Source organism: Cheilinus undulatus, linkage group 3 (assembly GCF_018320785.1).
Source record: "Cheilinus undulatus linkage group 3, ASM1832078v1, whole genome shotgun sequence".
Classification (NCBI taxonomy): Eukaryota; Metazoa; Chordata; class Actinopteri; order Labriformes; family Labridae; genus Cheilinus; species Cheilinus undulatus.
The window spans coordinates 12,903,315-13,392,440 of NC_054867.1; the positions used below are offsets into that span (position 1 = coordinate 12,903,315).

Genomic DNA, 489,126 nt, shown 5'->3' on the forward strand with positions numbered 1-489,126 from the left:
GGTTGGGTTTGAGGTGAATCAGCTGTGCCGCTCGTCACCGGTTTGTGACGTCTCTCAGACTGACGCTGTAAAGTGAAGGGTTTTCTCATTTGGTCAACTATCATCCTCTGTCCTTGTGTTCTTTTTCAGATCTCTACCAATGACTCAACAAATGGAGCTGAGACGTGAGGAAATGACATGAGTGAGTGAAGTATGATGACAAATCAATAGAGAAAGACCCTGGGGGACTGGCCTCCTTGAAATGAACCGCCACCAGGTTCTGTTGGTCCTGGATCCTTATGCCGCTGCTTTGTTCATCAGTCCTGGTTTTTGGTGCTCTTTGGGCTTTTGCAACAAATGCTGGAGATTATGGGCATTTAAAATATTTATCACATTTTAATACAGCGAGAAATGCCTCTGATTTTCATTATCCGCATAAACAGTTCCCAGTGAACGATCCAGAAAAGTCCTGCTCTTAACTGGTTTGAGGTCAGACATGAGTAGCATCTGTCTTAAATTTTGGTGCATTTGAATTTTACTTTATTTTAGTGTTGAACTCATCTTTTGGGAGGGAGTGGATCAGATCTTGATATGCCACGGTGGTCTCAAAATCTTTACCCCACGTGAAACTTTAGTGAACATGTATGACCAATCTCTTTGGAAGGTTTTCATTTATTTGATTAAAAGCATGTCTAGGTTGCAGCTCCCACCGTTAAAAAACAAACATCACCTCAGTATCAGTTTAGCGTTGGCTCAGTTGGTAGAGCAGGTGGCCATATACCAAAGTTAGAGTCCTTATTGCATCGGTTGTGGGATGCTCGTGCATGTCTTCCCCCAATCTCCCCATATTTCCTGTCTCTCTGTCCTATCAAAATAAATGTAAGAAACAAAAAACCCCCTATCCTGAAGAAGATCTAAACACTGGTTTAATAAACTTTTTTATGGTATTGAGTGATAGCATGATCAGGTCTAGGTCAGTCTTGGTTACTTAGACCTACATTCATGCTTGTCTACATTTTAATGCAGCCTGTGCACAGAGCAAATGTTACTATCGAGCATGATGCTGTCTCCTAATATGGTGGCTTATTATGTAACTACCGGCAACAAGCACGAGATGAAAGCCACAAATAAAGGCAGTGTGCTGCAAGGCTGCAGTGATGTATGTGCCAACAACACACAGGTATGACCATTATGAACATCAGCTGTCCCACTATGGACTGTTTAGGAGAAACAGTTGTTTAATTTCAAGCTCAGAGTGTAAACTCAGCCTTCAACTGCTGGGGAAATATTGAGCTGTGGTGTTGTGTTTGTGCTACATGCTTCAGTTTATTCCCGTATACATGGCTTAATCCACATCACTTACAGAAACTGCTACAGTGGAGTAAATCATCATCTGTGAGTTTAAAAGCTACCTAGAAAGGCCAACACAAAACTTTACCTGTTCATCTCTCATTTGTGTCAACCTCCTATCAGCCAATCACATGGCAGTAATCAATGCATTTGATCGGGAGAAACTCTTGTTATTCTGTTTCTTTTTTTTTTCTTCTTTTTTAATTTTTGACAAAAATGGATAAAACTGAAAAATGAACTGTTTTTGCCATTTTTAATTTTTGAAAAAAATAAAATAAAAACAAGCATTTTCTCAGTTTTTCAATTCTGGTCACAAAAATGGAAAAACAAAGAACAAAATTTCAAAAAGGGGGGCAATGTTTGTTTTGTCAATTCTGTTATTCTGTTTTCTTGTTTTAATGAAGTACTTGAGGAAAAGGAAATGTTGTGACCCAAAGAGAAAGGTTAAACATTTCAAAATAAAAGCCCTCATGTCAACATTTAAGCCTATACAGCCATCCACTGTGTTTTACAGTATAATGATAGGACTATTTGCTGCACACAGTGTATTCAAAATAATGTCAGTGGTAAAAGTACTGGTAATTTCATGGACTATATTAATATTAGGAGGAAAACAAATTAATATGAATAAATACGCCTGGACTGCTTGAGGTATTTATCCATGAACACAGCAGGAGTCGGATTTTCAATTTATGATTGTAGGAAGGTTTATTCACAAGTGTGTGTGTACACAATAAATAAGGGAATAGATAAACAAATGGATGATTAGAGCAAAAAAACAAACAAACAAAAAAAACAGTCTAATAGGTAACTGTTGGCTTGGAGGGCTTAAATTCTGTCATGAGTGACTTAAAAGATACTTGAACTATGCTTTAAGGTCCAAACAGAAGACACGTCTGATTGGATTGTTACTGATTTTTATCAACACTTTATTTATTTATTTATTTTACTGTTTTCTTTCTGTTTATTTTTTAACACACTGAGACACTAAACAGCAAATAGTATAGCTAAAAGGAGCTCAGCAATGATCTGAAATGACATGTGTCTCCCAACACAAACATAGACTATACTCAGATGGGCCACCCAGGTATTTTTATAACTTTTGTGTGTATTTCATATTTTATTAAATCCATAAAGAGTCAATATCCATGCATCCCTCCATTTTCTTTCCACATTGTCAATGTACATTAGCAAACAGTAGAAGAAAACATGATGCAAACAATGCAAACATTTAAGATGAGTTCAAATGCTGCAAAAAGGAAAACTATGTTTTGTCCCATTTGAGCAGTTTTTCTATGTGGATAACTGAAACCAGTTCATGCACCCAGTTCCTGAAGCATGGTGAAGTCTTTGTCTTCCAGTTTTTTAAAAATCAGTTTTTATGATCATTAACAGAGCAGTTTGAATGTGTGCGAGGAGCACCGAGGAGTCCTCTGAGGCTCCAAAAGAGCAAAGTCTATGTCAGGAGAGAGATTCCTCTCATAAACACAGGAGAGAAAGACAAAAATTTTAGACCAGAACTGATGAGTAAAAGGACAGTCCCAAAGTAAATGCACTAATGTACCATCACTGGTTTTACATTTATCACACATCAGAGACACAGGGGGTAAAACTTTAAACTCTATCAACCCATGTCTGCCTAACAGCTGTGGATTCATACCTATGAAAAGTAAAGGTACTGTTTGAGCAGCAATGTCATGTCTGATGTTTTAACTGTTACCTGCAGCTGCTTGCTGCTGATGTTATCCTGAAATCCTGCACTGTAGGCTGATGGTTGCATAGCTACCTCATCAACATTACACACACACACCCACACACAAACACACACACAATTCACCAGCAATGATAATGGAATAACTAGTGAAACATTTAGAATGGATAGTGATGTTATTTGAGCTTCTTTTAACAAAGTGCTGCTGATGAATACGTCAAAGAGGCAGAAAAACAAAAAATAAACAGTGAAATGAGGCGGGGTGCCCCCTGTTTGTCATCCCTATCACCCACCATTCAGTAGGAAATACTGGCCACAGTACAAAATGACTGAAATGTTCATGCACCACTTAAAAAAATTAGAAAATAGAGTTAAAATTGATGTGACAGGTTTATTCTGCTGCAGTGCTGATGATTTGACTTTGATCGCACAATTGCTGATTTCAGGTTTTTATGCAAGGATGCAAAGTATTGTCACGATCTTAAGAGATGACAATCTTGCTTTATGAGATTAAAAACAACTTGTATGGATGAAATTAAACCAAGTGCATGCTGGCACCCTTATGTTACATGAAAGGCTGTAGATCTGTGTAATGGTGCCATCTTGTGGCCTATAACTGTAACAACCAACAGTATCAAATGGCATGAACTCACAATGCTGTTTTCTATTCACATACACATGTACATCACTTTTCTCCCCATTTTTGCTTCTCAAGTGATTCTTTTACTGGCGTAATCGTATATTTTGTTGTTGCAGAAACTATCAAGGGTTACTCATGGACCAGCCAATTAATCTCAGACTCAAAATATCTAGTTTTAGAGAAGCCTTACTTTATCCACATTTAGTCAGACTTTGCCTTTAATGACCAGTGTTTGGTTCACTCCGGCTGTGGTATATAAAGCTTGTCATGCTCGGTTTGTTTTGGGTGTTCAGATAGCTGATATCATGTTAAAAACATGCCAAGCAGCTGCACTGACTAATGCAGATGGCAGAACTGCTTCCTGTGAGCCAAACACTGCAGCCTGCCAAAAGTTCTCTGGAATCTGGCCTCACTAATCAGTGGAAACTTTTCGGTGAAAGGTCAAAGCTGTAGGGGATGTAAGAGAGCTGGTGACAGAGCAACAATGGAGTTAACACTGCTCTCTTTAGTCTTCTCTCAAAAAACCAAAGCAGAGTAAAGTCATGTCATGTTTGTCTTAACAGAAAGTTCATGGTGGTAACAAAAGACTTTTCTTATTTCTAAAGCATCATTAAATCCCCTCATGATTGTGAAATAAAGATCTGCCTTTAGAAGATAGTGCACTGAAAAATAACAGAACATACTTCACAGAAATGTTGTAGAAGCCCTACAAGAACATGCATGCATTCACTTATGTACTCTATTTCCTGTGATGACACTTCAACTTTAGTTGTTTTTTAGAGATCTTAATGCTTCATAAAGGTGAAACCAGATTGGTTATCCTAAGATAATCAGCTAAATAAGTCTAGATCTTGAGCTATTAACTAAAATGTATTTGTTACCATGGCAACAATGGACTTATATAAAATAAACTTAGCACAAAAAGTAGAGAAATGTGTGTACGGTGGATTTCATTGTTGTAACAATGCTTCTCGGCAATAAATCTTATATCGTTGGTGGCCTGTTTATAAGCCTTTTAATGGTGGCATATTTGTAAAGAACAGGCATTTGTAGGATGAGCAGCAGAGCTGAGTATGTGCATTGTGCCCATAAAAAAAGCCAAATCTTCTCTGCCAATGCCAAACAGCCTTTTTTTTTCAGGTGCCTGATTGTCATCACTGGACTGAGATGTGATTCTGCAGCCAGTGGTAATCCCATATCTCCACAGTCCAGGACTGAGCTCTATCCTCCAACATGGCAACGCTCAACAGGACAGAGCAGGGTTTATCAGAGACTACCTCCAGAATTTGGGGGTGGAGAGGATGGAATGGCCTGCCAGCAGTCCTGACCTCAACCTGACCACTTGTGGGATCAGCTTGGGCGTGCTGTTCGTGCCAGAGTGACCAACACAACTACATTGACTGATTTGAGACAAATACTGGTTGAAGAATGGGATGCCATCCCACAGCAGCATGACCATGAATTCTTTCTAGTTGTTTTAGTGAGATCTTGATTAAGTGTGAGTCTATCTCAAGATAACAGTTTTCCTATAGCTCAACTTAATCTCTCAAGACCTCAGGAAAAGGACTGAAATTAAGTTTCCATTAAGGCTAAAAACAGCATTTAAAAAAAAAAATTCTCAAAAGAACAAAATCAGTGTAACTTAACCCTGCTCAACCAAAGAGCCAAACTGTAAAAAAAAAATACCCTTGCAAGAGCCACAGTCTAAGTGTTAGAAAGTGGAAAATGGTCAAAATGGCAAAAAAAAAAGTGGCAAAATGGGCAAAATAGGCATAGTATGGCAAAAACTGGGTGAAAAGTGGCAAAAAGGGGCAGACAGTGACAAAAATGGGTGAAAAGTGACAAAAAACGATTTACAGATAAAAATGGTCAAAAAGTGGAAAATACATAACAAAAAATTGAGTGAAAAGTGACTAAAATGGGCAAAAAGCAGCAAAGAGTGGCAAAACCAGGCAAACATGGGGATAAATGTAGCATTCAATGGCAAAGGCAGCTTAAATGGACGAAAATAGCCCCCCCCCCCAAAAAAAAAAAAACCCAAAAAAAACCAGGGAAATAATTGTAAATAGCACAAAGCTTGATAAAAGTGGCAAAAATTGAATAAAAATGGAAAAAAATTAATAAAAAATATATAAATAAAGGTTGATAATTAAGTATGAAGATTAAAGCCTACTGTATACGGGGGGCGGGCGAACTGATTAATGTGACTTGCAGTGGATTATTCCTGAGGTCAAAGTTTCCCTTTTTTAAGGTTTTCTGGGGGAATATTTCAAATTAAGACATAAAGGAGGCACAAATCATCACAAAAGAGCCACCTGTTGAGTATCACTGAACCAGATTAACAGGCTGTAATCTTTGAAAAAAAAACAAACAAAAAACAAAAAAACACTGCCTTGTTCTCGCAGAGAAAAGGATTTTAATGCATGCCCTCTTCAGGCTTCCAAAGCAGCATTCTCCTCCCATAATTTGCTTGTTTACGTGTGTCAGAGCTCCCCCATGTGGACGTTCAGGTGAAATGCAGCATGCTGTCCTCACACTCTCTTGGCACAGTCACCTTGTAGCTGTGGCAGGACATTTTGTAATTTTCTCCACTGTTATTGTCCCAGTACTTAAATCCTTTTACATTGTAGCAGACTGCAAATTCTAAAACAGCCCCTGGCTGCAAAAGGAAGGGTGGCACAGGAAGACAAAATCTGAAGATATCCGTCTCTGTGTTGCAATCCCCACCCACATGGTTCCCCCCTGACAGCCATGATGCTGTTGCTTCTGTTTGGGTTCTCCAGTTGGTGAAAGAATAGTGCACTGTGACCTTTTTCTCATATGCTAAATTCAGTACTCGTATTGTGCCCGTTATCCCCTGCTCTGAGCACAGAACCTGCTCCAGGCACACGCTCTGAGTGCAGAGTTTCCTCACAAAGTCAGGATGGTTTCTCAAGTCCTCAGGAAAACAAGGTTTGAAGTAAGGCAGGGACAACTCCAGAGACTTCCCAAAAGTAAGCTCTGAGCTCATCAGCAGTCTAAACATAACATGTTGGGGTATCAGCGGGTGTTCTTGAGTTTTAAAGACCTTGACTTCCTCTAAATCAAGTCCCAGTGAGTCCACGAAACGGACCTGCTGGATCCTGAGCTCCTTTTTCTTCCCTGTAGACAGAGGAAGAGACTGAGCTCGTCTCCTCATGACCGTCTTTGTTGGAGGATCAATGGTGAGGCTGTGCTTTGGACTGAGCTGCTGAGTTGAAGGAGGTCTTGGACCTGGGGGGCGAATCCGCACTGGAGCTTTGGGAGGTTGAGGCTTTGGATCATAGAGGTCCCGAAGACGAATGGTGGTGATTTTAGTTGTGGAGCCACTGATGATCTGAGGCTGGGACCCACTCTTTTCACCTGGCTGCTTTTTCTCACAAACCCAGGCCATGTTCCTCACATTTAACACACCTTAAGAAACAAATTAACCAATGCATGAACCAACCTTTATCAAACTGACCATGCAAAAATGCTCTGTAACAACCCCATTTAAGACTATTTAAATGTAAACAATGCTCCATGCATGTGTGTTAAGAAACCAAACCTTTACAGCAGACTTCTTGTGCTCCTCTCTTGCACTGACCTTGTTTAATGTCTGGAAGCAAACTAGCTACAACTGTGAGCAGATGACAGAAGAGTGTCTGCCTCTGCCAGAAATGTCTCTAATACTCAGCTGGAAACCAAACACAGCATGCTGACTGATTATAAGGAGTTAATGCCAACAACAGACCCAGTAAGAAGCCTTAATAAACAAGTAGCTGCATAAAGCTACCGGTAATTGCAGCACACTGCAAAACATAATCCAGAGAACAAACTGTCATCTATGTCTCTGAATCTGCATGCCCAGCCCCTGGCATATAACATGAGACCTTAGCCACAGATGGGAGGTGTAGAGTGAATATTTATAGCAGTAATAGTCGTGTCCTTGTCTATGTAGAATGCCTTTCTTGCTTCTTGATAGTCACAGACATAAAATACAACTTTGAACTCTTGGGGTGAAGCCCAGTGTCACACTATATATAGACAGGGTTAAAATAGAACATTCATATGTAAAAAAAAAAAAAAATAGACACAAATTTCAAATTTAAAACAGCTGAAGCTTGACCAGCTTTTGATTAAATATAAGTGTTTTGTAGGCCAGTTTGCCAGTTTTGCATTCTATATGCACACTGCTGTGAAAAAAAAAATTATCCTTCTCCTTAATTGAATTGAATTGGATTTTTTTTTTTTTCACAGTTGTCCCACTTAGATGTTTCTGTTTAATTTACCATGCCCAGGCCTGGTCACTGTCAGACCTGTTGCATCAAGAAATCCCTTAAATAGAACCTGTCTGACAAAGGGACTTAAGCTAAAAGATCTCAAAAAGCAACACATCATGCCACTATCTAAATAAATTTAAGAACAGATGAGGAACAAAGTCATCGTCATCTATCAAAACCATTTCTAAGGCGTGGGACTCAAATTAGCCACAGTGAGAGCCATTATCCACAAACATAAAAAACTTGGTATGGTGGTGAATCTTCCCACCAGTGAAACTTGAACTTTTAAAGCAAAAATCATATTAAGTTCTGGGTTTTTGACCACTGGTGAGATAAAGGTTGTTATTTTTAATACAAAGCACTTCCATATTCGCTAAACAGATAATTGTGAGAAAATGCACATTGCTACTCTATTTTTTTTTCTTTTTTTTTTACAGATGGGAAAGTATGTCCAAACAGAAAAAAAATTATGTAGTTTGTGGAGCAAAAACCTTTTTTTTTAAACAGTGGAAACAGAAAACCACCACATGAACATGCTAGTAGATTTTAGAGGTCTCACTTCACTCAGGCTGAAGGGAAGTGCAAAAATGCATTGGATCTGTAGAGAGGAGGGCGCCATCATGTGGATGTAGATGTGAACCTGCTGTGATTGTCACTGCAGGAGGACAAAATCTCCACTGAGCCTTTGAATAAAGAGAGATTCAAATAATATAACCCCATGTTATTTGGATCACAAGAGTCAAAACCTGGAACTTTGAGGTCTTAAAGGGAAAGATAGTCAAGAAGAAACTCTCAGACAAGACACTGGTTGATAAAAGCGTACACTCTCAGAAAGGATGTGTTAAAAATGGCACAAAAAATGTGTTGTGACATGCATAACATATTTTGTGTTGATTTCAACACAAATTATTATTATTTATTTATTTGACTTTTAGCATACAGGTAAAAAAAAAAAGCATTTTAGGATGATAAAAAAAAATTAACACATTATGTGGTATTTTTAACATATCTTTCTTTAACACATACTGGGTGTTAAATGTGCAAACACAGTGAATGTGTTAAAAGTAACACAAAATGTGTTGTCCTTAACTAGACACACCAGTGTGTTAAGAATGAACACATTATGTGTTATTTTTAACACATCTGTTTTGAGAGTGTTAATATAGAAAAAGCAGGAGAGAGCCAATTCCAACACGAACAAATGAAAAAACATCATTTTTACTCATGTTTATGTACCATATTTTCTCTTTTAGCTTTGTATGATATATTGTGAAGCAGACAAGAATCAAAGAGTTTGTTTGTAATCGTTTATTTATAATATAAATTCACACATTGAATCATCAGTCTGTTAAATGTCTTTGATTCAGTGAACAGATCGACTTCACCCACACAATCAACTTGTTTTAACAGTATCTCAGCTGTGTTTAAAATGCCAATACTGGTTTCATTTAAGATAACTCAGTTTCAAAATACCTCATAGAACAAGTTTCTTATCATTTTGAATATTAATATTTTCTCTATTGACATTTTCAGGGTAATGATAATGGATGTTTTCTACATACATACAATGTGGCAAAAAATTATATTAAAGGTGAAGTATCACAGTCATTTTATACCTTTAACACAGTCTGCTATGGACTAAACATTTGTGCTAAGGTCAATCAGGTCTGATCTGGAGTGTACCAACACAAGTACTGCTGCATTCTTTAATAGCAGAAAGCTACAGGTGTATGGGGTTCCAGGAAAGGACCTGGAAAAGACCCATCATGATGACACGAGGAGCACAGATTCTACTGGACTGTCAGATTCTGTTTTCAGGTACTTTTCAGGTGCTTTCTCTCTTAATAATAAGAAAAATGTAAAAATAGAAGAGAAATAATGGGGTCACATTGGAGCCAATCCAAGTAGTCACTGGGTGAGAGACAGAGCTCACCCTGTGAAAAAAAAAATGGCTTCAGCAGTAGTATACGAGTAGACGCAGGTACACAGAGTACTCCAACTCATGTTTCTGTCTACATAGAGAATACAAGCTCCTAAATGTCCTATTCTAGGATGTCAAAGGCATTACAGGGCCCTGCACACAGAAAACCTTTCGTCCCCCAGGCTGTCTCTCTTATGAACACTTAACAGTCACAGAATTACTCTGGTGACAATAATACACATTTTCAATATACATTCAGAGCAGAGAAACTATATTTTTATGCAGAGAAACATCAAATCAGGAAAGCAAAAGTCATCATGACAACTGAACAGGATATTTACAAAGAGGAAGGAGTGTTACTTAACTAAGTTTACAGATTAAATGAGAAGATGCCAAAGTATCACCCACAGGTTTGATTGACAGGTGGGAAAAGAAGCAGCTCTTAGCAACAAACATGGGAAAGGAACAGGTGTTAGTGAAGTTAACTTACTGTCTCTAAAATACCTTCTGTCTATTTCAGCTGACAGAACTGAGCAGTGTCATCAGAAGGCCAGTTATTTAACCAAAGCCCAGCATAGAGCGGCTGGTTGAACGTGGTCTGGAATCTGTGGATGAGAGTCATGGTTGAGGAGATGCCGTAGAAAGACAGAACACCAGCACTGTGGTCCAGGTACACCCCTATTCTGGAGCACAGAGGATACACAGACACTGGGGTTTTCACTTTATTATACCAAAAGTTGGTATTGTTGTTGTAACAATCTAGCGCCCAGGATGTGTCATTTTGTCCAAATCCACATTTATTCCAGCTTCCTGTTCTGCTGATATTCTTGTATGCGACTGCTACACAAACTCCACGTCCTCTCCAGGTCACCTCCCAGTAACACCGTCCAGTCAGACCCTCTCTACTCAAAGCCTGCCAGCAGTCAGTGAATCTGTCCTGGTGACTTGGATAAGACAGCCGTTGCTTTGTTAATGTTGCTCTTCTATTCCCCTCAGATAAAAGCAGCTGTACATTTGCTGTGTTTGGATCCAGTGTGATGTCACATGCATATTTTAAGAACTCAGCTCTGGTTTGAGGCTCTGGTAGTGATACTAAAACATCAGCTTTAGTCACTTTTTGTGAGATGTTTGTCCTTTTCTCACTCAGAAGAGCCTGGAGTTTATCTCTGACTTCTGAAACTGCTGCTAGAATATCCTTGAAGTCCTTCACAGGATGGGCATTGATGCTGGACGAGTTGGTTGATTCACTCGGTCGTGACAGTGAGGTGTAGTTGTGTAGAAACTGGGTGTGATCCTCCGTGCGTGAGAGTTTCTCAAGCTCAGCATCTTTCCTCTTCAGCTCAGTGATCTCCTGCTCCACCGTCTCCTGAAGCTTTTTGACTCGAATCACCTCCATCCCCTGCTGGGATCTGACTTGCTGCTTGACCTTAGAGCTTCTTTTCTCTATGAGATTGATCAGCTCAGTGAAGGTCTTCTCACTGTCCTCCACTGCTTCATCTGCAGAGCGATTGATTGCCTCCACTTCCTGTTGAAGCTGCTTCACATATTTCTCTCTGTCCTTGATTCTCTGCTGGAAGCTTTGCCGACTCACCTCCAGCTCCTTCTGCCTCTCGGACCTCTCTGCTGCAGCTGAGACCGTGTTGTGGCCTTTATGCTCATCCACAGAGCAGAGATAGCAGATAGACTGCTGATCAGTACGGCAGAACATCTTCATCACCTCATCATGACGAGAGCAGACGTTCTCCTGGAGCTTCTTGGAGGGCTCCACCAGCTTGTGTTTCTTGAATGGATCCAGATCAGAATGAAGTTGGAGATGTTTCTCGCAGTAAGAAGCTAGACAGACCAGGCAGGACCTGCAGGCCTTCAGCTTCCTCCCAGTGCAGACATCACAGGCCACATCTTCAGGTCCAGCGTAAAAATGATCAGGAGGAGCAGCTTGGAGTCCGCTCTTCTTCAGCTCCTCTACTAAAACTGCTAACATGGTGTTCTTTACCAGGATGGGCCTCGGTTTGATGGTCTCCCTACACTGAGGGCAGCTGTAGGTTCCCTTCTCATCCTCATTATCCCAGTGACTTTTGATACAGTTCATGCAGTAGTTATGCCCACAAGGAATAGTCACAGGATCCTTCAGTAAATCCAGACAGACCGGACAAGAGAAGGTTTCCCGATCCAGTTGAACTCCTTTCTGTGCCATTTCACCCGTCAGAGACAACCAGTCTGACACCGAGCCTGACAACTAGTCCTCTGAGTTTTTCTTCTTTAGAAATAAAACTGGTTTGACGTCTTATCTAGACAGCACCTGTCTGTGGAGTGAATGACACCACTTCTTGGTTACACCCATCTTTAGACCTGAAGGGGAGGGAGCAAGACCATATATGGTCATAGTGGAGCTGACTGTTTGAGAGCAGGAAGAAGAAGGAACGTTATCGAGCTGATTTATTACCAGAGGAGGAGCCGCGAGTATAGTGATGAACTCTGTACCCTCATTTATAATGAACCTCTCTTACACCTAGTCCATATGTGAATATACAGTAAATGTAGCTACAGTATAAGTTATAGAATACTTCTTTACTCTTCAGGTCTTTGGTGGTGGCTGCACACTTTTCTAACTCTTTCTTAGACTCTTAACTTGTACTGCTTGAAACAATTGACTTGAGTTACTGAAGTTGACTGTTAAAGGATACCCTAACAACTTACAGAATCTGATTATATATTTTCAAAAATGTATGACCTTAATTTAATCATTTAATAATAATAATAATGATAATAATAATAATAATAATAATAATAATAATAATAATAATAATAATAACTTTATTTGTATAAAACCTTTAAAACAGGTATGCAAAGTGCTTTGACAATAAGCAGAAACACAATTAAAACAAAGCATCATAACACAAGGAAAGAAAATAACAAGACAAAACTGCATCAACAGAAGAACCCAAGAAAAATAAAGCCAGCAATGTAACTCCAACATCATAATCATCCTAGTAGACCCATTACAGAGCCTGAAAACATGTCAAGTTAGAAATACATCATGAAACCTTGATATATAAAATTCCACAATAAAATCAAAGACAAAGAATAAGAAAAAAAAACTAAAAACCCAGAATAACCGAGACAAATCTAGGAAACACAGGAACCCAGCAACATAAAAAGAGACCCAAGGACCAGAAATGTAAGAGCATTAAAATAACAGGAAGAGACAATAAGGCATATGAATCAAAGCAGTAAGAGGCAGAATAAAAGCAATTAAAATGTGTGAAGATAAATGAGTCATAAAACAAAAATTAGAAAGCTAGTAGTGGTAAAATACTAGTCATGATAAAATCATAATAATATTAATCAGCTGTAAAGACACAGCAGCATAAAGAGGTAAAAAGAATAAAAGTGAAGGGAGGGGGTAAAAGCTCTGAAAATAACTGGGAGAAGAGAGGAGATGCAGTAGCAATAAGAAACAAGCAAGGTAAAACTACAAAACAGAGAGGAGCAGGCATAGAAAATTTAAGGCAAAATTTCAGGAAGCAGAGGAAAATTTAAAAGAGAAAACTGATAGAAAGAGAGAAAATGCAATAAAAGACATTAGATGACATCACATAAAAGCAAGTCTATAAAAATGAGTTTTAAGAAGTGATTTAAAAGACGTCACTGATTCTGCATGCCTTATCTCCTCGCGCAGGTCTTTCCAAAGTTGAGGCCCTCTGACAGAGAAGGCCCTGTCACCTTTAGTCCTAAGCCTCGACCTTGGAACGACCAGGAGGCCCTTACCCGAGGATCTAAGGCTGCGGCCTGGCTCATAAGGGGTTAAAAGTTCTGTTAAATAGATTGGAGCCAGGCCCTTCCGTGCTTTAAAAGTAATGAGTAAAATTTTAAAATCAATTCTGAAACTTACAAGGAGCCAGTGTGGGGATGCTAAAATAGGGCTGATTTAGAATATCATACTAGGCCAAACCTTAATTTCAACAAGGATCATCAAATATGATAACAACTGTGAATGCAAAAGAATGCAAATAATCAGTTCAGTTCAGTCAAAATGCACTATAAATGTAACTAAAAAACACTGAATGTTGAAAATTAAGAAAAGATATCCTTTTTACATTTTATTAAACACCATTTAAGATTTCTCTCATACAGTGCCTATAAAAAGTGTTTGCCCCTTTGATGTTTTTGATTTTATAAATCAATCACGATCAAAATAAAACCCAAAAAATTTGGCTTTTTTTTTTAAACAAACCAAAATATGTAATGTAAAATAAATTATAAGGTTGTCCTCCAGGATTTATTACATCCATTTTACCCTCTACCTTTTTAAGCCTTCCAGTGCTGACTGCTGTGAAGCATCCCCACAGCATGATGCTGCCATCACCATCGTGCTTCACAGTGGGAATGGTGCGTCTGTGGTGATGTGCAGTGTTTGGTGTCTACTGAACATAGTGTCTTGTCTGATGGCCAAATAACTTTCATCTACTTGACCATTATTAAACTTATATTATTCACACTATTGCACAAGTTACACAAAGTTTGTAAATCTGTTTTAAATCAGAATTCAAAATAAGATTTCTTAAGCTCAAATGTGCATTTCCTTGTGAAATATCCCTTTCATACTTACACGTTGAGTATATTCTGTTGATCTTGGCAGTGTTTTCCTTCCAGAGAGGCCATAACTTCTCTTCTTGTTTGGTAGTCATCCAAAAAGTGGATTAGTTCGGGTTAATCACAGGTAATGTACCTTATGCAACTCTTATCTTTCTGTTGGATTGGATGAGATTAGAAAACCTCTTGAACTCCCTTATGTAATGTAATAATATGTAACAGTGTAATGTAATGTAAAACTCCGTAGCATCTTTTAACTGCAAAAGCATCATAAAGTAGCTGATAACACTGCCATGGTAGTCTTATCTCTAATGACATAAACCCTCTTTAATATCAGTGTAGAAGAGAAGTTAGATGGGATGTTGGATACTGAGATCACAGAGGTCCTGACATGGGAGCTACATAAACTCCTTAGACCGAGATTTGTTTGGTATGAATTTAATTTTGTCTTACTATTTGGGATTGTTTGTTGTTGATGTTATCATAGAAAACAATAAATTCGGAAGGACAAATGATAAAACATCTTATCTCAGTGTTTGAACTTTGCTGTACAAAGTTTAAGCAAGATCTTTGAAAACCATGAATTCATTTTTTCATTGTAAAGGAGTGTTGTCTCTTTTAAATGCACATAAAAATTCTGCTTTTTATGAAGAAAAAAGTCTCAGACATGTACCATAAATGGCTGTGGTGCAGGGGTTAGTGCTGCTTTATCACAGCAACATGGTTCGCTTCCCAGACAGGGCCTTTCTTATCAAAAGACCTTTGTATAAACTATTTAATAACTGCTTTATCACATCTTTAATCAATATTTGCAAATCTAATTTTGGCAGCCTCAGAGCAGACAAGGCCTCACGCCACCCGCCAAGTTCTTTGGCGCACCCCAGGTTGGGAACCAATGATCTACAGAAACCCAAAGAGGACATAAATAAGTGTATTAATAATCCTGTGATGTCTTCTTAAGACAGCAGGTTTTATAAAGGGAATACTAAAAAAAAAAAGGTCAAGTCCGTCAATAATTATCACAGATAAAATAAAGTAGCCTTTGTAAATTTATGCAATCTCTATTTGGTTAAAAATGTGAGTTTTCCGAACACTTCCTGAAGTGACTGCATTGATCAGTTTATACGACACAGTTTGAAAGTTTAGAGTTGTACAGTGAGAGTTTGTCACATTAAAATATATTAGGTTCAACCAGTGTTAAAATCAAACAACATTAAGGAAGAAATCCTGGGTCATTGATTTTGTTTTAAAATGGGCTGCACAGATGGCCTAGTGGTTAAGGATGCGGCTGATGTACGCGGCCAGCCCAGGTGTCATGTTTGTCTTGTGACTTCTTTCCTGCACGTCTCTCTCCAGCTCTCTCTCATCTCTGTTTCTGACTCCATCCACTGTCTTACTCTCTTAATAAAGGCACAAAAAGCCCCAAAATATATCAAATTATATAAGTTTTATGAACAGATTTAACAACCCCAGACCGATCTTTTCACAGATTACTTAAGTAAAAAGAAGTAAATCAATCACTGAAATACTGAAAATAAGCTTGTCCAAAGCTTCGTATTCACAAAACATAATTATTAATTCACATTCATATTCATCATTCGCTGATAATGCCTTTAGGCTTCCCTTCATGTAGGCCTACTTAAAATCAGTCAGGTTGACATAAATGTCAGGAAAGCTGATTTTAGGCCACTTATCGATATCCACAGTCCAGGAACTAGTATGGAGCTCTTTTGAGTCCAGATACCCCTTATTTAAGTGGATATTTCTCTTTTACCATTTCACCCACTCCTCATCAGTGGTGGACAAAGCGCTCACCTTCTTGAGTCAAAGTATAGACACTCCTAGTCAAATTTCACTACAGTACAACTGAAAATAGGTTAGTGTATGTAGAGCTAAAGTACTGGAGAACTCTCTTTAACAAATACTTTAGTATTCAAATTTCACATTGCTTAAGTGCAGTTAAAGATCACAACACTGTACATTACAAGTCTAGGACTTGTACATGGGTAATGGGGACTCGACTTGGACTCAGGTAAGGAGGACTCGACCCGGATTTTTCTTTGGTGACTTGGACTCAACTCGGACTTGAACACAAGGGACTCAGGGCTCAACTAAAACATTGGGTCCTGGCAACCATCAAAGATTTTATTGACAGTGCATTTAACTACATGGAAATGAAGATAATTGCTTGATTTATTTGCTGTTTGCTTTTGATCAGAAATGATCAAATGGAAATTGGATGGATAGATATTTTTATATTTTATTTTAAGCTATGGTAAGAATAATTACATTTTATCCCATTGTTATTAAAGATAAGATAAACCTTTATTAATCCTCCACAGGGGTGAATTTGGTTATTGCAGCTGCTCAAAGCTGACGGAAAGTTATCAGCAAATATATAGTAAAAACAAAATATAAACTGTGTATGTTTGTAATACTTGCAGCATTTAAATATGAAATTAACACAAAAAACACCATAAAGTTAGGGAAAAATGAACTAACAATACTTCAATAAAAGAAGAAAAAAAGTAGTGATAAAATAGTCTCATTTACATTTACAAATATACACTTTCACTTGTGGAAGGATCAAAACCAGATATTAAGATAACCCACAGAGTGAATGGTATTGATTTGAAAGAGGGATTAAATATCCAGGTACTATTACACATCTAAAAATGCTAATAGTAGTATTACCAATAATTCAACATGTCGCTATGGGGCGAAGAAAGGTATACTTTTGGGTAGGTGGCTGTAACATCTGTAAGACCGTGGGAGAATGTACAAGTGTTCATTTTCATATTTTTACAATCAGACATAAAAGCATATTCATGTCTATGTAAGCTCAGATATATGAGGTGGAGTAAACATTTCATAGAGTGGTTTTGAATCAGGAAGGCAAACATGCACTATGTGGGTTGTGAGCCAGTTTCTAGTATCAACAAATTGTAAACATGAAGGAAACCCAAGATTATCAGCCAAGAAGTAAAACCATGTGCACAACTCCATGCACAGTTTAGAAATATATCACATAGAAAAAACAATATATATTGTTGCTTGTTGCAAGAAATTAATGAAGGGGACTGACTGTTTCGGTGTATGAAAAATACTTTTTTTCGCATGCTTTATTATCCCTTTCAACACATGCTGATTGAGCTGCATCACTGTCTCCCTACAGCCACAGTGATGTAAAATAGGTCCACCAATCCTCCTCATCTCATTTCACTTTAAAAACACTGAAAACTCAGTGGACAAGTCAAACGGTCATCTGCGCCCTGCTCTTTTTCATGAAAAGTTCATTTTTCTGTGATTTAGTACTGCTTGAATTAGTAATAATCTGCCATTACGATTATACTTAACCATATTGCAATTATGATATAATACAGGGGTGTCCATACATTTGCAGCTGAGGGTCACATACAGAAATATATAAGGAGGGCGGGGCCACTTTTCATTAAAGTTAAGTTTAATTTAAGTTTCGGGGGGACCTGGTTGGCTCTGGCTACCACTGGTTCCACCCCTGGTTTCTGTTGGTACTGGTATTTGCTACCACCATCAGGGTGTCATATACCAAGATGTTGTGATTATTTTGGTTGCCAATATTTTTTACCATTTACAGCATTGTCTCAACTTAGTCATGTAAAAAAAGCATCAATAAATTTTTCTGCTCAAAATATATTTTTTTTTTTTACAAAGTAAGCATGGCCAATTAAAATGGACTGCGGGCCACATTTGACCCCTGGGCCATAGTTTGGACACCCCTGATATAATACATAAATGGTATCATGAGTCTTACTTGATTAGTTATTTTGGAAAATGCAGAGAATATGTATAGTTTTGAGGCTCGTATTTCTCAACTGAAAATAAACAAATATTAAGCATTAAGCATCACAAAAAAATCCAAAACCCAAAGTTTTTACAGAATGGCATTCAAAATGATGAAGTACTAGAGAGGAGTGAGTGCTTTATGCTCTTTGCATGTCACCCATTTTTCAACATATTCAGAATTTAGCTCAGGTGTCTTCATTTCTTTTGATCTTTGCTGAGATGTTTCTACACCTCCACCTGTGGTAAAATAAACTGATTTGGAAAGGCACACATGTCTCTATAGAAGGCCTTGATTCTGACAACGCATATCAGAAAATAAACTGAGCCTGAGGTCAAAGAAGCTGCGTGCAGAGCTCATAGACAGGATAGTTGAAACGCACACATCTGGGGAAGGCTTGAAAAAAATTCTGCAGCATTGAAGGTTTGCTCTTGCACTGCAAAAACACAGAGGCTTTCTTCAAAAAATTTTGATAGTGTGCACATTTGAGCCAACATTGTTTTGTAGCCCATTTTACCAAAAACTTGCTAGATTCTGTAAAGAAACTGTACCTGTCAGTCTCAAATCACTGAAGGCTACTTCTACTACATACCTCATATGACTTGACTTCAAAAATGCTGAAATATCCCTTTAGATTGATGGACAAATGCAGAGAAGACCTGCATTTATCCTTAAAGGTGCAGTATGTAAAATTAAATATCAACAGGTTACTATCTCTCTATTTGTTAGCTTAAAGAAAGTAAGCTACAGATCTGGTCTTTCATTTTGTCTTCTGATAACAATGATAAGTTGTACCATTACCAGGATGTATTTAAATTTAGACAGTGATTTGAATATTTTAGCATAAAGAATTTACAGGGACATTTTAGTTACCTAGTTGCTGTGTCAGTAATTTAATTTTGAGATAATATGCTGTACTTCTCAAGACAGGAGTTTTCCTTTTTTAAATATATATATATATATATATATATTTAAAAAAGGAAAACTCCTGTATATATATATATATATATATTTTTTTTTTTTTTTTTATTTCAATTATGCCTCTCTTTCTGTTTGTACCACTTCTGACACTAGATGGCAGCAGAGCGCCTGTATTCTGCATTCACATCATTTTGTTAATGACTGAACAGCATGCTTTCTCTCCTTCAGTATTTCTCCTGTACTTCAGGTAAATATTATTTACTAAAGCTCCCATGGTTTGAATAAGCTCAATTAAGAAGTTTGTGTCATGTTTGAGTAGTGCATCACCATTTTACATAAAGTTTGATGTGTCAGGTAAAGCCCACGCAGCTCCGCCATATTGGAGATTATTGAATGCTGAGTAGGCAAAAGTTGCTAGCTCTTAAAGAGACTCCCATGTCTTTATAAATTTGCCGTTTAAGTTTAATGTTAATAACTTAAAAGAACAAGAAGTTTAGCAGAATTTGAACTGCTTTTTGTCAGACTATAAATTCTGTTGTCCTTGTAATATTTGACAGTTTCCTAACCTTTGAACAAAAAAAAAAAAAAAAAAAAAAAAATAGCTTAAATTGGGCTAATCAAATTGTTTGCCCATATTTTGCCCATATTTAGTGGCATAGTCAAATTTTATATTTTTTTCGTTTTTTTTCTCCTTTCTATTATTGGATGCTAGGAAGCTAATATTAATGCTCTCCGATTTGCAGACTGAATACTCATCCCTTCAAGAAATCTGTGTCGTTGGGACTGAGGGTTTGTGCTACCCTCTGTGCTGACACTTCACTGTGGTCTCTGCAGCAGCTGGTGGTGACACAGCTATGATTCTGAAGCAATAGGTGAGTTGCTGTTGTTGTTGAAAAAAGTGAGCATACTTGAATGGGCCCCTAGATTAGGGTGATCATATTTTCAATCCTCCTGTTAGGGACACTTAATTTTAACACAGAATCACATGAACTCATGGTATTTGATTTTTTTTATGCCAGCACACTTTTTAACAACATAGAAAATGCCTCAGCACATGAAATAACATTTTAAAACATCAACCAAAACTTTAAAAACGTTTTGATCACTTAACACCAGTAAAAACAGTACAAAAGGGTTGTATTGGACAGTTAGATAGGTGACCTGCACTGTGACATATTGTAAAGGCCAATCAGCTTTTAAATGTATTATTATTATTTATTATTATTATTATTATTATTATTAACCCTCTGGTATCCCTACAAATGCTGCCTCATTTTCCTCTTAGTATGCCTAAAATGCACAAACTAAAGCTTTTGATGAAAAAGAACACACACACACAAATTGATTTTTTCAAGATACTACACTGAAAATGAATAACTTATTTGTGGATGATTGCAGCCTGGAATATGTCATTGATTAGTGTTAATACTGATTATAATGCATGATTAGTTTTCTTGTGAGATCAAATATTCTAAAATACATTTATCACCCTTCTGTGCATAAATGCACACCTTTTTTTTTTTTTTTCTTTTTTTCCCAAGGTTTATTTTTGGGAATTTTATGCCTTTATTTGATAGAGGAGAGGACAGTGGATGGGGTTGGAGATGGGGAGGAGGCGTGCGGTGGGGGGCCTTGGGCTGGATTCGAGCCCAGGGCTGCCCGCATACATGGGGTGTGCGACTTATCCATTCTGCCACCTGCGCCCCATAAATGCACACCTTTAAATCATGTTATGAAATATCATACATTTCAAAATTATTTTACTGTTATTGAATTATATTTTTCTTGATAAAGGTCAGCCCTAATCATAAATGTCAAATACTCATTAATTTAAAATTTTTTAACCCTTTAAGTGCCATGTTTTATTGATTATGTCACTGCATTTTTAGATGCAAAATACACACACAAATTGATTTTTTTGAAGGTTAGTACATGGAAATTAGATTACTTGTTTTTGGATTATTGCAGCCTGGCATATGTGATTGATTAGTAGCAACATTGGTTAAAATGCATCATTAGTTTTTTGTGAGGTCACGTATTCTAAAATACTCACATTTATCACCCTTCTGTGCATAAATGAACACCACAAAATCAGGCTATGAAATATCCTTCATTTCAAAATGATTTTTCTGTTACTGAAATATATTTTCACAATTAAAATCAGCCCTGATCATAAATGTTAAATATTTATTCATTTAAAATTTTTTAACCCTTTAAATGCCATGTTTTAACCATGGTGTCACTGCTGTTTTAGATAGAAAATACACAGTTTCTTTTTCTTTTTCAGTGTACTACATGCAAAGCAAATTAATTCTTTTTTGATTGTTGCACCCTCTCATGATTAGTCGCAACATTGGTTAATATGCATTACTTGTCTGTGGAGTCGGTATCGGAGTCTGCAGTGATGGTGTCTGAGTCAGGGCGCTTTTGCACTAGGCCCAGTTATTTTGAAACGCACCTCGGCACGATTCCTCTCCCCCCACTCGCTTGCTTTCACACTTGCAATGTCGATCTGTGGCCGGGCCCACTTATGTATGTACTCAGTGTCATGCAGCAAAGACTGTTTCTGTTTTAACCCGGCAAAAACGTCCATCCTGCCACCATGGCTGATTTAAAATGAATTTTTAAGATGTCAGCAATGTTGCTCTTCCTATTTACACATCTATGTGTAGCTCAGAGGATTAAATGGGCTCACGCAGTGCTGATACAGTGGTCAATGAGGTGACAGGAGACTTTTATTGCCTTTCCATCTCATCTTGCTGACTCAGACTGGCGTTCAACCGGATGGTGAGTTTGTTGACTTGATTCTGAAGATTTCCTCCTTTTATTGAGAAAAAATGTGAACAAACTGCTGTGCCGTGGAAAGAAGTTTAGTTTTCGATGATGCCATATAGCCGATACCCCTCTCACTAGTGTGAAAGCCACCTCAGACTCCATCACGACATCCTCAGCTTGTTGGACCGCCTCTTGACTATATTCTCTCTCTGTCTCTTGGAATTCAAAGTTAGAAATGACCACTTCTCATCTCCTGTCCCTCTTCACACCCAGCTGCAGCTGCAGGTGTGTAAACAAAATTAGGGATTGTTTAGGTTCATCTCTCTTTCATGTGCTGGGGGATGTCCCCTGCTCAGGTACCTCAGAGCTGTGTACTGGTGTGTATGGTGCTCTTTACAAGTTTGTGGGATGTGTGTTTGTCAATAAAAATTTTCAGAGGGCTGTTGATGTTTGCACAAAAACTACAGCTAATTGGCTTTTTTAGGAATAAGGGCACAAGGTCATGTAATGTACACATGTTCACTTGCACATACATCACTCACATGCACAGACAGACTCACACACTGATCTGCACATAAACACAACCTCAGAGAGTTAGTGAGAAGGGGAGCAGAGGGCTGTATAACGCTGAAATCTGGTGGGAAAAAAACATGTATTTCCTGCCCCTGGCCATATATGGTAAAAGTGACATCACAGGTTAAAAAAAAAAAAAAGGTCCAGGTGCAAATTGAAAGCCCCAACTCACAAATTAAGTCCAGACACCAGAAAATGCATGATTTATGCCTTAATTGCTTTTTGATCAAAATAGTGGTTTGACTGGGTTTCAATGTGGGCTCTTTGCACACTAAGGACATTAACGCTGTAAAAGAGATTTACTTTATTTATGTTGGGCTGATGGTTGTGGCTGGGACAGAATTTTTAAAAATTGTGCAAAAATGAATAGAAAATACAGTACATGATAATATTAATTGTGCATTTTAGGCTAAAGGGGTACCAGAGAGTTAATAGTAATAATAATAATATTTTTTATAATTATAAAGATAATATTAAGAATTATTTTTATTGTAGTTTTTCAACAATGATAAAGCCTGAAAATGGGACTGTCTTGGGTAAATACATAGGGTCTCATGGTCACACTTATCTAGATTAGTGTAAATTGCCAATACTGCATCAGGAAAAGTGAGGTCAGAATGTTATATGAAACTAATTTTGTTTATGTAACATAGTACAAACTGTTTTAGTTGTCAAGTAATGATCCCATCTCTCATATTACCAGGGGGCCTTTGTGATATTATTACTGTAATTGTATATTCTAAAAGGAATGAAAGACCTCCACTTTGTTCAGAAGGCACAATAAAACTCACATATGATTAAAGAAATAAATCTTACATCAATAATTGCAGAATTCTCTGTATGAAAAAGAAGTAAAATCCTGAAAATTAAGGTTTTTTTCTGACATGATCCACATAATATTTTTCCTTCTCACATAAAACACTGGTTGATTGTGGGGTAAATGGGACAAGACAGGGCAGGTCTACAGACTCAAAGTTAAACAGTCTGATGTAGGTGGTTAGCACCAGTTTGGATTGAATGTGCTCAGAAAGTTGGCAGCTGTGAGCAGACATGAGTCTCAGCAGCAGCAGTTGTACTGTAAAGATGGGGGAGGAGAAAATCCATGTTTCCTCTAGAGAGTCATCCAGGGTGATCTTTCTCCAGGTGCTGCCTTCATACCTGCTGGCTGGATTGGGCATGGTGACGGCTGGCATGCTGCTGGACCAGGTACAGGTGAGTAACACCCACACTGTTGGTGAAACACTGCTTTTGACACCAGTATGGATAATCAGGAACCTGGACTGCTGTAGGGCAGATTTCATGTAAGCATTTCTTAAAAGATGGAAACATGGATATCAGTAAAAAAAAATTAAACCAGTAATTTCAGTACCTTTGGGATTGGTTCTGTGAGTTGGTTCCTGTTTGTATCTTTTCATGTCACTCTGAGGTGAATGCACTGAGCTTTGGCTCAGGATTTGGAGGTCACAATGACCTAGTAGGCCAGTGTGGCCTTGCCCATTGGGAACAAATTGGCACCTTGGCAAAGAACGTGGATTTTCAAGTTGAATTAAGTCTAGTATAGACTGATGCACAAACTGGGATTAAAGGTTGTATGCCCTTCAAAGACTTGGCCTTTGCTGTGAATTTAGGCTCACTGAATAAAAGCAGGTTTTAGCTAGCTATGGGATGGTTCTGCTGATATGTATATCAATGAAAAGAAATTAATCACCCTCTCTGTCAGGTACAGCAGCCTACTTCTTCTAAATAGCAGCATTTCAATCACCTATCTACTTCAGATATTTTATATATTATTGAGATGTAAGCAGTAATTGATTGGTTGATGTTTCTTTGTGCAAGTGATTTTAGTTTGAAGCTAGCTTTTAGTTTTTTGTTACTATGTGAAGTCAGCCATTGTGGGCTGTTGGTTTGAACCTCTGGGTTTGACATCATAGTTCTCTTTATTTTGATATTTTGTTGGCAAAAGAGAACATACAGGTGCATCTCAAAAAAGTAGAATATAATGAAAAAGTTAGTTTTTTTTTCTGTGATTTAATTCAAGTAGTAAAATGTCCATATATTCTAGACTGATTATTACAAAGTGATATATTTCAAGACTGTTTTTGTTTTTCATGTTGATGATTATGGCTTATAGACCTCAAAATATTGAAATATCCCACCTCACCAGTCAAAAAATATTTAATACAGAAATACTGACCCTCTGGAAAACTATGTTCATTAATGCTACTGTGTCACTTTGCCTCTGGCTTGTCTGTATTGTCGAGTCTTGTGTCTTTCATCCTCAACACCCCACAGATTCTGTATGGGGTTCAGGTTAAACGAGTAAGCTGTCCAATCAAACAGCAATAACATGGTCAGCAAACCAGTTTCTTGTAGTTTTGGTTCCGCTGTAGGCAGGGGCTAAGTCCTGCTGGAAAAGGAAATCTGAGTCTGCATAGATCTCTCAGCAAGTGCTCTAAAATCTTCTGGTAGATGTCTGACAGCATTGACTCTGGACTTCATAAAACACAGTGGACCAACAGCAGCAGATGAAATGGCACCTCAAACCATCACTGACTGTGGAAACTGAGAACTCTGGACTCAAGCACCTTGGATTCTGGGCCTCTCCAATCTTCCTTCAGGGGCTTGGATCTTGGTTTCCAAATGAAAAGCAAAATTTAGTTTCATCTGAAAACAGGACTTTGGACCATTGAGCAATGGTCCAGTTCTTTTCTCCTTTGCCCAGGTGAGAAGCTTATAACATCTGGGTTTCAGGATTGTCTTAACACTAAGATCAAAACACTTGTAGTTCATTTCCTGGACCTGTCTGTGGTTCAGCTCCTGATCCACTGACTCCAGCTTCAGTCCACTCCTTGTGAAGCTCCCCTAAGTTTTTGAATCTGCTTTGTGTGACAGCCCTCCAAAGACTGACCTCATCCCTGCTGCTTATGCTCCTTTTCTTAGCACACTTTTCCCTTCCAGTCAGCTTTCCATGAACATGCTTTGATACAGCCTCTGAGAGCAGCCTGGGCTTTCAGCAGTGACCTTCTGTGGCTTTTTCTCCTTGTAGATGGTATCATGATTGTCTTGTGGACAGTAGTCAAGTCAGCAGTCTTCCCCATGATTGAGGTTATGCGTACTGAACTAGAGTGATAGAAAAAAAGCTTTGGAAACCTTTGCAAATTGAGCCTTTACATGATATTTAAATTTTGATAATGGATTTTTGACTTCATGAGCTGTAAGCTGTAATCACCAAGATTAAAACAAAACAAGTCTTGAAATGTTTCACTTTGTCTGAGTTGAATCTAGACTATGTGGAAAATTGAATCTCCTGAAGTAAATCATTGGAAAAAAAAAATGGAAAAACTTTTACATGATATTCTAATTTTTGAGATGCACCTGTACATAGACAAATATGTAGGGTAAGAGAGGAGTTAGATTGTGACAAATTAACAAAGGTAAACATTAGGGCTGAAAGATTTGGGATAATAATCTAATTGTGATTTTTTTCCCCAGTATTGCAATTGCGATATGATGTGCAATTTTTTCTTAAGCTCCTGATCTTATGTTTTTTGCAACAAACAGGCAATAAAGCAGTTCAATATTACAATTAACAAGATATTAGATAAAATCAGGGCTGAAAAATTTATAAAAATATCTAATTGTGATTATATTGTCTTGTATTGCAAATTGGATAGGAATTGTTGTATTTAAGGGAGTCATACCTTTTGTCATTCTCATATTTAGTAAGAAAAATGTACAAAAAGTAGTATTTTTGTTGACTTTCCATCCACTTGGATGAATGCATTAGTAATTTATAACATCTCTACAACAAAAAAAGTCTTAAAATTTGGTGTTTTGACACAAATTTCAGGTTAAAGAAATATTACACCTTCTGTGATTTGTAAATTGCACCAGGCCATATTGTGATTTAAACAAATTTTTGATTAATTGCCCAGCCCTAGTAAACAGGCAATAGTCCATACCCAGGCTCATTCACAAGCTACTTAAAACAGTGTTTGTCACAGTACAAACCCAGTTTGTTGTAGAGCAGACCACAGGTATGTATTAATTACACTACAAAAACAAAGAGAGCTTGTTAAATATATCATACTCTATGTTTAGAGTGGTCATCTGTGCAGGAAGCATAATCAGCCTGGGGATGTGCATCTTTAAGGTCTAACTCGTGGCTTTAGAAACAGTCAAAAACCGGAGGGCCCGTCATTGTGGCTTCATACAGACAATCATGTATTTCTGTGCTAATAATGAGCAAGCAGTGACAATAAATTCATGCTTTCAATATGTCAGCCCATTCCCAGCATTCCAATCTTGAGATTGCATATTTTGTGTTTCATCAGACACAAACATCTGCTTAGACTGAATTTTACTGTCAAAACTCCCTGTAACCTCAAAACCATGCTTTTCCGCTGATTATACTAGTTACTGTAATGCCCACCCAAACTTCTTTAAACTTCAGTTTTTGAAATTTAATATTTAAAAAATGACATCATCAGAAGATCTACTTCACTTTAACACCAAACTATCTAAAATGATTGTAATTTATTAGTGTTATTGTTTAAACAAGTTAAATGGTTATGTATAAGTATATGTTATCTCAACTCAATCCATGAAAACAGTTTCAGATTTTTTTTTTTATTCTATCAGAAAGGCCAAATAACAAAATCAAAACCTTAACATATTAGAGGAATGAAGTGCTGGCATTTGGAGAGTCAGGATGCAGTAATTGAATTATGGACAACTAACCAATACTGTGAGGGTCATCAGAATAGAGATCCATTTAATCAGCTGTCAGCATATATGATTATGATAGTACATTTATAAATGTTGTAACATCTAATGCCTCACAAACTCTATTACAGCTGCAATGAATCATCACTGGCATCAAGAGTGTGACACTGTAGCTGTGTCATATTGGGATAGAGGCCAAAATCACCATTATACAAAAGCAACGACAAAGTCTGGCTAGAGAAATAGCTGCTGCCTTTCCTTTGTATACTGGACTCAACACAGCCTCTACCTTTAAACTCTGATTTATGTTATCCTCTCTCACCTTGTGTTTTAGGGATTTTTTAATGACTCTTGATATATGCCAGAAATGATCTTCGGGAGATTGATTTTTCACCTTTATTTATGAGTGCAGTTTTTGCTTTGCTTTTTAAATTCCTGCCAGGAGTCAGAAGGGGGAGCTGCAGGGAGTTAAGCACCCATTCCAAGCCATGTCTCAAGGACACGTTTCAGCTGAGTCACTGGCTGTGTGTGCCCTTGTTTGTGTGTGTGTGTGAGGACATGATCTGACTAAGTGTTCTGTACAGACTCGTGTTCTCTGCTGTGTTGCAATATATAGTGGCAACACGGATTAACAAGGAGCCAAAATCAAGAACAAAGTGTCAGAGCTCGTTAGATTCCTCCTTCTTTTACTCTGATTTAACACATCAGATGTAGACAGGGGTGGGGGGTTATGTCTTATCCAGACCATGGAGAATATTACTAGAAGGTTGGGCTGGACAATAGACTTTATCCAGTTTTTAAGATACAATGCATCTGTGTATTTTAAATAAGATAAATGATACCACAATATTGTTTATATTGATATAGTTTAAGTTGATGATGATTGGGGATTATACGTGGGGTGCAGATGGCTTACTGCTTAAGGCGTGCCCCATGTGCACAAACAACCTGGGTCAAATCCAGCTTTCCACCACAACTGAGCTACGTGTTTGAGGGCACATCTAGAACTGATGATGTTAAGTAGCTGTGACATAGTAAGTATTGTTTTGTTCCACCAGAAGAAGAATAAGCACCATTTTTTTTTCTACCAAAAAATTTCTTCTTCTATTGGTAATCAAAAGTTTGGCTCAATTGGGTTTTGTGCCCTCAACTTTGCCTGGAAGGCAGCGGCTGCTGGGAAGGCACGTCCCGCCCTCCAACCTGCTTCGGTCGTGGAAATGAAGATTTTATCATTTAGAAACACAGTATTTCAGAGTAGACAATTTTGACAGCTGTAATACATGGAAGTGCTGCCAATGCCTGCGCTATTTTTGAACAGTGTAGACATTAAGTAGGAGTTTGTCTGTATTTTTAGTTATCATGGATAAAAATGGCCTATATTTGGTGTCTATGACTTCTGTTTTTGTTGCTGTGGTATCAAACAGATTTTTAATACTGAAAAATAACCAGAAAACAAGGCATTTGTCTTCGTAAAAAGTAAAAAACTCTTTCTAAACTGGCATGTTCTTCAAGTAGAGCATGATTAAAACTTCCTGATGAAGGCTAGATGCCAAAACATGTTGAAGTCAACGGTTTTAATCACGCTCTACTTTAAAGGGGACATATTATGCAAAAATCACTTTTAGGTTTTTCTAACAAAAATATATGCCCCTGGGCTGTCCACAATCCCCTCAAGTACCAGAAAAATCCATTCCCTCTCCCCTCTCTTTCTTCACCTTTCAGAAAATATGTGCTAAAACAAGCAGTTCTCAGATTTTCCCCTCATGACCTCAGGTGGGTAGTTAGTGCCGCCCCCAGGTTCGGTTGGCCCTCCCCACTTGGAAGACAGTTCTGCCCCCCTCTCAGGATCTTCCTCAGCTGCCATCTGAGATGCTGGATAAAAGAGTCTGTAACATCAGGAGTGCCACATTCATTTCCTGAGAGGGGTGTGGTCAGGGGCGGAGTCAGACAGATCAGTAACATTTAAAGTCAGAGACACAGAAACAGCTTGTTCTGAGCAGGGCTGAACCAGAGGAGGTTTTTGACATGCAAAAATCCTATGCTAGACTTCACAGGCCTGTTTTGGGGACCTCTGAGGCCAATATAAACTTGCCTTAAAAGGGTAAAATATGTCCCCTTTAAGAACCTGCTAGTTTAATACAGGCTTTTTTTTTGTGAAGACAAGGATTTTCTAGATTTGCTTATGCTCTTCACCAAAAAGCAGTGTCTTTTTTTTTTTTTGTTTTTTTTTTTAACCAGTACTACTATTTTCGAGAAGCTCTTCAATCCCTTGTTGTTATATTTTTTGAATCTGCTTAATTTTTACTAGAATAGTTTCAAACTTTATTGCTCTGGTATCCTGTCAATTGTTTATTACTTTACAGAAAAAATCAAGATATACTGTGTTTCAGCAACAATATCAAGATATGATCTGTGGTCATGTCATCCAGTCCTTATCCAGACCACTGCAAATATTCTGTAGGAGGGATTAGCAAATGACAAAAGACTGACTGAAGAAATGAATGAGTAAAAAATAACTCTGATAGATAAAAGTCCAGAAGGGAAGAGTTAGTGGCAGCCTGTGTGCTTCCCTGATCAAGGGGGGAAAACTGTCCTTTCCTATCAGCAGCAGCACCACGTGTTGGTGACAGGTACAGCACCTGCTGCTGCTTAGAGTGCGTCACCCACTAATAGCGAGGACATCGAGGAACAGGGGAAGGAGGAGCTATCAAAGAGAGGGAGAGCACAACTGCAGTATCCTCTGATGTGGTTGTAAAAGAAACAAGGGGGAGAGGAGAACAGAAGAAAGAGGAGTCCTGACAGAGACTGGCCATCCTGATCAGACACCTGCAGCACTATCTCTCTCTAACACACATACACAAACATCCTCCGTGATCACAGCACCGTCACGACTCATCTCCATCTAAAATCAGAGGGAAGCCCTGGCAGCAACACGACAGCTGTTGTTCCTCTTCAGAAAAGCCTCCGACTTCGCATCGTCCCGTGAGCCTTCACACAGCCTCCCAGCCTGGACGGAAATCCCAGTGTTCCCCTGATCAAAATGAGGAAGGGGCTCCAGAGTGGTCCAGCTCACACAGGGCATCAAGAGAAAGAAAAGGAGGTGTGGTGGGAGAGGGAGGAGAAAGAATGGCAGCACAGGAGGGCTGAGAAGAAGCTGCTGGCCTTCTGGATGTCCTTGTCCTACAGGACCTGGACTTTCTTCAGGCCCCGTGAGAGACCGGGCTTTCAGCGCTCTGCCTCGGCAGCCCGGCTGCTGAAGAGTGAGGCATGAGGAGAGGAAATGTCTGTGTGCATGTGTGTGTGTGGCTGTAGTGAGTGCATGTTTGTGTGTGGAGGTCTGTCATTCGCATAGTGACAGCAGAGGCCTCACAGACCTGCTGTCAAGTGGACCTGTCTGTTTGTGTGTCTCATATATGTGTGTGAGTGCTTGAAGTGTGTGCTTCCTCTGCCTAGTCCTCCATTTGCAAAAGTACTTTGTGTTGCTGCCCTACTAGTACTGGAGTGACAGGTGAAGGGCAAAACAAACATGTTGTAGTTTTTTTTCTGCAAAACTGTTAATGGAAACAAAACATCATCTGTGACTTTGAAGGAGCTTGGAGTGAAGGAAAACAACTCGAGGAAAAGAGTTGTCTTCTTTTTCTTGGATCATCCCTCTAAAATCTGCAAAACAACCCTTACAGAGATTAAGTTTTTAGTGCAGAAGGCCCTCCTCTCACTACCGACACTCTTCAGGCAGATATGGGTTAACACTGACCAGCCATGGTGGTGACCCATCTGGCTTTGGAGCTGCGTTTCCAGGGAAATAAGCTGAGGGGCTTCACATGCAGACTGACCCGCTCAGCCCATGAAGTCCTGCCTGAGAGCTCATGGACCATTGCCTTCCAAGTCCTGCTTCCATACTTGGTGTCTGGCCTGGGCATGGTGGCAGCCGGGATAGTCATGGATATAGTGCAAGTATGAAAAAAGTGTGCATGAAAGATGACATTGTGTTGCTTAGATCAACTTGTTATTTCAGTGTTTATATACCCAATGCTAGGGAGATTTGTTAAGCACTAAATAAGTACTATGAAATGTAATCTTTATGTTTCTTGACTTTCATCTGTGTTGTTTACTGTATTCTTGAGGTGAAATAGTGGTGAGTTTCTGGAGGACATACATGATGAGGGGAGAATGAAATAGATGCTTATGCAATGAATTTGCCTTCTGTTGGTTTGGGGGTCAAACACATTCAGCAACAGACTAATCCCTTCTTGAGAAATGCAATGAAAGATAAATGTGCAGGGGCTAAGGTTTAGTACAGTAGATCGAGCGGAGGCTGCAGTCTATGGCGCATTGATCACAGGTGCTGTTTCATGCATGTCTTCCCCCACTGTCTCTCCCCATGTTTCCTTCCCTCTCCAGCTGTCCTATCCAATGAAAGCTGAAAAAGCAAACAAAAAAAATGTGCTCATGAAAGACAAGTGCTAATAGAAATAGGCATATGACCACACTGAAGAGTAAATTCACAGTCTTTTTCATCATGTCTTTGCTTCGAGTCTTCATCAAGAAGTTGTACAGACCTTAGAAACAAATTTTGATGCAATTCTCACCGGACACACAGTATTGTGCATAACTTTTTGGCATGTGTCGGCCTAAAATTGAGGCTGCATTAAGGCGTAGATGTGGCAAGTAAGTTGTATGAGGGCACCATCGAACATAAAGGAGAAATGACCCAACCCAGGTCCTGCTCTGGAGATTCATGATTGTACTATGGGCACTGGAAAATAATCTGTTAAATAAAGTCTAAACCTTTAAAATAGCGTATGGGATAGGTGTGGCGAGAGTGCATGGCCTGGGGTAGTGTCCTTGGGGAAAGTAGGGTTGTCAGGAGCCTCTGGTCGTGCTGCTGATGTTCCAGGGGCCTAAAAAACGCCAGTGCTCTCCGGGCTTACCACCAGGAGTGAAAAGGTCTAGGCAAGAGACATGCTGTTTAACTTGACTTTGGCTACTGAGCGACAGACGTGTGTGTCAACATGTCAAGCCAGAGTCAACTCTGGCTGCCCCTCTCTCCAGTCCTGGCTTTTGGCATATAGGGCCCCATGATGAATCCTTCGTGCCCTTCATGCCTAGAACTTATGCACTTGACTCTATACCTGCTGAACTTCAGACAAAGAACTGAATTTTTCCCTGCATAGTGTATCCTGACCCCATCGCTAACCTGATCATAGAAAAGCAGCATTGGAGACTATTTTGATTTTGTACACAGGTATAGCATGTGATCTGGTAATGATGATGGTATTGGGGAATTTTATGCATCTTTTATGCAGCCCTTGACAATGCCAGAAGATACCCCAGTTCAAAAAGATTGTGCTTGTATACAGTTATAGAAAAAGTAGTTTTGTAGATAGCCTTTGTTTTTTGTTTTTTGTTTTTTTTATATATATCACCACACATTCACTGCCAAAGAGCTGATGTCAATGTAAAGGCTTTGAAAACAATTCAAGATACTATTTACTATGTAAGGTTTTTTAATCCAGATGTTAAATGTTTTGGATGGGGGTTTGGGGGGTTTGGGGGTTAGGACATGAGGCCAAAAGGGAGTTCCTGTAAATTAAATCCCTGAGAAATGCTAGAACTGGGTTTTGGATTAGTTTATTGTTATTGGTTAGCTTATTAGTTTGGTGCTCACTTAAGCTATCTTTAATAAATAAAGGCAAAAAAAAAACCAAAAATAAAAATAAAAGAAATGCCAGAACTACCCAGGCAAAAAAACCTAATGCTATGCAACACAAAATGCTTTAACATTTCTTACAGTGTAAATTTATGTAACATCACATCCCACAAAATTAGAAGCTAATTAATATATAACAGAGACTGCAGGGCACTGTTGATGGATTAATCAATTTGTGCAACAACTATAGCCATGGTTATTTTTGTTGACATTGCGATCCTGATTATTAAACATGATTACTCTTTGATTTTAGTACCTCTGCATCACATTTATGAAACACTCTTAATACTTGAACATCCAGAACAATATTTAAAATGATAAACTGTATAATGTTATTAATACTAACTACATTAAATCAAATCAATGCTATTTTGAGGCAGCAGTAATTTAAAGGACAAAATATGAATACAAACATGCTGACACATTTATTACACATGATTAAAAAAAACCTGTGAACTAAACAAGTGTGGTACAACCTGTGGCACTGTCATCGTTTAGTCTTGATTATTTTATAAGGGGCCAAAATTGTAATTGAAATTGAAACTTGAGAAAAGAGAGATTCTTTAGTTCATTTTTAAGGTCCCACATCTCTTTGGCACATTTTGGCACACTTGTTCAGAAGCACCGAACAGTTAACAAGGCAGGATTTTCCTCTAAAATTTAAGAAAAAGAAAACAGAGCAAAGGAAAAAATGATTGTAAGTAAGATTACCACTAAGACACAAACATAACTCTAAAGATAATGTGGTTCTATAGTTTCTGTGTATCTGAACTTGCCACTTGTTTGCTTACAGCTAAACTGCTTAAAATGCCATTGTATGTGCTTCAGATTTGTTTCTGCTGAGCCAAAAAAAAGTTCACAAGGCCAAAGTTCAAAGTTTTCTTTCAGTATAGTGTGACTGTGTCATTTTTGCTGGTTTTTTCCATGAAACAGAGGCTCTCTTGTGTGAAAAAAACACTGTTTTGTCTTTCAGCACTGGGAGGTGTTCAAAGAAATCTCAGAGGTGTTTATCTTGGTGCCAGCCCTGGTGGGGCTGAAGGGGAATCTGGAGATGACGTTGGCATCCAGACTATCAACAGCAGTGAGTGGAAACATACTCACCTAAAACAGGCATACCCTTGACAAGTTAGCATATTATTCATGAGCATGTGGGTAGTAAAATGTAGCTAAAAGCATATAATAGTGATGGCTGTCAGCTTCCCAGCATCAGTACACTTTTGCTAAGTGTCTGTATTATTACAGTTGTCCTTGATAAAACCTAATTAATCCAAGCTTATGATTTTAACATCTTCATTAATCTCAAAGGGATTATAACTCATAGGCTTAGCACACTAAGGACAAATCAGAACATTTATAAATCCTCACTAAATGTGGACAAGCTTGAGTTAAATTTGCATAGTGATTCTTAAGCTGTTCTGAACACAGTGTTCGAGAAATACGTGATGATGCGTGAACCTGTTCTATCCACAGGCCAACACAGGGCAGATGGATGAGGCTCAGCAGCAGTGGAGGATGGTGATCTGTAATCTGGCTCTCATTCAGGTAACACACTGCTCCACTGCACACCCGCCATTCTGTTAATAACGCACTCCATCATTTTGACCCGCCTCTGCTGACTTCAAGACAAATCCATTTAACCTGAGAGGTTCTTCTGCTGCGATTAAGCCTTTGTCCCATTCAAAACAATTCACTTTACGTCTCAGCCAATTAAAATCACAGGATAACAGTAGGAGAGGGTCTCCAATGGTAGATATGAAAAGACATTGGGAGGGAAAAATTTGGAGGGAAAGGGGAGAAATGAACAAAATTGAAATTAATTAATAAAATTGTTTACAACATTCACATTTCAGTGCATGTCATTTCAGATTTCTCTTATTAATGTATATCCAGGTATGTCTTTTTAATGCCAACTTTAGAATGAAAATAACATACAACAACAAACATATTAAATGCATTGAATGAATAGCAAGAGAACATTTCACTGGCACTTTATTTAGTGGGTTTTAATTACCTAGTAATTTTTTTATAGTAATAAGGGGAATTTATCTATTAATTCATCATCAATTAAGTGCTAATTACCTTATGATAAGTTGTCATTTTACCAAGTTATAACTCAAAAACATGGTAATTTTATGGAAGTATTAACCTAGTAATAATGTATTAACTATCAAGTAATTCCTTTTAATATTGTGGCAATTCTCTGGTAAATAGGTGGTGTTTTACCCTAACGCTGTCCCTCTAACCCTAAAAAGTTACTTTGAAATTATTTAGGAAGGACTCACTTTAATTTGGGCCAAAATTAAGTAATTACTTGTATTTTATCAAGCAACTTAGAAAATTATCATCTTATTTATAAGAAATTACTTGGTTAAATATCACTTGATTACAAAAGAATTGCCACAGTATTACAGGGTAAGGGTTAGGGTAGGGGTCTGAGGGTTGTGGTTAGGATAAATTGCTGGCTGGCTGGCTGGCTGGGAAATTAATCGCAAATTAGACTGAATTGCAATATGGACTGCTGCAACTGCCAAATTGCTGATGGTGCAATATTTCTTTAACCTGCAATTTGTACTAAAATATCAGTTTAAACCTTTTTTTTGCAGCAGAGATGTTATGCTCTACATATTACGCAATCATTCAAGTTCCGTTTTTTAGAATATTCTGCTAAAAATTTTCTTTATTTTTTGTACATTTTTCTTATTGAGTATGAGAATGACATAAAAATTATCACTCCCTTCAATACAAGAATTTATGTCAGATTTTGAATACGAATCAAAATCATCACAGATATTTTTTCAAAACTGTTTAGCCCTTGTTTATCTAATATTGTGTAGGTTATAATATAGAATTTTTTTTTTTCATTTGTTGGAAAATACACAAGATGAGGAACTTAAGAAATAATTGCACATCAGATCGCAATCACAACATTGGGGAGGGGGGACGCAATTAGATTTTCTTCCCAAATTGTTCAGCCCTAATCCATACACACTTACATGCCACGGATGCAGCAGTGGGAGCAGTCTGAGGTGGAGTGACAGACATGGGACTGCTGGAGCTTGGGGTCAGACACCTGACCTTCTGGTTAAGAAACAACCCACTAATGAGCCACAGTTACCCAAAGACTGATAAGCATGGAAAATTGTTTCCGTTATAGTCATTGGAAGAATTTAATAAAAATAAGTTGTAAAATGGAAAAAGTAAAATTCTACATTTTATTTTCATATTTTCCATCCTAAATTATAATGGATTTAACCCGTGTGTTGTCAGCCCAAACTTATTGATATTCACAATGTTGTATTAGATTTTTGCTCCTATTATACATATTGTACATGCTGTTGTCTACACATTGTATTGGTGGGGGTTGTGGTTAAAAATTGAAGAGACCATAGTTTGTTGGTGAATTCTTTATTGTATGTTATGTTATATCCCTTCTAAAAATGTATGTAAAGCTTTTGCACATTTCTGCTACTTTTAAGGCTGTATCTACTCAACAAAAATCATGTTTACAATGCTGCAGTAATGTAAGCCATAATAATAATATATACCCCTAGTTTAGAACAGAAAACTTTTATGATAAGTGTTTTTTTTGTTGAAAAACCAGGTGGTCTCCATTGATTAAAAACAGTCTTTCTGCATGGTGGAGAGAAAGAAAACAAATATTAACTGAGTTTCTAAAAATAAATGGTTGTTTTTTTTCATGATGACAAATAGATTTAGGATCCAAATTTCAAATACACTGCTTATTTAAGCAGTAGAGAGAAAGTAGGTGATTTTTTTATCCTTAGGACAAGGGGAAAAGACAGAATATCAAGACAACACAAGGGTGTAGAAATTTTGCAAGAGGGTGTCCCTTCAAAAGGATAACGCCACATATCAAAGTATAGGAATTTCCCAGTTGTTTAAGCTGAGTTGTTGATAACCTGTCCAAAAATGTAAAAATGTAGACATTGATTCAGTTATATTTTGGAGTGATTCTGTTTGTCTGGTTTCTTTATTTGATTAACTGCTACTGCTACATCCAGCCAGAAATGACTGCAAATTAACGTTGCTACTCTGGGATACCTACAAGGATTGAACAGTTGATAAAGAATCTTGATTAGTGGACCATTGCTGCCAGAAGGGGAGGAGATTTTTTGTCCTGTTCCTGCTGTTCAGCCAACATAATGCCAAAGCAGCAAAAGCTTACTGTATACTGTGTTTACTGGCATTATGAAACAAAAGTTGACATGAAGGATAAAGGCATTCAATGCAGTGGTTAGACCTGTATCCTATTCAACCTACAGAAAGACTATAGCCTCTGTGTCGAGGTTTGTATGGTGTCACTGTAGATTTTCTCTGGTACTCCAACAGTCCAAAAAAACATTATAAAACATGCAGGTCAATTAGCACCTCTTCACTGCACATAGGTGTGAGTGTGAATGGTTCTCAGCTTTGTGATGTGCTGGCGACCGTCCCAGAAAAAAACAGCCTCTTGGCCAAGGCCAGGAGGGATTGGCAAATCTAGTAATATTCTTTTATTTGAAAATAAATGAATAAAAGCAGAAAATTAAATTAATTGCACATTTCACATCATTAGCAAAGCAAAAGTGTAGAATTGTGCTTTCCAAGAGTGGCACACATTTTCCTAAATGTCTACTTTATTTGTTCATGATAATTTCCTTATATATTTAGACTCATAATTGATTAATATATTGATTAATATTTTATAATCATTCATATAGTTGTGTGTTTCAGATCATTTTTTCTGCTTTTTTTCCCACACATCTTTTAGAAACTCTTCTTTTAACATCTTCCTTTAATGTTTTGTCCAAATTTTGTTGTTTGAACAGAAGGAAGGAAATGATTGATGGACACGCAGATCAAAATGCACTGATAAAGTGAAAGATTTACATCGTCAGCAGAAACAGACTAATGTCCCCATAATCTGTCCTCTTTGTCCAGCTCCAGGCCACTGCCGTGGGCTTCCTGGCTGCCGTTGCAGCAGTGGGTCTTGGGGTTCTGACACGGGGGAGACTGAATGTCATCCAGGCTGCTGTCCTCTGTGCCAGCAGTGTCACCACTGCCTTTATCACTGCCCTGTCTCTAGGTAAAATAAAAACACGGGCTACATAGGGGGAATAAATGGCTCAGAATACTTCACTGTAGTAAATGAGAGAACATCTTTATTGTTTGTCTTTTATGTTTTCTGTTTGGTGCTTTTTCAGGTCTGGTGATGGTGGCAGTTATCATTGGTTCTAGAAAAATGGGCATCAACCCAGATAATGTGGCCACGCCCATCGCTGCCAGCCTCGGAGACCTCACCACTCTGTCTTTGCTCGCCGGGGTCAGCAGCCTCTTCTTCAGCTACAGAGGTCAGAGGTCAAACGTGACAAGAAGAGAGACCCAGTAGAAATTTTCAGTTTGTCTGAGCCTGTTGTTTGGAAATATTAAATGAAACTGATTGAAAGCTGATGAAGGAAAAAATATTAAAGTCCATTTTTGCCAGAAGAGGGCAACATTGTCAACCAAATAGCAGCAGAACATTAGAAAAGCCTTTCACCTGACTTCCGTTTAGTCTTTCTTATGTTTCCCCTTTAAATTAGAAAAAACGTTGTTACTTTTTTTCCCAGCACATATTTCTACACTATATGAAAGATTAAACAGAAACAGATGTTTTCTGTTTTCTGTTGCTCTCCAGACATGTGGTACTTGCCTCCTGCAGTCTGTGTCTTCTTCCTGCTCCTTATCCCAGTATGGTTCACAATTGCACGTCACTCTCTACCAATCAGAGAGGTCCTCAAGTCAGGATGGACACCTGTCATTTTGGCCATGTCAATCAGCAGGTAAGCTTAGTCATGATACTGTATCTTTAAGAAGGCATGATGAATAGAAAATGCAGAGAAATTGTCTTGCTCTAATACCAATTTATTGAAAAATAATTTTCCTTTAATTTGTATAAATTATTAGAGTCAGATATTCTGCTTCTTTTTTTACAGACAAACATCTGTGCACCACAATAAAACTCTGTATTCTGTCTTTTTCCAGTATCGGTGGTCTGATTTTGGATAAGACAGTGAGCAATCCGGACTTTGAGGGCATGGCGGTGTTGAGTCCAGTCATAAATGGTAAGTGAAATTTGACATAAACGAATCTTAGCGTGTTTCTTGTCACCCCTCATTTTAACCTTATACGTAACATTTACAAGCATTACTTTAAAAACAGTACCAAATGTATTAGGGGTCAATATATTAGTATTCGCAGTATATTTGTTATAATACTCTATGACCCTGTTTATACCTTGCGTTGAAATTGATCAAAATCCACTTTGAGTATATGCATATGCTTCTTAGTGTGTATTAAAGACAATTTGACCAATCAATTTTGATTTGTATAGTGCCCATTTAAAACCAGAGTTATCTCAAGACCCTCAAAGAGGGAAGGTCTGGATCATACTCTTTAATGTGAAGACCCAGCTAATCACCATGACCTCAGGCAAAGCCAGATTCGTGTTGACAGGCATGTGCTGAAGCCGTGCTGGGGTTGGAAAGGGGTAGAGGGATGGTGGGTAACAGGAAGAGAGATGAGGAGGATGCAGAAGGAGGGACAAGAGAAACAACAAAACAGCAAATGATAGACAAATTTACGGCTGTCATGGCCATAAACTTTTCTTCAGTTTTACATGATATGGCTGTTACCTCAATAATGCTAATTATTGATAATAATTAATAATAATGATGATTATAATAATGATTAATTATTAACCCTAAACGTGATTAATAAAAAATTGAACGGTGCATATTTAGCCGTAGCAGATAGGATAATAATGAAATATAGATAACTGTTATTAATAATTCTAAGAATGTAGTTTGTCTTGTATTCGCTTTAACTTGTAATGATAATATAAGTGAGGATGATGTTGGTAGATGAAGCAGTTTTAGTTGCAGTTATATAATATGAATACGGTCCTCAGACTGATGTCAGATAGCTCACACTGTCGATTATACACATACTGGCACACATTAAAAATGCCCCCTCAGCTGACATCATCTGTGGTAGTCAGCCAGTAAATAAACAGCATGGCTTACTTCTGCCCAGCCATGCTTGTAATGATGACTGCTTTGGCTTTTATTATGTCTATTTGACAAAAAAAAATTGAAAAAAGGAAACTAGAGCTTTGCATTAAAGCATTGTCATTGTGATAACATATTGCAAAAGTTTACATTTGTTACAATAAACAAGAAAAACTATTCAAGGTAAATGGTGATTTCTTAGTATACATTCACATGATGAACAGAGATCCAAGTATAATAGCAGCACCTTCACATCATTTTTAAGCAGTATAATGCTCAAACTAGTTATCTTCTACCGTCAGATTGATTTGTGCCAATGAAGTGGTGAGAACATTTTGAAGATTTCTGGATTTATTTGGATTCAAGAAACCATAAAGATCAACAGAAGGATTGAAAAACTGTTAGCAAGGCTGTAGCAAATACACACCCATTATGTGTTTATTCTTGTGGTTGTTGAAATAATGAACAATGTTTTAAAGTATTCCAAGTTACATGGCCTTAGTGCTGACACTGCTAACATTTTATACAACAGAGTCCTCATTTCAAAGGCCCAGAGGAGAAAAATTACACTGTAACTTTGATAACCTTTGCCCAATTTAGATAATGCTCGTGGATTTATTCCATAATTAAAGCCGAAACTATTTATGGCATTTATTCTCCACACTCTAAGCAAAAGAATTTAACACTGGCATGTTTTCCTGAGGGACACACAGCTCTGGGAATGGGGTTGTGGTGTCTCAACAGTCCTTATCTTTGAAGACAGGCATTTTAGTGCTATAATTAGCTTCTTAATTATCATTAAGAAAGCCTCATGGCAACAAATGTCATGTTGAAATAGCTCTTGCATGCAAACCCTGCTGCTTATCCCATTATTATTTATAAGAGTGCTATATCTAAGCTATTAATCAATCAGGAGCTATTAAAGTGCTACTAAAGTTGAGCTGCCTTCTCCCTGTCAAATAAACCTCAGAGAGGCATTTGGAGACAGATCTTTAGTGACTGAAGTTAGTTACCCACAAAGCAGCATACTAAGTAGAGAGGGATAACAATGGTCTTTACATAGACCACAAGCCTGATCAGAATGCCAACGATGCATTCACTGGCTCCTGATTGCAGAATCTCGACTAGCCACCGCCAAGGAATTCAGCGTGTATTGAAGTCATCGTACAGGAAGTGCATTTGCATATCAATTGAACCCCCCAGACCAGCCCTGTGCATCAGGAGCTAGTGGAAAAATACGCAGCCTTGAATGTAAAAGTGCTGAATTCTTAATGTTGTAGTGATACAGACACTATTATGCCAGTGTATAATTTCAGTAAATCCTCATTACTATCTATAGTTTGTATTTTACTTTAGTTTATAAATGTGGAGCAAAGGCTGTAAAAACTAAATCAACAGTGAGATCTCTACCTGCAGCTGCTAGGTGAAAGGGACGGCTGAAAACATACAGTATGTCTATAGCTGTAGAGATTTCAAAACAGCATTAAAATGGAATAATCCAAGGGATGTAAACGAAGTTTAAATTCATACTTGAGTACAGGCCAAAATCTCTCTTTATATTGCCTAATTTATCTATTTATTTTAAAGACGTGTAAGCCAAGGGGTTCTGTTTGGCTCACAGCCCAAGAAGAGAGCAGTGCTACAGCATACACTGTACCAAAGCCAGTAGGACTTTTCCAATCCCACTTTGAAACCAGTCCCTTTAGAGCCTCTTAGTATTAATTGATAAATAATTTTCAAGAAAAAAGACACTCTTCTGAGAGAGATTACTCTCGGACTTTAAAGATACTGCAGGGGCTCTTTAAGGTGTTAAAGTCACTGATGCTCTGGTTTGCATGGGGTTGTACTGAGATAATCTCTAAATGACAGATTTTTATTAAAAATGTTTAAGTGAAAAATTGTAACTTTTCGGTTCTCCTGAAGAGTCCAGTTTGATATACAGTATGATTCATTCAATCATTGATCTCTTTAAGTTTTTCTTCTCCTCACAGGTGTCGGGGGAAACCTTGTGGCCATTCAAGCCAGCAGGATGTCCACCTACCTGCACTTCTTGAGTGCTCCTGGAGTTTTACCATCAAAAATGGGTGGGAACTGCCCTGGACCCTGTGCTACCTTCTGCTCCCAAGGTCAGATAAAACAAGCCCCATCTTCCAAGCACCAAACAACAGACAGAAGCTAGCTTACTTTAGTATTTAGCATCTTTAGTAATATAACTCAGGAGCTGCAGCAACAAATATTTTTTTTTCATAAATATAAATACAGTTTGTGTTTTAACACTTTTTTCCAGAAAATACATGCAAGGTTTATAGAAACACAAACACAATCAAGGTAGAAAACTAAACAGAAAAAACAATGAACTGGCAATAGCATGCCATATAAGGCTTCATTCAGTTGTGGTTGCACCTGGCATTTGTAACTAATTTCAAATTGAACAGACAAATTCTTTGACTCATTGTGATACTTTTATTCTTCTTTGAAAAAGGACGTATTGTATTCAAAATAAGAAAAAAATGTATTAAAATAAAATTTAGCTGTTTTACCTTGGTTGTACCACCTGACATGGAAAGCTTACCTGCTCAACTAAAAAAACTGTAATTAATAATTTTTATTAAAAAAAAATTTGATACCTTATTTCCCATATTAAAAGTAAAATAAATATTCTTATAGCTTTAAATTAAATTATTTATTTCATATATTGACACTTCTTGTAGTTTCACCATATGAAACACTTGTTGCCCCGCCTGGAATTTGCTAAAATTTCAAATAAACAGTACAAAATACTCAGACCCATTTTATTACTTTTCCTTCAAGAGTTTAACAGTAAAATACATTTTTAGCAGTTACACATTATAAATTATGCAACAAACTGTTTTATCACCTTGTTTAAAAATAAAATTCCTATAATTACAGAGCTTGAAAATTCCAGGACAAAAGTTTTTGAATGATCTTACTAGCTTTTAAATTAAACATTTAAGTAGCGTTCTATTTCAAAGATTTCAACCATAAAATAATGCAAAAGAAGTCTTACTTGAGTATCTCACAATTAAAATACCAATTTTGATAGCATCAGTAATCTTATCATTTACTTGGATGGTTGTGCAACCTCATATTTTAGGGTTTGAGATGCCAAAATATGAAATGAATTGTATTGTTCAAATATACTGAAAACATATCAAAAGAAGGCTTTGTAGAATAAATTGATGTATGCCAGGATCGGATTTTTTTTTTTTAAAGGAAATAATAGATTCAGACACAAAAAAATGCACATCATTGACCTTGTTACTTAAATCAGCAGTTTCATCACTAGTGCACATTTTAATGAATTATACACTTCCAAGTACATACAAGTGTTTTGGCAGTGGACTTTGCTTATAAAAAAAACTAAACCAGCCACAAGGTGACTGTCAGCAGCACAAGTGTGACTGTGTAGGTTTTCTAATAACCTCTCTTCATAGCTGAATAAAGGTGGACTGGAGGTGATATAATAAAAAAGTAGTTAAGTCTGTGGGTTGGCAGTCTTGCTGATGAATGTGCCATCACCTGACGCTGATATACAAACTTGATGTCAAACCCCAGTCAAGGCAAAAATACAAACAAAAGCTCTCAGTTGTATTAGAGGGCTTGAACAAATGAGCCATAGAGTTTAAAGCGCTGGGGGATTTTTCAGCCATTATCTTAAAAGATGATAAAAATGGACTTGACCTTGTGTAATGCTTTTGTGGCCTTTTGATTATTGAAGGAGTTTCTATACTGAAGGTCACACTAACCCATTCACCTTCCCACACTGCTGGTAGAGCCCATCAGTAATTAATCCCATTCACACACATTCATAGACAACTGTGCAGCAGTGGGAGGGGACGTGACAAAGTATATAATAAAAGTTTTTTTCAGATTTTATCTTCACCTAAGCGGCCAAAAATGTAAGTAACAGCAGAGTCCAATAAAGAAGAGAATAGCCTTTTTCTTTCATAACTTTGAGGAAACCACTCTTAAAGAATTAGTGTAACATTTCAGCACAGCAGGCTTTTCAGTTTGCTCATGAGCAAATGGATACTGCTAAAAATGAGTCTACAGCCTCCAGCTTGTTAATTCAAGACAGAGGCAAAGACAGACTTTATTCATCTCTGAGAGGAAATTTTTAACTTGGTTGTTGAGACAAGCTAGACAGCAAAGACACATAAGGATCCTATGGATGTGCATTAATGGAGAGATATGAGCAGCTGGCTGGGGCTGGGTGCCTTGCTAAAGGGAACCTTAGCAGAGCTCAGGCAATGAACTGGCACCTCTTCAGCAAGCAGCCAAATTTCCAGACTTCGTCCGTACTAGGAACTGAGCCAGGGACCTTCTGTTTACCAACCGACGTCCTTTCAGACCAACCTACAGCTGCAGCTCAGCATTAAGACTCAAATCAGCTCTCATGACTCTGCCTCAGTTTATGGTTTAATTCATTAAAAAGATGTAAAACCCCAATTTCAAAACAAAACACGTTTAACTGTGACAGATCAGCACACTGGGTCAAGTTTAAGTCAAGTCAACAACACATGTCTCAGGCTTTTTACAGACCTTGAAACAAATGTGAGAATGCCAGTTAATATATTTTTTAAGATATCAATCTATCACTTTGAAACATGTCCTAATGTTATAAGTGAGAATAAAATAAATGTGTTATTAATAAAGCTGATGTATTCAAAGAGATGCCACCAATGGTTACATACAGTAGCTACTTTGTTCCCATCATTTTAGAGGATCACACTTTGTAAATGAAAAGTACACATGGCTTAAATTGTCATAAATTATCCTTAAACTAAAACAATAAACAACAAACTTTAAAGCTCTTTAAAGAAACAGGAACATTTCTAAGTTAACTATCTTTGATCTTTAACTTTCTTATTTCTTATTATCTGTTTTCTCCAGATGTGAACTCCAAATCTGCCAGAGTGCTGGTCATCCTTGTTGTCCCGGGTCACCTCCTCTTCCTGTACTTCATTCATCTTTTGCAGGGAGGCCATGCTGCCATGACTCCAACCTTCATCATCTGCTACCTGTCTGCAGCTCTGCTTCAGGTCAGACTACAGAGAGAACAGAAAGAAATAGCCACAAGTGGAAATTTGGTTGACTTCGGGCTTTTATGACGTAAATAACAATGAGCGCCTGTCAGAAATAACAAAGTTAAAAATGCCAGATTAAGATGAATTATTTCTTTTCCCCTCATCAGATTTGAACAAAAATGTGTTGTAAATGTAAAAGACAGCACTTTGGATGCCATCGTTGAGTGTCATCATGATTAGTTAAAGGCATCTTGAGTTATGAGCAAACCAGTAACAAGCCATGCCAGCTTTTATTAATCATTATGACATTTCGCATTTTGATTAACACTTGTTCCAAAAGATTGCACACTAGCTTTGGTGAAAATCTGTCCTCACAGTTGGAGAGAATATTTTTCTCTTTTTAGTCACCCCCTATGGCTGAAGATTCTGCTTTGGCAGGCTTATTTCTAGTTCTAACCTGGAGATGTGTAACCCATATTTATTTTAATTGGACAGCCATTCAGTTATGGCCATTTAACTGCTTAACCCTGCAAATTCAAAAAGAAATAAGATATCAACAAGAAACTTTTAATAAATTTTGTTCAGAGTATTTACACATATTTTATTGGTGAAAATCAGGCCTATGGTTTAAGAGGAGACATCTAAAAAGTGATTCAAATATATATAAATAAAAATGGGAGGTATTTGTCATGGTGGACTTTAACTGTCTACTTGCCTTTCAGTAGAGTACACTGAGCTTATTCATTGGACTTGTGTCAGATTTAAAACTAATCTGACTTGCAGTGTGATGAGCATGGCCAGTCAAAAACTGACTATTTTGCTCCTTTGCAACAGCACAACAACCTTGCTCAAAAAAGTTCATATATCTGGGGCTGGTAATGCACACGATTCTCAGTTATGCTTACATGTTTTGTGTTGCTAGAACTTTATATCTCACGCCCAGTGTGCCCAGTTTCTCAGTTTGAGTGTTTCCAGTTTTACTTATATTTAGATTTTCTAATTCAGTGCTTCCCAAATGTGGGCCAAGGCCCTGTGGTGGGCCCTTGAGGTTCTTTAGGTGGGCCACAAAAGGTCATTTACAATGATTAAAAATCATAGAAATGAAAAACAATGCATTTTAAATGGTCTTGAAATATTTGATTACATGTTTATATTTTAGGACTTAGAAGTAACAGAACACAGCCCGAAGTTTTAACTCATGTCATCTTTTTATCATGTCATTTATCTGATGTATACAACCGGTGTGACGGTTTGACTGGTGTTGGATCAACTGATGACACTCCATTAACATTCAACTATGGAAATCTCGTCCTAATTTTAAGAATTTAATAGACACTAATGCTACTTGGTAAAAGTTTGTTGGGTCACAAAGTAAAAGTATTAAGATCAATTTTGGAAAATAAAGTTTAAGTGACTTTACAGATGCCTGACAGAATAAATGACAATAGCTCTTTGATTGTACTTCATGATCCCATAATAACTTCTCTGTTTATGACCAAAAAATCTGAAAAATTAAAGGTAAATATATGAGTCTCATGTTATGGTTTTAATGGGCCTTCAAAGATTTCAGGTCTCAAATTGGGACACAACCAGTGTTAATTTTGTCGACTAAAACTATGAATATATTCTTCAGAAACAGCCTTTTTTCCTCTAGAAAGACTAGAACAAAACAAACTGAAAATAGATCTTTGAAGACTAAAACTGATTAAAAGTAAGTTTAGTTTTTGTCAAGATGACTAAAACGAGACTAAAATTTCATTTAGTTTTCCCCTGACATTCAAAATCCATGATATTTCTCCACTGTGGGTAAATCTGTGAAAATACAATGTATCTGTATCTCTTTTGCCTCACAGCTGTAGAAAGCTGGGTTGGCAAACTGCATAGAACACACTATCATGATTTTGTACCAGATTTAGGCAAGAGAATAAATGCTTGGACTAAAAGTTAAGACTAAAATGTGAGGACTTTTTATGGACTAAAACAAGACTAAAATGTTTTTGAGTTTCATCAACTAAAACTAGACAAAAAACTGTAAAGGTTAGAAATGACCATAATGTGACTAAAACTTAAAGGCACTAAACATACTGAAGCTTGGGAAAGGCTGCTCTAATTCTTGAGTTTCTGTTTTTTTGTCTCTATCCCAGGTGGTGATATTGCTTTTCCTGGCCAGCTTGATGGTGCGATGGCTGTGGCGACGGGGACAGGATCCAGACAACTTCTCCATCCCCTACCTCACAGCTCTAGGAGACCTGTTGGGGACTGGCTTACTGGCTTTGAGCTTCAGGCTGATTGTGATGGTCAGCTCTGCAGAGACTGGAGTTTGACACAGACCTGGGGTCCTATACTTACTGAATGTACTGTTTAATATATGCAAGCAGCTGAAACGTGCTGCAACGATCACTGAGTATGTAAGATATTTGTGCCACATTACTGTTCGTCAGGTGGGACAGAAACATGTCTGCAAGCACATCATTTTATGGAGTCATTATGATCTATCTAATATGTATTTATGTGTTTGCTTTTCTCAGGTGTATTTGTGTTTGTATTTACACCTAAAACCTTAATATCCCAACCCTTTCCTCTCCTTTTTCATTACTAGGCTAACACTCAACAACAATTTCAGCCATCAATCAACACAATAGAAATTAGATTTAATCAGTGAGTGTTCACTTTATTACTTTTACAACTCTTTGCCAGTTATGGACGAATGTCATACAACATTTTTTTCCACGTAAATGTAGGAACATACCAGTAGAGTGAATACTGATACATCAAAAGAAATAAAGATGTCAAGTTAAAGCATGAAAGAGAAAAGACAATATCCAGCAAAATCTGAACTTAGATTGTCTTAAATGAGTGACGTTTTAAGTTTTTATTTTTACATAGAAAAAATATAAATGATCAGCATGCCTTAGCCGTAAAGGTGGAGGTTTCCCATCTGGCCTTCATAGTATGCAACGACAGAGAGGTCAATTAGAGATGAAGGACTGGGGATATGATTTTGAGCACACACAGGTACAGTAGCAAACACATATATACATTAATTGAGCACAGAATAGACTTGTTTGCTGAGAATAATTTTAACAAGAAATAGCTTGTGTGCTTGAAAGCTCTTTTCTCTCCATGTGTAGTCCCCCTCTGTTCTCAGGACTGTGGCACAAATGTAACAGTGAAGATAAGAAAAACAGCTGGCTCAGATAAAAGTAATGAGGCAAGGAGAGTCTAACTTATGTATGGAAAGTGACTTATTTTGCACTTTAGTCTCTATATTTGCCAGCTTGCTGTTGTCAATATTTGTACAATGTTCCCTGCAGTTTCACCCAGCTTGGCCCTGTATAAAAACAGGCACCCATCAAAAATGTACATGTGGTGATGCTGTAAAACCACTGTAATGTTAACTGTTGACACATCTGTACACCTATTGTCAGCTCTTGATGTTAGATGGCAAATGATTGTATTCAGGCAATAATAATAATAATAATAATAATAATAATAATAAAGTAGGGGTTTAGAGTACATGTTCGTAAATATTAATCCAATGCTGCAGATTGCAAATGAATGTTAGATTCTATCCTGTTGATTTGTGCCTTTAATTGTGATACTTCTTCAGTTCTCTGATGTGTTGGAGGTTGCAGAATTTTTACAAAGTATTTAAAGTTTTTTTGTGCAGCACAGTATCACAGAATATAAACTGTTGTAATGACTGTCTGTGTTAGTTGATGGTCCAGGATTTGACATAAAGATGTTTCTTTGTGCTATTTTTGTGAACTTATAATATTATAGATCTCTCAGTTGTTTGATATGCACTTTTAGATAGATATTTGTCTTTATTAATCTGAAAATAGCATCCAAAGATGGAAAAAATCCTATTTAGCAAGGACAAAAAGCTTGAGTGGACTTTGTAGTGCTCTCACATTTGTAAAAATTCTAGATGACATATTTGCAGCCATAATTATTCACTGCAATAAAGACTGAATATAAGTCGTACTTAACTGTGTTCTGTGATATGAATATACAGCAGTGTACTATGATTGCTGCCATTGAAACATGTAAACAAGAATGACTCCAATATTCAAAGCAATTAACAGATTCTTGCTGTATTAGATTTATTTGAAAATTGTAACAGAAACTGTTAAAAAGGTTTTTTTTCACCCTTAAGCAGTAAAAGGCAACACAATAAATTAAGACAGAACCATTGTTGCACATCAGTCTTTTCCTGCAGCACAAAAATAAAGAGTCACAGTTAAAAATGTTGTCTGCTTGGTTGAAAAAAAGGCTCATTTAAAGGCACATACATCTGTAGACATTCAATGAAGACTGCAATACTTAAAATCTCTCATAGGTTACATTTAAAGAAAATAACACATTTATAACAGAAGAAAACCCAAAGTTCATCCAGAATTTAAATAGCATAGCACATTCAATGTCAGTGACCCAAATCCACTGAATCATTTTACAGTAAATAGTTTTTTCAGATTGTTTTAATTCCTTTTATATCCTCTGTGTGCCTGATGAACTTGTCTGTAAAAAGTCATTAAATTACTTTTGAGTCCAATCAGCAAACATTTTTGCAGTGGTCCGTGGTGAGCCTAAAAACACAGTCCCAGCCTCATCTGAAATTGAGGTAGGCTGGAACAGAGTAATTAAAGAGCAGGAAGTCCATGCGATACAGGTTGTACAGCTTCTTCTGGTAGAAGGGGCTGATGTTTTGGAAGAACTGGGCCGCCATGTCTCCTGTAGTCCTTGTGCTTTTAGACGAGGTGGGAAAACTGACCTTACTATCCACCCCAGCCAGCTGAAGCACATAGCGGGAGTCCTGCTCCAGCGTCTCGTACTTCCCCACCACATCGTAGTGGATGAGGCAGGGGTGGCACAACGAATGCACCCGCTCCCAGTGCTCATTGAAGGGCTCTTCTCGCTGGGTGGCCGGGTCTACAAGGTAATACACAAACTCCGCAAAGGAGACATCGTTCCCTCTCTCCAGAGCCTCAGCCTGTGGATTGGGTCTGTGCCGCTGCACTATCTTTGTGCCATATCGTTTATGAAAAGCTGTGTTGTAGCTTCGGGTAAATTTGTTGCGGTAGGCGGACACCAGCCGCTCAAAAGGCTCACGGACAAAGACGAACTTAAGGTAGGAGCGCAGGCGCTGGTTGATCTGGGAGGTGGAGTACTCCGACAGAGTGCGGAGGTTTCCTGGAACATGGGCCTCGTTTGCAGGGATTGATAGTGGGTCTTGGTGGGATCCAGCTGCACCAGTCAGAACCATAAGCACCCGTTTCCAGTTGGTGCAGGCCACTTTGGGGACGTAGCAATACAGCAAGCCATGCTGGTCATCCACGATGACGTGCTTCAGGTCCTCTGGGATAAGAACTCTGCGTTTCCGGGTGTAGGAGCGGCAGGCTTCTTCTAACACCTCCCGACGGCCTTGATGGATCGCCTGCACTGCGGACTCCACCTACAGGGTGAGGGAAAGAGGTAGCAAGAGACGTAGGCATATTCTTAGTCATTATCAGTTCAAAACCAGTAAAAGAGTGGTTCCGCAGACTGAAATTTTTATCAAATAAAGTAAATAAAAATACTGCAAGAAAGAGGCAGAACAAGGGAAAACAAGTCCTCACCAAGTTCATTTCAAAGAGAGGTGAGTGTACAAAGTGGTTTAGTTGATGGCTTTGAGGCTTTCAGGAGGAGAAGGAGGACAAGCAGGGACAGAGCAAGAAGAGGTTGATGGAAGAGAAGGCAGGGACAGAGAGGAAGAAGAGGGTGATGGAGCAAGAGAAAGCAGGGACAGAGCAAGATGAGAATGACATAGGAGAAGAAGGCAGGAATAGAGAGGAAGATGAGGCTAATAAACACATAAACAATATTGTAGGGGATAAGACAAGTACATTTAATGTAACCAAAGTAAAAATATAGCTTTTAAATATTAAAAACGAAAGATCAAAAACACACAAAAATTCATATCTATTGGTAAAACACTGCAACAATTTTGCTTGGCTGGTCGGCTACGAGAGGCCCTGTGTAATATCTTCTGGGGGCCTAAATCTTTAGCTATGCCCCTGGTCAGAGGTATTATGAATACACACTGAAACTAGGCAAGCTTATCTCAAGGACATCAGTAATACGTCTTAGAATCATAACCCAACCAGCATGTAAACAATGAACTGTTACAGTTTATTCAGACTTTATGCTTCAGCTTTGACCCACAGCTCATTGCCTTGAAGAGTTGCATACAGATCAAACTGAAACAGGGTACAGACTAATGGTAAGCTCACTTTTTCAAAGCCCAGATCCCTAGATTTGATTATTATTATTTCAGTTATTTCAGTCAGCCTTGACTATCAATGAATCAAGTTTAATAATTTGAGATCATTTACAGGATTTTAAACGGCTCATTTTACAGCTGCTCAAAAGAAGAAAACACATTATTATTCCCAGATGGTACATTCAGTATTTTCACTCTGTTGTTGCACACTTTATACACAAACAGGCCTTATACAGTACATTCATAAAGTATTCAGACCCCCTTCATTCTTGGAAAATGTTCTGTTGTAGCCTGATGCAGTTGTTAAAATTCATAATCAGTGATTGGACATGAATTGGGAAGAAACCTTTTTATAGAACTTCTCACAGCTGACAATGCATGTCTGAGAAAAACCAAGCCATGAGGTCAAGGGAACTGCCTGCAGAGCTCAGAGACAGGATTGTTGCAAGGCACAGATCTGGAGAAGGCTACAAAAAAATTCTGTTGCACTGAAAGGTCCTAAGATCAAAAATTCCTCTGAATAAAAGCCCATCTGGAGATTGCAAAATACTCCACATGAAAGCCACGTAGGTTTTCATGTTTGTATACTTTGGGACGGTCTTTAAGATGGTGGGTCAGAAACTACCTATGATGATTAAAGACTTAAGACTGAAGACTGATAAATATGTGACTTGGAATGTGGCCTTGGTCACCGTCTCCCCTGATTGCTCAGTTTGGCCTGATGACCAGCTCTTGGAAGAGTTCTGGTTGTGCCAAACTTGTCCCATTTGAGAATTATGGAGGCCAGTGTGCTCTTGGGAACCTTCAGTGCGGTAGAACATTGACTGTAGCCCTCCCCAGATCTGTGCCTTGCAACAATCCGGTCTCTGGACTCTGCAGGCAATTCCTTTGACCTCATGGCTTGGTTTTTTCTCTGAAATGTATTGTCAGCTATGAGGCTTTCTATAGAGAGGTGAGTCCCTTTTCAAATCATGTCCAATCAATTTAATTTATTTATTTACCACAAACAGACTTCAGTCAAGATGTAGAAACATCTCAACAAAGTTCAAGAGAAATGGGAGGAACCTGAGCTACATTTCAAGATTTTTGCAAAGTCTCTGAATACTTATGCCAATGTGATATTTCTGTTTTTTTTATTTTAAGTAATCATTATGGGGCACTGAGTGTAGATTAATGAGAATAGAAAATGAATTTAATCGACTGTAGCATCAGGCATAACAAAACTGTAAAAAGTGAATGGGGTCTAAATACTTTCTGAATGTTCTGTACACCCATGCACTAATGAGGAGACATCAGAAAAAAAGGGTCCAAATGAAAGAGCACCAAAGCAGTTGGGGCTTCAGTGTCTTGCTCGAGGATAACCCTGCCTTGCTTAGGAAGTGAACTGGCACCTCTCCAGCTATCAATCCAATTTCCTGACTTCATCCACAGCTGGACTTCCACAGCTGACCCTCTGGTCCCCAACCCCAAGCCCCATCAGACTGAGCCACTGCTACGCACAGAAACTATATAAGTTTTATACAACCTTTTCAGGTTTCTTTACTCCACTATCTAAAATAATAGGATATTAGGTATTTATGACAGCAGCCTGAGAAGGCTGTAGAACTAAAAAAAAGGTGTTAAAGAGCAGATTGAGGAAACATTTAATCCTTAAACACCCCAAGTTTTTCCTCAGTTTTCTGTGTTTGAGAAGAGTATTTAGAACAACTTCTCCTCCGGAGGTCTTAATCATGGCTCATCCCTGCCTTCATAAAATTCATGGGTCAGCCGATTCATCCTGGCCTCTCTGTGGCACAAACGACTTATTTACTCCTTTCATTTACTCAGCCTGACTCTCCGCTGCAGCGGTCTGAGCCCTGAGTTGCTCTGTTTGACACGCTCCCTGACACTTTGTGTGGCTCTCTGTATTTGCTGGCAGACACTGAAACATCAAGGATACAGTATTTGGGTAAGGCTGGTGAGCCAACACGTCCACGTCTCTCAGCAGGAGTCTGTGTACTGTGTGTGCACAATGCTGTCTTTCCACCCCAGACATTAAATTTATGAGCTGTATACTGGGTTTTCCACCTTTACTGGGCATATGTAAAAATAATATTCAGGATGCGCCTCAAGATAAACATGTCACAGATGTAAATTAACTGTATAGCTAACTATGGTCTAACAGTTGTGCTGTGCATAACCCATGTCAAATAAAACAGTAAAGTGAAGGGGAATACCAGTGTGTTGGTCACATATTCACACATCAAATGTGAATATCTACACTTGCATTAAAATAGAAATTTACAAGATAAACAAATCAATATGCCAGGCCTTCCACTAAACCCAAGGTATTGCATTAAATCAGAATTCTAAAAAGTTTTGGCGAGAAGTATTTTAAACACTATCCAGTGTTTCTTTGTTCTTTTTTTAAGAGTTTGAATTGATTAAACTGTCTGTGTGTACTTGTCTCTCTCACAAATGTTATGGCTGTAACTATCTCCTATAGTACAGGGGTCTACCACTTTTCAGCCCACAACCCCAAAAATAAACGTCCCAGAGACCAGGACCCCACTGCTCCTGAGGGTGGTGGAAAAAAGCCATGCTTTGGGGGCAAAATTGGTCATAAAAATGGCAAATGGGTTGACAGTGGCAATATTGCCATTTAAGTGACAGAAATGGACAGAAAAGGTGGTGAAAATGTGATTAAAAAAATTTTGTTTTGAACTGGCAAATAATGGGTTAACTGAAGCAGAAAGATAGACAGTAAGTGGCAGAAATGGGTTCAATTGGCAATAGTGGGCATAAAAACAGTGCAATGTAGTTTAAAAGGGGCAAAAATGGATGTAAAAGTGGTGAATAGGGGTTAATAGTGGCAATAATGGGTCAACAGAGGAAACAATAGGTGGAAAGTGAAGAGAATCCATTTAGAAGCTGTTTAAAATGGGCAGAACAAGAGGGAGACAGGGTTGAAAAGTGACAAAAATTGGTTTTAAAGTGGAAGTAATTTACAAAAAATGTGGTCAAAAGGGATTAAAATGTGGAAGAAATGGGTTTAAAGTGGCAAAAATGTGTTTAAAGTGTCAAAAAATGATGGGAAAAAGTGACGAAAACAGGTTAAAATGTGGCAGAATTGGTGTAAAGTGGCAGAAATTGGTAAAAAGAGGCAAAATGGGTGCAAAAAATTATGGAAAGAAGCAAATAATAGTGGCAAAATTGGGCAGTAAAAGCATTTAAAATGTGGCACAAATAAATATTTTTAACATTACAAACTTCTAATAGTCTGACACACTTGAGCTCCAAAATGAGGTAACTGTTACCCAGGATGCAAGCACCAATGCTACTGATCCAACACACATGCATTGTTACTATCCATGAATCAGAACTTGGGAGGGCTTAATCTCCCAGCATAATCCGTGGGCAGACCTGTGTGCTGACTTACTTTTGACATTTTTTTTGTGAACATTTCTATGATTCTAGCATAAATCTCACATTGAACTAATTTTCTGCATATATTTTCATTAAAAAATGGGTTAAATACATAGTTTGAAAATATTCTTAGTCTTTTTAAGGCATCTGGCAACCCACTCTTATTGTTTTGCTACCCCCAAGGGGGTCCCGACCCCCATGTTGAGAACCTCTGCAATAGAGAACAGTGCTCTTAAAATATACTGTGTGGGAGATATTTTATAAATTCAAACACATTATCTGGGGGTCTTAAAAAGAACATCTTTCTTTTTGATAAAATCCTCTTGTTTTTCAGTGTTTAACAAATCTGTAGTTTGTCTACTGTACGAGATGCTTGTCTGCCCGTCATATGCTCCATTTCCCTCTCCTTGACTTTCTCTTTCTTTCCAGCTGCACATCACAAAAGGGCATTCACACATTGAAGTCACTAAGGAAATAAATAAATAAATCTGTCATTAATCCAGTCCACTGCTGCTTTCCATCTCAACAGCTTAGCAGCTTCCTCGAGTAAGGGAAGTGTTTAAACGGAGAGGAAAAAAAAAGTAAAATATCACAACCTCTTAAAAGTAAATGATGTCTGCTGGAGCTGCTTTGTTTGCTGGCATGTTCACCGCTCCTCTCCTCACAGGGAGAGTTAAATAAAAACAGCTGTTACAGGGACCAATTTACGAGGCTCAGTGTCCACGTGCAGCCTTATACTGACAGTGATGAATAACTGAAAACATGCATGGATTAATAGAAAGAATTAGGGTGCTTCAAGTCAGAAATATGATGGAACTAAGAGGATTTATGTTGTTTAAATGAGTGTTGTACTCGTCATCATTTTTCAGTGTCCCCATCTTAGTTTAACATTTTAGAATTCTACATATTCTGAGCTGCAAATAAATTATTTTGTTGTATTTGGTAATAACCAAAGTGTTGGACATTTGTCGATATAAATTTACATGAGATTTAATGAGTAATGACCTACCTGAATTATAAATATCAATCCAATCACTGAGACATTTCACATAACAGCATGTTTCCTAGGCTAAAAAATGGTTTACAGAAAATCTGACTTTAGCTTTAATCTAAATCCTTTTCAAGATTTTTTTTCATACCCTCTCTATACATTTTTAAGACTCATCTTCAATTTCTAACCTACTGACTTAAAAACACAGTAACATACTGTATATGTCAGAAATCACGCCAGAGATTTTGGGGGGGCCTGAGGGCCTGTCTTTTCTGAGGTTGTTAAAAGTAGGTTCACTCAAACTATCTAAAATCATGATAAAACCCATATGTATAGTTCATACAATGATCTTTTGGTATTAAGACTTGTGTTTTGGGCTGTTTTGGTCAGCTTTAAATTATGAGAACAATTCAAACTGAAGTGTATTTTTGATTGTAATATGTCACTTTTTTTGTGGGGGTCCTGGTGGGCCACAGCTGTTCCTGGCTATGTGAAGGGGGGCTCCATGGAAAAAAAGGTTGGAAACCACTAATCTAGAAGTACCTATTTCCATGTTTTGCACTGCAGTTAGAGCTGAAAAGTAAAAAAAAAAAAAAAAAATAGAAAAAAAGGTATAAATGCCCATTTCAGGATACCAATAATACTCTTTAATTCTAATTTTGAAGCATTTTAAAGAAATAACCACTCTGGGGTACTATAAAATTTTAAAAAACAGCCAAATTTAAGACCTAACAGTCTTGCATTTAAGACTTTTTAATATCTTTAAAGCCTTAATTTTGGCAAAATTAATCTATCAGCTTTTAATATCCTGCAGACATCCTGTAGGAGTTTAGGGTGTCAATGGGAGTTTGGCTTCCCCTGATAGTATGTGAGCTCTCCTCAAAAGCATGATTAGTGAAAATTTGTGGGGTCTCTAAAATACTTACAGTTTATTTTATTTTGTCGTGAATTTCTATTTTTTGGTCTTTAACAGAAAGTGCAATAATAGGCTGTATGATTCATAAGAGGGTGACTCATCAATAAATCTCTTTACTGAGGATGCTTCATGCTTGTAATTCTTACTGTCACCATCTAAACACAGTGCTGCAATAACACTTACTGTGGCACATAAATGCTTTGAGTGCTCAGTCTCGTTAGAACTAAGGTATCTGCTTAAAAAAAAAAAAAAAATCAGACAAGTTTAGCAACTAAATCCACAAGTTTCTCATATATCTCCTATAGTGTGATGCACCTAGCTTACCTGCACAGCTAATGGAGAGGACAAGTGTCTATTGGACTCAACAGTTTCAATGTAAAAATCCCCCAAATCAAAATGTATTTAAAAAAGGTTAACTTTAATAATTTCCAAAATTTATAACATGATTGTATCCAATTAAAAATTCAGCTTCAAGCTAATATTGTTGGCATGTAACATTTCAAAAACATAGAATTCATTCTGTTCTCTAACTGTCCGACTGTGCTTCCAACCAGTAACCATGGGTAAGGCAAAGCAATATTTTTAGCAATGAGTGTGTCTCATTAGGGATATAAATTGAGAACTGGTTACAATTGGTTCAATTCATCGACATTATTTGCATTTCTACTTAACGATTCTCTCATCGATGCCTCAATTCCACGTGCCTTGAAAAACACAGTGTCACAAGAGGCAGTCAATGAAAAGGAACAGAGAAACTTGGGAGGTAAACATGGCAGACAATTGCAAAAACATTTCTCAAAAATAGCGCAACATGCAATCTGTTGACCAGTGATTTCATGCAAGGCATGCATCTTTTTGCACAAGATCTGATAACTTTGTACAAGATTTAAATTTTTTTTAGAGATCTAGGATCCAGAGACTAGTTAAAGAAAATGAGCAGTAATATTGTATTCTACTTCGATTAAGAGATTGAAGATCCAGAGAGCAGTTTGTTTTTACTGAGACATTTCAGACAAAAAAGTAAAAAAGTTCTCCTCCCAAACACTTAATGTTTAACGTTTTTAGTTAACAAAACCATATATTTTAGCAAGTAATTGAAGAGTGCTTGTCACTGACTCTTACTTAAGGTTGCATTTTATTTCTTGTTCAGTGTTTACAGAGAAAGAGACTCAATAAAATTTGAGTTGTTAACAGCAAAAACCTAAGTAGCAGTGATTATCTTCTGGCGATAAGGTCCCCCACATCTTCTTGTCTGGCCCCCAGGACATTATTAATTCAGAAATTTACAGAGAAAAAAATAGGGTGATTTTACAGGTAACTTTTATAATTCCCTACAGCTATTCAAAAAACCCAAACAATTGAGATTGATAAAAATGGTCTGGATTTATTAAATGTTTGATTCATTTTACAGAAATCCACCTGTCGCGTGTTAGCAAATACACGTGACAGGTGGTACAATGCATGACAAACACATATTTTTAGCTCATTCTTGATTAAAAATATGGTTTTGTTTTGACTTCAAGCATTTTCCTGCCTAAGAATCAACACTAACTATACTTTTTCTCTTCAGTCAGGGCACACCATAGCATCGAACTCGGTGATGGAGAACATAACAGCCTTGGAAATATTCAGCTAAAATATCTCAATCACCCCCTTGTGGCTGGCGCTGGTATAGGGACCCTCAACTGATCCTGTAGTTTGCCAGATCAGGAAGGGGCGCCGTCGTGATGCAGTAAAAGCAAGCAGAAATGGATAAAGAACAGAGACTTTTAAATGGCAGGTTGAGCTTTGAGGTCATGCCAGATAAGACTGAAGTTATTTTCTCTTTGTGTCGACATGAACTTAGTTACCAGGAGGTCGTAGAGTCTTAAATAGCCTGTACCACTCGCTGGCTGAGCACACAGCTAATTCAGAGAGCCGCCCCTTAGCCATGGTGGATTGTTTACATCGGAGTTGCTCAGACAACTCTGCAAGCAGGGATGGACTCGCTATCTGGCATACCGGGCATTTCCCGGTGGGCTGACTCACTTTTGGGCCAGTATGATTTATTCATTCATTTATATCTGCTATGAACTGGCACTACAGCTGCACTGACCCTTTATATTGACTGTTGACTGGTCCAATCACATCTCTCCCATCACCACTTAGCTCTGGCTTGAAAGCAAAAGTATTTGGAGAAAACAAAACTAACTAAAACGATCAATTGGAACTGTCAATAAATGCCAAAAAAAAACCCAAAAAACAGTCAATCAAGATGCTGCCAAAGTGTCAAAGACTCTGCAGTCCCTATAGGAGACAGTCAGACGCTGGTGAATGTACAGCTACATCATGAGGAGGAGGAGGAGGAGGAGACAGAGCAGCAGAGGCTGGTGTATGACAGGGGAGCAGAGGTGCAGACAGGTGAGCCTGAGAGTGAAGAAACTCTGTAGAGTATCATAATATAAGCTGAAAGCATTACTAGACTGTGGGTCCCCTTTCTTTATGAAGAAAAAAATGTTTGAGATTAAATCTGTAGCTCACGATTTATGTACATTTGATCAATTAGTAAAAGTTTGAATGAAGTCCTTTTCAAAATAAAACAGTGAGTTAAATTTGACTTTATATTGATTTTTACCCTTTCTGCATACAATTTCATTAAAAATCCGATAGAACAGTCTATTTTAATCACCAAACTACTGTCCTTAATAATACCATAATTGAAATTAAAATGTGTTTAAAAGTTCTTTTATTTTTATCAGAAGTTCTTCATTCCTCCTCTTGACAATTTATCAGAGCCTAGTTTTCAATCTCCTCTACTTTTGTCATCTTCATTTATGCTAAATTATCACCAAACTGCAGACATGGCTCCTTCTTGATATCACTCACCTAATGAGAGGCTAAGATCACGCTTTAAAATAATACTGAGCACAGTATCTGTAATGTTTTATGAGTATGAGAACTTAGGTTTAATCAGCTCTGATACCTGATACTGGTATTGGTGCATCCCTCCTGCTCGTGTTACTGTTTTTGACGTTGCTGCCTCGTACTTTATCTATCCTGTCATTAGATGCAGCTCTAATGTTACTGAGCTCTGAATTTCCACCAGTCTGATTCTGTTAGTACAAACTCATAAATCCTCCTCCGCCACTGGTGTAATCCAACCAAGATGGCTGACCTTTTGTTCAGTGGAAATAACATCAAAGCAGCTGTATCTGACATGAAAAATTTCACACTAATAAATACATCAGACGGATTAGGAGTGATTTGTGTATCAGCCTTCTACTCAAACCAAAACATGCATCTCTTCAGGATCAACTGAGAAAAGATGGATTTCACTGGATTGGGTTTAAATGCTGATAGCAGTCATGTTTACCCTTACATGTTTACTCAGTTCTGCAGTACATTTTCTATAAAGGTTCATAAATAGAGGATGAGCATTTCCTTTTAAATATCTCTGTGTGGCTGTACTAACACATCAGTGTTATGACCTAAATAGCATCCTAACATGCTCACAATTAGGGCTGAACAATTTGAAAACATTATCTAATTGCATTTTTTTCTCAGTACTGCGATTGCAATATGACATTCGATTGTCATCTTGTGTATTTTCAATAAATTCAAGCAATAAATAACTCTTTATTACAACCTACATTTAGTCAGGAACACTCATCATACATTTAACCATTTTATTGCAAAATAGATCTACTACAGTGTTACTTGGCGGAGAAAGCGCTGCTCTAGAGATGCTCCCTGGGTTAGTCAAGCAGCATGCTTTGACTTTCCAGAAGTGTGTGGGTAGAAATTCATATGGATAGATGCACTTATGACAACGTGCACTGAAAACAATGAAATTATTCAGAAGAAATTAATCCATTGTAGCATGAATCTGAATAGGAGGGTGCAACGAGCTTTAAGATATAAAGGAGGAGGCTGGGTTGGAGGAGGTTAAGCTTTGCCAGCAGCAGCATGTTGCATCAGCATTAATGCAAGCAGGGATAAGTGAGAAGTATGTAATCTTTGAAAAGACCAAAGTGTTGAGAGAAAGAGCTGTGATTGGCTGTGGGAGCTGGGAGGCGATAATTGGTGTCACCTGGCTGTCAGCCAATCCGAGCTAGGGGTTTGACTTACATGAACTATGCTAAGCTTCATGTATATTAGACAGAATGAACTAGGGAAGAAGGGTTTAAAAATTATTTTTAATTGCAATTACTGTTGCTCATATTGCAAATTTGCTATCAATTGCTTAACTAAATGTGGATTTTTGTTTTTAGCAATTGTTTAATTAATAAAAATGTACAAAAAAAAAGGAACAATTTTTCTAAACCTTAAAAAAAAGACACTTGAATGTTTGCAAATTGCGCATAAAATCTCTGCTGCTGCAAAAAATTAAAGTATTAAACTGTTATTTTGACATATTTCAAGATAAAGCAATATTGCAAAGTCTGCGATTTGTAAATTGCAGCATACCATATTTCGATTTGATCTCATTTGGGATTAATTGCCCAACCCTACTCACAATTACCTTATTTTTTTTTTTTAATTTATAATTTCCCCCCTAGGTTAGAGTGCACACCTACAATCATTTTCAAATTACACAAATGACAAAATACAGCTGAACCTTACAAACATTTCATCTGATAACACAATGATAATACCATATCAAATTACTTTTTATTAATCTTTTATTATTAATTCTCTGAGGAAAATGGAAATGAGGCAAAGTTCGTGGAAAAAAAAATCTGTTCCAAGTTTGGTATTAATCCATCAAGCAAATGTTGGATGTTACTAATAAGGGAGACAAACTCAGCCCCTTTAGATATTTGTCATTAACTTTTAATAATTTGAGTATTTTACTGCCTTAGGGTGCCTTTTAAACACGGATGTATTTTCTGTGATTACACGGAGATACCAAATGAACTATGACTGAACAAAATCAGTCCACAGTCCAGCTTCAGTTGTACAAACAAAAAAAATTATGTAAACATGCTCCTTACAGCTTGTTTGATGAAAACCTTAATGGCGTCTTTCACCAAGAACCTTTCACTTGTTTTAAAGAGTAATACTAAAGAGTTTCTTCCTGAGTGTTTTCTTTGGAGAGCACCGACCTGGTCGCCATCATAAAGCGTCTGTAGAGGACTCCTCCTTGACTTCTGCCCACTGCTCCTGTCACCGAGAGGCTCTGAGGCTGAGGAAAAATGAAACACGTCATGAGGTCTGAGTTTCAAAACTTTCAAAACAAAAGTGTGTTGAGTTGAAGCTACATCAGAGCACAAAATTACATGATAGGACTTAGTTCATAATCTTTGAAAACTTGGGACACTGCCCACTGAGAGGTTAAACAAGGAAAAGAATGGAAGAAAAATATCTCATAATTTGTGGTCTGCAAGCAGCAGAAGACCAAAAATAGTAACACTGGGAATAGACGGGTTTGATTAGAAAAAATATGTGGGATTTATTGGTTTGTTATTGCCAGAGTTTTGTCTGTAGGTTACAATTTCCTGGTGGCCAAAACTTCTTAGAGTGTAGCTAAAAAAAAATACTGTGAAATGTGAGCATAATGCCAGATCTGCAACTTCCCTACAAACCTTTACCCTTAGCATGAACTGTTATACTATAGTGTTCTTTTTAACTCCCTCAACCAAACACTCACCCTGCACTTTAAGTTCTTCTGAAACAGAGTTATAGCAGGGAAAGTAGAGGAGAAATCAATTGCTAAAATAAACTGAAGTCTATGATACTGGATAAATAGCATCAGTTGCTTTTCTTTTATTAAACACATTTAATTGAAATTTTGAATAATTAGTTGCTTTTATGTCCTCTTGATGATGCTGATGAGCCCTTTGTCCAGTGAGATCGACAGAGGAGATGGTCATACAGCAGGAGAAGGTTAGTACAACCAATATGGCAGCACCAGAGAAAGGACATTAGGAATGCAAGCAGGGCATGAACAACATGGACATGACCCATGGGGTTTGCAAGGAGTGCCACATGAAAATAAAATACTGCGGTAATATCATAGACTGTAGGAAGAATCGGACAAAGCCTGTGTGAGGTCAGCCATCTTCTTACAATAGGCAGACTCAAACAGCTTATGAAGCCAATCTGTGGCGGGCTCCATATTGAAATTGCTGTCTCAACCAAACTTGGATTAACCTAACGGGAGATAAGAGCCCAACCACTGAGCTGACTTCCTGACACCTCAGCTAGCACTAAAGCCGTCCTTCTGGAGGCAGCGTCTGCCCGTTAAGCTATCTGTTAATCAAATGAGATGTGCCAGTCAGTCCGCAGTGAGGTTTTTCCTAATCTAAACCATTGTGGTAAAAAAATTTCACAGTGAAAGGACATGAAGACATTAAATAATGAGACATGTTTCCTTTTCTGAACCAGGCTGTGAACCACTTTATTTCCAGTTTATTTCTAACCGGCTTTTTAACGTGTGTTCAGGCGGGTATTCCGGTGTTCATGCAGCCAGCCTCAAGTGGACACTCGTGGTATTGCAATTTATTGCACTTACGCATTTGCTTCATTTTTCAGGACGGGAGATTGCCGCTTGGGTAAAATGATACAAATGAAGGCAAGGCTAATGCTAAATCAGCTAAACAGTTGAAAAATGGTATCAATAGCAATATATGGTATCCCAATACTCTTTGTATTGCAAAATGTTTAAAACTGCAATAATATCAAACCGTGGCACAAGTATCAATATCTTATCATGGGGCCACTAGTGATTCACACCCTGGTATTCCAGAAGGTCAACATTTTCTAATTAAAAATCTTTTTTTTTTTGGACTGATATTTTATGATATTCTAATACTCGGTGATGGTAGATTTTTGTGAACTGTTGCCTAATCCATAAACATCACAATTACAAACAAAAAAAATCATGTAATATTTCACTTTGTAATGATGAATGTAGAATATATCGAAGTTTCACTTCCTTTATTAAATCACAGGGAAAAAAAGAACATTTTCATGATAATACAATGTTTTTTAAAAAAAGCATATATAGAGGTTTTCTCTGTGTATAGAGCATTGCTCTGGGTGTACATACTAAATTTGATAACAGACAGGTGACAGCAGGACCCCTATATTATTGCTGTCATGTGCAAAGTTGAGGATTTTTTTACACAATGGTTTCATTTTCTAAATTAGCTAATTTTATTCCTATAGATTGACAATGGGTAAAAAACACCATTTAAAATTATACCACATCTGTCTTTGTTTTTTGGAAGGCATCTTACAACTGAGATAGATGACAGGCCAGTATCAGCACCACCATACTGCACGAGCTATATTGGTTTCTACATAATAGAGTAAGATACGAGAAGATATTACTTTATTGATCCCCAGAGGGGAAATTCTGACAGTACTGCTGAAACATTGTATTTGCCCATAAAGGGCTTAATTTTGATATGCAATAGGCCTCTGCTGATAAATATATACAGAAGAAAGCACAGCTGATGCTCATTAGCTAATCTGTATCAGCTGAATGTAACTATATCTGAGGCTTGAAAAGTGCTGAGTCACTGAGACAGACAGGGAGACCTGTAGTCGCACTCAAAGAACAAAGGCAACATCATGCCAAACACTGGGCTCTATCAAAGATTCTATTAGACAAATTACCATGATAGGATGATCATCTTCCTCAGCTGGCTTTCCCAGTCTCTACGGGAATTAAATGACACTTGCTTACTGTGGGGAAAACCTTATCTCTTACACAAAGCAGCAGCTGTAGGATCACTGACTCATACTCTAAAATGTCTGCATTTAATGCAAGAAACACCCGATTGGTTAATACAATTATTCATATCTTGCACCTGCACCAGGTGATGGTAAAGTATGCAGTGTTATTAATCCTCGCTCCACCACCCCGTTATCAGGTGATACACACGGCACAATGAAAATAGTGAAGAGAGGAGTGCGCACGTGCCACAATGGTACTATATGTAACTGCTCTTTCACCTCTAAAACACTTGAATGCAAGAACAATAATGCTCGATTTGTTTGGTGAAGCATTAAAAAAGCAAAGCTGGCTTAATGCGGCGCTTTTGTGATTTATTTAATGTGTTTAAACGGGCTGTAAAGAGTGTACACAAGGGGTTGTCTAGTGTTTGGCAAAGAAAAAAAGTCCTTTCCTCCACTTTTAAATGTTTAAAGGCGTGAATAAAAGAGGGCGTATCTGGTCATATCAGCCATATTAAGGAGCAAACAGACTCTAGGAGGGACTCAGTGTTTCCAAAGCATCAACCAGGATCTAAATTTAATTTAGTTGCAGCAACTAAATGTAAAAGGTTCCCAGTAAGTTCTGAGCACAGGAATTTTGGGAGTCTGACTTGGACCAAGTCAAGTGATTGCTCTCGTTGCATTCAGGAGACTCTTCACACATTGTCCTCTATAATGATCAACAATGTATCTTATGAACTTTGTCTTGTCTGTTGTGGTGGTGTCAGGTGTTTGCCCTTGCTACGTGGGATTTTAATGTATGTTTTGTCTCAGTTATGGGACAACAGATGGAAATTAGAGACTCAATAAATCTGGTGCAACCATGCTTTCATTTATTACACTATATTGTCAAAAGTATTCACTCACCGTCTAAATAACTGAAATCAGGTGTTCCAATCACTTCCATGGCCACAGGTGTATAAAATCAAGCACCTAGGCATGCAGACTGTTTCTACAAACATTTGTGAAAGAATGGGTCGCTCTCAGGAGCTCAGTGAATTCCAGCATGGTACTGTGATAGGATGCCACCTGTGTTGCACCACTCTGGAACAATCTGGGGTTTATTTTTAAAAAGCTGGGAAGCTTCAAAACTTGGGCTGCAGGAGTTGTGATTGAACGGCCGACCATCTCATTGAGAAATTACTGAGTCCAACACTAAGCCAGAGTATGAAGCAGAAAAATCCACTCAGTTATTACCTTCTGCATTCACACACTGGACTTTGTACAAAAAGTTGGCATGTAAAAGTTCCATCAAGACAATTCCAGGGAACATTCTACCAAGAAGTATTACATGTGTTGAAGAGGCTTAATTTTCTTATCCCAACTCGGTTTTATACCTTGGTAGAAAAACAGGGATGAGCATGATAAGCCAGCTAAACAATTAAATGTCTGACCTTGGCACCAGTATACTAATTAAAATAATTATAACTCATATTATTTTAATCCATTTCAGCCCACAACCATGGCCAAGCACTCTGTCAAAACTGTAACGCAGACGCCACCCACTATTAGCCACTGTAGCTCCAGTTAATATCTACTGCCTTTTTGCCACAGTGCTCATTAACCTGTTTAGAAGATAACGTTGAAAGTATCCTGAAGCAACAGACTGGTTTAGCATTGTTTTTATCAAGAAAATAGGAACAAAGTTATGCATAGACTGTGTCAGGGTTTAACCGGATCTGAAATTATTTCCTCTGGGACAGCCCCAGTAGAAATTCAAGTATAAAAGGGATGAAAAGGCCCTTGAGAATTAGCTTCTGTGGCTAAAGGCTCTGAGAGATTTTGTTGAAAACGCAGTTTATAGTGCACAGCACTGGTGTAGAGGGATGGAAATGTTAAATAAAATACAGGATGGGAGCGACATCAAGTTATGTGCACAATGATATGAAATGTTTTTATCATTGCCAAGATTTTTGAGAGTTGAAATAACACGAGAGCCAAGCCTTGCATAAGTCAAATCTTTGCATCCATGCTGCCAAAATATGCAACAACAAAGATCTATGAAAGCAAAGGGAAACTTTTAAATACATCGCTTTATTTAGCAAAAACAGCTGACAAAAATGCTCATTAAAATGTCTTAAAATGTAAGTTAAATTATATACAGGAGAAAAAAAAATGCTGGAAAACTGCAAAGTTAAACAGCTTACCCACAAGAAGCCTCTCATTTTAGGGAGTAAATCTTAAACTTTAATAACATTAGGTCTACTCAGAAAAGCTTAGCAGCTTTTTTATTTAACAAAGAGGCTGGTGAAAATATCAGGGAGTTCACTAAGTGTACTGTTCAATTAAAAATGTGGTGATCAAACAAAATGGAGAGTACTGAACTGTTCAGAAACTGAAAAATGACTTGAAAATGCCCTCAACAACCAAACACTGCCTTAGCTATAGGCTGCATTCCTCCTTTGAAAAATGCACCAAACCCACCTAAGTCCTATTCAAAGGAAGGAGTAGTCCTTTTGGGTTAACCCTGTCTAAAATGAAAAGTCTGAAGCATTCCTCCTGGCTCATGCAGAACTGAGAGCTTGAGGAAATGCAAAATATAGAAAGGCTGATGTGTGTTCCTCATGTCAAGCCCATAAACGGAGCTCTGTGTTTATGTCCCACCGGGAAAACTGGGCCCCCACCCTCCTCCTTGGCCTCTACTGCCACAGAGCAGATTTACTGAGAGACACACTGTACAAGTGAAAGCCTGATCCTTGCAGGCCACAAATGAGTGTGTAAGGGGTGCAAAGTAAGATAAATGAGTGTCTACTAACTGAATTTGAGTAAATATATAAATATGAGAGATATGAGTAATGTTTGACTGATCGTTGTTTGATACTTGCAGACTTGTTTACTTTTAGGTGGCTGAGTTTTATCTGCAGCTGCATGCACAAATCTCTCAGCCATCTAGCCTGATGATCAGTGATGCCACTTGGTGTCTGGCCTGTCAAAAGCAAAATGGCACAACAAAAACCACTACTGATGGGTTAAAAGTCATAGTAATGCTATCAAATCTGAACCTTATAAATCAAATAACACGTACCTACTAAGATAAACATCATGGAGATGACCCTGTGTAATCATTCAAATACCAGTGCATGTTATGTAAGGGAGCCAGAGGAGAAAAAGTGCTAAACAAAAGCTTGTCATTAATCAGCTAAACAAACATGGTTCTCCCACTTTTTGGGAAAATAATAATTTATTCTGGCAACTGAAAGCTGCTTGTTGGCTTCTATAAAACTGTTACACTTGCTGATTGAAATCATGGGCATTAGTATGCCACCATGTTTTTCTATGTCGTTTTAAATTGATTAGACTCTTTTGTCATTTTGACATTAATGCTCAGAGAGAAATCAAATCTGTTGCACCAGACAGAAAAAAATCAATCTCTGAAAAATGACAGCACCATGGAGAGAAACTGCAGCTATCACAGAGCAGAGAGACAATGCAAGAAAACTTCTTTAAAGAGTCTTATTTTTAAAATAAATCACGCATGAATATGTTTCGTCTCTAAGTCAGCAAGAACACAAACAATATCTTCAATTTATCTAGCCAGTTTTGCGATTAAATCAAAATGACCAGAGAGAGATCATAGGAATGTGAGACCTGTGACAGAGAAGCAGTACAACATTTTTTATCAGGGTGATGCAGTGTTGACACCAAGCAGCAACTGTTTAGACGGAGGGTCAAAGTTGAACTGTGATCCCCTCAAGCCCCCAGATCTTAACTAAAACTCTATTAGTAACAACGGAACCACACCACCTCCACAGCCAGATGGCTAAAGTCAAAATGAATGAATTTAGGACTTCAGACCTTTACAATTTCAGGAAGACACAAATAAATGGCACAAAAATGTGAATAATTTTGAGGAAAACTTTGTCATGCCTTTCTATGCACATGATTTTCTGAATAAAAAAAAAAAATCCCCCCTGCAAATTCTATAGTGTTTTTCTCTGTCCTCTGATAAACAGTGATATATTTTGAAGCAGAAGATAAAATGACGGTTCTGCCTTTCTCTCCTCCAGTCCATGCACCTTTGCCAGTCTCCCTCTCTTACCCGGCTACATCATATCAGCTGAACTTCCTAAGGCCTGAGCTTTAATTTGAACTGCATTTTTAGATTCTCACACTTTTTGGGATAATTAGGACCTCAGCCTCGTCTCTGAACAGGAATAAATTTTGAGATATTTTTGAGAGTTTAATGGAAGTTTTCAAAGTGACATTTTTGAGTATTTTCATGGGAATTATTTTGGATGTAAGGAAGAGTTTGCTTAGAAATCTTCAGGCAAATTTGGGAAATGTATTTGGAATTTTGAGAACTTTACTCAAATTTTTTATGGTGGAAACTTGCTTTAAAATGTTTGAGTATTCTCAAGAAAACTTTGGAAATTTATTTTCAATATTTGAAATTTGATTAGGAATTGGGAAGGAGCGATGTCTCTGTGATTTCTTTACTTTTGTGTTTTAGGGAATTTGTTAGGATGGTTGGGGTTTATCCTCCTGAGACCTGAGCTTTTGTTATGAATGATTTTTTTAGTTTCTCCCAATTATTTGAGATAATTAGGACCTGATAAGTTTAAAGGGATACTTCAACATTTTGGTAAATTTGCCCATTGCCATAATTCCTATAGTCTTAGTAATAGGTTCCTTTCCTTTAGTTGTCGGTGCAAGCTGTTTCTAGATCTGGGGGGACTGTTTAACCAGCTGCACAGCTCACGCTATGTTAGCAGACGGAATTTTTGCATTCCCTCATCAAACTCATCGAATACACAATCCAACAACTCCAAAACGCTCTCCTGGACAAGTTGTGACCTGCACATTCTACACACTATGAAATAATCGTGGCACATTACGAGATGGAGGTGTTTTAAAGTTAAATGCAAAGCCGGAACTACACTCCAGATATGGCTGCTGCACTGTGTCACTCCGCCCAGTGGTTTACTCAAGAAATAGTTCTGGGTGTTTGCTTCATGTGTCGTAATGTTACATAATTATACGCTATTATTTCATAGCGTGGTGAATGTGCAGGTCACAACTTGTCCAGGAAAGCACTTTGGAGTTGTTGGATTGTGTATTTGATGAGTTTGATGACATAAGAACCCTTTAAAAGCTCAGCCTCATCTTTGAATAGAAATGAATTTCGACCTTCAGACCCCCCCTTCTATAAGGTCTGTATAGCACAAAATTTAAAATACAAACCAACAAAATCCTAAATATAGACAATACATCATTATGGCCCCAACACCTGAAATTTTAAAGAAAATACCAAACATTTCTGTGAAAAACTCCTAAATCTTGGCAAAATCTCACCATACTGCCAGGTAAGAAATGACCAGTTACACAGGTTGCCTTTTTATAAACTCTGGCTGCAGACGCAGCTGTGTAAACAACTCACCAGAAAGCTCGAGATTGTTATTGTTTCTGTTTCTACTGTATCTTTGATGTGATTGAAGATACCCCATATTTTGATTAACTAGAAGTGGTACGCTTGTGTGTGTGTGTGTGTGTGTGGGGTATGACCTTATGACATTATGAGCAAAGGCACTGTTTTTCATTGACTTTGTTTCATGTGGTATTAGTACAGAAGTTCAAAATTCAAATTACAATTTCAAATTCAACTTTAAAGTTACACAAACACTCACCCATCCACACCTCATAGGTACCTGACTTTTTAACCAAATGACAATGGCTTCTTAGATTCACGTTATCAATGTTTAGGTTCAATTAATCACTAAATGGAGTTTAATTTTCTTCCATGTAACTAAATGTGTTATAAACTTATGTATGTAACAACAAGAGGGAGAGGAGGATTTCTGAATTCTTGATGTCAGAATGATGCACAGAATGTAGTGTTCAGGCATGGTCAAGCAGGATGTGCTCCTTTAACAGTCTCTGAGTTGGCTCTACTTTTTTTTTAACAATCTGTAAACTTGCAATAAGTAACTTAAGAATCCTTTAAAAGAGCAGCAGCAGGTTTGTGACTCAATCTTAAAAATATGTATAAAGATTTCTTATCCCCTTGAAGAATAGACCTTAAGAAATCCAACCGAGTGAAATGATTTATGCAGTTATACAGTAAACAAATGTAACTGACTCTCAGACTATCTCAAATGCCACAACTCCCACAGTGTAAAAATGATTGATGGTTTTCTCCACTCTATTCTAAGAGTTATATAATATTTTTCTTTGTCACATAAAGAGTTTTGAAAGTCCTCTGTATTTCAAATGTGCTATATAAATAAAACAGCCCTGCCTTTCTTTGCAAATGCTTTTAAAGCAGATGGTCTAGAGGGGAAAAAACACATGGTCCAGAGTAATTGCTGAATCATCAGCTCCTGCAGCTCTGCGTCCTGAACCCACAGCTGGCTGAAGGAGAAAAAGTTGGAACGCAGGGTCACCCTCATCTTATGGCTGAGGATCTGACAGCAGGAAGCAGACAGAGCCAATTTCAGCTGGTAATGATAGGATATCATATGCAGTTAGGTATCACATAGCTGCTCTGTGAATATTTTAGCAACTCTTTAAATCTCATTATTTTACATTCACAAGTCTTTATCAAATTAAGACTAAAGACTGATGCCATGTCTAAAGTAGCCCCTGAACAAATGGGCTTAGTGTGCTGCAGGTGTTCAAATGAAGGAGGAGTGGTGAAAAGTAAATCTTTATGACTTTCATGACCTTGAGTCAAGTCTTGACAAGGATGGTATGAGATGGGGGTACCGCTCCAGTACAAGGATAATGACTGTAGCCCCTAGGCTGAAACAATAGTCCAAGGTTCTGCTTGTAGATGAAAAGCAAAAAGTAGACACCTGATAACCATCAGCTCTCATAAATGTTACCCGGTGAAGCATATTAATAGGTGTTCCTGTGTTTTATCTTCAGCAGGATGTTTAAGAGAAAACCTCACAATAAAATGCATCAAACCGCATTCCAGACCAGTCTCCTTCCCACTCAGTTCTTATGTCTGTGTTAACTTTATAGGGAAACCACAGACGTCCTCACAATAAAGGCAGCAAACAATGGAAGACATGCCCATCTTAACCAGTTTTTTCTTCTATAAAAGTCTAAATGTCGTCTTAATGTCATGAGAGAATCTGAGATGTATCGCTGATTAATATCGAGACGCATTCGCCAGGGTCAAACTGATCTGTAAAACAAATGCAAAGTCATGTCAGCTCAGCGTGAAAAAAGACAGAAGTACTTATAATAGAAAACCATTTTTGGAGTGTAGAAGGCATCCCATGATTTGTCAAACCACTCATTCCATTGTATATGTGTATGAGAGTGCAGCAGAAAACCCACTGTGCATGTAATTATCCTAAACTTAGATTTACTCTGTGAGTCCTGTGTGCATTCTGAAGAGAGTCCCTTTAACTCTGTGCAACTCTGATTTGGCCGAGCATTGGGCTCTCTCCTGCAGCTTTATATAGATTTTGAATAAATAAGACGACCTTTACCCCAGATGGAGCATAAGCAGGAAAATGGAGGTGTTCTTAATGCAAATGCAACAGACTGGTTGGAATATCTGAAACTAATTTAAACAGGTTTAAAGCTGACAGGAAGTTTTAATGAAACATGAGAGCTGTTCCATGTTCGCTCCGACTGCTTAACCCTAATGTACCAAAGGCGAACTCTCAGATGTTTTATCATTCACTGACATGGCTCCGAAATACAGCTTTAGGTATTTTGGCACCCATGAAGGTTACCCTTGAAATATTCTGTGCTTTTGTGTGGGTGTGGGTGTGTGTGTGTGTGTGTGTGCACAATCTCAGCTCATAGTGAAATACAAACAGTTAAAACTTAACCAAAACTTAAAGGAGTATAAAATGGGAGTGCAGCTGGACCAAATAAAACTACAGTGTTCAACTAACTCAACGATTACTATTCTTTCAAATTATACACATTACTTTTTCTTTTTATTATACAGCACAGCTGAGCAGAAGACACACAGCAAATGTGGTGAAGACAGTCTGAGATGACATACATCAAATGGTTGCTGCTTAGAGATCACACATCAAGGACTACAGCATCTGTTCAAACAAACATAGCTAGAAAATAGCTAGAAAAATATTCTTTTATGAGTACAAGGACTTCAACAACTGTCATCTAACCTTCAATAATACTTTCAAATGCATTTTTGATCCTTTTCATTAAAGGGGCATTTCAGTATTTTTAAAGTTAAGTCGTATAAGGTACTTTTCAATGGCGAACTGGGCCAAGAAATGTTGAATCAATTGCAACTTTATCAAAAAATGTGTAGTGTTTTACTTTTCATCCAGAAAGCCTCCATGTCTGGCACTTTTTCGACTGCTGGCTACATGTTCTTCCCCCTCAGTGCCTCTGATTTTAGTTATTTCAGCTCAGTTTTCCACTTCAACAGCTGACACACAGTTTGAACATAGTTAACATATTGTGCCAACTCTGGCTTGTCTTGTTATCAGCCATTAGAGGAATAAAGCCATAGTCATTAATTTACTTGGATGCCAAATTTCCATTAAGCTCTTCTGGTCAGAGTCAACAATATACCGGAATCCAGTAAGGCAGGTAACTCTGGATGGGGAGTGATGCAGGCTGCAGGAGTCTATGAGCCGCTATCATCTGATCAGAAATTTCCTGAAGAAGTGTCTGAAGTCTCACTCGTGACTGCTGTAGTTCTCCATGTTAGTGGGCCTGGGCTCACAGGTTAAACATCTATACTGCCAGGTAACTCGGGACCCCTCCTGCAAACCAGTCACTGCTAAAGTTTCTCCCTCTTTCTTTCTTCTGCTGAGTCTCCATCTACACAAGTTGCTCCTCTGTGTTTTCCGGGTCATAAGGTAGTTTGGTTTGCTGTTGTCTCTGTCAAAGCCTGCTGACCCAAACAGCTGACCAGATACACTAAAGTGGAAGGATACAGAGCCGGTAGCTGAAGCTTGCATTGCAAAATTGTGCCAAACACAGTGTCTTTCTGTGTGAAAAATAAAATGCTTAATTTTTTTTTTATTTAGTGTACAATAAAGCCAACATTGTTTTTTTTTTTTTTTTTTTTTACCATTTTTACCTAACACTTACTAAATTACACAGAGCAACCATACCCATCTGTGGCTCTATATTGTCTAGCTTCCCCAGCACTTAAAGGCAGGGCACACTGGAATATCTGGAGGCTAATGTTACTACTATTGTCAAAGACCTGATACCAAACTTAAAAAATAGAGAAATATCCCTTTGACCTTTCAGGGTTATCTTTGAATATTTGTGACACTCTCTCATAATTCCTTAAAAATGTTTTTCTTCCCATTAATTTCTTTACATGTCAAACCGAAAACCTTCTTCCAATTCCAATCACTGTAGTTATTTTTCACCTCTTACTGCCTCCTAACTAAGACCTGTTGGTACAGTTTGCTGTGCCATTATTGATAAGTACAGATCCTTATTCAACTGTAGTACAGGCCATTAGCAACAATTTTTGCTTACTTTTTAATTGTTTGAAAAACATTTAAACATTACAGAACTTGCTGAGTTGACGGACTTGGCATCATATTAAGCTGAATCATATTGCCAGCAATGATAGTGCATTTTAGTCAAAGACTTCTGATTAATTTATGAAATGCGAATTGACATTTGCTTGAATGTTATTTTAAAGTTGCCATAGGTGTAATCCAGAAGTGCTGGAAAGCCCAGTGAAACCTTGCAGTGAGGGGATGCTTTATTCAGCTGACTACAACTAGAGCTACACTCCAGGATGGAGTCGGAGCGGGGAGGGTCCGGTTTCAGAGAGGGCCCAGAACTGACTGACCTCTCTCTTTAAAAGCCATACTCTCCTCACAGTATGAGCCATATAAGCTTTTTTGGCTCATGATATGGGAATGTTTGAATGAGGCCATTGTGTGTGGCAGAGAGGGACCTTGGAGAGGTGGAAACAGACCTTTGCAAGGGCCACTACCAGCCAGCTGCGACTTCTCCCAGACCTCCCCCACGTTGCAGAGGAAACTCCACCATTGAAAATGTTTTAATGAAATTGTTCCTTACAAGCAAAATCTGCTGTTCTCTGGGAAATCCAAACACAGGGTGGGAATGCAGGGGGGCTGACATGATGGCTAGCCTGGAGGAGGTGCAGATATGACTCAGAATGGAAAGATTCAACAACAGATATAGAAATCCCTCAGTGATGCAAACAGTCTTCAACCCTTCCTCCCTACATGTACCTGCTTTAGATTTTCAATGCAGTTTTTTACAGTGCAAGTGCATGAAATGAATGGCTTAAGGTGTGGAGATAACATTTTGAACAGAGACCAGCAGGACTGCTGCAGAGTATAAAGTGTTAATCACGCAATCAAGTGTAATTAAATTTTACTGCTGAAAGTGTAATTTTAACGCATATGGCTTTTTAGAGAGTAGATCTGCTGACTGAATTTAATTTGCTAGAGATAAGGCCACTGCCCTTTTTTTCACTATGACTGGGCTATCATCATTAATCATAGTTGGCATAATTACTGCCGTGTTTGAAATGGATACCCTTAAATATAGTGGCCAGTTTTAAGAAGAAAAAAGCAAACATTTTGACCTCCAATAAAAAATATTTAACACATTCTTCAGTAAGAATAAAGGAAAAGGGCTGATATACATGGTGTTGGTAGTACTGCTAACAGAGGAGAGTATCAGCTTACCTAGCTTTAGACTGCTGTTGAAGTAGAGGAGCACCATAATGAAACATCCAAGACACAAGGCAAAAACCATCCGAGGGACTGTGGGGCTCCTCATCCTGGGTCTCTGACAATACCCCGAAACAGAGCCTATTCCTTCCCGGGTTCATGCGAGAAAAATCCGTTCCTATTAAGACAAATAGTGTCTACTTTATCACCGATGAGAGCAGCGAACCGGCCCGCTGACCTTTGCTACCCCGTGTCCCTCCGTACATCCTCGGGTGTCTTGGCTTGGATTCGCAGCGGTGAAGAGGAAGGAGAGGACGGACTCAGCCGAGCCGGGCAGCAGACTTGGTCCGCTGTAGTTACCGTAACATGACTGTGAGCTTGTTCAGAGAAAGTGGAACAGACTGTGTTACTGTCAGTGTGTCCGAGCAGAGGCCACCGTCTGTTTGTGTAAGGGGGGGGTTACATACCCCAGCAGCGTCTTCCCAAACGGAGGGCTATGTCTTTAACCCTTTACTCTCCAAACTCACGGTCTGACTGCAGATGTCTGATAATCAAGCTCGAGACCATGCTGTTAAAAAGAAGTGTTCCGGTTAATTATTTCAAAGTAAAAGTCCAGTCAGAGGGCTTTAGGTATAAGAAACCCTTCAGGTATAGGTTTAAATTAAAGGTATAAACATAGCTGAAACACTATTGACACGGTGTATCATAAAAAACGGAAACATAATGGTAGCAATATGCTCTGAAAAAATGTCCTTGTCCTTCAAGACAGTCTGGCTGCAGACCATTCATCTCAGACCCAGTTTATCTGAGAATGGAAATACACGCTAAAACGTCCAAAATAAAATCGGATAAAACCTCCGTGTAGGATTAAAGTATAGGTAAGGATACCAAAAGTTGAAAACCTAACCTGCAAAACCTGATTACAGAACGTTCAATAAAACTGAGTTAACTGTCTGCTAACAGGAAAAAAAACTCAACCTCCATTAAAACTGTCTGACACTGCTAGCATAACATAGCTTTGTTAGCTGCATAGGCTAACGCTAAGCTAGTTAGATAACAGAGCTGTGTAACTAACAGAGCTACCAAGCTAATGTCGCCAAAGCTAAAGTCACAAAGCAACAAGCGACATAGGTACATTATCTAAGTAGCTATGTAAGCGTTAGCTACGTTTGCTCAAGTTCACATTTCTAAGGCTAACTTAGCTACATTAGCTTATGTAGTAATGTTAATTACACAGCTAGCGTAATTAACGTTACTACATAAGCTAATGTAGTAATGTTAATCACACAGCTAGCGTAGCAAAGTTAGCCTTAGATACAGCCAATGAAGCTAAAGTGAGCCACCATTTGGGAAACTACCACTTAAACAGGTAAGTATATACACAATTTAATCCCAGATTCGATCTCTGACCTTTTCTCTGTTATATTTGAACGTTTCTTAGTCCATTATGTTTGCAATGTGGTTATTTCATGACTGTAAATGTCAGACTTTATGAATTAAGTTGAATTTATAATACAATTCTAAAACTGGTAATACATTGTACCAGCAAATTAAGCACTTACTTTTTGAATTAGGTGTCTGAGATGAACGGTCTGGGAGAGTGGCTGTCAGAAATGTATGGTCTGCAGCCAGACCCCTCTTCCTAAGCATACAAGACAAAATGTTGACAAGGGCAGTTTTTAGTAGACTAATTTTTAGGCCCAGGGGAAAGACCAACATGAGACCCTTTCTATCAGCTTAAAACTAGGCTATAAAATAGTGAGTGAGTACAATATTTCAAGCATCTTTATTTCTGGTAGCAAAATCTGCAAAACAAAAATCTGAAATATAAAAAAACACAAATACTAAGCAGTTCCTGCTCATCACACCTAAAGCATCATAAATCATACAAACCATAATTAAATATTTTAACACAACTCTCTGCCAGGCATAACTATGCACCATCCATCCTTCTGACACAATTAATTGATTTTTATTTATCCCATACCATATACCAGATAGTGATCCACCAAATCATTGTTTCAATATGTCTATGTTGGATCTACCAAACTTTAAGTTGCTTTCGCCTAAAGATTTTAGGGGCTTGAACCCTGCCTTTTGGGGGCCAGAGGTCTTCCCTAGGGACTTTTTCTGGACAATCAGAGTCCTTTTTGATGCAATTTTATGTACTCTTGGTTTCTTGTCTACTTTCAGAATACATGTTACTGTAAATTATTTAAAGCTCATATCTGACACACACCTATAATGACTTTATCTTGAGGTCTATTGAAGTAGAATGTCCCAGGCAATTGCCCACCTTTGCCTATTGGCAAAACAGCCTATGATTGCAAGATACAGTCATCACAGTTTGGATGACAATTGCCTCATAGTGTCTTATAGCCTAGTTTTTGTGATGGTTCACCAAAGCTACCCAGTGACAGGTGTAGCAGTTATCTCATGCTCTTATTTTGAAGCCACAGTGAACAGATATCCCCTGTGAGTGATGTTTCTGGTTGACTTCACGTAGCTCTGGTGTTGCCAACATCCACATGATAGCCCAAAATGTGACTGTCTGATGGATTGATCTGTAGTAGTTCAGCATCTGCTTCAGATTCTTTTGCAGTGTTTTCACTTGATTAATGTTTGATGGGACATTAGTGACAGTGTCCTGTCATCCTGTCTCAATTGACTGGGACAAAAAGTACCAAGAGTAATGCAAAGGTCACTTTACGGCAGCGCAGTCCCATCATTTATCAACTCGAAAAACTGAATTATTACTAGACTACAAATCAGTTATAGCTACACTTTCATTATGATGTATTTTTTGGGCATTTACTTTTAACTAAGAGGCATTATTGACTTGAAGAGTCCAGGAGTACACAGGAAGGTTGGGTATTTTAGTCTTGGCAGCCAAAGGAGAGCTCAATTCATGCAATAAGTCTAATGGAACAAAATAAATCAAAATCTCTTCATCCACTGTGGAACTTTGGCGCTTGCACAGTGTCTTTCACCAGTAAACACAACTGAAAAGAACATTTAAGTCTTCAAAGTTTGACTTAAATCTTAAATTTGACAACTTTTCCGTTTCTGAACAGGCCCTTCAGAGAACCAGATGGCTCCTTCTCTGTTTCTTAGGGCCCTGTCCACAGCAGGACAGGAGCTTAGCTTTATCTTATTTGTGCACTGAGAACTTTCCACAAAGGCTCTTTTGACCTCTGACCTTTTTCTAAATTCCTCATGTCCATCTCCACAGGCACCATCCCTGAGAGCAGTCAGGATGGGTTTAGAAGCCACGCGACTGATCAAACCCCAGTCCCTATGGCGAGCCGATGTGAAGCCTGTAAGTGTTTACTTTCGGAGAATGGAATGATGGGTATCCATGGGTGGGCTGTTGCTGGCCAAAAGGCAGCGGACACGTCCTTAATGCTGACCAATCAGACATAAAGGCTGCAGAATCAATATTCGGCCAAAGGTTACCAAAGTTTGAATGGCACAGAGAGTTGTCAGCTGGAAACGTGTCTGATAAATGATAATGGCTGATGGTTTCTACCCACAAATATGGATCAATGACCAAACAGAAATGGCACTGGCCCCAGGGTCCAAAATAAGGGAATAAGGAGCTTAATGAAAAAAAGAGCTGCAGAAAGGTGAAAATAAATGCACAAAAAACACTGGGTGATGAAAAATGACTGCAAAGCAAGACAAAACAACAAAAAAGAGATGCAAAATCACCATCAAGCGACATAAACAACAAACAAACACAGGTGCAAAAAAACTAAAGGGACATATTAAATTGTATAAGAACTATAATCATAAAGGGTTGGAAATCAACAAGTTGGGATTGCTTGAAAGTCATGCACAGGAAAATTTGGGAACTAATTTTTCCATAGTAAAAAATATTTTACTCAAAAATAGTACAGTTTACGCTTTTCTGAGAGTATTTATCACCAGCCACTGTCAAGAGGGAGTAAAAAAACAGAGGAAATTCTACTGGAGTAAAATTTTAGCCACACCCACTCAAGTTTTAATTCAGCTGCTATCACTCATGGACAATCACCACTGCAGCTCGTTAGGAGTCCCATCTGCAGATAATCCTTGATAATCAAGATCTCCTCACCTAGTGATGAACCTTTGGACGCCTGTATACTACAGCTTCTAGTCAGGTAACCTGACTGTTCTTCAACATTTGAATCTAGTAATTTTTCAGGGTGTTTTTTTCCTTGTCTAACTCCATACTGTCCTCATTTTTTTGCAGTGGCTCTGTCTCTCTGCCAGTGATCCTGCCAACCACCAGCCAGTACATTCACCATCATTTGCACTATTGCTGTTATCAAATAAATTTCTTTAACCTCACTACCTTGTTTCATGCTCTGCTCCTGGGTCTTTGTCATATGTTCATCACAATTGTTTCATTAATATTAATAGATTAAGCCCAATACCTATATATAGGCAAAAAACATTTTTGTTGTTCCTCCAGGTGGAAACACAGCAGAATGATCTATTTAAAGTAAAATGTAACTCTGAAGAGAAACATCAGTCTAGTTAGAGAAAGATGCATGAAGCATTACCCATTCCTAATGTATACGGAGAAGTTGTTCTATGATGAGAAGGAAATATTTCTATAAGGGATGAAATAGATAAAAAATGGAAAAGCTAAAAGGATGAAATATAACACTGCTGAGTAAAAACAGCTCTGTAATATATAATTTGTGTTCTGTATTACTCTTCATTGAATTCAATTGCTGTAGAGTTTTTTAAATTTTGTTCATCATGGAGTCCATAATCATTATTTAAAGAAAAACGTTTTCTAGAGCAGTGTTACTCTACGCGTGGCTCTTGAGCCACATGTGGCTCTATTGTGATGATTTGTGGCTCTTTTATGTCTTTACTTGAAATATTATTCCCCCAAGAAAACCCTAAAAAAGGGACACTTTGACCTCAGAAAATATGCACTGCAAGTCACATTAATAAGTTTGTTTCTCACACTTTTAGCCCATTTTTTCCACTTCAATCTTTCTTTTTGTTATTTGCAATTGTTTCCTCTTTTTCCATTAAATAGTTTTTTAAGTTTTTCTCCATTTTTGACACTCTCTGCTGCTTTTTTGCCCATTTCCCCCTCCTTTTTTTTTGCTGCTTTTCATGATTTTTTTACTATGTTTTTGCCACTTTTTTCATTTTTGCCACTTCCTGCTAATTTCTGCTTTTATTAGCCCGTTTATGCCACTTTTATCCTGCTTTTGCTATTTGCATTTTTTCCCCTTGATTGCCATTAAATGTTATTTTTTTCAAATTTTTACTACTCTCTGCTGCTTTTTGCCCCTTTACCCCACCTTTTTGCAGCTTTTTTGCCATTTTAGTCACTTTTCACTCATTTATTTTAAGTTTTTAATGCTTTTGCACTTTTTTTGGCCACTTTTCACCTAGTTTTGCCATTTTTCTGCTGCTTTTTGGACATTTTTACCACTTCTAACTTATTTTTAATGCCACTTCACTACTTTTTTTGGCCACTTTTCACCCCTTAGATTGTGGCTCTTGCATAGGTGTTTTTCAACAATTTTGCTCTTTGGTTGAGCATGGTTGAGTAGCACCGTTCTAGAGTAACAACTACTCTGAAAATATTACCCTGCAAGCAGATTCAGTTTTACTCCAGATAGACTGGGACCAAATGTTAGGTTTTTTAGAGTAAAACTTAATTAAAATTGAGCAAAATCTGAGCTAAAAAGTCTGGGTCGGGAGCCATGGTTGTGTTGCCAACTGAGATTTCTTCCCTCAATGACATTTACTGTATGCTTGCAGTACACATTTAAGCCACTTCACCTCATAACACACTCTCTCCACCATAATAAAACACAAAACAGAGCTCTACCAGCCTGGATGGTGGTAGACTTTAAGTCAAACTCATGGATGCTTGGCTGAAAAAAGAGAAAAAACCCCATTAATCTTAACCAGAGTAACCTTACATTTATTTGAGTACAATAGTCTCTCTGTATCTGGGGTGTGTTTCAGAACCCCCAAGTTATATGACGCACCCATGCCTTACTGCTTTAGTCAGTGCTGGATTAAGTTCATTATTGAGTCCGTTTCTGACATTTCACGCAACTCCCTTTTAGTTTACACAAGCCTTTACAGTATGTGCAGTCATGGACGAAAGTATCGGCATCCCTGGGATTTTTCCAGAAAATACACCATTTCTCCCAGAATTTGTTGCAATTACAAATGTTTTAGTATACACGTTTATTTCCTTTATGTGCATTGGAACAAGACAAAAAAGCAGAAGAAAAAAAGCCATAATTTTACATAATTTGACATAATTTTACCCAAAAAACATGTGTATACAAAAAACATTTGTAACTGCAACAATTTCTGGGAGAAATCACGTATTTTCTAGAAAAATTCCAGGGGTGCCAATACTTTTGTCCATGACTGTAAGCAGACTTTAGTGTGTAAAAATATGTGGCATTGCCCTTTAATTTATGTACAGGCCTGTGAAAAACGTATTTGCCCCTTCCTGATTTCTTCTTTTTCTTTTTCTTTTTTTTTTTTTTTTTTTGCATATTTGTCACACTTAAATGTTTCAGGAAAAAAAACCCATCCAAACCTACTTGGCCCTATGTGGAAAAACGAACTCCCCCGCTCCACAGAATACTTTCCCAAAAGTCACAGCACTCTATATCCTATAAAAAGAATACTCAGAAAGAAGTAACAATTCATTTGAGTCTACGTTATCAGAACAATAAAACACATTCACAACACTTGGGTGTTCTGAGTTCAGAGATACTACTGGAGTATCTGTCAAGTTCAACTAAACACTACTCCCAGCTGCACAGATACTGCACATGTGCTGCAAGAACCTTCTTCTATAAAAGCTTCCTGGAAGTGTAATTAAAAACACACTTTCAGCTGAGGAGGAGAACAAGACATATGCTGCTTTTTGAGGAATACTGTGTACAAAAGAAAGAGGCTGAAATGCTTATCAATGTAGAGGGAAAAGAAACTATTTATTTGTTTAACTGGTGTTTGAGTAAATTCATAATGTGTACTGTTCTTGGGTTATTTAAGCTTACATTTGTAAGTGAAAAAATATTTGTGTCATCTTAGCAAAAAAAAATCCTGACTTCCAAAGAAAATGCCTTAAATTTTAAAGACAAAGTGGAGACGGCAGAGTTATGGTTTAAAGCTAAAAGCTATATAAAATTTATTGTAGCTCAAAGAAAGTGCCCTCTGTGCTCTATAAGCCCAAACAAGGTGCAGACATTTTTAAGACTAGGCTGCCCTCTACAGGCCAGTGACTGCAGGCAACCCTTCTGTTTACAATAACCTGAAAAGAATCTAAATCCGAGTAGATGGGATGATCTACCATTTATCATAGATGAATTCTTAATCTGTGTGGATTTTGTTTTGCAAAAGGTGGCTTAGGTGAAGTTAAATCACAGCATTTTAAGAGCACATGTCTTTTCTGGGAGAAACTTTTTTTTAACTAGTTCAAGGATGCTTTTTAAGTGTCATTCAAAACTGTCCAAGAAAACTGTCTTGAAAGAATTTTATCTTGATGTCTTTTTGTGATAGACCGTTTCCTGATTATTACAGGAAATCCCATTTTCTGACATTAGTTGCAGGTTAAACCATGACCCAGTTCCAGATAAAAACAGTTTTTTTTTGTTTGTTTGTTTTTTATTGCTACAGAGCACCAGTAATTTAACCCTGACATTACATACTGGTCATATTCTTCCTCACAGTATGGTTTCCTGGATGTTTTATCAAAAGTAGAGGATCAATGAAGGATCTTAAGTCACGCAATGTCTTTGTGAAGATTTATTGTCTTGCAAGAGAGAAGATAATCATACAGTACACACAAGCTCCGCAGAGATAATGAAACACAAACTTCTTATACACTCACAACACGTCATCATTACAACAAGTAAAATCACATCAATTTAAAGATTACCCCTCCTCCTGACTTCTGTGACACACAAAACCTCCAAACACATGCACCTTCCCGGTACTGACCCCCCTTCTCAGGACCTTGGCCTTCGCATCTCACAGGAGCCCAGAGGAGAGGATAGTATAAGTATCTATATTGTACCTCTTCGGTTGTGCCTCTTCTATCTGTGCTCCTCTGTTCTCAAATTAAACTTTGTTTCCCTCTGGGATCAACAACAAGCCAGATGGTGCCTCTTTTAACGTAAATCTGGCAAGACACAGATGAAGAGGTACCAGTTCTTAAGGTGATCTGCATGGACGCTGACCTTGGACCTAACTGATGACTTTCTGTCACTCTGATACCAAAGTGTCCTCCATAAAAACAAATATATTTCACCATTACAATGGCCATGGTCAAATTTTACCTACAGCACAAATTCCCTCATAACAAGAGTGTGAGACAAATTTTGAACCAAAGAGCTGTAAAAGAATGTGTTAACAGTAGAGGTGTCTCACACTAAGGATTTACATTGTATTTACAAAGGAGGTTGGCAGTGGAGGAATGGAGGCTACAGATGGGAGTGTGATGGTGAAGGAGGGGGTTTGGACGGGTTTGGTGATTAGGGGTTTTGAAAGTAAGAAGCAAGATATAAATTCAGTAGGGGACCGGGAGCCAGTGAAGATTTAGAAGAATGGGGGTGATCTGATCATGAGAGCGGATGTTGCAATTTGGAGCATGATTGGACCAAAACACCTCATGTAAAAAAGAAAAGGAACAAAACTGACCAATTTTATACCCTCTTTTCTCATCATTATGTATATTTTTTTCAATTTTTCAGAGATCTTGAGAAATTAATGAATTATTATGGAAAAAGTAGCCATTTATTGCAAGAAAAGTACACAGCAAATTCCCAGAATGAAAAAATTGGGAGTTACACAAAAGAGTGAAAGAGTTAGAATTTCAGAGTATATTCACATACTTAGACTACAGTTAGTGTTTAGTGACGCTCCTGTGCAGTGTTAAAAAAAGTAGTTCATTCACGCAGTGTTGAGAGCAGTGAATCAACTCTATACCTGAGTTCATTCACAACAGCTTTAATGCCACGTCTACACTGCCACTTCAGATCTGGGCAGTGACGTTTTCCCATTTTTACTAGACAGGCACTTTGACCAACTAAGCCAAAGCGCCATTTCTTGTCTTTGTCAGACATTCCAATTTTGACTTTAATGGAATCAAATCAGCCTGTGAACATCTTGTTGCTATTCCTGTTCAGATAAGTCCACGACAAAAACAACAATGTTGCACGGAAAAGTAAAGAGGCACTTCATTTTCAGTTCTCTCACTGCAATGGAGAGGGACGACGCATAAGGCAGGGAGGTCATAGGAAGCATCACACGTGGAACACATCATCCCCAGCCGCATTCAAAGCTGATAGGCCAAAATGGAAGCGCCCGCAGTAAAGCCCTGTTTTGCAAGTCGCAGCACCAAACCCAAGGACCTAGTAGAGTCAAGTCGTCATCCCTGGGTGGGCTCGAACCACCATCCTCTCGGTTAACAGCCGAGCGCGCTGGCTGATTGCGCCACAGAGACATGCACACTGGTCTTTCAATGGCCTGTCATGACATGCTGTGTACCTGGAGCCCAAACTCCAAGGAATGATGCATGAAGAATCCATCTTTGTTGATCAAATCAAAGTTCCCTCCAATCCCACTGATTGGAAAAAACACATGTCACAGGTTCCTGGAAGGTTTTCCACCTGGAAATGATTTTGTTGTGTTGACTGTTGTCAAGGAATTGGGCCATTGGAGAACAAGTATTCACAGGTACAGCTCCCAGGTTGGAAATCATTTCAGGCTTTCACAGGAAAGTGAAGGTCAGAAGGCACTGCTGGGATTTGAACGCAGGATCTCCTGTTTACAAGACAGGTGCTTTCACCAGCTAAGCCACGGCGCCCATGGGAGTTGTCTGTGGCTTAATGGTGTCAAACATCTGTGCATTCTGTCTCAAAAGGGTAACAGAGGTGAGTTGGCATTCTCTGTCGATCTCCATTGAGTGTTGCTTGAAGAGATAGTTCTTTCGGTACTCAGGAACTTGCCTACCACTTAAGGACAAACAAACTAGGCACCGCTGGGATTTGAACCCAGGATCTTCTGTTTACTAGACAGGCACTTTGACCAACTAAGCCACGGCGCCATTTCTTGTCTGGGAGACATTCCGATTTTGACTTTAATGGAATCAAATCAGCCTGTGAACATCTTGGTGCTTTCCCTGTTCAGATAAGTCCATGACAATAACAACAACATTGCAAGGAAAGTTAAAGAGACACTTCATTTTCAGTTCTCTCACTGCAGTGGAGAGGGACAAAGGAAGAGGCAGTGAGGTTATAGGAAGCATCACACGTGGAACACATCATCCCCAGCAGCATGCAACGCTGATAGGCCAAAATGGAACTGACCCGCAGTAAAGCCCTGTTTTGCAACCTGAAGCACCAAATCCAAGGACCTAGTAGAGTCAAGGCACTGCTCCTTCTTGCTCCTGGATCAGCTAGTTATATTTAGTCCTCGTCCCTGGGTGGGCTCGAACCACCATCCTCTCGGTTAACAGCCAAGTGGCTGATTGCGCCACAGAGACATGGACACTGGTCTTTCAATGGCCTGTCATGACATGCTGTGTACCTGCAGCCCAAACTCCAAGGGATGATGCATGAAGACTCCATCTTTGTTGATCAAATCAAAGTTCCCTCCAATCCCGATTTTTTCCACCTGGAAGTGGTTTTGTTGTGTTTACCATTGTCAAGGAATAGGGCCATTGGAGAACAAGTATTCACAGGTACTGCTCCCAGGTTGGAAATCATTTCAGGCTTACACAGGAAAGCGAAGGTTGGAAGGCACTGCTGGGATTTGAACCCAGGATCTCCTGTTTACAAGACAGGTGCTTTCACCAGCTAAGCCACAGCGCCCGTGGGAGTTGTCTGTGGCTTAATGGTGTCAAACATCTGTGCATTCTGTCTCAAAAGGGTAACAGAGGTGAGTTGGCATTCTCTGTCGATCCCCATTGAGTGTTGCTTGAAGAGATAGTTCTTTCGGTACTCAGGGACTTGCCTGCCACATAAGGACAAACAAACTAGGCACCGCTGGGATTTGAACCCAGGATCTCCTGTTTACTAGACAGGCACTTTGACCAACTAAGCCACGGCGCCACTTCTTGTCTGTGTCAGACATTCCGATTTTGACTTTAATGGAATCAAATCAGCCTGTGAACATCTTGGTGCTTTCCCTGTTCAGATAAGTCCATGACAATAACAACAACGTTGCAAGGAAAGTTAAAGAGACACTTCATTTTCAGCTATCTCACTGCAGTGGAGAGGGACAAAGGAAGAGGCAGTGAGGTTATAGGAAGCATCACACGTGGAACACATCATCCCCAGCAGCATGCAACGCTGATAGGCCAAAATGGAACTGACCTGCAGTAAAGCCCTGTTTTGCAACCTGAAGCACCAAATCCAAGGACCTAGTAGAGTCAAGGCAATGCTCCTTCTTGCTCTGGATCAGCCAGTATATACAAAGTCCTTGTCCCTGGGTGGGCTCGAACCACCATCCTCTCAGTTAACAGCCGAGCGCTGGCCGATTAGCCACAGAGACATGCACACTGGTCTTTCAATGGCCTGTCATGACATGCTGTGTACCTGGAGCCCAAACTCCAAGGAATGATGCATGGAAACTCCATCTTTGTTGATCAAATCAAAGTTCCCTCCAATCCTGATTGGAAAAAACACATTCCTGGAAGGTTTTCCACCTGGAAATGATTTTGTTGTGTTGACTGTTGTCAAGGAATAGGGCCATTGGAGAACAAGTATTCACAGGTACAGCTCCCAGGTTGGAAATCATTTCAGGCTTTCACAGGAAAGTGAAGGTCAGAAGGCACTGCTGGGATTTGAACGCAGGATCTCCTGTTTACAAGACAGGTGCTTTCACCAGCTAAGCCACAGCGCCCATGGGAGTTGTCTGTGGCTTAATGGTGTCAAACATCTGTGCATTCTGTCTCAAAAGGGTAACAGAGGTGAGTTGGCATTCTCTGTCGATCTCCATTGAGTGTTGCTTGAAGAGATAGTTCTTTCGGTACTCAGGAACTTGCCTACCACTTAAGGACAAACAAACTAGGCACCGCTGGGATTTGAACCCAGGATCTTCTGTTTACTAGACAGGCACTTTGACCAACTAAGCCACGGCGCCATTTCTTGTCTGCGTCAGACATTCCGATTTTGACTTTAATGGAATCAAATCAGCCTGTGAACATCTTGGTGCTTTCCCTGTTCAGATAAGTCCATGACAATAACAACAACATTGCAAGGAAAGTTAAAGAGACACTTCATTTTCAGTTCTCTCACTGCAGTGGAGAGGGACAAAGGAAGAGGCAGTGAGGTTATAGGAAGCATCACACGTGGAACACATCATCCCCAGCAGCATGCAACGCTGATAGGCCAAAATGGAACTGACCCGCAGTAAAGCCCTGTTTTGCAACCTGAAGCACCAAATCCAAGGACCTAGTAGAGTCAAGGCAATGCTCCTTCTTGCTCTTGGATCAGCCAGTTACAAAGTCCTTGTCCTGGGTGGGCTCGAACCACCATCCTCTCGGTTAACAGCCAAGCGCTGGCCGATTACGCCACAGAGACATGCACACTGGTCTTTCAATGGCCTGTCATGACATGCTGTGTACCTGCAGCCCAAACTCCAAGGAATGATGCATGGAAACTCCATCTTTGTTGATCAAATCAAAGTTCCCTCCAATCCCATTGAGGCAGACTGGAAAAAACACATGTCACAGGTTCCAGGAAGGAAGGTTTTCCACCTGGGAAAGTGATTTTCAGTTGTGTTGACTGTTGTCAAGGAATAGGGCCATTGGAGAACAAGTATTCACAGGTACAGCTCCCAGGTTGGAAATCATTTCAGGCTTACACAGGAAAGTGAAGGTTGGAAGGCACTGCTGGGATTTGAACCCAGGATCTCCTGTTTACAAGACAGGTGCTTTCACCAGCTAAGCCACAGCGCCCGTGGGAGTTGTCTGTGGCTTAATGGTGTCAAACATCTGTGCATTCTGTCTCAAAAGGGTAACAGAGGTGAGTTGGCATTCTCTGTCGATCCCCATTGAGTGTTGCTTGAAGAGATAGTTCTTTCGGTACTCAGGAACTTGCCTGCCACATAAAGACAAACAAACTAGGCACCGCTGGGATTTGAACCCAGGATCTTCTGTTTACTAGACAGGCACTTTGACCAACTAAGCCACGGCGCCATTTCTTGTCTGTGTCAGACATTCCGATTTTGACTTTAATGGAATCAAATCAGCCTGTGAACATCTTGGTGCTTTCCTGTTCAGATAAGTCCATGACAATAACAACAATGTTGCAAGGAAAGTTAAAGAGACACTTCATTTTCAGCTATCTCACTGCAGTGGAGAGGGACAAAGGAAGAGGCAGTGAGGTTATAGGAAGCATCACACGTGGAACACATCATCCCCAGCAGCATGCAACGCTGATAGGCCAAAATGGAACTGACCTGCAGTAAAGCCCTGTTTTGCAACCTGAAGCACCAAATCCAAGGACCTAGTAGAGTCAAGGCAATGCTCCTTCTTGCTCTTGGATCAGCTAGTTATATTTAGTCCTTGTCCCTGGGTGGGCTCGAACCACCATCCTCTCGGTTAACAGCCGAGCGCGCTGGCCGATTGCGCCACAGAGACATGCACACTGGTCTTTCAATGGCCTGCCATGACATGCTGTGTACCTGCAGCCCAATCTCCAAGGAATGATGCATGGAAACTCCATCTTTGTTGATCAAATCAAAGTTCCCTCCAATCCTGATTGGAAAAAACACATGTCACAGGTTCCTGGAAGGTTTTCCACCTGGAAATGATTTTGTTGTGTTGACTGTTGTCAAGGAATAGGGCCATTGGAGAACAAGTATTCACAGGTACAGCTCCCAGGTTGGAAATCATTTCAGGCTTTCACAGGAAAGTGAAGGTCAGAAGGCACTGCTGGGATTTGAACCCAGGATCTCCTGTTTACAAGACAGGTGCTTTCACCAGCTAAGCCACAGTGCCCGTGGGAGTTGTCTGTGGCTTAATGGTGTCAAACATCTGTGCATTCTGTCTCAAAAGGGTAACAGAGGTGAGTTGGCATTCTCTGTCGATCTCCATTGAGTGTTGCTTGAAGAGATAGTTCTTTCGGTACTCAGGAACTTGCCTACCACTTAAGGACAAACAAACTAGGCACCGCTGGGATTTGAACCCAGGATCTCCTGTTTACTAGACAGGCACTTTGACCAACTAAGCCACGGCGCCATTTCTTGTCTGCGTCAGACATTCCGATTTTGACTTTAATGGAATCAAATCAGCCTGTGAACATCTTGGTGCTTTCCCTGTTCAGATAAGTCCATGACAATAACAACAACATTGCAAGGAAAGTTAAAGAGACACTTCATTTTCAGTTCTCTCACTGCAGTGGAGAGGGACAAAGGAAGAGGCAGTGAGGTTATAGGAAGCATCACACGTGGAACACATCATCCCCAGCAGCATGCAACGCTGATAGGCCAAAATGGAACTGACCCGCAGTAAAGCCCTGTTTTGCAACCTGAAGCACCAAATCCAAGGACCTAGTAGAGTCAAGGCAATGCTCCTTCTTGCTCCTGGATCAGCCAGTAATACAAAGTCCTCGTCCCTGGGTGGGCTCGAACCACCATCCTCTCGGTTAACAGCCAAGTGCGCTGGCTGATTGCGCCACAGAGACATGGACACTGGTCTTTCAATGGCCTGTCATGACATGCTGTGTACCTGCAGCCCAAACTCCAAGGGATGATGCATGAAGACTCCATCTTTGTTGATCAAATCAAAGTTCCCTCCAATCCCGATTTTTTCCACCTGGAAGTGGTTTTGTTGTGTTGACCATTGTCAAGGAATAGGGCCATTGGAGAACAAGTATTCACAGGTACTGCTCCCAGGTTGGAAATCATTTCAGGCTTACACAGGAAAGCGAAGGTTGGAAGGCACTGCTGGGATTTGAACCCAGGATCTCCTGTTTACAAGACAGGTGCTTTCACCAGCTAAGCCACAGCGCCCGTGGGAGTTGTCTGTGGCTTAATGGTGTCAAACATCTGTGCATTCTGTCTCAAAAGGGTAACAGAGGTGAGTTGGCATTCTCTGTCGATCTCCATTGAGTGTTGCTTGAAGAGATAGTTCTTTCGGTACTCAGGAACTTGCCTACCACTTAAGGACAAACAAACTAGGCACCGCTGGGATTTGAACCCAGGATCTCCTGTTTACTAGACAGGCACTTTGACCAACTAAGCCACGGCGCCATTTCTTGTCTGCGTCAGACATTCCGATTTTGACTTTAATGGAATCAAATCAGCCTGTGAACATCTTGGTGCTTTCCCTGTTCAGATAAGTCCATGACAATAACAACAACATTGCAAGGAAAGTTAAAGAGACACTTCATTTTCAGTTCTCTCACTGCAGTGGAGAGGGACAAAGGAAGAGGCAGTGAGGTTATAGGAAGCATCACACGTGGAACACATCATCCCCAGCAGCATGCAACGCTGATAGGCCAAAATGGAACTGACCCGCAGTAAAGCCCTGTTTTGCAACCTGAAGCACCAAATCCAAGGACCTAGTAGAGTCAAGGCAATGCTCCTTCTTGCTCCTGGATCAGCCAGTAATACAAAGTCCTCGTCCCTGGGTGGGCTCGAACCACCATCCTCTCGGTTAACAGCCGAGTGCGCTGGCCGATTGCGCCACAGAGACATGCACACTGGTCTTTCAATGGCCTGCCATGACATGCTGTGTACCTGGAGCCCAATCTCCAAGGATGATGCATGGAAACTCCATCTTTGTTGATCAAATCAAAGTTCCCTCCAATCCCATTGAGGCAGACTGGAAAAAAAAACCTGTCACAGGTTCCAGGAAGGCAAATGACTTTTCCATGGGACCCAGAAGTGTTTCAGTTTACCTTGCGTGTTTTGTCAAGGAATAGGGCCATTGGAGAACAAGTATTCACAGGTACTGCTCCCAGGTTGGAAATCATTTCAGGCTTACACAGGAAAGCGAAGGTTGGAAGGCACTGCTGGGATTTGAACCCAGGATCTCCTGTTTACAAGACAGGTGCTTTCACCAGCTAAGCCACAGCGCCCGTGGGAGTTGTCTGTGGCTTAATGGTGTCAAACATCTGTGCATTCTGTCTCAAAAGGGTAACAGAGGTGAGTTGGCATTCTCTGTCGATCCCCATTGAGTGTTGCTTGAAGAGATAGTTCTTTCGGTACTCAGGGACTTGCCTGCCACATAAGGACAAACAAACTAGGCACCGCTGGGATTTGAACCCAGGATCTCCTGTTTACTAGACAGGCACTTTGACCAACTAAGCCACGGCGCCACTTCTTGTCTGTGTCAGACATTCCGATTTTGACTTTAATGGAATCAAATCAGCCTGTGAACATCTTGGTGCTTTCCCTGTTCAGATAAGTCCATGACAATAACAACAATGTTGCAAGGAAAGTTAAAGAGACACTTCCTTTTCAGCTATCTCACTGCAGTGGAGAGGGACGAAGGAAGAGGCAGTGAGGTTATAGGAAGCATCACACGTGGAACACATCATCCCCAGCAGCATGCAACGCTGATAGGCCAAAATGGAACTGACCTGCAGTAAAGCCCTGTTTTGCAAGCCGCAGCACCAAATCCAAGGACCTAGTAGAGTCAAGGCAACGCTCCTTCTTGCTCTTGGATCAGCTAGTTATATTTAGTCCTTGTCCCTGGGTGGGCTCGAACCACCATCCCCTCAGTTAACAGCCAAGCGCGCTGGCCGATTACGCCACAGAGACATGCACACTGGTCTTTCAATGGCCTGTCATGACATGCTGTGTACCTGCAGCCCAAACTCCAAGGAATGATGCATGGAAACTCCATCTTTGTTGATCAAATCAAAGTTCCCTCCAATCCTGATTGGAAAAAACACATGTCACAGGTTCCTGGAAGGTTTTCCACCTGGAAATGATTTTGTTGTGTTGACTGTTGTCAAGGAATTGGGCCATTGGAGAACAAGTATTCACAGGTACAGCTCCCAGGTTGGAAATCATTTCAGGCTTTCACAGGAAAGTGAAGGTCAGAAGGCACTGCTGGGATTTGAACGCAGGATCTCCTGTTTACAAGACAGGTGCTTTCACCAGCTAAGCCACGGCGCCCATGGGAGTTGTCTGTGGCTTAATGGTGTCAAACATCTGTGCATTCTGTCTCAAAAGGGTAACAGAGGTGAGTTGGCATTCTCTGTCGATCTCCATTGAGTGTTGCTTGAAGAGATAGTTCTTTCGGTACTCAGGAACTTGCCTACCACTTAAGGACAAACAAACTAGGCACCGCTGGGATTTGAACCCAGGATCTTCTGTTTACTAGACAGGCACTTTGACCAACTAAGCCACGGCGCCATTTCTTGTCTGCGTCAGACATTCCGATTTTGACTTTAATGGAATCAAATCAGCCTGTGAACATCTTGGTGCTTTCCCTGTTCAGATAAGTCCATGACAATAACAACAACATTGCAAGGAAAGTTAAAGAGACACTTCATTTTCAGTTCTCTCACTGCAGTGGAGAGGGACAAAGGAAGAGGCAGTGAGGTTATAGGAAGCATCACACGTGGAACACATCATCCCCAGCAGCATGCAACGCTGATAGGCCAAAATGGAACTGACCCGCAGTAAAGCCCTGTTTTGCAACCTGAAGCACCAAATCCAAGGACCTAGTAGAGTCAAGGCAATGCTCCTTCTTGCTCCTGGATCAGCCAGTAATACAAAGTCCTCGTCCCTGGGTGGACTCGAACCACCATCCTCTCGGTTAACAGCCGAGCGCGCTGGCCGATTGCGCCACAGAGACATGCACACTGGTCTTTCAATGGCCTGCCATGACATGCTGTGTACCTGGAGCCCAATCTCCAAGGAATGATGCATGGAAACTCCATCTTTGTTGATCAAATCAAAGTTCCCTCCAATCCCATTGAGGCAGACTGGAAAAAAAAACCTGTCACAGGTTCCAGGAAGGCAAATGACTTTTCCATGGGACCCAGAAGTGTTTCAGTTTACCTTGCGTGTTTTGTCAAGGAATAGGGCCATTGGAGAACAAGTATTCACAGGTACTGCTCCCAGGTTGGAAATCATTTCAGGCTTACACAGGAAAGCGAAGGTTGGAAGGCACTGCTGGGATTTGAACCCAGGATCTCCTGTTTACAAGACAGGTGCTTTCACCAGCTAAGCCACAGCGCCCGTGGGAGTTGTCTGTGGCTTAATGGTGTCAAACATCTGTGCATTCTGTCTCAAAAGGGTAACAGAGGTGAGTTGGCATTCTCTGTCGATCCCCATTGAGTGTTGCTTGAAGAGATAGTTCTTTCGGTACTCAGGGACTTGCCTGCCACATAAAGACAAACAAACTAGGCACCGCTGGGATTTGAACCCAGGATCTCCTGTTTACTAGACAGGCACTTTGACCAACTAAGCCACGGCGCCACTTCTTGTCTGTGTCAGACATTCCGATTTTGACTTTAATGGAATCAAATCAGCCTGTGAACATCTTGGTGCTTTCCTGTTCAGATAAGTCCATGACAATAACAACAATGTTGCAAGGAAAGTTAAAGAGACACTTCCTTTTCAGCTATCTCACTGCAGTGGAGAGGGAGAAGGAAGAGGCAGTGAGGGTATAGGAAGCATCACACGTGGAACACATCATCCCCAGCAGCATGCAACGCTGATAGGCCAAAATGGAACTGACCTGCAGTAAAGCCCTGTTTTGCAAGCCGCAGCACCAAATCCAAGGACCTAGTAGAGTCAAGGCAACGCTCCTTCTTGCTCTTGGATCAGCTAGTTATATTTAGTCCTTGTCCCTGGGTGGGCTCGAACCACCATCCCCTCAGTTAACAGCCAAGCGCGCTGGCCGATTACGCCACAGAGACATGCACACTGGTCTTTCAATGGCCTGTCATGACATGCTGTGTACCTGCAGCCCAAACTCCAAGGAATGATGCATGGAAACTCCATCTTTGTTGATCAAATCAAAGTTCCCTCCAATCCTGATTGGAAAAAACACATGTCACAGGTTCCTGGAAGGTTTTCCACCTGGAAATGATTTTGTTGTGTTGACTGTTGTCAAGGAATAGGGCCATTGGAGAACAAGTATTCACAGGTACTGCTCCCAGGTTGGAAATCATTTCAGGCTTACACAGGAAAGCGAAGGTTGGAAGGCACTGCTGGGATTTGAACCCAGGATCTCCTGTTTACAGGACAGGTGCTTTCACCAGCTAAGCCACAGCGCCCGTGGGAGTTGTCTGTGGCTTAATGGTGTCAAACATCTGTGCATTCTGTCTCAAAAGGGTAACAGAGGTGAGTTGGCATTCTCTGTCGATCCCCATTGAGTGTTGCTTGAAGAGATAGTTCTTTCGGTACTCAGGGACTTGCCTGCCACATAAGGACAAACAAACTAGGCACCGCTGGGATTTGAACCCAGGATCTCCTGTTTACTAGACAGGCACTTTGACCAACTAAGCCACGGCGCCACTTCTTGTCTGTGTCAGACATTCCGATTTTGACTTTAATGGAATCAAATCAGCCTGTGAACATCTTGGTGCTTTCCCTGTTCAGATAAGTCCATGACAATAACAACAATGTTGCAAGGAAAGTTAAAGAGACACTTCCTTTTCAGCTATCTCACTGCAGTGGAGAGGGACGAAGGAAGAGGCAGTGAGGTTATAGGAAGCATCACACGTGGAACACATCATCCCCAGCAGCATGCAACGCTGATAGGCCAAAATGGAACTGACCTGCAGTAAAGCCCTGTTTTGCAAGCCGCAGCACCAAATCCAAGGACCTAGTAGAGTCAAGGCAACGCTCCTTCTTGCTCTTGGATCAGCTAGTTATATTTAGTCCTTGTCCCTGGGTGGGCTCGAACCACCATCCCCTCAGTTAACAGCCAAGCGCGCTGGCCGATTACGCCACAGAGACATGCACACTGGTCTTTCAATGGCCTGTCATGACATGCTGTGTACCTGCAGCCCAAACTCCAAGGAATGATGCATGGAAACTCCATCTTTGTTGATCAAATCAAAGTTCCCTCCAATCCTGATTGGAAAAAACACATGTCACAGGTTCCTGGAAGGTTTTCCACCTGGAAATGATTTTGTTGTGTTGACTGTTGTCAAGGAATTGGGCCATTGGAGAACAAGTATTCACAGGTACAGCTCCCAGGTTGGAAATCATTTCAGGCTTTCACAGGAAAGTGAAGGTCAGAAGGCACTGCTGGGATTTGAACGCAGGATCTCCTGTTTACAAGACAGGTGCTTTCACCAGCTAAGCCACAGCGCCCATGGGAGTTGTCTGTGGCTTAATGGTGTCAAACATCTGTGCATTCTGTCTCAAAAGGGTAACAGAGGTGAGTTGGCATTCTCTGTCGATCTCCATTGAGTGTTGCTTGAAGAGATAGTTCTTTCGGTACTCAGGAACTTGCCTACCACTTAAGGACAAACAAACTAGGCACCGCTGGGATTTGAACCCAGGATCTTCTGTTTACTAGACAGGCACTTTGACCAACTAAGCCACGGCGCCATTTCTTGTCTGCGTCAGACATTCCGATTTTGACTTTAATGGAATCAAATCAGCCTGTGAACATCTTGGTGCTTTCCCTGTTCAGATAAGTCCATGACAATAACAACAACATTGCAAGGAAAGTTAAAGAGACACTTCATTTTCAGTTCTCTCACTGCAGTGGAGAGGGACAAAGGAAGAGGCAGTGAGGTTATAGGAAGCATCACACGTGGAACACATCATCCCCAGCAGCATGCAACGCTGATAGGCCAAAATGGAACTGACCCGCAGTAAAGCCCTGTTTTGCAACCTGAAGCACCAAATCCAAGGACCTAGTAGAGTCAAGGCAATGCTCCTTCTTGCTCCTGGATCAGCCAGTAATACAAAGTCCTCGTCCCTGGGTGGGCTCGAACCACCATCCTCTCGGTTAACAGCCGAGCGCGCTGGCCGATTGCGCCACAGAGACATGCACACTGGTCTTTCAATGGCCTGCCATGACATGCTGTGTACCTGGAGCCCAATCTCCAAGGAATGATGCATGGAAACTCCATCTTTGTTGATCAAATCAAAGTTCCCTCCAATCCCATTGAGGCAGACTGGAAAAAAAAACCTGTCACAGGTTCCAGGAAGGCAAATGACTTTTCCATGGGACCCAGAAGTGTTTCAGTTTACCTTGCGTGTTTTGTCAAGGAATAGGGCCATTGGAGAACAAGTATTCACAGGTACTGCTCCCAGGTTGGAAATCATTTCAGGCTTACACAGGAAAGCGAAGGTTGGAAGGCACTGCTGGGATTTGAACCCAGGATCTCCTGTTTACAAGACAGGTGCTTTCACCAGCTAAGCCACAGCGCCCGTGGGAGTTGTCTGTGGCTTAATGGTGTCAAACATCTGTGCATTCTGTCTCAAAAGGGTAACAGAGGTGAGTTGGCATTCTCTGTCGATCCCCATTGAGTGTTGCTTGAAGAGATAGTTCTTTCAGTACTCAGGGACTTGCCTGCCACATAAGGACAAACAAACTAGGCACCGCTGGGATTTGAACCCAGGATCTCCTGTTTACTAGACAGGCACTTTGACCAACTAAGCCACGGCGCCACTTCTTGTCTGTGTCAGACATTCCGATTTTGACTTTAATGGAATCAAATCAGCCTGTGAACATCTTGGTGCTTTCCCTGTTCAGATAAGTCCATGACAATAACAACAATGTTGCAAGGAAAGTTAAAGAGACACTTCCTTTTCAGCTATCTCACTGCAGTGGAGAGGGACGAAGGAAGAGGCAGTGAGGTTATAGGAAGCATCACACGTGGAACACATCATCCCCAGCATGCAACGCTGATAGGCCAAAATGGAACTGACCTGCAGTAAAGCCCTGTTTTGCAAGCAGCACCAAATCCAAGGACCTAGTAGAGTCAAGGCAACGCTCCTTCTTGCTCTTGGATCAGCCAGTTATATTTAGTCCTTGTCCCTGGGTGGGCTCGAACCACCATCCCATCAGTTAACAGCCGAGCGCTGGCCGATTACGCCACAGAGACATGCACACTGGTCTTTCAATGGCCTGTCATGACATGCTGTGTACCTGCAGCCCAAACTCCAAGGAATGATGCATGGAAACTCCATCTTTGTTGATCAAATCAAAGTTCCCTCCAATCCTGATTGGAAAAAACACATGTCACAGGTTCCTGGAAGGTTTTCCACCTGGAAATGATTTTGTTGTGTTGACTGTTGTCAAGGAATTGGGCCATTGGAGAACAAGTATTCACAGGTACAGCTCCCAGGTTGGAAATCATTTCAGGCTTTCACAGGAAAGTGAAGGTCAGAAGGCACTGCTGGGATTTGAACGCAGGATCTCCTGTTTACAAGACAGGTGCTTTCACCAGCTAAGCCACAGCGCCCATGGGAGTTGTCTGTGGCTTAATGGTGTCAAACATCTGTGCATTCTGTCTCAAAAGGGTAACAGAGGTGAGTTGGCATTCTCTGTCGATCTCCATTGAGTGTTGCTTGAAGAGATAGTTCTTTCGGTACTCAGGAACTTGCCTACCACTTAAGGACAAACAAACTAGGCACCGCTGGGATTTGAACCCAGGATCTTCTGTTTACTAGACAGGCACTTTGACCAACGAAGCCACGGCGCCATTTCTTGTCTGTGTCACACATTCCGATTTTGACTTTAATGGAATCAAATTAGCCTGTGAACATCTTGGTGCTTTCCCTGTTCAGATAAGTCCATGACAATAACAACAACGTTGCAAGGAAAGTTAAAGAGACACTTCATTTTCAGTTGTCTCACTGCAGTGGAAAGGGATGAAGGAAGAGGCAGTGAGGTTATAGGAAGCATCACACGTGGAACACATCATCCCCAGCAGCATGCAACGCTGATAGGCCAAAATGGAACTGACCCGCAGTAAAGCCCTGTTTTGCAAGCCGCAGCACCAAATCCAAAGGACCTAGTAGAGTCAAGGCAATGCTCCTTCTTGCTCTTGGATCAGCTAGTTATATTTAGTCCTCCTCCCTGGGTGGGCTCGAACCACCATCCTCTCAGTTAACAGCCGAGTGCGCTGGCTGATTGCACCACAGAGACATGCACACTGGTCTTTCAATGGCCTGTCATGACATGCTGTGTACCTGGAGCCCAAACTCCAAGGAATGATGCATGGAAACTCCATCTTTGTTGATCAAATCAAAGTTCCCTCCAATCCCATTGAGGCAGACTGGAAAAAAAACCTGTCACAGGTTCCAGGAAAGCAAATGACTTTTCAATGGGACCCAGAAGTGTTTCAGTTTACCTTGTGTGTTTTGTCAAGGAATAGGGCCATTGAAGAACAAGTATTCACAGGTACTTCTCCCAGGTTGTAAATCATTTCAGGCTTTCACAGGAAAGCGAAGGTCAGAAGGCACTGCTGGGATTTGAACGCAGGATCTCCTGTTTACAAGACAGGTGCTTTCAACAGCTAAGCCACAGCGCCTGTGGGAGTTGTCTGTGGCTTAATGGTGTCAAACATCTGTGCATTCTGTCTCAAAAGGGTAACAGAGGTGAGTTGGCATTCTCTGTCGATCCCCATTGAGTGTTGCTTGAAGAGATAGTTCTTTCGGTACTCAGGAACTTGCCTACCACATAAGGACAAACAAACTAGGCACCGCTGGGATTTGAACCCAGGATCTCCTGTTAACTTGACAGGCACTTTGACCAACTAAGCCACTGCGCCATTTCTTGTCTGCGTCAGACATTCCGATTTTGACTTTAATGGAATCAAATCAGCCTGTGAACATCTTGGTGCTTTCCCTGTTCAGATAAGTCCATGACAATAACAACAACGTTGCAAGGAAAGTTAAAGAGACACTTCATTTTCAGTTCTCTCACTGCAGTGGAGAGGGATGAAGGAAGAGGCAGTGAGGTTATAGGAAGCATCACACGTGGAACACATCATCCCCAGCAGCATGCAACGCTGATAGGCCAAAATGGAACTGACCCGCAGTAAAGCCCTGTTTTGCAAGCCGGAGCACCAAATCCAAGGACCTAGTAGAGTCAAGGCAACGCTCCTTCTTGCTCCTGGATCAGCCTGTAATATGATGTCCTCGTCCCTGGGTGGGCTCGAACCACCATCCTCTCGGTTAACAGCCGAGCGCGCTGGCCGATTGCGCCACAGAGACATGCACACTGGTCTTTCAATGGCCTGCCATGACATGCTGTGTACCTGCAGCCCAATCTCCAAGGAATGATGCATGGAAACTCCATCTTTGTTGATCAAATCAAAGTTCCCTCCAATCCCGATTGGAAAAAACACCTGTCACAGGTTCCTGGAAGGGGTTTTGTTGTGTTGAACGTTGTCAAGGAATAGGGCCATTGGAGAACAAGTATTCACAGGTACAGCTCCTAGGTTGGAAATCATTTCAGGCTTTCACAGGAAAGTGAAGGTCAGAAGGCACTGCTGGGATTTGAACCCAGGATCTCCTGTTTACAAGACAGGTGCTTTCACCAGCTAAGCCACAGTGCCCGTGGGAGCTGTCTGTGGCTTAATGGTGTCAAACATCTGTGCATTCTGTCTCAAAAGGGTAACAGAGGTGAGTTGGCATTCTCTGTCGATCTCCATTGAGTGTTGCTTGAAGAGATAGTTCTTTCGGTACTCAGGAACTAGCCTGCCACATAAGGACAAATAAACTAGGCACCGCTGGGATTTGAACCCAGGATCTCCTGTTTACTAGACAGGCACTTTGACCAACGAAGCTACGGCGCCATTTCTTGTCCGTGTCAGACATTCCGATTTTGACTTTAATGGAATCAATCAGCCTGTGAACATCTTGGTGCTTTCCCTGTTCAGATAAGTCAATGACAATCACAACAACGTTGCAAGGAAAGTTAAAGCGGCACTTCTTCTTCACTTCCCTCACTGCCAAGGATAGGGACGACGGAAGAGGCAGTGAGGTCACAGGAAGCATCACACGTGGAACACATCATCCCCAGCCGCATTCAAAGCTGATAGGCCAAAATGGAAGTGCCCGCAGTAAAGGCCTGTTTTGCAATTCGCAGCACCAAACCCAAGGACTTAGTAGAGTCAAGGCAACGCTCCTTCTAGCTCCTGGATCAGCCAGTAATACGAAGTCCTCGTCCCTGGGTGGGCTCGAACCACCATCCACTCAGTTAACAGCCGAGCGCGCTGGCCGATTGCGCCACAGAGACATGCACACTGGTCTTTCAATGGCCTGTCATGACATGCTGTGTACCTGCAGCCCAATCTCCAAGGGATGATGCATGGAAACTCCATCTTTGTTGATCAAATCAAAGTTCCCTCCAATCCCATTGAGGCAGACTGGAAAAAAAAACCTGTCACAGGTTCCAGGAAGGCAAATGACTTTTTCATGGGACCCAGAAGTGTTTCAGTTTACCTTGTGTGTTTTGTCAAGGAATAGGGCCATTGGAGAACAAGTATTCACAGCTACAGCTGCCAGGTTGGAAATCATTTCAGGCTTTCACAGGAAAGTGAAGGTCGGAAGGCACTGCTGGGACCACCAGCTAAGCCACAGCGCCTGTGGGAGCTGTCTGTGGCTTAATGGTGTCAAACATCTGTGCATTCTGTCTCAAAAGGGTAACAGAGGTGAGTTGGCATCCTCTGTCGATCTCCATTGAGTGTTGCTTGAAGAGATAGTTCTTTCGGTACTCAGGAACTTGCCTGCCACATAAGGACAAAAAAAATAGGCACCGCTGGGATTTGAACCCAGGATCTCCTGTTAACTAGACAGGCACTTTGACCAACTAAGCTACGGTGCCATTTCTTGTCTGCGTCAGACATTCCGATTTTGACTTTAATGGAATCAAATCAGCCTGTGAACATCTTGGTGCTTTCCCTGTTCAGATAAGTCCATGAAAATAACAACAACGTTGCAAGGAAAGTTAAAGAGACACTTCATTTTCAGCTCTCTCACTGCAGTGGAGAGGGACGACGGAAGAGGCAGTGAGGTTATAGGAAGCATCGCACGTGGAACACATCATCCCCAGCAGCATGCAATGCTGATAGGCCAAAATGGAACTGACCCGCAGTAAAGCCCTGTTTTGCAACCTGCAGCACCAAATCCAAGGACCTAGTAGAGTCAAGGCAACGCTCCTTCTTGCTCCTGGATCAGCCAGTAATACGAAGTCCTCGTCCCTGGGTGGACTCCAACCACCATCCTCTCGGTTAACAGCCGAGTGCGCTGGCCGATTGCACCACAGAGACATGCACACCAGCCTTTCAATGGCCTGTCATGACATGCTGTGTACCTGCAGCCCAATCTCCAAGGGATGATGCATGGAAACTCCATCTTTGTTGATCAAATCAAAGTTCCCTCCAATCCTGATTGGAAAAAACAACTGTCACAGGTTCCTGGAAGGTTTTGTTGTGTTGAACGTCGTCAAGGAATAGGGCCATTGGAGAACAAGTATTCACAGGTACAGCTCCCAGGTTGGAAATCATTTCAGGCTTTCACAGGAAAGCGAAGGTCAGAAGGCACTGCTGGGATTTGAACCCAGGATCTCCTGTTTACAAGACAGGTGCTTTCACCAGCTAAGCCACAGCGCCCATGGGAGTTGTCTGTGGCTTAATGGTGTCAAACATCTGTGCATTCTGTCTCAAAAGGGTAACAGAGGTGAGTTGGCATTCTCTGTCGATCTCCATTGAGTGTTGCTTGAAGAGATAGTTCTTTCGGTACTCAGGAACTTGCCTGCCACATAAGGACAAACAAACTAGGCACCGCTGGGATTTGAACCCAGGATCTCCTGTTTACTAGACAGGCACTTTGACCAACTAAGCTACGGTGCCATTTCTTGTCTGTGTCAGACATTCCGATTTTGACTTTAATGGAATCAATCAGCCTGTGAACATCTTGGTGCTTTCCCTGTTCAGCTAAGTCAATGACAATCACAACAACGTTGCAAGGAAAGTTAAAGCGGCACTTCTTCTTCACTTGCCTCACTGCCAAGGATAGGGACGACGGAAGAGGCAGTGAGGTCACAGGAAGCATCACACGTGGAACACATCATCCCCAGCCGCATTCAAAGCTGATAGGCCAAAATGGAAGTGCCCGCAGTAAGCCCTGTTTTGCAATTCGCAGCACCAAATCCAAGGACTTGGTAGAGTCAAGGCAATGCTCCTTCTTGCTCCTGGATCAGCCAGTAATACGAAGTCCTCGTCCCTGGGTGGGCTCGAACCCCCATCCTCTCGGTTAACAGCCGAGCGCGCTGGCCGATTGCGCCACAGAGACATGCACACTGGTGTTTCAATGGCCTGTCATGACATGCTGTGTACCTGCAGCCGAATCTCCAAAGGATGATGCATGAAGAATCAATCTTTGTTGATCAAATCAAAGTTCCCTCCAATCCCACTGAGGCAGACTGGAAAAAAAACCTGTCACAGGTTCCAGGAAGGCAAATGACTTTTCCATGGGACCCAGAAGTGTTTCAGTTTACCTTGTGTGTTTTGTCAATGACTTGGGCCATTGGAGAACAAGTATTCACAGGTACAGCTCCCAGGTTGGAAATCATTTCAGGCTTTCACAGGAAAGTGAAGGTCAGAAGGCACTGCTGGGACCACCAGCTAAGCCACAGCGCCTGTGGGAGCTGTCTGTGGCTTAATGGTGCCAAACATCTGTGCATTCTGTCTCAAAAGGGTAACAGAGGTGAGTTGGCATTCTCTGTCGATATCCATTGAGTGTTGCTTGAAGAGATAGTTCTTTCGGTACTCAGGAACTTGCCTGCCACATAAGGACAAAAAAAATAGGCACCGCTGGGATTTGAACTCAGGATCTCCTGTTTACTAGACAGGCACTTTGACCAACTAAGCCACGGTGCCATTTCTTGTCTGCGTCAGACATTCTGATTTTGACTTTAATGGAATCAAATCAGCCTGTGAACATCTTGGTGCTTTCCCTGTTCAGATAAGTCAATGACAATAACAACAACGTTGCAAGGAAAGTTAAAGAGACACTTCATTTTCAGCTCTCTCACTGCAGTGGAGAGGGACGAAGGAAGAGGCAGTGAGGTTATAGGAAGCATCACACGTGGAACACATCATCCCCAGCAGCATGCAATGCTGATAGGCCAAAATGGAACTGACCCGCAGTAAAGCCCTGTTTTGCAACCTGCAGCACCAAATCCAAGGACCTAGTAGAGTCAAGGCAACGCTCCTTCTTGCTCCTGGATCAGCCAGTAATACGAAATCCTCGTCCCTGGGTGGACTCCAACCACCATCCTCTCGGTTAACAGCCGAGTGCGCCGGCCGATTGCACCACAGAGACATGCACACCAGCCTTTCAATGGCCTGTCATGACATGCTGTGTACCTGCAGCCCAATCTCCAAGGGATGATGCATGGAAACTCCATCTTTGTTGATCAAATCAAAGTTCCCTCCAATCCTGATTGGAAAAAACAACTGTCACAGGTTCCTGGAAGGTTTTGTTATGTTGAACGTTGTCAAGGAATAGGGCCATTGGAGAACAAGTAATCACAGGTACAGCTCCCAGGTTGGAAATCATTTCAGGCTTTCACAGGAAAGTGAAGGTCAGAAGGCACTGCTGGGATTTGAACCCAGGATCTCCTGTTTACAAGACAGGTGCTTTCACCAGCTAAGCCACAGCGCCCATGGGAGTTGTCTGTGGCTTAATGGTGTCAAACATCTGTGCATTCTGTCTCAAAAGGGTAACAGAGGTGAGTTGGCATTCTCTGTCGATCTCCATTGAGTGTTGCTTGAAGAGATAGTTCTTTCGGTACTCAGGAACTTGCCTACCACTTAAGGACAAACAAACTAGGCACCGCTGGGATTTGAACCCAGGATCTTCTGTTTACTAGACAGGCACTTTGACCAACTAAGCCACGGCGCCATTTCTTGTCCGTGTCAGACATTCCGATTTGACTTTAATGGAATCAAATCAGCCTGTGAACATCTTGGTGCTTTCCCTGTTCAGATAAGTCCATGACAATAACAACAACGTTGCAAGGAAAGTTAAAGAGACACTTCATTTTCAGCTCTCTCACTGCAGTGGAGAGGGACGAAGGAAGAGGCAGTGAGGTTATAGGAAGCATCACACATGGAACACATCATCCCCAGCAGCATGCAACGCTGATAGGCCAAAATGGAACTGACCCGCAGTAAAGCCCTGTTTTGCAACCTGAAGCACCAAATCCAAGGACCTAGTAGAGTCAAGGCAATGCTCCTTCTTGCTCCTGGATCAGCCAGTAATACGAAGTCCTCGTCCCTGGGTGGACTCCAACCACCATCCTCTCGGTTAACAGCCGAGCGCGCTGGCCGATTGCGCCACAGAGACATGCACACCTGCCTTTTAATGGCCTGTCATGACATGCTGTGTACCTGCAGCCCAATCTCCAAGGGATGATGCATGAAGACTCCATCTTTGTTGATCAAATCAAAGTTCCCTCCAATCCTGATTGGAAAAAAAACCTGTCACAGGTTCCTGGAAGTGGTTTTGTTGTATTGACCGTTGTCAAGGAATAGGGCCATTGGAGAACAATTATTCACAGTTACTGCTCCCAGGTTGGAAATCATTTCAGCCTTTCAAAGGAAAGTGAAGGTCAGAGGGCACTGCTTAGTTTTGAACACAGGATCTCCTGTTTACAAGACAGGTGCTTTTGCCAGCTAAGCCACAGCATCCGTGGGTGCAACACTCTCAAAAGAGCAACAGAAGTGAGTTGGCATCCTCTGTCGCTCGCCACTGAGTGTTGTTTGAAGAGAAAAACACTTGTAACCCTTATTAGAGCAGGTCACTTTACGTCACTTTTTGGGGAAAGGCATCTAATTGAAACAGCATTATGTCCTATTTTACCTTCAGTGTTCCAAATGAGCAAACAAGACAAAGAAATGTTCATTGTAAACTAGCAGACAATGGAGTTGGGATTAAAGTTTAACTCCATTTTGTCTTCCTGTTCTGACTCATTCTCCTCCCAGTCACTGTCATCATCACTAATCACTCGCACATCTGCTTCCTCATCCTAGAAGATCAGATCAGCAGCTTCCTGTTTGTTCAGTCTTGCTGCCATAATCTCAGTAGTTAAAAAGGCAGCTTGGCAACCTTGATGAGACCAGCGGAAGTTTAAGCAGGAAGACAGTTGCTTATTCATTCATTTGTCACCACTCATTATATTTCTCCCTTCGTCCATTCTTTCACTCTTCCTGCTCTGGTGATCAGCTGATTATGGACATTCACTCGCCAAAGTACTAAGCTAATCAAATTCTGCCACGATCTCATTTGTCCAATCATTACGCACCTGTCCTATTTTAAATCAACTGTCCTCTCTTTCACAGTCTGTTGTGTCAGTACTGCAACCCTCCTCTACCCCAGCCCCTCCATTCAGCTTATCAGCTCTTCACTGGTCTTTAGCTCATTTCATCCTGCATATCTCAGTCTCCTCCTCCAAGCCACCTCATGGTGTCCTGGTCCGGCTTCTCAGAAGTCTTCTCCTCATCTAATCCTACATCCCTCATAAACTCCACCATCAGTGTCTAGATTCTATAGGGGGTATCCTACCATTGGCCTCACTGCCCTTCAAGTACAAGAAGCCATCACGATGAAGTCTAACCACCAAAGACATTGCACATTTCTTGTCCTAAACTCATAAGTATCTTCTGATTGAAATAATCAGAACCCTCATCTCCTCTTTTGATTTCTATTTTGATCTCAGCCTGCTCAGCATTAATGGTTTCTAATGTATACCTGTTTTGAGAGATCAGAACAGTGAATAGAGTCAGAAATTGGGAAGAGAGTGATGACATGCAGGAAAAGAGCCACAGGACAAAGAACTACAACCTCATCCAAAATCCAATCAGTTAACCCACACGTCAAAGTAGAATATTTGCACAAAGTTTGAAGAAAATCCCTCAACGCATTCTTGAGATATTGCAAACACGAGCAGAGGATGAACATCAGAGGTCACATGACCTTAACTTTTGACCTCCTAAATCCAATCAGTTTGGATGGACAAATGGATGGACAGACTACCCGAAAACATACCTGGTTAACCCTGGCCAGGAGAACCAACAAACTTCTAAAAGTGGAAGACAAATTAATCGTGAAGAGTATCTAATGAGATATAATGTCTCTATTAGTTAGAACATCTTGTTTATAAGAAATTTTATTATCTTTTTATTCATCAAAATAAGTTTTCTTGTATGAATTTGGCTTGAATTAAGTGTAATTTAATTTTATCATAAGAAATGACATAAATACACATGCTTGAATTTGACATTTGCTGCTCATTTTCCTGTCTTTGCTAGAGGTCAAATTTGGCCTCAATGTACAGAAAGTTGTGGCAACAGAACAAAACTTTTACATTTGATGGAAATTTAATTTGTGTGTACTTTTAGTAACTTCAGTTAAAGGAATCAAATTTCAGGCTGAAAAACAATGATGTTTATGTTTTTTCACTACTGAAAAATGTAAAAATTGAACAGATTTGATCCAAATAGTTGATAGAAGTTAGACCAAATCAAATCATTGCCCTTTATGTTTGCTTATCATTTTACCTGCTTTAAAAGGGTTTTTATATATTTTTTATTGCAGCTGTAATGTGTGTTGTTTGATTTCGTAAGCTGGGATGGCTTGAACCGCCCAGTGACGATAAGAACTGTGTTGAAACAATAAAGTTAAAGAATGACAGAGATGACTTTACATTTCTCAGTGATCACACCCAGTAGTGTCAGTAAAGACTTGAGTTTCCTTCTGGCAACTTCCCACTTTTCCAGGAAACTTTATCCTGATCTAAAATGTCAACAGTGAGTCAAAGGAAACATGTCTTTTCTTTCAGATGACGCTTGTAATAATTAAATGATTCATGATTACACAGTATTTGTTTTCTACACCGAGGGATTAATCAGATAAAATGACAAAGATTTAAGTGTCAGGATGACAAGACAATTATGATAGAAGAAGTGTCCAGGTTGAAGTCCAGTGTGGTTAGTTGTAGTTGTATTTCTGATATTGGCTCTTTTCAACATCACTTCCTTGTTTTAAATCGGTTAAGTAAGAAGATTTGTGTTGCGTGATGATTGCTGCAAGATAGTATCAGAAGTTTTTTTTTTTTCACTTTTCTGTGTGCCACTTGTAAAAATGTCTCTACCTTCCTGCAAAGAAAAAATTATTTGACATCTACAGCAAATACTTTCTTCATCCAACATGAGGAACTACATCCCATTTTTTCTGAGTACTGGAAGATATTTTGACTCAAAAGACAGACAGGTATTCAGTGTGTACAGTGGCCATGGAAAGTTTTCACCATCCTTGGATGTTTTACCCTTTTATTGATCTTATAAATCAATCATCGTTAATAAAATTTGGCTTTTTGACAACAAAAATCTTTTTATTATTAAAGTGTAGACTGATTTCCACAGAGAAATGTAAATTAAATAAAAATATATAATGTGAAATAAGTGCATAAACTGCATAAATATGCGCCCCCTTCAAGTCAGCATTAAGTAGATGCTCCTTTGGCTGTAATCACAGCACTGAGTCTGTTTGCACATGGGATCGGACATGAAAGTTTTCAAGTCCAGCCACATATTCTCTTTTGGACTGAGGTCTGGGCTTTTTTTCAAAAAGAAAAACAAAATTGTCAGATAAAAACAGACTGAAGATACCCAAACAGCCACAAAGAAATGGCCTAGAGAACAACCACTGAGCTACGACACATCAAACAAGTGTAAGGAGACACAAAATGACCACAAAGAGAAGTAAGGCAACAAGGGTAGAGCAAATAACCACAAAAAGTGTCTTAAACATGAGAAAAGATGCATTATAACAACAAAGAGACAATTTAAGACTAGTTACAAAATAAACTCAGCATACACATGGCTCCAGAATGACAGATTGTCCATGACAGGGGTTAAATTGAGCTAAATTGTTATGAACCATTTAGAACTCATCAAAGCTGAGTTGTCATGGCGACTTGTGCAGGTGACATTGTTTTCATATGTGAGCCGGTGAGCCTGACAAAGGCTTCACACCAGCCCAGACACTATTGATCAAGACCGCCGCTTCTGGATGCTGAATAGTCTCACAGAAACACAGACACTCAGAGGAAATGATGCTATTATTTCTCCAGGGCTCTCTGATGTGGGAAGCATGAATAGGCTAATTCATCTGGATGGTTTTGATCCGCTGTACCTGTGAGCAGCACTTAAAATATCCATCAGTTTAGTCTCCTCTTTATTAAACTGAGACATGAGTGAGAGAGGCATGTGACACTCATCTGCCCTTAAGAGTCCAATATGAAATGTACTTTATGAAATCAATTAGGTATGAATAAAGGTGTAAATATATTTTATTTTCTATAGACCATTTCTAAAATAACTTTAACCTAGCTAGCCAAATACTCCAAGTACAAGTGCATTTCAAAAAATATACTTTATCATGAAAAAGCTCATTTTTTCTGTGATTTAATTCAAGAAGTGAAATTTCTTGAATTAAAATATCCTGGTAGACAGCTGACAGCGTTGACTCTGGACTTGATAAAGCACAGTACCCCATGTCCTGGACCCGCCTGTGTGGGGGCTCTTGATCCACTCTGGATCAATCCAAGTTCCCCTAAGTTCTTGAATCTGCTTTGTTTGACAATCCACTGAAGGCTGAGCTCAACCCTGTTGCTTCTGCACCTTTTCTCACCACACTTTTCTCTTCTGGTCAGCTTTCAATGAATATGCTTTCATACAGCCTCTGAGAATGGCCTTCCCTTTCAGCAGTGACCTTCAGTGGCTTACCCTCCTTGTGGAGGATGTCAATGACTGTGTTGTGGAAGTCTGTCAAGTCAGCAGTCTTCCCCATAATTGTGGTTGGTTGTGTGTATGGATGTTGAAGTGAAGAACTTTCTGGAGCTCAGCAAAATTAGGGGGGGGGGGGGGGGGGGCTAAGGAGGCCAGCAAAATTACAGTCCATTGTAAAGTCAATCTGTGAAAACCTTTTTTTTTTTTTAACCTGAATAAGAACCACTCTTATCAAAGCAACATTTAACATTTTTTATGTATTCGTGTTTTATATGTAGTCTTCTTCAACATGTGAACACTTTTTTTAAACAGAGTAAAAAGTGAAGTGGCAAAAATGTGTTTGGTGGTAGAGGTGGTAAAGAAAAAAAAACAGAGACACAAACAGGCAGAGAAAGTGGTGAACAGGGTTTAAATAGTGGAAAAATGGATTTAAAAGGTGGTGAAATATGATTAGGAGCCCAGCCACATCTGTGTGCAGGGATGGTAGTGTGTACTGAACCAGAGTGTGCGAATGAAGGCTTTGCAAATTGGACTTTTCCCACAATATTCTAATATTCGGAGATAGTGGATTTTAGACTTTCATGAGCTGTAAGCTTAAAATAAGAAAGTATTGAGATGTTTAACATTGTATGACATGGATCTAGAATAGTTGGAAACTTCCTGTAACTTCCTGAAATAAATCAAAGGACAAAAATGAACTTTTATTTTTTTGAGATTCACCTGCAGGCTAGTGGTTTAAGGTAGCAGACTAGTTTATGGGAAACATGGTGGCATGTGGCCCAAGTGGGCAGCATAGCAACACAATATAAATGTAAGCTAGCAGAAACAGCTCCTGCATATTTGATTCCCAACAGCTTAGACATTGTTGCTCTAACTAACAGAGCTAGCAGGCTAACACTGGTAGCATATGCTAATCTTAAACTGGATGCATATAATTTCTGGTGGACACAGCGACATAACATTTGGCTGGCTTAACTAGCACAAATTATCACAAAAACCTTTAGTTAAAAAAGACAGACTCACAGTTATCCAAAATATCCTTTTTATTGCTTTTGAGAGGAATTCCACATATTTTTATAGATTTTGTTTCATCTTTGTTTAGTAAAGATGCAGTTGGGCTGAAGTTTTATTTCTTAGTATTGTGAACATGAATTTTTTTTTAATTATCGATTATTACTATGTCTATATTAAAGGTTTCCATGACCTTTCAAAAAACTTTTGAGTTATTCAGGAAAACTCTCGTCATACATTTAACTATTTTATTGCAAAGTGGACAGTTTTACTTGGCGAAGGCTCTGTTCAAAAGATGCAGCCTATAGCTAGCAACCTCTTTATAGACACATTTATGACAATAAAATGGTCTAAAAGCTGTTAATTCAAATCTGAATATGAGGGTACAACAAGCTTTGTTATAAAGGAGGAGGCTAGGGGGGAGGAGGTTAAGCTTGAAACACAGGAGCAGCAGCAGCAGCAGCTAGGTGCATCAGCATGCGTGTAAGCTTCGTTTCTATGAGTGGTATGTCTATTTCTTCTTTGCTCAAAGATCTATTAACTTTGTAATGTCGAACATCTTTTCTTTATTTAGGATCCATGAGCTAGTTGCACAAGATAGAAAGGCATTTGTGTTGCATTAACAGCTGTGTATAATATGATTTCCACAGGTGAAAAAATGTGAGAAGATTGAAGCTGAATTCATCCTTTATTAAATGTTTAAAGTGAAGTAATCTACAGTGGTTTGACAGCAACAGACAAGCCATTTATACAGATGAACATTGTCACTCACTGACAGCAGCAAGAATACTGTCCTCTAGAAGACTGAATATATTTTTACATCAACATAATGTAAAGGCAAACAGCGAGATGCAACAAACAAGCATTAAATTAATCTTCTGAAAATGGGGTTTAAACATTCACTTCAACTAGGTAGTATTTTTCTTTCAATTTCTACCCAACAGTGTAGTGATGCAGCACATCAAGGTTTGAGAAGTGAGCAGTCTGCAGACTTGTGAGATAAAGGTTTCTTAGAGGCAGCAAAAGCTTCCACAAAGCAAAGCTAAATATCAACAGGCAATCTACACCTCAAATTCATGTGAAAGACCTGATATGAGGAATGTTTTGAATGAGAAGAGACATTCAAATTTTATACAAACACAAACCAGATTAAATAGCATGTTTACATCAGACAATGGACCAGAGTTTAGAGCCGTTTCAAACCCTGATTATGTGCCAATTTAATCCTGTTTTACAAAACTTAATTTTGGCTGTATGCTCTTTGTTTTCTGGGGGTAAACGAGAGGTGTTTAAAGTTGGGGATTTGGACGAAGGGTTTGAGCTGCCATCAGGTGCTTCTGCAGAAGAACATCAATCCTTGCCCACCTGGATATCAGGTTACGAGCCAGGACGTCACAAACAGCACAAACACAAACATGCTCCGTAGTAGTAAGTGTTTGAGCTCCTCTGAGAAGACAGGCTGGTGGAGCCCAGAGGAAATATCAGCAGAGTAACCCCGCTGTTCAGCAGGCTGTGCTCATATCTAACCGGCTCAGCCAGAGTCTCACTAAGCTCATCCTCTCCGCTCCCAGCGGGCCTATGTGTTTTCAGCGTTCAGACACTGGGTTTGGTGTTAGGTTTTTGTCCTGAGGAAATGACTGCCATGTAAACTGAGGAGCTGGCTATGAGGCTGAGCCTAACGGCTGGCTGAGAAAGGATGGTAGGTTAGTCTAATATGAGAGCAGCCCGCTAAACTAGCAGGGTTTAACCTCAGCAGCCAGCCTGGGTGATGTCTCCACCTGAACTCTTGGTCACATCCAAAGTGGTAAAGACCTAAAAGGATAAAGGAGAAACCACAGTCAGGCCATGAACTCTTTTAAAAAAAGCTTTCGACAACAACATACCTCACATTTTTATAAAACATCAGCTAAGAAAACAAGAAAACACATCCTATCATGGTTTAAACACATATCTCAGGAACATCAGCATGGGAAAGTGTCCTGCATTTCTTTGAGATCAAGATACGTGGGTCAAACTTTAATACAAAGTGGAAATGTGTGTAATTGAAAACATCAAACGAGGTAAATGAGCTGTTAAATGTGCTGCAATTACCACCACTACATTTACATACTGAATGTACTGTAGATATGTTTCATTAGGCTAATTAATTCAAAGCTTGCATCAGAGTGGAGCAAGAAAACATTTTAAATAGACACTGATTACTCAGCATGTGATCATTTAGCAGAACTACACGATTGAAAACAATCAGCCAAGACAGACAGACAGGTTAATACTACATGTTAACGCCTGTCATTGCTCTTATATGTTATGTCAACATCCTTGTCTGGCACAGTCACCTTTCAGACGGAATTAGTCTGAAAAACCAGCCAAGTGAGAGAGCAGGAAGTATTTCAACAGATAGCCAAGGTTTGTGACTAGAGAAAGCTAATTAAAGGGCAGGAAAACTGATTTTTTTTTCACCATTGTTTTATAAAGGTCTAGGATGGATGACATTTTATTTGCAAAATAGAGAAGTATCTTTTCATGCAAACTAGTACACCAGTTTTTACCAGATTTGTATCATTATGTAGATTAGCATCATTTAAAACGGGATAATTCATTGTCCTGAATGCGTAACCATGCCGTGTCAATGATTCTCCATACCTGGGTGCCGTTATTCCCTAAGTTTTATGATCCTGTCCATATGCTCTGCACCAACAGAAAGTCCAGATAAAGCCTGGCACACTAAAAGATTTTTAAAATCTTAACCACTTTTGAAAATGCTAGAGACCACATACATGATGACAGATACTGAGATACAGATTTAACTGTTTTACAATTGGAGTGTTCAAAAGTCCTGGGCAATTAGCAGTTTCAATTTTTATTTTATTTTATTTAATCAGGTTAGTCCCACTGAGATCTCTTTTCAATGAGGATCTCACCAAGACCTGAATTGCAACTTTAATTTAAGTTTCCCAGGATCATGAAAATAAGATCATTGTGGTTAAACGTTTACAGTACCACATGTTGTGTAGCACTTGTTTTATCCATAGGTTTAGTTATGCAGTAAAACTTGCCATGTTTGATGTGATATTTTCACTTTGAAAGTAATTATCTTTTTATTCACTGTTATTGTCCATCATTACTTTACATATTTATATTTTTTCAATCCTCTACAGGGTTTCCCTCCAATTACCTAGGCTCGGCGCTCCACCATAGTTTAATTTCTATCGCCATAGCCTTTTTTTTCGAACTGTCAAAATTTGTCTCCCAGGAAAGCATGACATTTGCAGGATCTTCACTGGCTTTGGTCAAAGGAGGAGAATCTGGCTGGTATTTCTATGCCAATGTAACCTTTTGGAAGATGTTACTCTGGTTTGGAAAACCTGCTAATAGAGTAATTTGAATACTTGGAAAAATCAGGCTACTGTTCACTCAAATCACTAAGTAATGCATGATTATCACCAAGATTATCACTAAGTGATCAAATAACTGAAAAAGGTGTAAAATGTTTGAACACAGTGCTGTTTGGTCTTCATCAGTCTGTACCATTCTGATTTTGGCTCAAGAGTTTAATTAAAGTTTTGAGTTATCAAGAAGCCACAGCATCACTACACAACACTACATACCTGATACAGGTATGTAGTGCACTAAGATTTTAGGCAAAGCAAAACACAAGTACAAAAAGCTTTTTCCATTAAGACATTTCTAAAAATGTGACTTTCTAGTCAGCCAGAAGCAACAGTGAAAAATCTGTTGACCAAATCAGATGCTGATATTCAGGGATAGAAGGTAAAATGATAATTAGCTCCTCTTCTGGCAATGCAGGTAAAATGATGTCTTACCTCAGCACATGTTGGGTGGATGCCTATAGTGTTGTCCAGCTGCTCCTTAGTGGCGCCACATTTCATGGCTGCACCAAAGCCCTGTGTCACCTCCCCGGCGTTTGGACCCAGATAATGGAACCCAATGACCCGGTTCTAAAGTGTGACAAGTTACAGTAACACAATTATTGGAGTGACAAAAGCTACAGATTTCTGGATGATTCGGGAACCGATACAGCTGCGCAAAAGGAGTAGTGATCTTACGTTGTCCAGTTTGTTGCAGATGAGCTTAGAGTAGCATTTGTTGTTGTCCCTGCCGGGGACCGTGAACTCCAGAGGCCAGAAGAGACTGTGGAACACCTGAGCAAAGACAGCAGAAACAACAAGTGTATTTAATACCAGAAGTACAACACCAGCATCAGCTTATCAACAGAACTTCTGCTCTATCAGGTCAGACAGGTTTTTATCATGCTTATAATTATGGCACACCGTTTGAAACTGATCTTGAATGCCCTTATAAAAAAACTAAACCTTGAGCGTGTGAAAACAAAGCCGAATTTTGCAGTTCAGGGGAGGTATTAACTGAGCATGAATGTACAGAGAGGATCATATAATTGTAGGGTTGTGGAACACATTAAATATTTCCAGCCTGGCACTGTATTTAAAAAGAGGAATTAGCTTGCAGGCTGTTCCATGAAAGAAACCACAGACAAATGCGACTAGACCTGTTTAACTTATAAAACTCATAAATACAACCTTAGCTCAACTTAAAGCCAGGACAGATTGGCACAGGTTGAGGAAGAAAAAAGAATAGATACAAGTTTTCAGTTTTGTGAAAAGTCTTACAGGTGTTGGTTTACGACAAAGCACCGCTCCGGTCACAAGGCTCACCGTCACGCAGACCAGATAGCTCATTAATTATTCAAATGTCTGTGTGGCATGATGTGTTTGTTACCTCGATGTTTTCCTGCCCATAGAGCTCAGTGGCTCTCTCCTCTGACAGACCACAGGCGCCGTACTCCAGCGGGGTGAAGACGGTGGTGGGAACATTGATGTAGTCACACTGATGAAAACAGAGATGCTTCTGTTATCACATGAAGTATAATATAGAATCTAAATCCTTCACAATCCACTGTAATATAATCTGAAACTAGTTTGGAAGAGTCTTTATCCAGCTTGCATTTGTCATCTATAAATATATTGTGGATAAACAGTAGTTACTGTGACTGTGCTGATGCTATTGAAAACAGATAGACACATATTTTACACATCAAAAGCAGGAAAAAAAAACTCCCTCCTTTAGTTAAGGTTATCATTTGGACTCTTCTTATCCTGATCACTGTGAACAGACACAATTGATCTTTAAGAGTAATTTGCACAGACCCCAATAAATGCAGGAAAATAGTTCAGAGAGAATATTTAAGTAAAAATTAAACATTTTCGAATCATTTTTATATTTTTTATGCCTGTGCATTCAAAACAGACAAAGTACAATGTCAGGCTCAATTTGATTATGTTTAGCATTAACAAAAATGGATCTAAATGCCAGACCTAAATGCAGGTGGCGCTGCACTTGTGACGACATGCTAATGGCATTTCTTCCTCTTTAGCCAATAGGAAATCGTCTAGGCAGTCTTGTAAAAACTGCTGGGAAAATCTCAGGAAGTCAGCAGGCTGAGTTAATGGCCATTTATAACAGGTAAGTCCTTAGGAGGGCTAATGCTATATTGGATTGTCAAAGTCAGACAGTCAGAACAAGTCTGGGATTTTGCCTTTAGGTCATCATTTAAGGGCTCCTGTGAGAAAGACTAAGAGACTTCAGGTCTCATTTATCCCCTGTGCAATTTATTTACTTAAATGACAAATAGCCCTTAGGTTGCACTGGGTCTTCTTGCACTATTATTGCTCTTTTGCACATCTTAACACTGCATTGTGGTATTTTTTCCATTCTGGTGTGAGCTCTGGACGGATTTTTCACCACTGCTTTTGAGTATATTGCTCATGATTTTGTGTTATTTCTTTGTTGTACCTGACTTTCAGGCTTTTTAACTGGGTCTTATCTCACTGCTGATGTTGTCTTTCTGTGTGCTCCTGCTGCAAAACTAATTTCCCTTTATGGGACACTAAAGATAATCTAAATCAGGTTTATAAATGAAAGAAATAAAATATGTATTCAGAGGAATATGAAGGACCACAGACTTCAGTCATAAACCTGCTAAGCTACAGAGAGCACAAACAGATCAGGATAAGAGAAAAATGAAAGTGTAGAGTGAAGAGAGCCAGAAAATGGCGTCATGGCGAGTGATCTTGTAAGCAAGTAATACCAAACATGTGTTTATGCAACATTTTAAAGTTTGTAATCACATAACAAAAGTTTTAACTGATTATTTAAAAGTAGTGACTGAAACTGACAGTGTGCCTGAATTAGTTAATTCACACAGTCCAAAAAAAAGTAAATTAAGGTGTAAAAACAATATGAACACAAAGTGACTTCTGCATAGCATCACTGCAAATGACTGCTGTACATTAGACTAAGCCTGTCATAGCCAGGGCCCTTTTTGTGATGTATTATGACATAATTTGATTTTTTTATGGTAGAGAATCCTCTTCTCTTATCAGTACCTCCTTTATTTGGATCACAGTGTAATATTTCAGTGGGGTTGCTCATTGTATGACAGCATTAAACTGAGCACCATCACTGATAAGAGTTAAGAAATAGACAGTCTGGAAAGATAGGAACTTCTGTGATGATTCAGTAATTACACAGTCAGTGTGATAGTCAGGGTTTCAGAAGTGTTCTCCCTACTGTAATCACTTAAAAATCTAGCATGTTTAGAGTAAATCCAAAGCTGACTGTGTTGTCTTCATAGAAACGTACCTTGACTTTTGAGCCAGCATAAAGGCGTCGTGCAAGCAGCTTGCCAGCCTGGATGGCCACAGGTGTCAGCTCCCACTTGCCTTCCAGGATGTCTCCGATGGCATAGATGTGAGGCACGTTGGTCTGCTCTTCATCGTTTACTGGAATTTTTCCATTTCTAGAATGATACAAATGAAGAAGAAAAAACATTAGCCAAGATTTTCTTGATTTTTCTGGCAGAATAAATTTCCATTTAGCATGGCTGTTATATAAAAACTGTCATAAAAGGGAACATCCTGATTAATAATATATTTACTTAGTCTTAAATTTCATAGTAAGTTAATTAAAAAAAAAATAGGTGATTGAGGTGCGGGGCTTGGAAACAATACAACAGCACTATAATTTAAGAACAGGATTGTCCAGCCCTCACAAGGTATTAAGACAGGTTGTATTCTGCACTGTGCAGCAACAGAACAAACCTGCTGAAGGCCCCTGAACCCTGTGTCCTTTGGCATTGGCCTCATATCAATACTCCTTAGGTCATATGACTGGGGCATATGACTCACTGAGCACTCCTTTAAGCCTCATGCTATCTTAATCCCTGCTGAATTTGTAGGCTGAGCTATTCAGTCATTCATAAAATAGCTGACAGACAACAAACCCAAAGTAAAGGCTAAGTTTCTCATGCTTCCATTACTGAAATCAGTCACTACTGTATTAAATATACAGCAGTTGTTAAAATAGTTCCAGTTTTCTAACAGGGGTATTCATGACAGGCGGCACCCTAAATGAGTAGAATCAAATGCAGACATAATGGAGGCAGCATGAAAAATTCTTCCATTTGGATAATTATTTAACCAAATTAACAGCTACTGTTACACTGTGCAGCGGCCCTCCCATATTGGTAATAAGATTTCCCTCCACTTGACTAAATCCCCCATGGCAAACTCACACAACCCCTGCAGAGAGCCATGGGACAGCAATACTGCTGAATCACTATGACTGTGCCATGAGTCTTAAAGGTACAGGGCGCTGCATGTGTTTGATTGGACATTATGTAAACATAGAAAGACACAAATACAATGAGATAACAACATACTTCGGGTTGACTTTCACCCCCGCCTTGTCGAGGCCAATCTTGTCTGTGCATGCGTCTCGGCCCACTGCTATCAACACCTGGAGAACAAAGAAATGGCTTGTTTAGTTTAAAGGAAGTTCTCTGGTAATTCCTGTAGGAATGTTGCAATGCTTTATTTGCGCAGGAAAGACCAAAGGCACTGAAGCATGTTAGGATCAGTTAAGCAGCTCAGCTTTTAGATGATTTAACACAGTTTGATAGCTGAACTACTAAAACAACAAGAAAAAAAAAAAAACACTGATGAATTTGCATTTACAATAACTTCAGTGTTGAGTTCTCATGCTGCTTTATGAACTCCTGTGTTTCTTAATTTTTTTTCCCCATCAGAAAATATAGACTCAGGCCTGCAGGGGGGCCACTGTTGATCTGTGGTGTGCTGCTCATCAGCACTTCAAATTCCAGTTGTAAATGAAATAATGACAACATAACCTTGCATTATGGGCCTAAGCTGTATGAATGTTTCACCCTTCAAAAAGAGGTCCCCCGCCAAACATACTGTTACCCACAGATAAATTAAAATTCACAGCGCTTTAAACTATCCTGGGACAAATATTATCAACAGTACATTTTACTCCTTGGAGGTATCTGTCTACGAGTCCACTGTCATCTGTTCTACCTTTGCAGCCATTTCTTGCCATAATGGTGGCTTTTACGCTTACTTCACACATACGGTCAGCTGCCTTCAGCCTTCTCCTTCACCAAAACTTAAGGGCCTTCATTTATCAAATGGGCGTACACCAGAAATTTGTGTGTATGGTCATTCCCACACAGATCGGCCTTTATCAATCTGAGGTTGGGTGTACGAACTGTTCAAATCCCATGCCAGGTCTGAGCTTGTGTACACAAGTTTTCAACTCAGTGAGAACTATTTGTGCAGCATGGATCTGGTGGTGATGGAATAGATATGGCTTTTAAAATGTATTTAACATCACCCCAAACTACTGAAAATCCTTATGAACAATACTGCATATTAAATTATGTGGAGCAGCACGAGCTCTCTGTTGTTTTTACTGATTCTATTGGGCTTCTTGCATTGCATGCATGCAACCACAGCTGGGATAAGCTCCAGCCTCCCACAACCATGAACGGGATAAACAATGTAGAAAATGGATGGATGTTTGGAATGAAAGCTATTAAGATTATAAATATTATTTATAAAAATACTTAATTTTAATTAGCTATGGGATATTTCAGGCTTTCTTAGATCTTGTTTAAAGTCTTGTGAACAGTCAGAAAAGAGCAGTTTATCTCTAGCATAAACAGGTATATCACTGTCTGCCCCACACCACCTATAAATAGCCTCTAATTATAATAATAATACTGGAGGTACTGCAGCCACTCTCTTCTCAGTTAAGGAAGTTTCAGGATGGTCTCCTCCTGTTAGCATGCTGTTTCTCTTAATTACCAAAACCTGATTTTTTTTTTTTTGGTATCTTAAGAACTGACCATGTTTTCTTAAAACCCAAATGTAACTGATACTAATTATGTCATAACCTGAATGGAACGCACTGTGATAACAAGTTACATTTCACAGATGTAGGCTAATAAATGTAATATCCTAATATCAGCTGGAGTTCAGTTGCTCACAACAACACTGTAAACCTCTGCCATGATTTTCTTCCACACATGGTGTTTCTGATACCCTCTAATGCCACTCTTCAGGCTAAAAAATAAACAGATATTTAGTTTTCCTTTACTTCTCTGACCTGGAGAATGAAACCATGACAAAGGGATCATGGTGTCATTGCTGTACTACATACCTCCATGTCCTATACTCTGAGGGCGAGGCTGGGCGTGTCATTTAAATTCCGATTGTTTTCAGCCCCCGTATTTATCAACACCGACTATCTCCAGTCACTAGTTTTGCTATTAGCTGGATAACGTGTATAATCAAAACAAAGTGTGCTAACTGGTTCTAACAGTGCTGGCGAAGATGTTCTGAGAGTCTGCCTACTGTCGGTCTCCGCAGGTTTCTCCTTGTGCTTTAAGCTCATGGTTAAACAGCAAACTAGCATCTCTATGCTGTGCATGTTATAGTCATCTTTCCATACAAGTTCTTCTAGACTTCACTTTTCCTGCTCACAGCCAATGCAAAGCACCTGGGACAAACTTTTGTTTGTTATTAGCTTTTTGAGTAATGTGTCCCTTGTCAGTTACCGTAGCTGCTGTAACTGTTGTTGTAATCTGGCTTCTGTGTATTATTTATTCTTTTTACTTCTTATTTTCTTACCGAGTACTTCTACTTAGGGGAACCCAGAAGGTTTTGTTACACATGTAACACTAAATAAGTTGAACTATTATAACCTAAAACACTTACTCGAGTAAGACCAGCCATAATGAGAACCTGAGTTGTTGAGGACTGATACCTATCCCAACAATAGAATCTGAAACCTACATCTGGTCAGCTATTACAAATCTAAACAAACTTAGGATCTAGATCTGTTGTGACATAATTTTGCCACTTTAATCATCATTTGTTTTGTTAGAAAAACAACCACTTTGAGCTTCATCAGAAATTTAGATTACTTAAAGTGCCATTTTTGGCATCTATCTCTATTTTACAACAGTACTTTTCCCATTTAAAGTATATCTAATTCGCAACACTTCTTATTCGTTTTTATTACTGAATTGAGTCATGTATCCCCCTCTCCTTATTAATGAAAGCTCAACAACCAATACCTGAATAAGCTAGCTTGTGGCAGCTGAAGCAGCATTTAGTTGCATGTCAGTAATTTCACATGACGGAGACATAGAAATTACCATCTTATAGTAATTATTATACAAGGCCACCAATCCAGGTATGGTTGTTGACAGCAGCAGATGTTAGCTTCTTAGTCAAATATTCTGCAGACAGAAGATATAAAACTATACAGTCCAAATATATGGAGACACACTCTGTTTGCTTTGGCAACAGGAGCACGCCAACCCCGCCTCTTATCTTCAACGTGCATAATTTCAGGCTCTCAAACCTGCCTAACTGGCAAACAGAACAGCTGGGTAGGAAGCATGACCAGCTTGTTCGGCTAAGGTTTACATTTTTATTCTAAAGGGTTAAATTCCTGTTTGGGTTTACTCACAGACCTTTAGCTGGTGGATTTGTCCATTTATCATGAGCTGCCTGGCTTCGATTCTAAGCAGCTAGGTCTTTAAAACTTTTGCCAGATGAATTCAAAGGATTACTTCTGTTAGCAATTCTTCTTTTTACTTAACCTTAAACCATTTTGCACTCAGAACATTCACATGAAAAATAAGTAACACTTTTAAATAGTTTTACCACCAGTAACATGTAAAAGCACGGAGGAAAGGAGGAAGAGATAAAGCTTTACATACAGTGTTGTACTCTCCCTCGATGATCTCATCTGTTTCTGTTGACTTGGCGGTCACCTTCAGTCGTCCAGGTGTGCCTGCTTCCAGCTCCTCTATCTGAAATACACAAACACAGGTAAGTCAGAGGAAAGTAGTTGAGCTTTTAAAAAAAAGCAATTAATCATAAGTCTTATCTCTCAGTTTAGAAATAAAACGTATGAGACAACATAGCACAACAATATGTACAAATATGTTGTGACTGCAGTCTGCTGACAACCTGCTGTAGCAACTTAGGCAAATGATGAATGTCGTTCAGGAAACATCTTTATAAAGAACTTATGAAGATATATAAGACAGAGACAAACAGGTAAACATCAGCTTCAAAACCAGAGTGGTTCCATGACTGAGATTTTTTCACATTTTTGTTAACCAACGGTAACCTTTCTGTTTTAAACTAACCGGAGCTTATGTTGTAGCTCCCTCTGCTACTCACTTGAATTAAAGTGAGCAGGGCTGGCTGGTGGCAGAGGCAGTTTAAGTAAATGCTAGGGGTGCCACATGCTCCAGGGGGCACTGGCATAACCCTGAATATTTTAAAAGAAGCCCCAAATTTCAAACATCGACCAGACTGACAACTAGAGGTGGAAATCTTTAGGCCCCTCACGATTCAGTTATGATTCATGGGGCTACGATTCGATTCTTAATCGATTATTAATGCATTTTGATGTACTTGCCCCCCCCCATTTTAAAAGAAGACAAAAGTCAGTGTGTAAAATTAACATGTCAAATTTTCAGAGGCCACTTTGATGGTGCACATGATGGCATAAAAATAGGGCTTTTATAAAAAAAAAAACTCCTGGGAGAAACCCCCCAGACCCTAAAGAGGTTTGTGCTGTGTCATAATAGACCAAGTATCTACCCCTTCTTATCTTTGCACACTGTAAAAAGTTAAAATCATTTTTTTTTTAATTCTGTGTTACTATGAAAAATATGAAAAAATGTACTCTTTTTAGGGACTTATGTAAAATGTATTAACAGTAATACCCCCCCACCCCACGAGCAGCGCTGTTGGGGGGCACCACTCACAGAATTATGCCAAGGGCACCAAAATGTCTAGGGCCGGGTCTGAAAGTGGGTGAAGTTTTGGTTGGAAGGGAAGAGCACACACTTTATTGTGACAGAGGGTAAGGTGTGCTGCATTTATCAACACAGAATGGAGCACAGTTATCATTTAATCTCATTTATCTTGTACCCATGATGGTGGGAAGCCAAAATCTTTTATTAGTCAGCTCAGTTGAATTGAAAGCATATCCTGAGGCTTTGTTAAATTATACCTCTGCCAGTGCAGGTAGCTTTCAAGATACTGAAAAATACCTTCAAGGGCGCAGCATGTTTACTAGAACCCAATAAACCAATCAAATCAAACTATTTTGATAGAAAAGATTCACTTGAGGCAGCTTTTACACACAGTCTAGCAAACACTCACTTTTAAAGGGATATGTTTGCGGATGAACTTCACTCCGTGCTCCTCCATGTAATCTCCAGCACGGTTGGCCATGTCCTGGTCAAAGCCTCTCAGCAGAATAGACCGCACCATGACGGTGACATCCAGACCAAGGCCAGCAAGGAAACCACCGCACTCCAGAGCCACATATGAAGCCCCAATCACCAGGGTCTTTCCGGGGCAGTAAGACAACGAGAAGAGGTCATCACTAGTGGAGAAAGAAAAAAAAAGAAGATCAAGAGTTGACCAAACAGGATGAGGGTAAAGGGAGGAGCAGTGGTATTAGAGTATCTGTTTAAGGGATTTCCTGCCTAGTTTAAGATAGTAAAACTGAATCATGATGCAATTCTTGAGAACGACAAATCACTGAAGGTTAGGCTTTGTGGTTCTGTGTACAGCATGAGTGATTGTAGGTTGCCAAAGCTGCAGCATTAACACCAAAGACACCACAGGATAATATTTAAACAGCTGTTCATTTGATGAATAAGGGTGGGACACCTGCAAGGGATAAAAAGCTTCAGGATCATAAAGGGTGTGTTGGTGTTTTTTTTTTTTAATATAACACACAATGGTGTGTCATGCGTCTTTCTACATCTGCTGAACCAAATCATTTGGTCTAAAAATAACCACGGTATGTAGCTTCCTACATAGCTTGTCATATGAGCAGGCTTGCAGTTTACAAACACCCCCACAAAGGTATTGTGCTCTCACCTGGTGATGCAGTACTCTTTGTCTCCAGGGATGCCAAGGTAGCGCGGCCTTTCTCCTGTAGCCAAGACAAATTTAGCTGCCGTGTAAAACGTTTCCTTCCCTCGTTTGTTTGTTGCCTGTCAGAAAATACCAACGGAAGCTCTAAAATATTTCTGTAGCAGGTTTATCAAGATTGAGAAAAAGTGGCATCTTGAGTGAACTTGGCAGGAATAAGACCTGTTTTACATCACTATACACTGCTGCATATTGTGGTTATAAAACTGACAATAAACAAGCAATCCCAGTAAAACATCTGTAAGCACATTCTAGGTTCTGTTCAAAAATATTCATACTAACCTTGATTTTGTGTGGTTCAACAAACTCTGCATAGGCGTTGACATAGTTGACATTCTTGTCTCTAAGTGCTACCCTGTAGCCCCAGTTCAATGAGCCAATGTAGTTGTTCACCGCCGTCTTCATCGTCTCCCAGTTATGTTTCACTGAGTTAACACAGACAAACGGCATCAGTGAAAAGATGCAACATACTCAAAGATGAGGCTTGCCTCTGATTTACCGTGGCAAGCCGGAGCGATGTCCCCCCTTCTCGACCTCCTGGGTCGTTGTTCTGAGCGCTCACCTGTTTCTTCAAACTCCCAGCCAAACTTGCGAGCGTCCTGCATGGCCGTGCCCAGCAGGGCTGTCTGGTGCATTAGCTTCTTGGGAATGCAGCCCACATTGACACAAGTTCCACCAAGACCTAATCAACACATGAGGAAAGCAGAACAGGAAAAAGTTCATATAAAAAAACAAATTAAGTTGGAATAAAAAGTACAGTACAGCTATCTGACTCAGTGTCCTTAGGAGGAGATATCTTACCCCAGCTGGTTCCCTTTGGTGTGGGCACAACATAGTCCAGTACCATGACCTTCTTCCCCAACATAGCAGCTTCCTGATGTTAACACAGCTAATGTTACAACACCATCACACTAATCTGTAATTTTCAAGATTGCATTTCCTATGGTCTGCAGAAACTAGCAGTTGGTGGTTCAAATAAGAGTAGTTACTGATTACACAAAGACAAGGTTTGCTTTAGTTTCACTCTGATTCTTTGAAAAACCACAAGATTACACAACAGAGCAACAACCCCCCTCATAAAGTGTCAACAGGTTTTAATATGTTGTCCTCAATTTTTTCACCTTTGAACAGGCAAGGCCTCCGGATCCTCCTCCGATGACAATTAGGTCATAGTCATATTTTTCATTGTCTCCGTTCAGCAGCTGCTGCAGGCTGCCGTCTTTATGAGCCTAAAAGAAACAGTGGCACAATGTTGTTTTTTTTGCAGCACATAAAAGTCAATTATGTACTTACGATAAACAATTAAGATTAGACTGACTATTCAAAAAATGAATGAATAAATGCTGGGCAAAGTGGGAATTCGATGACATTATTACTTTCCTATCATTTTATGGCCGTTTTAACAACCACAAATACTACCACTAGACTACTGCCACTACAGTTATTAACTTACAGCACTTGCAGAGATGCAGTGCAGAAAAGCAGGAGTCAGATTCCACTAAAGATGTGACAAGAGAAGCAGTTAACTGCCCACACCCTGCCTGCACGGTAAACACATGAAAAATCTGCCAGTTTTCTGCCCATTAAAAAAATAATTGTTGATCCTGCCAAAGTTCATGGCAACAACCTAAAATGACCAGTTTTTCAGGTTTTGGCCAACAGAGAAACATCTTCACAGAAGCATCTTTTCTGCCAATGATACTTCTTGACTTTATTGCTCTGTGCTGCATGTTAACGAATTGCTGCTTATACCAAAGTGCACATCAAACTACACACCTCAGTAAAGATGTCCACACAGACAGGTGTTCACAATTTAAAACAGACGTGCATTGCTTAAGGTGCAGTCATTGCCACAGGTTTTGTTTCATATACACTCCCCCTCTTTGGGTGCAAGTACTGGAACTTCTGCATAGCTCAGGATTACAGCAGATATCAGCCTCTTACAACAAAGACCACAAATATTGCTCCTACTTTTAGTATTTCCTGTACATCTCACAAAGCGCTCTTTCATGCTCCACCCAGTTGGAGCTCATGTTTCATCAGTTAAAATAGCACTAATATGTTGTCATCCTGACTCATTGGGGTAGAAATGAAAAAAAAAAAATGCTGGTGCAAAGTGTTAGTGTAGAGCAAAAACAGTGCCCAAAAAAGATTTTCCAGTGACATGAATGAGGCTGACAGGTTAATACACATATATCTGAAATTCACCACATGTAAATTTAGAGTAAAGTCAGCCTAAACTTGCTCCAATCTTATCCACAATTGACAGTGACAACACTGTCACCTTTCAATAAATATGCAAAACCCTGTGGTTTGTAAGATAAAGAGGAGCTTATACTTGTAGTAGCTGATTTTCAATACTAAAATGAGGCCACAGTCTACAGAAAAATGACAACATCACAGTTTACCACAGGATCCAAAGCATCTGCATTTGATTTACAAGCTGATAGAGATTCACGGTAATATGTGCTGCTTCTCATGCACTGCATTTAAGCAGGTTTGTCGGCCCTCACAGATATGTGTCGAGCATCAAACCACACTCCACAGACGAATAAAGAGTACACTAAATCAAGGCCATCTTCCTGCAACAAGACACTTGAGAGGGCTTTATCAAGTTCATCATTTTCTCATGGTTCTGGCATTTGCTCTCAAGGAACAATGCTGCTCACTGGTAGGACATCTTGGCACTCTTAAGATAAACCCATTTCTGTGCAGCCATATCTGTTGTAATGATGGCTGATTGTGTCGTCTGCTTTTGTTTGGTTTGCAGGGCAGAACATATTGCGTACCAAGTTTTATGGAGAAATATTTGTAGGTTGAGCATTAAATGTCACTTGAGTCATACAGGCATGTTTATACACAGTGTCTGGCTTCTGAACAAACCACTTGTTCAGTCATGCAGAGAAAGCATATACAAGACTTGAGAGCCAAAGATCTCTAACAGAATCCCTCTGATACGGTCAGTAAGACGCATTTATTTCTTACCTGCATTGTTTTGTCACAGCCGCCAACATGCGTCTTGTTAATGAAGACGTTAGGAACAGTTTTCTGCCCCGTCATCTCGAGCAGCATTTCCTGGTAGTTGGGCCCATCATCTAGACAAAAGAATTAAAGTTGTTAAAGGATTATTTAGTACAATCTATTCCTTCATTTCCCTTCAATTTATCATTTTGTCTTTACAGATATCACTTCTCATACCAGTGTCGAACTGTGCTTATAATCTTAAAGCCTTTTACCAAATACGGCTATGAACTCAGCACCACCCCCCACACACACTTTTCATTGCAACATACTATAAAGAAGACTATTTCTGGTGAAACAAAATGATGTTTTTCTGGTGGCTGGTGGTATGGAATCCAAGAAAAGACTGATGTTATTCCCACAAAATATGAGAATTGAGAATCCAGATGAAGCTGCTGGCCCAGGACATAAAAAAAAGGTGTAACAGATGGATGTGCTATTTCCTAAGCTGAAGTGCTCTGGCCAGTGTAGTCAGATGTTTCATGTCAATGGTGATCAAGTTTATCCTTCATTTAGTTCATCATCATTAAGCACTGTGACATAACTTCAACAAACAGCAGAAAAGGAAATTACACGGGGAGACAGAGACGCGGACGATGGGGTTTCCTGAGATATGGCATGAGGCCAAGTCATCTACAGGGAGTGACTCAGCAGGTTTAGCGCTGCTGCAAAGAGAGACAACAACAAAGTCTGGGGTAAAAACATCCCCACTGTATTAAGGAGGACTTATATGTGGACATGTTGGTAAGAGTTTGGGGATTTAAATCATTTTGTCAGCATATTGGTGATACTCTCTTATTTACTTGAATGTGGTTAAAACTTTACATCAAGACAGTGTTTAACATATCACTATTATCTGCTTATTAACCCCCTTCAAATGTGGACACAGCAAAATAGGTGTATAATAAAGCAATAAACATTTATGGCATATTATAGCTATACCTTATGAAAAATGTAATCAAGCTATTGGACAAAAGAATTGCTGTCATATCAAACTTTCTTACTTTTTAATAGGTTAAATCGTTTTCAAAAATTGCAAAACCACCAGAAAACAATTTGTAATCCATCTGAAGCCCATGACTGGCTTTTATTAATACAAAAACTTTTACAAAACTTGACACAGCTTTGATATCCCCTTCCCGTAACACCTATTCTGTTTTTCTTTTTCAAATACATGTACCAGTTTGGTTCCCCTAAAACTGACATTTAATCCTGTTGTTGAACTTGTTAACAGTGAAATGAGAAGTGTTACAGTTACTGAAATATTGAAATATATCTCCATCTTACCTATGAGATCCAACTCCACCACATTACACTCGACCTTCAGCTCTTTGAACAAGTCTTTCACCTAAAGAGACAAATAAAAAAGTTTATGTCAGTAGTTTCAAGGCATTTTAGGACTTAATCAGCATGAAAAAACACTACTATACCACAAAATCCCCCTCAATGTCAGTAAAGATTGTTCTATTGTAAAGACACTAAATTCTCCACTTTACTCAGTGAGATTAGCTAGCAAACATTAATTTATCAAAGCAAAACTCCTGTTGTGATTTATTGCATACTCTTATTGTGACAGAAGAAGTTGCTAGAAAACTGAGTAACATAAGGTGGAAGTTAAAAGCATTAATTAGCTGCTACTATGAGAGCAGGTCTGACAGAACGTCTTAGACGTGAGGTCACGTTAGGTATTAAGTTAGCTATAAACTATGAATTACGTAACGTAAACCAACTTTTACAACAACTGTGTCCACAATCAGTTAAGCTGCCAACAAATTAGGGTTATAAATTTTGCTATCACCACAGTTACATCTTATATCAACATAAACTATGGTATGTTAAACAGTTTGGTACGTCAGTCTTTAGTCCAACAGACTGCGTTGACGTAGAAAGAAACGCCAGGAATTAGACCGAGCCCGAGTACTTCGCGGGAGATAATGGAAGTTTCCCATTTTCATTAGCAAGGTCTTCCGCTTTGGCATTATAAACAGCTTACCTTGACACAAAACGGACAGAAGCTTTTGCTGAAAACCATGACTTGATTGCAGTCAATAAGCTGCTGTATCCGACTTCGGAGTTCATTCTTCCCGGTGTCATTTTCGATAGGAGGCATATTTCAGCTATTTCCGTCTGCCTGCACAGGGCAAGCTTCGATAGACGGCAAATGGAGAGCGAGGACTAGACGGATTAAACCCCACCTACTCTCTTATGTAAAGAATATATCTTTCCTTATAACTATTGATACTTAAGCCCTGAAAAAACTATAAAACAAACGAGCCGAGGTTTAACCACGACCCCTCTCTCTCTGCTGTCAGTCGCCTCTATCAACCGCGCCAAACGTCTTTGGCTATTTCTTGTCTCGCTGCTTTGGGTGCGCTCGATCTGGGTCACCTTGTTCGACCTCATGTTCCACTGCTTGTCATTGTAAGCAAAGGGAGCACCGCCCAAGCGGGGAGTATTGTGCTTCAAAACAAACTAACATATCGAAAACGTCACAGCCCCAGAGTTGTCTAACGCCGGTACTTCAGTATTAAAGCCATCCCTGCAACACGTTCAATAAATATTGCTTAAAATTAAAGGGGCATCGTCGCTAAACATTTGAACTAAATAATCGTAATTAAAAACAAGAGTTTAGCACACTATTACTGAAAAACATGACGTTTCTTAATGACACAAATCGACTTTTCATGAGGTTAAACACACTTTTAACTGTTTTACAACATCTACAGAGGGGCGAACCCTTACATTATATTATAAAGGGTTATCCCCGTCACGAAGTTGGCTCAGACAATGTAATTGTCTTGTAATCAGAGCAACTGAACACCTCTGTCTGTCCCAGAAACCTTTGTCCGTTTCAAACTTTTGCATTTAATCAAGTAACGTGCAGACCACTACGTACAGGCCAGGATATGGTAGATAAGGTTACAGGCCCAGATCATTGCATGTGGTGTTGCACGAGGCGCTGATAGTGGGTGATCTAACGCCATCTGCAGGTTAAAGTGGCCCATGACACAAGCAGCAGGTGCACTCATAATCCCACTCAAAATGAACTGCTACCACTATAGAGTAGCAATAAAGCACATTTCCGACTTAATTGCACATTAAATAGTTTGTTCACAGTTTAAACTCAAACTTCAACTCAAAAAAATCTCAGATAACTGACTGCCCTGGGAAAAGAGGCTCTGCAACAAGGTAGCGTAGCATTTGTTTTCTCACAAGTTAATCAATTGATACACATTCATCAATGCAGCCTCTGGTAAATAAATAACTTAGGTAAAACATAACATTAGGGTACAAGTTTCACCATTAATTAGCTGCTTATTAGCATGCTAATTCATTACATACTAATAATAGTGCTCACAATGTGTTGAAGAATGACTACAATGCATTATAACTGTTTAAAAAAAATACACTTTGAAAATACAAGTGGCCAGCAAATGTGTTGCATGGTCTTCCAACCCTGTAAGTCATTATCAAATGCCTAGTGATGTATGAAACTATGTATTTAGAATATTAATAGACAAAATATTAGTAATTGCGTGTACATAATAACACATTATAAGCATTTTTATCAGTCATTATAGACACTGGCATTATATTAGTTATGATTACTGTTTTGAGGCATAACAAATAGACCATGGGTGATTATAGCTATGGTTAAACAGCATCATAGGTGTGTTATAATGCATTTTAAGTATACTTACAATAGAAAATAAAGGCAGGCTTCACAGAATGTGTTACCCATTTATCTTGCAGAAACAGTAACACTGCATTAGTTATGTGCTATATTGAATTATTAATTGAAGAGAGAGGTCAATTTTAGAATATAAAAATTACTAGCTTGGGGTACAAATATTAGTTAATAAGTGTGAAACTACTTGTGAATTAATAATGAAGAAGCCCTCATTTTAACCTCAATGAAATAAACAGGGAATAAATGTCCCATCATTGATTGAATCTTATGCTGGATTTAAGGATAAGGATAAACTTTATTGTCCCCGGGGGGAAATTTGTCATGGACATGAGTGTAGTGCTGCTCACAATCAATATATTCATCACAAAGAGAAAACAAAAACAAACAGGCAATACACAGACAGACAAGAGGTCCACATTGACCCAAAATAAGAGAGTTACAGGCAGAATATTGTATTGCACCTGCCCTGTTATATTGCACTGGCTTCCCTGCAGTAAACAGTTTGTAAAATATATTGCACAATCCCCTGGTGCAAGATGACAAAATGCCTGAAGAGAGCACAATAAAAAAAACGTTGTCACTGTGGCACACCAATGACACAACAAGATACCAATAATACAATAAAATACCAATGTGGCAGTGAAAAAAAATCACCAAACTTAAAAATTTATTAATATTTTTCCCATAATAAAGTGTATACCATCAGAAATAAAATGCTGGCAAAGAACAGTAAGCTTTATGAGTCACTTTCATTCAGGGTTCACCATAAATTTTTGCTGTCACCTTTGATTTATTGATCCTGTTTTGATTATAATGCATGCATAGGCAGGTCTGCCTATGCATGCATTTCATTTTTTCAGTGAAAAAGTACAACCGCAAAATTAATTGAACATTATTGTAAATGGACCAAACTATTATAGGGAGACACATGGCATGCATACAACATAAAATGCCAATTTCCTTCAGGTCACTCACAGACTCGCACAGTCAAAAACTCTGCTTTTATTCACACCTGAATCAATTACCTGGAGCCTGTCTTTATGCTCACAACAAGCCATGGCTCCATCTGCTGTTCAAAGTCAGAATTACACCCAAAAAATTTGAACATATTTTGGCTCCACCACCTACTTTACTAAACAGTCCACATGGGTGTCATCTGTAGCTACTCAGTACTTTGAGGTAAACTTTTAATGAAGTAGATTTTTTTTTACCTGTAATTTCTTTACAAGGGGTACACACTGAGCAGGTTAAATAGGCCAAACTACTGGACATGACAAACTTTCATGGACAAGTCACATAAATAATACAGTTGCAAAGATGAGCAGATGCATTTACACTATTAGAAAGAATACCTATCATTTAACAGAAAATGTAAAAAGCAAGTGATTCAATCTGTATTCTTATACCACTCTGAATACTGTCTAACTGTCTGGTCTAATGCATCAAAACAAGACCTTAAAAAAGATGAAGCCCACTCTGAACAGAGCTGCCTGTTTGGTGCTTCACGGCTCAGTGAGCAGCAGTTTGGATGCCAGGCTGTCATGTAAATGTGGAATGATAACTTTAGCTTCAGCTTTAAAGAAGCATCTTAACCTCCCAAAATCCTTCATATCCATACTCCCAGCTTACCTACACTAATATCAGGCACAGTTATGACACCAGACAAGCCTTCTTCACATTACCTCTGGCTAAATCCAATGCTTTGAAGAAGACTGTCTCTGTGGTCATGAATTAATGTCATGTTGGACCACATTTTGGAGCCCCACGCCCCACACCCAAGAATCCCTGAACCAAATATAATAATTCACACCACTTAATCCCAGAGGTCTGAAAAAGTAAGACTGTTGTAGTCAAGTAAAAGTAGGCCTATCGTTACTTGGGTTGAATTTTTTTTAAGTGGAAGTAAAAGTACTGGTGAATAAATCTACATTAAAAGTTAACTCAAAGTACTGAGTAGCTACAGATGACACCCAAGTGGGTTGTTTAGTAAAGTTCGTGGTGGAGCCAAAAGATGAGATTTTTTTTGTGTGTAATTCTGACTTTGAACAGCAGGTGGAGCCATGGCTTGTTGTGGGCATAAAGATAGGCTCCAGGTATTTGATTCAGGTGTGAATAAAAGCAGATAGTATTTGATTTTGTGAGTATGTGAGTGACCTGAAGGTGAATGTTTTCTGCATGTGGATTAATTGAGAGATACATTATTATGGATTGTGTTAATGTTTTGAAGCTATGTAGATAAACTGACATCCAGATTGGAAGAACAGTGGAAAGGTTTTTTTCAATGGAGCTGAACACGTCTGAAAATAGCTTCTTACATTCAGCCCCCTGTGAGCTTTTAGACAATATTGGACAGGTCAAAACTGTTCGCTACAATTTTAGTCTAAAATCTCAGCTTTGTCTACAGTACACATGAAGAAAACATCAGCTGCAGAACCCAGTGTGCACCCAATGAGGCCTTCTTGCTGGTGGAGGGGGGCAGGGGGGGCTTTGTCCTCTCTGAGGCTGCCAAAAATTAGATTGGCAAATATTTACCATGAAAAAGCAGATATTAAGAAGTTTATACAAATGTCTTTTGTTAAGAAAAGTGTGCATAGGCCTTTTAAGGGTTGTATCAGTGATACAATTAAAATGGATGTTGATTTTTGATGGCAGTGTGTCGCAGGGGGCTCTGCTTTTCGTAAGTACATGTAGGTCTGGCATGTTCTGATTTACAGCTATGGGTACCTTGTGCACTAAAACAGAGAAGAGAAATGAGATAGAGGTTTAAGAGAAATATATCAGTAGACAAATCTTAAATGAAGCTATGAAAGTCATTATTTAAAGACTGAAAATAAGAAGTGGACAATATCATACCACAGAAATAGTAACATGTGACTGTGGAAAAGTTTCAACAGCAAAGTGAAACACTCACACTCTTGTTTCATCAAAGTAGGAAAAAACTACACCAGGATGTGGCTTCATGTCTTGGTGAAAGATGTTTTTTTAGTGTATTTCAGTGGCTGCATCCACCAGCTGCCTCAAGATTCTCTGAAGTGAAAAGAGACAAAAACAGAGGTTGAAAGCATTGTATGCAGTATTTAATCTTGAGAACTGTGTATAATGTCATGTACAAGTAGCTAATTTCCTCTTAATCTAAAGTTTCCATCATGACCTAATGCAAATATAAAGATTACAAAGTAATATAAAAGCTAGTTTTAATCAATGCAACATATTCCCTAAAACCAACATTTCGTCTAAAACCCAAAACATTTTCAGAGCATTTTAACAAGAAATAAATTGATAAATACAGCCTTAGTAAGACCCCTTAATTTGCTGAATCTCTGAAAGTGGCAACAAGATCACAGGTAATGTTTTGTAATGAAGCTGATCTTTTGCCCTGGATTTGGTGTTGTTTATAGCTTGCAGGTAGGAAGTTTGAGGAAGTTAACTGACCCCCAAGTTACAGGACAATTGAACAACAGCTAATTTTAATTCTAGGACTATAATTATTTATATGAGGCTGTCACTTAAAACACCTTTACCCATTCTGATGTTTTAACTTCAGCTGATTGTCTTCACCATGTCTACATGCCTAATGCACTGGTTTCTGCTTTGTAATTGGCTGATTAGAAATTGGCATTCAAAAGCAGCTGAGCAGCTGCACAGTTGTAAGCAAGCAGGTTCTTGGTTTGAATCCCAGTCGGGCGGGACCTTTCTGTGTAGAATTTTCATGTTCTCTCTGTGCATGTGGGAGTTCTCTCCAGGTACTACGGCTTACTATCAAAGTCCAATGACATGATGCTCATTGGGTTTATCGGTGACTCTACATTTCACAAGTGTGACTACAGTATGTCAGCTTTGTGACTGACTGGTGATCAATCCAGGGTGCACCCTGCCTCTTGTCAAATGTAAGCTTGGCTTGGCTACATTGGTAAACGGAATATACCCACTTAGTTTTTGTTACAATAGAGTAGCTCTTCTCAGCTGGTGGGCAAGGACTCAAAAGTGGGTCTTGAAAGTCTTCCCAATGGGTTGTGAATGTGTGCCAGGAAAAAAAGCTGGCAAAAAGTCCATGTATGGAAGCCCTAACTGAACATTTTTAGGCTATCCTGTGATGAGGAGTAAATTTCAGTATTTGTCTTTAGAATTCTACTTATTCAGCTCGATTAAGAGGGCTAGTTTTCACAAGAGAACAACAACATCTCTCAAGAAACTACCAAATTACCATGCTGTCTTGGGAAAATGGAGTGTTAAATGATGTATGCATGCAAGTTCTTCTGTAATGGTGTTCATTTTAAACACGTTTGTTTTGTCCTGTCTCTTTCTTCAGATATGTTGTTATTTTGGGCCAAAACTGCAACATAAATTTAAAGATATTAACTAAATTGATCTTTTTTTTCTTTTTAAAATTTGGGTAGCAATTTACCTAAAGGCGGTGGTGGGGGGTCCTGATGCTTGACCAGCTGAGAATCACCACTGCAAATAAGAGTATACCCACTCCTGCACACCACTACACCACTGAGTGTACTCTACACTCTGCCAAACCTGGGGTCCCTGCTTTCTACAGATGAGGAGAAAAAGAGCCAGAGATCCATTGTATTTTGACGGATTTACCCACAGAGGAGAAATAAAATGGATTTTCAAAAGTCAGATGACAACTGAATTACATTTCAGCCTTGTTTTAGTCTCCTTGATGAAAAACTAAACTTACTTTTGGTCATCAAAGATTATTTTTAGCTAATCTAAAAGTCTAGTTGTGCAAAAAAGTAGTCAGCAAACATTTTTGGTCGTAGTTTTAGTCAATGAAATTAACACATCTGAACAGCTACACCTAATAAAGTGACCATGAGTACATGTTGAAGGTTCAAACATTTTAAATTTCAAATTGAAATTATTATAAATTTCCCACATTTAAACAGTAATAATCTTATTCCCTGAAAAACTCTTCTTGATGAATACACTAAGCTAATGTGTCAAAAAGTCATTTATATCATTAGGTAAGTGTCTTCAGTGGGAACTGTGACCCTTGTAAATTAACATCAACAGAGAACCTGTGCAGATGAATCATGACCTGGAATAATAAAAAGTTACTTTTGTCAAAATCTGAATTTGGTTTTGTAGTGTTTATATGCCTACTTGTTTTGCTAATTTTGTGTTTTTGTGTTTCTTTTGTGTTATAATTTTTGTTATAAAAGGTTGATGTGTGTTTTCCTATGAAGTTGTCTGGCTCTTAGTGGTAAACTATAGTAGAACTATGGTATGTTTATTGTTATTCTTTTTGTATTAGTGTTATTTTGTGGTTGTTTTATTGACTTTTTATGGTAGTGTTACATCTTTTGGCTGAATCTTTATGGCTGAAGCTTGTCGGGCCTTGGCCCCTATTGGCCCTGAGCCTGTGCAAAGCCTTAGTTGACAAATACTGTCAACTTTAATTGCCTGCATCTTTTTAACTTTACATTATTGATGCAATATGAGCACTACACTTGTCTCTTTAAAACAACACAGATTATTTGTTGTAACACCACAGGTGAAGCATTTCAGACTTGGGCTGGGTAGCAGTGGTGATATGTAAGTGGGTCATATAAGTAATGGGATTAAACAGATTAGTCAACATGAGCTAGTTAAGCAACAAAGCTGTGTGGTTCAGCAGTAGGATTAATGAAATAAGCCTGTCAGAAAGAGCAAACTACAGAACTGAAAAAACAAACCACATCGCCTGCATACTTTCACTGTCATTGGGATATTTTAAAATAAAATAATTTGACCAATCATTTTCATTCGAAACCTTATACAAGATCCTATTTTGGAATGTGACTAAAAAAATCAGAGTTTTTTTCTGTACATCTAAAGGCAGCATTTAATCACCACTGATTCTCACCAAAAAGTGGTTTTACCATGAGGCAAATTTGGCAGTGGCCTGGAGGATCTTGCACCAAAGTCAGTACACTTTTTTTTATATTTTAACATAAAACCATGAGTTATATGAACAGTTTTATTATCCTGAGAAACAAATTCTTTGATATTTTTATTTGAACCAGTTAGATGCTTGTTGGTATCCTTCCATACAACACTAACCATGGAACACAGAACACAGCTAAGGAGCCAGCTGTCCCAGGAGATTAGAAAGAAAATGATAGACAAACATGTTGAAGGCAAAGGCTATAAGACCATCTCCAAGCAGCTTGATGTTCCTGTGACTACAGCTGCATATTATTCAGAAGTTTAAGGTCCATGGGGCTGTAGCCAACCTCCCTGGACATGGCCGCAGGAGGAAAATTGACGACAAACTGAAGAGACAGATGATATGAATGGTAACTGAAGAGCCCAGGATAACTTCCAAAGAGGTTATAGAGGTGAACTCCAAATTCAAGGTACCACCAGTTGCTGTTCAAGCCAAAGTGGACTTAATGTAGGACGACCGAGGAAGACTCTACTGTTGAAAACAAAACATAAAAAAAGCCAGACTGGAAAGAGCACCTAAAGTCACAAAAGGGAACCCTAACCCAGTGGATAACTTTACTCATGGAGCAAATGTGTCTCTTATTAAAAAACAACAACAACAACAATCCACCAGACACATGACCAAAAGAACCCCTAAAGGGGATCACTGTACAACAGGCAACATCCAAACACAACTGAACTCCAACACTGAAGAGCATTTCACCCTGTGGGATCATTCTCTCACTATGGGAGAGAAAATACAATAGTATTGTACTCAAGAAAAAGTAAAGAAAATTTGGGTAAAACTAACTAAAGTAGGAGTAAAAGTACTGATTTTAAAATGTACTTAAAAAAGTACTAATCAAAAACAAACTACTCCATTACAGTAATTTAAGTAAGTGAGTAAGTAGCACTTTTCACCCCTTAAAATTACACACTATAAAAAGTTTTTCTTTTGGCAAAAAACAAAACAAAACAAAACAAAAAAAGATACCAGTTGTGTGCATATACCTTGTATATCTTTATGTTTGTAGAAGTTTCAGGTGGCCCCGAGACATGTTAAAATATTTAGGTGTAGATGTGGTGAATTTGAATGATGATGCACTTACAAACAGATGTTGCTGGGTATTTGGGTATCTATGTTTCAGATTTTGCTTTAACTAAAAGGGAAGGGTGTCATTTGGCCTTTGCCTGAGGCCCACAGATCACTAGAACCGCACCTGTTCGCGGCTGCCGTGCTTACGTCACGCTGCTGAATCAGGTAGGTATCATCAGGGACACGCAATCAGTTCACACATAATTTCCAGGTGAGTGTTGTTGGCTGACTTCCACTTTAACCGAGACAAGAGCAGCAGCGGAGTGTAGTTTTGCAACACGATGAGAGCTCAACTGACTTGAACACGCTGTAACAGTTGTCAATAGTTCCTTCAACAAGTTTGAACAAGTGCAGACGAGCTGCGGGACATCAAGTAAATACTTCATTGTCAGTCAGGTCCAACTCCGTCTCAGTGTGTGGCTGACTGTCTCTGTGTGTGTATCGCTGCGTCTTGACACTTGTGTTGTTGCTCCACCTCCATCAGTGAACTTAAGTCGCAGATCAGCAGCGGTGAAGCAGTTTTTCAAGAGGAAGCAGACGTGGTGGGGTGGACCGTGCTAGTGAAGGAGAAGCAGAGAATCGACGATGGCGGACAATAAGATGGGACCAAACCTCCAGGCTGGGGCTGGATTCCTCGCAAAACGGGTCCAGAAGTCTTTGAATAGAGCTCAGGAGAAGGTGAGCCGGAAAAGTCAACTTGATAAAGTCGTACTGGGCTTATATTTCTGACAAACTTTACACCACAACTGCTGTTATCAGCTTGATAAGCCGTGACAGAAACCGTTATCAAGGGTCAGTGTTTGAAGGCCCGCATATAGAGTCAACACTTTTCCACAGAAGCAGGCTACAAAAGTGCTTCTTTAGAAATGAAATATGAGACATGGGTGATGACTATGCGGCTTCAAGTGCAGCATTTGCAGCAATACACTCATGCAGTCTGAAGCTGTTTATTAAGACGAGTTTGATGCAGCTTAGAACTGGGACATGTAATAAAATGCTTGAATAGCAGTAGTATCACCTATGAAATATGTCACTCTGATGCTTTTACAGCCTTCAAGTCAAATTCTCTTCCTCTGTACTTTGTTGTCATTGATAATCAAAGCCCTAAATTAAGAGGCTATCTACCCTAGCTTCTGGAGAGGAGGAGAAAGTGTAAAACCTACGCTACAAGGATATAAAAGCTGTCTTTGCAGACAGTGCAGCCAAGAAGACCAATGAAACTTCATGTTGTGGCCTCTGATGTCTGTCCTAATGGGTTAATTTTGACTCATTGGTCTTTTACTGCTAACTCAAATGGTATAACTTTAATATAACAGAAGCTTCTTACTCTGAGCATCATAATGTTGTTCAGTGGGCCTATTGTACCGCTGTGTGCGGACACAAAAGCTGCCACTTCCTGACTGTGCACTTCCTCTCGCTTGTGGGGACTTTCTCACTCTGTTTGTAGTTTACTTGTTTGATTTTACTGCTGCACCTCAAAACAGCAGCCAATAAAGTTTGCAAGTACTGTTAAGTTCTAGCAGGTCAGGAGCTTTACAGCCATCTAAGTATTTTTCTTATACTGGAGATAGAAGAATAAGCATGATAACGAGAGCTGTTGTGTTAGAGTTAAAGTGTAAGGTTACTGCATGTGTCATTCTGGCTTACACTGCTCCAAGCAGTGGGCTGTGAAGGACAATGTAATAGTTAACCATGTGTATCCAGTTTAAGGTATGCAGACGAGTATGTGGTGTGGAGTATATGGGTGGCAGGAGCTCTGTCAGTAAGGACTCAAACCAAAAGGTCTTGAGCAAGGCGCCAAACTGCTCTGGGTGGGCGGCTTCACTGCAGCAGCCCCTCAATCTGACATCTCACCATTAGTTCATTTTTATATGATCTTTTTTGTGCAAGTGCATGTTTTTCGATCTGATCTTCTATGATGTGGCAAGCTAATCACTGAAAAAACACATGCAAAGATTACTTGGCCAGTTCCCTTGCCTGTAATCAGATGGATCCATCTTGCAAAGGTTCAAGCTGATACTCTTGTTCCTGGTCAGAGAATGACTCATGTGAGGTGAAGGAGACCGTATTGGTGTGGTCGAGTTGAAGCCACTGCAAGCATGTAAAAGTGGCCTTAAATCTAACGATTTCCTCCGATTTCAAATTTGCAGACAAAATTCCAAAGTCTGAGTAAAATCGTGGAAGTCTTGCTAAAGTCGCAACTCACTACTCTTGTCTCAGTCGTGAGGTACAAGGTGGTCATAAGACCTGATTTTAGCCGTTTTAAGTCTGTCTTTCTCAAAATCTTAGTCTGAGACTAAAAACTCAACGGCTTGCCGACAAATTGTCTGTAGATGTGAGAGGGTCTCAGTTGTCAGTCTTTTTAGGGCCTTTTAAGACTTGTAGCAAAGTCCTCTGGTGCTGTACTATATGGTTAAAAAAATAGAATATCATGAAAAAGTTCATTTTTCTGTGGTTTAATTCAAGAAGTGAAACTTCCATATATTGAAGTTTCATCTCATATTAAGTGGAATGTTTCAAGACTGTTTTGACTGTTTACGTTTACACCAATTTTAAATTTTAATGATTATGGCTTACAGCTCACAAAAAAACATTAACACAGAATATTAGAATATCACAAACATCAGTCCAAAAAAGGATTTATAATACAGAAATGTTGACCCTCTGGACAATTTTGGTCATTTATGCATTCAGTACTTGGTTGGAGCTCCTTTTACTCTAATTACTGTATCTATGTATTGTGGCGTGGAGCCAATCAGTCCGTGGCACTGCTGGGTTGTGTTCTGATAGCAGCCTTCAGTTCGTCTGTTTAGTTGAGCCTGGTGACTCATCTTCCTCAGAGATTCTCCATGGGGTTCAGGTCAGTCCAATACAGTAACACTATGGTCAGCAAACCAGTTTTTTAGTAGTTTTGGCTTCACTGTGGGCAGATGCCAAGTCCTGCTAGAAAAGGAAATCAGCATCTACATTAAGCTTCTGGAAGCAGGAAGTGATTTAAAATCTCCTGGTGACAGCTGAGCGTTGACTGATTTGATAAAGCAAAGTGGACCAACACCAGAAGATGACATGGCACCTCAAACATCACTGACTGAAAACTTCACACTGTACTTCAAGCACATTGGATTCTGGGCCTCTCTGATCTTCCTCCAGTCTCTGGGACCTTAAACTCCAAATGAAACCAAAACTGACTTTCATGTGAAAACAGGACTTTGGACCACTGAAAAACAATCCAGTTCTTTTTCTCTTTAGTCCAGGTGAGACACTTAAAAAGTTGGTGGTTAAGGAGTAGCTCCACACTAAGAACATGACACATGTAGTCCATTTCCTGGACCCGTCTGTGTGTGCTGGCTTTTGATCCCCTGATTCCAGCCTCAGTCCACTGCTTGTGAAGTTCCCCTAAGTTATTGAATCTGCTTTGTTTAACAATCCTCTGAAGGTTGAGCTCATCCCTGTTGGTTGTGAACCTTCTCTTACCACTTACCCTACCTAAACCTATTTTATGTTTTGATACAGCCCCTGAGAACAGTCTGTCCTTTCAGCAGTGACCTTCTGTGGCTTATTTTCCTTGTAGAGGGTATCAGTGATTGTCGAGCGGACAGTAGTCAAGTCAGCAGTCTTCCCCATGATTGTGGTTGTGTGTACTGCACCAGATTGAGGGAATGAAATCTCAGGAAACTTTTGCAAATTTGACTTTTCCACAATATTCTAATACTTTGAGATACTGGATTTTTTATTTTCATGAACTGTAAGCCGTAATCATCAAGATTAAAACAGAAATCATTTTGATATATTTCACTTAGTATGAAATTAATCTGGAACATATGAAAATTTTACTTTCTGAAGTAAGTCCCAGGAAAATTAATGTTTCATGATATTCCAATTCTTTGAGATGCACCAAAATAAACTGCAGAGTCTGATATTCTGTGGGTTACACAGTTTTCACAGTTCTTTTTGAAGTCAAATGTAGAGATTTTTCAAGATGTTTCTGGGTTCGTGATGAATAAACAGATTTTTATACAGATCTTCAATATTAAAAATGGTGGGATATACTGATAGTATGTCTTTTTGGTTCAAGGTGTAAATAAATCTCACGACAGCTTCACAGATTGTAGTAGTTTTACATAACCTTTAAAGAAATCTAGCAGGATAAACACTGAGCAGATATGATAGCCTCCCAAACTAGTAGAGCAATAAAATAGCCTTTCATCAATGTAGCACTAACCTTTCATAACAAAGAGTTTCCAACTGTGGAAAGTGTTCAATAAGGATCACATTCCTCTCTGTTTTGTCCATTCCTTGCATATTACCAACAATGCAACACAGTCACTGGTGCTGTGGCTCAACATACATGTGTGTTACGCAAGCAGCACTTTATGTAGCCTCAAACGGATGGACTGGTTGCTTGTGCTCTTTTTTTATCCACCACTCAATACCAGCCATGTTGGGAAATTACCCACCACAGACAAAATGCAGGTGCTTTTGAGGAGTTTCAGGTGAATTTACTCATCCAACAGGCCACTGGGGCTTGTAAATGAGAGTAGCCTAACCTAACAGAGTGATTTTGATAAACGAAACCCCTTTTTTTCTGCTGCTGACATTATGAGCAGAGCCGAGTGGACCTACACATTCAGTGAACACAAACCTCTCACCGCCTCATCTCTGTCAGAGCTGATGTCTGATGTTTACATGCAGATGTGTGCTAGGATGGTTCTACTCAGTATCACATGAGAGTAGTTCTTCACTGCAACTGGTGTATCTGCTAAAGCAGGGGTTTTCAGAGTGTGGAAGTGAGCCTCCCCCAAGAAAAAATAATTCATTCTGTGGACCCCCACCCCATAAAAAATACGATTAAAACAACTATACTTTGAAACATTTGTCTCATCTCTAAGCATTTGTATTTTAACATTTTAATATTTTTGGATATTTGGTCTGTATATGTTTTTAAACATCCTTCTTTCCCAGAGAATCAGTAATTTGTTTTTTTCTGTGATGACAGTTTGGCTATTGGGTTGACCAGGGTTGAGTAACACTGCTCTAGGCTCTAATTTAGTGGTAGACATGAATTTGCATCTATGCAGTTGATGCAGGATTGCATAATAGTGGATCATCCTCCACCTTCAGTCTTGCAGAGTAGGGCTGCACCATTTGTAAATATAATCTAATGGCAGTTTTTTGTGATTTGGAATTAATATTCGATTATTTTTAGGTTCCTCATCTTATGTATTGTTCAACAAACACAAGCAATAAATCATTCTATGTTAACCAGTACAATATTGGATAAGTACAACCAGGGATGAAATATTTGACAAAAAAAATTAATTGCATAGCAAATTTGATATCTATTGCTATACTGAATGAGATTATATATAAGTATTTTTTTGTTATTCTTGTTTTGATGAAGAAAGTCAAATACATGAACAAGAAAAGTATGATTTTTGTAAATTAAAAAAAGACACTTGAACATATGCATAATGCAGATCAAAAAAATCTCTGCTGAAAATAAAATTGTATCAAACTGTCATTTTGACATATTTCAGGTTAAGGAAATATTGCTCAGTCTGCAATTTGAAAACTGCAGCAGGCCATAATGCTATTTAATCTAAACTGTGATTAATTGCTCAGCTCTAGTGCAGAGCCTGTCTTAGTATTTATGACACTAAATGTCTGTCACCTTCAGTGACCAAAATTCCTTTTACTTTTTGTCAAAAAATTCCCCTGGTTTAGTCACTAGACTTGGCTTTAGTCTCAACATGACCCCATGGTTTACACAGCCTTATGCTGTCATTAGCTTGTACAGCTTTGCTAATTAAACATTGTGGCCATTAAGCATCATCAGGACCAATGCAGGAAAATCCTAACTTTAATAGCCAATTCTACATCAACTATCAATCTGTCTAGTTTGCCCCATGCACAGCAGAAGTTCGCAAAGCAAATCCCCTTTTTCTGGTTTATGGTTCCAAGCCTCCCCTGAAGTCCAGTGGCACCCACCAGGAGAGGTAATTACACTAAGCCTGAATTTTGGCATAAGACTACAAAAAAAGATACACAAAATATCAAATTCTAGTGAGCCTGACCCTCTTAATGCAGGAAATGCCTGTAAATCTACAGTGCCCCTGTAGGAAGCACAGCAGATGTTTGCATGGTCAAATACAGGACAAGTTAGCCAAAAAGCAAGTTTTAAAATGAGCAAATTTGGACCATTTTTTGCACCAACCCTCTCTCATTAAATAGCCTGTAACTTGAACACTGTGAACTTCAATATAACTTTATTAAATAATGCTTCTTGTTAAGATAGAGTGGCAGATTAAGAAAATGTGGCAGAGAGATTTTTGAATCCGGAACATCTGTTGTTCTTCTTTTAACTTCCGACACAGACTCAAAGCGCGTTTCTTTGAGCACAGATTTGATCTTAGGAAAAATCACACGTGCTGGATCAGGTGAATTACTGTGGTCTCTTTCTTTGGACTGTCTCGCAGTTTTTCTATAATATGTTTGTAAAAGTGCTGATTCACCGTTGAGCCTTCTGCAACCCACTCCTCCAAAATGATGCCCTTAATGTCAAAGAAAACAATCAACATGGCCTTGAATTTGGACCTTCTTTGCCATGCCTTTATCCTTGGTGACGATGGTGTTTTCCAATTTGTTGACTGCTGTTTTGTCTCAGGATCGTACTGGAAGATCCAAGTTTCATCTATGTGATCACTCCTTCCAAAGAATTTGGGCTTACTTCAATTTCTGGCAAAAAGGCTCCACAAATTTTCTTGTTTTTCCTTTTGATTAGGAGTCAGAAGTTTTGGGACAACTTTGGCACACACTTTTATAATGTTCAAATTTTCATGCAAAATTTGCTGAACTATCTCTTTGTCAGTGGAGACTATTTCTGCTGTCATCCTTATACTGAGTCGCTGATCATTACCTCCGCCAAAGAGGTTATGTGACCGGTTGGGTTTGTTCGTTTGTTAGCAACATAACTCAAAAAGTTGTGGATTGATTTTGATGAAATTTTCAGGAAATGTCAGAAATGGCATAAGGAAGAACTGATTAGATTGACTGGAGTGATCGGATCACCGTCTGGATTCAAATCTTATTGATTTTTTTTAAGGATTCTGTACTATTGGGAGATAGGACTAATGGCGGAGGTCTGCGCTGTTACCACTTTACACAAGGAGATGGCGGACATGAGTAACTTCAATCCCAGCAGCATTTTGGGTGTGTTTCTATTCAAAGTTTTAGAGTTTATAGACTTTGAAAGACACACGCCCGGTCGAGAAGACGAGTCGGAGCGCAACAGAGAGAAAGACAGCGAATTGTAGTGAGAATACTTACAATGCTGGGAGGAATAGAGGAATATTCACCCTCTGCTGTGACTTCCAGTCATCCAGTGAAACCATAGGTGAGACTGTCACTGCATCTGTTGGCACCAGCAGGCCACGCTTCCACCATGACAGTCCACCCATAGAGAAGCCAATGCTTTACCTCAACATGTTTCCACCCGACCGGGGAAGGAGTAATTGGCAAATGCCGTGGTGGGGGGCACATGGGGACAGATCCAGGAATTTTTTTAAAGGATTCTTCACTATTGGGAGATAGGGCTAATGGCGGAGATATGCGCTCTCCGAGTGCTTTTCTAGTTTCAAATGATTTGTTCAATTTGTTAAATGTTTTCAGAAGTTTATGATGTGCATGAACACCCAGAACTTTCGTCATTTTTGACATCCCCTCTGCCTTCACCTAATCTTGTTGGTCATTCAAACACACTTGCATGTGACATACAGTGTTCCCCCTAAACCTCAGTTTATGTGCCAAAAGATTTGGCTGCTGTTTTGTTCAATTGCACTAAAAATTTCAAAGGAATAATTTTCTGATGCCTTAGCAAGAACACGTACACTTGAATCAGTGGCCATCAGTGAACTAAAGACCTCACTTATTGGAAACTTACAGCAGTGCCTGAATACCCAAGCTTTAATATATAACACGAGTGCTTTAAGTGGGCTGGTATGCACCGTTACGCAATACTGCGCTTCTAAATTTTGCCCCTTGGTGTACCGGGACTTCTTCCGGCGTACCAGCACTTTCTCATAAGTTGCCGGTACACCCTCCTGTCCTCTCCACAGCTGACAGGTTTAATAGATGATTCATGACAGCATCTAAACAGATGCATTCTATGGCACTTGGCGCTCTTCCCGCTGTGTACCGTGATGTTTTTATCTGTACCCGAATCCAGGTGAACTCACCTGCCACTGTTGGAGGGAAACCAGAGATAAAATCGTTCACCTCTCCTGGACAGTGGCGCAGTACGTGAGTGTGAGCGCAGCACCTCCTCCGCCAAAGAGCTTGATGCTCCACTGACACCTGTTCGTACTGCCGCTGAAACAGACATCAACACTAACAATATTCAATAACGGTATTCAAAATGACCTGACAGACTGTTGTTCAAAGGATCAAGGGTTGTAGTTTTGCTCAGAGAACAGCTGACTCAGCTGCAAAGGCAAAAAAGCCTGGATATACGGTGGCAAAGTCAGATCACAGACGGAGCAGAGACTCAGGGTGTTAGTGAGAGGAGGGGCTGATTAATCTCTACATTTGGTGACAAAGAACAACTATTAATTTCACTGCATTTGATGTTTATATTTCATTAAAGATCCTTTTTACTTTTATGTACATTACATAATTTTGTTTTATTTTTTAAGTTATTTCATGTTTTTTAAAGATTTATTTTAGGGCTTGTTGTCTTTATTTGGAGAGGACAGGACATTGGATGGTGTAGGGAATCATGAAGAGAAAGTCAGGAACACTGGGACTATGAATCACTAACAGTAATTGGATTACTGACCACAAAATTATCTATTTCAAATGCTAAGTCTAGCGGGGAAATAATATTTCATTTTTCTTATTTTTTTTAAGGAGCTTTATTTTTAATAGTAGTTTATTCTTACATGATTTTCCTTTTCTATGGTGACAATGATTAGCTTCCTGTTAGTGACAGCGGGACATTTGATCAATGTGGGTTTGACTTAGGGGTGACAGTTTTTGTTATTTCTTTGTAGATTAGAAATATTCAAATATAAATCATGTAATGCCATTCAGCTGAATTACTACTAAGACATGATTTTTGCTCCATACCGTCCAAATTAGTTCTGGGATTGTGTGAGAACAGAGTACCGGCACTTATTTTTTTTTCCACTTAAAGTACTGTGTAACACTAGGTGTGACTGTGAACCCGTGGTTTTATCAACCCATGTAGAGAAAGTGGATGTCAAAACTGTTAAAATTTGCAGTAATATTTCCCAGCACCTGCATACAGACTTTGACAAGTGAAACTGCTAGAGTTCCCTTTTACATGTTGTAGCATTGGTAATAAATATCCTCTGAAACATCTGTGTTTTTCATGTTGGAACTGACTCTCGCCTCTGTTGTTTTCTGTCAGGTCCTTCAAAAACTGGGCAAAACCATGGAGACCAAAGATGAACAGTTTGAGCAATGCTGCCAGAGCCTCAACAAACAACAGGTAAACATGAAGTCTTTAAACACGAAAGAATGTATTTACATGCTTGTCTTTTTCTGTGGACTGCGAGGGTTTAAAAGGTCTAACGTCACCAGATAAACAGGTCATCAAAACCCATTAAAATGAAGCACTCTTTAATCCAAAAAGTACAGTGCTCTGTTTTTGCTACAGAGATACCAACCTACAAGTTCAGACAATCAGCTTGGCCTTGAAAACAGGAAATACTTGGAGCAAGATAAAGCTCTGTCTCATTTTCTAATCCACCCTCTGCTGATGCCTCCTGCAAATAACACTCTTGATACAGAGAGAAAATGAGATACCACTCATGTTTAAGTGTTACCCACATTCTCATGAACTAATAACTTAGAGCTTTAAGTGAGTTTTATGTAACTTTTGAAAGAAGGAACCTTGATGTCTCCCTTTCAAAAGGAAATGTTTAATTTAAAAGCAATAATATGCACTCCTGCTAAGTGTTAGAAACACATCCAGAGGCTAACACAGGCTAACATTGTGTGGTATGACCTTTTCCTTGTGTGCTAACAAAAGCTTATTTTAGCAAATTTAACCTTTACAAAGGAAATTAGAGAATCAGGACACTGCCACCGCCTCATTTCTATTTTGTGCTACCCTGTTTTCAGCATTCATTATTTTCCTGTTACCCCCTGCTCTTGTGAAAAACTGAAGTTTGCCAAAAGTTCATTCAGTTTTAAATACAACTGCAGCACATATTGGAGAGGAACAACAGGAAGTTAGTGTACATGCTGACAAGACAAGCTGCTTTCACTTCACCAAGGCTTTCACCGCAAGAGTTTGATTTCTGTGAAACCTGACTGTGCTCATGAAACTCAATTCATTTGAATAATTTTAGCTTAGGACTTCATGAGAAAAGTTACTCTTTAAATTAAATTTGCTGTCCAAAATAAGGACACTAATTTCATCATTGTAGGTTGTTAAGGAAATGATTGAGCATTTCTGGTTTAGATGCGCTAAAGAGAAGGCCTTATGATGTTTTTTTCTGCTTTTTCTTTTCCTTTGCTTACAGATCGATGGAAGCAGGTTGTTCAAAGATGTCAAAGCTTACTATGCAGCAGTAAAAGGTAGGAATTAAAGCCTAAACAGACCTACAGCACAGTGTTAACTCAATGCCATTCTTTGCAGAGTTGGCAAATAAAAGGGAACTAACTTTCTTCTATTCTTAGATTCTATTCAGACTTTTGCAATTCTGTCTGTGTTGCCATGTTAGACAAATAAAACCCTGTAGTTAAAACAGCGGACGCAGCATTGTGCATGTGATTCATGTGCGAAAAAACTGTTATGCTTTTAAATGTGTCAGCTATTGCTCCAACATTGTAGGCTCCATCCAGGAAACCAGTGTTGTTCTGACCTTCCTGGGATGGGTGTAGCAACCACACCACAAAACCCAGGAAAAATACCACCACAATGCACTGTGCTGCTGATGCCAGAAATTAATTTGATTTCTTTGGATTATGATTCTATTAACTTTCTTTGTCCTTCTAAAACTTTGGGTTCCTTTCCACAGCTGTGCATGAGTCGTCCAAACGGCTGTCTCAGACTCTACGAGACATCTATGAACCAGACTGGAATGGAGTGGAAGGCCTTGCAGTCATCACAGAGGTATGCTTTGATGCATTTTTGCAAAAAGAAAACGTAATTTGGGTTGCTAGGTTAGCCATATTGGCTTGTGGGGCCTTGTCCTACTGGTTGCAGGTTTGACTACAGATCCTGTCACTATTTGATGCATGTCATCTCCCACACTATTTCCTGTCACTCTTTAGCTGTCCTGTCCAAATAAAGACAAGGATCAGTATATTTCTTTCAAAAAGCATTAATCTGTAAGCAAATCCACAGGGCCAGATAATTTGGTAAAATGAGCTCACATCTACAGATGGGGATTGATAGCAAGGAGGAGAAGGAATTTGGGCAATTAAGGCATAGTTTAATGACAAGATATCATACAGGTTTGTAATATTAAAGAATTCTGTAAAGATACACAATCAGCTTAATTATTTAAGTGCTTGTTTTGAGCTACTTGTTGAAAGCAAGTCCAGTATTTAATCCTATTTAGATACATCTGGTCTACATTATCCCCTGAGTGTCATTTTTTTTATCTTCATCTGTCAGAAGCTCCACTAGCACTGTTGTGGCACTGAGCAGGTAGCAAATAGTGGGTTTACAGTAGCCTGCTGTTGGAATACAGCTATTTAAATTTTACATGGAGCCAAATTTGAAAACCATTGGCCATCATTGTCCATTATCAGCTGATGGAGGATGTATGCCTTTGTGTAGGGATGGGAATGTCTCCTTATTTCCAGAGAAGCCAGTGAGCGCATCAGATGACCTCCAGACAAGGATTCCTTTACCTTGCAGCATTTTTTTAAATGTTTGCATGGTCTTTGTCTCTTTTGTATCCTTTTTGTTATCGGTGATCAAGTGTACATGCATACAGTAACAAGAAAACAGAATAAAAACAGACAACCAAAAATCAAACCAACAAAACAAATATACAAACAAACAATCGGAAGAAAATAACAAAAAAAACAAAAACAGACATTATTATGGCATTAGTGTTGGATAATTTGTGGTGTGGTAAAGAAATTATAGTTCTACTATGAGGAAAAAAAAGGGGTGGACATACTAGACTTCTAAATAAATCAGGAATAATAAAAACAAACATAATAACAACGATTGTAGACAAAAGTAATAGTAAATTGAATAATGAATAAAAAAAAATCCTAATAATATTAATTATGTATACATGTGTACACATAAATCCTTGCAGCATTTATGCAGACGCACAGGACATTATTTCTTGGTCCATACCATCCCAGAGTAGTGTCTGTTCACCTGAATCACTGTTCAACATTAGAACTTAAACCAAACTCGGCACAAAAAGTGAGGAAATTTGTGTTTGGTAGAATATTTTTGTTGTAACAATGCTTCTTGGCAATAAATCTTTTACCATTTTTTTCGCCAAATCTTCTCTGCCAGTGCTAACCATCTTATTCTGCTGTTGACTCCTGTTATGAGCTTTTGGCACCACCAGGTGCTTACAGTCAGGTTACTGATTGGCACCTCCTCAACCCCACTGAAAATTTGTGGGATTAGCTTGGGTGTGCTGTTTGTGCCAGAGGGACCAACACAACCACATTGGCTGACTTGCGACAAATGCTGGTTGAAGAATGGGATGCCATCCCACAGCAGTGTTTGACCAGCATGAGGAGGAGGTGCCAAGCTGTTGTTAATGAATAAATTGTTGATTGTTAAATTGCCAATATGTCGTGTTTCTTCAGACTTAAATCATCCAATCCACCAAACACCAAACAAGAGTCAATGGCAGACTAAGCTGTTTCGCATTGGCAGAGAAGATTTGGCAATGTTTTCTAATGGGCATAACCCACATACTCAGCTCTGCTGCTCATCCAGCATATGCCTGTTCCTTACAAATGTGGCACCATTTAAAAGGGAAATAAACAGGCTTTCCAACGGTATAAGTTTTATTGCAATTATCATTGTTACAATGAAGAAATAATCAACTAAATACAAATTTCCTTACTTTTGGTGCAAGGTTTTATATAGGTTGAACTCTTTCTCACTTCTGTTTTTTAAGCTTAAAAAAGAAATCAGTTTCCTTGTGATTTGCCCACAAGTTTCCAAAAATAACATCATGATGCATATTTTTAAGACATTAAAAATCAAGCTGTGTGTGGACTGATGTCAAGATGAAAAAAAATAACTTCTGTTTGTTCGCTGAAAGAAATTTGGACTTACTCATGATATCTAGGTAGTCACAGGATCTGAGCTCTGATTGTCAAACAGTATCAAGCAAATTTCTGACCAAAGTTAAAATGCTTGATTCATTTTGGACTGTGGACTGTACTTTTCTGTAGATGTCAGATACTGAGACAAATCCTAATCTGAATACTGCTGATTGGAGCTGATTGGCAGGGATAACATGCATACACCAACCCATCAAATATGTAGTTAGTCTATGAAACACAGAGTACAAACATTTTACCAACAGAAACTAGAGCGCTTTCTGTGCTGATGATCCAGATTCCTGTGTACCTTTCTATGTAGAATCTGTAAAACAAGATGAGCATGAGGCAGAAACATCAGTCGCAGTCATATTAAGCCAGACTGCAGATTTCCCCATTGGCATTCCTGCTAAGTATCCATGTCTTTCTTAAGAGCATTAACATGTGGATCTTCAGTGCTGACTTAAGCCTGCAGGCCAGTTAGCTCATAAGCTGCTCAGTTGCTGTAGAGTAAACAGCGTGTTTGTATGAATGAGGCAACTTTTCACGTTGTGTAACGGGGTTCATACCCTTTCTTGCTGAAATAATGTTTGCTTATTTGAAGATGTCTAGGCTTTAAGTGTTTACTGTTGCGATAATAAGTAAGCAATTGCATCTGTTATTGCATTAATGTGAAATCCTTGTGCTGTTGATATTGTACATCTGTCAGAGTGAAGACTTGCTTTGGAACGACTTTGAAGAGAAGCTGAGTGACCAGATTGTCCGCACAATGGAGAACTATACAAGCCAGTTCCCTGAGGTCAAGGTAATTTAATCATTTCCTGCTTTCCTGTCTGTACCAAGTCTGGCTTTTTTGTCTGTAATTTGTCTTATTTTCCACACATATGAGGATGATCCACTCTATAACTGTTGAACAGCACTGTAAGGTAACTACTGTGTGCTTTTTCAGGAACGAGTAGCTAAACGTGGTCGAAAGCTGGTGGACTACGATTCAGCACGTCACCACCTGGAGGCGCTACAGAGTGCAAAGAAAAAAGATGAAGCCAAAATAGCAAAGGTAGTTTTGGCTCTACTCAGAACATGAAAATAACAGTTGTTTTAATTGGTGTAGTAATCGACCTTTAAATTAACTTTAAACAGGCAGAGGAAGAGTTCAACAAAGCCCAGAATGTCTTTGAAGAAATAAATAAGGAGCTGAGAGAGGAGCTGCCTGTTCTCTATCAGAGGTATGGTTCACTGCCACAAACTTTCAAGGTCACAGCACTTTGAGAAATTTCCACTGTTTTTGATGATCAAAAACCAAGGTAAAGGTTAAGAACAGTGAAGCAGACATGCAGGTATTTTATCAGAGTTTAGACTAACAGGATCTTTTCTGGCTGTTTGGAATTACAGTGTCAGTATATCTCAATGATTATAATATTTAAAAAAACATATTTTTTTTCCTGTGATCTAATTCAAGAAGTGAAACTTCCATATATTCTGGATTCATTTACAAAGTGAAATATTTCATGACTTTTTTTGTTGTAATCTTGATGATTGCAGCTTACAGCTCACCAAAAAAATCCACTAGCTCAAAACACCACAAAAAGGCCATTAAAAAGCATCTATAATACAAAAATGTCTACATTCTTTAAAAAAATCTGTTCATTTATGTACCTGGTCAGGGCTCCTTTTGCATAATTTACTGCATCAATATGATGTGGCATTAACCAGTGGGCTGGCCAATCTCTGAGATCAGCCAGCACTTTCAGCAGCAACCTTCTGTGGCTTACCCTCTTTGTGGAGAGAATCAATGATTGTTTTTTTCTGGACATTCAACAGGTCAGCATTCTTCCCCATGATTGTGGTTTTGTATACGGAACCAGGGTGAGAGAAATAACTGACAAGAAATCGGAGTTTTCCACAATATTCTAATACTTTGAGATAGTAGATTTCTAATTTTTGTGAGCTGTGATGCATGATCATCAAGATTATAAAAAGGCTGAAATGTTTTACTTTGTATGAGATGAATCTAGAATATATGGAAGTTTCCCTTTTTGAATGTTATCACAGGGAAAAGGAACTTTTTGTGATACTCTAATTTTTTGAGTTGTAAAAGGCATGTGTATGTGCAAAGACGCAGTATAATTTTTTGAGTTATAGCAAATTTAGATACCTCTAAACAGACCCTATGTGGGTTTTGAGTGGCAGTACATGTGAAACCACTACATTGACATTTTCACTATTTCTAATACTTCAGATAATTTGTTTTGCTTTTCATAGTCTGCAGTTTCATCTACAGCCACCTGACTGTCTCCTACGCGGGGCATTTCCATGATAGTAGACAGAGTAGTTCAGTGTATGATTAAGCTGAAAATATGTGTGTCAATATGTATTCTAAACCTGTTATACTGACAAGTTAGATCCAAGAATTGACGTGTTATTTATTCAAGATGGTCATGTGAATGAACTATAAAACAAACTGGGAGCTGTCTGTGTTTCTGTAGCCGTATAGGTTGCTATGTGACGGTGTTTCAAAACATCTCAAACCTGCGAGATGTCTTCTATAAGGAAATGAGCGGGGTAAGATATGACAAAACTCTTCCTTTTTCCTTTGCTGAAACTATTAATGTTATATTTTTGATGTGTAAATAAAATCAATTAAATGCAAATACCCCAAAGACTCAGCTTTCATTTAAAATATCTTATTGATATTATAAAATTCTTACAGTATATTATTGTATGGTGAATGTGTTGCAGCTGAACCATGAGCTTTATGATGTGATGAAGAAACTGGAGACTCAACACTCAGGAAAAGCTTTCATCATCAAAGGTCTGAACAGGTAATGCAAGGTGTCGCCCCTGATTTCTTATCTGTGATGAAATGCTTGCAAAAGAAGACTTGTCTTGTCTTGTATGTGAATTCAGATATACTTCAGTGCTCCCAGTTCTGTTCAGTATGGTAAAGTAAAACCAGATTTACTTTTTTTACAGCACAACGACCAAGTCAAAGAAGAGAAAATCCCTTGTTATTTCCAACCCCATCCCTTGCAATACAGCCTTCCCAGCTGACCACGTCTCCATCCATTCCTCCAATGAAAATGGAAAAGACGCTGTGCACTCCCCTCCGTCTGATCGACCTCGGAGCACCTCTGAAGACACCAGCCAAGCAGAAGAAAGCAGCATTTCATCCAAAGATGTCCACTCCTCAGACTCTGATCTCAGCTCCAGCGGTGCCAACACACCTAAGAGGCAGTCGGTGTGTGACGAGAGCAGCGACAAGAGCACAAGGAGCCAGAGCCCCAAGGAGGCGGAGGCTGCAGCATCAGAGGCAGAAGCGGACCTCACTGCAGACCACTCTGATGACTCCGGGGTTGGAGTACCAAAGTCGGAGGCTGCAAGCCAAGAAGTGTGCAACCCCTCTGATTCTGCTGACAGCGATGCCCCTCACAGTCCTGAACAGAGGAGTGAGACTGATCCACCTTCAGAGGAGGCCAAGCAAAAGCCTGGACCAGTTCCTGCACCTCGTCGGTCTTTCCGCTCTGAAGAGAGACACCCACGCTCACCTGCTGATGAGGAGACGGAAGAAGGATCAGTCCAACAGGAGGCAGATGAATCAGAAGGAGACTGCAGCCCTGAAAATCCACCAGGATTCCTGTACAAGGTACACAACTGTCATGAAGATACCTTAGATGTTAACATGTTAGTGAAAGATCACTTTATGTGGATGAGGAGTAAAGACTGATTATCAGCCTCATGTCTTCTTTGTATAGTGGTCATGCAATGTTGGGCTCTATTTGATGACAGTTAGGTCTGTGTGATTCTTTGTAAAGCTGGTTGTAGCAAATGTAGACTCAAATTGCCAGTTCAATCCAGATACAAGAATAAGCTACATGAACACTCCTTTGTAACTCCCCATCTTTGAAACGCTGGCTGTGTATCAGATTTCAGATTGACAAAGCCCCTTTTGGAGCCACAAAAAGCAAAGTTTTCATTGGAGTCTATTTGCAGACATTTCTGTCATCGTCTTTTAGGGGAAAATGTAGATATTGTTTTACAAAGACCTAAAAAAATCAAGTTTACATTTTCTGGATGTTTGAAATAAATCTTCTCAGACATACATAACATTGAATTACAATGCAGTTCTTATGCAGTCACTTCTGTAGTGTGAGGTGCATTATTTTAAGCAAAAGTCAGCCCTATGTTTTTAAATCCTGTCACTCAATCACTCCTTTCTCTATGCTATAACAATTCTACAACCTCAACTAAATTTAAACTTGTTCTCAACTGGTGAGTCTGGAACTAAAGAGTTTTTCTCTGAGTCTTGAATTGAAATAGCTCATGTTTGAAAGTGAAAATTAATTTTCAGTAATAAGTTAGCTTTTTCTTTTAAAATAAATGTGATGAGTGTAAAATGAGGTGGCAATTTGTCCTAATGTGATTTGTGTTTTACTCCAGGGGGTGGCGTTAGAGATTCATGAACCTTCAGAAGAGGGCATGCTGCAGTTTAACCAAGGAGACATCATCCTGGTGCTCTCTGACTCTCAGCAGGTTGGTGTGTGTTCTTCTGAGTCTAATCCAGTTTCTCCTTTCTCCCTTAATCGTGTCATTTTTATTTTTTGAGTGTTTTTGCCCTGCATAAATCCTGCTGGTGGTGTATTTACCATCACATGCATGTTTTCTTTTTCTTGATAAGTGGTGAAGTTTTGCTTTTCTTTTGGGCAAGAGGCAAAAAAAATCACATTTTGGTATTTCTGCATGCCATGTCTTCAGTATCTCTTCTAAATGTCAAATGTTGAAACGTCTAAACACCCTAAGGCTGAAACTTTGGTTCAAACTAGATTCACAAAGTGTTTAAAGTAACTCCTCATCTTAGATAAGTTACAGCCAGATACCAGAGTCACAGAGAGCTGCTCAGTCTGTGACGCTGAAGAAAAGGAGTGAACTCCTCCCTGTTTTTAGAAAAAGGAAACAACAGTGAAGGCGTAAAAACATATTTTGATGGTGGGTGAATTCTAAATGGTCCACCCATTCAAAACAGTCTCGAGATAACAGAGATGACTGTTTGCACAACTTTTCACTACGTTATTGCCATGGAAAACATCTGTGGGCAGGACTGGTGAACTTGGGAAAACTCAGATGTTTGAGAAAAATATTTATCAAACCAAAAATAAAAGGTTTATTCTACATTTGTTTGACAGATCTTTAACTTTAGACTATTAAATCATCAAAATAAATCACTGAATAAGGCACATTCTTTGACAGTAACAGAACTCCCTGTATAACAGCTTGATGCAGAAGAAGTTAAAGATTTTTTTTCCAGACTCAAGAACAAGTCAGTATCTAACTCTACTATTAGTATTTTTATTTTAAATTTAAGTAAGTTGATTGACTCATTAATTGAATGTCTTGTATTCAGTAATGTTTGAACAGTTAATGTAAATCATTTATTTTAATAAGACTTTATATTAATAAGTAACTTGTATTAAGTTTAATCTAATTTGATTTATATTTTAATTTGTCTTCAAATATCATTACTGTCCTTTAAAATTTATGGATTCCCGTTTTATCTTTAATCTAGTGCTGTCAGTCAATTAAAAAGAAAAGAAATCTAACTAATTATAGGCTTTGTATTTAATTAATTAATTAATTAATTGCACTTAATCGCATATGTCCATAATTTGGATAGATTGCATATCTGGTAGATTTGATAATATAAGTAACAAAACATCAAAAAGGACATGCTTCTGAAGGTAATTATAGTTTTCTACTGGCTTTGCAACATTAAAAGTGGAGACGGGGGGCAGATTGTATACTTACTAGACAATCTAGGATGTTGTTAATGTGTGGAATTTGGATTTTATCCATAGAATTATAAAATTAGGAGCACAGAGTCTTTACATGTGTTTTAATCAAAGTTACGAAGAAACTTAAGCCCTTTGTGTGAGAACATCAAAGTGTGATTAAACAGTATGCATTTTTTTATCACATTTTAATTAATAGAAGTTAACCTAAAAATTTAGACCGTCCTTCTTTAATCATTTTATTTCATTTTATCTGATTTAATTTATTTTCAAGTTATTGTGAAATATATTTAATTGCCTCCTGAAATGCCATTGACCTATCACCTTACAACCAATTAGGGCTGAACGATTTGGGAAAATAATCTCATTGCGATTTTTTTTTTTTTCCCCCAATATTGCGATTTAATATGCAATTATTCCTAAAGTTCCTCATCTTGTATATTTTCCAACAAACACAAGCAATAAATCATTATATATTATAACCAACACAATACTGGATAAAACTAGGGCTGAACAATTTTGAAAAAATATCTAAATGTGATGATTTGACTCATATTGCAAATTGGATATGAATTTTTGTAATGAAAGGAATGATAATTATGCCTTTCTCATATTTAATTAGAAAAATGTACAATATAAAATAGTATTTTTGTAGGCTATTCTAAAAAATGGGTCTTGAATGATTGCATATGTTATGTTATCTCTACCTCAAAAAAAGTTTTAAACAGGTGTTTTGCATTGAAATTTCAGGTTAAAGAAATATTGCAACTTCTGCAATTTGAAAATTGCAGTAGGGCAAATTGCGATTTAATCAGATTTTCGATTAAAAGCCCGTCCCTACAACCAATCATTTGAGTTTATTCTTGACATGAAATTGTCGTACATTAGAAAAAGCATTCCCTGCCTCTCTGCTGAGCATAGCTCCATCTGACCTTCAATACAGATGCTGAAGCTTTGTAAAGAATCTTTAGGAAGACACACTCAGCCGACACTTTCAGTGCCTTTCAGGAAAACTCTTCATGGTGAAATAAAAACCTTTTGCGATAATTGCCGCCATGTTTTTTTTGTCAGTGACCAAGAAAACAGGAAATCACACTGAGAATAAACTTAAATAGTTATTCATAAACTCTGTGACCAGAGGGTGGATTTGTTCCCCTAACATCCTCCATGTGTCTTCTTTGTGTCTCACAGCAGGACGGCCTGGTGAAGGGGATTAGGGAGGAGAGCTGGAACCAGCACAGGGATGTAGAAAATCACTCTGGGATCTTTTTGGAAAAACTCATCTGGCGCATTAAGACTGAGTGAGGCAATAGTCCTTCCTCAGCCAGTAATATTCTTTCTGCGTCCATCGAGCTCTCGGTGACTCAGACACCCACACACAGAGGGAGTGGGTGCAGGAGCCGTACAAACAGATGATGTGACCGACAAACACGTGGTCGCTCACATGCTGGGTTGCAACTAGTGGAACAAAAGTGACTCTGAGAACATTTCGTTTGGATGAGTAAATATATCAGTATTTTTCTCTTTTAGAACTTTTTAAGAAGTTGCTGTAAATCACTGTGAAAAAAAAATCCTTTTATACTGATGCTATAATCCTGTGTACATTTTTCTAATAAAGTTATAGATAAAATAAAATGGGATGTCTTTGTGGAATGGAATTCTACAGATTCCAAGATGGCAAGGTTCTGTTTACTGCCTTTGATTAAGTGAATCCAGAAATTTTCAATCCAGGAGTAGAAGATAAGGCACAATAAATCTGATCTGTGTTTTGCAAATAAAGGAAATTGTGACTGCAAACCTGGTGATAAACAGCTGGAGCTTTTTGTGAGGATGCAGTGATTCACCAGACTGGAATGTGAAAATATTGTCAGGAGCTGGAAAGTGAGCCACACTGACTGATTGACTGTGAACAGTTTGTGGCACAAAGGTCTTGTATTATGAAAAACTACTGTGTTGGGAGTCATGTCAGCTTTGCTGTTTTACTGTGCAGAGCTCAAAAATGTTGGTTTGTTTGCTACTTAATGAGTTAAAAAAAAAAGTAGGGTTAAAGGACATGAAAGAGGCATCTGTAGCCTTAAGGCCACACTGCTTCATGGTTTTTAGAGCAGTTTTCTTTGCTTACTCTGATCTGTCTCTGTATGATGTGGTTACAGTTGTGTCAAACAGCTGGGTCTGTTAGAAAGCCCCTGTCCCTATGATGTCATTTAGATGCAATTTCTCATAAACTAAAGGCACAAAAAACTCTGGTCAACCCAAGATTGATTAGCTAGCCTATGCTCTCATATCACTCAGCAAAAGGTGTTGGCCAACACTGATGGTTTATTGTGAAATGTTGGGGTGAAAGAGCACTCCTCAAAAATAACATCCATCTTTGTTCCAAATTCTCATTTGAGGTTCATTCTATTTAAGACTATCCTGAATAACATGTATGCATCTTGCCAAATCTAAACCTGTAGCAAGATGTTATGTTGAAGGTAAAATTTCACCAAGAAGATAATATTGAATGGTGGTATTCTCAATTGAAGACACAGCGCCTTCCCAATAGAAAAAATTGATTTGTAACTCATTTTTTTTCTCAGTGAGGGGCCTTTATCTGAGTGAGAAGACCCCAGAGGAATGCTCATTTTCTGCCACCTCGGTGCCAAAACTTTGTGTCTTGAACATGCACAAAGGTGAGCAGACTTCAGCTCAACAATCTGGGGCTAGCCCATTGAGTCTTACACTCCAGTCAGTCTAGCTGAATACGTTACTAAATCATAAAGCAGACGGACAGTAATCAGTCATCACACTAACCTTAATGACTGCAAAAGACTCCATACAGCTGTATTTAAAAAAAAAAAAGTTTTCAGTAAGAGATTAAGTTGCTTTATAGCACTAACAAATACAATCACCAGCCACTTTATTAGGCACACCTGTTTAATTGCTTGTTAACACAAATAGCTAATCAGCCAATCTCATGGCAGCAACTTATTGCATTTACACATGCAGATGTGGTCAAGACGACATGCTGAAGTTCAAACCGAGCATCAGAATGGGCTAGAGGGGATTTATGTGACTTTGAAAGTGGCATGGTTGTTGGTGCCAGACAAGCTGGTCTGAGTATTTCTGCTGATCTACTGGGATTTTCACACCCAACCATCTCTAAGGTTTACAGTCTCTCCTGATTGAAATATAATTGCTCATCAAATCAATTTCAAGTTGGAATCACAGTCTTGGCTTTTATTTTCTTTGAACACCCTAAGAATTTGATCGCCTGTGTTAAATTTATAGAGATCTTTGCTTCAAAGAATGGGTGACCCTAAGGCTTAGGAATTTATCAGGGTGTCAACAGCAGTATTGCTCCTCCCCCTAAGGGTGTGATTTCACAGATAGTAGATCAGTGTTTGTTAGACCAGTGATTCTCAACTGGTCTAGCGTCAGGACCCACCACCGCATCCTTTACAACAAACTGCAACCCAAATTTCTTAAATGTATTAAAAACAAGTACTTTTTAATGAAAAAATGGGTCAGTTTGGACTTTAGGTGCAAAATATGTAACGGAACATACAGCTGGAAACGTATCCTTTACAATAAAAGCATATCACACACTTTCTACCACATTTTTTCACAAACACATATCTGCAACCCATTGAAAATGGCTTTGTAACTCACTTTTGGGTCCTGACCCATCAGTTAAGAACCAAGGGTTTAGACATTTCCCTGAAACTGAAAATGAGCCTCATGATGACACCACAGGAAATGTCAAAGAACCACAAATATCATGATGGTTTTATTTTCTTGGGTGATGGTGCATTTCTGGTTCAGATTTTATGGTTGTCTGCTCTGGTGCTGGTGATGAAGTGATAGCATTGCTGAGCCCTTTTTGTCCACCTGTAAAAGATTAACTAGATTGAGACTTTTAACCCTGGTTGCTAGAGAGGCCAGGATTTTGAAAGTTAGGGCCGATACTGTTTTTAAAACATTAATTCTTCTTTAGGAGTAAGACTCTGACTGTGCCAACTTGTTCTTTAACATTTGTCCTACAGCTGACTCATTCTGCCCTGTGAAAAATGTCTTATTTGATTCAGCTGTTAGGTAAGCAGGGTGCCATCATTAATTTGACTGGATACAACAGATAAACATTAGCTACTGATGTCTGTTCATGCCACATTATTTGCAGATGAACAATGTTTGTCAACAAGGCCAATAATGGCCAACACTGATGTGAAACCAGTGCACCAGTGCATCTATACTGGTTTCAGAGATGTGTTGTGGAGTGCAATGTTACTATAGTTATCAGAGGAAATGAATGAACCAAAATGAAAATGTAAAACTAATTTCAATCGATTGAAACTAAGACAAGACTAGGTTAAAACCAAGCTGCAACCTCCGGTCCTGAAAAATGAAGCGAATGCGGAAGAGCAAAAAATTGCAATACCACGAGTGTCCACTTGAGGCTGGCTGCAGGGACACCAGAAGTCCCATCAGGACACCTGTTAAACAGCCAGTTTTTACACTAGAAATAAACTGGTTTACAGCCTGGTTCAAAATACCAAACGTGTCTCATTAGCTAATATCTTCATGGGCTCGCACTGTACAGGGGGTGAATTTTTTTGTACCACAATGGTTTAGATCAGGGGTTTTCAAAGTGTGGGCAAGTGAGCCTCCCCGAGGAGAAGATACTTTATTCCGTGGACCCCCACCCCCATAAAAAAATAGGACTAAAAAAAATTTAAACTATATTTTCAAACATTTGTCTCACCTTTAAACATTTTTATTTTTAACATTTTAATATTGTTGATACTTTGGTTTGCATGTTTCTTTAAACATCCATCCTATCCTGACAAACAGCTATTTAGTTTCAGTAATTAACTTATTGCCAGTGTCACCTGATTTTTATGCCCTGCACTATAATTTAATGGGAACCATAGGTTTGCATAAGAGCAGAAAAACCTGCACCTCCAGAGGCTGCTTAGTGTTGAAGGTGCTAAATGTCCGTTACCTTCAATGACCAAAATTCCTTATTAATTCCTATCAAAACATTCCCCTGACTTAGTGCTTTGACTCAGTATGACCCCAGGGTTTACACAGCCTTATGCTGTCATTAGCGCACATCTTTGCAAATTAAGCAGCATTAATGTTGAGCATCATCAGGACCACAGCAGGAAAATCCTAACTTTAATAGTCGACTCTAGTATCGTCTTTGTAGTAACTATTAATCTGTCCATTTTGCCCCACACACAGAAAAGTTAGCAAAACAAATCACCTCTTTTTTTTCTGGTTTATGGGTCCGCGCCTCCTCTGAAGTCCTGTGGCGCCCTCCAGGGGAGGCCCGCCTCACACTTTGAAAACCTCAGGTTTAGATTATATGTAGGAAAACCTCACTGTGGACTGATTAGCACGTCTCATTTGATTGACAGATTGCTTGACAGGCAGAGGCTATGTTTCTGTCAACCAGAATGCTAGCTAGCTAGCTGACAGGAAGTTGCGCTTAGTGGGCGGGCCGTCAGATTGATCCAAAGTTCAGTTGGGACCGCGATTTCAATATGGGAGCTGCCGCGGATTGGCTTCAAGTGTTGTTTGAGTCTGCCTACTGTAAGCAGACGGCTGACGTCACATGGGGTATGTCCAATTCTTTCTACAGTCTATGGTTAAAACCTAGTATATGACTGACAGCACAAGCCGCCACTAGATATCGCTACTTCTCCTCTGACGAAACTGTGCAGCTCTGAAAGTAAAGTAACTCCGTCAGTTAGTCAGTCAGCCACACACAGACCCATGTGTACAATGAAAAGAAGCTTTACAAAAAAAAGGAGCTGAAACTGTATTTTTTTTTACAAAATAAAACCTAGATTAAATATCAGAAGCTTTTAGTCTTTGACACAAGCTTACTGACTGACATGGTTTTTAATAATTTGTCTCATGCATGGTGGTGTTCATTTTAGGTAAACTTGTTCATTGCAAAAGTCGGAAACAGATTTGGTTATTAATGTTGTTTTCTCTTTATCTTTGGGACACCTGGGACTCTGACTTGAGGGCTTATGTAGGAGTGGCGTAAATTTTGATGCACACAAGCATGCATTTAAAACGTTCTACAGCATATCATCATATCTACTTTAACCTCTAGCATTAAAGTAAATATGTTGGACTACTCAGCCCTTTCCCCAGCGTCCCAAGCCTGGGGGGTTGATTTGACTGGTCAAGACTAAACACAATGGTTATTTAAGGCTTTGAGTTGTATTCAAATATTAAATCTAACTAAACAAATCAAAAGTGAAGAGCAGCATTTTGAAATATATAAACAGTCTGTTATCTAATTTGTATGATGTTTACTTTCTTTGGCCCTTTAGGCTCTCTTACAAAATGAAAAATAGAACTAGCAAACCACTTGGAACTCATCTAAACCAAACAAAAACTGAAAACAAAAAATTCAAACAGAATAAGAATGAAATAAAAAGCTTTTAAACTTTGAATAACATTGGTTTAAGATGTTAAGGAGTTGTTTTGTTCTGGTGTTTTGTATGAAGTGACCCAAAAAAGTTAGTTTTTGCTGGTTTCACAGATCTTTTTCAACACGGTTGTCAACAAATTTCATTCCTATCCCATGGTGTCCTTTCAGCTCCATAACACAGCTGTAGTGAGGGTGAAGAACAAGAAGGTGAAGGTAACTTTCGCTCTTAACCTTGCCTGTCATTGCTCAAGGTCTTGAATGAGTTAAACACAGCGAGAACAGTCCTTGAAATGTGCATTTCAAGGTTTTCCTTAAGATTAATGTAAAAGCTGAGGTGGTTGTTCTGAAAGGTTAGAGTACATGTCTTGTGTTTTCTCTTCCAGATGAGGATATACTGCTGCTTGTCTCTCAGACATTATCGGAGAAAACCTCATACTGCATCATTCCTGTCAAATGAAGTCACCACTGTGACACAATAGGATTGTGATTCTGGCCTGACTCGGATTAGACTCCTTCATCACCGACTCCTGAAAGAAGAGCATCAGACTGAGTTAGTGCTAATGACATCTATTGTAAGTTAAACATGTAGGTGTCCTTTGTTTAAAGCTAAAAGTAACAAAATCAGAAGAAAAAAAAGCTTTCTGACTCATACGAAGGCACTATGTCTTTCTGGTTGCCAAGATGTTTTATGCCTTCAATTATCCTTGTACATTTTTATAATAAAAGCTGAATAATAAGGCTTTCATGCTGCATTTCCTCTTTTGGAATACTCAACTTCATTATTAAAAACTTTCTACTATGCGGGAAAAAGTAGCCTGTGCTGAGGGACTGACAGGATAACCCTTTTGTATAATATTTTTCAGAGAGCCTGAGGGAAAGCTCTGAAAGATCAGGGCAGGGCAAACCAAACCTTCTCCCCCTCTGATAGAAATCCCTGAGTTACTGTTATTTATAGAGTCATCCATCACTGAGAGGCTAATATTGAAGGGTGATATTCACAGTGGAAGACTCTGGGCTCAGCTCCAGTAGAAATATAATGCTTTGTTACTTGTCTTTTTCTCAATGCGGGGCCTTTATCTGAGCGAGAACATCTCAGCGGCATGTTTCTTCTCTGCTGGCCTCGTGCTGCTCAGCTTGTTTGCCGTGTTGAGTTTTCCTCTTGGCTCCTTTAGGGAATGGGCGTGTAGGTTACACAGGGCTAACTGCTGTAAAAGCTCAGCTCCATTAACAAGTAGTGTTGTGCTGACAAGCTAGATGATAGATAAACTTAGATAAAGTCTCTGGGAGAGCTGTGGAGTTTCAATCAGTGCTGAGGACTTCTTCATCTGTGTGCATACAAACAAATGTTTCTAGTTTAACAGTTCAACAGATGTTTGTATGAAAAAAATTCCCAAACAATTTCTCCCATACGTCAAAAACTTTCACTGAAACGTCAAAATAATTTTAGAGACACGAGCAGAAATCATGGGAAAAAAGCTGAAGCAGAAGAGCTGCATGTGGAAAGAGGAGAGGAACTCATTAGTCTTCATTTCTTCCTGTAATGATATTTCTTTTCCTCTTCACCAATACTCAGGAAGATGAGGGGTCAGGGAAAAGTCAGAGGTCATGTTTAGCAACACAGGAACATCCGTGAAGCTGTTCCTGACTCAACAAGAGATTGATCACTGGTGCTTCAGGACTCTAATCTACACTGGCCTTCTTCCTGCAGAGCGTGCGTTCGACTATTTCTGGAAAAACAGCACTGACTGTGATAAATTAAAGACAGAATCTGAGTTTGAGTGCAAGGCTTTTCTGCACATAATGCACGTCTGACACAACAGGGACACTTCTGAAGGGTCTTTGAAACTGTATCAGTTTGTGGCACATGGGACAATGCAACATGTTGCAAACAAACATTGATTTAAAACCATAAAGTTGCACTAACAAAGTTAAAAGTTGACAGACTTGTTTACAACAGGAACGCGTGAGTATTGATTTGTTGTCATGTTTGTGCTTAGTGTGTTTGTGATGGATCTAAGTTGCCAAATGTGACGATAGCTTTCTGCCTTTTAATGCTGATCAGCAAAGTTAGTTTATCCACAGCTTTAAAGTCTTTTCTATCCTGATAACAGGTTACTTCTGCCAGCTCTGAAACAGAACCAAACATGGGGAAAATAAAACCAACACAATGAGGTTTAAGGCTTTGTGGAAACATTCAGAGTTTGGTTCTATTTCTTAATTATTTCGTTACTTTGAATGATAACCCTGAATTGATTTTAACTATTAAAATATTTGCATTATGCAGCAGTTAGAACCACTGGTGCAGGGCTCCCACACATCCTGGAAAAAACAATAATTTTCCAGTTATTTTTAAAGATTTATTTTTTGGACTTTTTGCATTTTTCTTGAGAAGACAAGGCAGTGGATAATGCAGAAAATTGGAGAGCGAGAGAGTGGGAAACGACAGGTAGGAAAGGAGCTGCAGGTCAGATTTGGAGACTAGATCCATACATGAGGCATGACTAAACCACCCCCTGCACCCCCTGGAAAACTATTTACAGTTCCACTTAAATCCATAATAACCCCTAAAAGCCCGAAAACACCAATCATAGCCAGAAATTTCTATTTTTTTTGGAACTGAAATGTTTATTTCACTCTACTGAAATCCAAAAAAATCCAAAGTTCCATAAAATTTAACATATATATTTTTTGTATCTAATTTAATACATTAGGTGTTTTTGCTAACTGATAATCCACTTGAGGGCATTTTTATTTAATTATTTTTCAGATTTTATTTAGAAGGGTTTTTTATTTCATGATAATATTGATTAGATAGAGGTATCATAAAAGTATGTATCAAATATGATACAACAGGCTTTAAGGGGTTAAAGTTTTCCAAGACAAAGAGAAATTGTCATCTGAGGGGACTAAATTGAGTTAAAAGACCAGTCTATCATCCAGTGATAGTGGTTATAAGGCTGCATGCTTGCAGCAGCTCTAGACTCTAGACCAGGGGTTTTCAAAGTGGAGGACATTGAGCCTCCCTCAAGAGAAAATAAATTATTCTGTGGACCCCCACCACCACAGAAAATACAATTTTAAACAACTTTATTTTAAAACATCTATGTCTCATCTTTAAGCATTTTTATTTTAACAGTTTTGTATTTTTTATATTTTGTTCAGCATTTTTTTTAAACATCCATGTCTCCAAGGCAATCAGCTATTTAGTTTCAGTGATGAACTTATTGCCAATACGACCTGATTTTTATGCTCTACCCTCTTATTTAGTGGAAACTATGAGTTTGCATCTATGCAGTTGATGCAGGATTGCATTCTCAGATCATCCTTCTCCTTGTCTGGTAATCACTTTTGGTCATTGTTGGAGCAAAAAACTTGTCTTAGTGTTTATGGCACTAAAATTTTCAGTTACCATTAGTGACTAAAATTCATTTTACTCCTTGCTGTCTTTAGTGTGTACATCTTTGCTAATTAAACACTGTGGCCACTGAGTATCATTAGGCCCAATGCAGGAAAATCCTAACTTTAATAGTCAACTCTGCATTAACTGTAATCCTGTCCAATTTTCCCAGTCCACAACAGAAGTTAGCAAAGCAAATCACCTTATTGTGGTTTATGGTTCCACCCCTCACCTGAAGTCCTGTTGCACCCCCCAGGGGAGGCCCGCCTCACACTTTGAAAAGCACTGCTCTAGACTGTACCAAAAGAAAAAAACAAAACAAAACAAAACAAAACAAAACAAAACAAAACAAACAACAACAACAAAAAAACCAACACCACTGATGCACAAGATATGTTGTGCAAGAACATTTATGATCATCATTGTTTTATTCATTTCGAGTAGACAGGTGCAAGACACTTTTGTTGTCTTTCTACACGTGAGATAATTTGGCTATAAATGCCCAAAACATTATTGCAACACCTGTGTTAATAAAATTCAGTTCAGTAAATCTGCAGGTGTGTTTTCATTATCCTTTCATCATACAATAATTGTTGATCATACAGGATCATGGCTATATCCAAAAAGTGCACATCTTTTGACTCAGTCTTCAGAACAACAATTGATTTATGAGCACACTGCCTTCCTGTCATGGTAAAGCTCTATCATGCAAAGCTCCAATGTACAACATTTGTGCCAAACTGAAGATGGTTTGGACAATTCAGCATCATTTGAGAAGAATGAGGTGGTAGCTATGAGCGGGGTTTAGTTGTATTGGAAGCTGGTAGCAATGGCTGCCACTGGTGATTAGCTCAGGTCTAGCCACAGAGGAAGTTTTAGCATACCTGGATCACATTTTTTGCACTTCTTTTGACTTGCTTCTGCAAGAGTTTGTGATTGTTCTGATTGGCGTTAAGTTGTACTGTAAGTAAGTGTGTACAATGGCTGCTATCGCTGGATCTGTTAGCTTGAGTATAGCAGCAGTATAATCGGACCTCGACCACGCTTCTTTATTATAACAAGAGCAAAGTGCCTTACTGAAAGCTTCTATTGGCAGAGAAGATGATTTTGCACGTCTCCTGACAGGCTTCAGCATGACTTTTAGCCACTGTCAAGCCCTGCTTTTCATAAACTACAGCAGCGTTAGCCTGTATACAGGCTAAGGCTAGTACTGCAGCGGTCTTCCTCATTTTTTTTCTCGTAGCTCTGATATGGCCTGTCATGAATGTAACAGAACATTTGTCCAGTTATTTTTTGAGTTTTTTTTTTAAAGTCTTGCCCCTCTCAAGGCATATATCAAGGCAATGGATATATGACAGTCTACCTGGTGTGTCAGGTTAGAAGAGCACCAGCATAAGCAATGTGCAAAGACCAGAACCCATAAAAAAAAAAAAAAAAAACGCATCTTGCAGATCAGTGTTACCCACACTTGATTCAAGCTTGACACAGAGAACAGAACTAGCCATAGCCTCATAGAGCAGATAGATGGAGTCACTGCTTACCTTTGGACTGCTGCTGATGCCAGGAAGCTCTGGCAGAGAGAGAGTGGAGCGCTGAATCAGCTTCTGGATGAAATCACTCAGGATTCTGATCCACAGGAGAAGAGATCCGATATGATTTTTCAATCCTCTGAGACAACGAAGAGGGTATATTTTAATTTTTGTTTCCAATCTGTCAACAGTGGAGGTGCCCACCTCAGTGTTGGGTCTATATTGTCCCTCACCCATATGGATGGCTGACCTGTGGGAAAATGTAACATTACTCTACTCTGTAAGAAAACAGGAAAATAATTAAAAGACACATTTCTTGCTCTTTGTTTTGCATGTAGGTTGCTTGACAATGATGGTAAAGATAATAATTGAAAAGATATTGTTTATGATGTTAAAAAATAAATTCTGTACATCCTGCGTATCGCCTCAGTGCACTGCCTGTTAGCACCATCGTTTTGTGGTTCAGTTTGTTTCATGAGGAGTTGCTTGCTTAGTTTATAATGGTAGAGAGCATGGCAAAGAGCAATATCAGGCCCTTCTCTATTAGCTTAAATCAATCATGGATGGGAGAAGGAAAATAATGTGAAGCATTAATTTTCATGAACAAATTCACAGAACTCCATAACACCAAACAAGCAAGCATTATTTGTTGATCACCTCTTAGATGAATAATTTTATAACTCAAAATCTCCACATCTTGAAAGAGTAAGAAAAATCTTGAGGCAATATGTATCTTATGCTTAACTTAGCTAACCTGACACGCCAGATGGATTTGTTTCTAATATCCATCTGGGAAAGCTTCAATAGGAAACGTTTGAGAAAAGGCAGAGGCTTTGAAAAAAACTTGGAGTGTGATTGGATGAACGTTCTGTCTGTCACATCTCTATGGGCCAATAAGAGCAACTAAACACGTAACGTAGCCGCTATCGAGCTGCGCGTGCGCAGCTACTGAGGAATAACGTGAAACATGGCCACGATAGACATGTAAGTATTCAACTTTTGCTGCTTTTGAAAAGAAAACAACTCACTGCTGTTCTTTGTTCTTCTTTTATCGAAGAAATGTTGTCAAGTTCTGATAAAACTGGCGCTTTAGCAACATCCACGCTAACCTCTTCCTCCATAACTGAACCAGCTCTTGCTGCTGCTTGTTTACGCCCCTCGTCACTGATTAGTCCTGTCATTTTCTAACCAGGCCCAAACAGTTCAGATGTAAGCTTTGCAAGATGGATTCGCCAGTGAGAAACAAGGAAACAGGCGTATCCATCTGCTTTGAAAGGTTATAACTTAGCAAGATATAACTAATATTTATATGTACAGCAATATGCACACTTCAAGTGTAATATCAGATCAATCAGGAGAGACAAGTTTAGGTTGTTGCACTGAAACAACAGACCGACTGCAAAAGAAAGGGGAACAACTTTTAAAATAGGAAAGCAGGGTGATTCGATCAAGAGAGGCCGTGGCAAAATGGGAATGGCTCAGAACTTAAGCAAGTAGCTGATTACCAGAGAAGGAAAACAGCTGGGAAGGAGTGAAATGTGAAGTAATATTATTAATGAATGAAAGGATGAATGGAATTAAAACAGTCCTCCTGTTTGAACTTACAATAAGCTTAATTTCTTCTGCTGCAAATCAAGATTTACAAAATATTTCAGCAGACCTCTATGTCTAGATAGGTCTACCTGCTTAATATGAAGCCATGGTGAGTTTTTTTTGAAGGAGTTAGAACATGTAAGGGGGTCCAGGGGCCTTCCATGGGGTGTTTTTGACTCTCAAATTCATACTATTTATGCACTTTTAGCCATCTCATTTACATTCTAAAAACTAGAATGTAATATTTTTTAACTTAAGCATCACACTTTCTGCTCCCCCTTGATGCATATTTCCTTGGGTGATTTATTATTTTTGTCAAACCACCTTTTTATAATTGCATTGTGAGAAGCAGCTGTATAAGTTATATAAAAGCTCCTGATCATGGTGTTAATGCTGATCTACAGGTGGTACTACTACACCAACATTTGCAGCAGTGCTCCAGTACATAAAGGTAAGAAAAGTGTTCATTTTACATCAAACAGTAATAAATATATTTTTTGAAATTGCCAATAGCAAAATAACCTACATACCGAAAACACAACCACTGATCAAGAAAGACAAATAAATGCACACTAAGGAAAACACAAACTGAAAATCTTTCATAAATTTAATGAGGTACATTCACTCCCACTAATAATTTCCTAAAAAAAAAAAAAAAAAAAATCAAAAACGTATCTCTGAAGTCTTAGTTTTAATCCACTGACCATGAACTCTAACCATCCTTGGCAATTTTTAGTCATGATTAAGGAGTCTGAGCCTCTGAAGGCCCACATCAGCAGCCATGTTGTTGTTTTAATTGTGGTAATCATGCGGCTTCCTGTGTGTGTAGGTGGCCTTGTGCACGTGTGTCTGTGGAGGGAAGAGCACTCTTTCCTCCGTCTTTCCTCGATTGAGCCAGGGCGCAGACGTTACAAGTAGGTGTGTTGTGTCTCTTATCCGCTTCGCTCTGACATAATGCAGACTGTGCTCATGTGAGGGAGAGAGAGTGTATGTGGGGGTTGGGAGGTAATTCTGGTTCTGGAAAGACATAAATAAAATCCCCCACATGGCTGCTAAGTTGACCAGTGGAAAATGAAACCCTTTACACTTTATGAGCATCTACGTAGCGAAATAATTGCAGAAAGGCTCAAAAAGGTGTTTAAATGTGCTTCTTTGCTCAGATTTTTCCTATTAGCCTGCAGATGTAACCAACACAGCACAGCAGGTCTTTGAGCTTTTGCAGTTTCAGCTCCTGTAGCTTGGAGCTTGCTCTTTTTCCACAGTCACGGGCCAAATCAGTAAAGGTAACCCGTGAGAAGTTTTCCCTCCTTTCCTTCTTTGAAAATAACACAGTCCACACAGATAAAGGTAACTCATTTATCAGACAGAAGTGTTACTTCTTTTTCAGCACTTAAGCCAGACTGTTTGACCTTCTCTTGTCTTCTTAGCAGTCAGATCTCTGTTATGATTCTCTATTTCCTGGTTTAAACTCCTCATCCCATGGAGAAAAAATTCTGATTTGGTTTGGACCAGTGTAAGTATTTTATCTGATGAGTAAATCTTAGCCAAAGCCAGAAGTTTAAGCCGTATAGACAGCCCTGAATTGCTACTGTAAGTCAAAATTATTCAGGATGTTGAAACCAGAGGAAGACATGGTTCAAAAGTTCAGTAAATGGTGAAAAGCAAAGAAGAACTCAAAAAAGCTTTGAGATTTTCTTTAAACTTTGCACAAATTTCTACTCTGACCTAGGGATGAACTGATTGGATTATGCAGATTAGAGGTCATAGGTAAGGCTCATTGGGCCTTGTGTTTATCCAAGATATCTAAAACAAATGGAGGGATTTTTAAAAAGCTTTTCACAAATGTCCACTACAACTTGAGAATGATTTAATGACATTTTTGAGGTCAAAGGTCAAGGATCAAGGCCATTGGGTCTCATGTTAAATGGATTAAATGGACTTAAGCTTGTATAGGGGTGACTGTTGGTATAGAGTCGGTCGTCTTGCAATCAGTAGGTTGTGGGTTCGATCCCCAGCTACTGCAGTCACATGACCAATTCTCCTTCAGTGTATGAATGTGGAGTGAGTGGAGAGAAAGGCTGTGAATGGCATAGATCCGGGGAAGGCTCCAACAGCTAGTTGCCCCGCCAGCAATCAGGGGAGAAGGGCCTTAGTAAAAGAGGTCAAGAATCCAGTAGTCACTCTGACTGAGCTCCAAAGATCCTGTGTGGAGATGCTTAACATCTTTACCCAAGTCTTTGTCTTACAACACTAACAACAATTTGATCATGTTTTGGTCTGAAGGTTTTGCTTGGTTGGTTACTGGTAGGTAGACGCTGTCAGAGGCACTGTCTTCATAAATTGTGTAACTCTTGTAATGCAAATTATAAGTTTTAGGATGTGAGGAAGTGTCTCATTTAGCTGTACATATTGCTACTCAGTTCAACAGGATGCTGGAAAAGTACAATCCAACCTCCCAAATATTATTACATCAGATTCTATTCATGAATTCATGAGGGGAACTAACTGTTGTATTAATAGCAGCTATGAGACATAGAGTACGCCTCTGTGCCACGTCAAAATGTGTTTTTACCGAGAGAAAACTCTCTTTGTCTAAGTTCTGTTGCCTTTGGCAGGTATCACATCTTGACTACTCACAGTTCCTCAAATGTGGGGCCCCCTTTTCCTATAGGCTTCACGCTCACACACACATTTAAACCATGAGAAGACCTAACAATAATCACGTACTGTAGGCTGGCCTGCCTGTCAGTCTGCTATGATAGCAGGTTCAGTTCCAGCACAGTGATGAGAGACAGAGCTGAAGATTGATGTCTGTGGGTTTTCCAGGTTTAGTCACACTGAATTCTGTTTTGACATGTCCAGTATGTTCGAACAAAACCAGATCTTTCTTAAAGTCAGCACCCTAAGAAGATCTCTGATGTTTTGATATGTGGTCAGAATCATTACATTCATCACTGTGCTGTTCCCGCAGGGAGATTCCAAACTTCTTATACGTTTTATATTGAACCGACCAAATAAGGAGGACTCACAGGCTTTGAAATCACTAAATCTACTAAACATTCTCTATTCTAATTCCTCAAATTCACAGTCCTAATAAGTTTTACAGTATTTTTCTGTCATAAAAAAACATTTTGAGCCATATTTTTGGATGTTACCATTTTCTTTTAAAGGCTTTACAGCTTTATTAGCATGATGAGGCGCCATTACAGTTTATTCCCAATGACATCTATTTCCAGGTAAAGCAGTCTTTAGATTTACTTATTAGAATTTGGTTGTGAATTTGAAGGTCAATGTGAAGTTTAACGGTTTTTGGGTTGTCTCAAGATTTAGATGCTTATCATGACATGATTTCAAACATTGTAAATTGAAATAAACTGAACTCATTATATATTAAACCAAAAAAGTACAGGTTTAACTGTACTTGAAAACCACTTTTCTAGTCATCAGTAGAGTACCATGTCTGTTAATTTAATCTATCAAGGACACCAGGAAAAACTACCCTCAGCTCTGGAAAAATGCCTACATGGTCACAAGGCCGAGCTGTACTATTTAAATAAAGTAAAGGTCCAAAGTTAGCAATGGAGACAGACACTTCAATAACAGTTTTTACCTTTGGTGTTGGTGTGTAGCTACAGCCATGTATGCACTGGGACACATCATCAGTGATGTACCCCGAGGTCACTGGGTGTTTGGGGTCTCACAACATCAAACAGCCTCTCTCAGGTGACCCAGTCAGGGTTGATCAGACCCTGACTTGTGTGCCAGCAGCACTGCAGACTGTGGTGGACTTGATGGCTCTCCTCTTTGCGGCTCCTGTGATGCCCAGAAGGAAGTATAGCTTGCAGAGCGAGTGGCCAGCAAAGCCTTTACATCCCACCTCCATGGGCTCATGGCACAGCCCCTTCTCAGGTACTCCTCTACCAGCTTGTGGTACTTGTGCCACTTGGGTTCATTGGCCTCTTCAATTCGGTCCTCCCAGGGAACCCGAGTCAACCCGAGTTCCCAGTCTGTTGCTAGCTGTTGGTATCGGCTTTAATTGTGGCTTCTCTCCGGCTCTCACAAAGGAGACTATCCTCTTGCTGCAGATGTGCTTGTGTATAAATTCAGTGTTTAGTTAGATATAATCAGTCTGTCAGCAAAATAGCACGAAAGACATACTGGCAAACAAAATAATACAGCAGCTTCATTACAGGCACAGATATTGCACCATTCAAATGCTGCTTACACCCTTGCCAGGGGGTGTAAAAATCCACCTTCCACCCCATCTGCACATAAAGAAAATTAATTTGCATTTCCTTCTGCTTCCTCACACTGACTCGCCTTGACTTGTACAGAAATTTTACCAAGGGACTGGAAGGAAAACTCCAAGTAAGATTGTAAAATCAAGTTAAAACTGAGAGGTATCTTCCAATTTACACACATTAAAGAAACTTTAGTCCACAGTGATACACAGCGGTAGGACTACTATGGTGTGGAGATGCTTCAGTGTGTCTGGAACTGAAAATCTCATAAAAGTGGAAGGAATCATGAAGAATTTTGAAAGAAACCCTCAAGCAGTCAACAGCAAAACTCGGCCTTGGCCGTCACTTTGTCTTCCAACATGACAATGACCCAAAACATACGTGGCTCCTTGTGAAGAACTACCTCAAGAAGAACGTTATTGCCTGGCTTGTACAAATCCCTGTCTTGAATCCCTTTGAAAATCTTTGGGGTGAACTGTAGACCAAGGTCTATGCCAGAAGGCCATCAAATCTGGAGGAGCTTGAGAGATTCACCAAAGAAGAATGGGCCGAGATTCCTCAGAAGACGTGTCTGAGACTTGTTGAAACTAGCAGCAGGCTGTTATCCAGGAAAAAGGAGACTCTACTGACTATTAGCTTCAGGAGGGCTAGTATGTAAGACCCTGGTAGTTTTTGGCTTTTGTGATTTTTTTTCTGTGTTGAAAGTTAAAAAAAAAAAAAAAAAATTCTAAGTATCCAAAATAAAACCAGGATGGTTGGAAAAGCTGTGAGGAAAATGATTTGCTCTGTTTAACAGTGCATAGGAAATACTTGGGAAAAGGGAAATTTTCATGGGGTGGGGAATAATTTCATCCTCATCAGTATGTCCCTCCATTTCAATGGTAACTGTAAATCCTCTTAGAGTTTAATGTACACATAAAAAAGTCATCATTTGCCAGCAGTTAAACTGTCATTGCTAAAAACACCAATGCTGTTCTCCATAGAGTAGCTTGTTAATCATCAGTTTGCTAGTTTTTAAAAATATCTTTATGTATTTTTGGAGCTTATCACAATAAGACTATCTGTGAGAATCCTAATATGCCTTTGTTGTTATGAGGTACATTCACAGTAATCAACATGTTTTTTTAATTCATTTTTTAAAGATACTTTTCAGAAGTTTTGGCCAGTCTGCGCTTTGCATTCCCACAGTAAGTTAATTGTAATAAGCTCTGCAAGATACTTGTAAATAAATCCATTTTCCAGGTAGAAGTACTGTGTTTATGCTATATTTGTACGAAAACCCCTCAAATTAATACAAAATATTTCTGTGACGATACAGATTTTCTGTTGCGAATTTTAGGCTCATCACATTAGCTTAGCTTTGGTCATTCCTAGTTATTGGTGACTTTTCTGTCCCCAAGATTTAATTCTTAGTTTATCACTTAAAGTAAATATAAAAGCTTACTTGTCAGAAGACTTTTTAAAAGACTATGGTCTTCTGTTTAATAATTATTCACAATAAGGTATGAAAATGAATATTCAAATAATTCTAGTTACCTTTTTATCCCCACATACGCTCATTTCTATGATGTCCAAAGTTTCAATGAAATATAGTTGCAATATCATCAGAAATGACTTGATAAATGTCTTTATTATTGTACAGATCCAGTTATAACTTCTCCAATCTTAAATAAACATTAATGGAAACTATTTTTCTGTTGTTTTTCTATAAATCAATGTTTGTCCCCAAGATATAGTTCCACCATAGGTTGTGGTGATTCACCTGATTTGTAAAAAACCCCATGGTTACTACGAATCCACTTTCAGGAAATTAGATCATTTTTTTGTGGGAAAGTGAGGTAAAAAAAAAAAAAGCTGTCTTACTTCCTTTTTTATAAAGTGTTATGCTGTTAATCTGTATGTCCTACTCTTAAACTTCCACCCTGTTAGGATTAATTTTGACAAAAGTAAACCACATTTTTCAGATATCACAAAACGGACAATATTTAAATTGAGATATTGTTCATTTGTGCAAAGCTAAAGAACATACCTCTTCTCTCTGCCACAGAAATTGCTAATTTTGTGTAAAAATTTCACCCTGAAAGTTTCCAGACTGTTAGATTTTAGACCTAAAAGGGTGGAAGCTGAATCTAACGGGGGAAAGTCAAGAGCAAAATGCAATGAAATTTATATGCAATAACATCTACATATTCAAAAACCATCTTGGTTCTTGTAATTTACCAAAATTTGAAAAAAGGTAACAGAACATTGATTATAATCAGTTATAGGACTTTTAACCCCAGCCTGTCATATCACAGTGATCCATTAGCAGTTGATCACAACCGCTTGTGTATTATCAAATAAAATGCCTCACAAAGTTGTTATTCATCATTAGTAGACTATGTTCATACAATTTGCATAATTTTGAAGGTAGATTGTGCATATTTGTCAGGATATGGCTTCACTGAGAGCAGCAGAAATGCAATGACGCCACATTTTAAGGCACCTTGTTTTAAAGGCGCTGTATAAATAGCCTAAAGTTGTAGTTATAACTCATAGAGCCAATGTGCTGTAGGTTTCCGCCCTGTTTAGGGTGCATTACACCATGTTGAACTCCTTTCCACCTTATCAGTTTCATGTTTTTAAGATTACATAACAAACATGTAAATTGTTCTTCATGTTCTTTATGTGAATTTGTCGCGTTGAAAAGGATTAACACATGTTTTATGGGGGGAAAATCTATGTTTTTATTAATCATTCTGAGAGAAATTGATGTAAAAATGTTACGTAAAGAAAAAGACATTCAACTTAATTTTTGTTATTATTAAAAGGAAAAAACCTGGCATGATGGAATAAGGGACACAACAGGTCTAAGAAAAGATAAGTATTAATTTAAATCAATACTTGACTTGCATTGCAATTTTACTTGCAATTGTGCATTAATACCATTTTGCAGTAGCTACCTATATGCTATAGCTAGCTATAGCTTGTTCCCCAACAGATAGCTTTATTGTTTCAATGTTTTAGCATTGTTAGCTCAGAAGAGTGTCTGTGTGAGAATTTACATAGACAATAAGTTATCATTTGTTAACGTTTTAGCTAAATTACAGTAGAATAATAGGTCCCTTTGTGGTTTTGGCTTCTGCTAAGCTAACAGTAGTAGCTGTGAGAGATGCTTCTTGGAATAAAGCACGTGCTGGTGCCAAGGTGAAATGTATACCATCACACAGATTCAAGAGAAAACTTCTTTATTTTCTTATGTAATATAGGCAGTTCATTTTTTTTTTGTTTGTGATGAGTTTCCATCACTCTTCAGCAGTGTTTTTGTGAGTTTTTCAACCATCTTCTTATTAATCATTGCAGTAGGCCATTAATTTACAACATGAACTCTAATGACCTTTATAATTTTCTGTCTTCTTTGACATGGTCCTTGTGGAAGAATGGTTTCTGGTTCTGTCAACATTACCTAAGTTTTTTCCTCTTGGGGGACCAGACTGCCTGGTAATATTTATAGCTCCACCCAAAATGAGGCTGCAATGATCCCCCAATCCCTCCCCTCCTCCTCCCTCTCTTTCACTCACTCTCTCCCTCTCTGTCTGACTTGCTTTACGTCTCACCATTCACTCAGGACAAGATCACAGGACCTGTCGGATCCGAGTGGACTCTTAAGGACAACTACATTTATGTCTACGATCCAAACTGTCGTGCGTAAGGACCAGCACGGATGACGCGTGTTGCCTTTCAGCTGTTCAATGACAGAAGAGACGCGCCAAAGAAGAGATGGGAACCGTCGCTGGACTTTTACCTTCCCGGCTGTGGGGAAAATGTTGTCAGTTCTCCATGTGGGCTGTACCTGTAGTAGTGGTTGTGGTCCAGCTTTGCGCTGCGTTTAACTTGGACACGGAGTCACGCGTGGTTTTCAGCGGACCACAGGGGAGTTATTTCGGATATTCAGTGGAGTTCTTCGGCAACTCATCCAGGTAAAGTCTTCACGCATCATCACCAAAACTTGGAGGGCTACCTCAAGCTTGAAAGCCAGCCAAGGAACATTATTTATTCACGTTTGAGAAACCCTTTGACCATTAGCCAAGAGCGTGACCTTTTAGGTTTAAGTCACTTTTTTTGTACCTTAAAAACGTTCTGGCAAATAATTTTTCCATAGTGTACTTACTTGTGTTGCCACATTGATTTCCAGCCTCTATCATGTCTCTATCATAAAATACTAGCCTATCCTAATTTTACTGTAGAGGACTAATGTTCTGGCAGTCTACAAATAATCTCTTAAACAATATACACTTTACAGCACAGATTCTTCTTCAGAAATGTTGCTTTAATGTGATAAGCAAAGTGATGAGGACTTGCACAAGATCTTTAAATTCAGCTGAATTGGCAATAACAACCTTTTTTGCACAATTACAATTGCTTTCTCAGTCGAATATAGATGTCCCATTTTAAAAATAAAGACATCCATCTCTCTTTCTCTCTTACCCCTTATACTCTCACACATAGGCACACTAAAACACACACCCACTAATACACACACACACACACTGGATTCCAGCCCACATCTGATTGGAAACAGACATACAAGTCTAAGTGTGAGTGATTCAGAGAGGAGGGGGTTAACCTACAGCAAAGTCAGAACTTTTCTAATCTTCTTCTGAATATCGGCTGAGAAGACAGTAAAGGTTTCCTGTTGGTTTCTCTGTTGACATATGAGAAGCTGCAGAGTGAGATAAAGTCAACGATCAAACATTATTTATAATTTCACAGACATAGTATGCAGTTTCACCTGTTTTGGCTCTCTCTCTGCTAAAACTTTGTCGGCATTTATGTGGAACACACACGGTGGGAATCACAAAGCATCTTGGCTATGGATGAGTTTTGTTGACTATTAACCAGAGCTGTTGGCTTCATGGTACTCAGTTAATTGGCAGCACATTAACAGTTTGGGCTTCAAATGTTTAACTATTAGTTTTAAGTCACAAAGTGGCTTTTGATTACTGAAAGAATATAAGATCAGTGATCCTTGAAAAAGCCACAGTCTTTAAGAATATTTACAGCTGTTCAAATGTTTTTTACAGCCTGAAACACTGCTCAAGTCCTTATTCTGGATAATAAATGATCTCCTCTCCTTTATTGCGACAGTTTCATTATGGCACGTTAGTCAGCTTGCACCTTTTTCCAATCATACAACCAAAATTGGAGGTCTGTAATTTGATAATTGACCCAGTTTGGACAACTTGTGAATTTTGAACACTTGAGCTTATATAGAGTGCTTTTCTAGTCACACAGTGCTTTTTACAAAGCAGGTCGCACTTATCCATTTGCATCTAAATTAAAGTGTCCATCAAAGTTAGCTAGCCCTATCCAAACACATTCATGTTCCAGTGACGCAGCAGCGGGAGCAATGTGGGTTAAGTCTCACGTCCTAGGTTCATTTAACATTCATCTGCAGGATGGGGTGGAAGGGACTGAGCATGGGACCAAATCTACCACTGATTTACTGCTGCCCCCTGTTAAAATGTTATCATGTACGTATGTTGAATTATCAGACCCTTTTTTTAAAGATGGACTTAACACAGATACAACAAGGATCACCATGGGTTATGGCTTAAACACTAATGTGTTTACTTAGAATTTGTATTTTAAGTGTTTGTAGAGACATATTTGTGTCATTTTAACAGAGTCTGTCTCTTGGGTGGAGTAGTTTCCAAAGTAGACATTTGTGTTTGGTAGTCTATATCTTTGTTGTAACAATACTTTTTGGCAATAAATCTTAAAGCATTGGAAAGCCTGTTTATTTCTTTTTTAGATGGTGCCACATTTGTAAGGATCATGCATTTGTGGGATGAGCAGCAGAGCTGAGTACGTGGGTTGTGCCCAAAAATGTAGAAAATCTTCTCTGCCAATGCCAAACATCTTATTCTGTTATTGACTCTTGTTTGGTGTTGTTTGATAGATTGGATGATTGAAGAAATAAGACATATAGTCAATTTAACAAACAGGAGCCTCAGTAGTGGTATAACCATACACAGCCTGGCACCTCCTCCTCATGCTGGTCACCAGCCTGGTGAAACATTGCTGTGGGATGACATCCCATCTACAACAAGCATTTGTCTCAAGTCAGCCGATGTGGTTGCGTTGATAACTCTGGTGATCTCCAAGTTGATCCTACATTTGTTCCAGGGGGTTGAGGTCAGGACTGCTGGCAGGCCATTCCATCCTCTCCACTCCCAAATTCTGGAGGTAGTCTCTGGATGATAGAGTTTCTTCCCAGACTGTTGAGATAATTGCCACTAGTTGAAGAATCTCATCTCAATATCTCTCTGCATTGAGACTGACAATCAGGAACCAAATTTTCAGCACCCTGAAAAGGGGGTACCTGAAGCTCAAAACATAAGTCTGTATAAGCTGGCAGGGAAGATTTGGTAAATTTGTAATTGGTTTAACCTAGATTCTCAGCTCTGCTGCTCATCCCAAAGATGTATGTTCCTAACAAATGTGGCACCATTAAAAGGGGAAATAAACAGGCTTCCCAACAGCATAAGATTTATTGCCAAGAAGCATTGTTATAAAAAAGAAAAAAATCTACCAAACACAAATTTTAAAGCAGTTGAAATGATATGAACATAAAGTACTTAGTTATTAGTGAATTAATTGAAGATAGATTTTAAGGAGCTGAGCAGGTACTATAGTATGTCTTGTGGTTTTGTGGCAATGCACAGTTGTGTAAGATTGGGTGTGCCCAGGGAGTTTGTACAACCCAAAGTTATCACTACAACTATACAACAACTAAACAAACTTTAACTCATGTTAAACAGGCTATTTTGCATCAGTATGAACATGGTGTTCCTTTAGATTTTGGCTTGATTTTAGGTGTGCCTTGGTCAAATGAAATATGAAAACCACTGTTTATGACTGTAAAATAGTGCAAAGATTACTTTAACAGTCGTATAGAGCTTGTCTGTTTTAACAGTATGGCAGCCAGCTGCTCACAGCTGCTGTTGTTCATAAGCTAAGGATTCTGCAGGATGTTTTACATCAGCTAGAATCCCTTTATAAATGTGGCAACAGTCTAGAGTGTATCAGCTGTTTTATCTGCTTTAAGCTAACCTGCAGAGAGCAGCCTGTAACAGACACTTCTCAGCACATAAAGCTGCTCATGTTAAAGTCAGCTTAGATTTCCACCATATAAATCCCAGTTACACCTTATCAGCCCTCTGTATATCACTTTTCTCACACTTACATCCTCCAGGGCTCATATAGTTGAAGCAGTGTTATTTTAATAGATGTAGATATTTTCCTGTGAGGAAATTGGTTAAGATTTCTCAGTTTGCTTAGCTAAGCTCCAGGCAGTTAGAGGGCATGTTGTTGTTGAGTAATTACAGAGATGTTGACTTAGATCACCTCGTACAGACTAAGCCCCTTTGCCTGCAGTAGCTCACAATGACTACCACCACATTACACTGTTGACCAAATACATGTGCCATGACAGTTCACAATTACTGTAGGTTAGTATGTAATAGCAGTTCTTTGTCTCATGATGGTTAAACAACACAGCAGGAAAAAGATGCTGTAGGGATCAACAGAGATGTTTTCTCTCTGCTGACCAGTTTATTTTCAGCTGGTTGGTATGTGGGATAACAACTATTTCACTGTTGGGCTGTAGGGAGATTTGTTAAGAGTTGTTCCTTTTACTCATCATCCCATTTCTATTTGCACTGTCATCACAGACATGTTCAGGCTAGGTTAGCAGGTCTTGTTTTGTGGAGAGGTGCCAAGTGATTAGGCAAATTTGGTTCATTCTGTCCTATGTTAACATTTTTACCTTAGCAAAAGAAACTGTGCTGCACATAAGGTGCTGGGTAATTATTTTGTAGTTAAATAGCAACATTAAACATAAAGACTTAATGGTGGACTGTAGCAGATTTGACACGGAGACATATGCCCAAATCTAGAGTGACTTGTTTTCCCCCTGTGATCTGTAACTCAGTAAAATTAGCAAGCATGGTCTCGTCTTTAAACATTCATATGAAAGGATTTCACTGCTTCCTCCTGCAAATTAAACAAGAGTTTCCCCTCATTTTAGCTCAAATGTGAAGATAAGCAAAGATAATCCATCTCTCTGGGCTGGATGTTTCAGGGTTGGACATCTAGGCCAATTTTTACGAATGCAACTCAAGAACACAGGGATTTTCTTTAAACCTTTCACAAGTGTCCACTCTGACTAAAGAATGACCTGAGGCCATATTTCAAGAATGCACTAAGGGATTTTGTCAAATTTGACACTGACCTACCTTGAACTGGGTGGTAAACTGATTCTTTTAGGTCAGAGGTCACTGAGACCTTACATATGTAGGCATTGCAGTGACCTTTTACCAGACTGTAGCTTATCCCACCACTACTGTACAGCAACTGTATACCATGCAGAGACATGTAACTGGGCGTAGTTCCAAACTAATTACCTATCATTTTTTATGAACATGGTCTTGAAATCCCTCTCTGTAATGCTCTTTTAAACTGTAATGAACCTCCCGCCACTAGAGACCGCTGTAGCTTCCATTAATGGCCGCAGCCTTCCTCTCTGACCCTTCACCGGATATAAACAGTGAGAAGGCCGGCAGTGACTAATCTTTTAGCATCTCGTAGGAAGACCGTGGTACGACAGTTTTCTAAAGTAGTAAATGGAAATAAAGTGGTATGTTGGCTGTCGAGGGTTAAGCTCACGTATGACTACTCACCCGAAGTGAAACGAGGCCAAATATCAAAGCACGATACTAATCTGCAAAGAAGAACGAAGGCGGGCAGCGCTAGCTTTCAATGCTAGCCACGCTGTAGAGCGTATATCAGGCTAACATCACACCCACTCTTCTTTGTGTTCTCTCATCATTAGACTAGTTTTGACTATTCTAAATATAGATTTACGTTTAATCGACTAATTTTGTACTGCTAAGAACATCCCCAACTAATACTAGCTCAGTTACACACAGACTGTCTTGTGTTAGACTGTGGTGCGTTCATGGTCTACCGCAAACTGTAGGATGGATTTGGATCGGTCACTTGGATCGGCGCCGTCAGTCAGATATCCGATCTATTAATTACATCCATATCGGACCCGATACCGATATTGGATCGGATCGGTCCCATCCCTAGCCAGAAGTAAGTCAGACTTGTTTCTGGTGATGGCTGGACTCTGCCAGGGCTGCCCTTTATCACCAATTCTGTTCATGACGTTTATGGACAGAATTTCTAGGCGCAGCCAGGGTGTTGAGGGGGTCTGGTTTAGTGGCCTCAGGATTGGGTCTCTGCTTTTTGTGTAGTGTGAAGCTGTTGAGATGAGAATCAGCACCTCCAAATCTGAGGCTATGGGCCTCAGTTGGAAAAGGCTGGAATGCCCTCTCCAGGTTGGGAATGAGATTCCTGCCCCAAGTGGGGGACTTCAGGTATCTCAGGGTCTTGTTCACGAGTGAGGGAAGAATGGAGCTGGAGATCAGCATCAGCAGTGGCGCAGTCTCTGCATTGGTCTGTCATGGTGAAAAAAGAGCTGAGTTAAAAGGCGAAGCCCTCAATTTACCGGTCAATCTAAGTTCCTACCCTCACCTAGGGTCACGAGCTGTGGGTAGTGACCGAAAGAACGAGATCACGTAGACAGGCAGCTGAAATGAGTTTCCTCCACAGGGTGTCTGGGCTCTCTCTTAGAGATAGGGTGAGAAGCTCTGCAATCCAGGAGGGACACGGGGTAGAGCTGCTGCTCCTCCACGTTGAGAGGAGCCAGATGCCTCCAGATGCCTCCTGGACGCCTCCCTGGTGAGATGTTCTGGGCAGGTCCCACTGGGAGGAGGCTCAGGGGAAGACCCAGGACACACTGGAGAGACCATGTCTCTCAGCTGGCCTGGGAACGCCTTGGGATCCCCTGGGAAGAGCTGAACAAAGTGGCCGGGGAGAGGGAAGTCTGGGTTTCCCTGCTTCGGCTGCTGCCCCCGCGAACCGACCTCGGATGAGTGGAAGAAGTTGGATGGATGGATGGATGTATTCTGTATGATGGCCTTCTTTGACTCTTAGGCTAAATCATTGGCGTATCCCTATTTATAAGACTATATTCATTAATGTGAAAACTTTTGGAGGCTACAGTCTTCACTCTTTGACTCAGTAACAAATTTTACCATTGCGATCTGTTCCCTAAGTCCATCTTGAGTTGGGTAAGATGAGTTTTGGATATGCTGCTCCTGCAGCCTGGAATCTTCTGTAGGATAGTTTGTCTTGGGGAGCTGGTCTCCTTTAATTGCTTTAAAAAATAAATGAAAGGTGTTGGAGGTATGTGCATCAGATGTTTTTGACTGTTGACTTTCTGCTCCATGGCTCAGGATTGATTGATATATGTTTTTAGTGATTTTATGTTTCATGTATGTTACTCTGATTGTGCTGTCTGTCTAGGCCAGGACTCTCTTGTAAATGAGATTCAAAATCTCATTGAGGTTTTCCTGGTTAGATACATTGAAATAATAATAAAAAACACCACTGATGCAGCCATGGGAGCAGTCTGGGGTTAAGTGTTTTGCCCAAGGGTGCTTTAACATGTGACTGAAGAAGCTGGGGATCAAACATCTGACCTTCTGGCTTAGAGCCAAGACTACCACTGAACCACGGCCGCTGCAGAAACCGACAGAATTTATCTTTTGTTGTTATTCATGCTAATTACTCTAAAGGCCCAGAGAGAGGTCATGGTTATAACAACAGGAACAAGATCACATAAATGTATTACTGCTGCAGATTTTCGGGGGGCCACCCACATTTTAGTTTGATTAGTATATTTACATGTTTGCCAAACAACGCAGATATTTGGGTTGGGGGCCTGGCTCATATAATCATCATATCCTGTTTATAAGACAAACCCTGATAAAATCTTGGGAAACCTGGACAGGGTAAGTGGGGGACAGAGGCTCTGCAAATTTCTAAGGCTGTAGTGAGCTCAATACTAAAATAATAGAAGAAAGGAAAGGGGAAAGAAAGAGCACATCATTATAATCCAGCGGTTCCAAACCGGAATAAACCATATTTATATCATTATTAAAAGTTAGGAGAGGTTTAAGTGTTCCGGTTTTTGAGGAATTACATATAGAAGAGAGAGAGAAAACTTTTTTTAAACACACAGTGCTTCAAAACATAATAAACTTTTGGTTTGGTTATGCCTATAGGAACAATTAAACCAAGTCAGACCTATTATTAGGAGATGACTTATTTTGCAATAATGTGGCTATGTAATTTAAGCAGTTACTGGAGCTCATAAATCCTATGTAAGAATTACATACTGAATCTTAAACTGCCTCAGAGCTGTTTTCTTGTTTGCAGATGTTCAAGTTGAATATGAGTTAAAGGAAAAGAATCCCTAATTCAGGTCTCAACAACAGCACACGAGCACATACAAATCAGATTAAGTGATAAGACTTTTTTTCTGTTATGTCTTCATAATGTGTGCTTTGACTCAGAGGTATATCTTAGAATCCAAATGTGCTGATAACACAGGGGCTTGGTATTGGGTTAAATGTGCCGTTGCTTTGATAGAGGGGTCATTAAAAGCCTGCACCCTCTGCAGAATGGTTGTGAAGTGAATGGTTTATGAGGAAAGCTCATCCACCCATGTAAATATTCCTCTTGTGCTTTCCAGACATTTTGGAGGATGAGGTACAGAGTCTGTCTGATCTCTGCTAATGTCATCAGTCACCAGTGTCTTAAGTTGTCCCATTTGCTCCACTTTAGGCTGTGTTTTTTAGCAGGACTGTGTGAAAACCTGGAAGCTCAAGTGTAGCACACATGAAAACACACATATGCATGTTTTTATTCTCATGTGGGAGTGCATACATAATATCCTTTCAAACATTATTAAAACATGCAGAAATGTGTAGATTTAGAGTTGTGTTTTTTTGGTATCTTTTCAGTCATTCAGTCACACAGGGTCATGTGGTTAAAATATGCTGATATATTCAAGTAGCGATGATTAGTTTCTTAATATTCACAACGCTACAATTTTTGTAAAACATTTTTAAGTTTCTTTATCAAAAGTGAAATGGCTGAATTACTACCTGTCTTACTTGTTTCAGAGGCTGGCAAAGCAAATGCAGTAAATCTATTAGTTAGAGTCCTTGAAGAGCACGATAAAGCCTCTGAGGATCTTTAAGCGTATTGTTTTGGTTTTATATCTTAAGGTAAACTATCCATACCAGCATCAGACAGTTTTTATACCAAACAAAGCTGGAGTAATCCACTGTCGATTACACACTACTGGGTATCAACAAAGACCAAGTCAGCACTTAACTATCAAACACATTGGACTGGCAGCTAAAAAGATGCTCAAAACGATTGTCCTAAAGACCAAAAACTACCATTATGTTAAAACTTAGATTGAACTGAGAAAGGCTATCGGCGCCTGTGACTCAAAAGGTCTTGTTTTGATGGCATATGGTACGACGATAAGGTACATGGTGCGCAGCAATTTGGGGCATTTCCGCCTACATATTGCTATCTTGATGGTGCACAATCTGGGTGTGAACCGAGACGCAGAGCACATATATAACAGATTAGGTGACAAAACTTCTTGTTGCATGAAAGCTTGTCAGTGTGTGCGCTGGGGCATGTGTTTCTACATGCACCCGAGAGAATGGGCATTTCTCTGCTTCCTTAACTTTATTTTAATACATCAGAAAATGTACTGAAATTAAACTGTGGAGAAGGTGTGCATTCTGTGTGTGTGGAACAAGCTCAGTCAATGTATGTCTATCTTTATTTTTCCCCCTTTTTAAAGGATTTTTTTTTTTTTTTGCTGACTCAGCTCTTTATCAGAGTGTAATTTTTTTGTTTTCTCTCTGTCCTCTAGTACCAGTATTTTGATTGGTGCGCCAAAAGCTAACACCAGCCAACCTGACATAGCTGAAGGAGGAGCTGTGTACCTGTGCCCGTGGAGCCAAGCTAACTGCAGCATTATCAACTTTGACAAGCAAGGTAGGGTGTCTAGTTACAGTCTAAATTGATGATCTGCCTTTTTATGGCACAAATAAAGATGGCACCTGGGAAAAAATCAGGCTTAGTGTTTAAAATCCAAGGGAGAGAATTTTACCTGGATCATAATCCCAGCAGTTCTGAGTAACTCACATTAAAATGGGACATTAAAATGTCACTTTCCCTAATGGCACTGTTAAACAGAAGAGATAGGAGTGTGTAGTAAATTCTCAGCAGTCTCTAACCAGCCATAAAAGTAGCTGGGAGAAGCTATAGGTTGCATCCTGAGTTAAGCACTGCTGTGCTTGACCCTGAGGTCAGGAGTGCAGCTCCCTGCCATCTTATGGCTCCTTATCCAGCAGCTCTGTGCTTAGATTGAAACCAGCCTTTGATGTCTCTCCTGTGTTTTAATGGAGGCTGAGGCTTTACTCCATCCCACCCCTCGCTAAGGTCTCCATTTTGGGACGTGTGCTATGTTTGCAGTGATTTCACAGAGCTTTGATTTCCTGCTGGACTGTGGCCCAGTGTTGTGAGCACTCTTTAATTAGGGCAGAGTCATTACGTGAAACAAGGACCCCAGAGGATCGGGCTGCCCCGAGTTCTGCCAGAAAAAAAAAAACACCTCTATTGAAGATGCAGGAAGTGATAAGGACCACTGTTTCAGGATCACAGGGGTGACTTTATCGAGCTGTGTCACATGATGCTATCAAATGTTGGTTTACATGGACTCAGTGCTGTGTCTATGCAAACTCTGTACACATAAATACACATTTACAGACTGTTTACAAACTGTCCAGAGGTTAACCTATGAAATATGATACGTGCATCTTAGAAAAACCCACAATACTCACACAGAAACACACACATGCTAATGCTTTTACACTCAGTAGTCTTGCAATTCCCATTACAGGCCTCAGGATTCATGGTGTGTTTGAGGACACAGCCCAGAAACCATTAACCAAACAGGCAGCCAGGAGAATTTAATGTCACCAGTCTGCAGCACACAGCCAGCCCATACATCAGGAAATATACCACAGCAAAGGTTACAGAGTAACAGGCACATGAAAGAGCCATTTATATTTGTGCTAAAACTGGGACCTTGTTTTTTTTGTCTTTTTTGCCTTACTTTTCTAACTGGATAAGGGTGTTAGCTACTTGCTTTTTTAGTGTTTCATGGATCATAAATACAACTTGCCTTGTATTTTTGTTGAAAGCAATTAATGTTAGACTATTATCCATATTTTCCTAAACGTAATCATTAAAACAGGTTACAGGCAACTATATTGAAGGTGTAACAGTGCTGAGGTGGCAAAACTAAAATGTCAAACACACCTCTGATAATCCACCAGCCCCCTCCTTCATTCCTTCACCGTTTCTTGCTTTCGTCCTGCCAGGGCCTCTTTTTAAAACAGATCTAGAAGTACAATGAGCTACAGCCGTATGGGTTACAGTCACAACATAGTCCAAGTCCTTTTGAGCTGTTTGATGTCTGCCATAGCATGGAGGATGGATTAAGACCGCAGACCCCGGGGAGCAAGGCCATAAAAAATCCATGTAAAACGTCAAGAACATGTGTAGAGTGCTTTCCAGTGAAACCCTAACAGAACAAATATCACACACCAATGACAGGCGGTCTTTGAGTCAAATGAATGGTTAATGGTGAATGGACCTTGAGCTTGTAAAGCACTTTTCTAGTTGTCTGACTACTGAAAGCGCTTTTTACACTGCAGGCCATGAGGCTGACTATTCACTCTCATCTACTCAACATTTACACACTTAAGATGGAGACTGCTATGAAGAGTAGTGATTTGTATTAACTTATCCATTCATCCTCGTTCACACCAGCACTGACATAGCAGTTGGAGACTTTTGGAGTTGAAGTGTCTTGCCCAACAACTCATAAACATGTGACTGCAGGAGCCTTCCAGTTGAGAGGAGACCAATTCTGCCTACTGATCCTCAAAAAGCAATATGACTTTCTGTTTTTGAAAGCATAAAAGTTTCAGAGGAAAGCTTAGAAACACTGAGGTTTCTATGACTCTGTCATAGAAGAGAAAAAAAATGTTTAAAATGCCCCTAAATATGTTTTGTCTTTGTTTCCAGGTGATCGATATTTCCATATAAATGAAGTTAACACTCAGGTTGAATTCAAGTCCCGTCAGTGGTTTGGAGCTACTGTGCGTGCGCATGGCAACAGTGTCTTGGTAAGTATGAGTCAGTGTTGGATTATCACCTACTGTGTATGTTGTATTTACATGAAATACAAAAAAAAGAGGTTTACCAAAATCTGGTTTTGTGGTCAGAGTGTGGTAGCGGTGCAGGGGTTAGCGCTGTTGCCTCACAGCAGGAAGGTCCCAGGTTCGCTTCCTGGTCAGGGTCTTTCTGTCTGGAGTTTGCATGTTCTCCCTGTGCATGTGTTGGTTCTCTCAGGGTACTTCGGATTTTTCCCCAACACCTAACACACACTTGTTAGGTTAATTGGTGACTAAATTGGCCATAGCTGTGATTGTGAGCGTGCCTGGTTGCCTGTCTCTATATGTCAGCCCAGCAGTTGACTGCCAACCAGTCTAGGATGTATCCTGCCTCTTGCCCAATGACAGCTGGCACAAGCTTCAGCCCCCCCGGGACCTTGAATGGGATATTCGGTGTAGGAAATAGATGGGTGGTTTTGACAGACTTCTTGTAATTTACATAATCGTACATAATCATCAAAAAAATAATTTTTATTGTCGTGTGTGCTGGAGTTTTTCCATGAAGGGGTTTGGGCCACTTGTGTGAATGTGGGGATCAGATTTTCAAGACAGATTCTGATTGGAGTTTTTAGAGATGTTGAAGCTAAGTTTGGTGCTTTATTCCAAAAGCAACTTTTGTTACTGTGATTGAAATTCAATCCACATCCCAAAAGTAATCAACGAATCAAATGATTCAGCCTAAAAGGAGGGAAAATCTAATGTCTGTGATTGGAGTAAATCTAAAACAGATCTGTGGATGGCAAACTAACCTGCCAACCTATCATGCTCCATGCACTCATCTCCCAAGTGAAGATAGCCTGCTGGTTGCAGGAGAATAATGATTGTTGATTAATGGTAGCTATGATCCTGTTTAAACTTTGGATTAATTCCCATTTTGGTCATTCAGATACCAATTGGTAGCCTAACCCTAAATGCAAAGTGTAAGCACACATCAATGCCCACTGAAGAGATGGATATCCAGTTGCTCAGAACAACAATGAAGGGCTCTTGGATGCCTTCATGCATCGTAGTTTTGGTATTTAAGACCACTGCATTGACAAACAGAATCTGTGATAGCCCACCAATGAGCAGAAAGCACGGCTTACTTATGTCTGTCCAATCTCACTCATAGTGACAGGAATTCTAGCTCTTTTTAGACATCTGGATCTCTTGGCTTAGCTTGATAAGAAGAGCTGGCCTTTCTGCCCCCAAACAGCACTTCACTTGGTACCTTCTTGGCTTTTTTTATGTCTAACAACAAAAATTGAAATGGAATGGATATTACCGGCTCATTACACCACTATTTGTTCAGCACTTTCTCTCTCTGGTTAAACCAACATGACTCCACATTTTAAGGAGTCATGGAGGCTGGATGGATGTAAATAAGTCTCAGTGAGCAAAAGAGGCACTAAAATGATGTATTAGCAGCTACCTGCACAAGAGGTGGCCACGGGAGTTTAATACAGGTTGTCACTGAATATGCATTGTTGATACACTGTGTGGATGTATGCCACAAGTGCAGTTAGCCTGGCACCTGAATGCCTAGGATGGATAATATAGACGAGGTGGTTTTGTGTTTCAATTGAGGTGGCTTTGAAAGATTCTTGCTGCCGCTGTAAGAAATATCTACAATATTTGAGGTTGTAATAGTTGATCACAGCTTAGGCTGAAAATGTGGTAAGTACTTTGTCGTTGATCCATCTCTGTTTTCCCAGGCTTGTGCTCCTAATTATTACTGGAGGACCGAACATGACACACCATTCGCTGATGTCACAGGAACCTGCTACCTCTCTGTAGACAGCCTCAAATCATTTGTAGAGTACGCTCCCTGCCGAACAGGTGAGTTTCTAAGATTTTGGCAATCCTTCAGTGGGCTATGGGGGGTTAAAAGGGGGCCTTTTGGTATTTGCTTTGTGGTATTTTTGCCTGGTAAAAACAGAACGAAATACTTAAAACAATTGCCAGGTAAATCCAAAGCTATGTGTCTAAATAAATAGATATGTATAAAGCTTGGATCACGTAATATTTTTGAAACTGACTGTGAAATAAAGATAGCTGCTGCAGTTTAGCACATTTGCTTATTTAGGCTTTTCTTTTATTTCAGTTGTTTTCAAAGTTCTCATTGTGTAATTTTGTATTTAACTAATAAACAAATGAAATGTGACATAAGGGAATGCCCTGTGTTTCTTCAGTTTTAATTAAACAGAACATTTATTGTTTTTTCCATTTTTGGTGCTGTTTGTTGCAGAACATCACGGTCCTGCTGGACAGGGCTATTGTCAGGGTGGATTTAGTGCAGACTTCACAAAGGTAGGATGAATATTTGTTAGAGTTTTCTACATAATCACATACTCAATGCCTCTGTGTTTTTATCTGAGGTAAGCAGTGAGGACTTTACAGTGTATATCAGACTTACAGACCTTGTATAAAGCTCATGATGACAAACAGGCGCCTCAGTTCTGGCTACTGTGTTACAGGATGGGAAAGTTGTACTTGGAGGACCAGGCAGCTTTTACTGGCAAGGTGAGCTCTCAGGAATGTGGAAACTCATGGACTGCTGGAGATAGCTTTAATTGATTTTTCCTTTAAAAGTGTTACAATCCAACATTTTTAGAGTGAACAGACTTCAGTGAAACAATTGAGGAGGCGGAGTTCAAATGTTAAATATCTCTGATCTTTAACCCGTTGTTGTGCGTTTGTCCTGTAGGTCAGCTGCTCTCAGCCACCACAGAGGAGATTGTAAAGGCGTACTACCCCTCTTACTTCCTGCTGTCTGTCCGTGGGCAGATTCAGACTCGACAGGTGCAGGGGAGCTTTGATGACAGCTACCTAGGTGAGGATGACCTCATAGCATTGCTTCAGAGCAGTGCTGCAAGTACTATAAATACCACTTAAGCCAAATTTATACTGATATGTAATGTTTTTATTGGGCTGTGTGGTGCAGGGCTTAGGGCTGTTGCCTCACAGCAAGAGTTTGCATGTTCTCCCCATGCATGCTGGAGTTCTCTCCAGGTACTCCAGCTTCCTGCTACCACCAAAGACATACTCGTTAGGTTAATTGGTGACACTAAATTGTCCGTAGATGTGAGTTTGAGTGCGCCTGGTTGTCTCTCTCTGTATATCAGCGATCTGCGATTGACTGGCAACCAGTCCAAGGGGGCCCCAGCCCCCTGCGACCCCCAACGGGATAAGTGGTGTAGAAAATGGATGGGAACAGATTCTGAATATATGTGTGTGACATAGCCAATGACAACCTGTATTTATCAACACACAACAATCTTAGCTAGTTTGTCGGTAGCTGCCACAACCTGTTGGCCTGTTGTTTACATTAAACTTCAAACTGAAAAGGTTTTTGTCAGTCCATACATCAGTTTGCACACTGTGTAAGAATATTGCTCAGTGGTTGTTTGCTGTTGGTCAAAATATGGAATTGTAATTACAGAAATAAGCCAGAAAAAAACTGAATACCGAGAATTAAAAGCTACTCAGTCAGCAAAGTCATATTTTTGTCTTGTAATTTTATAAATGATTCAGACCCAACAATGCAAAAGTATTTCTAGCATCTGCAAAGCAATCAAGTAACAATGCAGACTCTGTTTAGACAGGTATATATCAGGGGACTATTTTTGCCACTATTACCTACAAACAGTTCGATTATTGCTGCAGCCTATACCTATCCCTGTCAGCAGCAGGACTGAATGATTCAAGCTGATTTGTCTGGCAGATATCAGTCTGGCTATTCATGGTGCTCAGAGGAAGATATTTACAGAACTTTCTGAAACTTAAAAAAATGATGGTGCTGCAGCATGATACACTCCATCCTTTGAACCTTTGCTATTTTATGCTTAAAAATAGATTTGCCTTGATGACTGTCTTTATTCTACAACACTTCCATGCACAAGGCTAAGTCAGAGATTGCCGTGTGTTACACTAGCTGCTAGTAACATTTACTTAACATGCTGTGTTTGGAAGCTGTGCAGTTTGAATGACATTCAGTTTTATAGCACTGTAAAGAGTACAACTTTGGCATGAACATCTCAGGATTTCAGGTCAGGTCAAGTCTGCACAGCAAATTCCCAGAGTGAAAAAATTGGGAGTTAAACAAAAAAGAGTGAAAGAGTTAGATTTTCAGAGTAAGTTCACGCACTTAGACTCCAGCTAGTGTTTAGTGATGCTCCTGAGCAGTGTTAGAAAAAGTAGTTCATTCACACGGTGTTGAGAGCAGTGAATCAACTCTGTTCCTGAGTTCATTCCCAACAGCTTTGTTGCCACGCCCCTACTGCCACTTCAAATCTAGGGAGTAGAGTTTTCCCATCATGCATTGTGTGTTTAGATGTATTTTAGATGTTTTTAGATGTATTTATATGTGTTTAGATATTGCCTGTTGTACAGTTACTATTGCTGTTTTTCATTTGCTCATGTTTCTGGTGAATTGTTGTTGATTTGATGTTAGATGCATCTGCACCATGAGTGACACTGTCCACTGAGCTATACACTTCCCACACATGACAAGGGCTGGTTTGTTGAAAGGGACTACAAGCTGTCTGTCACTTTGCTCATCCTGAAGAGAGCACATCAGCTTAGCCACAATAACCAATGAAAATTGGTAGGTTTTAGTGACATGGTAGATTTTCATCTGGTGGTGTTTAAAGTTGTCTGAAATATAACCTCTGTACAAGAAAATAGATCTGTAAAATATTAACCACAAACATTGAGAATGAGTTCATGTAACTCAAGATGGGAGTCAATTTTACTCTTAGTGAGAGTAGTATTTCAACTCCCATGAGTTTATTTTAACTCCTGATAAGAGTTAAGAATCAACTCCCAGAAAAGAGTTACTTTAACTCAGCACTAGAGTTTATTCGATGGTCTCACATGTACACTCAGATTGAGTTGAATTTAACTCACACAGAGTTTATTCCAGTGACCTGGATTTGTTGTGTGGGAGCAAATGCTGGTACAGCACTTAGCTGCATCCACCTTGGTCCTGTTTTGCTCCGGCCTCCTGTTGGCCATCCACCAGGTCTGCATCAGGCCCATTACCCAATTACCCATCTCTCCAGGTATCCTTCCAGCAGCAGGAGCAGCACCTGGGGGAGCTGCTGCTGCTGCTGGAAGGATGCAGCCCATTGGGTCCTGGGCACGCAGTATGTGGTGAGCTGGCAGGATCAGGCAGGAGAAAGTGCACCAGGTGCTTCTGAAAGCGCATCTGCTGTTCCCCAGCTCACCCTTTCCATTCCTGCTCTCCTGATTAGACACACGTTTTTGCCAAGATACCCAAAGATGCGCGAATACCTGAAGATTTGGAGCTTAAATATGTGATCTTACATGACCTCAGCTGACCGCTCCTTATCTCTGTTGATGCTATCAGCTCAGAGCTACATCAGCTTCTGTAGCATATCATGCTGTTTTTAATGGACATATGGTTTCTACAATGTGTGCATGCAGTGGTTCAGTTGTTTATTAACCCTTTACTACAGTAGCTGGTGGAAATTCAATAGAAATTTGTCCAGTAATTTGGGTCACAGTTTCTCCTTAGAGAGTTATTGTTAGTCTTGTATATTGACCAGTTGAGAACTACTTTAGTATTTAAATTTTTAAAATACAGGAGTGCTCTCTGAAGTTTGGCCTTGTCTCTAAAGTACTTTCTATCATCTATCTATCTATCTGTCTTTATTTCCCTGTAGGTTATTCTGTGGCTGCTGGGGAGTTCAGTGGGGATGATGAGGAAGGTAAGGGTCATATTTACTGTACAGAGAGACAGAATTCATGGTTCAGGACAGGGTTCACTGACCAGTCTTAAGCTCTGTCTAATATACACTCACAGATCATTTATTAGGATTGCCTGTTCAACTGCTTGTCTGCATAGATCTTCATGTGTGACCGTCTCTAGGGTTTAAAAAGAATGGAAAGAAAAGAAAGAAATAGCCAGTGAACAGCAGCTCTCTGAGCCAAAATGCCTTTTGAATGTCAGAGTCTAGCAGAGTCAAGTAACCAGTTGTTACAACAAAGGTGGTAAAACTGAACAGGTTAAGGCTGTTAAAAATGAGTTGTGTTAACTTAAAGATCCAAAACAGCTATTTCAGCTCTATTTTCCTGAGAACATATATTTAGTTCTAAGTAAACAGTACTCTATGTTTTTATTGTCATTGTACTCAAATTACTTGACAGTCATCCCTCAGTCTGCAGAGTTTTCCCAGGATGCCCTTGGGTATTAGACCGTTTTGCATCATGGATGAAATTACTGACTGAGCTAGACAGGTGATGCCTGTGGAGAGCAACCACAACGAACAACGGATGGTATACTGAACATGGCAGTAGAGAGCTTCCTGGTTCAGTGCACCTTACAGTTATTTTCAGTTGTAGTCACTTAAAGTGGCCTGCCTTCAGAAGCATTAATGTTTAAGATTAATGGATGTGATAGAAGTTAGGAAAAAAGATGAGTGGATGAAGAACACATATTTAGGAAAATTACTGAAACATATTGTTTTGTGTTGGATTTAAACTAACTTTTTACATAAAGTTTCCACAGTGCAGTTTTGCTTAAAAATCTCAAGTTAACCCAACATAAATGTAAAAGTGATGCTAATTACAACAAAGGTTCTCTCACTACTTTAAAACTTTGACATAATCATTTTCAACAAAAATTTTGAGGATTTTTTAGCTTGTTTTTACAGTGCATCAAACCTGGGAGAATAAAGCTACAGCAACAGAAGACCACACCATGTGTTACTCCTGTCAGTTAAGAACGGGAAACAGCCAGTTCACGCTGGCTCTCCAAAATTAGACAGTGCAAGATTGGAAAAATTGTCATCTGGTCTGGTTGATGAGGCCCTACACACCAGATAGGCTGTTTCATATATCTACTGCATGGATATATTTCACATCCATCCAAGAAAGCTCCCACAGAAAATGTTTGGGAAGGGCAGGACTTGAAAAAAAAATTCTCAGAAGATGATGGAAGGAACAGTCAGTCTGTCACATTCGTAAAAGGCCAATCAGAGGAACAACACAAAAGAGGGTTGTACTCATGTGCTTCTCCTGAGCAGACAGGCAGCTGCTGCAATAGTTGTGAATAGTGGAACTCTTCCGGGAATAAATTGATGCCAGGGCTGGCTGGGAGATATGCGAAAACATCTACGCCAAGACAAGCTTTCGTTGTGACTCTTAGTTCTTGTTTTGAAGGAAAATGTGGTCCAGTTCCAATTTTACTGCCACTTTCCTACAACTACATCTGAGCTAATTGCTACTGCAGCAGCCCCTGCTCATAACGATCGCAAACCCATGCTGAAGCAGGCCAGGAGAAATGCGAAATCATCTTTTCTGTCATGAAAAGCTTTTCAGTGCGGCTCCTTTCTCTTGTTTTAATAAAGAGATGTTGTCCAGTTAAAAAAAAAACCAAAACAAAAAAACTGTCTGTGTGGCTATGCCCGAGCTAATCACACCACTAGCAGACATCTTTTCCATCATGAAAAGCTTTGTGTTGTTTTACTCTTATTTCAAACAGAAATGTGGTCCACTTCAGATAAAACTGCCGCTATGTTGTGGCAGCCATTATAACCAGCTAGTACAACTAAACCCCACCCATAACTACTGCCTGGTTCTCCTTAAATGATGCTGATTGGTCAACGGTGTGAACTGGAGCTTTTTAAGATGGATTCGCCTGACGACAGACATGGAGTCTGGCAAATTCATCTTCTTTGCAAGGTTAATGAGTCCCTACTTGAATGGTAGAGTCAGAATTTGGCATAAACAGCATGAAAGCCTGCCATGCTACCAAAAACATCTCCTAGAGGTCTGCTGCTAAATGCTCCACCAAAGACTTCTGCAGCAAGATGACTTTTAACAACTATGCCCCATTCAAAGCCACTTAATCACCTTTCATCCTTAGTCTGATGCTGTTTCAGCTCCAGAACATCATCTTGACCATGCCCAAATATGTAGGTTGCTGCCTTGTGATTGGCTTATTAGATGTTTTCCTTAATGAGCAGTTTAACAAGTATTACTACTAAAATGATAAGTGAGTGCACAGTCTAACTGATGAGTCTTAGTGATTGTATTGAAATAGAAGTATTACTATTAAGGTTTACAGCATCTCAGAACAATAAGTGACCTAAAGATTCCATAAATTAAATTTAACACATGATTGGGTTTTTTGTGGTATTTGTCAGAGAAAAACTTGAACTTATCTCCTCTAACCTTTTATTGTGATTCTGTTTGCAGATTTCATCACTGGAGTTCCAAAAGGACTCATGCTGTATGGTGTAGTAAGGAGTCCCCACGATTAAATTTAACACTGTGAAACAACATTAATTGTCATTATGATTAGGTTTGCACATGCAGTTTATGTAGTCATTCAGAGGTAATTAATTAAACCAATAAGTTGTAGTTATCCATCATGCATTCTTGGATTAGTTTAAAATTTAAAGGATTGTTGTCTGTGTCAACATAGGTCTCCATATTGAACGGGAAGGATCTGACGTCTCTGCTCAACTTGACAGGAGAGCAGGTATGTGCACATCTGGCTGGAGATTTCCTGTTCTATCCTGGCTCTTTTTTCATACGTGGGTACATATTAAACATGTCATGTGTAAAGGAGGCTTGAAGATGAAGGAATTTGCCCCATGGAGAGGAGGCCTATTCCAGTGTTAGAGGTCAAGCTTACTGTATGCACAGCTCAAGGGTCCTTAAATCTGTAAATCAAACCCAGAAACAGTGGAGTAGGGTGGTGTTTGGATGTTGCTGTATTGATTCAACATGTTGCTTTTGAAATGGAAAGTATGAAGAAATAGCTGCGTTGGCGTAAGTCATACCACTTTAAAAGCCACCCACAGATGATATTTAAAACAAAATGTCCCACGCTAGATTTAGCTACTAGATTTGTTGTTGGAAATGTTCCTTTCACTAAAATAGTTACTCATATCCTGTGATTTTTTTAGGTGTGAAATGTCACTGACCCCCAATTTAACTGCCTTTATACTCACTTCCCAATTTTAAATCACCAAACCGATATAAAGCCTTTACAAAGTAAAAAACAATATTTTTGCCACTGATATTATTAGATCATCAGTGTTTGAAGAAATCATGCCAAAGTATATCTAAAAGTGTGTATGTCTATGTGAACATGGGAAAGCTTGTGTGTCTACAGCATGGGAGGTCATCAGTGACAGCTCAGAGAAGTCAGTCTGACGACAGAGGCCACTGTGTAAACTGTTAAATCACAGTGAGAGTGATCTGAGATGAACTTCAGGCTAATTGACTCTGGGCTCTCTAAAAGTTAATGCTGCACCCTCTGTGGGGGGCTTCGACCGTACAGCCATGTCAGCTGCAAAAACACAGCAGAGGCTCTTCTTGCAAGGAGTCATTTGTTATGCTGATAAACACTATCTCTCTGCTAAGACACGCTTTAAAAGCTTAACAATTAATGGTGAGTCCAAATTTCACACATGGGATGATGATGCGATGTTATGTAGGAGACAAATGTGTGTTAAATATTAGAGATCTCACACACTGCTTTTGGCAAAGTTGCAAATCAGTATTTCTGTGGTGCCAATGAATTTTATGAGTTAATTCAACAAAGATTGATCCAATTTTCCAGGCAGTTTTGACAGATATCCATTTGGCTGTAAATATGGAAAGAAAGCATTGTTGCATGCTAGTAATTTCCCTGGTATAATAAAACGCAGTAGTACATTTATTCATTAAAAAAAATCTTCTGTAAATCAGTCATGTGGTAGGTTTTTATTAGCGTAGAACGTGCCGTGGAGGGGTTAGGTGGGGAGATATTTGGAGAGATGAGGTATGGGCCTGGCACAGGCCTGGACGATAGCCATCAGGAGTCAAGAGAAGTACAGGCAGGCCCGCCTACAGAATTAGCTGGGCCCCTAAAAATCCAGACAATGGTCCCTCCCAACCGTGATCTACTGATGATATCAATATGTGTGTGTTGGATCATTAGCGTTGGTGCTAGCATCCTGGCTAACAGTTAGTTCATGCTGAAAAGCTGGAAAGTATGCCAAGCTATCAGCGGGCTCTGGTTAGGGCTGGGCGATTATGGTAAAAATGAAAATCATGAATAATTGAACTTTTAACCTTGATTTTAATTAATGAACGATTATTCCACCTGGAACCACCGACTGTATATTCTGTAAATATATGTAAGATTTTAGAACAAACAACTGAAAATAACAGGCACAGATGAACTATTTCTGGTTATTCACTGAAACATCAAAACACACATTAGCTGAAACTATTATTTTTTTCTTAAAAAAGAGGAAAAGAGGAAAATTGAAATAATTGACACAGCAGGTTTACGTCAGTTAGAGGCCGTAAATGTCAGTTTCGATTATTTTTTTATTAATTGCCCAGCTCTAGTTCTGGTGTTGAAATTGTTCCCTCATGTTACTTTTTAACCACTTTTTAACCCATTTTCACCACTGTTTATGCTCATTTTTGCCACTTTTTCAAAATAATTGCCTGTTTTGCCACTATGATTCATATTTTTCCTCTTTTTAATGTCATTCAACACTTTATCTGGCATTTTTTGCAACTTTTTGCTAGTTTACCCATTTATGCCCATTTTTAACACATTTAACCCATTCCTTCCACTTTAGTCCATTTTTCCAGGTTTGACTCATTTTTGGCTATTTTTAACACCCTTTTTCTACTTTATCTTTTGCCACATTTATCTTTTGTCTTTTACAACATTTAACCCAATTTAAATTAATTTTAGCCTCTTTTCAATCTATTTTTACTTCTTTATCTAACAACTTTTTATACAATTTTGCATTAGTTTATCACCAAATTTTTTTCACATTTTTTCTCTTTAACTTATTTATGCCCAGTTTTGGGCTTTTTTTTTTTTTTTTTTTTTTTACCACATTTAACACATTTTTATATCTTTTTCCCCCATATGTAATCAATTTTTGCTTCTTTTCAACCCACTTTTACTTTTTTACCTAGCAATTTTTTAGTTATTAATGTTGCTTCAACATGTTTTTGAGCACTTTTTGGCACATATTCTCTTTAATCTATTTATTCCCATTTTGGCCCATTTTACCACTTTTAATCCAATTTTGCCACTTTAACCACTTTCCACCCATCTTTTTATGTATCCGATTTTGCCTTTTTCAATCTCTTGTCACTAATTTATTCAATTTTTGCCACTTTTAACCACTTTATGCCACTTTAAACCATTTTTGCCAATTTAACAATTATTTTCCCTTAAATTTGTCTAAGTTCCTGCTACTTAATTTTCTGGCATCCTTACATTCATGCGCTGAAATATGATTATCACAGATCAACTTTAAAATGGACCATGATGTTGCTGGCATCCATGGGCCCCCCACCTCTTATGGGAAGCCTTGAGTACAGGACCAAGGTTGACCCGGCAAACCGTCAAACCAGCATGCTTCATACCTGACCTGACCTGAGTGACCAAAGACCAACCTTTAAATAAATTATGATGTTCTGGATGTTTATTGCCACCCACGTGTACAAAAAAATCAAATCAGTTTTTGCTGGTTACATCACAACTGCCATTACTCATATCTACTACTGTTATGCTTAATTCTGAATAAGAGAAATCTACTAAATTATTGCTCATGCCTGTGAAGTTGATCTGCTTGTTGATCAACGCTCACCTCATTTAGACATTTCCGTTGTCGTAGGAAGTGCTGATCACATTTCTAAGAGTGTGAATGTCTGGCAGAACATTGCTTTCATAGGGTATCCTTGCATATTTAAGCTTTGTTTTGAACCTCAGCTAGATTTATGGTGAAATGAGCTGTTCAGCATATGTGATACTGAAAGTCAACTCCAGTGTTTAGGTTTGTTTTTCACAAGGGTACCCAAACTCATTTCTGTAAGGCTGCACTACAAATCACTTTGAAGTGAGAGTCTACCAGGGATGTAACATGACCCTAATTTATCATACAGGGTATGAAATTAAACCGGAAAGACCTAAGCCCCATGAGTATTTTCTCAGAGTTAGTGTTAAAGGAGTTTGAGTCCAGAGTCCCCAGACCCCCTACCTCTCCTCCAGCTTACAGAAGCTCAAACACTGAGCTCCATGAAAAAAGGGAGCCAAAGAGACCCCGGGGGATTGTGGGATTGAGAGATTGAGGAGGAAAGCTTCTGGGGGTGGTGGTGGAGGCTAAAAAAGAGAAAAAGGGGACACGGAGAATGAAAATGAAAGAAAAGAAAGGGATCCGTGCACTATGGTGTGATTACAGGCTAACTGGGTCTTGTTTGTAATGTGTTCCAGATGGGGTCCTACTTCGGCTACACAGTGGCATCCACCGACATCAACAATGACGGGTGAGTGAGTGCAGGAATGATAAGACAGATGATGGCCAAAACTGGGAAAAAGGAAGCAAAATGTGTGAAATGAAGAGAAGTGTAAGGTTCAACATGAAAGTGAATGTGACAGTCAGCATCGAGACAAAGACAATAGTGTGACTTAGAAAGTTTCCCAGGCTTGTTTAGTCACCCTGTCACTCTCTAATGTGTCATGAAAAGTTATAAAACACTGTTTACTCTCAGTCTGTCTATAGTTCCTCAGTGTAGAGTTCTCCTTTGGCCAATTTCACATGCCCTGGCTGAGGCCTCTGTGAGAATGAACCTCTTACATTAACAATAGCCTTTTCATGAATTACAACTTTCCATGGCTCTTAAACCCAGTTCAGTAATTTTCTGTTAAATCCAGCTGTCATGGTAGAAGTTATTTCTGATTAATGTGGTGCAGCATAACACTGTAAATACCAGTGAAGATCCCTCACTTTTACTGATACTTTAAAGATCTGTATGATTTGCCTGAAAAGCCAGAAAATGATGCACAAGATAGTCAAAATTTGCTTTTATTCAAGTCTTTGGGGTGCATATTCCTTTCAACATTAAGGTCATATACCTTCAAAGAAGAGCTTGGGATGGATGCATAATTTGTTATTATTTCTCAAACTGTGGTGAAAAGCTGTCTTTCAAACCTGAAATCTTCACTAGAACAGTACTCAAGCAGGGGAAAATGAAAGTTAATGTTCCAGGGTCCAAATGGCAGCGTAATTAGAAAAAGTGGAATAAGATACTCATAAATATGTGATTAAAAGTATATAATCAACTAAAAATATAAATCATCTTTGAATGCGTTATCTATCTTTAGAAGCAGCTTATATTTCTACAGTGACAAAACAAAGCCTTACTTTCTCTATTTTCATCACCATCTTTGTCTCTTGCCTTGTTTGCCTCTCCAGTTTGCATGACCTGCTGGTAGGAGCTCCTCTGTTCATGCGTCGAGGGTCCAGTGGCCGCCTTGAGGAGCTGGGTAAGGTGTATGTGTACCTTCAGAAGGGCCCCCTACTGCTGGAGCCAGGCCAGTCCCACCTCCTGGGTCAACAGGCCTTCAGTCGGTTTGGCTCCTCACTGGCTCCTCTGGGTGATCTCAACCAGGACGGATTCAACGGTAAATGTGCTGATCAGAGTTGAAGTGTGAATGCTATAATACATTTAACCAGTGATAATATACTAATGCTTATGTTATGTTTCAGAAGCTGTTACATAATTTAGAAACTATTCCACATGTGATGGAAAACTGGCATAATCAGTGTTTATTCCATTAAAATTCCAGTGAGGCATACCTAGACAAATTAATAACCATTGGTGACTTCTTCACTGCTGCAAAAACACTTTTATTCCTCGCCTGGGCCATGATAGTTGTTGTTATTTTGCATTTTTAGGTATATAAGCTTGTTGTTGGCTGCTCTTTGTGTAAGATCCAGCTACACAAAGAGTAGATTAGATCAGCAGTTTCTGAAATCCTCAGACCAGCCCATCTGGCACCAACCACCATGCCACGTACAAAGTTACTTAAATCCCTTTTCTGCCTCATTCTGATGCTCAGTTTGAACTTCAGCAAGTCTGTATGTCTAAATGCATTAAGTTGCTGCAGTATGATTGGTTGATTAGCTATTTGTGTTAACAAGCAATTGAATAGGTGTACCTAATAAAGTGGCAGGGGAGTGTATTTGGTTTGTATATACACATTCAGAGCATCTGATTCTTAACATAGTGTGTTAATGCTCTCTTCACTCAGACGTGGCCATCGGCTGTCCCTATGGAGGAGACGACCAGCATGGATTGGTTCTCATCTACAGCGGTCATGCTGGAGGTCTTTTGGACACGCCCACACAAACTCTCTCTGGCCAATGGGCCTCCAGCTCTTTTCCTGCCAGTTTTGGATATGCTCTAAGAGGCAACAGAGATCTGGATCAGAATGGCTACCCAGGTACTACAGAAAATATCACACCACCACCAACTTGGCATCTAATAAAGAATAACTGCTTCAGGGTGCAGATGGCCAAGTGGTTAGGTTGTGCCAGGGTTCAAGCCCAGCCTGTGGCTCCTTTCCCCCAATCTCCCTTACTCTGACTTTATCCATTGTCTACCTTTCTAAATAAAGGCATACATAGTCCAAAAATACATCTTATATGAAAAATAACTGCTTTAATATCTTAATGTTATTCAATTTCTGTTCCTACAGACCTGATAGTTGGTGCTTTTGGGGTTGATAAAGCTGTGTTATACAGGTAAGTTAATGCATTTTTGATTGCTAAAATGACAGTATAGACAGCTCCTCTTGATATTATTTTCTTGCCTGTGTCTTCAATCAGAGCTCGGCCAATTGTGACTGCCAGTGCATCTCTTACGGTGCAGCCGACCATGTTCAACCAGGAGGAGAAGACTTGTGAGCTGTTCACAGGCAGTGAAACCACTGCTGTGTCGTGGTAAGGACACCAGTTTTCATCTTAAAGGCTTAGTCATCAATTTAAAGTTAATAGGAAGATCATACGGTATTTGATGTAACGTACAGCATCTGTCATTGTAGGGGAAATATCTTGTAAAGCTTTAAAGTGGTTAAAGCGCTCTCTGAAAATAACAGAACACGGAAAGTCCTGCATATGTTATGTAAGACACATCTTAGTTCAATTTCAGCTTTCCAAACTTGTGCCTCACGAGAATGTCAAATGACTTCATGTTTACCAGTTTCCTGTCCAAGCTGCTCTGAGCTTCACACAAAGTTTTCTTGGATCCAGAGAAAAGAAAGGGGAAATTCGTCTTGCTTTCACTTTCAATAAAACTCTTTCCACAAGTTCACTTTAAATAGTGTTTTAAATGTGGAATAGTCTTAGACTGATGAGAGAGACTTTTTACCGAACTGGCTGGTGTTTCAGTTTCTGCCTGGTAGGTTGGTTCAAGTACGTCTTGTTTTTGTGGTTATTGGTGTTTTTGCTGCTGTGGAAACAAGGAGACAGACTAAAAAGGAAGAGGAAGTCAGAGAAAGGTGGAGTAGTTACAGTATATGGAAAGACCAGTGCAGTTATTAATAATGAGAAGGTTGGAAAAAGGTTGTCACTTCCCCAAAATGAATAAGATTTCTGCTATGGCCTGATGTATAGCCACCCTTAATGTAAAGGTTTAAACCACATAAATGTTAACATGCATGTGCCCTCTAATAATTTAATCAATTGATACTTTAAAGTTGTTACCCTTTGGATTTCAGCCATGGTCAGATGGGTATCAACCCTGGTTATTGTTGCAACAGCTGCTTTCTCAGAGTAGAAGACAGACTGCTGTAACTAGTTATTGTGAAGCATCTGTTGATATTTATTCAAACCACATTCAGAACACTAAATTTCCATGGAACAAGTAGTTAAGAAAATACAAGCAGAGTAAAGTGAGTTACTTTGTTGATCCTCACTCTAACAGCTCGTCCTGCCACAAGATGAAAGTTTTGTTTTGTCTTATGAATGTACTGTATGTTTATTTTGTATTTGAACTAGAGCTGCAGAACTAATCTAAGCGCAATAGCAATCACATCCGTGCAATTGCAGAATCTTAGAGAGGCTGCACTTTTTTTGTATTAAGTACTACTTGAAAGGTTTTCTTAAATGCCCACAGAAAGGCCTTTCAGTTCACAGCAGTGCCACAAGTGCACCTTGCAGTATCTTTTCAGGCGTTTGCTGAAGCTTTTTATGATCCTCTTTCTATGAACATTTTGTTTTACACGTCACTCTACAAAGGTTGTTGGTATTTTTGCTGTGTGCCCCTACTCAACCAATTTGGTTTCTTGTATAACAACACACTGGTTGCCTTTCTTCTTTTTTTTCTCATTGTCCCAAAGAGTTTAGACTGTTGTCAGCTGCATGGCAGCAGTGGTTTAGTTTTTTCCTTTTTTCTCAGTATTCAGAAAGGAGCTTAAGGCTTTACGCACTTAACCTTTTTGTTTTTTGATTACCTTTACCTCTCCTGATAATCACTTGTGATTCTAGTGGTTACCCTTCTAGGACAACTTTAAAGCTGTAGTAAGTGATTTATTTTTAGTGTTGTATGCCCTAAAAAACAACACAACCCATCATGTTCTTGTTATTAAAGTCATGTAACACAATAACACACTTCTGCAACGCCTTCTTGCGCTGCACTCTCACTTGGCTAGCACTCACAGCCAAGCATGGCTCAAGTCAGAGGGAGCATTCCTATTGGCGACTGTAGTAGATCCTCCTCTCAGCTCAGTGAGAAGTTGATACAATAGCGGAGTTACCAGCGGTGTTCGGTCCTATGTAGAATTTGTTCATGCTGAGATGAAGTGTTTTCTGGCCTGTAATCTGGCCATTGATTTCAGTGGAAAAGCGTAGCAAAATCACTCCACGAGAGCTTTGCCGCCATCAGTATTCGATTCAGCGGACATGCACTTCTGTGAAGAGGTATGTGAGAAGAGGGCTACGGAGCTCAAACACGAGAAGAACAGAAAGGGAGGGGGAGTAGAGTAGATTCTGCACGGCTCTCATCGAATGTTACCTACTCAAGCTTTAAGACCTCTTTATCTGCCATTGTATCCAAATTCCCACAACCTGTCAAGAACAGTCATAATCACAAATTATCACCAAATCATGCAGCACTAGTATGAACTCGGAAATCTTACAATTCATCATGACTAGAAGGTGGCTAAATTGACTGGTAGGTGAGTGTGTTGGAGCTGTTTGTCAGGAGGCATAAGGCCTGCCTCACCTCCAGTTGCTAGGTTCATTGAAGTTTAGTTTGACTCAGAATTTTCAGTGTGATGACCATCATTAATGGTCAGAGGAAACTTTAGAAAACTACTGGTGACGTCACTGAGACGACTGTCATATTTTATACTGCCTTATAAAGAAAACAGTAGTACTGAACGATTTAGGAAAAGGCTGACATTGAAATTGAGTATTTTACATACATTTAGCATCGAATTAAACCATTAAGCAAGCCCATTTTTGTCTAATTTGGATCTTTAGGTCATAAAGCCATACCAGTATCAGATTGTATATAAGACCATGTGTTTATGAGACCAGGACAAGGTGTTGCTGAAGGTGGGGATATACTCACCGAAGATCCCCCTTGCATAACTATGTATCTGCCTTGGGTGTCAAGCTGGTGTATCTGTGATAGCAGCAGTGCCAGACTTTTATTGTTAACTAATCAAGGAAACAAGAAAACTTGTGCCTTTTGTTTTCACGTAAAACGCAGATGCAACAGCATGACGTGCTTCAAGTAATGTGTGAACATCGCACGTCCTTGGATGTTAATATTATACTTAGAAAAAGCAGATGGGTTTGCCAGATTACATTACTGTCATCAGGCAAATCCATCTTGAAAAGCTCCAATCCGAAAAAGTTTGTGCCAGACTAATCAGTTTCATTAGAGGAGAATGAGGTGGGGTTTAGTTGAACTCGAGGCTGGTTGCAATGGCTACCTTTATTGCGGTGGTTACTTGGATGTAGCTTTAACATACAGGTAGCATACATTTTACCAGAACTGAACCACGTTTCTCTATGAAATTAAAATAAATAAATAAATAAATAAAATCATTAAAAGCATCATGTGAAAGATGTTTTTGCACTTCTGTCAACCTGCTTCAGCATGAGTTACGAGGGGAAGGAGTTAGTTGTTAGTTGTTGTGGAAACCCAAAGCAAAGGCAAAGCATCAAGCTGCACAGTAAACTGAATGAACAGTTAGTGTTTTTGTAATGCCTCATAATTAAAGTCTGCCAAATATGTAATTTTTTCTGCATTATCTATGAGAAACAGAAGAATAAAACTTGATAAAATGATCAGTAAACAGTGAAAGTTGAGAAATACTAGGCATAGTTACAAAGATGTGATTTCATCAGTTCCCTAGCGTAGGTAGAGAGTCTTATTCCAGTGCAGGAATGACTGTAATGGCAGTAGGAATAAACACCAATAATGAATTTATCCAGCATGGGGGTTGATTTTATGTAAACTGTAAACATCATGGCAGATAAGTATCTCACATTAGTATAAACACACCTGTATATGATCAGTTTTTTTTCACATTTCTTTCTGTGTTTGATCTCCAGTGTCAGCATCAGTTTCTGCCTGCTGGCTAATGGGAAGCACCTCCCCTCTCATCTAGGTGAGTCAAACACACACTCTCCTCCTCAGACATTCACAGAAACACACACTAACACACATGGTCCCTATTACCTTGCTTTCTCTGTGTTGCCACAAGTATGCTGGCCCTCACTGTGGTCAATTTGGCAGTTAAGATCAAGATAAAAGAACAATCATGTAAATACAGGGTAACTTGGTGGACTCCAGCAGTTTAGAAAAGTGTGTGTGTGTTTATTTAAAGTGTGTGGGTGTGTATTGTCTGTGTACGCTGCATACTTTCTGTCATGTGGGCCGGAGTAATACCCTCAGTGTGTTTTTACATACTGTGCAGTAACACATAAAGGCTCCTCCTTACCAAAGTCATGTTAACCGCTGTATCTGTATATTTGCATGTGGTTAGGTATGCATGTAATATGTCATTGCAAGAATGTGTTTCTGTGCCTACACATACATTAAATAACACTCCAGTGGATTATGCAGGCATACTCTAATCATCAATATTCAGATGATGTGCATACTCATTGTTTTTCCTGCCTTGTCTGTCTGTCTCTGCATGTATGTTTTCAGGATTTGTGGTGGAGGTTCAGCTGGACAGAGAAAGGCAGAATCAGAAAAAGTCTGTCAGGAGAACTCTGTTCCTGGACAGCCAGCAGAGCAGTCTGCTGAAGATCTTCCACCTCACTGTTGGTGAACGCCTGTGCCATGACGCCAAGATCTACCTGCGGGTCAGTCCCAAAGGTTTTTTCAAATATTTTTCTTATTTGGCCTTTTTGCCTTTATTGAGATAGTACAGCAGACAATGTAGAAAATTCTGGGGAGATAGCAGGAAATGACATGTGGGAAAGGAGCCACCTATTGGGCTTAAACTCAGGTCAGCTGCATGAAGGAGGATAGCCTCCACACATGGAGCACGACTTAACCAGTAGGCCAGGGGTTCTTAGATGAAGGGTTAGGACCCAAAAGTTGGTTGCAGAACTGTTTTCAGTGGGTCATGAATATGTGCCTAAAAAAATAACTTGTCAAAAAGTCAAAAGCCAATCATCTCCAGTTCCTTGTCTTTTGTATCCTTCACAAATTTTCCGGTTCTTAATCCTGGCCCCCAGGAGCCCTGGCCCTGCTGCTTTTCATCTGAGCCATTTAATCAGAGGCTGTTTGGCACCTGCAGTTCCAGGTGAACATAATTATCTTGTTGGTGGGACAGAGGTTAACGTCATACCCTAATGGACAGGGTTTGAAGTTGCTGTTTGAAGTGCTATTTGGGGGTGAAAATACTACAGTACCAATCTTCTCATCACTCAGTGGTGACCTGATCAAAGTAAATGCCTGCCAGAAACACTTAAGTCGTGTGTGTAGATGTCCTCTGTAAGGACATAATGATAGGAGTGTTTTGCTCTCTGGAGGATGAGAGATGGTTTGAATAGAATCTCCCAACAATCCACTCCCCTGTTAGTCAACACCTCTCTGTTTACACACCATTTCTACCTTTTACTCCTCCTTTAAGGGGGAACATCATTGTGGTGAGCAGAGCAGAATTCATGTCACGTCTGAAAGGAACTTCAAACGGATTATATCCTACCATCTTTCCCAGTAGTTCTTGTACATCTGCTTTTGATTTGGGAAAATTTCAGCGCCAGAATGTCGGAAATCTCTACACTGGCAGCAAATGTGTAACCATTTTAAGTGCATGCTTGTTTATGAGTAATACAAGAAACCAAGTTCAATCAATGACTTTGTGTCATTTACAAAATAAGCTTATATCTTTTTCTGTTGCAGGGTGAGGATGAGTTTAGGGATAAACTCTCTCCCATTTACATCAGCCTGAACTTCAGTCTGGATCCTCAAGCCTCGGTGGACCAGCATGGCCTCAGGCCTGTCCTGAATTATCAGACAGAGCAGCCCATAGAGCAGAAGGTGAGTGTATCACTCACAATTTGAAATGGTTCATTAAACACCAGCCACGTAAGGGTCACACTGTGTGTTGCAGTACCTATAAAAATTTTTTTACCCCCTTGGATGTTTTACTCTTTTGTTGATTTCATCAATTAATCTTGGTTAATTTGACTTTTTTGACAAAAAAAAAACATTAATATTAAAGAGAAAACAGACTTCTACAAAGTAATATCAATTAAACAAATATATTTAAGGTAAAATAAAGTCACGGAATAAAGCCAGTATTAAGTAGATACACCTTTGGCTGTAATCACAGCACTGAGTCTCTGTGGATAGGTCTCAATCTGGCTTACACATCTGGACACTTCAATTTTACTCCATTCTTCTTTGCAAAATTACTCAAGCTAGGGGATCAGGCATGGACAGTCCTTTTCAAGTCCAGCCACAAATTCTCTATTGTATTGATGTATGAGCTTTGACTTAGCCTCTCCAGAACAGTCACCTTGTTGTTGTTAAACCATTTCTGTGTAGCTTTAGCTGTATACATCAAGTCATTGTCTTGCCTGAAAATAAAACTCACAAGCCATAGTGCTCTTGCAGACTGAATAAGATTGTCCTCCAGAATTGTACTATATTGTTCCACATTCATTTTATGCTCTTACTTTGCGAGCTTTCCAGGATCGGCTGCTGAGAAGCATCCCCACCGCATGATGCTGCCACCACCATGCTTCACAGCAGGGATGGTGTGTTTGTAGTGAGGTGCAGTGTTTGGTGTCTGCCAAACATAGCATCTTGGTTGATGGACAAAAAGCACCATTTTGGTCACATCAGACCAAGAACTTTCTTTCATTAGACCATTGAGTCTCCCACATGTCTTTAGGTGAAGTCTAGTTGAGATTTAATCCGAGATTTCTTTAACAGTGGCTTTCTCTTTGCCACTCTCCCATTAAACTCTGACTGGTGATGGACCTTGGAAACAGTTGTTGTATGCAGAGTCTCTCCCATCTCGGCTGCTACAGCTTGTAACTCCATCAGAGTAGTCATAGGTGTATAGGTGGCCTCTCTCACTCGTCTCATTCTTGCATGGTCACTCAGTTTGTGAGGACAGCCTGATTCAAATAGATTTAAACATGTGCCATATTCCTCGCATTTCTTGATGACAGATTTAACTAAGTCCGGGGGATGTTCAGTGCCTTGGATTTTTTTTGCATCTATCCCCTAATTACACTTTTCAATAACCTTTTCTCTGAGTAACTTGGAGTGTTATTTTGTCTTCATGGTGTAACGGTAGCAAGGAATACTGATTAACCAGTGACTGGACCTTCCAGACTCAGGTGTTTTTAATACTACAATCACTTGAGACACATTCACTGCACTCAGGTGATCCCCATTTCACTAATTGTGAGACTACTGTCACAGATAGACTGGATCTAATTTCACTTTGACATCAAAGACGTCTTGTTTTTTTGTTAAATTGAAGACTAATTATATTGAGCATGATTGATTTCTAAAATCAGTAAAAAAATTAAAAAATCTAAGGGGGGAAATACTTGTATAGAGACTTTTTTTGATGTACTTGAAACAGGTGGTTTTTTTTCAGATAAAACCCTTTTGTGAAGGGTGGCTTTTGTGATATGGTTGCTAGATATTAGTTTATATTTTTTACATTTTCAATGAAATTTTGGACATGCTGCTCAGCCATTTTACTGTCATCAAAGTGTAGCTATCAGAAGTATACTATTGTGTGATTCTCTGCGTCAGCTTACAGCAGTATGAAATGTGCCTCTGTGTGTTGAGCTGTAAAATGCATCCCTATATTCCTCCCTATACCCTTATAAGATCCGGACAGCACCACTCATATGACCGCACGTCTTGCACATTATAAGCTAAGCACGTAGTCCAATTACCATGTGGAGAGAGTTTATGAACAATGTCACAAAACTTACCAAACAAATCATGAACAAATGACTTTAGCACACATCCTCTGTATCCTCTGTCAGTAGTTTAACCCTCCATAGCTCACTTCAACCTTTGTTTTTGTTTTCTACTTGAAACTTTTCATTAGTCAAAAAAAAAAAAAAAAAAAAAAAATGGCATTTTTGGCCTCCATTATTAAAATTGACACTAAATGGACAGCTCCTCCATAGCGCCAAGCCCCATATGGTTAGAGGTTAAAGATCAGCCCTGACCATAAAATCTGATGGCTGCTCTCTGCTCCACATTGGCAGTGTTTTTACTTTCCTATATGAAGAGTTGGAAGGTTTATGGCAGACTCGCGAGTCATGGCTGTGCAAAAACACAGAGGGAGGGCTGACAGCTCTGTTTGGGTGGGGTGCTGCTCGGCTCTCAGACATCTGGTTGTGGTTTGTTTATGTATGTTGCTAGCAGTCTCCTCCACCAGGCACCAGCCTGAGCCCTGTGTGAGTGATATAAGGTGAAGTGAGCGTGTGATGTGGCTGTAAGAGGATGTTCATCATGTACTTGTAACTGAAGGTTGTAGGAGAATACATTGACTTTCCTCTGCCACTTCTTCCGTCTCATGTCAAAGAAACCCTAAAGGTTTTTTCCACTGATTTGTATTCCTGGAACATCCTGATACTTCATGTTAGCTTTGTGTGTGGCGGCATCAGACTTCATGCTGATGATTTTACATACACAGTGCTGAGTGAACAGCCTTGCTGCTGCTCTGTCTCTGCTAATGCATGCATATAAAGCAGTGGATTTTACCAACTTTTGTGGTAAAGCAAGTGTTTTTTAATCAAAACAAGAAATTTGGGGAAAAAAAGAAAATCACGGTTTAGCTGAAGTCCAGCTGTTAAATTTTGAATATCTGCACAATGATGTTGTGCAATAGTTAGTTATTTCAGGTGTAGGCACAGTGCTGTATGTCAGAATTCTGAAATTACACTTCCTAAGCTTTATATGGACTTAACTTCATCATATGTACTTAATACCTTTCTTTAGATAGCTGTAGGATGTTTATGCACTTAGATATAATTACACTTTATTAAAATTTCTATTGTCACTGGCTAGCTTTGCTTTTTCCCATGAAACTAAAAATAATCATAGGCTGTTTTTACCTCAGAGTAGTAGGAGAGTTTCTGATTAAGCAAAAGCAACACATTTCATTTCAGCAGACTGCAGTTTAAAACATCAAGGATGGACATTTAGTTGAACCAGATGGGTATTTTCATGCAGGCCTATGTGAGGTTTGCAGAGGGCTTCTTGTTTTATTTATGAAAGTGGCTGTGGTTTAGAAGGAAGAACAACTTGTACACTAATTAGAAGATCAGGGATATGATTCCTAGCTTTTCAAATCCACATGTGCACGTCTCCCAGGGTCAAATAGTGAACACATAACTGCTTGAGAAGTTTGTACCATCAGTAAATATGTCTGCCACTGTCACTGTAAAAAAATGAAGCTGGGAGAGGTTATGGTCTTTGCTTCACATTCACATGAGTAAGTATTTGTTTTATTTTGATTCACGTATCTTACACATTTTCTCACACAAAAATGCTAATTTTCAGGAGGGACCAATTAGCACAACATGAACTTTTGAAAATAGTTTTGGAAAAAAAAAACAACATTTTTGTTCTCAGTAATCTACCCTCAGTGCCCTATCATGACAAAATGAAAAAACATTTTTTAAAAAGCTTTCACATAGCGTTTTCACATTGCAAAGATCCAGAGAAATGGGAGAAACCTGAGCTACATTTAAAGTGTTTTATTAAAGAGTCAGACTTCTTATGTCAATGTAATTTTTTATTTTTAGTGATTTGAAATAATTTCTAAAAATCTGTTTTCACTTGATATAAGGTACTGAGTGTAGATTAATGCACTGTATATGACCAATGTATGTCTCCATCCATGCATTTCATGCATTTATTTTTCCTGTGATAACAGTTAATTTAAAGTTATTTTATAAACATTTCTCAACTGGTTTATCTTGTTTCCCTTGATAAAACTTAATTGCAGTTATTTTCCTTAGGTTCTGTACATCCTTTCCTTGTCTTGGAATAACAAAGCTTGATATTTTTTTTTTTATCATTAGGACTGATTTATCTAACTATTTCAGGGTAACAAACCTTTTTTTCTGATACTGGAACGGTTTTCTGGAGATTGAGAAAACAAAATAATGGGCTTCTCACTGTGATAGGCTGGACACTGATAGGCTGGATCATACAATATATGATCACAAGTATTTGGCCAAAACTGTTAATTATGGAATCAAGGTGTTTCAATCAGACCTGTTGCCACAATTGTATAAAATAAAGCAAGCTAGCCATATGGTCTCCTTTTCACAAATCTGTGATACAAATTGGTCGTTGTGAAGAGCACAGTGACTTTTAAGTGTGGTACTGTGATTTATGCCCCCTTTGTAATGAGACAGTTCATGAAATTTCATGCCTGCTTGATATTCAACAGCCAACTGTAAGTGATATTATGAGAAAGTGGAAGCATTTAGGCAACTCAGCCATGAAGTGGAAGACCATGTAAAAGTCACAGTGCAGGGTCATCGACCGCTAAGGTGCATGGTGTGTGAAAGTTGCCAATGCTTTGCTGATTCCTAGCTGAAAAGTTCTGAACTTTACTGCCATTGATGTAAGCACAAAAACAACGCAGCAGGAGCTTCATGGAATGGGATCCCATGGGAGAGCAGCTGCATGCAAGCCTCACATTACCAAATCCAATGCCTGGAGAACCTTACCTGCACTGTGCCAAATGTGAAGTTTCATAGAGGAGGGATAATGGTATGGTGCTGTTTTTCAGGGTTTGGGTTAGGCCCCTTATCTCCAGGGAAAGGGCAATGTTAATACTTAAACATACCAAGACATTTTTGACAATGCTATGCTTCCAACTTTGTGGCAACAGTAGATAAACATCTGCTACCGACACAGGCTAATGCCCAAATTATTTGCCTGGCTGAGCTGTGTCAGAAGTTCCAATACTGGTTGATACTGATGTTAATCCAATGCATCTGTGCATCCTTACTAAAGACTAAGCATAGCAGAAGTTGTGTTGTCATGTGTCTTCACATAGCACTGTATGCTAGAGGGAAATAGTGCATTATATTTGTACCAAATTAAAGCACAGAGTATGTATGAAATGTACGGAGCTGGAATATTTGTTAGTCTTTTAACCATTTCACAAACAACCAGTTTACTTCTTGTTAACTTATTACTTTGGAAGAAGGTCAATAGTAACTAGCTGAAGGGGTCATATCATCAGCTTGGATAGCGGAAGTGGACATGCTCCTGTCAATAAATAGATTTTCCTGCTGTGCATGTACACCAGGACAAGGACAGTAGCCAAGTTGGACAGCCTAACTGTGGCCTAACTGTGCACGTGGAACGCACTGATTGTGTAGCAGAAATCTTGCCTTTCTGAATCACTGGTGCTAATGATGCCACTTTCCCTACTAGATAACAGATATGTCATCACTTCAATAATTCTGCCAGTGCTCTCTGTATGTTTTGGAGGGTGAAAAGAGCCCAGGCTTCCCAAGAAGACAAGACTAATACAGTTTCAAATTACTGGCATAGCTTGTAAAGTTTCATCTCTTTTATAGAACATCTTTGATCAGAGAGGATGAGGAGATGAATTTGAAAAAATCATGAAAGGGTCTTGTCACTTGATCTTAGTCCGTACTAGAGTATGTGCCTGTTTGGTGACTGATAACCCTTTGAGTCCAGTATGAAGGTAAAACCAGGGACTCCACTGAGACAGTGTTAACCATTGCCAGGCTGATTCTGTGCTCTCTATAGCATTCTTTTGAAACATAATGTTTCCCATGTGTTAGAGAGATGAGGGTATGGCAACAACGACAATATGGAGAAAGGGCAGAGAGAGAAGAAGGGGAAAGCTCAAGGGACACACTTGAGAGACAATGCCATGGAATCAAATCACATCCATCTTTTACTGTGGTTTCTGCAAAGTCATCAGTCAGAAGGAGACTACAGATCATATTTAGCCCTTTTTCGTTTTACAGATTGAGGTTGTCACTGTATTTGAATGAGGCTTTTTCACCAAAAATGTGATACTTGTTTAGACAAAATTCATCATCCTTTCATTCCCTTGAACCTCCACCATCTATTCCTCCTTTTCTTCTTACCCACATTTAAAGCACATGTGACTTTGATCCTGCAAACATGAAAGAAAAGTGCTCTCACATAAATTCTTGCCATCTGGTTGTTGCAAATTTTGTTACAGTTTTGTGCATGGAGGATATGTATAGTCCGTATCCCTTCTTATCCTTTCATTAAATCCTGAATCTCGCTGGCTTGCTGAGTAAACATCCACTTCCTTGAGAGGTTTTCTCTCCGTACCTCAGCTCTTTGTTCCCTTGATGCTTCTCTGTCTTTCACCCATCGTGACCGTCGCTTGCTCCTCCCATTCATTTCTATTCTGCTTTCTTTCTCAGGCCCAGATTCAGCTCGATTGTGGAGAGGACAACATCTGCGTCCCTGACCTCAAGCTGGCTGTTTATGGGTGAGAGGAAATCACCTTTCAATTACTTTACCTGATTCAACAAACACAACTTAAGCCCTCCAGTCATGCAATGCTAATCTGCCACAGTTTTCCCCCTCTGTGACAGATAAAACACAACAGAGATTCAACCTACACCAAGGAAAGTTTCTAACATTTGCCATATGTTATACATAATGTGTCTTTCCTCTGCTGCATATGAAGTGATGCATTTCATATTTACAGTTAGTGTACAGTGACCACTTTAGCTAGCATGAGCTATTGCTTCTTTTGGCTGGACACACAAAGTAAATATGAGACACCACAACACACAAAAATTGCTGCAGCACAGGTCACTTTGTTCATACAGTGTGTTTTCCTCTCTGGGGAGAGCAGGGTAAGCTTTGAAAATAACATTAGCATAGAGTTTATATGGTTAGCATTCATTTAAAAATCACATCTAATGAATTTAAGTTCAACGCTAAAGATGACTGCCCTGCATGAAAGTGTACAGGTAATTCTAACATGAAGTTCGAGTGTAAAGTTGGCTGAAAACAGTACCCAGAAAATAAGGTAAATCCACTGAGTCCACTGAAATTGAACCAAAACAGAAAAGCTGCAAGCAGTCAATGAACAAATGAACTTGAAGATGCTAAATTTAACAACAAGTATCATTATCATTACACTGAGGTGAGGTCATTCAGACATCTGATTCGATTTGTCTGACAGAAATGAGCGTCAGTCTTAAGAGTGCATTGTTGGCAATGATGGCAGATATTCAGCAGGGAACACATGGCTAGAAACCCCCATATGGATAGATACATTTATGACAATGAGTATTTAATACAATAAAATGAGTTCGAAAGCAATTAATCCATAGAAGCATGAATCTGAATATGAGGGTGCAACAAGCTCTATGCTATAACGGAGGAGGCTGGGGTGGAGGAGGTCAAGCTTTGCCAGCAGCAGCAGCAGTCTTATATAAACTAACTCTTCAGGCTTCATTTTTTTTTTTCTTTTTTGACAATAAATGTAGTTCTGCAAAGTGTAATAGTGGCACTACTGTAAACTTAAAGGCCTTTCTGCAGGCATTTTTGTAAACCTTGTAAGTACAACTTAATGCAAAAATTAACAGCAGTCGTTTATGTGATTATATAATTGCACAGACTGACATGTTGAAATTAGATCAGTTGTGCAGCACAAGTCTGTGGTCTGTCACTGGTGTACACAATCAGTGATTTTGCTTGAGTAGCTGCTGCTACGCCAGTGTGACAGCACACTTTATACACATTTGATTTTACATTTTTATGCTATATCTTTATTATCACTTCAAATCAGGAGACATTAGGCTATGAAATAATGTGTTATTTATTTGTTACCTCAGCCAAGGAGGTTATGTGATCGGCAGTGGTTTTTAGTTTGTTTGTTAGTTTTTTAGCAACATAACTAAAAAAGTTAAAGACAGATTTTGATGAAATTTTCAGGAAATGTCAGAAATGGCATAAGGAAGAACTGATTAGATTTTGGGAGTGATCCGGATCACCGTCTGGATCCAGGAATTTTTTTAAAGGATTCCTTACTATTGGAGATAGGGCTAATGGCGGAGGTCTGCGCTCTCCGAGTGCTTTTCTAGTTATATAATATCTTCATTATCACTTCAAATCAGGAGACATTAGGCTATGAAATTATGTTTTATTTATTTGTTTATTATTTATGTTCATTTTATTTTACTTTTTTTAAATTTGTGTCTTTTTATTTGATGTTCAGTATACTAAAGGCTGTATCAACTAACACAGGTATTTTTAGATGAGACTAGATGGAGCAACTTATTTGTTTCAAAGTTACAAATGAATTAATTCATTGCTTTTTTATAAACCAATCCCACGCTGAAGCTCGACCCCAACACTCAGGTTACCTCTGTGAACCATTGCAACCCCAATAGGTTAGTATGGTAAGTGCACAAGAAAGACTGTATGTTAAGTAGATGGAGCAACAGCCAAAAGAGCCACCACTGCTGATTGGCTCCAATATAGGTCATAAGCCCTGCCTACTTGTGAATGATAGGACATGGATCAAATTCTGAAGACAAAAAAGTATGTGAATTACATTTTTGTTGAAATTTTTGTGGGAAAATTATTATCACACAGCCTCTTAAGTGTAAAATTTTCTGAATTGTTTTGTTTTGTTTAGTAATTTCACATAAAAGAAAAGTGGATAATATCATGACTGACAGCTCTGTAGGCAAATGCGGCCCCTATTGCATTCTCTATTTCACGGTTTCATCAGCCAGCTCTGTTCTTGCTCCTAATGCATCACCAGTGCAGTGGGGGATCGGGGGGAGATTTGGCTTCAGTTTTGGACAATGGGAGGAGACAGAGAAGAGATGTCCATACTAATGTACAGCCAGAAATGCATGAGCTAAAAATTCATGCATTTATATTAACTCTTGGCTGGGAATATGGATGTTTCTCTATGTTTTTCTGTTCTTTTTTTTGTCTCATTCTGATGATACTTGTGGCTTGCACCATAATTAAACACAGGTTTGGAACAGAATAAGTTAGCTTTTAGATCTTTTATGTGGAAGGAATCCATTCAAACGTGTTTTTATGCTTATGAAGCACTGCTATTTTTGCTTACTATAAATTTCAAGAGAGTGCCTCTAAACTTAGTACTTTTTTCTTTGTTAAGTGAGATGGATGATTATGAAGGAAGCACAAGTGTTCTTGCTATGCATGCCTGCAGATATGTTCATCTTATCAGCAGGGAAAGACAGTGAGTTTGATAAAGACAATGAGAGGAGGCTTTGGAATGTGATTTAAAGAGAATAAACTGATTCTGATTGAGACCGTGTTTACAGATGATTACATGACTCCATTGGAGTACAGAGATAGAGGCAAGATTCACGACTCTTGGCCTGCTCACATATTGGTAATTAATCATGCATCCTTGTTTGTGAATGGACCTCAGCCAGATATCGGCTCTGTCTCAGCCCATTCACAAAGGAGTTTTTTTCCCAGACTCTTCCAGCCTGCTATGTTATGAGGAGTGTTTTTCATTACATGACCATGTGATTTCTCTTAGCTGCAGAATTACAATCAGAGAGAAAACTCAAAGATCTGTTTCTGGAGTTATCATGGGGCTAAACCTAAATGATTCAGCACTTTCACCTAACAGAAAGTCCCTTCTCTAACATAGTTGAGACCCAGCACTTTTCTCTTGCAAGCCAGGAATTTGCAAACAGTGGGATGTTTAAAATTCTCGACCCAGAGGCCTGTCACTGGCTCAGTAATGTTTGAGTTGTAGCCTCTGGCATTGATTATTCTTTTATGAGCTTTATGATCCAGTATTATATTTTCCCAACAAAATAAAACATAGGGTAGTTAAGATCTCAGCTATCCACAGACTTCTGTCCATCCTCAACATCTGCTCACCGTTGCTTCCTCTACATTTGAAACCTTGAGCCTTAATTAAGATCATCTGGTGGTTGTCTTACCTAGCGCGGGGTCACTGCGTCCAGACCCTCTAAAGATGGGGGAGGGGAGGAGGAAACAGGGAATGAAAGAAGAACCCTGAATTTGACCCTCAACCAGACTCCTTTCTCTGCTTTCTGCTCAATAGAAACATGAATTTATTACCATGAGTTGAGCTGTTGGGGGAGGGTTGGAGTTGCAGGGTGTTGGAGCTGGAAGATTTATCAACACGCTGAAAGTGTTTGCACACAGGGGCGTCACTGTGAACATGCTGAATAAGGTAGGGGTCCGTTTCCTGAAACAAATCACAGTGATCAGATTTGGGTCATTTCCCATGTCAGTCACAGACAGATATGCTGTAGAAAATAGTCCTCAAGGACCCGTAAAACAGAGATGCATTGTCTGGAAAGAATTCACGTACCTGCTTTTCATTACTTTTTACAATCGCGTTTTTGGCATTTTAGTCGTGCCCTGCACAGAGTCACTTCAGACGAATGCTGCAGCACAGGGAACAGATTTTACTGTGGCAGCACACAAAGACTTCTAAATGAAGTGTTGCTCTCTGTCAGTCTTTACAACGAAAAAGAACAGTCATGCAAAAGATACTTTTAGGATAAGACATAAAAAGCAACCCAGGAGTTGAGCTGAAATCATTCACTATTTATTGGTTAGTGCACTATACGTTACTTTTTAAAAGTCCTTTTAGAGCATAAAGTAAGAGCTTGCGCATACAGAGAAAGGTGTGATAACTGGTTACTCATGTGAGGCGATGAAAAGTAGACTTCAGCTTCCCTCTGTGGTATCTGTAAGAGGTTTTCAGGTAGCTCTGCACACTTAATATTTCCCTTTATTCTGAGAAATGTAACCCAGAAGACATGAAAAGGATGTCAAGGAATCATGTCAATTCATTAGCAAGGCATTGTAGACCTGGATATTGTTCCTTTAAAAGGATGACAGTTTTTCTGGAACCATTGTTGTCGATTCAGCTAATATACAGTCATACGCAAAAGTTTTAGGCTTTTAGGGCAGTAAGGATTCAACACATGTCAACACACATTTGTATATCTTGGCAGCCAGTGTCAGGTTTTCATCCCTGGAGATACTGCTGGCAATTTTCTAGTCCTTGGGACATCCACAGCACGACCAGGGACTTGTGGCAAACCCACTACCTGCCCGGATGGTACCCTAAGCCAGAGATTTCAGGGGGCCACTAGTCTCTGGCTGCCCTGAGGTTGTTAAAATTAGATTTGTACATATTAACAGAAATTATTGTTTAACAATTCTAAATAATTCATTTAATAGTTGTTGGTTCAAAGAATTTGTGTTTAGGGCCACTTTGTTTGGATTTACATCCAAATTTATGTTAATTTTGGCCACAAAGTATCACTTTTTGTTCTTTTTTGGTCATGTCGGGTCCTGTGGCAGCTAAAGTTTACTTAGATACAAGTAGGGAGGCTCAAAGGATAAAATGTTGGGAGCCACTGCCCTAGGCCATGTTGACTCGCCACGTCCTCCCCTTACTCCATCCTAAAGGTGCTGACATTGTTATTTTTCCAACGGATTATTTTCCCATTCACCTGTTAATATGCAAAGACATCCAGAGAATGACCTGGGTTGTGTCGGTCCTCCTTCCCACTCGATGGTTCCCTCTGGTGGGCTCACTTACCGTTAAATGCCTTACGACAGGCTCGATTTTTGGCCCAAACATGCCTAAAAGTTCTGCACAGTACTGTAAGTCCCACCCCTTCTTGAGTTTGATTGATCACAGAGGTAGAACATTGAAATGTGTAGTTCTGTTTCAAAAGTTAAACTATTTTAAACTGACAGTGCTGTCAAGAAAAACTGACACACCGAAAATGAACATTGGTTTTGTATTGAAATAAGTGCTATCAGCACAGAAAACAACTACAATGGACACGTTGCCAAACTACTGCCAAACTTATTTTGATGATAAACTGTTGAGGCCCCCCACTAAAAATACTTTAGTAGAAAGTGGCAACTTCTGGTGTTGAAAACCGAAGCTAATGTGGACGTGCAAAAGAAGTACAGCCCCTGAAGTGTGCACAAGAGGCCGGGTGTAGAAGCACCATCAGTTGTGCAGCTCATGCTAATATGCTGATTTTTATGGCAGATATAAAAAATTTTACAACCTAGTTCAAAAATGTATTTTGCCTGAATAATTTAAGCCTGCTTCAGGCTCAGTTTATTTGTCTGTTACAAGGCTGACCAAAAGTTAAATCATCCAATTCCTTATAGTCTTTGGGAGGAAGTGATACATCTTAAAGAAAGTCTAAGTAAGCAGACAGATTGCTATGCCGTAGTTCTGCAGAGGAGATGAGAGTGGTTTTGTTCTCCGTTAAAGTACTCTTTTGAATATTTAAAGCAGATTTGCAATACTTTACATAAAGAGGACCATGAAGAAGTGTTTCTCAGTGTTTTTGCTGTCTGGTAGAGCTGGCTAGGACATCTTCATTGGGATACTTAAAACAGTTTGGTGTTTGCTTTCCTGCATGGCTTCCTGTTAATAATCGGTTTAGCTGCTTTCTGAGGTAATGAAAATGCTAACACACTGATGTTCAGGTTTATTTACCATGTTTCTTCTCAGCGTAGTAACTTGGTATTTTAAATGTGTTACATAAGGAAAAAAGTTGATGCAGATCTGAGGACGGTGGCTGTTGCACTGTGACTTTTTAAAACTTAGGCTAATGGTTGGACTGAATAAAAACTAAATAGATTGAAATATTTCCATTTGAACCAGAGAGGTAGTACGTGAAGTTCCACAGTTTTGTTTTTTGATTTAAAGCGCCTCTGTAAAATCAAGATTGATTACGTCTTCATTCAGTGGAAGCTGTTAACTCTCTGGTGTGTTTATTTTTTAACATGGATATTTGAACAAGTAGATCAAGCTGTGAGTTTACAGCAGAAAAGACTTGGATCAGACACTGATTGTAACAGGCTGCAGCATGAGCTGACACTTTCTTTTATTTCAACTTGAAATAACTGGCAGGTAATTGTAACTGCAGAGAGTGATTGCCATTTCTTAGACTGCCAAATGAAAGAGCTAGGGCATTTGAGGAAACACAAGTTTGAGTCTTTTGCTGGACTAAAAGGTCTGTAGAAAGTGTTGGAGTTGAAGAAGAGGGGACGTTATATGAAAACATTTTCTGTTAGAGTATATTTGAAAATAAGAAAATGTCAATGCTTGTGAAGAAGAAGAAGCACCATTCCAGTCTGTCAAATACCCCTTCTGACTGATGAAAAGTTTTGTTCTCCATTTGATCTTCTTGAGCTGAGAGTGTCCTAAACTTTCAGTCAAGCCATCGAGGACAGAAAGTTCACAGAGACTCAGACAGAACTGAAGTCAGGCGTGTTGTGGAGAGAATATTTTATAAAACTTAGACGGAAGCTGTCAGGCCTCAGGGACTTTCCTGACTGCAAAGCAGACCTGGCTTCAGTTGCTTCCTCTGTTTTTCTGAGTCCTACGAGTGAGAGTTTTGTTTTTGTAAGTCATTAGGAAATGATGCCATATTTGCATGACCAAAAAATTCCTCTCATGGCCCTGCTGTTGTATTGGGATCTAGGGGTATACAGTAAAATCTACAATAGCATTCTTAAAATCTTACATTGATTTAGTTTGAATCTTGGCTAACCTTGGAGGGTAAATCCAAAAAATCTGGCATATGTAAAAATGACACAATCTGCTGCTTACTTAAGGGGAAACATGTTGGCTGTTTCCTTGAAGGTGTTTAATGAGATATTTTCAGTCTGGCAGAGGTAGTCCCTCTCTTGTGACAGCAGTGGTCTCGATTATTAAGCTCACTTGTTACTAGTCTTACTGTACTCTGATGTTTGAGGATGTAGACTGCTGCTGTAATGTAAAGGGATACTGTAATGTGTGAAATGGTTGTGACAGCTTGTAATTCACACGTCTACCCCTGCACACCAAACATTCAATCCTCGGATATTATAACATGAAAATATCTCTGAAGCTCTCTGCTCAAGTTTGTGCTCAAAGGAAGAATTTGAAGAGAAATCCTAAGACACTTTGATAGTGTATTTTTCTTTCCTTCATGCTTAATTTTCCATATTCAGGTGTCCTCAGGCAAGATACTAAACCCCAAATTCCTACAGAGGCTTTGCTGCACGGTGTGTGTTTCTAAATAACATTTATAACATGCAGGGTACAGCCGCTGTGTATTAGAAAGGTGCTTTGCAGGAGGGTATATCTACCAAACAGGCTAATGTTGTTGCTTTGGTACTTCTCTCACAGTGACAGGCATGAGGTTTACCTGGAGGATGAAAACGCTTTGAGCCTGACCTTCAACGCCAGGAATGAGGGAGAGGGAGGAGCCTATGAGGCAGAGCTCTACATGGTGCTACCCCCACAGGTGGACTATATTGGGATAGCACGCAACAATGTGGTGAGTAAAACTGCATAAAACTTAACCTTTAAACTTTCATGATGTGTATGGATTTGACTTTTTGTAATTTACTTTTTTCCTGAACTATTTATTGTAGTAGCTAATGAACCGTAATACATAGAAATCTGTGACTTCCATAACACTTTAAATCAATGTTGTCGTGCATCCACGCCAGTGATAGAAGGGCCTGAGCCATTAGGTTGTTTGGTCGTCCTCCATCCTTTTGTCTTTCCTTACATCAGTAAGTCGAATGAGATATCTCAAGAGGGATTTTCTTCAAATTTTGCACAAAAATCCCCCTGACTCAAGGATGAACTGATGAGATTTGGAGGTCTTACACTATATGGACACTGTCATGATGTGGTAAATCTTAAACAAACATCACAAGTCCATCTACAAAGTTTTCAAATAGTTCAAGCAAAAAATACTCCAAATTTAAAAGCCAATAGGAAGAGCACGAGAGAAGTCATAGAAGAAGCTGGTAACATCACTAGAGAACAAACACAGACAGCGACAATGAGCTGGCATAAAGGGATTAAAAAACTAAAATTAAATGGACAATGAATGCTAAGAGACATGTAGACAGGTGTGACAAGTACCTGTCTGCATGTGTAGGAAATACTAACACCATGCCGTCTCCATCTGCAAATATCTGATACAAAAGAGCTCAGACTTCAAGCATGGTACTGTGATGGATGCCACATTTGCAATAAGACAGTTTGTGAAATTTTATCCCACCTGGATATTCCACAGTCAGCTGTAAGTGATGTTATTAGAAAGTAGAAGAGTTTAGGAGCAACAGCCACACGACCACAAAGCTAAGGCCAACACTGCTGATTCCATAGCTGTAGATTGATGAATTCCAGTGGAAGTTAATGTAAGCGCAAAAATGGTACGGTAGGAGCTTCATGGGATGAGTTTCCATGGCCGAGCAACTGCATGCAAGCCTCACATCACCAAGTCTAAGCATCAGATGGAGTGGTGTAAAGCACACCAGCACTGGGCTGTGTAGAAGTGGAAACATGTTCTGTGGAGTGACGAATCATGCTCTTCTGTTTGGCTGCCAGATTAGCTAGTCTGGGGTTGGCGGATGCCGGGACAATATTACCTCTCTGACTGCACAGTGACAACTAAGTTTGATGGAGGAGGGATAATGGTATGGGACTACTTTAAGGATTTGGGCTAGGCCCCTAATCTCTAGTGAAGGGCAATCTTAATGCTTCAATATACCAAGACATTTTGGAAAATGCTATGCTTCCAGCTTTGTTGCAACAGTTTGGGGGAGGCCCTTTTCAATTCCAACATGATTGTTCCCCAGTGCTAAAAGCAAGGACTATAAAGACATGGTCTGATGAGTTTGGTGTGGAAGAACTTGACTGGCCTGCTCTGAGACCTGACCGCAACCACAGAGAGTCATTTTGGGATGAACTGGAATGGAGATAATGAGCCAGGCCTTCTCAGCCAAAATCAGTGCCTGACCTCATAAACTCCAAAATTGGGAAGGCCTGCCAAGAAGAGTGGAGGCCATAGCTGCAAAGAGGGGCCAACTCCATATTAAAGTACATGTATTTAACAACAATGCTATTACCGTCCTTTGGTGTAATGACCAGGTGTATGAATACTTTTGTCCATATAGTGTATATCCAAGGTCATCAGGAATCATGTGTATCCCCTTCTTCTAGGAATTTTCTTCAAACTCTGCAGTGTACTCTTACTCAGTGATACACTAAGTACATTTTAGCTCACGTGACATATACCAATTGGACTTAAGGGTGAACTGATTAGATGCTTGAGGTCAAAGGTCACTTCAACCTCACAAATTGTGATGCATTCCGACCAGAATATGGAAAAGAAAACAATAGAAACACATAATGCACAGATATACCAAAAATCCCAGATGAAACAGGAATAATCCGAAAGAACTTTATAAAAGTCACAAAGGATACCTGGCTACTACACCATAACTGAGGTGTTTTCTGGTTAGCATGCAAAATATTTAAATGTTTTGTCTTTTATTGGCTCATAATATGAAGATCGTATTTAGAGTTGACTGTATTAGATCTTGAGTGTTTGTGTGTCCTCTGCAGAGCCTGACTCAGCTGATGTGCAGCTATAAGACAGAAAACCAGACCCGCTATCTTACGTGTGATCTGGGAAACCCCATGAAGTCTGGGACCAGTGTAAGAGCTAACAAAGCCTACATGTTATCTTTGTTCTTTTCAGGTTGATTATCCCTTTTGTTCAGTCAAGTTTTTGAATGCTGCTGTCATCTGTTATCCTGTCATTAAATATAAAAAAAAACACAACAGTTACATAAATCAAACTTTAATTCAGTGGATTAACCAATAGTTTCAATCCAGGCCCTGTTTGAGAACTTTTTGAGTTATAAAATGTTTTTGTTTTATTTGCCACCAAAATTGTTTGCCAGCCTTTCTTTATTGGAATTAAACTCAGACTATGAAGGGAATGTGTAGAAGCATTGTGTGCGTGTGTATAGTAAAAAAGGCAATATTTCATTATTAACTCAATGCAAAATATATTTTTTGATCATTTATTGTGTTAATTTCTGATGCTTCCAGTATTTGGTTAACATATTTATGCTTTTTATTTTCTAGTTATGGGCTGGGCTGAGGTTCACTGTGCCAAGACTGACAGACACTGAGAACACTGTACAGTTTGAGCTCCAGATACGAAGGTAGTCCCTTTTAATTCTGATGTTTTGTTCTTTATATTTTATTGTAACCATGGTAATAAGCACCTTTTTAACAACTGTTTTTATTAAAGTTAGTGTCTGGTAAAATTAACGGTTGCTTTTCTCTTAAACAACGAGCTGTCTGTCTGCTGTCTCTTTTAGTAAAAATGCAAATAACTCAGAGAGTGAAGTGGTGTTGTTGGAGCTGGAGGTGGCTGCTATGACTGACATCCTCCTGCAGGGGTGAGAGCTCATTGCCAAGTCTTCATTATGGCACTTCTTTTCCATGTGAGGAAACTTATCCTGATGATGCTTGCTGAGGTAGATGCCAAACACAGCTTTTTTCTGTTTCAGTGTTTCTCATCCAGATAAAGTCTTCTTTCCCCCTCCAAACTGGACTGCGAGTCAGAGTGTGAGGGAAGAACAGGACATTGGCCCTGAGATTCTGCAGGTCTATGAGGTGTGCTGAGGTTTCTTACTGACCCTCATCTACGTTAATGCATACTGTACCTACAGTTATGACAGAGAGAATATCCCGTTGGGTGTTTTACCCTATTATTGATGTTGTAAATCAACACTCTCAATATAACTTTTTTCAAAAAAACAAAAAAACTCTTTAATGTCAAAGTGAAAAAGTAATTTCAATTAAACAAAAATACGTAAGATAAACTGAGTGACTGTATAAATATTCAGCCACTTTGAAGTGACTGACCTCATTCAACAGAAGTCTAGCCATTTGGTGTTAGTAATCTCACAATTAGTGAAGTGAAGATCACCTGAGTCCAGTGAATGTGTCTCAAGTGAATGTAGTACAAAAGCTCCTGTGCTAGGAAGGCCCAGTCACTGGTTTATCAATATTCCTTGCTACCATTACACCATGAAGACAAAAGAACACTCCAAGCATCTCAGGGAAAAGGTTGTTGAAAAGAATAAGTCAGGGGATGGATACAAAAAAAGTTTCAAGATATTTAAGAGAATGAGACTAGTGAGAAAGGCCACAAAGACACCTATGACTACTCTGAAGGAGTTACAAGCTTCAGTAGCTGAGATGGGAGAGACTCTGCATACAACGACTATTTCCCGAGTTCTTCACCAGTCAAAGTTTTATGGGAGAGTGGCAAAGAGAAAGCCACCATTGAAGAAAACTAATTTTAAATCTTGACTAGGGTTCACCAAATGGGATGTGGGAGACTCAAGTTCTTTGGCCTGAAGAGACCAAAATCCTGTTTTTGGCCTTCAGACTGGACGCTGTGTTTGGAGGACAACAAACTACTCTTCACCACAAACATACCATCCACACTATGAAGCACAGTGGTGGCAGCATCATGATGTAGGGATGCTTCTCAGCAGCAGGCCCTAAAAGGCTTGTAAAGGTAGAGGATGAAAGGACAAATTTATTTAGTCTGAAAGAGAAATACAGCTTGGGAAAAGATTTATCTGACAGGAGGATAATTGCCCAAACACAGAAATGGTTTAAAGACAACAAGATAAATGTTCTGGAGTGGCTGAGTCAAAGCCCAGACCTCAATCCAAAAGAATTTATGGCTGGAGTTTAAAATGGCTGCTCACACCCATGCAATCTGACAGCACTTCAACAGTTTTGCAAAAAAGAATTGGAATATAATTGCAGTGTCTGGATGTGCAAGCCTGATTGAGATCCAGCCAGATCCAGGACCCAGTGCTGTGATTACAGCCAAAGATGCATCTACTAAATAATGACTTGGAGGAAGTGAATATTTATGCAGTCACTTATTTAACCTCATGTATTCTTATTTAATTGACATTACTTTGTAGAAATCTGTTTTCACTTAGGCATATAAGAGGAATTTGTCCTTTTTTGTCAAAAAAAGCCAAATTTCATTGCCCATGATTGATTTATAAAATCAATTAAAGGGATTTTACAGTAGCAGAAGTGATTTAGCCCCCTTTAATATAGTGCTATTTGACTTTCATCTCATTTAACATTTAGAAACCCTTGTTGTTTTCTCAGCTGCAGTTTACAGAATCAAATTTAAGTTCAAACAATCTCTCTGTTTCAGTTGGTGAGTAACGGCCCCAGTTTGGTCAGCCACTCCACATTAAAGGTGAGCTGTCCACTGAGGGCTCCAGGCCACCAGCTGCTCTACCCTGTAGAGGTGCTCACTGAGGGGCCGCTGAGCTGCTCCTCTAAACAGATCCTAAATGCACTGAGACTCAAGGTAAGCACATGCACACAGAGCTTTGTTGGCATAATGAGCCCATGACTTTGGTCTATTCTTGGCTTTGAAAATCTGATTGTTTCTGTAAATGACTCTTTCAATGTCTTAATGTACGCAGCTCGAGCCCCCAGCAGCCACTGGCCCTAGGCTACTGAAATCCAACACTGAGCATCACATCCGGAGGAGGGAGGTTTACAGTGACATTCTGAGTGAACAAGGAAACCTGGTGAGAAACACATGAAACACACTATTGTTAAAAACAAGAGTAAAGATATACAGAAGATTTTAATAAATCATGTACTGGCTCTTGTGTATAAATTGACAATGTTAAATATAATTTTAAAAAAATCAGTTACAGTGATCACAAAGAAGTACGACACAATTTCAAAACTACATAGAGTCTGAAGCTATGATGATTTTTTTGCCTATTTATCAATGCAATACCATAAAAAAAATAATGAACACATTCATGGTCTAATTGAGAAATTAAAGAAAAAAATAATGGGACAAAGACAACATAATGGAGCTGTTTCATCTTATGTGCAGAGATTATGTCTTGTAGTGTGTTTTTCCTGCTGCATCTTCACGTCTCATGCAGAAAATGTACAAAAGTAGTACAAAAATTCAGAAAAGTCGGTGTTAAAGATTTTAGCTGATTTATTGTGGTTTATTCAAAGTTGCTTTGTCAGAGTGTGAAATCCCTCTCTGATCAAATCTTACTCTGATGGCCACTCAACAGTTATGGAGTTACTTAAATGGCCACCAAAGTTACCAAGTTACAGCTTGTCAGAAAATAGAAAATTAGAAAATAGAAATTCAATTTAACAAGCACCCTAACCCTTCCTAATGGGCAACATCCTACACTGTCTGTTTCTGCTTTAATGTACAAATACTGTAAGAAAGCTCAGTTTGGTTACGTAATATGCACACTGCACTAGTTAAGTTATTAACTGTAACTTAAACAAGCGTGTTAAATGTCTGCGATCATATGTATGTTTGCATTAATTAATCTATTTACCACACTAATTAGTAATTTAATCCATTCACCGCACTAAGTGCTGTAATTAATGTATTCGCTGTAACTCAGATACTGTAAGAAGGCTCTCTGTGGTAGAATGCCTCACTTCATAGGCACACTTGTACTTGTCAAATGTCTTAAATCACCTTAAATGTAAATCTGCCCATATCATTGCATGTTTTGTATTTCTGATTATGTCTTATCATAATTCTTACATGCTTTGCATGTTTTGCAACCATACCTATCAATGTGCATGGACTTGTATATAGTAGAAAAATCCCTAACAAAAGCTTGTACACATTTAAATCATCATTTCTTAGACTTTATTAGGTTTTATTAATTTTTTTGTTTTCAATGTTTAATTCCTGCACAAGCCAAATTCCTTGTTTCATAAGCATAGTTGGCCAATAAAGCTGGTTCTGAAATCTTTTAAATGAACTGTGAGGAAAATCTGCCTGGTAACTCACTGAGTGTGTCAATCAGTGCAGCGCAAGGTGTGTGTCAATCAGGGCAGTGCCAGGTGTGGGTCAATCACTGCACCACCAGGTGTATGTGGCCATTTGCCACTGATTGGGGCCAGGTGTGGTTAATTTATATATACTCCTGGTCTGCAACACTCTGTGCTGACTCATTATCTCACCATCAGAGGTATTGGGAGCATCTCCCTGTGCTTCTCCTTGAGAGTGTGAAAGTTAAAGGTCACCTAAGCATTGTGTAATATATTTCTTGTCTACATTCTATGAGAATAACCAGTTGCCCCTGGATTAAGATTATTGTGCTAGAAAGCATTAAACAGTGTTTTGGTTCTCCTTTTCACACCAGTCTGGTGATCTTTGTTTTCTTTCATCTGAAGATACGTTTCTCAGTCTCCCTAGTACTTTGTGTTCACTTCAGCTGCACGGCAGCAGTGGTTTAGTTTCCCCTTTTCTCAGTATTGTCAAGAATGGGAGTTTTTTGGTTGTGGGCTAGTTTTCTTGAGCTTTTGTTTCCCCTCTTTTCCCATTTATCGCTTGCGATTTAGTGGTTATCCTTCTAGGATAACTTTGAGAAACCTGTTGTCTGCAGTTGTGTCCCACTGCTCCTCTTACCTGACATGAACAGAACAGAATGAATTGATTTATCTGTTCTGCTTGGTATGAACTAAGTCATGTTTAAAATTTTAACTTCCTCAGGACATTAGCTCCTTATCAGGAAAGAACAGTGAACTTCCAGAAAACCCCAGAAGGTGTTTGTATTATTCTCTCTCTCAGCATACGGAGGAAATCATGATGACGCAAGTCTCAAGCTGTTCACCCTACACACACCACAACATAGGCTCTTAATGAAGTCACTGACTCTCCTGTTGGGTGTTCAGTCTTTCAGGGTTTGCCTTTTCATTTCTGTATCTCTTTTCTGAAGTCAGTCATTAGCAGGGATGGTACACCCGTGTAATACACTTTAAAAAAATATCAACCAATCAGATTGTAGGAGGGGTTAGCTCTGACCTCTGAACATTGAAAGGTTAAAATTGGAATGAGATAATGTAATTAAACAGAGGAAATGGAGATTATATGAGTTCTGTTCATCATCTCCTGCTGCTGGCTTTCATTGTTTGAGAGATGAATTTAATTATGTTTGTGGTTTACTGGGTTGGGCTGTGTGGCTTGTGTCACTTACTGTAATGTTTTTACATTTATAATTGAGGAACCCACCACTTTCCTCCAAAGATCCTTCAGTGTTTACAGTACAATCGTATTCTTAGTAGTTTATATGGGAACAGAAACCAATTTTCACTTTGATTAGCTGTTTAAAAGGAAGTCTGTTGCTAAATATTACGATCTTGTTATCAAATAAGAAGCAAACGACTAAATGCTTGCAGTCTGCCTGACCCAAATTATGCAGAACTTGAACGTATTACTTTGTTCCATTATTTGCAATATTGGTCAACACAATCAACAATAAAAAAACGTCTCATAGTCTGTTTTGTGTGTTTGTTGCTCTGTCTCTCTGTAGACGTGCTCCACGGTGGAGTGCTGGCAGCTGCAGTGTGACGTTGGGCTGCTGGAGAGAGGAGCCAGTGTTATTCTGACAGTACGCTCCAGACTGTGGGCTGAAACCTTCATCGAGGTGAGAGTACAGCCTCATTGGGATATATGTATCTGTCAGTTGAAAAACCTCAAATTAAGAAAAATCCAAGGGAAAGAAACAAACAGTGAGTGAAACAATCCAGGTTCCCATACTGCCCTCTGCTGGGCAGCTCGCCAAGAAGCGTCCCACTTTACACACAAATAATTGGGCTACACTTCAATGTTTTTATATTTCAAATATCTTTATAAATCTATGAAACAACTAAAGAAACTTGCAGATTCTGTCCCCGGAGCTTAGAAAGAACAAAAGGAATAGTTAGCACATAGTTTTCAGTTTGTCCGCCTGTCCCAGAGCACAATATCAAAGGAACACTTTGAGGGATTAACTTCAAATGTTGCACTAATGTCCACTCTGACTCAAGCAAGTCAACCCAGACATCCCTCTCCCCAGCGATATTGTCCAACTTTTCCTAGGGGAACCCGAGGTGTTCCCAGACAAGATGGGTTATATAATCCTTCCAGCTAGTTCTTGGTCTGCCTCAGGGTCTTCTCCCATTTCCTAGAGGACCTCCAAAGGGAAGCACCCAGGAATCATCCTGATCAGATGACTGAACCATTTCATCTTTCTCCTTTCAACGAGAAGGAACAGCTTCTGGTTCCCTTTGGATGTCTGCACTCCTCACCTATCTCTATGGTTAAACCCAGACTCCCTCAGGAGAAAAGTCTTTGTGGACGCTTGTATCCATGTTCTTATTCTCATTACCAAAAGCTTATGACCATAGAAGGGGGGTTGGACGTAGAAAGCTTTTTCCAGACCATCTCCCTCATCACCTTGATGGTTATTGCCTGCAGTATTGTTGATGCAGCACAAATCTGCCTATCAGTATTATGTTCCCTCATTTTCGAGCGGAGAAGTGTGTGAAGCTTTTATTGAGCTCTGATGTTTTTGTGCTACTTTTTATCCCATTTTTCCATATTCTGATGATTTTTGATACTTCTTTTGCCTATCTTAACTCGATTTTGCTGCTTTTTGGCCATTTTTGCCCCTTTTTTGCCAAATTTAACAGATGACTTGAACATTTTCACCAATTGTTTCACCATTTTTTACCACCTTTTGACACTTGTTACCTATTTTGCCACTTGCACTCAATTATGCAATTTTTTTTAACCTTTTTGTCACTTTTCACTCATTTTGCTACCTTTCTGGAACTAGTTGCCTATTCTTGACACTTTTTGCCTCTCACTCTCATTTATGCAGCTTTCTACCCCTTTTTCTCCCTTTTTTCTCATTTTTTGCCACTCCAACCCATTTTGTCTCTTTTCACAATTATTCTATTCCTGTGTGAAAAAGTTCTCTCAGTTTCTTCTACTTTCCTTTCTGGCTTCCTGATGTTCACATCATGGCTCTGCTGTGGAGTCTGACATTACTTTCTTAATTATTTAGTTCAGTGTACCCATCAACACTGTTAACAATAAAAAAAATCTAATTCTGTTTTAAGAAAAGTTAACATTTTTAAAAAGGCTATATTATAGAACAGCTATAAAACTATTTTTTTGTTGCTTTGACAGGAGTGGTTATTATTTAGGTTGAAAATAAAACATGGTTATCACAGCTTTACTGTGTGATGGACCCTGATTTTGCTGACCTCCATGGACCCCCAGTTTGACTGGGCTCTAGAAAGCTCCCCCCTTTATCTCCCTTATGGGCAGCCTTGTCTGCAAATGACACAGAAACATTCACATTTTCATGCGTTTTTTAAATTAGTTTGTCAAGAAGAGCGCACCAAATACTGAAACTTAGAGGCTGAATAAGATTGAAATAGGAACTATACTATACTGTTGTTTATAATATGGTATAAATATGTTTTCTGTCAGAACATGTACATTGTTAAGCTTATCCACACAGTTTATGTCACAAAGTCTGTATGATGTGTCAGCATTTTGGTAAATTCAGTGAAGCTCTGGACATGTCAAAGCAAGCTCTTTAAAAGCTAAAAGGTGCCAGGAAAAAATCTTTTTGCAGCCTTTTAAGTCTGTCTGTCCAGTCTTTCTTTAAATCTTGTCCTTGCTGTCTTTTGTTCGTCCACAGAGGGCTTTTAAGCAATATTTCCTTGAGTGCTCTGTTCAGTACAACGTGAACAGGATGCCTTACTCTATCCCTCCCAAATCCAAGCCTTCTGGTTCTAAAAAGGTAAAGTTGGTTTGATTTTTCCAGGATTTGTACAATGAAATAACTTGATAAGCTTATTTACACACGTTAGTCTGAACGGTGTTATTTCCTGTTATTCAGGTGGTGACTGCTGTAATATGGAACAAGCCCGACAGTTTGTTTTATGTTCCAGTGTGGATCATCATCCTGGCTATTCTTGCTGGGTTGCTACTTCTCTCTGTACTCACATATCTACTATACAAGGTAACACTGCTAATACCATTACCACAAAAAATAACAGTGTGAGTGTTTGTTCAGAAATAAATATTGGACATCACAGAAAGAGTATAAACCAGTGTTGTTTAGTGTCATGGGTGGTTATACTGAAAGCTCTCTGAGAGTAAAATACATGGAGTAACGGTCCTTACAGTCTTGATATACTATCTGATGGAGCGGTAGACTATCTGATCACTCTCTCTCCCTGTTTCCCTCCAGATGGGCTTTTTTAAACGATCCGATCCGTACGGTACAACCATGGAGAAGGCCCAGCTCAAACCCCAGGCGTCCTCTGAGGCGTAGACCCAAAAAGGAGCCTCCTTGCAGCTGTTATAAAGAACTGGAATTATCCCAAACAAATAAGGAAACTGGCTAATGATAAACAGGCTACCCATCTATGAAAGGACAATAATGGGTGCTGTATCACTGGAATACACAATATCTGGTGCTGCACTAAAATGCCAAAGCAGGAAAGACTGCAGGACTGCCATGCAGATGAATATGCACTGCTTTATGGACATGTATTTGTACAATCAGAGCTCCCGGTAAGCTCAGCCCAGTGGAAAACAGTTTTCAACTCAAAGATGTGCTGACCTGGAAATACTGAAATACCAAAGCCAATAAAGGAACAAAAACTGCACCTCCAAGAAAAGGCACTAATATTACAGTTCTTCATTACTGAAAGGTGTGTTTTAATGTTTGCAGTCCCATCATTTGATATTCTGAAATTCCTGCTTTTTTATGATTTATACACCACTTTCTATTTATGGCACAGTGTTTTGCTATGGGTTGTTGAATGTTATACTGTACTGTCTGCAGGACAATCCTGACCAAACTGCAATGCTTAACTTGAATTATTCCTCTCCCATATTGGGAGGTATTTTGTGTATTTTGTAATGTATGTAATGAATTATTGTGTAATGACCCGTTGGTGTCCAGAATAAAGCCTAATTTTGTATATCCACCCAGAATATTTGTATGTGGTCTCCATGATTAATCAGTCGTAAATCTTTAGAGAAAGGCACAATGACACATAAGATGCTCTGATCAGAAGTTCAAACTGGTTTGTTGGTCAGTACATCCCTCTGCTGGTGGTATATGTTACTACAGCTATACATCAACTATCTCATGTGGCTCATGTGACTTAGTGCACATGTACATGTGAGATGACTGAGATGTATTCCTGACACTACAGAAGTCAGCAGGCATAGTGTCCTGGGGCCAGAGTGGGCCTGCACTCAGAATCAGCTTTATTGGCCAAGTAAGCTTACGCAACAACGCTTTTGACTCTGGTGAGCTTTCCTCTCAATTTTCAGGAATGCCACATTACATACAATACATACATTTGTTAAGTATCACCATTATGATTTAGATATATCAGTTGTAATAGCTAATTCTACTTTCCTGTCCTTAGATTTGATCAGCAAAATATCTAGCAAAGCACCCGAATCTGTGGGCTATGTAATAAACAAGATACATGAATCATATCAATTCCCTTTTCAATATTATTTTTAAAAATAAGTTTATTTTAGCTGCTTTGAACAAATGAGTCTGGTGACAACTATTGATGTGTTCAGAGATCCTGAATGTATTTATATCAGCTGATTTGTGATTGGATTCCTCCTCCCTTCCATCCATTCATTTTCTATACCACTTATCCAGTTGGGAATTGCAGGGGGTCTCGAGCTTATCCCAGCTATCTCTGGGCAAGAGGTGGGGTACACCCTGGACTGGTCACCAGGCAATCACAGGGCTGACACATAGAGTCAGACAACCAGGCGTGTTCACATTCACACCTACAGCCAATTTAGAGTCATCAATTAACCTAATGAGCATGTTTTTGGTGGTTGGAGTAAGCCAGAGAATCTGGAGAGAACCCATGTGTGCACGAGGAAAACATGCAAACTCCGCACAGAAAGGCCCTTTCATAAATTCTCTTTTTTAGGTCAAATGTTGGTTTGTAGTGGGATACGTCCTGCTTTAAGAGAGACAAACCTCCCACTAATTCTCCCATTAAAATCAGAAAGGTCCATTTAGAACAGAGCCTGAGCGTTTAGATAACTGTGTCTCTCAGTAAAGTCTCCAGACTAGAGACCACCTCATAGATTCAGCTGTGATCATGAGTATGATGGTACTCACTCAAAAGGAACTTCTCCATGCAGCAGAGGTGTGCTGATGAGGGGATGTGTGAAGGAGAACAGCTTCTTGATACAGATGAAGATGGTACCACATAACTGTAAAAGACACAGCAGGATTAATATTTATCTTAGATTTAAGACAAATGTTTTATTATTACATTGATCATGACGAAGTGTTCTTCCTTATCAGCCTATTTCAGTTTAATTGTTTTCAATAAATTGCTTACTCAGGTTTTTGTCTCAGTCCTATTTCTTCTTTTTGTATCTTGGAGCTCTCCTTAGAACCTTCTTAAGATCAAGCAGTGCAAAATGTAAATTCTTGCAATTTTCAATCGGTCTTAAAATTTGAGAGGGACCCAACTGCTGTCAAGATGGCCGACATGGGCGTCGATATACATCCAGTCCATGCCGGAAGTCCCAAGCGGAAGTTTCTTCTTCGCGTTAGACTCAGCTGCCAGTGTTTGTCAGTCTTTTTCACGCCTAACCCTAACCCTTGGTGCTGGATCTCAAATATATCACCTTCCCCACTGCCTTGTCCTGAACCTAACCACTTGGATTTTAATGCCTAAGCCTAACCTTAGACGTACGGACTTCTGGTTGAGATGGATTGGATGTATGTCGGCCATCTTGTCTGCATCAAGGTACTCTTGTAAAATTTTGATCAGGAGTGTATTGGCCTGTTGCTCATGGGTCCAAGAAGTATTGAACTGGTTTACAGTGATGTTTTAACCCTGAAACACTTAGACTTGGGGCCTAACTCGGCTGTAATTTTGTTTTTGTTTGCAGTCACCATCAAGTGACATACCTCATTAATTTAATCAGACAACCTAAGAGTTTCAGCCAAACTATTTTATACACATACCAGTTTTCACAATCCTACCTAAAAAGGTGTGCAGGGGTGGATTTTTCAAAATTTTCTAGGGGGTGCCACTGAGCCAATAGGCCACACCCCCCAGCTTCAGTCATATCTTTCATTTCAGGCTCTGAAAGGGTATTTTTCCACCAAGTTTCATGGCTGTGAAAGAATGTTAAGCATATAAAATTAACTACTTCCTGTTTCATGGCAAACAAAAAATCCCTTTTCTTGTAGACTTTTGACCTCTAAGGGCCATCTGAAGGTCAATGTCTTGGGAGCTGTGTGAACAAATTTCAGCAGAATTTGGCCAATCTTTCAGTTGATGGGATTTTTTGTGAGGGCTAGCCACTATCATGTTAGGGAATGACACCTAAATGTCGTGAGCTGCTATGACCACACCCTTTGAGTTTGGTACAACATTTTGCCAACTTCTAATCCTCCATGGCTATTCTTTTACTAAACCTAAGATGAAGGTGATTGGATCAACACAGTGTGCTACAGGAGCTGGATTTTTGAAATATTGGAGGTGGCGCCACTGAGTCATCTAGCCCCGCCCACCAACAGAATTTATACCATTCACTTCAGGTCCCTCTGGGAATTATTTATACCAAGTTTCATGTCTTTAAAAGTATGAAAAAACTACTTCCTGTTTTCTGCTGAACAAAATGTTGCCACAGCGTCACTGTTAGAGGTACTCTTTTGATACTCTACAAAAATTAAGGTACAGATCTTAGGATGTGTCTGAGTGAATTTGAGTGAGATTTGGTCAACCAGAGTAAAATGGTTAATGATTTACCAGCAGCAATTTTCTTTTTCTTACCACAAGGTGGCGCTGAATATTTTTTAAAAATAAAAATAGCAGTTGTGTTCAGGGGCATGCTGTCATCAAGCAAATGAAATCTTGTTCAGGCAAGATGAAATTTAGCTGAGTTAGGGCTCTTCAAAATTTAAGGCAAAAAAAATAAAAATAAAAAATCAACTTTAATGTTTGCCATCCCATAACAGGCACACCCTCTCTGCAAAACACACAGATTTTTGTACAGTGTTGCACCAACATGTTAATGCCTTCCTGACACTAATTTGAGGTGAATACCTTTAAGTGTTTAAGAACAGAAGTTTCTAAGGTAAAACATAGTATTAACTGTCACCTCAAGGAGCTGCTACTGTCTGTACAAAAGATTGGACTATGCACGACTGAGTTATTAACAACCTCCTGTTACTTGAAAAAATAAAGCAAATCTGAAGGCTCGCCATGGCTACGCCCTTAGAATTTTGTACAGAAGCTAAATAAATTTTGATCACTCATGTCTCTTCTAGCAGTATACCAAAATTCAGCTTGGTTGGATGAACACTGTCGGAGGAGTTAATCTTCAAAGGACCCCTTGCAATGGCCAAAAAAACCCTAATTTTGCTAATTCCTTCAAAATGATGGACTTCCTGTTGGAGATAGGGGAGGGACCCAAGAGGCTTCATTGCAGATCTGCCCAAGCAGCATCAGCACACTAAATTTCAAAGATCTTGGACAAAGTCAAAGGAGGGAGCTTTAACTTTGAAAACTGTTAGGGGGCGCTATTAAGGCAATTCCTAAATTTTTTAGTGGAGTCCCATAAAATATCAAATTTTTCACCAGACCTGATGCACATGCCAAAATTCAGGACTTTTTCACATGTTTAGATACTTAAAACCTACAATCAAATGCTCAGTCATTGGAATCACACTGGACTTGCACTGGGTCAGTGCTTGGGCCCTAATAGCAGTGCTTCAGTGAAGGACAAAAACTAAAGCTTGCAAAATGTACACGCTTGCTAAACCTAAAGTGTTTCTATGTGCACAGTACTGTGTGACTTTCACAGTCATGATGAATGCTTTCTTGCACTGTTGGCTTTCATGTTTTAGCTCAGACTGACAGTTGTGCTGAGTTTGTGCATGCGTGTTTCTGCTGAGTTCCACTCTGTTGATGCTCCCTCCCAACCTGCAGTCTGGGGTGTTTGGTGTCTCTCCTCCTCCCTCTCTCTGCATGTGTAACTCTGTGTGTGTGGGTGTGTGTGTGTGTGTGTGTGTGTGTGTGTTTGTTCACTGGCTATAAAAGCTGTGCGGCCCTGCAGTAGAGCTCTAGTGTTACTCGGGGAGAGACACAGACAAAAAGAGAAGACCGATCTTGCCCTCTTCTGGCTGTGAGTTAACACTTCTTACATATTTTGGCACAGTGCAGTCTGTCATTTACTGTGGAGCTTAGCTATAATGTGCATGTTCTGCATCTTAGCTTCATTTTGATTCTGCAGAGATAAATGACTCAGCTGTTTTCTTGTATGAAGCCTCAGTGAGTAGAAGAAATGTGGGGCAAACACACAGCTAGGTGGTATTTGATGCACACAAAGGCTTGTCTGTTCTCTGTGTCTCAGATAAAGGAGAGAACCATGGACACATCTCTAGCACATACAATTAAATGACCAGATTTTGTACTTTTTAAAACAGTTATTGTTTGTGTTGTGACTGTTTTAATGATACAAACCTGCAGCAAACATTAATTGCAACATTCATGCAAACTATGACAGGGTTTTTGAGTTGCACATCCTCTATAGATGAGGTTAAGAATGAGTTAAAATTATTTCATTCCTGCATAATCCAACCTCATGCAGTTGCAAATTCTATTCCTGCTGACTGATGTTGGTTTGATGGGAGGCTGATCCTCTGTGATACCTCCTATTCAGCATGTTAAGAAGGATGGCTTTGCCCTATCTGTTGTGCTGTGAGTCGGCACACAGGGTATTACCCTTTGGGTTTGGAATCTGTTGACGACCTGGTCCACCTCGGGACACTGGGTCCAGCCTCTCATGGAGGACTTTATTTATATCCTCTTCTGCTGGACAGCTCTGTGTTTGCCAGTAGCAACACATTTGTGTGCCAAACAATGTTGAAACAACCAGAAACTAACATTACAATCTTAAATTGTTTCAACAACATGAATTGTCTGACTCAGATCTGAGACAAAGTTTAAGGTTTAAGGTTCACTTTATTATCCCCATGAAGGGCAATTTGTTTTGCAGCCAGCAGTCAAGACTTACAGATCAATAATTAAATCAGCATTAACGACACAATAAACATAAGCACAAGAGACAGTCTGCAATACAACAATAACACATAAAAAGAAATAACACAGACTTCAGCTAACCATTTAGAAAACCGATGGCAGCAGGGACAAAAGAGTTTTTTAGCCTTTTTGTCCTGCATGCTGGGAGGCTGAATCTGTGACTAGATTCATTCCTGAGACATTCATGTGTCTGTGCAAATTTGAGACGTATAAAGACGCGCAAGCATGCTTCTGAATATGATGCAAATGCAGCACTGTTCAAACTAATGCATGATTGATTGGGACGAGAAATAGCCTGATAAAAACTGCAGCTCACACATTTATTGATCTAATTTTCTGCTTCCTGTTCAGGCTCCATCCTCTCGGTGTTAACTGTATCATGGCCAGGAACTTGCTGAAGAACCCCAGTGGGGAAGGTAAGCAGTCATTTTGTTGGTTTAAGATTCTCGGCTGGGTGACAGGATCAGGGATGTAGGCCATATTGTGGCCGTGTTTGTTCTTTTCAACTAACAGACAAACTCAAAATCTCGCTGACAACTGGCTCATGGATTCTGGCTCTTAAACAGGATCAAAATATACCAATACCCAAGCATGGTTTTTTTTCTTGTCAACCAATTGGCATTCTTGTGGCGTGCTCGTGGCTTCCTGCCTTCTTGGTAAAACATTAACCTTCCCCAGCATACACCCATGCAAGCTTACAAAGGGCATATATTAATAATTTCTGTTATTTCAGTTCAAAGTTGCAGGATGCTGATATTAAAATGAATGGGACCAAGAATTGATCCTTGCAGGCTGTCAAATGCTTTCTTTCTACTCTTAGATTCACAAATATCAAATATTCTGAATCTGTTCAGTGTCATACCACAAATTTCCCCCAAATCGTTTCAGTTGTTTTGACAGACTGGCATGAACATTCAACCATGAAGGTCCACAAGCAAATTTAGGTGACCACAAACCACTTTAGTATTGATATTATTATTCTGACAGAATAATGAAAACATTCAGGCTATGACAGGACTTAATGCACAACTTACCAAGTCTATCAAGTCTAGTGTAGTATAGGTATAAATATAGTATAAGTCTCAGTCTTCTTATCAACTGGCTGTAAGTTTGCCATGCATTTTAAGAATACAGCACAATGTTGATTTTTGTCACTATCAGTTCAAATTCAATAGTGCACATGAAGGAAAATATTATTAACAGCCTGTGAGTGTGCTTTCTCTCAGAGCAGCTCGAGTTCTGGGAGCTGACAGAGAACAATGGGAGTCAGTGGAAGGTGGAGGACATGCCAGGAGACTGTGGCTTTGAGTTCTGCAATGACGGCGTGACCAAATACTTTGCAACATCTTTTGAGTGAGTTCTCCATGAGTTGACTGTTTCATTATTGGCATGCTAATAACCTCATTTGTCTGACAAACCGTGTGTCCTAGGCTGTGTCTGAAGAGACAGGTGATCGACCTGGTAGCTGAGGGTTATTCTGATGAACAGCTGGATGCTCAGCCTGCTGTAAAGGTGGAAGACTGGTAAGACAGAGATAAACTGAGGTGTGCTTCAGCACTTTTGGTGACTGCTGTCTCAGTAATGTGGCTTATCCTGCAGGTACTGCGGGAGGACAGATTGTGGCTGCACTTATCAAGTGATCGTCTGTCTGCTGGATAATAATAAGGAGGTCATACAGGAGTTCAAACCCGAGCCAGTGACTCTCGACCCTGACAATGACGACTGCTCATGGAAACAGGTACACAAAGATAGGAACGCTGTCTTGTCACAGAGTTCAGGGACAAAGATGAGTTGATGGTTGTGAGACCTCTCCTCATTAGCCATGTCCACACATACTGCCCGCAGAATTGGCTGGGCCCCTGAAAAATCCCATGGATGGGCTCTCCCCTGTTGTGCTTTATCAATAATATCAGTGCATGTGTGTTGGATCAGTAGCATTAGTGTTACAATCTGGCTAACAGTTACTTAATTTTGGACCTGTGTGTTTAGCTATTATTGGGTTCTGATATTTTCAAAAAGTTATTCAGGTCACTTTAAGACACCTTTTCATCACTGTTTCCACCCATTTCCCAAAGTGTTTCGACTTTTAACCAATTTTTGTCTCTTACAAGCTATTTGTGCTACTTTTAAACACATTTTCACTATTTCAGATGCACATTTTTTCCACTTTTTGTACATTTCTGCCATTTTAAACCCGTTTTTGCCACTTAAAACCATGTTCACAATTTTTCTACCCATTTTTGCTCCTTATTGCCTTTCCTAGCCTATTTTTTCACTGTTATCCCATTTGTGTTTCTTTTAACCCATTTTTGCCTCTTGTAACTTATTTTTGCTACTTTTAACCAATTTTCACCATTTTAGAAGCTCATTTCTTCCACTTTTTTGCATATTTATGCCATTTTAAGCCCATTTTTGTCACTTTTAATCAACTTTTACAATTTTTCCACCCATTCCACCCATTTGTTAATCCATTTTTGTAACTCTGATATGATTTTTTTCACAATTTTTCCACAAATTTTTGCCAGTTTTAAACCAGTTTTTCCCATTTTAGCTTTATACAAATTATTTTTACTTAATTAATTTTTTTCCTTGTCTCGTACTTATTTAATTTCTCTTAAAGTTATTTCAGTTCTGTCTTCTTTATTTTCTGGTTGCCTGATGTTCGTGCACATCATGGCCGAGCTATAAAGTCTGAAATTACTTTCCAAATGGTTTAGTTCAATGTTAACATTGTAAAAATGGGAATTCTGTTTAAAAAAGGGTTGGTTACATTTTGAAAAAGGCTTTACTTTATTACAGCGTTAATAAAAAAAAATTGTATAAATAAATTTTTGTTGCTTTGATAAGAGTGGTTGGATTTAAAAAAAAAAATTAAAAAAAAAAATATATATATAATTTAATTATGTTTTTTAAATTTATTATTTAAGAAATATATATATATTAAAAAAATCTAAATATTCAGGTTAAATAAAAAATATGGTTATCACAGATTGATCTAACAATGGGCCTTGAATATTCCTAACCTCCATGGGCCCCAGTTTAGCTTGCCCCAGAAAGCTACCCCCTTTATCCCCCTTATGAGCAGCCTTGTACACACTAATATCATTATTACTCACATAGATGGCCTACAGCTATGGACCTGTCTGACTCAAACAGCTACAACTATAAATATCAACCTTTTCTCTAGCATCTTTAAGATAAATGTTATATTTTTGTAAGTAATACAACAAAGAGAATGGTCTAGGCTTGCTTTACTTGTGGAGTGTCTGTGTAATGAATTAGGGTGATGCAAGTAAAGACTGACTGATCCATGTCTATTCTATAACACAATGAAATCTTTAGAACAGTATTTATCTTATTAAAACCTATGCACACATAAACATGTCTTTTGACAACTTTACATGTGTACTCACTGAATAATGAGATTCAGGACAGTCTCATCACAGCCATACTGATCACCACAGCTGTTTTTCTGCCTATTTGAATTTCAGATCAGCCATACATTTTCAGACTATGGCCCTGGGATGCGTTTCATTTCCTTTGAACACGGAGGACAAGATACCAAATACTGGGATGGCTGGTTTGGAGTCCGGGTCACTGGAAGCTCCGTTACCGTCGAGGTCTGAAGAGGGGTTAGTAGTGAAGGTGAAATGAGTTACAGGGGGGAGATATAACCCTGGTGAAAGAGGGAAGGAGGGGACTCCTGAGTGAGACGGTGTATTAGAGGTTTAAGTGTTTCTAGAGAACCAGCTTTGTCTTATGCACAATCTATTAATGCTGTGGAAACAAAGTGCTGCTCTGAAGACTGTAGTAAGAGAAAGAACGCTACCCTGATGGCTTGTCTGCTTTACTAACTTCACAAAACTGCTGCTTGCATTAGTCTTAAATCATGATCTCTTAACGACTACCTCTGCGCTGTGACTTATCCTGCTGTTCAACCAAATGATGTGTTTGGTGTGTGGGCCAGTTATGAGCAGTAGATTGGTTTATCATTTAAACTGGAATTAAAATATAAGAACGGTATATATATTAATGCCTGTTTTTTGAGTTTCAGTTGATCTAATGAGCAGAATTTAATAAATCCTCATCACAGGGTGGCTACTTACCAGCCATGATGATCTATACGTAGTTTTTAGTCATTTTTATTGCAGGATATTGCTTTCACTCTATTTCAACTTTGCTTGTTTTTCTTCCCTCGCCCTTTCTGATATTAATTTGTTATTTTTAGGGAGCCGAATTCTACATCTGGGACTATAGATAAAAACTAGCCTTTTAGCTTACTCTGGCATATTTACAGAAAAAGTTGATTGATTGCGCTTTGTCCCTGTAAAATAAATAAATAAAATAAAATGAATAAAAATTACATTGACAATGTGAACACAGAGTTGCATGGTGTGAGGTTGGACCTGTTTGCATTTACCAAAACTGACTTCAGGTAGTTAAAAGTGTGACGGTGGTAAAACAGTTAAGACCAATGAAGAAGAAAAATATGTTTGCTTGTGACAGCTGGGGAGCAAATTTATCTTTTTTTTTGTAATAAAGTTTTATTTCAAGGTGCCAGTTTTTACTTTGACATTTATTTTGGGGGTTTTATGCCTGTAATGTAAATGAGATGGTGGATGAAGTCTGACACTGAGGACAAAGAGAGTGGGGAAAAGCAAGCAGGAAAGTAGCCACAGGCTGGACAAGGACGACGGTGTCTGCACATGGGACATGTGGACAGAACAACCAGGCTACCATGCCCCCTAATTCTTTGCATTCCTTCCATTTAATACATTCCACATTGACGCCGATGTTGTCGTATACAATGAGAAGAGACATGTTATTCAAATCTGAAAGTCCTCTGTTTTGCCGTTCATAGCTCTTACATAAACTTTTCTAGCTAGCCTGGAACTTGACTGACTTTTCAGGACATCAAAAGAATAAATCCACACCAGTTACTCCAACACTGAACATCTTTTTAAATCAGTTTCTAATCAATTTTTTAATCGTTCCTGCCACTAGCTTTAGTATTAGCTACCATATGTAATGTTTTCTACGGTGCAATGTGACAGGCTTTGACAACCAATGGCAGGCTGTTTTGTCATCATGCAATTCTTTGCCAAACTGCTTCATCACTTTAAAACTGGAGACAGCCTAAAGAGTTTATAATAGAGAAAGAGACACAGAGAGGCTGTGATGTGGCCCTCTGTGTCACTGCAGACAGGAAGTGCTTTAAATACTGATTCAAAAGAAGCCGATTCCAAACAGCAGAAGGCCTTATCTTGTAAAAATGTGAATATTTATAAGATATTTTCATCACAGAATGTTTTTACACCTTTTGGTCACCAGGAGATTGGAGAGCAAGTTTGTGCAATAAAAGCCTTAGTCATTGTATACTGTCTGCAATGCATTAAAATCTTCTGAGTTTTAATTCTGATTAGTTTTTAAAATTTTGTCTTTATAGTTATTTAACTAGATCAAGTGACATTACTGCAGCACACATTCTTAAAGCCCCTTAAAGCCATGTTAGGAGTTTGACTGGGCACTACAGGGTTCACACTTTAAAGTCCAGGCGAAACACAATGGTTAAAAAAACCTATGTCTCAGGTTAATTTCCATCCAGTTCTGGCAGAAACTACAGACATTTTTCAAAGAGTTTGTTCTCAGGTTCAGATTGTGTTAAAATGTTAATTTCACCAAACATTCTCAAAGATAGTCGAGGTTACCAAACATTGTGACAAGTAACTGCTAAAAAAGTATGTGTTATCCTTCGTTGGATTTGAAAGGAACCCTGCATACTGAGAGGTGTCAACTTTATCATTTTATCTTTAGTGTCCTTGGTATGTACAACCCCAATTACTAAAAAGTTTGGGTGTGGTGTTAAATGTTAATCAAACAGAATGAAATGGTTTGCAAATCTCATAAACCAATATTTTATTCACAATAGAACATAAAAAACATATCACTGTTGAAACTGAGACATTTTACCATTTCATGAAAAATATTAGCTCAATTTGAAATTCATTTGACTTAAATGTGAGCTTATTTATAATGTTTAATATCAGCCATGAAGTTAAAAAAATAATCCAACAGTGGGCGCCAACTCTAAATGATACTAGTAATGTACACATGGCTCTGATTGACAAAAATATTTTATACAAAGGCTTTTAGGACATGTACATTATTACTTTTAGTGTAGCACTGCACAATAAAATGTGCATTTCCTTCAACAGTGCTAAACAAAAGTATTCCAAATGTGAAAATAAATAAATAAAAAAGGTGAACACTGAACTATTTTTGAAATTATTTCAGACATAAGAGAGACACTGTAAAACAGGAGCATAGGATCAGGTGCTTTGTCAAGCCTTGAATGGCTGATAAAATACCATTAAATATGGCACATGCACAGCTCTTTAATCATATTTCACAAATAGGTTTAATTAAAAAAAAAAGGGGGGTTTCTTTCATTTTTGTTATTCTTTCCTGTCTATGTGCTTTTCAGTGCTTTCAAATTCCTTGAACATGTAATTACTTCAGGGTAAAGCTGTCACTAATTCTGCTCTTTAATAAGAAGATTAAAATTAGGACCTTTTTCTGCATTGATGGAAAGAAAGAATAAAAGTTTCATAATGTGTTTTTAACTAGTAGGTGTCTAACATTGAACATATATATATATATTTTGTCCTTCCAAAACACTTACTTGAAATACCTCTTAAATGGGGTACAACTAATAATCAAGTTGACCTTATCAATCAAAATAAATCCATGTAGCTTTAAGGGTTGACAGTAAGACAGAGAGCCTGCAAGCTCAGCTCTAGCATACAATTAAGGTCAAAGGTGTTTTTAGGCCAAGGGAAAGTCAGTGTAATTGGATGGAGAACATGATTCTTCTTCCTCTTGGTCATATTTGGGAGAATTTCCCAAACAAAGCTTTTAGTAAATCCAGGTCATAACAGTCAGACTGTGCACATACAGGCTGAGTCAAAAATGTGACTCATAAAAACTGTCTGGTTGAACTTCAGTAAGCGTGTGGTTGCAAGTTTGTAACAGAATGCACACATTGTGTTTTCATAAGGGGATAGGTCCGAGTCCAGATGAAGAAAAGGCAGCGATCACTCCCCTTGTGACTGCATCTGTTTACAGAAGGCTTCAAACTGCTGCTGCTCCAACTCTGTCATCACCTTGTTCAAGGCATAAATCTGTGAATACAGGGGTGAAAGGAGACATACTTGATTAGACTGAAGTCAGAGAGAATGTGAAATACAGGTAATACACTACTGATTCAATTTATATTGGTGATGATGATGATGAAGTTATGCCAGGTATACAACTAGTACAGTAGTCACCTCTGCTCTTTGTCGTTGCTTGAGCTCCTGCTGTGCAGATTTCTGCTTGGCTCTGTCTCCTCTCGTAGGGGTAGAGTTCAGCTTTGGCTTGTCTTTACGGCAGGCAGGCTCCATGCTGACAACCCTTCAGATTTAACACAGCATTTTAGACAACCGTAACTGTAAACGGTCAAAACTATGATGCAAACCAGACAGAAAATAAATCAACTAAACCTTGCATGCTGTTAAAAACAACATATGTTGCCTTTAAAAAAGATGGCAGCTTTCACCTCATGAAAATCACATGATGGAGACACCAGACTCAATAACACAAGCGAACTGAAGGCTGCTATCAAAGAAACCTGGGCTTCATCACACTCCAGTAGTGCCACGGACTGACTGGCTCCACGCCATTTTGCATAAATGCAATCATTTATATTATTGTATTATCCATCCTTTTATTTGACAGCTGGTTTTTGGTATTTTAATATTTGAGATAGTGGATTTTTGTGAGCTGTACGCTGTAATCTGCAACATTAAAACAAAAAAAGGCATGAAGTATTTCACTTTGTAATGGTTAACCTAGAATATATGGAAGTTTCATTTCCCGACTTTAATCTCATGAAAGCTTGACTTTTTCATGACACTATTTTTTTAGTTCAACCTGTACTTTTTGGCTAAACACAGGTGTTTCAAGTCACACAGCATCTATGATTTTAGAAGGAACTCAAACCCACCACTTTTAACTGTGATTAAGGGGGAGACTGTGGAGCGTGTCACCAGTTTTAAGTACCTTGGTGTGGTCGTCGACAGTAAGCTGTCTTTTAATGAAAATACGAACATTGTTTACAGGAAATCACAGCAGCGATTTAACTTCCTCAACCGGTTTGGTGTGTGCAACAAATTCATGGCATTGTTTAGTCAATCAATGGTTCAATCTGTCCTGACATTTGCCCTTATCTCCTGGTTTGGCAGCCTCGCTTTAGGAGATAAAAAGAGGCTAGAGCATGTGGTCAAGGTTGCCAGCAAAAACATCCGTGTTACATTACCTGACCTGTCACCAATCTTTTATAGGAGGGTAAACTCTAAGGCTCAGGACATCATCAAGAAAATTAGATGCTATAGTATCCCAACAAATGCCTTTTGTTTAATGTATTAACATAAAAGCCTTTTAATGTGTGTTTTCAGGGATAATATTAAATAACAAGATGCACTCGTTTGGACACTTAAATACCTGGTGTAATTACAACAGAGGCAGTCACCAGGTCATGTATGCGAACCTGTTCTCCTCGCAGAGCGGATTTTATAGGGCATAGAGAGACAGGGTCACGTTAGGGTCTAACAAACAAGTAGTCATAGTGATGTTTATAATCAGCAGTTTCTATAAGTTAAACACATTAAACTAGAATAGACATGCTTTTAATGTGCTACGTTTAAACGTCTATGGTATGTTCAGTTTAACATTAGCCTGTTGACATTTAGCTGAACTAGCTAAAGCCAGGTTAACGCCATGTTGTATTGACTTTTAACGTAACAATTCAACCACAATCTATTTCTATATTCCGAATAATTGCGCACTTACGTGTAGTAGAGAGGGCTTGAAACTGATAAGCTGTTTGAGGTTAAATTAGCATGCAAGTTGGCAGCAACCTAGCGGCTAGCCGAGTGGAACAGCTGTTCCTAGCGTGTCACCAGTAAACAAATCCGAGTATGCAGCCAAGCGTGCGTACAAAGGTTCCGGTGGTCTTCTTCTTATGTGGCATCTACAACTGTTTACATTACTGACACCTACTGAGTCTTTACAAAACTCGACCTTGCGTAGTATGTCAAAAGTCTACTCATGGTGTTCCTCTCTCATAACATTGTGAATTTTATGAGTCAGACCCAGCTGACCGAGTAACGTCAAATTCCCCTCCTGTTATCCCTCACGTCCAGACATCCTCAGGTGTAATCCGACTCCGATTTCTTCAACATCCTCTCTTACTTTCCCTGTATGTCGATAACTAAAATTATCACATTGGCATGAATGCCAAAATCTTTTTTCAGCACTCATTTTTTTTTTTTTTGCAAATGTTGTTATCATCCCCACATCTTCCTCTTTCCTGATAGCACAATGTGGAACTAACACACTCCAGCGACACAGCTGAAATACAAATTTTAAGTCATGATGTTTTTTTTTGCCCCAGTGTGTAGCATCAAGGTTCAGCTCACATACACCTACCTGACTTATTAGATAATAGGAGCTGTAGAGCGTCACCCTGTGGGCCAGCACTGCCCTCTGCTGGACAGCAGCCAAACTACCGTCACGCCGACATATTTTTTTTTTAAATAAAATGAGGGCGATTTTAGCATTTCGGCCCCCTCTCATTATGCTCATACTACCACGTTCCGCGTGAACAACCCACTCTCCGTTTTTATTGGTGCCTTCCGTGAGCGGGGATGGGCACAGTCCTGCTGGAGCGGGTGCCACAACAATGCCAGGAGAGGATTTCCATCAGGGACAGGGAATGGAAGAAGAAGGCGGTGTGGAGCAACAACAGGCCTAATGTGGACAGGTAGCTGTGGATATCATTCGTCATGTAATTAAAAAAACACACAGATTCTGTTATGTGGCTGTAACAGGCACTGATTGGCGCTCTGCGTGTCCGTGATATTTAACTGATTAGAGGCGGCTTTTGTGCTGTGCGTAACTATAGAGAAACGTAACCTGTACGTGTACTTTTTATTCCAGCATAATAATATCGGATTTTCATGTGCTATAAAATTTGGGTCGCTGGTTCTGTTAAATATTTAATGTTTTTCCCTTTCTTCAAAGCAACAGAATGGGTAGGCGGCAGTCTCAAAGGAAGTCCCAGCAGCCTCAGTATTCGCTCCCAAATCAGGATAATAACCATGACAAGGTGAGTAAAAGGTGAAGTAGAATTTGAACGAGGGATTGCATAAACATTTACTAAATGAATAGGTGTTTTTATAGCAAACCTTTATTTATTTTTCCATCTTAATTTTGAGTTAAATTTGTTGGGAGAAATTCAGATCGTTGAGTTGAAATGGCAATGTATTCCTTTCTAAGGTTAACGTTATTAATCTACGTTCTCATTAGTTATTACCAATTTTCTTGACTGTAAATTGTTTCAGTATATGGAATTATGATTTCTTAAAGATGATATAGAATATTTTATTTTAATGGCCGATATCACTACCAATTCTTAGTATTTCATTAGACAGACTTACTGCCCACAGAATTGGCTGGGCACCTGAAAAACCAGGTGAAAGGCCCCTGTCAGTGTACCAAATGAAAGGTAATTCTGTTTTAGGATGAGTATTTTACATTTTTAAAAACATATTATCGTACTACAGCATAAATGAATAAAAATCATGTTTTGTTACTTTGATACGAGTGGTTATTATTCAGGTAAAAAAAAAAATTATATATATATATATAAAATAGCTTAACTTTACAACAAACCATGATTTTCCTGACCTCCATGGGCCTCCAGTTTGACCGGGCCCCAGAAGTCTCTTCCTTTTATCCCACCTTATGGAGACAGATAAACAATATTTGGAACAGATGTGCATTTACGGTTATAGTGACATTTTACTGATAAAATGTAGAATACAAAATAAGAAAAGCTACCTGCTAGTTAAGCTGTAGTTAAAAAGAAAACAATTTAGCTATCAGCTGCTGAAGATTGCTGGATGATAACTTGTGTATGTCTAGATCTACAGTAATCAAACAGAGCTTCACAGTGTTGTCCCCTAAGTAAAGTTCCCTTTCATTTTCTTCATAGCATTTTTGTTTATAAGCCATAGCGTTAGAAATATCCAGATCAGACTTACCAAGAGCTACCTGAGTGTAAAAGGATGGTATGTGCTCCTGAAGAGAGCAACAGTTTTTAAAATATTTTTTAAGAAAAATATAGTTTACTTCTGATTTCAGCCAAAAATACTTCAAGACATTGATGCCTCTGCTTGATGAGGTCTCCTGTTACCATCAAAGTTTCTACTGCACTCGTGAACAGTTACCATTGATGACAACCATTTATGCCGTTGTAGTGTGAAGCAATTATATATACTATGTTATGTTACAACGTTACCATTAAAAAGTAAACACTACAATAAAGTCAAGTGTAGAAAATGGCACTCATATGGTTTTAAAGTTTTTTGGTCATAAGTATTTAGGTAGCTGGTTAGCTTAGTTCATGCATTAAAAGTGATGATATAAGGGTCTTGTTATGGTGGATTTGAGTGGCAAATTTGCTTTTATAACCAGAGCATCATAAAAAAATAGGCCGGTGCGCCATCATTCAACTGCTTTGTTTAAAATCACTACCCCAACACAAACGCTACCCCTGAAATACTACTAATGATGGAGTATAAAATATGCTCCACCCAATATTAGCCTACCGTGTCAGTGAGGTGGCTAAAGGTGTAATTTGGATGGATTTTGCAGTGGGAGCTTATTTGTAAGTTAAGAGAAATATTGATCATCTCTGCATCACAATTTGAATTTTGTGGAGTTTCATCGCCCTAGATATAGCAGAAACCCCTCAAAATTCTACTTCCTGTTTCATGGCAGACAAAAAATCCCCATGGTAATGCTTTTATGTGTATATGTTTGACCTTGTAATATGTTTAAAGGTCAATGTCTTGGGAATTATCTTAGAAAATACCAGCCTTACTTTCTCAACCAATCAGGAACTGCAGTAAAACTGAAGTAAAACTCAGGAGCAGTGACTTCCTGTTGCCACAGGGTGGCGCTGCACAATTTATCAAAATTATGAGCATGAATGAGTTCAGGCCTGGACAGTAATTTAGCATAGAAAATTTGTCTGAGACATGATGATGTGTAACAGAGTTATGACCGTTCAAAAATTCATGGCGAGACCAAATGAGGACTTTTTTGTTTGTCGCCCCACAGAGACGCTCTCGGACAAAAAGTCACAGATTTTTGCACAGACATGATTCCACTTCTTTAGGCCTTCCTGAGCCAAATTTGAAGTTGATATCTCCAGAGGACTTTAAAGACCCTGTAAACTGGAATCTGAAGTTTTTGTCTTAACACACTAGATATGTTGGAATATGGTTGCTGTAAACATGTGAAAACACTGAGATCTACATGTGACTGATATCTGGATTTAGTCTGTTTAAAAGTTTTTCACCTCTTTCCTGGCTTGGTTTTATGTGGGTGGGGCCAATATGGGGACTCGTGATGTCACAAGCCCACAGTGGGGAATGACGCCGCCCCTCAAACACTAAAATCACAGAGAAGTTCATCTCAGTACAGTCTGTTGTTAGCTGATGTCACTGCCTGTATTGAAAGTTAACAGTTAGTTAAATGCTGTTTTTTTTTGTGTTTGTTGTGAGGTAAAATTTGCCAAATCTATCAGCCACAGTGGTCTATGGATCATTTAAAGCAACATAACAGAGATTTGAGCCAGAAAACGGACTTTGTCTCTCTTCTGGACCAGAGCCAGGCAACTGCAGTCTTATCATAAGGCTAACATTCAGATTCTGCATGGCTTCGGCTCATTCACCAGACACGCCCACACCATCCTGGAGCAGAGTTTTGCTTCCTCATTTTTCATGATTTTGAAGCTTAATTTTATAAACTTGGAGATGTTTCAGTTGACTGAAATTTGATTTAGCTGTTGGTAACACAGTGACACCTCATACAACAAAGCTAAATACGGATTTATTTTTCGCTTTACAGGGTCTTCAAACAGTAGCTTGTACTGAAAACTTTCACATATCCTGTCACCACTTGGAGGTGTTATGATGTATGCTAAAACTGACCATATGGACCAGGCATGGACCCTTCAGAAACAAAGACAGTTTAAGTCTCATTGGACTTCTTACAGCTGAGTTATAACCAACTTCCCGCTTTTCAAAAAAATATGCAAATTTGAATGCTTACCACAGCCACACCTTTTGACTAATGAATATGTCCTTAGGAATTTTTCATCATCCATTTCTCCTCAAGCTCAGTGCCAAAAGACAAGTCGATTGGATCAAATTCCTTGGAAAAGTTAGATCAGGCATGACCCCTGGGACAGGCCCAAAATGCCCCAATTTTAGCTAATTTATTCAAAATGGCAGATTTCCTGTAGGAGATAGAAACATGGTCCCACTGGGTTTTTTGTAGATCTTCCCAAGCAGCATCTACATGCCAAATTTCATAAATCTCAGTAAAACTGCCTTTGACAGTGTTCCATAAAAGTATGAAAGAAGGCACTGTTGAGGCAATTCCTTTGGGCCATTTTTGAAAACAATATAAATCTCTCATTTTTTCAGAGTTCCAAGTGTGTGCCAGTTTTCCCAGTTTCCGGCACTGTTTAACTTTATATTTCAGTGGGGATCACTAGTTCTATAAAGACTAAAGCACACAAAGAAACAGAAGTAGCAGCAGGAAAACTGGAACTGATGCATATGTGCCATGACATCTAGGCTTCAGTGTTTAATGTTATAAGTTGAGTGACATCTAGCCAATCAGATGGTGTTGTGGGTAGATGGTGGAGAGTGAAAAACAGCCAGAGGGGAAAACAGAATTAAGGTGGAGCTTAAGTAGCTAAAGTATTGGCAATCAGCAAAATTAAACATTGATGCAGATTATCAGGCAAATGCTTAATATCAGCCCAATAATCAGCCAGGAAATAATTGGTAGATCCCTACAGTAAAGTGTGAATGTTTATCAGTTAAAAATAGAAATGCTGTGTAGGTAACTGTCTCTCTGTGATCACAGAGGCTGCAGCAGAGAAGGAAGCACAAGACCCACTCCTCCTCCAAACAGAAAACTTCCCAGCACAGGTAAGATTGCTCTTTGAGAAAATACTCTCATTCTTGGTACGTCGATATTGAAATGTTATAATTTACCTTTCTCATTAGTGCTCAGGTGACCATGGAGACAAAGTCCCATCCACCTTCCCCCAGAGAGAATAAGATGGAGCCAACCGCGCAGCCTGCTGCTCAGCGCTGTGGCCGCAGAGAACACAAGCACAGTGGTTACAAAGGCAGCAGACACACACCAGCCTTTCCCTGCCATCGCCCATCTGAGGCGAGCCCAGAGGTGCTAAGTAGACTGTCACCAAACCCAGGGGTTACCGGTATGAGCAGCTATGACAAAGGTGACAGTGACAGTGACTTGTCCGAGTCTGAGAGACTTCCTGTATCCCCCTCTCGCTGGGATCCTCCACAGCTTGAGTTGAGACCAGAGGTCATTGAAGATGAAGCTCGCTTTTCTCGCAGCTACAGGCCAAGACTACGCAGCAATGGTGGTTTTGACTTCCCTGACTTCCTCCCCCCACCTTTTAACTCCTGGAACCTCAGTCAGCTGGCTGCCTTTTACAACATGGAGGGCCGTGGGGGCCCGCGACCCAGACCTGTGGGCCCTTTGGAAAGGTACCTGGAGAGGCTGCTGCAGCTGGAGTGGTGTCAGATTCAGACGGTACAGGAGGAGGGTGGGAAGTCCGCTGTGTCAGATGTGACATCCAGCTGCCACAGGTCGTCTGCTGCTGCCACGTCACGCCTCAGCTCTCCTAAGTGTATCCTCCAGTGTCAGCGTGCCTTCCCCCTCACCTTTCTTTCCTCTCTAGCCAGCCACTCGGCCCTGCTATCTGGCTGTGCCTGTACTCTCTGTCGAATTCGCTACTCCACTTCCTGTGGCAGCTCATGCTGCCGCTCCACGCACAGCCACGCCCGTCAGTCCAGGCTGAGCCCAACGTTGGAGCACAGGGGGCCGACATCTCTTCCCAAAAGGAGCTACAGTGAGAGCCGGGTGCAGTCAACAGAGAGGAGCTCAGGTTCCAGAGCCCCAAGGTTCAGCAGCCCTACGGGATCCAACAGCCACCTGAGGAGAATGCAAGCCTCAGGAAACATCCGCAACACTGCTCAAGGTGCTAACATAAAGCCTCATTCCACTCCTAGAGACTGCAGTGTGTGGGCCCCTTTCGGGGCGCTGTGGGATGTATGGGACTACAGGACTGGAGGGTTTAGGAGGAGGAGTGGCTCAGAGCAGAGAAGAAGTGGTGTGGAAAGACCTCAAGGTGCATCAGAGAAAAGACGGAGCGGTTCAGAGAGTAGAAGAGGAGGGTCGGAGTACAGGAGGACAGCTGGGCTCAAGGAACAGGAGATCAAACCAGACGCTGTCACTGCAATAATGGACAATTTACCGGGTAAACATTCTCCTCTGAACAGACCGAAACAGGTGGAGTTTGTTACATAAAAGCAACTTGGTTATTGTAGGTGTAATCGAAAAGCCACAGACATGAACACTATTTTTATGATTTATTTATGAATGTAGTTTCAGTTATTTTTCATTTTTGAATTGTTTGACAGGAAGAGTAGCAAGATTGTGATTTTGCATTTTATGTTCCAATAGAGGTTCTCATCTCAGCTCATTTATGAACACACTCAGTTAAATCCAATGCTGTGATTACAGTCAGATAAGCTAACACAGCAGTGAATGTTCACACACTGATCATTTATAGTCTTTGTAATGTCTAGATATTAAATAAAGTCTTTCTGTACCTAATTCAGACTTGAAAACCTCAGTCACTTTATTGTTGATGTATCAAAACATTGATGTTACTGCAGATTCTGATTAAGTTTGTCAATCAAAAATGTATTGTAAAACTTACACAACAGAAATAACAGAAGGACGTTCTCAAAGTTATTCTAAAAGTTTAGTAAAGTTGAATGTGGGACTATTACTCTTTTTGTATTTGTTGGTTTATTACAATATTTATAGACATGCAGAATTTGTGCTTATTTTTAAAATCTCTTTTAGACAATCAACAAAAGCCAATAAATGTCATGACAGAACTCACATATACCTCTAATCCCTTTGCAGCAGCTTATAAAGCTGTTTAGGAAACACCTACTTTTTCCATTGATCAATCCTGTAAAATAACATTGCAAAGACCTGTGAGAGCGCCTCTATTCCAGCAATAGATCATTTCTAATTAAATGGACATTACATTTTCACAAACCAGCTATGCCATCTTAAGAATTTACAAGAAAAGCTGCTGAATGTCTCCTTTACATGGGAGGTAAAAATGATTAGGCTGCAGTTAAAATACTATAAAATAAAATCTGCAGTTGAGGATTAAAGCTTTTTAACACAACCTTGAAAATATTACAGTGGATTATTAACACATTTGTCTTGAGACGTAAACTTATGTTCACATTAGAACAAACAAATTATACCTGGGTTACCTGTCTTACCGAATTAAAGGACTAGTTAACAAAAGCCTTTATTGCTCCATTAGTCTTGGTGTATCCATCTTAGCTGTGTGATGCTAGATTTTAAATCACACATCCAGGTTTGGTTTGACTAAAAACATAAATAAATCTATAATAAAACAAACAAACAAACAAACAAAAACATGATTGTTTACAGTTTTTATGACGCAGCAATCCAAGGCAAGACAGCTAAATAAGCACTCAAAATTAAGCACACAATAGACATCCCATTTTGAACAAGGGTTGACAGAAGTATCTGTTAATTCTTAAAAGAAAATTCTGAACACATAAAAATACATGGTGGTAAATACAATACTAACAGAAAAAGGCTACAAAAACTAATAGGAAATATGAACAATAAAGATGACGTGTGCACATGTTGAACTGCTGAACACGGCTGATGTGTTGATTGATAAAACCTTTATTTGTTGGGGTTTGTTGTTTTTGGCATATGGGTAGAACTTCTTGCTGGTGTCTTGACCAGGACTCTCTTGTAAAAAGAGATTTTGGTATGCCATTGCGAGTAATTAAGATTAAATCATGGTTAAATTAAATAGATTATTCGCAGCTGATTTAATAATAACTGGTTTATTTAAAGTGAAATAAGCCTTGTAGATAAGTAGGCATAAATAAGACAGATTTTATTACATTTAATTTTAATATTTTTGTTTGTATAATTTTCATTTTAATATTTATGATCGAAATTTGTGAATTGGTTTTCTTTCTGAATACTCCGATAAAATATGTGACGCACAGATGTGACGGTATGCTTCTACTGGGTCCGACAACAAAGAAGAAGCGGAAGTTTGTTTCAGGCCGGACTTATTTTGTAGTGACACAGAAAGCCAACATGGACGCAGTATCCCAGCGTATTTTGGAATATTTAACAGAAGTAGAGGAGGCAGCCGAGGATGTTCTCACTACAAAACAGCAGGTAACTTCATACCGCGTTGGATACATTATTTTGTAAAATGTTCGCGTCTTTACCGAAGTGGAATTATAACAACGCTGCACATTGAAAGCACGCTAGCTATCAAGCTAAGTAGCTAAATAGGGAGCCATGAGCTTTAGCTGACATGTAAAGTGGCTTAAATGTTGGAGTAGTATATTTTAATTAAACAGCAACTCCGGGTAGCTGTACAAAATCTGATAAGTCATTAAATTACGAAATACTCCGGCGAGCGGAAGATTTAATATCGACAAAGGCAGTAAAAACAGTACAACAAACATCACCATAGTTGACCAACCTGCACTCAAATCTGTCTCCTGACTTACATTATAAGATTTAAGAACTATGGCGGATTTACCACAGTCTGAACTTCTGAAGTTGTTCTGCACAAAGTGTGAAAATCAAGGGAAGGGCTCTACATACTTCTAAGTGCATGCTTTACTTTATACTTTATTCCAGACCCGTATCTGTATATATAAAAACAACAACAAACAACAACCAATGGATAAAATTGCAGTTCACAAATTACACAATGAGACATTTGAACCAGTGTTTCCAGTAATAAGATGAGAACCTTGTGTCGCTCATTGTGAGCTGAGTAAGTGACATTATTATTTCATTTTCTGAATCAACTAATCGACCCATAAATTTATACATAATATTTCTTAATACAGCTTGAAATGTGGACATATTATTGGTAACAAACATGTGACTAGCACTTGTCCATCTAGGAAATTTCAGAGATATTCTGAATGCATCATTATAAGCTATCTGTAACTTTGTCATTTTAGCTTTGCTGTAGTTGCACCATAAATGAGCAGTGTACAGTGGAGTACTGTACGCTCCAAAAAGCTCACTTTTGACATTTTCTGTACACATGTGAAGTTTGTGTGCGAGCATATTAGCTTGTGCATACATTTTACAGCACCGACGCTGAACATCATCATCATCACACAAATCATTTCTGATAATTTGTCCCAGATATCTGACTTTTTCCCACTACACTAAAGGCTTGATCAGAGATAAAGAAGGATGGAAAGTGCTGCTTCTGATCAACGTTTGCTCTTACTATCATTATGACACTCTTTTGATTATTATATTTAATGTAATACTGTACACCATAACTACAACAGATTCTGAGGAGTTGCTGTAGGCCAGCACTGTAGGGTGACAGGATGATCAGGTCATCAGCATACATCAGATGGTTAACAAGTCTATCACCCATCATGCATCCAGTTTTACAAGCTTTCAGTTGTTCAGAAAGATCATTCATGGATGCAGAAGTATAAAACGTAAAGCTGTAAAGTGTGGCTGCTGTTTATGAACGAATACCGCTGCTAGTCCTGAGCTCATGGTGATTAGCGCTGGTCTTCATAATAATAGGCATCAGAGAGTATGGTCTAGACCTTCCCCCTTTGTAAAGTGTCTTCAGTTAACTTTGCTTATGAAATGGCACTATAGAAACAAAGACTGATTGATTGAACGACAATATTTTCTCAATAATCCAAACTGTTTAATATTGTATTATTTGTGATATTTCTGCATATTTGCGTACATATCCTTCATCCCATGTTAAAAAGCAAACATTGTTTCAGGGTCAGACTTTACTACTGTATCATGTAGATAACCTGTGTTCTCTGTGGATGTTTCAGATAGTAGACCTGGACACAAAGAGAAACAGCAACAGAGAGGCTCTGAATGCACTGAAAAATGAAATACCCAAAACAGGTGAGTGACTCTTTTAGATTATACAACAGTCACTTAAGAAGCAGTGTCTTGAGGCTTTAGGCCTTTAGGTGAACATTATAGCGATGCTTTCAAACTGGAAATGACAGGATTGTCCATAAAGAATGGGTGATATCTTATCCTTTGCAGTGTACCGCGAAAAAAACTTTCCACAATGAGAAACGCCATTCACCAATAATAACGATAAACTATAACATATTAATTGATGATGTCCATGAATATGAATTAAGAAGTCTAAAACCAGATAAAATGTGCAGGATGATGTTTAATCTGCATTGGCAGATGCATTCCAACCTGAAACCTCATGGTGGTTTGGCTTGAAAATAAGATTATTAATCTTAAGGATTTCCCTGGTTAAAAACTGGCAGCCTAGCATAGCAGCCTACCACAGCAGCATGTTTGGTAGTCTGCATTAGTTTGCATTAGTCTTTCAATGAGGACTGTGTATTGCCACTGATTGCCTGATACGATACGATTCATGATTTGATTCGATAAGATTTAATGTCAATTCACGTGGGTCTTTCAGTTACAAAAACCTATTTTGCTTCAACATTTAAGAGATTTTCAGAGAACCAAATTTGGATATAGTGCAAAAAACATTCTAACCAGGCACATTATTAACTCACTGAGTGCCGTTGATGTATATATATGTCAAAGTGTTTTTTCGGCGGCTGGCACAAGGTGGCGCTCTCACGCTCCCTGTGAGTAATTTTGGGGCTTCTGGGATACGTAGTTGGAACACTACAGTCAGAAGTGACGGTAGATCAAACATCAGAGGTGGAGAACCTGGGGTGAAAGAGCAGAGTGATCGTTACGGAGGTAATCTAAGCTAAAAGTTCTAACTTAGACGCTGGAAGATTCTTCCTTCATTTGAGCTATTTGGTGTTTTCAGAATCATAGTACAAAATATTCTGTGGGTCTTGAAAGATGACTCAAAATGGCAAAAATCGCTGGCACAAGCCACTTTCCATTTTATAAAAGGGCTGGCACTCAGTGACTTAAAAATATCAGGGTTTGCATTAAAGGTGACTCCAAACTAGTAGTACTCACACAATATTTTACCTCTGTGTGGCACATCTTGCATATGGCCTTTCTTTGGTTCAGCTCGTCTGTTTTCTTGAAGTTTTTATATCCAAAATGTGGCCTGATATCCTCTTTTAAGTTTGGCTGTGCCTTCAGTTGAGCAGGGCTCCTTGTTGTTAATTGATTAAGAATAAAGTAAGTAAATTTGATCAGTTATTTTTACTTAGTTTGAGTAAATCTAGTAGTAGTAGTAGTAATAGTTACTAAAACAGATTCTCACACTACACATTTTGAGATATAGCCTAGTGTATGGAGTGTAGTGCTCTAATGATTATCTGTTGTAAACTGTGACATTGTCTGCTTTATCAGTTCCTCTGGCATACACATCCATCTGTCTCCTGTCTAGGACGTGTGCGCCATAGGCAGACACTTGTGCTTTTTAATAAAATGACTGAAAAGAGAAGTGCGTTGTGTTATCTATTATAATATGTTCTAGAGCTTTTATTTTGTCAAGTGTTTCCTCAAGCCAAAAAATGTGTTATATCATCAAGATGTGAATTTAGGCTTGGACCATTCCTTAGTCCAGCATTTGCAGCTAATCCAAAATGCTTGCCTCCTAACAGGCACAACAAAGAGGGACCACATTACCCCAGTGTTGCTCTCTCTGCACTGGCTTCCTGTTCCCTACATAATTGAATTTAAGATTGTACTGTTAGCATTTAAAGCTCTTCATGGTTTAGCACCATCCTACTAGTGTGGACTGCTTCATGTTCACCCTCCAGCCAGGGCACTAAGGTTTGCCAACCAGCTGTATACTTTACTATAACTATACTATAATGCAGTTCTGAGATCTCAGGCTTGTGTCTACAGTTGTAGGGCTATTTCTGCTGTCACTGTACTGTCACTGATTCTAAACATTTATGCCACTTTCAGAAAAAGTGAAGGTTTGCTTGGGTAACATGTTCATCAAATTTCCAAACATGAAGACAAGAGAGATGATTCAGAAAGGTAAAACTCCTAATTCATCTTCACATAAATGTGTTTGATATATTGCTAACTCTAAATTGACCATAAATAAAACTAATGCACACATCTTCTTTGGTATCATCTTATTGAATCATTTTTGATCATAATTCTCACCTTTAGACCAAGAGCAGCTGGACAAGGAAATAAATGACCTTCGCAAAGCACTGAAAGCGAAAGTCAATCATCTCAATGAGATCCAAGGTAAGAGGAACAATTCCACTTTTTAATATAACGCATATATTTAAAGAAATGTGTTTACAATACGAGCTTATTTGCTCTCACAGAGACACAAGGAAAGGTTTTTTTAAATACATATCTGCAAGTGAAGCTGATGTTCTGTTTTAGTTAGTTTAGTTTAGAAAGGAGACTGGAATCCAGGTAAAATGCACAATAAGAGATGAGTTGAATGTTTTTTTAAGGAGTCACATTTGAAAAATGTTCGCTGCTCTGCAGCTTCCTAGTTTTTACCGTGAGGTTGTCTGGAAACCAGCAGAGATTCTGCATGAATGGTTGAGCAGAAATTAACCATGCAGTTTATCTCTTTTAGAATGAAAAGCTTCAGTTATCTTTATATTTGAACAGGGACACATGTAAAACATTTATTGTTTATCGCTGACACCGTAATGTCTGAAATATGTCTGCTATCTGCACTTAACTAATGTCTGTATTTGGTACATTGGTGTGTACATAGAAAAGCTTTCTCATATATTTGAATTTGATGTTATGTGGTCATGTAAGCCTGAATGTGTCCCAGTGTCAGCAGGGAGATTTGGAACAAAGGCCAGCCACGTTCAGAGTGATAGCTGTAGAAGAAAGAAACAGGCATAGAGGGTTGCATTCAGTATAAATTCCTGTTAATCTATTGGATGAAAAGGTGATCTTTCTCATTGTTTCTGGAAAAAGGCCTCATCTACTTCAAAATTCAGTCCAAGGGCATTACCATTGTCATGCATTTGAAAGCCCTTCTTCTTAAGGGTTAAGCTGATCCGTCAGTGCACCGTATACCAAACCTAACCGTAGGGCGGTTGTGTTTTTCTTTTTTTCTTTTCAGGAAAACCTGAGCTGAGAGGCTACAGTCTTTCTCCTCTGTCTTCTGATGAACTCAAAGCCATTAATGGGCTTTTAAAGAGATAGCATCTCTATTCTGGACTACTGAATGTGTCTGAGTGCAGAAGGATGAAGAGAAACATCTCTCTTTCACTGAGGGATCATGGAAGCCAAGGGACAGTATGATGACCACGAACCTGCCTCCTGGATGGTCAACAAAACAGATAAAACGGACATTTTTGATACCAGCCCACAGGAGACTTTTTGTCAAAGACATTTACTTGTGAAAAGGAACATTTATACAGAATTCTGTAAAGAATTTTATTCATATTTCCACCCATGTCTTCATTGAACATTGTTTCGAAAGTTCATTGCATCTTTTTCACCACTGCATAATTATCCTCTTACTGAGTTACGCTGTTCAAAGGTTTGTGTTTGAGTAAAATTAAAGTTGTGGTTTTACAATTCTCCAACTTCCAAATAAAATACTCCTTTTCCACACTAGATGATTTTCAAATCTTTTCTAATTTAAAAAATGTAGAGGATCAGAAACATGAGGGTAGTTACATTTATATTAGGCCAGTATTGGGCCTAAGATTGTCTAATGTGTAGCCAGCCTCGGGTCTCTAATTAGCATTAAATGGCATCAGGTTAAGGGCACCCTCACACTAGACAGTCCGTACTATGTTTTACTGCGTTTAAGCCTTGAAAGAAAGAAAACAAAGACAACCAGTATAAATGTGCATATTCAACTTTAAACAACAGAAAGAACACTGGCTTTTAGAGCTTTAGAAGAATTCAGAAACTAGTATTTGTTGGGATAATCCTGATTTATATGCGACTAAGCATGCTTTTGTAGACTAAAGTTTTTTGGTCCTTGGTCCTCCTGGTCTTACTACACTCTTGTGAGGCCTGGACCTTGACTGATGGCCAGAGTTGCTGATTGCACTCCTTTGTGACTTCTCTTCAGCACATCTTTGGGTATTGTTGGTAAAACCGTGGGTTTCATGCTGAGGTGCTCAGGAGAGCAGGGTGGGAAGGGTCAGATGCACTTTTACGGGCACCTGACCCTAAACACCTATTGGTTGTAAATATTAGCGTTTAATCCAGAGATGTTGAACTCAATCACAGCAGAAGCTGGCTTCTAAATAAAGGTCTAACCAGAGAGCCTAAGAGGGTCAACATATAACCATTAACTGTCAACTTTCAGCAGTATTAAATTATGGGGAAAAAACTTAGCACTGATGATAAGTGATTCTGAGATTTTAAAAAATCTCAAAACGTGAAATTAAAGGTCAAAATAATGTTTGAGAAAGGCAATTATATGAAGTAGAAAGTCACAATTGTGTTTTAAAGGTAAAAAATGAGATGAAATTCAAAATCATGAGGTTAAAAGATAAAAATATAAGTTGAAAATTTTAATTGTGAGTCAAAAAGGTCAAAATATGGTATTGAAAGTTAAATTTAGGAGTGTAAAATGTCAAAACATCTCTTAAAATTTAAAATTGTGAACCTAAAAGGTCAAAATATGAGATAAAAGGTCAAAATCACAAGTTTAAGTCAATTGTGAGAAAATAGGAAATGAAAACACGTAATTTCTTTTCCATATCCTGACTTTCTATCTCATTATTTTTAGTCTTTACTTATTTAAGTTTATATGACTTGACAAGGATTTTTTAAATCATCAAGGTTAAATTTACATTTTTAAAATGGAGGAATTTTGCAGACCTTATACTGGTGGGCCAGATATTAAAAAATATATATGATCCTGCAAACTGGGTATAACTGATTTGTCCCTCGGGCCTTGAGTTTGACATCCCTCGTTTAACCCCTAATTGTACAGCAAAACTGCATCATTAAGCTACGGCACAGTTAGAAAATAAAGCTGTAAAGGTATGAATGATAAATCAGTATAATGCACAGCTTAGTTTAGAACAGTAAATAGACTTGGGCTTGTATGGAGGTCTTCTAGTCTGACTATTCAGAGGGTGTTGTACACTGCAGGTAAAATTTACCCATTCACTCTATATTCACACTCTGATGGTGAAGGCTGCAGTAGCCATAAAATAATCCCATTCATATGTGTCCATACACATTCAGGCACCACTGATATGGCAGTGGGAGCAATTTGGGGTCAAGTGTAGTGTTGTACTTGAGAACGGTCTTGGTCTTGGATAGTGTGGTCTTGAATACAACACTAGTTAAATGTCTCACGCATGGACACATCATCATGTGACTGCAGGAGCTGAGGAGTGAATGGGATGTGCTGTTTAAGAGGGTTTTTGTTAGAATTAGCTGTTTTTTTACTGTGATAATGGGTTCACTTTAGTGAGTACTACTGAACTGAAAACCAGAGCTATGAAGATGAAAACCCCAGACTGTAAATTACTTTCATTTTCCATTGAGAATGTCTGGATTACTAGGTTCTCCCATTGCTCTGCTGGATTGTCAGAACTAATCAGCATGATCTCTGATGTAGTTTGAAGGGAGGCCTTATTGTCAGGGAATTGCCACAAGGTGGAGGTAGAGTGCAATAGTACAGCAAAGAAATAGTCTGTGAACTCTGCCTCCTCAGATAGATATTTCTCTCTTCTGGTGTTACAGTTGGATTGCTTTCTAATTGGCTTTGTGATACACATCAGATTTGATTCTTGGGAGCTGAGTAACTTCTTTAGAAATGTCTAATGTGTGTGCCATTGTATAATGTAAGATGTATTTTTTCAGGTTTGTTAAAGAATACAAGTATTTATATGTCTGTATTTTCTGCATAATCTTTGTGCATAGTATTCCCCCTAAGTCCTGACTCTGTTGTTGTTGTGACTGTGTTGATTGTCTTTAAATGAGACATACCATACTTATTCAGTCATAATGTGTGTGATAAACAACCAGCGTGCCGTGCCCAGGATAGTGAAGTGTGAACCTGTGTACGGTGGTGTAATTTCTCGGTCTGACATGCCACAAAGCATGAAAAGACATGAATAGCCTCAGGCAGCAGTAGAAAGGGAGAGACGGGGACAGTCACACAGTAGGTATGATTGTTTGTGTGTGGGGGTGGTGGTAGTTTTGGTTCACTCTCTCTTCAGACTTTGGTTGCGTGCCATGGCTCTCAGACCTGGAAGCAGCTTTGAGTGATGAACTTATGAGTCAAAGGATGGGAACCTGCTGATTGTCTCAAATGTAAGGCAATTATACCGGGCAACACATGCAGCAGTGTTAAGGTGACACATTCACAGTCAGCATTCGTCTTCCACCTGCTGAGCTGTGAATCAAAACATTCTCAAGTGATGATTGATTATAAAATGCTGATGTTTTGCCTTACCAGACTACGAGAACAAAATGATACTAACCCAAAAAGAATGAAAACAAATCTATAAAACATATTTAATTGTTCTGGGTGTGCCTGTGAAGAGTTCAGAGATATCAAAGGTCAAATCTGTGCCTCTGATTTTGCATTAGACATATTAATCAGATCGAGAAACAGCACCAGTGTGCCAGAAAACAGTGATACTGATGAAACAGTTTGATGAACAACATGTATTTAACATTTCCAACAGCTGACACTCTTTAGGAGATGTGAATGTATCTGTGATTTGATTACAGAACTAATAACTCAAAACGACCCGCCTGGAGAGGTTTGTAGCTTTCCTTGGCTTGTCAGCAGTGCGTGTGTGGCTTCGGTTCCTTCCTGCTCTGAAGCTGGAGTGTTTTATGACTTTCTAGAGAAAAGACCTCATTTAGCTGTCATTCTTTTGTCATCCACATCTTCAAAATTGGAATCAAATTCGACTGTGAGTTATTGGCTGTTTAGAGATGCAGAAACCTCAGAATATTGTGCACTGTTGTGGAGCAGTAGAGGTTAAAGCAAAGTCAAGTATAAATGAGAAAGTGCAGGGTCCTTGACAGTCACTGACACCCTCCACAAGGAGGGTAAGCCACAGAAGGTCACTACTAAGAGGGCAGGCTGTTCTCAGAGGTCGTATCAAAGTATGTTTGTGGAAAGTTGACTAGAAGAGAAAAGTGTGCAAAGAAAAGGTGCACAAGCAACAGGGATGAGGTCAGCCTTTAGAGGATTGTCAAACAAATCCGCTTCAAGAACTTGTGTCATGTCCCTAATGTGGAACCAATCCTTAGCCACAGGAACTATAGGCTGGGCTAAGGAGAAAAGGAACTGGATCACTGCTAAGTGGTCCAAAGTCATCTCTCAGGGGGAACTAAATTTTCTATTTTGTTTGTAAATGAAGGTCCCAGAGTCTGGAGGAGGCTCAGAGAGGCACAGAATCTAAGGTGCTTGAAGGCCAGTGTTTTCAGTTTCTTCAGTCAGTGATGGTTTGGGATGCCATGTCATCTGCTGCTGTTGGTCCACTGTGCTTCATCAAGTCTAGAGTCAATGCTGTAAGCGGTCTACCAAGAGATTTTAGAGCACTTTGTGCTTCCATCTGTTGAGAGCCTGATGGAGATACTAGCTGTTGAGGATATTCAACATTTTTCAAAGGACTGAGTCCATCAAACAGAGAATTTCTTTTTTTCTTTTTGGCATTTTTTTGATAGAGGAGGATAGTGGATATAATCAGAAACAAGGACAAGAGCAGGGGAGAGACATGCAGTGAAGGGCCCAGGCTGGGTTTGAACCTGGGCCGTCCGCGTACATGGGGCGCACCTTAACCACTCGGCCACCTGCGCCCCAACAGAGGATTTCTAAGGATGCACATATGTATACTCCACTTGCAGGAATTACCCACAATCCAATACATACGGCTTTACTTCTCTTCAAAAAATAAATATATTGCACAATATCAGAGGGAAATCGGGCCCTTGAGCACTATTTTATGGCACCAAAGTAAAGCTGGATGGGTAAAAGTAGCGCCATAGAATATAATTATATTACAAATTACTATAATATTATGTTATATGATGAAAATGATTTTATGATATTATTTTCAAATATATTATGATTATATGATATGATAGCATATTGGACGGTGCTAGGTAAAAGTTGTTGCAGCGCCCCCCTCATTTGGATTGCTGCCAGTGTCGTGTATATGGGCACGACCCTTTCTATGATGTAATCACGCACATTCACCAGCCTGTTCCAGATGTGTTCAAGAGTTACCAGGGAGGACTCTGGCCTCACCTACGAGAGCCCTGACTCAGGAGGATCCTTCCAACAGAAGAAGGATCCTGGACTTTGAGAAACAGCTACTGATTTCTTTTTCCAGCAGGACTTGGCCCCTGCCCACAGAGACACCAACACTACCAGGTATGTGTCACTGATGGAGGATCTCTGAGGTACTGCCAAAGGGAAGATGAGAAATCAGACTCAACAATACAGAGAAGCTGAAGGCTGCTATCAGTGCAACCTGGGTATCATAACATGACTGACTGGCTCCATGACACCTAGCATAGATGCAGTAATTTGTGCAAAAAGATGTTCTAACCAATTATTGAGTGCATAAATAGGCATAATTTTCCAGAAGGCCAACATTTCTGTATTATTAATCCCTTTTGCACGGATGGTTTATGATGTTGTAATATTTTGAGACAGTGGATTTTTGATGTTTGTGTGTTAAAAGTGTACTAGTGTCTTAGTAACTTTTACAGAACATTTTTTTGTTTCACTATTGGAGCCCCCTGTAGACAATAACCCTTTTCTTTTTGTTGATCTAGTACAGTCTAGTACACGAATGTGTGTGTGTTGTGTTATCTAAGTGAAAATCAAGCCCTGCGTAACGATTATTAAACAAAACAGTTTACCCTTTGCAATGAACATGGGTCTTTCAGTCAGAATGCTGATAACTTTTTCAGGAGAATCTGACCCAGTGGTAGCAGTAACACACAATCATCACATAGAAATACTTTTCACACAATCATTACATAGAAATACTTTTCTAACTTATTGTGCTGCTTACTTTTGTAGACAGTTAAAACTTGAACAATTGCCAACTAGTTTTTTGCCTCTGCAAAGCATCCAAATGCTCACCTGTAAAAGTACAGCTGTGGGTCAAAGAGAAGGGGAGAAGAGTGTTTACTGTGGTAGTGTGAGCTATAGAAAAGTATGCATGGACTAGCCATGTAGTTTCAAAATCGAAAGAGTTAATACACTAGACATAGTGGACATTTGTGCAAAGTTTGTCGGAAATCCCTAACAGCATTCTTAACATATCACATTCACAAACAAGGGATTCACATGAGCCCTGTGATCTTGACTTTTGACCGAAGACCTCCAAAATCCCACCAGTTAACCCTTGTCTCATGGTGGACGCTGATGCAAAGTTTGAAGAAAATCTGTGAAAGCATTCTTTAGATTTCACATTTACAAGAATGGTCCAAATGGGTACCATAATTCCTCCAGCCTCGGCTGTCGATGACATAAAGAGAGCAGCAGAATATTTCATTGTTCTTAACCAGTAAAAGCCCTCTTACATAACATTTAAATGGTCTGAATACTTCCTACTCTGCTGATTAACAAACAATTTATGATGTTATTCACATTAGGAACAACACTGGTCCTTATCTGAATATTATCAAAAATCAAACAAACCTATTAATTAGGGTTTGCGATACAATTCTCAAAGTTCTTGTTAAACTGAATGTCTTTGAATGTGTTTGCAACTTGGGAAAATTTTTATTTGACTGCTGTCATATCATAAAGGCTAAACATTTAAAGGGAAATGTTTTCATTTTTCTGTTCAGTTGTGTTTGGCTGACAGGCCCAAACTGTTCTGCAACTGTTCCTGTTGCAGCAGCCACAACACTGCTATAAAACCTTTGGGAGTAATCTGAGCTAACAAGTGAAGTCCACCAAAAATGCTTGTTCTTGCCATTTGTCCAAGCTGGAAATACATACATTTCTCCTTAACTTGGAAATGTCTAGAGGGTTTAAGAGATGACCAGGTCTTGACCTTTTACCTAGGTCGGGAGACTTAAAAATGCTCTGGTGAACATCTAATGCCAGTTTAATCTTTGCAGCCTTATGAAGCAATGCAGAAGTCTTCTCATTGTGAATCTGCATGGCTCATCCACCCTTAGGCTCTGAATAAAACCATGTAGTGTGCTAATCTGCCTAGCTGGGAAAATTCCCCATTACAACACCCAAAAAACTCCTCGTGATTCCAGATGAGTACGAGAAAGTTGTTACACTGAAAACCCTTTTTTGTCCAGTCTGCTTAGACAACTGCATTTTTCTATCTGAGGAATTTAAATCCTGTACTGTATTATCACTATCAGCAGGGTGGGGTATTGTCTGTGGCCAGCTTACCATGGTGTGCGCATGTGTACACTTACATATGAACAGGGCTTATCATTAACTTTTTTCACACCAGCCAATGTGACTAATGGCTACTAGCACCTCAGTGTTTCCACTAGCCACAGTTCTGTTGCTGGGAATGTATGTGATATATATCATATGTACCTCTGCTATAAGATCCCTCATCAACATGATCAATATCAGCTCTCCTCTTAATAAAGCTCCTCTCTGTGTACATATGAAACACTACAGAGACATGAGTCAGACTTCACTGATAGAGACAGACACTGAGACATTGGAGATTAAATGATCTTATTTGTCAGATATATTTCTTTAATGGTAGTAATTTTATACTAAAACAAAAACACTAACTGTTAATGAACTCTTTAATCTGAAATAAAATAAAACTTAATAGTCATTTCTAATTCTAACTCAGAAGGATCTTCAACAGAGTATACTGAGTATTTCTCCCTCCATTCTCCTTAAAAAACTTCTGTCATCATTTATGGTGTAGATTTCTTTATATGGGTAAAATTAAACTAAATTTTACTTTATTCAGCTGAAATCTCCTGGACTCCTTAGTTACTCATTTATCTGTTACAGCCTCTTATCCGTCTATCTCTGTTTCTCGCTGCTTCCATGAACCTTATTTAAAGTTTTAATGTTCCTGTTGTCTTTTATGTCCGCTCATTATCAATAAGCGACAATGCTGAGATTCCAACATTAATTTGTTCCCCATAAACATATGATATTAAAGGATTATTAACCAAATAATATTTGGTTTCGCACACACAAACAGCGCTGATGCTGATCCTCCATGGTCAGAGAGGAGCTTTAACACAGGAGAAAAGAGTTTAGGTATTCTGAAACTTTTGCCCTCAACAGACTGAAGCCTGAAGTCTGCAGTCTGCACTAGCAACATGTTAGTGTGCGTTTCAGAAAAGGTGTGTGCGTGAGTGTCGCGGCTGTGTGTCATATGCAGCATGAACGAGGATGAGGAAGAGAGGGGAGCAGCCGTTGGTGCAAAGTGGCACGAACCGTCAAACAGAAGTGGAGGAACGGGGAAAAGAGTGACAGGGGGACAAACGATCATGATGGAAAAACGAGTCCCAAATCACGAGTCCAAGTCAAGTCTCAAGTCACTGATGTGTGCGACTTAAGTGCGACTCGAGTCCAAGTCACAGACTCAAGTCCCCATCTCTGATAGATAGATACTGCCATTTATTCTGTGAAGTGCACCAGTCTCTCCTGTAGCAAAGCACCCCCACAACATGATGCTGCCAATGTGGTAATCCTACCTGACCTAAAACAGGAAAAGTCTAGTCTGATTTAATGTCAGACAGTGAGAAAGAAAAGGCTGTGTCTTTTTATACAGCCTATGTAAACTTTTGGTTCAACTGTATACTCAGGCACACCAATATCCCACCCCTGTTCGTCTGTCAATAAAAAGGTGATGCTCTTGTCAAATTTGTCAATCTCTGAACCAAATCAGAACAGTAAGGTGGCAGCAGCCCCCATCAAAGGTAAGGTCAGTTACTATGACCACTAGTTGAGCTTAAAGTGAGGAGTTTGGTGCTGTCAGAGATTCTGTTCAGCCAAATTTACTCAATTCAATTCAATTCAATTCAAACCTTCATTTATTCCCGAAAGGACAATTATGATCAATAATTAAACCAGACATGCCAAGAGAAAGAAGATATCTTGTTTCAGTAGTGGGAAAGATTCTTTTCATGAATGCAAAGGCCAAGTGTTTGTGTTCAGAGGCGCTGCTTGCCAACAAGCAAGGCTGATAACTGCCTGAGGCCCCATGTGGGCCCAAGGGACAAACTGGACAAACTTAAAACCTTTGCTGCAAATAGTGCAAACTTTGTAATGACAGATTAACGATGACAGAACCTCCCTTAAGGGACCAATCAGGGCTCACTCAGGCATGCATTCTTCCCAAGAAATAAAGTGTCAAAAGTCAGAACTGAATGCTGCCAGTCAAGCCTTAACTACAAAGAAGAGACTAGAATAACATAACTAGAATAACATAACTCCTAACAAGAATTTGTTAGAGACCAGTGTTAATTTCAACGACTAAATCTATGACTAAAACTATTTGTCAACAGCCTTTTTTTCCACGACAAAAACTAGACTAAAACTAACAACGATAGATCTGTGATGACTAAAACTGACAAAACTAAGTTTAGTTTTTGTCAAAATGACAAAAACTAGAACTAGACTAAAATGTAATTTAGTTTTTGTCGGACATTCAAAATCTGTGATATTTCTCCACTGTGGGTATATCTGTCAAAATGCAATGCATCAGTAGCTATTCAGCCTCTCAGCTGTAGAAAGCAGGGACCCCAGGTTTAGCAGAGTACAGAGAACACACTTCCATGATTAGGTACCAAATTTAGGCAAGAAAATAAATGCTTGGACTAAAAGTTCAGACTAAAATGTTTTGAGTTTTCGTCGACTAAAACTAGACTAAAACTAAAAAGGGTAGAAATGACTAAAATGTTACTAAAACTAAAATGCAGTTCATTTAAAGATTAAAAAAAATTAAAAATAGCTGCCAAAATAAACACTGTCAGAGACCTAACACATGGCAACCAATAATAACAGATTTAATAGTTTTGCTCTCATAGGAAGTGATGGCCAACACAGCCACACATGAACAGATTCACTCACAACTGGAGTTTAAAAGATCAAAACTGGAAATCTGCTTGGGTCACACGTGAGTTTAAAAAATACATATTTTACCCTTTTAAGACAAGTTTATACTGGTCTCAGAGGTCCCCAAAACATCCCTGTGAAGTTTTTTTGCAGAAAAAAACACCCCCAGTATTGGATTTCTGCATGTCAAAAAAACCCTCTGTTTCAGCCCTGACGAGAAACGAGCTGTTTCTGTGTCTGTGGCTTTAAATGTTGTCTGACTCCGCCCCTGACCACACCCCCTCTCATCATGGATGTGGCACTCCTGATGTTACAATGTTACAGACACTTTTATCCAAAGTTAAGGACTTGAGTGGGACTGAGCTATCCAGCATCTCAGCTGGCAGCTGAGAGGAAGATCATCAGACGAGGGTGGAACTTCCTCCAAGTAGGGAGGGCCAACCAAACCTGGGGGCGGGTGCTTGCTCCCCATGTGAGGTCATGAGGGCAAAATCTGAGAACAGCTTCTTTGAGCACACACTCTCTGAAAGGAGCAGAAAGAAAAAGGGGAGGGAATGGATTTTTCTGTTACTTGAGAAGATTGTGGACAGGCCAGGGGCACATATTTTTGTTAAAAAAGCTTGAAAAAGTGATTTTTGCATAATATGTCCCCTTTAAAGTAAACAAGCTAAAAGTGGCTGGTCATTCATTCATTGTGGTAAAAAAAACAGCTCCTGTGTTTGTCATTTGATTATAAACACACTAGGGCCACACAGTCACATTGGATCATGTGATGCGCCTCAGTTGCCACCCCTCGCACACACTGACAGCAGTGCTTTGGTGGTCAGACCTCACCAGCCACTGCTGGGCCAGGTGCTTGATGCCAGAGCAGAGAGCTCACTGTGGTGGATCGTCTCCCCACCTTGCTGCATTAAAACAACAGGAGCAGTGCTTTTCACTAGCAGCCTCCCCCTTATTCTACACTTTGAAAGATGGCGCTGAATTTATTTTTCTGTGCTCTCAAACTTCAATGGCTTAAACAGCTCCGCCAGCAGCAGGCAGCAGCACAGGAATAAAGCAGTGGTGTGAAGTGTTATGGTCTGTCCACATGTGTCTGACTGCTGCAGGTGTGGGTTTGTTCGTAGAAATAATGGGGGTTTCTGTGTTTCTCACTGGTGAATCCATCTGCAAAGCTCCCATCTGAACAGTAAGAAAGTGACAGGATCAATCAGGAGTAAGAGGCAGTGCCTTTAGGCACTGCCGAGTCGTGAGGACTTCACTCCTTGGTAGCGGCACATACGACATCACGTGTTGTGCTGCTCTGATTGGCCCTCTAAAGATGTGTCAGGCAGAACATTCATCCAGTTCTTTCTCAAAGGCTCTGCCCTTTCCCAAACACAGTCTATGGGAGGTTTTCCTGATGAATGTGTGAAACACATCCATCTGGCGTGTCAGGTTAGGTTGATTCCTGATACTATAACATGTTTAATACTTATGATCTCAAGACAGAGCGGCTCTATGAGGGAAAGATCACTCTTAGCTAGGAGTGTAAAGGTAAGTGTATTTGTACGTGCCTCTCAGTACGGTACAGATGTGGAATGCAGCTCATACACAGACGGAAAACCAGAGCACAACTCACTGTCACACTGTCCTGGCAACCACACAATCACAGCAAACGACAGCAACGGCCTAAATATTTCCAGATAAAGGTGTCCTGTTTAGGTACACTTTGTTTCTCAGTAAAACACAACAGTGGAAAAAGACAACAACAGTAGCGCTGACATTATTCAGCAGCTGTGTCACTGACAGCACGCCGTCCAGTGGATCAGTCAAAGCATTTTAGGGCCCCACTCAAACAAGAACATCACTGCAACAAGGAGGAACAACAAAAAGTCTCACCAGCCAGTTGTGAATTTCCCATGATTTCCAAACTTTTTATTACAACAATGGTGCTCTGGTTTTGTGAATTGAATTAATTCTAAAAGCGTACCTTCAACTATCAGCCTCGGCGGAGGAGGAAGAGGAGAGGGGACTCCATCATGTCTGCAGCTGCGTCATAGGTAAAATTATCCTCAGATTTCACATGGCTCTAACCGCTTTATTCACCAAGATGGTCTGTAAAAAGTTCTCCCAGAATTTGTAGTAGGTCCCAGTGGTAAAAAAAAAGTAATCCAGAGCTGAAGTCCATGTTCAAATCAGCAGGATAGACATTAATTAGCATACTTAAAAAGCTAACCTATGGTTGTACGATGATATGTTCAAGCTAGCTGGGAAATTTGAGTGTTTAAAGAAGGGGTATAACTACACCAATATATAAATTAAAATTCAAAAATGTACAGTGCTTAGCAGATTTATTAGACCACCCTAACCCTAACCAAAGTAAGGTTTATGCCACAGCTGCCCGAAATTAACAGCATTGGTAATTACCAAAATCATTTTTTATGTTTCTGCAATGGTTAATACACCAATATGTAGAAGCTCTTTAACCCAAATTATGTTTTTAATGCTAAAATATAATTATTATTGTTATCCATGAATTTCCAATTTACTGAAAAAAACTGAAACAATAGTAAAGCACATTAATATTTCTTGATTAATATGTCAAGTTATAGTTATTTACTTGCATTCCTGAACAGAAAAATGAGTTTTAGTGGTTGAATGTTATGTTTGATTAATTTCTGACTTCTCAGAGAAGCCCAGTGAGCCGGCTCAAATTTGGGGGAATTCAGTTTGAAATCCCTCATTCCTGTTCAAAATGGTAAAACGTGGAGAGCTCACCTAAAATGAAAGAGTCCATATGACAAATACGACAGGTGGTCTAATAAATTTGTTAAGCACTGTATATATATATGAATATTTTTATTCATTGAAGACCTTTTGAAAGGAGGTTGCAGTATTATTAATAATTTAAATATTATTTATTCAGACTATTTATTTTAACACAATTTAATTTAATTCTGTTATTTGCTTACCGTACCAAAAACATACCGAACCATGTCTTCAAAACCGAGGTATGTACTGAACTGAAATTTTTCTGTACCATTACACCCCTTCTCTTAGCCCACCTCACACTGCAGAAAATTCTGGAAAAAAAATCTTCAGAACCAGGAGAAAAACTGCCTCTGCTGTAGTCTGTGCCAGCCTTTCAGATATCATCCTGAAAGAACATGAATAAGCTATTAAATACATTACTTAACACCTGCTACCTTTGTCATGGGAATATTATCACAATGTTTTGCAATTTTTGTTGATGTCAGATAATTTATAAAAATGTTTAAAAAAACAGAGGTTGAAAGATGCCATTTTTATCTAGGGGCCCAAGCAGACTCTAAAGTTGTTACTGTGTGCATCTCATCTTTGGTAGCAGAAATTCATTCTGTAAAAGCAGCATCTCAGAGCGCCTCTGCACTCACGTGAACTGTAACCTGCAAATTTCACATAGTCTTCGCAGCATTTCTATCTGCACCGTGAACTGCGGAGCAAATCGTGCCTTTCTTGGTTAGTCTTTTGGCATCCACATCGCATCCACTCCACCCTGCTTGGCTCAAAATACACACCAAGTCTGTTTATGCAGGAGCTGTTGACAGTACCCATCTTCAGAGCAGGTCGGCCTAAACAGGAAATCAGACACGTGAATGTACAGAGCATCAGGTCAATCTCAAAATAAAACATCTTATACAGACGTCTGATTGAATGCCACATCACTACACAACATGAAGGCAAAACAGGAAGCAAACAAACAACAAATCCACATTGGGCAAGCAAAGTAGCATGATGTTGGTGTGTAATCCTTATTTTATCTTCATTCCTATATGGACCTGTGATTTTGTGATCCAGCTGCAATCAGAGGGAGTTAAACCATGGCACATACATACTGCTGTGGACATGGACTCTGAGAACTACACAGGGCTTTTCTCCTGGCAGCCGTCTTTGAACTGCATTTGCTGAAAACAACATCTTCGATGGTTAACTGGTTATATGTAAAATTGTGATGCAGGGGCTCTTTCCAAATTAAATTTTTCCAAAGTAGCTCTCATAAACAAGGTGAAGACTCCTGTTGTACTTAGATAAATAATGAACCAGGCTGTCCCCTGATCTTAGATATTAAGATTTATGAAAGTGAGTACTCTCAGTCTTGACAGTGATGGAGGATAACTGCAGAGTGAGATATCATTGTCGGAGTGAACACGTCTGGTTTGTTTCAACACTGAAAAACAACCCGTCTGTACGTGTTCCTCACCAGGATCTCTTGACCAAGTAAAAACAAATATCGCTCTTGTTTATGAGGCCCAGAAGTCTAAGTTTTGCAACATTTTTATGAGCTTTGAAACTTCCCTGGGAAGTCAGGGTAGATATAGGTCGAAAGAAATGGACTATGAAGAAGAAGAGCCCTTTCCTTATATTTCCCTTGGGGAGAAATTTAAATGCTTTCCATTTCCTACCAGCTATGGCCTCCATGGTTCCTTTTCCCTCAAGCAGGGGTGTGAGTCTTATTATCTCATTATTTCACTGGGGAGGTCACAAATTGATTCAAATCTTATTTTCAATTCAAAATGAATAAAGAGAGAGTTTTTTCAGGATCTAAACATTTCAATTTGTAAAGTCCTCATCACCTGATAATAATATAAATACAAAAAAAGGATAACATGAATGAGATAACATCTAAATATACTAACTCATGCTTATGTATAACATTTGTGGGCTAAAGCTAACTTTATGTTAAGGCCTATCAGAAACTTGGCAGTAAAAAAAGACAACCAAAAAGCCTTAAATTTAAACCAATGGTGCATCCTGGTATTTTATCGTCTGTTTATTGGCTGGCAGATCCCTGAAGTAATGACCAACAGTTGGCTGCTGTTCTGTTCTTCTTATTTTAACTCCAGCATGAAGACATGTGAGCACATGACATGTGAGCCCAGGCAAATAACTCACCCCTAAAGTACCAGCTGGGGACAAATGAACTTAAGACATGTGAGCTCAGGCTTTTAACTCCTTCTTCAAGTTCCACACCTTCATTTACGTCACTTAACATGTATGCCAGGTCAGGTTTCCTCTGACCTAAAAACTGCAGAATCCACAGCATCCGAACACTTTTCAGCAATGAAAACAGGAAACGCTTGATTCTTACTGCAGGCAGTATGTTAGCATATCAGACGCTGTTACGCATTACTGCACTGAAGAATAATGTAGGCAGTGTGTCTGCTGTGCTGATGAAAATTTACTTAGGACAAAATTACCATTAACAATTTTGATTTTTGGATGTTTTGAATCTAACCACAAAAGCAGAAATTAGTATTTTTGTGATTGTGTGTGAACAGACCTTCACAGAATTGGCTGGCTCCTGAAAACCCCCATTAATGGGCCCCCTCCCCAGTGTGATAATCAATACTATCACTGCACATGGGCTGGATCAGTGGCCTAGTGGTAGTGTTGTGGCTAACAATAATTCAATAATCAACCAATAATTCACCTATAAAGCAAGTAAAGGAAATTAAACTATTGAGCGTTACCTTGGATAACAAATTGTCCTGGCCAAAACATGAAGAAACTATTGTCTGTAGTAAGCAGAACATATCTTACCCCTAAATTTACTGAACTGTAATGATTACTCTTGTTCTCTATGGCTTGACTATTGTCAAATAATATGGTCGTATGGGACATGAAAAGATTTAGCAGTTTGTACTAAACAAGGCAGAACGCCTGTCTCTACAATGACCACATGACACTAATATCAACGGCATGCACTGAAGTCTCGGCTGGCTAAAGGTGGAGGACAAGATGACTGCTTCACTACTGGAAACATGGAAACTTTAGCAATTTAAAAACAACTGTTTATCAGTACAGGAAACTAAAACTGTATTTAGAATAGATATAACACTAGAAAGGAGACATATGGGCAGTTTTCACTACCCAAAGCAAACACCACTTTCCTAAAATGTACATAGAGTACAGAGCAATGAAGCCATGAAATTCCCTACCTCTGTTACTGACTAACTTAACACAAAAATCTTCTTTTAAAAATCATATTAAAAAACACCTTGGTACATCATATTTATAAGACACTATGCACATATGCAAGTATTTGTAGTTTTCTTATCCTAACCTTTGTATCAATGTGAAGAGAGAGGAGATCAGTGCTCACAGAAAGGACCAGCAGCATACAAAGGTGTTTCAGTGGATTTATTCAGCAGGTAAATCCAAGGAAGCAACTGCTGCACACAAATCAGTCAGTGCCGTTTAATCAGGTGCAGAGGACTAACGTTTAGACACGCACTGCATTTACATCAGAGTCAAACAGTAGTGGTGCAGTTTGAAAAATTTAAATACCCTCCTCATTACAGAGTTTCAACCCTGATTGGTTGTTTAGAGTGTGATGACAGCACGCAGTGGACCAATACTGTGACAGCACTCATGTCTAGCCCTCTATTCCAATCAGAAAAATACCTGAACATAATTTACAACAAATACATACAGTATATATAGTATATAAAATACAAACACATACAAAATACATATTGCATGTATACAGCATAGAGCGACATTTAGTGAAGATAAGTTGTACTCAGCAACAAAACCACACAGTAGAAAAAACATGAGAGGCGAAGTTCTTCATTAAGTCCAACTGGTTCAACCGTGTTAAGGGTTTATATCCAAACTGCCTCCCACCTGAGGAGCTTGTTGACCTTGTGACCACCCCTCAGCGAGGGAGAGATCTTCTCAATGCCCCACAAGTGGAGAGTTGCAGCGGAGCCATGATATGCCTGTTTGTAGTGTGGTGCTATTGTGTAGTCTAATTTGTTGTTTTCTTTAAAACAGGTTATCTTACAGACTTCTGTCTTCTACGGGAGCACAAGTCATTTTTTCACACCAGCAGGTTGTGGTAAGTCTACCTTGGATTGTTTCTAAAAATATAGCTAATAACTAAATTCCTTATGGAGAAAATGATGGAGATTTTTACCTCTGAATTCATGCTTTTGAGCATTATTGTCTGTGGAGAACTTACAGGTAGGAGAATAGTCTGTGGGAGAAGTGTATTGACTTTAATAGATGTGATTTTTTTCTAGGAGTTTTTCTTATACCATTACTATTTTGTTTTATTTTCAGTAAATTACAAACTATAGAGTAGAGTCATAATATATAGTATGCAAAAGTATACAACCTTTAATGGAATCCCAGTGCATCCTTTTTGTCTATTTATCAACTCAACTGTGGTTGACTTCTTATATTCTAGATATGAAAAGACATAAACCAGACTTTGCTATGGTATGTGGTGTTTGAAGATGATGGGACTGATGTCTGCTCTGGTTTTCTAAAGGGACCCATTTATCTGTCAAAGACCTGAAGACCCCAGACAGAACGCAGTGACCCTCAGTCTCCTTGGAAAAAGTAAAAGCTTTCTGTTCTCAAGATGGAATTACATCTGTTCCTGATGTGTTTGAAATGTAGATATGAATAAATATGATTTTAAAACAGAGGACAATAGACCATTAAGCCGACACAGTTTTGCATATGATGAGCGCTTATTATTCTAGGCGTTTAACCTAATTAAATAAAATATTTACTAAGACACAACTCAGATAAATGGTTTGACACGAAGATTTTAAATGACAACATCCAGAAATATTAATCTTCTCTCTATATCCATTTAACTAGACTTATATGTACTTTGTAAAATTAGAAAATAACCTTTTAAACATATTTCAAGGCTAAGTTATGATCCCTTGACTATGAGCCAAAGATCGCTGCTGTCTTTTGTGCTCTCAGCGCTCATTAATGCTTTGAGGGCACATTTCCCCGCAATGTACTGGAAAACTTTGGCAAGGTGAAAGTTTGTCTAATCTCTAATTTCCACATATATTGCCTGTGCCGGGTATGGAGTGCTTTGCTGAGACCAAAGATGAGTGACCTCACACACTGGAAGTGTGTCTGGAGTACTGAAGCCCTGAGTAGCTCAAGATCACAAGATAACCAGAGATGTATGAGTTCACATGAGAATATAATGTAAACAGCGGATTATTTTGCCTTTCTGAGGTTGATTTGTAATCTTTTTGACACGATTTCATGATTTTATTTGTGAGCCATGAGTGAGAAATCAAGATAAAATGTTTTTCTAAAAAGAATGTGTTTTTCCATGCAAACATTTTGCAGTTTTCTACCTTAAAAGTGAACTTTTCTTTGTCAGTTGTAACTCTGTGAAGCACTGACCTCCAAATGACCTGTTGCTTGTGCCACAGGATGAGACGTAATGTTGATAAAGTGATGATTTACTATCAGGAGTCTGGGCATTGTTATGTTTTATAGATGACTGGATGCTTTGCACGTTTTTCTGTCTGTCTGGATAGATCTGCTCTCCATAGATGATGCAGTGGCTGGAATATGGACCTCACATGTATCTCCAGGGATGCAAAGCAGAGTGGCGCTTTTGGGATGCCCTAGGAAGGGAGCCTTTACAGTATTTGGAAACTGGAAGTAAATGGAGGTATGGTCGCTGTAAGAGGGTGTTGTCTTATTGGTGGGTTAGTGGACCAATCAGAGAGCCAACAAAGGGTCATTAACATTTCAATCAGGACACACAAAGGAAAAAATGTGTGTAAAAATGTTTTAATACGGCTTGACAGAAGATCATTGGTGCTTTAATTTTAGAAGGAGGATTTTGGCTCAGTGTTTAACGGCTTTAAGTCCTTATACTGGTGGAGGTGTTGGTGGTGGATGACTCACTGAGACCAGATAAATGATGACTTGATGGCTGATGATTCTTAAACCTCCAAAGTCCCTGCATGGACATATGAGCACACGACATTTTGGTATTTCTGCAAAATAGCTGTTTTTTTTTTGCTTTGGGAATTTTTGAGATTATTGTCTAGAATATCTGTTGAAGTTCAGGTAATTTGGTTGAAATGTGGAGAGAAATTTCAGTGACAATTTCAAGAATTTTTTGGGGACATTTTAGTGAACATAAATTGCATTGCATAAATTTGGCGATTTGCTTGAAAGTTTCAAGTTATTCATAGAAATTTTTGGTGTAAGTTTGTATATTTTAGAGAGTTTCATCTCTAGTTCTGGAGGAAATTTGAATTGTTTTATCCTCAGTTTTGATGGGAATTTGGGGTTGTTTTGGGGATTTAGTTTGACATTTTCAATTACTTTCATGTAAATTTAGGAAATGTATTTTATGGGAATACGATTTGAATGGGGGGCCAGCTTTGAAAATTTGGAGTACTTTCAGGGAAATTTAGGATATTTAGGTATTTGAACATTTTTGGGAATTTGACTGGAAATCGGCAGACATGATCTTTTGAAATTTTTGAGAATTTAAATGAAAATTTTAGGGAATTTGTTTGGATGTTTAGGGGAATTTTCCATAGTTTTCATGGGTTGGGGGAATGTGTAATTTTTTTTGGATTTGGATTATAATAAGGCATTTGCTTGAACTTTTCCAGGTATTTTCATGTATTGTGGGGGGAATGTCTTTGCTCTAGAAAAAGTTTCACTGAAACAATATTGGGCACTTTTATTGTATACTTTCAAAAAAAATATGGATAGGAATTTCGAAAGAAATTTGAGGTAAATTATTTGAAATTCTTGGGAATTTGTTTGGATTTGGGGTGGAAATCCAGTTTTAACTTTTAGTGGAAATTGTGTTCATGCTTGGGTTTAACAAGTCAGTGGGGTTTAAGGCTGTCGGAAAAAATTTTGGGGTTCGAATATAATTAGAATATTAAAAAACTCATTAATATTCGAAAGCTGAAGTTACTCTTCAAAAGTGTTTTTTAGATATTTTTGCTGTTTATAATCGTTCTGGAGTCTCTCCCCTCTCTCCTTGGCCTCTACTTCACCCATATGGTGTAGGAACCAAATGTTTCGTCACATGACACGAGACATGATGAACCATAAACTTTTCAAACCAAAACACAGGAGCCACAGTGGCCACCAGTGCGGATGTTTGGGGATGTTTATTGCCAATGTGGTGCACATGCTGGTGGTGAATGGCTCGTTCATTATAAACATGATGCCATCCCAATTTATTTTTGTTTGACATTTAATTTCTAACCAGTTTGTTCATTTTGAAGTTGACCATCAGTACCAAAATACCAGTTAAAGACCTCCAAATGGTGCAGGGGGCTGTATCTGCACTAAAAAAGTGCATAAAAATTAACATTGACTACTTTTGCTTTCAGCTCATTATTTCTTCATTGCAATCTGCAATGTAATATTGGAGGGTCCTCTAGTGGAATATGTAACTACACAGTAATTAAAGTAACTGAATGTTTACATACATATTGATAAAAAAAAAAAAAAAGTGCATAAATATTCAAATATAATTTGAAATCTGTAAAAAATAAATGAAATTCGCATGGGACTATAGATAAATATTGACAGCCCTACTGTGGTTCAATGTGGTCCACATTTGTGGACATCATTCCTGCTAAAAACGAATTCCTCTTCAAAGACGAGTCTGATGAAGGGGTGCGTAGTAGGGTAGTCGAGTGGTTAGGGCGCGCACCATGTACGCAGGCGGCCCGGGTTCGATTCCTGCCTGTGGCACCAGGCCTGCATGTCTCTCCCCGCTCTCTTCCCTGTTTCCGAATCTATCCCCTGTCCTCCTATCTCTAATAAAGGCACGAAAAAGCCCAAAAATAAATCTTAAAAAAAAAAAAAAAAAAAAAAGACGAGGCTGATGAGTAAGAGAAACTTAAAATGCATTTCAAACAAAAACTCAGGTCTCAGGAGGTTAAAGGCTAGGCAGTGATGAGGAGGTGAAGGTGCACATGTAAGAGCAGCATAACAAAACTAAAAGTAAGACAGAAACAGATTAAAAAAGAGATCAAAGAGGGCTGTCTAACTACAAGGGTGAGAAATCACCCTATTAGATTGATTAGAAAGCTGATTTACCAATGACACGAGAGTCTGTTGCCCTTCAGCGTGTCCTTGGGTGGAGGTTGGTGCTCACAGAAAGACCAGCTACATACAAGAGTGTTTCGATGGATTTGAAAAAAGTTCAAGGCACATCCCATAGGGTTCAGTACTGGGTGCTGAACCAAAAAGTATATCAGGCAAGACAGAAAAATAAGTCCACACACCAGAAGCTGCTCCAAAGGCTTATTTAATGAAGATTATCACCACATGTGACGTTTCGGGCCCTAGCCCTTCATCAGACTGATTGGAGCAGCTTCTGGTGTGCAGACCTATTTTTCTGTCTTGCCTGTTTCAATGGAGTTGGCCAGCAACGGGGGAGAATTCAGTGGAGAAGCAGGGAGGTGAGGATGTGAAGGGATCCCAGCGCTCCTCCACATCCTCACGCCCCTGCTTCTCCACTGAATTCTCCCCCATTGCTGGCCAAATAAAACAGGAGGAGGGATTTTAAATTTTTCAAACTGCACCATCACTGTTTGACTCTGATGAAGACGCAGTGCGTGTCGAAACATTAGTCCTTGGCAGCTGATTAAAGGGCATTGAGTGATTTGTGTGCTCCAGTTTCTTTATTGGATTTACCTGTTAAATAGATCCATTGAAACACCCTTGTATGTTGCTGATTTACCAATGACAGCCTGAGGGGATGACAGCAGGAAGTGTGAGTTAACATGTAATGACAAGAATGGATGAGAAATAATCAGCATGTGAATATGATGTATAGTCTTCCTGGCTTAATAACACAGACTCCACATGCACTTCATTGATAAGACAGAGACAGATCTTTAAGTATGTTTCAGAGAGGTGTTGCATAGGAGACTCTAAACCATTCAAACTATTGCTTTCACATGTACAAAGTGATCGCAGATGTCCCGCTGTACTTACTATTTCTTGTAATTAAGGCCAGAGGTAAGCAGCAGAGCCAGCTCTGGTTTCTCTCCCTGACCTGGCTGAAAACAGAGGAAGCAGCTTCTTCAGTAGAATCGCTCCCCACCCAACACGCTGGTGAGGTGAGCCAAGAAGAGAGCGCTTAAGTGACATTTAGTCAGAGGGGGAATATAAAAGTATCATTTGAATTGGCACATCTGAACTGAACAATTAATCTGGGGTTTGGGGAATTTCAATACAGCACACAGGGAGTATTATCTTCCCATGTCTGTTTGTCATTGAATCTGATCAGAAAAACATAGATGGCTCGTTTCATAAAATCATTTATTATATGATCTGTCAAAGACAGCTGTGTCTCTGATCACTTAATAGTTCTTTTAAATGACAGCTTTACAGAGGTTTGAGGATTTGGATAGGATTGATCTCCAGGTGGTCTCATTAACACATTTGTTGGAGAGGGTGAAACATTTTTCACTTGACATTAAGTCTGCTGACCTTGGTGTTATGATTTTATCTTCATACTCCTTGTATTTTCCACATGTTAACTCTTTAAAGTCTGTAAATTTAGACACATTTGAAAGGTCAGCCTGCATAGTGGTACAGAATTGCTAGATCCTCACAAAATGTAGAGACATCAAGCAATTAAGTGACCTATTTTGTAGCCTATACACACTGTGTTGTATTTTTTATTGTACTGCATCGCTTTTGTCATATGTATCTGCTGAAAACCCTCACAAAGTCATACAGCACATTAGGCTCATCAGTGTTAATGCATTAACTGTGATGACATTAAAGTCTGAACACATACAATTTTCTTAATCCCACTGATATTGAGGGCAAACTATGTAAGCTATAGTAGCGGGGTAGCACCTGGATGCCACTCACCTTAACTTCACCCTAGCTGCTTCCAGAAAATAAGGATACGAATGCATCTTTGAATGTCTCATTTCACTTTAAAAACCCTGAGACGGCTCAGATAAGTAAAATGGACTATTTCCCCTCTGATTAAGCTATTGTTGTTACCTACAAGAAGTTCCTTATTTTGAATATCCAAGTAAAAGCAGCATTATATCCAAGTATTGTTGGCTTAAAGCTATAACACGTAGAGTTTTTGGACTGAGATGTCTATCTTAGCAGATAGACAAAACAACAGGACGTCTTGTTGCAGTGGTTGTCATGATGGAGCTCCTGTGACAAACATGGCGTATTTGTTGATGCCATAGATGCTTGATGTTACAAGGAGAAACTGCTACTTGATGAAGAAGGCATCTAAATCATATTCTGTGGTGGTATCAACAGCTTTTCTCCCTAATTATGAGGAATTCGTCATTGAAACAAAATGTTGGTTCACTGTTAATATGGACTTGCTAGACCCCTGTTGTGAAATGTTATAGCCAAAAAAAGACATTTTAAACATGCAATTCAGGCTGTGATTAACCTCAATTTCCCATCAAAATCCAGTCTTTAATAGTAGTTTGAAAACTCCTTATTCAACAAAACTCTTGAAGACATTTAGTGGGAATGTGTTTGTTTACATGGCTCTATGCAAGTTTAGTGTCAGGTTCCTTTCCCACTGGTAAGCTGGGGACATATTTTGGATCTTCTGTTGGGCTTTGCCTCTGTTTTTACTGGAGTTTCTCCCTGATGCTTGACATGATGGAAGTTGTCTTTTGGGGCAAGTAGGGCTGTTTTTTAAGGCCTTAAATCAACTATTTCATTCTGATTAAAAAAACAAAACACACTTTAATAAATGAGCAAAAATGTAAGTAAAATTCTGTTTAGTAGATTATTTCTCCTTTGTAACAATGCTTCTTGATAGTAATCTTATACCACTGGTAAGCCTGTTTATTTCTATTTTAAACTGTGCTGCATTTGTAAGGAGCATGCATTTATGGGATGAGCAGCAGAGCTTAGTATGTGGGTTGTATCCATGAAAAAATTGCCAAATCTTCTCTGCCAATGCCAAACAGCTTTTACTGCTGCTATTGATTGATTATGTTCAGCATTGAGTGCAGGTTCTGCCTACACCAGTTCGACCGTAGGGGTTAAAGTGTGGAGAAGATGCTGAGAATGCTATGCAGATTGCAGCACTGATAGAGTAACATCTTTTGGTGGAGGCAGTTTGATGGTGTGGGACGGCAACTCCCTCTCTGGAAAAACGAGGCTTGTTATCACTGGGGGCAATCTCAATGTAGAGAGATATCAAGAAGAGATTCTGCAACCAGTGGCAATCCCATATCTCCACAGTCTTGGGCTGATTTCTATCCTCCAAGATGACAACGCTCACCCCCACAGAGCAATGTTTATCAGAGACTACCTCCAGAATTTGGGAGAAGAGGATGTAATGGTCTGCCAGCAGTCCTGACCTTAACCCCATTGAACACTTGTGGGATCCGCTTGGGAGTGCTCTTCATGCCAGAGTGACCAACGCAAGCACATTGCAACAAATTCTGATTGAGTAATGGGATGCCGTCCCACAGGAATGTTCGACCAGGCTGGTGCATGAGGAGGAGGTGCCAGGCTGTTGAGGCTGTGTATGGTTCTTCCACACACTGCTGAGGCTCCTGTTTGTTAAATGTCAATGATAGAATAAGCTGTTTGGCATTGGCAGAGAAGATTTTGCAAATTTCCCATGGGCACAACCCACATACTCAGCTCTGCTGCTCATCCCATAAATGTACGCTCCTTAAAAATGTGGCACCATTTAAAAGGGAAATAAGCAGGATTTCCAGTAGTATTATTATTTTTATTTCTTCCAGGAAAGTAAAATCCCGAAACAAGATGAACTAACCAAAACAGGTTTCTTCAAAAAGGAGATTTCAGTCATACGGTTCAGTGGATCTAAATTCTGTTTCCTTCGTTCCAGCGAAACAGTTTCAAAACAAAAACTGAATCCAAAAGGACAAAAATGCAATAAAAAAGGGACAAATTCACACAGAAGCTCTGTGTCTCTATCTCAGTTTGTCTCTCTAGTGAATACACGTGTCATTTCATCTGTCTTGCTCTCCAGTCAGCTATAACTGGCATTTATATAACTATGCAATACTTCCAGACTAGTACAGAGGAGGGACATATTTACAATTTTGCTTGATACTGAAAACGCTGCTTTCACTCCAAAAAGCCCGGTTGGCAAACGGTTGACCCCAGTCTCTTCTGCTTCTGATTTCTGTTGAGATATAAAAAAGCACACTCAAACCCAGAAGAGTGGCCAGTCATCAGTATTGAAGTGTTTGTGTGTGAGAAAGGAAAAAAGAGAAGAGAACAATCAGAGTTAATGAGTGGACTTAAAGAAAATACATGATTATTTCTACTCCAAGCTCTTTATGAAGGTGTTCATTCAGATGCCTTATCTTGGCTTTAGACCCATCCAGATGTGTCTAAGCAAAGACTTGTGACAGCTGACACTGCAAACATCTTTAAATTCAGTCAAACTGCATTGTCTAGAAGATGCATTGTCACAAACAACCGTTCCCATGCTGACAGTGCCTCTTTAGATCTTTCTAATTAAATGCAAAAGTGCGTGACTTCATAAATTCTTTAGTTAACCGGCTGATTTATGCATTGATTAAAGAATGACTAAATCAGTTTCTCATGTGGCACACATCTGTTTTAAAACATTGCTGTCTGTGTCCAGCTGCTATGTTTGTGCATTTGAAATTAATTCAGATTGAAAATTATGAGCTAAAGATTTCTTCTGATAGCCAGTGTTGGGCCCTATGACCTTTATGAGCCACAGCTGGAGGAAGAGAATTGGGTCAGAGTCGTAGACTTCTACAGGACTGTTTGTAGACCAAGGGGTTTGTACCATCCCAACCACTATGCAATCACAAACTTTTATTTCGCCTTAACGATGTAACGTTGCAAAGCTGATGGACCGGCCAGATTCCATGTCTGTTGTCAGGTGGATCCATCTTGCAAAGCTTGAACCTGAAACATTTGTTCCGATTCAGAGAATGACTGGACCAATCATTTGAGGGGAATGAAGCAGCAATTAGCAGTAGCATCTGACCTCCACAAGTCTGGTTCATCCATTTGGTACAATTTCCAGATGCCTGAAAGGAACGCAAGTATAAACACCATGGGAATGTCCAGCCAACAAACCGGTCAGAAAGAAGACGGGTTCTGTGTCCCAGAGATGGACGTGCTTTGGTGTGAAATGTGTGTATCAACCCTAGAACAAAAGTGAAAGACCTTGAGAAGATGCCAGCTGAAGCTGGTGAGAGAGTATCATTATCCACAGTGAAACCAGTCCTGTACCCACATGGGCCGAAAGGCCACTCAGCAGGGAAGAAGCCATTACTCCAAAAGCAACATAAAAAGCCAGATTACAGTTTGCAAATGCACACAGGGACATGTCCTGTGGTCTGATAAAACTAAGACTGAACTGTTTGGCCATAATGACTATTGTTACTTTTGGAGAAAAAAGAGGGAAGAGCACCATCCCAACTTTAAAGTACTGGGGTGGCAGCATCATGTTGTGGGGTGTTTTGCTGCAGGAGGGACTGGTGGACTTCACAAAATAGATGGCATCATGAGGAAAGAAAATCATGAAGAAATACTAAAGCAACATCTCAAGACTTCAGAAAGTTAAAGCTTGGGTGCACATGGGTCTTCCAAATGGACAATGACCCAATGATCCTGTGGTGGACAACCAAGTCAATGCTTTGGAGTGGCAATCACAAGGCCCTGATCTCAATCCTAGAGAAAATTTGTGGGCAGAGCTGAAGAGGTGTGTGTGTGCCTACAAACCTGACTCAGTTAGGCCAGTTCTGTCAGGAGGAATGGGCCAAAATTCCAGCAAACTCTGGTGAGAAGCTTGTGGAGGGATACACAAAACATTTGACCCAAATCAGCAGTTTAAAGGCAATGCTACCAAATACTAAGAACATGTAAATAAACTTCTGACTTTAAAGAAAGTAATGAAAAATTCTCTAAAGAATTCTCATCCTCCTGGCATATAGCAAACAGAAAGACTTTTGGTAATTCTAACTGACCTAAATAGGAAAATTTTAGTCTGATCTAATGTCAGTGAGAAAGAAAAGGTTTTGTGTCTTTTATACAGTGTCTGTAAACTTCTGTACCTACGGCACTTTTTTGGCACATATTGTGTTATTCAAAGGACAATCGTTGTTTGAGAAATGCCAACATCCCTTTTTTTCTAGCCTTTATTTGTAGTTGTTTTGTTTCCTTTTCTTCTAACACTTTTATGGTTCTTCACCCATCTTTAGTGAGCAATGCACTGCTCGCTTGCTTTCAGGACACTAATATAGGAATCAGTGTAATCAAGGTGATTGTGTTGCTAGTTGCAAGGACACAGTTGTTAGGACACAGAGGAAAAAGAGGAAAAAGCAGAGGCAACATTCTAGGAAATATTTAAACCCAACAATAACTAAACATTTGGGAGGATGGGGTTGGTTGTCACACTTTTTTACTCTAGTGAGAACTGCTCATCATCAAAACGTCTTTCAGTGGTCCTTCCTACATTTGAAGCTTAAGGCTTGAAATGTGCATCCCTCTTATCTTCCAACTTATTGAAACAAAGAGGTAACTGATGATCAAAGACACTGATACATTGTGACAACCAACCCCATCACAGGGATGGTTGGCACACACTGTGGGGTTATTTTTTACAATTATATTTTAATGGGAAAATCTTAAGAAGAAAGCAAGAAGGCAGAACTAAATTTGAAATTTAACAAATAACTTCATGCATCTTAGCACAAAACAATGATAGCCTACCTAACTAGGCTACACACATTCACTATCATGTGACAACCAACCCCAAGGGGAATGTGACAACCAACCCCAACTGGAATTTTTTTGCAATAATCGTGGGTAACAACAGTCTAACAACAAGTTAGCCTAGCTAGTGGTGAGATATATTGAGAGTGACAACCAACCATTGTGACAACCAACTCTGTTCACCCCTACTTTTTACTTCCAAAAGGAGGCACATGTTAGCTAGGAGGCTAACACTTATGCTTCCTAGCTATCACAGCTGCATTTATATGAATAAATCAATTCTGGGAAGGGCCCATTCACTGGGATTCTCAAGAGCCCAGCCAGTTTGGGCAGGCCTGTAAGCACTTTGCACAGAGGGGGAAAACAAACCCCAAGGCCAGACTGCTGTGTGGCCATCTGCACCACATATAAACTTTAAAACAAAAAAAAAAAAAAAGGCAATCCTGCAGGACCAGCTTGGTCCATGGGATCCAAAGTTCAATTGTGTATCTCTGCAGTCAGAACCTCACTCTATGTAAATGTGACATCATGTTCATCTTATTCCAACAGTGTTAGATTATTTCAGCGGTACAGCAATGTTGCATACATTCAGTCTGTTATGGTCTAAAATCTAGACTTATTCTGTGAGGTGTATTAATCTATAATTAGTTGTCAGTTGACAGTAATGGCTCAAACATTCCAGCTTGTTAGCATTGGTATCAGAGTTTCCATACGTACAACTTTACAGACTGGGGCAAATGATTCTTTCTCCCACAGGACGCTCCAACCCCATGCATTATGATGCAATGCGGACTGTCCAGATGTTCAAAGCCAACCTCAGTTTTGGATTTACTGTATATTTATTAAAACTGGATTTCAGATGTTGCAAAATCTAAGAACAAAACGAATCACCCAATCAAATCAAAGCACTCTAAAGGGGTGGTTCATTATAAGATTAAAGGCTCTGTGCTCGGTTTTATTCATCAGTTACAAATAGGTGTGGCTGTGACAAACAGCCCGACTAATCAAAAAGGGCTGTTCACTATAAAAATGAGCATCCAAAGTCCCTATTTGATTGTTACATGCTTGACTAGCAAATGTTTCTGTTAGTTATTATGAGTTTTAACATTCCCATATATGTGCTCCCAGGAAGGAGGAGTAATCTCTGAGCCTGCTGCACACAAAGGAGAGTTCACTTACAGAATGAGTGCACCCCAATTCCCAATTCCATCATTCTGAGCCTGACAGGGAAAATAGTTCCTGCTAGCCATCATGAGTTTCCTATTCCCTTGTTTCTGCTCTGAGGAAGGAAGAATAATCACTCACCTTCAGTGATGTTTTTCACCCAGTGACAGCCTCTTTAGGATCCGACTTCAAATCATTAGTGAGAATACTGAAGGTACAATACGCAGAATAAAATAGATGTATCCCTTACAAATGTAATATAAAAAAATAATTACCTTCATGTTTAAACGAGTGGCTCAGCATGGTCTGATCAACAAATTAAAGTCAACTTCATTTCTTCATTGTCAGGATGTTTCTTTTTCTTCTGTTGCTTAGACCTGTGCAGTGAAAGTTGTTCTGCAAGTTGAAGAGAGCCTGGCATTCATCAGAAATTTATAATGAGATAAAGTCAAAATCCATTTATTCCAGTGGGGTTGAAAATCTCAAAGCTATGCAGACAATTTGATGCAAGATTTAGACTTCTTTTCCGCTAAGTTAATCTTAAGCAATATAATCTTAAAACAGATGTGAAGAAATAAACAAGCATTTATCATTAAAAAAATTCCATCATTAATCCTCAAGGCCGCTTATGGGCAGAATTTTTCTTTTTCTGCCCTAAAATGGGCAGAAAAAGGGCAAAAGTTGGAAAAAAGAAGGTTCAATGGCAAACAGTGTAAAAATGTGCAGTAAACAGTGTAAAAATGTGCAATAAAGAGCAAAAGTGGCAAAATGTTTGCAAAGTGTAATGTTATGTTCTGTTTGCACTGTATTTCTCTCATAATGTCCTGCAATGCCTACAATGTAATGGTTCTCTACATATTTTGTATTGATTCATCTCATGGGGGTATTCCTTCAGTAATATTTAAAATCATTTCAAATCAAATGGCTGTTTAACGGCAAAAAGTTGGCACAAAATTGTCACAAATGCAAAAAAGTCACAGAATGGGTTAAAATTGCAAATAGGTTTGAAAAAATTGTGAAAATCAGCAAAGATGGGTTAAAAGCGGCAAAAATGGGCACAATGCAGCAAAATTGGATAAAAGTGCGAAATGGAAGTGACTAAAATAGGTTGTTAGTGGCAAAAACTGGTTAAAAAGGGTCAAAAAAAAAAAAAAGATTTAATAGTGGCAAAAAGAAGTCACAGAAATGGGTGGAAAACTGGAAAGGGATTAAAAAAGTAGTAAGAGTAAATGCTAACATCAGAACCCAATAATAGCTTGACACTTATTTAGCTCCAGAATGAGGCAACGGTCACATTCACCAGAGATTAAACCCAGCTGCATAAGCCAAAACTCTCAGTGTTACGTATGGTTGTTACGAAACACAAGCATCTCCTCTTTAGCAAAATAAAACCCAACCAAACCACGTCAGAAACATCCAGTGCATCATTATCCATAAACCTGACATCAATAAACATTTTTGATGGACAAACATTACAGCCTATCTCGCAGCACTAAATTTATAAATTGCAACCAACAAAATAATTCAAACTCTTAGATAGAAGAAAGAAAATCTTCACCTTTCACAGACTTTGGGGGATTCTCCAGGATGACATTTGTTCCTATTGGGGACATAAATGTATCATTTTAGAGCCAGAAATGTCAAAAAGTCTGGGAACTATTTTGTGGAAAGATATTTCCACCCAATAAAAATAACGATCCCTCAGAGCCAACACTATTTTTAATGTGTCACTGTTCTCACACATCATCTCTCTGAAATCATAAAACAACATGTTCAAGAATGATAATTTTCACTCCTGCCTCCTCAAAAAGTTGGATGTTTGTAGAGTAGTGCCCACACCAGCAGAACACCCAACAGTTGATCTGTTATTAAAGAAAATACTTAAGGTATGTAGCATGTCAGCTAACTGCAGCCAAACTTTAGGGAGCTAAAGATAGCTAATGCTTGCAATACTAATTCAGAGACGCTGCTATAAACACCTGGAAAAAGGATCCAGGATCAATTGATAAGACAGCCTGCATCTGTCTCTCCTCCTCCTGTGCTGTGTGCCTCAAATGAGACATGCAAACATGTACACTGCCATGACACTCACTCAAACTCATGCAAAGACATGCTGAGTTATGTCCAAGCATCCAAGTTTTTCCTTTTTTTCCTCTGTTCATACTTGTAGCTTGTAAAAAACACAGATTCAGTTTAGAGGCATGCTATTTCTGACATATTATGTCCTTAAAAAGAAACTTACATGCAACTTAACATTTGAGACTAACAAACACTGATAAGAAGGAGGAAAGGGAGACTGAAACAAGGGCAAGGAAAGCAGCATTGTGCAAAGAAAAGAGGGCAGTCAGTGTATGTGTGCAATTGTGAATTGACTCAATAGTGTGAAAAACAGAGTTTATCAATCATTATAATCTCACCTATTCTGGGACTTTACTTCTGTGCACAAACTGTAACAAAAACAATATCAGTGAACTTAAAAGCAGCACTGGTATTACAAATTTTGCATTTAATCACATCAACAAGAATGCACTCCTCAGCAAACGGGCCATTTAATCAAGATTTCAGCTGCAGATAGAAAGAAAAGGATGTGCATCTTGTTCACCACGTTCAAGGGGAATTTTCTTCTGTTGTTCATGGTGGTGAAATAACTGTTATTGGCTGTATAGAGGGGCTTACTAGTACCATGGCTCGGCACACACCACTTGATATGCAGCTGGAGTCGAGAGAAGATCCCAGGATAACTGCAGGTTTGCAGAGGTATTGCTAAATCACATAATAACAAGTCCAATGTCAGAGTAGTGTGCATTTAAGCATCAGGTTACTTTTGTGACAATTAGCTGACTAGGTCCCAGAAGCAGAGCATGAGCCATGGGTGAGGGGGAAAGGAGTTTATTTGACAGGATGTAATGGTGCAAAATCTGTGGTGAGTGTGCTGGCTAGTGGCAGGCTAAAGCACTGGCAGGAAGTATGAGGCACTGTAAAAGGAGGACAAAAAATTATGAGCAAATTTAAAAAAAAGTCACTGAAAAATCCACTCGCAAAAACACACTTAGTTGATGGTGAGAGATCCAGGTTAGCACAAATGGAGTTAAAGGAACACTCTGACAGCTGAAGGCTGAAGGTGGTAAGGAAGAGATCTTGGTTGTCTGAAGATCTGCTGTAAAGCCTAACAAGCAGCAGCTGTGACTGCAAGTGCTCCTGCCCTCTCCTACCAGCCTGCAGAGCCCCTTCTCCAACACAGAAAACAATACATTCACAAAATAATAAAAAGGCATTGCTGCAGTTGTGAAATCTAATGAGCTGGGGCTGTGACTGCCAGTGCTCCTGCCCTCTCCAACCAGCCTGCAGAGCCCCCTCTCCAACCCAGAAAACAATCTATACACAAACAAATTTAAAAAAAGGAGGTTTGCTGCAGCTGTATAACCTAATGAGCTTCCGTTGTGACTGCCAGTGCTCCTGCCTTCTCCAACCAGTCTGCAGTGGGACAGAGAGCCTCCTTTCCAACACAGAAAAATCCAAAAAGCAAAGTTTTGCTGCAGTTGCAAAGCCTCATGAGCTGCAGCTGTGACTGCCACTGCTCCTACCTCCTCCAACCAGCCTGCGGAGCCCCTCTCCAGAACGCAGGGTTGCCAGGTCCGCAGTTTTCCTGTGGAATTGGGCTACTTTTAACATACTGCTACAGGTACATTATTTTGTCCATGGGTTGAGCAGACACATTTTTTTATGTCTTGTGTATGAGTATTTAATTTCTGTAGCAGAACAAACTACTCTATTTACACTCAAGTACAACTTAAACAACCATCAGAGAGGTAGGAAAACATGGAACATGGCACACAGACATACATGCCACCCACAGAGAAGCAGAATGTCTGCAGGTAATCAGGCAGCGCAGTGTGGCAGAGGTTTTACTGTATTATTTTGAATTTCTGAATATATTGAATCGGGCAAGTTTTGGGCTAGTTTTTAGGCTGGTTTTGTCACAAAGACCTGGCAACCCTGCCAGCACAAAAAACAATCTATACACAAAATAAAAAACAAAGACTCACTGTAGAGCCTAATGAGCTGCAGCTGTGACTGCCAGTGCTCCTACCCTCTCCAACCAGCCTGCAGCGGGAGAGAAAAAACCCAGAGCCCCCTCTCCAACACAGATCTATACACAAAATCTGAAAAACACAGAAGATCAACCATGACAATTTCAATTGTATTCAGTTATGTTTAGCTGCTACCATGGGTGAGTTAAGAAGTAGTTTGTTTTATTGAAAATAAGTGTGCTGTCACATAAATCATGTGGTTTTCTGACAGTCAAATGACCTTTTCTGCATGGGTCCATGGCACCCTCTGTGACCCTCTGAGTGACTAGTGACTTGTGGCTTTTGCCCCAGGATGGGAAGTAATGTTGATACAGTGAGAGGATTTACAGTCAGGGGTCACTGCACTATGTTCTATTTTAAACTAAATGGATGCTGTATATGTTCTCCTCCCTGTTTGGGTTGATCTGCTTCATGTTGAATGACATGTTTTGGCAGCAGCCTCCTATGAAAATAGACCGAGTGGAGTGGCGCATATGGCACGTGTAGGAGGCGGGCCAGAGTGAGTGATATGCTGTGAAGGGCACCTCGTGTACAGATTGGTGTGCAGACAGAGTACGTGGAATTTGTTGTTGATAGATCTAATCAGCAGTTTAGAATACCCATAATCTTCATCTTTAAATGTTTGACTCCCTTCTTTTTTCCAGCTCCCATTGTTGTGCTTGTTTAGGAGTTGTCCAGTTTACAACGGAGATCTGATAGCTGTTGACAGCTGTTGACAAATAAAATTTACTTACTTACTTACTTACTTTCATCTGTTAACTGTCTTTTTCACTAAGGGTTGCCCAGGTCAACTTGCCTCCTCTGATCTTTGACAGAAGTGAGGTAGTTTAAAACCAGCCTAATTTCACTGTGCATTTACCACATAACATGCAGAGGAGCTGGTTCACTTTCAACATGTGAAATCGGGAATATAAGAAACAGCAGTAACAACACAGAGGAATTACTGTTAAAGTGCTCCATTTAAATGACATCAGTCTGAGAAAAACTGTGTAGGTGTGTGATCCTAATGGCTTCTGGGAGAAAGCTCATTCCTTGAAATGAAAAAATAAGCAAAGAACACTTGAGCTGACATGGTCATGCCCCTAATTTGTCATATATGGACAGGCTGTCAGGACTCCTTCAGCGATCAACACATGGGGTACTTCTAGGGCGATCACTTTCAACACTCAGGGATCGCCCCACATACTTCATGGGACTGCAGGGTTCTCTAAAGAAAAACCCATGGGATCAGCAGAACAAATATTGGTGTCTTTTAAAAGTACGTTGTTTGCAGTCACCGGATACTGATGGCATATGACTGTTAAATGAGGGCAGGAAGTGACAACACTGGTTTGAAATCAATGGTAATGGAGTGAAGTTAGTGTTTTATATGGACCTGCAAGCTGCAGTTATCAATGAAATGTTTCTGCCTTCATTTTGGTATGATCCCTAAAGTGATTTTTTTTCCAACAGGTTAACTGATTTGCCTGCCACGGAGGCGGTCGATATCACAAATGACTTAGTTCTGCAAGCCTACGACACATCTAGCCAGGTGAAAGGGACGAGTCTTGAGGAGTCTTGTGCTAAGCTAAGAGACTATATGCTCCCCTTTAACTTCTTTTTTTTGTCTTTTTTGCTGTAAATATTCTTCTAAACCTCTGAGCCCTAAGCTATTTTTTACCATTCAGTCTCACCTGGACTTTCTGTCTTACAAAGCTTGTATAACATCAACCCTGTGGTGCACAGTCAAGCTCTAAACATCTTTTTTATTCAGGATAACCTGGGCTTTAAGAAAATGTGTGCTGCAGTAATGTCCCTTGACTTTTTAAAAAAGTTATGGGACTATAAAGACGAAAGAAAAACCTAAATGTAAATTAAAATAAAAGATTTTTATGTGTAAGCCACAGTTAACAATAATGACTAAGACTTTTTTTGCACAAACTTGTTCTCCCATCTCTTGGGGATCAAAAAGTGAAAAAATAATCATTCTGTTCTAAAAATTCTTACAAATATTCAAATATTTACATTAAATTACTACTTATTAGTGACAGAGAGCCACATCACGGGTTCTCTGTCTATCTTTCTCTCCATTATGAGCTATTCAGGCTATCTCCTGTTTGAATAAGTGTAAATAAGAAGTGTGAAGATATGAACATTTTTGGATTTTCAATAGCTGTAAGCCATAATCATCAAAATTAAAAGACATAAACACCGGAAAAAAATCAGTCTGTATGTAATAAATCTATATGATATGAGTTTCACTTTTTGAATTGAATTACTAAAATAAACTTTTTAAGGATATTCTAATTTATTGAGATGCACCCGTGTATTAAGAATTAGAATCATAATTATCAATGTTTTAATAACAACCAAAACCTAGCATTATAACACCAATAATGGGTTAAAATCAATCTGATTGTTTTCGTGGGGCTGCACGGCGGTGCAACAGCACTGTTGCCTCACAGCAAGAAGGTCCCTGGTTCACTTTCCGGTCATGGCCTTTCTGTGCAGAGTTTGCATGTTCTCCCTGTGCATGCGTGGGTTCTCTCTGGGTATTTTGGCCTCCACCCACCACCAAAAACATGCTCATTAGGTTAACTGGTGACACTAAATTGCCTGTAGGTGAGAGTGTGAGCGTGCCTGGTTGTTGATTGACTGGCAACCAATCCAGGGTGTCCTCGCCTCTCACCCAATGACAGCTGGGATAGGCTCCAGTCCCCCCTGCGACCCCCAATGGAACAAGTGAATAAGAAAATGGATGGATGATTTTTATGGTGATCTTATTTGCTTATTATTTCTTTTTATGCTTCTTCGATGTACTGTGTTTTTATTTCTGGGTTTTCGTCTCTGTGATAAACATTCATGTTTTGTAAATGTGCTGTATAAATAAAATGGATTGTATTGGACATAAAAAGAGTATATGATAACTGTGGGTCAGTTTGTCTATTGAAATATAACAGGGTTTAGCCAAAAATAGAAATGAGCTATTAGTATTAAATATGTATCTAAGCTAAATCCGTAAGTATGCATTGAAGATATACAATGATTTTATGCCAGTTTATGGTGACAATGTACTACAGAAGGGATGAAAATAAAGGAAAATCAATTAAATCAATAAAAAATCTGTTACAGGATACGGGGTGCATGATATTAGCAGCATGATATTGGGATCAGCTAGGAAAGTTATGTATTGGTATTGGTAGATATAAACATTTCTGCCAATATTTACAGCTGATATATTGGCTGTACGTATCAGGAAGTAAATTATACATTGGCCTTTAATATTTAGACAATATAAATTGTACCATCAGGTGGTTCCCCAGAGAGCCACATGCTCAAGGGAGCCCACTGTGAGCCCTAAACATTTTGAAAGAGGCCCCAAACGTGAAACTAATACCAGATGGTCAACTTCTCCGCTCCTTGCTCAGCCCCACTTGACTCAGCCCCTTTCTGCAGAGGAGACACTTGGTGTTTTAAAAAAAGGTGTGAATACAACGCTGTCGGTACCAGCTAAAATGAGTTCAAATATCAGATATCAGCAAAGATCCAATATCGTGCACCCCTCTACAGAATGTATATCACCTTTCATCCAGATAATATTACCTTCACGGTGCATGGATGACACCTTCAGCGTGGCACCAGTGCATGTTTGTGTTCTCCAATATCTAGAACTCAGACAAGGTTGTCGTATTTCGCTGCATTTCTTCTTCCCTTTAAACTTGGTGTTGAACTTGTTATTCTGAACGTGTTTAAAACTTAAAAAAAATAAAACACAGTGCCAATGCCCCAAAAGGGGTTAGTAAAGTAATACAAGGAAGTCTATTTGAACCTCTGGGCTGCAGAAGAGATACCATACAGGGAATAAAAGGTTGTCAACAGTAGGAGAGAGGGATTTCACTGAGACCTGGTTTTGATTTACTTGTGACACCAGCAGTGTGGTTTTATGACAGTCGTCAAAAGCCTGCTTGGCTGCCAAAGAATGCAAGCCACCTACCGCACACACAGACAGCTTTGGCTCAGAGTCAAGAAGCTCATCTGACATGAGAAGGGTTTACATGTGGATAATCTTTGATCCATCCGTCCGTCCATCCATGCGTGCATCTACCCATCCCACCGTTTTCTTCTGCACAATCCCAGGCCAGGTTGTGGTGGAAGGAGGCCGAGCAAATTGACCAAGACATCCCTCTGCCCACCAGTACTTCAAGCTACTTCAAGCGGATCTACACACATTGTTCAACTTCTTGAGAAGAATTGATAATTGATTCACTTCATCCATAACGGTAACAATCCAACAGAACAACCACAGTAAAACAAAGACGCATGAAAAGGACACCAGAGATAAAGACACCAAGCTTATCACAGACATAATAAGTAGAGCAAAATAAGGGCTACTTCTGCACGAAGGACTTTCGTTTATGAAATATATTTATGAGGGAGCTGCATGTTCCCAGAAAAAAAGGAAGTGGGAAAAGAAATCAAGTTACGGTTGAAGTTGGAGAGCGTATTTAAAAAAAAGAGGATTCAAAAGGATAAAGAAATAAAAAAGAAAAGAAAGAAGAACAGCCTATCAAGGGATGGAAATCAAACAATGGCAAGGGAGGGGTAGTTGTTGTCAGAGTGGTTGATTTCATGCATACAGGTGGAAATTTCAAGGACCCACACCTGGTGGGAAGTTTTGATGATGAAAACTCTGTAAAGTTAAAGTTATTCAGATAACCAGAGGAGGCATGGTTGTTATTGCCTGCCCATCAAAGCCGCAAAAGTATCAGGTAATGAAGAAAGGAGTGTTGGGTGTAGGTTGTTTCCACCAAGCAGTCAAGTTCAGTTTGTTTCCATTATCAAAAGCTGAAAAGGATCTCAAATAACCGACCTGCACTGTCCTGTGTTATAGCACCCTTACGTAATGGTGCCAAGCTCACCTATCCATCCCTAAACGGTGGAACTACACACACAACCGACACATTGCAGTTTGCCCCATGGACGACCGTGCTGGTGCAGACTCTCCTGGCGATTTTCAGTGACGAGGAGGTGCAGAGGGAATTGGATGGCTCTGTGAAGCACGAGAAAGTATTTTCTTGTGACAACACTATGCCAGCTGGTGGCGTAGTGTTGTCATTCAACTTGAAAATGCTGCCCAAGTTAGGGTGCGGGTGTATGTGGAAATGCAAACTTTTTGCTTAAAAAAAGGAAAGAAACAATATCACTGTGCCTGACCTTTGAAGGACACTTAACAGAGTCCATCTGGACTGTGTGTGAGAGGGTTAGACTATATGAGGAATCTCCCCTGAGAAGCTTTTGTTGTCAACAATATGGACATGTTGCTGCTGTGTGCAGAGCAGTGTAAAGCTGTATTACTTTTGAAAGTAACTTGTAATGGTACAGTGTCACCTACTGAGTATAGAAATGCAGCAGAGTATTTTTTCATTACCAAAATAAAACCCTTAACCACATACCATTTGTAATGTGTTTGTAATTTGTAATTTCTGTAACTGTGCAGACATCAACAGAATATTCTTCATAAAATCCTTCCAACAGCTCTTTAATATACTCAAAATCTGATATCAAACAGTGCAGAGGCATGCAGAATGTGCACAGACGGTTGACAGTTTCTTACTTTGGGCGAGGTCGGCGTCTGAACTTCGGTATTTTCATTCATATCTCAACTAAACAAACAGCAATCTCAAGCTTAGTGTAAGTTCAAGCAGTTCATCCATTCTTTTATTGATAGATCCAATCATCCTGCTGCTTTCATTGTTTAAAATTTGTTCTCCTCTCCTTTACAGTCAGTCTGTTGTTTCAGCGACAGCCATCATACCTGCAATTTCCACATGGGACAACTGTGCCGCGCACTGAAGCGCTGCGGGTTTGGTCCGACCGAAGGCGAGCAACCTTGCACACTGGAAGCGAGGCGCACGCAGCCCTGATCAGCAGGGAGAGATCACAGGAGAACTGCAAGTTCATGCACGAATAGTATGTCAACAGCGGGCGGTTTTACCTTTTGGGGTTAATTTATCATCCTTTCTTGTATAAGTCCATGATATTATTGCTTCCACCATTGGGTGAGTACATTAGGAAGTTAAAAGGTTAATGTTTGCTTAAAGGAGCTGTGGTATTATGTAAAATTATCTGGCTAAATGTCCTGAAAAGTCAACTTTTCCATATCAATGGCGCTGTTTTAACTCTGTGACCCAGTGACCTCTCAGTGACCCTTTGCTCTCACTGCAGGATGAGACATAATGTTGATACAGTGCTGATTAACGACCAGGAGTCCGTGCGTTGTGTTGTATTTTGAAAGCAACCGGATATTCTATGCTTGTGACTTCCTCTTCTGGAGCTTTCTGTTCGATGGGTATTGATGCGGTTTGGCAGCTGCTGGCGCTGAATATAGACCTGCAGTGTATCTCGAACAAAGCGGAGCAAAGTGTCGGTCCAGGCACGCGCTGTTGCCAGTCTGGAGCGCCAGCTGTGGAAATGCTCTGATGGACTAGAGAGGAAGCGATGTGCTCCACAGTACAATTCGCAAGGGGTTCGTGGCGCATTCGCTGTATGTGGAAATTGGAGGTTATTGGTGTCCAGCTCCATTGTAACAACCAGCATCCCTTCATCACCACCTCCAAACCATCTCAGCGATATCCAGGTCCATCTCCTCTGTGCATCTTGCATCTTTTTTATTGCCACCTCTAGAGTCATCTCATCAGTGTCCATCTGTGCTCCTCAGAAATCCATTCCTCACCTTCCATCACGATTACCTGTCTAGACTCTGTAAAGGGGGTAATCCATCCTGCTGTTGGCCTCACCACCCCTTCAAGTTCACAGAGATGTCAAAATTCACCATAGACGTTTCACTTTTTCAAACATTTACAAACGGCCATGATAAAGGCTGTTCAAATTCTCTAACTGAAAAGGAAAGGAGCTTCATTACTTCCTTTCTCATCTTCTTACTCTAGGAAACACTGGACCATCCTTTACTAAAGGAGAGATGAGAAGATGACCCACAATTCGTTGCATCAGCTTCAAATAAAGTGATGCACCTGTTGGCCGCTCATCAAAACTAACGATCAGTATGACTGTAATGTCACCAACACAGATTTAAACAATAATTCTCATAGTCAAACTGATGATTCATGTGATAAATGGGAGAAAATTTGGTGGAAAGAGGAATATTACAGACATGACAACTATATCGTCCCACATAAAACCAGCCTTTTTCTTTTCTTTTCCATTTTTTATCCCAACAGTAAATCAATCAGTCAGTATATTAATCTGCATTTGTTTTGCTATCTTGAAATGTTAAAATTAGTGTGATGAGAGTTTATAAATCACAACCATTCAAGTGATAAAGTCGGCATATTTCTAAATTATGGTTATTATATTTCTCATCATGATTAAGACGAAAAAATCTGTAACCATTGAAGTTTTTTTAATTTGCGCTTTATAGAACTTCTCACATGATGACCTGAAATGTAGACAGAACCAGAGCTGACTTCTTATAATTAACAGAAATGAGAGAATTAAAGAAAGAATGGATAGGCAGAGAATAAAACAAAACTATTTAATACAGTTTCAAAATAAAAGGACTTGGCTATTATTCATTTAGTCGTACTGACTATGAAGAGGATTCAGATTAAGAGAGACATTTCTGCTGTTCTGGATGTTTACAATCATCGTGCCTTGTTCTGAAGAGATTCATATACAACTTAATGAGCTCATATTTTTCACTGAGGCTTTCACGTTTCATTCGCTGCAATAAACACGGATAACATGCTGAGTCACAGATGCAAATTTTATTGTCCATCAACATTAAATTGTAGCTTTTACTCGAGTAACACACGTCGTGTCTCTAATGTCCACCTAGGGAAAGTGCAGTCGGATTTCTTAACCCTCACTGTTCTGCTCTCCTATCCTTCTTCTCCCACCTTTCCTTGACCCTGTGACATTTTTCACTGGGGTTAAGAAAAAGTGGAAAGAATTTAGATAGTAATTTTTTTTGACTTTTTGAACTGACCTGAGGTAATCACAAAGGACTATTTATGCAGGTCACATAAAAAGCAAAAATCTCCCCAAAGAGTAGCTATTAAAAAAAAAAAGAAATAACAATGGCTACAACAGTCACCAGATAGAGTGTTTTTGTGACACAACACAGCTGTAAAGCAAACCAAATCAAATAAATAATTCAAAGAAAGTGGGACTTATTAAAAAGTTAAACTTCTTAGAGACATTCCTCCCTACCTTAAATGAACCAGTGAAAAGTCCACGCTGCACTCCATGCATCTTTGTTTTGAGTGACTGTAAACTATGATAAAGTGTCTCATTTACATATTGTTTCCCTTGCTGCAGGACAGAGACCACTCAATTGTCCATATGTGTGTAACTTTTGTGTCCTTATCGCTGCACTATAGAAAATTAAAGGTGTAGATCCTTTTTTAAAATAACAAGACAGATGAGGGATATTCAAGTAGCACATGAGGAACACTGAGAGATGCAGAGGGGGAAAATAAAATAAAAATAAATAAAAAAAATGTATATATATATATATATATGATATTAAAAATATAATAATCAATAAATGTATATAAAATAATAACAATAATATGAATTAGAATAAAAAAAATACAAGCTAAAATACAATTTAAATAAAACAATATACAAGGGACAAAGTTGAGACAGCAATACAGACTACTGGAGGCCTATAGAAGAGATTTTCAGAAGGATAGCTGTTGTGATTTACAGTGTTTTGGTCATTAATATGAGGTGTTTAATGCAGAGAAAAATCATAGTGATTTTAATAAAGGTTCCTTTCGTGTGTCGGTCTTAATGCCTATCAGCAACAATTTTACAGCCATCAAAATACACAATATGGACAAAAGTATTCAGTTGCTTGAAGGCTTTCCACAAGATTTTGTACCCATTAGTTCTGTAGAGCATTTATGAGGTCAGGCCCTGATGTTGGATGGTAAGACCTGGTTCACCATCTTCGTTCCAGCTCATCCCAGAGATTGTTCTATGTTAAGGCCAGTCAAGCTCTTCCACACTGAAGTCATCAGACCATGTCTTTATAGTCCTTGCTCTGTGCTCTGGGGCACATGTTGGGATAGAAAGGGACCCTTCCCCAAACTGTTGCCACAGAGTTGGAAGCATAACATCTTCCAAAATGTCTTAGTATGCTGAAACATTAAGATTGTCCCTAACTGGAGATAAGGGGCTTTTCCCAAAGGCTGAAAAACAACCCCATACCATGTAACATGTATCCCGTATCATGTAGTCAGGCAGGCTCCCAGCACTGTCAACCCTAAATCTGCCCATGTGAGAGCTAAACAGAGAATCACGGTTCATCACCCTACTGAACACTCCATCCACCACTTAGCATTGGACTTGTTGATGTAAGGCCATGGAAACCTATTCCATGACTCTCCTGCCATACAGTTTCTGTGCTAACATTAATGCCAGCGGAAGTTCAGAGCTCTTCAGCTATGGGATCAGCAGATCGTTGGCGAATTCACGCGCCGTGAACCTTAGCAGTTGTTGACCTGCTCTGTGATTTTACATGGTCTTCCCCTTTATGGCTGAGTTGCTGTTGAATGCTTCCACTTTCTAATAATATCACTTACAGCTGACTGTGGAATATCCAGCGGGGATAAAATTTCACGTACAGTCCTATTGCAAAGGTGGTATCTATGACAGTGCCACACTTTAAGTCACTGAGCTCTGCTGAACGACTCATTTTGTATCACAAATGTTTTCAAAGCAGACTGGATAGCTAGGTGCTTGATTTTATACACCTGTATTCAATCAGTAACAGGTGTGTCCAAATACTTTTGTCCATATTGTGTACCAGCATCAGGAGCTGCAAACAAAAAGTACAGTTCAGAAACACAAAACAAATGCATCAGACCAGGCTTGAGTAAACACAGAACAGCTAAGTTGGACATTTTTTTGCCGTCCTCCAGCTCATTTCATGTCTGTGGTCGTCTGCACACCACACTCAGGGTGCTACATTTAAACCGTCACTTTGTGTCCCATGACGAGATCTTTTTTCCTCATGTCATATGTGTTCAGAGTACAGCAGATTGGAATGAGATCACATAACCTTCAGTTCATTCCATGTATAACCTGATACATAGTACATGTGTTGTGATAGATGTTGCTCTCAGTGAGTCCAAGTCTAAATACATCATAGCTGTGGGAAAAAGGACCAATGGGAGTGCTAACTCCAGACCATGACAGAGCACTTAAAACTTTATTTTGCAGAACCTGTATTTTTATGTGGCTAGGAAAAGTGTTGCACCATATAATATTGCTGTAATATGAATGACTTAAAATAAAGATCTGCTTAATGTTCTGAGTACTAAGAGTGGAGAGAAAAAGTCTTGAGATTGAAGCCAACATATTCAGACAAATTTATTGTAAATCATTCATATGGCACTTCAGGTCTTTAAGTAAATCAATACGGACCCCCAAGAATTTGGAGGAATCTACTTAGTTGACATTCTGCCTGTTTATTTGGAGACAAACATGCTTAGCATTACTTTGGGTCTTATAAAAGTTGAACATAATTTATAATATGAATAAAAAACACAGTTTGTGAAATTTAAACCATCTACTGTTATCAGGTCACAACTCAGCATTTTCTGAAGTTCAAATTGGGCTCTGGTGCAAAGAAACATCTAGTATCATAGGCAAACAACACTTTATCAAATCACTGGAAGAATTCGAATGCTCCACAGTTTCCATTTAAAAAAAACTGTGATACAAAATGAAGAGCTCAGTGACTTCAAGCATGGTAATGTGATGGAGGCCACCTTTGCAATGAGATCATCTGTGAAATTTCATCCCTGCCGAATTTTCCAGTCAACTGTAAACGGTATAATTAGAAAGTGGAAGCAGAAAACTGAGCAAAATATATATAGCTAATTACCCGTGTTGCACAGCTCAGCATAAAAGATGGCACAAGTAAGAGAAAAAATCGTTAAAAAGTATATAAAAACACATTGATGCTATTACACAGCCCACGCAGCTGTAAAAAACATTATACAGAACTATAATTGGGGTGGGCACAAAGAAGTTATAAAATGGTTCAGTTTGCATTCAGGGACTCTGTATCGTCTTACTCAGAGCTGAAGATGCCAGACAATACACTATGTGCTTGCGTGAGAACAGACTGCTCATATAAGCACTGCAGGGAGAGGCTTTTTATTCTCCCTATAACCTTCATGGCAAGCAGGCTTACATTTTAACTGAACAGAGATTATCATATCAGACTGATTTCACATGTCTAATGAAACTCTCCAAAACTGCTTGATAAAATAAGAATGATTTTTTGATCAACACCAAACACCCTGATACCACATAAAAAAATAAAGTCCCTGCTGTATAGAGGACACAAATGATCAACATGGATTACCCACCTCATTCCTTCGTCACAGTTCGTGACTATATGAAAGGGTTGGAACATGCTGTGGATCAACTGGTAAACCAAAAACCAGGTCAATTTCTGTGTTAAACTCTGTAAAAGTAAACCATGGCAAACCAATCTTAATTAAGTTCTGTTTTCTCCAAATATGTAACAAAACAAAAGGTCAAAGATACAGGTCAGCCTCCAGCACTGTTTACTCATTCAAATTGGTATATAATTGATGAAATGATAGTAAAATGTTCACTTCAGTACCACACTCCTACATTGCACAAGTCAAAAACAAAACAAAAAGGCTTTATGTAGAAGGCAGGACATCACAGTAACAGAAAAAAAACACCAAGATGCTGGCACTGAGAAAGTCATAAGAAAAACTTCCTTTATACAGGCAAAAACCTCAAGTAAAAGAAAAACTCTATGGTGAGATAGTGAGGGCTGTAAAGTCATGGGTCTCACAATATCATTTGAGTTACATGAGCCCTAAAATTTAATGGAAAATATCTGCCTTGAGGATTGTGTAAATCAAACATGTATATGGTAGCATACACCGCTTCTGCACCCATCAACCTTGGTCCTGTATTACTCTGGCCTCCTGATGGCCATCCTCAAGGCCTGTGCCATGCCCATGCCCTATATCTCCAGGGATCTTCCCAGCTGACCCCTCCATGACATACGTGGTCGCACCTGGCATCTGGACAAGCCCACCAGGTCCTGGGCATCCAGTACGCAGTGAGCTGGATCACACTTGGGAAAGTGCGCCAGGTGAAATAAACACACGGTATTGCCAATGATACCCAAGGTGTACTGAAGAGAAGTTGTCAGATAGTCCAGTCAGTGTCTTTGGCCATGAGTTAAGGCCTCATTAGAGTATAGCAAGACTGGAAGGACCAGGGACTGAAAGACTCTGACTTTCATCCGCACACTTAGATACTGGGAATGCCACACTGTTTTGCTCAGTAAACCCATCCGCCCATGTGGGAGTCCAAGTCTGCAGTTGATCTCAGCCTCTCAGTCAGCAGATCGATGGATTAGGTGGGTGAACTGCTCTACACCTGCCACACTCTCACCATTCACAGACACAGATTCAATGGCAGCATCCAAGGCATCCCCAAATACCTGGATCTTCGTTTTGGCGTAGGAGACGCACATTCCTAATGCTTCATCCTCCTCACTCTGCAAGTTAAGAGCCTCCACAAGGACATCTACAGTCTTTGCAAAAATCCCACAATCATGAGCAAAGTCCACATCAAGATCAGTGATCTGGACATCGGTTATTGACAGTCCAAGGTTGGCTACCCCTGTTACCCTACAGGTACTGAAGAGCATACTGGCTGAGACGCAGCCCTGCTGAGGTGGTGCCACCACACTTCACAGCACTCTCTGTACCATAATATAGGGAAGACATCAACTAGGTGAGCAAATGTGGGATCCCGCAGGGCTTCCGAATCCTCCAGAGGGAATCTCTACTTGCTGAGTCAAAATGAGTGCTGTGAATTTATGTTTAAGGGATTTTTTGATTCAACTCACCTTGCAAAGCAAATGGATACGCCCGTTCCCTTGTTTTTCACTGGCGAATCCATCTTGCAAAGCTCCCATCTGAACCATTTGGGCCCAGTTAGAAAGTGACAGGACCAACCAGCGACAAGGGGCAGTACTTTCAGGCGCAGCAGAGTCGTGACATAAACAAGCAGCAGCAAGAGCTGGTGCAGTTATGGAGGAAGAGATTAGCGTGGATGCTGCTAAAGCACCAGTTTTATCAGAACTTGACAACATTTCTTCATTAAATGAAGAACAAAGAACAACAGTGAGATGTTTTCTTTTCAAAAACGACAAAAGTCGAGTACTTACATGTCTGTAGTGGCTATGTTTCGCTTTATTCGTCAGTAGATGAGCACGCGCAGCTTGACAGTGGCTACCTCAAGTATTATGTTGCTCTGATTGGCCTGAGAGATGTGACAGACAGAACGTTCACCTAATCATACTCTGAGTTTTTTTTCCAAGCCTCTGCCTTTCCTACTGAAGCTTTCCCAGATGGATGTGTTTCACACATCCATCTGGCGTATCAGGTTATGATTCAACAGGTCTGGCAGTTGTCAGGTCTGGGTATGGCTAGGAAAACTGAACTAAGCTTTCCAAAAAATACAGTAAATCACAGTTATTTCATAATTTAACAATGGGGGGTACTTTTTTTTTTTTCGAATAAGGCCTGGTAGGTTTGGATGTTTTTTTTTCCTTAATAAAAGAAATTGTCATTTAAAAACTGCATTTTGTATTTAGATCAGGAAAGTGGCCAATACTTTTTCATAGCACTGTAATGTTCTATTTTCACTGACAGAAAAAAAAAAAAAAGTTTTTTCAGTACATGATACTAAATGAAGCTTAATATGTGTGTACGTTTTCACTTACGTCCCATGGTCAAATTTAAAAAAGGTGGCCAGTTGAAGCATTTTATTAATCCTTAATGGGTCTGATTTTGTGCTGCTCCTGCTTATGAAAGCACCCACAGAGGAGAGGCCAGCCCTGAATTATGGTGGGTCTGCATCAGTCCGGTTTTTAAAAAATTGTCACATAGGCTCCTCTGGCCACTTTTTGCACCAAGCTTGATTGTTTTCAGTTGGTACTATCCATTCACTGTATTCACAACCTATGGTAAAATCCTCATGCCTCAGTTGTTTAATCCATGTCCTGTGAGAAAAGAAGAATCTTCATCTGCCCTTGAACAATAACCAGAAACCATGCAACTGTGTTTTTGAAGGAGAATAATAACCAGTGTTTGTTTTGTACCCTGGAAGCTGAGGAGGGAGTGAACGGAGTAAAGAGGGGTGAATTCCACAAGCTGTCCTGTTTATTTCTCTTACAGTGGTTCTAGTTAAGTTGTTGATTTAACTGGATTCCTCACAGACAAATCCTCACAAAGGAGGTCCTTCCTGAAAAAAAAAAAAATCCTATGATAATGAGCCTTCTCCTTTTTAAAAAAAAAAAAAATTTTTACAGAGAAATACCATGCCTATCTACAAAAAGACGCAACATACCAACTCATTATTCAGCATTTCTGTGTCACATTACAGCTGCTCAACCTTGCAAAGCAGATGGATACGCCTGTTTCCGTGTTTTTCTCACCATCTTGCAAAGCTCCCGTTTGAACCGTTTGGGCCCAGTTAGAAAGTGACAGGACCAATCAGTGACGAGGGGCATATTTTCAGGCACGGTGAAGCCGTGACGTAAGCAAGCAGCAACAAGAGGCCGGTGCAATTATGTTGGAAGAGCTTGGCGTGGATGCTGCTAAAGCGCCAGTTTTATCAGAATTTGACAACATTTCTTCGTTAAAAGAAGAACAAACAGCAGTGAGTTGTTTTCTTCTCAAAAATGACAGAAGTCATATAATGACATGTCTATAGTCGACATGATTCGCGTTATTCCTCAGTAGCTGCGCACGCACACCCTGGTTTCAGCTACGTCACATGTTTTGTTGCTCTGATTGACCTGTAAAGATGTGACAGACATAACGTTCATCCAATTACACTACAAGTTTTTTCAAAGCCTCTGCCTTTTCCCAAATGCTTAGTATTGAAGGTTTTTCAGATAGATGTGTGAATCTCATCCATCTGGTGTGCCAGGTTAACAGCTACTTGCATGATTTAAAACTATTTTTGTGATGCGTTTCGATTACAAACCACACTGTTGGTCACATTTTTCTTCTTGCTGTCGTTTTTAGTCTCTTTGAGCCCTGTATGGTTGTGCTGCATCTTGTGAAGTAAAGACCTCACGTGAGACAGCAGCTCTCTTCACACAGCTTCAAAATTATAAATGGCTCGGGAGAATTACCCAGCTGTAGATTTCAGAACACATGCCTGAGGTAACTCGACACAGAATACCAGCACGTGCGCCTGCTGCCTGAAAAACGGCATCACATCTCTTTGTGAAAGCTATTATTTACAGTTTACCATCTGCCACCCTCAGTCATCATTCCTGTCAGCACTTGAGCTGAATTATGTTTCCCATCACAGTGTTGTCCTATAAAAAATCAATTTGTCTTACTGTATCACTTAACTGAAAATAATTGTCATTTCCAAGATTAAATTATGCCTTAAGCCTGATTCTGCATTGTATCTTGATGCTGTTGTAGGCACCAGATCTACTTGGTTATCAGACTTACTTGGGGTCCTTCGTTTGTTACAGATATTACACAGTATGATTTGCTGTATGTTGGTATGATGTTGTAACACATTGCAATTGGCAGTACGCAGCAGAGTGTATGGAGGTGGTTTTTTGGAAGTGGTGTGTTGGAGACTCAGTGAACCACTGTCCTGTCTGAGCTTTTACATTAGAGTTTCACTGTTTTTTTTTTAAGTTAACTGTTAGTACACTGCAAGCACATTTATCTCTTAAAGGCCAAAAAACACTAATTAAATAGAACCTGTCTGACAAAGTGAAGAAGGATGAAACATCTCAGAAACAACATATCATGTACTGATCTAAAGAAATTCAAGAACAGATGAGAAACAAAGTCACTGGCATCTATGAGACTCAGCAGTGAACAGCAGTGAGCGCCATTATCCACAAATGGAAAAAACTTGGAACAGGTTTGAACCTTCCCAGGAGTGACCCAAGATTGACAACTCAGCCATGAGGTCACAAAAGAACTCAGAAAAACATGCAAAGACCTGCAGGCCTCACTTGATTTAGATAAAGTCAGTGTCAATGATTCAACAATGGAAAAGAGACTAGTCAAAAATGGTATTCATTGGAGAGTTCCAAGGCAAAAACCACTGCAGACCAAAAAGTACAAAGGCTTGTCTCACTGCCAAAACATCATGACGATTATCAAGACTTTGTAACGTTGCAAAGCAAATGGATTTGCACATTTCCATGTTTCTCACTGACAAATCCATCTTGCAAAGCTCCCATCTGAACAGATTGGACCCTGTAAGAAAGTGACCGGGACATTCAGGAGAAAGAAGCAGTGCTTTTCAGGCATGGAGGAGCCGTATCGGAACTTGACCACATTTCTTTGTTAAAAGAAGAACAAAGAACAGCATTGAGTTCTTTTCTTTTCAAAAGTGACAGAAGTTGTGTACTGATGTGTCAGTCAGTCTATGGAGTTTATGGAGTTTAGCGGTAGCTGCGCACACTTACCACATCACGTTTTGTTGCTCTGATTTGGCGGTAAAGATGTGAGACAGGATGGTCATCCAATCACTTTCCAAGTTTTTTCAAAGGCTCTGCTCTTTCCCAAACACTTTCTATGGGAGGTTTTCCAGATGGATGTGTGAAACACATCTATTTGGGGTGTCAGGTTAAAGACTTTGGGAAAATGTTCTGTGGAGTGACAAGTTGAACTTGTAGGAAAAGTTGAACTTTCAGATGAATTTCTGTTACATCTAGTATAAAACCAATGCAAAATTTAATCAAAAAGAACATCATACCAACAGTCTAACAGAGTGGAGGTCTACAGGTGTTGTTCTGGGTTATTACGTGACCTCCTGGATGAGTCGCTTGATGCACTCTTGGATTAATTTTGGTAGGCACGCCACTCCTAGGAAGGGTCACCACTGTTCGAATTTTTCTCCATTTGTGGATAATGGTGCTTACCGGGGGTTCACTGGAGTCCCAAAGCTTTAGAAATGGTTTCTAACACTTTCCAGATTGACAGATGACAATGACTCTGTTCCTTATCTGAATTTCTTCAGATGGCAGCATGATGTGTCGCTTTTTGAGATCTTTTAGCCTATGTCGCTTTGTCAGAGACATTCTGTTTATTTATTTTTGGTTTCAACAAGTCATGCAGTAATTAGACCTGGGTATGGATAGTGAAATTGAACTCAACTTTCCATAATTGTGGTTAATCATATTAAATTCATGGTTTAGCAAGGGAAAAGCAATACATTTTTCACATAGGGCCAGAAAGGTTTGGATGCCTCTTCCCCCTTAATAAATTAAATCATCATTTAATAACTGCATTTTGTCTTTACACATGTTGTCTTTGTCTAATATTTTTTGATGATCTGAAACATTTAAGTGTGATAGATATGAAATAAAAATCAGGAAAGGGGCAAACACTTTTCACAGCTTTGTCATGTAGGAACCAAATTTTGCACTGAAAAACAACTTGTAGCTGCAGAAAACAAGTTTAATGAGAGCTGAGACTGATCCACAGTTGTTAAATTGTGGGCTGTATAACAAAAAATTAGCTGCTAAACTGTTCGATAAGTAAAACTTTAACACATCGTTATTGTTTAGGTTTCTTTTTATAAGAGCGCTTTCTTTTTACATGATTATTTGATCTATTGTTGTTTAATAATTGTAAACACACTGATTATTGACAAAGAGAGGACCATGTGGACACTTTTCTCATGAGAATTCTCTGATCCTGATACTCAGGTCCTTCTAAGGATACCCTAATCCAGTTTTTGTTGGCAGTGCCAGTCAGTTTTGAGTGAGACAAGCTGACACGGTTATATTTTCTTGATCGGGAGCAAAAACTGAGCTTACTTGAATTGGCCTGGCTTAGCTTCCATTCATGCCTCAACCTTTTCCATCAAAGGCTCATTTATACTCTGAGACTGATGCACTCTTGAGCTCTCTGCCTGTACCTGCGTTTCTGTTAGCCGGTATTTGCCGGTCATTGGCCGGTTTCAAGAGTGGATGTACGGCAGATAAAAATATAACCAGTCAAAATGTAGAAAACATACCAATGACCAGATAAGTAAATACTGAACACTTGCATATTATATTTGTGTAACCTAGAATACATGTTGCGATAATCCTGTCCTCAAAGTAGCCTAATCTTACTACACCTACTGTTTATGCTGTGCTGGGGTTGTTTTTCTCCTCAGACAACAAGCACATGGTGAATTAAGTTGCATAGGTATGCAAGATGACGCAAGATGATGTCAAACCAAGCCAATCTCTGAGCGTGCTCAGCTGCTGGAGACCATGCAGGGAAAGTTTGACCAGAACATTCTCGGAAGGCAGAATTTTAATCTCATTGAGGTCTTCCTGGTTAACCAAAGGCTTAATATATCAGTGGTATGGAAGGATTTTTAGTTAGTCATCGCTGCAAGTAATAGAGAGGCTAAAACAAAAGGAACTGTATAGCTGAGCGGCCTAAACACCGATGTAGCTGCAGCGAGAGAGGCCTACGCCAAGCAGAGTTCTAGTGGACTTTGATAAACTACCCATGACCATTCCTAAGGTAAAGTTTGATTGTAGTCAACACAGAATCATATCGTACAGAGCGGCATGGACTGCTTGGAGCTGATAGCAAAGGCTCTATCTCTCTTCCCCGTAGCTGGTTGTTAATGCTTGGGATGTCCTGGCTAATTAGCAGAAACATTCTTTGATAAGCCATCAATGAGACGAGCACTGGATCAGACTATCTGCTGTGGAGCTTTTGTCTTTTCAGGACTAGTCCAAATAAACCAGGATGGTTGGATTTACAGCTTTAGTACAGGTTACAGTTATATCATCATGAGGACTGATATTAGACAACTGATGGTAAGACTCATTTTTCATTTGAAATGCGTTTGAACGCAGAGCGCTGAGTTGTGTTTGGATGGTTCATTGTTGTCGGTGGAGGATGGTATTAGGCTGTTGTAAGCTGCTAAGTTATGGTAGCGGCCAATGTGCTAACAGGTTGTTGTTTATGAGTTTAACGTGGGCGTATATTGTGTAACTGACTGCATGTTAAAGGCAATACTGTAAACCACTTACAAAAGGAAAAATAAAAGAAAGTTTTAGCGCAGTCATTTCCAGGGTCTAATCATGTGTACGTATCTACCAGTTTTTAATAACAGGGTAGTAATTACTAAGGTTTTTACTGTTGGCTTGGTTTCTACTGTCTCGGTTTTGGGTCAGGTTTGGAAATAAAAATGTGTCCTCAGTACTGTTTAGCGCCGACTTGTATGTATCAGTGTATCACAGAATTTATGATTTATGCATTTTGCTGCTGTTAATGCTGCAAAATAATGTTAGAGCAAATGTCCGGTCGTTCTAAATGGCCGGAATTCTTGAGGACTGCTGGTCATTTTGACCGGGGACAAAAAGTCCAGCGGAAACTCTGGTCTGTACCCAGTGTTTCTTTCGTAAGTACTGCTAATGTTGAGGGCAGTGTTGAGAAAACTTAACAAGCTGACAAACTCCTCTCTAACTTTGTGAATAAATATTGCAGAATATTGTGTGAATTGTTAAAAACTTTAAACATGTATATGATTTTAAGTCATCGAAACACAGAGACGGACTGTAACAGATTAGCCAGGTAGAGGATGGAAGGCACAGCAATGACAAAGTTGCAGAGCTCTGTGTAAAACAGTGATCTCTACTGGATTAATATACGAATGTCAACATCAAAGGCACGTGGGCACACAATGCACATATCTACTTTTATACAAAATGGGAGTATCAGTAAGTCTTAATGTGACTCAGCAATGTCTATTCAAAGCTAACTATAGTCTGGCTTGAACAATCATCATGTGTGCTTGTGTGTGAGGTGTTTCAGAAGCCCAAAACAACTGATTGTTGAAAAGATGATATAATTGTGACGGTGTCACCAAATAAATAAATTCATGAGTGTATGTGACGAAAGGATAATGAAAGGAATGATGAAAATGGTAATGGTTTTCTTTAAATATGTAAGAAGAAATTATTTCCTGTATATGTAATGGTATGGAATGTGGGTACCTGCTGTCATTTATCTGTTTTAATATGTGATCAAAATAATGAGAAAAAAAGACGAGATAATATAAGGAGGATGTGTCGTGGGGGAAGAGGCGGAGAAGCAGAGGACCGGGAAAAGGGACAAAGAAGCAGGCATATCTGAAGAATTAGGGCCTGAAAGTAAGATAAAAAAGTAACAAGCTGTCAGGAAAATAAGCATTAAGTTCAAAATAATAAACCAGATAGCAGCTTACCAACAACAACACTGCAATCTTCCTGCTGGACCTCTCTGTGCGGACGCTGGAGCATGCGCCGGGAGCCGGACAAAGAAAGCTTTCCCGTGGGATACACTCCTGGGTCTGGGTGAGACCGACTCTTTTTGTACATTTTAGCCTGGTATACCAGTAGCAGCGATCGATCGTATATTTTTGTTTTCGGGGTTTTTTTCTATCTGTGGATTTATTGCGTTTTTTTCTTCGTTTCCTGATGGATTAAGGACTATTACGTTTGCGTGCGTCACGGATTTTTAAAACTCTTAAAAGACACTTAAAAGTGATTGGAGAAGGACAAGTTTGCGGTTTTCGTTAGTTTGGGGCTTGTGTTTTATTTAGAAATTGCAAAGACTGTGTTCTAATTACTATTCTGGTTGTGACCCAGTTTTGATTTAACTTTACGCGTGGTGCGCGCATTGTTTTGGTTGTGATTTATTAAATGTGAAATCTTTTGAATTTATAACGCTGGCTTGAGAGCTTTATTGGTTATTTTGGTTCAGAGCTGTTGTTTATTTAATAGTGAAATATTCTTTACCTAAAAAGGTTTTCTATTTTCCTTAAAAGTTCCCCCTTTGTGTGTGGTTAACGCTGACTTGAGAAAAGTGAAGTGTTACAGATGGTGGCCCGTACGGGGACGGGAAATATAAGTCAGCCTTTTGTGACTAAAAGGAGTTCGTTAAAATACTGAACAGATATTGAACCTTGAATTGTGATTTTTGTGTATTGCATTGTGGTTTGTTTGCTTTGAATTTGAATTGATTCACCTTAAAAATTGAGTAATTATCTTGCAAATTCCAAGGTTGTTTATCCTTTGAAGTAATTTTTGCAAATTATCTGAAATCTGAACTAAACTAAACATGGATAATGATGAAAATAGTCAGCAACTTGTTGATGTAACTGTTTCTAATGATGTAAATAGAGCTGATGACACAGAAACCAGAGTTTCTTCTCCTGCATCTGGGTTTGAGCCCAGTGAACAGCTGTTTACTAAAACTAGTGATACATGGGTTACTAGAAGAAATCCAGAAGGAGAGGTAACATCATTGATTAGTTCTCTTTATTTATCTTATCCTGACAAGCAGGAGGAACAGGAATTAGACAAAGATGTTTCTTCTTACTTACCTCTACCTGCTCTAAACACCATTAGCGCTGATTTAGGGACAGTCATTGAAAAAGTTAAGTCCCTAGAGATTGATTTTAGAGACTCAGTCAGTAGTGCTCTAAACAGAGAAGAAAACATCAGAGGTTACATTGATAGAAACATGGAGGTGCTTGAACATAAAATGATGACAACTTTAAAGAACTTTGAAGAACAACTGGTAGAGTGTCTACAGCGACGTGATGAGAAGTGGAAGGCCGAACTGGAAAGGCTGAAGCGCGCCAGCCTCTCCGCTGTCCCACGATCCTTCTACAGCACTGAATCCACACCTCACTCATGTGATGTTCGCTCCACTCCCTGCCAAACTGTTCCTCGAGCCACTGTTCAAACCCAGGCTTCCTCCAGTGCAAATCTTACTCCATCCTACTCCCATGGTGTTCTCGGCCCAAGTCCTTCTAATGATAACCAGAGTCCTCTTTACCCACCAGTCCAGAGTCACAACCAGAGCCCTCAACTTCATCTCTATCCTCCAGTACAAACCCAAACATCTCCGTGAGCAGCCAGTCCACCAGAGCTCATGTAGTGTATTCCAAACCAGCTGTGCAAATGGAATTCCCATCTTTCAGCGGGTCCAGAGAGGTGGCCGAGGTCCTCAACTTTATAGATCAGTGTGAAACCTTCCTCGCTGTACAACCTTTAAGCGAAACAGAGCTGGTCGGAGCCTTGTCCAGTGTTCTTAAAGGGCCAGCACACAGTTGGTGGATTGTAGCCAAAAACAAAGTCCACAACTGGACAGACTTTAAAGAAGCCTTCCATGCTGCTTTTCTGCCTCCTGATTACCTCACTGAGGTAGAAGAGAAACTCAGAGACATGGTACAGCTCCCAGATCAGTGTCTAAGAGACTTTGCCTATGACTATCGTGCCCTTTGTCTGAGAAAGGTGTGCAGATCCAGAGAAAACCCTGGCAGTGAAGGCATATCCCACACCCATCAATGTTAAGACACTGCAAAGATTTCTCGGTTTAGTGGGATGGTATCACAAATTCATTTCTCACTTTGCCAACATTGCAGCTCCCCTCCATCGACTCACCAGAAAAGATGTGGAGTGGGCCTGGACAGCAGAATGCCAGCAAAGCTTTGAACAGCTAAAACAGGCCCTAGTCAGTGCTCCCATCCTAGCCCAGCCAAACCACTCACTTCCCTTTGAGGTACACACTGATGCTAGTGATGTAGTCCTAGGAGCAGTGCTAGTACAAGTAGCTGAAGGGGGTGAAAAAGTTATAGCTTATGCTTCCCGGGGGTTAAGAGGGGCTGAGTCCAACTACTCCACTTCAGAAAAAGAGCCTCTGGCAGTCGTGTGGGCTGTTGAGAAATGGCGACATTTCCTGGAAGGAAAGGAATTCACTGTCTTCACTGACCATGCTGCTTTAACCTGGGCTTTCAACTGTCCGAAAACCTCATCCCGACTTACCCGATGGATCCTGAGGCTCCAACAGTTTCAGTTCACTGTCAGATACAGAAAAGGTCTCCAAAATATCGTGCCTGATGCCCTCTCCAGAGCAGTCTCTCCTCACAACACCTCTGCAGCTTATGTAGCCGTAACCATCTCCAGAGATCCCTCTGACCTCCCAACTTCTCTGGCAGAAATACGAGAGGCCCAAGAAAAAGACCCTGAGGTCATGGACCTGGAGAACTCTGCCTCTGTAACCAATAGACCTGGCAGAGTAGGCTTCACCATGGTACAAGGTCTCCTGTACAGGAAATCCCCCATAAAGGATGAAGGCGACAAATACCAACTTGTGGTCCCAAAAACGCTGGTGCCCTGCTTCCTGGAGTACTTTCATAATAATCCTTTAAGTAGACACCTTGGCAGACTTAAGACCCTGTTAAGAATTCTGGATGTGGCGTGGTGGCCCTCAGTCAGAAAAGATGTTTGGACTCATGTAAAGCACTGCCTCACGTGCCAGTCCTACAAGCCAGAAAATCAAAAGCCTGCTGGTTTCATGCAGCCTACTAAAGTTGAAGGAGCGTGGGAAAAGCTGGGATTAGATCTCATGGGACCATTTCCCCACAGTAAGAAAGGCAACAGATTTCTCCTGGTCATTGTGGACTATTTCACAAAGTGGGTGGAGATGTTTCCCCTCAAGGACAGCAAAGCTCATCGCATCTCAAACATCCTGAAAGATGAGATCTTCGCTCGCTTCGGTGTCCCTCAGGAGCTGGTTTCTGATCGAGGTCCCCAGTTCACTGGCCATGAGATGGCTAACCTCTGCAAGACCTGGGGAGTGACACAAAAATTCACTACAAGCTACCATCCACAAGCCAACCTAACTGAATGAGCCAACCGCACTATAAAGACAATGATTGCGTCTTACGTGGGAGACCAACACAACAAATGGGATCAGTGGATCAGGGAATTCCGCTTTGCCATCAATTCTGCCCAACATGAAACCACAGGCAAAACTCCAGCTGAACAAGCCCTCGGAAGAATCCTCAAAGGTCCTCTGGAGCGGATGCTTGGCTCACCACCTTCACCACAGCAGTCACCTTACAAAATCCTAGAAAGACAACAACAAATGGCTGACCAAGTCAAAAAGAAAGTAGGTCAGTGTCAGGCCAGACAAGCCAGGTACTATAATACCCAGAGGAGAGGTGCACAGCTCCTGCCAGGAGACCAGGTCTGGGTACGCACTCACCCACTCTCAAAAGCATCTGACAGCTTCTCATCCAAGCTAGCGCCCAAGTGGTCAGGTCCAGCTGTAGTGTTGAGAAAGTTAGGCCCCATCAACTACCAAGTACAGTGGAATGACCAAAACAAAAGGTTAGACACAGTCAACATTGTCAATCTGAAGCCCTACTTCGGGGTTCAGCCTCCGGTACCTCCCGTTGGGGGGCTGGATCTGTGTAATGACTGTGTAATGACATAATGACTGAAAAAAAATTAAGAGCCGAGTATGTTTCTGTGGCCAAACAATGCATAATAGTAGTAACCTTGCAAAGCAGATGGGGGAATGACATCATGAGCCCACATATTGGCCCCGCCCACATGAAATCAAGCCAGGAAAGAGGTGAAGAACTTTCTAACAGTCCAAATCCAGAATTCAGTCACATGTAGATCTCAGTGTTATCTAGTGGGCTCAGACAAAAACTTTGCATTTCACTTAACAGGGTCTTTAAGTGCCAAGGCTGCAAACTGTTAAAATTGTTTTTTCTTTTTCACAAACCAAACGGCTGAAATTCTAAAGAGGAAATAGAGTCAAAATGTCTGGCCTTTAAAAAAAACACGCTTTACTAAGGCAGATGCTTTATCTTTATTATGGACTCACCACCTCAAGTATTTAGCTAGGGTCTCTGGGGTCTAGTGTTCTAGTCAAGGAATTAAGAAGGTAATCTACCACACCCCTCACATTGAATTAGTGTCATCTTTGGGGATTCTGGGCATTAGGGGACTCAGGAGAAAGGTTTCAGGATATTTGTGTGTGATAAACCAGTGGCCCTTCTTACACAGAGTTGGTTGCCATGTGGGAATCTTCTCGTAGCGTACTACTGAAGGTACAGTTTTAAGTCAGACAGCTCATGAACGTGAGTAACAAGCAGCAGGGAAAGAATTTGTCCACACTGCAGGGGTGAGGACAGGATTTAAAAGATGCTTCCTGCCATGAGGCTACAGGTCAAACACTGCAGATTTAAAATTGGTGAACTACCACATTTGCAGTTGTGGTGAGATTTTATCATGCACAGTTGTGCCATTCTGTCACAAAGCCACACACTTGATATCACAGTGTGGTCAGCGTCCCACAGGAAAATAGTACAGTTTTAACAGTGCTGAACCCAAAGCCACTGTCAGCAGGCACTAGACAGCTATGCATTAAAGGGGACAAAAGGGAACGGCTTGTTTCAACACACATTTTCTGAAAGGTGGAGAAAGAGATGGGGAGAGGGAATGGATTTTTCTGGTACTTTGCAGTGCCCTTTTTCTGATTCCTGATTTTTTGCATATTTATCACACTTAAATGTTTCAGATCATCAAACCAATTTTAATATCTCACAAAGACAACCCAAGTTAATACAAAATGCCGTTTCTAAATGATGATTTTTTTTACTACGGGGAAAATTCCAAACCTATCTGGCCCTATGTGAAAAAGTAATTGCCCTCTTTTTTGAATCATGAGTTAACTGTGATTAACCACATCCAGGCCTGATTACAGCCAGATTTGTTGAATCAAGAAATCACTTAAATAGAAGCTCTCAGACAAAGTGAAGTAGGCTACAAGATCTCAAAAGAAACACATCATGCCATGATCCAAAGAAATTCAAGAACAAATGAGAAACAACGTGATTGAAATCTGTCAGTCTGGAAAAGGTTACAAAGCCATTTCCAAGGCTCTGAACCACAGTCAGAGCTATTATACACAAGTGGATAAACTGGAAACAGTGGTGAATCTTCCCAGGAGAGGTCAACCAACCAAAATGACTCCAAGTGTGCAATGACTACTCATCCAGGAGGACACAGAAGAACCCAGAACAACATTCAAAGACCTGCAGGCCTCACTGGCCTCAGTTAAGGTCAGAGTTCATGACTCAACCATTAGAAAGACAGCAAAAAATGGCATCATGGAAGAGTTCCAAGACCAAAACCATTGCTGACAAAAAGGAACACAAAGTCTCGTCTCACATTTGCCAAAAAACATCTCTATCCCCAAGACTTTTGGAGAAATATGAGGACTGACGAGACAAAGTTGAACTTTTTTAAAGGTTTGTGGCCTTTTACATCTGGCGTAAAATAACACAGCATTTGGTAAAAAAAACATCATGCTGACAGTCAAACATGGCAGTGTGATGGTCTGGTGCTGCTTTGCTGCTTCGGGATTTGGACCACTTGCTTTGATTGATGGAACAATGAATTCTGCTTTCTACCAAAAAAAAATTGTTATTTGAAAAATAATTGTTTTGTTTTAAAGTTAAGATTAGGGTCACTGTTTCTAATTGTGTAAGATTTCCAATGCCTGCACACAGACATGTGGTTAGAATAAAGGCTCTTCAGCCCTCTATGCACACCTGGTGTCAGAATATGTTCCTGGTGTGATCCACTGGGATTAAATTTAGCAATGCTCTGTAAAAGAAACACCTTTATGGAGTTCAAACAACACTTTAAATCATCCGACTAAAACTGCCAAATGAGTAAGAGGTTTAAAGGCCGCATATTTTACCCTTTTAAGACAAGTTTATATTGTTCTCAGAGGTCTCCAAAACATGCCTGTGAAGTTTGTTGCTGAAAAAAACCCTCCAGTATTGGATTCTGCATGTCTAAAAACCCCTCTGTTTCAGCCCTTCTCAGAATGAGCCGTTATTGTGTCTGTGGCTTTAAATAGTAATTAGCTCTCTGACTCTGCCCCTGACCACACCCCTCTCAGGAAATGGATTCAGCATTACTGATGTTACAGACACTTTTATGTAACACCTGACTGGGATTTCAACCATCAATCTCCCTGACTGTAGTCAGCAGGGTAACCCGCTGAGCTATCCAGCATCTCAGCTAATAGCTGAGAGGATCAGAAGAGGAGGGCAGAACTTTCCTCCAAGTGGGGGACGGCCAACCAAACATGGGGGCGGATGCTTGCGCCCCATGTGAGTTCACTAGGTGTAAAATCTGAAAACGGCTTGTTTCAGCACACATTTTCTGAAAGGTGGAGAAAGAGAGGGAATGGATTTTTCCTGGTACTTGAGGGGATTGTGAACAGGCCAGGGGCACATATTTGTGTTAGAAAAGCCTGAAAAATTTATTTTTGCATAATACACCATATTGCCAAAAGTATTTACTCACCCATCCAAATAATTGAAATCAAGTCTTCCAATCACTTCCATGGCCACAGGTGTATAAAAGCACCTAGGCATGCAGACTGCATTTATGAAAGAATGGGTCACAGGAGCTCAGCGAATTCCAGCGTGGTGCTGTGATAGGATGCCACCTGTGCAACAAGACCAGTCGTGAAATTTCCTTGCTTTTAAATATTCCACAGTCAACTGTCAGTGGTATTATAACAAAGTGGAAGCGATTGGGAACGACAGCAACTCAGCCACAAAGTGGTAGGCCACGTAAAGTGACGGAGGAGTGTCAGAGGATGCTGAGGCACATAGTGCGCAGAGGTCGCCAACTTTCCTAAAAACCTCCAAACTTCATGTGGCCTTCAGATTAGCTCAAAAACAGTGCCGGGAGAGCTTCATGGAATGGGTTTTCATGGCAGCTACATCCAAGCCATACATCACCAAGTGCAATGCAAAGCGTTGGATGCAGTGGTGTAAAGCACGCTACCACTGGACTCTACAACAGTGGAGACACATTCTCTGGAGTGTTGAATTGCACTTCTCCATCTCGCAATCTGATGGACGAGTCTGGGTTTGGCGGTTGCCAGGAGAACAGTAGTTGTCTGACTGCATTGTGCCAAGTGTAAAGTTTGGTGGAGGGGGGATTATGGTGTGGGGTTGTTAATCAGGAGCTAGGCTTGGCCCCTTAGTTCCAGTGAAATGAACTCTGAATGATTCAGCATACTGAGAGGTTTTGGACAATTCCATGCTCCCAACTTTGTGGGAACAGTTTTGGGATGGTCCCTTCCTGTTCCAACATGACTGTGCACCAGTGCACAAAGCAAGGTCCATAAAGACATGGATGAGAGAGTTTGGTGTGGATGAACTTGACTGGCCTGCACAGAGTCCTGACTTCAACCCGATAGAACACCTTTGGGATGAATTAGAGCAGAGACTGAAAACCAGGCCTTCTCGTCCAACATCAGTGTGTGACCTCACAAATGCACTTCTGGAAGAATGGTCAAAAATTCCCATAAACACACTCCTAAACCTTGTGGAAAGCCTTCCCAGAAGAATTGAAGCTGTTATAACTGCAAAGGGTGGACCGACGTCATATTAAACCCTATGGATTAAGAATGGGATGTCACCTAAGTTCATATGTGAGTCAAGGCAGGTAGGCAATATAGTGTATGTCCCCTTTAAGATCTGTCTCAAAAATATATAGGTAAGCCGTTTCAACTGGACTTGCAATTAATTTTGTTTACTAATAAACAAAAGAAAAAATACTACCTGAGATTTTTTTCAAGATGACATGTAGGACCTTGGAAATGGCTCTTTTATCAACCCTTAGAGAATGTGTCCCAGGGTCAATATTCACAGCATTTTAGATATCTGCCAATTTAAAACAAACTACACATGCATCAGTTTATTCCTCTGCTCTGACAACACACTTGTTTTTTCTAATTAAATAAGATGGTACATGAAGAGCCACACAGCAGCAGCTCCCACAGAGAGTGACATGAAATGCTCATTTGGCCTACCATAGATAATTAGTGTTTGAGGAGCTCAGCTGAAGCTTGACACCCAGATTTTAAACAGAAGGGCAAAAAAGTGTCATCTTACTTCCTATCTGTTGGAGGTCTTTTGGAAGATCAAGTCTCACTGTTGGGTCTACACTGAGCCAAAGAGGTCTTGTAACCTGAAGTGTTGGATTTCAGTACTCTTAAGATGGAAAAAGGCCAAATGGAAACCTTTAAAACCAGACCTGTCAGTCCAAACCTGCTACTGGACTTTATACTGCACATAGAAACAGCTCCCAGATGCTAATAAAACTCTGTTGCCAGTGTTAAAAGGGGTAGACTTCTGAAAAATTTTGCAGCACAGCAAAAATAATACTCCATCTTTTTCAAGAATATCCAAAATATGCGTCATATATGAGCTATGATCAGGTTATGATAGATGGACTGGTAATAAATGCCATAAGACAGCAGATGTTAGAGAAAAAAAAAAAAAGAAATGTGGGCTCAGCAGTAACACAAGATGACGTCTGACACATCCAGCAAAGTGATGAAATACGTCTTCACAAAAAGCCAAAACCACGCAGATATGTTTGGAGGATTAAGCCGAACGAATCCATGACACGGCAGAGTAAATCCATGCATAACCAAAACTCATAATAACTGAAGCAACAGGACAAGTAAGAATTTGGCTTTCTTGGAGGCACAGAGAGTCTCGTGGTTTGGCCCATGCACACAGGTGACCTGGGTTTATTTCCATCCTGTGGCTCCTTTCCATGTGTCATACCCATTCTCTCATACCTGTTTCACTGTCCTCCCCCTCCTATAAAATAAAGGCCTAAAGTGGATATTTGGAGGGAAAAAGAGAGAATTGTTGTAAAACACACACAGTGCTGCTGATACCTCCTCTTCAAAGACAACATGCATTTAGTGACAGAGGTTTGTATTCTGGCAACTTGCAAGATACCAAAGACCCAGCTTAACTGACAAGGTATGTTAAATTTACAAAAGCCTGCTGTGTGCATGTGGAGTATGTGTATGTATATTAACTGTTGCCACAGTGAAGAGTGTGCTTTATTACATGTTAGCTGAGGTAGGTTAGTTAAGGTCCTAACTACAAAAGCTAAAGGCATCCTTCTGGTTTAAGATGGATTCATTTATTTGCATGTAAACATGGGACCTAAGTTAACTTTCCGCCCCCTGTAAAGCAGCCAACCATAAGACAACAATGACATTGGTAACAAAACAGCCAAACATTACTTCACATTACTTGTTCTGAAAAGTATCTGCGTGGATGTAAACTGCTGTCTGATTGAAGACTTTCTCCATTGTCTTGCAATGTCACTCTTTCTTATTGTCTCTTTGTAGCTTCATCCGCCAACATGCTTTTTGCAAAATTCTCACATTGCAGCCAGCTGCCAAAGTTACATGATGCTGAATGCAGGTAACCGGGTTTCTCTGTGGAAATGGTAAAGATGCCATTCTCCCTGTTAGAAGTAATTTTTCTTTGAGATCAACTTAGAAACTATTAGGAGGGGGAAATTTATATGCTGTTGCATTAATATAAAACAGTAATTTGCAAATCCTTAATGGTTTTCATTTTGTAACCCTCTTTTTTGTTGTCTATAGATGCACAATACTATCAGTTAGGGCTGGGCAATATCACTTAAAATTAATATTCCGATATATTTTTGCTATATCCCAATACATGATATGTATCACGATATTTTGAAATGGACTCTATTTAATTTTGGCCCTAGATGACACTAGTTTGGTGATTAAAATAGACTGTTCCATTGGATTTTTAATAAAATTGTTTGCAGAAGGTAAAAATCAATATAAAGTCAAATTTAGCTGTTTTATTTTGAAAAGGACTTCAATCAATCTTTTACAAATAAATCAAAAATACATAAATCATGAAATACTCAGTCTTTTACAGTGTATGGAAAGTCCTGAAATGTTTTCTGTGTTATGTTTACTATTGCTGACTATAAAATGATTATTTTCCTCATTAAGGGAGAAGCAAACCTACACAAAACTCACCAATCCTGCATGCAGCCAAAGGCTAAAACCCTGCAGTCTAGTCCTCCATCCAGGCTCACAGCTGTGATTGTATTAGTCCGTTATCTGTGCTGATAAACACCGGACCAGTTTCTGACAAGTTCATAACATGAGAGCGTCTTTAGACCTTATTCAATAAACACTGGACTCGTATCTTTAGCGACGTGTTGTGTTACTGCCGCCGTTATCTCGGAGTCATCTTGCGGAGAATTTTAACAGACCCAGCATTGTTCCTCGTTGTCTGTGTAAAAATGCTGCTAACTCACCACTAACTTACCATGCTGCTCTGTTTACCTTCCTCTCCCTTGCTTCTCTCACCGCTGATACAAAAATGCATATGTGCAGGAGTTTTCTGGATGGGCGGAGGAGAGGAGGAGGAGGAGGAGAGCTTTCTGCTGTGAGAAATGCGTTCAAGGACAATGGGAGAAGCGAAACTCCAGGGAGAAATGCACGCTGGCGGCTCAAAACTTCCACATAATTTATACTCGGATATTCGCGATATAGTCATTTTATACATTGTGCATGGCAAAAGCCGGGATACACTGAGTATACTCGATATATCGCCAAGCCCTACTGTCAGCATAACATCAGACTAAATTGTGTTTCTTTATTTATCCTCAAACTTCTAGTGCTTTTCAAAGGAACCCTGCACGATCAGACAAGTTCACCTTGTTGGATAGATAAAAAAACAACCCCACACCATAATCTCCCCTCCACCAAACTTTACACTTGTCACATTGCAGTCAGACAAGTACCGTTCTCCTGGCAACCGCCAAACCCAGACTCGTCCATCAGATTGCCAGATGGAGGAGCACGAGTCGTCACTCCAGAGAACGCGTCTCCACTGCTGTAGAGTCCAGTGTGGCACATGCTTTACACCACTGCATCCGACACTTTGCATTGCACCTGGTGACGGGGTGCCACCAGGGATTTTGGGCCCCATGAAAAGAAATCTTACTGGGCCCACCCACAGCTGGCCATAAAGCCAGCAGAAAATTTTGATATAGTTTTAAATAAAACTACACATTTTAATGATACTTTTGACTATTATTCCCATATTTGTGAAAAGAGCAACATGACAGTTACTTGGTAGGGGAAGCACTGGAAGTACAATGAAATTAATTTAAACTCAATTATTTGCTGCAAGACTGATACTCAGATAGAGAGACTGAAAACATGCTTTAATGTATAAAAAATGTGCAAAAAACAACAATACTGTGAGAGTTAAAAATTAACACTATAAAAGATATTAAACACTTTCCAAAGTCAATTTAACTCAGACTCCAGGGAACTTATGTTTATTCTAGAAAAGTGTTAAATTTAACACCATGGGGGTTAAATTAACACTGATGATTTGCTATGATAGTTTTAATATTTTACACTGTAAGATTTGTTAGTTAACACTTAGCTAGTTTTGAAATCTTAACACTTTATGAAGTGTTAATTTAACACTTTATCAGTGGTTCCCATATAAACCCTGGTGGAGTGTCAATTTTAACTCTGAGGGTGTTAAATTTGCAGTTTCAAATTTGCAGTAACATTCCTCCACATGTTCAGGTTCCAGTGCACGTGTTGCCAACACCAGCATAAAAACAGGCATGGTGCTGAAGGGTAGACATTGCAGTCTGCATGCAGTCTTTCCTGGATTGTTTGTGCAGAGAGCCATACCGTCCTGCAAACACTGACTGCAAGTCTGTAGAAACAGCTTACATTTCCTAAGACATGGTAAGAAAACAATCTTTCTTGGGGTGTCATTTTTTTTGGACACCCACCTCTCGGCCTGTCTCTGACATCCCCTGTTATATGAAACTTCGCCTTCAGTTTGGAGGTACTAAGGCTCACTCCAAATAATGCTGCAACTTGGTTTGGAGGAAAACCATGCTTGAAATTGCCCTATCAAATGGGTCCTATCCAGATCAGTCAAACGTGTCACGGCAAATCTCGGAGCAGACACCTACTGACCACTGCAGCAGGGCCCATGCAAGACAATAGCAACGGCAGAATAAGCTGTGGCAAATTTTTCAAGGACACAACCCACAGACTCAGCTCTGCTGCTCATCCCACAAATGCATGTTCCTTTTAAATTTTAAATTTAACAGAGAACATCAATTTAAAAGAGAAATTAACAGACTCTGTAACGCTAGACTTATTGCTAAGAAGCATTGTGAAAACAAAGAAATAATCTTCCAAACATAAAATGTCCTTACTGTTTGTACTAAGATTAATGTTTTACTAGGTCTGTTGTGCTAAAAGCTACATGAGTCCTCTACACAGTGACAGTCATTACCACACCTCCTAAAATGGCCACAGGTGTGAACACAAATAATGCTTAGTGTGCTGTGAATTAGTTCTATGAACTCAAGTAAAATTTTAAAAACTACTACACGCAGCTGTAACAGTTACAATATTTAGCAGGAATCAAAACAAAACAGAAGAAATTTCCCACCTTATCACATTAAATCATAGTGTTGTCAAAACCATGATAGGAGTTGCAGTTCCCACAAGTGCTATTCATAGCAACATTCTGTCTGAATTACAGCCTTTGAGAAAATCTCAAAGATTTTTCTCTCTGTCTGATGTTAGGAAGAGGTAAATCCAGAGGTGGGAACATGATAGGACTGGGGCCCACACCGTGCTGACTTCATTTTATCTCTGAGGACAGACCGTGCTTGTACATGCTGGGGGAGCAGAGCACGGGGTGGTTTAAAGGGTTTAAGGAGATCAGACAGGTATGAAGGAGACTGCACATATAGAATTGTGTAAATCACCAGAAGCACCTCCAAGTCTTGGTGTAATATGGCTCACATCTTCAGGTTTAAGTCAAAATTCAAGCTGCAGAGTTTTACATTATTTGAAGAGGCTTGATCACAGACTTCTTAGTTTTACGCACAGGCCTGAATAACACTTTGTTATAACAAAACAATAGACAACGCAACACTTTAAATGGGAGTATAGTTGTAGTTTTTCTGTGGCAGTTAAAAAGTATCTACGTATTGTTGGTGCCATTGAAATGCACCTCTGACCTAACCTTTCAAAGCCGACTAGATTTCATGCCTGTCATCAGGTGCATCCATCTTGCGAAGAATCAATATGAAACATTTGTTTGCAGTCAGAGAATGACCAGACCAGTCGGTGTTATTTGAGAACAAGGCAGTAGTTATGATGTGGTTTAGCAGTAACAGTACTGCATCCTCTGCTGAGGAGAGTAATGTGGATGCAGCTATGGCAGCGCTGGCTCCACTGACAGTGAACAACAATAACAGCTGCTTGTTGAGCTTGTGTTGTGTAGTCTGCTTCTGGGTGGCAGTGCCAGCCTATAGATTAGGTTTTGTCACTCTGATTGGCCAAAAAGGAATGTGACAGACAGAACATTTGGGATTTTTTGAATGGTTCTGCACTTCCTAAACACCGTGTATGGGCTATGTGAAAGATATACCATGCCATACCAGTCTCTCTAAATATTAATGTATCTGTAGCTGTGTCTTTATCTTTGTTTGGGACCCCCTTAAAAAAGAGGTGATTAATCTCAAGGGGCTATCCCTTCAATAAAAATTTCCCTTTTAAGTTAAAACTCAGCTAAGGCTTAGAAAGAGGGAAAGAAAGAAGACTGATCCAAATGTTTGAGTTGTAATTTCAAGATAGTGAATCATGTGAATTCCTAACCTTGAGTTTCTAGCTGTGAGACTGGATTATGTTTGAACCGACAATATCCTGTACAAAGGTAATAGGTTAAGGAAAGTTTGGAGTAAGACTCATTTTTTAATTTGTTACAAACTTGACATATCCACTGTGCTTCTTTAAAACCTTTACAGTAGGCTCATGTGTTATTTGCTGGATGAAACAGTGTAATTCTTGTGTGAAATGACAGTCCTGAAGATTCAAAGGTGAGCTGAAGCTGTCCAGGCTTTATGTGGAGCCCGACAAGTTTAAAACTCAAGGGTATTCCCAACGTTAAAAACTTTTGTGTTTCCTGGGCAGACCAGATCGTAGATCGTCTCGGGTATTCTGTGCTGCAAATGTTGTTTTTGTCCATCATGATGTTACTTTTTTCCGAGGCACTTAATAGGGTTAATAGACTTGAGTTTGTGAGGTGTTTGACTAGTTGTCAGACTCCTCAAAGCAGGGCCGTAATGGACTCATTTTTCAATTTCATGGCTCAGACCTGCCCACTTTAGTTTACAACCTTTTACTGGAGTTATGTAATAATGGGTTATATAATCATTAAGTATATTTATTATAATGTAAATACACCACTGTGTTGAGAGAAAGAGCTGTAATTGGCTGTGGGAGCTGGGAGGTTATAATTGGGATCAGTACAGGTGTCAGCTGATCACGTCTGGTCGTTTGACTGATGTGTTGTGCATGAACTAACGCTGAGCTTCATATATGGAAAACAATCAATGTCCATCAATGTGTGTACTGTTTTGCAGTGACAGCAAATATCAGAGAAAGATTACAGGTGAAACCTTGGCTAAAAAGATGGTATAGTCTTGTTTTTGTTTGCTGCCATGTTTGTGAGCTGTTCAAGTATGTAATATCTGGGTGGTTATGCTCCCTGGTCTGTTTGCTTCCTTTGCCTATTACAGGTATTCCATCAGATGACAAGTAGTAGTTTGCAACAGGCCTTAAATCTGCCAAATCAGGCCAAACTTTGGGTTAGAATAATCCAGTGTAGCTAGTTTTAGGCCACATAAGGACATTATGCATTTTATTTAATTGAAATAATCAGTAAAGATAACAAGAGACATGTGCTGATCAACACAATGAACCCTTCAGGTCCCTGCAGAATTAAAAAAATATATTCAATAATAAGGTTTACAGTATGAATCACATTTCTTTTCTTTTCTCGGCTCTGTATTTCATTTCCAGGGCAGCAGTTTTAGATGAAAAATTTCCCCCAGCATGGTAATAAAACTCTGACTGTTTGAAACATTCATTTCCTCACATGAAAGACAGATTGTCTAAGGCATCTAATCCGTTTTTTTTTTTTTTTTTTAACTCTACCTTACAGTTCAGCAATTGGTCACACGTTTTGTTTCTCTAATTTTAAACGTGCCTGTAATTCGTTATTTTTTTTTTTTTCTGAAAATTGTCAAAAAACTTTAAGGGAAAAACTGTGAGTACTTCCAAGTGGATTTGCATGTCATGCATGTCATTATTTAGCACTCTGCCAATTATGGGACTGTAATTTGTTTTCACAAAGATGCCACAATGTAGGCAAGAGCAGGAGAGACCTTAGTTGACCTCTGAGCGCAGTGGTCATAAGAAAACATTTACAGTGACACAAGAGAGCCGCACAAGTAGAAAAGATCTCCATGTACCTTCTGCGACAGCTAATCCAGATGTAAAAATTTGTTTCATTGAGCTGCACATGCAGCTCATTTTATGAATGAGTTCTGTAATATAAACAGCCTGACAAACACAACCATTTGCATTTCTTTCATTCCTAATACTCCAAACATGTCAAGGACAGAAAACTGTCTTGATGGAGAGGATTTCTGTTGCCCAAAACAAGAGCACTGATCCATCATTGTAGGTCATTGTCAGAATTTCTGTTACATTCACCTGAAAACCAACTTTTAATTCTGCATATGCTTTTATGATAACAACTCAGTATATTAGGATAACTCTGTCATCACTCTCAATCATACAAGGGATAAATCTGCAAGAGGAACAGCTGGTCTTTTTGTGCAGTCAGAGCCAGCTGGAGCTCGACCTGATCAGGCCTGGAGATGATGGTAAACTTCAGGAGAACTAAGGCTAGCCCCCCTCTCCTCACAGTCCTTTACAGCAGTGGGGTTTGGACACCTTCAGGCTTCTGGGATGCACAGATCTCCCAGGATCTGAAGTGAACCTCCCACATAGACACCAACAGGAAAAAGACACAACAGAAGATATGCCCTATGTGAACCCACACTTTACTCTGTGTCGTGTTAATTCCTCTAACAAAACCCCAGGAGACTCTAGGACAACAAGACATTATAGCTTAATATAGCTGTAACATAAGATTGATGGGATTGGTCACAACCACCTGGCACAAAGTGTGCTGCAGGAATGGGCACTCAGTATTTCTTGTGTCTGCTTCAGCAGTCGCCACCAGAATTACTCTCACACCTGTAAGCTGTACATCACTTCTTCTCTTATATACTCCATTCTTTGTCCAAACGTCACAAAATCAATCTTTATCCACGTCCATATAGGCAACTCACTAAAGTGTCTCTGAGACTCAAAAAACACTCCAAGAATGCAGAAATATCTGTGGTATGTACTCTGCAGTGTTCTGGAGGCCCGACGTAATGAGCTGTGCATAGAATTATTTTACATCCAGGACTAACCGGTCCAAGGTCAGGGAGCGTGCAGCTAACGTCACCAATCCCTCAAATTCCTGACACAAACTGTTCAAACTTTCCCTCTCTGCTCCTTTTGCCAAAGGTTTTCCAGAACTATGATCCCCAAAAACAACCAGATACAGAGATTGTTTCTCTGCTCAAGCTTAGATAAACTCCAAAGTCAGCCAGTTTCATAAACATGCCTTGTAAAAGTTGTTCATTTGAAGTATAAATAAAAATATTAGGGGTGAAAAGAACACGACATGTTTGGGTTTGGTTTATTGCTTTTGATTTGGAGCAGTTTGACGTGTTTTTGGTACAGTAAGGGAGAGGGTTGCTTCACATAAAATGACTTTTTCATGATCAAATTAGTCTTGTAAACTTCTCTTTTACCCCCAGTCTAACTGCATCATGGAAAATTCAGGTTCAAGGGTGCTAAAGATTTATCACTGACATGCCCCGACCCAGGGATGGATGGCAGCTGTAATCAAGCTTGACACATGTAACACACACGTGTTGCTCAGCAGCCAAGGTCAAGCTCAATGGCATCTCTTTTGCCCTGGCCTTTTCACCCCCCATAGCATGCCTGGAGACCTCCAGGGGTTTTTAGGCCCTTGGGACATCTACAGCATGCCCAGGGGCTCATGTCAACCCTACTCCTTGTCTGGACAGTAACCAAGGCCAGTGGTTTCCAACCTTTTTTTTTCCCCAAGGCCCACCTTAGATCAAACCAAAATCTCAAGGTACACCATATCTTTGTCTATTAAAAAAACCCTCTTCACAGCATGTTATATTAACTTTAGTTGTTGTAGTTACAGTTATAACATATGGTGGTACAAATTCCCGAGTCACACTCAGACTTACCTTAAGGCACACCCGTGTACCTCACTGCCCTAGGCCATGCTTACTCATCACATCCAACCCTTACTCTGACCCAAAGGTGTGGACTTTGTTATTATTTAGATTACTTCCTCATGCCCCCTAACCTTGCAAAGCAGATGGATACGCCCGCTTACGTGTTTCTCACTGGTGAATTCATCTTGCAAAGCTCCCATCTGAACTGTTTGTGTGTCAGGTTAAATGCTCCTAGTAATGAGCAAAGACATCCAGACCAAGACCGGGGTTGTGTCCATCTTCCTTCTCGCACAGTGGTGTCCTCAGTTGGCTTACTTGCCACATTAACATCTTAATTCAGCCTTCATTTTTGGCTCATAGATGCCAAAAAGTTCTAGGTTATTATTATTAGGCTGTTTATTGAACTGTTTTTCAAAAAATAAAACATTTTGAAAGAAGTTAGTTTGTTTCTAAAGATATTCTATTTTTCAAAGGGATATTTCAGTATTTTTGAAGTTGGATTGTATAAGGTACTAGGTAGTAAAAGTCATATTAGCCACAAGAGACTCTAGAGTGTGTTGTCCCTTTAAGGAGAGCTGGCAAGGAAGCTAGGCTACATAGCCCTACGGATGGGTAAAGTTGCCTTGCATATTTCAGTGAATTTTTTGTAAAAACTGGCCAAATTTCCAGTTCACTGCATCTTTATCCCATGACCAGCTGTCTGGGTCATAGAGTCATAGTGGAGTCAAAAACAGTTACAGGAGCCCATGTTGCATTTAGCTTTTCACTGAAAACATTTTTACGTTGCAGCCATTCTTAGATTTTCGGAACATCATCAGTAGATGACAAAAAATGTAAATTCTAATCAGTTAAAAAGAGAATTACAAAAGATCAAATTGTGGATTCTACAGCTGACACTTATCACCAAAGGGTAAAGGGTTATTTAAGCTCAGCTTTCGACTGACACACCTGACATATTGTGTGTTTTTAAAGGTAAACATGAAGTGCCCATGGTGGCTTGTCTAATAGTCATTAGAAAAATAAAGACAACTATAAACCTACTTTGATGACAAATTTCCATCAGGTCCTTCTGGTTAGGGACGGCTTTTCCAACATACCTTTAAGTTGAAGAATGTCAGTAAAAAATAGAAAGGCATGGGGACCCTGGATAGAAATTAAATTAGTAGCGCAGACAGGAGTTTCAACAGTCAAAAGATACAAATGTGAAGAACAGCAACACCAATAAAACATAGTCTAAAATAACACATATTCCATTCAAGTTAAAGTGCATCAACTTCTGCTAGTATGACAGCAGTCGTTCTCCAGGTTTGAGAGCATGGTCCCACAGTTTGCACATCATCATCACCAGGTAACTTGGCATCTCACTGGTTTCTACTGAAGTTTTCTCCTTCTTTCTTTGGCTTGCTGAGTCTCCATCTGCACAGGTTCTTCTGTGGGTCATGAAGGTATCCTCTTGTATCCACATAATGGTGAGTCACTATTATATTGGTTTCATTTGTTTTTTGTCTGCAGACCCAAACAGCTGATCAGCGCTGATTAGAACATGTAGCCTCTTTGTTGCATCATAAAATAGTGCCAAACACGGAACGGGGAAAAAAACATAACTTTTAAAATGAATATAAGTGCGCAGTGTTAAAGTTTAAACAGCTTTTTTATGTCGAGGAGTCCAACTTAATACTTCATGTTGCCATTTTACCAACAGAACTACTGTATACAGTCATGTATGAAAGTATTAGCACCCCTGGAATTTTTCCAGAAAATACACCATTACTCCCAGAAATTGTTGCAATTACAAATGTTTTTGGTATACACGTTTATTTCATTTATGAGCATTGTAACAACACAAAAAAAGCAGAAGAAAAAAGCTAAAATTGACATAATTTTACACAAAACTCAAAAAATGGGCCAGACAAAATTGTTGGCAGCCTTCTAAAACTGTGGGTAAATCATTTTATTTCAAGCATGTGATGCTCATTTAAACTCACCTGTGGCAGTAACAGGTGCAGGCAATTTAGAAATCACACCTGAAGCCAGTCAGAATGTGTAAAAGTTGACTCAACCCTTCTCCACATGCTCTCTGCCTCTCAGTTCAAAATAAACATCCTTCAGGGCAAGAGGGTGAAAAATGTTTTAGGCAACATATTTTTTAATTGCATATTTTTTTTAAGTGTTTAACCTTCTTTGTATTTATGTATTTTTTTGTCTCTGTCTTATAAAACCAGTCAGTTCCCTGTATTGGCCCACATACTTGGATCACGGTTGTTAATTTATGAGCATTGATAGGACAGGCTATATAAATCAAACTGTTTAGTAGCTTACCTATTGTCAGCACATCATCACTTTTAATTCCAGAATTAATTCCAACACAGTTTGGTCTGTGGTGAAAGTGATTGTGGTTTGATTCCCATCATGAGTATATCTGTGGTTTTTCTGGATAGCACTCCATGTTTGCCTTCCAGTATTTTCTTTCTAAATCCTCACAACAAGCAGTCCCACAGTCATTATACCTCCAGAGCATGAGCAATTTGGAGCTGAAAAATTATAAAGGCATCCAAAATTGACTGCATTTTCCCAGATAATCTAACATCACTTTAGCTGGTGAAGAGTCTCATAAAGTAGCAGAAATGACCACAAGACAACAGTATTTTTGAACTTTTATTAACATGATTATTCATTTATCTTTTTACACACACCTCTACCATGCCTTAACAGCCATTTGAGGTAAATGTGGGTATGTGAGAATTTATTTGGCACATGCTTGAGTCAGTCCCAAAATGACAGCAAAGAGTGTTAAAGTTTTCTGCTGTACTGAAGAAACAGCAAATTTCTCGATGATCAGAAAGGTGATTTTGAACTTTATGCAATTCTATGGATAATGTTATTCAGTCTCTTGGCAGCATATTTTAGATTCTTTTATTCTTTCGTGTCTGCGCAGTGAACCGCAGCATGGCTTAGATTGTGGTTGTGGGAGAAAACATGATTAAGGTTAGGCAACGAAACACTTGGTTTATGTTAGGGAAAGAATGTGGTTAGACTAAATTAAAAAACAGTCACTGTTGGGTTTGGCATGCTGAGAAATTTAGTTTGTATCGGTGTTAAGGAGCTAAACAAATACAATCAGTGCTCCCCCAGAACGCCCCTGCTCGATACGTGAGTTGTAAGGAAAATTAATGACACCTAAAGCTGATAAAAAATGTGGCAGAAACCAAAGCTTCATCTGTTTAACTGAAATTACCTTTAATGGGTGCAAATACTTCTCCTTGCTGTTTTTGCTTGTGTCTGTTCCTGTTCTGGGCAGAAGTGTTGGAGAGGGTAGCCAGCAGAGGTAGAGCTGCTGCATAATAAACACCACTAGTGTGAAATGTTGCAGAACAGAACCAGGGCTGTAAACAAACTAGATTTTTTTTCAGAAAGGAAAGCTCATAGACCTTGATAAGCAAGTCTCCTAACCCAAGAAATGTCAAGGAACTAGATGCCCATCAACCTCCCAGCCTCAATTGCCTCAAAAGCCTTCTTATATTTGTAATGACTTAAGTGAAATGACAAGAGAAGTACGATATCAAATCAAATGTTTCAGTTAAGTCCCACCGCTAGATCCTGGCCTGAAAATCAGATATTTACCATTATTCTAGTGGCGTCAAATAGGTGACCATTCAGTTTCACATATGCTTAAGTAAGTGTGTTCATCAGGTTATCTAGGAGGAGTCGTGGGCGGTAACCTTGCAATGCAGATGGACTTGCCAGACTCCATGTCTGCCATCACGCAAATTCATTTTGAAAAGCTCCAATCTACAACGTTTGTGCTGCACCAAACAGGATTTGGAGCAATCAGTGTCATTTAATGAGTACAAGCCAGGCTATAGGCTGGGTTTAGTCATACTAGCTATTTGTAATGGCTGCCTACAGTGATTAGCTTGGATGAAGCTGTAGCGTAGCAGCTGTTGTATCAGAACTGGACCAGGTTTCTGTATGAAATAAAGAGTTAAAACAAAGTCAAAAGCTTTTCATGAAAAATATTTTTTTGCTCTTCTGCCAATGTGCTTTGGCATGAGTTTTTGAGAGTTACGGGGGAAAGGATTAGTTGTGTAAGTATTTGTATACAATGGCTGGAAGTGGAGTGATTAGCTCGGATGTAGCCACAGTGGCAGTTTTGTCAGAACTGGACAACATTTCTTTGCAGAGAACAACACTGAAAGCTTTTTATGAGGGAAAAGATTGATTTTGTTCTTTTTCTGGTCTGCTTCAGCATTTGTTTGTGATCGTAATGGTTGGGGTTTTGGGTTGTCTTGGCAGAGAAAATGTTTTTGCATATCTCCAGAACGGCCTTGGCACTAATTCTATTCACAGAAGAGCTCCTTTCACAGTTATGGCAGCAGTAGCCTGTTAGCTCAGGAGTGGCACATGCCTAAAACATCAGTCTTGTTGCTCTTATTGGCCCATCATCAATGTAACAGATAGAGAGCATTCCTCCACTCACCTTTTGAGAACACTCCTTCCATTCTCAAACCCTTTCTATGGAGCTTTTCCAGATGAATGTGAAATATATCCATGCAGTAGATCTATGAAACAGGTGTGTCAGGTTGGGTGGGTGGTAAAGCAGTATCAATACTGTCATAGGTAACATTTCTGCCACTGAATGGATTTTTGCAACATTATCACTGATTAAGATAAAAGTGTCGTGTTGTCACCGTTATAGTGATATGCGACAGACATACCTCAATCTGTGACCCATTATCAGCATATTTCACTTCAACACTAAAGAAAAGCCAGGTTACAAACTGAATGCCATTCATTTTTGTCAGTATGAATAACATGAAGCATAGCAGTGAGTTAAAAGGTGTTCTTTCCCCTCCACGTTTATTGCAATAACAGTAACATACAGTGACTATGCTCGTTTGCACAGCCTCACTGTAAGCCCATTTAGAGCTTTAACACAAGCTGTGGGCTGCAATTGATCAATTTGTTTAAATCTTGAGTCAACTGAATAACTAATAAGGTGAGTTTGAAGTCATGACTCACTTGTTTTAGCCAATAATGATACAAAGACGCAGGGGATAACATTAAACAAGGTTGGAGAAGCAGCTGATAACATGGTTCCTCTGTACACTTGCTGGTGTGGCTACTGAAGCTAAGTGACATCAATAATTTGAGATGTAACCCCCCCAAAAAAAATCCATTGTTATTTTTCTCAAGTGCTTTAAAAATGTAAAAAAAAAAAAATCTACATGTGCAGTTAAACATTTTCTGTGATCTTATGCTCAGATGTGAGTTGTGTATGCCATCGCAGGCTTGTTTTAGGGGGAGAAAGGGGGTTGTAAGACTTTACCATTACCACAAATGGCAAAAAAAGAGAATAAAATACCAAGATGTAAATTTTAGGCCATATTGCCAGCCCTATCTTGTATGCAAGGAATCCATTTCTTCCTTTTGTCTGACCGAATCGGAGTAAATGTTGATGCTTTACCCTGTAGAAACCTTCAGTAAAAGGACTGAAAAAGAAACAGAAATGCTGGAGTATAAAACATAGCTCCAGTTATAACTACATATCTTAGTTGTTGGTCCAATGTCAAAGAAACTCTGCATGTTAAGACACCTTGGCTTCATTAAATTAACATTAGTGACTGCTGTATTTTGTTGGTACAATGTATTTCCAGTTTCAGATTTCTTCTTTTAATTCAACTTTTTCATAAAAAAGTATGGCAGTTACTCCAATGAAATAGCCACGATGCAAACATTACACGGTAAGAAACATTTCATAAATAAAACAGAGAAAAGGGTCAGGAGTCTAAACAAGGATTAAATTATTTATAGACCTGCTAAAGCTAAAGCTAACATAGCTACACTGGCTACATAATTATGTTACTACATGCCTATGTAGCTAAGTTAGCTTTGGCAAACATCTTTGACATGTTTGCTTTGGCAAATGCTAAAGCTACATTACCATGTAAGCTTATGTAGCTAAGTTAGCTTCAGCAAAAATCTTAGACAAGGTAAACACAGCTAATACTATATTACCACATGCCTGTGTAACTAAGTTAGCTTTAGCAAACATCTTTGACATGTTTGCTTTGGCAAATGCTAAAGCTACAGTGCTTAACAAATTTATTAGACCACCCTAACCCTACCCAAAGTAAGGTTTATGCCACAACTGCCTGAAATTAACAGCATTTGTAATTACCAAATTATTTTTTATGTTTCTGCAATGGTTAATACACCATTATGTAGAAGCTTTTTAACCCAAATGATATTTTTAATGCTAACATATAATTATTATTGTTATCCATGAATTTTCAAATGTACTGATTTACAAAAAAAACTGAAAAAATAGTAAAGCACATTAATATTTCTTGATTAATATGTCAAATTATAGTTATTTACTTGCATTCCTGAACATAAAAATGAGTTTTAGTGCTTGAATGTTATGCTTGATTAATTTCTGACTTCTCAGAGAAGCCCAGTGAGTCGGCTCAAATTTGGGTGAATTCAGTTTGAAATTCCTCATTCCTATTCAAAATGGTAAAACGTGGAGAGCTCAATGAAAATGAAAGAGTCCGCATTAAAGCACTTCATGATGCTGGATGGTCTTTGAGACAAATATGACAGGTGGTCTAATAAATTTGTTAAGCACTGTACATTACCATATAAGCCTATGTTGCTAAACTAGCTTCAGCAAACATCTTAGACATGTTTGCTTTGGCAAATGCTAAAGCTGCATTACCACGTAAGCCTATGTAGCTAAGTTAGCTTCAGCAAACATCTTTGACATGTTTGCTTTGGCAAACATAGCTAAAACTAACATAGCTATACTGGCTATGTAATTAATGTTACCACATGCCTGTTTAGCTAAGTTAGCTTTGGCAACATGAGCTTTGGAAAACATAGGCAACGCTAACTTAGCTATATAGAAAATACGGCTAAATTATGTTTTCATGGAGGATTGTTTTTTTTTTTTTTTTTTTTTTACTGTAGGAAGACTGTTCACTCTGCAACATTAAACATTTGTAATAAGGTTTTGCAAGTCATTTATTTTTACTTTTACTGTTAGGAACCTTACTCTTACCTAAACCCTAAATGGAAGTTTAATAAGATTTAATATAAAAAGCTTTAGCATGTATTTATGCTCTGAGATATAAGGTGTCTCAGATGAACGGTTTGTGAGAGTCATCTGCAGCCAGACTGTCTTTATGTTTTTGAGAGAAATTAAAAAATCGCATACTTCTGTGCTAAATACGAAATATTTTGAATGCATAAATGTGCAAAGTGCGCTAATACTGAGAAAAATATTAAAATGCAGTGTACTAGTTCAATTAAAAACCGTCCAAGAATAGGTTTGTGAAACGACTGACACTTTCCACCCTTGAGGAATGCCTTTTTAATGACAGAGTAGTGGATCTGTAATGATTTGCCACCATTAGAGTACTAGCTTGACAGCTTATGTTTGCATCCTCTGACTAACTAATGTACTACTAGCAACAGCAGCACATTCAATCAGGCGGTGATGATGTATTAATGTGTCTGGTTTATGTGTGACATATTGTCACCTTTAATGTAAGACCTCCTCCAGTATTGGATGTCTGGTCAGCTCCTTGACTAGTTGCTAATATTCATAAAAATGTGACAGCTAGTTTTAGCTCCAGTAAGTTGGATAGTTGATGACTGCCACAGTAGGCCATTAAAATAGAAACAGATGATGAGAAAAGAGGTGGTCATCTCTTTCTGTAAGTGTAAAACAGCTTAGCATTATTTGTGATAGCACTAAAAAAAATTTTAAGAATGAAACTCTATGTAGCCAAATAGCATCACTAGTCTTTCTGAGAAGTTTCATCTATGAAATATTTTTCATTTCAAAGTTTCAGTGGAAAAAAAAAAAAACCCAACTAAGAATTGACTATGTAAACTGAGGTGAGATCGTTCAAGAACATGTGACAAGAAGAACATGCAGCCAGATTACATCCCTACCCAGAATGCAATTTTCTGAAACATGATGAAATCTAATGTATTCTTCATAAAGCATACAGGAAGACACTAATGTTAACAAAACGTGTACATGTCTGAACACGACAGGTTCCTTTGAAGAGATTGGACAGATGATAAATAAACAGTCATAAATTTACTGTAAATCTTGAGTGGGTTTATCCACACAGGACTTGTTACACATCTTGATTATTTATATATGTATTGTACAAAAATAAAATTTATACATTAAAGCACATTTAATGTTTAGAAGACTTTAGCATGAATAAGCAGCAAAGCGATTCACTGAAATGTTGACATGTGCATTCTGTCAACAAAAACAGATCAAACTAAGTCATTTCATTATCAAATAACCAAAATGCATGCTGGATGTTTTTCTGTGACTTATTCTTTTGTTTTGTTTTTTTTTGTTTTTTTAAGTAAAACTAACTGGTTTCCAAGCAGACTGGCCCTGAGCGTAATAGGAGTTTACAGGCTGAACGTTTGATTGACAGTTTTTCCTGTGGAGGAAACATGGCTCCGGTTCTTCTGGTGATTTTTCATCAAAAGTGTTGAGGAGTTGGAGTCCAATGGCAGCAAGTCCATAGCTGTCAGGGACATGTGTGAGCAACATGCTCTATCAAAGTCTTTTATGGTCGAAACAAACAAGCCATGTAAGGCATTCTCATCTGTAACGGCATAATGGAAACCATTGTCCACACCTGCTGCACAGACACAGACAAAGAGGGCTGAACAGCATGCACCCCATTAGCATCCCTGCTGGTTTAAGTATTTGTGCAAGCAGCTTTCGGTTATTCATCAGTCTGATGACGCGGCACTGAACACACTACAAACACTTGTCCTCCCACAGATGTGTAGATATACATGCTGGTTTCGAGATGAGGGGATGGCTTATGTAAAGAAAATACATGTCCATCTTTCAGACAATCAGCATGTCACTTGGGTGTTCATTTTACAGCAGGGCTGCTGCGCTGACTTGCTGTCCTCTTGTCTTTATTAGGTGCTCCTAAGGGTGGCCTCCTCTGCCTGCTGGGAGAAAAGAGAAAGGTTAACAAGGGCACTTTAAGCTAGCTGTTGCTAATGTGCAATAAAGCACACTGTGAACAAATACTGCTTTTTTACCTTATCTGAATCATGTCAATTGTGCATGTTTAAACCGAATACTGTGTCTATATGTCTCTGTAATACGGTGCTAATATAGGTGCTGTGGCTGATTGATAGATTCAAATTTCATTACTGCTGCCTACAGCTATTCTCAACAAAGCCAGCACTTAGCCCGGCGTTTGTACCTTAAGGTTTCTGGTGATTTTTTGGAGCAGGATATCAAGACTTTTTATTAACAGATATTTCATTTTTTTTTATCAAAACTCAAAACTTTTGTTAGTAGTTGTTTATATTAAGCTTCTGTCTGCAGATTAATACTGAATAACCTCTATTTTATTTGCATTTTATGGCCATTTTAACAATATCCAAAGTCAGTGCTGCTTTACCTCTGATATAAACTGTGCTGCTGGCTATTTCGGGAAAGAGTAGATTGAGGGCCACATATCATGCCATGTCTGTGTCATGCATCCCTAGATCAGGAACATACTCATAAATCTTTCTTAAGGGCACTTTAAGCTAGCTGTTGCTAATTTATCCCTAACTCTCAATGCAATAAAGCACACTGTGAACAAATACTGCTTTTATTCCTTTTCTGAATCAGAAGAACCTAAATCCTGTCACTTATGCATGTTTCAACCAAATGCTAAGAAGAGAAACCATGTTTTTGTCATGTTCCAATTTTAAATGTTTTGTTTTGTTAAGATTGGTTTGAAACATTACCTCTGATATAAACTGTGCTGCTGGCTATTTTGGGAGTGGGTAGATCGAGGGCCACATATCATGCCATGTCTGTGTCATGCATCCCCAGATCAGGAACATACTCATAAATCCTTCCATTACGCCTCTGCTGTGTTCATAGTAAAAGCCAAACGTCACGTGGGTATAAATGTCATGGCTTAAATTGGCCCTCTGAACAAGGCTAAGGTAAAGCACAGGAGAAAGTGCAGCCAGTGTGCTTAAATTCTCAATGGATAAAGATATTAGAGATATAGAGTGGTTGTCAAAAATCAATTTGGTTTTGATCAACTCTATGCACACTGTACATGTTATGTATGAATTTATATGTATCATTAGTTTTTAGTGTAAAAGTAACTCTTTGTATCACCCAAAAGATCACACATGCATCATTTATAAACAGTTCCTTTGGGCTATTAGTGAAATAGTTTAGTTCATTACTTTGGTACAGCTTAGTTACCTGTTTATACAGAAGTTGCTGCAGTCAGAATCGCTCTGCTGTGTGCATGCACAGCGCTGGGCCATCGTCCCTCTCCTCTCCTGCTCAGCCCCAGCAGAGCGCCTCAAGCGCAAGGAACCCTGGTAACTGGAAATACCATACGGTACAGTGTGCCTATAAAACAACAATAATAAAAAGCAAAGAGTGATTAGACAGATTACAACTCCTGTTTTCATGTTCTGATAACATGTAACCAACTGAGTTCTTATGATTTTGAGAGGTCTTTATTAGAGACAGTTTTTCTGGACTTTATCAAACTCTGGGTTTTCTTTTGTGTTTTGTCCCCCTAAAATTTGGATTCAGTGTAACACCATTGCAGACTGCAGCCTACAAGGTAGCCATGTTTAACTGTTGAAAAATGTATCAATGGCAGTGTTACATAAGCTTTGCATGTGTCTGAGAAAGTTCTTTAGTCATCCAGGTCATTGGAGGTAAATCCAAAATCCCCAACTCCAAAGATCCTCTAGGATTAGAGATGAATCCTCTCAAAGAACTTCAACCAGGTCCAGTTATCTTTTAGTCTAACTTAAACACAATCCACAGAAAGGGATACCATCAGTTTCACCTTAAGGCATTCTGCCCATGTGCATTACTTCAGTTACAATGAATCAAACTGGTATTTTCAATGTTATTAATAAAGAATTCAAACACTTCATAACAAAACAGTCATGTTAGTTATTTTAGTATGAGTGAGAATAGTTCAAAACTGTCAAAGAAAGGCCAACATTATTAAATGTAATTTACAAGCACAGTTGATTTTACACTGGCCTATTTAAACTTAAACCCTTGGCACCAAGCTTAATAAGGTGGCTTCTTCTGCTGCCTTTTGATCACATTACTTACTTTCCAATGCAATGCCTATTTTTAGTTATGGTGTCAAGTTCACAATAAACTCTACATTTAAACTAGCTAAGGAATAACTTAAGTTGTGTTGCTGTTTTGCTGCATCACAGAGATCTAAGGTTTATCTTAACTGGTAGAGCGTGACTTTCAAACTAACCAAATACTAATGCAGATGTGACGGTTTTACCTCATTTTACCAATTAGTGAGAAGTCTCTGAACAGACCAACAGCTGACATAATAAAAAACGAGTAACGTCAGAATCGCATAGCCTTTATTAATGCATATGATTTGGAATTGCTTCTAAAAGTATGCCTAAAATTGACATTTTTAGGCATACTTAATTACATCCTGGTTGTATTTTCAATCACAAGTATGTCCCTCAATGTGCTGTCTCAGATACTGATGCTGAAGAAGGTGTGTGTCTCGTTAGCTGTGCTGTTAGCATTAGCAGCGCTGTGTCTGATATACTACACAGTCTATGGAGCCCTGAGTTACTCATCTTGTCCAGTTTCTCCAAAAGAAAAGTTTTAGGGACTCACTGTGAATTCTATATTTCCAGGTTAGAGGAAACCTGACCCAACGTGTCTGCTTACTGTGCTACAGTAATGTAGCCTGCCTCAGGAACGGTTCATACGTCTGAAGTCACATAGTAGAGACATGTTCACCTGGAGTGAATATCAGCCAACAACTGCTGACTGACAGGGATGATAAAAATACTGTAACTGAATCTATCACCTGTTTTCATGTGAATGACAGGTGTTACAGTTTAACGTGTGACCGTGTTATCTGGGTACTATAAAAATTCGTCTGGGCTAATAAAAGTAGTAAAGGCATTAGATTTATGATTATTTTTCCCCCAGATAAGTTTCTGATAAATGCATTTCCTGCTTTAGCCCACACATTTTATTTATATTACTTATTGCAATTTAACTCAAATTACAATTTCTTTGCTATTCTTTCCTATTGTAATTATATTATGAAAAGAAGACTGAAATATGTTAAAAAGCATTATTTTGATTACATTTGACCAAGCTTTTCCTTTTAACTCCTTAGTGCAAAACAGACTGGAGCAGGTGCTGAAATGATCACCTTTATAGGAAACAGGGAATGTTTTGTGAATCAGGAATCAGTTTAAAACCAAAATCAAAGCTAAATCGAGTCCTTTCCATGGGAATTAAAATTGAATTGAATCTTGAGTTACTCTCAATCTCATCTCTATGAAATTACTTCTGTTAACCGATATAAATCAACTAAAAAACAAAATTTCATGCAAGATATGTCAAAGCATACATGCTTACAACCTGAATCTACAACCAGTGAAATATAACAGCTGATGCTGAATATATGAAGTATATATGAAGTAATTTAATGGTACTCTATTGTTGGAATGATGTAATGAGCTGCTGAAAAAATAGAGCAGGAGTCCAAAATAAGCCATGAAATATTTCAGATGGATGTAATCTGTCTGATAGAATGGTAAGTTGACACCTCTGCTCCTTGTCATCCTCCAAGTTATCCCACATTTTAAAATGATACACCTTGACAACCACACAGAGGTAGATGCAAGAGTCAAGTAAAAACTTTAAGCCTTTATTAAAAACCTATCAGCTTAAATGTTAGTGGTGTATAAACGCCATTCTAAGTCAGAGCTCAGGCTTGACTTTACTCATAGCAGCTGGTCTAAGTCATTGCTGAATAAAATGGGCACAAAAACCTTAACAACACCGTTTAATTCCTAGCCCACTCTCAATGAAAAACAGACCCAGCATAATCCAACCCTTTCTCCTTCTGAACATCTGATCCCAGATTTCCTGGTGAGCAGACAGCCCACCCCCAAAGGACTGATCTGCTACATCTCAGCCAGGAGCATCTTAATAGAACATTAATAAATCTTCTCAAGATCAAGGTGGTCCCAGCACCAGTGTCAGGACAAATCATGAGGGGACAGCCTGATGAAGAACTACAATGAAAAACCTGCTGAACCACTTCAACTAACCACAGATCTACAGAAATGTTTTAGTAGAGAAAACAGTCAAAAAAGTTTTTGTAGCTAATATTGTTTTCCTGAATGTATGCATTAAATTACATGTGTATATCTTTTAAAAAATCTTCTGTATTTTCCTCCCAGCCTCCTTCTTTATCTAGTGAAGCTTTGACCCCTCCACCCCAGCCTCCTCCTTCAATGCCAGCCTCCACCATTGTTGACTAATGCCCTGTTTACACGACAACGTTTTCAGATGAAAACGCAAAAGTTTTGAAGCGTTTTGGCTATCCATTTACACGGCAACGGTGTTTTGGGGCCTGAAAACGAAACTTTCTAGAAACGGGGTTAAGAGTGGAAGTTTTCCAAAACGCCCCCGTTTCTGTCTCCGTGTAAACAGGGAATAAAGCTTTGACCCCTGCACCCCAGCCTGCCCCTCTATCAACTGAAGCTTTGACTCCTCCACCCCAGCCTCCTCCTTTATAGCAAACGCTTGTTGTACCCTCATATTTAAATTCATGCTACTATGGATTAATTGCTTCTGAATTAATTTCACTGTATTCAATAAAAATTGTCATTGTATCATTGTCATTATTGGGGGTTTCTACCAGCACTCCTTGACAGTAGACAATAGTCACGTAAACTTTCTATAGCTATTATCGTTTCCCTGAGTGTATGAATGAATTTAATGCGTCCATCTTTTACAGAATATCATGCATTTTGCACTATTTCTCTAAATGAAGACATATTTATCTGTGAATGTTGGGAATGCAACTGTGAATCAGTACCTGGTAATCTTACAACAAGAAGGTTGTGGTTTTGATCCCGATGCACACTTTGCCAATGAGTGTTTACATTTTTGCCTTTACCTTTAACTCTGGTATTAAAAATACAACCAAAAGACTGGGTAGATGGATGGATAAGGTGATTTCTTATAAAATAATAACTTTGATTTTTCTTACATATTTTCTTTTTTGAGTGCTCCGAAAACAAAAGCTGCCTTTTGAGGAGGTTGAAGAATTTGGGTGGGGAGTCAATCCACCAAACAATTCTAACTGTCTATAGTGCTAATTCACACTTAAATGCCATCTCAAGTTACTTTACAAAGATGTCAGGCCTATACCATACTCTTTGTTATATTATTTATGAAGACCAAATGTTAAACCAGTGTAAGTACAGTAGTAGGCGACATTCAGCAAAGCTGCAGAGGAATTTGCCTGGTAAAAAGAGAAACATCCCTTTGCCAGGCAGAATCCAGAAAAAGCAGAACCAGACTCACTTAAAGAGCATCTGCTGAAGCTGTGTTGGGGCTGAGAGGAGAGGGAGAGGCAGACAGAAAGAGAGGCAAAAATGAGTGACTTATAGGAGGAGTCACTGGTTAAGAAAGTATTTATTCAGTCTAACAGCTGATCCTGCTGGAATCCTATAAACGAAGAGTGTCAGGCATATGCTGTGTACTTTCAGGGTGATTTTATAAAAGTCCTGGTGGGGTGGCAGCTCACACTGTGTGACTGAAGTGTTAATGATGCACAAGCACTCATAATTTTTGTGCTCGCCCCGTATGAGCTGATGGTTGGACACAGATAGTACAACTTAAGTCAGGACATTCTGACAAACACCAAGGATGTTTTCTATGAAAACTCCAACAGGTGGTAAAGTAACATCTGCTTTTTGGGTATTTCATTTGCATGTCTCTGATACAAACACAGACAAAACATGCATTAATGCATGCAAGAGCACACTCACAGTATCACGAACAAACAACCAACATACATGCTTGCTGTTGCCATAGTGTCTAACAGTTTGAGCAGAAACAGTCGGGAAAAAAATGTTCCAAAGTTAACGAACCATCTTGTCTGAGCATGCAGCCATATAGCCAGAAATTCAAACAACTAGTCAGGAGAAGCTGAGGGCCTACAGCCTACTGCATCAGTGCTCAAATGGTGTGGCAAGGCACACTTGTATGTCTTGAGGCAATTGAAAGTGTGCCCTGGGAATTTCTACAACCACATTTCATACTATGATAATACAACAACTAAAGCTACTGTAACATGTGTTTTAGAGACTATTTTGCATGGATATGAATGTGGTGCGCCTTGGGCAAATAAAGTGTGAAAACTAATGGTTTACTGTGCCCTCACCCCAAAATACACTGCATAACAAACGTCAATGGGTTGAATTCCAGGTTGAAATTTGGCCCGACTTTAAAACCAGTAAGTCCAGCCCAAGTGAAGCATTATGCTCGGGTCTGTTACTTTACATTAAAAAACATCAGAAGACCATGGGAAAGCTTTTAATTGTTTATAGAAAACAATAAAAAGAGTTACTTAGCTATGACCTCGACAACCTAAAAAGAAAAAAAGGATGCAAAAATGCACACGCTAAGGTTATACTGCAATTCTCTTGGTACTGACCTTTTGTTTGGCTTGACCTTTTTATCCAAAATAAAGTAACTTCATCATCTTTTAAGTTGATATACTCATTTTGGTCAGTCCTACCCAGCCTTTGGAGCTTACTGAAACTGAGATATGACGCTAATCATGCCAGTCTATGAGAGAAAGTTTGAATGGTGGGAGAGTTTATCGGACACAGACTAAAAGACCACTCGTTGAATTTGAGGAAATGCAGGGCCATGTATTTTAGAGCTCAGCTGGTAATGGGACCAATGAATCATCATTTCACTTCAGGCTTTTTTGTCCATGAATTTTACTTTATAATAGATATTGTAATACCACTTAAAATGTCTATCCATTATCAGTCATTCTGAAGTTTTGTCTCCCTTGTCCCGCCCTGTTTCCTACTTTGGCAATCAGCTGGTATTGGCATCTAGTCATCTAAAAATCTGATCCAATCCCATTCTGCTACCACTTTTCTCAATCCAATCATCCAACAGCTGTCAGATTTTAAAAATCTGTCTCCTCTCCTCTGCAGTCAGTAGTTTCAGTGGGACTGCCACAACCCTCCTCCACCCCAGCTACCTCCAAGCCATCTCATCTGTGTCCAGGTCCAGCTACTTAGAAGTCACTCCTCCATATCATATTCCTTCTATCACCACCACCATTGTCTAGTCTCCATGGGGGGGGGGGGGGTATCCTATTCTGCTACCCCTCATGTTCGTAAATGCATCAGGATGGAGTCTAATCGTCTAAGACGTCTCACAATCTCGAACATTTCAAAACTTGTAAACTAAATTGTTGTTAAACTTGTATTTAGTCTCTCCTGGTAGAAATTTTCCAAGTGTAAGATTTACTGAAGGGAAGAAAGTTACATTTATCACAAAACACCAACCTGAACTTTTCACTCAAAACATCACATTTTGAAAGGCTATGAAATGCTTGAATGAAGACTGACCAAAAAAGGTCAACATTTTTTCTTCTTTCAATGCGAGTTTATGTCTAATAACAATTTTGAGGACATCAGACAGAATCTGTGGAGTTCACAGCTGTTCTGACAGTCATGGAAAAATTTTCTTTGGGGAAATAATTGTTTATGCAAAGCACGCAAGCTTCCTCTTCATGAAGAATCCCTTTGTATGAGAGTGGATACTTTACAAAGAGTCACTGACTGCAAAGGGGATTAAGGTATCCTTCACAAGTTGATCAATAACAATATTTATTTTGGTCACTCATAATGATATGTAGATGCCATTTTAGTTTATCTCTTAGTGGATGTCTCCACGCTTCTGACAAATCTGTGGCACATGCTCAAGTTTTTTTTTTGATTTCTCCAGATCAGGCTGTTTTCATAAACTATGTCTTATACAGTAAATGGACAAAAGTGCTCAGCTACCTGACCATTACATCAACAGTGACTGCAATGATATTGTATTAAAATACATGACCTTCAGTTTGGAGTTGGCCACTCTTTGCAGCTATAACAGCTTCCACTCTTCTTTGAAGGCTTTCCACAAGATTTTGGGGTGTTTTAATGTGAATTTGTGCCCATTTGTTCTGTAGAGTCAGGCACTGATGTTGGATGAAAAGGCCTGGCTCACAATCTCCCCAAACTGTTGCCACAGAGTTGGAAGTTGAAATTTCTTGGTATGCTGAAGCATTAAGATTGCCCTTCACTCAAGATCTTGAGCCTAGCCCAAACCCTGAAACAACAGCCCCATACCATTATTCCTCCTATGCTAAACTCCACAATTGGCATAATGTAGTCAGGCGGGGAAAGTTCTCCTGGCATCCACCAAACCAAGACTCACCCATTTTACTGCCAAACAGAGAAAAGTAAATCACCACTTCACAGAAAAACATTCCCACTGCTCCACAGTCTATTGTGTTTTACAGCACTCCATCCGCATTTGGCATTGGACTTGGTGATTGGAGGCTTGCACTCATTCCATGAAGCTCTAACCACACAGTTTGTGTGATTACATTAATGAACTCTTCAGCTATGAACAGCAGAGTATTGGTGAATTTTACACACCATACGCCTTAGCTGTTGTCAATCTTACTCTGTGATTTTCACGCGGTCTACCACTTTGTGGTTGAGTTGCTGTCATTCCTAAATGCATCCACTTCCAAATATCAGTTACAGGTGACTGTGGAATATCCAGCTTGGATTAAATTTCAAGAACCATCTTATTGCAAAGGTGGCATCCATCACAGCACCCTGCTTGAAGTCACTGAGCTCTCAAGAACTACCCATTAGTATCACAAATGTTTGTAAATGGAGACTGCTTGGCTAGGTGTTAGATTTATACATCTGTGACAACAGGTCTGATTAAAACACCTGAATTCAATAACTAACAGGTTTGGCCAAGTATTTTTCCATATAGTGTGAGTAAAGTATAGCTACAGTTAAGGTTGTCTGATTAATGTAACTTTGTCAGAGGCTGTTTTACTTTTTATTGAAATAGCCATGCTGTGATACTGAGATGCTATGAGTAATAACCTACATATCTGGACCGAATTTACTTTCAAATTGCCTACATTATGTTTTTGCTTTTAACTTTTTGTTTTGTTTTGTGGTTATTAGCTAAAACCCTACAGGGAAATATGTTTCCATTTTAAAGCCCACAACATCAACATTTTGTTCAAAATACTCCAGGGTTGTTTGTCAATGTGGCATCCAGCTTACTTGAATTAAAAAAGCTCAGATAATCCAGCTGTATTCACTTTGTATCAGAATAGACAACATTAGAGAATACCTGATGATAACATTAAAACAACAATGTCAGATATTCCCTTAAGTACTTGTATCCACTGCCTTCTAGCCTGTTCGTCATAAAGACTTAAAGCTGTGGTCATTAACTCTGAGGATACCAGCAGGGCTAAGGTGTGTTTCATAAGCTGAAAATTTCAGTGGAGCAAGTCAAAAGGTCATCTTATTTGAACAGCTGCAAATACTAAATTGCTACGGTGAGACAAAGTGTTCCCCAGGCAATCATAACACTCAGGTAATATTTATACATGTAGACTCCCATGTAAACCCTTCAATCACTAACTGCAGCTGTTCCATTAGATCCACTCATTTTTCTCAAATATTCAGGCTAAGCTTTAAACCATTGGTCACAGGCACTGAATAGATTAAAAATCAAAGCTCAATATCATCATCAAAGGATGAGGCCATATGGTTACAAACACTGCTCTGTTCCAGTTAATTTGTACACTACAGGATGACAGACGAGACAGCTGAAAGCTATGAGCTCATATAGGTGAAAAGGTGAGCAGGAGCAGATGCACAGCATATATGGGCTGAAATATACTGCTCAGATGGGGTGCCAACAAGTTAAGGATACATATTTAAAAGTCAATAAATTATAGGCTTTTGATGATACCGCACACCGCTCAATATACCTGGGAGCCTCTGCAGTCTTTAAACCTGAAATGAAAGGAAAAACCTCTCTACTCTCAAAATAGCTGCTTTTTGGAGGAAAAAAGGAGGCTTCTAACAAGGCTGTCAAGCAAATATCTCAGTGCTGTGAATGTTTCACCTTTTCAGTGTCTTACAAATTTATCTGATCCTTGCGATACAATTTGCAAAAAAACAAACAGTGATATAGTGTAATAGTTGATGTATCCAGGGATTGATAGGATCTAACATGGATAAAATGTATAAGCACTGCGGTACTCTGACTTCCCAAAGATCACTGCAATTTCAGTTTTGATTGGTTAAAAAAGTGAAAAATATAACACAAGGTAGGTAAGTTCTATTTTGACAAATTCTTTTGGACAGCAATACAGCAATGCAAAACAAATCAAGTGTATTTGTCTACCTAAATCTGAAAAATGGGGTCTTATAACACCAACAAAAACATCAACAACAATAATAATAATAATAATAATAATAATAATAATAATCACATTTTTTTTAATTCATAGGTGCCTTTCAAAGCACTCAAGGTCATCTTACAAGAAAAAGAAAAAACAAAACAAAACAAAACAAGACATATTTAAGTCCACAAAAATATACACAAGTTAGCAGGGAGCTAAAACTTATATGTGTAAGGCACACTACTGTGCTTGATGATCAAGGACTTTGGGCGTGTCTATCCAAATTTGGTTAACTTGATGGCGCATAATACAGGCACAGACCCGGGTGAGATCAGGGAGAATGGATTAAGTGACTTAATTATACGTGGGTCTGTTTCAAGAAGGACATGAATCTGGTACCTTGGTATTTCAATCAACCAATCACTCAATCTTTGTTTGTGTAGGGCCAACTTATATATAGGAAATATATCAGCAAAAGCACTGCCATTAAGCTGAGAAGGTGTGCAACCTGAGTTTGTAGAATAAGCCCTGTTGATGTTTGGCCATCTTGCAATGTGTCCTCTTAATGGAGCTCAGTGAAAGTTTAAGCAGAAAGACTGTTTCTTACTCATTCAAGGGTCATTAACCGTTCATATCTCCCCCTTCTTCTGTTCTTTTCTCTTCCCGCTGATAAGCTCATTATGGGTGTTCACTCTCCTAAGTACTACTAATCAGGTTCTGTCATGACCTAATTTGACCAATCATCATGCATGTGTCATCATTTCTCCTGTAGTCAACCTGCTGTCTTAGTGTGGATACTGCAACCCTCCTCCACCCCAGCCACCTCCATTAAGTTCATCAGCATCTAGTCCACAGGTCTTGTGCTTATCCTCCTACATACCTCAGTCTCCTCCTATAAGTCACCTCATTGGTTTCCCAGTCCAGCTTCTCAGAAGTCTACTCCTCATAGTGATCCCTCATCAACTCCACCACCAACGTCTGGACTCCAAAGGGGGGTATTCTGTTCCTGCCATTTGCCTCGCTCCCCCTTAAAGTACATGCAGTCATCACGATGGAGTCTAGCCACCAAAGACATTGTACATTTCTCTTTCATTAAAATTTGTAAAATAAATTATTGTTTAACTTGTTTTAAGTCTCTTTTGATTGAATTATCAGAAATACTCTGTTCCACAGGCTTTAGATCAGGCTTTAGGTGGTTGAAAGTGCAGCCCTTTGCTGTGCCCTTAAAAACAGAACCTGCCAACTTCGCGCCTGACCGCTCCTCATTTTAAAACAAGCACATCCATGGCCACAGATAGAAGCACGGGTTCATTTGCAATTAAAACAAAGTGAGGGCATAGTGTAAAATGACAACTGTGTCTGGTGAAAGAGAAAGACATTTGTGTTTTACAACAATTTGTACCAGACATATGATAGGGCCCTTGGACTTTATCGTCTCAGAGGAAAGATTTTTATTTAAAACACAGCAACTATCAATCTAACAAATCAAGAAATGATGAGCACACAAACCACATGTTTAAAGGGGAGACACAATATCAAAGTTCACACTTTGGCCTGTTGTCCAAAGCCTCTATGGCAGCAGAGATCAAGCTCTTCTCAAAGTGCGCCCTACTGCACCCATGCAAGCGCTCTGCATCTTCAACCAGAGGGCAGTAGGGTGAGCTGGGTGCTTAGTGGGTGTGTGACGACCTAGTATATTGATGTTGCAAAGTGTGTGAGGCCCCTGTGTTTAAATCTGTTTGGTTTGGTGTGTGAAGACTAATTATTTTTGCAGCTGTAATGGGGAAGTATCTCATTACACTTATTCTAAGCCACATTAAAGTCAAGATAAACATAGTTTGTCAAGACATGAAAATTCAAAAATAAGGCTTGCATTGCTTTCACTAATTAAAATACATCTGCCAAGGGTGCAAGCAAAATTTAGCTGAGTGTTGTGAAACATCATATACTAACTCAAATGTATAGTTCATCTCTTTTAAGGACAATGACATTCCTTAAAAGCAAATGAGCAGCTTCACTTGCTTAGATTTCAGTCTTTGCAGTGATTACTGCAAGAGCTCATTTTCAGCTCAAACTGATGTATTCCATTTTCAGCACACAAAGCCCTGAGCACAAAAAACCACCAGCATCAGCTGTTTTTCAGCTGTTGTTGTACTCACAACACTCTCCACTGAAGAACGTTTAACTTTTGGAGCAGTGCCATGCCTGTCAATGTCACTTCTATTGGCCAATCAAAATCAAAAGGGGTGGGAGCTGTGAGACCAGCATTGTCAACAGCAGTGGTGAGAGAGAAAACAATCTGACTCATCTTTTTTTAGGATAACATTCTGAGCAGCGGGATCCCTTTACACTGTCTTCATATTTTCTTGGTAATTCCTTGAAAAACAAAAATATATTAAGCACATGGAGCTATTTAAAAATAATTTTATGGATACTACCTAGGGAAGCAGAAGTCAACTTTCATAATCTAGTGACAATAAACACTGGTGAGAACTGAGGTTGTGAGTGTAGCCAGTACAAAATATGGCTGTTTTAGACACAGGCCCTGATGGGTTAAATCAGTCTGGACTGTCTATGGCTCAAACCTTTGACATAAGACAAACTTTAAGATGTGTGAAGATAGGTAAGGTGTCTTTGACATGTCAAGCTGAGGTGCTCTCAGTCAAAAGTGGAGGCACTTGAAGCTTTTCTGGACACAAAATAAACTCTCAAGGGTGATTTTTTTTGTCTTTTTTTCCTGTTCTAACTATGAATAATGCATATAATGCCTTGCCCTGATAAGGTCTGATTGTGGTGCATACATAAAAGTAAAAATCAATTTCAAATGGCATTATCTAAGGGTTAGAATAATAATTTAGAATAATAATCTTGCGATGCAGATGTGGAAGTTTCTGCAGAGCAGCTCCTAATCAATTCAAACTGATATTGTTTGATTATTTTCCCTTTACATACGGACTGACTGTAAATTTTCAAAGCTGATGCCCTGTCAGACAAGGTTTCTTTTAAGGAATTTCAACTGTCGACTTTTTTAAATGGTGCAGCTTTTCCTGTCTTTGCGGTAGCACCAGTTGCACTTGATGCTACTCAACCAATCCACTCCAGGGAGATGGACGCCGGCCCTAACACACGTAGTACGTCTGTCTGCTAACAGAAACACAGTGAAAGAGAGAGCGGGTCGGGGAGAATTAGAGGAGATGGCAGTGAAAAGACAGTAAATAGAGAATGCATTGACACTTGTTCATTATGTTTGTTCTCCCCACCAACAGCTTTACACCAGCGTGTCTCCTATGTGTCAGTACCGTAGTGATCATTACATGAGGCGGTGTCAAACATTACTAGACATAACAGACACCTGTGGAGTGAACATATCACACAGTGAAACAGAAAATAAATGAACTCAGAGCTTGATATGATTGTTTCAACAGAATCCTGACACAATCAATGTTCCCTTAAAGTCACATTAGTTTGGGCTGATGTAAAACAAACCCCCTTTAATGGCACATTTAGATCAGATTTAAAATCCTGACAGGATAATCTGATGTTCAATTAATTAAATAAATGTGTGAGTAAGGGAAGGAAAGAGAGAAGGTGTTTAATTTCAATATGTTCATTATTTATTTAAAACTTTTAGAAAACAAATTAACCTATAAATTAAGAAAAAGAGGGAAAAAACTTGATTTGTCCTTTAAAATATTGAATCTATTTATTATGCCTTTTCCTTGTTATTTTTTCATTCAAACCTTTATTTGAAATATGAGATGAATATTATTCTTATTACTTTATTGTTTACATAATGTGATATTTAGTTAAAAGGTGTAATAACAGGATTTTTTGAAAAGAAATTCAGACTGGCATTAAGAGTTTTTGTTTATGAGACTTTTAGTTTCCATTTATCAAAAGTAGGTGTGCAGTTTTATTGAAAATGAGAATGCATTGGATGAGTCGTGATGCATCTGGTCATCGACTCAAATCATTGACCTGATAATCGTAAACAAATCATATCCTGAGATCAGCCAAGATGCACAGTTCTAATGCTTACATGCATTTTAAAAGGCCAGTTTTAGTCAAATATAAAAATTCAATATTTTCTACCTGCATGTAAAAATACAGAGTGTTAAGTGATGTACTATTTAAGGTGTTCTGAGTGAATGAAATTCTTAACTTGTGAAAATGCTCTGTGGTGTACAAAGTGAAAGTAAAGGTAATATCAGGTGTAAAGTTTTTTGACTTAGCACTAAAGAAAGCTCCACGCTTCAAAAAGTGACTGGCTTACACCCCAGGCTTCATTTAAAGGTTTTTATGACATTCTGTATGTACTTGAAGGCAAATAAATCAGCTGCTGCACTACTCCCTGCAGGTTGAAATTTTCATTTATTTTCACCATGTGGCCACACTTCAGTCTAAAGATCCTGAAATCAGAGCAGTAATGGCACAAGACTGACATGACACAGACCCTAGATAGTTTCACTGTCATCCCACAATAAATGTTTGAAAGCTGTGTTTACACTCTTTCTGGGATCTCACCGAAACAGGAGCTAAGCTTTGTTGTTTGGAGTCGATAAAGACATAAATCTTTCTTTTCCAAGTTTTTGCAAACCAGCTTCTTTCAGTTTCCACAAAATTATTTTTCGCCATCTTCTTTTTATTCAGTAGATGAAAGAAGTTTGATAGTTTAGTAAGTTCAAATTTTGAGGTTTCACGATTTCTGGATTAAAATAAAATTAGTTACAGGGATGTCTGCAAGAACGCTGATGGAGCATATTACAGATGAAGGAAAACAGATACTGTCAGACCCACCACAGGGTGTTGGTACATCTTGCTAAGATTGAATTTGTCAACAGCAAAAAGAACCTCAGTACATTTCTAAAGTGTTGCCTCTATATAGATTTAAAGGCTAATCAGAAACAATCAAAACATCTTAGACATCGAAGATGTAAACCTCTCTGCTGCCTGTTGGCTAGGCTCAGAAATCCTCAGTGGAATTAAAATACCTGAGAGCTCAAGGCCTGGCCCACCTCGGATCACATGAAATCTTATGGTTCAGAAAGTCACAGGAAATACTGAAAAATTAACCATGTTTGTTTTGCAGCTCGGTTTTCCCTCAAAATCCTTTGCTGGATTAAAACAAAAGAGTATTTATTTATCACAAAGTTAAGGGATTTCTTTTGTCCATGACTCACATTTTTGTGCCTCCTACGGTACACGTGAACTGGTATGATGTGCTTTCCAAAACAGGGAATGTTCAAACAATACCTAGGTATTTTACGGCATAAGAACTTCAGACGAAGAGACATTGTCATGACACTAGGAGTAAACCTTAGAATGATACTGTAGGGGCATGAGTAATACAGCAGTGCAATGACACACAGTGATGTCACAAAATGAAAGTGATGTCCATGAATGAGAAACACTCTATAATGTTAATTCTAAAGGCTGCCTTAAAAATTGGAGAAAAGTGAGGATGTTTAGAGACTTACTCTGGTGTGTTGATCCAGATGATGTCCAGGTGGCAGTAATAGACACACTCCTTGTCTTTGTAACTGTAACATGTGCATCTCTTTGAACGCCTCCTGGCCCCGGGCAGGTCACAGCCAGAGCAGGGCTTAAATCCAGCGTGTGAAGTGACACCAGTGAGGTCGTCTGTGCCACCGGGCATGAGCGTGCTCAGCTTAACCACTTCCATCTCCCTCCTCTGGTTCACATCTTTGCTGGATGAGGAACCTGCAGGATCATAGTAATAACAGCATTACTGTGTTAGGATGTGGATGAAAATTCCCAGGTCCAAATCTTTCATCTTTATAAGTACAATTACAAAATATTTTGGTGTAAACTCACTGGCCACGTTAGTAGATGTACCTGTTTAACTGCTCAGACATCTAATCTGCTAAATCTACTCGCAGCGACCAATGCATTTTAAACATTTGGACATGGTCAAGGTGAACTGCTGAGGTTCAAACTGAGCATCAGAATGGGGAAAATAAGTGATTTAAATGACTTTGAACATGGCATAGTTGTTGGTGGTCTGGAAGGCTTTGATGTTCTTTCTGACCCTACTGTTTGAACATTTCGGTGAGCACGCATGAGTTGTAGCCTCAGTTTCCTGTTCTCTGCTGACTGGAGCGGCACCCAGTGTGGTCTTCTGCTGCTGTGGTCCATCTGCTTCACGGTTCTATGTAATGTGCAAATTCAAAGATGCTCTTCTGCATACCTTGTCGTAATGATTAGTTATTTGAGTTATTGTTGACCGGTCATTCCTCTGTGATCTATGCCACTGCTGCTCATTGGATATTTTCTCTTCTTCATTCCTCTGTACCCTAGAGACAGTTGTGCGTAAAAATACCTGCAATACCTTTCAAAGTCATTTAAATCACCTTTTATCTCATTTGTGATGCTCAGTTTTTACTGCAGCAGATTACCTTGACCATATTTATACGTCTAAGTGCGTTGGTTGCTGCCATGTGATTGGCTGATTAACAGTGGTGTAGTGGTGCTTGCGGGAGCTGCTATGTTCTGAATTGATGCCTCACTTTTAGCAACTCCTCCAACACAGAATCAATGGCCTAAATTATAGACAGCTCTTCTGTCTATAATTAAAGCTCCTCCAAATAGAATTAAAGCTGGCCCAGCTCATCTAGTACACCTAAAATTGTAACTATATAGTTAAATATTTGAAGCCTGCTTGACTTCAAATAGTAAAGATCATTATAAAACTATAGGTAAAGCAAGCTGACACTAAGGCTCAATCTCAAAAACCCTTGCCCCACCACCAGTGTTAATTTCATCGACTAAATCTGACTAAAACTATTCATCGACAGCCTTTTTTTCTAACAAAATAACTAACAAAATAGATCTGTGATGACTAAAATTAGAAAAAATGTAATGTAGCTTTCATCAGACATTCAAAATCTGTGATATTTCTCCACTGTGGGCAAATCTGTCAAAATGCAATGCATCTGTAGCTCTGCCTCTCAGCTGTAGAACGCAGGGACCCCAGGTTTTGCAGGGTGTGTAAAACACACTACCATGCTTTTGTACCAAATTTAGGCAAGAACATAAATGCTTGGACTAAAAGTAAGACTAAAATTTGAGGACTTTTTATGGACTAAAACTAGACTGAAATGTTTCGAGTTTTTGTCGACTAAAACTTGACTAAAACTAAAAAGGGTAGAAATGACTAAAATGGGACTAAAACTAAAATGCATTTCATTTAAAGAGTAAAACTAAAATTAAAAATAGCTGCCAAAATCAACGCTGCCTACCACTAAGCCCTACCCCTGTCTTGCATGGTTACCTCTAGGTGTAGACTGTACTGATTCTTGTTGGGATGGAGGGGTAGGGTGAAGTACTAGGGTTACCATCAGAGGCCCACTCCAAACCAACTTTTAAGGAAATCTTTCAGAATGCCTTGCAATTCACCCATAAGGTCTGAAAATCAAAATTTCTAATAAAATAATTTATTTTGTTTCAATGCATTGCGGTCCTTTTGATTTTGAACAAGCACTTTAAAAAGTCACTTGAAGAGGGAACACTGGTAATGGCCTTGGATCTATTTATATATAAGAGCTGACGATGACTACTGATGATGTATGAGGAAGTTGAGGGTCATTTCATTTCAAGACCGATTGTGACGCCCTGTCATTGTAAAATCTACCGTATCAGTTATCCAGAAGTGCCATATAATGCATGCCAAAATAAATAAACACAAACACTTACTACTCCATGCTTTGACAAGGATGTCTTTTCAAAATGCAGCTATAGGAAAGGTAGATAAGCCGTGTTTCTTTCCCTTCATGTTTGCCACAGGTCTACTGAGAAGCCTAATTGAGTCCACGTACCGTGAATGACTACCTGCCACGGGTGAAACTATTAGCCAACTCTAATTAAAACATAAAAAAGCACCAATAAATTTAAAAGTACGACTCACCGTTCGCCAAAGATGCTGCCACCACGACAAGAAACAAAACTCCAACATCAAGCGATGACACGTTAGCCATCACACATGAAACATTAGAAAGTAAAATTAAAAAAAAGAAAAAATAAACCTTTAAAAATGTTATTAAATGTTGTTTGAAAGTTGAAATGTGGCTGAAATGTAAGACGGTAGAGGCAAGTCCGTTTGAGTCAGGTGTATTAGCTTCCAGTCGACGTCCTCCTGTAATGATGCGATGCTGTGACTCTGTTTGCCTCCCTCAGACTGTCCCAAGTTTAGTATGCACGTCTCATCAGCGACAAGTCAGCAGTTACATCACGCACGTTTCCGGAAAGAGTTTCAAAATAAGAGCTGCTCATACGCGAACGGAATGAAAGAAGCTGCCCTCTCCGTGTGCTTCCGGCACAGTAGGAACAAAACCTTATTGAAACGAAATTTACCACTGTCAAAACTCTCTGTGAATTCAGGTAGGCTTCTTTATAGAGAGGATAATTATTTTATGTGTAGCAAAAAAATAAAAAATAAAAAAATAAATACATGAGCACCAATAACACTATTCCAAATAGACAAAATGTAGTTTCAATAATTTCAGAATACATTTTTTTCACTAAATCCAACTTGATACCTCCCTTTCACATCTCAGGGTTTATTCCTGACATTTATTTCTTCTTCTTCTTCATAATATGTATATATATATATATATATATATATATATATATATATATATATATATATACATATATACACAGCTGATTTCCCTTTTTTTATTTTATCCATATTTGCATGAGGAAGCTCACATGCAAATTGATATCAGTTATATAGGGGTTCTCTTTAAACAGTAAGATTGAATTGCTGTTAGACAATTAGACAAATGTAGACAAGTATCTTGGGCCTCAGTGAGTTTTCTAAAACTCAAACTGTTGAAATAACATTCACAGCAAAAGCACAACAAAAATGTTCTCATGGAATGAAAAAAAGTCTATTTAAAAAGGATTAGGAAGAGGCCAATGCTTATCTTGTCCTGTCCCATTTTAAACTAAACATTAATCATTTTCATCAGTCAACATTTTATATTTATATTTCTGTAATAAATACACCTATTTCTGAGCATATTCATCTTAAAAAGTCCAATTTATAATATTGTTTGAACTACTCATATACAACCAAGCCACATATTTATTTATTATATATGTATGATATATATGTATAATATATATTTATTTATTAATATATATATATACATACAAAGAAAGAGATAAACAAATTTATATATATATATATATTTCTGTATCCTTCATTTACAGATAATGCATCACATAATGCAAGAAAATAAAAATATATATCTCTAAAATTGTGAGTGCCATTGCCTTACAACAAGATGGTTCCCAGTTCGATTCTCCATTAGACAGTCTTTCAGTGTGAAGTCTGCATGTTCTCCCCCGTGCATGCGTGGGGTCTCTTCAGGTTTTCTGGCTTCTCCTAGCCCAAAGGCATGCTTGTTAATTGGTGGCTCTAAATTTACCAAAGGTGGCTTGTTGTACCCCTCCTTTCTCCTGGCAACAAGTGGGATTGGCTCCAGTCCCTTGACTCTCAAACAGGATAAACAGCATAGATTATAGATAATACTTATAAAGACTTGAGAATGTATATCATACAATATATTTTTTATGTATAAAAAGTCCTTGGAGAGGACCCCTGGCTACAACAGCAAGGTCATAGCCCAAGAATGTCTTTATATTAAGAGTTACAGTTAGAAAAATCCCCACAGACACAACTGATGGATTACTGTGTTGTAAAATAACATGGAATAAATTGTTTTCTGACAGAAGAACTGACATCACACCAATAAAGGTTATTTTTTTATAGTTACACCTGGCCAAGAGACATGTTAATTTATTTAGACTTAATAATTCTAATTCAGCACAAAACTATAGGAATGGACCATTGACAAAATAAGCAAATCAGTACATTTCCCCAAAAATATTCATGTAAACTGCACAAAAACACCCCTTTTTCGTAATTCCATACAGTTGACGTGAAACTTTAAATGAAAAGGCAGAATAGGTGAAACATACAACATAAAGGTGCTAAACCTGGAACAAACTGGGACCCTCCTGTACACCTTGTAGACCACAGAACCAAGAGGAGGCCCTAAAAATGTATTATCCTGATTATATCATGGCATGATAAAATAGGCTGATCAAATCAGCCTCATGAAAACACTGTTTTAGTGCAAGTCACTTTTCACTCAACACTGACATGAGAACTCATTTGACAGGGTTTTCACGACAGTCTGGCAGTATGCTACACAGCACGGAATCAGGAGCCTACTATGTGCTTCATCTCAACCATACTCACTATGAGTCAGTCTTCAATACGGGTCTAATAACTCCACATTTCTGCAGTCACAGGAGAAACTGATGAAAGACAGCTGTAAGTAAACTCAATAATTCACTTCAAAGTTTTATATTGTCATTTTTTTTTTTTTTAACCATATTCAGTGGAAACAACATTTTTCCCTGGGCCATGCTTAAATTCAGAAGTATGCCAATACAGAGAACTACCTGGTTGTATTTCTGCCAAAAGGGTGTTTTAGTTTACAAGTGGTTTAAATAATTTGGTACATTCCACTTGGGGACTTGTACCGCAGGAAATACAAAGCAAAACTTCAAAAACAGTTCTCACAAGTCATTTAAGGACTTGGTTCTCAACTGGTGGGTAAGGACCCAAAAGTGGTGTCGTGAAGCCGTTTTCAGTGGGTCAGATGTGTGCCTGGAAACAAAATTGAGGCAAACAGTATGACTGGCTTTTATTTTGAAGGAAATGTCTTTATCTCTTCATTCTGTTACATTTTTGCTTAATTTCCTGTCTAAACTGGCCCATTTTAATTAAAAATAGTGGTAATGATTGAAAATTCAAGAAATTTGGGTCACAATTGTCACTGAGGAGATTGCGGTGAGTGCTGATGCTGAACTGGTTGAGAACCACTGATTGAAAGCACAAGGGTACATACTGCAGAGAGACATGATTTCAAAGAATTTAAAGGTTTTATTTCAATCAAGGAGCAATAAAGAGATGTACTGAAGCTTAATGGGGGTGGGGTTAAACACACTGGAAACTGTACTGTAAAACTTTACAAAGACCTTGTATAGAAAGTAAAATCTGTTATAAAGCACTGCTAACGGTCTTAAAAGAAACTAAACCAAATAGGCCACTAGTAGAGGTGCACAACACTAAGGCCGGACACACACTACAGGATTTTAAGCACAATTTGGGGCAAGATTTATACTGACTGGAGCCCCATCGCAAACGATTATTTGTCTGAGTAGTCTACATGTGTGTGGTGTCATCACGATTAATTCACTACTCCAAATCACGTTGTAGCCTCCCAAACCCTGAATCGTAATTATCAAACATGTTTGATATTTACGATTCTAGGTCGTTGTGCCGCTGACGGAGTACCCACAACAACCAATGAGAGCGAGCACACCAGGTAGCGTCACCAGACGAATCATACGTACTTTCACCGCTCACAACCATAAACACAAAGTACCTTAATTCCAGCCAGGATTTCGTCCTGAGTCTTTCCCTTGTTTTATGATCGTTGCTGCACCTGTAACACATGCCAGGGCAGCCTGTTGTGGAGAGACAGCAAGACAGTATTGACAGACATACGTGTTTTTTTTTTCTGAAGTCACGTGATCATGTGAGGTCGTAGGCAGGTCGGCAGGTGTGTGGTCTCCAGTGATCTGCCAGTCTGGCTGAGTCGTCTAGTGTGTGCGTTCAGAGGATTAAAGATGAAAAATCTTTGGAAATTGTCCTGAAGTCTGTAGTCTCCCACGGTTTTAAAGTCGTTTCAGATTTAAAAATCGTCTAATGTGTGGCCGGCCTGAGGAAAGTGTGGGGGTGCTACCTCATACTCACCTTGGGTGCAGCCTCAGTAAGCATCACAACAAACTATGGTGTAGGCCATTTATGCAGTTCTCTAAACTCACATGCAGTTGGTGAAAAATTGCATATATTTCAATCATTCTGAATCAAAATTTCCAAGAGCCGATATTTTACTTTAAAACATCTTGAGTGTATTTTAAACCGCAGACCAGCTACAAGTACTTACCTGTGTGCCGTCTCAGCCGCCTCTTCTAGCCTTAGCAGCGCTGTTATCAGTGCTGTTAGCAGCATTAGCTTTTGGTATTGTAGTTACTCAGCTGGTCCCGAAAAGTTTTTAGACTCACAGTGGATTCCACAATCCCAGGTAAGAGGAAGCCTGTCCAGACATAACTGCTTACTGTGCTAAAGTAATGTCACCTGTTTTAGGAATGGTTCATATGCCTGAATTCACAGACACGTTCATCCGGAGTGAATATCAGGACAACAAAAAACAACTATCCTCTGGTCTCAGGTCAGTGACCAGTGTTATGGTTTAACAAGTGACCATCTTAACTGGTGACTATACAAATGTGCCTGGGTTGATAACAGAGCCCCTTTGTTTAGTTTTTAAATAAACTCCTCCTAAGCATATATTGGATATAGCACAACTGTTGGGTGTTTTATAAATGTTGTACCTGGAACCAACACGACACTTTAGAAAAGTCACCAGTTAACACAGCCATTTATTCAAACATAACACCTGAGGCCTGTACGACGAAGCTGGATTAACACGCCCGGGATATCTCTCTGTTAGCTGGATTGACTTATCAAGTCATTCGCAATCCAGATCAGCTGTGCGACAAAGCTGGTTATCAACTCGGTAAGTGCACCCAGGGTTTTCCAATCTGGATCAGTGTGCGCTCACATAAAAGGGTCGGTGTTTGCAGTGTCTGACCAATCGCATGGAGAACCCTGCAGAGCAGCGTATTTCTCAATGGAGGAACAAACAATCATTCTTAGAAAATACAAGGAATTTAAAGCAGTCATCCAGGCCAGAAGCAACACTGTCGCTGCAGCAAAAGCCAGAAATGAATGCTGGCAGAAAATTGCCGACTCAGTTAATGCGTAAATTCGTCATCTTATACAATATTAATTCATCAGACAATATAAATGGACAGCACTCTGATCACTCAGTTTCACTTTATCATGGCACAGATGTTTGAGGCAGAACTTCCTCAGCGAATTTTGTGTTGTAATATTAATTCCTCACTGTGACCGCATGAGTAGTGGTGTGTTCCATTAATCCATGTTTCTGCAGTTTTGCCATGTGTGACCATTATTATTAACCCCATTATTTCAGATGTAACCCTAGTGGAGCAAAAAAGGACTTGGGAACAAGTGAAGATCAAATATAAAAACATACATCAAAGTGGTGAGTGACAAGGCTTTATTTCTCCACACTGTCTCAGTTGTATGGATGAAATCACCGGAATTTATCTATCATCCATCCCTAAATATTGTTTCTCTCCTAAGCACTCTTCTCACGATCCGTGCACCAACATCTACAGGATCTTCTAAGAAAAGGCAGGCCAATTTCCAAGAGAACTGATAGGTCAGGAGGCGGTGCTTTTATACTTGCTGATCTCGTATCCAGAACATAAGCTGCTCCAGAGCAGATTAGCTGTTCAGCATAAGTTACAGGGGTGATTTATCCTGGTAAGAAGTGAACCAGTGTCGTCGTACAGAAAATCCAGGGTTAATCCTGAAGTTATCTCGATAAAGAGAAAATCTAGCTTTGTCGTACAGGCCTCTGCTCTCCCACAGCATCAACAACAGTAAAGGCTTTAGGTTTGTGATTGTTTTATTCCTGCTGATGAATTTCTGATAAATTAGTTTCCTGCTGTAGCCTACACATTTTATTTATATCAAACTATTTTGCACTTCAAGCACAAATCACTATTGTATCTGCTTTAATTGCATAGATGATTAAAAACACTACAAATATGCTAAAGAAAGCATTATTTTGAGCAGACTTTATTATGCTTTTAAATGTCAAATAATAACATACAGCCTTCTTAATGCACCACAGACCCAAGCAGATGCTGAAATCGTCACTAAGAAACAGACGATGTGCTGTGAATCGGGAATTGGTTTGAATCGAAAATAGATCCTTAATCAAATCATGACCCCCAGAATGGGGGCTGAATCAAACCTTGACTTACTTAAAGATTCACATTTCAAGTGTTTAGCCTCCCAGCTAAGTGCTGCAGCCTCTGAAAGAGAATAAACATAAAGAATTAAACAACCAAACAAAATGAACAGAGTCAACCTAGTTGGTTTAAAGAGAACTCAAATAAACCAGCTGATTAATTAAAAAAAGTCACTGAAGCTGGATGAAAAGTGGCATCACCAAACTAAAAAGCTAGGGTGAAGCCACATTAAGGAGGGGCAACTGATGAATCCAAAGTAACAAAATACTAAAAGGTTTAAGGTAAAAAAAAAAAAAAAAAGATAAGGGGTACTATGGAACTAAAGAAATGCACAAAGGAAAAGGGCCAAAAACAGAAGCAGTTTGCAGAAGTCTGAAAAAAAAAACTACAATAAATAAAATAAATCATTACATTGTGCTTTAATCAACAAAAACGTGGAGCTGCTCTACTCACCACCGTGCTGTTTCACAAGCATGCTGGGGTGCCATGTCCAGAATACCAGGAGGTCAGAGCTACAAATAAGAGCAAAGATTTAACTGATCTTGTTCTTTCGTCAAATGCACTTCAATGATGATTTTACATACCTTCAAACAGCAAAAGCAGCAGCAGCATCCATACCACACAGCATAGGCAGGAGCAAGAGGCCTGGGCATGGCTGCAGGTGCCTCTATAAGCTGGTCTGATTGGAGTGAAGAGGAAGGGGGCTGAGTGGAAGCTGCGTTCAACGGCAGCACTACCTGCTGAGAAATGTCAACCACATTTTGAATTAAAATTCATTTTTCAAGCCATATGTCGCAAACCCAAGCTCTAATTTTCAGTATTTTGGCCCTCTAGACTCATTTCCTGTGACACTGGAGGGAAAACCTTCCCCACAGAATCATAAAGTGTTTGTCTTATCACTAAATGTTTTTAAAATCTGTTGTCTAATGTCTCCATTTTAGGAATCTGTCTTTTGTCACATTAACAATTTAAGGGCTAGTCCAAAGCTGTGTTTGTCTGTCCAACATCACAAAGGAAAACTTGAATTTATGTTCCAGACTTAAAATGAAACACAGCCTGTTTGTTGTGGGCCATGGTGTCCCAAAGAAGCTCTGAGTAATGGGAACCAGAAATGTTGCATTTGTATGGTGTTCTCTAACACTTGAATAAACAGCCAGGCTTTTTTGATGCCCTTTGTGCCGTGAATGAACTTCTAACTGTGCTTTAAATGTGTACCTGGAGACTGAGGGTCAGCCTCTGACCCAGGCTGCTCTGCTTTTAACTCATGGTACAGTACTTCTACAGTCAATCATCATTACAAAGCTTCATTTTCACTAATGGAGGACTTGTAGATCTTATCTTCAGTTGCATTTATTTTCTCTAACTAGGGTCCTGCTCAAAAATCCTGTGGTATTTTGTTTAAAAACACAAAGTAGTGCCCTTGTTGGAGAGAGTGTCTTTCACAAGTTACCTTGAAAAGCACAGGAATCCATGACCTGCAATTAGAGGCCTCATTCGACGTAGATCCACAGGGAAATAATCTTAGCAAAACACTTGGAATGGGGCCCACTAAGACCTGCCCAACACTTGACCAGTGTTTGACTCTATAAGTTAAGAAGTTTGATCATGTGTGGTCTTTACCACCTATGATCAACACACAGTCAGTGATGATAAGGCTTCAGTGTGTATTTGAAATACTCAGCAGGCATAGACTGATCCAGACACAGTGTTACTCAGTTTAAAGGTATTCTTCACAAGGTTGGGCTGTCTGAGGCTTCAGAAACATACAAAGATTATGTTGTGAAAAGTTTTTACGCCATATCTGTTCAAAAATGTGATCTAATAGCTTGTATGAATGAGTCATATCAGCCACTGAGAATTAAACACTTATAACAATCCTTCACTCTGCAAAGGCAGGGTCAGAGGACTGTTGGTCTCTACTCAGAAGAAGACTGTGATAGTCCAGTTTGTAAAATTAAAGGATGGCATTAGAGAAAACTGCAGTCAAATTTTTTTGCAAGGTAGATTGAAACATTATTAATGAATTAATCTGTTAATACTGCCACTTTTGTATGATGCATGGCCATCAGAAGCTTAAAAATGATGATTAAGGCTCCATCCACACAGAGACGAATTCAGGAGTTTACGCAAAAGTTTTTTGTCATGTTGGTGTTTCATCCACATGGAAACAGTGTTTTGGGAGGCTGTAAATGCTACTTTTTGAAACAGGGTCCATACATACATGACTGGGTCATACAAAGCATAGCCCACTTAAGCTGCATGAACAAGTTCAGCTAAAACATCATTGGCGGATTACAGGGTTGTGTTCGTGCTGCAGAAGCTATTGAGCTTAATGTGGCTTTTCTTCTTGTTCTTGTGTCTGTGTACATTGCAAAAGCTTTATACACATGCTCTGTAATCTTCTTCTATCTTTTTTGTTCTTGGGGGTTCCGTGCTTACGCAGACATTTCCTGAAACAGTCCCGTGTTTATGGAAAACCTTTTTAAAACGAAACGGAAATACATCGTTTTTGTCTCCGTGTGGACAAGGTCTTAATGGGGTGTCAAATGGTCCATTTCCCTCTTGAGTGATATGACAAAAATTAATATTTATAGCACAGTATTACATTTGCCATTAATAATGAAAGCCCTGAAAGCATCCCCCCCCCATCATGATGCCACGCCCCACTTTGGGAACCACTGGTATACTCCGACTCTCACATTACAACATAGTGTGAGTCGGTATACACAATATATAAAATGTGATTCATTTCTGATGGTGTAGATTGAGCTTTGTAAGATGGATTTGCCTGACAACATGGAGTCTGGCCAGTCCATCTGCTTTGCAGTGATCCTTTTCTGTGCCTGTGCCCAATTTTGAATGAGTTGATAAGGTATCTATCTATCGTTCTATCTATGAAATTTCAATACAAATTGACGTAATTCAGCCTTTTGGTGCTCAGCATTGTAAGTGCAAAAATGCCATTAGCTAAAGCTAATGCTAATGCTGGGACAGGACCATAAAGAAAATATTAAGCACATGGTGCTATATAAAACAGACCTTATGTATATTGCTTACCAAGTCAGCGTCTGTAACTAAGCAACTGTAAGCAATGGGGTGAAATGCTCTGAAACTTAGGTTCTGGGTCTGGTTCTGACTCTTACTATTTATAAAAGAAACTCATCAAATTGAAACATCAGGTCATGTTATTCATAAAAAGACAAGTTCATAAGACTGCCATCCTCATGAACTTCTCCAAAGTTTTCTTACATAAAGGTGAGATCATTAGGGCTGTTATCCATTTATAGGCAGGCAGACACTCAGCTGTGTCATGGTGTGCCATATATGCAGATGTGTTCTACTATTTAAACCAGACTGAAGTGATTTTTTTCCTGAGTCAGATCCTGCCTTCACTCAACACAGTTTGTGATGAATAATATTAAAGTTATTCAAGCCTTCTCCTCTCGTGAGCCGCAGTCATTGGACAGTCACCATGAGGAATGAAGGCTTTGCAGCATTAGCATTAATCACTCTGTGACTTCAAAACCACAAAACAACAACTTGTCAATGTGAAACAAAGTGGGTGTAGAGTTTTATACTTCAGCTATTCAGCTGACAAGGGCATGAACTGAGTCAATGCTAATTGTAGTTAATGGGTTGAATTTTGATACTTATGTCAACACTGAAATATGGCAGAGGTCTTTATAAAGAGCAAACAAAGATTCTGATCAATGATTTTCAGTCTTACAGCTGTAGTTTCAAATGTTAGGGGTGTAACAGCATTTTTATTTCCCTCAAACAGTCACAGTTTTTACATCACTATTTGGTGCATGACAAATATTGTACATCTGAAAAAAAAACCTTTGATACATGAGTGTATCAACAATAGGGTTGGAAATTAACCACAAATGTGTTTTGGTACAGTGATGGAGGAATTTGTTAGTCTACCTGCCACAGTTGGCTTGAGTCAGGCAACTCTACATGCTCTTTGACCAAAACTCCCCTCTTTCACCCTGTGTGAGAGCTCATGTCAGTGTTTACACTAAAAGGCTATGTGCTGGAATGGTTTTAGAGAGGGGTCTGGCAGCAGACTGTACATTTCTGACAGACCGTTCATCTGAAAAACCAGATATCTCAGAAAGGAAGTGCCACAATTTGCCGGCACAACATATTTAAAGTTTTAAATTTTTTAAATTTAACTTAATTCATAAAAGTCTGGCAGTTACATTCATGAACCACGTTGCAAACAATAAAGAAAAGGAACATTTCACAAATAAAACAGAGAAAAAGGTCAGGGGTCTAATCTGAGATTAAATTATGTATAGAACTTTTTTAGATGTAGTTACAGGAAAGGTGGCTCGCTTTAGCCTTGTAAATCTAACTCTCTGTAATCTATGTCAGCTATGTAGGATTATTACATAAGCCAATGTAGCTAAGTTATCTCTAGCAACGTGAGCTTTAGCAAACGTAGCTAAAATTAACAAAGCTTTGTGAGCTTAGCTTTAGCTAGCTATGTAGCTACATTAGGTATGCAGCCATGCTATCTATAGCTAAGTTAGCTTTAGCAATGTGAGCTTTGGAAAATGTAGCTAAAGCTAACGTGGCTACATGGATAAAGTATCTTCTTAGCTTACATATCTGTTTTGTGAGCTTAGCTTTAGCTAGCTATGTAGCTACATTATATCATGCTATGTTATCTATACCCAAGTTATCTTTAGCAGTGTGAGTTTTAGAAAACGTGGCTAAAGCTAACATAGCTGTGTGGATAATGTATCTTCTTAGCTTACATAGCTGTTTTATATATTAGCTTTAGCTAGCTATGTAGCTCCATTTCGGCATGCAGCTATGTTCTCTATAGCTAAGTTAACTTTAGCAATGTGAGCTTTGGCAAACATAGCTAAAGCCAAATTAGCTACACAAGATAACATGGCTTATGTAGCTGCTGTGTGAGGTTAGCTTTAGCTATGTTAGCTATATAGCTCCATTTTATATACACCTTATGCAGCTAGAGGAGCTACGTAGGCAAGGCTGGCTGAGTTAGAATGATTTCACTGGCTTTTTCCCTGTAAGCAGACTGTTCACTCAGCTTTATAAAAACATTTTGTAACGAGGTCTTGTAGGGTAGGTTTTTGACTTTTAGCTTGTGGCGTCCTCACTTATCTTAACTCGTACCCTAAACTCTAAACAGAAGTTTAATCTTATTTTATTCCAAAAGTTTTAGTGTGTTTCATTTTTGAGATATAGGGCATCTTAGATGACTGATCTGTGGGAGTGGCCGTCAGAAATGAATGGTTGGCAGCCAGACTGTCTTGAGGTTTTGTCTGTTTTGACTTTAGCCAAAGGCTAAAGGTGAATAATCATCTCTTTCACCTCTATAGCAATTACCTGGACTGATAACCTGCTTGTCATCAGTCCAGGTAAATGTTATAGAGGTGAATGAGATGATTTAAAGATGTGTGCTGTGGCTAGTGGTCAAATGAGCAGCCGTAAATACTGTAACTCCTGACAATGTTATGAAAAAACAATGATCATCTGATGGAAAATGTGTGTTTTTTTTTCCTAGCAAATCCTTAACACTCAAAGTACCCAATTGCCATGGTAATAGCAAGCTATTGTTTTGAAGTAACCTCATTAGGAAATGGACATTTCTTGGGAGACACATTTATTGTGTCTAAAAACGTAGGGGAGAATTTCAACACAGGGACCTCTGAGAGACACAGCAAATGGAGAGCTGAATGTACAGCATTTTAAACATCAGAGGGAGAGATGTCAGGGATCACAGATTTATACTGCTGCACCACTTAATTATTTTCATTTTCTATTCTCAAATATAACTGAACCAAACTCAAACAAAACTGTGGCCCAAGCCAAACCTTAACTAATCTTTAAATGAAAAACATGGACAAAGGAAGGGTTGCTGCAGGCTCCCTCAGACCAAAGACACTAAATCTTCATACCCACATCCCACAAGCCCAAAACAAGCACATTATATGTAATTATAAAGAAATATCTCTCAATTTAATTTGACACTCTGTGGATGAATTGGCAGCAGTGAATATTATCAGTAAAGAATAGCTTAATAAGAATTGGGTCTATTTTGCTTTTGTAACTCATCTGTATTGGTTTCAGTCTGTTTCGTAACCAGCTAGAAGCTGTTCACAGGAGCTTGATGGGTTTGGTTAAAGGTTTAGATGAAAACATACAGGTCAACATAGCTGCTATTTGGAGAGCTTTAGAGGTGCTAGATGGAATTCATGTGTCTTCTGTCACAGTTAAGCGAGGCATTTCCACTGTTTTTATCAGCTTGGTTCTTTTTGGTAATTTGCCATTTTTACTGCAGTCTTTTTGCCCTAACCTTGCAAAGCAGATGGGCTGTCCTAACTTCATGTCTTTTATCATGGAAATCCATATTGCAAAGCTTCAGTCAACAAAGTCTTTGCCAAACAGAAAACAGTTCTGACCAGCAGTGTCAATTAAGGAGAATAAGGCAGTAGTTGAGGGTGGGCGGGGTTTAATTGCACAGGAAGCTGATAGCAATAGCTGCCACCAATGTAGCAAATAGCTTGAAGCGAATGTGTTGAGAGCTGGAACACAATTCTACATGAAATAAAGAGAGAAAAAAGCAGCACAGAAAGCTTTTCATGATAGAAAAAGGTGTCTTCAATCTTTTGTCAGTTCTTCTTCAGCATGAGTTTGCAAAAGTTATGGGGGGGGGGTTGTAGTGTGAGTTGGTATATGGCTGCTGGTGAAGCAATTAGCTCAGATGTAGTGGCAGTTTGCTGCTGCGACCACATTTCTTCTATAAAACAAGTGCAAAGAACCACAAAGCCTTTCATAATGGAGAGGATGTTTGTCGCTCTTTTCCTGAATTGCTTTGGCATAAGTTTGTGATGGTTACAGGCGGAGGTAAGTTGTACAGTAAGCCGGTGTATACAATGGCTGCTACCACTGTAGTGATTAGATTGGATTTAGCTGTAGAGAAGTGGCATTTTAATCACATTTCTTTATTAAAACAAGAGCAGAGAGCCACAGCAAAAGCTTCTCTTTGCAGAGATGTTTTTGTGTGTCTCCGGATAAGCTTCGGTATTTTAGCCACAACAAGCTATGCCTTTCATACACTGTGGCAGCGCTAACGTGATAGCTAAGGTAACAGGTAGGTACAAGTAGATGCATATCCAGTACTTCATTTCATCTTGCCACTCTGATTGGCCTGTCATGAATGTGAAATACAAAACATTCATCCAATCACCTTCCAATATACTTTTTAAAAGTCCTGCTCTTCCTAAAGGCTTTGTATGGGAGTTTTCCAGATGGATGTGAAATATATTCATGCAGTGAATATATGAAACAGTCTGTCTGGCATGTCAGGTTACTTTTGTCCCATTACAGCAGAAGAAACATATTGGTGAAATATGCTGGTGGGATAAAGAGGGACTTTACCTTTGAGCTAACCCTTGACTTTAACTGGCTCCATAAACAACAATAAAGGTGTATTTATCAATATTTACTTTAACATATGATTTAATTTGTATGATAGGCATCCTTGCTTATTCAATGCAGTGGTTATATTGTAAAGCATGCAACAGAAGAACATTTTATTAAACAACACTGTCATAAAAAAAATGTGGCAGACAGTAAAGGCTTGTTTTTTCTTCGTTTCTGAAGCAGATATTAGACAGGTAAATTATATCTAATATGTACACTATAATTTAAAGTTCCCTTATCAGTTTTGATCCGACCTTCTCTACAGGCATAGGCAGTTTTAACCTTAGGCAAAAAGAAGCAGTTGCCAGGGGGCCATGTGCTCCAAAGTGCCTTAATAGTCACTATAGATAGGTCTGTGGAACATCTACATAGATTTAGAGATATATATCAGAGCATTTTCCACTGGTACAGAGGGCAATTTATTGTTTTATTTATCTAAAGCTGCAGGCAAACTCCTGCACATCTAGGAAAGGTGGTTTCTTGCCAGTTCCTCCCATTTTATAACCTGACACTGGGAAAGCTTCAATAGCAAACGTTTGAGAAAAGGCAGAGGCTTTGAAAAAACTCGGAGTATGATTGGGTGATTGTTCTGTCTGTCACATCTCTACGGGCCAATCAGAGCAACAAAACACATGACGTAACCGCTATCAAGCTGCGCGTTTGCAGCTACTGAGGAATAACGCAAAACATAGCCACTACAGACATGTAAGTACTCGACTTTGGTCGTTTTTGAAAAGAAAACATCTCACTGTTGTTCTTTGTTCTTCTTTTAATGAAGAAATGTCATCAAGTTCTGATAAAACTGGCGCTTTAGCAGCATCCATGCTAATCTCTTGCTCCATAACTGCACCAGCTCTTGCTGCTGCTTGTTTACATCATGACTCTGCCACGCCCGAGTACTGCCCCTCGTCGCTGATTGGTCCTGTCACTTTCTAACAGAGCCCAAATGGTTCAGGTGGGAGCTTTGCAAGATGGATTCGCCAGTGAAAAACAAGGAAATGGGCATGTCCATCTGCTTTGCAAGGTTACCCATTTTACCCAATACTGCCAATGTATTTGCGCAGTTTTTAAGTACTCTTTCTTCTTTTGATTGAAATTATGACTAATCTATATTTCTTAAAGCCACTTTTTTTTTTTTTTTTTAAATCAAATTAATGGATATTTGACCATTTTGAAACACGTGGTATTTAATAGTAGCCTATAGACCATTTTCATATTCTCAATAGAAAGAAGTCTTACCAATGCAAAAATTGCCTCAAATTGAGTGTCTAAGACTTCTAGTTCTAACTTTTTGTTATTTCTATACTAAAGATGGGAAATCACACTGAGTGCTGATATTTAGCTAAAAAAATATATAATGATATAATTTTTGGTCCATATTTCCCAGCCCTGGATTTGGGTTATCATTTGGGTTATTTTTGGTTTCCAGTAGTGCTCTCTTGTTCATCTAAAAAGACATGCTTCAAAAAAAATTTTTTTTCACTCACAATGAAAATAGTCTTTGTGGAGGCCCCGGGTGAAGTCTTAGCCATGGGCCTCCAAAAGACTAAAACAGCCCCCGGCAGCAGACAGCAGCTAGACATCGCTTTTATGGCAGCCATACAAGATAGCAGAATCCACAAATATGCCACAGGGTTTGTCTATGACTAATAGATCACAGCTCTGGTAATGTTTATCACACCACCTTGTTTTTTCCTGTTCAAAAAGTCCCAAAGATAAAACAATGTACAGGCTTAGTGACATTATGAGGTGATAACACTACCTTCAGCTGTAATTTCTGTAAGAATACCTCATTACTTTAGCTGTTGAGTCCAGGTGTGTTAATGAGTGGACAAACAAGTCTGGAACATGCAGCCTGAGAAATTGTGTATATTTTCTTAGAGCAGTTAATCTATTGCTGTTTGTTGAGATATAAAAAGAATTTTATCATATGTAGGAAAGAAAAACTCTGTAGTGCATTTCCTTACCAAGTTTTCTGCCCTGACCAGGCTGGATCCTTTTCAACCACTGTGATATGTGTAGAAACGCGGGCCGTTGAAAAGAAGCACTTCATAATGAGAGGGCCTCTACGTGGGTATGAGGTGTTTACGGTTTGTGCTACACACAGTTCAGGCCCTTTTCTCTTCTTTTTGACTGTCCTGCTGTGTTAGAGATGAGGACTCCAGTGGGCTATAAGAACTCAATATATTACCTTCAGAAGTAAACTATACCTGGGACGCTGTGCTGGGGGAGCACACTTCCAGCTGAATTTAGAGTGTTTAACTTGTAAACTGTCCATCCATATATTCTAAAAACAGTTTGACCTGTTAACAGTTGCACAGGGCTGAAGCTTTTCCCAGCAGCCATTGAGCAAGAGGCATGTTTCTTTCATAAGTGACAAACGACTTCACACCTGCAGGCAATGTGGAGTTTCTAATATAAGCAACTCACATGTCTTTAACTGTGGGAGAAAACTGGAGAACCCAAACACGAAACCAATCCCAGACTAGTTTTGCAATGAAGCAACAGAGCTACTGACTGAGCCAGGGTGTCACCCGAATACAAATTAGACAGCTCAGAGTCGCTGCTACGACATTTCTCAATCTCTGTATGTCAGTAAATTGCATAAAAAATGTTATGTCTGCAGTAAAATATTGCTCCTTTGTACACTTGCCACACAAATAGTACAGGCGTTCAGAGCACAGCAGCATTATTGTTAACACAGACTGGCTCACTTCATTTAATAATAAAAATGTTTTATGAGCCATGTGGTGTTGACAAACAGAGAGCAAGAAGGAATCAGGCAAATGAAATGAATTAACTATCAGAGAAAACCAAAGACGCCCTCCTGTATGTTTAATCCATCTCTTTAATGAGGACTAAGGAAATATTACCATTTAAGTAAATATAAAGCTCTACTACCAATATGTAGAAATGGGCTGTTTCAAACACAAAAAGACTGGACTATAACTGCACTTCTACTTTATTTGTCAGTGTACCAAATTTGAAAAGTGCCAAAAAGGGCCAAGGCCCCTGTGTGTCGGCTTTTTCTAGAAACTGTTTTCGATAATGGAGTGTTCTTAAGTTACAAGCACATGATCACAAGAATTTATTTATTTAACTGAGCTTTAGCAGTTGTACAAGGCAGTGAGTTTATACAGCTACAGCTGACATGCAAAGACAACCAAATTTTTATGCTCACACTCACTCCTACGGGCACTTTAGTCACTAGTTAACCAAACAGGCTGCGGGAAGAAGCCAGAGTACTCAGAGATAATCTATGCAAACATTTGGAGAACATGCAAATGCCGCACAGAGAGGCTTTTTGACAGGGGATGGAGCCAGGAGCCTTCCTGATGTGAGGCGACACCTCCAATCACTGCACCACTGTGCAGCCCAAAGAAGTATCTATATTAATTAAAATTTCTATCTTTAAGTGTTTGTTGATGATGATCTTTGAGACCTTTGCCAACCTTATTTCTACTACAGTTTGGAAGCACTCAGTGACCAAAGAATTCGCAGGGCTGTGATTAAAACTGTACAAATACAATGTGTTTTCCACTAAACATTCAGGATTGTAAATTTGGTGAAGTAAATGATGGGGGCAGATTCATTCATAAATGCTTCTGTAAGTTGTTAGTGCTTTATCCTCAGAAAACCAGCATCGATTACCAAACAGATCTGGAGGAGCTATGCTTTTCATGAATCCTTAAACCACTGGACAAGCCTCATCAGCAGGGAGAGCTCTGATGTGTCCATTCTCCACTCACGTTCTCACTGGCAGGGAGCCCGCCTGCGCTCATGTGCCAGCTGAGGGTTAGCCAGACTCGTTCTGCTTTTTAATAAATGCTTTAACAACCTCTCTGTCGTAAAAGAACTCCCAGTTTGTGGTTTTTTATTATTAAATCAGTTTAAAAGCTGTCTTCAAACTGGCGTAATAATATGTGACAGAGACAGCTTTTGGATGATTCCTCAGACTTCAACTCCAGAGAGGGCCCAGCTGACAATTTAAGATTCAACAAACCCCAACTAAATACTTTTTACTGTTAGTTAAAAATAATAATAATAACTTCTTCAATGCGTCTTACTTTGTATGATTTCTCTTTTCCAGATGTTCATAACCAGGAAAACAAGAGGAAGACAACAAAAAAGAGCCATGATGAGCACGCATAAGGCTAGTAGAAGATTTGATCTGCTATCCATGTATCAGAAATAACATTACTGCAGATGAGCTATGACTTAACATGCAAGACTCATTTATAGCCCAGAAAGTGCACTCCATAACCTGCTGATGTGAAAGTGTTTCACTATTAACATTTCACAACAAGGTGCGCAAAATTGTTTATGGTTATTATAAAATGAGCAGGAACTTGCTGCTAATTAGTCATGAACAGGTTCGTTGCGACTTACGAGTGACCCTTTCTCAATTTTTTTGTTGTCACTTGTTATCACTAAATAGGCAATAATAATAATAATAACTTTATTTGTATAGAACCTTTAAAACAGGGGTTTACAAAGTGCTTTGACAGTGAGAAGAATCACAAATAAGATACAGCATCATAACACAATGTGATTGGCTCTTTGGTGATTGACAGTCTCTTAGTTGTCTACAGGCATATTCACTCTAGAGCAGTGGTTTTCAAACTTTTTTACCCAAGGCATGCCTGTGATAGGGTCAAAAGCTTAAGGCACAGCTCTCCATGCAAAATAGCCTCTTTTATTCTTTTTGAGTCAGGACAACTCTTGTATATTCAACCATTTTATTGAAAAATAGATACACAGTTTTACAGAACGCTCTGCTCACCAGATGTTTGGATAGATATTGGATAGATACATTTATGGCAATGCATACTGAATACAATAAAATGTGTTCAAACACAATTAATCCAGAGTAGTGTGAATCTGAATATGAGGGTGCAATAAGCCTCAGGAGGAGGCTGGGGTGGAGGAGGGTCAGCTTTGCCTGCAGCTGCAGCAGCGTGGTGCATCAGCATAAATGCAAGCAGGGATTAGTGAGTTCATCGTATTTAAATACACTGCTATGTTGCGCAAAACCGCTTTGATTGGCTGTGGGAGCTGGGAGGAGATCATTGGGATCAGCTGATCACAACTGGGTGTATGACTACTGCGTCCTGCATGAACTAATGCAAGGCTTCATTTATAGTATCTTCAGTAACCGTTCAGTTGATGTAATGATGCATTGTTATACAAATTTCCAAGACACACCTTGACTTACCTCAAGGCAAACCAGTGTGCCTTGCTACACCATTTGAGAACCACTGGTCTAGAGTGAGAAAAATGGCTGCAGACAAGTTAAATTTACTAGTCATCATCAAATCTGCATTTCCTCATCCATATGTTTTCCTCAGTGTCCTGAGTGAAAAAAATATCAGATTATAGCTGTTTTTTTTCTGATGTCTCTTCTCATTTCCTCTTTGTAACAACTGCAGTATAATCAACTGCTGCTTAAAATCAGCTCCAACTCCAAAATAATACACTTGTTTTTAGTCACTGTGGTATCATGTACACAAACAAATAGAAAATCTGGTGACAGGACCAGGAACTGGCATAAAAACCACATTGCTTAGTAGTGTTTGGGCTGACATACCACACACCAGCACACAAGTATGTTGATCTCACAATGGCGTAGGCCACTAGGGTGTTAATATGATGCAGAAGTACAAATCAGGCTTCATGTGCAGGCCTTTTACTTCAGCAGCCTATGATGATTGTTGCACTATGGCAGTAGCAATCATTTAGCATTTGCTCCCATAGATTTACATACAAAAAGGGGCATTTGAGTTAGAACTGCATGTATAAGATAACTTTGGGTTACAAAGGCATTTTGTAAATTAAAAATTGTCCTATTTAGTCAACCGTTCCTCTGATTCAGATTCAGACAGCTTAGACATACAGGCCTACACTATGCTGATAGTTTTTTGTTCAAAGCTGTTGGAGTGTCACTCAAATTGAAGGAGATATCATAAATGTAAGCTGCCACACCTACACAGTATTTAAAAATGTAAAAAGAGCCAAAAAATCATGAGCTGTTTTCCAGAAGCTTCATTTTCTTTCAAATGTATTTTTTGTTCTAAGTTAGAAAACAGGGTTTGGCCTGTACAATAACAGAGGATACCTCAGCTAAAATGAGCCATGCTGAGTGGGATTTCTGTTAGAATCTGTTCATCTCTTTAAGATTAAGTGTTCCACTTCGAAGCAGTTATAGAAGCATCCTTTGAGCAAAGGTAGTCATCCTGCCTGATCAGATTAGGTGCCATCCACCAAGTTTACTATGTTGAATTACCAGGATGGGTCTTCCCTCTATCCAGGACTTATACCAGCCCAGGGTCAGGAAAGGAGCAGGTAACATCCCAGATCCCACACCCCCTGGACACAAACTTCTCCCCTCTGGTAGGCGTTACAGGTCGCTGCAAGCCAAAACAAATCAACACAGGGATGGTATTTTCCCCCTGACTGTCATGTCACTCTCATGAACTCTCAACAGTCACAGAGCATCTGGGAAATAGAAGCTATCATCTCACATGCATCTTTGCTCTGATTCAGAGTGAAACACAAGTTGTTACAGAGATAAATTCAACCCGCCATTGTGGCTGGTTACAGTCACGCTGCTACCATGGCTGAAATCTACCCACATTTGGTTAGTTGGCAGGTATAAATGTCAACCCCTGTACATTTGTTTAGAAATTGATTTTCATGAATATTGCAAGCTCTTCTTTGGGCTTTGGAGGGATGGCTAAGGAAACATTTATGTGCTCTGATCTTTTCAAGAACACAACCTCAGCCCTTTGTATCCCTTAAGATGGCTGTTTTGAGAGTTCTTTTGCATGCTTGGGGCTGTCTAGAGGCCACAACTGTTAACTTTCAACATGCAAATGTTATATTCTTTACTAAGTAAGGCCAAATGTTGTTCACCTTAGGACATCTATTTTTTGCTTTGTCAGTAAGATTTATCTTCTGGGGGACACAGATGTCTGAGTCTGAATAAAAGTGGTGGAAGAAGTTACATTTTGAGACTTCCTTCCCTGGTGCTATATCATTAAACATCATGAATGTCACCATTTGTCTTTAGATGTTTCAACAATGTTATCTTTCCGTCAACAGTCCTGAAAACACAGAACCAGAGTCTTTGTCAGTGTTGTATTTTTGACTCAAGCTAGGCTGTGGTATTCTTCTTGAAAGTTAAAAGGTTGTGCAGCGGACATACCTGTCCAGAGGTTGGAGCTCAGGTAACATTTGTACCTGATAGCTCAGTGGGTTTGAATATCATCCAACCCCACGCCACAGTGATCATATGCAGAGATTATGAGGAACAACAGGCTGGTTGTATATGATAGTTCACCTGTGCTCAGATCTTTCTGCTTTAGGCTGAATTTATGTAGCTGTCCACTCAGGATACAGACAGACTTATTTTCAGTTTAGTGTAAACATATAACTATTAAACAAGGAAGACATTACAGTATCATAACAGACTATGTGCAAGGATACAGAACAGTTTAGATATAATCAGGAAGAATATGCTACATGTAGACCGTCCGGGAGACCTGCCAGCTCCAGTAAAATGTATTTTATCTCATAAAAGCAGCCCCAAGGTGCAGGAGGAAAGCTGAAGTAATGATATGTTCTAAGTACAGTACTGTCTCCGTTGGTTTCCACTTAAGTTTAACTTTACAGGGTCTAGGGCTGTGTTTGAATAAAAACAAAATCCCAATATTTGTTTTCTTGGAAAATATCCATCTTCATAGAAAACATCACAAACAAAGAAGAGACTATGTAAGGAAGTAACATCGGATTAGAAGAATGTGAAATTATGGTCAGTGGGCCCTATTTTAGCAGTGCAAAGTTCATTGTTTAAAGCACACTGTGCACAGCAATTTGGGGTGTGGCTGCCTAAATTTTGCTATCTTGATGGTGCACAATCTGGGCACAAAACCCAGGCATAGAACACAAAGAGCTTGAACTAAGTGGCTTGATTTACAAGGACAGTTTTAGGGAGTAACATGAATCAAATAAATTCAAGTGTCAGCTCTGATTCACTTTAAGAAGTGAGTGTGCAAGCCAGCTGGTGCTTTGATATTCTAACAGCGGATTTTAGTTTCTCTTCTTTAAGAGACTGAACTCCAGCCAGTTTTTCAAAATTCTCTCCTTTCACTGTGCCCCTGAAAACACAGAACACTGTCTAAGATGTTATTGAAGGATTCAAGTTACATGTCATTGAAGTGCAAGTACAACAGGTGGTTTTAGGTAGTGTAATGCACAGCCATTTCCTGTCCTCAAGATAGGAACCAGTCAGCTTTGTGCTTGACCACTCCTTGTTTTAAGACAGTCACACCCATGGGTGACAATTGGAGCACAAGTTCATTTGCTCTTTAATTTTGAAAAGCTCCAATCTATGACATTTGTGCCAAACCGAACACTGTTCAGACAAAACTACGTCATTTAAGGAGAATGAGGCTGGTCTGTGGGCAGGTTTAGCTATAGTAGCTGTTTGCAATGGCTGTCTCTGGTGCAGGGATTAGCTCAGATGTAACTACAACATAACAGCTGTTTTATCAGAACCGGACCACAACACTGAAAGTTGTTTTTCGCTCTTCTGCCGACCTGTTTACATGAGTTTGTGACCATTTCAGGGTGGTGGTTAGTTGTACTGTGAGTGGTTGTATCCATTGGCTGCTGGTGGAGTGATTAACTCAGACGTAGCCACAGCAGCGGTTTTGCCAGAACTGGACAACATGTCTTTTGTAAAGAAGAGCAAAGAGTCAAAATGGAAGCTTTTTATGACAGAAAAGATGTTTTCACTCTCTTCCCAGCATGGGTTTGCAATAAATACAGGTCTGCCGATGTATCCAATGGCTGCTCCTGTGGGAGATGTTAGCTCGGATGCAGCTGTCGGAAAGGGGCAGTTTCATTCGAAATGGACCACTTTTCTTTAAAAACAAGTATAAAGAGTCACGCAAAAGGTTGTCTTGGCAGAGATGATTCTCCCGACAGACCTTAGCATGAAATTATTCACCAAGGAGCTCCACTGTTAACAAGTAGGCAGCGGTGACCTGTCAGCTCAGGAGGTGCACACACATAAGCCCTATTTTGTCTCGTCACTCTTGATTGCCTCATCACAAATGTGACTGACAGAATGTTCCTCCAATCCCCTTCAGATACGTTTTTGAACAGTCCTGCCCACAGCAGTAAATCTGACTTTGAACGACTTTTTATCAGTTACCTATTTTTGGATTATATTATATATATTAGCTTCAGCATTAGCTAGCATAATGTTTCCCACAATGCATTGTGACAGGCTGTGACAACCAATGGCAGGCTGTGTCATTGTCGCATCATGCTTTGTCGTACTGCACATGCTTCAACACTTTAAAACTGGATGAGACTGCCTGAGGACCTCATAATAAAGAGATATAGACTGTGATGTGGCCCTCTGTCTCTCTGCAGACAGGAACTGCTTTAGATAATGACTCAAAAGCAACAAAGTCTAAAAAGCACAAGGACTTCTTTGTGAATATGTGAAAATTTTGAAAACCTTTTTTTAGTCACAGAGTGATTTTTTTTCACTTTTTGGTCAAACAGAGGGGAGAACAAGTTTGTGGAAAAAATGTCTCAATCATTATTGTGTACTGTGTGTCCTGTATACACAGAACATTTTACAGCATGCAATAAGTTAGTGCTGCCAATACCAATGTTAATTTCTCCCATTAGCAATATGATGCATTTGTTTTCAAATGCTAACAACATCGATGCTATTTGCTATTTTATTATCTATTTAATTCATATTCTTTGGTGTTATTTAGATTCTATAGGAGAAATTTTTTGTTAAGAACAAAGGCTTTTTAATTGTATCATAGATGCTTTTGGATTAATTAATGGTTGGGGGGGGCGGGGGGAGCTTCAAGGTGCCTTCTGCCCAGGGCCTCCAGAGTGTCTAGAAACACCCCTGTCTGAAAGGTCCAGCCACTGGTCATAAGTATTCCTTGCTACCATTACACCATGAAGACAAAAGAACACTCCATGCCACTTGGCCTGGATAAAACCACAGAATAGAAATTTATGTATTGATCACAGCCAGACTGGGTTTTTCTATCAAGAAAGTTTATATGTATAGTGTCAATTCATAACCAATGTTATCAAAAGACAGTTTACAAAGACGGCAGGTCTAGACTCTAAAAGCCAGCATTAAGCCACCATGAGCACAGCACACGCAACTTTTAGCATAGTCCAAGAAAAGAAAAACTTCTGCCTAGTATAATTTGTACAGACTTTGTGTTTATGAGTTTACAAATGATGCTTATGGAAACCGATTATACGGATAAATGTGGATCATTTGTTCATCAGATGTTCTGTCAAATGTGGATTCAATGACAGACAAAAGCTTTAAGGCTTTGACTTTATTTGTTGATTTTAAGAATGCCATAAATTCTGAGATGAATCACTAGCCTGGTCCTTTGATGGAGCACATCCAGACACTTTATTAATTATTGACAGATTCAACCAGAGTCATTCAAGGGAAACAGCTGCAGGAAGACAAAGGAGGACAGATTTCATCAGAACTCTGATTCATATTACTCTTTATTAGTTTTACACTTTTAGTTGTAGGGAGTTTTTCAAAACAGTCTAATTGCTTCTTTCTGTGATTACAATTCACTTTTTTCTTATGAAAATATCTTCTTTTTTGTAAGTAAAAATTAAATACTACCACTGGGATTTGATCTGTGTAGTATGTTCACGTTAATTGTTAGCTCATTTAACTAAATTAGGGAGGGTTCAAAATATGCAGACATGGCTTAAACTTCATCAAGATAAATCATATGCTGATGCCATTTCCACAGTGCTGATGGTTTTGTTGCACCAGTTTACAGACCAGCCTACAGCTAAAATGAAGCCTATTAGCCTGTCTCAGTCCTGTCTGATATGATGGTCATGGTCAAGAGATGATAGAGGATGCTGGTGATAGGTGATACTAAGAAGAGATAAGGTGAATGATCACGCAAGAAGACTGACAAAAGCAGCCAGCGAACATTCCTGCATATATTATCAACAACAGACTGGGATGTAAAATTATTCTGTATCATTATCAGCGCCATCATTGTCTCATTGGCTGATTTACAGGGTGCAGAATGGGTGATTTTGGGAACAGAACTGTAGGGGTGCTCAGTTTAAAAGGGATTATTACAAAAATGCATCAATATGCCTTGTTACAACAACCTCCAGCAGTGATCATCAACTGGCTGCCTGGGGGTTGCATCAGCCCCCCCATATCTTCCCATCTGCCATCCAGAATATTACAACATTTTGAAATATGCAGAGCAAAAATATGCACTCCTTAAACGACTCCCAAAACAATTAAGATTGAAAGAATTTCATCAGGAATGGTTTATATTACAGATATCCATCTGTCAGTGGTTACTAGCAAACAGAATGCATGTTAAACACAAACTTATCAGTCCTTTCTTGATCAAAGCTTTTGCTTTCTATATAAACGTTCAGCTTAAGATGTTTTGAAAATGCTGTTTTCCTGTTTGGGTTTTTCACTCATCACTGCACAGCATCAGTGGTGGACAACATGATAGCTGCAGAAATATTTAGCTAAAATATCTCAATCGCCCCCTTGTGGCTGGCTGTGGTAAAGGGTCTGATCTCACTGTTAGGGGCTAAAAATTAAAGAAAAAAAAATGTAACCATTTGGGCGCCAGTTTTTTCAAGAAAATATTCAATTTTGATATCAAGATTTCAAAAGGCTGTAGCTTGAAAGTGGTTAGAGATAACGGCATACTGTAAATGAGAAACATCTTCAGTATGACCCAAAGGCTCCACCGCCACTGCTTCTACCATGTCTGCCCCTACCTCTGTGGTGTTTTTTTTTAATCCCGCTACCTCTGTCAATATTAGTGTTTTGACTACCCCTGCAACCCCCACCATGTCCCCACCCCAGCCACCTTGAGGAAAAGCATCAGCTTCGGTATGTGCTGCTGGTGGACTCTCATGGCACACGGAGTCACTGTGGCTCTGACGCACTGGTGGTCTCGGTCTCACAGGATGACTGAACGTCATCGTCACAGGGGTGAATATTCCTCTATTCCTCCCAGCATTGTGAGTATTCTCGCTACAATTCGCTTTCTTTCTCTCTTTTATGCTCCGACTGCAACCACTACTACCACTTCCTCGTTTCCTTGACCAGCGGTGCGTCTTCAAACTCTCTCTCTCTCCAAAACTTTGAATAGAAACACGCCCACAAATGCTGCTGGGAATGAAGTTACTCATGTCTGCCATCTCCTGGTGTAAAGTGATAACAGCATTAGGCATCATACTTGCAGCTACAGCCTGTTTAATCCAGCAGCATTGCTTGTCGCAATTTTGTGACTTTGGCGCTTAAAGGGTCTGCTTGAACCTAATCATACCTTCTTTGTGCCTCAGGGTTCCAGTCTCGCCTCTCCTACCATGTCCTGCCTGCCGACTCTCCCTGCTCAACAGCCAAGCTCACTCCAGTCATCTGCTACTTACAACAAACATCCATTAATACTCAACTACTCAGACTCTGTGTCCTGGCTTCCAGTCCAACCTCACTAGTCATAACAGAACGATCTGGCCATCATGGACCCAGTGGAAAAGGACAGCCTCCATCTAGCCAACGATGGTGCTCTTGTGATCCAGCATGACCAGGAAACCTTAAAAACCTTCTCCATGAATGAGGCCCAGATTAGAGACCGTGTCTTCACTCAAATGTCTCCTTCACTGCCAGCAGCAGCTCAGTAAAGCATCCCTTCACCTGTTCCTCCCCCAACTCAGCCCCACTCATCTTCTTAGACAGGAGCATGTTCCAGCCCCTGAAAGGTATGGCAGAGACCTTGGTATGTGTAGAGCCAATTCCTTATTCAGTGTTAGTATCACAGATCAGTCAAAGATAGCTTGATATACTGTGGAGCTTGATGAGTTGACTGGAGCAGCTACGCCAATCTGAGCAGGGGAAGGTAGCTGGTAATCAGGAGGGCAGAGTGTTGGAGAACACGCATGAATGTTGAGTTCCTGCATGATGAAGGCACTGATGCTATGGACTGGCCTGCCCATTCCCCAGACCTGAATCAAATCCAAGCACCTCTGGGACATCATGTCTTGTTCCAACCACCACTGCCATGTTGCACCACAGACTGTCCAGGAGCTGACTGAACCCCTGACCCAGGTCTTGGAGGAGATCCCTCTGAAAACCATCCATCGTCTCATAAGGAGCATGCCAAGACGTTGTAAGGAGTGCATGGGTCCTACATGGGTTAATGATTTTGGTTTCCATTGATCGTTCTTTTGTTTTGTTCTAAACGCATTCCACTATGTAATGAATGAAGTTTTTCAACTGGAATATTTCATTCAGCGAAATCTGGGATGTGTTTTTTAAGTGTTCCCTTAATTTTTTTGAGCAGTGTATGTCACATCTATCTGGGCAAGTGTTACATAACTGTGTTTAGGAAGGGCACAACCTTTCAAAACAAAGGGTTATGGTATGAACAGTCACATTCATTAAGGCCAATCAGAGCAACCAAACAAATGACCTAAAAGGACTTAAACTACAGGCAGCTGTTATTGTTAATAACTATCAATGGAGCCAGTTGATAAACCAAACTTAGGCCAAAGCAGGTCAGGAGAAGTGCAAAAACATCGTTCTACCAAGAAAAACTTTCAGTGGGGCTCTTTGCACTTTTTTTGGTTGATAAAATGTGTCCAGCTCTGATAAAATAGCCGCTATAGCTACATCTGAGCTAATGGCTTCACAGGCTGCCATTGTTTACTGCCTTGCAGTATAGTTAAACTCCACCCACAGCTACTGACTCTTTCTTCTAATATGATGCTGATTGGCCCATTTATTCTCAGACAAGGCTCAATAATTTAAGGTAGGAGCTTTACAAGAAGGATCTACCTGAGGACAGACATGGAATCTAGTGGAATCCATCAGCTTTGTAAGGTTAGTCTCAGCTAGCATTAATACATGATCCTCTCTAATGTAGCCATGGACTTTAGACATCATGGATACTGATACATACTGCACAGGTGAATTGTTTTTACAGCCTTTAACTTCTCACAACATCATAATCAACTTCCCTCCGTTTGTCAACAAATGCAACACTATCTATTAGGGAAAGGAAACAGCACTCTACGAGCCTTTCTCAAACCGCTCCCTCATCACTCCCATTACAATATGGAGTGAACTCTATCTAGCTTTATGAATGAAGCTTCCTTGGTTAAGATAGAGGATTTATATACAGCAGCAGGCCTCTCCCACCACAGAGACGGGAACTTTATGTTGCATGATTTTACATTCTAAAAAGTTGTTTACATAACTAACCCGAGGCAGTCTCATTAAAATCCTTCCTCAATTTGAGAGTAATACCACATATTTGAGGGGATTTCTATTTTTTAAATGCCAATAATGTCAGTCTGATGTTGACCAAATCTGCTTTCCCAGTCCACATAAACAATAAACACCTCGCAGAAATGAACCCATGAACTGTCAAGATTTGAAAACTAGATTCTGATAGTGTTGTAATTTTTAAATTTTCATCTTTATGATACAGCTATTAAAACTTATTTTCACCAAGTTTGTGAGGGTTATAGTGCAGAACTTGAAGCCAGGGTCTCTCACTGTAGACATTGAAAGATGTTGCCCCTGCTCAGTAAGGCAGCATAGCTGCAGACTCGCTGATGCAGGGTTTAATGATGCACTCTCACTCTGAGGTTTTGGACGGCACACAGTGTGACGGAGCCTCCACAAGAGTACACAGATTGGAAATGTGCAGGGGGAGGGTGGAGGGGGCAGTTTGAGAAAAGCCCAGCGTGTTATGACAGTGCAGTTGCACTCAAAGACCCCTGAAAGGCACTAAAGTGGCTCTCCTGGTCCTCTTCTCAGCTGGCTGAAAGGAGGATCAGGAGGATTGTGGACGGGCCAGGAGCATATATTTTTGCTAATAAAGCCTGAAAAAGTGTATTTTGCATAATATGAGACCTTTGAAGTTACATTTTAATACAGTATAATAACATTTGATCTCCTGTAGTTTGCGAATTGGGTGAATTGAGTTTTACCATTAGTTTGAAAACTGGATTAATATTTGTCTCCACAGGATTTACTCCTAAATTTGGATGTGTTCACCACTGCTGTTGACCAAGGCTGACAAAGAAGACTGATATACAGACAGGTCTGCCCACAGAATTGGCTGGGCTTCTCTAAAATCCGACAAATGGGCCCTCCCCAGTGGTGATTTATTGATGATTTCAGTGCATGTGTGTTGGATCAGTAGCATTGGTGCTAGCATCCTGGCTGCCAGTTGCCTCATTTTGGAGCTGAAAAGTGGGTCACTAAAATTAAATCAAAATTACAGTACTTATTTTTGCCACCCTTTAACACATTTTTGTTACTGTTTCCACCCGTTTATTGCCAAATTTTCTCAATTTTTGACCAGTTTTTCCACTTTTTAACTGGTTTTCACAATTTTCCCGCCATTTTGTATGCCCCTTTCGCCTTTCTTGACACATTTTTGCCTCTTTCAACCCTTTATTTGGCAAATATTCCATTTATTTTCTGCCAAAGTTGTTTTAGTGATTTCTACTTTATTCCTTGGCATCCTGATGTTTGTGAAGATCATTGTTAACATTAGCAGAATGATGGTAATTCTGTTTTTCAGAAAATGGGTTTACATTTAGAAAAGGCTATATTGTACTACAGCTGAAATAAATTCAATTCATTCTTTGAGATAAGTGGTTATTATCCAGTTTGACCATAAAATATGATTAATATAGTTTAACTTTACAATGGACCATGATTTTTTTTTTTTTTTTTTTTTTTTTGCCTCCATAGGTCATTTGGCTGGCTCCCAGAAAGCTCTCCCCTTTATCCTCTCTCGTGGACAGCCTTGCAGGCAGCTACAGCCACTATTTTGAGTCTGAATGTTACTACCAGCAGCATGCAGAGTATTTCTAACCAGGTATCACATTTTGGTTTAATCTGATGTAAAAATCCCTGTAATACAAAAAGGAGTAACCTACCTGACAGCCCGTGCTCTCTGTCAAACTGCTTCACACAGGAACATACACAGACACACACTCCTCCTACTCTCTCACCTCTGTGTTTTGACAGATAATACACACAGTAGAGAACTAAATATAGATTTGAAATGTCAAACTGTTCAGTACGAACTTTGTAATCTACAACCCCAGTTCAGTTGGTGTGGTGTGTAAAATGTAGATAAAAACAAAATGCAAGGATTTGCAAATCTCATAAACCAAATTTCAATCACAATAAAACAGAGACAACACATCAGATGTTGGAACTGAGCAGAAAAAAGGTCAACTGTATCAGTCAGCTTACCTTTTAACCCTTAAGACTTCCTTTAATGTCCCTAAGGACAAAAAACTTTCCACTTTAAACCATTTAATCATTTAAAAATACTTCAGCCTGAAATATCAAATATTGATCATATTTGTGGGATATTAACCCTTTAAAGGCCAGTGTGTTTACACAACTTCACTGTTTTAATAGAACAAAATTAAAAAAAAAACTCAAATAAAACAGACACACACTTTTATGCTCACACGCCCATATCAATAGCAACACACACTTTATTCAGTAGCAAAGCACCCTTGCAGAAACAGTAGCGGCATGCTTTGAATGGGAAACGTAGAGCCAAAAATAAAAAATTAAAGGCTTGGAATCAGGAAAAGGAAATATTAACGTAAAGGAATGCATTTGTTTATGTTAAGATAAATGTTGCATCAAAAACGACATTTTCAATGGTTTTCAATGGGGCATTTTTAGTCTTTAGGGACATATGTGTCAGTTTTCAGTGTAGCGTAGCCATTTTAACATAATTTAAGGAACTGAGATGCAAGGTTTAAAAGTTTTGGATTTTTTATTAGATTAGATTTTTATTGTGTTTTCACCTTTTTTTCCAATTTTTAGTTTAGTTTTAATTCATTTTTACTGCTGCTTTTTAGTTCAGCTGGGTTTTTATTTTGCAAAAATGCTTTGTTTTAGTTTAGTTTTAATCAGTTTTAGTGTTAGTTTTGACGGCAATGTGGAATACCTGTCAGAGGCAAGACCAAAAAGTTCTCCTCACTTTTAACTTGAATTATTTTATTTTATTGTTTGTATGCAGCTCAAGACCTAAAGTTACCCTTGTGTGAAGTTGTCTTCAGTCAAATCAGCCAGTTTTACTCTCCAGGTGTGGGTTTTCATGTCAGTCAGTATGCCCCTGTTAAAGATGAAAACTAAGGAGATTTTTTTCCCTAATTCTATTTCATTTTAGGTAGTTTTGTTAGTGCAAAATACAGTTTTAGTTAGTTTTCGTTTGATATGTAAAGCTTAGTTTTTATTTAGGTTCAGAAACTACAATTATTTTTACATTTTGTTGTAGTTATTTAGTTAGTTTTAGTTAACTGTAATAACCTTGCTGAGAAAAAATAAAAATAAAATAAAAATGATTATCCTCTGGCAAATTTGAGCTATATTCATTCAACACAACCAAAGTGGCTTGAAAATAAAATAATGAATTGCGCAAAATGTCCCTAGGACATCGTAAGGGTTAAATCATTAAAAACTTTTAATAGCAGATTGAAAACTTCAGTTTTCTCACCAGTGTCCAGTTAGATTTCATTGCCTGCTTCTCAGTGTGTGTGTTTGTTTGCTCTAAATCTGTATGGATAACTTTGGCGTACATGTTGTGCTTTTACTTCTCGTGTTCTTAATTTACAATACAATGATTGTTGCGATCACTTGTTGATGACTGTGAAGCACATTGTGTCGCCTTGTGTATGAAATGTGCTATATGTATAAAGTTTGATTTGATTTGAAATCTAAACACAAGTGAAAGATCTGTATTGGGTAAAACTCACAACACAGACATTTCTGCGACCACTTCTGCGTCCATCTCTTCAGATGATTTGCTGGTATTCAGCACCACATACCATCCATGCCATGGATCCTCTCTGTAAAGCATCTTCTCTGACTAGCATACATCATCATTAATGCGGAAGGAGAAGCCCCTGTGTCCGCAGTTTAGCTACATTCCTCAAGTCGTCCTGTTTCACAATTTCTTGGCTTGCTGTGGTCTGCCAAAATAAGCTTCATATTGTGATTTTTTTTTAGTGATATGGCTGTCAAAATATGTTTTCTCTGAAATCTTAAGGGTGTAATATAGACTATCATGATTTCCTCCCTATGCAGAATACATACAGCTGTTTTGAATAGTCCAAACAGAACCAAAGGTATTATTAAACTGTTTTTTACCTTTACAGGAAACAGTTAAAGGGAGAATGCTTTATGATAACGTTTTGGACAAGGCAGCTTGTTTTCAGCACACGCTACGGCCCTGCTCAGCCCAGTCGTTTTTTTTGTTTTTTTGTTTTTTTTTGGTAGATGGATCTGATAGTGAAGAGGAGAAAGGAGGAGTTCTCAGGAAAGCATTGTAAAGACCACTAACTGCTCACAAAGATTCCTGATGCTGCTTTTACTGTTGTCGGAGCATAATTTGAAAGGTCAGTATGGGATTGGATTCCCCTCTGAATTTATTTATATGATTTCATGTAAAATGAAGAACTTGTGAACCCTGTGGCTGTTTTATGATCTCAGAGAGTCATGGGTTCTTATGTCAATATAAATTGACCATCGCCCTGTTGTTCGGAGACCAATTCAATGCAGATGTTCCATAACTAGAGATAGGGAATGTTGTGTCACTGTCAGTTAGTGGTTTGATCCCAGCTCCTGCAGTACATGTTCAGTTGTCCTGAAGCAAGACACTGAACACCAGATTGATTCTAGATGGCAAAGCTAGATAAGCAGGAATGAAGTGAATGGGATGATTTAATAGCTTACTGATGGGCACTTCACATAGCACTCTCTGCCATCAGTGCGTGACTGTGCATGAATGGGTGAATGTACTGCGTAGTGTCAAAAGTGTTATGAGTGGGCTGAAGACTCAAAAAGTGCTGTTTAAGTGTAGTCATGGACAAAAGTATTGGCACCCCTGGGATTTTTCCAGAAAACACACCTTTTCTCCCAGAAATTGTTACAATTACAAATGTTTTTGGTATGCACATGTTTATTTCATTTATGTGCATTGGACCAACACAGAAAGCAGAAGAAAAAAAAGCCAAAATTGACATAATTTTACACAAAACTCGAAAAATGGGCCTGACAAAATTGTTGGCACCCTCATCTTAATATTTGGTTGCACACCCTTGGGAAAAAAATAACTGAAACCAATCGCTTCCTATAACCATCAACAAGCTTCTTACACCTCTCAACTGGAATTTTGGACCACTCTTCTTTTCCAAACTGCTCCAGGTCTCTCAGATTTGAAGGGTGCCTTCTTGCAACCGCAATTTTGAGATCTCTCTTTAGGTGTTCAATGGGATTTAGATCTGGACTCATTGCTGGCCACTTCAGAACTCTCCAGCACTTTGTCTCCAACCATTTCTTGGTGCTTTTTGAGGTATGTTTCGGGTCATTGTCCTGCTGGAACACCCATGACCTCTGACACAGACCTAGCCTTCTGACACTAGGCCCTACATTGCGACCCAAGATCTTTTGATAGTCTCCAGATTTCATGATTTCTTGCACACAGTCAAGGCATCCAGTGCCAGAGGCAGCAAAACAACCCCAAAACATCTTTGAACCTCCACCATATTTGACTGTAGGTACTGTGTTCTTTTCTTTGTAGGCCTCATTCTGTTTTCTGTAAACAGTGGAATGACATGCTTTTCCAAAAAGCTCTACCTTAGTCTCATCTGCCCACAAAATGTTCCCCCAGAAGGACTGAGGCTTACTCAGGTACATTTTTGCAAAGTCCAGTCTGGCTTTTTTGTGTCTCTTTGTCAGCAGTGGTGTTCTCCTCGGTCTCTGCCATAGCGCTTGATCTCATTCAGATTGCGACGTATGGTCTGAGCTGACACTTTTGCACCCTGAGTCTGCAGGACAGCCTGCATCTGTGTGAAAGTTGACTGAGGATGTTTATCCACCATTCCAACTATCCTGCGTTGCATAATTTTGTCAATTTTTCTCTTCCATCCACATCCAGGGAGATTAGCCACAGTTCCATGGGTTGTAAACTTCTTGATTATAAAATCAAGATTATATCATTTCTAGATCTCTGGAGATGGTCTTGTAACCTTGAGATTGTTCGCATTTTTCCACAATTTTGCTTCTCAAGTCCTCAGACAATTCTCGGTTCTTCTTTCTTTTCTCCATGCTTGGTGTGACACACACAGGCACACAACACAAAGGGTGAGTCAACTTTTATACATTCTAACTGGCTTCAGATGTGATTTCTAAATTGCCAGCTCCTGTTCCTGCCACAGGTGAGTTTAAATGAGCATCACATGCTTGAAATAAAATGATTTACCAACAGTTTTAAAAGGGTGCCAATAATTTTGTCCTGTCAATTTTCGAGTTTTGTGTAAAATTATGTCAATTTTGACTTTTTTATTCTCCTTTCTGTGTTGTTCCAATGCACATAAATGAAATAAACATGTTTAGACCAAAAACATTTGTAATTGCAACAATTTCTGGGAGAAATGGTGTATGTTCTGGAAAAATTCCAGGGGTGCCAATATCGTCCATGACTGTACATTCCACTAACCATTCGTCGGTATTTTGTTTGCCCTTGACTTTTTATCTTTTTCACTCTTTACGTTTTCAGTTTTTTTATGACTTAACAAGGATATTCTAAAAATTCAAGGCTGGGCATACATTTTTATACTGGAGGAAATCTGCAGACCTCATCCAGGTGGGCAGTTATAATAAAAATGTGATAGGATCTTGCAGGCTGGGTATAACTGTACCACGAGCCAGATTTGGCTGCCGGGCCTTTAGTTTGACATCCCTGCTTTAGATGGAGTGGGGTTTTTTTTAACTCCTGCTTGCTACTGTTTGTCTGTGAGGGTTTTTTTCTTTTTTTTTTTGGGGGGGGGGGGGCTGAATATTTCACTACTTTCGGTGCACAAAAGTAGTTTAAGATATCAGAATGTTTATATTCCCATGCTTTAAACAATTTGCGAAGTCCTAAACAGCCTAGTTGGTGGCATTTATCTATGCAGAAATCACTATTTTCCCCCCAACGGGAGTTCTCCACTGTTGCTTGACTTAATCTGCAAAATACCTATCCCAGTCATTTTTTTAATGTAATCTCAACATTACAGTGCAAGAATTGGAAGTACTTGAACTGTAAAATGGTTTGTGTCAGGGCTTGACATTAACTTTTTTGCTCACCAGCCACGGTGGCTAATGGTTCTGCAAACTTACTAGCCACTCAGTATCTCCACTAGCCACAACTTTGGTGTTTGGTAACTCTCAGCTATATGTCAAATTTGGTACAAAGGGTATGATATGACACACGTGCTCTACTTTCCCTCATCAATATGATCAATATCAGCTCTCCTCTTAATAAAGCACTTCTTCCTGTACATATGAAACAGCACACTACTGAGATATGAGTCAGACTGTTAAAGACAGTCATCTAAGAGTCAAAACTCTTAGTTTTTATTTTCTTAATAGGTATCAAGTTTATGCTGAAATTAAAATACTTTTTAACGGCTGTTTATTAGAAAAAACTACTGCAGATTACAAGAACGTCTCTAATTTTCACTCTGACAAATCTCCACCAGAGAATATTAAGTGTCCAACTTCTCCTGTCCTCTGCTCTATACTGTATGGAGGAAATGTTTTCATACATGTGTCTAATACTGATTAAAATATGGCTTTAAAAAATAGTTGACTTAAATTTGGTAGTGAAGCTCACATTTGGAGAACATTAAACAACTGATGTATAATATAAGAAGAAAAAAAAATCACTGTTTAGTTGAATTCTCTTGGACTCCTAATTGATCAGTTACAGACTTTTATCCTTCTGCCTCTGTTTCTCACTGCCTCAGTGAACTGATTTTAAGTTTCAGAGTTTCTCTCGTCTTTTATAACTGTTAATTATCGATTTATGGCAAATTTATAATTAACCCTGAATATACAAACATTTAAAAGTTTCAGTGACATTTAAAGTATGCACACCTTTGCGGAGGTTTTTATCATTTAGATTACCCTCGACAAAGAATATAGATGGAGTATTAATTAAGCAATATTTAGCCACACCGCCCGCCCTGGCTCGCACAAGCGACAGAGACACACAGCTGGAGTGCACACACACATAAACGGCGCTGACGCACATGGACAGAGAGACACTTTAAAGCAGAAAGAGAAAGTTCAGGTCTGATTTTATCCTGCAAATTCTGAAACATTTTCCCTAAACAGATCGAAGCCTTCAGTCTAACCAACACGTCAGTGCGCGTGTGTCCATTTATGTCTGTGAGTGTCACGTTTGTGTGTGTCATACAGCATCAAAGCCCTTGGCGCTGCGTAAAATACGCACAAATGGATGAAGAGACCGGCCCCTTATTGTCATTTTGGAGGGAAATTTGAGCTTTTATCTGCTGAACAGCCTCTTTGTAACAAGTCTAAATCATAAGGGCTAAGTGACGAGCGCTTTCAGAGTGAAGCATAAGTTGTGACACTGATAATTTCAACCCGCCATCGTGGCTAGTCAGAGTCACGCTGCCACCCGCCACGGCCGAAATCCACCCGCATTTGGCTAGTTGGCGGGTGTTAATGTCAAGCCCTGGATTGTGTGATTGTGACACATGGTAGCGGCAGAACAGAGGAAGAAGCTTTAAAGTCTGTTTTAATTTCTCTTATCTTTTGTTGAACGGGAAGACATTTCAAATAAATTTTTGTGAGTCATTTCACAGGTGATAAATGTAATAAGGATATATAATTAGACTGAAATTAAATGTTAAACAACAATACTAAACAAATTAAATGTGAATTACAGTTATAAATCTGCTTTTACTGTGACCAGCTGTTGCACTTTGTTTTGCTCTTCACCTTCGTCTGAGTCAACCTGCAGAATTAACTAATCCAAAGTGTCGAACAGGCCTGAACAGATGTACTCTGAACACATCCACCTCCCAGGTCCTCAAGGTTTTATGATCCCTCAAATGGCTGAGGACTGACAAGCAAGTCAGCATTTTGTTATAGCTTTGGATTTATGTACAGATAGGGTCATATTTCCTGATGCCATGGTCTCTGCTTCCTCGGCAGAGCTGATGACTCATCACACAAGCCAGACTTAGAAAAAGGGTCACGGCCCTCCAGCCAATTCCTGCTTCACCTGTGTGATCTGATTGGCAGCAGTGATCCACTTAATGAGTATCTGGCAACATGTGCACATGAGTCATGCACGCAGGTGCTGTCTGGGAAGATTACAAAGCAGCTTATGTGAGAGTGAGTGTGGGATGTTAGACACAAATTAAGCATGTGTAAGCAGAACGGAAGTTGTACAACTTTTCTCTGGGGTAGTTCATCTCACGGGTCGTGTTGTGAAGCAGAGGGAGTCACAATGTGCCTGTAAACACTCATAAAACCTAGCCAAAAAAAGACATAAGTATGAAGGAAGGCGCCAGGATTGAGTAGCAAGATCTTGGCTGCTACCATGTAAATGACTGAAACTCTTTATGATGTGTTACAGCATGTATTATATTATTAAAATCAAAATGGCTATAAGCCCTGGAAAGAACCCTTTTAGATCATCATAAAAAGTACATGGGACTACAACTTAAGATATATAACTAAAATAATCAGTTATATAACTAATATAAACCAAGTCAGTTAACCTAAACAAGTTAGTGGCTCCCTGGATATACATCAGGTAATGATTACTGATGTCTAAGACCCTGCTGACACTTTCAAATGACTAAGATAACAAATAATAATAATAATAAATCCCTTGTTGCATTCATACCCAGAGTTAGCTTACCTTTATAGAATAGCTGTTAAGCACATTTAAACTTAGGGGCAAGCCCCCTGGTGTGTCGTGTTGCGCTCATGCCAAGTAAGCTTAAGGTGTTTACACATATCTGCAACAGAGCTATAACGAACCTCTGCTGTCAACACCTGAGACGTTCACATTGATACCTGACGGTGTGACATTTGGTGTCCACTTTCCACTTTTCTCATTTTTGAATGTGAAGCCTCTCCGTTACTAACTCTTGTGTCATCCCAGCAGGGGGCGGGATCACTTTATCCCCCCCAATATGGCTTGGAAAGGGTCACAGTGACACCAAAATGTCACTGGGTCGTAAATATCCCAGCTAGGACGGGCTTAGATTGAGCCTTTAGACGTAACGATGGAAAAGACTCAATGCAAATCACAGATGGTTCAAACATTGCTGCATGCAACATACACATGCTAACTGAAAGCAGGATTAGTTCATCTGTTGTATTGTCTGGTTAAAAAAATGTATTGTAGATTATTTTTTGTCTAACTTTTCTGATACCTTTGATCTATTTTATTCTGTATCTGAAAGTTATGTTGAATTTGTCACATTTCTGACAGTCAAACATATAATTATAATGACAAAAGTCACTAAAAATTGTTTTTAGTCCACTCGACTGCTTGTTTTAGCCCAGGTTCATTCAGTTTCACATAAACACAAGACTGAATTTTACTCCTTTGATAATAAAGTTAACCCTTCCTTACATTACTCTTAATGAACTGTGTTCAAACTTTTTAATTTACATTTTCACTATTGACTACATGGACAGCATGCCTCTGACTTCTTATTTCTTTACTTCTTATAACTTCCTTCTTATTTGCCCAAAATTAAAGACAAAATACCCATATGACAGGCGCATCTAAAAAAAAGTTTCATTCTTTTCTGTGATTTAATTCAAGAAGTGAAACTTTCAAATATTATAGAATCATCATTACAAAGTGAATTGTTTCAAGACTTTTTGTTTTAATGTTGATGATAACAGCTTACAGTTGACACAAATCAAAAATTCTCAATCTCAAAACATTAGAATAGCACAAAACACCAGCCCAGTGTCTGATTTATAATACAGAAAGCTTAACCTTCTGGAAAATTCTGCTCATTTATGCACTCAGTAATTGGTTGGAGCTCCTTTTTCATTACTTACTGCATCTATGTGACGTGGCATAGAGCCAATCCGTCCGTGGCACTGTAGCTCTGACAGCAGCCTTCAGCTCGTCCGCATCGTTGAGTCTGGTGTCTTTCATCTTCTTCTTGACATTACCTCAGAAATTCTCTACGGGGTTCAGGTCGGTCAAACACAGTAACACCATGGTCAGCAAACCAGTTTGTGGTAGTTTTGGCTTCACTGTGGGCAGGTGCCAAGTCCTGCTGGAAAAGGAAATCAGTTTCTCCATTAAGCTTCTCAGCAGATGGAAGCATGCAGGTCTCTAAAATCTTTAGGTAGACGGCTGACCAACAGCAGCAGATGAAATGACACCTCAAACCATCACTGATGGTGAAAACTGAAAACACTGGACTTCAGGCACCTTGGATTCTGTGCCTCCCTGATCCCCCTCCAGACTCTGGGAGCTTGATTTACAAATGAAATTCAAAATGTAGTTTTCACTGAGCAATGGTCCAGTTGTTTTTCCTTAGTCCAGGTGAGAAGCTTGTAACGTCTGTGGTTCAGGATTGGCTCGACACTAGGAACACGACACTTGTAGTTCATTTCCTGGTCCCGTCTGTGTGGTGGCCCTTGATCCTCCGACTCCAGCGTCAGTCCACTCTTGAATCTGCTTTGTTTCACAATCCTCTGAAGGCTGAGCTCACCCCCTGTTGCTTGAGCACCTTTTCTTACCACACTTTTCCCTTCCAGTCAACTTTCTATAAATATGCTTTGATACAGCCTCTGAGAACAGCCTGCCCTTTCAGCAGCGACCTTCTGTGAGAGAATGAAGACTCAGGAAACTTTTGCAAATTGAACTTTTCCAAAATATTCTAATAATTTGAGATAGTGGATTTTAGATTTTTGTGGGCTATAAGCTGTAATTATCAAGATTAAAACATAAAAGTCTTGGAATATTTCACCATATACAAGATGAACAAACAATCTATAAAAGTTTGATTTCTTTCAAAGTGAATCATGGGTTAGAAAATGAACTTTTACATACGTTTTTTGATTTGCTGCTGTAATTGGAGCCAAGACGTGCAAAGAAAGGAGCTAGTTGAAAGAAGAGCAGAAATGACACCCGAGCCTCTCCACTAACCAAAGCATAAATTTCATCTGTTAACTATCAGACTACACTATTTTTGTGTCTTTTGTGATGACACCTTCACGACTGTGAGCGAGTTCATTGGTCATCAGAGCCAAAGGTCAAGGCTATCAAAGCTACAACAGAAATGCTGTGTGTGATGCTAGCAGGAATTAAGAAAAAAACAACAAACAACTGCAGACAAGCTATACTTCAGATAGAACATGGAGGGAAACGAAGATTAGGTTTGGGGAATAGTACAGTATGTAAGTAAAGACACAAGGATATGTTTAATGTTGCTGTTTAGGGACCAAATCCTATCTTATCAGTCAGCATTAGGTGACAAGTATGGGACATCCTAGGTTCATAATTGAACATGTCACACCATATGAGCATTTGTCATTCCTGACATTCATATTTGGACTAGACATTTGAAAATGGGCTGACAATGCAGTTGGCTCAAAATCTGGCCAACTTTATAGGCCATTTCTGATAAAACATCAAAGATCCCTCAGATCTGTGCAGTCCACAGCAGACTCTATACACCCAAACACTGATGTTCATGGAAAGTTCAGTGTGCACTGTTAGTTTTTGATTCATATTCTCTTACCATACCTCATCAATAATACTTATCCTGTTGGGAAAGCTGAAGAAGCAGCATTTGTCACATGAGTGGTCTGTCATCAAATGAAATAAATTGATTTAACTTAATTTGCTGTTTTTATGCACACAGTTATATAAATAATGTCCCATAAGAACATGTTCTGCAGTTGTTTTCTTAAATTTGAGCTGCTATGTCTAGAGCAGTGATTTTCAAACTTTTTTCACTCGAGGCGCACCTAAGGTTAAGCCAAAATCTCAAGGCACACCATATTTAAATCAATATAAAATAGACTTTTAAAATAATGTTACAGTCAAGGTAGCCTATAAGGGGGGATAAAGGGGAGAGCTTTCTGGGGCCCAGCCAATTGGGGGATCATAGAGTTGGCAAAAGGTGGCAAAAATGGGTTTAAAGTGATGAAAAAAAAACATGGCAAAATTGTGCAAAAAGCGAAAAAAAAGTCAGTGGGTTGAAAGTGGCAAAAACTTGTTGAAAGTGTCAAAATAGTTGCAAAAATGGGTTACAAGGGGTCTTAAACATCTAAATGTTGTTTAAAGGTGGTTAAAAAAAGGGCTAAAGGTGATAATAAAAGGGCAAAATTGGGCATTAAAGTGGTGAAACAAAGGTAAAAAATGGGCTAAAATTGGCAAATTGGTGGCAAAAATGGGTTGAAAGTGTCAAAAGGTGGCAAAAAATATCATAATTGGTAGAAAAGTGGCAAAAGGGGGTTAAAGTTGCTAAAAAATGGTACAAAGGGGTTAAAAGTTATGGATAAAAATAGCAAATAATGGCCAAACAACTGCAAGATTGGGTGAAATGTGGCAAAAAGTTCAAAAAAAGTGGCAAAAATGGGTCATAGATTGTAAGAAGATGTGGCAAAAGTGCTATAAAAGCAGCAAAATTGTTTAAGTTGTCAAAAGAAGTGGCAAAAATGGGTAGAAATATTGGTTAACTTGGTTAAAAATAAGCATGAATGTATAATTTCAACACCAATTTCAACCCAGTAATAGCTTGCCATACTTTTCAGATCTTAATGAGGTAACTGTTAGCCAGGATGCTAGCACCAATGCTACTGATCCAACACACATACACTGCTATCATCAATAAATCACAACTGGGGAGGTCCCATTCTTTGGGTTTTTTTCAGGGTCCAGCCAGATCTGTGGGCAGGCCTGGTTATAATTGTAGTAATAACACATAGTACAAATTCCCACAGCACAGCTAGACTTGCCTTAAGGCACACTAGTGGGCCTTCCCACACCTTTGAGAACCACTGGTCTAGAAAGTCTTATTTGAATGGCTGTTGACTATTGCTGCTAGTGAGCACATAGCTACGATCGAAACTTTAAGAGCTTTTCCAATTCCGATACCAGTATCAATACAATTGCAAATGCAATTTTACCAGTGTATTTAATGTTTGCTCCTTGTGTTCAGATCCTGCTACCTCTTCCATCAAGACAACTCCTCGAGAAAAACAACTTATTCTACAGAAAGCCAACAGTTCCAGAATTCATCCGTCTTCACAGCTCTACTTTGACCAGGGATGTCAAACTCAATCACAACAGAGTGTGGGCAAGAATTTGAATTTAGGTCTAAGACGGCAGAATTGAGTCAACTTTAACCTTAAACGGCCAACCTCATTTTACAAGTAGAAAAAAACTTAGCTCTGAGGATGAATGATTTTGAGATTAATGAAGTCAAAATGATAAGTTTAAAGGCTCAAAATCTGAAAAATAAGGCAAATCTAGTAGTTCAAAAGATCAGAACACAAAATTAAATGTAAAAACAATGTTTTTAAATGGCAAATGTATGTGACTGAAAGCCAAAATCATGACTTAAAAAGGCCAGAGAAGATTTCAAATAATGAGTTTAAAAGGTTAAAGTATGAGAAAATAAAATCATAAGTTTACAAGGTCATAATAGGAGAAAAATTCAAAAGGTTAAAAGGTTAAAGTATGAGAAAATAAAACAAAACCATGAGTTTACAAGGTCATAATATAAGAAAAAAAAAACAAAACCAAAAAAAAAAAAAAAAAAATTATGAGTTTACAAGGTAAAAATATAAGAAAAAAAATCAAATGCATGGGTTTTAAAGGAAAAAAGAGATACAATTGAAAATAATGAGTTAAAAAGTTTTTAAAAAATGACTTAAAATTTTAAACTATGAATTGATAAGGTTAAAATATGAAATGAAATTATAAATAAATTATAAATAAAAATTCAAAATCCTAAATTGTGAGATGCAAAATGGAAAATCTAAAATTGAAAACACAAATTCATTTCTTTTCCGATTTCTTTTACTTTTTATCAAAGTAATTTACTCTTTTTCAGATGTTTATGACATTTTAAGGATATTTTTAATCACAAAGGTTAAGTTAATATTTAATGCAGGGGGAAATGTTCAGACCTCATGCCGGGGGGCCAATTATAATTAAAATATAAAATTATCTTGTGGGCCAGGTATACCATGGGCCGGATTAGGCCCCTGGGCCTTGAGTTTGACACCCCTGACCTAAACCAACAAGCCTACAACCTTGCCACTCCACCAGCCCCTGCAGTTATCCACCTTAAAACTGTTTTACCTCATTTGTGTCTCGTTCTGGGTGCTACAAGAAAAATTAAAGCCATAACAAAAAAATTTTTCATAGATGGGAAATAAAAATCATGACCTTTGAAAGCTTTTGTTGCTTGAGGTCTTAAATGGGTTTTAAAGGGTTAACACTTGGACATAAATTAGCATCGTAATAAAACAGCCATGACAGAATCCAGGTTTGACATCATTTTATTTTATGTGTTATAGTCTGAGTGAAGCTGTAAACATGAAGGAAATTAGGTTTATGACCAATACCATGGCAAGCCAGCAGGGGGAGTGCTAAATACTTTGGCTTCACTCCTGGGCAGCTGTCACTTCATCATATCAATACACAATCTTTGAACTTAGACTGACTGTGACTTCATACAGCTGTATCATTCACCTCCGTATAAACTTAACTTAAATACTTCTGCCTCCAGGACAATTTTGCCTTTAAGAACATTTATAAAGCAGGAAATAAATCCAAATGTCATGTGTATTTGTTCCTTTAAAGCTCAATAATAAGCTTCCCTTCATCGTCACTGCTGCTGGTGTCCTCTGTGTAGTCCTGGCAGCTCTGCACCGGCCTCACTCCGCTGGGCAGACATTCAGCCTGATAACCGTGAAGCTGACCACCCAGGAAAAAAGACTGGTATTTGTTGGTACTGTCAGATCTCTCTGAGCTACAGCTCTGAATCATGTAGTCCTTTGGTAACTTTTCCTGGCTGTCTTGATAATCCACATGTTCTGAATGTGTCAAAGGTTGTACACTTTTATTATCCGACAGAGGGTTTTTTGACGCCTCGGTGTCAGCTGTAAGTCCAACTGTAGCTCCGATAGAAAAAGATGTTTGGCTGAGCTGTGAGGAGAGGGATGGTTTCACATCAGGTGAGAGACTTTTAGGACTTCCTAGTGTAGCACAGCAGCTTACTGCTGTGTTGTTCGCTGCAGTCATATTTCCTTGCTGATTGGACAGAGTGATTGAGGCCTGTTTTTGCTTTGGTTTTTGGTCCTGGTGTGAAAATGTTTGACTTTGTAAGGGGCTGGGCTCTGTTTTTAAAAGAATATTCTGTGTTTCTGTTAACTGGACGTGTGCTTTGATATGCTGACTCTGATTGGATTCACATAACTTCTGAGTTTGTTGGTTATGGATGCCGCTGCTGTCCCAGTGTTTTTGTGAAAAATAGACGTTTGTTTCCAGTGGGGGCTGTGGATAATGGAGTAGTCTCGCCTGACTGCAGCTGGCAGGTGAGTTGGGGTTATGCGACATACTGGGAGCTCGCTGAGGGCTCCGTGAAGAGGAGTCAGACATTCCTGAGTGTGTCTGGGAAAGATCCTGAAGATGCTGCTCAGACGGCACTGAGTTTTTGAAGGAATCCGGCACAACCTTATTGTCATATCCCTGTTAATAAAAGCAGAATAAGAGGACAGCTTTTACTGTTATGCCATCAAAGTAACTCAGTCATTATCATGCCTGCATCAAAGCCCCTCATTCACGTCTAGCATTGCTGAAATACCACAAAGATTCATGGAAAGACCTTAAGATAAAAACCCCTCTGGACCAAGTCAGATTAGTGAAGCTTTTGTTCCAAGCAGCTATTTGTTATAAACCTTGATGTTTGAAATTTTTGAACAAGTTCTCCCATAATAAGGAAGAATTCTGATAATGTAACTGCTGTCTGCTGCCATGCTGTGTTACCGCTATAATAGATAACTGATGTTTCTGCAGAAGGATCATGAAGCCTTGTCATTAATCTGACTTGCCTCTGTGTCTGGCTCCTTCTAAAACATTTTTGTTTAACAACATTTCTTCCATGGATGCTCCATTTTTTATTGAAAACTGTACAGATAAATGAAAAACAATTCTATCTTCAAACAGTCTCCAAACAATGTGACTCCCAAATAAAATACATTTCATGAGGGATCGATGGAAAAGATTAACGAGATTTAGAATAACAGTAAAAGTATTGTGAGAGAAAGCTGATTTGGAAAAAAATCCTGTCCTTCTGGAAAAATATGCTCCATAACTCTTGTCTGTAAATTTTAGGCGGGGTTTATGTGTTTGTGATCAGTACAATAACAATATGGAATTTTCCATATGGAACAAATGAATTAATATTACAGATTTTGTCATTTTGGACTGAACTGTAATTTTTTTAATCAGTTCACAGCTTTTTGATTCTCACCTCTTGCTTTGTGGACTCTTGTAAACACGTATATCTGCAGTCAGACTCGGCCTCGCCCTGCTCCGCTCTTATGATTCGACTGTTATCCACTTCTCCACCTGCCTGTCCTTCCAGGCTGTGATGGCTTGTCTCTTCTCTCTGCTTTGGCCCCGCGTCTGTACTGTCTGATGTCTCGCCATGTCCCTGTGTCTGTGGCTCCACGTGGATGCCAGATCCCCCCAGAGAGGCTGCCTCCATAAGCTCTTTGGGAAGAAAAACATTTTTGTTAGCAGAGTGACTCAGCAATGTAAAATTCTTGTCAGTTTAATTTACCCGCAAAAAAGGAAGGGGATTAGACGGTTTAGGTCAAATGCTGTGAGAAGATGTGCTTACAGCTTAAAATAATGTACATAAAATAAACCCCATGCTAGTGTAAGGTCCTGTCCCTTCTACTTCTACTGCATATTTTCCACAAATAAAGACAAGTGGAGCCCCATATGTATTTATTATTGATGCACAATATATCAGTGTTTCCCAAAGTATGGGCCATGGCCTGCTTGTTGTTAGCTAGCTAACTAGTTTTTGTACAATTGTTATCCTTGATGCTAGGAAAAAAATCCAGTTGGGTTGGTTGTCAATCTCATGGATTGGTTGTCACACTCTTTCTGGGCTTGGTTGTCACACTCTCTCTATGGTTAGCTGTCACACTCTCTTTGGAGTCTTGTTGTCATGCTCTCTCTGGGGCTATTTGTCACACTCTCTTTGGGTTTCGTTGTTACACTCTTTCTGGGGTTGGTTGTCACACTTTCTTTGGGGTTGGTTGTCACACTCTCTTTGGGGTTGATTGTCCCACTCTCTTTGGGGTTGGTTGTCCCACTCTCTCTGGCGTTTATGTTGTTTATGTTTGTTATTAAAACTTTGTGTCAGCTTTTGAAGTAAAAAACTGACCTGGAAGAAACAGTTACAAAAACTAAAAAAGTGTCTTCCAGGTCAGTAAAAAGTAACCAAACAGCTGTTCAGAGAGGTGTTAGCCGGTAGCCTAAGCTTGCATCACAAAATAGTGCCAAGCACAGAGGAAAAAAGAAAAAACACTAGAAATTTGCAAATCATTTTCTGCCTATTTTTTAGCTGAATACAGCACAAAGACAAGATATCTAATGCTCAAACTGCAAACTGCAAACTGCATGCTAAACTTTTTTTTTAATGGAAATATGCACAGAATCTTGATTTGATGCCTGCAATACATTCAAAAAAGCTGGGACAGGTGCAAGAAAAGACTGGGAAAGTGGGACAGGCGGTAGCACTATGATTTGATACAAAAGGAGCTGTCCAGTAAGGCTCAGTCACTCACAATTATCTATGGTGTGAGGTTATCCACTTTGTACAAGAGTACACATGCAACATATTATATTCACTAAGTGGAGCCTAGAGAAGTTGGTCTTGATGTACAGAAAATTTCGTGACTTTTTCTGAAAGGGAATCCTGGAAAATCTCAGTTATGCATTTTTCTTCGCCATGCAATATTAAACTGTGATAAGTTGGCTATCATGTTAAATGTCTGAACCAAAGCTCATGTACCTCAAACTGAATCTTTCTGAACATATGTACATTCAAATTATCTGGAAAAGTCACAGTGTCCCTTACTGGGGAATGGAATCATTATACTACTTATGATTCTTACGAGCTTGATCAAATCTTACTCAAATTTGCTCAGGTACATCCTTAAACCTTGACTATGCCTCACTATCACAGACATGATGTCCCGTTTGACACTGCCAGAATAGCAATTTTGCTGTTCACCATGAAACAGGAAGTGCTTTGTTCAAGGTTGCTCTCAAAGCCATGAAAATTGGCACAAAAAAGTCCACTGGCAAAAACAGATGATTCAAATTGACTTGTTGGTGGATGGCTCAGTTGCACCCCCACAACATTTTTAAAACATCTACCCCCAGCAGGTTTAACCAAGGATTTTGAAATTTGGTACGCATATGTAGCATACAAGACCGACAAAAAAGCCTCTTGGACCCAAATTGCCAAATCCACAGGAAGTCTGCCATTTTGAATTTTTTGTAAAATTTTGTTAAGGTAGTAATTTCTAGTGGGCATTCCTGGATGAACTCCTCCAAGAGGGCTCATCAGATCTGCATATTTTCTGTAACGCTAGCGGAGACCTTCATGAATAATATTACTCAGTGTGCAGGAATTTAGAGATTTCACCATCTACATTCCATACAATCATCCAAAAATGAAGAGAATCTGGAGAAATCTAAAACAACAGTGATTGATCATGACCTCTAATCCTCCAGGCGGCACTGCATTAAAAAATTGGCATCATTCTGTGATGGATATAACAATGTGGGCTCGTGCACACTATGGAAAACCATTGTCATATACCACAGTATGTAACTACACCTACAATTGTATGATATGACTCTACCATGCAGAGAAAGACGAATCAACATCAAGAAACACTTTGAAGTCTCTGGGCCTGAGCTCATCTTAGATGGACTGAGATAATGGCTGTTGAGTCCTCAGGGCCCAAGAGGAACAGGTTTTTGTGGAAAAGATTGGTAATGCAAAGTTCAAAAGTCAGAATCTGTGATGACGTGGGGTGTATTGATGCCCATGGCATGGGTTACTAGCACATCCCTGGAGGTATTGGTAATACTGAGAGGTACACTGTAAAAAATGTCCGTAGAAAATACGGCAAAAGACTGTCAAATAGCAACAGTAAAAGACCGTAAAACAAATAAACATATATTATTGTATAAAATACACAGAATTCCTGTAAATCAAGCAACGGTATGAAACATAAATTTTTACAATTAAAGTACGTAATAATTACAAAATTGTACCGTTTAAACGAAAGAAGATTGTGAAAATAAAGGAAAAATACTGTAATCTTCAAGACGGGCAATTACTCTAAAAATTACAGTAGTATTTTGTTAAAATTACAGACTTTTCTCTCATGTACATTTAAATTCACAGTAAAAATCTGTGAAAAAAATTGCAATCACATACCGTAATTTTAGCAGGGACAAGAGGTTAAAAATACTGCATGATCAGGAAAGTTCTGTAGAAAATACAGTAAAAACCTGTCAACCTGCAAAACCTGTGAACAAGCACCAATTTGTTGTTATGTCCACATTTGTTTCTCAGTGCTACACCACATGATGCTGCCTTGTGAAATAAACGGACAGTTACAGTTAATATGAAAACCTTATTGAAACCAAGAATGGTACCAAAAATCATTTTGTTTGTTCTTAATTTGATGGATGAAAGTGGTCAATTATTTTAGTTTAACTGATTTATTGGAAAAGAATGATGTTAATTGCTCTCACAAAGAATGCCATTGCATTTGTAAAGCCATTCCACTTCCTTTAATGCATCTAACACAAAATACATTGATGTACTTTAATGTTTCAGTCAATCTTTCAGAACTGAAATTGGATGACACATATTACCGATAGGAAATATAACAAGGTAATTGGAAAGAACTATTTTATATATACATAAAGAGAAAGAGAGAGAGAGAGATACATACTGTATATATAATATGTATATAATACAGTTGAATATATAGTATATACATTATATAAATACAATAGTTATTTTTACTGGTTAAACAACTTAAACATGAATGCAAATAGCAATTAGTTTCTGAAATTTTAATTTACTTCTCATACCTTATGTAATTTAATCTAAACTTCTCTTTACCTGTATGTGGGGTTATTTGTGTCTAGTAAATACGTTTTGTTTCATGTGCCAATGCTGTATTAACTATTGGAATCTGTTCAATAAAGTTGTATCAATATAAAAAATAAATATATAAAAATAATTTTGAAAAACTGTTTCCCGTCGCCATTCAACCCTGTCTACACAGGAACGTTTTCTATTCTGTCTGTACTAGAACAGCGATTTGGGTGTTTAAAAATGGAACAATTTGGAAACGAGCTGCAGAGTGAACAGTTTTCAGTCACCTCCTTCCACGTACACAAACAGTGCTGCTTTCTCGAAATGCGTTTGCGCACTGTGGTTGCAGTCAATTGCCATGCGCGAATACGGTTTCGCGCAGGCGCGGGGAAAGAAGGACCTTATACGCATGCGTGTGTGGTTCGTTGGAAAATCAAACCGCCAACGGCTGCCTGGTAAACTACAGCGTGTCTTCTGTGGTCTCGTGCGCGGAAATATTTCATAAAGTTGCTGTCTGCTCGTAGAACGAGCTGCAAACGAAGATGGAATACAAAGCAGGACATTGGCGTGTATTAATTCGACGTCACCCGGAGCATCAGCCTACGAGCTATTGGTAAGGTATGTAGAACCTCTTTTGTCGTAGTGTCAAATATTTCTTGAGTTCTTTTCATTCAGTAACACCACGTGTTTATAGGTAGAAGTTAAATGGGTCAGGAGGCATTTTGTTTCAGTTCTAGACCAGCCAACATTGCTGTTTGATTTGTATTTTTTGCTGTCATTTTAGCGTGGAGAACGTTTAACACTTGCTGTGTTGGGGACCATAAGTGAACCCCAAGCTCAGAGCTAACTCCGCCCACTTCAGACTTTTGAAAAATGCTCAAAAATGGGCGGTTGGATACTGGGAACACTGGGAAGAGGCAAAGAAAAAGGACGGAGTTTTCCAGATGAGGTGGGAGTGACCGTGAGGACCGTGATGTCCCCTAGCCAAAAAGTGAGAGTCCCGCCGCAGCACTGCTGCTTCAGAGCGACCTAAGGTGAAGGATCTTTCCCCTTCAGAGTCACATTCATATCTGTGTTCAGAGTCCCCTGAGGTAGGCTTTCCAGCTTATTCCTACCCCTCCATGAATATGGGCGCAACTTCCGCTCCGTTCTATCTAAATGGGACTTTGCATAGAAACCAGATGCTAAACGTGACTATTAAAGCAATTTTAATACCAAACTACATAAACTTAGACTGCTTCACCTCAGACGGGATAATATTATTATTATTTCTCTAGCCTCTACTGGAGAGTTCAAATTGATGACATTACTTTAGATAACCTACAAGGGCATATTTAGCTAACTTTAGTAGCTTTATATCGGTATAAAAGATACATTTCTAGTTTGTGGAGTTGCTGAAATTCTCATTTTACAAACTAATCCCTCTTAAATATGGGAATTATATTTATAAAATTATCCATGACTCAAGTTGCCAGCTCTTCAGTTTGGTAAATGTCAAGTTTTGTATTAAGAATTAATGATAAATTAATACTAAAAGAATCACATCCCGATGCATTTAGACAGTGGACAGCATGTTGTGAGAGACATATTTAACTTTGTCATAATATTAGTACCATGAACATAGCAGCAGGTACTGAGCATTACAGAAAATATGATTAAAACATTTCAGCTCATTGATTTAACAAAAATGAAGCAGTATTTATTACAGCAAATATTTATTTATTTCAGAACAACCACTGTTGACACTAAATCACTTTAGTAAGCCTTTGGAAAAATCATGTTTTTGCTATTATTGTTACTGTACTGGAAGTTCCACTTCCATTCATAGCTACAGTAGACCCCCAGGAATAATGTGGTATCCACCTTATTTACTTATCTACAGCTTATAATACAAACAATGTGAACATGTGATAACAAAAATATAAATATTTACAAATTCCAGAAGAATTCCAATTGAAACAACTGTCGTTCTTTGTTAGCATCTATAGTTAGTTGCTGTACTAGAATACATGTATTTAATGTAGCCTACTTCCGTTTTGGCACCGGAAGTTTCGCCCATGTTCACATTTACAGTAGCGGCCCCAGGAATAAGGGGGATAGTGTGGTGGTGGACTGTGGTGGTCCTGGGCACTACCTGTTGGCTCCAGCACCTCCTAAATGCACAATGGGGATATGTGCACATCAGTGTCATTGCACTAAAGATTTAATAGCTCACTTGATTTTTGCAGGATGCCACAAAGCTCAAGATTCAGAGAGGACAGTTGGAGGGCTGCTCAGAGGACATAAAGGGTATGGTGTTTCTTCTCTGTTTCGACAAAAAGAAGACAACCTCTTTTGCCTTGTTGAAACATTCTTGCCAGATGGGGTACCAGTGGAAAGCCTGCCCCATGTATTGTTTTTTGTAGTAAGTGGATCTCAGAAACACTTTAAAGACTCATTTGGATGGTAATGGATGATTTGCTTGTAATTCTTTTCTACTTTTATCATCCTCCCAGGAGCCTCTTGCTAGGCTTCAAGGCAGCTCATGCTATGCATTGACCAGCATTGGGATCCACTCAGGAGTTCCTACAGAGGTAATAATTTTTCCTCTTTAGAGGTAGTTATATGGTATAGTGTAATGCTGGCAAAATGTTTTATTTCCTTCCAGCCGTGTGCATCATATGATACAATATCAGTTATTTTTATAACTGTGTTATTGTCACCTGTAACAACTGCTATCCTGAGGAAGACGGTTCAGGACAATAAGAGCCAAAACTAACAGACTGAAAAACAGCACATATCCCAGAGCAGTTGCAATAATAAACTAGAAAAGCACTCAGAGAGCGCAGACCTCCGCCATTAGCCCTATCTCCCAATAGTGAAGAGTCCTTTAAAAATTCCTAGATCCAGACGATGATCTGGATCAGTCCCAAAATCAAATCAGTTCTTCCTTTTGCCATTTCTGACATTTCCTGGAAATTTCATCAGAATCTATCCATAACTTTTTGGGTTATGTTGCCAACAAGCAAACCCTGCCGATCACATAACCTCCTTGGCAGAGGTAATAATAATTGCACTGAATGGAACTGTGCAAAATTTCGTTGTGCTTGTGTACAATGACAATAAAGATTCTGGTTCAGATTTTTAGGTTTGATAGTATCCAAATTTTCAAATTTAAAAAACAAAAAAGAAATAGATGTGCAGCATTTTTTTCTAAACCAAAACTGTTGTGAGCAGAAAAAGCGCAAGGGCAAGCAAGATGACATACAGAGCTGTGGGATCAACACACACTCTAAGTGGAGAGGGTAGCACCAGTCACAGCTTAGTGTTGATTTTAGAAGAACATATAAACACAGCAACACTCGTCTGATAACTGCTTAACAGCTGGATCACTCTACATGTATGTCTGCATTTTGTGTCTGCTGTAGCTTCTGCCACAAAACACAAGGGATGTGACAAGACATTCAGCTCACGGGACAAGAAGAGATTGGGTCCCCTCCTTTTTTGAGTGAATTCAAAAATTGGATAGTACTTTGCAATCAGTGCATACATAAGTGTTCAAAACTTCTAAGTTGACATGATTTGGTGCTTTACCTTGTCTTTCTATTTTTCCTTACTCTTTTTTAAGGTCCTGTTTCTTCTGCTAGTGGTGACTAGGACTCCATTACTTTATACTGTCTCCGGTATTCCACTCTTCTAAAAAGACGCCAGTTATCAAGGAAAAATAATGGTAAGCCTTGCACAGCATTTGTACATACCTCAATAAATTCTTTAGATTAATCTTTCTTTAAGCAACATGAAGCCATTTTATGTTTATTTTATGTAGTTTACACCAAGCACTGCATTAATCTGGTCATGTAGAAATACCCAGAATACTGCCATGCCACTGCTTTGTCCAGCTTGTTCTCAGTGTTCTGATGATCACACCATATGGGGGCCAATACAGTTTTCTGTGTGAGTCATATGTTTTCATTATGATTGATTTAAAATTCAGCGCCCATCATCTTTGTTACAGCAAAATCCTTTTGTACCCCAAAGCATTTAGGGTAAGTGTACCCATTAGGCCCACCAAAATCTAAGTTCACGTATTTTTCATAGATACTAAGATGGTTTATAAACATGATCATTTGTTAGAATGAAGGATTAATCCCTCATTTGAAGGTATGTTTATTTACTTATGCATATTTTAGAGAACAAATTAAAGAAATATTATGAATAAAGTCAAAAGTCTGGCATGGGCTTAATTGGTACCTAAGTACCATTTAAGCCATCGTGTGTTCCAAATAAGCCCACAACCACGTTTATTGACAGAAATTTAAAAAATTATTACATTTTTCAAGTAGTAAACATATATTAATTCAGTAACATGTTATACATGTTAAACACAATTTATTTTTTGAACTTGGATTTAATGTTTGGCTTGTAACAATGGACCACCACAAACATGACTAAGTAGGCCTAAACCTAATTTTCATTGGCTTCAGTATTTAAAATTTCATTGAACATTTTATTTAATATTGACAAAATTTGATTCAATATTGACAAAATAAAGAAAATGTGTTTGTTTTTAAAAGTATTAAATGACATTACAGTGAATCAACAATATCTTATTGAACTTGGATTTAATGTTTGGCTGTAACAATGATGATTTTAGGACAGTTGCTGTAATTCCTCTTTTTTGTTGGCATTTTTCTCACTATAAACAAATTATTATGCAAAATTAACTGACATAACAATTCTTCTGGTCAGTGTGTGATCTGTGATGTACTTGTGTTAATGAAGTTAGTATAACAACATCCAACATGATGACAGCGAAAAGCTATCAAACCTCAAAATTTCATTTTTTTCTATTGAAACACATCAGATGGGCTTAAATGAACACACTGGGCTTAAATGGTACTACAGTGACTACCAGGGAAATGAAGATAATATGTTCTCACCAAAATTAAACAAATGTTTAAAGAAATGCCTGTAGGCTAAATATGCTGCAAAACTTGCCATCACAGTTATTCCTCTTCTACCAAACTTTCTGAATTATCAAGGAATTCTTGTTCAAAGTTTTATGTAAGATTTATGTAAAATGAATCAGAAAACACTTAGTTTGTGTACTTATCATTTTTAATCATTAAGCAGTGTATCTATCAGTAGGGCTACATGTATTGACTAGTGATTAGCTCGCTACGCCAGCTAGCATGACTCATCTTTTCACATAAAACTAAATAGTAAGAAATTACAAAAAACTACCTGTTTATACACAAAAAAAAACAAATCAATAATCTCTCAAATTACATAATATGAATGTACTTAACAAGTCAGTGGCTGAAAATGGTTGAAAAGAGATTCTTTCTGAGGGGTCCCAAAACACCAAAGTTTTGAGGCGACTTTATCTGAGCCTTCTTGAGACTGCACAAATGTAGGCGGGCCTTTTTCAATATCTACAAATGTGATTGGTGTCAAACAAAAACTGACATATAATTAAGAAATTGTGTGATTGGACAAAATAATGTATAGCATAAGACAGGCCCCTCTTTTTTTTTTTTTAAATTGACTTCAAAGTCACAAGTGGGCTTAAATGGTGCCTGGGCTTAATGGGTAGGCTTACCTAATACAATACAATAATAACTTTATTCATCCCCGAAGGGAAATTATATAGAAATTATATATAAAATTATATATTATATTTACATGTAAAAGCAAATTCTATATTTATTTGGGTGGTCTTACAAGTAAATATATAAATAAAGAGCATAGTTTGCAAATATTTATCTTGTGGTTCAACTACCTAAAATCACAATATAACCCTTATGAATGGTTCATACCAAGGTCTTTTGCTAACACTTGTGGTTTGGGCTATTGTGTGTAGCTTTAAACCAGTGTTAATTTCGTCGACTAAAACTATGACTAAAAATGTTCATCGACAGCTTTGTTTTCCATGACAAAAACTAGACTAACAAAAATAGATCTGTGATGACTAAAACTGACAAAAACTAAGTTTAGTTTTTGACTAGAATGTAATGTAGTTTTCGTTGGACATTCAAAATCCATGATATCTCTCCACTGTGGGTAATTCTGTCAAAAAACAATGCAGCTGTAGCTCTTCTGTCTCTCAGCTATAGAAAGCAGGGACCCCAGGTTTGGCAGGGTGCAGAGAACATTCCACTATGACTTGGTACCAGATTTAAGCAAGACAATAAATGCTTGGACTAAAAGTAAAACCTAAAATGTGAGGACTTTTTATGGACTAAAACTAAATGGACAGAAATGACTAAAATGTGACTGAAACTAAAATTCATTTCACTTAAAGACTAAAACTAAGACTAAAATTAAAAATATCTGCCAAAATTAAAACTTCTTTAAACAATGAAATCAATTCAAATTTATGTTTAGTTTTTACAGCAATAGCTATGTCACTTTTTTTTGTGGTTCCGTATCTTCTTGGATATGTGAAGGAGGGGGGAGCTCAGTGGATACAAGCCTGGGCACCACAGCTCTAAACTATAAAGGAAAAGCAAATTGCAATTAATATGTCATAACTGTCTCATTATAATCAATAACGGAAAAAGTAATTGGCTGTTGTTAGGTGATTGCTGACTTAATAGCTGGCACTTGTGGGTACATTTGCGTTTCTTCACCATATTCTATTATAGAAATGATCTGTATGTACTGTACACACTGTTTATTTTATTCTGTTGTGCTGATTGTTAGCATGGCTTATTAGAGCCTAGTTTTCTCAAATTTACATCTGTGTAGGCATTAAACTGAAGCACTGAATCACTCTAACTTTGTTTTGTATATGTACTTGCTGCAGAGAGGATGGAGCCAGTCCAAAGTAGAACACCTGATGAACTGTGCTCTAGTCTTCAAGAAGATGAAGTTTCTTGGCCATGTGAAGCTTCCCAAGTGGAAGGCCTTCTTCAGTCAAGACTGGACTCATTACTCTTGAATCATTTAGGGGCAAGTGACTTTGTTTCATCTTCATGCATTACACCAAGGACTACCTGTCATACATATGGACACAAGCTTTTTCTTCCAAGATCTAAACTGCTTTGTGAGTATACGGACAAGTTATCAGATGTGTTGAAAGGTTTGTCATTGCAAACATATAACTGCAGAGTTTCTTATTGTTTATCAGAGAGCTTGAATCTTTTGTTAAAAGTAGGAGTATTAGGGCACTACTGCAAAAATCTAGCAAATTAGCTGAAATTTCACATGTTTTGTCCTGTATTTTTTACAGTAAATTTCTGGTAACCACAGCTGCCAGTAATTTACTGTAAAATTTAAAGTTGGGCAGTATTTTGCGACTACCGTAAAATCTGCAAATATCAGCTGTAATTTCTCATGTTTTGTACTGTATTTTTTACGGTAAATTTCTGGTAACCACAGCTGCCAGTAATTTACTGTAAAATTTAAGTAGTTATAATAAAATACCGTTTAACATTATACGGGTCTACTGTTTTTATTACTGAGATAGATTGTATTTAGGTTTACAGGATTTCTGGTGTTTTTACAGTAATTTACCGTAAACAGGTTTGTTTCATTATCGTTATTTTTACAGCCAATCCCTGTAGAAAATGTTGTAATAGAGCTGTAACTTCTACATCAAATTACAGTAAGTTGTACAGCAAATTACTGTAAATATGGTTACAGTATAACTGTTATTTTTACAGCAAATCCTTGTATAAACGGTTACAATATTGTATTTTTTTAACAGAAATTTACAGTTAAAAAAAAACAGGTTTGAACTGTAATATTTACAGTTGTAGAACAAAAACACCGTTTTTTCTCATACATTCTCACCGTAATTTTTACAGTAAATCTCTGGTAACCACAGCTGCCAGCGTTTTACCGTAAATTTAACGGAATTTTTTTTACAGTGTACATTCAGGTTTCTGAGCAACATACGCTTTTTATCTAAGTGTCAGGGATGTCCCTGCTTATCTGAGCCGGACAGTACCACAACAGTATGGCTTCCCAGCAAAATAATGCAGGTAACTAGACTGGCTTGTATGCAGCCTGTCTGCCACTGAAAAGTATAGTGCATTATGAACAGAGTGTTTATAGTGTGGTATTAAAGTAACACTTGTGTGTCTAATTAGACTCTGATGAGCAGTGGTGTGCACGGGGGGGGGTCGGTCACCCCCCCTCGTGGCCCAATTGTTGAAAAACGCATGCTAAAGTGCCCTCTTGGGAGCCAAAACGTGTGCTAAAGTGCCCTCTTGGGAGCCAAAACACGTGCCAAAGTGCCCTCTTGGGAGCCAAAATGCATGCTAAAGTGCCCTCCTGGTTGGCAAAACACACTAAACTGCCCCCTTGGCTGGTTAAAACATGATAAACTGCCCACTTGGGTGGCAAAAAGGCCTGTTAAAGTGCCCTCCTCATTGGCAAAACACACTAAACTGCCCTCTTGGGTGAAAGAAAACCCACTTAATTGCCCTCTTGGCTGGTTAAAACATGATAAACTGCCCTCTTGGGTGGTAAAAACGGGGGCTTAAGTGCCCACCCGGTTGGCAAAACCTTACTGTTGCAATGACTTTTATGTTGGGTCCTTTTTTGAACTATATTGAGCCAGAACTATATCTCACAGAACCAGTTGGGATTATCTGGTGCTAATATGGTGTCAGAATGCACTAGAATACAGGAAATGGCATCTGCTTAATTGAAAATTTTCTGGGGGTCTCCCCCCAGACCCCCTAGGGATTTATTTATTTATTTCTGTGTGTTCTTCACAGTCCAAGGTTGAATCTACACAGTTCTTGTGGATGCTGATCTTAACTACAAACTAACTTGAGTAGTCTGTCTAGTTAAGTCTGTTTTAAAGCTATATTATGTGCCATTTGTATAACATATAAACATGTCTAAAGTGCTCTCGAAAACATGCCAAACTTAATGCCTTCTTCAGTGGCGAGAATGCGCTGTATGTGCCCTTTTTTTCTTTTCGATCCTGCCCTTGAAAAAGTCTGTGCACGCCACTGCTGATGAGGATGCAGTGCATGTGTCCCAACATTTTTGGATTTGGGGTTTTTATACAGAATTTGACACCACTTTTTTACCCCCACTACTACTATTACTGCAGCTGCTACTAATATATTATTGTTCCCCACGCACGCCTTGGTTTCTGACTCTATCCACTGTCCCATCGCTACAATAGGTTAAAAAAAGCCCAGAAATAAATCTTTCAAAGATATTTCATTAAAAAGAATCATCCTAAAACAGTGTGCAAAGTTGGTTGCACAGTGGGGCAGTGGTCACTGCTGCCTCATAGCAAGAAGATCACCGGCTCAAATCTCGGTCAGGCAAGGCTTCTCTGTATGGATTTTGTATGTCCACTTCATGCATCCATGGGTTCTCTCTGGGTCATCTGAGTCCTCCAGCTTTGCATGAATATACTGAGTTGACACATTGTTTCCACAGACGAAGATTTGCAACTGTAAAAGCACAGCCAACTGAGTTTCCTCTGAGCCTGGGGAAGACTAGGAGGGACTGCTCTACTGCTGGGTGTATACTGTATATCAGGGATTCAAAGATCTAATAAATAAAGGGCGTCTATCCATGGAACAGCTTAAAATGAGTAATAAAATGTTTAAATGAATTTTAAAATCAACCGGGAGCCAGATGGGGGTGCAGAGCATAGGGAAGATGTGCTTATGCTTCCGGGGGCCTGTTAATAATTTTGGCAGTAGCTTTCTGCACATACTGCAGACGTGGCACGCAGTACTGGCTGACTCCCATGTGAAGAGAGTTGCAGTAGTCCAGGTGGGAGGTTATAAATGCATGGATGACTTTCTCAGTATTCTGAAAACTTAACAATGGCTTTACTTTGGCTAGGATCCATAACTGCAGGAAGCAGACTCACACTACAGAGTTGAGTTGTTTATTAATTTGAATCAAGAATGAAATATCCCTCTAGTGTTTTTGCATATGGTTGTGCATGGGTGACTGTTTGCCAGGTTTGTTTACAACTAGGTAGGTGGACACATCAGGGAAGTATTACAGTTATGTCTTTAAGTTTTAAAGTTTTCATGCCATCCGTTCTTTGATGTCCTTGAAGTGGTAAAGGAGCAGCTGTAAAAAAAACGGAGGCTATGGGATTTTAGGGGATGGTAAATCTGTGAATCATCAGAAAAACTATGAAAACAAATGGTTTTCTTTATAAGGGCAACCAGTTGCAGCATGAATAGCAAAATAGAAGAGGCACTAACACTGAGTTAGGGGCACAGCAGATAAAAAGAAAAAAGATATTTTTCCAGTCAATTCATCCGTGCATCCATCCATTTTCTTCTGTTTATCAAGGGTCAGGTCATGGTTGCAGCAGGCCAAGCAAGTCAACCCAGTAAATCCTTCTCCCAAGTGACATTTTCCAGCTCCTCCTGGGGAATTCTAAAGCATTCCCAGACCAGTGGCAAGGACCTTCATCAGGAAGTGGACAGGAGGCATCCCCATCAGATGCATGAACCAGCAGCAGCTCCAATCCAAGCTCTCCCTGGATCACCCTGCTTCTAAGGCTGAGACTAGCCAGCCTCCTGAGGAATCTCTTATCAGCAATCTCATTCTTTTAGTCAAGACCAAAAGCTCGTGACCATGGATGAGGGCTGAAACCAAGAAACTGAGAACTTTGCCTTCTTGATCAGGTCCCTCTTCACCAAATCCCCAAAACTTCTTTTTTTAAGATAAGACTTCGACAAAGTAAGAGCTTTCCCCTTGATCCCAACCCGGTCTTAAGCAGGTCATAAGCAGGGTGTGATAAACCGTGATGAATGGAGCACTGAGATCCAAAGCAGAGGTTCCCAACCTTTTTTGCCTTGGAGCCCCTCGATATGCATCTAATAAACACTGAGCGCCCCATGACCCATGGGAGAGACAAAAACAGATTCATTGCCATAAAAAATTAGCACCAACTTTCATTGTTTCATCAAAGCTACAATATCTAGCTTTAGTTCCTCAAGCTTTTATTGATTTTAAGACATGAACCAGCATTGTGCAGCCCTTTTTATTCACCTAGTTAAGGCATTTGATATGGTGGACCACACAGTTCTTTAATGTAGACTGTCTAAAGCAGGACTGTCTGAACAAACAATACATCGGTTCAACAACTACCTCAGGCAGATGCAAATGTTCATTTATATGCAGATGACATGGTGACGTACTGCTCAGGATCTACCCGTGACCAAGCTCTAATCCAGCTACAACTTACTTTGTTCAGCAACATTTTTTTGACCTGAAACTCAATTTAAATGCAGACAAAACTAAAGTCATGCTTTTTTCAGATGCTAAATATCAGCCTTTAAACCTACATTCAATCTCCACTTCTCCGGGTTCTCAGATCAAGTTACGGGCAACAGATATCTAGGTATTTTGATTGATGAGTCTCTGTCTTTTACTCCTCACATTAGGCAGCTGTTTAAAAGTCTAAAACTGAAACTGGGGTTCTATTTCAGAATCAAATCCTGGCTTTTTTTAATCTAAAAGAGACTGGTTGCTGCCACTTTGCTGAACTATGATGATAATCTATACATGTAGGCTTTGTCTCAGAGTTTACATGTTCTGGCACTCAGGGTTGCCACAAGGTAGGCAACCCAGGCAACTGTCTAGGGCAGGGGTGTCAAACTCAATCACAGCAGGGGGCCCAAATCTGAATTTAGGTTTAACCTGAGGGCCTAACAGGGTCAAGATTCAACTGAAAACTGTCAAACATGTTTTAACAGGTAATGACTTTTGGGGAAAATTAACCAGTGATGATAAAGGATTTTAAGATTTCTAAAAAAAAAAAAAAAAAAAAAAAAGTCAAAATGATTATTTATCACAGCATCAATGTAACTGTGTCCATGTCAAATAAATGCTAAATAAATGAGTTTGAAGGCTAAAAATCTGAGATAAAAAGCCAACTTTATAAGTCCTAAAGGTCAAAATACAAAATTAAATGCCAGAATTAGGTTTTAAAAAGGTAAATATATGAGATAAATGACAAAATCAAGAGTTTAAAAAGACAAAATAGAAGATAAAATTAAAACCGGGACTCTAAAAGTTCAAAATATGAGATAAAATTCTCAATCAGATGTTTAAAAAGTGAAAACCTGGGATTAAAAGTCAAAGTTAGGAGTTTAAAAGGTCAAGATTTGATTTAAAATGAAAATTTTTTAATCTTAAAGGTCACAATATGAAATAAAGTCTCAGTCATAATCTTGAGATGCAAAATGAAATATGAAATGAAAGCAAATTAATTTCTTTCCCTCATTCCCGACTTTTATCAAATTATTTTTACTTTCTACTTTTTTATTTTTTTAAGGAGGTTTTTTTTTTTTTTGTCTTCAAGGTTAAATTTACATTTCTATACTGGAGGAAATCTGCAGACCTCAGAGCAGCAGGCCAATTCTAATTAAGATATGATCTTGTGGGCCGGGTAAAACTGCACCGCGGGCCGCATTTGGCCCCCGGGCCTTGAGTTTGACACCGGTGGCCTAGGGCCTCATTGGTCAATATCACTCCAACAACAGCACGTCAGGAATCCCCCTATCGGGGTCTCCCACTAGCCTCTAGAGCAAGAGGGATGCCAAATGCATGTATTTGTGATAGATGGCAATAATTAATGACCACTATGAAGCCAATCCATCCTTCAGGCCATGCCAAGGTGCCATCTGCCTGCAGCCTCCAGAGTGTCTAGAAACACCTCTGCTGACACTGTATCATGGAGCTCTGAGGTTCAGCCCTAACTCATCACTGTCTATTGTATGATTATGCTGGATGGTCTTCTTTGCCTCTGCGTAGGCAGGTATATTCTTATCTACGAGGCTATTCTCACTTTACTACCTTCATATCTTCTGACCTACATCAGTCAGAACTTATCTCCATTCCCAGCATGTTTTCTCACTGTCTGTCCCAAAGGTCAGAACAGAACTAGGAAAAAAGGCATCCTCTTCCTGAAATGACCTGCAAAAAGGCTTGAAATTTAATGATCCACTCTCATTGAATGCTTTTAAGAGAAAGCTAAATGTCCTGGAGGCAGATGCATCTGGCTGCAGATGTTTTAAATAACTTACATTTTGCTGAAAGTGGGCCAAAACCTCCTATCAGTGCTACTGGTCAGTCTTTACATCTGTCAGTGGGTTTCAACAAATTGTGAAGCAATAAAAAGTGTCAAAAAGATGCTGACTATGACCATTCAATGTTAAATCAATTGAAAGATACAGGGTTTTTTCTTTCCCTGAAAAACGGTGATTTTGGAGATACAGGGTTTTGCCCTGATGCCAGGGATATGTGGTCAGATTTGGTAAATTTTTGTCACTGAAATCTGTTATCTTGCGTCGCATTTTGTCTATGCATCTTGAACTATGCCTGCTGTGTATGACTGCACTCTGTATCCTTGTTAAATGTGCTGCTGCCTGTTTTGGCCAGGACACTCTTAAAAAAAAAAAGTTTTATTTCAGTGAGGTTTGTCTCCTGCTTAAATAGGAGAAAGGAGAAGAAACATATTGAATTTTTGCACCAAAATTCATGTTTTATTTGTGTATTTTATGGTTTTGTTTTCATGTAACTTTTTTTTACAGTTTTCAAACCAGAGAAATTTTTAATGTTATTATTGTAATGACACGTGTCTTCTTATTGGGCCATTAGTGGCAAGCCCAATCATCATCTGCGAGACCCCTTATCCCCCGGCCCCACAGGGCTCCACTAGGCATTTGGAGAACAGGCCTGCTGCTCAGTGTGTTATATTTTGGGGCCTGTTTTCCTTTATTCACAGGAAAAATGGGGAGAGAAAATGTAGGGAAGTCATGCACCAAACATCACCAAGACCCAGAATCAGTCCTGTGAACAGAGGACCATAGCCCCTGTAAATGGGGGCCTGCTCTACCAACTGAGACAAACCAACAGCCTCTGCAGCTGACCTCTTATTTTGAAATGCAAACTCTGTTCATTAAAAATGGCACAAAGTAAGGTGTATCCATTGTCATTGTCAAATTTCTTAAAGAGGAAGGAAAGCTGTCAAATGGGGCCTCCGGGTTTGTGCTGCAAGCAATCCCAGCATGCTTTGCAAGAAGTAAAAAAAACAACAACAAAGAAGTAGACAGCTTGGATAGGAGAGCAGATTAGTGCTGGTATCAACGTCAAAGCAGTTAGACTCCAGGTTGGGAGCCATTTGTCTACATAGAATAAATACTGCGCCCCCGGTTTCTACTGCTAGAACAAGTCATTAAGAACTTTTGAAAGAGCGTCTCAGTGCTGCAATTTTTCAGTTCCACTGTGAGCTTGAAGTCTAGTCAGAGTGGCCAAAGAAAGAGTTTGTTTTTCCTTTCTTGCCGGGGGTCTGAGGGGGTCAACGAGTGTCAGCTTCTCTGTTTACCCTGGATTCCCCAGGACGGCCTTTTAAACGTTGTTATTGCCTGCGGTTCTCAGCTCCTTACACTCTAACACTGAGTAAATTGGAGTCGTGTGCAATGATGGGCATTGAATGACATTTTCAAATAAAACAGTTCTCCATATGGGCCTGTATGTGTGTGTGGAGGGGGGTTACATCATAGTAAAAAGGAGAGAAGTGGAGGAAATAAAAACCACATGGACGACTTTCATTTCAACACGGGCAGACTGTTAAACAAACTGTGGAGTATTTTGTTTCCTTCTAAGATGACAAAAAGTGAATTTAATTTATTTGATGAAGTCTAAACTGTTTCTGGGACGGCCTTGGCCCTTCTTGTTTATGGACCTATACTGCCATCTTGTGGTGAAATTTGCTTATTGTCTTGTGTTGTGGTCAGATTGGATCCTGTGCAGTGTCAAACACATGCTCATTCATATTAGATCAGACACGCCTTGTAGTCTTTGTTATCCATTACATTGCAAGGCAGAAAATTAAAAAAAAGACAGAGGATGTTTGTTTCCACCTCAGAAGGTTTGAACTGTCGCTCTTTTATTGCATTATTTTGTTCTTAGAATTTTTGTACACAGCAAAATCAGAAGACCACACCACAGAGAGTTGGTTTGACTCTTTTTACACTCATTCAGTGTTATTATCAACTCTTTTTGAAGTTAAAAATTGACTCCTCTTAACAATCAGTGTTTCTTTAGCTTTCTAGCTCAACACTTCTTTGCAGTTTTAGAATAATACTCTCAGATGATGGTATTTTAACTATTTAAGTGGTAGCCTCATAATAACACCCTAAGCTGTAAATAATATTGTAATTTATTACTTAAAAATGGAGATATTGCTTGAATAAAGGTTCCAACACATCAGTGTGTTATTTCCTTTCACTTTGGGCAAAATTTGAAGTCTTTATGATATATATATATATATATATTCTTTGTTTAGATAGGACAGTCAAAGAGACAGAGGAAATGTGGGGAAACAAAGTGGAGCAAGACATGCACCAGTCTGCAGTGAGACCAGTGAGATCCTGCAACCAGTGCATTAAGAACTACAGCCTCAGTGCTGATGCCTGGTTCCTACAGTTTTAATTTTTAACTTATTGCACTGTGCTTTTTTATAGTTAATAGAGATTGCCATTTTGTTTTGGACACCTGTAGCTATGTCAGGAGTTTACTGGTAAGGATGGAGCAAAAAGACAAATGCAGAGTTTGATGAGAATAAATACACAACCTTTTCCTGTAGACCAATCCTAGCCACAAGCAGAAAGTAACTGACTCTTTTGGTGCAGAAGGGTCTAACATCCAAAACAACAGCAAGAATCCTAGCAGGCATCATCCAAACACATCTAAACTAGGGCTGCCAAAAGATTCACATTAATGATTGCGATTAATCTCAGGATTTGGGTGGTTAAATGCAATTAATCGCACCCTATTTTTAGCATAAAAAAACCCTCCATTATTTTGCAATCAAAATATGTTTGTGTGATTTTGGATTTTTCTACTGTTTCAAACTGGGGTAAGAGACTGCCAGTTTGGATACAGGCTCTCTTTTTTCTAGATTGATAATTTTAACATAACTTTACCACAGAAAAAGGAACTTGTTATGGATTGAAAAGGAAGTAAGTGAACAGTTGGTAAATGTTTGATAACAGATGTTTCATATGACTTATCACTTTTCCACTGAGTTGTCTGTGAGTTTTTAAAGTGAAATGAGACATTAAGGAGCAGTGGTGGACTCATTCACATCACTGTGGCTGCAGGGATGCTGTAGTGGCTCAACAGAAGTCTCTGGAAAGCAACATAAAAACCTGTGATTGATGGCAATTTAAAAATGAGTTCACTAATAGCGGATCCCAGTTAATCACAAGCCATGTTATTATTTTTGACAGGCCTTATCTAAACACATCTAAACAAACATAAATACATCTTAAAATAACTAAAACACACCTAAATAGTTTTCCCAAGAGCATGATGGTAAAAACGCTGCCCTCTGATTTGAAATGTAATGAGTGGTGCAAACTGACTCTCTACAAGGCTGGACTAACAATGGATGCATAAACACTGGGGTAAAACTCCAACACTCAAGACCATTTAACTCAGAATGGAGTTAAAATTACATTTTGAGAGTTAAAATCAACTCTAAGATATCAAAACTACTGTTTTTACTGTGTAGAGATAAAAAAAAATCCAATGTATTTCTTAGAAAATTTTTGGAAGATTAAAAACACAGAGTAAGCAGAGAAGAGGCCACCATGCCATACAACTCAGCCTTTTCTTTATTTTATCCTTTAGCTTTTAAGGTGAAACCTTTATACATTAAAGTACACTACAATAAATGATATAAGGTCGCACAATAATGGCAAATGAGGCACAACTGAGGAACTAAACACTAACCACTACTTATAGGGTTGTTTGTGAATCAGAACATGTAAATCATAACTACATATAGGTCAATTGTTAGATAAGGTAAACAATGTTTCATTTGGTTGCAAGGAAATGAATGTGAAACCAGCTGCTAGTTTGTTACTGGGTGGACTGGGAGACACATCAAATCTAGAGCTAAAGGAAATGTGTTATTGCTAAATACTTGTGAGCTCATTGTTGGAAATAACCCAACATAAACATACCAAAGATAAAACCGACTTTTGACCTTCTGCATAAGACTGGTTATTTAACAAAAATAAAGTCCTTATTCAACATAAACTAAACATAATGGCTTTAGGGCGGTGATTGATCTGATTTAAAGATCTTATTTTATAATCTCATTTATGCTGTCTATTGACTTCAGTAACTGTGAGTAGCTGTAACCTTGGTTGCTATGGATACCTCATTGTGAAATCCTTATGCATGTTCTGTCTTTGTAAAAGAAGTTTTAATGTTTTTGCTCCATTTTAAAAACAGAATTTAGGATGATTTGATCACAGAATGTCTGCCTTTTACAGCTGAACACTGCTGATTTGTTAAGTGATGTATTCACCTAATTCCCCCATGATGCCTTGTTTTTCTGGGTGTGAATTCCAGTGGAGGGTGACGCTGAATGACGAATTCCATAGTAAAGAGATGCAAATCCTGATTATTAGTTCAATTCAGAGATAAACGTGAGTGAAGATCATCTATTATACCTCAGACAGGATGAAAGTATTATTCATCTGCCTTTTATTATTCACTGGCATCGGGCCAAAACCCCTTATCTCCAAATCACCACATTTCAGGAATTAAAAAAAAAAAGCATTAATTTCAATCAATTTAACAATAAGGCAATAATCTGTATCTTTGACACTTTCAGTGGTGTATTTTTTTAATTCCACTTAAAGGTGCAAAGGGTGACCAAAGCACTGTTTTATGACCAAATAAATACAGAATCATGAGAAATGGAAGTATAGGGTTTTGTTGGATGAGGGGATAATATGAAGACATGGCCTCAGATAGTGTACACCAGTATATTTAGCTATTTTTTAAAGCCCTGTATCAGTGTTAACAGTCCAGAACTTTTTGAGTTATGTTGCTAATAAACAAACAAACCCTGCCGATCACATAACCTCCTTGGCAGAGGTAAAAAAGCTCAGCATGAATATTAGCATGGATACCTAGACAAGTGTCATTTCATGTTTTAGTATACATATGTTCCAAATTCTCAGGTGGTTTTTTTGGGGGGGCACTTGTACTTTGAGTGCATTTTGAAATCAGTGCTTTTACTTTTACTTAACGTGTACGGTTTAGCTGTGTTTGGATGTCGCCTGTTGTACAGCGATCCCTGTTGGAGTCCTTTTGCTCATGTTTCTGGTGGGTTGTTGTGGTTTTTTATGTGAGACACATTTGCACCATGAGTGAAGTTATCCACTATTAGAATTCCCATCTGTTTAGTTTCAGGACCCACCTCAATGACAAATTGCAGTCCAAATTTCTTAAAAGTTTCAATCATAACAACTGTTTCTTTTTGTCAGAAGGTGGGAAGTGGGACACGATTGTGGTTTCTTAAAGTTATCCCAGATGGATAACCACTAAAATCACAAGCAATATTTAGGAAAGGGAAGGAAAAGAACCCAAACTGGTAGCAAACCAGAACTAAGAATCTCCCCAACTAAATTAATACTGAGAAAAGAGAACAAAACCACCGCTGCCTAGCAGCTGACAAGAAACAAAGCTCTAAGGGGGAAGAAAAGCCTCCTCCAATGAAACACTAAGGTCACCAGACCAGTGTAAAATCAAACAAAAGGACTGGGCAAAGGCCTCCAGCACTAATAAACTTCAATTGGTAAATCATAGATAATATTCTCAGGTAAGCTGTCAGTTATGTTTGTGCAAACTCTCACTCAAAACACAGGAAAACGCAAGATGTGCTCATTAACTCTGATGGTGAGGTAATGAGTCAGCACTGAGCGCTGAAACCCAGGAGTATATGTAAGCTTTCCACACCTGGCCACAATCAGGAGCAATCAGCTCACACACACACCTGGCACTGCCACACCTGGCTACAATCAGGAGCAATCAGCTCACACGCACACCTGGCACTGCCACACCTGGCCACAATCAGGAGCAATCAGCTCACACACACACCTGGCACTGCTACACCTGGCCACAATCAGGAGCAATCAGCTCACACACACACCTGGCACTGCACTGATAGATCACACTTAGTGAGTGCCCTGTGTGACCTCCCTCACAGTTTCTAATGACAAATATGGCAGTTTGGACATGAAATAGAGCATAAAAGCAATGTAACAAAGAGATAAAAACATTTCCTTCAAAATAAAAGCACATCATAGACTTTCTGCCACTTATTTTGTTTCCAGGCAGCTTCTTCATCAGTACATTATCTGCGGTCTCTGCTTTATCCTTCCCAGAGGATACCCACCTTGCCACAGGTTTTCAAGAATTACTGCAGCTCAGTCATATTGTGAAATATCTAACTTTTTCAAAAGTGTAGTTTAATTGTGTGTAGTGTGGACCAATAAAGACACTTTCAAAAGTGTTACTGTAAGTCTACAAAAAGTCTGACATTGATGAGAGTTTTCTGAAGTATAGAGCCAAATCAAAGACAAACACTGCACAATAAAATCCATATAGTAAAAATAGCTTTACATACCTGCAGAAGGGATGTTGTGGACACTTTTAAGCACATCTGTGTGGTCTCTGACGTTATCTCTGTCTCCCATCTTGATATTAGAAGACACTGAGGTAAACTGATCAGGTTGATTCTGTGAGTATGCTGAGCTGATAACATCCTCTGACCTGCTTAAGCTGATTCTGTGTGAAGAGGCCAAATCTTCAGTGTGGCCTCCTTTGCTTGCATGTTCACATGAATTCTCAGCCTCTGATGATGAAGATTCTGTTGGATTGCTGCAGTGGATGGATGTTTGTGTGACCATCTGTCTGGGGGTTTGGCATGAAAGAGCAGAAACTGAACCAGGGAGTTCATCAGCTCCTGCAGCATTGGAGGCCTGACCCAGTCCAACCTGTACAAGGTGCTGCCCTTCTCTGCTCTCTAACCTGCTGCTTTTGTGCGCTTTCACAGGGCCTGCATTGCAAATAAGTTTGTTTTGGAATTCTCTCTCCAGTTTTCCACTTGTTATGCTTTTCTGGTTTTCTGTGCTGTGGGAAAGAGACGTCACGCTGAGCTTATGTTGGCCTGAGACTTGTTGAGAGATTAGTCCACCTTGGCTGACCCTGATGTCCGATGAGAGTGGTTCCTCAACACTGCGGTTCAAAGAGAGGGCATGTTCCCGGTCTGGCTGTAGACCTTTGAGTGAAGCTGTAGTTGACACAGCATCACCTGTAGAGCTCTGAGTCTCTGTGGCTGTGGTTATGAGAACAGAACTGTGTGGATGTTGTGATGAGTCCAGAGCTTTGGAGGGTTTAGAGTCAGCCTGAGTGGAATAACTACTTCCAGGAAGGTGGAGTTTTTGCTCTGTCATCCCAGATTGCACAGGTAGCTGAGGTTGAATTTTATCCGTGATAGGTGTGGATAATAACTTGGTTTGGTCTGACTTCTTTCCAAATCCTGACTCGACATGGCTACTTTCTCCACTCACAGAGCTTAGAGCTTTATTCTGAATCACCTCCAGGGCACTGTCTGTTTGCCTCTCAATCTGGGGCTCAATGAGAGCCAACTGCTCATCAGATATGATCTGGAGACAAATCTGAAGATCTGCTGTCTGCACGTGAAACACATTCTGGGCAGGTGACTGCATCTGGTCCAGGGGTACAATGTGACAAGGAGTGTTTGAGCTGCTAAACCCTCTGTTTAGAGGACTTGGCTGGTTTAATGCTGGTGAAAGTTGCGGGTGTGACAGAAGAGGGTTAGGCTGACACTGGGATGCAGCTGTAAAGGCAGCAGGAGCGATCTGATTGGTTGCTGCAGGTCTGGGTGACTGCATAGATGCTGGTGCCCCTGCATGTTTTGTCGGCTGTATTAAAGTGCTGCACAGTCTAGCCCGATGATCTTGCAGACATGTTGTGGTTATGGTAGTCTCTGAGAACTGCCTGTGCGCTACAGCGACACCAGCATGTTGTCTGGATGTTTCACCTTGACGAGAGTTTGCAGGCAAAATTTGCTGGCGTGGCGTTGCACTAAAGGATGGAAAGTTTTTGATACCACAACTCTGCATTAGCGGCGAGGCTGCAGGATTGCTGCACTTGTTTTCAGAAGTTGTGATTAAAGTCGTAGCCTGAGCAGAGGTGAAACTGTGGCTATCAGTTCCTGTTGGTTTATCCACTTCATGCGATGCAGGATCTGAGTCGGGTTCGGCAGCATTAGGTAACTTGAGCTGGTACTTGGGCAGGAAGCTGGTCTTGGCAGGAGTGTGGGTTGAAGCGGCTGACGAGGTGCTAACAGATGGTGTATTTGCATTGATTATGCATGGCTGGAAGAGAACTCCTTTGAGCGGTGTATGTTTTTGATTCTGCTGAAGGCTGATATAAGTGAGATTTGTGTCCTGCTGAGGCACACTGCCAGTGACAGAGGGAGGACGATGAGTCAGCGTATTTGGGTCTGTCTCCATCTCCAGAGGGCAAATTATTTTGTCATCAGTTTTCGGCTTTTTCCTGTCAGAGGGAATTTGGACCCCACTGAGCTGTGAGTCGGTATGTTTCTCTACACTAATCAATCTCCCAGACTCTGCCTTGTTGATGCTGTCTATTTTGTGGCTAACTAGAGATCCGATTGGAGGTAATGGCAGAACTGACAAAGACAGATTTCTGTGTAGTGGAGTCTTACTGGAACTGCAGGATGAAGGAAGTTTGTTAGTTTGATTAAAATCCAAAGCAGAGACGAGGGATACTTTAGCAGGAGGGCAGCCTGGATGACAAACTGTTGCACTTGTGAAGTTTAAAACCGATCCAGTTGGTGTGACAGCCTCTTTACTGACTGTCGATGACCTTTTTTGTAGGCCCTCTTGCTCTGGGTGTGCCAAACATTTCCTGCCTTTCTCATCCCCACCTTTCTCAGCGTTATAGAGCTTCCTAAATGTCCCTCCCCCGTACATGTACCACTTATTGTAGGCAAACTTTTGTGCTTTCTTCCTCCTGAACTTTCCTCTGCTTGGCTCTCCGCAAATGTCACCGCCGTCCCCGTCGCAGCTGAGACTGCCGGTGTATGCCTCCTCCACAGATGAATTCATGAAGAGACCGTCTGTTGCGTGGTTGCAGTCTACGGCAGTCTGCCGGACCAGTGGGCGGTGGGTGGAGGACTGCTGGTTCACAGGCTTGATCGGGAAACCTGTTGGGTTGATCTGGCCAGAGCTTCCCCTCCGAATGAGCGTTACATAATCTCTCTGATAGGAGGAGGCTTGGCTGTTTTTCTCAGGCTGCAGGAGGGTCACGCTGAATGGGAGGGAGTTGCTGCGGGTTAAGGGAGCGTGATCCATCGTGTTGGAGCGCTGAGTGGGCACAGAGCTGTACAGGCCGTGATTCCTGTTTCCTTGTAATCCAACATTTGGAGTCTTATTGATCCTCATGTCAAAGTGAAAGGAGTCTTTGTAAGTATACGGCATAGGGAGGTCGATACTACCCTGCTTTGACAGGACAGTTTTCCGTGGTCTTACATTCTCCAGCTGCTTGTCCTCCACGACTGCTGAGTTCTCAGAAATCAGCTTAGAAATGTGCTCCTCCAGTTTCTTCTGCTCCTGCTGCCTTGACGTATTGCTGGGCTCCTGTCCACTTTGGCCTGGTTTTGACTGTAGCTGTGTGCTGCTGGTTTCTTCTAGATGCTCCTTGGTAGATTCTGTGAGAGAATCCATGCTGTGTTCAGGTAAGACGCTACCAGGGCTTGGGTAGTGGTCGCCACTCTCACTAAAACCTGAGTCGGTGCTCTCGTGGCTCTGGGATTTCCCTTTTGATACAGAGCTTTCCCACTGCTTGGAGAACAGAGTCGCCTCCTGTCTCTGGAGAGGAAGATGTCTACCAGCAGTCTGTGGAGGTTTTTCATTTTTCACCCTTTGTTTTTCCTCCTCTGTTGTTGCCTTAGTGCTTTCATTTTGTTCTGTCTTCTGACCTGCAGGGGTCAACTCTGCACTGACAGAGCTTTGCATCTGTACAGAGGAGACCTTTGCAGTGATCTCAGCAGCTGTTAGTGTGGCTTCATTTTCCATGCTGCTTGACCCCTCGCTCCGCTCATCCAGAGACAAACTGGATGCACAAGTCTCTCTTGAGCTTGACATGTCCAGGCTGCCCAGGCTGCTTTGCTCCGATTCAGACGAGAGGCGTGCATGCGCCTGAGTTCTCTTATGTTTGTAGAGGTTGCTCTGAGTCTTAAAAGAAACTCCACAAGTGTTGCAGGGGTAGGGCCTCTCCCCTGTGTGGCAGCGAAGATGCTTCTCCAGCACGCTGGGCTTCATGCAGTCCCGTCCACAATGCGGGCACACGTGCTTTCCTGCTGACTTTGGTCTGACAGCAGGAGCGGCAGCTGCCAAACTCAATCCTGGCTGAGCCTGCAGCCCACCAGCAATGTGCAATGTCAGAAAGGGAAGAGTCTCCTTGGAGTAAAGCGGCGGCATGGCCAGATGGAGCGTGGCTGGCGAGCGGGTAGCCGCAGGAGGCTGGGGGTAAGGCTGCGCTGGAAGAGTAGGCCCCGTGTGGATGTAAACAGCCGTCAGTGGGGCCTGGATGTCCATCCTTTTCTCTGTCTGTGCTGCGACGGAGTTGCTGTGCACTAGAGCATTCGCCAATCCTGGCTTGCCAGTCTCCATGGTAACACTGCTGCTGTCGTGATGTACCAGTGCCAGGACTCTAATTACCTGTAAGATAAGAACAGTTTGCATTAGACCTCTGCTTTGTCTCAGATCAAACGGAGCTCTGTCTGTTTAAGTGGCTTGTCTTTAGGAACACAATGACACTTCTCTCCTGGTGAACATTTTGTCTTTGCACCAACTGGAAGAGAGAAAAAGAGCAAAGCAATGAAAAATGTACCAAAGCATACTGTGATGATAGCTATGCAGTTTCCTTCAGGACAGATGGCTGATTAAAAAATGAATCCAGTCCAGATTTTAAAGGGTATTCAAATCCTGGGTCTGTCTCCAGCACCAAAATAAACTATGGATCAGTGATGAGCAAAAATACCTTTGGTTAGAGAGAAAGAAAAGGCTTCAGAATCTCTGCTGTGATATTTCCAGAGCAGCTGGTGCAGGAACAATAAGACATGTTTTCTATGCAGGCAGTGGAGATAAAACATTGAGAGAGATGTATGTATACAGTAGAGAGAAACGGGGGTGATGTAGGAGAGTGACTCACTTTAGGAGTGGGGTGAGGGAATGAGATCAGGTGCTCATACAGTACAGCAGAGGCTTTTATCTCCCCAAATGAAATATGCCTGCTGACATTAGCCACCAGTCAGTATCAGTTAACCAGTGCACCCATCTTGTTCACAGTAGAATGTGGCAGCTTTGTCTTATGACAGACTGTAGCATTTGTGTAATCGAATCAAAAACCAAAAAGATTCACATTAAGTCAAGCAAATTTCATTTCCTGCATCTGCTGCTGCATGCATTGTGATTTTGCATAATTTAACCACAGAGGTACATTTGGCATGAAGCACGCTCTTTTGTTAGTTGTGCAGCTTGACGGAGCCTATGTGAGATTTTGTGGTAAAGTTTGCTCTTTGCATTTAGGTCAAGTTTTTTTGATTTTTAAAACTGCAACAAAGAGCACCATTATAATATAATGTGCTTTCACTTCCTTTCAGTTATGCAAATGTATGCTTTGCTGTCAATGTTCTATAAAAAAGGCTTTTATTGTGCATCATGTTGTGTCTCTAAATTACAGAGGGAAGTCATTTCATGTAGCTGGTTTAAAGTTGTTTTATGGTAGAGTGTGCTAAAATATGTCGTTCCTTAGTATAACTGCTGCTTATAATAGAGAGAAAAGTGTCAGCAGAACTCGATAGCATCACATTTGAACTGAACAAATTATCTAAAAAAGGGGAAACAGTTCAAGGTGTTGCCTCAGTAGAGGTACAACTACCACTAAAAGAAGGCAGAGCATGCTGTAACTAGGCCAAACTCAGGCGCAACAGTTTGCAAAAAGGAAAAAGAAAAAAAAAAACAGAAGTGAGAAGTCTCTTACCTTCTTCCTTTGCTCTTCACTCAGCAACAATTATCCTGCTTTTCTTAGACAGCCCTCCCGTTCTTCAGTGTACCTGCACATTTTCATACGCTCCAGGTCGTGCGCTCCCCTCCAGGCGGATTCTCTCACACAGCTCTTTGACATGAACTGTTACTTGTCACGAGGAAGCGGAATACATGCAAATGAGAGAGAAGATGCACTATGAAAGTGGTGAGGCAGAGAGGAGGAGTGAGAGAAGGAGGCTGGGTGGGTGTGTGGCTGTCAAACAAAGAACAAGTTAAAAACACAGATTTAGTGAGTGAACGAGCAGGCAGGCCCCAGGCACACATGGAAGGATTTAAGGCTGATACAAAGTGTTAGTGCAGAAGTGAAAGTGACCGGCTGCAAGAGGAAGTGCAGTGACAGAGACGAGCTTACCTTCAACACTCTCATTGGCTGACTGACTGGCTTTTTACATCAACAGTTTGATGCAGCACCTGACTTCTGGCTCTCTTATATTCTCGCTCCCCCACCTACTTCCTCCCACACACTGTATTTCATACACCCACATAGACAAGGGTGCAGAACAGCTAATGTTGATGTGGCTGCCTGGCTGCACGTGCATGGCTCTCACTCTCTCAGGCAGAGAACAAATGGATGAGTTGTGAGTGGATGGAGTGAATTTCTCACCTCCGACCACAGCTCCCATTACAGTATTTATCATTTTAAAGTGGTACACCAGTTTACTCCACACATGCATTCACACAGCCACACTCCCCTTTTTCTTTTATTTAATTTACTCACACTTCTGGTATCAATGTATCTCTGCTTGTTTTACACAGAAAAAAAACTGTATTTTTAAGTGTAGAACACACACCAGCATGCTTTATTTCCATCTAAATCTGACAAGCCAAAATAAACTCTAAGGAATTGTGATATTTTTCTCAGCGTTTTCTCAACTCGTCAAAGAGGAAACTATGAATCATGTGGGTGTTTTTTTTACAATACATGGCTAAAGAGAAAGACAAAAAACACATGCTTCACATATCATTTGACTGTATACCTGCGCAGCCAAGCCACCCCACCACTTTAAAATGAAAATAAGATTATCTGGGATTAAACCATACCAGCCTCAAAAATATTTTGGCCCCCATTTAAATGGTCAGATCATATAAAGGCCTTTTTTTCTTACTGCATGGCACCATAAAAGAGAAAACAACACTAACATATATGCCTTTGGATTTGCAGCTTTATGTTTGCATGCCACCTTATGAGCAATACCAGTCACAGTGAGTCATATGCACCTAACTGGAGATGCTGTAAGGAAAATCTTGGCTAAGATAGATATTGACAGCCTACATTTGCATGCATTAGAATTTTTAAGTTTGTGTTTATACAATATATACAGGACTGTGCTGGAACTGGAACCTTTAGAAATAGTTTGGGCCAAAAGTCAAGTCTGACGTAAGGCATAGATTTGGCGAGCGAGACACCAGAGGGCACCATGGTGCAGGAGAAAAATTGACACAACCCCAGGAGTGCTCTGGATGTCCTTATATATTACTAGGGGCATGGGAAATTAATCTGTTGGGAAAATAACAGTGTTGGTCAGAGTAAGGGGTGGATGTGGCAAGTAAGAATGGTCTAAGATATTGTTCACAAGCCCCTGGTTGTGCTGTGGATGTCCCAAGTGCCTTAAGAACTGATTGCAGTCTTTGGGCATATTACCAGGTGTGAAAAGGCCCAGACAAAAGAGATGCTGTCAAGGTTGACCTTGTGTGACGTACACATGTTGGCATCTGTCGAGCTCGACTCTTGCTGCCCTTGCCCCTCTCTCTGGCCCCAGGTGAGTGTTATAACATTGTATTCAAACACATGTACTTTGAAACAGAGTTGCCCCGCCCCCCTTTTGCACTTATAACAGCCTCCACTCTTCTTGGAGGGTTTTCCACAAGACTTTGGAGTGGAATTTGTGCCCATTCAGTCGGTAGAGCATTTATGAGGTAAGACACTGATGTTGGATGAGGAGGCCTGTCTCCCCATCCTGTTCCAGTGCATCCCAAAGGTGCTTGATGGGGTTGAGGTCAGGGCTCTGTGCGGGTCAGTTATCCACGTCAAACTCATCAGGCCATGTCATCAGTCCTTGCTTTGTGCACTGGGGCACAGTCATGTTGGAAAAAACACATTGCCATTGCTCCACAGTAATGTCTCACTCCATGTGACGCTTGGCATTGGACTTGGTGATGTGAGAGTTGCATACAGCTGTTTGGCTATGGAAACCCATTCATTAAGCTCCTACTGCACAGTTTTTGTGCTTATGTTAATGCCAGTGGAAGTTCAGAACACTTCAGTCATAGATTCAGCAGAGCCATGCACAACTGGCAGTCATTGACCCACTCTGTGGTTTTACATGGTCCCCCACTTCGTTGCTGAGGTGCTGTTGTTCCTAAATGCTTCCACTTTCTAATACCATCACTTACAGCAGACGGAATATCCAGCAGGGAGGAAACTTCACAAACAGCCTTATTGCAGAAGTAGCATCCATCTCAGCACCACACTTGAAGTCACTGAGGTCTTCAGAACGACCCATTTTGTATCGCAAATGTTTGTAAATACAGACTGTGTAGCTAGGTGATGATTTTATACACCTGTGGGTCTGATCAAAACACATGAATTCAATACATAACAGGTGTGGTCAAACACTTGTCCATATGTAATGTATGCAAAGTATCAATAAATGATGGATCAAGAACATGCATGAAGAAAAGAGTAAAAAGCACCTGTCACATGATGGTCATCATCATCCCAGAGCACTGTTATCCTAACATTCTCTGCTGTGTTCACACTCAGCTCACTTCAGCTGTACTGAGAAACTATACTTGGAGGCTGGCAGGAAAAGGTTCAGGAAATGTTGGGTTGAAAACTTGGACATTGTAGTTTAAACACAAAGGAGAGCAGAGCAAGGCACAACCTTACACTTTCTGGATTTGGTTCAATAATTTTAAGAATATTTAAGTTACATCGATCGCATTGTTATGATACCAGCATACACATCACTGCCACAAATTAACTCTGGAATTTTGTTTTTAGGTTTAACCCTGAAAATTGCAAAAGTGACTGAAGTGAAATGTTTCAGCTAACTGCTTAGACAGGGTTATTTATAGCATGAGTAGACTTGGTTGAACACTTGCCAGAAAAGTTAGTTTAAACACAATTAATTGAAAAAAGATGACAAAATAAAAAATAAAGATGATGTATGTGAAAATGTATCTTAAAATGTATTTTAAATATACATATTCTTATTCTTATCCTTATATTTATGTGGTCATAAATTGATATAAAATAATAGTTAAATATAATATAATGATATGATATGAAACGAACAGTTTTAATGCTATGACATTTCTATTTTCTATTCTTTTATCCATAGGTGGAACGAGGGCATGACTTATGGGGCTAAAGTCCTGATTGTTGTCATTAAAGCCCTGAATCTTTTGGGTTGGTTAAAAGTACATCACATACCTATACTATGAATAATAAATGCAAAAAGGAATATGTGATAAAGAACTGGGCCTTACTGATCACAAAATTTGATTTTTAAAGCCGAACACATATTTTTAAAAATATGATCTTTTTACTATTAACAACTTATGCACTCACTGCAGTATAAATGTACTTTAACATTGTTCTGAAAAATACAATTTTCAGCATTTTTGTGAATAAATAAATATCTATAACCCCATTTTTTGTTTTTTATGTCCTTTGTTTGGAAATGCATGATTCTTATTGTGCATTTTTGCACCAAATTCCTATCCTACCTATGCAGAGTAGCTTAAAAAACGACATATCAGACATTTCTAGGAGGCAGAAGTGAAAAGTGTTGAACTTAAACAAGGTATTTCATTCTTTTAGAATGAGAACGACCCTTTTAGTGCAGTTAGTCAGAGAAAAAAAAAATATGTAAGCACTGAGGATTTTTTTTTAGGTTGTATTGGATCATTTTTGTCAAAATTATGTATTGATTTGTTGCCTTTTTTTAATATAATTTTGTGTTTTAAATCACATTAAAGTGGTGCATACAACTACCTGATAAGCAAACAATTTTGGACGAAGCAGCTCCCTGAACCGTCCTTTATTACAGCGTAGCCCCAGATATTTAACATGTCTGGCTCCATCCCTGCTCTTATCCTTGGGCAACATGAGTGGAGTTAGTAGTTAGTAACATTTTACAGCAAACCCCACTGTAAGAAGTTTTAATTTAGCCTATCTAACGCTGGCTGTGAGGCAGTTACATGTTTCAAATCAGTGCTATGTCTTAGACAACAAGATGGTGATTTAAGTGATATATGACTGGATTATTTTACAACTCAGTAAGTGTAAAACAAGTGTGTTAAAGAAATGTACTTTCATGAGGAAAAAATACGCTCCCCAAAAAACCTCCACCAAAATATTCAAAAGTGATGAAAATTAGTGGGTGATACCCTGCTGGTGTTGTGGTTATGACCAGAAACTCATTCCTCCTAAAAATGTTTAACACCCTAAAAGGTCCATGTTACATTTACCCTGCATTAATTCACTTCTCATAAATTTCAGGAGTTTAGTGCATGGAGGAAAACAGAACAAAAGCAAACAATGAACTACAAGAAGTGAAGTCCATAGTAGTAAGAGTCATGGTGATACATCCCTGTGTAGTGGTCTGTTCTAATATCACAGTCCTAATGTTTGGTGTATTGTAAAAATCAGATCTACTACAGCTAGGTTAGATATATTCTGTTTTTTTTGTACATAATAAACCTTTGGAATATCCCTACTCTTAACACCTTTGATGTAGGTGATGTTTCCCAGACGTTTATTCACTTATTGAACAGCGTGCCATTGTGTGGGATTGACCGTGCAATCATCAGATGACATCTGCTCAAAGAAAACAAATAGTTTTATTTCATTTCACTGCTAGACTCAAGCTCGTCTCCAAGGCAACTGCAGGCTGACTGAGAGAATGCTTTCTGTTGACATGGTAACAAGGCACCTCCTACCACACGTTTTACAGCGTCCACAGACGGCTCATAGTCCTGCAGGGTGGGAGAATATTTCAGGCATGCTTACATGTTTAACTGAAATAATGATATGTTTTAAATCTAAAGGTTCTAAAGTCTATGTTGATTTTTTCACAGATGTTTCCCTTATAAAAGTGAGCAAGCACTTAATGTTACTGATAGATGATATTTTGGCAGTGTTACTCTGGTTACCAGGATACAAGGTTGAGTCAAGTTCCACAGCTGATAGTCCGGAACGACTAGAGACCAAGAAAATGTGTTTTGCTACACCTACTGGCCTCACAGATGCTGTTTCTCAGTAATGTTCAAACAACTTTTTAATCCCAAACATGAAGTTATTTCTCCATGTGGATATGACTGACAAACATGAGGCCAAACATTTTGATAACTGTTTGTAAGATGACAGAATTTCTTAAAAATCCTCTGAAAGCAAAAGCCATGTTAAAGAATTAAAACTTTAATACATCTTAAATCCCTTCGGACAAGAATCTCTTCACTGCTCTGTCAGATAATACCTTATTTTATAACAAGTCGCCGTCCTCTGCACAGCCATAACCTCAGACTGAAGGCACCCTGGAGTAATTTCAAAGTTTACTTCATTGGTGTTTGAATGGGTCCCTTGATGCACAAGTGCACATGTATAATGACTAATAACAGAGGTATCATTTGAATAGGCCTGTTACTCTAACAGGCTCAACTACCATTCATCTGAATATATTATACTACATTTTAGTCTTTCTTGCCAGCATTTAAACTGATGAGCCACATCGCAGAAGGTGGCAACTGAGAGACTGTGTGTGGGTGGGCGCTGAATGCTGGAGGCCTACATCCACTTGCATGTTCAGCTATGTCTTTTTGAAGCTAAAGAATAGCAGTCTCATGCCCCACATTTGTCTTCAGCATCACTAGCATTAACAGCTCTACTTCCAACTGACAATACTGAGTATTTATCAGTCATTATTAATGAGAAATGATGGTATAATCCTCTCCATATCCCTCAGTGAGATTGTTTATAGGGGTAGCTTGGTAATGACCATTTTCAGGGGTAGTAATTATGTGTTTTACATGCAAACATCCTGATTTTAGGAATATCATTTGGAATATTTAGCATCAAACATGTCAAAAAAAGAATATTGTGCTGTTTGAACACCTAATTTTGGTTTCTGAACATAATTTCTTGGTATAAAAGGTGGCAGCTGGTTTGGATAGGAGCCTACATTGAACATTACACTTACACTATATTGCCAAAAGTATTGACTCACCTGCCTTAACTGGCATATGAACTTACGTGACATCCCATAGGGTTTAATATGACATCAGTCCACTCTTTGCACCTATAACAGCTTCAACTCTTCTGGGAAGGCTTTCCATAAGGTTTAGGAGTGTGTTTATGGGAATTTTTGACCATTCTTCTAGAGATGCATTTGTGAGGTCACACACTGATGTTGGATGAGAAGGCCTGGCTCTGAGTCTCCCCTCTAATTCATCCCAAAAGTGTTCTTTCGGGTTGAGGTGAGGACTCTGTGCAGGCCAGTCAAGTTCAACCACACCAAACTCTCTCATCCATGTCTTTATGGACCTTGCTTTGTGCACTGGTGCACAGTCATGTTGGAACAGGAAGGAGGAAGGGGCCATCCCCAAACTGTTCCCACAAAGTTGGGAGCATGGAATTGTCCAAAATCTCTTGGTATGCTGAAGCATTCAGAGTTGGCGACCTTCAGAAAGTTGGCGACCTCTGCGCAGTATGCGCCTCAGCATCCACTGACCCCGCTCTGTCGTTTTACGTGGCCTACCACTTTGTGGCTGAGTTGCTGTCGTTCCCGATCGCTTCCACTTTGTTATAATACCACTGACAGTTGACTGTGGAATATTTAGGAGCAAGGAAATTTCACCACTGGACTTATTGCACAGGTGGCATCCTATCACAGTACAATGCTGGAATTAACTGAGCTCCTGAGAGTGACCCGTTCTTTCACAAATGTTTGTATAAACAGTCTGCATGCAGGTGCTTGATTGTATACACCTGTGGCCATGGAAGTGATTGGAACACCTGATTTCAATTATTTGGATGGGTGAGTGAATACTTTTGGCAATATAGTGTATATTCAAAAATCTATACAGTGTCATGGTCAGGCAAACAGGTGGGTTTCTCCAGTCAACACAATAGGCCAAAGAACATTAAACATGAAAACAAGATAATGCTCATAAACATTTTAATAGATTTATAAGCACAAACGTACTTTAGTACTGACTCCTATGTAGCTCACAAAAAGCCTGATCAAAGCCTGAGCAGAGGCTGATTGCTCTTCTTTCTTTATAACTTTGAGATGCTGTGCATGTGCACCCTCTGCTGGGTCATCAGAGTAAGTTTACAAAGCTGGTGTAATGTCTCATATGTTTAGAAATTCTTTACAAGTTCAGGGGAATTGGACAATCATTAAAGATTTAACATTTAAGTAAGGGAAAACCATTATTCTCTTTACTTTCTCTTTGACTGGTCACACTCTATATTTGTGTCAGTAATTATAACAAAAAATGTCCCAAAAATAGAAATCATACAGTGTGACAAGAGTTTGTGATATTTGGAGGACCAGTTTATCTGAAATACTGGGGAAGAAAGGTTTGTGTTTAAATAAATAGAACACACAACTCAGAAACACCAATGAGATATTGCTGAAAGCAGTTTATATTCATATCTTACAACTCAACACTGGGTTTTCTGTATATTTTGTCTTTTTCAAACTATTTTTTTGTCAATCAAGGCAAGAAAACAGCTGGAAGCCCCTTTTGTAAGTATCTTGGTGACATGGCAACACTCCTGAAAATGTAAAAATAACACTGGAGATGTTTGCCATAACATAAAAGACAAACTCAAACAGAATTAAACCTACCTTCCCTTGCATAGGCTTAGTTAAAAGCTCTATGCACGGAGCTGACCCTGTCTGTGAGTGGGAAAAAAATATGTTACTAAATTTTGAAATTTAGAAAAGAAAAAACAATGTCCAAAGCTGACACCCACCAATATATGCAAGCCTCGCTAAAAATGTCAATAAATGACAGTAGGCCAATGCATCGTTTTTCTTCTGAGACTCGTTCAAAACAAGACAGAGCATCAGCCAGGAGAAAGAAAAAAAGAATGGAAAAAAAAGAAATTTTGCACTGTAATGTCTGAACCAAATAAATGTTATTAGCTATTCAATGCACCCTCTGATAGGACTATTTTGTAAATTAGCTAAAAGCAAAAAACAAAACAAAAAAATAACAGTTATAACAATTTATTAAAGGAAATTCGCCAAAGAGCATAACATTAGTCGCTACTTCTCCGGATTATAGTTATTGCATTTAACTGTCTTTTGGCCCATTTCCATATGTAAGCAGGATATATATCGACACTGAAAGCGCTCATTTCAAACTAACTACAATAGATTGATTATTTGCCCCCATTGTGAAAACAGTCACTTGGCACTAGCTTGGCCACTTCATGCACACGGCGCTGTCGCACTCCGCAGTGTTTTTCAGCTGTGACGTAAGACGCATTTACGTGCAACGTAACTCACGTTAGGTCTGGAAGCGCCATTGAAAGTTTGCAGTGGATCTGTATAATTTTTTAACTGTTTTGCGCGCAATAAATACAACAGAATCAATCTGTCTTGTTCTGCATTGTTGAACGGTACGTCCAGCCCTATTGGAGGTTTAATCTGTGCTTTAAATGCTGTTATTTTGCTCTGACTTAAGTAGCAACAAAGCTAACGTTAGCAATGCTAAACACAAGCTCCATTCATTTGTTGTAGCTGGCCACAGGTAACGGCGTGTTTGAAACACTAGTTATACACAGCTACAGATCAAGTGTTTGCTTTAATACTTTACTAACTTCATACTTAAATTACTCTGTAATCACGTTAAACGGTCACATGTAAACTGCAGCTAACGTGAAAGTAAGATAAAGTGTCACCACTGTGTCTGTCTTTACAGCTTAGGTGTCTGGTTAAACTGATCCGTCATGTATCGCCCCAAACCTACACTGAAAGACCGTCAGCACCTGTACAAGTTGATCATCAGCCAGCTGCTCTATGATGGATACACAAACATCGCCAATAGTCTAATCAATGAGGTCAAACCACAAAGTGTAGTGTCGCCTTCAGAGCAGCTGATGCAGCTGGCAAAGATAGGTAAGACCTGTCTACAGTGGGTTTTTTTTTCTTGCATATTGCAGCTATGTGTGAGGGTATACTTATAAAAATACCTTTTTACAGGGATGGAGAATGATGACAGTGCAGTTCAGTATGCAATTGGACGCTCAGATACTGTAGCCCCTGGTGTGGGTATCGATCTGGAATTTGATGCAGATGTCCAGACCATGTCTCCAGAGGCATCAGAGTATGAAACCTGCTATGTAACATCTCACAAGGGTCCGTGCCGTGTTGCTTCATACAGCCGTGATGGCCAACTGATTGCTACTGGTTCTGCTGATGCTTCTATCAAGATCCTGGATACTGAACGCATGCTGGCCAAGAGTGCCATGCCTATTGAGGTGAGACAGATTTGAGGCTAGAGCTCTCTTGTTTTTTTCCCAACTAGCAGACATTTATTAAAATGTTTTATGCCTTTCATCCACCAGGTGATGATGAATGAGACAGCACAGCAAAACATGGAGAACCACCCTGTGATTCGAACACTGTATGACCATGTAGATGAAGTCACCTGCCTCGCCTTCCATCCAACGGAACAAATTCTAGCCTCTGGCTCCAGAGATTACACGCTCAAACTATTCGACTACTCAAAGCCCTCCGCAAAAAGAGCATTCAAATATATACAGGTATTATATTCAAAATGTGCCTATTTTTACATGATGTTTGTATTTTTGTCATAGGAAATTTGTTTTTGAAGGTGGCCCAGCTGGACAGGAATGGATTAAGTTGAAACTGAGAGGGTAGAGAGTTGTAGAGAACAGTAATGATAGGTACCATTCTGGAGTCTAATCCTGTCTTAAACCATTCTCCTACAGGAAGCAGAAATGCTGCGTTCCATCTCCTTTCACCCATCGGGAGACTTCTTGCTGGTAGGAACGCAGCACCCCACCCTCCGCCTCTACGATGTCAACACCTTCCAGTGCTTTGTGTCCTGCAACCCTCTCGACCAGCACACAGACACCATCAGTGGTGTTAGCTACAACCCCTCTGCCAACAGCTATGTCACCTGCAGCAAGGATGGCAGCATCAAGCTGTGGGACGGTGTCTCCAACCGCTGCGTTACCACCTTCGAGAAGGCCCACGATGGGGCTGAGGTCTGCTCAGCCATCTTCTCCAAGAACTCAAAATACATCCTGTCCAGCGGCAAAGATTCTGTGGTTAAACTTTGGGAGATCTCTACAGGCAGGACACTGGTCAAGTACACAGGTAAGCAGAATGTGTATTGCTCAAACTTAGGATGTTTCTAGCTGACTAATGTCCTAGTTGGTTAAATTGACATTCAGACTGTCTGGCAAGTCTAAATGAAAGTATAAACTCAGAAAACAGTCATAACTGGACTTAATTTATTTAAAAAAATTTAACTTTTTTGTCCCATAGCCCTGGTGCTACAGATGTTGACAATCATGTTGCACAGAACAAAAAACCTGTACCACATTATATAAAATGTTTGTTACAACTCTAAAACCAACATTTAACCAAAATAAATGCTAAGTAAATGAATGTACTTGAAAAACAAAACCAAAACAGCCAATCATTGTTAAGAATTTTGGGGTGCAGCCGAGAAGAAAGACACTGACGCTTCATTTCAACATTCAGACAAAAAACAAGCAAACTGCTGGAAGCTGACTAACTTTATAGAAGTGTTGCGGTTTGAAGATAATTAGAACAATATGATCTGGAAATCAGACCTTGAGACAAATTAGACAGAGGAGCAAATGAGCTCCATTCAAGCTTCTATTTGCTGCTGTAGACCTTTTGTTTGTATTCATCCATTTTTTTAACTTTAGGCAGGACCAACTGACAGCTGAAGTCTTAATCTGAGTTCATCTTATTTACTTAAACTTTAATGTGTGCTAGAGACTGAAGTGTGTTTCTTTGTTCATCCGTAAACTGTGTTTCAAAGACTGAGTGTTATGTCTATACATTTATATGTTGGTATTGATCTGCTAAATTTAACTTGTAAACATCCTCATATTGTATAAACCCCGATTTTGAGCATTCCTAGTTAAACTAAGCTAAGAAATAGTGTTTTATGTTCTTATGTGGGCCTTTTTAATGGATTTCTTGCAGGCCAGTTTAAAAGGACCAAGGGCCACAGTTGGCCCATAGGCCATAGCGTGGACACCCTATATATATTTACTGATAGTACAATCTACAATTATGTATGGACGGCCACAGTTAGTTGGTTGTTAGTGAGAGGACAGAGCGATCAGTCTGCGCTAACGTCTAATTAAAGATTAATGTACAAAACGACACATTTCTCTCCAGTAATATCGTAGCTGATATTTGGTTAACAAGCTAATATGCGTCTAAATGTACTGTAGCATACAGGTCCGATATGACACCGGCAGACAGACGGTGGTTCTAGCTCTCTACAAGGCTTTTGTTAAATTGCACACTCCTGCTCCAGATGTGGTTAAACATCACTCCGTTTGCAGGGCTGTATGTCAACTTTCTTGCTCACAGCACTGGTGTTACAGAAGTTAATAGTCTTGTAGCACAAGACAAAAAATCTTGTAGTTCTTGTAGTGCAATACATACATATACATCTGTCACATCTCTGAAACTCACAATTGTCTTTGGGGATACTGTAAAATAACCTGCTACTATGTTCCTGTCTAAAACAAGCAGAACAAAAAATAAATCACATTTACATAGCAGAAATGTCAAAATCTTCAAATGAGTGAAAGGTTTCTTAATTTTTTGAGCATGCTATTGCTGATGTACAGTAAAATACACAAAAAATTTGGAAAATATTACAGTCTGCCACTGTTAGTAAATGATAACATCATCTGCAGACATTTCTCTGTAATTTCACATTGTGGTTTTGTCAGTGTCTGTAAAAGGGCAATGATGCAAGTGTGTGTTGAGTAAGCTTTCTTCATTTGTAATAGTAATTTGATCAGAGATATATAGCTAATACTTTATAACCTGTTGTAATGTGGGATACATTTTCACCACAGATAATAACTAATTTCCTGTCTATAAACATAAATTTACAATACTAGTCAAGTAGTTGTGATCAAGGAATATACTTTTTTTAATCCCTCAAGGGGAAATTAAATTTTTACACTTTGCTGATGAGACATGCTGCTCTCTTATAGGCTGAAATACATGCACATATATAAACTACACTGCCTGGCCAAAAACAAAAATGTCGCCACCAAAAAAAGGTCACACACTCTAATATTTCGTTGGACCGCCTTTAGCTTTGATTACAGCACGCATTCGCTGTGGCATTGTTTCGATAAGCTTCTGCAATGTCACAAGATTTATTTCCATCCAGTGTTGCATTAATTTTAATATTGATGATGGGAGAGTCTGAACATTGTGCAAAGCCTTCTCCAGCACATCCCAAAGATTCTCAATGGGGTTAAGGTCTGGACTCTGTGGTGACCAATCCATGTGTGAAAATGATGTCTCGTGCTCCCTCAACCACTCTTTCAGAATTTGAGTCTGATGAATCCCGGCATTGTCATCTTGGAATATGCCCATGCCATTAGGGAAGAAAAAATCCATTGTTTAAGAAATAAGAAGTTACTCATTGCATCATCTGGGGTTAAATAACTTGTTGCCAACTGAAAGATAATCTCCCATGCAGTAATTATCCAGTAGGAGGCTCGTACCTATTTGCTTAGTTAAATCCAGGTGGTGACTTTTTTTTGGGCCAGGCAGTGTATATTGGCATGGATTAATGGAGGGATATCATATTGAAGAACTGCACATAATAGAGTGCCCAATGGTTGGGGGCCTGGTGCCTTGCTCAGACAGTGCCCTGACACTTTTCTAGCCTTTAGACTAATTCCCAGGTTTGGCTCAACTGGGACTTGAGCCAGAAATTATCCTGTTCCCCACTCAAGTGTCTACAGACTTGGCTAAAACCTATGAAATAGGATAAGAATCAGAAAATGTAACACTTAAAAAATCTTGCAAAATGTGTGGCATATTAAGCCAGACATAGTAAGTATTATGGTGTGAATGTTATCATTATAGATCCCACCACAGTGTATTTGGACTAAACATCTTTGATACACTTCAGAAAACCTTAAGCCCCAATAACGCCTTCCTACTCTGTGTAGTGAGTTAATTCTTGTATTACCACTCAACATTTAAGTTTGACTCAGCTCCTCATCTCATTTCTACCTGCTACTTCTTAGACCCTCTTATCTAACCTCATCTGTCTTACCTCCATTCTGGTCTCAGAGGTACACATTTTAGCTTGATCCTGCCAAGGTCATCTGTTTTCTTCACTGACACATTATGTGCTTACTCAGCTGGTTTTCCTCATCAGTAGTTTTGACTATTAATGTTGCCCCAAAAAGACTCAACTCCATACCATTTCCATGACAGGTGGGCTGCATCCGATAGAGGCTTGCTGTTGAAAGCATAAAGCTTCAAAGTGATAGAAAGAAACCAATGTGCTACTTGCAGGCTTTAAACATTAGTAAAAGGGGGCTGTCAAACCGGATGGTCCACTGCAACACATGAGTTTTCACTTATTACAACTGAGGCTATTTCCACTTGCTAATAAATGTCAAGTTTAGTTTTATCCAGAGCAAATCAAGAACTTACCACTGTAAGTGGTAATGTCTCACCTTCAGTGACATCCTTATTCTGTCACGTTTGGGCTAACTAGTTTTACAGTGCCATCTTTTTTACTTTGGTGTGTTCTGAACAGACGGACCTTTTCTCTAGCTTATATAGCTAGATTTTCCCCCCAGGTCTCAAACATACTGTCATGTTTCATTTAAACTTCTCTTAAAATGCATAAGCAAGAGCTTTAGCTCGAAAATAAGGCAAATTGTAAACATGAGTCATCTAAGACAAGACATTACAAACTAGCTCACTGAACTCTTATTAGCTCGAGTACACAGCTAGCTAAAGTTTTATTTTATTATACTTTATCCTGTACACCTAAGTTAATTAAATAATTATTTGATAGCAAACTAAACTTAAAATGGTCATAGAAAATAGAATTTTAATTAATAATTTTCTGTTATCTCTTGATTCCCAGTTTTTAATAGTGGCTCTGTTTGATCATACCAATATTAGACAACTGTCTGTTATCTGTAATTTCCATACAAAGCATTTATAAACCCAGATGTGAGCAGAGGATGTTTCAGGTTTTGTGTTCCAGACAGTGTGAACTTGTGGTTTTTCTTAGTAAATCTATCTGTGGCAGACACGTAATAGATCATACTTCAGTGATATTTCAGGCAGGCAGACAGAGGTTTACAAATTTATGGTCAGATTGATTCGATATGATGTCTTAAATATGTTTTATGTAGAACTCCACCTCTAACATCCATGTGCAGTGTCTCAACCTATAATTGAACCATTAACATACATAATACAATAGGAAAAAACAATAATTTTAAGATAAATACGTTTAAAAAAAAAAACAAAAAGAAGAAGAAGAAAGAAGAAAAAATAACCTGCGAGTTTACTTGTCAATAGAGTCCATAGTTGAAAAGGCAGTCAAGAATGAAAATCTGAGGCACTGTGATGTAGTAAACAAAAATCCTCTATTGAACAGGGATGTCTACACCAAGGTTATTATAGCTGACTCTAACTAAATGATTCAAACTAGAATGTGAAAATCATTTTAGTTAATTGAAACTAAATAAAAACTAAGCTTAACCAAAAAACAAAAACTGTATAGTGCGCTTACAAAACTAACTAAAATGAAATAAAATTAGAGAAAAATATCCTTAATTTTAGTCTTTGGCACAACCATACTGACTGGCACCTACACTCAGCTTTGGGGAGTGTAAAATGGCCTGATTTAATTGGTTAAGACATCACACAGATTTTTCTCAAAGATTTATTTTTGGTCTTTTTGCCTTTATTGGATAGGACAGTGGATAGAGTCGGAACAGGGAGGAGAGCAAGGAGAGACATGCAGGAAATAGTGCCATGGGCTGGATTTGAACCTGGGTCGCGCCTTAACCACTCGACTACCGGCGCGCCATCACACAGATTTTTATGTCTGGAGTTGTATTCAAACATCATCTTTACATAAATAAATGATAAATGAAGAGAATATGTTTCTTAAAAATGTTTGATGGTTACTTGGCCCTGACATGTATCCAAAAAAACAAAAAGTAAATGAAGCTACTAAAAACTAAACTAAAACGAAGCATTTTTGCAAAATGAAAACTAAACAAGCAAACCACCAGTAAAAACCAATTTAAACTAAACTGAAACTGAACAGAGAAAGTAAAAACGGAATAAAAACTGATGAAAAATCCAAAACTTTTATAACCTTGGTCTACACATTTTGACTCCAAAGAGTCTTCATCAGGACAGGTGAAGAACAGGTGTTTAATATGCACTTCTTCCCACTCCTTTTCAAAAAGAAGTCATTTCATCTGACACTATTGTCTGTCTTGTTTATCTTGTGTAAAATTATTTCGATTTGTTTATATTTTTGCATGGCCATTTTGCCCTTTTTTTACATAATCGAAATAAATTTGACATTTCGACAAATAAAAAAACCTAAAAAATACAAATGAGGGGTCGTGGTAAAGTCATGTGACAAAGGTCACCACAGCATTGAACAGAGATAAACCACAACAGAAAACTTTAATAAGTACAAAACACATTCTAGTAGTGAAACAAAATGTTCATACTAATGTACAGACTAAAAAGTCTAGTGAGAGTAGCCACCACATAACATCAATATAGTGGCACCAAATGACCCTAAGGCCAATTATATGTGCAATTAAACAGACGATAATTGCTAAAAATATCACTTACACGTCTGAGAGTGTACATGATAGTATACATCATCATCATCATCAACCCTTATTTGAATCTCGAGGATCATTGAGGTTTTCCTCATTTACAATGATGTCGAGTTACAGGATAATAATAAAAACAATAAAATTAAAACACTACTACCAGCAAAAATACATGTAAATAATAATAATGAATAAAGTACAGTTACAGATTAAGAGAAACAATCACAAACTGTTGTCAAATGATTCGAAATAATCAACTCAAATTGTCTAGGGGAAATGAGAGTAACAATCTTAAGCATGTGTTGTAAAAGATTCCACATGTTTGGAGCACAAAAGCTAAAAGCAGATTTTCCCTGATCAGAGTGAACACGCAGAACCTTAAGCATTAAACAGTCAGTAGAGCGAGTTTGGTAAGGTCCAGATGACCAGTTTAACACTGATGTTATAAAGGATGGTGTACGTCCAAGAAAAGATTTATAAATGAAGAGATACAGGTGTTTATCACGCCTCTGTGCCAGAGAGGACCAACCAACTTTGTGATACAGAACACAGTGATGAGGGTTATAAGGGTCTCTGTTATAAATATAAGAGCAGAGTGATAAACTGAGTCCAGTGATTTTAGAGTAGAAGCAGCAGCATGTCTATATACAATATTGCCATAGTCTAGCACTGACATAAAGACTGCCTCAATAACACTTTTCCTACAGTTAAAAGGGAAGTTGGACCTATTTCTGTAGAAGAAACCAAGTTTCTGACGGAGTTTGCTAACAAGGTAGTCAATGTGGTATTTAAATTTAAGTGTTTCATCAAGCCAAATCCCAAGATATTTATAAACGCTTACTCTTTCAATAATTGTTCCATCCAGTGTGGATGAATGTAGACAGTTAAGAGGCACATCTTTTGCTCTGAAAAAAGCATACATTTTGTTTTGTTACAATTAAGAACAAGTTTAAGGCTTACAAGAGCATTTTGAAGGATATCAAAGGACGTTTGTAATTTCTCGACAACAAGCTGAACAGAATCAGCAAAACAATACAAAATCATATCATCTGCATACAAATGGATATTGCAATCATTTAAGAAAGACACTATTTTTATATATATATATATATATAATAGCACAGAATATAAAGCACTCACGTCCTAAAATTAACAATAGCTGGAACCCATCTTAGATGTCATCTCAGATTTTCAGTTTTGTCCTCTCATCCTAAAGAGCATCTGATCCTGGTCTCAAAGTTTAAGACATTTTTGACCCCGTGTAGCTCTCCTCTTTCTTAGAAGTAACACAAAACTGGTTGGACACCCCTAGACCAATACTTCATTAACCCTTCACCCTGTGATGTCATCCCAGCATTCAGTCCTATTGGGTAGCGGTCTGGCATAGGAACCTATCTGGACTTGGCAAAATTTGTCCCCTCTTCCTTTAAAAGCTGCAAAATGTATCCGATCATCAGGGCATTTCCTGTGCACACCCCTCCTCTGGTCAACCCACAGATTCACAGCCAGATTCAGGTCACAGCTCTGCCCTGACCAGTCCAAAATTGTAAATTTCTTCTGGTGAAGCCATTTTGGTTTTGGAAGGTTTTGTGACAGAACTGTGGGTGCAGCGTCATGATTTGGGGCATGCTTCACTGTAGGTAAGGTGTTCTCTTTCTCATGTTCCACATATACAGGTGCAGGACTGAGTGGCCGGCAGATGCATCGTACACAAGGTGTGTTTAACCACACAGAGGACTACGTCCTGCTGCCAGATGAGCGCACCATCAGCCTGTGTTGCTGGGACTCACGCACAGCAGAGAGGAAAAACCTGCTTTCTTTGGGACACAACAACATCGTCCGCTGCATCGTCCACTCCCCCACCAATCCCGGCTTCATGACCTGCAGCGACGACTTTAGGGCTCGCTTCTGGTACCGCCGCACCACCACAGACTGAGACACATCCGACTGTCATGTTTCTTTGATTCTTCAACATTTCCCCCTCAGCTCTTCTTCTTGAGAACCAAACAGGATACCAGACAAGTCCCCGTGACATCAGTGAACATGCAATTTTCTCCAAAATGTTCCATTGTCATTCATTGAATTTTTGATTAACTTCTATTCTGTGAAATATGTTGGGCAGTACCTCTGTTAGCCACTACTTCATCTGACGAAATTTGTATTTCTGAATCTCTTCTCTTCCTCTTTTGTTAACCAATCTGTGAGACATTGTGAGACTCTGAACTTCTATCCGGTTCATGAATGTCTGACCTTTAAAACTTCTTCCACTGATTTGACACTTCACTTCTTCACAATTCTCAGTAGGAAGCTGTTAGTGACAGCAGAGTTGGTTTGTTGCCTTTTTCACTTTTATATTTTGTCTTTGTCCTTCGTTGTAACTCAGATTTTTATTAAACAATTAATAAGAAGAAGAAGCCTCTTGTATGCATTTCCAGATGAAAGTCCCCCTCAGAGCTCATAACCACAGCTTTACTCATATGTTGCAGTTATTTTAAGACCACAGTTGTTGCTGCAAAAACTGAGCAACCAGCGAGGAGCACAAATGGGCAATGATAGACCACAAAACATGCATAATGCCAATGTCATTGTAGAGAGATATCTGTTTTCATATTCTCCTCTCTGGTTTACGCACCTAGCAATAAATAGAAACATTAAGAAGGAACTTACTCCTGATATTTTGACTTAAATACTACTTGAGTAAAAAAAAATTTAATGTGCGTGGTGACCTGCTGGAAAATTAAAGAACTGAAAGATTTGACTCTGGCGTGAACCCCAAGACTGGAAGGTCACCCTTACTCCATCACTCCCACATTCCCCAACCCCCAACACAACTCTCCCAGACGCTGCCGTCTGTGTTGTCCAGACAACAACAAGCAAAGCAGTAAGAATTTCTGCTTCAAACAAACCACCTCCCCACTCAAACAAGCCTCATCAATCAGTCACGGATCGAGGAATATTTCATAGAAAAGAGGAAGCAAGATAAAATGCATTGACAAAAATTCCCCTCAGTTAGTTGGAAAAGCAAAATAACGCAGCAGATGTACTTCTGCTTTATCAGAAAGATGGTGGGTGAAAGAAAGAAGCTGAAAAAAGAAGTGATAGGGTTGGCAGCTGCAGAGAAGGGGGGGGGGTCACTCCAGCCAATGGGGCTGCAGTTAAGTAGCTCTGTCTATGACACAGTGCTCTATTTCCCCGCCCAGTGTGTAAAACAGTCTGGATCTCAGTGACAGCACAGACAATATGCTTGAGAGACGCAGAGGAGTACACCCCCAAGAGTTTTCACACACTCATTGTTGAGATGGTTCACTGAAACGGACCCTCTGTGGACGGACTTATTTTTCTGAGTGGCACTGGATACAACTATAAAACAAACATGGTGAGAACTGCTGCAATACCCTTCTTTAAAACAGACATAATACACTTTTTTCTGTTCTTCAGTCACCTTCCAGTCTAACTTCAACTCACTGATGCTTTTTGTATCTGTTGTGTATTGCTGCCCATTCAGAGGAATGTCTCTATAGACATCATGCTTGGATTTCACATTAACTTGCGGTGTCAGCTACCACCTATTTCTACTCACAGACCCTCTGACCTGCTCCACTGTGGGCTGTAACCTGAGAAGGCTGATCCTGACACAGAGCTGAGAGTGAAACTTTACAAGCCTCATTAACAAGCCTTTAGGAGTGAGAAAGTTGCATAGGCTCATCACAATTAATAGGGATGCAGATGCTTGCGATTTATTTATGTGACTCTGTGCATACATATGTTAGGTTAACAGTCATGATGCTTCAAAGCTTGCGAACATTTCTACTGTGTTGTTTCAACTGAGGGATCTGCTGATTGAATCTCTGGTTTGGTGTCCAGATTTGCCTTATAAGACCCCACATTCTCTGTCCATCTTGAGAATGATTTTGCCTTGATGATGCTTGTATTAGTGCTGAATTTGAAATTTGATAACTCTTAGTGAACTTGTGTAAACCTGTCCTAAGCCTGACAAAGACATTATCGGTGGATGTGAGTATTCGCACCAGCTTGTTGGCTGAAGTTAGTGTTTGTTAAAGGATCCCCAGAGTGCTTTAAGGTAGCCAACATCAGATGGAGAAAAGATTAAACCTAGTCCAAAAAGAATACGTGCATTTCCACTGCACAAACTTTGTTAAATAAATATGAATCTTTGGAACTTCAGAGGAACTCAGCAGAGGAACTCAGTATATGTTTGCATTGAATAAGTCAGACTAGAACACTATTTTGACCCGGGCATTGATAGATAAATGCACAGCATGACAGCGGTCATTCTCATCTGCCTTCAGACATCACTGTAAGCCAGAGAGATAGTTTCTATGCATTTGTGCTACAACTAAAGCTGTGAAATTTGTCCATGTTTTCAATGTTTCACATGCAACCAAGTCTCAGCTTGCTAACATGTTGGTAAAGTTAGCCTAACAGGAAAAAGTTTGATAGTAACTCGTACAAAGGGGGGCATATTGCCACCCACCATGATAGAGGTGGACATGCTCCTGTCAGTAAACTGAGTTGTGCAGTTGTTGTCCTGTTGTGCATTTACAGTGGGACAAGATGTAACTGTAGCTTGACTTGACCATGCATGTGAAACTACTAAAGTGTGTTGCTACCACATGGGTGAGGCTTGCAGCTCAAAACATTTCTGTTTGGTCAAATACTTGCAGGATGTTGGCACGGACTGTGCTGCAGCCTTTTACACAGACTGTGCTGCAGCCTTTTACACATTATAACTGCAGCAAAATCAAAACTGCAAACCAAACAGCTAAATCGTCCCAGGTTGTAAAGGAAGCAGAGGCAACAGACTCACAGAAAAAAGAAAATCCTGGACCTGCTTGAAAATGTACTTCAGCTGAATTAAGTTTTGTCAGCTCAAGTTAACAATTAAAAGGGCTCACTTTTTTAGGGGTGCATTGTGACTAACTCCCTTTCCTGCATTTACACCACCAGTGCCTTGGATCAAAACACCCTTTTTACATGCAAACAGACGTTTGTGCTTATTTTGCCCAATGTGAAATATTAAGTTGAGCTTATTGCATTCATATGGTAAATGATATACTTTTAGAAGGTTAAACCACAGATTCAATTAGCTTATTTCCCTCTGCACTTATTGGAAGTTTTATTTTGAAAGGTTTTGTAGCATGTATGTCTGTTCTGAGATGCACGGTGTCTCAGATGAACGGTCTGCAGCCAGACTGCCTTGAATAGATGCCAAGATGTAGTAGCCCAACTTTGACTAATGGTGTCTTCACATTAACCTTGCAAAGTAAATGGATTGGCCAGATTTCATGTCTGTCATCAGGCAAATCCATCTTGAAACAACTGTGCTAGGTCTGTGAGTGGAATGGACCAATCAGTGTCATTTGATGAGAAGAAGGCAGAAACTATGGGTGGCGTTAGATGCACCACAAGCCAGTGTACAATGACTGCCAGTGGAACAATAAGCCTGATGCAGCTACAGCAGCAGTTTTATTAAAACTGGGCATTTCTTTAATGAAAGAAGAGCAAAGAATTGCACTGAAAGCTCATTTTTGTTCTCCTGAACTGCTGCAGCATGGGTTTGATTACCAACTGGCTCCAGTAATTGCTTGCAATTGTGGCAAGCACACTTGCTGGAGCTGCAAGACAGAAAGTTTGTCCAATCATCCTCTGAGATTTTTCTCAAAAGTTCTGCCCTTCCTCATCACTTTGTAAGGGCTAATGTTGAGATGGATGTGAAATATATCCCATGCAGTTTCTTTATAAAACAGTCTGACACATCAGGCTAAAGATGGATTTATTTGGACATTTTCAGGGCAGCAATATGTGTGTGAATGCAAGCAGCTGATTTCTAAACTTCAACTTTACCTGGAATATTTCCTGCTTTCCCCCTAGCAAAACCTCCATGTCAAATAAGGGTTATCGGTTGTGTGAATGCAGCAGGATATAATCAGGCACACAGAAAGGTGTCCAAAGCTGGACAACCAGTGCAATCACTAGCATACATTGAAGCTGATTTTTGCTCTTTCCTGCCTGCAACTACAGTATGTTTTTACATGACATTCATTAAGGCAAAAGCTGTCATATAGAACTGTCTGCAAAGGTCTGAAAAGTCAGTTTTTATGCCTTGCACCTCTTGTCTGGCAGGTACAGGCTCTGATTTTAGGGTGCATCTGTGTAAAGGCTACTCAGAAAAAGTTAAGGCCAGCCTGGTTTAAAATTTCTGCCCAGTTCCAGGAGTGCATTTGTAAATAATCTTCAGAACTGATTTATTTGATGAAAGTGTTCAGAATAACTTGGGTAATCAGTTAAAATTTGTGAATGTTTCTCTCATTTTTTGGCCCAGTCATCGGTTGGTATAGGAGTCCTCAGTGGAAAAATGCCTTAAAAGCTTCAACATGATTAATGTTGATAGCACTGCATGATCTTCCCAGGTCCTATCTGCTGTCCACAGTAGAGAGAAAGGATATGCATCACCATGACATTTTCCCATGACATGCAAATCTGAGTCTGAGCTCGTCTTATTCATTGCTTCTGCAAAAACACTGACTAGGTCGATGACGGCCAGCTTGAGCAATTTCATTTCCGGTTCATACGCTTTGTTTCATATGGGAATTTAGACCTTTTATAGTCACAGAGAACTATTTTGGGATGTCTGTGTTGTTGCTGTCAGTCTTTATCATCTGAGAGCAGAAGTCATGAGGCTCACACAGCGTGGAGAAGTATCCAGCAGCATCCTCATTTTCAGAGGTCTAATTCAACATCTGTCCTTCACATTATCCAGCAGCTATCAAAGTGTTTACAAGTGCTGAGGATTATTCATCTACCCCATGTTTCATTCTGTCAGAGAAAAATTTAAAGGATATTATCCAGCTGGACTAAAGACTCCTGTCTTAACTCCTCAGAGCAGGTGAACAGAAAACATTCAACTGAGGCCTGGATGAGTGGATTAGTGAGGTAGTGATAAACATTACATATGAAACATTGCAGCATTTCAGGGAGTTTCCATAACTATTTCATTGTGCATTCAAAGGAAGCAGGTTAAGCCACATTTCTTATTAGGCTCTATGATGAAATCTATGAATTTATTACACTTTCAAATGAACCAATGATAAATGCCTATATGTAATGTTAAAGGTGTTGAGTGTGGTTATAAACACAGATAATAATTGCCCATCTCTGCACTTTCTGATGACTCTATAGGCTCTATGTGGGTTTTATGCTTGACCTCATTTCCTTACTAAGGCCTGGTAGCTTTCTGTTTAGTTTATTTACATGTGTGTGGGTGTTATTGATCCTCACCCAATATAACCTCAAATCCCCACTTTCTGCTGCAAATAGAGATTCTACTTTGGATTGGATCTCTCTTTGTGGTTTGAAAGACACCTTGAAATCTCCTTAAAAACAACTGCATGCAAATCAACATCATTAGATTGCAATCTTGCTGCCAAAAAAAGAGAAAAAATAATGTAAACATGGTGGAACGCTTTATAACACACAGTGTCAACAGTATAAGAGTGTAAAAGTTCCTTCTTGGCTTGACTTCAGTTTGATAATGCTGCCATTTGTGAGTGTTGAGTAATGATACTTAAAAATATAATGTGACATGTAAATATGACTGCATTTAAAAAGGTACCTTGTTGTAGAGATGTTCAAATACCAGTTTTTTCTTCCTGATACTGATTCTGAAACCAAGGTGCTGGGTATCAGCCGATACCAAGTACCGATCTGATACCAGTGTGAACTTTCTGGACTGACTGTGCAGACTAGCAAATTATTTTAGACCTACATTTGACGCAGAACATGGCTCAACAAATACAATCATAATATACATCATCTGTGTGACCCTAAAGTTATTTTTCTGCTGAAAATTGAGTTTTACTGCTAAATATTAAAATAGCAATAATCCAGGGGGCTGCATCACAGGCTGTCTTTATCTCCCTCCATTATGCTCTAGTTGGGCAGCATGATGGGATTACGTTAAATATCAGGTTTACTGGTGCTGATTTAATCGTAAAGTCCCCAAAAGTCACACGAGTTCTGGGCGCGCAGAAAATGCTGCCCTAAGGGATTCAGAGGCATCAATAGTGTCAATGGAAAGGCACAACGGCTTCAAGAGGAATAACAAAAAAGTTATTTAACTTTTGATAAACTGTGTCACTTCTTGTTGTGTACGACAGTGCTGGTCTGGAAGGTGTTTCAACAATCACATTCAGAGAAAAGCTGTCATGCAGCCACCATTCTTTGCTGCTGCAGTGGATCCTCTGGTTCCTCTTTGCTGCTCTAAAACAGTAGCTCATGCATGCTGTGTTTTCCAGCAGCTAAGAAAAACTGATTTCCAGTTCATAGCGCTGACATTTAGCTTGGCTAAACAAAGCAAAATATGAAGTTAAACCAAACAGTATCGAGTTGGTGCATAAATTTGTGTACTTGCCGATACCAGTACTTGCATTTTAAGCAGAATCAGTGACTGGTACTAGAATTGGATTCAGAACAACTCTGCCTTGTTATGTCATGTGCTGAGAAAAGTAACACTTTGGAGTAATTTTGTGTTACCAAAATAATAAAACCCTTTCACAACTTTTTGCATGTCTGGAATTTTGTCCAGATGACAACCGTATGACTACCTTTCAGTGTCGACTCGATTGTCATTCTGCAGTCTCATCCCATAATCTGTAACTCTGCAGCCTAATAACAGCTATGTGGTTAAACCTTTACATCTCTTTACCAAACTCACAATCAGACAGTAAACTGGGTAGAGAAATGCAGTATTAGAAACAGCTGTTTCAATGAAAGCATACCACATTTGCTCTTAAACTTGTTTCATCTTGACGTTCTTGTCCCTTTCTTCCAAATATTCAACCTAATGGGTATATTTAATCAGTACATGCTGTCCTCTTTTTAGTTGAATGTGCAAGCTTAGCATGGGGATTGACACAGCTGTGTTCTTCTGTTGGTACGCAGGTACCAGCCACAGGTGATTCTGATGTTTTTTATCTGTACGGCAAATTTTCCCAGTATAATTACTTTAATGGAAAAGTAAATTAAAATGAAAGGACTTGACTATTGTACTCAAGTAAAAGTACACTTACTCTGGTTAAAACTGATTTAATCACTGTTCAGTAAACCTACTAAAGTAAAAGTTGAAAGTGTTTAATTCAAAGTTTACTTTAAGTACTGAGTAGCCAAGTTGTACGGTAAAATTTGATCTTTCCTTATTTGCAAGATCAACGAGAGACCAGATCTCAAACCAGGTTGTTCAGGTTAAGTCACACCTCTATAGTAAAGTACACAGCAAAATTGACAGTGTTAATTAAACTCATAAAGAGCTAAATTTAACAATTTAAACATGTCCATATTTGTCCAACCTACATATAGTTGAACTACACTTTTTAAGTGTTAAAGAATTAGAGCTGCAGTAATTCTTGAAGATCTGGCAAGGTGGGTCTCATCTGGCAAGAATCAAGCAGAGAGTCACCCTCACAGCAAGGTAATACATTCTGATTAAGAATATGAACTTTGCACCCTGTTGGAGCACCTAAAGTCACAGGCTGTAAGCCTAATTCAGTGGATAACTTCACTCATGGTGAAAATGTGACTCACACCAAAAACACTGTACAACAGGTAACATCTGAATACAACTAAACACTCTGCCCAAGCGCATGATGGGGAACTCTGTCAGCCCACACATCCCCCCAGATATATACTCGCAGTGGGCAGAGTATAGATGCATTTACTTTCTACTGAGTTGAACTGGTGACATCTCATCTGTTTGACAGATTTGGTTACCACCATCAATCACATTTTTTCCCCATTCTGATGCTCAGTATGAACTTCAGCGCATTGCTTTGACCATGTCTACATGCCTAAATGCATTAGTTTCTGCCATGTGATTGTAAGCATTAATTAGCTATTGAACAGGTGTACCTAATGAAGTATTCAGTGAATGTATCACAAAAAAATTATAAAAAAAAAACCTTTTAGGTTGTCGTTTTGCAAGAATCTGCTTCCACAGCACTGCTACATAGCATCACAGGTCGTCAGGATGCATTTAAGATTTCAGAGTTACTGCATATGTGAAAATGTCTTAAATACAGTTTATAAGATGGGAGGTTTTGCCATAATAGATGAGTGTTATAGGATTATGTTATCAAAAATAATTATAGATCAAAAGCAGTCTTTCATTTTAAAGTGTATAATGACTCATATTTAAATAACATTAAGGTAAATTTGGCTCAGATGTTGATTCAGGTGGGAGAAAAAGCCGCCCACACTGAAGTTACTATTTACTCTTTAACCTGAGTCAAAACGCTCATATGCAATCTCCACATCCATTATGGCCTTTAAACTGACAGAGACACAGGTACAGCAAAAATGAGGCCAAGTAATGAATATATATTAGCTGTGAAAAGGCAGACAATGAGGAAGTGCGAGTATAAATACAAGCAGAGTGTGAGGGTGAGATAAGTTCCTGCTGCAGTGATGAGCCTGCAGCTGGCCTGGTATCTGCTGCTGTACGTGTCATCCCCTCTGTCATCCACAGTCGCTGATACACCTCTGAGAGACAAGATGTCCTTAAGATGACGGAAACAACATCATACAGCGTAGCTTTGTTTTTGATAATTCTGTTGGCTTTTCTGGCAGCTTGAGAAGCTTGTGGCTCTTCACTAAAAATCTTCATGAAGTTACACAAAACCTTAAACCTCCTTTTTGGATTTTTGTTAGGTCTGTGTAAAACTGGTTAAATCAGGGGTTGTTATTGACATTTGAAAAATGTGTGCTTTTCTTTGGTATGACTGTAAAAGTTCAAGTCATCTCTACTTTTTGAAGCCTTTGGTGTCATCTCACAGCCTTAATTTAAAATATTGAACTTGTTTTTGACCTTTTTAACTCGTGATTTCAAAATTTTATCTCATATTTTGACCTTTGAAACATGATTTCGGGTTTCAATTCTATATATTTGCCTTTGAAAAACACTATTTTGACATCTAATTTTGTGTTTTGACTTTTTGAACTAATACATTTGACTTTTTGTCTGAAATTTGAGCCTTTAAACCTATCATTTTCACTTTTTTAAATCTCAAAATCGTTTATCATCAATGCTAAGCTTTCACAGTTTATGGTTAAATGTTGACCCTCTTAGGCTCTCAGGTTAGACCTAAATTCAGAATCCGGCCCCTGCTGTGATTGAATTTGACACTCCTGGTTTAAAGACAACCGGGTGAATATTCTGGAGTGGCCGAGGCAAAGCCCAGACCTCAATCCAATATAGAATGTGTGGCTAGACTTGAAAAGGGGCTGCTCATGCCCAGTTCCTGTGCAGCCGGACAGAGCTTGAGTGGCTTTGCAAAGAAGAATGGAGTAAAATTGCTGTGTCCAGATGTTCAAGCCTGAGCAACCCTATCCACACAGACTCTGTGCTTTGAATGCAGCCGAAGGGATGGGGTGGTGGGGTGTTTATGCAATCACTTATTTTTACATTTTATATTTATTTTATTGACATTACTTTGAAGAGATTTGTTTTCACTTTGACAGTAAAGTGATTTTTGTAATGATTTTGACAAAAAAGCCAAATCATACTGATCACAATTGATTTTTAAAATAAACTAAAGGGTGGATATCTTTGTAAAGGTACTGTGTTAATGCTTATAATGGTTATCATGGTTGTCATTCTGATAATAAGAATGACTGGGGACAAATAAGCTTTGAGCTAAGAGACTAGGGTGACTGTTAAACAGCTTTTCTCCCTCTTTTTGTCGTAAATATGCTTTAAAATACACTGAAATATACTGTTTAGTTAATAAATACTATACTGGTTAAACTGAAATGACATCTCTTTTAATTTACCAGGGAAATTTACAGCACGTTTGTTCCTGTTATGGCTCCAAATTACACCTGAAATGTATATATAGATTAAAATGTATAGTAGTCTAAGTTAGTGGGTGACGTTATAGTAGTTATGTCTGTGCAAGTAGGTAGATAGGTAGATATCAGAGTGAGGGGGCTGCTACGGGATGTCCTGAAGCAGCTTAGGGTTCCTGTCTTACACAAGGGCATCTTTTCCAGTATCAAGTCCCTACATACATGATCCATACCAGCGCTTGAACAGTTTCCAATCAAAGCCCTTCTCACTAAACTCCCATTGCTCCAGTATTGTAAAATTAAATCTGGCTTCTACAGGCAGAAATTCATCATTAGTTTTGGATCATGTTGGTTGGTTTTAGATTGATGTGAGAAGAACCCCTTTGGAATGCTGACTGTCCACTTAAAGGTCTTCGGTCAGAGGTTTTCATCAGTTTAGTGTCTGAGAATTTAACATAGTTCTCACCAGTTCTCAAACAGGAAATACCAGGGCAGCTGCAGCCAGTGTCACTGCCACAGAGACTGAATCACTCTCCATGCCTCTTGGATTTGTTTTGGTAGTAGAGGCAATTTTCCACAGAGCCACATGTGAGGATCATTTAAGATCTTTGGTAAAAGTGATCTACCAGGCACAAATTCTCCAAATGCCTGAAAATAAATTTCAGTGATAGCCAATCTCTCATCAGTGTTTTTCTCTCTGTTTGTCTATTCTCCCTGCCCCCCTGTCTCTGTTTCTAAGAAACTGTGGGAAAGTCTAATATGTCATATTTACAGGCTGACTTCCTGTCTAAACTCATGGACAGAGATTATCTTAACTATGGGCTCTGTGTCATCCCCAATGAAGCTATTCCGTCTGGGAAAATAAACATTTTTTCTACATTTTGATGACCTTTAAGTCCTGAAAATTCACATTAGGAATAAGTCTCAAAGCAAAGCAGAGAGAGGAAATACTGGTCTTTTCTTAAGGCCACTAGTGCCATGCTTGATTTACTATCTCAGTAAACACTTAGGATCTACACCACATGTCAGCCACTTTAGCCATTAATACCCATGAATGAGGATGCACCTAGCTTACCAAACTAGCTCTGTCACTCCTGCTTAACTCTGTTGTTTAACCCCTTACTCCCCTGCAGCTTCTCTCACTCCAGGCAGCCAAAGCTGAACAGATGGTATTTGCCACTTTTGAACTTCTACAGTGAATCTGCACACTAGTATGTGACAGCATGGTGGCTACGACTTCTTTTGGCCTGTTTCTGGATGTGTGATAGAGATTAGTTCATCACCACCGTGGGTGTTGTGCTGGGTCTGGCATGTGTCTGAATGTATAATAGATGAGGGTCTGACCTGACCTTGGGGTCATGCCCTGCCTGTTAAGGGTCAAAAGGTCAGAGTGAATTACGGAGTTTCTTTCCCACACTGGGAAAGTCTTCTGGGAAGGCTTCCTGTTTGAATGGCGTTGTAGGCGTGTCTCTATAGATGCCCAAATTCAGTGAGAATAAAGAGGAAGTTTATGGGCACCCATCACCAATCACTATTTCAAAAAATGTATTTCCATTGCTTTAGAACACACACTCTATTTAGTGTGTTTGCATGCAAAGTGATACATTTATTGACTATATCAGGAGTTAACCAAACATGGTGAAACCAGCGTTGGGGAGAAGCTTTTTTGGAGTCATATGAAGGACATGAAGCCTTGGCAAACAGATTTGTGTGAAATCACAAAAACTAATTCTGAATTTCTTTGTCAGAGAATTTTTTGAGCACAAGTCTTGCTCGAATGAGATCCAACTAGAGCAGGGGTTGGGTAGGGGTGGAGAAAAAATGTAGCCGGGCACACCAGGTAGACTGTTTCATATATCCATTGCACGGGATCTATTTCACATTCATCTGGGAAACTACCCATTTAAAGTGTTTAGGAAGGGCAGGACTTTTCCAAAAATTCTCAGAGGGTGATTGCATGAACCCTCTGTCTGTCACATTCATTACAGGCCAATCAGAGTGACAAGACAGAATGAGGTAGTAGGCATGCACAGCTCAAACAGGCAGGTGCTTCATGGTTGATGAACGGGGGAGCTTATTGGTGGATCAAACTCAAGGTGAGGCCGGTCAGGAGAAGAGCAAAAGCATTTTCATTGTAAAGAAAAGCTACACCCAAGCAAATAGCTTAGTCATTGATACCTACAATACAGCTAAACCCCACCAGTATCTATCACAATCTCATGCCTAAGCAGGTCGGTAGAAGAGCAAAAACATCTTGTCTGCAAAGAAGAGCTTTCAGTATTGTTCTCTGCTCTTCTTTTAAGAAAGAAATGTGTCCCCGTTTGGATAAAACTGAGGCTGTAACAACAGTTGAGCTAATCACTCCACCAGCGGCCATTGTAATTAATTGGCTTCCAGAATAACCAAACCCTGCCTTTAGCTCATTCTCCTCAAATAACACTGATTGATCCGGTCCATTCTCAGACGAATGTTCCAGAGTGGAGCTTTTAAGAAGGATCTGCTTGATGACAGACATGGAGTCTGGTGAATCAGTTCACTTTGCAATGTTAGAAAGAATGAGACCAAAATAAGATGCTTGCTCATGAAAGTCTTTCTGTGAATTAACTGGTCATAGAGACACTACTGAGCATACTTTGCGTGTGAAGCTGCCACATAAGCACAGTCGATTGCACAGTCCTGTTATGTCAATGCCATGTTGAAAACAAGACAGGAAGTTTTTAAAACTTCTTCTAAGAAGACACCTTCTTCTCTTTCTTTTCTTCTTCTTTATGGTTTTTATGGTAAGCAACACCTTGGTTCCTTACCAACCACCATGGGAGTTTTCATGTAAATGTGAAAAGAAATCTGACTAATAATAGAATCATGTAAATTAGTTTTTTTTTATTTAAAAAAAGGTTATTGAAGTGCATGTAAACACATTTAATCTGTTTTTTGCCATTACCAGGTTATTCATAGATACTGCAACATGATCATATGAACACATTTCAATACATTTTGGAGCCTAGTCATCCACAATGGATTATGCCGATCACCAGTTGTTGCACATCACTATCTGCTCTAAAAACAAGTATCAGATTTAGAAAAAAAACCCATGGCTTTTATGAGATTTCAGCGAGCACATTTATCCTACAGCTTAGTACAATTTTGCATTGCACTTGTATGGATTGGGAAATTAAATTGTTTGCCATCTTTGGGTCAATACCACAGACAGGATGTGCGTTTTGCAAGTGGCAGAATGAATTTTAACATAAAGCTGGTACACCAATGCAAGAAATATGTCTTAACAAAATTCCCAAAACAGATCAGGGGCGAAGCCTGACGTGTTTAGAAATTTTTTGCTTATCAGGCAGTCATCTGCACAATTTCTACGCAATTTGAAACACAAATTTAGAATTAAACTGCCAAAATATCAATACAGTATTTGGGCAAAATTGATGCAGTTCAACCCTAACAAAAACCCTCAGAGCTTATTATTTTCTTTTCTCAATCCATCAATCCATCCATTTATTTTCATTTATCTGGGGCCAGGTCGTGATGGCAGCAGGCTAAGCCAGTCCACCCACACATCTCTCTCCCCAGCAACATTCAGCTCATCCTGGCGGATTCTGAGGTCTTTCCCAGCCAGATGAGATATATCATGCCTCTATGAGTCCTGGGTCTCTTACAGTTGGACATGCCCAGGAGACCCCCACAGGGAGGTGACCAGGAGGCACCCTGATTAGGTGCCTAAATCACCTCTAAGGCTAAGCCCAGACACCCTCCTGAGGAATCTCATTTCAACCACTTGAACCTGCAATCTCATTTTTTCAGTCATTACCCAGATTTCATGACGATAAGTGAGGGTTGAGAGAAGTTCCCTCTGCAAATTGAAAGTTTCACCGGCATGATATAACTTCTGCAATACCCCTGATGCAGTATTGTCGATCTTGCAGTCCAGTCGACCCTTACTCGTGAACAAGACCCCGAGATACTTGAAGTCCTTTACTTGGGTGAAAGACACTCTCCCCACCTGGAGGGAGCAATCCCCCATCCTCTGGTAGAGGACCGGCCTCAGACTTGGAGGTGTTGACCCTCATCCCGACTGCTTTTCATCCAGCCACAAGCCGCCTCAGTGCCTCCTGGAGGTCCCCGCTGAGGAAGCCAACAGAACCACATCATCTGCAAAAAGCAGAGATAGAATTCTAAGGACACACAACTGAAAAGCCTCCTTGCCCTGGCTGCGCCTCGAGATCCTGTCCATGAAAATCACATCAATCTAACTGTGCTAAAAGTGTCATTATCATTCTAAAATAATGAAACACCTTGTTGAAGTTCAATGATTTTCACTTCTGCCTAAAAATATCTGCTAACTCTTTTTAAAGTTACTTTGCATGGGTGGGGTAGGACATGGTGTAAAAGTTCACAACTGGAACTATGGATTTTTAAATCAGAGAACATAAAAAGCAACATATGGGGTTACACATATTGATTTATTCACAAAAATGCTGAAAATGTCATTCTAGAACAGTCTTAAAAGTACTTTTTATACTGCACTGAGTGCAGAAGTTATCGGTCAGTAAATAATAATATTTTTTAAAGTTATGTTTGACTTTAAGAATCAAATTTCCATGTTGTGATTAGTAAGGCCTCCTTATTTAGCACTTATGTCTTTTTGCATTTATCTATTGCAGTGTTTATCAACAAGATACCTTTAACCAACCCCAAAGATCTGGGTTTTTAAGAAAACATTTGGGGCTTGAACCTAAAAGGCCACCTCCTCACTCCACCTATAACAGAGGAAATAAAATCTTTCTGTTGCAGTCTTGGAGGTTTGGTTTGATGAAAACAAGTACTAGAAGAGCATTTGTCTTGGTGCCTGGAAAGTTGGGCATCTTCATAGTCAAACCCATGAATTAATAGTGGAAATTAAGGGCAAAAAAATCTATTCAGATGGCTGAGATGTCCTGGAGTGTCTATTCATCTTGAGGTGTCTTACAGCCTGAACCAGAGCTCCTGTCTTGGACTTTTAAAGCATTTCTTGCGTTGTGTCTGATGGGTCGATGTTAATTTGTGAACAGGATGGAGCAGAGAGATGGGAGAGGCCAAGGAGAGGCAGAGACAGCTGTGTGGTTAAAGTGCTGAAGACCAGCTGTCAGTGAGGCTGATCTGCACAAGCAGGCGTGTGCAGGAATCCAAAAGAGTCACAGCTGAATCGGACTTTGTTACTGTACTTAGTGATCAACAAGCACCAAATTACCAGTAAACACAACGTGAGGGGACAAAGTCTGCTCAGAACTAGCTGTATTCATTTTGAAAGTTTCAGACACTTGGTTGAGGGGTAGATGGTGATGTACTGTAGTTATAGTGAGATGACACAAGCCACAATCAGGTCACACCATTGTGCATCTCGCCTATTTATTCAGCTGAAAGCATTTAATTCTGCAAACACATGTTGACAAGACAGGTATGACTAAAAGAAAAAGTGTGAGGCACTAAGTGAAATGTCAGTCCATAATGTCATCCTAGGATAGAATACGCACGAGAGAGAAAGCCTCAACCTCATAAATCTTGGTACGGTGGCTGACTGTCATACGACCCTCCGTATGTCACTCGCATGTCTGTAGCATGACCCAGAGGATTAAGGAGGGAGTTTGCTGAGGCTCGGTGTGCGTCTGTGAGTTTGTCTGTGAGTGTGTGTGTATATGAACTGGGGGGGGGGGGGGGGTGCACAGTCTGCTGCGGTCAGTGTGCTCCACAGGCCTGCGTCCCAACAGGTGCTGAGCGTGTCAGGCTGCGATGGTGAAAGGGCTCTTTGTTGCCGAGGATTCACCCCTCAGAGAGAGGCCTGAGCCTGCAGAAGCACCCTCCAACACACACTCGCACTGACACACTTATCAGCTGAGGGTGGCGTGAGGGTGTGTTTGTTTTGTTGAGATCTGTCCGTACCATTTTTCTCATAGCGTCCTCGCACTGGCATCTTGGATCTCTGTTTATGTCAGAGCTCATCTAACCTAGAATTTTTATTCAAGAACTACTACTGCACTCTAAACTCAAGGGGTAAATGCTCAAGGTTTACTCTTACTGTGATTTATAGGAACTTTATGATTGCTGGGCGCATTACAGCTTCTATTGAAATCAAATTATAATTTTGCATTTTAGACGTCCCCTTTTTTGCATTTAAAACTGTTTTGATGTCTTTTTGGATTTTTTCTTGTCTTGCACTCAGGGTTATTGACTTCCTGTTTGGATGCAAACCTGCTTTTAACATTATAGGATGAACCTAACCATAGAAAAAGGAACTTGTTATGGATTGACAAGGAAAGTAAAAGTATTTAGCGTACTAATTTTGGGCCTGAATAAATTTGTGATTTATTACGAAATTAGGCCTTACACTGACAGCCCTTAAAACTATGTTACAATTGCACAAAATCTCAATTTAAACACAGAAACTCCATTGCCAGGAAGCTATAAATAAAAACAAAAGAAAGACGCAATCAAGAGAAGTGGAGAATCATAGCAGAGATTACTGGCCAATGAAAACAAACACCAAATGGACTCAAATCAACCAGTTTGTCCAGATTCACATACTTCTATACCAGATGCTGAATACTTTAAGTACAATTCTGTAAAGGGCATTCGAGCTGAGAAGTACACTCCAAAACAGTATGCTAGTAGTGCACCCAACCGTCCAAGAACAGAGTGTGGAACAGAGGACATTTCACACCCTTGTATTGTTGACGTAGTGGATGTTGTACTGTTAGCATCTGCTTGCTAGCCAACATGTTATTAGCAATGGCAGCACATTTCATAAAAAAGGCATTTAAAGCAAATGCAAGTCTCTTTTATTCAAGCGAACATTGTTAACATAAAACACACATGAATTCAATAATGAGTGAAAATATTTGTCAAATTCTGATCATTATCGCTGAACGTCTGAAGTAGAAGAGAAAGTCAAATCCTCGTCACTTCCTGTCAGTGCAAAAGAGCAGAAGTGATTTAAGACAATACTAACCTGCTCTGTACTGAACTGTAATGTTTAACAGTATACTAACTAAAGTATGCAATTTGACACACACTGACTCTCTGTTCCTATCCCAAAATACCTTTGGATTGTTGCATTCAAGTTAACGTTATACAGGGACACTTGGCTGACACAACATGCAGGCAGATGCAGAAGATAATCCATCATAAGTATCTTCGTGAAGCATGAATGAGAAAGAACCAGAGTGCTGTTTCAGAAGCAGCTCTTACTTCCTGATGGAGCTAGCTTTGATTTAACACCCAGTGTTTCCACTGTTATGATAGACATGCTGATAAAATGTATTTACCACAAGACATACTGTTACAAGTATAAGACTTAAGGAAATGGCAGGCAAAGGAGACTGTTGGAAATACAGTATTTGAAAAATGCCCAAAAGACTACATATAGGTTAAGTCATGTTTTTTGTTTCAGGGGTCATCATGTGCATTTGCACAAGGGCCAGATTTAAAGACACTGGGAGCCAGGCTTTCAAATAAACCAAAATTAAATTAATATTTTAGCCTAATTAACATATCAGTTCTAAGCATTAACAGTGAGATCAGGCCACAAGGAGACATGCCTGCCTACAGAATTGGCTGGCCCATGAAGATCCTGGAGAATGGGCCTTCCCCAGTTGTAATGCTGCACCAATATTACCTCATTTATGGCACTTTTTAACATCTTTTCACTACTTCATCAGGCCATATCTGCAACATTTTTTTCTGCTCATAACCCATTTTTGATCATTTTTGCCACTTATTGCCCATTTTGCCACTCTTTCACCCCTTTTTGCAACTGTCCTGCCAATAGTTGCCCGTGTACCACTCTTTAACACCTTTTAAATACTTTAGCAGGCATTTTTTGCTACATTTTTGCCACTTTTAAACCAATTTTTATTCTTTTTGCCCCTTTGTTGCCTCTTTAATCCAACTTTTGCCATTCGTTTACTGCTTTTTACCACTTTTCCTACATGTTTAATCCACTTTGTGCCACTCTTTTATCCATTTTCGCCACTCTTTAACTCCTTTTCAGCTCTTGTCCTGCCATTTTTTGTCGCTCTTCGCCACTCCACAACCCATTTTGACACTTATCACCCATTTTTGCCACTCTCTAATCCCTTTTCACCACTTAATCGGCCATTTCTACAAAAATTTCAACAGTCTTGACCCATTTTTATATATATAAATACTAATAACAATAATTACAATGACAAGTAAATTTTTGTAAAGCAGGTCAAATGTTAAGCCATTCTGAAACTATTTCAATAGTATTGTTTTTGAGGTGAATTTAACAGCTGCATGAATTTAAAGTCAAAAGATACCTTTTAAACAAGAGCATCTTTTCTTCCTTTTCTGAATAAGATGATCTTCTGGGGGCTGGATATGAAACTTTGTGGGGCTCTGATATGGCCTTCAGGCTGCCAGTTGATGATCAGTGCTTTGATTGATGAGTGCAAAAATTATATATATTGTGCTTCTGTTTCTCAAACAATAAAAAAGAGTTCTTATTTGCATCAATAGAACTACAACTTAGGCGTTATGACCATATGTCAGTAATGCAGTTACTACAATCAGTAATGTGATATGTAGTGCCAGAACATTCTCCAGTATCAGTTAATACCCTTTAACACCAGAACTCCCATTATAAGTATATAATTTTAAAGTCTGTCAGTCCGTAACTTTTCCTACAAGTTTGTTGTGAAGTACCTGGTGTTGTTACATACATTTAAAAAGGCCAGTTATACCTAGAACTGCCTTGCAAGTAAAATTGACCCCATAAGAAAGCCTTCATTTTAGGTATAGACGTAGCTATACGGAAAGGCCTTCCATTTAATTGCTGCACTGCCTAATCAGAGGTCAAAAGCTTCAACGTGGATACCACAGACACAAAAGAGATTCATTATTCTGAAGTGGTGTTAGATTTGCTCGATGGATTCGGTGAAGGATCTGATGGCGGGGAAGTTTTAGGACTGAGCAATCACTTCTGGGAGGACTCTGGATGAGATTAATCATCTGACAGTGATCCAGCTCTCTGTGTGTGGTCAATCAGCTGTTCATTGTCAGCAGTTCAAAAGTCCCTCTGAACAGCAGTCCTATAAAAATCTATGCACGCTAATAAAGAGTCAATTCTACCCGCTTACAATATTATACAGAACCTGGCAGTTCTAGTGTTAAATGGGAAATTGTGCTTTTCCTCTTTAGCTTTTTTAGATTCATTTTGGGCCTTTTATCGCACATTAGAGCAATGGGACAGTGGACAGAACTGGAAACAGGGATAAGAGAGTGGAAGAATGACGAAGTGGAAAAGCATGAACACTGTCCACCCCCGGTACATCGGTGCCACCCTGTAGTGCTTTTCTAGTTATCTGACTACACTAATCTACACTTTCTGCTGGAGTCACCTATTTCTACACTGATGGCAGAGTATAAAATGTGAAGACCTCATCATTGTTCCCATTTCATATGCATTGACATCCTAATGTTAGTGCCATTCAGGAACCATACTGAGTGTCTAGCCTGCACAGTTTTTTTTTTTTTTTCATATGTGGACTGTAAGAGCTGGGGATTGAACGTGCAACCTGCTGATTGTGATAGGACCAACTCTGCCACTGAGCCCAGCCACCCCAATAAAAACACTAAGTAGTTCAGTTATCAAGTTGCATGTACTGGGTCATGATTCTGTTTAAGTCAAGATGTAGATATAACAGTATAGGTCCATCAGATATTCTATTTTAGTATTTTGTAAAAGTTTTGTTGCTGCAAGGAAAGCATTTATGAGAAAGGTGTTATTTTAACATGACCAGATACGGGCCATGGGAGGATGTGAATGTTGTGAGCTTGTTTAGGCATCTTCTTTGGATTAACAGAGAGGTGGATCAACAAAAGTCTTCCCAGGTCCAGGATGGCCTAGAATAAGCCCTCAGTTTTATCACTGTCCAGCCCTTTATCTTATCTTTGTTACATACAGTCTGCAGAGTCAGTAACACTGTGCTCAGTGGTGAAGTGATGCCGAGAAAAGATGTCACCATCACCACTTCCTCACATGAAAACTCATTCTGAGAGAACTATCTCACATTCCTCTGCAGAGTTGGGGAAATGTACTACAAAGCAGTGCACCAGTGCACTCGAATTACTTTTTTGGTCACCTTTGCCCTTCTAGGCGAGAGGCTGTGGAGATGTGTTTACTCTTTAGCAGTGGTTTTCATCCTTTTTTGCCCAAGGCACTTCAAATCCATACTATAAAGTTGCCTATTAAAAATATGTTACAGTAAAATGAGCATACAGCGTTAGTTCAGGCAGGCCATGGAGTCCAGCACTGCTATATGACTGAGATAAGCTGATCTCACACAAGCCCTCATTAGCTGACGGCCAGCTGATTTACTTTTAAACATGCCATTGGCTAATCATACTCATGCTGCCATATTTAAGCTGCTCTTACCTGGCTATGCATTGCTGCTCCCTCTGCAAATCAATTTTTACAACCCTCCTCCACCCCAGCTCCTCCTTCCTAGAACAGCCACATATGAATAACAGTAGTAATTGCAATTTACAACTGCTAATAAAGGAAAAACATTTATGACTGCAAATCATGTGTGTTTCTTGACAAGGTGGTCCAGACTGAGCTTAAGTTATTGTATAGTTGCAGTGGTTATATGGTTGTACAAGTTGCTACACACCAAGACTTGGCAGTGTGCCTTGCCACACCATTTAAGAACTGCTGCTCTTTAGAGACTGAAGTCTGCACTACATCACTGTTGGTGCTAGAATAGAGGTTGCTTTGACATGCTTTTAATCATTGTTTTTTGGTGATGTGCATTCTTTATACTGACCCACCTGCAGGTCAGTGAGCTGCAAGAGTTAATCATGTCATCTGCAAACATAATCCTACTACATTCATTATCAGGAAGTGACATGAAGAATACAGGACAGTTTTTTGCACTCAGCTTGAATGAAATACCTCAAGTCTAATGCAGGCAGACAAATTTATCTTGCATCCCATAAAGATTTAAGACAGTGGTTCTCAACCCCAACGGGGGTCGCGGGACACCGAGATGGGGTCTCCAGATGAAAAAACTAGGAGTATTTTTTAATTTACACTGTTGCCACTTTACACCACTTTTGCCAGATTTCAATTTGGTGTCATCACTTTTCCCCACCAATTTTGCTAACTTTAACACATTTTTGCTACGTAAAAGCCTTTCTTTTGTTTACTTTAAACCCTTTCCACCACTTTTTTCGGCCTGTTTTTGCCACTTCTAAACCAAAACTTACCACTCCTGCCTAGCGTTAGCTCTGATGACCCATTATTGCCACTATTAACCTCTCTTTACCATATTTTACGTCACATTTCACAACTTCATATGCCCATTTTTGCCAGTTTAACCCATTTCTGCCTCAGCTAACTCTTTCATGCCAGTTTATATCAATTTTTCATCCCATTGAACCAAATTTCCACCAATTTTAATTACTTTAACACCATTTCAGCCACTTTTTTAATCCCCTTTTACCACTTAATATGCCTGTTTTTGCCAATTTAATCCATTTTTGCCATTTTTGGTTATTTTTTGCCACTTTTATCCAATTTCTGGCACTTCTAACCCATTTCTGCTACTTTTAAACTCCAATTTCACCACCATTCCCAGCATTTTTTGCCATTGTAACCCATTTTAGCTATTTTTAATGTATTTTAAATCTGTTTTAAACAAAAGGATCGACATTTTTAAGAGGGCTTCTTACTGCACAAATGAATTAAAAAGATACATGTTTTTTGATAAGAGTTTGGCTGGGCCATATTTCCCCCCTAATGGACGGCCTTGTCTGCACCTGACTATTCTTGATTGTGCATGGCTGTTCAACCACGTTCAGGTACAGTGGGGGGTCCCTGGTCTCTGACATCTTTATTTTTGGGGTCACAGGCTGAAAAGGTCGAGAACCCCTGCTTTAAGAGGATGTAATGCTACAGAGTCACATTTTGTCATCAGATGACACTCCCAGCACAATCTGATTTGTTTCACCACTTATCGATGCTTTGTACATGGTTCTTGGGAGAATTAAAAATACAAATTGATGAGATAGGTGCGAACACCCATGATTCTCGGCAGCTTCATAGCAGGCCAAACCACAAGCTGCAGGCTGTGAAATCAGCCTTGGGTGTGTGTGTGTGTGTGTGTGTGGGTGTGTGTGTGTGTGTGTAGTTGTGGTTAAGGGGCTTTTTTCTCCTAATGAAAGGAGGGCAACCAAAGCAGAAATGTTGACAATAAAATATTTTCATGCAAAAGTGCTCTTCACAATGCCATGTAACAGAATCTGATTTGTTATAGTACCGTGGGAGCATGGGAGTTTCTTAGCCTCTCAGTGTGACACGCAGCAGAGTGGTGCATCACAGCACAGGGACTCCACAGGCACTCATGCAAGCAGTCATGTCTTATAAGAAGGACACAATTTAGATCTGTGATATGTCAGATAAAACACTCTTTACATGCACAATTTATTTTTGGACTACTGACATAGGATGTTTGCAAGCCCACGAGAGGAAGCTTTGTTGACGCTTGTTTTCCACTTATCTCTCTGTAAAGGCACAAAAAGGAAGTGAAACAACGAAAGGAAGAAAGATGTCATTCAAAGAAAAAAGTGCTCTACTAAGTTGTTTTTTTTTTCTTCGTTTTTTTGCTCTAGAATCATATGAACAGTAAAGCAAATAAAGATGAATCTGCACCAACCAAGTTGTTTTAGTAATCATATCTAAACTGGCTTGTGCAATTTTCATTGTGAATCTAATGAGGACCAAGATGACTCAGCTCTTAGCAACATTTTGCAATAGGAAATGTCATCAGACCAAAGCAGCATAAAAAGAACGATTTACACTGAGGACAGGAGACGGCATGTAAAAACAACTTTAAGGTATCTCTGTCTATACTGGGCTTTATTAAAGTATGTATGTGCAAAACACAATTTATTATCTTTCCAGTTTAACGGTGTTAATTTCATCAACTAAAAACATGAATGAAAATGTCTGTCAACAACCTTTAAATGAGGAAGATAAGACAAACTGGCTAAAAATAGATATTTGATGAGACTTAAATGTTAAATCCATTACATTTCTAATCTGTGCTGAAAAGTCTGTTAAACCCAGTCAGAGAGGAGGTGAGAGAGGAGGAGTTTGTATATCTATATATGCGTTCTGGTGTGAAGCGGTGTGACAGAGAGTGCACAAGCTGTTAGGTAGGTTGAATCTGTAGCTTGACATCACATGTTAGTATCAAAATATTGTGCAACAGTCCAATTTATTGTCAGTTATTTCTCTGGCTCTGGTTTAGTACACACAGCCTCAATCACAGGGAAGACTGCTGCCTTGACAGCTGTCCAGAAGGCAGGTACTGACTCTCTCCACCAGGAGGGTAAGCCAGGCTGTTCTCCGAGGCTGTGTCAAAGCCTTTTCATAAGAAAAGGTGCACAAGCAGCAGGGAAGAACTCAGTCTTCAGAGGATTGTCAAACAAAGTAGAATCAAGAACTTAGGGGAGCTCCACAAGGAGTGGGCTGAGAAGGGAGTCAGTGGATCATGGGCCACCACACACAGATGGGTTCAGGAAACCATGTCATCAGCGCCTCACCTGGGCCAAGGACAATAAGAACTGGACTGTTGCTTAGTGGTCTTGTTTTCAGATGGAAGTAAATTTTGCATTTCATTTGGAAATCAAGGTCCCAGAGTCTGGAGGAAGATCAGAAAGGTACAGAATCCAAGGTGCTTGAAGTCCAGTGTTTTTAGTTTCCACAGTCAGTGATGGTTTGGGGTGTCATGTCATCTGCTGCTGTTGGTCCACTGTGCTTTAACAAGTCCAGATTAGTCTACCAGGAGATTTTAGAGCACTTCATGCTTCCATCTGATGAGAAGCTTTATGAGGATTCTGGTTTCCTTTTCCAGCAGGACTTGGTACCTGCCCACAGTGAAGCCAAAACTACCAGAAACTGGTTTTCTGACTATGTTATTACTGTGTTTGATTGGCCAGCCAACTGGTTCTGACCTGAACCCCATAGAGGAGCTCTGGGGAAATGTCAAGAGGAAGATGAAAGACACCAGACTCAACAATACAGATGAGCTGAAGGCTGTTATCAGAGCATGGGCTTCATAACACCCAAGCAGTGCCGCAGACTGATCGCCTCCATCCCACGACACATACATGCTGTAATTAATGCAAAAAAGCACCGATTTCTAAGTGCATAAATGCACCTAATTTTTCAAAGGGTCAACATTTCTGTATCATAAATCGTTTGTTTCATGATACATCATTTTTGAGATAGTGGGTTTTTGATTTGTGTGAGCTGTAATCCATAATAATCAAGATTAGAACAAAAAGGTCTTCAATATTTCACTTTGTGTGAGACGAATCTAGAATACACGGAAGTCAAACCTTTTGAATTAAATCAGAAAATGAACTTTTTCATGATATTCTAATTTTTTGAGATGCATGTGTAAATTATCTTTGTCTCCATTGTCTCTGGCATTAAAACATGCCACTCTTTACCTGTCTACTAATTTTTTTATCCCCTGAATTTCTTTCTCTCTCTTCTTATTACAGAGGAAACTTGCAAAGGCTCTGTATGACAACACGGCAGAATGTCCTGACGAGCTGGCCTTCAGAAAGGGGGACATCATCACAGTGATGGATCAAAACGTGGCGGGCACCAGCGGATGGTGGATGTGTTCTCTGTATGGATGTCACGGCTTGGCTCCTGCTAATAGACTGCAGCTTTTACCACAGACTGAAACTGCTGCAGGTTCTTTAAGTCTGGAGAAGTTAACTGATGCTGACGCTGATCACAGCACACAAAATATCTACCAAATCCCCAGCGTTCCCCGGCCCTCCAGCAGCCCTGCCTACGAACGCATGGACATGATCTACAAGGTGCCTTCTACTCCTTTATCTGCTGCAAAGAGTTCAGTCCCATCAGCATTTAAACACAGCCCAGAGGGAACTGAGGTAAACACAGACATTTTTTCATTTATTCATAATGTTTTTGTGAATAAAGAGCTGAAACGACAATGTTAGTCTGTTACTCTGAGGTCAAGCTTGGTCCTTTTCCTTGGGAAGTGTTCACTCCTGATTAGAGAGGCAGAAATGCAACCCCGCGAACCCCCTGCTGGCAAAAGAGCTTACAGATGGGGACCAGGGGCCTCACCATGGGGACAGGCATGCAGCTCTGGGGTCTTTATTGGCCTGTAAAAGACAAACAGACACAGACTTCAGACACTTTTAACCGCAAACAGCAACCCATGCCGCCACAGACCCCAGAAAGGCAAAAGAGTGTATATGGGTGCCTATGAAGCAGAAGGTGGAGAGAAATATGCCCACATGTTCACCATTTCCTCTCCTGCTCCAGGGGAGTCCTCTTCCCTCATGCAGTAGCCACCAAATATTCAATGAGCAGCATGGTTTCTATTACAGAGCTGTGTTAATTGGCAAAGTGAATGCATAATGGGGTTCTCCGGCTCTCTCAGCAGTCTTCAGAGCAAACACTGTCCCCATAAATGTTGATGTAGCGGTCAGGGAGGTAGATGCAGCTTTGATCAAAGCTGTGCCAGTCAATTCTAACATCACATCCTGTCTGTCTTGTCTGCAGGCTTCATTCATCAACATGGCGTCCGGTGTGAAAGGAGAGGTTTACGATGTCCCGAATCAAGCAAGGCGTGCTCCTTTTTTCACTGTAAGATCTTTGACATATACACAACTAAAAGCATCAAAATCAAAGATTATATGTTGCTAACCTTCCAACTGTTTCCTGGCTTTTACTGTTTTCTTTTGCAGGTATCAACTACTCCTAGAAACATGCCACGAAGCAGCTCACTGCTACCCATTTCAGGGCTGGAGAAAAGATTCGACTCTCAGCAGAGCTCAAGGTGCAGCAGTCCGGGGGACACTTATGTAAGTCGGAGAAATTAATGAGGACAGGAGGTCCAAACTGCAAAAAGTTAAATCTAAGCGACTGTTTTTGTCTTATTCCAGGTGAAAGTATCTTTTTACTTACAGTGCATTCAGACCCCTTTCACTTTTTTTGTTTTTCTTATGTTGCAGCCTGATGCCACAGTAGAAAAACATCATGTTTATTCTCATTGATCTAAGCTCACTACCCCATCATGACAAAGTGAAAACAAAATTTTAGAAATGTTTGCAAATGTATTAAAAATGAATGGAAATATCACATTGACATAAGTACTGAGAGTCTTAGCCAGGATGTTTGAAATTCTTTGCTGAGATGTTTCTACACCGTGGTTAGAGTCCACCTGTGGTAAGTTAAATAGATAAAACATGATTTGGAAAGACAAACACCCCTCTATAGAAAGCCTCACAGCTGACAATGCATATTAGAGCAAAAAAACCAAACCATGAGGAGCTCAGAAACAGGATTGTTTTATGGCAAAAACAAAAAACTAATGCTGCACTGAAGGTTCCCAAGAGCACAGTGGCCTCCATAATTCTCAAATGGAAGAAGTCTGGCACAACCAGGACCCTCCCTAGAGCTCATCACCCAGCCAAACTGAGAAATCAGGGGGAGAAGGGCTGTAGTAAAAGAGGTGAGAACCTGATGGTCACTCTGATGAGCTCCAGAGATCCTGTGTGGGAATGGGACGAAGTTCCAGAAGGACAACCATCACTGTAGCCCTCCACTGATCTGGGTTTATGGCAGAGAGGCCAGACGGAGGCCTCTCTTCAATGCAAAACACACAAAATCCCACTTTGAGTTTGCAAAAAACTTAAAATGAAAGCTTTCATGTGTGGCCGCTTTGCCGTAAGCCCAGATCAGTGGAGGCCGCTGTGATCTGAAACTTATGTCAGTGTGATATTTCAGTTTTTTACCATTTTTGATACATTAGCAAAAAAAAATGAAATTCTGTTTTCACTTTGTCATGATGAGGTACTGAGACTATTGAGAAAAAAATTTATTCAGAAATCGTAGCATCAGGCTGCTACATAGCAAAACAGGACAATTGAAGGTGGTAGGAGTATTTCATGAATGCACTTTATGTACACTATCTTCAAGCCAACTTCAATTTAATGTAGATTTGAAAAGCTAAATCAAAATGACACAGTTCCACCTAAAAAGACATCCATTACATTCAACATAATTTTTAATATCTTATTGTTGTCAGTGTTTCTTCATCATTCTGAGATTAGCATTTTAAAATCAACCATTTTCATCACTGCCTCGAATAGAAACTGTCTGGTGTTATCTTTTTAACTTACGATCCAAATCTTAGAGGAGTCAAGCACAGAAGTTTATATTTGGTACTACTGAAAGATAACATAAAAAAAAGCAAAAGCTGTAGTACCAGATATAGATTTATTAATGAAAATGCAGAAAAAATACAAATTCAATTCAACATTAGACATTTATTACAGTTCAGTGTGTACAGGGTGTACACACTGTAGAAGTAGAAGGGTGTAAGAAGTTCTAAAATAAGGTTTAAGTTTGTCAGACAAAAATGAAATTTCATGTCGTTTATCATCATCTGTTTCTTTTGCCTTTATAATACTCAGAAGTAACCTACTTTTATGGAGTTAAAACATTCAGGGCTTTAGTCCTGTAGGCCACTCTGTGGCTCCACCTATGGCTCCCTCCAGGGACTTTTTATCTTCTACTTCTTTTCAACCCTCCTTTTCAAGATAGAGATAATGTACACTTCAGCAAAGTCTTCTCTCTAAGGCAGCCAAAAATCTTCTGGGATTCAACAAAACCCTTGTGAAACTAAACATTTAACTTTGATTCATCATATTTTAGTTTCATAAAGAGGGAATTTCAGTGCAAAGGCTTTGCTTTCAGGTAAGGTAATATAACTTGTGAAGTATTTGTGGGGTCAAAAAGTGCAATTAATAAGCCACTGCCTTCATTCTGATTAGGCATCTGCAAAGCCACTTAAATATTCTGGGAAGGAAGCTAGCTCACAGACCACCAACAGTACCTCTTGGGGCCCACCAGTGGGATGCACTGATTTAAGGCATCCATGATTTAGTACTTGATTTCTGCAATAAAAAAGGCAAAGAAAAAAACCTGTAGAGATAGTTGTTCATAGGCATCCATTGTCAGCTTCTGTCCTGAATTCTTTTTTTCTAATGAATTTATCTTTGCACACAGGTGTATGCAGTTCCACCCCCTTTGCATCAGGATCCAAACTATGACATCCCAGTTCCCTCAACTACAGAAGCGCCACAGAATGTGATTGCGGGTTACAGCACTCTTCCAAACCCTCGCAAGCCTGACTGGATTTATGACGTGCCAGTGGGTCTTGAGAAACAAAGTCCACCCAAAGGCTCCTATGACACCATGCCATCCAAAGCTGCTTGCCGGCAGCTGTGTGGCACTCTGCCTGGACATGGTTGGCCTATTCAGGGAGGAAGTCCGGCCTCCTTGCTGTATGATACACCAAAGGCCAGTACTCTTGACAGTCCACCTAAAGTGCTCCCCAGGATTCCCATTTATGATAAGCCACCAACTCAGAAGCTTACAGAAGAAAAGCTTTATGCAGTTCCTCCACTGGTGGAACCCCAAACCCGAGTCCTCAGTGACTCCCCAAGAGATCACATACCGCTGGAGTGCAGGGTTGACACGAGCAATGCTCATGAACTCAAAAGAGTGCGTCTGCAGAGGATGAGGAACTTCCTGGCTTGTACCTCTTTCCATAACCTTCCAGGAAGTGGGGACTCACTGGTGCAGGACAATGATGAGCGGGGTAGAACCTTACATCTCTCTGCAGCAGACAGTCAAAGGATCAGCACAGCATCCAACTCCTCCACTAGCTCCTGTGACTCTCTTGCTCTGAGCTCCTCGTCCCCCGAGCCTCTGCGAGAGGTGACGCTCAGCCAGGACGAGGCCAGTCGCAGACTCCTGGAGCTGCAGGACTGTGTTTGCAGGGCTGTGCCCTGTCTCATGGACTTTGTCAGCAGTAACTGGAGAAGCAGGGAACATCTGGAGAAACATCTGAAGGAGATCAAAGAAGCAGCAGAGGGGATTGCAACTTCTCTAGCATGCTTTCTGAACTTTGCCCTTGACGTTAAGGGCAATGCCCGACGTTTGACAGATTCAAACCTTCAGACACGGCTCTATAAACAGCTGTCCATCATAGAGGACTCAGGCGTCATCCTACAACAAACAGTGAGTGCTCTGAACATGGCTGGATGGCCCCTCAGCACGCTCTGTCAGGATCCGGGGCAGGCCCAGACACCTGACCAGCTGGAGCGCTTTGTTATGGTGGCACGCACTGTTCCAGAGGACATAAAGCGCCTGGTGTCCATCATCAATGCTAATGGCAAACTGCTGTTCAGAGCCCCTCAGAGAGATCCAGAACACCCCAAAGCTCAAAGTCAGCCAGAGATGAAGGAAAGTCCTGATGTGAGTGAGCAAGAGGACTTAGTGGAGGATGACAATGACTATGTAGAGCTACAGGTAATGAATGGGCCATGTGTTTGAATACATTAAATCATTATGAAAACAGTTCAAGCTTCTAACCTTAAAAACTCAAAAGATTGTAGTATTGAAATATATCTGCTTTTTTCATCTTAGACAAAGACTGATTTTGAAAAGCAGCAGAAGGAAGAGGAGACGGCAGCTAAAGAAAATGATGAACCAGTGTCCAAAAAGGCACAGGTAAGTCTAAAAAACAAAAGAACCCTGCCTTAAGAAAGTGTAATCCTTAGAGGTTTTCAGGCAATCTAGCTGAACATGTCTCTTGAAATTTACCTGGAAAAACTACAAAAGATGGAGAGAAGTAATGTGGCCATTTGTGTTGTTTCTCCATTACACAGGCTGATAACAAACGTCACTCCTCAGAGTCCAGCAGCGGGCCAGAAGAAAATCAGTCACCCTCCCTGTCGGAGCACTGCCGCCTCTACTTCGGCGCTCTCCAAAAGGCCATCAGGGGATTTGTAGGCAGCCTTCAGGATGGCCAGCCCCCAGAAAAATTCATCTCACAGGGAAAGCTGGTGATCATGGTGGGCCAGAGACTGGTGGACACTCTGTGCAGGGAGGCTCAACGTGGAGGGTCCAGTAAGAGCCTGCTGTGTAAGAGCAACCACCTGTGTGCTCTCCTGAAGCAGCTGGCTGTGGCCACCAAGAAGGCGGCGCTGCACTTTCCCGACACCAAAGCTCTGCATGAGGCTCAAGAGTTTGCAAATGAACTTGCCCAAAGAGCACAGCACTTTCGGATATCGCTCGACTTGTGAGAATGCACATGCAAGGCATTTGTACAGCAAGAGACTTTTGATTTTACCACATATTGAGCTGAACGTTTCTTTTATCTGTCTTTTCATATTTAACCGTATTCAGGCTTCACCAGCCAGTAAATTCTGTTGAATGTTGTCATTATAATAAACCAGGTGCTGGTTTAAATCTTAAGGAAATTTGAAAACTTGCTGGGACAAGCAGAGTATTAAAATATGGACATGCATTTGTACTAAATTAAAAAACTTTCTGATATGAATTGCACATTTAGGATACTGTACTTAAGGCAAGTTTAAAATGCAAGTTAAATATGTTTTTACATCCCTTAACCATTTTATATACTCTTGATATTGTTTGTTATATAAATATTTTATGTATTTTATTAAAAGGATTGGATAAGAGGTATACTCACTAGGATAGTAGTTACACCCTAGTTTTGTTCATATCTTTGTAAATATTCTAAAATGTGTTATGCATTCCTCAATTTTTCTCAACAAGGTATAAAACATGTTGGATTTTCACTGATATCAAAATAAAAACAAATAAAAATCTTTATTAGATTTATTCTATTATTCTATATATCATGATTTATTAGTGTCCATATTTTTTAATAGTACTCTTCTGGGGCTATTTAGGTTATGATAGTTGTCCATATTGTTGTCCTCCATTCATTTTCTACACTGCTTATCCCATTGGGGGTCACGAGGGCTGCTATCCCAGCTCTCATTAGGCGAGAGGTGGGGTACACTCTGGACCAGTCACTAGTCAATTGCAGGGCTGACATGTAGAGACAGACAACCAAGCATGCTCACACTCACACCTACGGCCAATTTAGAGTCACCAATTAACCTAACACGCATGTCTTTGGAGTGTTTTCAGCTAAGATAGCAGCTCCAGACCTCTGAGAGCAATGTAAACTTGTCTTAAAGGGGTAAAATATGTGACCTTTAGGATCATATTTTTCTGTAGTTGAAACCAAATTAAGGAGTGAAGCTTAGGATATTGTGCCACTGATACTTTGATTTAGACTGACACACCAGACTGTTTCACATATCCATTGCGCGGAATATCTTGCAGACCTTGATATTTTTAATGATGTGTCTGGTTGGAATCTTCTTTGTACTATTTCCAACTTTTGGTTGCTGAGAATCTCTTTAATGTGAAGCAAAATAGTTTTGTAACTAAATTATCCCTACATTCATTGATATTAATATTAAATTGGATTGGATCAAATTGAATCATGAATCAAATCAAATTGGGGCCTTGTGAATCGGAATCCAATCAAATCAATGCAGACAATCAACAGCGACACCCAGCCCTAGTACTTTATATTTATTTCTTACTTAAAGCATGGTTTGCAACATTGCACTGCAAACGTTGCTACAATGGGGCTAATTTATCTAAACAATACATGATGTATTTTCAGCTTGAGTACGTCAGGAAAGCTGCAGCAGAAGGAACACTCTCTTTTGGAGGATTCTGAGCCAGTATTTTGCTAAAGCTTCCAGGTAAAGAGAACTACCATGATCTCACTTGGTCTATCTGTGTGAAACAGATGGCTGGTCACCGATGAGTCTGCCACTGTTCATAGTTTCTGCTGATGAGAAAGTGGTTTTCATACACCTGTTGCCAAGTGTTTGTGCATTAGTGGGTTAACGTTTGGCCCCTGAAATTAAGAGTGTAGCCTAGCATGATCTTTCGTAAAGTGTTCTCAGGTCCCCAAAGTTATGCTCAATATTTTACCTCTATTTTTACATAAAGCCGTCCAATATTAAATAATACTTTGTTGATGACTGATGTTTTTTTCCCCTGACTTATCAACGGAGCAGTGTTTCTGATTTCTTAATATGCAGCAGCCTGAAAGACATAAGTCTCTAAACACACAAAAATATGTCAGATTAATTTAATTTTGTGTAAGTATAAATAAAATAACCCAAACAGAACATAAAAAAAATACCTTTCAGACTAGAATCAGTGATTTAATAAATTCTTTAGAATATTTATGATGATTGAGATCTACTAGACAATGCAAAATTGCCTTTGGCATTTACATTAAATATATATGAGCTCTACATATTGGCAGGTATTTCTAGATTTGGTGAGACAATTAACTGTTTTGGCTATAACCTGCACATTTGATATTATGCTAATATTATCGTGCATCCCCACCCTAGAGTTGTATTTCTTTTTAAAATCAAATTTTAAGACTTTTAAGGAACTCTTCCATATCTGAATCAAGAAATATTTTTACCATTTCTGCACGAGAAGCTCTTTACTCCTCAAATTTTTATGGGGTACACAACTCTTGATCCCATCCTGCCAAGTTTAAAAGCTTGTGCACATTTTGCAGGTTGTGCCATAATAGTTGTTTACCAACCATGTCCTTTCTTTTTTATGTTAGAGACAATGATCATAGAACGTGAATGTTTTTCTATCTTCTGTTAGCGCTCTGTGTAAGAAATGTGCATAGTGACTGCCCTCTCTACAGGTTGAAACCCAGCTCCTGCAGTTGAATTTTTCTATTGGCTTAGCTGGTACATGGTGACATCTCCAGCCGCCCAGGTGGCTAATCTTTTTAAAATGTTTCAGGAGTAGGTGGTTGGCTTAGGGAGAGGATTTCTGGGTTTCCCTGTTTGTATTTTTCGTCCAAAATATACCCCTAAGAAAAGGCAAACTCTGGTTTTAATGAGCTTAATTTTTGCCAGTGCCAGGTTAGCAATCTGGAGCCAAAAAATAAAGTGCTTGGGGTGGCTGGACTGATGCAGTATGTTGTCAGAGGGGAAAGTGTGTCTTTCGCATTTTGCTGGCAGAAATGTGCTTCCATACCATTTCATTGACTGTTTATGGTTAAATGTTGACCCTCTTAGGCTCTCAGATTAGACCTAACTTCAGAATCAGGACCCTGCTGTGATTGAGTTTGACACCCTTGCTTCACAGCAACAGCTTACAGACTTGTTTATTAAATGGAGCTCAGCAAAAGTTCAAGCAGGAAGACTGTTTCTGCTCATTCTTCAGTCACCACTAAATCACATACTATCTCCCTTTTTTATTCTTTCTCTCTTCCCGCTCTGACGATCAGCTGATTATGGGTGCTCACTCTCCTAAGTACTCAGCTAATCAGATTCTCCCACAACTTTGTTTGACCAATCATCAGACACCTGTTAGATTTTAAATCTGTCATTCTTTCTTTCACAGTCAGCCAGTCATTCTGTGAAGATGCTGCAACCCTCCTCCACCCCAGGCACCTCCCTTCAGTTAATCAGCGTTTTGTCCAGATCCTCACAGGTCTCCTGCTCATCCTTCATAGCTCAGTCTCCTCCTCCGCGCCACCTCATTGGTTCATGGGCAGCCTCTCAGAAGTCTACTACTCATCTGATCCTGCATCTCTCAACACCACCAGCAGTGTCTAGGCTCTATGGGGGGTATCCTATTCCTGCCGTTTGATTCACTACCCCTTCAAATACATGAAATCATCATGGTGGAGTCTAATCACCAAGGACTTTGCACAATTCTTTCATTCAATTTGTAAAATAAATTATTGTTGAACTCATTTTAAGTCTCTCCCCTGGTTGAAATTGATAAAGGGAAGTCACCATCAGCAGCTCCTTGTCTGTTGGCTTAATTTTGTTCTAAACGCCTGATTTAGTCCTGTGTTGTTGTGTTTATTTTATCAAATTAAATTTTTTTCAGCACATTTTAAGATTGTGGGTAGGCGCAATAGAAATTAATATTTTAAGTCAGAGAACACAGTAAGCAAACCATTGGCTGCCAACCACAGTTAATTCATATCTTTCACATCTGGTGTTTTTTCCTTTAAATGTAATTACTAATACTTGACAAACTGACGTGTAAAAATTGTTTCAAGTCTGACAGGAACTGAGGCTGGTTTGATGGTTGATTTCTCCAGAGATAAGATAAAACCTTTAATCTTAGAGGCAACATGAACTTTCTCTGGATCCCCCAGGGCGGAATCTAGAGCATCAAAATGTTTTAACACTTATTCACCAACATTTTGGTTTGTGTTTTGTTTGAAACATTACATTTATTTTTAGACTTAAGCTCTCAGATTGCTGCTTCCTGAAATATTTCTAACATGTCTGATGGGATTCTTCCCTGTTGAAACAGACTCCAGAGACCCTTCAGTTTGTGAAACAGTTGAACCAAGTCACTTTAAAGTAGACCCTTCGTGATTTAACGATAAAGAAGCTTTATGTTAACCATCCAACAACCACAAGATCATTTCACATGTTTGACTCTCTGATTTATTTGATTGAATTGATTGAATTTGACATCTAAGTAAAGTGAAGTGGACAAAGTCTGGAGCTGAAGGTGCTTCACTGTGTTCTGAAGACCGCTGTTGTGCTGCAGCGTCCTCACATCAAACTGCTCGTACGATGCTGTCATTATGATGTTTGACTGATGTCCACTCCCAGGGGCCCCAGGAGATTCAAAGACACAGGAGGAGTCCTTGACAGTGAGAACAGAAACACAACATGACTACAGGGTAGACTGTAGTTTAATTACGACTCATGTATTCACAGATAAATGTAGAACTATTCCTTTAAAATGCAGTTCACTTAAACTTACATTGTGGAGTGAACCACAACTCGTCTGTGCTCTCCTTCCGTGGTAGGTCATCACAGTTTGCCTCTCCTCTTCGTGTGGTGGTTTGTCACCACTAGTTGGCTCTACTCTTAATTCTTTGGCTAGTTGTTGCAGTTTGCTCTTCTCTTCATGTAGTGGTCGGTTATTGCAGGTCGCCTCTCCTCTTCATATCGTGGTCTGTCATCACAGGTCACCATTCCTCTTCATTTCCTTCATGTCGTGGTCTGTCATCACAGAACACCTCTCCTCATCATCTCGTGGACATTGCTCTCATCTCACTTGGAAGAATCTAGCTTCTCTGTGTCATGAAAAGATCTAGATGTACTTCAGGAGCTTCAATATCTGTAAAAGAATAAATAAATCAAAATTATTGGAATGAAAAACTCCCTTTAAACTATTAATTAATTCATTTATATTGTGATTAAAAGCATTGCATCTGAGATCTGTTATTTTCCACCAAATGGTGAGAATAGTAGAAGTTCAGTTGGGGTGTCTTTAGAAAAGAGAAAAATCAATCTTGCCTGATAAAATTAGCAGTCATTAAATGTTGTGACATTATATTGTGCATAAAGAGATATTATTCAGGGTACAATAAAATCTGTTCTTGGTAACTTTCTCTATTTCATTCAGACAAAGCAATAATAGGTAAGTTTAAAATGATGATCTACAAGAGCATTATTACTACCATTTTATTTGTGATCTGATTTATTGAATAAGAAACATAACTTGTATGAAAAAAATGTCAAACTGCTCTGTGTTGATATCTCTGACTGTTCAAAGTCTCTGACAGCAGTTTAGATGCTCATACTTAACTTTATTTGAAGAGATCTATCAGGACTAAAAAGCAGGGCCAAACCTTACCTGTGCATCTTTCAGTATTTTGTGAAAACTTATCAAACCTTTTCCCTCACTGTTAATGTACGTCCTCCTATCAGCAGGGTCCTGAGATGGTCGTCGTTCATGGGTCAGCTGTGTCCCTCCGGTGGCTCTCCTACAATATAGACAGCAAATATTACAGTACCATACATCTGTTTAAAGGGTTCAGGGCTATATCATCAACAGCAATAATATAAAACAATGTCATAACTACCATTATTTATTAAAAAAAAAGTTGATTGCCAAGTAGCAGACAGAAGGGCTATCACCAGTTTTCCTCACTGTTGTTCCTGGTCTGACACATCAGGTTTATTTGGATGTCTGCATGCGCTATCTAGGATTTACTGCCCATTCTGACTTTGAGTTTTCAATTAAAAAATCATATTTTTCACCACTCAAGTTGGTTCTGGTTCAGTATTGCAAGTAAACACAAACTGTCAAGAGCAGACAAGTAGGCCTGAATGTTGGATGAAGTAACCAGGAACACACTGGGACAGAAATCCAGCCCAGGACTTTGAGATGGAGAGGCCTTTATGCCTGGGCTAGTAGTAGAAGGCTATTTCACAAAATCTGCTATGTACAGTTTATAAAATCAGAGTTTCTGATCCTCACACATTCATTGCTGCAGTTTTCTCATGCTGGCATCCGGTTTAAATACCCAAGAAGAGTGGCACTCAGACTTGATGGAGTCATCTCATCACCGAAATCAAAACAAATATTATAAGACACAAAAAACAACCTTCAAGGTGTACAGGCCGATGTATATTTGACCTGATCTTAGAGATAATATGATCGGCAACCCAGCTCCACTCATTGCACTTGTACATATCAGTGTTCCTGTGTGGTTTCTGCTCTTTTTTCCACATCATTACCACAGCTGACATCAGTCTGTCCATCATCACCTCTGACAGCAATAACATGTTGAACTACCACCAGTTTTATTCAGAAAGGATTGTTTACTCATAAAGACACCACAATACTGACAAAACATTAAATCAACATAATCAAATATCGTAAACAAGCAAAAAAACATTAAGTTAGTAGTGCTGATCATGTGATTTCCCTAGAACGGATTTAATCATACACTACATCCTGACTGAGGCCTCAGACCGTTTGTGTATGAGCTAGCCTATCAACTTGTGTTTTTTTCATGACAAGCAGGCACATGCATCTGTTGGGGGCACCCTCTGAGTACTCTGCCTTGACCTTAAGCAGGATCCTCAATGCTTCCTATACCTGCATATACCTTGGATATGAGTGCAACGAAAACCAGATTATACCGGATTGTTTGTTGAACAGGTCATCAAGGTTCACGTCGAGTGTTGGGGACCAAAGCAAACTGATCACAAGAAAAAAAAAAAAAAAAAAAAAAAACACAACGTGTGATGCTACAATAAAAGGAGAATGTATTCTTTTTTAACAGATATTCAATAATGTAAAACAAAGGCATCCTGATGATATAGTTATTAGAAGCCTAACCCTTACCAGACCTCAAACTCTGTCAGAACTACATTCTTCAGTAACACAAAATGACCACATGGTGGTGCTGCTCTTCAGGTTGCTGCAGTCAAAAGTTGCAACTATCAGATCCTCTTTACTCAACTTGATTCCTTCTTTAACCCCCTTAATCTGAAAGTAGCCAGGGGTCCAAAATAATTTAGGGCTATAAGACTATATGCATTACATCAACCTTGTAATTTACATATGAAACGATGTTTAATTATTCTTTGCATCCATAACACCGTCTCAAGACACTTTACAAAGAGGGCAGGTCTAGACTTTACTCTCTGTTATGGCCTATTATAATAGACCATTATAAAGACTATATCCTCTATTAATAAAGACCAGTGTTTATATATATGGTGTATGTCTTCTGGCTCACATGGATGACAGAACATCTCAAAAGGTAATTTGTGTGTTTTAGATCTCAAAGGTAAAATAACAGACAGCAGCCAAAGCTGAGAGTCCGTGAGAAAGCTGTTCATTATTAAAGTAAGTACCAGCATTGTGCTAGTCCTAATCTCTGAGACTAATAATACTTAAGTCAGTGTAAGTACCTCGAATCGAGCTTTGACTGCTAGTATGTGTAGTTTTAAGTATTTTTAACATCTAGGGTTTACTGAGAACTTGAAAATCCTGACATTTACTACTGCAAATAATACTTGAGAAAAAAATGTAGTGCCGTCTCGGATGCCCTTTTAGTAGATGAACCTAAAGTGCCCTTCTGGGTGTCCTCTAAGTAAAATCCGAATCTGTGAATATCTTTCCAACTTTACTCCGCTAATTTGACAAGGGACCCTCTTTGGCGGTAAGTAAAA

The 489,126-nt window shown here is 39.4% G+C and overlaps 15 protein-coding genes, 1 long non-coding RNA gene and 48 other non-coding genes across 69 annotated transcripts; 8 read left to right on the forward strand and 56 right to left on the reverse strand.

The window, feature by feature from the left end:
• Positions 1–6,005: 6,005 nt before the first annotated feature.
• ppp1r3db (protein phosphatase 1, regulatory subunit 3Db) lies at positions 6,006–7,447 on the reverse strand. Its single transcript, XM_041783768.1, has 2 exons — positions 7,246–7,447; positions 6,006–7,112 (listed from the first exon to the last, which is right to left on the reverse strand). Exon 2 carries the CDS (start codon positions 7,090–7,092, stop codon positions 6,187–6,189), a length of 906 nt encoding a protein of 301 aa, XP_041639702.1. The 5' UTR covers positions 7,093–7,112; positions 7,246–7,447; the 3' UTR covers positions 6,006–6,186.
• Positions 7,448–10,392: 2,945 nt separating this feature from the next.
• On the reverse strand, positions 10,393–12,087 carry LOC121506852 (tripartite motif-containing protein 16-like). The gene has a single exon (XM_041782813.1). It carries the CDS (start codon positions 12,073–12,075, stop codon positions 10,393–10,395), a length of 1,683 nt encoding a protein of 560 aa, XP_041638747.1. The 5' UTR covers positions 12,076–12,087.
• An 18,357-nt stretch (positions 12,088–30,444) lies between these two features.
• Positions 30,445–49,059, forward strand: LOC121506967 (solute carrier family 41 member 3-like). Its single transcript, XM_041783042.1, has 10 exons — positions 30,445–31,245; positions 33,975–34,082; positions 34,472–34,543; positions 37,943–38,087; positions 38,206–38,352; positions 38,679–38,823; positions 39,026–39,105; positions 42,042–42,176; positions 44,965–45,113; positions 47,243–49,059. Exons 1-10 carry the CDS (start codon positions 31,051–31,053, stop codon positions 47,420–47,422), a joined length of 1,356 nt encoding a protein of 451 aa, XP_041638976.1. The 5' UTR covers positions 30,445–31,050; the 3' UTR covers positions 47,423–49,059.
• Positions 49,060–49,187: 128 nt separating this feature from the next.
• LOC121506968 (carbohydrate sulfotransferase 11-like) lies at positions 49,188–75,576 on the reverse strand. The gene is made up of 3 exons (XM_041783043.1): positions 75,002–75,576; positions 61,757–61,836; positions 49,188–50,553 (listed from the first exon to the last, which is right to left on the reverse strand). Exons 1-3 carry the CDS (start codon positions 75,093–75,095, stop codon positions 49,708–49,710), a joined length of 1,020 nt encoding a protein of 339 aa, XP_041638977.1. The 5' UTR covers positions 75,096–75,576; the 3' UTR covers positions 49,188–49,707.
• An 8,826-nt stretch (positions 75,577–84,402) lies between these two features.
• trnan-guu lies at positions 84,403–84,476 on the reverse strand. Its single transcript has one exon. It is a non-coding gene; the product is annotated as a tRNA-Asn (tRNA).
• Positions 84,477–84,765: 289 nt separating this feature from the next.
• Positions 84,766–84,839, reverse strand: trnat-ugu. Its single transcript has one exon. It is a non-coding gene; the product is annotated as a tRNA-Thr (tRNA).
• Positions 84,840–85,005: 166 nt separating this feature from the next.
• Positions 85,006–85,079, reverse strand: trnat-agu. Its single transcript has one exon. It is a non-coding gene; the product is annotated as a tRNA-Thr (tRNA).
• Positions 85,080–85,771: 692 nt separating this feature from the next.
• trnat-ugu lies at positions 85,772–85,845 on the reverse strand. Its single transcript has one exon. It is a non-coding gene; the product is annotated as a tRNA-Thr (tRNA).
• A 166-nt stretch (positions 85,846–86,011) lies between these two features.
• On the reverse strand, positions 86,012–86,085 carry trnat-agu. Its single transcript has one exon. It is a non-coding gene; the product is annotated as a tRNA-Thr (tRNA).
• Positions 86,086–86,804: 719 nt separating this feature from the next.
• On the reverse strand, positions 86,805–86,878 carry trnat-ugu. Its single transcript has one exon. It is a non-coding gene; the product is annotated as a tRNA-Thr (tRNA).
• A 166-nt stretch (positions 86,879–87,044) lies between these two features.
• trnat-agu lies at positions 87,045–87,118 on the reverse strand. The gene has a single exon. It is a non-coding gene; the product is annotated as a tRNA-Thr (tRNA).
• Positions 87,119–87,861: 743 nt separating this feature from the next.
• On the reverse strand, positions 87,862–87,935 carry trnat-ugu. The gene has a single exon. It is a non-coding gene; the product is annotated as a tRNA-Thr (tRNA).
• Positions 87,936–88,101: 166 nt separating this feature from the next.
• On the reverse strand, positions 88,102–88,175 carry trnat-agu. Its single transcript has one exon. It is a non-coding gene; the product is annotated as a tRNA-Thr (tRNA).
• A 370-nt stretch (positions 88,176–88,545) lies between these two features.
• trnan-guu lies at positions 88,546–88,619 on the reverse strand. Its single transcript has one exon. It is a non-coding gene; the product is annotated as a tRNA-Asn (tRNA).
• A 286-nt stretch (positions 88,620–88,905) lies between these two features.
• Positions 88,906–88,979, reverse strand: trnat-ugu. Its single transcript has one exon. It is a non-coding gene; the product is annotated as a tRNA-Thr (tRNA).
• Positions 88,980–89,145: 166 nt separating this feature from the next.
• Positions 89,146–89,219, reverse strand: trnat-agu. Its single transcript has one exon. It is a non-coding gene; the product is annotated as a tRNA-Thr (tRNA).
• A 699-nt stretch (positions 89,220–89,918) lies between these two features.
• Positions 89,919–89,992, reverse strand: trnat-ugu. Its single transcript has one exon. It is a non-coding gene; the product is annotated as a tRNA-Thr (tRNA).
• Positions 89,993–90,158: 166 nt separating this feature from the next.
• trnat-agu lies at positions 90,159–90,232 on the reverse strand. Its single transcript has one exon. It is a non-coding gene; the product is annotated as a tRNA-Thr (tRNA).
• Positions 90,233–90,603: 371 nt separating this feature from the next.
• trnan-guu lies at positions 90,604–90,677 on the reverse strand. The gene has a single exon. It is a non-coding gene; the product is annotated as a tRNA-Asn (tRNA).
• Positions 90,678–90,988: 311 nt separating this feature from the next.
• Positions 90,989–91,062, reverse strand: trnat-ugu. Its single transcript has one exon. It is a non-coding gene; the product is annotated as a tRNA-Thr (tRNA).
• Positions 91,063–91,228: 166 nt separating this feature from the next.
• On the reverse strand, positions 91,229–91,302 carry trnat-agu. The gene has a single exon. It is a non-coding gene; the product is annotated as a tRNA-Thr (tRNA).
• Positions 91,303–91,673: 371 nt separating this feature from the next.
• trnan-guu lies at positions 91,674–91,747 on the reverse strand. The gene has a single exon. It is a non-coding gene; the product is annotated as a tRNA-Asn (tRNA).
• A 286-nt stretch (positions 91,748–92,033) lies between these two features.
• On the reverse strand, positions 92,034–92,107 carry trnat-ugu. Its single transcript has one exon. It is a non-coding gene; the product is annotated as a tRNA-Thr (tRNA).
• A 166-nt stretch (positions 92,108–92,273) lies between these two features.
• trnat-agu lies at positions 92,274–92,347 on the reverse strand. Its single transcript has one exon. It is a non-coding gene; the product is annotated as a tRNA-Thr (tRNA).
• Positions 92,348–92,718: 371 nt separating this feature from the next.
• Positions 92,719–92,792, reverse strand: trnan-guu. The gene has a single exon. It is a non-coding gene; the product is annotated as a tRNA-Asn (tRNA).
• Positions 92,793–93,104: 312 nt separating this feature from the next.
• Positions 93,105–93,178, reverse strand: trnat-ugu. The gene has a single exon. It is a non-coding gene; the product is annotated as a tRNA-Thr (tRNA).
• A 166-nt stretch (positions 93,179–93,344) lies between these two features.
• Positions 93,345–93,418, reverse strand: trnat-agu. Its single transcript has one exon. It is a non-coding gene; the product is annotated as a tRNA-Thr (tRNA).
• A 369-nt stretch (positions 93,419–93,787) lies between these two features.
• trnan-guu lies at positions 93,788–93,861 on the reverse strand. Its single transcript has one exon. It is a non-coding gene; the product is annotated as a tRNA-Asn (tRNA).
• Positions 93,862–94,147: 286 nt separating this feature from the next.
• Positions 94,148–94,221, reverse strand: trnat-ugu. The gene has a single exon. It is a non-coding gene; the product is annotated as a tRNA-Thr (tRNA).
• A 166-nt stretch (positions 94,222–94,387) lies between these two features.
• On the reverse strand, positions 94,388–94,461 carry trnat-agu. Its single transcript has one exon. It is a non-coding gene; the product is annotated as a tRNA-Thr (tRNA).
• A 371-nt stretch (positions 94,462–94,832) lies between these two features.
• Positions 94,833–94,906, reverse strand: trnan-guu. The gene has a single exon. It is a non-coding gene; the product is annotated as a tRNA-Asn (tRNA).
• Positions 94,907–95,192: 286 nt separating this feature from the next.
• On the reverse strand, positions 95,193–95,266 carry trnat-ugu. The gene has a single exon. It is a non-coding gene; the product is annotated as a tRNA-Thr (tRNA).
• Positions 95,267–95,432: 166 nt separating this feature from the next.
• Positions 95,433–95,506, reverse strand: trnat-agu. The gene has a single exon. It is a non-coding gene; the product is annotated as a tRNA-Thr (tRNA).
• A 371-nt stretch (positions 95,507–95,877) lies between these two features.
• Positions 95,878–95,951, reverse strand: trnan-guu. Its single transcript has one exon. It is a non-coding gene; the product is annotated as a tRNA-Asn (tRNA).
• A 312-nt stretch (positions 95,952–96,263) lies between these two features.
• On the reverse strand, positions 96,264–96,337 carry trnat-ugu. Its single transcript has one exon. It is a non-coding gene; the product is annotated as a tRNA-Thr (tRNA).
• Positions 96,338–96,503: 166 nt separating this feature from the next.
• Positions 96,504–96,577, reverse strand: trnat-agu. The gene has a single exon. It is a non-coding gene; the product is annotated as a tRNA-Thr (tRNA).
• Positions 96,578–97,300: 723 nt separating this feature from the next.
• Positions 97,301–97,374, reverse strand: trnat-ugu. Its single transcript has one exon. It is a non-coding gene; the product is annotated as a tRNA-Thr (tRNA).
• Positions 97,375–97,540: 166 nt separating this feature from the next.
• Positions 97,541–97,614, reverse strand: trnat-agu. The gene has a single exon. It is a non-coding gene; the product is annotated as a tRNA-Thr (tRNA).
• A 757-nt stretch (positions 97,615–98,371) lies between these two features.
• Positions 98,372–98,445, reverse strand: trnat-ugu. The gene has a single exon. It is a non-coding gene; the product is annotated as a tRNA-Thr (tRNA).
• A 166-nt stretch (positions 98,446–98,611) lies between these two features.
• Positions 98,612–98,685, reverse strand: trnat-agu. Its single transcript has one exon. It is a non-coding gene; the product is annotated as a tRNA-Thr (tRNA).
• Positions 98,686–99,056: 371 nt separating this feature from the next.
• Positions 99,057–99,130, reverse strand: trnan-guu. Its single transcript has one exon. It is a non-coding gene; the product is annotated as a tRNA-Asn (tRNA).
• Positions 99,131–99,400: 270 nt separating this feature from the next.
• Positions 99,401–99,474, reverse strand: trnat-ugu. The gene has a single exon. It is a non-coding gene; the product is annotated as a tRNA-Thr (tRNA).
• Positions 99,475–99,640: 166 nt separating this feature from the next.
• Positions 99,641–99,714, reverse strand: trnat-agu. The gene has a single exon. It is a non-coding gene; the product is annotated as a tRNA-Thr (tRNA).
• Positions 99,715–100,083: 369 nt separating this feature from the next.
• Positions 100,084–100,157, reverse strand: trnan-guu. The gene has a single exon. It is a non-coding gene; the product is annotated as a tRNA-Asn (tRNA).
• A 514-nt stretch (positions 100,158–100,671) lies between these two features.
• trnat-agu lies at positions 100,672–100,745 on the reverse strand. Its single transcript has one exon. It is a non-coding gene; the product is annotated as a tRNA-Thr (tRNA).
• A 713-nt stretch (positions 100,746–101,458) lies between these two features.
• Positions 101,459–101,532, reverse strand: trnat-ugu. The gene has a single exon. It is a non-coding gene; the product is annotated as a tRNA-Thr (tRNA).
• A 166-nt stretch (positions 101,533–101,698) lies between these two features.
• On the reverse strand, positions 101,699–101,772 carry trnat-agu. Its single transcript has one exon. It is a non-coding gene; the product is annotated as a tRNA-Thr (tRNA).
• Positions 101,773–102,140: 368 nt separating this feature from the next.
• trnan-guu lies at positions 102,141–102,214 on the reverse strand. Its single transcript has one exon. It is a non-coding gene; the product is annotated as a tRNA-Asn (tRNA).
• Positions 102,215–102,727: 513 nt separating this feature from the next.
• Positions 102,728–102,801, reverse strand: trnat-agu. The gene has a single exon. It is a non-coding gene; the product is annotated as a tRNA-Thr (tRNA).
• A 713-nt stretch (positions 102,802–103,514) lies between these two features.
• Positions 103,515–103,588, reverse strand: trnat-ugu. Its single transcript has one exon. It is a non-coding gene; the product is annotated as a tRNA-Thr (tRNA).
• A 166-nt stretch (positions 103,589–103,754) lies between these two features.
• On the reverse strand, positions 103,755–103,828 carry trnat-agu. The gene has a single exon. It is a non-coding gene; the product is annotated as a tRNA-Thr (tRNA).
• A 370-nt stretch (positions 103,829–104,198) lies between these two features.
• On the reverse strand, positions 104,199–104,272 carry trnan-guu. The gene has a single exon. It is a non-coding gene; the product is annotated as a tRNA-Asn (tRNA).
• A 6,125-nt stretch (positions 104,273–110,397) lies between these two features.
• On the reverse strand, positions 110,398–128,463 carry txnrd3 (thioredoxin reductase 3). The gene is made up of 16 exons (XM_041782816.1): positions 128,116–128,463; positions 127,410–127,470; positions 126,087–126,196; positions 124,223–124,330; positions 123,903–123,975; positions 123,664–123,783; positions 123,384–123,526; positions 123,048–123,163; positions 122,319–122,544; positions 120,857–120,949; positions 117,488–117,564; positions 116,410–116,566; positions 114,487–114,594; positions 113,796–113,891; positions 113,553–113,687; positions 110,398–111,540 (listed from the first exon to the last, which is right to left on the reverse strand). Exons 1-16 carry the CDS (start codon positions 128,230–128,232, stop codon positions 111,478–111,480), a joined length of 1,803 nt encoding a protein of 600 aa, XP_041638750.1. The 5' UTR covers positions 128,233–128,463; the 3' UTR covers positions 110,398–111,477.
• Positions 128,464–137,020: 8,557 nt separating this feature from the next.
• bin2b (bridging integrator 2b) lies at positions 137,021–157,659 on the forward strand. Of its 4 annotated transcripts, none has more exons than XM_041783920.1 (13): positions 137,021–137,039; positions 137,313–137,506; positions 146,256–146,336; positions 147,376–147,430; positions 147,874–147,968; positions 150,819–150,914; positions 151,059–151,166; positions 151,250–151,335; positions 152,596–152,671; positions 152,849–152,931; positions 153,083–153,752; positions 154,547–154,639; positions 157,084–157,658. In XM_041783920.1, exons 2-13 carry the CDS (start codon positions 137,414–137,416, stop codon positions 157,195–157,197), a joined length of 1,650 nt encoding a protein of 549 aa, XP_041639854.1. In that variant the 5' UTR covers positions 137,021–137,039; positions 137,313–137,413; the 3' UTR covers positions 157,198–157,658. The 4 variants fall into 4 exon arrangements, with proteins under 4 accessions (XP_041639854.1, XP_041639853.1, XP_041639852.1 ...); XM_041783919.1 differs by lacking the exon at positions 137,021–137,039 and adding an exon at positions 137,046–137,215; XM_041783918.1 differs by lacking the exon at positions 137,021–137,039 and adding an exon at positions 137,046–137,201.
• An 18,998-nt stretch (positions 157,660–176,657) lies between these two features.
• On the forward strand, positions 176,658–234,334 carry LOC121505412 (integrin alpha-5-like). The gene is made up of 30 exons (XM_041780724.1): positions 176,658–177,041; positions 185,936–186,060; positions 188,161–188,261; positions 190,004–190,127; positions 190,537–190,598; positions 190,766–190,811; positions 190,996–191,121; positions 193,976–194,020; positions 196,512–196,555; positions 196,741–196,797; positions 200,554–200,606; positions 201,536–201,744; positions 202,375–202,566; positions 202,822–202,867; positions 202,952–203,065; positions 206,690–206,745; positions 207,291–207,448; positions 208,497–208,634; positions 215,036–215,103; positions 222,820–222,970; positions 225,058–225,150; positions 225,586–225,665; positions 225,825–225,905; positions 226,017–226,122; positions 227,702–227,860; positions 227,979–228,086; positions 230,871–230,984; positions 233,034–233,135; positions 233,235–233,357; positions 233,589–234,334. The coding sequence occupies exons 1-30, from the start codon at positions 176,842–176,844 to the stop codon at positions 233,670–233,672; spliced, it is 3,165 nt and encodes a 1,054-aa protein (XP_041636658.1). The 5' UTR covers positions 176,658–176,841; the 3' UTR covers positions 233,673–234,334.
• Positions 234,335–238,446: 4,112 nt separating this feature from the next.
• On the forward strand, positions 238,447–244,192 carry fbxo2 (F-box protein 2). The gene is made up of 6 exons (XM_041780738.1): positions 238,447–238,537; positions 239,806–239,870; positions 240,681–240,807; positions 240,885–240,977; positions 241,054–241,192; positions 242,946–244,192. Exons 2-6 carry the CDS (start codon positions 239,834–239,836, stop codon positions 243,078–243,080), a joined length of 531 nt encoding a protein of 176 aa, XP_041636672.1. The 5' UTR covers positions 238,447–238,537; positions 239,806–239,833; the 3' UTR covers positions 243,081–244,192.
• Positions 244,193–245,360: 1,168 nt separating this feature from the next.
• LOC121505423 (small vasohibin binding protein) lies at positions 245,361–248,526 on the reverse strand. 2 transcript variants are annotated; one of them, XM_041780752.1, is made up of 3 exons: positions 248,344–248,526; positions 246,783–246,906; positions 245,361–246,635 (listed from the first exon to the last, which is right to left on the reverse strand). In XM_041780752.1, exons 2-3 carry the CDS (start codon positions 246,894–246,896, stop codon positions 246,549–246,551), a joined length of 201 nt encoding a protein of 66 aa, XP_041636686.1. In that variant the 5' UTR covers positions 246,897–246,906; positions 248,344–248,526; the 3' UTR covers positions 245,361–246,548. The 2 variants fall into 2 exon arrangements, with proteins under 2 accessions (XP_041636686.1, XP_041636695.1); XM_041780761.1 differs by lacking the exon at positions 248,344–248,526 and adding an exon at positions 247,996–248,326.
• A 574-nt stretch (positions 248,527–249,100) lies between these two features.
• Positions 249,101–255,203, forward strand: LOC121507396. The gene is made up of 4 exons (XM_041783697.1): positions 249,101–249,316; positions 249,577–249,661; positions 253,501–253,565; positions 253,644–255,203. Exons 1-4 carry the CDS (start codon positions 249,201–249,203, stop codon positions 254,977–254,979), a joined length of 1,602 nt encoding a protein of 533 aa, XP_041639631.1. The 5' UTR covers positions 249,101–249,200; the 3' UTR covers positions 254,980–255,203.
• A 1,620-nt stretch (positions 255,204–256,823) lies between these two features.
• Positions 256,824–262,290, forward strand: pdrg1 (p53 and DNA-damage regulated 1). Its single transcript, XM_041783281.1, has 5 exons — positions 256,824–256,932; positions 258,600–258,675; positions 260,650–260,724; positions 260,863–260,943; positions 261,794–262,290. The coding sequence occupies exons 1-5, from the start codon at positions 256,849–256,851 to the stop codon at positions 261,874–261,876; spliced, it is 399 nt and encodes a 132-aa protein (XP_041639215.1). The 5' UTR covers positions 256,824–256,848; the 3' UTR covers positions 261,877–262,290.
• A 79,047-nt stretch (positions 262,291–341,337) lies between these two features.
• LOC121506756 (endothelin-3) lies at positions 341,338–359,798 on the reverse strand. Its single transcript, XM_041782612.1, has 4 exons — positions 359,729–359,798; positions 357,282–357,525; positions 342,723–342,875; positions 341,338–341,452 (listed from the first exon to the last, which is right to left on the reverse strand). The coding sequence occupies exons 1-4, from the start codon at positions 359,796–359,798 to the stop codon at positions 341,371–341,373; spliced, it is 549 nt and encodes a 182-aa protein (XP_041638546.1). The 3' UTR covers positions 341,338–341,370.
• Positions 359,799–365,622: 5,824 nt separating this feature from the next.
• On the reverse strand, positions 365,623–398,889 carry LOC121507441. Its single transcript, XR_005991716.1, has 4 exons — positions 398,282–398,889; positions 366,399–366,554; positions 366,268–366,326; positions 365,623–365,877 (listed from the first exon to the last, which is right to left on the reverse strand). It is a non-coding gene; the product is annotated as an uncharacterized LOC121507441 (long non-coding RNA).
• A 3,855-nt stretch (positions 398,890–402,744) lies between these two features.
• Positions 402,745–433,630, reverse strand: znf831 (zinc finger protein 831). Of its 2 annotated transcripts, XR_005991731.1 has the most exons (5): positions 433,291–433,630; positions 427,966–431,966; positions 427,820–427,889; positions 404,728–404,969; positions 403,810–403,943 (listed from the first exon to the last, which is right to left on the reverse strand). XR_005991731.1 is itself a non-coding variant. In XM_041784014.1 (4 exons), the coding sequence occupies exons 2-4, from the start codon at positions 431,916–431,918 to the stop codon at positions 403,050–403,052; spliced, it is 5,235 nt and encodes a 1,744-aa protein (XP_041639948.1). In that variant the 5' UTR covers positions 431,919–431,966; positions 433,291–433,630; the 3' UTR covers positions 402,745–403,049. The 2 variants fall into 2 exon arrangements, 1 of the variants encoding a protein (XP_041639948.1); XM_041784014.1 differs by having other exon boundaries at positions 402,745–403,943; positions 427,820–431,966.
• An 8,225-nt stretch (positions 433,631–441,855) lies between these two features.
• On the forward strand, positions 441,856–451,672 carry cstf1 (cleavage stimulation factor, 3' pre-RNA, subunit 1). The gene is made up of 6 exons (XM_041817475.1): positions 441,856–441,993; positions 442,296–442,492; positions 442,577–442,854; positions 442,942–443,139; positions 443,329–443,719; positions 450,933–451,672. The coding sequence occupies exons 2-6, from the start codon at positions 442,324–442,326 to the stop codon at positions 451,190–451,192; spliced, it is 1,296 nt and encodes a 431-aa protein (XP_041673409.1). The 5' UTR covers positions 441,856–441,993; positions 442,296–442,323; the 3' UTR covers positions 451,193–451,672.
• Positions 451,673–452,502: 830 nt separating this feature from the next.
• On the forward strand, positions 452,503–481,880 carry cass4 (Cas scaffold protein family member 4). The gene is made up of 7 exons (XM_041778915.1): positions 452,503–452,632; positions 475,693–476,094; positions 476,735–476,818; positions 476,920–477,036; positions 479,246–480,553; positions 480,671–480,754; positions 480,913–481,880. The coding sequence occupies exons 1-7, from the start codon at positions 452,630–452,632 to the stop codon at positions 481,327–481,329; spliced, it is 2,415 nt and encodes an 804-aa protein (XP_041634849.1). The 5' UTR covers positions 452,503–452,629; the 3' UTR covers positions 481,330–481,880.
• Positions 481,881–489,126: the final 7,246 nt, after the last annotated feature.

Excerpts from the sequence above, each read along its gene's own strand:
- LOC121506968 (XM_041783043.1), bottom strand. The coding sequence starts at position 75,095 with ATGAGGAGCCCCACAGTCCCTCGGATGGTTTTTGCCTTGTGTCTTGGA. Across the intron at positions 61,837-75,001 it reads CAACAGCAGTCTAAAGCTAG|CCTCAGAGCCTCTCGGTGAC; the intron begins GTAAGCTGATAC and ends ATTTTTCCTCAG. Across the intron at positions 50,554-61,756 it reads CGCTTTATGATGGCGACCAG|GTGGAGTCCGCAGTGCAGGC; the intron begins GTCGGTGCTCTC and ends CTCACCCTGTAG.
- LOC121506967 (XM_041783042.1), top strand. The coding sequence starts at position 31,051 with ATGGTGGTGACCCATCTGGCTTTGGAGCTGCGTTTCCAGGGAAATAAG. Across the intron at positions 34,544-37,942 it reads GTAATCTGGCTCTCATTCAG|CTCCAGGCCACTGCCGTGGG; the intron begins GTAACACACTGC and ends CTCTTTGTCCAG. Across the intron at positions 45,114-47,242 it reads TGTCTGCAGCTCTGCTTCAG|GTGGTGATATTGCTTTTCCT; the intron begins GTCAGACTACAG and ends TCTCTATCCCAG.
- LOC121505423 (XM_041780752.1), bottom strand. The coding sequence starts at position 246,896 with ATGGAGCCTGCCTGCCGTAAAGACAAGCCAAAGCTGAACTCTACCCCT. Across the intron at positions 246,636-246,782 it reads AGCAACGACAAAGAGCAGAG|ATTTATGCCTTGAACAAGGT; the intron begins GTGACTACTGTA and ends CTGTATTCACAG.
- ppp1r3db (XM_041783768.1), bottom strand. The coding sequence starts at position 7,092 with ATGGCCTGGGTTTGTGAGAAAAAGCAGCCAGGTGAAAAGAGTGGGTCC.
- txnrd3 (XM_041782816.1), bottom strand. The coding sequence starts at position 128,232 with ATGCCTCCTATCGAAAATGACACCGGGAAGAATGAACTCCGAAGTCGG. Across the intron at positions 123,784-123,902 it reads ACCAAAGGGAACCAGCTGGG|GTCTTGGTGGAACTTGTGTC; the intron begins GTAAGATATCTC and ends TGTGTTGATTAG. Across the intron at positions 113,688-113,795 it reads TCTGCAACAAACTGGACAAC|AACCGGGTCATTGGGTTCCA; the intron begins GTAAGATCACTA and ends GTCACACTTTAG.
- LOC121507396 (XM_041783697.1), top strand. The coding sequence starts at position 249,201 with ATGGGCACAGTCCTGCTGGAGCGGGTGCCACAACAATGCCAGGAGAGG. Across the intron at positions 249,317-249,576 it reads AACAGGCCTAATGTGGACAG|CAACAGAATGGGTAGGCGGC; the intron begins GTAGCTGTGGAT and ends CTTTCTTCAAAG. Across the intron at positions 249,662-253,500 it reads AGGATAATAACCATGACAAG|AGGCTGCAGCAGAGAAGGAA; the intron begins GTGAGTAAAAGG and ends CTGTGATCACAG.
- znf831 (XM_041784014.1), bottom strand. The coding sequence starts at position 431,918 with ATGGAGACTGGCAAGCCAGGATTGGCGAATGCTCTAGTGCACAGCAAC. Across the intron at positions 404,970-427,819 it reads CCACAACATCCCTTCTGCAG|AGCTTATGGAGGCAGCCTCT; the intron begins GTATGTAAAGCT and ends TTCTTCCCAAAG. Across the intron at positions 403,944-404,727 it reads AAGAGTCCACAAAGCAAGAG|GGATATGACAATAAGGTTGT; the intron begins GTGAGAATCAAA and ends TTTTATTAACAG.
- cass4 (XM_041778915.1), top strand. Across the intron at positions 476,819-476,919 it reads GGCGTGCTCCTTTTTTCACT|GTATCAACTACTCCTAGAAA; the intron begins GTAAGATCTTTG and ends TTTCTTTTGCAG. Across the intron at positions 480,755-480,912 it reads CAGTGTCCAAAAAGGCACAG|GCTGATAACAAACGTCACTC; the intron begins GTAAGTCTAAAA and ends TCCATTACACAG.
- fbxo2 (XM_041780738.1), top strand. The coding sequence starts at position 239,834 with ATGGCCAGGAACTTGCTGAAGAACCCCAGTGGGGAAG. Across the intron at positions 239,871-240,680 it reads GAAGAACCCCAGTGGGGAAG|AGCAGCTCGAGTTCTGGGAG; the intron begins GTAAGCAGTCAT and ends GCTTTCTCTCAG. Across the intron at positions 240,808-240,884 it reads TACTTTGCAACATCTTTTGA|GCTGTGTCTGAAGAGACAGG; the intron begins GTGAGTTCTCCA and ends CGTGTGTCCTAG.
- bin2b (XM_041783920.1), top strand. The coding sequence starts at position 137,414 with ATGGCGGACAATAAGATGGGACCAAACCTCCAGGCTGGGGCTGGATTC. Across the intron at positions 146,337-147,375 it reads AGAGCCTCAACAAACAACAG|ATCGATGGAAGCAGGTTGTT; the intron begins GTAAACATGAAG and ends CTTTGCTTACAG. Across the intron at positions 152,932-153,082 it reads ATCATCAAAGGTCTGAACAG|CACAACGACCAAGTCAAAGA; the intron begins GTAATGCAAGGT and ends CTTTTTTTACAG.
- pdrg1 (XM_041783281.1), top strand. The coding sequence starts at position 256,849 with ATGGACGCAGTATCCCAGCGTATTTTGGAATATTTAACAGAAGTAGAG. Across the intron at positions 256,933-258,599 it reads TTCTCACTACAAAACAGCAG|ATAGTAGACCTGGACACAAA; the intron begins GTAACTTCATAC and ends TGGATGTTTCAG. Across the intron at positions 260,725-260,862 it reads AAGAGAGATGATTCAGAAAG|ACCAAGAGCAGCTGGACAAG; the intron begins GTAAAACTCCTA and ends TCTCACCTTTAG.
- LOC121505412 (XM_041780724.1), top strand. The coding sequence starts at position 176,842 with ATGGGAACCGTCGCTGGACTTTTACCTTCCCGGCTGTGGGGAAAATGT. Across the intron at positions 202,567-202,821 it reads GGATCAGAATGGCTACCCAG|ACCTGATAGTTGGTGCTTTT; the intron begins GTACTACAGAAA and ends CTGTTCCTACAG. Across the intron at positions 215,104-222,819 it reads CTCAAGCTGGCTGTTTATGG|TGACAGGCATGAGGTTTACC; the intron begins GTGAGAGGAAAT and ends CTTCTCTCACAG.
- LOC121506852 (XM_041782813.1), bottom strand. The coding sequence starts at position 12,075 with ATGGCACAGAAAGGAGTTCAACTGGATCGGGAAACCTTCTCTTGTCCG.
- cstf1 (XM_041817475.1), top strand. The coding sequence starts at position 442,324 with ATGTATCGCCCCAAACCTACACTGAAAGACCGTCAGCACCTGTACAAG. Across the intron at positions 442,493-442,576 it reads GATGCAGCTGGCAAAGATAG|GGATGGAGAATGATGACAGT; the intron begins GTAAGACCTGTC and ends ACCTTTTTACAG. Across the intron at positions 443,720-450,932 it reads GACACTGGTCAAGTACACAG|GTGCAGGACTGAGTGGCCGG; the intron begins GTAAGCAGAATG and ends CCACATATACAG.
- LOC121506756 (XM_041782612.1), bottom strand. The coding sequence starts at position 359,798 with ATGGCTAACGTGTCATCGCTTGATGTTGGAGTTTTGTTTCTTGTCGTG. Across the intron at positions 342,876-357,281 it reads ATCTGGATCAACACACCAGA|GCACACTGTACCGTATGGTA; the intron begins GTAAGTCTCTAA and ends GTTGTTTTATAG. Across the intron at positions 341,453-342,722 it reads AGCAACTTCTGTATAAACAG|CAGGCAGAGGAGGCCACCCT; the intron begins GTAACTAAGCTG and ends CTTTTCTCCCAG.